Source organism: Lissotriton vulgaris, chromosome 5 (genome assembly GCF_964263255.1).
Source record: "Lissotriton vulgaris chromosome 5, aLisVul1.2, whole genome shotgun sequence".
NCBI classification, from domain to species: Eukaryota; Metazoa; Chordata; class Amphibia; order Caudata; family Salamandridae; genus Lissotriton; species Lissotriton vulgaris.
The window spans coordinates 66,719,864-67,296,579 of record NC_141693.1 but is presented as its reverse complement, the minus strand read 5'-3'; the positions used below and the strand labels follow the sequence as shown (position 1 = coordinate 67,296,579).

At 47.1% G+C, this 576,716-nt stretch overlaps 2 protein-coding genes across 3 annotated transcripts; both read right to left on the bottom strand.

Annotated features, from left to right (window-relative positions):
- Positions 1-102,782: 102,782 nt before the first annotated feature.
- LOC147710191 (E3 ubiquitin-protein ligase TRIM39-like) lies at positions 102,783-339,471 on the bottom strand. The gene is made up of 6 exons (XM_086920877.1): positions 339,018-339,471; positions 318,040-318,135; positions 274,129-274,359; positions 254,491-254,513; positions 220,017-220,069; positions 102,783-103,598 (listed from the first exon to the last, which is right to left on the bottom strand). The coding sequence occupies exons 1-6, from the start codon at positions 339,429-339,431 to the stop codon at positions 103,093-103,095; spliced, it is 1,323 nt and encodes a 440-aa protein (XP_086777003.1). The 5' UTR covers positions 339,432-339,471; the 3' UTR covers positions 102,783-103,092.
- An 82,503-nt stretch (positions 339,472-421,974) lies between these two features.
- LOC147710190 (E3 ubiquitin-protein ligase TRIM39-like) lies at positions 421,975-562,828 on the bottom strand. 2 transcript variants are annotated; one of them, XM_086920875.1, is made up of 6 exons: positions 562,328-562,828; positions 547,246-547,341; positions 518,708-518,938; positions 496,585-496,607; positions 471,397-471,446; positions 421,975-422,803 (listed from the first exon to the last, which is right to left on the bottom strand). In XM_086920875.1, exons 1-6 carry the CDS (start codon positions 562,739-562,741, stop codon positions 422,292-422,294), a joined length of 1,326 nt encoding a protein of 441 aa, XP_086777001.1. In that variant the 5' UTR covers positions 562,742-562,828; the 3' UTR covers positions 421,975-422,291. The 2 variants fall into 2 exon arrangements, with proteins under 2 accessions (XP_086777001.1, XP_086777002.1); XM_086920876.1 differs by lacking the exon at positions 518,708-518,938 and having other exon boundaries at positions 562,328-562,762.
- Between the last annotated feature and the right edge of the window lie 13,888 nt (positions 562,829-576,716).

The window sequence follows — 576,716 nt, the reverse complement described above, 5'->3', positions numbered from 1 at the left end:
CTCAGCCCCTCTCCCTATTCACTGGCCATGCTAGGGTCATTAGACGCACCACAGGAGGCGGAGCCAGCATTGTGTGGGGAAAGCCCAGCCCTATTCAGGTCCCAGGTGCACTCCCCCCTCACATCAGCATGCTAATCTCAACACTCACCACCGGGGCAGACCCATCCTGACTCCTGGAGCCAGGCTCACCAGCCAGCTCCAGCCAATCACACGCCAGGCACAAATTACACAACCATGCCAACTTCTGGAAGTGGCACTTCCACACTAGACACAATCACGCCGCATCATTGCGCAGCATTTAATCACACGAGTCCGCACATACCAAACTCGCACCTGCACTCCTCACGCCTCAGGAACTACCAGGGACACACACATTCCCCATGCATTCCTATGGGAGAGCAGGCAAATCTCACACACGCACTCAGAGTGCACGCACTTTACACTGCGCCACAGTGCTAAAGTGCGCCAAGACCAGAAATCATTATAATCATTCCAGAGTTCAAATGCAAAAAGTTCATGGGTGAACCTGCCAGAAGGGCCAAGTCCAACACACGGACTGTCCGTAACTGGAGCACAGTGTCCGTAATTACACAGACTGTCTGTAATTAGAGCACAGTGTCCGTTGTTGGTTAGTGAAGTCACAAGGGGCCGCATTTGCACGGGGAGATGTCACAGGATCACAGGATGTTGAGCATACACAGGCTCGAAGATGGTTCCCTAATTCCAAGGCCGGCAGCTCTGGCTCGTCAGAACCAGAGGCGCAACTAGAGCCACATTTTCGGGGGGATAATTCTTCTAGCGATAGTCCGAGTGGAGAGGAGGGCTCTAAGAAGCAGTGAAAACACAACACAGTCTTATTAGCAAGTAAATGGTCTTTTAAAGACCTGTGAAGTACTCGGGTGCGGCTGCGATAAGACGGTCGCCAGCCCACAGCAGCTCAAAAACTGTCTGTGTGTAGCCCAGGAAGCGCTCTCAGCCCGGGCTGACACGCACGACACAGAATGAATGAATGAATATAAGCTTTATAAAGCGCAAACTCTGCCCAGGGGTGTTAAGGCGCTGGGCTATTCCACAGACACGGAAGAACGAAAACAAAATTGTGACTGGAAATAGCCAGTTTACACGGTCTGAGACTAACTATGTCTAAATATGAGCGCATGTGTAATTATCGAGCGCTTGTCTTATTATCGACTTAAGATAGAAAGTGTTCCTACTGTCACAGAGAGTATCAGCACAATAAGACGGATACCCAACATCAGATGCGCAATATCAGAATGTAAATATCTCTCTGTGACAGTAGGAACACTTTCTATCTTAAATCGTTCTTCCGTGTCCGTGCATACTTGTGACTACGCAAGGAGCTCACTCACTTAGAGACATGCATGCTGAAAACCACAACCACGCATGACCTTTTGAACAAGATATGTGTTTATAGTATGTCTACATATGATTAATGGGATGTAAATAAACCTATAACTCCGACTCACAAAGTGCACCAGAATATTGCAGTGAGCACATCACTTGCGTAAGGAGAATGAAGCAGAACAAAGAGTTATTGCAATGTTTCTTTACATGTTGTCTTTGTCCTTTATGCTGTATGTTTTTCTCTTACAGATTTTAACTAGCAGGTGGGTCCCTAAGTACGGCTACACTAACACATACTCAGCACATCTTAGTGTGTGTGCTGAAAATTATTCACACAAACTCACAAGGCTATCTCCACTTTTGTAGCCACCTCACAACTCACGTTCTTTTGGTCCTGAAGAAAGCCTCATTACTATTGGGGAGGCTGAAACATGTCGACTAGTACTTAGGGGATATTGAAGACCCATTTTTAATCTTCATTATATCCCCGCTTTGTTTTTAGACCTATCCTAGGACCCTATGAATACATCTTTTCCCGGTTGGGCATCCTGAGACATTTTTAACCTCATCATTTTTTGAGCACACACCGCGCTGTCAAATCAAAACCCGCTCCGCTGTTACTCAGGCGTTGAAGCACAGCAGGGTTGCACTCGGCAGCCCAGCAAGGGAACCCGATGATGAAGCATGCCACCAACTAGGTTGGTGGGTGAGGGTTCTTCTTACAAATCCATTGGATTTTTGTGCTCCAGTGCTTGGCACTGAGTCTGTAAAACTAAAGGATTATTTAGTGAGTCCGTCCACGTTGTTGCATTTATTGTCAATCAGGGGAAGAGTACGTACCTGCTGTTCTTCCTCGCTCTCCCTTTGATTCCTCAATAATGAAAATAAGACACTGAGCATTACATTATGGCCAGGAAAAGGACAAGAACTAGAAGGGATATTGGGGTAAATTAAAGAGTAGGTTAGACCAGAAATAAAGGAACAATTAACAGAATGTGTTTATAGATAGTAGGTGACTGCAAGTGCCCGTTCAGCAATCTTTCTTCCAATGCACCAAGAGCATAATCTACGGAGACTCAAAAATCGAAGAGGATAAATGAGATGACGTTTACCACTCAGCAGGCAGTGTGAAAAACTGGCATCTTCTGCCACACATTCCTTCTTAAAAATCCATTTGAGCTTATACTCAGGATTTATATGAATCTAAGGGGTTGTATGAAAAATCAGCCCTTTAAATTCTGTTAGGTTTCCTCACATTTGATTTAAAACTAGTTTGAGCAGGTGGGCTTTAAGCTAACTAGCGGCCAGAGCTATAATAACAAGCATTGGCATAGACAATAGGCCTCGCCTTTGGGACCTTATAAGTGTTTAGCCATGTGCCGCACATTGCTTTATTGTCCTTTAGCTCAAGGAACAGTGCTATGCAGTTTTGGTAGCAGTCTCACAAAAGCCTATCCAAGGAAGGTGTTAGACCTGGCACCTTGGCGTGAGTTTCCCTTCCACTTTTTGCTGGTGTGCCTCCGATGTTTTGCTGGTTTTCCGATACTCAGGGCACTGCGCCACGGCCGACCCATGCCGCAGTGCAAGTGCTCCCTACTGTAAATTGTACATGTGATTGATGTCCATGATTGGTGCATTGGATTTACTGTTAGTCCCTAGTAAAGTGCACTAGGAGTGCCAGGGCTTGTGAATGCCAATACTGCTAGTGGGCCTGCAGCGCTGGTTGCGCCACCCACAGAAGCAGCCTTAAGATGTGTCTAGGCCGGGGGTCTGCCATTGCAGAACCTGCGTGCAGTCTCGTACTGTCATGCTGGCTGGGCAAGTGCACCCACTTGCCAGCCCCTGAACCTTCCCTTGACTTCATATTAGTCACCCCTATGGTAGGCCTGAGGGCAGGGTGCATTGTAAGTGTAAGGTAGGACAAGCCCTGATGTGTGTGGCATGTCCTAGTAGTGAATTACAACTAAATTCGTATTTCACTATTGTAAGGCTACCTGCTTCCGTTAGGCTAGAATGGGCTGCTGGAATTATTACACTCTATAATCCCCGCAGGCTCAGGGAGCATGGTAGAGAGTCATGTTTAGTATGCCTGAACTCAGAATAATAAAAGATCTCTTTTAGTAAAGTTTATTTTAATATCCTGTGTTTGCAAATGCTACTTTTAGAAAGTTAGCATTTGCTTGCCTAACCATTTCAGCCCGCCTCTGCTGGTATGTGTATCTGACTGTCTGGGATGTGTGAGTGACAGGGCTGGGGGATGACAGGTGGTGAATGCGAAGATTGCACCTTAGTGGGAGGTAGGAGTGGCTCTTGACTCTGAATCTTGCTGTGCTCTGCCACTACAATGCTGGCTCCACCCTCCTGGGGAGCGACTGATGACTCAGCCGACACCTGGCCCAGGAAGGGCGAAGCCCCATCAACAAGGTACTTCTGGCTGCCCCTGTCCACACAATGCTGGCTCCACCTCCTGTGGGGCGTCTGATGTGCCTGCCCCTCACACTGAAAGCAGAAGCCGGACTGCACCCAGCGAAGTACTCAAGGACTGAAAGTGGCTATGCAAAGGCCCCCCTGGCCTGCAAGAACAAAAGAAATGCAGTATAAAAGTAGGAGCCCTGCTCCTTGTAAATTAGATCCTGTTTGTGCTACAGAAAGAACTCTGCCCGACGAGAAGGACCTGGAAGGACAAGGCGGAGTGCTGTCACTGGCCTGTGTCTGGTACCTTGCTGCAGAAGGAGAGGAAAAGAAAAGACTACAAGAAGACTTTTGCTTTGTGAAACTTTGTGCCAAACTCTGCTGAAGAGATCTCCAAGGGCTTGCTGCTGAACTTGCCCCCTGACCAGCGCCCCAGGACCAGTGGGCTCTACACCCTGAAGAGAGCGACTGTGTGTGCTGCTTATCGCTGCAGTACTGACGGAGGAGTCTGGAAGCGCTGGGCAATCCTGCCACGCTCCCCGTAATCCAAGGCATCGACATCCCCCCAAGCACCGTGACCGGGGCCCAAAGCAACAGCGAGAGCAACGTGAGGTCCAGCCGCCGCTGGCCCGAACACCGTGACCGCCTCTGCACCGGGAGCCCGAGAGCAACGTGAAGGAGGACCTGTCCGGTCCAAGCTCCCGAATTGACTGCGCTTCGAGCCGTCAATCCACCTGCGAAGACGGACAGCCGCCCTGTGATAACCCCCCTCTGGTCGGTATCCTGCCCGACAGCTCAGCTGGGAGCGCACAGCTGCAACCGGCACTTGTCTGGGTACGTCCTGCACTTGAGGACCGTACTGCCACTTGCCGCCACCACACAGCCGCCGCCTCCAGGGTCGGAGCGAACGCCAAAGGAAGGACCCTGCCGCCACTGAACACTGCCGCCCCGGATGACCCGTGACCTGCCCGGCTGAGAGCCGCAGCGAACAGCGACCCCGGAAAAGCAACGCGACGTGGGACAGCTCCCCTGGAAGCCGCCCGCTCCACAAGGATTTGAAAGGTACTGTGTTGTATCCTCACGGTGCGAGCGTTCTGCAACTTGAGCTCTCACCGCGCTATCTGCTCCCAACGCGAGCCGCCTCTGAAACCGAGGCTCGCACGGCTCCTGGTCCTCGGAGCCCACGCGGGAAGCGGGAACTCTGGCCGACCGGGCCCGATCTCCTCTCTGAAGCGAGCGGAGACAGCGGAAAGCGCACTGAGGCGCTACAAGACACTGAACCTTGTTGAACCTGGGCAGAAGGCCCAAAAGATCGCTTATTGCTAAGAAAGAACTGTGGCAACCTGAACTTAAGTAACCTGGAACCGCTATTGAAAGTTTGACAACTGTATGTACAAGCCTGCTTGAAATTTATATAAAGATATATATTTTTACAAATACAGTTTGGTGTCATTGTGTGGTGGGTTGGTTGTGACGGTGTAATATTGCAAATGTTTAACCCTAAGTGCCCCCAGAGATTAGCCTAAGACTGCTTAAGCCACACTACCTAGAGGGTAAGCAGAGGTTGTCTTGAAGGTAACCCTCAGCCCTGACGAGGAAGAGAGAGTCCCTGCTTGTCGCTAGTGTTGCACTGCGCCAACTAGAGACTCCCCCTTCCTACATTGGTGGCAGCGGTGGGATTTTCGAATTTACATTTGCAGTGTTTATACCTTAACTTCTGACCATTGCACAGTGATTTCAGTCCAGTTACTTGGCCACAGGTTTTGTTGTAATTTTGCCAAGAGAGGATCCCTAGCGAAGAAACCATGCCGGGCACAAAGAGCCTGGATGGAGCGGAGTCCACGACCTCTGAGATGTTGGAGGTGGAATGGGATGCAGCAAAGCTGGATAAATACACCAGAGTTGAACTGAAGTTTTTTTGCAAGAAACTCAAGGTTCCGCACGCCGGTTGCAAGAACAAACCGGAGCTCTACAAGGCCCTGAAAGCCTGGATAGAGTCCAGAAAGTCCCCTGAGGATCAAGATGCCCTTGAGGATCAGGATGCAACTGAGGAGCAGAGTGCACCTGTGGATCTGGTGGATCTCGAAAAGCAAGACAGCGTGCACAGCTTTGGTAGAGGCCTGTCGCCAGAGGAGCTGGCGGACAGGAAAGAAACGAGGGATCATGAAAGAAAGCTGGCAGAATTAAAAATCCAACTGGAGCTTGAAACCAAAAGAATGGCGCTGGAAGAGCGAAAGCACCAAATGGATTACGAATTGAAAAAGAGGGAGATGAGTCTAAAGGAGAGAAACTTGGATCATCCTCCCTCTGGTGGCAGCACAACGCCGGTGCAGGTAGAGTCAAGAGTGCACATCCCCAAAGATGTAGTTAAAGAGTTCTTTAAGGGGGATGACATAGGACAGTGGTTTAGGGCATACGAGGTAGCCATGTCCTCCCACCGGGTCCCTGACAAGGATTGGAGAGCGGGGTTGTGGGGAAGGTTCCTGAGCAAAGGGCGGGACACCCTGCTAGATTTGCCCGTTGAAAATCAGAGATCCTATTCCCACATGAAGGAAGCTTTAATGAACAGGTATGGCTTACCCCTGAAATGTATAGACAGAAGTTTAGGGGGTGTACTAAGCGGCCTGGGAATACGTATGTGGAGTATGTGACTTATTTTTGCAGAGCGCTGGATAGTTGGGTGAAGGGTAGCAAGGTGAATGATTTTCAAGTTCTCTTTGATTTAATTGCATGGGAGCACTTGTCTGATCACTGTTTTCCTGAGTTACGCCAACACCTGATCGATAGCAAGCTGTCCAACCCGAGGAAGCTTGCTGAGGAGGCGGACCGCTGGCTCAGCACCAGGGTCCACAAGGGTCCAGTGGGAGACTCCGCCAAGGGTGGGCAGGGTCCCCAGCAGAAGAGTGGGGGGACAAGGGAAAACAGAAAGGGTTCCAAAAAGGCCCCCAAAGTAATCCCCAAGGGGACCAGCAGAAAGGTTGTCAGCCTCCCCCACCCCCAAAGCAGAATGGGGCCCGACAGGTAAACCTGTTCCAAAGGGGCCCTTCAATTGTTTCAAATGTGGTGAGCCGGGGCACATATCTAGTGACCCCAAGTGTCGCCTGTTTGGAAAACCCGCACCCACTGGTGCTCCGCCCCGTCAAGTGACTAGTGTTCACTTAGGAGAAGAAGTGATGGTCCCGGGGGGTGGAGATCCCGTTCACATGACCCTAGTCTCACTAGGAGACAGTGAGATGACCCCTACAAACTACCTGCCCTCTAACACTAAGAAACATGGGCAGGTGGTGATCATAAATGGTAAGGAAGCTGAGGCTCTTAGAGATACAGGAGCCAGTGTGACTGCAGTGAGGCAGCACCTGGTGTCTCAAGAGCAGGTTGTACCCCATGCCTACTGTAGGGTTATCAACGCTGATAATTCAGAGAGTCAGTGTCCGATGGCTCAAGTTCCCTTCGAGTGGGGGGGGGGGGTCTCTGGTACTCTGCAGGTCTGTGTGAGGAAAACCATGCCTGTTGACTGTTTGCTAGGGAATGACTTGGAGCACTCCCCTTGGGAAAAGGTGGAGAAGACGACTCACCTGAGGATGGTGGGTCTGCCTGACTGGGCGTGCGTGACCACCCGGTCGATGGCAGCCAGTAGGGGTGATCAAGAGGTCCTGGGGCCTGAAGGAGAGGCCCAGGAACCGGTCTTAGGGAGAAGGCGCAGGGGGCGGGGGAAACCGGCCCCTGACGTTCCCACGGTCCAGGAGGAAGCAGACCTCGAGGGGGATGCCCTGGAGCCTACAGGGGAACAGATTGCCGAGCTGGGGGACCTGCCTGAGCTGACCCATTGGCAGCAAGAAGGAGGACCCTCCAGGGAGGAATTCTGCAAGGAGCAGAAAGAGTGCCCTTCTCTCGTGGGTATGCGGCAGCAGGCTGCAGACCAGGCCAATGGCGTTCAGGCCAAAACACATTATGTGTACTGGGAGAACGACCTCCTGTATTCAGAGCCTAAGGCTGCTGAACCTGGGTCAGCCCGTGTGCTGGTGGTACCCCAGAAGTTCAGAGCCTTCCTACTGGGTCTGGCTCACGATGTGCCTTTAGCAGGACATTTGGGGATGGACAAGACCTATGACAGGCTTGTCACCCACTTTTACTGGCCCCAAATGCACAAGAGCTCAGATGCTCATTGTAGGACCTGTCCGACTTGCCAGGCAAGTGGGAAGAGCGGAGGGAAGAACAAGGCTCCCCTCCAACCCTTCCCTGTGGTCGGTACGCCATTCCAGCGAGTGGGTATTGACATTGTTGGGCCTCTGGACCCCAAGACAGCCATGGGCAACAGGTTCATCCTGGTCTTGGTGGATCATGCCACCCGGTACCCTGAAGCCATCCCTCTGAGGACAGTGACGGCCCCCGTGGTGGGGCGTGCACTGATGGGAATTTTCTCACGAGTAGGATTCCCTCTAGAGGTGGTGAGCGACAGGGGGACCAACTTCATATCCAAGTATATGAAGTCCCTTTGGCAAGAGTGTGGTGTAACTTACAAGTTCACCACGCCTTACCATCCCCAAGGTAACGGGTTGGTTGAGAGATTCAACCGAACCCTGAAAGGCATGATCATGGGCCTAGAAGGTCCAATGAGGCGTAAGTGGGACGTCCTTTTACCATGCCTGCTCTTTGCATATCGCGAGGTACCACAGAAGTCCCTAGGGTTCAGCCCCTTTGAACTGCTGTACGGTCACCCCGTGAGAGGACCACTGAGTTTGGTAAAGGAAGGCTGGGAGCAATCTCCCAGGAAACCTCCCCAGAATGTATATAGCTACATGCTGGCCTTCAGAAACCAGACCAGGCGCTTCAGACAACTTGCCGAGGCAAATCTGGAAGCAAGCCAGGAGGAGATGAAGCGGTGGTACGACCAGAATGCCACTCTGGTCGAGCTTCAGCCTGGACAAGAGGTGTATGTCCTGGCCCCAGTGGAACCCTGTGCCCTTCAGGATAAGTGGACAGGTCCATTTGAGGTTGTGGAGCGCAAGAGCCCAGTGACATACTTGGTGAACATGAAGACGCCCAGGAACCCTTTGAGGGTCCTACATGTCAACCGCCTCAAGCCCCACTTAAGAAGGTCCGAAGTGGGCATGTTGTTGGCAACTGATGATGGAATGGAGGAGGAGTCGGAGCCTCTTCCTGACCTCCTAGTGGCCTGTGAGAAAGATGGGTCAGTGGATGGAGTTAACCTCTCACCCACCCTGACCCCCGAACAACAGGAAGACTGCCACCAGTTGCTGGGGCAGTTTCCAGATCTGTTCTCCCTGGTTCCGAGTGTCACAGATTGGTGCGTCCATGATGTGGATACAGGAGACAGCTTACCTGTAAAGCATAAGGCTTACAGAGTGACTGACAGGGTCAGGGCCTGCATCAAGGAGGAGGTCTCCAAGATGCTTGCCCTTGGGGTGGTTGAGTCTTCCAGCAGTCCTTGGTCCAGCCCCGTGGTCTTGGTCCCAAAGGCTGCTGCGCCGGGAGCCACACCCGAACTCCGGTTCTGTGTGGACTACAGAGGACTCAATTCAGTCACGAAGACTGACGCGCACCCCATCCCCAGAGCTGATGAGCTCATTGATCGTCTAGGGGCTGCCCGGTTCCTCAGCACGTTTGATTTAACGTCTGGGTACTGGCAGATCGCCTTGACCGATGGGGCAAAGGAGAGGTCGGCATTCTCTACACCAGATGGGCATTTCCAGTTCCGGGTTATGCCATTTGGGATGAAGAATGCCCCTGCCACCTTTCAGAGATTGGTCAACCAGGTGTTGGCTTGGCTGGATGAGTTCAGTGCCGCCTACCTGGATGACATCGCGGTGTTCAGTGGCACCTGGCCAGAACACCTGCGACACCTCTGGGAAGTGTTGATGGCCCTGCGCAGAGCAGGCCTCACAATCAAGGCAAGCCAGTGCCAGATTGGGCAGGGTTCAGTGGTGTACTTGGGACACCAAGTGGGGAGTGGCAAGGTGGCACCCTTGCAACCCAAAATTGAGACCATCCTGGCTTGGGAACCCCCCAAGACCCAGACTGCCGTGAGAGCCTTCCTGGGGCTCACTGGGTATTACAGGAGGTTTGTCAAGGGCTATGGCACGATTGTGACCCCCTTGACAGAGCTGACTTCGAAGAAGCAGCTCGGGAATGTGATTTGGACTGACACCTGTCAGAAGGCTTTTGACACCCTGAAGACTGCCATGTGCACGGCGCCCGTGCTCCTGGCTCCTGATTTCTCCAAGGAATTCATAGTGCAAACAGACGCTTCAGAGCATGGTCTAGGGGCTGTTCTTTCACAGATGACTGAGGAGGGCTTTGACCAACCCATAGCCTTCATCAGTAGGAGGTTACTTCCTCGGGAAAGTAGGTGGAGTGCAATAGAGCGTGAAGCATTTGCTGTGGTCTGGGCGCTAAAGAAGCTAAGACCCTACTTGTTTGGGTCTCACTTCCGAGTTCAGACGGACCACAGGCCCCTCAGATGGTTGATGCAAATGAGGGGTGAGAACTCGAAACTGTTGAGGTGGTCCATTTCTCTACAGAGTATGGACTTTACGGTGGAACACCGCCCTGGCACAGATCACGCCAACGCTGACGGTCTGTCCAGGTTTTTCCGCCTTAGTGATGTGGAACTCCCTGGGGAAGGGTAGTTCCCCCCACATTTCAGCTGGAGGGGACACGTGTTAGACCTGGCACCTTGGCGTGAGTTTCCCTTCCACTTTTTGCTGGTGTGCCTCCGATGTTTTGCTGGTTTTCCGATACTCAGGGCACTGCGCCACGGCCGACCCGTGCCGCAGTGCAAGTGCTCCCTACTGTAAATTGTACATGTGATTGATGTCCATGATTGGTGCATTGGATTTACTGTTAGTCCCTAGTAAAGTGCACTAGGAGTGCCAGGGCTTGTGAATGCCAATACTGCTAGTGGGCCTGCAGCGCTGGTTGCGCCACCCACAGAAGCAGCCTTAAGATGTGTCTAGGGTCTGCCATTGCAGAACCTGCGTGCAGTCTCGTACTGTCATGCTGGCTGGGCAAGTGCACCCACTTGCCAGCCCCTGAACCTTCCCTTGACTTCATATTAGTCACCCCTATGGTAGGCCTGAGGGCAGGGTGCATTGTAAGTGTAAGGTAGGACAAGCCCTGATGTGTGTGGCATGTCCTAGTAGTGAATTACAACTAAATTCGTATTTCACTATTGTAAGGCTACCTGCTTCCATTAGTCTAGAATGGGCTGCTGGAATTATTACACTCTATAATCCCCGCAGGCTCAGGGAGCATGGTAGAGAGTCATGTTTAGTATGCCTGAACTCAGAATAATAAAATATCTCTTTTAGTAAAGTTTATTTTAATATCCTGTGTTTGCAAATGCTACTTTTAGAAAGTTAGCATTTGCTTGCCTAACCATTTCAGCCCGCCTCTGCTGGTATGTGTATCTGACTGTCTGGGATGTGTGAGTGACAGGGCTGGGGGATGACAGGTGGTGAATGCGAAGATTGCACCTTAGTGGGAGGTAGGAGTGGCTCTTGACTCTGAATCTTGCTGTGCTCTGCCACCACAATGCTGGCTCCACCCTCCTGGGGAGCGACTGATGACTCAGCCGACACCTGGCCCAGGAAGGGCGAAGCCCCATCAACAAGGTACTTCTGGCTGCCCCTGTCCACACAATGCTGGCTCCACCTCCTGTGGGGCGTCTGATGTGCCTGCCCCTCACACTGAAAGCAGAAGCCGGACTGCACCCAGCGAAGTACTCAAGGACTGAAAGTGGCTATGCAAAGGCCCCCCTGGCCTGCAAGAACAAAAGAAATGCAGTATAAAAGTAGGAGCCCTGCTCCTTGTAAATTAGATCCTGTTTGTGCTACAGAAAGAACTCTGCCCGACGAGAAGGACCTGGAAGGACAAGGCGGAGTGCTGTCTCTGGCCTGTGTCTGGTACCTTGCTGCAGAAGGGGAGGAAAAGAAAAGACTACAAGAAGACTTTTGCTTTGTGAAACTTTGTGCCAAACTCTGCTGAAGAGATCTCCAAGGGCTTGCTGCTGAACTTGCCCCCTGACCAGCGCCCCAGGACCAGTGGGCGCTACACCCTGAAGAGAGCGACTGTGTGTGCTGCTTATCGCTGCAGTACTGACGGAGGAGTCTGGGAGCGCTGCCACGCTCCCCGTAATCCAAGGCATCGACATCCCCCCAAGCACCGTGACCGGGGCCCAAAGCAACAGCGAGAGCAACGTGAGGTCCAGCCGCCGCTGGCCCGAACACCGTGACCGCCTCTGCACCGGGAGCCCGAGAGCAACGTGAAGGAGGACCCGTCCGGTCCAAGCTCCCGAATTGACTGCGCTTCGAGCCGTCAATCCACCTGCGAAGACGGACAGCCGCCCTGTGATAACCCCCCTCTGGTCGGTATCCTGCCCGACAGCTCAGCTGTGAGCGCACAGCTGCAACCGGCACTTGGCTGGGTACGTCCTGCACTTGAGGACCGTACTGCCACTTGCCGCCACCACACAGCCGCCGCCTCCAGGGTCGGAGCGAACGCCAAAGGAAGGACCCTGCCGCCACTGAACACCGCCGCCCCGGATGACCCGTGACCTGCCCGGCTGAGAGCCGCAGCGAACAGCGACCCCGGAAAAGCAACGCGACGTGGGACAGCTCCCCTGGAAGCCGCCCGCTCCACAAGGATTTGAAAGGTACTGTGTTGTATCCTCACGGTGCGAGCGTCCTGCAACTCGAGCTCGCACCGCGCTATCTGCTCCCAACGCGAGCCGCCTCTGAAACCGAGGCTCGCACGGCTCCTGGTCCTCGGAGCCCACGTGGGAAGCGGGAACTCTGGCCGACCGGGCCCGATCTCCTCTCTGAAGCGAGCGGAGACAGCGGAAAGCGCACTGAGGCGCTACAAGACACTGAACCTTGTTGAACCTGGGCAGAAGGCCCAAAAGATCGCTTATTGCTAAGAAAGAACTGTGGCAACCTGAACTTAAGTAACCTGGAACCGCTATTGAAAGTTTGACAACTGTATGTACAAGCCTGCTTGAAATTTATATAAAGATATATATTTTTACAAATACAGTTTGGTGTCATTGTGTGGTGGGTTGGTTGTGACGGTGTAATATTGCAAATGTTTAACCCTAAGTGCCCCCAGAGATTAGCCTAAGACTGCTTAAGCCACACTACCTAGAGGGTAAGCAGAGGTTGTCTTGAAGGTAACCCTCAGCCCTGACGAGGACGAGAGAGTCCCTGCTTGTCGCTAGTGTTGCACTGCGCCAACTAGAGACTCCCCCTTCCTACAGAAGGGAATGCAATTCCTGCTTCAAGTGGACTTTTTAAACAAGCAAGGCTTGGGTCCTCTGAATGTCTGGACTGGACCACTACAATAGTAGGAAACAAACAGAGTGCCCAGACAAACTGTTAATACAGTAATGAGTAAAGAAGACCTTCTAAAGTCTATGTGTTTATTTCACCTAACTAATAACTTTTTATAAAGACAAGATTATGCCATTTAGTCATGTCATTAAATGCTTAACACTTCCTTTAGATGCACATTGTCAAATAATGATACTTTTCACATAAAGCAAACTTGGACACATCAAACCACACCTTTGTGAGAGAGCACAGTACAAAGAAATCAAAACATGAAGTAAACATACATGAGTAATAATAACTAATACAATTGACCAGTCCTTATTTTAAAAAAAAACACTAGGCGGACACTATCATGTTCCTACAACAAGGTCTCTGCCTATTGTCCTGCCTGTGACATGAGTAATGGGGTTACACAATGTCAACAGGTGTTTTCTAGGCGGGAAACACCTATTTTGACTAATTCCCCCAAGACACGCCCTATGGTAGTGTAACGAGGTAGGGATGCGTACCCCTCGTGAATGGTGGAGTCCTTGCCCTGCTGACCATACATCGCCTTCTTATTTACAGACTGAACAGTGGAAGGACGGTCTGAACGGCCCTGACGACTAGGAAGAAAATAGCGGCTCCTTTAACTGGGCGTTCGCTTCTGAGGAGGAGGAACCGCCCCCAAAGGACGTCAGCGAGACAAGACTGGTCAAAAGTCGGGAAGCGATGTACGCAGGGTGTGTGATCACCCCGGAGGAGCGGAAGGCGGAAGCAAGCGGCACGGAGCAGAGCAGAGGAAGCGGAGGAGACGAAGATAGAGGCATCCCGAAGGAACATCGCGGAGAAGACGGAGGGACTGAGAACGGAGGAAAGCCAGGAGGCCAACGACCCAGTGAACCGCCGTGTGGCTGTCACAGGTACGGCGGCGTTGGGCAGCCTGGGTGGGGAGCCGGAGTGCTTGAGAGTAAATAGTGTAAAATTCCCAGTTCGTCCCTCCCCTCTGTAGTTACCCTTCCCTTCCATTACCCTTTTCCTCCCCGGTACCTCACCTCCACCCTCCCTTGTTCACCGAGCACTGTACAAAGATTGAGCACGTTTCACTGGGTTTGTCCTCACATTGCCCGGTCCCTCTTGGTGCACCACCCCTAGAGGACTTGATCTAACGGCCTCCCTCTTTGTTGGTCTCTTGCATGTCACGGAGCCGGCGGTATCCAGAGTGACGACCCACCAATCCCCAACAAAAGACGGGAGAAGACCACCTCCACGGACCCAAGTGCTTTTGCCAGAGAGAGATTGACCCTGCGGAACCGAAAGACGTTTATGTCCAAACCCCTGAGACCTATAAAAATAAAACCATCTTTGACCTCACTACCTGGTGTCGCGGTCATCCCTACTCCCACGCCCACAGGTAGTTAACCCATTCTCTAGAGCCAATGGGTTGAGAACCCTACAGCCAGCAAGTTGGGGTTCAAAATGTGAAAAGGATCATTATTTTACAATGTGCATCTAAATGAAGTGTTGCACATTTAATGACATGACTAGATGGCATAATCTTGTCTTTATAAACAGTTATTAGTTAAGTGAAATAAATCACATAGACTTTAGAACTCTTGGTCTAAGGTTTTATTTACGCATTAATTTGCATCAAGTGGACAGCGTAACCAAGAAGCAGTATCCAACTGTGTGCTGTAGATTTGTGTATTAACTACAAATTTTGCAGGTAGACAAATCTTTGGTGCGGTTGTGTTTTGTATGCAGTATCCTGTGCATCTCTCGAGTTTGCCACACATTTATGAATATGCACAAGAGTGCATGGTTGCAAAAAAGGTCTTGATCAGAGCGCAAATTAGCCCTGAATGAATGAAGTCTAGTGAATTAGTCCTTAAGATAGATCACTCAAATGCACACCTACAGCAGATATCTGTGAGAAAACTCCAAAGCACTTATTCTGAAGCCCAAAGGCACACCAGGTCCTCCTGGGGAGAAAACGTCACTGCCTTTAGGTTCTTTCCACGAGGTGACTTTACCATTCTGAGTTGAAATGAGAGTGTAATTTTAGTTTTACTGCATATAAAACAATGCATGTTCTCTCATATTCCAAGATCCAAACCTTATAATAGAGACGTTTCTATGGTGTTCAACCATTAATTACATGGTACGCAGTACATTGGTTGTCACTACAATGAAAGGAAATATTGCCACATTTACAGCCAATCAACACATTGGCGAGAAGAGGCCCCCAGCCCTCTCCTGCCTTCTAATTCCAGTGGCTCTGGTTATAATAATTTCACTAGAAGAGGGCAACCGAATAATCCCCATGGAACTGGGTAATATACGTTTATTAGAAAAATGCACCTTGAGGAATCATTTCATATCATTACTCATTTTATATCAAGTCATATATATGTACCATTGATTGAAAAGAACATGAGAAACGCAGTATCTCTTGTTCAGTAGTGTGGCTCACTGGTTAGAGGCGGCAGACCCGAGAGCAGAGGACGGCCCGGGACCAGGGTTCGATTCCCGGCGCGGCAGGTTTCTGGACCAGGGTCAGCGGACTCGATAATTCTCTTGCCTTGGTGCCCACTCTGATCAGCGATCACACTCGGCAACTCTGGGCATTAGCTTGCCTCATCTTCACTAACGGCCCCACCAGACCGCCGGGGATGCCTGGTCTCACCCTGGAGATACCCATTAAGGGACCATCTCTCAGGGAAGCCAGGAAGGGTTTCGCAGCGGTCGAAGCGCCTTGGGACCCTACGGGTAAGTAGTGCGCTATATAAATGCCTATACATACATATTTACATACATACATACTTTATATAACACTTTAAACAAATGTATGTCAAGAATTATTACAAAAATTAATACAAAGACTAGGCAACAGAAAACACTACCCTATTCAATACATCTTTTTGTAGTGCATTATACCGTTGGTACAATATGTATCAAACATATATATACATAAAGTGCTCCTAAAATGTCAGATAGCTGATTAATCAATTCTTTGAACAAATCCTGTTGTTGGTGATTGTAAACCAAACGGTATAAGGGCGTCGACGTTTCGGTCTTTATCGTACAATTCACACCAAGACCATCCTCAGGACTATACGTTGCACATAATATCTACAAAAATATACAATCTATACATTTAGTACATTAGATCCTACTACTTATGTCCAATATACTTGATTGTCTGCTAACATTAAACTAACCGTCACCACACCCAGTGTGACAATATAAAACACCACAAAGAACAAACCCGAATGGGGTGTCTGATACTTACTGAACGGATATAAATCAGACAAGCCTTCCAGATCAAATAAAGGCTTCTCACCGAAGACCACTAAAGTTCAAAAGTACTCCTCCGTATATTTAAAATCAAGAAATGCCCATTCAATATATCACATGACCAGCTCATTTATATCCATTGATTATCTACATATTACTTGGAGCGTAGCTTACCTCCCACACTGTTGTCACAGTAGTACAGTACAAACGGGGATAAGTCTGCTATAGAATTTATGCGCATACCATCTCACCTATAAGACAGAAACTGCAGACTCTACTGTCAGATAAATGTGGAGCCAACTACGGGTAACAAAGAAGCCTCTATTCCAAACTCTGGCCAAACACTTGTACTCACTCGTATGCTCTGCTAACGACGGGATCACTCCTTGTCTCTCTCAGTCAGCGTCACAACTCGACGACTACGAGAGTGTAATAGACATAATCACGTGGGATTCGAGCAAGCGTATAAGCTTAATGGCACGCATGAAAGAGCGGTGGCCATCTTGGAAAGGTGAAAATCATTATAATGGACCATATAATGAGGTCAGTGGGACAGAGTTGCAAATCATATAACCAAATTAAATATACGAATGTACCAACAATAACACAAAAAATGTCAAAAATAATAAAATTACCTATACGTAATACATCTGCTTAGAAACCCGGTCAGTGTCAATACACGCGTGGTAAAGAAGATGACCTCATACACGGGGCGAACCCCCCTCTAAAGAGGACCAGTCTAAGAATACCTAATTATATACAGTCAAATTTACAGAGTAATCATAGCATGGACCCATACCACACGTACTGTGGTGTAATAGTCAATGTAGCCCACATTACAGGGTCGCCAAACTATGCCATTCCACATATTGATTTAATCCTTGTTCCATCGTCCTACTGGTCCAAATCCATCTGTTTTCTTTTAATGTTAGCAGACGATCTACATTGGTCCTCCTTTTTGAACCCTTCACGACCTCCAGCACAAACCATTTCATATCTTTAGGGCCATGTGAGTTGTGAATGAAGTGTTCTACTAGTGGTGCTGTCAGTACCTTACATCTAATCCGCGATTGATGCTGAGCTATTCTTTTCTTAACTTCTTGTGTGGTCTTCCCAATGTATGTAAGATTGCAGGGACATTGTATACAATAAATGACGTTCCTCGTCAAACAATTAGAATGATGTTTAAAAACTACTTCCTTCCCATTCAGTACATAAGATTTTATCACTGTAGTGGTATCACATGCTACACACTGTCCACACGGATAATGCCCCACGACCGGTGTTAATCTCCACTGGTTGTGTATAGTGTTGACAACAGGCTCCCTATAGGTTTTTACCAGATGATCGCGCAAGTTCCTAGCTCTCTTAAATGCAAAATGAGGGAAACTTAACTGTGGTTCAACTTTTAGTATCAAATGCCAATTTCTTGATATAATCTTTTTGATCTGGTTGGACTCAGTGCCAAAAGTAGTAACACAGGCAATAGTGTTTTCAGCCTTATTCTTTCTCTTGTTCTCATCCAAAAGTGCTGTCCGATCATAGTACCACGCACGTTTAAGAGCCCGTTTGACCAGCCTATACGGGTAATGTCTGGCACCTAGTTTCATTTGGAGGATTTTTGCCTCTCTGAAATAATCCTCCCTTTTGGTACAATTGCGTTTGATTCTCAAAAATTGACCAAAAGGGAGGTTATCGCGTAAGTTCCTGGGGTGGTGGCTTGAATACTTCAACAAGGTATTACGGGATGTGGGCTTCGTGTATAAATCGACCACTAGGTTTCCATTATCATTTATGATTTTGAGGTCCAGAAAATTTATAGAATGGTGGAGGCTACATATAAAAAAAACCCTATGATTATGCAGATACCCGAGTGCTTTAGCGGAGAACCAAGATATACCGCTACCTCACGTTGAACAACTCGAGTGCATGAGGGTTCTTTTACCAAGGGACGCAACGAATACCGTATTAATCCGGGTTCAGCAGGACAAGTGATCCACCCCCCTTTGATAATTAAATGTTAACCCAAGGAAACTGGATGGATCAAGGAACTTCCTTCTCCCTATATTGATCATAAATAAAGGCTTGAATACTTCAACAAGGTATTACGGGATGTGGGCTTCGTGTATAAATCGACCACTAGGTTTCCATTATCATTTATGATTTTGAGGTCCAGAAAATTTATAGAATGGTTACTGTGCTCAATTGTAAATTGTAGATTGTTATTTTGCTCGTTTAGCCATGCATGGAATGACAATAAGTGATCTTCAGGACCCTCCCGTATTAAGCAGATGTCATCTATGTACCTAAGGTACCTTTTTATATGTGATTCAAATGGATTGTTGTTATAGATGATCTTATCCTCAAAGTCTGCCACATAAAGATTGGCTATATCTGGGGCGAAAACCACTACAGTGACAAAATCTTGTGTACTGAATGGGAAGGAAGTCGTTTTTAACCCCTTCGCTGCTGGCCCGTTTCCGCCGCTGTGCGGTAAACAAATGAACAGGGCGGGGCCGTGACGAACCCCAGCCGTCATCAGCACACGAGCACCACGGAACGTGACGGCTGGGGTTCGTCACCAGCATGCAAGGGGTTAAACACCATTCTAATTGTTTGACGACGAACGTCATTTATTGTATACAATGTCCCTCCAATCTTACATACATTGGGAAGACCACACAAGAAGTTAAGAAAAGAATAGCTCAGCATCAATCTCGGATTAGATGTAAGGTACTGACAGCACCACTAGTAGAACACTTCTTTCACAACTCACATGGCCCTAAAGATATGAAATGGTTTGTGCTGGAGGGCGTGAAGGGTTCAAAAAGAGGACCAATGTAGATCGTCTGCTAACATTAAAAGAAAACAGATGGATTTGGACCAGTAGGACGATGGAACAATGATTAAATCAATATGTGGAATGGCATAGTTTGGCGACCCTGTAATGTGGGCTACATTGACTATTACACCACAGTACGTGTGGTATGGGTCCATGCTATGATTACTCTGTAAATTTGACTGTATATAATTAGGTATTCTTAGACTGGTCCTCTTTAGAGGGGGGTTTGCCCCGTGTATGAGGTCATCTTCTTTACCACGCGTGTATTGACACTGACCGGGTTTCTAAGCAGATGTATTACGTATAGGTAATTTTATTATTTTTGTTATTTTTTGTGTTATTGTTGGTACATTCGTATATTTAATTTGGTTATATGATTTGCAACTCTGTCCCACTGACCTCATTATATGGTCCATTATAATGATTTTCACCTTTCCAAGATGGCCACCGCTCTTTCATGCGCGCCATTAAGCTTATATGCTTGCTCGAATCCCACGTGATTATGTCTATTACACTCTCGTAGTCGTCGAGTTGTGACGCTGACTGAGAGAGACGAGGAGTGATCCGGTCGTTAGCAGAGCATACAAGTGAGTACAAGTGTTTGGCCAGAGTTTGGAATAGAGGCTTCTTTGTTACCCGTAGTTGGCTCCACATTTATCTGACAGTAGAGTCTCCTGTTTCTGTCTTATAGGTGAGATGGTATGCGCATAAATTCTATAGCGGACTTATCCCCGTTTGTACTGTACTACCGTGACAACAGTGTGGGAGGTAAGCTACGCTCCAAGTAATATGTAGATAATCAATGGATATACATGAGCTGGTCATGTGATATATTGAATGGGCATTGATTGATTTTAAATATACGCAGGAGTACTTTTGAACTTTAGTGGTCTTCGGTGAGAAGCCTTAATTTGATCTGGAAGGCTTGTCTGATTTATATCCGTTCAGTGAGTAACAGACACCCCATTGGGGTTTGTTCTTTGTGGTGTTTTATATTGTCACACTGGGTGTGGCGACGGTTAGTTTATTGTTAGCAGACAATCAAGTATATTGGACATAAGTAGTAGGATCTAATGTACTAAATGTATATATTGTATATTTTTGTAGATATTATGTGCAACGTATAGTCCTGAGGATGGTCTTGGTGTGAATTGTACGATAAAGACCGAAACGTCGACGCCCTTATACCGTTTGGTTTACAATCACCAACAACAGGATTTGTACAAAGAATTGATTAATCAGCTGAATGACGTTTCAGGAGCACTTTATGTATTTATATGTTTGATACATATTGTACCAACGGTATAATGCACTACAAAAAGATGTATTGAATAGGGTAGTGTTTTCTGTTGCCTAGTCTTTGTATTAATGTTTGTAATAATTCTTGACATACATTTGTTTAAAGTGTTATATAAAGTTGAACAAGAGATACTGCGTTTCTTATGTTCTTTTCAATCAATGGTACATATATATGACTTGATATAAAATGAGTAGTGATATGAAATGATTCCTCAAGGTGCATTTTTCTAATAAACTGGTTATAATAAAGCGCCAAACGTCAGCAGACTGAACAGGCACCTGTCTCTGCACAAGATGTAAAACGTTGTTCCACAAAGCTGCTCTCATTGGCGCAAGTGCCATGGTAGAAACACACAGTCACTTCATAACTGCATAAAGAAATATACTATGATTTTAGGGGCAGGTTTTTTTCCAAGCCCTGAAAGAGATATGCATGAAGAAGGCCAGACATATCTGTCTAAATGAGTAATTACACCAATGACCATTTATGAATGTCTGACATAATATCGACAGACAGAATATCGAAATACAAAAATATCGGCACAAAAATATCGAAATCAAAAATATCGGAGTCATATCTTCATAAATGTAAGTACAAAAATATCGAAAAAATAATATCGTAGTACAAAAATATCGACATTAAAAATATCGTTTTTTTAAATGTTTTAATAATAATGTAAAAATAATTTTAAAATACATATAATTTTACAAATATTAAATAAAAACAAAATTAAAACTAATACATATACATTTAAAATAAATAAAACACTTAATAATTTAATGTAATTTTATTTTTTTTAATTTCATTTAATTGATTTAATGTAAATTTATTTTATTTTTACCCTGTACGCCTGTACCCCAAAAACCCAAAACTGACCCTGAACCCTAAAAATATCCCTATACCCCAAAAACCCAAAACTGACCCTGAACCCTAAAAATATCCCTGTACCCCAAAAACCCAAAACTGACCCTGAACCCTAAAAATACCCCTTTACCCAAGAACTGAAAACTGACCTCGAACCCAAAAAATACCCCTTTACCCAAGAACTGAAAACTGACCCTGAACCCTAAAAATACCCCTTTACCCAAAAACTGAAAACTGACCCTGAACCCTAAACATACCCCTTTACCCAAAAACTGAAAACTGACCCTGAACCCTAAAAATACCCCTTTACCCAAGAACTGAAAACTGACCCTGAACCCTAAAAATACCCCTTTACACAAAAACTGAAAACTGACCCTGAACCCTAAAAATACCCCTTTACCCAAAAACTGAAAACTGACCCTGAACCCTAAAAGTACCCCTTTACCCAAAAACTGAAAACTGACCCTGAACCCTAAAAATACTCCTTTACCCAAAATTAATTAATATTATTTAATTACCAATTAATTATTAATTAACAATAACAATAAAGTAAATATATTAGCACATTAGCTGTAATTAATTTAATTTAATAATTAATATTATTTTTTCCCAATTAATTAATTAAGAATAAAAAAAATTATATATATAAAAAATTACTCTAATTAATGTAATTAACGAATTAATATTAATTAATTACCAACTAATTAATAATTAAAAATATGTACAAAATTATATTAATTAATTAACTAATTAATATAAATTAATTACCAATTAATTAATAATTAAAATATTTACAAACATATTTTAATTAATTAATTATTATTAAATTACTTCCCACCCTATTCCCCTATAAACCCATAACCCGCTACAGAACATATTTATCAATTAATCAATTAATCAAAATTAATCAAAAATTTATTCTCAATTAATTAATTAATAATTCCTACTAATTAATAATTAATTTAACATAATTAAATTACTTCCCACCCTATTCCCTATATACCCACAACCCGCTACAGTACTAAAAGAGAATATTTAATTAAATTACATTAAAAATAAATAAGAAAACATAATAAATACAATATAATATACACTACATGTATTTAAACATTGATATTAGTAACATGGAAATTATTTATTTCGATATTATTGACATCGATATTTAAAACTTCGATATTACTGATATCATACTAATATCGATATTAAGACTGTCGATATTACTTACCTTCTATATTTTGTCCCATCGATATTTAAACTTCGATATAATTGTATATCGAAATTTAAAACTCGATATTTTGTCTGTGTACCGACCATTTATATAGGACTTAGTAACATACAGATATATTTGCAAAGGAAGAAGTAACCGTGTGCGGCATCTACATGAAATACAAATATGTCCCTCATATGCCACACGCTGTGCCATGCAGCAGGCACATTAACCCTCTGTGCTACTTTAGGACTAGTCAGACCTGTGAATCGACTGCACACAAATCTCTCGAGCAAGTGCATGGTGTGCATTGTGCCATCTTAGCGTATTATTTTCAGACAGCATGACAATATGTGGAATAACTGAACAAACAGTTTTCTTGACACTTTACCTCAGCGTGACAGGTCTGTGTGATTGGCAGCTCCAGGCGCACTGTTTCCGGGGTAAGAACCGGGCTCCACCTATGAGGAAATTCTGATTTCCGCTCCTGTGTCAACATCCCATTGGGTTAATGATCATCTCTGGCCAGCTGCTGGGCAGATGTTGGAGGGCGCTTCTGATTGGCTGGCTGGCGCCTGCCCCTAGTCAGTGGCAACTAAAGGGCAGCGGTAGACAGGCACTGCACACATACATTACAGTAAATACTTGATGTTAGCAGGAGCATCTCAACCATGACCTGTTGCGGAAAACACAATAGTTGCTGTTACACACGGTTGTGTGTATGTATGCACAGAGATTTTTTGAGGTCACATTTTCAGAAACCAGGGAGAAGATGTAGCGTAACGGCCAGAGATACCGATTTAGGAGCTGGGGAGCCAGGTTTGAGTCTAGGCGTCGGCTCAACATCCTGTGATTCTGGGGAAATCACCTAATCTCCCCGTGCCTACAGGGTATAAGTCCTAAAAAAAGAAGTGGGGGGGACTGACCTAATTAATCAGTATGCAAGTGGCATCAGGGCGTGTGAGGTGCATGATATCCTGGCACGTGAGGCGCATTACATTGCATGAGCAAGGGACTCACGTCTGAGCATACCCTGCCAACTTAGGGCGAACAAAGCGATACCAAAGGGGATGATGGACGGAGCATTTGAGCGAATCAAACACTCACCCCAGTCAACTGATCTGGGTTTAATCCATCCCCATTCTTTAGCTCACTCCACCACCTCAGTTCAGACCTGGCCATATGCAAATCAGTCTGACCCTGTGCCTCATGGGAACAGTCCAGACCGAACTGCCAAGCAATGTCTTCCCTGGACCGGAAACAAGCATCCTGGGACTGGTTTTGGGTTCATAACCCTCATCAGCCAGGCTATCTTGAATCCAGTGGCAGAGTGAGCAAGGGACTCACGTCCTGTCAACTTAGGGCGAACAAAGCGATACCATAGGGGATGATGGACGGAGCATTTGAGCGAATCAAACACTCACCCCCAGTCAACTGATCTGGGTTTAATCCATCACCATTCTTTAGTTCACTCCACCACCCCAGTTCAGACATGGCCATATGCAAATCAATCTGACCATGACTTGGCAGTTAGGGCTGGACTGTTCCCATGAGGCACAGGGCCAAGACTGATTTGCATATGGCAATGTCTGAACTGGGGTGGCTTGGTGAGCAAAATAACAATGGATTAAACCCAGATCCGTGACTGGGGGTGAATGTTTTGCCATTGTACAACATTCCGTCCATCATCTCTTGTGTTTAGCTGTTCACCCTATGTGGGAAGGGTATGCCCAGATGTGGGTCCCGTGCTCACTAAGCCACTGGAGTCAAGCTATCCTGGCTGAAGACGGCTGATAGCCAGAAATCGGTCCTAGGATGCTTGATTTCAGTCCAGGGAAGACATGACTTGGCAGTTCGGGCTGGACTGTTCCCATGAGGCACAGGGCCAAGACTGATTTGCATATGGCCATGTCGAAACTGGGGTGGCTTGGTGAGAAAAATAACGATGGATTAAACCCAGATCCGTGACTGGGGATGAATGTTTTGCCATTGTACAACATTCCGTCCATCATCTCTTGTGTTTAGCTGTTCACCCTATGTGGGAAGGGTATGCCCAGATGTGGGTCCCGTGCTCACTAAGCCACTGGAGTCAAGCTATCCTGGCTGAAGACGGCTGATAGCCAGAAACCGGTCCTAGGATGCTTGATTTCAGTCCAGGGAAGACATGACTTGGCAGTTCGGGCTGGACTGTTCCCATGAGGCACAGGGCCAAGACTGATTTGCATATGGCCATGTCGAAACTGGGGTGGCTTGGTGAGAAAAATAACGATGGATTAAACCCAGATCTGTGACTGGGGGTGAATGTTTTGCCATTGTGCAACATTCCGTCCATCATCTTGTGTGTTTTGCTGTTCACCCTATGTGGGAAGGGTATGCCCAGACGTGGGTCCCGTGCTCACTAAGCCACTGGAGTCAAGCTATCCAGGCTGAAGACGGCTGACAGCCAGAAACCGGTCCTAGTATGCTTCATTCCGGTCCAGGGAAGACATGACTTGGCAGTTCGGGCTGGACTGTTCACATGAGGCACAGGGCCAAGACTGATTTGCTTATGGCCATGTCTGAACTGGGGTGGTTTGGTGAGCAAAATAACGATCGATTAAACCCAAATCTGTGACTGGGGGTGAATGTTTTGCCATTGTGCAACCTTCCGTTCATCATCTTGTGTGTTTTTTTGTTATGGGCCCAGCAGTACTCAGAAATAAGAGAGCCCATCTCGTCCCCGCCTGCACATTGTTGCGGATCGAAAGCAGATAACAATGTGCAGGCGCTGCTGAAAGTGTCCCAGTGTTGGGAAATTACACCAGGACGAATTCAGCATCTTTTTCAGTGATGACCAACTTCTTGGCAGGGTGGACGGCGTCCACCCTGTGAAAAAAGTGGATGGATGCCATCCACCCGCATGTACCCCCGACTCGTGCCAGGCGTGCCTACCAAAAAAATGTATGTGTCCTGTCCTTGTTTAACGTAACTGGTGCCCATGTAAAGTGCCCCAATACCTTTGGGTTGAGTTTGTGCTATGTAAAATTCCAAAAACAAGAAAAATATTATAGAGCAAATTTTTCATTTCATGTACTGTTTGTATTGTTATATTACACGTTTCCAAACTCTGTTACAGGGATATGACGTAGTTGGCTCAGAATAATGCAGTTCGTTTTTAGGTCGAGCCTTGCGTTGCAGCGCATGCGCTGCTCGCTTTGCGAGGCATGCAGTAATCAGTATAGCATGGAAGCTTTGTGGAAGCTCCATCCACTCTCCGCCCATCTTTTTCTTTGGCTTAGGTCCTAAATGCTGCCTTCCAATTGGTTTTCGGCTAGGACTGTGCATTGGACCGTGCGTTTGGTTAATTTTAATAAAATAATTTTGTAATTGTGAGCACTTGGCCTTTGATGGTGGTGGTGTTTTGTTCTGGTGATATATTTGTTGGGATGAATGTCTTTGCATTCTTATACTAAGCAGCCCAAAGTGGATCCTTGTCTGACTACAAAATGATAGTTTCATCATCAGGATCGAAAGCTTTCAAAGTGACCGCACAAGCTATGCTTCTCTTTATCGCGTCAAAATCACATTGACAAATACTTGTCCACTCAAATTTGACAACTTTTTTCCTTAACTTCTTTAATTATTGCACTTTATCTGAAAAATTGTGAACAAATTTGGAGTAATAGTCTGCCAGGCCAAGGAACGACCAGAGTTGAACCTTGTCTCCTGGGGAAGGCGCATGGGTCGGGAAGACTGGAAGGAAACTTTCGAGACCTACCTTGAAGCCATAGGTGGAGATGTCTATGTAGTGAAAAGAAAGTTAGCTATTCTGAAACACTGTTTGGGGTTGGAAGGGAGAAAGTGTTAAAAACGTTACCCATGATTCAGGGCAACAATATTGAAGTAAATTTGGAAGAGAAGGGGGTGGTGACGGTGTTGAAGGTAACATTGATGTATATAAATTCGTGACAAATGCCTTAGAGGAAAATGTTGGAAAAAAAGTGAGTCCATTAAACAATACGGGGCAAATCCACGTAGGTTAGCTGTCACTTGTAAATTTAAGGACATGAGGGATGAGATTATAAGAGATCAGCTTATCAATAGATTGTATAATATTACAATTCAAAAAAAATTGTTAGGCATGAAGGATACCACGTTAGAAAGAACCATAGAAATTGCCAGAAGGATGGAAAACACCTCTAGATATGTGAAAGAATTGGGTAGCGCAAGTGTATAAAAGGACAACCAAGAAGAGGCAATCCATAACATCAAAAAGGGAGTTGAAAAAGGTGACGAGTCAAAGGAAATGGAAAAAAAACAACATGAGATTGTAAAACCCAAATTTAAATCGTGTTTCAGGTGTGGCAGTGTGAGACATACTGCTGAGGCCAGTCATTGTCCAGCAGCAAAAACTAGATGCTAAAAACTGCAGAAAACTAGAACACTTTGCAAGGGTGTATAAAGGTAACAAACTTACTACTTACAAAAAGTCTGTAAATTTAGTAAAGGCTGTCGAATCATCTGGAAGTATGATATTTCATGTGAGAGTGAGGAAGAAAATGTGGAAGTATTCATGATTGAAACTAATTCAATCATGAATTGTGATGACATCAAGAGTGAAAGTTATCGTCCTCCTAAGTGTTCTATTAAGATCAAGGGTAAAGAAGTAATTGTTTGGGTTGATTCTTGTTCTCCGTTCACTATTATTGACAAGAATACCTGGAAAAGTCTGGGGGGTGTTATGGTAGAATTACAAACCACTGATTAGAGTGCCTTGCAGTGGAGACTCGGCGCCGATGATAACGAATAGAAGACTTATCAAGGTCTTCAAGAATCTCTACCCCAGTAAGATAAGATTTACCTCCACGCAGCGAGTCGCACCACCTCACCAAGACAAACTTCCAGTAATGTCCTTATGTTCTTATAATACTCAACGAGGGGCCTAATAAAATGAAGGTACTTAGATGGAACCCACATCTGGAATAGCTCGCTGTGATCAAGACATCTAATAGGTTTCGTACATATCGACGTCATACCCTTATCCTTTCGAACTCTAGACCTCTCCGACGCCAGACCAGTATAGACTAACTAAGATAGCCTTGAAAAAGCCCTAGAGAGGGCGAAACACGTGTCGGCAGTGTAAAGCTGGGAAACTTTTAACATGTTTGACTAATAAAGAACTTGAAGCACAAGATTTGGTTTTGGATCCATACTTTGAAACTGCTATTTGACCATTGGTTGATGTTGGTGTAATAACCTTGGAAACAATACCACTATCCTACAGTAATGTTCTCTGAGAATGGACTTTGAAGAGGGTGCTTGTGCAATTTGGTTGTTCTCTTGATTCAGTGGTTAGTGGTATTACCTGGAACGGAAATGTGCTTTCATGAGAGAAAAACTGTCGCAAAACTCTATGTTGTGGACACAGGTAGGTCTCTGCTCGGTTGGAGGAAACAACGTGCATTCACAAGTTTCCCATTTCAAATAGCAGATCCTGAAGAAATCAGAAATCCCAGCTGCAGCCAAATCTGGTCAAAGTCGTGCACAATCCCGTAACCATATTGACTGTCAGTGAATATGGTTATCCTCCAATTTTTCCCAAATTTGCATGCCTTAATTAAGGCTATCAATTCGGCTACTTGTGCAGACTTTACTCCTGGTAAGTGGGATGCTTCAATAACACCGGACACCTTAAAAACTGCATAAGCTGAATTGAGTCCTCCTCCCTCGAGTCTCAAACAAGAGCCATCCACAAATAATTCATGGTCTGGATCTTTCAGGGGCTCCTCCCTAATTACAGAACGGGGCTTTGTGCAATACTCTGTCACGTCCAAACAGTTATGGTCAACGTCATCTGTCACTTCTTCACAATACGGATCTGGCAATAGTGTGGCTGGGTTCAGTACGGTACATCTAACTACTGTCACATTTTCTGCTCCCAAAATCACTTTCATACTTAGTAATCCGACTAGGAGTAAGGTGCTGAGTTTGAGTTCTTGTTAACCCCTTCCGCGCTCATGACGAGCTCAGCTCATCATGAGTTACACCGCTCGTACGCTCATGACGAGCTGAGCTCGTCATGTAACGCGGTATTTACAAAAACGCAGCGCATAGCGGGAAAACCGCTAGCGCGCATGCGGTTAAAAGAATCTCAACTGAATGCGGGACAAAATCTTTAACTGAACGTCCCATCACAATGGGTTCACTTTGTTCTATGCTCAGTGAAGTCAGACAAGTAGCAGCAACTGCTTCTAAGCAGGCAGGTAGAGCCGAAGCCACACGGTCCAAAGTAGCGTTGAAATAAGCTACTGGAAGTCGGCTCAATCTATGTCTTTGAGTCAAAACTGAAAGTGCACAACTTTCTCTCTCACAACAGAACAATGCAAATCCTTTTGTATAGTCTGGCAAGCCTAAGGCAGGGGCCTCGCACAAACAGTCTCATAGTCTCACAAATGCTTCAACACAAACAATTGGGTCTTTCTCACACCTCCGGGTCATCTGGATCAATGGTTTGGCCAGCAAGGAAAATCCCATAATCCACTCTACAGTACCCAACTACTCCTAGGAACATTCTCATTTCACTTTGCTTTATTATTTTTATTCTTTCTGGAGTTACTTTTCTGACTCCTCTTTCTAATTTGTGGGCGAAATATTTCACTCCTTGCTGACAAAACTGCAGATTTTCTGGAGATACTTTATGTCCTCCTTCTGCCAAATGGTTCAGTAATGCAATTGAATCATTAACACAATCTTCTTGAGTCTTAGATACGACCAGCAGGTCATCGATATATTGCACCAGGACTGATTTTCGGGGCATAACTAGTGTTCCTAAACACTTTTTCAGGATCTGATTAAAGATTGAGGGTTGCTCTGTATACCCTTGAGGAACTCGGCACCATGCCAAGACACGGTCATTAAACTTAAATGCAAAAAGGTACTGGCTGTCTGTATGTAAAGGAATGGAGAAAAAGGCTTGACATAAATCAACCACTGTAAACCAGCTGCATTCCAGGGTATCTGATATAAAATCACTGGGAAGATCAGATAGCTTTACGAAATATGAAACAGTGAAGCGACAGGATAAAAAATTGATTGAAGATATGTTTTTATTATTTTTTTATTGCAGAGCATGAGGGCATGGAGCTCAGTAAACCCATGGTAAGAGCACATGCTCTAGTCAAATCAGTGCAGGGTATGGAGACTTATTTTGCCATTTTAACCAGTGCCAATGATAGATTTTTAATTACTCGTTTTAGATTAAATATGTTCCATCATTTAGTGGCCTCTCCTCCAGGCTTTGTCTCATAAACCAAGGATAGAGGGCCCTGTGGCTGCGACAATAGGTCTCCACAGGATATTTAACATTTTGTCTTTTTAGGTAAATATTTTAAGCACCCTAGGCAATTGTATCTTAAACCTGTTTTTAAAAGAAATGGGATTCAGGCATGCTTGTATCACACTTTTGCATTTACAACTTTTGCAGAATGCCCGCAAACTGTTTGTTACAAATTTTTTAAAAACAATATTAAGATCAAGAAATTCTAGACACGATTGAGATAGAAAGGGACATTTGTCATTTGTACTGTGATAAAATAAGGTTTTAATGGATGTTCTGGTAATCTGACAGTACCCAGACGTTAAGTCAAACGTACTGAAGTACTGGGCAGGACCCAGCCGATCTATGAGCTCATGAGCTCTGGGGATGGGGGTGTGCATCAGTCCTGGGGACTGAATTGAGCCCTCGGTAGTCCACACAGAACTGAAGTTCTGATGTGGGACTGGGTGTGGGAGCCTTTGGGGTCAAGACCACTGGGCTAGCCAAAGGGCTGATTGGGGGCTCAATCACCCCTAGCGCTAACATCTTGGAGACCTCCTCCTTGATGCAAGCCTTGACCTTGTCAGTCACTCTGTAAATGTTGTGCTATACAGGAGGACTGTCCCCAGTGTCCACATCATGGACACACCACTGAGTGATACCAGTGGTAAGGGAGAACAGAGCAGTAAACTGTCCCAACAGGTGGCGGCAGTCATTCTGCTGTTCACGGGTCAGGGCGGGGGAGACGGTTACACCTTCTACTGACCCATCATGTTCCTTGGCAGACAGGTGGTCAGGAAGAGGCTCAGTCTCCTCCTCCTTCCAGCATATGTCACCAGGAGCATGTCCACTTCGGAACTCTCCAAGTGGGGCTTAAGGCGGTTCAAATGTAGGACCCGCAAAGGGTTCCTTGGAGACTGCAAGTCCCCCAGATAGGCAATTTTACTCTTGCGCTCCACCACCTGAAATGGCCAAGTCCACCTATCTCGAGCGCACAAGGCTTCACGGGGTCCATGACCGACACTTTCTGACCAGGCTGAAACTCTATCAGAGTGGCATTCTGATCCTACCACTGTTTCATCTCCTCCTGGCTGGCTTCCAGATTCACATGAGCGAGTTGTCTGAAGTGCTTAGAAGGCCAGCTTATAGCTATACATCCTGGGGAGGTTTACTGGGAGCTTTCTTTGACCAGAATTAGAGGTCCTCTTACAGGATGCCCATACAGGAGCTCTAAGGAACTGAGCCCTAAGGACGTCTGCGGTACCTCCCTGTAAGCACACAACAGGCATGGTAAGAGAATGTCCCACTTATGCCTCATGGGTTCACAAAGACCCATAATCATGCCCTTCAGGGCCTGGTCGAATCTCCCAATCAGCCGATTACCTTGAGGGTGGTAAGGAGTGGTGAACTTGTAAGTAACACTACACTCCTGCCACAGGGACTTCATATACTTGGATATGAAGTTGGTACCCAGGTCGGACTCCACCTCTCTGGGGAACCCCACATGGGAGAAAATCGCCATCAATGCATGACCCACTACGGGGGCCGTCACAGTTCAGAGAAGGGTGGCTTCCAGGTACCAGGTGGCATGGTCCACCAAGACCGGGATAAACATGTTGCTCATAGCTGTCTTGGGATCCAGAGGCCCCACAATGTCCATACCCACCCTCTCAAAGGGGGTGTTGAGTACACAGAAAGGTTGGAGAGGAGCCTTGCATTTCCTCCCACTCTTACCACTTGCCAGGCAAGTCTGGCAAGACCTACAATTAGTGTCAGAGTTCCTATGCATTTGGGGCCAGTAAAAGTGGGTGACAAGCCTTTCACAGGTCTGGTCTTGCCCCAAATGCCCTGCAAAAGGCACATCACAAGCCAGACCCAGAAGGAAGGCTCTGAAGCACTGGGGTACCACAAGCACAAGGGCTGACCCAGGCTCAGCAACCTTAGGCTCACTAAACAGGAGATAATTCTCCCAGTATGTCCAATGCGATCCAAACTGATCATCTGCTGCCTGGTTTGAAGCATGCTGCTTCAAACCAACAAGAGAAGGGCATTTCTGCTGCTCCTGGCAGAATTCCTCCCTGGAGGGGCCCCCTTCCTTCTGCCAATGTGTCAGCTCAGGCAGGTACCCCAGTTCGACCACTTACTTCCCTTTAGGCACCAGGGCATCCCCCTCAAGGTTTGCTTCCTCCTGGACTGTGGGAACTTCCAAGGACAGTCTCCCGTGCCCCCTGCCTCCTCTCTTTCTGGTAGGCACCTGGGCTATTCTTTTCAGCTCCAGGCGCTCTTGATAGCCCTAACCGGTTGCCATATACTGAGTGGTCACACACGCCCACTCAGGCTAACCCAACATCTCCAAATGAGATCTCCGCTCCACCTTCGCCCAAGGGGAGCTCTCTAAATCATTGCCTAGCAGACAGTCATCAGGCTCTGCTGGCCTCACATCTATTTGAAGAGTACCTGAGACCCCCCTCAAAGGGAACCTGAGCCACCTTGCAGAGGCACTCCGAGTTGTCAGCTGCAACTACCTGGCAGAATGTGTAGGGACCACCTGCTCCTCAGACACTAGCCGACAACTGACAGCTGTCACACTGGCTCCGGTGTCTCTCAGAGCTTCCACACTATAGACATTGATGGCCACCCACTGCCTGTATTTTTTAGTGTTATCAGGCAGATGAGCTATTGGGACCATCTCACGGGGACATTTCTGCAGGACCCCACCCCTCTTGGGCATCCGACTCCTCCCCCAAGGCTATATTAGCCAACTCATGGGCAGAGAACCTGTGAGTGCAGTAGTGGGTTTCTTGGGACACCTAGGATCACCTATGAAGTGGCCCACCTGACCACAAGCATAACATGCCCTGGGGTCCTTTTGGGCAGGCTTACCTCCCGGGACCCATGGCTTCTTATCACTGGGGGGCTAGGAACCCTAACCATGGTTCCCTTGGGAATTACTTCGGGCCCTTTCTAGAACTCCTTCAGTTTATCCTTGTCCCCCCCACTCTTCTGCTGGGGACCCTGCCCACCTTTGGTGGAGTCTCCCACACAACCTTTTTGGACCCTGGTACTGACCCTGGGGTCCGCCTCCAAAGCAGGCTTCCTGGGGTCCGACAGCTTAATCAAGTGCTGGCGTAGTTCTGGGAAACCATTATCTGACAAGTGCTCCCATGCAATCAAATCATAGAGCCCCCTGATAATCATTTACCTTGCTACCCTTCACCCATCAATCCAGTGCTCTGGAGAAATAGGACACACACTCCACCCAAGTGTTTGACTCCTGCTTCCTACAGACCCTGAACTTCTGACTGTACAACTTTGGGGTAATGTAAATGTAAAATGTAAATGTAAATTGATACTTGTATAGCGCACTACTCACCCGCAAGGGTATCAAGGCACTTGTACGAATACCGCTGTGGAACCCATCCTGGCTTTCCCTGTGAGGTGTCCACTCCTGGGCACCCCCAAGGTGGAGGCCAGGCATCCTTAGCGTTGTGGGGGCCGTTGTGGAGATTAAGCAAGCTATTGCCCAGAGTTGCAGAGTGGGACTCCATGATTGGAATAGGCACCGAGGCGAGAATTATCAGGTCCGTGGAATTTTGAGCCCAAGACCCGCCGAGGCGGGGAATTGAACCCTGGTTCCGGGCTAGACCTCTGCATCAGGGTCTGCCACTCTAACCATTGAGCCACACTTCTCCACCCAAACCATACCTCCTGATTAAGGCTTCCTTCATGCGAGCATTAGACATTTGGTCCACAGTGGGTAATGCTAGCAACGTGTTTCTCCCTGCAGTGACAAAGAGGCTCCACAACCCCGCTCGCCAGTCTCTCTCAGGGACTCAGTAGGATTTCATCGCTACCTCATAGGCCTTAAACCACTGACCAATGTCTTCCTGCTTCACAAGATCCTTAATGACCTCCTTGGGGATGTACACCCTACCTTCTCTGAGCACTGGCAACAAGCTGCCACAATTGGAACTGGGTACCCCACTCTTGGCCTTTATGTCCAGTTCCTTCAAACCTCTCTCATGCTCTAAAAGTATCCTCTTTTTCTCCATGGCCAGTTTCTGTTTCTCTAACTCAAATTTCTTACTCTCCATATCACACTCCTTTCCCAGCTTTTGCGAGCTCCAACTCATGCACTCTGCTTCTTTCTCTGTCCTCTAACTCCTATGGAGACCGGCCCTTTGAAGACACACTGCTGCCCCCCTGGGCAGTAACTTCCCTCCAGGCAGACCCAATAGCCCATCCTGCTGCCCATCTACATTCAGACCCTTCACCATAGGCCCCTAGGTATGCTCACTGGCATTCCTTGATTCCAGCCAGGCCCTCAGTGCCTCTTGGTATTCCTACTTTCTGGTGAGGCCTCTTACTGAGATTTTAATTTCTTTGCAGACAGATTTAAATTGTGGCACAGTGTAAGTTGTAACCCTATCCTCTTCAAATTCAGTATCCACAGATGTAAGCGATGCAGGTTTACTAATGGTGAACATTGGCAGTTCTCAAGTTGCAAAACATTCAAAGGAAAAAAAAGTTCCACTAATTGTATGTAGAGGCGTGATGGTCTTCACTATACTAGTAGTGTACACCAATCACTGTATGTAAGACACAAATTCAAGTTCAGATTTTCACCGCTGACCACCAATGTTAGAAATGGGGGTCTCTAGTTGGCAGAGGTAGGTACCTTTGTCCAAGTAGGGACCCTTCCTCCTACGCCGGGTAAGGGGGATACAGTTCTAAAATAACCCCGCTCACCGCCTTGGTAGCTTGGCATGAGCAGACAGGCTTATCTCAGAGGCAGTGTGTAGAGCAATTTTCTTGAACTTACCCATAGCCTGTCTGTGCGGGGCTTGTCCGTTTAGATCACATTATCTATTGTTTGTTTTCTTGTGCACATTTTGTTGTTCTTTCCTGGGTGTTCCTTAGCCTTTTTGTACCTGTGTCTTGACTATTTCATCTGTGTTTCTCTTGTTCATTCCTTTCATATTTTCTTTCTTTTTGGTGCACTCCCATTTAAACATTATTTTTTCAGATGGATCAACTAAAAACCTTTGGGTTTACCAATGAGGAGTTTGCTGCTCTCGTTGGCTCCAGCTCGAGTTTTAGTAGTAGCGCTGGCTCGAATATATGTGATAATGATGAGGTAAATGAACTTATCTTCCTTAAAAAGAAATTTGCTAGGATGGAGGCCCACGGAGAGTTTATGTTGGCTTATCTAAAAGCCGGAGTCATTCCACAAGGTTTACGCGTACGTAATATTCCAGGCCTTTTTGTACATGTTAAACAATTTCTAGAAAAATGGAGCCTTATCGCGAATAGATGTTCGCGTGATCTAATTATATTGATTGTGGAAACAGCAAAAAACTCATAGCAGCACTTAAGAATGAGCTCCTAGAATTAGAGGAAAACGTTAGAAAAAATAATGCCCTTGAAGAAGCGAAACAGAAAATAGAACAGGCGGATAATGAACTCTCATCCTTTAAAGACTATTGCTTAAACGTAAACTTGAGAAGCTTCAAAAGGATATTGGATATAACACAAAAGAAAAAACATATTCTTACCTGGGCGAGAATTTCTACAAGCAGAATCATTATCTGAATGAGGATAATTCAAAAAATTCCAGAAAACATACTTTTTCTGATACCTCAGATTCTGAGGGTGAGAATATAACACACCAATATGAGCAGCCAGGTTCGCATAGAACCTTTAATCTTAACTATAATGCCCCACAGCCTTTTTTAGGGCAGCCTGGTGTCCGGAGGACAAACCCAGAGTCAGATTTCAAAATCAAACTTGGGGCAATTATCAGAATGCATATCATACACAGAACAGCAACCATATGTTAGAAACTCTCAACGGCCAATATTGGAGGAGACGAACATAATTCCGATCTTCAATCTATCCTCCGACCCTTTGGATACTGCTAGCTCTAATCTGCTCTCTAAAGGGTTATCGTTCGTCCCCCATTCGACCACTAACATCTTTGAACTATAGCAGGACATTATAACCTTTTTCTGTAAGGTCAAGCTCAAAAATTTCTTTATGCTGGCTCAGGTGGTAGTTAATGGGAAAGTGTCTTGCGTTTTTACGCTTGGGCGTGGTACCCGGCAGGGCTGTCCGCTGTCTCCATTGCTTTTCGCTCTCGCTCTGGAACCTCTGGCGGAGTGGCTCCGTTGAGAGCCTTCTATGCGGGGTATCCGATGGACTCCCGACTTTGAGGATCGAGTCTCGCTATATGCGGATGACATCCTTCTCTATCTCACCTCCCCTCGGAAGTCCCTGAATTTACTTTTTGATGTTCTGACCTCCTTCGGAAAGAACTCGGGTCTCATTATTAATTGGGCTAAATCCTGCGTTTACGTTTTGGCAGGAGATCTCCCTCCACTGCCTCGTAGATTTCCGATTCAAGTAACTGAGACCGGTTTTAAGTACCTGGGGATCTACATTTCCCTGGACCCTTCTAAGCGATATGAGCATAATTTGCTGCCCCCCCCTTCAGCGGCTCAAACTGGATGTTGCGCGTTGGCGTAGGTTGCCGTTATCGCCCCTCGGTAGAGCGGCGCTTTTTAAAATGATGTCGCTGCCTCGTTTTTTATACGCACTTCAGAACTCCTTTGACCCGATCGCCTCGGGCTATTTTCGTGAAGTGGAGAGCCTGCAGAGACAACTGGTCTGGGATGGGCATGCCCGTATCGCTCTTTCTAAACTCACGCTACCGTGGTATGATGGCGGTATTGCCCTCCCGGACATCATGCGTTATTACTGGGCATCTCAGTTGAGTGTGATTAACCATGCGACCTATGCACCGGGCCCTACCCCGGCTTTTTCCATGGATAAATTTCTTTTGCCAGGGGGGACCTTTAACAGAGCGTTGTACTCCGGGGGACTCCATGGAACACTGACTGGTCCCACCAAAATTGCTGTGAGGGTGTGGCGGGATGCGAATGCGGCATTGGGTTGGTGTGGCAGATTTACTCGGGCTACCCCATTGTATGATTCTGAATGTTTGGGACATCTTTGGAGAACGAAAGGCTTCGATTAATGGGATATGATTGGTATAAGCAAGGTGGGTGATCTGTGGTCGAAAGGTACCGTCAAGTCCTTCGACGTGTTGAAAGTGGAGTACGAGCTTGGTGACACGGAATTCTTCAGGTATGCCCAGGTCCGTCACGCTCTATTATCTGTGTTTGCTGCGGGTGATGATATTCCTGAATCCTCCCCCCTGGAGGACCGTATTCTGGATGGCCATGTACCCGACAGCACGATTTCATTGATCTACAAGAAACTGATCAATAATAGAGCTGACTTGCTGGTGCGCCTTAGGGCCTGGTGGAGCGCTGACGGACTAGAACTGGATGACGAGGACTGGAAATCTGCTTTGTCCTCGCCCAGGGAAGTCGCTATTCCTGCTCGCCTGAAGTTCGTTCAGCTTAAGATACTCCATCGAGTGTATGTTACAGGGCCATGTCTGGTTCGAATGGGCTATTCCTTGGATGGGTTGTGTAAGCGTGGCTGTGGAATGTCTGGCACCTTCCTCCACATATTGTGGGAATGCCCGGAGGTGGTTGAGTTTTGGTCCCGATTACATGTTGTGATGGAGAATGTCACGGGTGTGTCGCTGCTGCCCGAGGCCAGGCGTTGTCTGTTGAATGTTTGGGAGCCCAATGACTACAGCACCGCACAGATCGCATGGGCGACCCTTGGAAATATGGTCGCAAAAAGAGACATTGCTCAGCTTTGGGGATCTCACAGACCGCCCACTATTTCCAAGTGGAAGGAGAACATGGACTGGTACATGTTCCGGGAGAAGACTGTGTACCTTTCCCGGGGCCGGCCCAGGAAATGGGGTAGGGTCTGGTCTCAATGGAACGCTTATCGAGGGAATATATGTACTCCCCCACAGGATGTAAACCCTGACGTTTCTACATCCCCCTAATTGGCATCCAGCTTTCCTTTATCATCAATATTTTTGCTTGTTTCCTTGTCCGCCCCATTTACCCCATGCTAATTGATTGCAATACATGTATCTAACTCTGGAGCTCTGCCCGCATGGACTCATGATCATGTAACACTGTACTTTTGCCTTGTGAGTTTTGGTTTTTTTCTTTTGTATGTTTGTTTGATTTAATAAAAATGTAAAAAAAAAAAAATCTTTATGGACAAAGATGAGTTGAGCAATTGCACCATCAATCTTTCAGGTATGTCTAATCCTTCTGTCTTTACGCCTACTTTAGATCAACTTGGACCAGAAGTTATGGTATTTGAGGATACTGTACTCAATTGCTTGAATAAAGCTACTAAATTTGTACTGAAATCCCTTTACAATTTGAAAAGAGATGAATTTCAATCTCATCATAAATTATATACAGATAAGGCATTGACCATTAAATGCTGTGATAAAGGGGGTGGTATAGTGGTCATAGATACTTGTACTTATGAACAGAAAATGAAATCACTCTTGAATGATACAAATTTTTACTCTTTGCTACATCGAGATCCCACACCTCTAGTGAAATCCAGAATTCAGGAATTGAGTAAACATGCACTTGATGATGGTCTCATCTGCATTAAAGAATTTGACTACCTTAATCAACCTCAACCCAAAATGCCATGCATCTATGGCATTCTTAAGATCCATAAAGACGTATTAAACCCTCCCTATCGCCCATATAGTGTACACTATCGGTTCGATCACAGAACCCCTTTCAAAATACACGGACAAACTATTAAAACCATATATATCGAAAATACCCTCATATGTTAGGGATACTACAGCCATCATTAATAAAGTTGAGCATCTCCCTTTCAATCAGGTATCCAACATCCTCGTCACGCTTGACATCGAGGCTTTATATAGTAATATCCTCCAAGATAAAGCCCTAGCAGCCACCTCATGGTTTATTGATACATATCAGGTTCCTTGCCCCAAGACCTTTCTACTTCAGTGCTTAGAAATAGTTCTGATGGAGAACACTTTTGAGTTTGGAAAAAACCTATAAACAAACGAAGGCCGTAAGTATGGGAGCCTCTGTAGCTCCATCGGTGGCCAATATCTATATGGCTTTTTTTGAGACAATACATATTTACAATGAAGTATCCCCCTTCTATGAATCAATCTCTAATTGGTCACGCTACATTGATGATATTTTATTTATTTGAACAGATAGGGAATCGAAATTGACTGAATTCCTCGAGTGGCTCAATCGGTGTGATAATAATCTTCATTTTACATCACACATCAGTAAAAACCAAGTAGAATTTTCAGATATCCTTATACGACACAAGGAAGGAGCCTTGGAGTAGACTTATTTATTAAACCTACGGCTTGTAATACTTTACTTCACTTTGACAGCTACCATCCCCGTGCCCAGAAGCAAAGTATCCCTTTCAGTCAATTTCTCCGTCTTCGACGTAATTGTTCCAATATCCAGGATTTTGACATTCAGGCAGGTTTATTGAAAACCAAGTTTCTTACTCGTGGCTATCCACATAGATTGGTCCAGGAATCTTTCAAACGAGCACGATTTTATGATCGTGATTGCCTCTTACAACCCAAATCTCTGGTTACTAAAAACCAATTGCTGTGTATCACCATACATTCTACAATGAATAACAAAGTTCGCCAGATAGTCAATTATAATTGGCATATTCTTAATAGTAACTCAGAAGAATATGAAAAGATGCCCAAACTGATGTTTGCGCAAAGAAGAAATAAGAATATAAAGGACTTTGTGACCAGGTCTAGATTCACGGAAGGAGTACCTTTCATTCAAAAGACCATTGATGGAAGCTCTCCGGTTACTGGCACATACAAATGTATGAACTGTAAAGCATGTGAAACTACCATAGTTGGTACCTGTTACACATAACAGGGTTATACTATCCACCCCGCAAGTTTTCTAACTGTAAGACCAAGAATGTAATTTATTTGTTGGTCTGCCCTTGCGGTCTTGGGTATGTAGGAAAAACTGCCAGATCCTTCTGTGTTATAAACTATATATGAATACAAATTCAAGTGTATGCACTTTAAAAGATATAGGCCTAGATGTATCAAGCCTTTTGTGATTCCTTAAGGCCGAAATTCTGCGAATTTCGGCCTTAAGGAATCGCAAACGGACATTTAGCATCTTTTGGGATGTATCACACATTAGCAAAATAAGGAGTCGCAAAAAATTGCGATTCCTTATTTTGCTTATGCATTTAAGGAATCGCAATTTTGCGATTCCTTAAATGGCATGTATGAAACTTTTTTAAATTGCAAATTCGGGTTAAGGAATCGCAAATTAACACCAATTTGAGGTTCGTGTTAATTTGTGAAATCCTTTTAAAAAACAAAATATGACTATTTTGAAGGTGGCATGTGACACACATACATGCCCATAGGGCATGTATGTGTGCCATATGCACACACATGTAAGTTTCAGGGGTGCAGCAGGGTGTCCATGAGACACCCCTGCACCCTTGAAATAATTCTCAAATTGCGATTAGCACATTGCAAATTCGCAATTTGAGAATTACTGCACAATCATTCCTATGGGCCACCTGGCCCATAGAAATGAATGGGAAAATTATTCCTTAATTGCGATTAGCAATTTGCTAATCGCAATTAAGGAATTTTAAGGAATCGCTAAAAAATAGCAAAATTCTACATACATACCATTTTGCACTTCTCAAATAGCGATTCCTTAACAATCGCTATTTGAGAAGTGCAAAATGGTTTCTTGATACATCTGCCCCTTTATGATTAGATATTTCACATTAACATGAGGCCTGGAGCTCAAAAGGGCTTCCTATCTGACCTTGACTGGACAAGCTTCAACAAGCTATTCTGTACCCCCTTACAGGTCACCTTGCTTGTCTTGACTACATGATATGAAAGTATTACACAGTGCAGAGCCTGCCTTTCTGGTCTGCCCATATCTGGCTGTTTTGCATGGTGCAGACATTGCACATCCATGTCAGCCATATTTGGGTCGGTGCCTTATTCTAGCTCCACTGACATGGCATTACTTTAGGTATATAACACCTAGAAATCTGTCACTCTGGGAAGAAGTGGTCGGAGAGCCCCTAAGGTGGCAGATCTGACTTCTTGCTTGCCAATTAGCAATGACGCATGCTTTGGGTACCATTAAATACATTTCACTCTGTTTCTGAGCAAACCTGCTATATCTGGTGAGTTTCATTCATATGCTCCTGGGAGGGTGCCATTATTTCCCCATCATTCTGTATCCGGCTTACGGAACATCGCTCAGCGATTCATACTTCCAAAATGAATGCCCCACTAGTTAAACACTATCTAGAATGTCAACATAACTCATGAATGAAATACGTTGGTTCATCGTTGAAAATCTCAATGAAATGGGCACTACCAAAACAGAGGTAGTCCATAAAAAAAGAGAGGTGTTCTGGATTATTACTTTGGCATCCACTAAAAAAGGCTTAAACAATGACATTCCGTGGGAGAACGCCATAAAATACAATAATAAATAAGCTTACTCTCCCCCGAGTTGTCACTAGAGTAATTACCTTTTAGTCTGCTGCATTCATTTTTCTTGGCAGAGCCGCAGTGGTTTACTGTTTTTTCATATTTCCTTTTAAATACATACAGAATTCCCCTTTTTTCCCCCATTGATTCTTTTGGCGCTAGTTATGCTGACTAATTTGCATACCTTGGATCGCGTTATCCTCTTTCCTCTGATTGTTTTTTTAATTGTTTGGCGTCTGTTTTATTTTTTAGGTAAGCAGTGTATAATGTTTGTGTAATCACTGACCATTGAACTTAATTTTTCATTTGTTATTCTTTCGTTACAGACTTATTGATTGACAGCCCTCCGCCTGTTTCCTGCTTGGGTTAGCGGTGTAGTAATTCTACACATTATGTGTCTTAGAGCATCGTATCTTCAGTTACAATGAAAATATTTCTAGCTAACGCGACAAAGAATTTTTAATTCTATTAAGGACAGGGAGGCAAGAATTATGCTTCTCAATCTTTACTACAGAAACAGCAGCAAAGGGATAAACTTTAAACAGCATACCCCGGAAGGACAACCCCCTCCAGGTCTGCACCAATCAGTACACAATATCACCAATAAAAGTCCACGAAGTTATCGTCACTTCCTATTTCTTTGCGAATGTTCATAAACTGTAACAGGACTGAACCCAAACTTGACGCCGAACCGCGTCAACGACCATCCTCTTCTAGGCGTAGAAGGTCGGTCCAAAGTATCAGCAGAAACAGCTAACACTTCAGAATTTGCTTTCCTTGATCGCCTGAAACAAGAAACACAGCCATAATACCAATGTCAGACTGAAAATAACAGTCACAATTTGACAAATCAGGTGGGAAAAATAAGAAGTCAAAACATGAACATTGAAATATGGAGTCAAGTATCATTATAATGATCATGAAAAAACATGTAATACATTAAGTAATCCATCCTGGGTGGGATAATTCTCGCCTCCGTGTCCTTAATAGAATTGAAAATTCTTTGTTGCGTTAGCTAGAAAACTTTTCATTCTATGGCAGTCCACAGAGGCTCAAATTATGCTAGTTTAAAGTTGCTCCACTACAACAGACCCAACATCCACAAAAGGCTTGTGGTAAAAGGTCTTAAAAGTGGATTCAGAGGACCAGTCCGCCGCAGCTATAATATCTTGTAACCTGGACCCAGTCGCTAAGGCTTTCGAGGCCATAGACCCTCTCACAGAGTGAGCACCAAATTGGGAGGAATCAATTCCCGCTTGGGTCAATAATCAGGTAATCCACCTGGCCAGAGTAGCGGAAGAGACTGGGCGGAAAGGTCTCTGAAGCGAAATCAACAGTTGACCTGCCACATCATTCCTGAACACTCTGGTACAATCCTCATAGACCTTTAAGCATTGCACAACACACAGTTTGCTATGATGAGGAAATGCAGGATAAGAAATGCATTTAGAATGAGTCTAAGTACGACGGGAAATAGTAAAAGAAACTCCAGACGGAGTAAACACTCTACCTGCTAAATCCAGAGCACGTACGTCCGACACACGTATGCATGAAATAAGGCATAATAAAAGCGTCAATTTGGCAGACAATTGTTTGCGCGACAGCCCTTCATTGGCTGGCCATGATTTCAAGTACCTCAGAACTATGGAAACATCCCATAACGTCTGATATCTAGGTTGAGGAGGATTCACCAACCTGATACCCCGAACTACCTTACAGACCAGGGGATGTTCCCCCACTGGTCTACCCTCCACGTGTGGATGTCCCACCGAAATGGCCGATCTAAAATTGTTTACCGTCCTATAGGCCATGCCTGATTTAGCCAAGTCGGATAAAAAATTCACGATCACAGAGATACCCGATCCCAAGGGATCACTCTGTTGTTCACCACACCAACGCACCCATCGTCGCCAAGCGGACTCGTATCATTTGTGCGTGGAAGGTGCCCAAGACTGGGAGAGAAAAAAGAGAGTGTCCTGTGAAACTCCCGGCACTTGCCAGCGTCGCCGGAAAGTCTCCACGACATGAGAGGCAACTGACCCTGCAGCACTAAGGGATGTAAAAGGCCCACCGGATCCGTCAACAACTCTGGGAATGACCTGATCCGAACTGGTGGTGCACCCGATAAACTCATTGCCACCGGAAACCAGGCCTGCGCCTTCCAACATGGGGATACTAAGATTATTTCCGCCCCCTGCCTGCGTGTCTGCGCTAACAACCTCGAAATCATGATGAAGGGGGAAAGGCATATAGAATGCCCGTCGTCCACAATTGAAGAAATGCGTCCAAGCTGATCGCTAACGGATCCGGACGCCAACTGTAAAACAGGGGAAGTTGTCTGTTGAGTCGGGACGCAAACAGATCCAGCACACACGGTCCCCATTTGGAATTCAATGCCTGAAACACAGTGGGATGAAGTCTCCAATCGCTGGAGTCCCTCAGAAATCTGGAATTCCAATCTGCCATCACATTCGACAAACCCAGAATGTATTCCGCCGTCACTGAAATGTGGTGAGCCAGGCAGTAGTGCCAAAAATCCTTGGCTATTTCCGCTAGAAGTCGGGATCTGATACCGCCCAGGCGGTTGATATAACGTACCGCGGACACATTGTCCAGACGCAGAAGAATACAACAACTCGGTCGCTGAGGAGACAGAGTTCGAATCGCAAATTACCCCGCCAATAGTTCTAGGCAGTTGATATGGCGTTGCAGCTCCTCTTGGGACCACCGTCCCCCGGTGTCCAATGTCCCACAACGAGCACCCCAGCCCCACCAGCTGGCATCGGACTCTATGATGGCATCCGGACTCGCCGCAAAAATGGCCCTGCCATTCCAAGCGTCCAAGTGCTCTAACCTCCAATTCATTTCCAAGCGTGCCTCCCACGAGATCGTTATCTGCTCTGCATAGTGTAAGCCTCTGCGGAGATGCAGAATCTTCAACCTCTGTAAGGCCCTGTAATGTAACGGGCCGAGAAAAATCGCCAGTATAGACGCCGCCAACAAACCCACGAGGCGGTTTAACGTCCTCAATAATATTGTCTGAGAGGCAAGCGCTCTCCTCAATTCTTTCTTGATTGCTATCCTCTTTTTGAGAGGTAAAAGCAGTTGAGAGGTCAAGGAATTTACCTGAAAACCTAAAAAATTGATTACTTGCGAAGGTATCAGAAGAGATTTTGGAACGTTGAGGAGAAATCCCAACTCCTGGAGGAGTTGGATAGTCCAAGATAGATGAAGTTGCACCACCTCGACCGACTGACCCATGATCAGAATATCGTCCAAATAGATTATGAGTCTGACTCCTCTCTCCCTTAACCACTGAACAACCGGTCTCATGAGTTTTGTGAAACACCATGGAGCAGACGAGAGACCGAAGGGCATAGCCGAAAACTCGAACCACTGACTGCGCCATTGAAATTGTAGGAAGCGCCGGTGAGGCGGGAAAATGGCGACCGCCAGATAGGCGTCTTTCAGGTCCAACCGAACCATCCAATCCTGACTTAACAACATGTCTCTCAAGAGGCGAATCCCCTCCATTTTGAAATGGCGGTATACTACTCCTACATTGAACTCTTTCAAGTTCAGAACGAAAACCTAGATCTTTCTTGGGCACCAAGAAGATCGTACTCACAAAACTGTGCGGATGAGGATCCGTCTGCACAATTGTCCCATTGGTCAATAACGACTGAACTTCATTGTCGATGAAACTCATTTCTACTGGGGAAAAATTTAGGGGTCTGGGAGTCACTGATTGCATGGGAGTCGCATAAAATCCAATGTGAAAACATCGAACTGTCTGACGTATCCATGGGTCGGGAGTCAGGGCCTCCCATCTGGGAAGGAACTGCGCAATACGACCTCCCACCATATGATCCCGCAATGCAAAATGGATACCTGCATAGGAGGAATCTCCAGACTGGAACTGTTGGCCTCTGTAACCCCCACGTTGTCCACGACCCCTGTCACCTCTGTTGCGGGTCGGGTAGAACTTTGACCTTTGGGAACCTCCTCTGCCCCGTTATTCTGCACCTCTAGAGGTCTGATTACCACCACGACCGGACCCTCGACCTCTGTAACGGCCGGCCCTATTAAAAACACCTGAATGAAAAACGAGCTTGATGTTGGCCTGTGCCTTATCCAAGGCAGAAAAAGTGGCCACATATTTGGCCATCTTTTTGACGAAGTCATTGCCAAACAACATGCCGTTTGCCATGGAACCCGGTTCCGTAGTAGCCATCACAGCCAGTTGGTGGTCGATTCGCATGAGAAAAGACCTTCTCCTCTCCGTGGATAACGCCACATTGGCATTGCCCAGAAAACACATAGCGCGTTGCGCCCATTCCATAATGTCGGAGGAATCCAGAAGAACACCCTTGTCTTTTGCTGTGACTGCGGCATCTAATATCTTAGTCAACGGACCCGAGACATCTAACATTTTGTCTTGGCACCCTTTCCAGGCCCTATCCAAACCTTTCTTGGGATCTTTGGCGAATTTTCGCATAAATGTTGCCATGTTAGGATCAAATTCCGGTGTATCCGCCTCCTTCCCCAACAACGACGGTCGGGGACATTCCGAGCGCAAGGTGGCTCTGACCTGACTCTCAAAACTCTGTCACAAATTATTTTGCACGTAGTGGACCTAGGGTGAATCAAATTCTGTGGATTAAAAAGCAGGTTCTTTGGTGTCACGTCCTCCTGTGCATCATAAAACATATGTTTGGTCTTCTTGACCTTCTTCTTGGGCTTCACTGAGTCACCAATCTGTTGTATCCAGGGTAGCCGGAGAAGACTCTCCTTGCGTATCCCTGCCTGCCAAGGAGCCATGGTCCATCAGAATATTTATCAGGACTTCAGCTGAAGCCTGTGGGGCAGAAGTGTCCTTACTAGATGACCTAGACTTTCTTTTTCCATAGGATTTAAGGGGTTTCACCAGAGGCTTCAAGGCCTTGATAGGAGCCTGGACGTGGCTATCCGGGGCTTCCACAGGGTTCTCCTCCAATTCATCCTCATAAGGCTCTTGATATTCCTAATATTCATTATATTCAACCCACTTGTCATGCTCCTCGGCGTAGTATGTCATTGTACAGTATAGGAGGTCTGAAGGAGATTCAGGGGGGGGGGAGTAACCCAAGGGCAAAGGACCCCCTCAGGTATATCTGAGTACAGAAAAAACCTGGGTCTCAGCAAGTGTCAGGACATATCTAATATATTATGATGCTAGACAAAAATGAAATGTACAGTGAAAATTATAATGGTGGCAGGAGCTTGCCCTGAAAACTCCACTAGTGCCAAGCACTGCTCCGGAAAGCGCTCCGGTAAGCGTTAATTATGAGTTTGGGATTTGACAGGCAAAATTTGCAACATGCGCGAAGAGCCGGTGACTGAAAACAAAACCGGCTCTCCGCGCATGCGCACAGTGTAGAATGCGGGGCCGAAACAACTGCCTGCTCCCCTCGTGCACCGAAGTGCGCAGTTTTGCTCCCTCGCCACCGCCCCAAAGCAAAACCACACGCCGGAGGGGCACCAAAGCCTCAAACTCCTAACGGTAGGGCGCGCATGCACTAGACAAGAAAGACAGTGCAGCGCGTTGGAAAATAGAATAAATGAAACGCGTATGTCGGAAGAAAAGGAACTCACAGAAAAACTACCGGGCGAACCAGAGCTCATCAAATATAGCGCAGCGCGCCGTTTAAAACATAAATTGCAAGCAATACAAACTAAATAACAAGGTTTAAGCAAATAGAAGAAGAAATGAAAAGTCACTTATATCGCTGCTGCAGCAGCAAAGAAAGAGGAAGGGAGAGTGGAACTCCCTCCCCATAAATATCAGAATAGCGGACTCAGAGACCTTGTTCAGAAAACTTCTGAAGACCCATCTGTTTTCCCTCTAACTCCCTCTCCTGGCCTTGACTCTCTTCTCCACAGCGCGGGGACACGCCGGGATGGCGTCACCAGGCGCTTTACAAGCCCCTTTATTATTATTATTATTATAACTTCGTGGACTTTTATTGGTGATTTTGTGTACTGATTGGTGCAGACCTGGAGGGGGTTGTCCTTCCGGGGTATGCTGTTTAAAGTTTAACCCTTTGCTGCTGTTTCTGTAGTGAAGATTGAGAAGCATAATTTGAGCCTCCGTGGACTGCCATAGAATTCCATCTCACATGTCATGAGGTCAGCGGTTCCGCACTTTGAACCTATCATAAAACAGCATTTCTGCGTTCCAGTCTACCATAGAGTTGCGCGTTACACACACAAGATTTTCGTCATGACGTGTAGCCGCACCCCCAAGCTTCCGCGGCCGGAACGTTTTAGAGCGTTTTCTCTTTCCTTTATAACCTGCGTCTTTTATAAAGGCAAATCTGGAGTAAATTTTTGGTTGGAAGAGAGGTTTTTGTGATTTGGTCTGGGCTAACACCGGACCCTCTGCTTCTGATTCCCTTTCAGTGTCCAATTTAACTAAGGTATCATCTGTTTTGCTGAGTGCTTCGGTTCTCGTTGATTTCTCCTGGCAGTCGGTGGGCACCTTGAGGATCTTATTTTTCTTTTTCCGGTTGCTAATTACTATTGAAATGCTCCGCCTTTCTTTGCCCGATCTCATGTCTGGTTCCCTGCCTAAGATATCTGTCTATCTGTGTCTCTCTACCTGTGACCAAAAACAGGCTGTTATATCTGTTATTCCTGATAGGTTTCGTAAAGCTCCTGCTTCCGCACCTCTTAATTGGTCTCCCTGTTGGCGTTTTGGACTTTGTAAACAGCCTGGTGATTTCAAGTGAATCCAGGGGAGTCCTGGTGCCAGGTGACTTTGTTCAAATTAATTGCCCACCTTCTCCTTGTTTTTTTTGTGGTTTTTTTGGGGCACTTTAGACACTTTATCTCCTTGGTTAGTTTGTGTTTCCTGATTTTCTTGATTTTATTTTATTTAATCACCTCCACTACCAGTAGCCACGTGTCTTTCCTTGTCCTGTCTGCTACAGCACACTGTGTGCGGCACTCCCTAACCACCAAAACGGCCAAAACCATGCCCAAAACCAGCCGAGGGCAGCCAGATGCAGCAGCCAATACGAGATGGAGGCGCAGGCGCAGGTAGAGCAGGTCAGTGTGGACGTGTAGATGTATGGGAGAGGCTCGAGGCTAGGGTCAGCTGGCGGCTAATGAGGCAGGCTGGAAGCGGGCAGATTTAATTAGCCTTAGTTAGACCCTCTGAGCCCCTCTGAGGCTTTACACTCGGGCAGACACAGGTGAGCACAGAGAACACTGCTACTGCTGACAATCACAGCTGTCAGTCACTGTCACAGCGTGCCCGGCTGAAGTTTGTACGGCGCCCTCCGCATTTTCGAGATTGCGGGGACCCCGGGGGGGGGGGGGGGGGGGGGTTTGGGGGGGGGGGGTACAGGACCGGTTGTGGTAAGCGCCCACAGATGCAAGCGCTGCTGCGGCTCACCTCCAACTTCGTTCACCGCTGCGTTCGCTCTCCCCTTCCGTGATTGCTCCGTGGGCACCACCGCCGGCCGCGTCCTGCTGTTTTCCCACCGAGCAAGCTCTTCCCTCAGCTGCTTGTTTGCTTGCGGCGGTGATGACGTTCGCGGTTAGGGGCTGAGGGGGTGACAGTGAGTGAGTGAGAGCAGCAGGGGATAGGGTGGTGGGGGCTCGGCTCAGCACTCGCGCCGCTCTGCAGGGCCGGCTCTAGGCATGTGCAAGCTGTGCACCTGCCAATATATATCCTTAATATATTAATCCTCTGAGGATGGATACGTATTTGCGTGGTGGCCCCTGGCAGGGATTTGGCGGCCTCCGGCTCTGTTCCAGTTCTAAACTCCCTGACTCCCTCCCCTCTTTACTGGCCTGCGCGCTCCGACCCGCCCGTAACCCCTCTTCAGGGCCCCCTACCTACGCTCCCTGCCCAGGGCCACCATGAGCCTAGAGCCGGCCCTGCGCTCTGCATCTACCGCACTGCTGCTCCTCGGCTCTCTCACGATTCCTCTGACTCACGGCTCCTCACGGCTCCTCTGTGATCGATTAGCAGCTCTGCAGTTCACAGGATACTCTCTGCACTTCGGGAGGCTCCAACGAAAAAGAAGGGAATCAACTCAGGCGGCAAAAAGAAGGCTTAGAATGCAGCAAAGAAGAAACCCAATTAAGAGCAGACGAGCATGACGAAAAAATCAAAGTGACGGGCTATAACGAGTACCCAAAGCACCCCTTAATCCAAAACCACTCAAACTACTCCATCCCATTTAAACAATCACCCCTTGGAGCCCCTGGAGTGGCTTTGGAACCAAACATCATAATACAATCCAGCCATCTTGGCTCAATTACAACTCGAGACTCAGCACCAACAGCCGCAAATGGCGCAGCTCCCCTCCCAATCCTCCATCTTCCCATAGGAATACAGGAGGGTTGCAACAATACTTATGAACCAGAAAATAAAGGAGATGGACGGTCCCAACTTTCATTTACAGATAAATTCTCAACAACTAATACAAACGGTATCAGGAATCAAACTAAAACCCCATCCCCAGAAAATAACTCCATCAACAAACCGCAGGTTTGGTCCCTGGGTACAGCTGGAATTAACTTATCCTTCCTGACAACAGAAGAGTGGGAAAAAATGGTGGATACCTATTCCCAGGGAAAGTGTGTTATGCCACCGCAAGACATAAAAAACGCAAGATATATAAATCACCAAAGGCTCTAACTGCAGAAGAGAGCGGTCTATGGGCATCCCTTCTAAATACCATGAATCTCTCGACAAAAGCCATGGAATACCATTCGGATAAGATGGATATCCAATTAACCCTTCTAACCCGCCTAACCACACATGTCATTAACATCGACAACAAGTTATTAGATCTGAACGAGTTGATTAAAAGAGCCCAATCAGAAACTACAATCAACCCTCCAAGCTGCACATGTTATTCAATTATCGACAAACTAGCCACCCTGCCGGCTGTAATGAGCGATCTCCTAACAGATATAAAGTATGCAAACAACTCCCAAAGAGAAGCAACTGTAGTTGGAAATAAAGAAAGAAAAAATGCAGACTATGCCTCAAAGCTAAAAACAGAAGCTGCGAGTTATCTCAAATCTACCACGGAATCAAACAACTTAAAAGCCCGATCTAAGGAAATGTACGAAATAAGCTTACCCCAAGAGGGTGTCCAGGACGGACAAACACCACTTCAGAACAAAAGCTTGAGATTAGAACAAGCGGGATCCTCAGAACCACTCCAACAAGAACAACAACAGCAGCATAATCCTATTGAGCCGCCAGACAACTCAGAAGCCGGAGACGAATGGCTTGGCAGAAAGCAAACAGCAAAACAAAGACGGAAAATGAAGAGAAAAGGGAGAAATAAAATATGCACCATAAAATCCTACTTCCAACAAGCTAATAAAACGGTATCAGATCCAGAGATGGAACAAGGAAATACTCACGATGAACCAAATTCACAAGTCAAGCTGACTCCCCCTAATGACCTTGCTCTAACGGGACCAGAAACATCATCTTCACAGACCAAACACTCAGAAGCCGATAAAATTAAGGCATCAGAGGCAGAAGTGACAAAGCAAGATTACCTAGGGACAAAAAAATAACAATGCAACAAATTCCTTAGGATCCCGAAAAGCGGGATCAATAACTGCTGAAAATACGGCCTCACAAAAAACAGGAGGCTCAGACTTTTGGGATTTTGCCATCACCAGGACTCCAACAACAAGGAAAAAAGAACCCGGGGTAAAGTTCGACAAGGAATCACTGAAACGGAGAGGGCGAGTCCCTCAATCCCCTGGAACACTTCAAAAAATAGAACACGAAATAAAACCTGAACAATCTCTGGTCAACATCATTTACGATACCCACAATTCGACAGTCAATATGGAACCACAGAACCGGAGAGGGCAAGCTCCCCAAGTTCCCAGAACACTGCAAAGGATAGAATTGGAAATAAAACCTGAACAATCCCTGGAGAACGCCAACCACGTTGACTACAAATCAATACTATTCATCCCAGAGTTCAGATCCAAGGGCCAAGAGGACATTCTAAACAGAAGCATAATCCTTCGAGTACTGAACTCAATTACAAACCTGGGAAGATTAAATACCCAAGACTTAGAGGCCGTAGAATTTATCACTTACAAACATCTATCTGAGCAGGAAATAACAAAAACTACCTGGATTTCCGGAGACCGGACGGGAAAAATCTTAAAAGAGGAAAGGCAACTAAAGGCATGGGGGATTCGAATAAAACTGTATCACAACCCCGGCTACCCCGAACCATTACTCCGCAATTTTCAAGAATATGTCAACTCAACCCAGAACAAAGATTGCTCTGGTGCACCCAAAAAATCCATATTAAGAGGAGCCCGTGGAAACTCAGCCGAACGAAAGGCCAGAGATCCCCCTTTGCTCAGAAACAAAGGAGACCCGGATCAAAAACAAGAATGGGATTGGGTAGCAAAAACAATCAATATCAGACAGACTGGGCCATGACAGTCCGAAGAACGAATTAGTAATGGCCTAAAAATAAAGCCGCCGCTAAAATTGTGTTCTTGGAACATAAACGGGCTAGGTCCAAAAACTACCAAGAAAGACCTATTGTTATACTTCCAACAGCACAATCTAATTCTATTACAAGAAACCTGGTTGGCAGAGCCGTTCCATCTTTAGGGCTTCAAAACATACCACCTCCCAGCCAGGAGAACCTCAAAATTCAGACACCAGAAAGGAGGCCTAACTACATACACCTCGATAAAAACAATAAATACAGCAAAACAACTGCTGAATAAAAATACATCTGGAACGGAAAATGGAATTACTGTGGTCCAGCTGGAAATATTAACCCCAGGAAAAAATAGACAAGAGTTAATCCTGGTCAATACCTATCTGCACCCACAAGGGAAAAAATAACGGTGCAAAGTCCCTGGTGTTAGAACTGACTAAATTAATAACGGAAGTCGAAACTCCGAACCTTATTGTATCGGGAGACTGCAACATGTTCCTTTCAAAGACCAAAGGAAATAATCATCCAAATGAAGATCACTTGCATGTAAGGGGGATCCCTCCATTGGAAGAGTGCCCATGGGGCAAACAAACAAATCTATTGAAAAACCTACTAGAGGACCTAACAAATCTGGGCCTGATTTCGATAAACGGATTTTCACAACTCCAACACCAGTTCAGCGATTGATTACACCTTTTTATCTTATTCACTTTTCACATTAGTGCACGATTTTAAAATCAGCACATCTGATTGCAGCGATCACCTCCCGCAAGAACTGACACTGAGGTTACATGGGACAGCACTAACATCTCCAACTAATGTGCAAAAATTAACGACCTCGTCAAAATGTACAAGAATTAAATGCAAAATTAGTGATCCTTAAAAACTTGCGAAAGATGCCAAGATGTGCTGGGAAAGTGTTACACCACTGTATGACAATAACATAATTGCCTGGGAGACCTTTCTGAAAACCTTTGCCCTAGTTAATTCCAAGAACAACCCCTCACAAGAAATCTATGCACCAACAAGCCAAAAGAAAACGACTCGCTTGGCCGATAAGTAACCCAAAAATGTATCCTTTGAAATAACAACAGCGCGAGATTCTGGAACAACGTTAACAAAATAGAGAATCCTAACGTCACCGGAGTGAACTCTAACATTACTGAGGAGATCTGGGTAAAATATCTAACCAATCATTTTAACAACGAATCCGACAAGGCTCATAGATACCTAGAGATTCGGGAGGAGAGCACGAAGGCCGTAAAGCCTCCAGTAGAGGAGTCCAACTTCCCAGGCTCTATATTACAGTTGAAGGGACGAATTGCAAAAGGCCGGAAAGAGGGAGCCTCAGGCCCAAACGGAATTCCCCCCGTTCTTTACAAACAAGAACCAAATTACTGGGCCAACCAACTGCTCCCGCTCTTTTAAGAAATCTGGACGGCAGAACAAATCCCGACCTCCTGGAAGGGTTCAATCATCGCCCCGATTTACAAAAAAAGGCAACAGGAGTGATGCCAAGAACTACAGGCTCATTGCCCTTATAGACATAGATGCCAAATACTTTTCGGGGATTCTACTAGAAGAGCTAATTGCTTGGGCGTCAAAGAAAAAATGAATCCCCATTATTCAGACTGGATTCCAAAAAAATCAAGGGACAACGACAAACATCCTAGCCCTTTCCCTGTTAATAGACGCCTCAATTAAACATAAAAAACATTAAATGTGTGCTACATTGACTCTTCAGATGAATTTGATAGCATACATAGAGGAAAACTCTGGGCTAAGCTCGCAAGTTGGGATGTTGGCCCCAAATTATTGAAACTACTGATTTTATTGCATACAGGAACCTGGATTCAAATAAAACTGGGGGCAGGCAATTGTCTATCAAGAGAAATACCGACTACAAAAGGGTTGAAGCAGGGGTGCGTTCTCGCACCGACCCTGTTCAATCTCTTTTTATCCGACCTCTCCGAAGACCTTGACAACTGCAATCATCACGCCCCAAAGCTAGGGGGCTTCACTCTGTCCAACCTACTGTCCGCGGGCAATTTAATATTAATAGTTCAAACTCCTGTAGGCCTCCAACACCTCATTAATGCAACAAGCACTTTTTCAGAAAAGAATGGGCTAAGTATAAACAGAGAAAAATCAAAGGTGATGATATTAAATAAAAAATCCAAAAAGCAACCCCCACAATGGTTTCTGCGCGACCAAAAGATGGAAACAGTCAAAGAATATAAATATTTGGGCATAATCTTCGACATGAAAGGCTCATTTAAGCAACAAAAAACGGCAATTAAGAATAGAGGGATTTCGCTGGCCATCGCGCTAAAAAGCATTAAAAATAAAATAGCGGGCCCAAATTTAATCCCCCTGCTAGACATACTACAAGCAAGACTATTGCCATCGATAACCTACGGCAGTGAATGTATGAGAGGGAGAGACGAGGCCACCTTAGACAAAGTGGTATGCAAAACCATGCGAATACTTTTTAGTCTCCCTTCGTACACCTCGCCTGCACAGTTAAGGCTTGAGTTCGGCTTACAGAAACAACAAATAGCACTCAAGGGTGCTTACGTAAAATATTGGCCCAAAGTAATGAGTGCTGAGATGGGCATTCTGAATACCTACCTTTGGAAAGAGCTGGGAAAAAACATGGACTCCCCCACAATGGTCTACCTCCAAGCAGCAATAAACACCCTTGTGCTAAAAGACCCATGGGATACGAGCTGTTCACACAAATGCTTTAAGCGCCTCGTTAACAAAACTGTGAAAACAAAATCCTTGGAAAAAGATAAAGCAGCACTAACCAGGCGGTCTCACGGGTGGTTCGTAATTCAGAGCTACACCAGGCCTCTACCACAGGTATACCTGGGCACTGGCTTCTCAAGGATGGCAAAGAAATCCTTTCTGCGGTTGAGGTTGGGGGTAATACCATCAAAAGAACACCCTCCCCCGTGGAGACGTTTGGATTCGAACACTAAGTGCAGACTCTGTGACGATCCAAAGGAGGACGTTCTGCACTTGCTATGTAGCTGCAAAGCTTTAGACAGTGAACGAAGGAGTAAATTAACACAGCTTTGGAACCAAAGACGTTTGCGAACACGCAGACAAGCTCTGTTGACCAGCTTTAAGGGGGAGACATACAATTAGCCTGTAGACTGGTTCGCTTTATGAAATTAGCAAACACAGCGCTAAATCCAGATTCTAGTGAACGAACTTGATAAACTATGAACTGCTTTTGTACATATATACATTTTTTCATATTTATTAATATTGCAAATTTTAAAACACTTTTATATTAATGTTTTTTACTGAACTAACCTGTATCCTTTTATCTTTCTATTTCTTTTATTATCTTTGCGAAAGTGCTCAATTATTTATTTTTAGATCAATTGCAAAGATTTTTATTAATCATGCAATAAAGAATTACTTCAAGTTATAACCTGTTCATATTCGGTGCTCTCGTGTCCGCATACTCTGTAGCAGAACTGAGACACAAACGTTTTTTCGGGGCTTGCCTGTAAGTATTTATCCCCTTTAAGTTCTTTGTTAGTCGGTATTTTTATACTTCTACATATTCAGTCTGTATATTTAAATATTGGTATTTTGAGAGGGTAAGGTTTTTTGGAGCTCAGGCGCAACGTAGCACACCTTTTACATTCTGTTTGCTAAAAATTAAGGTAGGCTCACTGTCTTGTGCCTTGGGAGGGTAGTAGTTGATTAAAACTATCTCATGTTCTACCTTGTTTAGCAGCTCTGTAGGTTCATGAGCTTTGTCCATTTATTAGCAAGCTACATCGTTTTATCTCTCGTCTTTTTAAAACTATAACTATTTGGTTTGTGCTGTCAGGACCATATCCATTGCTTCGATGCTTAGTAATAACTGTATGCATTGTCTTAGATTTTATCATTTCGTGGACTGTATCTGTTTTTCAGACTTGTTATGATTTCGGTGGACTTGGGATCTACATCATTGGTTTTAAGACTCAGGTACACCACAATTATAGACGTATTCTGCATATATATTGCATAGTAGGAGTTTGTAGTGTTCTTGCATACTGTTTATGCTTTGCATGTTATCTCCCTCTTTACTCCAGCTTGTAGAATGTTTGCAGCTATGATGCATTGTAGAATGTTGGGGCTCTGTGGGCTGTGGATGACAGTTGGCATTGGGCTGAGCATCATGCTGGATGTTCCTGGTGGGGTGTTATTACCATCTTAACTACTTGACTACTAATAAACATCTCTACGTCATCTTCCGTGTGGACCTGATCACTACATTATTCATGGCGACGAGTAACTACATTTCACATGGCCTCTAAACAGGGGTGAACCCTTAAACGGGGTGAGGTTACCCTTGCATGAAGGGTGGCCCTACGCTGGTTGCATGAGGGGTGGCCCTACGCAGGGTAAATGTTATTTCTAATTTTACACAATTGTTGTTCTCCTACACAAGAAGGTTATTTAAGCACTGTGTTTTTCACTTTTGCAAAAGTGTACTTTACAGTTCGGGTTATGCTTTTTATGTAACTTGCTATCTTTTGAGCTGGCACTGTGTGTTTTTTTGTAGGAGTGGGTTTGTAGTCCCATAATCCTTAGGCGTGGGTTTTAGGTCCCATATCCTATTTTTATAGTTTGTGGTTTTACTGGGTTTCTAACCTTTTTTCCTTTTATTTCATTTGTATGTTTTTAGGGGGTTTGAGTCCCACCTATGCATTAATATTGGATTAAGTCCTCTTTACTTAGTTTTTAGGGGGTGTTAGTCCCACCTGTTTAGGGGGTGTTAGTCCCACCTGTTTAGGGGGTGTTAGTCCCACCTGTTTAGGGGGTGTTAGTCCCACCTGTTTAGGGGGTGTTAGTCCCACCTAGGTTTAGGGGTGTCAGTCCCACCTGTTTAGCGGGTGTTAGTCCTGGTCTAGTCCGATTTTCTCAGTGTTAGGGGGCTTTGATGGGTTTTAGACTTATATACGCAGTTTACATGCTGTTTCTCTATGTGGGGAGCCTTTTCTGTCCCTCTGTTGGGGTTGGATTTGGGTTTTAATCCCATTATCCTTTGTCTTACATTTATTGTTCTTCTAATTGAGACGCTGGGTTTGTATTTTCTCCATTCACCTAAGTTTTCTCCGTCTCTTGCTTTAGAATCCCATATGTCCCTCTTGTGGGAGAGTTTTTCTTCATTGTAAAAGTTATTTCTACATGCTTATGTTTAACTTTCTGGTGGGAGGATGGGTAACTTTGTCTTCTTTTGATGTTGCAATTTTATCTGTTTTCTCTTGTTTTTATATTGTTCTCACTCTCGTGTTGTGGTTCTTTACCATATTTCTCTGAGGGTTGGACTTTAAACGTTATCTTGGTTCTTGTACTTTTGTCTATCCGTCTTGCATTCCTGTCTGGCCAGTAGGTATGTATGTCGGTTAGCCGTTGGTACTTTCTAGCTTGGTTTTCCTGTCTGCTGTTTTCTTATCTTTCTTCTGTTATTGAAGGGAAAGTGGATGGGTTCTTCTGATTCTTCTGAATGTTTTTCTTGTTTGCTTCTTTTTGTCTTCTTCTTTTTGTCTTCCTGACTTTTTCATGTTTCTATTCTAAAGGAGGATGGGTATGTTCTTCTGTATGTTTTACTTTTCTTTGGTTCTTTCTTACCGGGGTTCTTTCTGATCTGTGTTCTTTATCTGTTTGTTTTCATTTCGGACAAAGGGGGAAAATGTAGTGTTCTTGCATACTGTTTATGCTTTGCATGTTATCTCCCTCTTTACTCCAGCTTGTAGAATGTTTGCAGCTATGATGCATTGTAGAATGTTGGGGCTCTGTGGGCTGTGGATGACAGTTGGCATTGGGCTGAGCATCATGCTGGATGTTCCTGGTGGGGTGTTATTACCATCTTAACTACTTGACTACTAATAAACATCTCTACATCATCTTCCGTGTGGACCTGATCACTAAAGAGTTGAACTTTTTTTTCACATTCCTAATACTTTATCCCCTTTGGTGCATTTCAGTTCCACCAGCACATCTGCTGCCTGCTTTTAAGTTCGTCCACCGAAGAGAATTAGCTCCGCCTAGGAGCTTGGGAATTTATTATCATTAACGTTCTTGGGCTCACAACGTCTATTTTAGTGCCCCTTACCTGATACCGGAAGTAGTCCAGGTTCAAGGTAATCATATATATAAAATCTGGTATCTATTTATACATTAGTGACATTCATGATGGAACATAACAGGTTGTATGTTCCCTTAGATTCTTCATCACAGATGTTTAATTAACCTTTGTCCCGACCTGGTTGTACATCTTTGATTGGGAACTCCTATGTGAATTACAGGTAACCTATCATCTCTTTTAGTAGTTGCCTCCTTTACATGTCTCACCGAATATAAGCTTTAAATGTCTTCTCTTGCCTTCTGGTGTGTGTTCAGTTCTAGATACATCAAGCCTTCTAGCACCAGCTGTTCACTTCCTGGAGGCTCTTATATTTTACTTCTTTTGGTAAGCATTGTACTCATTTGAATACATAATTTCTCATCTTGGTCTGCACACATTTCCCAAAGTTTCCGCTAACGTGCTGACTCTTTTTCTGATTTATTCTCTTTTCTGTGCGCCATAGATCTATTCTTGCCACCCATTGGGTGTCTTACCTTGGTTCTTTATTCGGTTTTTCCTTGTTATCTTCAGCACTGCTTATGTGTATTTTTTATAAATTTAAAAATATGAGGCTTCATTGCTTTTTGGAACACCCTAAAATATTTTGTAATGTACACTATGTTTTATATGTGACAGACTCAGTGTACTGTGGTATATGTACAATGGCATGTTATATGTACACTTCTCTCTCCTCTTTCCCATATAGTTCTGGGAAGGGTCCTGAGGAAGGACAGCCATACGACACCTACCAGGTCGTATACTGGGCCCCCTGATCACGGGGGTGCCCATGCAAATCATATGAGCACTCCTTGGTCCTGACGAATTGCTGTAAAGCAAGAAACATGTTGACCATCCACTCACCAAGGGTCGAACGAGGCTGACTACCTTGACTGTTCCGCCTCGATACCCCTTGTATTTTTAATAGAGCAGTGTGCCATACCATTAAAACCCCAATTTTTGGACTTCACTGACTCTTTTTAATTCACCCACGCTCACTTTTGCACAACCACATATTACCTCCTTGCATGGTCCCCTGACATCCACACACCCTTTGGCGAAGGAATAGAAGATCCCCACCAAAGTGCAACATTTATTGTTGCCCGACAGGCATTGCACTGCCAGCCTGGCGCAGGGGCAGGGTACCTATGATGACGCTGGACGATCACCGGGTGGGACTACAATTGTAGTCCAACCGGCGACTTGTGTGAGGTACCCCTAAAATTCCGAGAGAGGGTTCACTACACTCACTTTTCTCTCCCCCCTCTTGTTGACCTGACAAGAAAGAGACCAATGACAGTCCTTTAGCGGACTGTGACCGGGGAACTCTGTATTCCTTTTGTTGATAGTCTTTCCAGGACACATACATTGGACCCCTTTAAATATTTGTCCTAACCCCTTGTTCCCCCTTGTTGTTACAATTCTTTGCGTGCCTTGTGCACGGGAACCCGTCTTTTATGTATAGGTTACCAACTGGCGAAGATCTCACTCGCCACGCTGGACCATTTTGAGACAACACTTTAAGTGGGAGAATCACATCAATCTTGACGATAATCTGACTCTGGCCGGCAGACATCCTCGGCACCGCATCCGGAACCTATACGATCATGGAGGACGTCCCCGGGCTCAGTTTCAATGAAGATACCATAGCTGACGCCCTGAGAACGACACCATCTCTTCTTACTAATCCCCCCACCACATCATCCGGTGCATCCTCCGATGATTGGACCACACTATCGGAAATGAAAAAGGAACTCATCAGGATCACCATTCACGGAATCATGATGACTGAATATCTAAGGAGTAATATAGCCCCACAGGGTTTGATAGTGAACATAATTCCGAGACTGTTTCTGGACGACAAAAGGTTCAAATTAGAGTGGTGTCAAGTTTCGTGGAAATGCACCAAAGACCTCCTCTTCCTCATTAGTCAAACGGCGAAGCGTCTATCGGATGCTTTACTAGAGAAGATCTCCGCTATGGAAGCCACCATGAAAACCGCCATATCCAAGAACAACAAAACAGCGTTCTCGACCAAACTCTCGGAAATAAATCAAGAAATGGCGGATCACCACGAGTTTCTACTGAAACAAAAAACAGTCAAACTCGAGAAAGACATTGCTAAATTTGTAAAAGAAAAAGTCTACCCCTACCTGAAGGATGACTTCAACGGGAAAAAGAAGACCTACTCATCTGATGACAACTCAGGGAGCGATACCAGACGTGGATCGGATAGTAGCGATTCCAGTGGGGGATTCCCATCAAGAAATCCCCGCACACCTCGGACATGGCAACAAGGCTATTATCAAGGCCCAGCCTTCCATGGACCACCACAGATGGTACCCCCCTGGCAGTACCCCTTCTACCCACAGGGCCCCCCGCAATTCTACCCCCCCAATCCGCCACCTTTTCACGGCAGAGGCTGGGGCAGAGGAAGAGGGCGAAAGCGAGGCGGGCAAAAGGGTGTACAGTGGCAGGACCAGATACCAGCACCAGCAGCAATGGAGACCAGGAGCACGTCATCCAGGGGGAGACGAGCTTAGTTGTGAATCTATCAAATAGAATCCTGACACCAACCGAGACACGAGTACTAGAGAAAGGTCTTGGTTTTGTTCCTACGCCGATCCCAGATACATTCCAAGAGATGATCGAACTGAAACAATTTTTCAGGAAAATTCGCCTCCGGGCATTCTTTGAAAATCAACCTGAGCTCCCGGATCCAGACACAGGTTTAAGAAAACCATCCACCTTCACCCCCACTGACGGTATGGTACCACCGGAAGTCCTGACCTTTGAGCGTGCGGTCTTGAGGAGCGTGCGTGAAATACCCTCAAAGAAAACCTTCCAGAATTTGACTAACGCAGAACGACTAGCAGTCAAAACACTAGGCCAAGACGAGTCGATCGTCATCAAACAAGCGGACAAGGGGGGCGCCACGGTCATCCAGAACTACGAAGACTATGATCGTGAGTGCAGAAGACAATTGGCAAATACCAACCATTACAGACCTCTCCCTGAGGACCCAACCAAAAGATTGACTACAACCATCATGGGCCTTGTGATCGAGGGGGAGACCAACGAGTGGATTAGTAGAAAGGAGGCAGAATTCTTGGTCACTCCGGATCCTGTCATCCCCTACTTCTACACTCTCCCGAAAATACACAAGGGAACGTCGCCTGTCCCTGGGAGACCCATTGTCTCTGGAATTGGATCTCTACTAGAACCACTGTCACAATTTTGTGATACGTTCTTCCAACCTTACGTCAAGCAGATACCATCCTACCTGCAAGACACAAGGGATGTACTCCGTCTAATTGCAGACATAGATGGCAGAGAGGACACTGACTTGCTTCTTACCCTCGACGTAGAGGCATTATACACTAATATCCCGCAACAAGCAACCCTGGAAGCAGTGGATTCGCTGATGCGAGAAGAGGAATGGTTTTCTCCAACACCAATAACATTCATTATGGAACTGGCTCACATCGCCCTGACTGAGAACTTCTTCAGGTACGAATCCCAGTTATACCATCAAGTACGGGGGACTTCCATGGGTTCTACCTTTGCGCCGAGCCTGGCCTGCATCTATATGGCTGCGTTCGAAAAGAGATACATCTACCCCCCGGAGCAAAACCCATACCGAGAGAATTTAACTCTCTGGCGTCGTTTTATCGACGACATCCTGATCCTTTGGAAAGGGGACCGTCCTAGCTGTGAAGCATTTTGTGATTGGATTAACCTACAAGACCCCTTCCTCAAATTTACTGGAACCATCTCGGAGACGTCCATACCATTCCTGGATCTAACCATCAATCTGGAACCTGAAGCGATAACAACCACGCTATACAAAAAGGATACGGACAGGAATAGCTTACTCCTCTACCAGAGCCACCACACTAAAGCTCTGCGAGATAATTTGCCCTTTGGGCAATTTCTTAGAATTCGGAGGAACTGTAGCTCTGTCCAAGACTTCAGACAAGAGGCCCGGACTCTACAGCACAAACTCCAGGACAGAGGTTACCCCACCCGCCTGTTGAAGAAATCATATAAACGAGCATTGAACAACAACAGAGATGCCCTCCTAGAGGTCCACCCGAAAGAACCAGATGACACTATCACCTGTGTCACCTCTTACACCGGGCATTCGTCATCTATCAAGAAAGCCGTGATGACCCATTGGGGGATCTTGAACGCCACTGGGATGGAATTGGCACGACCACGGTTTGCCTTCAAGAGAACTGCTAACCTAAAGGACGCGTTGATCCACACCCGCCCTAAGAAATCACAAACCCGACCAGCCAGGACGCTGTGGGACCTCCCCCCTGTCACTGGACACTACAAATGTGGTTCTTGTGTGGTCTGCCCACAAACCATTCAAGGCAAAACAATTGAACTCCCAGGAGACTTTACCTGGACTTTCAACAAACACACCAATTGTAACAGCTCGAAATGTATATACATCTTGGTGTGCCCCTGCAGAATGTTGTATATCGGAATGACAATGCGCCCGGTGAAACAACGCATAATGGAGCACAACAGCAATATTCGATGCTCCAAAACGCACACCGGGCTCTACGAACATTGCAAGGAACATAAACATACCACTGAGGACATACAGTGGACAGTTCTTGAGTGCCAACCCGGTATGAATCAGCAATCCCTCTTCAGGTTGGAGCAGAGATGGGTACACCGTCTACATACAGATGAAAACGGGCTCAACGATGCGGTGCCCTGGACTATGCTCACTAGATAACTGACCGACGGACTGAATTGTCCTCACTATGCCGAACACTACCCATCACTATAAACAGATTGATCGTAGTATTGAGTGACCCCCTGTATAGCTCCGCGGGGGCGCATCACCAGCTCCCCAGCATTACTAAAAACATGCTCCTGGTTTCATACCCCTCCAACAAGATGGTACTTACCATTCCCTCCCTCTTCGCTAGTACGCAAAGCCATCTTTGGTGTTTACTATCACCACCACAGTGCCATGGCAACACTCACTAGTCGACTAATTCGCCGCCTCCTTGGAACAGAGCGTAGTGCATTTTCTATGTCCATTATTTATTTCCCGTTACCTGGGAAACACGTCCGGGCTACGCCCATCGTGTCAATCATTGGTCATAAATAGTGCGCCAAGAACGCTCAGGTTATACCGGCTGACCTGCGGTACCGTCCGCAGTGGGAAGGGTAGGTGACTAGACGATCCGCGCCAGGAACTCCGAGGTAAGGCATATGCTTCATCCTGCGCCCCCGCGTGCACCTCCTCCTGAGCGCCGCGGTGGGATCGAGCTTTCAACAGATGAATGGGGACCCACGCCGACCGCCAACTGTTAACATGACGGGGGCGCTTCTCTCTCACAGGTGGTTTCCACCAAGCCCTGGCCCCACCCGGTCAGCTCGAGGAAGCCTCCCGAGTATAGCATACGGGTAAGGTTGCTCTAAATTTTCGGCAGCACGATAGCACTCTGACCTATGTTATAGTTCACGCTAGGGGCTAGTTATCCACACACTGACTCCATCTAGTGTCTTTTTCTGTAATTTCACACAGAAATGTTTCAAGACTGTTTTTCTCCCCACAAATGTTGTCTCATTTTACCACCAGTAATCGCGCATGCTTGTAGCACAACAATAGCCTTTGATATGCCTAGGTGTTTGTTACATGACAACTTTCCAGCCAACCCTGCTGGATACCACTAAGCATGCGACCTCCATAGGCAGACCACAGGCATGCCCACTTACTGTATTTTATAACAGTCACAAAACGCGAGTGTTTCCACGTTTGTACATAATGACTCTCTGGTCTCTCCTTGACAGTACACTTCTCTCTCCTCTTTCCCATATAGTTCTGGGAAGGGTCCTGAGGAAGGACAGCCATACGACACCTACCAGGTCGTATACTGGGCCCCCTGATCACGGGGGTGCCCATGCAAATCATATGAGCACTCCTTGGTCCTGACGAATTGCTGTAAAGCAAGAAACATGTTGACCATCCACTCACCAAGGGTCGAACGAGGCTGACTACCTTGACTGTTCCGCCTCGATACCCCTTGTATTTTTAATAGAGCAGTGTGCCATACCATTAAAACCCCAATTTTTGGACTTCACTGACTCTTTTTAATTCACCCACGCTCACTTTTGCACAACCACATATTACCTCCTTGCATGGTCCCCTGACATCCACACACCCTTTGGCGAAGGAATAGAAGATCCCCACCAAAGTGCAACATTTATTGTTGCCCGACAGGCATTGCACTGCCAGCCTGGCGCAGGGGCAGGGTACCTATGATGACGCTGGACGATCACCGGGGGGGACTACAATTGTAGTCCAACCGGCGACTTGTGTGAGGTACCCCTAAAATTCCGAGAGAGGGTTCACTACACTCACTTTTCTCTCCCCCCTCTTGTTGACCTGACAAGAAAGAGACCAATGACAGTCCTTTAGCGGACTGTGACCGGGGAACTCTGTATTCCTTTTGTTGATAGTCTTTCCAGGACACATACATTGGACCCCTTTAAATATTTGTCCTAACCCCTTGTTCCCCCTTGTTGTTACAAATATTTTTAAGACACACAGACATTCAAGTGGTTTCTCGTGAAGAAGGCGTGGGATACGCCGAAACGCGCATAGAGATTGTCATCTATATCTACTCAGATCTAGTGACCCTTGTACTATTTTATTATCTGTTATTCTATGTTCTCTTTGAAGATCTATGCAATAATTGATTTTTATCTAAGACTAAATTGTATTTTGTCAGGTAACTGATGTTTTATGTTTGTTTTAAAATTAAGATATACACATGTATGAATTAAATAAAATGACATTTTTAACTCTGTTTTTGTTAGTACACTGAGTATCTGTCTTTTATCTGAATGTATGAGACCTGATTTCAGACAGGTGTTAAGTTGCCTAGCAATTGTTATTATTTAAAGCAATTGTGAACACATACAGTAATACAGTGAAAACATTACAAATGGACATCACACCAGTTTAGAAAAATAAGTAATCTTATCTAAACCGAACAAGACCAAAGCGACAAAAATCCACAGTACAATAATAAAGATATAGCTTTTCAATTATAAAAATAGTTCTGTTCAAAGCAAATTGCAGATGCAACACTTTTCACACAAAGTACCTTGGATGTGTCTCGCACACAAACAAAAACGGTTGCAGGGAAGGTGATGCGTTGGTTCCTTACACCCAGGGAAGTTAATGCAACGGTTCCTTACTGTGTGGGGAGGTAATGCGTCAGCGCCTTACTGCCAAGCAGGAGCGGTGATGCATCGGTTCCTTACTGAAGGGGAGGTGATGTGTCGGTTTCTTACTGTGCAAGGCGGTGAGGCATCAATTTCTTACTGTGAAACCAGTGTTCTTGCCTGGGTGGCGCTCTGATGCCATGAGTGAGGATTGGGGATGCATCGGTTTTCAATGCAGCAGTCACGACACAGCATGGCTTTCTCCAGCCGCGGTCCCACGATGAGTTGGTTCTTGCAGCCGCACAGGGTTGGGATCTCTGCGTGCAGCAATTTCTGGAGCCGTGGCAGGCGCTGCACTGGTTTCTTTGCGATGTGTCGGAAACAGGTATGGATGCGTTGCGCTTCTCAAAGTTGCGTTACTTTTCCAGCTCACAGAGGTCCAAAACAGCAGCAGGCATCTCTTAGCAGATCAGAATTCCCAGCAATGAAGTTCATGGGAGCTGGTGGTGAAGTCTTTGTGTCCCTGGGATTTTAGAATAGGAGGCAAACTCTTCTTTCAAGCCCTTGGAGATTTCTTCAAGCAGAGGAAACAGCACACAGCAAAGTCCTTTCTCCTTTCCTTGGCAGAAACAGCCACTGCAGGCCATCCTGAGACAGCACACAGCAAAAGGGCAGTACTTTTCTTCAGTTTCTCAGCTCTTCTCCTTGGCAAAGGTTCCTCTTGATTCCCAGAATGATCTAAAAGTCTGGGTTCTGGGCCCCTCTTTATAATACAAAATCCTTTGTTCTTTGGAGGCAGAGTGTCTGTGCCCAGCCAAAAACCAGTTCTGTACTTAAAGGTACAGCTTCCTGACAGGAGGAGGAGACAGCATGGTCATTGGCAGACCAAGCCCTCAGGTGTGAAATAAATCTCCTTCCCCTACTCTGAATGCAGCCCAAGTCTATTCAGCCCAGCCCTGACTCACCCTGAAAAGGCAGGGCACACCTACCCCCCCCCTTACCCAAGTGCCTGTCTGAACAGAATGCACATCTCCAGCCCCTGCTTCTCCAAAGCCAGACATGCAATACACAAACCTAGCAGAGGCACACTGGATGGTTAGGCAAGAAAATACCCACTTTCTAAAAGTGGTATTTTCAAACACAGAATTTAAAAATCACCCCCACTAAAAGATGCAGCTTAACATTATGAGCTCAGGCATATCAAACTTTATTTTCCTATGATGTTCCCATGGGCAGCAATGCTCATAAGATGTGATAATCCAACTCCCCATTCTATCCTATGAGGACAGATAGCCTTCTAATAGTGAAAAAGAAATTGGCAGTAATTCACTATCAGGCCATGTCACACTCACCAGGGCATGTCCTACCTTTCACATACAATGCACCATGCCCACAAGGGTACCTTGGGCCTACCTTAGGGGTGGCCAACATGTAGGAAGAGGGAAGGCTAGGGCCTGGCAAGAGGATGCACTGGCCATGTCGACATGGTAGTACTAGACTGCACCCAGGCACTGCAATGGTAGGCCTGATTTATATTTACAGGCTGCTTATTCAGTGCTGCAGGCCCACTAGCAGCATTAGATTTACAGGCCCTGTGGACATACAGTGCACTGTACTAGGGACTGACTAGTAAATCAAATATGCCAATCATGGAATCACCAATCCATAACAACACTTTACAGGGAACACTTGCACTTTGGCACTGAACAGCAGTGGCAAAGTGCCCAAAGCATCTGGACCAGGGGTACTCATTGTACGGCCCGCGGGCCTCCAGCGGCCCGGCAAGCCTTTCCAGGCGGCCCGCGGACCTTGAGACATCGTACCCCTGTTTTAATTTTTTTTTAAAGAGTGTCTGCAGCAGCGTGAGAGACTGCTGCTCTGTGGGGACCTAAGAAGAGGTGAAGTACATCACAGCCTCATTAACATGCAAATGGTCTTTTAAAGACCTGTGAAGTGCTGGGGGGGGGGGGGGGGCTGTGCATGTGTGTGTGAGTGTGTGTGTGCGTGTGCCCTGGCTGACACACAGGCAGGGTGAGATGACCAAGAGTGACAGAGGGAGGGAAAGGGAGGGTGACGGAGAGGGAGAGGGAGTGAGAGGGAGGGAAAGGGCGTGAGAGGGAGGGAAAGAGAGGGAGACGGTGAGGGAGAGGGAGTAAGAGGGAGGGGAAGGGAGTGAGAGGGAGAGGGAGGGAAAGGGAGTGAGACAGTGCGGGAGTGAGAGGGAGGGAAAGAGAGGGAGAGTGAGTGAGAGGGAGGGAAAGGGAGTGAGAGGGAGAGGGAGGGAAAAGGAGTGAGAGGGAGGGAAAGGGAGTGAGACGGAGCAGGAGTGAGAGGGAGGGAAAGAGAGAGAGAGGGAGTGAGAGGGAGGGAAAGGGAGGGAGACGGAGAGTGAGAGGGAGGGAAAGGGAGTGAGAGGGAGGGAAAGGGAGTGAGAGGGAGGGAAAGGGAGGGAGAGGGAGAGGGAGTGAGAGGGAGGGAAAGGGAGTGAGAGGGAGGGTAAGAGAGGGAGACGGAGAGGGAGAGGGAGGGAGACGGAGAGGGAGTGAGAGGGAGGGAAAGGGAGTGAAAGGGAGTGAAAGGGAGGGAGACAGAGAGGGAGGGAAAGGGAGTGAGAGGGAGGGAAAGAGGGAGACGGAGAGAAAGGGAGGGAGTCGGAGATGGAGAGGAAAGGAAACGGAGTGAGAGGGAGGGAAAGAGTGGGATACGGAGAGGGAGTGAGACGGAGAGTGAGTGAGAGGGAGGGAAAGAGAGGGAGAGGGAGAGGGGGGAGAGGGAGGGAGAGGGAGTGAGCGGGAGGGAAAGGGAGGGAGAGGGAGAGGGAGTGAGAGCGAGGGAAAGGGAGTGAGAGGGAGGGAAAGAGAGGGAGACGGAGAGGGGGAGGGAGAGGGAGGGAAAGCAAGTGAAAGGGAGGGAGACAGAGAGGGAGAGGGAGGGAAAGGGAGTGAGAGGGAGGGAAAGAGAGGGAGACGGAGAGAAAGGGAGGGAGACGGAGATGGAGAGGGAGGGAAACGGAGTGAGAGGGAGGGAAAGAGTGGGATACGGAGAGGGAGTGAGACGGAGAGGGAGTGAGAGGGAGGGAAAGGGAGTGAGAGGGAGTGAGAGGGAGGGAAAGGGAGTGAGATGGAGGGGGAGTGAGAGGGAGGGAAAGAGAGGGAGATGGAGAGGTAGTGAGAGGGAGTGAGCGGGAGGGAAAGGGAGTGAGAGGGTCGGAAAGGGAGTGAGACGGAGAGGGAGTGAGTGAGAGGGAGAGAAAGAGAGGGAGACGGAGAGGGAGAGGGAGTGAGAGGGAGGGAGATGGAGAGGGAGTGAGAGGGAGGTAAAGGAAGTGAGGGAGTGAGAAGGAGGGAAACGGAGGGAAATGGAGTGAGACAGAGAGGGAGTGAGAAGGAGGGAAAGGGAGGGAGAGGGAGGGAAAGAGAGGGAGAGGGAGTGAGAGGGAGGGAGGGAGATGGAGAGGGAGTGAGAGGGAGGGAAAGGGAGTGAGAGGGAGAGAAAGGGAGTGAGACGGAGAGGTAGTGAGAGGGAGGGAAAGAGAGGGAGACGGAGAGGGAGTGAGAGGGAGTTGAAAGGGAGTGAGCGGGAGGGAAAGGGAGGGAGATGGAGGGAGATGGAGAGGGAGAGAGAGGGAGGGAAAGGGAGTGAGAGGGAGGGAAAGGGAGTGAGAGGGAGTGAGAGGGAAAGAAGGCGTGAGACAGAGAGGGAGTGAGAGGGAGGGTAAGGGAGTGAGCGGGAGGGAAAGGGAGTGAGACGGAGAGGGAGTGAGTGTGAGAGGGAGGGAAAGAGAGGGAGACGGAGAGGGAGTGAGAGGAAGGGAGACAGAGGGAGGGAAAGGAAGTGAGGGAGTGAGAGGGAGGGAAAGGGAGTGAGACAGAGAGGGAGGGAAAGGGAGGGAGACGGATAGGGAGTGAGAGGGAGGGAAAGGGACGGAGAGTGAGTGAAAGGGAAGGAGACGGAGAGGGAGTGAAAGGGAGGGAAAGGGAGGGAGAGGGTGTCATGCCGGCAGACGTGGTTGGAAGGTAGAAAATGGCGGTGGTTGGCAAAATCCCGACACTTCATGCATAGAGCATGCGCAAGAATCAGCGCATGCGTCGGGAACAGAGAGTGGGATTTAAGCCCGCCTCTCATACCCAGAAGTGCTTTGCGTTCTAGCCAGGTTCCTGTTTCCGTTCGGGTCACGGTGGTTGGCGTCCGAGGAGATTAGGCGAGTGGCGGTTTCATAAGGCCTCCAAGAATATTCTGCAAGCTGCGTTTTCGTGAGTAACGCGTCTTGGTGTGTAAAAGCAATCTCACTGTGATACTACGCTAGTGCTTAGCCGGGTATTCTATTTCCGTTTCGATATTGTTTGGGTGGTTTGTTTGAGAACCATATGTATCCACAAAGCTAGTGTGAAGGCTTTGTTAATTACAGTGATTCCTTGTATTTGGAATCAGTACGCGTTTTTTGTCGGGCGCTTAATTAAAGGTTCTGTGATATTAAACAGACCCTGAAACTACCTTACACATAGAGCGTTTTTTGAATGTTGAGGAAACGTATTCTATTCAACGCTACATTAAATTGGGATTCCTTTTTTGCTTCATTATTTTATTTTACAAGGTGAACCAGGGATGTAGACTAGATATACCCTTATTTCTGTAATTACCTATCACAACTAACACCCAATCCTCTGTTACAGAGTCACAGATTCCTCATATTCCGAACACACTTTGTATGCACGTGGTTAAGACAGAGAGACAGAAAATAAGAAACACGCAATACACTAAGGTATATCTGAATAGAGAGAAAGACCCTATAAAATAGCATAGGGAGGGACTGATATTAAACATATGTTTTTTCTTTATGCAGCATTTGTGTTTCGAAGAATTGCAAGAATCCTGACCTTAGTGAAGTCTGAAGAATACTTGTTTTTCCCTTGTACCCTTGTTTTGTTTCCCTCCTTCCCCTTGGTCACCATTAGATGCATCAGTTCTCACTCTGGCATGTGGGGGTGACAGGGTGAAGTTGGGACTTATCTTTTTGCTCCTTGACACTCCTGAGACAACAAGGTGAGAGCACGACAGAGGGGGAGGGAGAGGGAGTGAAAGGGAGGGAGTGAGAGGGAGGGGAAGAGAGGGAGACGAAGAGGGAGGGAAAGGGAGGGAGACAGAGAGGGGAGTGAGAGAGAGGGAAAGGGACAGAGAGTGAGTGAAAGGGAGGGAGATGGAGAGGGAGTGGGAGGGAGGGAGAGGGAGGGAGAGTGAGAGGGAGGGGAAGGGAGTGAGAGGGAGAGGGAGGGAAAGGGAGTGAGAGGGAGGGAAAGGGAGTGAGACAGTGCGGGAGTGAGAGGGAGGGAAAGAGAGGGAGACAAAGAGGGAGGGAAAGGGAGGGAGACGGAGAGGGAGTGAGAGGGAGGGAAAGGGAGGGAGACGGAGAGGGAGTGAGAGGGAGGGAAAGGAAGTGAGAGAGAGGGAAAAGGAGGGAAAGGGAGTGAAAGGGAGGGAAAGGGAGTGTGAGGGAGAGGAATAGCGAAGGAGGGAGAGAGAGAGAGAGAGGGAGTGAGACAGTCAGAGGGAGTGAGACAGAAGGAGAGAAGGAGTGATAAGGAGTGAGAGAGAGTGAGAGGGAGTTAGACGGTCAGAGTGGGTGAGACACACGGAGACAGGGAGAGAGGGAGGGAGAGAGAGAGAGCTAGAGAGAGAGACTGAGAGAGAGATAGAGAGAGAAAGAAAGAGAGAGAGAGAGATGTGTGTATGCCGGGTCTGGTGGCTCAGTGGACGAAGGCGTCTGCTGCAGGGACCTGTGATCAAACTCATGGTTAGTTTTTTTTGTTGCTCTAGCCCTGCCCCCTCCCCCACTGACCCCGCCCCCACCGGCGCGGACCTCGGACACAAACCAAACTGTAAATTTGGCCCCCGAGAGAAAGTTTGTGAGTACCCATGATCTAGACCAACAAAATTAACTTGACACATTTCCATAACACCACATAATTCAACAAGAAACCACATAATACAAAACAACACCATTACATAACACACCACATACATACAATTCACGCCACACAATTTCACATCACACCACATAATTCCACATCACACCACAAAATTCAACAGCACATCACAGAATTAAACTCCACTACCTAACAATCCACAGCACAAAATACAATCCGCACGACTCATCCGCGACATCCCCCGCCACGGCCACATATCAGCCCACCTGAGAGACCTGCACTGGCTTCCGTCAACAAAAGGATCACGTTTAGGCTCCTCACCCACGCACACAAAGCGCTCCACGACATAGGTCCCGAATACCTCAACAACCGCCTCACGTTCTACACGCAAACTCCGCTCCGCCAGCCTCGCCCTCGCCACCCTCCCACGGATCCGCAGAACCACTGCCGGAGGAAGATCATTCTCCTACCTGGTGGCCAAGACGTGGAACTCCCTTCCCGCCCACCTACGACTGACCCAGGACCACCTCACATTCAGGAAACACCTCAAGACCTGGCTCTTCGAGCAGTAGCGGCCCCCCCCCCACACCTCCCTCCCAGCGCCTTGTGACCCTCACGGGTGAATAGCGCGCTCTACAAATGTATTGACTGATTGAATACCGTATCATTAGTCTCAATAACACACAATCCCACTCCACTTAGTTTTTATACACTAAACAGCACGTAATTACTACCCATATAATTCCATATAATTCCAATACACACCATTCCACTGCACACTACATACACCCACTCCACTCTGAACGTAGAACTCTTCACAGGATAGGAGGCAAGATGGCGTCGGTGTGAGAGGTCGCTGAGGTGCTTGCTCCTGCCTGTCGCTCCTTGGACTTCGTCAACCTGCTCTGCTTCACTTTCTGCAATGCTGCAATGCCTCTTGTCTTTATCGTCAAAGCCATGGCAAGCATCTCAATAAGATATTGATAGCGAGCCGGCTCCAGTGAAGTGTTGTGGTGCTAAGGAACTCACAGGCGACTACAGACAATAACTTTCCCCTAAGCGCCTGGACAGCCCGAGCGCTGAGCATTGGTATGGCAGACTGATCAGCAGGGGTGCAAGTTGTATCCAGGCGCCGACTCGGATGCGTCCCATTTGCAGACACTCTCTACAGTCGTGGGGATATGGAGATATGGGTACGTGGTCCTAGTGTCTCTGAAAATCCATGCTCTGTTATAAAGAACAGAGGAGTAATGAACGAGTGAACAGAGCAACAGAGCAACAGAGCGAGTGAGTGTGGAGGGTACCTGGTTCGTGCGATACCTCCATTCCCGGGCCAGGGATTTGAGGTTTTTTTTCTTACTCGATCAGAGGAATTTGCGTGCCCGGGGGGTCGGGAGTCACAGCCTTCGTGGGAAAACCGTGGAGCTCCGAGGTTCCGAGGTTCCGAGGTTCAGAGGTGCTATCTGCTGTCTCATCGGCTGTCTCATCGGCTGAAGCTCCCAGTCACACGCCACACGTCAAATAGGCTAAGCCTGGTTTATAACCGTGAGTATAACTCTGAAACTCTGAAAAAAAAAACTCTAAAGCTATCGGTTCTCAGCAGGCTTAGCGCGGCCCGTTTGTGCTTTAAGAGCAGTGATAATGGGGAGGTCCGAGGCCCGAGGCCGGTAGCGAGAAAACAAGTGTGAAGCAGGAACGTAAAAGCTTCAAAAGTCAAAAGTCATAAGCTATATTCAATATTCAATATTCGGGACTATTTACCATTCTGAGCCGCTTTTGTCACTCTGCGTATGCACCCGTGCTTGCTCCATGATCCACGATCTACTCTTCGCTCCTCTCTCCTTCTCTCCTCTCGTCATCTGCGAACCCTGCAGGCGCACATAAAAAAAGGTATCACTAAGGGAACGCCCTGACGCCGCAGACGGCTCTGACGGCCGAGACGTGGCTGGGTAACCTAGGAGACCAGTGAATCAGTTTAGAGACTGAAATGTCTCCTGCAACAGGAAGCTAAGAAGCGAAGCGAGGAAGAAGTAGGAAATTAAATTAAAAGTTGAATACTACAAACAATACAGATATCTGAGCCAAAGAGCATTAAGAAAATTATATATGGGCTGTCTGGCAGTAACCCAAAGAAAACTTTATATGGACTTCCTTGTCACACATCCGAGAAAAAATACACGTATAAGTACCAAGATCTCTGGGAGGAAAAGAGCTGAAACTGGGACTTGGCGATCATTCATTGCTCCCAAAGGAACCAGCGGAGCCGGAGCTTGGTTCAGAGTTGAGTCCAGAGCCAACACCTTTAGCGCAGTATCGGCAGTAATACCCATACCCGTGCACATAGTGAGCAAAACTAAAATAGAGACCTGGATATTACAGAAAGTATTTGCTGCATCCACTCCATCTCATTTCCTGTCCAGCTCTCCTTCTATACGGGTCATAATCACAAGTGGAGGAAACTCAAGAGCCAAAGGCTACAAGGCTCAAACGCTTCAGCCTATACAACTTCTGCCAGCGAACCAGACTCGTCAGACCAGACTCTTAAAACCACTGCTACTCCCAGTATTAGCAGTCTCTATATCAATATCAAATATGGCTGGTATTAAACCAAAGATAGGAGTCACAAGTCGAAACGACAACGGCAACGGCCCAATAGCTGTTGAAAATGGAGCCGCTGGTGGCTCCGATGGGCCAGGCGAACTGAACACCATCTTGGGTAAAGGTATTCTGAATGCATTAGACTCCTCAGGATCACAATATATGGCACACCAAGCGCAAATTCAAACTCAGACACAGGTAAAGACTGACACTAAAGCTGAAGCCCTAGCTCAGGGAGATCAAGAGAAACTCGTAAGCCAAGAGAGGATAGTGAGCTTGAATGGCAGAGGAAATCTCAAAGATAACTCACAAGGACATCAGAAAACAAGAGAGACACAGAGACGACCCGAAACCAGGGGCTACAAGGCAATGGAAAGCTGCGATGAAAATAATGAAGGCAATACAAGAGCTAACAAACCAGATGGGAAGGACAGAGCCATCGAGAACGAACAAAAACTCCGCAAAGAAACCGATAAATCAAAAAAGAAAACAAAGGAAAAAGAGATAGTAAAAGAGGCAGAAAAAGAATCGGTAAGCAGAGAGAACCTTGATCTCCTGGAAAAAAAAGCTAAAAGATTACAAACAATAAAGAATTTAAAAGCTGCAGCTAAAAATACTGGTTACTCGATGGATTCCCAACCAAGAATCTCAAATATATTTAGTCCAGCAATTAAAGATAGATTACAGTCTTACATTCCCAATGAAACAGTACTAACCACGATGGATCAACAAGGTGTCCACAATGGCGCCTCCGCCGATGCAGCCCAAGCAACTCAAGCAGTACACCCAACGACACCTCCAAAAGTAGACCAAGAGCAGATCGATATAAGGGAAGAAAACAAGTTGGCTCCCAATACGGATTCAGTGTTCTAATATAAGCCCAGCAATGGAAGGGCAAGCTCCAGAAGAAATCTCTGATGGGTCTGAGTCCGAGATTTATGAGACTGGAGTATCAATCTCCAGCGAATCCAGCGAATCAAGCGAAGAAAGCGCTCCGTGTGAAGACCCCAGATTGGAGGAACATCCCATGAAGGCACCTTATTCGCCAGATATCGGAACTAAAAATGATCTCATACATGACAACACTCCAATAAAAAAATGGGGAAAAAAAGAAGTAGACATAGGAGACACTCCAAAATAATTAACGATGAAACTACAGATCCTGGGAGCAACCCAGAGTATATTACAGGGAGAACTAAACTCTCACGCAAAAACCCCCATCGCAAATCAGATTTGGAATCTGAGAGGAACAAGAGTATTACTGACATTCCGGATGAAGAAGAGAAGGTGAGGCACAGGGAGCCCTCACTAAGTGAAGTTCTTAATTCAATTAAAATCTTCCATCAAGATGTGAAAAAAGATAGCGAAAGGAATCATGTCGCTATTCAAAAACTCGAAGGTGCTATCAATAAAGTAGGTAGTACATGTTTGGAGATCTCTGACAGAATGTGTTCTGTAGAAGTCAGGGCGGAAAATCTGGAATTCGATGTCAGTAAGTTACAAATGCAGGCAAAAGATCAAGAAGGAATAATCAGGGACTTAATGACAAAGGTCGAAGACCAAGAGAATCGAGCAAGAAGAAATAATCTTCGTTTTCTTGGGATCCCGGAGGGCTCAGAGGGAAGCGACCCAAGAGGCTTCATGTCCAACCTCTTAAAATCATCTTTCCCGGAACTTAATTCCTGGGAAATGGACAGAGAAGTCTGTCGAGCACATCGTTTTCCTCTGTCAGTATCAAAACGCTCGGATAAATCATTACAATACCCCAGAGCATTTCTAGTTAACTTTGGAAATTATCTAGTACGTGACACTATATATGACCTGGCTAGACCCACAGCTAAAAGAGAATACAAGGGGTTCAAGTTTTTTGCAAGACCTGATTTTGCGCATGCAACTGTAGAACGACGATGGCGAATGAGACAACTGTTTGCACCCTTTGAAAAGCTGGGAGCGACGGTCTTTCTGCAAAATCCGGCACGATTAAAAGTAATCTACAAAGGCTCAACGAGGAGCTTTATAAGCGAAATCCAGGCAGAGGCTTACCTTAAGGAGGTCGCAGAGAAAGCGAAACAAAATAATGGCAAATAAACGAAAGCGGAAAACCAGGATGGACTGGATATGATACGAACACTTACAAACTACCTAATATATTGATATGAACGCTATATTGATCGAATATGATAAGAATATTTGACAAAGAATACTAAAATATAAAGAATATGATAGGGCTGTCAAAATATTGTTATTCGTTATATGGTTGACATTTTCTGGTATGTAAAAAATAACAGGCTAGGGGCAAGCTTAGGCGTACGGACCACACAGCCATCAACAACTGGGTGAGCCAAAACCCAGGTTGCCTCGAAGGGTGGAAGGGGGGTGGGGGGCTAGGGGTTGGGGTCGAGAGGGAGGGAGGGGGGAGAAAGTTCAGAAATATGGTGATTACAGTTCCAGATGCATTTTGAGAACTATAAATTGTGATACTAATGTTAATAATGTTAAGGAGTCGGTTGATTTGCTTCTGTTCTTTATTTCTTATAATAGATATGGATCAAAACTCAATAATACAATAATATGGCTACGATAAAAATGTGTTCCTGGAATGTGGCGGGGCTCAATGATAGGAGAAAAAGGGAACAAATGTGGGGGCTAATACGGACAAACTCGTTCGATATAATATGTCTCCAGAAGACCCACATCTCATGGGCAGAACGGGGAGTACTGAAGGCCCTGGGGTTTAACTTACTGGTCTGTACTAGCCAAACTACGAGGACAAGGGGGGTCGCCATACTAGCAAGATCTTTTTTGGGGAGGCTACGCGTAAACTAGCTGATCCTTTAGGCAGGTGGGTGATCGCGGAGCTTAAGAGCGGAATCACAATATGTTCCATCTACGCCCCTAATCAAGATGATCCCTCAATCTTTAATGACCTGGAGATAGAACTAGCTTCCTGGCCTCAGGTACTGATCTTTTGTGGGGACTTTAATATCTCCCTACCCAGAGCTAGTGCACTACATGAACAAGCGCGATTTAAATATGTTGGTCGCAAGCCAAAAGTTTATAGTGCTGTTTCCCTACTAAAAGAAAGTTTAGGTCTGGTCGATTTATGGGACATAAAGCAGAGTCAAGATCCAGGGTATACATATTTCTCGCACCCTCATAATAAATATGTTCGTATCGACTATATTTTAATGTCAAATAATCGGGCAAGTCCGGCACAAATCAATAAACTACCAAAAACTATCTCGGACCATAATCCCCTATCTCTTACTCTTTATTTAAGCAACATGTGTAGACCTCGTTCAAGTTGGTCCTTTGACAAAAAACTGCTTGTAAATAATGAATATGTAGAATATATGAAAAATTGGTCGAAGGAATTTTTTGACTTTAATCGATATAGCACATCTAGAAATATGGTCTGGGATTGTTTTAAGGCTGCAATTCGTGGGGAGACAATCAGCTATGTGGCCAGACAGAGGAAAGAGGTGGCAAGGCTTAATGAATTACAAATACAAAAATTAGCAGAACTGGAAGAGAAACACACTAGCTTAATAGCACAAAAAAAGGACGGTGGCTTAGTATTAAGAGATATGGCGATACTAAAAGCAGAGATAAATAGTAATCTTACCCAAAGGACGGCAGAACTATACCAATCCCATAGAAATAAGATCTATGAAATGGGAGATAGGGTGGGTAAGCAATTGGCACTCCGAACTCGCCAAAGTCAATCTCTTAATTCGATTACGCGCATCGAGTCAGAAGGCCAAGAATTTACAACACCCGAACTATCTTAAAAGTTTTTCAAAATTATTATGGGAAATTATATAAAAACGAGGATTCTTTAAATCCCGACGCAATCAAAGAAATACTATCTAAATGGTCAATCGAGCAGGAAGATGCAATAGGATTGGATAATGCTACTAGGCTTGATCTAGAAAGAGAAATAACCCAAACAGAAGTGGAAACTGCTCTGGTAGAATTAGCTTCGGGAAAAGCAGCAGGGCCCAATAAAATACCACTTGAGTTTTATAAAATTCTGGGTAATATCGTAACGCCTCTGCTTCTTGATTTATTTGTTGGGATTCAAGTAAGTGGCATCCCTCCTAGGTCTTGGCAGGAAACTAATATTGTAATCTTCCAAAAGAAAGATAAGCCCCCTCAGCTGCCCTCATCGTATCGACCTATCTCTTTAATAAATTCTGATTCAAAACTCTATTCAAAGATCTTGGCTAATCGGCTAAGGGGGATCATCGAACATCTGGTCTCCCCCTGGCAACATGGGTTCATTCCGGGCAAGGGCACTACTGATCATACCCGACGCGCTATTGCACTGTTTGATGCCGCAAATGCTACGGGTGGCCGGATGTCGATGGTCCTCCTGGATGCCGAGAAGGCCTTCGACAGGGTCTCATGGGCATTCATGTGGGCAATACTAGAACAAAATAATGTTGGACCTTGCTTAATGAAATCAATTAAGGCAATGTATCACTCACCGAAGGCCAAGGTATTAGTGATGGGCCAGGAATCCGGATTTTTTTGACATATCACAGTGGACTAGGCAGGGATGCCCTTGCTCTCCGATTCTGTTTGCCCTTTACATAAATCCTCTTATTTTAAAACTACTAAAGGCTGAGGCGATTAAACCAGTCACATCGGGCCCCTACCACACAAAAATATTAGCATACGCCGATGACGTGGCAGTAATAACACCACAGCCCACTGAGGCTATACTAGCAATAGAACAAATTACACAAGCCTTCGGCCAAATATCAGGATACTCTCTAAACAGGGACAAAACGATGGTTATCTGCACAAATAATGTATACTTTATTGATCCCAGAAGGGTAGAATCCGCTGTGTATCTGGGAGCTCGAATATCTGCCAAAATAGACGAGATTGTGAAAATTAACTATGAACCACTGCTCCAAAAAGTAAAGAAGGATCTCAAAAGGATCGATGGATTACATCTCTCAATCATCGGAAGAGGCAATTTCCTCAAAATGAATATTTTACCTCGGGTTCTATACCTGTTTCGAGCGATCCCCCTTCTAGTGGAAGATAACATTTTAAAGGGATTGGAATCCCAAATGAGTAAATTTGTGTGGGGATATGGGAAGGTAAGGAGGTCTATCCGGAAGCTTTCACTACCCACCACTAGAGGAGGATTAGCAATACCGGATCTGAGACTTTATTCATGGGCTGCTTTTCTACAACAGATGATGTTACTATTTCACGTTAAACCGCTGGAAAATGAGGTGGGGGCTAATCACATACCTTCAATCTATGAGCTGTCCATCGTTGATAGGGCTAATGGTCTTTTACTGAAACTGGTTGAACCCTCTTATTATAAGAAAGTAAAGTTCAAGGTTATATCAAACGCATGGGTAGCGTGGAGGAAAATTACGAGATATATGAAAATCCCTAAATATAATAGATATATTTCACTATGGCACGCCTTAATATTACCACCACAAATATACGACATGATTTCTAGATGCTGGGAAACGTTAGGAGTACTAACAATAGGAGATTTTCTGACTCCCACTTATGGTCAAAGATTTCAACAACTTCAATCAAAATTTGCTATTCCGAATAACAATGTATTCAAATTTATACAAATCAATACAATTTTAAATTCAAAAGCTGCTAATATTTTTCTGGATAATATCCCCTTAATTGATTGTCTGTCTAGATCCACCACTAGGATAGGTACTATCTATGACATCTTAATTGAAAATCAACTAGACGATTTAGAATCTACCGAAGTGGGTTGGTCGAGGAAACTAAATAATCCCAACGTAGATATTGACATGTCGCTGATACTATCGACACAGCTTTTTATGTCTTCTAACTTGAAAGCTCATTTATATAAAACCATTTATGATTTATATTTTACTCCCGCCAAACTCTACTCTTGGGGGATACGGCTCACTTCAGAATGTCCAAGGTGTGGTAAAGCAGCAGCAAACCTGTTACACATGCTCTATGAATGTGATAAATTACTACCACTTAGAACAATGATTGCTGGGTTCTGGCAGGAAGTGTTCGGGCATCCAGTAGCCGAATCTCCCACCCTCTATATTTTGGGCTACGACAACACTCTGAGCCATACTAAGGCGGAAGAAGTATCACTCTTCCTGGGTACGGCAATATATAGAATAACACGAACAGCCCGTTGGAAGGATGCTGATCCCCCTCACTTTCAGATTTGGCTGTCCCGGCTGTTAGGTATGTACAATCAAGAAAAGGCGATTTTTGCCTGTAAGGGGACAAAGTCTAGAGCATGTGGTATTGAGATCTGGAAACCAATTGAAAATTGGAGAAATGATAACAGAGAATGTGGATAAAAGAGTGTTATCAGGACCAAACTGTCATAGATTTTTGTCTTATTATGTTATATCCATAGTATTTCTGTTTTTTTTAAAACTGTTTTCGATAATTTCTGAATTCCTTGTTTAAACATTGTTCTCCTCAATGTCTGTATCTGCAACTGTAAATTACCAAATAAAAAAAAAATTTAAAAAAAAACATACACCCACTCCACTACAAAACACATAAGTAAAATAGATTTACATTTACAACGCCAATAGTTCTAACCGTCGCAAATGGGAGACCTATTGCATTGCAAATGCTTGTTTTAAACACTGTGTGGCTAATGGATGCTTCGCAGAGCTGGGTCAGCCCAGTGGCTGTGAGGGATTCCTGGAGAGGGGCTCTGGGGGGGCAAGCTGTTTCTATGCTGCAGCTCCTGCCATACATGACGATTTAAGGTGTTGGGGGCTTCCTTCTTGATTTTGTTTTTAAAAGATCCTTGCCTGGCCAGAGACTGCCATTGCAAGCCGAACTCCAGTCGCATCTGTGCTGATGAGTAGTTTGGGAGGTTATAGATAATTCTGTATGCTTTTATTAGAGTGTTGTCCAGTATTGTAACGCCCCTACCTCTCAGAAGTTCAGTGCCATATGTTATGGTTGGGAATAACTTGGCTTTTATTACTCAGCAGGGGGAAGAGAGGGCAGAGCAAGCCCTGCCAGTTTGGATTTAAGATTCTTTAGCATTACTGCCAGTGCCAACCCTTTCTTTTAGGTTGCCTCTTTCTAACAAGCAAATAGGGCCTCTTTGTCGACAATGACACCTATGTATTTATATTCAGCTGCAGTCTGGATTTGTGTGCTGCCCCAATACCAGACCGGTATCCTTTTTAGGTCTCGCTGAGCCAGCACATGCGCTGCAAGACATTTAGTAGTGTACTTTTAGAAGTGCAACCCCAGGCTTCTGCTGGCCTAGCCTTGCGGACACGCGGGTGGGGGAAACATCCTTTACAACGTAACTTTTACCACGCAGTACCTTTACGACGCAACTTTTACAACGCAAACCATTACAACGCATTGCACTGGGGGCGCTCTAGGATAGGGAATAAGTTTAATTTACTATCCAACACCTTCCCTAGTGTCCACGGGGACTGGAGTTGGAATAGTAAATTAAACTATTCACTATCCAGCACCCCAAAGCGCTATGCGTTGTAAAGGTTTGCGTTGTTAAAACCACGTTGCAAAGGCATGCGATGTAAAAGCATTCGTTGTAATGTCATACATCCCGCGGGCAGCCGCCAGCTGTCAGCACTTTTGCCACTGCTGCGCGCGCACCACTCGTGTGTTTGCCGTGGCGCGCGCACCCCTGCTTTCACTTTTGCCGTCTGTTTTTTTTATTTGAGAGGGTATTACTAAATGTTAAAACGACCACACGATGTTCCCTTCAAAACTCACGGCCCCATTCCACTCCCTCTAATGCCTTATCTTTCCTTCTTTCCTCTCCCATCACCTGCATGGATCTGACCTCTACACATATGGTTAATGTCCAACCGTCCAGCCATCGCGCAGTCACCACGTAAAGCCATACTCCGCCCTACACTCCCTCCCCTTGTCCCTCTAGAATGGACTACATGGCCTGAAACAGGATGTCACCAACCGGCTAGTATCTAGTTCTTTCGCACCTAAACCCTGCACAGTCGCAGCTGGACGGGATACGATACGCCTGCGGTTCAAACAGAGACACGTGTAGAATCCAAAGCCAATCAAAACCTCTGATTTCTGCCTGGCGCACCAGGATTGGCTCGGGTCCCTCCAATGCTCAAATCCTAGGACACCTTACATATTAGCAGCATTCCCTGACAATTCACTGAATATGTACAGACGTGGGATTGGTCGTTACGCTGACCAGACAAGCTAAAATTATTGCCAAATGATATGAGTTAAAAGTGTAGCAGTGGACAACAGCTATGAGGGTGAACTCACAACGGCCCCAGCAGCGCTTGGATGCCTGGCTTCACCTTGGAGGTGCCCAGGAGTGGACATTTCACATGGAAAAGCCAGGAAGGGTTCCACAGCGGTATGAGTGCAGCCCCGGGACGCCCAGTCGCGTCGGCAGCCGTGCGCTTTACAAATACAACACATTTACATTTACAGGTATTCTCTGTAATCACGGTTAGGGGGGCTATTCTAGTACAGAATTCATCTGAGTTGCCAAGCACAAAAATCCAATAGGTTTGGGTTATTTTTATTTGAAAGTACATTGTACATTACCTAATACGCACAGAACTTAGAGGCGCCTCTTGTCATGCGGTGTCACCCCATAATGAAGGAACATGGAGAGGTTACAAGTGCCCCCTTTGTCACTAAGCTTCAGCTTCACTGCGTCCCAACGAACTCAGAAGTTGCTAATGTGATGGCAGTGTCACTTTAAACTCGACTTTGCAACATACATTTCGTACCTTTATTCAACAGTGACAGGCAGTTTACACCTATTTTGGGACTTTATGTGCGATTTATTTTTATATTAGGTAGATGATATCGTGCAGATATTGCTTCAAAAAGCACCGGAGCTCTGAATGTGCAGTCCCTTTCACACGCCTGTGTATAGTCAGATCCATCTACCAGGCCCAGTCTATATTTACCCCCACAATCACCACCAGAAACAAAAAGGTTCTGGATTCACCCAAAATTCACTTTTTTCAGTAATCTACTCCTGATCTGTCTCCCAGGCGTTTGACCAGCAGCTCTGTAATTGGACAAAGGTGGTGCCAGGGGGTTCCATTTCTGCGTGTTAGTTTAAGTTCCAACTCCCCTTGGTTAGGAGTACCTTCACCAACTGACTGCCACAAAAGCCAGGTCAATTCTCCAAACGCTTGACACACCCGGCATATTACTCCGACATCATACCCAATCAGGGGCACCTAAGCAACCTTCACTGAACAGGCCTCACACGCATGAGCAAATAAGGTAACATAATGCTCCAACATAGGCACATTTGTGTACAGAGGGCACCATACGAGTTCTGTCAAGCTTGAAAATATTTTTAATACATACGAGTAGGAGGCGCTTGTGATCTGGAGAGGGGTTGGGGTTTTGAGCCCTTCCAGCAAAGGAGGTGGGGGGGCTTAGGTAAGCTGGTGGGACTTAAAGAACAAGGTGGCTCTAGCAGAGCCTTCTATCCTAGCCGAAAAGCTTCACAGGCTGCCACCGATGCTCTAGGGAGGTTGAGCAACTACTTTAAAACAGCAGCTGTGCAGTGTTAATGCACAAGCTGGAATCCCACTCCATGCAGGAGTTTCCACTCAATGCTAAATTTCATCATGTGATATCAGCTCTTCACCAGGAGACTGTTTGAGAGACCCGATATGGGGCATACAGTGGATCAGTGTCAATTGGAAGGTCAGTTCTCTTTGAAATAATCCTGTGTCACAGATACAGAAAAGACTCGTAGATCAGCCGGATTTGCAATGATTGGCTAGCAATATAAAATCTAACACTTCGCTGTCTCTTGCAGATAGGGCACAAATTGTCAATTTACTACCAACGTTGACACCAGAAAAGTAATATTCAATAAACATAGGCAATGTCACACTACATTAAAAGGATATTGTAAACCACCAGGGGGTTCTGGGGTCATATAGAGGAACAAGGTGAGTGCTTCCAAAGGTGAGGGAGCTCCAAGATTACTTGCAGTATCCCTCATAATGAGGTACTTTCTCCCATGTAATATGTGTATCTCTTGCTCTCTCCTCCTCAAAATTCATTGCATAGCAGACAAGTGGTTGTGTGTGACATCAAACAAAACGACATGTGCCATAATGCAAGCTGGCGAAAGTAAACAAGCCTTGGCATAGCCAATAGGTCTTGCCTTTGGGACCTTATAAGTATTTAGTGATGCAGCACAATATCCTTGTTGCAACAACATCAACTATTGCGTGGCTAAATACTTATAAGGTCCCAAAGCGAGACCTATTGGCTATGACAATGCTTGCTCTATTATTGTTAATCGTCATTGTTCGTGTTTTGTCAAAATTGATGTTGAGATTATTCTCGGCGGAATATTCCTCCATTGTTTTGAGGAGATGTTACAGACCTACCCGAGTGTGTGACTGACCAAGACCACATCATCAGCATACAGAAAGCTGAGCAATGCCATTTCCCCTAGCCTAGGGGCATGCGAGTTGCAGGTATAAAGTATCTGCATCAGAGATTGAATAAGGTGGGGGGCAAGAACACCCCCCCGCTTCAGCCCTTTGCTTGTTGGTATTCATCTGGAGAGGTGCTCCCACGTCCAGCTTCACCATGAACCAATGTGTACGTATGGCGCAGGATAAGAAAGTCCAGTAGAGCCTGGGGGATGTTAGAACGGGCCAGCTTGCCCTAGAGCATACCCCGTTCTACAAGGTCGAAGGCTGCTCCGAAGTCGATGAAGCAGAGATGAAGGGGCAGCTTGGAGACTTTCGCCATGCCAAAAAGCAATCACATGGCCAAGATGTCAGTTCTAGTGCCTGATGTTTTAGAGAACCCTGTCTGATGAGGGGGATTATGGCGTTCTCAGATGCACAAGACATACGCTCCTCTAGCAATGTCCCTGCAAAGTAGTTTGCCTCATTGTCGATGAGGGCAACCAAACAATAGCTTTTTTGCCAAAGACTTATCTAGACTTTTGTGAATTGGAGAAACTATCGAACCTTTCCAAGAAGCTGAGAGTATGCCCAGGAATCTAAATATGGAGAAAAGCAGATCTAAAATCCCCCCAGAATTCCGCATTTGGTTTGAAGGGTGTCATTGAGGCCCAATGCCCCTTCTCCTTTTATGTTTGTGTTTTGATGTCTGATTGAAATAATTCCGGATGACCTTGAGATATGCGGTAAACCCTCAGCTGGTTGGGGAGGGGGAGGTCTCCCTTTGATTGGATCACTATACCTCTCTGAGGCACTCTGTGGACCTCACTGTAGTTCTTGGAACCTCTCTGTACCTCGCTGTGCATGTCCGTGGGTGTTTGGAACTTTGAACCACTCTGGGCCTCTCTGTGCCTCCGAACCTCTCTGTGCTTCTCTGTAGCTCTCTGTGCCTCTGTGAGACACTTGGGGCCTCTCTGTGCAACTCACTGTAGCTCTCGGAGCTCTTGGAACCTCTCTGTGCTTCTCTGTAGCTCTCTGTGTCTATCAATACCTGTCTGTGCCTCCAAACCTATCTGTGTCTCTCAGTACCTGTCTGTGCCTCCAAACCTATCTGTGTCTCTCAGTACCCGTCTGTGCCTCCAAACCTCTCTGGGTCTCTCTATCCCTTCCTTTACCTCTATGTGCTTTTGTTGCCTCTTTGTGGTTTTCTGGGCCTCCCGTGCTTCTGTGTCTCGCTCTACCTGTCTGTGCCTCCCAGTACCTCTCTGTGGCACTCTATACCTCTGTGTGTCTCTTTGTAGATCTATGTACCTCACTCTGTGAGCATGTGCACTATTGGAGTGGTGACCCCTGACCAGTCCACTGAGAACACTCTCTAGTGATAAGAATTAAGGTACAGTGTGAACTGAGACCTTGTACGAAGGGACCACCACAGACATTGGCACCATTACTGCTCCATAACTGGCACAGCCCATTCCAGAAGGAGAAGGGGGAGGGGTTGGGGGGGGGGGGTGAGTCAACTACAGACCCCGAGAGAGCGGTGAGAGTCTGAGGACCAAGTCCTAGTCAACCTTCTGTCCTATTGTAGAACTGTCCTACTATATGACTCCTCATTCACAACTGTCCTACTGTACATTCACTGCGACAGCACAAGACCCCTGATTTAGAAAGGTCAGGGAGAGCCTCAGATCTCATTGACGATTCCCCCCAAGGATCAACACTCCCCCACCACCACCACGGAGCATAACTAGTACATCTTTGTTCCTCCTCTATTTTTTTAGTACAGTCCTGAGCTGTGTGATTAAAGTACTTTTCATTTTTCAAGTAAAAGCACTGGCTGGACAAACATTTAACTGCTTTTTGCTTTACTGAGTTCTTGGTTTCTAACCCCGCACCTTTTCCTTGAGTAAGCCTTGGACTGCTCGACTTCACTACTCTGAGAGTCAAGGGGTGAGGGGTTCACTTGGTGCTCAGTCTTGGACTCCACAGTAAGGTGAAGCCCCAGGACACCAGTGGCAACAGGTTCTCTTTGTTCTCCAGTATTAGGGGTGTCTTTCATAGATTCACATACTTGAATATTCCCCGTCGTCGAAGTGGGAGTCCCACGTTACATAAAATAGCAATAATGCTAAATATATATATGTGTGAAAACATAATACATAATAAAAGAAGAGGTAAATACAACTGAAAACCTCCAGAACAATTCCTACATAGTAATGCATGGTAAAGAGAAAAAAACACTTGTAACACATTAGTGTCATTATGTTAGTCCAAACTACAGCCAATCAGGCGCAAGCACCCTCTAGAACCTTCTCCTCAGAAGCTCCAGTCCTCAGATTTTCTACCGCACGTCGTGTGAAGGGAGTCTCCCTGAACTCTGCTCAGTTCTTTGCCTCAAATCTTCTACTTCCAGTCTTCTCAACATGTCAAGTAAGAAGTCTTTATTCAGACCTTGCTCTTCTTGTGGGAAGTTGCGTCTTTTTGATAAGGACCCCCACCAGAAGTGTATTTATTGTCTATACCCTGAGCATGAAGTTGGCAGCTGCAAGTTCTGTAGAACTTTTTCTACAAAGACTCTGAAGGACAGAGAAGGCCGACTTCTTCTTTGGCTCCAACCTCTAAAAGACTAGGATTCTGCTCTGTCAGACGCAGAGAGTTTTCAATCTGGTCCTTCTACAGCAGCCTCTAAGCGTGGTAGTGTACAGGATATTCCTTCTCCTTTCCTCAAAAGGAAGAAAATGGCCCTGCCTCTGGCCTCTGTGGTATCTCCTACCACTCCTACTACCGCTACGCCCAAGAGACCTGGCTCTCAGGCGTCTTCTGCTGCCTCTAGGAGTGTTTCCACGCCTCTAAGGGTTCCGTCGTCTACGAGCGTTCCAACTACGAGATCCGCAGTGTCTTCATCGTCGACGACGACGCTGACGACGACATCAGCTTCTGCTTCGTCGATGACGGTCTCGTCATCAGCCTTCACGTCGACGAGTTTCTTTGCCTTTCCAGCCTGTCTCGTCGACGATTCCCATCACCTCGTCAGCGAAGAAAAATTCCACGTCGACGAAAGCCACTAAGAAATCTTCATCGTCAACAAAGATTCCGTCGACCAAGGCCTCGTCTACGAAGATTCCGTCGACCAAAGCCCCGTCGACGAGGGCTCCGTCTACGGAGGTTCTGCCTACGTCAACGACTCCGTCAACGACTGCACCGTCGACGACTGTACCGTCGACGATCACGCCTACGGTGGATCAACCATCGACGGTAATTCTGACGGCGACTCGATGGATTCTTCCAAATTGTCTGTCAAATCAACACCGTTGACAATAGCGTCGACGGCACCGTCGGCGGTGGCACCGGCTTCCTTTGCCTCGTTGCCTTTAGTGCCTTTGAAGACTTCAGGATCCTCTGGCACTGCTGATCTCTCCCAACGTCGCAGTAAGGCTCCGTGCCACCAGTTATCTGCTCCAGAGCTGCAACCACCTTCTCCAATGTTTGCCTCTACCTCGGAGCATGACACCGATTCTGAGAATGAAGGTGACACGTTTGGAGCAGCCCATAGTCCCTGTGATTTGATCATCAAATGTCAGGAGTCGGATTATGACGAAGATGGCGGAGACCAAGAGTCTCAACTTGAGGAACAGTTTGTCCAAGTTCCTATGGCTACGTTACCATTGTCCTCAATCTCCAATCTTCAGCATATGCTGGACGACTACAACCGTCGTTTCCCAGAAACACCGCAAGGTACTCCTGTGCAATCTCCTGCTGCCGTTGCACTGCCTCCACCGTCTCTTCCACCGACTTTGCCGCCCACAACGTCGTCCCAGGTTCAGACGTCCATCAGAATTTAAACGACTGTGTATCCGCAGGATGCGGATGATGAGGCGGTTCCAGAATGAGAGGACGGAGAGGTCCCTGAGGATTTGGACGAGGATGCAGGCGAACCCGGTATGGCGGAGTGGGACGAATACCAAACGCAGACGCCCTCTCCTCAGCCAGGAGACTCTGGTGATTCACCTCCGGTAGATATCGCCTGTTTTCATCTACTAATGTATAAAGCGGTTCAGCGTTTCAAATTACCTAGAACGCATCGTGAGGAGGACTGTTTCCTCTACGATTTTAAAAATAAGCCTTACAAACAGGTCCACACGATTCCAATAATCGATCTTGTTTGGAAAGAAGGACTTAAACTCATGCAGGCTCCAAACACGTTACCTGCTCAAGTACCGCGCCTTGAGAAGAAATACAAGGCCCCAACCGGTTCTCCGGCATGCTTGATCTCTCACCCTAAGCTGAACTCAGTAGTAACTCAAGCTGCACAGCGTAGAGCCTGGACTCCAGCGTCTCCTATCACCTCTGGGCCAGTCACCCCACCGTGCACACTCCCCGTGAGTGAGCCCGTTCCCAAGTGCCGCCACTGCTCTCAACTGTGCCCCCGACCGCTGGAACTGCTTCTGCTCCACCTGGATTGCGGTTCTCCTGTGCCTCCTTGTTACCTGCTTGCTCCCCCCTGCCTTTCACCGCTTTTTTGCTCCTTGGAAACTGCTTTTGCCTCTTTTTTTCATTTGCCGCTTTTTGCCTCATTGTAACCTGCTTGCTCTCCCCTGTTAGTGTGCAGCGTTAACCGACGTATTTTCTCTTGCCCCCTGTGTTTTTTTCCTCAGCCGCTGGTCCCCTCATTAGGATGCCCAGCCCCTGCCGTGTTTCCCGCCACCTCCCCGCCGCTGCCCCCCTGCGGCCCCGCCCCTTCCCTCGCTCGCCCTTCACATTCGCCACCCCGCTCCCGCCTCCCAGCTGACCCTCCCTCGCTCCGCCCCCCCCCCCCCCCACTCTCCACATATGGCAGAGAGGCGTACGCGCCGATTGTGCGCCGAAGGCGCGCCAAAGGCAAGCCCGTCTGCGCCCGTCCGTGCCTGGACCGCGCCCAGCGCCAGGACCTCTGGCCCCCGCAGACCCCAGCCCGCCTGCCGGACGTACGACGCCGCCACCTTCAACGCACTCAACGCCGGCCGATTCCCGGGCTGCTACCGAGCCACACCGAGACGCACCCACGGACCCTTCTGCTGCACCTCCTGCAAGTTCTCCTGCATCCGGACCTGCACTACTCAAGCACCAACTAAGACCAAGGCGAGCAACAACAGCAGCCACCTGAAATGCATCCTGCTCAACACCCGCTCCGTCCACAGACACGCTGTCGAGCTCTGGAACCTGCTCGACACCACAGCCCCAGACGTCGCCTTCCTCACGGAAACCTGGATGAACGCCTCTTCAGCGCCCGACATCGCCATCGCCATCCCAGACGGCTACAAGATCATCCGAAGGGACCGCATCAACCACACCAGAGGAGGCATCGCCATCATCCACAGGAACACCATCCGCATCACGACCAACACCGACGACACCCTCGCACCCGCCGAGCACCTGCACTTCCAGGTCCACATCAACCCCAAGACCACCCTCAGAGGCACCCTCATCTACAGACCCCCGGGACAACGCACACAATTCAGCGAAGACATCGCCGACTTCATCAGCCCTCACGCCCTCTGCTCCGCTGACTACATCCTCCTCGGGGACCTCAACTCCCACCTGGAGAACAACAACGACCGCAACACCATCACCCTGCTGGACAACCTCGCAAACCTGGGACTCAAGCAGCAGGTCACCACCCCCACCCACTACGCCGGTCACACACTCGACCCCATCTTCTCATCCAGCAAGGACATCGCCTTCAGCCACGCCACCGGACTCCACTGGACGGACCACAGCTGCGTCCACTTCAGCTTCGGGAGGACCACGATCCACCACCACCAGCAACAGGTTGCACGCAGAAGCTGGAACAAGATCACAGCCGACCAGCTCGCGACCTCCCTGAGTATGAACCCTCCCACCAGCTCAACGAACCCAAGCCAGGCGGCCTCCAACCTCACGAAGTGGATCAGCGACTGCGCAGACGACCTCGCCCCCCTGAGGACCCCGCCTAGCAGACCCGGTAGCAAGAAAGCCCCATGGTTCACCGACGAACTCAAGAACTCCAAGAAGAACTGCCGAGCACTCGAGAGAACCTGGCGCAGAGACCCAACTCCGGACAACATGGCTGCCCTCAAGCTCGCCACCCGAAAGCACCACCAACTCATTCACGCCACCAAGAAAACCGCATTCAAGGAACGACTGGACAACAACGCACACAACAGCAAGGAACTCTTCAACATCGTCAAAGAGCTCTCCAACCCCAACGCCGGAAACAACGACATCACCTCATCACAAGACCTCTGCAACTCCCTCGCCTCCTACTTCCATAACAAGATCGCGGACATACACAAAAGCTTCAGCACTCAACCGACCCACGCCACGACCGAACCATCGCCCCCCACCACCACCCTCCGCGCCTGGACTCCCATCACCACCGAAGACACCGTCCGCACGATGAACTCCATCCACTCCGGATCTACAACTGACCCATGCCCTCACCACATCTTCAACAAGGCCGACGCTGTCATCGCACCCCACCTGCGAGACATCATCAACACCTCCTTCGACACCGCTACCTTCCCGGAGAGCTGGAAGCACGCCGAACTCAGCGCCCTACTCAAGAAGCCATCAGTCGACCCCACCGACCTCAAGAACTACCGCCCCATCTCGCTGCTCCCGTTTCCTGCAAAAGTCATCGAGAAGACCGTCAACAAGCAGCTGGCCGCCTTCCTCGAGACGAACGGATCCCTCGTCCCCTCGCAGTCTGGCTTCCGGGCTAACCACAGCACCGAGACCGCCCTGATCGCAGCCACCGATGACATCCGAACTCTGCTCGACAACGGAGAAACAGCGGCCCTCATCCTCCTAGACCTCTCCGCGGCCTTCGACACTGTCTGCCACCATACCCTAGTACAGCGCCTCAGCAACGTCGGAATCCAGGAGAAGGCACTGGAGTGGATCATCTCCTTCCTCGCCGGAAGGACACAGAGAGTCCGCCTCCCTCCGTTCAGATCTGAAGCCACAGAAGTCATCTGCGGCGTTCCTCAAGGCTCCTCGCTCAGCCCAACCCTCTTCAACATCTACATGAGCCCCCTCGCAGACATCACACGCCATCACAACCTCAACATCATCTCCTACGCCGACGACACACAGCTGATCCTCTCCCTCACCAACGACCCCGCCACCGCTAGAGCCAACCTTCACGAAGGGATGAAAGAGGTAGCCGAATGGATGAAGAACAGCTGCCTGAAACTGAACTCGGACAAGACGGAAGTCCTCATCCTGGGATCCTCACCCTCCGCCTGGGACGACTCCTGGTGGCCCCCCGCCCTAGGCAGCGCACCCAAACCAACAGACCACGCACGCAACCTGGGCTTCATCCTGGACTCCTCCCTCTCCATGACCAGACAAGTCAACGCCGTCTCCTCATCGTGCTTCAACATCCTGCGCATGCTACGTAAGATCTTCCGGTGTATCCCCACCGAGACCAGGAAGACGGTCACCCAGGCCCTCGTCACCAGCCGTCTGGACTACGGCAACTCCCTCTACGCCGGAACAACCGCCAAACTCCAGAAGAGACTCCAGCGGATCCAGAACGCCTCAGCACGACTCATCCTGGACATCTTCCGTCGCAGCCACATCTCCGGACACCTGAGAGACCTGCACTGGCTCCCGGTCAACAAGAGAATTACCTATCGACTCCTCACCCACGCACACAAAGCCCTACACAACCAAGGCCCAGGATACCTCAACAGCCGCCTCAACTTCTACGCTCCCAAACGCCAGCTCCGATCGACCAGCCATGCCCTTGCCGCCGTCCCCCACATCCAAAGAGCCACCACAGGGGGACGGTCCTTCTCCTACCTCGCCGCCAAGACATGGAACTCCCTACCGACCCACCTCCGCCTGACCCAGGACCACCTCGCCTTCAGGAAGCAACTCAAGACCTGGCTGTTCGAGCAGTAGCGGACCCCCCTCCCCTAGCGCCTTGAGACCTCTGAGTGAGTAGTGCGCTATATAAATGATATGATTGACCGCGCCTCCCGATAGAGAGGGTCGGCGCCTAGACGCTATTGGCCGCAAGTTTTCTACCATGGCTTCCACTTCTGTTCGAGCAGCCAATGCCTTAGCCATTTTGGGACGCTATGACCGGCAGATGTGGTCGGACATATCTGCATTAGTGGATCTAATACCGGAGGCCTCCAAGGCGGACGCTCAGCAGATTCTTCAGGATGGGAAGAGAGCATCGGAAGAAATGATCGACTGTGCAGTCGATATTGCTGGTACAGGTTTCCGTCTGCTTGCAAGTGCAGCTGCCCTCCGACGCCAGGGTTGGTTAAAATGCACCTCCTTGATATGCCGTATGATGGTGAGTCGCTATTCGGGTCTCACATAGATGACATTCTAGAGTCTATTAAGAAGGACACCGATACTGCTAAATCATTGGGCACGTTGCAATTCCGGAAGCAGCCCTTTCGAGGTGCGCACGGACGCGGCACTTCTTCCACTTTTCGAGGAGGACAACAGTACCGCTCCTACAATCAGGGCAACCAGCGTTACGCATCCAATCAGCAGCAGTCCAATCGTCAGCAGTCCTCCAAACCCTATAGGGGGAAGTCCTCCTATCGCGGATCCACTCCTAAGCGCCAATGACTTTTATCATCCCCAACGTGTTGGAGGTCGAATCTCTGTTTTATTCTCAGTGGTCCTCCATCACCTCGGACCGCTGGGTTTTAGACAAGGGGTCATACCTTAGAGTTAGTCAAGATTCCTCCTTGTACTCCACCATCTGGCCCGCCTCCTCCACACCTCGAGGAGGTCTTTTTGTTCAATAATATGTATAAATAACTTTCTGATTGAGGTTACATCTGGTTATTAGACTTTGGCACGTGATACCAACCAGTGTGTGACTGATTGTCCACAATGCTTTATTGAAAGTCTGATTGTGGTCCTATACAGCTTTTAATTTAAGTTTATATCTTCTTTGACTACACTTGCTTCCGATTTGGTGTCGGACTAATTGTCTACATTGCAGTAATCTCAATTTAATGGAGGTATGCACTTAATTATCTGGCTTTCGATTCAGTTGCCTGACCTTCCATGCTAAACTTATGAAGAGTCAGGCTCCATTCCTTATCCCAATATGGCCGACACCATGTAGCACCACGTAGTACGTCTGGTCACGTGACCGCAATTCAATACTTTGGATGCCGGGAAAACGGCAAAACTCGTTTGTGGTTTCCCGTAAGTAATCCGAGCAGTGATTTATTCCCCTTCAAGTAAGTTATGTTTCCGATTCCACCGCTGTAAAGTTGTAGCTTTCAGCCGTTATTCTTCATAACAGCTCCCTGATGTCCCTTTGTGGTTCTGTTTCCTTACAGTTTCAACGAAGCTGTTTTTGATTTAAGAGATGCCCCCGAATTGACTTCTGTCTATAAGAGGCTGCAGGTAAGACATTGATATTTGTGGGCACCTTCATGTGCTTCTGATAATATGACCCGGACATGTCTGAGACTTAATGATATCTCATTCTGTCCCATATAGGATTAAACTATCTCCTTTGAGTTTTGTTGTGAATATCCATTGATTTATTTATTTATTTTCTCACCTCGACACTGGAGGTGTGGGTGCCTGTCGATTTGGGACATGACCACTGTATATATAGTTGTACATTTTTTTTTAGTCTTTTGGCACAATGTGTTGGCACTTTTATTCACTAGATTTCACCACTTGGTTTGGTGTGGGCAGACGATCTAGATTATGTTATCAAGAGTGTTTATATACAGAGTTGTGACTTTATGTACATTATCTTGTGATAGGTCCATGGAGCAACACATGTCCTGATGATGGTCTCGATGAATTGTACTATAAGAGACCGAAACGTCGACAAAATGACACTTATTTGTAAATAGTATCAACAATGATTGAACTATAATTTTGTATTTATTTTTGCAAAATTATTGTATATATGGTAGATATGTTAATACTAACCATATCCTGTACAAAAGTGTCATATGGTACGGCATAAATTGAGAAACTGTGGAAGCAGTACATTGCTATTTTGCTAAAGGTGGATTGACATATGATGAATACACATATTCATACAATCTAAGATGAATATTATTCAATAAAAGAATTGATATACTGTATGTATTATTCTTGAATATTATACAATTCATGTTCACTGCTGTGACAAATTTACAATTGTAAAGCAAGTTCTGAATGATTCCTTTAGGTACATCCTACGCAAGTTGGCATCCCACACCCCGGTTCGTGCGGGAATGCCCTTTTGATCGATTGGTGCGATCTATTCGCTTACGCTTTTCCGCCGATTCCGTTAGTACCGCGGGTGCTGTGGAAGATGCGGAGGCAGCCCTGTCACATCCTATTGATCGCTCCTCGTTGGCCCAGACAGGCATGGTTTTCGGAATTGCTTCTGCTGTCCCAGTGCGAGCCCATTCCTCTGCGTCCTCGTCCAGACCTCCTAACGATGGACAGGGGCCAAGTGTGCCATCCGGATCCGTCAACGCTACAATTGTCAGCATGGAACCTGAGCACCTTGAATTTGCAGACTTAAACATATCTCAGGAATGCAGAGACATCCTCGCTCATGCTAGGGCTCCGTCTACCATCAAAACTTATAACCTCAAGTGGAAGAGATTCTGTCATTGGTGCGTGGCAGCAAATGTCCATCCAATCCATTCTACTCCGGAGCAACTTCTTCCGTTCTTCTTAAGTCTCGCTCAGTCCGGACTTTCACATGCTACCTTAAGAGTTTTCCTAGCTGCAATCTCTCGCTTCCGACACGGTGGCTCTTCCTCCCTCTGCTCATCCAGAATCATATGGCAGTTCTTCAAAGGGCTCTCCCGAAAGTTACCACCTGTTCGGCGCCCTCCTCCACCATGGCACCTCAATGTTGTACTATCTCAACTTATGAAGGCACCATTTGAACCTATCCATAGGGCTGATATCAAGTTCCTCACCTGGAAGGTTGCGCTGCTTTTGGCTTTGACTTCATCTCGTCGCGTAAGCGACCTTCACGCTTTCACTATCAAGCCACCTTATCTACAGTTCAAACCTGACGGCATGGTGCTTCGCACCAACCCCTCTTTCCTACCTAAAGTGCCTACGGATTTTCATCTGAATGAGCCTGTGCTCCTAAAAACTTTCTTTCCGGACCCAAGGTCTCCGATGGAGCAACGCTTGCATTCTTTGGACATCAAACGATGCCTTAAATTTTACATTGCCAGAACTGCCTCCTTCCGCAAGTCCGACCAACTGTTCATTGCTTATGGGCGACTGCGTAAGGGGCATCCAGTTACCAAACCAACAATTGCCCGTTGGCTTTCTTCAGCCATTACCTTCTGCCATCAACAAGCAGGCAAACCATTGCAGTCTTCAGTGAGGGCTCATTCTACGAGGGCGATGTCTTCATCCACCGCCTTGTTTGCCGGTGTGCCACTTCATCAGATTTGCCGTGCAGCGACATGGTCCAGCAGGCACACCTTCACCAAGCATTACTGCTTGGATGCCATCAATGAGGCGGATACCGCAGTGGGACAGGCAGTGCTTCGTCATCTTTTAAATAAGGTGAGCCTCTGTTCCCTCCTCCTTTGTGTTTTCCTGTGATTGCTATGAATGTTTACATGACTGTATTATTACTGTCTTTGGCTTTTTCCATATGTGCCTAGCAATCTCAGCTCTACGGAGGTTACTGCTCTCTATTCTATTCAAGTATGTGAATCTATGAAAGACACCCCTAATACTGGAGAAGAACAATTGTTACTTACCTGTAAACATGTGGTTCTCCAGTATTGGTGTCTTTCATAGATTCACATACGACCCACCCTTTCCTCCCCTCAGAGGCTCTCTTCTCCTCATGCACTCTAGGTCTTTTTGGTGCTACGAAAATCTGAGGACTGGAGCTTCTGAGGAGAAGGTTCTAGAGGGTGCTTGCGCCTGATTGGCTGTAGTTTGGACTAACATAATGACACTATGTTACAAGTGTTTTTTTCTCTTTACCATGCATTCCTATGTAGGAATTGTTCTGGAGGTTTTCAGTTGTATTTACCTCTTCTTTTATTATGTATTATGTTTTCACACATATATATATTTAGCATTATTGCTATTTTATGTACCGTGGGACTCCCACTTCGACGACGGGGAATATTCAAGTATGTGAATCTATGAAAGACACCAATACTGGAGAACCACCTGTTTACAGGTAAGTAACAATTGTTCTTATAGTTTGAGTCCAGTTACCCCAGATCCCTGCGGCACTCCTAAAAAAAAGTTCGACAATTGCAATTATCATACATTGATCTGTTTAGTATGTTTTTGCAAAATGTTTCGCTGGTAATATTAATTTATCACCAGCAAAACTCGTTTTAATCAAATATTGTAAATATTTGTACTGAAGTAAATTAAAATTACAATCCCATAATTCATAATGATCTTAAATGAATGTCTAGGGCTTGGAGGTCCATTTCTCAGTGACGTCAGCTGCAGCCATTGGTAACAGCATGAAGGTTTATATAAATGATACACTACAGGACAATAAATGGAAAGTCAGAGAAGCCCCTGCCAGGAGTCGAACCTGTGACTTCTAGATCATGGGTCTCGCAGATGTGCCTCAACCTACTAAGCTACCTTATAAATGGATGTCATGCCAGTAAAGCTGATAGAGAATATACTCAGCCCATGTCTTACTAAAGAGACAATAATTACATCCAATCTCCATGAAGCAGTGACTCAGATATTAAGAAGTAGAAACCCCTAAAGAGATGAAGAGGTGACGTGTATGACACAGTATTCCTGCCATCCTGGAAGCAGCATTTAAAACTCAGAGCAAAATCATTCTGCTTTGCTTGACCAGGTGTCAAAACCTCACGCCAAGTGACCCCTCACCCCTGACTTTTTGAATCAATATCACTTTGCATTTTGGAACATATGGTAACCCGGAAATGTTTGTGGAGTCACAAATGTACTGCAGGAGGCCGATATTGTGTTGTATTCTTATGCTCACGTTACAACAACACAGTCCACAGATAGAAGTTTTAAAACCTGACAAAGAAATATCAGCTTAACTCAGTGGTGATGGATCACAAAGCATTAACATTTTCAGTAAAAAGGAGACACATAGAAACCTATTTAGTGGCTGATTCATACAAAGAGAAACCAGAAAACTTGGATAAATCACGGCTACGCCACTTAATCGCATTTTGTGACCCTAGGCACATATTTGACTTTTTTTTTTATTTAATATACCTGGTACGTTACAATAAATACATCAATACAATAAAAAGACTTCATATAATCAATGCAATGGTACACACATACTTGAACAGTAGAGAATCGGCAGAAATACATAATACATAAATATCTGATTAATATGATAAAATAAAATCAGGGGAGCAAAGTCATATATATACACACTAGGGTACCCTAATTGGAGGTCTCTCTCCAGACAGTGAGGGGAGCCCAGATCCGGAAGCCCATCTCCCTGATCCTCCTACCTCTCCGATTATATAGAGAGGACTCAATATTATGGATACCGAAAAGCCTAGCTAACCATGAAAGTGGGTGCTGCACTCTCCTTCCATCCTGCCGCCACCATAATCCGAAGGACTGCCACACATATGAACACAAAGGCCTCCTTATCACTGTCTAGGGCTAAATTACTCTCGCAACCTGATATCATAAGGGTAGGGGATAGGATGATCTTAATACCTAGCAGCCCCTCCCAAAATTTCTCAATCTCAACGCAAATTCCATTTAATTTCTCACAGTGATAAAACATGTGGATCAGGTTAGCCGGCCCTTCCTGGCACCTTGGACATTTGCCATCCTCCCTTTTACCCCATTGGAATAACTTAGCAGGGGTAAAGTACAGATTAAAGAGAGCTTTATACTGTTGTGCTGTTAAATTCATGGAGCGAAATAATTTGCCCGCAAGTTGTAATACTTTATCTAAATCAAAATCAGGATCCCCCAGTTTCCCCATCCAAGAAGTCTCACATTTATCCATATCATCTTGTTCCTGATCGATTAAAGATTTATAAATCACTTCAATTCTAGCTCCTCCTTCTAATAAATAATCAATCACATTTATTCTGCCCCCTGGGTGAATACGAGGTCTGATGCCCAGCAGTGTTTGGTGGATCTGGAGGTATTTAAACCCATGATTGGATGGAATACCAAATTTACATTGGATTGCGGTAAAACTCATTAAGTTATCCATATTCATATCAAAAATATCACCCACTGTTTTAATTCCTTGTTGCTCCCACATATTCCCCATCCTGTCATTGCTGAACTGTGGGAAACTGCTGGAATTCCACAATGGCGTATATAAAAATTAATTTTTTTAATTTTCGGAATTCCCAATACTTTCTGGACAGCTTTCCATACTCTCGAGATTCCATCCATTACCTTATACCGAGTTTTACTGTAGTAACATCTCTCTGTTCTACACAGCAACAGACCATAGGCCTCTCTACCAACAAGCAATTCAAAAATGGATGGAGGATTACCCCTCCCAAAAGAAGAGTCAGCTGAATTTATAACAGGATCAAATAATATAGCCATCTGGCTCAGTAAACAGGCCCAATGGTAAAATCTAATGTTGGGGGCTGCTAGCCCTCCTCTTTCTTGTGGAAGCGACAGTTACCTCATAGATCTTCTAATTTTACCATAGCGCCAGATAAAATTAGCAAAAACTGACTCTATATTCCTTATCCATCCCTTTCCTACCACAAGAGGGATCGAACGAAAGAGATATAGAATTTTAGGGAGCATAGTCCTCTTCTAAACGTTGGCTCGAACTAATTATAGATAGATGGATGGTATCTATTCTCTTTAACTCCTGCACAATAGACACAACTAGTGGAGCAAAATTCTCTTCATTAATTAAATCGATTACCAGTGTTATCCTAACACCTAGATAGATTGCCGAGTCAACATAGCTCCCATCCTGTCTTTCCACATTGTCAGTGCACACTATTTGGGGTTTGTGCTCATTCAGGCGATAACCCGAATAACTACCATAATCCCTAGCCATACACGTGAGAGCCTTCATTGCCGCCGCTGGATATGTGGTGATTATAGCCAGATCGTCAGCATAGGTTAACAGTTTGGTCTCATGTCCTTTACACACTACTGGTTTGCAAAAAGAATTGAAGTGCAGGGGGAGCCCTGCCTAGTCCCACAAGAGATTAAAATTTCTTCTGAGCTGCTCCCCATCAACTTGATCCTAGCACTAGGTTCGACATACATAGCTTTGATGGCTCTCATTATCTTGGGGCCAAAGCCCCTCCGATCCAATATCCCCCATAAAAAATTCCATGTCACGCGGTCAAAGGCCTTCTCAGCATCCAAAAGGATCATTGCCATCCGTTCCCCTGCAGCAGCATGCACATCAAAAAGAGTGATAACCCGTCTGATATGGTCTGTTCCTCGACCTGGGATAAACCCATGCTGCCACAGAGAGACCAACCCGGGAATGACCCCTCCTAGCCTTTTGGCCAAGACCTTAGCATATATCTTCGTATCGGAATTTATGAGGGATATTGGCCGGTAAGCACCGGGGCCCTCCTGGGGCTTCCGCTTTTTGTGAAACACAACAATGTTTGTCTCTTTCCATGAGTGCGGGGTGTTCTTGGTATACATTATGCAGTTGAACAGGTCTACCATCATAGGTGCTATAATATCCTGTAAGCACCGATATCATTCTAGTGGTATACCATCTGGTCATACAGCTTTCCCTGACGTTGGAGCCTGTATTGCTTCAACTATTTCCTCCTCTGATAGACCTTCATCTAGCGCCAGTCTACCCTGCTCAGTCAATTTGGGGCCCAGATCGTCATACATTGAGCTAGAGAAGTCTGTCCTAGGCTCCTCTTTATATAAAGCCTGATAATTCACAAATGCTTTTAATATTCCTACTACCCTGCTGCTTGATCCTTAGAGCCAAGAGTTTTCCGGCCTACTCCCCAGTTTCATACATCATTCCCCCATGTATTTGATATTCGTCAGCTGCTTTTTGAACTATCAGTTTGTTTAACTCAGCTTTAATAACCAAGACTTTCTGCTGGCTCTCAGCGACCTCCCGCCCCCCAGCTATATCTCTAACATGTAATTCTTCTGCCTCTGCCAGTTGGGTCAGGAGGTTCTCATTCTGGGCCTTAGCTTCGCTTCGCAGCCTGGTGGAATAGCTAATTGTTCTCACCATCATTATCTCCTTGCTTTTCAGCCGGGGAACCTGCAGTCATATCTACTTGCGGCTGAGCTTGCGTAGCTGTACCGTTAATGTTGTAGTTACCAGCAGCCGAGCCATCCTGAGATCCCTCACGGACACTCTCTAGACTCACCTCATTGCCAATGCGAGTAATTCCATTGCCGGTACTTGACATCGACACCGGCACTGCCGCGCCTGCTTCAGTTTGCACGTCCTTCGCCCGACGGAGCAAATCTGCTACCGAGGGACCCGCGGGCGATTTTTGGTAGTTACTCCGCCCCTTCCTCTCCTAAGCGCTGGCGGGTCCGGGTAGTGAATCTGTGGAGGGCGGCCAGGAGAACCTAGCAATGCCGCCGCATCCGCAGCAGCCTCTAAGCGGGTCTTGCGAGACAATGCTGCCGCCGTCACCTTCGCGGAACCAGCCACCCCCTTCGGCGCCATTGACAAGCCGTCCTTCACTAGCTGCACCAGGAACTGCAGCAAGTACTCCTCAATGAGTCGAAAGCAAACCTAAGCAAAGAAGAACCTACCATCATCAAATACATGCAAAGCCTGAACACGACGGGCCACCAAACGGCAAAAATATATAAGCTCCTCAGCCCCACCACATCCGCATTGAACAAGAAAACAACGAGCACATGGGAACAACTCCTGGGCAGGCGGCTAAACGAGGACGAAAAGAGCAAACTGTGGCGTTCGTCGTCAACAAATAAGATAACCCCACAACTAGCACAGACAAAATTCTGGCTCCTCCACAGAGCATACTGGACCCCGGCAAAACTCCACAAAACTGGCATAAGAGACACTGATAGCTGCTGGAACTGCGAAAAAGAGAAAGGCACCCTAGAACACCTGATCTTCGAGTGCCCCAAAGTCAAGAAGTTTTGATCAAGGGTGAACAACTTCATCAATGACATCTTCAACAAAGACATAACGATCAGCTTTGTGAGCCTTGCCACGGAATACATGACAACAGACCTAAACAGCAAAGAGGAAAGAGACCTAATGGACATACTGCTAACAGCAGCGCTAAAAGTTATCCTGACAAACTGGAAAAACACAGCCAAAGCGAATTTTAATACTTGGATAAACTGGGTGACATTTCTCAGAGGAGCAGACAATATAACCGGCAAGTTCTCAAAGGAGCACAATGCTAAGGAGGTGATGTGGGAACGCCTCAACGCACACCTGAACACCCCAAACACTGGATAAGAAACCCAACCCCCTCTTTCTATTTCCTTTTCTCCTTTTCTCTTCTGACGACAACGGTGCCGCAGTTCTATTATGTTTACTATACTGTACTGTATATATAACCTCTGATATGCACATTTTATATTTTAATAAAAACATTTGAAATAAAAAAATACTCTGTTTTAAGCAGTTTCTGCTGCAGGGGAATTGCATCGGGCTTTGGCGGAGGGGGGAGGGGGAGATCACGGAGGGGGGAGTGGGGGGGGTATCACAGTGCTTTATTCTGCCCGGTCAGTCTCTACTTGAGCTCTGCCACAGCTAGCACCGCTACCGGCATCCTCTGCACATATTTGACTTCACTGACCCTCAATTATCTTCACTATTGCATATGAAAGCAACTTAAAATCCGTAAGTTTAGAATACCAGTGCTACAAAAACCTATTGCATTTGATTTAATAGAGTATAAAGTTTCTTAATCTATAAGAATCTGGGAGGTCCAGCTTTAGAGTGAGAGGGACCTGACTGCCTTCTCCAAAGGTTCCCTCACTCCCACCTTCCAACAGTGCCACTCATCTCTTCACAGCCCCTTTCTCACATGCATTTCTTTAGTTTTATAGCGCTACTCATGCCAACTCTAGGGTGTCAGAGCACTTTACATCAAACACACTTTAACAGAGGCAACAAATCTTATATGAGTAAATCAGTCTATAGGAAATGTTACACAAACCAATGAGGATTACCGTTCTGTGATCTGCATGTACACGTTCTTTGCAGCAGGTATATTAACCCTTTGTGCTATTTTATGATGAGTCAAAACTGGCACTAGACAAAACCTCCATCTCCCTCCAGCAGAAACATTTATGAGCAGCGTTATCTTGGCATTTTTATTGTTACCTGAAAACTGCTGACTACACAAGGAAGCAGCAGGTGCTTATAAAACCCAAAGTTATTTCTCAACACAGCGCAACTCCCAAGTCAGAGTAGGCGCTGCTGCACCCGTCGCACTGTCTGAAACCCGCCGAGAATCTAGGTTACATACAGGGCTCACGTGACAACTGTCTTGCGTCTGAGGTCACTAATATTAGCACTGTTGTCGGGCCTAGGGCAGGAATGGTATCTAAGGTCATGTTTCAAAACAATCACTTTCAATAAGTACTTCCCAGTGCAGCGCTATAATGTGATATATTAAGATCAAAGCTCTGCAAGCCAAAGAAATACACATTTTTGAATTCTACAGATACTTTATTATATCTTACATGACATTTGGTGTATGATTCAAATGGCAAACATTTTCTGGGCTTGTTATAAATTGTAGAAGGAAAAGAGATATGTAGCAGTCAGTTTCACATGAGGCTTCTGGTTTGTCATGGCAACATGTGGGAGGGTCCTTGTGAGGAAGACTATTTCGAATGTCGGTGTTAAATTGAGGATTGACAGTTGGGCCAAAGGGAGCTTTTTATTATTTAAAAGGGTCTCTGCTTGGCTCTTGGTCACACTGTTATCACTGCAGAAGGATGGTGGGGTGGGCGGGGGGGCTCACAGCAGCCTCAGCTCTGTTCCTCCATTGACATAGAAGAGCGGGAAGAGCCTCTCTGTGAAGGGGGCCTGCAGGAAGGAGTAGAGAAGCTCCATGGAGTCAGCATTGTAGAGGGACAGCCGCCCCCCCTCGTAGTCCAGATACACCCCCAGCTTCAGGGGCTTCTCAAGAGGGGTCAGATAGGTGGTGAGAACGGAGTACTGACCTTCCCACCCCCTGTGCACAGCCCAGACTCCCCCCTCAGGTGACCATGTGAAGTATTCCTTCCTGTTCACAGACTCTGCTAAGACCCCCACATCCCACCCTAACCCCACCTGCAGCAGCTGCACCTCCCAATAATGTCTTCCGGAGGTGAACCCCTCACTCCCCAGCACACATTGGAAGCAGGTGAATCTCTTGGGGGTGTCTGGCAGGGGCTGTGCTGTGTCCGTCTCTCTCACTCGTCTCCCCCCCTCAGACAGGAGGAGCTGAGGATGAGCCGTGTCAGGATCCAGAGTCACCATCACTGCAGAGAAGAGATTCAGAATGCAGAATTAGAGATTTAATGGCACAAATAAAGGCTGTAATCACTGCTTCTGTTTTACATATGATTAATGTACACCACACTTGGAAGGAGCACGCGGCGCTAGGGAGCGTGCAGCACTAGATTGCTCGCAGCACTAGACTGCTCACTACACTGAAGCGCTCATTCATCTAGAGCGCACACTACACCAAACAGCACTACATAGGACATTCTACTACACACTACACTGCACCACGCAGTATACTACACACACACAGTGCGCACACTGTACTACACAAAGCACTGCAGCAGATAGGGCACTGTACTAGTCAGTACACTGCATTATATGGTACTGTGTGGCAGAGCTTTTCCAAGGTATACAGTACTACTCAGTTATGTGCGTTGCATGGTACAGAGTAAGAGAGCTACTAGAAGGTGTACTGTACTAGTCGGTACACTGCGTTAGATATCACAGAGTGGCAGAGCTACTCCTAGGCATTCTCTACTAATCCGTAATAATCAATAGTACAGAATATGACAGCTACTAGCAGCTATACTGTACTAGTCAGTACACTAATTTGATGGCACAGAATGACAGAGCTACTCCAATGCCTACGTTACAAGTCAGTAATCTATAAGAGATAGTACAGAGTAACAGAGCTACTGGAAGGTGTACAGTACTACTCAGTACATTGCATAAGCTACTCAGTACATTGTATAAGATGGTACAAAGTGACAGAGCTACAACAAGGTAAACAGTACTAGTGAGTCCACTGTATTAGACTGCACAGAGTGGGAGAGCTTCTATAAGGTATACAGTACTAGTCAGTACACTCTGTTAGATGGCATAGAGCAACATACCTACTTCAAGGTATATTGTAGTAGACAATACATCACATTAGATGGCACAGAGTGACAGAGATACTGCAAGGTATGCAGTACTAGCCAGTAAGAGAGCTACTAGAAGATATATTGTACTAATGTGTAAATTGCATTAGATGGTACAAAGTGGAAGAGTTACCAGGGGGTGTACTCAAGTCAGTCCACTGTACTGGATGTAACAGAGTCACTTCAAGGCATACTGTACTTGTCAGTACAATGTATTAGATGGTATCGGGTAACAGAGCTACTACACGGTATACTGTACTTGTAAGTACTATATGTAAGATGGTACTGAGCCAGAGAGCTTCTCAAAATATAGAGAACAAGTCAGTACACTGCATTAGATGGCACATAGTAATAGAGTTAGTCAAAGGTATACTGTGCTAGTCAGTACACTGCATTAGATAGTACTGAGTGACAGAGCTACTAAAAGGTATGCTGTATTAGTCAGTACACTGTGCTACATGGCACAGAGTAACAGAGCTACTCCAAGGTATACAGTACTAGTCAGTACACTGTATTAGATGGGGCAAAGTGAGAGAGGTAGTAGAAGTGTAGTGTACTAGTTAGTACACTCCATTAGATGATACTGAGTGACAGAGCTACTAAAAGGTCTCCTATACAAGTCAGTACACCGCATTAGATGGTACAGAGTGACAGGGCTACTCCAAGGTATACTGTACGAATCAGTACCCTGTATTATATTGTACAGAGGGCAAGAGCTACTAGAAGGAACACAGTACTAATTAGTACACTCCATTAGATGGCACAGAGTAACATAGGTACTAGAATTGTATTGTACTAGTCAGTACACAGCATTAGATGGTACGGAGTGACAGAGCTACTAGAAGGTATACACTACTTGTCAGTATACCACAATACGTGTCACACAGTGACACTCCATTAGATGGTGTAGAGTGACAGACCTACTTCAAGGTATGTTGTACTAGACAGTACACCGCATTACATGGTACAGACTGACAGAGATACCACAAGGTAAAATGTACTAATCAGTAAACTACGTTATATGACACTGTATTAGATGACACAGAGTGACAGAGATAGTCCATGGTATACACTACTACCCAGTTCACTACATTAGATGATACAGAGAGACAAAGCCACTCCAAGGTATACAGTACTAGTCAGTACACTGCATTAGATGGTACAGAGTATCAGAGCTACTAAAGGGTAAATTGTACTAATCAGTACACTTCATTATAGGGTAAAGAGCAACAGAGCTACTCCAAGGCAGCCAGTACACTGCATTGGATGGTACAGAGTAAAAGAGCCAATAGAGGGTATACTGACCTAGTCAACATACTGCCTTAGATGGCAAAGGGTGACATACCTACATCAAGGTAAACAGAACTGTTCTTATGGGGGGTAATTCTTTGATGTCTCCTAAAATCGACTCCTCCGCTCTGGCCAAAAAACAGCTGAAACCTAGAACTCTAAGAGTTATACAAACTTACGGCTGGACTCTGGATATATTGGATCCTTGGAGGGCGGCATGCCCAACCATGATCGCCTAAACCTGTTCCAGGCAGATTTTATACCTCATCATGCATCAATTTTTTTCTTACTTCTAGGAGACTGAGTTTCAGCAAGAAGAAAATCCTTCAGAATGGATTCTCAGACTATGCAATGTTGATTCTTGAGTTACAGTTAGGGGACTATATTAGGACTCCTAAAAGATGGATGCTAAATAGGCAATATTTATCAGAAAAAAATTGGGTGCTCTTTATTGAAACCGAGATTGAAGAATTTCTCACACTTAACCATGGCTCTGCACCTTTATATGTGGTTTGGGATTCACTCAAGGCTTTCTTTCGAGGGCTAGCCATTGGGAAAGATGCTGATAATCTTAGGAAAGCTAAGGAAAAAAACAATCCTTAGAGCAGACAGTACAAAGGTCTCTCGACGCATTTCTTAGCAGCCCCACAGTTCTTAACCCGCGGCAGCTTGATCAGGCTAAACGGGATCTTAGCGAAAGATACTATCTTAAGAGTGAATACTTTTACCAGCACCATGGATAAAACATTTATGGTAGGTTCCTTGCGTGGCAGGCAAGGGAACAGGCTGTTACTAACCAGATAACTGCATTGAAATGTCCTTCAAGTGCTTCCCGTACTGACGACCCAGTAAAAATAGGTGATATGTTACAACATTATAGGTCTATATACGGCCAACAACAGATTATCGATATCACATTCCGGAGAGGGTTCCTCCAGAGAAAAGAATTGCCGGCATTCTCGGATATAGAGAAAAAAAGTATGGCAAGGCCATTTACAAATGTTGAGCTGGAAGGGATCATAAAAAATCTTCCAAGCAGCAAAGCCTGCGGCCCGGATGGCCTCCCTGCAGAATTTTTTTAAGTCTTTTGTACTGCCATTTAGGATTATTTTTCACTGTTAGCTAATTCGATTTTAGAAGGTGGGGCGATACCATTTTAATTCAGAAATGGGAATATAGTCAGCTTTTTGAAAAAGGGACAGGATAGCGAAGATCCTAATTCTTACCGCCCCAGCACGTTATTAAATTCTGACTATAAAATAATCACCAAACTTTTAGCTAATCGTTTTAATCAAAATGCCTCGCATTTGATCCACTGTGACCAAAATGGTTTTATTGCTGGCAGGCAGCTCGGCACAAATATGAACTATTAAACGGAAGCATTGGATTATTTTGAGACTAAGAGGATTTCTGCTCTAGTGCTCCTTTTAGTTGCTGAAAAGGCATTTGACCTAGTTGTCCGGGAGACCCTATTTTTTATTCTGCAAAATGTTGTCATACCTCCCAAAATTCCGGGGTTGGTTCAGAATTTATATCTAAATGCTGAAGCCAACGTAATCATTAACACCTCAGAGGCTGACCAGGTTACAGTTAAACGGGTGACTAGACAAGGGTGCCCTCTGTATCCAGTACCATTCGCCTTGTTTGTCGAGCCATTAGCGATTGCAATTAGGAATAGTATTGAAATCTGCCCTCCACTTCCAACTATGGCGAAGTTGAAACTATATGCCGATGACATCATGCTTTTTAGAAAGCCTGAGAAGGAGGCCCAAGCAAAAACTTTAGAGATCTTTGAGGAATTTGAGGCATTAGGTGGATATAAAATACATTAAAAAAAGACAGATATCATACAGTGTGGCGGAGCATGTATGGATCTACACCCCAATATTCTTTCTAGTTTAAACACAAAACCTAAGAGGTATCGGAGTGTTTATTTTTCAGCATAAATAGTTGATTTATACAATTTGAATTTCACCCCAGTTTTACGAAAAGTTCAGGACTTATTTCTTGATAGAGCTCTCCCCAATTAACCGTCTTGGGTAGGGTTGCTTTGAATAAAATGACTGTCCTTCCACTATTCAATTTCCTTTTCTCTGCGTTTCACTGTATTTTAATCAGCTCCTTTTTTTTTACCAAAATAGAGTCTATGTTTACAGCCTTCCTTTGGGCAAAGAAGGCCCCTCGAATTGCACTAAGCACTTTAAATGAGGAGCCGGAAAAAGGAAGATTAGCTCCACAGAATCTGAGGTATTATTACTTTGCATATTTTGCACAATATAGATCGAGATTTAAGCCAGAACTACAATCATATCTTTTTATTAACTATTTTATTAATTAAATTTGCAAGGAAAATCAGATCCACTGCCCATTAACAATTGTTAAATCGCATAAATTAGTACAATATCAGTGTGTACAGTGGTTTTTCCAAACACAGCAGGCTTTTTATAGAAGATACTCTATCCCCGCAACAACTCCTCTACCATGTTATCTAGCCCTATCTTATTATCTGTGATTAGAGAATCTTCAATAATAACACAAAAATGGGCCAATGCTGGATTCCGGAAAATCTCTCAATTTTTTTGATAGATGGCTGAGCATAGCTGAAATGTCTCATTTGATCGTTAATTACTTCCTTCTTCTTGGGTCGTATAATATTTTCAGTAAATTCCTGAGTAAACTTGATTTGGTCCAGATCAGAGAACGGAAACCCTTAGTATACGAATTATTAGAAGATACTGCATTTAAGAAACCTGGCGAAAGGAAAAAGCGCTTAGCTTCCATCAAGGGTATTAATTTGGAGAAGAAAGCCATTTCGAAATGGGCTAAGCATGAGGGGATGGAAATCTCAGCGAGTATGTGGTCAGCAGTCAAAATCTTACTTTCAGCATGTTAAGGGGAGTAATTGGCAGAGGATGTTATTTTTTAGTAAATGGCTACTTTATAGAACTCCACTTTTTCTGTCTAAGATGTATACCAACAAACCAGCGCAGTGCTTCCGTTGCCTTAAACATCCTTCAGCCGACTGGGTACATATTATACTACAATGCCCCTTGATCCAGAGGTTCTGGAATTATATCTTTTTTTATTTGGAACGTGAATGTGGTATTTTAATAGGATCGAGTACTTGGCTAATAATATTTGGCTTCAAACCAGACCTTCTTTTCCCAGACAAGCTTGTCAAATTATTAAAGATGAGCTTATGTGATTGAATTATGGGACGCCCATGACCCGGATCGCAGAATGCGTCCCTCGCTGGATAGCTTTACCCCTCTCCATGGCGGGCCGGGCATCCTTCATTAAAATGGTGGTGCTCCCCCAACTGCTTTACCTCTTTTAAAATATTCCGTACTACCCAGGGGCCTTTTTCTTTAAGACGCTAAAATCGGAGCTGACGTGCCTTGTATGGGGAGGCAAACAACCGAGATTGCCATGGAATGGAATGATTCGACCTTTCTCACAGGGAGGGTTTGGAATACCAGATTTTTTATTATACTATATGAGTGCACAAGCACATTATGCATGGTTTTGGGTGGAGCAGCCACGATATATGCCACAAGTTGCGGCCGAACACTGGCTTGCACACCCCATCCCAATAGATGGTGTCATATATGAACCTGTTGGAGCTAGAGACAGGGTGCCGACTGCCCTTACATGTACGTTCACAGCATGGCAATGCATAAGACACATGTTGAACGTCCCCATGTTGTATTCTCCGCTTTTGCCTCTCACTTACCACCCGACCATGCCGCTTCTCCAGGAGACCATTTTTCATAATTTCAAAAAGTGAACCCACATCCGCACCTGGGGGGACTTATAACGGCCAATTCCGCACTATTGAGCATATGTTTCAAGGCATACAGCAAACCTCACTTGATGTTTTTCTGTTCATCCGGCTTAGACCAGGGATACGATCTATTACTCCGGATTTCCCAGCTGAACCGCAGGTATTAGCACCATTGCAGCTGATGCTAAAGACTACCACGGTTAAACGCCTAGTCTCACTGATCTATAGAACGGTACACATGCAGAGGGAATTACTAGCTACAATGTCCCACACAAGGTGGGGGGAGGAGTTGGGGATTGACCTTACGGTTGGTGTGCTGACCAGATCTCGGTCCAGGCAGCACTCTTTCCCGGTAGCTCCGCCAGCTGATCCACGCCACTTCTGACCCCAGCAGCAGAGTTCGAGCCTCGCGCCCGACTCGGCCACAGGTTTCAGTGATTATTGTACTTACGCGCTTCTGGCATCAGCGCTTGTGGGATTTTGTGTTCACTGTGTGTCCTTGTGCTTTTTCCTTCCTTAAAGTTACAGGTTGTGGCCTCATTGTACGATCAGCACCGTAGCGCCTTACTGCCTCTCGCCACTTAGCCCCGCCCCCTCCAGACTCTCGCCCGCCTCCTCCTTGATCCCGTCCACCTCTCCTTGATAACGGCGACTGCTGCTGGGGAGCGCGTGTGCTGACCAGACCTAGGGCCAAGCAGCACTCTTTCCCGGTAGCTCCGCCAGCTGATCCATGCCACTTCTGACCCCAGCAGCAGAGTTGGAGCCTCGCGCCCGACTCTGCCACAGGTTTTCAGTGATTATTGTACTTACGCGCTTCTGGCATCAGCGCTTGTGGAATTTTGTGTTCACTATGTGTCCTTGTGCTTTTTCCTTCCTTAAAGTTACAGGTTGTGCCCTCATTTTTATTCATTTCAATCCCTTTTGCGTCCCCTGCCCTCTGTGCCCTCACCGCTCCCCGCATACCGCTGCGGCTCCCCTGTGGCACGCCCCTTCTTCTGTGTCCTGTCCCCATTGGCCGCCCGCTCCCGCCTCCCAGCTGCTCCTCCCTCCCACTTCGCCTCTTATGGAGGGTGCCGCGCGAAAGTGCGCAGCGGCGCGCCGCTGGCACTCCGAAGGCACGCCAAAGGCAAGCCCGTCTGCGCCAATCCGCGCCAAGCGCCAGAACCCATGGACTCCGCTCCCACCGCAACGCCAGACTGCAGTACGACTCAAGCACCCTCCACGCACTCGACACCGGACAAGACCACCCCTGCTACCAGGCCACCCCGAAGCACACCCAAGGGCCCTTCACCTGCCGGAACTGCAGCTTTACCAGCATCCAGCCCGCCAAACCACCAACCAGAGAACCCAACCACCTCAGATGCATCCTCCTCAACACCCGCTCCGCTCGCAAGCACACCATCGAACTTTGGGACCTCCTAGACTCTACCGCCCCCGACGTCGCCTTCCTGACAGAGACCTGGCTGAACGCCACCTCAGCACCAGACATCGCCATAGCCATCCCACAAGGCTACAAGATCTCCCGCAGAGACCGCACCAACGGAGTTGGAGGCGGAATCGCCATCGTCCACAAAGGCACCCTCAGAGTCTCGACCAACACCAACGACACCCTAACCACTGCCGAACACATGCACTTCCAGATCCACACCGACCCCAACACGACCCTCAGAGGAACACTCGTCTACAGACCACCCGGACCACGACCACAGTTCAACAAAACCATCGCTGACCTCATCAGCACGCACGCCCTCGCCTCCACAGACTACATCCTCCTCGGGGACCTTAACTTTCACCTCGAGAACAACAACAATGCCAACTCCTTCGCCCTGATCGACAATCTCGCCAACCTTGGACTCAAACAGCTCGTGACGACCCCCACCCACGCTGCCGGACACACGCTGGACCCCATATTCTCCGAAAGCCCCTACGTCTCCTTCAACCACACCACCGAACCCCATTGGACCGACCACAGATGCGTCCACTTCACCTTCAAGAAACCCACCTCACACCTCCGCACCCAACAGTTGCCACGCCGCTGCTGGGTCAAGATCACCAAGGACCAACTGACAACCACCCTCGCCCTGAAACCACCCACCGACCCCATCGACCCCGACACCGCTGCGACCAACCTTAAACAGTAGATGAACGACTGCGCCAACATCCACGCCCCTCTCAAGATCTCCACAACCAACCACACCAACAAGAAAGACGCCTGGTTCACCGAAGACATCCAAGCGCACCAGCCGCCGGAAGCTGGAGAAGAAATGGCTCCACAACCGAATGCCAGACAGCCACACAGCCCACAAGAACGCCACCCGCAGACACCACCAACTCATCAGGACCACCAAGAGGACCACCTTCAAGGACCGCCTAGACAACAACGCACACAAACCAAAGAGCTCTTCAGCATCGTGAAAGAACTCTCCAACCTCAGCTCCAACACCAACGACATTCCTCCATCACAGGTCCTGTGCGACTCCCTGGCCACCTTCTTTCACCTCAAGATCACCGACATCCACGACAGCTTCAACTTCGACACCCCGCACCCACCACCGAGACTATCACCCCGCGACCCCCACCCGCACCAGCCGCCTGACCGCCTGGTCCTCCGTCAGCGACGAAGACACCATCAAAACTATGAACTCCATCCACTCCGGATCCCCATCCTACCCCTGCCCTCACCACGTGTTCAACAAAGCCAGCACAAACATCGCGCCCCACCTCCGAAAAACAATCAACATTTCCTTCGAGACAGCAACCTTCGCGGAAAGCTTGAAGCACGCCGAGATCAACGCCTTACTAAAGAAACCCAAGGCGGACCCCAAGGACCTCAAGAACTTCCGGCCCATCTCCCTGCTCCCCTTCCCGGCAAAAGTGACGAGAAGATAGTCAACAAATAGCTAACCTGCTACCTCGAAGACAACAACATCCTGGACCCTTCCCAAGCCGGTTTTTACAGCAACCACAGCACCAAGACCGCCCTCATTGCCGCCACCAACGACATCAGGATCCTAATGGACAAAGGAGAAACAGCCGCCCTCATCCTCCTAGACCTATCAGCAGCCTTCGACAAGGTCTGCCAACGCACATTATCAGCACGCCTCCATGACGCCGGAATCCAAGAGAAGGCCCTGGCCTGGACCACATCCTTCCATTCCGGCAGAACCCAGAGCGTCCGCCTCCCACCCTTCCGCTGAAAAACCACCGAGATCATCTGCGGCGTCCCTCAGGGATCCTCCCTCAGCCTGACACTGTTCAATGTCTACATGGCACCACTCGCCCACGTCGCACGACAACATAGCCTCTACATCATCTCCTACACCGACGACACCCAGCTGATCATCTCCCTCACCGAAGACCCCCACACAACCAAAGCCAACCTCCACAGAGGAATGAAGGCCGTCGCCGACTGGATGAAGGACAGCAGACTGAAGCTGAATTCAGACAAGACGGAGGTCCTCATCCTAGGAGATCAGCCTGGGACGACTCCTGGTGGCCCACATCGCTATGCACTGCCCCGGAACCCACCGACCGCGCACGCAACCTGGGGGTCATCCTCGACTCCGCCCTATCCATGACCAAGCAAGTCAACACCCTCCGAATGCTCCGCAGGATCTTCAAATGGATCCCCCCCGACACGAGAAAAAACGTCACACAGGCCCTCGTCACCAGCAGACAAGACTACGGGAACGCCCTCTACTCAGGAAAAACAACCAAGCTCCTGAGACGACGACAACGAATCCAGAAACGCCTTGGCACAACGGATCCTCGACGTCCCCCGACGTCCCCCGACGCAGCCACATCACACCACACCTGAGAGGCCTACACTGGCTCCCCGTCCACAAGAGGATCACCTTCAAACTCCTCATCCACGCACACAAAGCGCTACACAACACCGGACCCACATACCTCAATGACTGACTCAGCTTCCACACCCCACCCGCAGCCTCCGCTCAGCCAGCCTCACCCTCGCCTCAGTTCCTCGTATCCGGAAGACCACCGCCGGTGGCAGATCCTTCTCCTACCTCGCCGCCAAGACCTGGAACGCACTCCCTACCAGTCTACGACAGACCCAGGACCTGCTGGCCTTCAGAAGACTTCTTAAGACCTGGCTCTCTGATCAGTAGCAGCGCCCCCCCCCACCCCCACCCCCCAGCGCCTTGAGACTCTCACGGGTATGTAGCGCGCTTTAGAAATGCAGTGATTGATTGATGATCAATAGGAGTTCTGTTGCTCGCAGACTGAACGGGTTTTGGCCAGCAGCAAGCTCCGTATAATACATTAAAAGTTCCTGCACAGATTGTACTACACCCCAACCAGGATGCACAAATATAAACTGAGAGATTCGGACAGATGTGATAGGTGTCGCGCTGAAGGAGCAGACTTTCTTCATTTGGTCTGTGAGTTCCTGGGGGTGAACGACTTCTGGGTCTGGCATTGATGATAAATACACACGTGGAGCCTACCCCACTGATGGCCCTGTTGGGCTATATCAAGCCCCTATGGGCAGAGCATCGCAAATATGTCGCCCTGGCGTTGCTCACAGCTAAGAGGAGGGTGGCGTGGTGTTGGGGTAGGGGACGGGCACCTAAATTTAAGAGTTGGATTGACGATCTGGTGTTCTGCCAAGAGCGTCTCACAACATATGCCGAACTGCTACCTATTGCCTCCAGACCCAGGGATATATGGGCCGCTTTAACGTGCCCCTTTGACGTGCTATCTGATTGCACATCCACGAGGTCCGCCATAACTCGTGGCAGACATACTTATGCGATAGAATGGCAAGAGAATGGGTCACTGGGAGATGGAGATGGCATTGTGCATAAAGGGGATGACACTGTGGACACTTGGCTTAGTTCTTTTGTATGGTTTGAGGGGGAACTGCCTTTTCATGTATATATGTGACGAATTGGAAAAGAAGTGATGGGAATGTAAAGTAATTATGTAACTGTTTAATATTATGCTGAAAAACACCCAAGTATCTTTTTTTTGCCTGATCGATTCCATGATGTGCCTTTATTGTACGTTGACCGGGAGTCTACGGTTATGAGTGCTATGAATGTAAATGAACCCAAACTGTGTTTTAAACTGCTTGTAATGTTGCTGATGTTGTTCTTTATACATATGAAAATAATAAACAGAAATAAAAAAAAAGCTTGTCAAATTATTATATATTGCAATGGTTGTAGCCAGATCACTTCTGCTTCAAAGATGGCCATCAGGTCTCATACCATGTGTCCATGAATGGGTCCCAAAAATTAAGCCAGTTAAAAAGAGTGAACAAACCTATGCATTACGAATTGGGGGACTTAAGAAATTTGAGAGGATCTGAGCAGCTGATTATGATGTTTTAGTATTTTCCACATACTCGCTGATTATTAGGTATAAGCTTGGGTACTCAAGGTTTAATTAATTGTTTAGTTTATATTTATAACCGGCAGTGGATACTGTTTTTTCTTTGCTTTTTGTATACTGGTTTAAATGTGTATACTGTTTATCCTTATGGATTTTAGTATTTACACCCTCTCAGTAAATCTGTTCTATTCAACAATTCTGTATTACTATCGTCATATTTATAGAATTTTTATGGATGTATTTTTGGGTTAAAACCTTCCGTGCTCATGACGAGCTCAGCTGGTCATGAGGCACGGTGTTGGTGTGCTCACGACGAGCTGAGCTCGTCATGACCTCAACGGCGCTCACACGCTGGGATAATTCCCCTGCTGTGCTGAGTGTTCCATGGAAACGGGCGTGGTCATGACGAGCTCAGCTCAACATGAGCACAGCACCACCATGCAGCGTGATGAGCCGAGCTCGTCACAAGCACCATGGCGCTGCGCCGCGGGGGAATTAACCCCGTGGTGAAGGGGTTAAAAAAGCTAGTTATATGGATTTCAATAAAAAAAAAAGTTATACAGTACTATTCAGTACACTACATAAGATGGTACAGAGCCAATCCAAGGTATAAAGTACTAGTCAGTATACTGGTTCAATGGTACAGAGCTACTAGAAGGAATTCTGTGCTAATCAGTATACTGCATTAGATAGTACAGAGTGATAAAGCTACTAGGAGGAGTACTGTACTAATCAGCACACTGCATTAGATGGTAGAGACAATAGAGCTACTAGAAGATGGACTGTACAAGATAGTTCACTATATTAGATCGTACAGAGTAGCAGAGCTACTTGAAGGAGCACTGCACTAGCCAGTACACTGCATTGGACAGTATAGATGAAGAGAGATACTAGAAGGTGCACTGTCCTAGTCAATTCATTGTATTAGATGGTACAGAGTAACAGAGCTACTAGAAGGTATACTGTACTAGTTAGAATACTATATTAGATGGTACAGAGTGACATACATACTCCAACTCATATAGTACTAGTCAATAAACTACATTAGAGGATACAGATCAACAGAGCTACTCCAAGATATACAGTACTAATCAGTATACTGCATTGGATTGTACCGAGTAAGCGAGCTACTAGAAGGAATACTGTACAAGTCAGTACACTGCATTGGATGGTAGAGAGTAAGAGAGCTACTAAAAGGTAGAATGTACTAGTCAGTTCGATGACACAGAGTTACTAGAAGGTAACTGTACGTTCGAGGCATGTAGGGCTGCTGAATTCATATCTGTGCATAGATCGCCACCTAGTGTTGGGTCCGGATGATTGCACATTGGTGTCCTGGAAGACTCTTCGAAGTATCACGAGATAGGTGGCTCCTCCCCTGGACTACAGTGCGCATGGGCATCAACTCCATCCTCAGATTGTTTTTTTCCGCCATTGGGCTCGGATGTCTTTAATTCCCTCTTGTCAGAATCTATAGAAAAGTTGCTTGAGACCAAAAGGTCTTTAGTCTAATACGTCGGTATTGTCTTGCGTTCGGCGTTGCTTCTTCTAGCTCGGTTCCGAGTTGGATTCTTGACTCCCGCGTGCTCTCGCCGCGGAAGGCCCAGTCGACGCTCCAGACCTATCGACCGTCCATCATGGACCGAAGTCCATTCAAGAGATGTCCGGTCTGCAACTCAAAGTATCCCCACATCGACGTCCACCCGGTGTGCAACAAGTGTCTGTCGCCGGACCACGATGAGGACAAGTGTATGGCTTGGTCACGCTTCAGGTCCAAGAAGATGCTTAAGCTTCGAAGAGCTGCGCGCCAGGAGGCCCAGCAAGCTGCACCGGTGCCTGTGGACATCTTCGATGCAGGGGAGGTCGAGGACGAATCTATCCAGGACATTTCTGAGTCAAACCCCGCGTCGGACGTCGACTATGACTACGACGAGGATGCTGAGAAGTTCGAGGGCGAAGAAGTCGTCGACGAGGTAGGGGACGACGACGGGGCCCTCGGGGCCATGGAGGATAGCTCGGATGAGGAGCTTCCTCAAACTGACTCTGGGGCCGTGCCAAACTATAAGGCCCAGGTCGAGGGATCGCCTTCGGGCCTTACCCAAGATCTCACTATGGGTTCTACGGCCCCGCCTTCGGGCTCGGCCACGGACATTGCTGCCGAGCCACTCCCTGGCAAAACGAAACCGAAAGCGAAACCTACGGTCTGGACGCCAGATACTGCGCAGGTGCCAGCCTCGAAACCGAAAGTGCGCATCGCTTTGGTCGGCTTCAAGGCCTCGGAGGCCTCGGCGCCGAAGAAGCCGAAGGTGGCTGTCGAACCGAAGGCTCAAGTCAAGGGCGTCGAGACGAAGTCTGCCGCGCCGAAGGCTAAAGTGAAGGTGGTCGAGCCGGGCGCGTCGGCGCCCAAGACGGTCGACACCGGCAAAAACCTCGGCGACCCGAAGAAGACTGTCGGCGAGCCGAAGAAAACTCTCGGTGACCTGAAGAAGCAGCTGGATGACCCGAAGGTCCTCACGACTCCGCGTCAGCAGGACAAGGCCAAGGGCACCGCGCCCCGAGAGTCGACTCCAAAAGTAGCCTCGAAGGATTCCATTGAACCGGCGCGCCCATCCGCCGCGTTCACCAAGAAGGTGACGGACTCCCTGCAACGCATCAGCGACGGCACCACGTCGGTCGGTCCGAAGGATCCTCCGCCTGCGAAACCTGTGGAGAAACCACTTAAGGCATCCACACCCATCCACTTCACGTTGCCGCCGAAGACGGCACCGAAGGCCTTCGCTCCTAAGGCATTGGCCAGCGTGCCCGAAAAGGTCTCATCGGCGCCGAAGGCGTCATCGTGGTCCCCGGGCCCGCGACCTCGACGACCTTTGGGGGACGAGTGTCAGGAACACTTCATCGACGCCGAAACGGGCAAGCTTTCCCTCAAGCTGAAAATCGCCCCAGAACGCCCACTGGAGTCTTACAAAATCCCTCTCAAGAAAAAGAAGGACTCTGCTTGCTCTCCCGTCTTGGTGGAACCACTTTCCCCACAGACTCATAATGTTTCGCCCACTTACTCAGTTGTGGACGCTGGTGAGGGGGATGATGAGAATGAATACAGTTATCCTGTCTATACAGACCTTGAGGATACCAATGAACCCTGGGGATCCTCAATCAGGACAAGACCCTCAACTCTTTTCTGCTAAAACGTCCCCTACAGAAGACTCTGCAGCTTTCAATGCCCTCATTGAGCGGGCAGCTAACAATCACAACGTCCAGCTACATACTGACCCTGTGGATGTCGATTTCCTTTTTGACACCTTTTCAGTCTCAGAAAAGACTGTTAAGACTCTGCCTATGCTGAAAGGTGTTTTAAAGCATGCTGCTGAGATCTTTAAAGAACCTACCAGGGCAAGGGTGATAAACCCTAGGATTGACAAAAAATACAAGTCGGCGCCTACTGATCCTACCTGAAGGACTGGGTTTTTCTAAGACCCAGCGGTGCCAGGGGACAACACCTGAAACCTTTGTGGGTAACCTGTTCCGGCGTACAAATGACAGAGACACGGGACACTTCCTTCGGCGTCAAAGATCTCGATCTTTATTTACTGCAGGGAACACAGAAGTCACAGGAAGTACACCACGTGTATGTTCGAGGAGACTGCTTCAAATTGCTACTGTAGGTCGCTCCTTTTATACACATTTTGCTCATAGGTTAACATGGTACACAAAGGTTTACAACTTGGTTCTCATCATTATCTCCAAGAGGGGTTGCTTTGATGCATTCAAGGCCCGTAACATAAGTACAGAAACATTCGGTGGTTCCCAACTGTAAAAACCCATCTTCCCACCATTAGTACATTCCAATCAGCAGTAAACAGATCGAAGAAGGAACAAGGACAGGTGCAGAGGAAGGCAGAAACAGTGGGGAGATCGGAAAGGGTGTAAAAGGGGTGGCATCGGGAAACACGAGCTGCAGGCATCAAAGGGACGTGCCTAATGAGATGCACGGCTAAGACAATAGACCGGCACGGCAAGATGTGCCTCGAGCGGGGCCATCTGCCTTACAGTATCATCCCCCTCATCATAAAGACACTTTCAAAGGAAACGTGTCTTCCGCAGAAGTTTTGGGAATCCCAGGGTCGCGAAGCGGACAGCGTCCGTTCGCTGGCTACTTGAGGGCAAGAAACAAAATGGATGCCATATCTAAGATGGAACCCGTGGGTACAGATAGAGAAACCCACGAAACAAGCGAACGGTTTAGGCTAGCACAGCGAAACTGCGTACACCCACTAAACTCGTCATTTACGGTTCATAGATACCAGACTCGACCATATTCGTACGAGTCAAAAACACCACTTACGATCGTCACGGAACCTCAGACGCTCCTTTTGCCCTCATGTAGGCAAGCACTAGTCAGAATCATATTCGATATTCATCAAACCATCTAGATGTTGCTGCAACATGGCTCTGTCCATCTGAGCTCCCTTGGTAACAGGTGACTGTCTCATACACGTTGTACAACAGAGGCCACATAAGGCAGAACCACACTGCACACAAAGGCAACACGAGAACAGAAATGCTGCAACAACTCCGATGATCATCAGAATTTTCCAACCCCAAGTCGACATCAGGCCCCAAAACCACCCAAGTAGCGACCAATCCTCTACGTCCACGTGTATGGACTCAGAGATCTTATGCAACTTTGAGATGGCTTGATAGACAGTCGGAGCGTTATCTGGAATGAAAATACAGCAGCTCGAATGGATCACCTTACAGACTCCACCTCGATCTGCTGAAACAACGTCTAAAACCATACGGTTTTGTAGCGTCATAAGCCTGTCCGCCTGAAGTTCTGCGGTGATATTACCAAGGGCACTGGCAGTGATATTAGCTGTCGATTCCACTACTCGAGTCAACTGTCTCAGGTTCCTACTATTGACCATAGGCCCCCAAAACGGAAAGAAACCCTTGAAAAAGTCTCCTGCCTCTTGACCGGCAGTGTCCTCTCCGCTAATCACGCCTCTCACAACTCTAGTCTTGTGGTAGTCTGCATCAACGGTGAACGTCGGAGGCAACAAATTTGCAATATAACATGAGCCCACAAAGTCAGAGGGCAACCACGTATACGCACGATCATGACAGACGAAGTATGTACCCTTGGCAGCCAGAAACACAGGGGAAGAGAGCATCGGTAGGATATAAGTCTCGGAGCAAGCGCTCTCTCCAAGACGAGCTCTCGATCTTCGGCCACGACCTAGTAGACAGAAATTACCAAGGTGGGGTACGATCCATATCGGAGGCGAGCTTCTAAGCTGTCTTTCACCCACGAGCGCACTGTACTCAATCTCACTTAGATCCCTATAGGCTCGCACCTCCTCCTCTGGGATGAGCGACGGCTCATAGATATCCCTATCTAAATCAGCGATCGCTATCGCCAAAGGCTTATGGTACGGACCAGGACCAAAGTGCGGAGGACGTGGCTCTCGATTGGGGTAGGAATCTAGTGCACTTCGAAACATTGTTTGCAATGCTCGAGCTGAACTCTGGGAACTATAAGGAAGGACCAAATATGGAATTCCCTTATCCGTGGTATGTGGCATTAACCCACACACCCAACAATTAGTAGTGTTAACCACTAACTGGTGCTGATGAAGGAGCTGAATAAAGGAATTATTTCTAAATTCCGCACGTCTAGCCTATTCGTGTTGGGGTAAGATATGGAAGGAATGCGGGGACACAGTGGAGGTAGTTTTAGGTTCAAGAGTAGGAGTAGGTATGGCAGAAGGTAGGAAGTACTGTATCACGTAATACACCCCACCCGCCAATAACGAAGAAACAATTAGAAACAGAAGGAACACTTGAATCATAAAGCATTTTGTACGAGTGATCTGTTGCAGTTTGAATCTTTGCGCCTGAGCTTTTTCCAAGTCCACCAGCTTTGAAAACGACATCCTCTAAAACCGTCCGCAACGTTTCTTGACGCACTTCGTTCTCTGTAGCAGTAGTCAATCCCCAGGAGTTCCCAGGAACCGACGGTCTTGGACCTAGTGTCTAGACCTACTAACCAGAAGGAAGTACACGCGCGGCCCTACGGTACACCTGGATGCAAGGTATCTTAATTCACAAATATGTACAAAGTCTCTCAGCTGTGGAAGCAAAAGCACAAATGTGGAAAAAAACCCTCAATATTTACAAAATCACAGTTATACGAGTGTTTAGACTGATCGTGGCAAATGGGGTAACGTAAATGTCGGGGAACAAAAGCAAATTTTATTTGTTCTTGGTATTAGATCGCAAAAAGTATCGGCTCTTTCCAGGACGTGTATGTTCGTCAAACAAGGGATTCGATGAGGGATCAGAGTTCTGTTGATCAGTCGATTGTTCAGATCTTGAGTTTTGTGGTGGCAAATGTTCAACAATGTCGTTCTGCTGCACTGAGGATTCTCCGACAGGCTGGGCGTCGCTAAAAGGTACAAAGGTCTGCAATCCTTCGGTTTCAGATGAAGCAATGCCCTTCCTCACCCACGAGTCCGCTGGTAAAGGTATAGGTACCTTCTTAGTATGGGTGGCATGCACCCAATTCTTACGGCCTTCCAAACGGACAGCAGTTCTCGTGACAAGGAGGACTTGGTAGGGTCCGGTGAAGCGGGGCTCAAGGTTCCTTTTGCGTGCGAAGTTCTGCGTTACCACCCAGTCTCCGGGCTGGAGCTGGTGGCCTGGACCCTCCGTCTGCGTCGGCAGTGCTTCATAGACCTGTTGGTGAATTAACCTCAGTTTAGCAGTCAGATCATGAAGATAATCAATCAACATTGGGTATTCAAGATCAGAAAACACACTCGGTCTAGGGACCCCCCAAACATTCGCAGGACGGCCGAACACTATTTCGTAGGGACTGAGCCCTACTCGGGAGTGTACAGTCGCCCTTGTTGACAACAGAGCTAGAGGCAAAGCATCAGGCCACGAGAGACCAGTTGTAGCCTGAATCTTCGCTAGTTTTAGTTTAAGGGTGCCATTATACCCTTCGACTAAACCTGCTGACTGGGGATGATTGGCGCTATGGAATTTCTGATTAATTCCAAGGCCCTTACACACACTCTTCATCACACTCCCCACAAACTCACTTCCGTTATCAGACCATACAATCCGTGGCATTCCGTACAGAGGAAAGTATTCCTTCAGTAGGATTTTCGCAGTGGACAGGGCAGTATTGTCTTTGAGAGGGTAGGCTTCAATCCATCGGGAGAATGCGCAAACCACAACTAAAATGTATTTCAGATTATTGCATCGCTCCATATGGATGAAGTCTAGCTGAATGACCTCAAAGGGACATGAAGGGGGAGCAAAATGGCCAGGAGGTGTGGGGGTTCCCTTTCCAGGATTATACAACATACATGTCATGCAATTCTTCACCAATCTCTCAGCACACTTAGTAATACCATCATTCTTCCACACAGGAGACAACAACTTGCAGATACCTTTCGCACTAATATGCGCTAACCCGTGTGCCATCGTCACAACAGCTAGCACATACGCATCTGGCAACATCCATCTCTTCTGTTCCGACAAATCAATCCAACAACCATTCACATCCAACTTTCTCGTACTCTCTTTCCATTTCGTCTTTTCAGTCTCGGTGGCCTCATTCTGCATCGCTTTCACACTCCCGATGGTATCCTCACACATACCAGTCTCTGTAGGCCACCTTACCGAACTCGTCACATACATTCTAGTGCTAAGGTTCCGGGCAGTCTCCTTAGCAGTCTCATCCGCAAATGCATTACCTCGACCAATATCATCCGTCACCTTACGATGCGCACTACATTTAACAATCGCTACCTGCTTAGGCAATGTAAGTGCATCCAAAAGATCATTCACAAGCTGTCCATGCTGTATCTTAGTGCCAAGCGATGTCATAAAACCTCTCTCTCTCCACAATCGTCCAAAGCTATGAGCGACGCCAAAAGCATATTGGCTGTCGGTAAACACATTCACACATTTTCCTTTCGACAACACACACGCTCTAGTCAAAGCGATCAGTTCTGCAGCTTGGGCAGAATTCTGATTCAATCTCGCGGTTTCCACAACAGTATTCAAGTTACCACAGCATATGCAGTCGTCACATCACCATTCGGCAATTTAAAACATGAACCATCCACATACAAGGTCCCATCGGGATCTTCCAAAGGAGTGTTTTTAAGGTCCACACGACCTTTTGTTTCCTCCTCAGTCCGCAAATAGCAGTCGTGAGGTGCTATTTCATCTGATTCCATACTAATTGGCAATAAAGTCGCCGGATTGAGGACATTACAACGTTTTATCTGAATATGACTTGCCAGCAGCGTCAATTCGTACCCAGACAACCTCGCACTCGTCAAGTGTTGGGTTTTAGTACGATTCAAAAGAGTGTCTACTGCGTGCGGAACCATCACCGTAAGCATATTATCCATGACCAATCCTGCAGATTGTCGGATGGACACCGCAGCTGCTGCTGTTGCTCTCAAACAACTCGGTAATGCTCTAGCTACCGGGTCCAAGGTCGAGGAAAAATATGCACATGGACGTTGCTTACCACCAAAAGGTTGCGTCAAAACACTCAACGCACAACCTTCCCTCTCGTGAACGTATAATGTAAACGGCTTGCTGTAGTCAGGGGTACCTAACACAGGAGCCGAACACAACGCGTCACGCAATTCAGAAAAACTTTTCTGACATTCTTCCGTCCATGGTAAAGGAGTTGGAACATCCTTGCACGTAAGAGCTACCAATGGTTTCGCTAGCAATGAAAAATTTGGAATCCACTGCCTGCAGTATGATGTGATACCTAAAAAGGCACGCACATCTCTCTGAGTCGTTGGCACAGTCATTCGTGCAATCGCTGCAATTCTCTCTGGGGTCAACCTTCTTCCCTCCTTTGACAATAAGTGACCTAAATAGGTTACTTCTTGACAACAATATTGAAGTTTGGAAGGTGACACCTTGTGGTGTAAGTCACAGAGATGTTGCAACAACGACACTGTAGCAATTTTGCAAATGTCCTGAGTGTCTGCGGCCACCAATAGGTCGTCGACATATTGGATCAAGGCTGCACCAGCCGGCAACACAAATGCATCGAGTTGGCCCTTCAAGGCTTGACTGTATATAGATGGACTCTCACAGTAGCCCTGAGGAGCACGTTTAAACCGGAAGCTGCGGCCTCCAAGTGAGAAACCGAAAAGGTCTCTACTCTCTTCAGCAATCGGAATGCTGAAGAACGCATTCTTCAGATCGATCACTGAAAACCAAGATGCAGAAGCTGGAATCAGAGTCAATAGAGCCGTAATGTCAGGCACCACAGGAAACTGAGGAATCACAATTTTATTTACCTCCCGTAAATCAATAACAAAACGATAAACAGGCGGTTTTGAAGGATCAGTACGTTTCAAAATAGGCAGTACAGGACTGTTACACGCGTTTCCCCGAGTCTCCTCAATGACATCTTTCTCGATCAGATCATAGATGATCGCTAACAATGCTCGTTCACCATCAAGTGAGATTCGATACTGGGGAATACGTGGCAGTCGCACATTAGATTTCAAGTGAACAACATAAGGGGAGATGTCAAGCAGGCCCACGTCATTGGGACCTGTTGCCCACAAAGATGCAGGAAGCGAGCTCAATTCCGGAGGAAGCTTATCGAGAGACAAGTACATTGGAGAGACAACTCTCTCACCCAAAGGAAGCTTTACTCCCGCAGGAGAACAATACAAAGTCGCATACAGACGTTTTAGCAAATGCAGGCCCAAAAGATTTTCACCACAACCAGTAGTCAAAATCAACGGAGCTTTCAACTCGCGAGGCCCAATGGTAAGAGGCAAAGGGCGCGAAACTGGATTGCTAACGGGGGCGCCAGAGAATCCAACGGAAACATTTGTTAAGCCAGACAAAGGTGCGCCAGGGAGTTTCGAATGCATGATAGAACTTTTCGCTGCACCAGTGTCCAACAGAAAAGGCTCAACGACGCCCGAGGTGACAACTGCGACGTAAGGCCCTCTCTGATCAACCGGAACTGATACTACTCCCTCTCCTTGTCTATGGCTGTCCTAGTAATTACCATCGTCAGTTCCCTGATCGACGTAATAATCATCTACATTATACTGCGCAGATCTTCCTTGCGGTGATCCACGTTGATCAAAACAATTGTTCGAATCTGACGAATTATCTGAACGATCATTTTGAGCACCACGACCCCTACCACGTGATGCCTGTTGCGGACCACTACGGCCTCCTCTTGATGCACCGCTACTATTTCGATCACGTAAGACTGGACAATCGAATTTCAAATGACCCTCATGTCTACAATAGGCAGACTGATTGTACCCCAACGAAGATCTCTGCGAAGAAGAGTCATTTCGAGATTGTGATCTATTAGGCTGAGACTGCGATCGATTACGTTGTTGCGAATCATTCTGATTCGAACGCGGAGGATATGCCTGCTGCAACAACACTTTAGTTTTGAGTTCTTTTGTCTTTTTATCGGCGCGATCATTTTCCTCCTTCTCCCTATTCTCATAATACTGTGCCGTAGCCAATATTTGAGCAGAAGTAGAAACAGCCCATGCACTCTCAGAATTTCTCAATTTGTTGCTCAATTCAGGCAACAAATTAGAGACAAATTTGTCCACGAACAACCTCTGACCACCCTCGGTACCCATATCCTGACCACTATGATCGATGAATGCCTCCTCAAATCTCGTAAAGAAATCGGAGACACTCTCGTCCTTCTTCTGTTTACAAGCGGACAACTTGTCCCAATTCACCTTCATAGCTGGCATAAGCGTTTTCATTAGGGTGATAATTCTCTGAGGAAGAGCTGTAATAAGCTGTTCAGGTTTAGCCCCACCAATTTGTCGTGTATCTGCCGCCGTAAGAGCAGCCCAATCACCACCTAATTCGTTTGCATGATTTTCCTGACAAATCTTTGCCCATACCGGTTGCGGTACGACATTACCAAACAGCATATCGATATCAGCAAGATTCATTATCGTAGCATCTACGAGCTGCGATAATTCTTTATAATACCCTGCAGGATTTTTGCGAGGGTCAGGCAAAGATTGCTTTACCTGTAAAACTTCTGATCGTTTCCATGGGAGGTGTATCCATACTCTCTGAAAATGCGGCAGAATCGGTGGGACTTGAGCAGCATCACCCGGCATCCACACCGGTGGTACTTCACGCATGGGGTACTGACCAGGTGCATCTAGCGGTCTCTCAATGTCTTCGACGAACAATGCTTGAGGCATCATAGAGGGACGAAGAGCTAATAATTGCTCAACAGCACGTCGAACATTAGAACCTACTATCATTCCGCTCGAAAACTGGAGCTGTAGATTAGTCAAAGCAGTTAATACATCGTCAGATGCATCAGCCGATATTTGGTCACGTAAAGTCTTGCACATTTCCTCAAAAACATATCTTTGTGTCGGTATATTGAATTGACCAAACGTATCCACTACCGAACGTGGAGGATTCCTAAAGGGGTGTAGCATCCATGCCATCGCCATATTATACAGCGCAGCACGTTCCCTATTACCGGGAAGCTGACTACATCTTTGTGGACCGTCCGAACCAGCGGACTCAGAAATAGGTCCAAGGGAATTAACAAAGTTAGCAGCAACTAAAGGGGTACGACGTCGGGTAGATGGAGAAGTATAAGATAGGGTATTAACAAGAGAAGAATCGGGAACAGAAGAAACGACAGGAGTAAGTAGAACAGGAGCAGCAGTGGGAGCAGGAGTATGAGGAAGTACAAGCGGAGGAGCAGTAGGAACAGAAGTAGGCAAGGGAGCAGGAACAGTCGGAAGAACAGGTACAGGTTGAGGAACAGGTACAGGAGCAGGTACAGGAGGAACCACAGGAGCTGCGGTACCCTGTGCGTACGGAGGTGGTGATTTCAAAAGATAGGACAGTAAAGGATCCTCAACTGACTCCTGTTTCTTATCCGACTCTGTTGGCAAAGCGGGATAACATTTATCTATAGACATGCGCTGAAGTCTATCGAAAACTTCCTTTTCCTTTTCCTCCTTATCTCGCTGAAATTGCTCCGCTTTTCTTACCATGGTAGCAACTCCATCTTTCTGATTACGTTTGAACGATCTAATTTCTTTTTGTTTAGCTTCTTTACGCCATAATCGAAAAGCATCGAACATGGCCGGCCTTGATTTTTTCTTAAACAATTTAGCCTCAAGGTTATCTAAAATCGGGGTCTCAAAACTACCATGAGGTGGCCAACTAAGGACACCGTCCTTCTTGGTATAGCGAATCCAACATTCATTAAAGGTAATCGGACCTAACCCGTGCCTGCTGTAGAGCTCATAAGTGGGAGTTCCAACCGGAGGTATCGGACACGAGTCCTCCAGTCGGGAATCCGTACCACAACGTTTAAAACAACTGAACAAAGTACTGCGACCAGGCATCTTGCACGCTAGCCGAGTTTCACAAACTTCAAGGGTTACGGGATTTACCAAGTCCCTGCAAAGAACAAATACCCTCGGTTTTTGGCGGCTGCAGTCGTCAAATATTACAACAAAAAACCAAGTACTAAGAACCACAAATGCAATGAAACCATGCAACAACTAAGCAACCACAACTAAGGACTCTGGGAGCGACCCACAAATACTTAACTCAAAGATCGATGGCGTCACCAGGAAGGCCCGTCAATCGTCTCGCTGTACCGAGGTCTACGCCAGGCGCCAAAACAGGTCTACAGTCAGGGCAGCAGTCCGTCGCAGCCGTCAGGAGGCGGGAATCTTCATGGGAAAAGTCGTCGGGCCACTTGTTTCGACAACAGGATCGATGAAGCGGGGTGCACCTTCCCTCGGAGATTTCACACGAAGTTCCTCACGATCGTCGGGCTTGGACCGGTACCACTGATGCAGCCCGACGTTGGGCGCCAACTGAAGGACTGGGTTTTTCTAAGACCCAGCGGTGCCAGGGGACAACACCTGAAACCTTCGTGGGTAACCTGTTCCGGCGTACAAATGACAGAGACACGGGACACTTCCTTCGGCGTCAAAGATCTCGATCTTTATTTACTGCAGGGAACACAGAAGTCACAGGAAGTACACCACGTGTATGTTCGAGGAGACTGCTTCAAATTGCTACTGTAGGTCGCTCCTTTTATACACATTTTGCTCATAGGTTAACATGGTACACAAAGGTTTACAACTTGGTTCTCATCATTATCTCCAAGAGGGGTTGCTTTGATGCATTCAAGGCCCGGAACATAAGTACAGAAACATTCGGTGGTTCCCAACTGTAAAAACCCATCTTCCCACCATTAGTACATTCCAATCAGCAGTAAACAGATCGAAGAAGGAACAAGGACAGGTGCAGAGGAAGGCAGAAACAGTGGGGAGATCGGAAAGGGTGTAAAAGGGGTGGCATCGGGAAACACGAGCTGCAGGCATCAAAGGGACGTGCCTAATGAGATGCACGGCTAAGACAATAGACCGGCACGGCAAGATGTGCCTCGAGCGGGGCCATCTGCCTTACAGTATCATCCCCCTCATCATAAAGACACTTTCAAAGGAAACGTGTCTTCCGCAGAAGTTTTGGGAATCCCAGGGTCGCGAATCGGACAGCGTCCGTTCGCTGGCTACTTGAGGGCAAGAAACAAAATGGATGCCATATCTAAGATGGAACCCGTGGGTACAGATAGAGAAACCCACGAAACAAGCGAACGGTTTAGGCTAGCACAGCGAAACTGCGTACACCCACTAAACTCGTCATTTACGGTTCATAGATACCAGACTCGACCATATTCGTACGAGTCAAAAACACCACTTACGATCGTCACGGAACCTCATACCTACATCAAAGGACAGTTGCCTCTGGACTCCCTTGTCGTCTCGAATGCCCGGAAGAGGGCTAATTCTCAAACTACGGGTGATGCTCCTCCAGCAGACAAAAAATCCAAGGTCTTTGAGGCTTCGGGGAAGAGGGTGGCAGCACAGGCAGCCAACATCTGGCGCATTTCTAACACACAAGCGCTTCTGGCGCGCTATGACAGGGCACACTACGACACACTGGAGACCCTGTTGCAGCACCTGCCTGATGAATACAAGGAGGCGGCTGAGATGCTGATTCAGGAAGGGAAGCTAATCTCTAACGCTTCAATTAAGTGCGCTCTGGACGCAGCTGATACCGCTGCCAGAGCTATAAACACTAGTGTTATGCTACGGCGACATGCCTGGCTGAGAATTTCTAGATTTAAGCCAGAAATCCAAACCACCATCCTTAACCAAACAGTCAACCCAGATCACCTGTTTGGCCCAGAGGTGGACACCACCCTAGAAAAGATAAAAAAGGACACTGAGACTGCAAAATCCATGGGTGCCTTACAGTCCCAGCAGTTTCGGGGTGGGTCTTTTCGTCGCTCCAGTACTAGAGGCGTTTCCAGGGGCCAGCTCTCTTGGTCCACGCAGTACTATAAGGGCAACACTCAGACCACTTACACCAACAAGAGTCGAGGTGGATATCGTGGCAACAGCGCCAAAGGCAGAGGACGTGGAAACAACAGCTCCAGATCCTCTGCCACCAGCAAACAGTGACGCCTTGTCACTGCCCCCCGACCACACAACACCGGTGGGGGGGAGACTCCAGCAGTTCCTGCCCGTCTGGAAGTCCATCACCACGGACAGGTGGGTCAGAAAACGTATCCAATACGGTTATTGTCTGGAGTTAACATCCACTCCACCCAACATGCCCCCAAGACACCGTCCTATGTCGGACGAGCACTTGCACTTATTGCAGCAGGAGGTCACCGTCATGCTGCCAAAAGGAGCAATAGAGCTCGTGCCAGTGCAAGAAAGAGGCACAGGGGTCTACTCCCTGTACTTCTTAATACCAAAAAAGGACGGGTCCCTCAGGCCCATCCTTTACCTCAGGTCACTCAACTTCTACATCCTGTCGGAGCACTTTCATATGCTGACCCTGCAGCAAGTGCTCCCGTTGCTCAGTCAGGGGGATTTTCTCGCAACTTTAGACTTAAAGGATGCGTACTTTCACATTCCACTGCATCCTTCACACAGGAAATACCTCTGGTTCACCATACAAAACCAGCACTACCAGTTCAAGGTTTTGCCTTTCGGTGTCACCACGGCACCCAGGGTGTTCACAAAGTGCCTGGCGACAGTGGCGGCGCATCTCAGGAGACGGAACATCCACGTCTACCCTTATCTGGACGACTGGCTCCTCCAAGCAAAGTCAGCCCAGTGGTGTGCCGCCCACATGTCCCACACCATTCACCTCCTGCACGATCTGGGATTCTCACTGAATTACCCAAAATCCCACCTCCAGCCCGCCCACATACGGCAGTATCTGGGTGCGACCATAAACACTCTGGCGGCCACAGCACAGCCGAATTCAGTGAGAGTCAGCAGCATTCAATCGCTGATCCAAAAATTCGGACCTCAACACTCGCTTCCAGCAAGAGAGTTCATGCAGTTGATAGGCATGATGGCCTCCTGCATTTCCATAGTCCCGCACGCGAGACTACATATGCGCCCGCTTCAGGAGTGCTTAGCACGTCAGTGGACTCAGGCTCACGGGCAGTTGACAGACCTAGTGTTGGTGAGCGGTCGGGCATACAACTCTCTGCATTGGTGGAATCCACAAAACCTTTGCAAGGGCCGACCGTTCCAAGAGCCTGTGCCACAGATCATCCTGACAACGGACGCCTCTCTCCAGGGATGGGGAGCTCATGTACTCCATTACACTGTGCAGGGACTATGGACGCAACAGCAACGGAAGATGCACATCAATGTTCTCGAACTGATGGCGATCTTCATGGAACTCAAAGTCTTCAAAGTACATCTGTGCAACAAGGTTGTGTTGATCCGGACGGACAACATGGCAGCCATGTACTACATTCAAAAGCAGGGAGGAACACACTCTCCGCAGCTGTCTCATCTGGCTCAGAGCATGTGGAAGTGGGCCATTCAGAGGAACATCTTCCTCATGGCAGAACACCTCCCGGGCAAAGAAAATCAGATGGCGGACCTGCTCAGCAGGCACAGCCACCAAATGCACGAGTGGGAGATACATCCATCAGTACTCCAACCGTACTTTCAAAGGTGGGGTCATCCAGAGATAGACCTGTTCGCCACAAGGGAGAACACAAAATGCCAAAGCTTCGCCGCCAGGTTTCCACACCCACAATCGCAGGGCAATGCGATATGGATGAACTGGTCAGGCAAATTTGCGTACGCTTTTCCCCCAGCACCTCTGATACCGCTGGTGGCACGCAAGCTCAGGCAGCACTCGATGACTCTCATCCTGGTTGCTCCGACGTGGGCTCGCCAACCATGGTACACCACATTTCTAGAACTGTCCGTGGTACCGCATCAGAGGCTACGTCTGGACTCCACCAGCTCCGGAGTGGAACCTCAATGTGGTCCTCACCCGGCTGATGGGTCCCCCCTTTGAACCACTGCATTCCTGCGAGATTCAATTCTTGACGTGGAAAGTGACTTTCCTCATAGCGATTACATCGCTACGGCGAGTTAGTGAACTGCAAGCCCTCACTATCCAAGAGCCATTTATTCAAATTCATTCTAACAGGGTAGTGCTTCGCACTATCCCTAAATTCCTTCCTAAGGTCGTGTCTCAGTTCCATATCAACCAGACTATTGAATTGCCTGTTTTCTTCCAAAATCCTGAGTCATTGGCGGAGAGAATGCTCCACACCCTTGACGTCAAAAGGGCCCTGATGTATTACATCGATAGGACCAAAGATTTTAGGAAGACTAAGCAACTCTTTGTTGCCTTTGCCCCACACCACAAAGGTAACCCTATTTCCAAGGCTGGTATTGCTAGGTGGATCGTTAAATGTATCCAGATCTGCTATCTGAAAGCCAAACGTACTCTCAACATTCCACCAAGGGCCCACTCCACCAGAAAGTTGGGGGCCTCTATGGCATTCCTTGGAAACATTCCTTTGGAAGACATATGTAGAGCAGCCACATGGTCTACCACACACACATTTACAAAGCATTATTGTGTTGATGTGCACTCCGAACAGCAGGCAGCTGTAGGGCAGGCTGTTCTCAAAACACTTTCCAAACTGCTGCAGCTGGCACGGGCGGCCGCCGTTAATGGAGGGACTGCTATGTATTCTATGCACAGATATGAATTCAGCAGCCCACATGCCTCGAACCGAATATGCTACTTACCAGTATGCATCTGTTCTTGGCATGTAGGGCTGCTGACATTCATATCGCCCCCGCCCTCCTTCCCGGCGCCTGTAGCAGCTGCAGAATTCGCACATACTTCTAGCATGGTCATCATTCACTTAGTTTCACTCCATCTTGGCCACAATGGCTAAAAACAATCTGAGGATGGATTCGATGCCCATGCGCACTGTAGTCCAGGGGAGGAGCCACCTGTCTAGTGATACTTCGAAGACTCTTCCAGGACAACAATGTGCAATCATCTGGACCCAACACTAGGCGGCGATCTATGCACAGATATGAATGTCAGCAGCCCTACATGCCAAGAACAGATGCATACTGGTAAGTAGCATATTCATTGTCAGTACACTGCATTAGATGGTAATGAGTGACAGAGGTACTAGAAGGTGCACTGTACAAGTCAGTTCACTGTATTAGATGGTACAGAGTAGCAAAGAAGGTGTACTGTACTCATCAGTGTAGCGCAGCAGATGGTACAGAGTCACAGAGCTACTTCAAAGTATACTGTACTAGTCAATACACTGCATTAGATGGTACAGGGTGACAGATACTCCAAGGTATACAGTACTACCAAGTACACTGAATTGAATGGTACAGAGTAAGAGAGCTACTAGAAGGTATACTGAACTAGTCAGCACAACGCATTAGATGTCAAAGAGTGACAGAGCTGCTCCATAATATACAGTCCTCGTCAGTACACTGCATTGGATAGTACAGAGTGACAAAGCTACTGCAAGGTATACGGTACTAGTCAGTACACTGCCTTAGATGGCACAGAGTGACAGAGCTACTCCAAAATATATAGTACTGTTGAAGTCCATAAAAGAAAGGCAGACTCCAGAGTAGGTAAGATACAAGACTCTTTATTCTGATCATCCACTCTCCTCACTCAAGGTTCTCAACATTCTAGCTTGAACTCTAAAGGAATGGTCTAAGGGAGCAGGAGATGGGAGGGGGAGGCGGAATGTACCAAGAGGAAAATATACTAAACTACTCTGAGATTACAACACATCTCCTTATATAGGGGAAACACAAAGTTAGAGTGAAGCAACATTCTAGGAAATGTCCACAAGTTGATCTTTACTCCATGTCCGACCATTTTCCAGGAGAACAACGTTCTTGCCGGCCTTTTCCACTCATACGGGAGCATGGTACTTGCTCGACCCAGGTTCAGGGCCAGACTGGGAACCAAAACCGGCCCCGGCAAAGTGCTCGGCCGGCCCCCAGGGAGGTCTGAGCTCTTTGGCGGGCCGGTATTCGGCTGATTTTGTTATAGGGCCGATTTAGCAGCTATGCTGCATAAACGGCCCTGTAACAAAAACGGCTCCCAGGGGCCCAAAACCGTCCCCCCACTATTGCGGCGCACCGGAGGATTGCCCGGTGCCCGCAACGGCCAGTCCGGGCCTGCCCAGGTTGCACATGAGTGGGTTTCTTGACAACCACTGGGGTATCCGCCTTGTACTTGTAGTCCTTGACTCCCTGTTTTTCATCATACCATCTCTTATATTTTTGTTGGTGAGGATACATTTTCTCCTACCTCTGGTCTAGATCAGGCATGACTCTTTTTCCGCCCTCCAACCACCTGGGGATCATTTTGTTGCTGGGTTCCCTCCCTCTCAGGGACACAAAAGGTGACACTCCAGTGATAAGGTTGGGTGTGGTGTGGTATGCCCAAAGGCACTCTTGAAGCTTGAAGAACTCTGGCCCCACGCATATTGCTGGTCACTTATTAGACCCAATTTTTTCCAACATTGATAATTTGGACACCTTCCCTGCCTTGCCGATTCCCTGGTCAGATCATTTTCCTATTAAATTCTCATTTCGAGCACAATTATTAAATAAAGACACATCGTTGGTCTCAACCTCTACTGTTAGGAAATGGAAAAGACTAGATATTAACACTCTGAATACCTTTCTAGAAGACACGACACCTTGCACTAAATCAAGAGTGCAAAATCTTTCGGCATCTGTTCAGACATGGCTTTTGACAGCCATCGACTCGTGTCTGCCCAAAACAAAGTTAAAGGGTAAAAATCAGCGTCTACCTGCCCCCTGGTTCAATGACTCTTTAAAGCTAGAAAAGACTAAATGTAAAAATGCTGAGCGTCAGTGGAGAAAGTCTTACTCCATAGAGGCTAAGAAGGAATATAAAATACAATTAACACACTACCAAAAGATGTGTAGTAAAGCTAAAGTCGAATTTGTCTGCATTAAAATCACTGCAGCCTTAATTCAATCTAAGACTCTCTTTAAAATAGTTAAAGAGCTGGCTGGCTCTAATACCTCACAAACTCCACCTGACCTTAATAAAATACAATGTGACCAACTAGCTACCTTTTTTGTAAATAAAGTAGATAAAATATACCAGAGCATTGAACAAGGACAGAATGAACAAAACGAAGCTCTCATAGATACTCGAAATTCCTTTCTTAATAGACCAAGTAATCAAGATGACATTCTAGATGCCAATGTTTGTGATACTCATACCTTCTTATTAGACAATTGGCCTATGCTTAATGTTGACACTGTCATCGACCTAATAAACACAATTAAATCAGGTTCACCAAGAGACCCTCTACCATGCTCTATTTTAAAATTACTTAGTAGGAAAGCCATGTCCATTATCACTGATCTCTTAAACATATCCTTTCAGGAAGAACATGTGCCAGATGACTGGAAACATGCAATGATCCACCCATTGCTAAAAAAAGCTGATGCGGATCCAAATGTGCCTTCTAACTTCCGGCCAATTTCCCTTCTCCCTATTTTTGCGAAAATTCTGGAGAAACATGTCCATCGTTGTCTCACAGATTTTATAATCACACATGACCTGCTGCCTTCCCATCAGTCAGGCTTTTGGGCCGGTTTCTCAACTGAGACCACCCTGTTAGGTGTGACAGAGAATATCTGTGCTATGATAGATAGAGGAGAAACGGTGGCACTAGTGCTTCTTGACCTCAGTGCCGCATTTGACACTGTGTCACATGCGGTACTAATACGGACTCTCCACTCATAAGGCATCTGTGGCGCTGCCTTAAACTGGATTAAATCTCTACTTGAGAATAGAACGTTCCAAGTTTTTTCCCAATCTGCTTGCTCCGAAACCCTTACTTTCAAACATGGAGTTCCACAGGGCTCGATTTTAAGTCCGTTACTTTTTAATTTGTATATGAGTCCGCTTACAAAAATAGTTGAAGAGACCGGTTTGATGATGTTCTCCTACGCTGATGATTCTCAGCTTCTTTTTTCCCTTTCATCATCAGGAAGTAATAACCCCTCCACATTAAATCTAGGACTGGTAAAAATTGCAGGGTGGATGCAAATTTCCTAAAATTGAACGGTGAAAAAACCGAGTTAATTGTCTTGGGGAAAAATAAAGAACTCTGGGGACCCCAACATTGGCCATCTGTAATGGGTACTCCCCCAACTCCAACTACACAGACCCGTAATCTAGGCTTTATTGTCGATGACTCATTGAGTATGCACCAGCAAGCAGTTAAAACATCGGCCACTTGCTTTGCTATCCTAAAGTGGCTAAAGAAAATTTGCTGGATGCTACCAGAACACACAAAAAAACGGTCAACAATGCCTTAATAACATCAAGGTTAGATTACGCAAATGTGTTATATATGGGGGCAAATAAAGCTACAGTCCGCAGATTGCAAACTGTGCAGAACGCAGCTGCGAGACTGTTAGGAAAAATTCCTATTTTTTCATCTAACACCAAATTTATACGTGAGCTGCACTGGCTAAAAATAGAGAACAGGATTAAATTTAAGTCTCTATGCTTCATGCACAAGATCTTTACAAAAAAAGCCCCCAAGTATTTACAAAATCTGGTACACTGTTACCATCCATCTAGGACTCTAAGATCTGCAACAGCCAACAAGTTTGTTGTCCCTAAAATAAAACTTTCACACATTGGCGGCAAATCTTTCGCCTCCCTTGGACCCTCACTGTGGAATGCCATACCACAAGCTTTGCGCTCTGAGGTGAACTACATGAAATTCAGAAAGGCCTTGAAAACCTGGCTATTCAACATCTAAGTCAGTTGTCCTGTCAGCTATTACTGAATCACAGCGCCGGGAAACCCTTTGTTGGGTAGCTTTTTGCGCTATACAAACTAAAAATAATAATAATAACTCTCCTAGAGAATCTTCGACATTGAATCCATTGGTGATGGCCAATTGAATGTGTTCTTTCACCATACGATTCGCCCTCTCTACCAGACCATTCGCTTTCAAACAATAGAGTGCAGTTTTTGCGTGTCTTATGTTTAAATCTTTCAAGAATTCCCTCATCGTCTCCGAAGTGAATTGCACCCCATTGTCTGTTACGAGGGTGGCTGGTATGCCTTCATAGACAAAAATATTTTTCAAGAAAGAGATGAGATTGTTAATCGTGGTGGATGGTGGAAACTTGAAATTGATCCAATGGGAGGTGTAATCGAAGAGAACAAACATGAACTTTTTCTGGGGACCCAGGGCATCCATTGGACCAATTATGTCCATGGCCAGCTTGGTCCATGGCACTTCCAGAACATCGACGGGAGATAGAGGAGCTTTATGAAGGACTTTGTTTTTGTAGCTTTTAGCAAAGACGATGCATTCCTTGACCTTGAGTTCGACCACTGAATCCATTCTTGGAAACCAAAAGCAACTTCTGACTATGTTTTTTGTGAGGTTCCTGCCTAAGTGTCCTTCATGGGCTAGGTCGATTATTTTGTTCCTCAAATCCATGGGTGGAATTACTTTTCCACCTCAATGTATCCTACCGGACATGAGATAGTTCATACCTCACCTCCCAATAGTCTTTGACAGCATCTGGAACTTCAGAAAGACTTTTGTGCCATCCCTTGATGATGAGATCTCGGAGAACCTCCATATCTTTGTCTTTTTTCATACTTTCATCCATTCATCTTTTGTTAGTGAGGGGAGATGCATGGAAAAAACAGGAACGTCTAACGGTTCCTCGCTATGATTGACCGCGAGGGGAGACCTGGATCAAATTCTCAGGTCCTGGTAGGTATTCTACCTTAAAGCAGTAATTTTCTAGGCCCAGCACCCATTTGTTTATCCGTGGAGAGATGTTTTAGCCATGTTTGGATGAGAACATGAAAGTTAACAGCTTGTGGTCAGTGCATATAACAATCTTTATGCCCCACAAGAAAAATAATTTAAAACGGTGGACTGCCCAGAAGAATGCCAACGCTTCCCTCTCGATGACCGAGTAGTTCCGTTCTGAGGAGCGGAGGGACCGGGATGATGAGGGAGCATAGCTCCCAACCCTTTACCAGATGCATCAGTAGTTAGAACAGTTTTTCTCATAGGGTCAAACGTTCCTAAGGCAGGCGAATCAACAATCCATTGATTTATTGTCTCAACTATTTCATAGAGTTTCTCTTCCCATACAAACTCTGTGTTTTTTCTCGAGGAGGTCACATAATCCATCACATAAATTAGCAACATTTCTTACGAACTCGGACATATATTCCACCAGTCCGAGAAATGATTTGAGTTCATCTTTGTTCGATGGGTACGGAGCATCCTTGACTGCTTGGATTAAGCTGTACTTGGGACTAAAACCATCTTTGGAAATAGTGTGCCCCAAATAGTCAACTGAAGTGACTTTGATCTTGCATTTGTCTAGTTTCACTGTTAACCCTGCATCAGAGAGTCTTTGGCACACTTTATTGAGGGCGACGTCGTGCTCTTCCTCCGTCGACACGTACATCAGTATATCATCTTGGAAACAAAGGGTATAATTAACGCCCTCAAGAATGTGTTGCATTACTTTTTGGAAAATGGATGCCGCTGAGGCAAGGCCGAACGGCATTCTAACAAACATGTAGGCCCCAAAAGGCGAGGAGAATGCGGTCAACGTTATTGACTCTGGGTGTAGTTCTACTTGATGATATGCCATTGACAGATCAATGACTGGAAAAAAAGCATGCCTTCCCAATGGTGCTTAACATCTCATTTATGTTGGGAGAGGAAAACCCTCCACCCAGATATTGTCATTGAGACAGCGGAGGTCCACACAAAGGCGGATACCTTGTCCATTGGCCTTAGGAGCCAGAACTAATGGCGCTAGCCATTCTGAAGCTTCTATGGGTTGGATGACACCCATCTCACATAATTTATCTAATTCGGCCTTGAGAGTTTCTCTAAGGGGAAGAGGTACTGGTCGTGTTCTGTGCACTACGGGTTTAGCGCCTCGCCTAACCTTGATTTTATGTTGCAAGTCTCACAATTTATCTAGTTTATCAGTGAGCAGGTTAGGAAACGCATCTGCAGGAGCCTGTTGCTGTTGGGAATGTCAAGTAAACTGACTTGGTTTTTGTTGTTGGGGTCCAAAATGATTCCCAACTCTTTCTGATGTTGCCATCCCAGAAGATTCGCTCCACTCTCAACCACATACACCTTGCCCACCGTGGTTCTTCCTTTAAAGTCTACGAGGCTATTTATCATGCCAACAAGGGGAATAGGGTCTCTGGTGTATCCTTCAGGAGAGATATAGAGATATCAGGAGGATTTAACATTGCTTTGCTATGACCCAGAGACTTCTCTAAGTCCTTAAGGTTTACTAATGTGAACGGGGAACAAGATTCAGCATACATCTCTAAGGGTTTGTTGTCTAAGAGTACTACACACTTCGGGTAGTTGGGTTTGGAGCATCCATCACTGTCTTTTAATTGGAATATAAATTTAGCCCGTGGTTTCTCGTGTACACTGACCACATTGACTGTACTACTTACTCCATCTCTCCACACTCTAGCTAAGTGCCCTCTTCTATTGCATTTTTTACACAAGACACCTTGAGCTGTGCAAAAGGGGCTGTTGGCCAAATGGTTGCTGCTGCCACATCTAAAACATTTTAAACCATGGCCCTCCTTGGTAGACTTAGTGGTCGGTACTTCTGTAGTGCCCTCTTTGTTGGATACTTTAAATACTTCGCGGTTAGCGGCCTCAACTAGTACAGAAGCCACTATTTCTTCTTTAACTTTCATTTATTTTACACACTTAGCTATATGTTCAATCGACTGTGCTATAGAAATAGCGTCTCTGAGTGTGGGGTTTTTAGAGAGTAGCTTTTCTTGAACTCTGCTGCTGTTCGTGCACCTGATGAGTTGGTCTCTTATAAGAGAGTCATTGAGATCCCCAAACTCGCATAACTGTGTGAGTCTTCTTAAAGCTGCAATATAATTATTAATGGATTTGTTCTTCCCTTGTACTCTGTCGAAGAATTTGTGGCGTTCAAGCACCACATTGACCTTGTCCCCAAAGTGTGTTTCTAACTTTATAAGTGTGATATCGTAAGCATCAAAATCGTCATTATCATCCAAATCTGGTTCCGGTAGAGTTTCGTAAACTTTGTGTCCGTGAACGCCTAAGTTATGCAGCAGTAAATGTTGTTTGTGCAACGCTGAGAATTTCTCCCCCCCCATTGCAATTAGGTAAGATTCAAACAATTTAGTCCAATCCTTCCAGTGAATTTTGGGGTCTCCACATTCATTTAAGAAAGACGGTGGTGGGCTAATACCTGGAGTGCCCATGGTGGAGAGTGAAGTAGGGCACGCAAGGAGGGTGGGGAGAGTGTCTCAGAGGGATAGAATGCGCATATGATACACGTCTAATTATACCGTAAGTGAAGGACGAGAGAGAATGCAGCAAAATGCCCTGGTAGGAGACTCGCACTCCAGGTATACAAAATGAGAGGTCTCTGTCACTGACACTAGGAGGTGTAACACACAATGAGGAGAAAATGTCACTCAAGGAGCTCAAAAACGTAGAGGGGCCTTGAATATGGAAATCTCACAAATGACACGCAGAATGTGATCGTGTCACGGTGTTAAACTGAAGCAGGAAAGATACTCATGCAAGAGTGTATCAGGGGCCCTTGAGGATACAGTACAGATAAATCTTACTTGAAATGAGGAAAACAGTAATCGCCAGGCAAAGTCCTCTTGCAGTGTTGAATGAACCAGCAGATAATTGGAGAGAACAAAGAACCGCCCCCCCGGCGGTTGGTGCGCCGGAGACGCTCAGGAAGAAGCCGGCAATACAGACCGGCCCCCTGCAGGTTGGTACACCGGAGACACTCGGGGACACCGGCAGGAAATTCGCAGGCAGAGCAAAGGTACCCCACTGACAGGAAGACACCAGAGATCAAGACCGCTGAAGGAAGTTCACTCAGGGACTAGTGAAGTAGCCAACGCTTTGTCTTGCGCATGACGGTGTGCCGGAGACGCTCTGGAAGGCAGGAAGAACGTATTAAGAGTGGAGCAGTTCTGGGACGCGAGGAGTCTGCAGAATGTCACCACAAGGTGATCTTCTGAGGTAATTATGAGGCAGTGGACATGACGACCCTGCAGCGCGGCCCCAGCAACGATGAGGAAATCAGCGTCCCGCTCGAGCAGTTGACAGAAGGAATCCTGAACGTTTTCGTCAGTGAGATTACCACACAGGCCAGAGATGTAGAGGCATAAGGCAAAAGTCCAAAGGTAACACCAGGATATATTTTTCTGACTTCTCGGAACACAAGACAGGGAAGCTGGTACGGAGTAGGACGCAGGTGGCACCTTCACTGGAAAGAACTGTCGACAGGAATCCAGAGAACACTTGAGGAGGCAGTAAGAAGAAGAGTATCCTCCACCAGAGAATGGCAGGAACTAGGAGAGAGTTCCCAAAGGGGAGATGATCAGCTGCCCCCTTCGCAGGTCGTCACCAGTGTTCACAGAAATGTCCCCCGTAGGTACGTATCCCATCCTCGTCGCCAGTGTTGAAGTCCATAAAAGAAAGACAGACTTCAGAGCAGGTAAGATACAAGACTCTATTCTGATCATCCACTATCCTCATTCAAGGTTCTCAACATTCCATCTTGAACTCTAAAGGAATGTTCTAAGGGAGCAGGAGAGGGGAGGGGGAGGCAGAATGTACCAAGAGGACAATATACTAAACTACTCTGAGATTACAACAAGTACTACTCAGTAAACTGCATTGGATAGTACAGAGTGACAAAGCTACTGCAAGGTATACAGTACTAGACAGTGCACTGCATTAGATATAACAGAGTAGCAGAGCCACTAGAAGGTGGACTGTACTAGTCAGTACACTGCACTATATGTCACAGAGTAAGAGAGCTACTAGAATGTGTACTGTGCTAGTAAGTTCACTGTATTAGATGGTACAAAGTAAGAGAGCTACTAGAAGGTGTACTGTACTAGTCAGTACACTGTATTAGATGGTATAGAGTGGCAGACCTACTCCTAGGCCCCCAAGCGCCTTGAGGCCCTCTGGGTGAGTAGTGCGCTATACAAATTCTTGACTTGACTTGACATTAGATTGTACAGAGTTACAATGCTACTCCAAGGTTTACAGTACTAGTCAGTACATTGCATTCAATGGTACAGAGTGACAGGGCTACTAGGTGTAATGTACTAGTCAGTACACTGCATTAGATGGTACAGATGAAGAGAGTTACTAGGTGTACTGTACTAGTCAGTTCACTGTATTAGATGGTACAGATTTACAGACTTACTCCAAGGTATACATGTTGTAACTTAGTGGTGGTTTCTCCCTCCTGGTCGTTCCCCCCTCCCCTCTTCCCCATGATGGTTCTGCCCGAGCTGTCAGCCTGGAGGCAGCTTTGGAATGTTGAGAAAAACAATACGCCGCCCAGCTGGGAGCACCTGAAGATAATCACTCATTAAACCACTTAACCCCATTATTGTGTAGTGTGTTTTTACTACACTTTTTGGCGACGAGGGTCAAGGAGCTGAGCCAGGGTCAGAGTGGTGCACCCCCCTGGAGAGATTTATACTGGGACGGCAGAGCTTAAAACGAAGATCAACTTACCCCATTTGAGAAACTTTGCCCGGCATCACAGCAGTGTCTACACGCAGCACCGTGACACGACACCACCGTCTGGAACTTACAGCAAAACAGAGATTTGAAGAAGTAGAGGACACCCAGGCATGACCATAGCGTGGACCGCTAGCTGAGCGGAGAGCCGATTGGGGCAGCGTGGGGTGCCGTGAGTGATTCTGGTTCCCCAGTTGAAAGGTCCGACCATCATTCCTCAAAGGACTTGAATAAGGTGAGCTGCGGAGTGCTGTGAGGCGTTCAGGCCGGCTAAGGCGGGGATCCGTTACCGCTATTGTGAGGGGAAGCTGGCGGTGAGCTTGTGAGGAGAAACAGCAGCAGCCAGCGCCAGCGAGGTGGAGCACAGCGGGGCCGTGTGTGAGCAGTGCAACTTTCAGTGGCGGTGGATCCGTTACCACAGAGTGAGGAGAGGCCGGGGGTGAGCTTGAGAGGAGAAACGGCAGCAGCCTGCGCTAGTGAGGCGGAGTTGAGCGTAGCCGTCGGAGCAGTGCCAGAAGGGCGCTTATTCACCTCAGTATCCGTGTAGTTGAAGCCAGGTTTGGTCAGAAGCAGTGTACCCCCATCGCTGCATCCTCACGGTGGTTCGGCGTGGGGGCACAGCGCGAGGAGCACCTAAGCGCAGTTGATCGGGGTTCTTCACGGCGAGGCTCTGGGAGGCGACGACGTTCTCCACAGGATATTCCCGCCCAGAACGAAGAACAGTGGCAAACGAAGAGACTGAAAGAGGACTAGTGTTGTTTCCTCAGCAAAGTGATAGGAAAGCCAGTACGAAGTTCTTAATTAGGTATTCTAGTTTGTCGGGGAGGTGGTTACACACATTCATTTATATTGATGTGTAGTGCACATATAAAATTTTACAAATTGATCTAAAGCATTGTAACTAATTTCCCTCCCTCCTCCAGCCTCAGGTTTAGTTTATTTATTCTTCAGTACAGTGTCTGAGGTTTATCTAGTGGATGGCCATGGCAGGTGCAGGAATGAGCCAGCCCCCACCGTTCCTGAATGAGCTGGGGGAGCCGGAGATACCGTGGAAAAGATGGGACGGGATTTTCACGTCCTATCTCATAGCGATAGGAGGCGTGAATTATAACAATGTAAGGAAACAACATATTTTGTTACACAATTTGGGCATACATGGGAGAAAGGTGTTCGAGGACATAACGGGTAGGCAAGTAGATGACGAACAAGAGGAGGTTGAAGGGGTAAATGTCTATGAGTATACCTTAATGAAACTGGAGGAACATTTTAAAATTAAACTAAATGTTGTGTTGGAGAGAATTGATTCCAGTGCTGGTTTTTGCGGTTGCCGACTGCCGAAGCAGAGAGTGAGACTGAGAGGAGGGCGAGGTGCACGGAGGTGCTCTGTGCTCGGAGCGAGGACGCCTCCTACCGCCCGTTCTATCCTTCGGCCCCAGGGCGCCCCAGACATCAGAGGAGCCCCGGATTGTACGCACTGGCAAAACAGCAGGGGATCTGTCAGCCATACTCTGTGGACATCCCTGAGATGCGAGCAATGAGGCGGCAGCAGTAAAGAGTGAACGAGAGAGCGAGCAGCTGACAGGCTGCGGGTAGGCAGACAGAGACTGCGGTGTTACCGGAGCTGCCGGTTTGTGGAGTTGGCAGACTAGTCCTGGTGTCGGGTACCGGTGCTTGGCCGTAAAACCGCCGTAACTTCAGGCGGAGATTTACCGGGCACCCGCCCTGCTACTTTTCCACATTTTTCGCGAATACCTCCACTACCCCAGCAGGTGGCGCTGCTGAGCTGTCCCTGACTGCTGCTCGAGGAATAGCCGAGCCGTCGTGTGGTGGTCACTGCCTGGAGCAAAAACCGGCAGAGGTATCGGAGCTGTGACCCGAGGCTTCAAGAGCAGCAACCCTCCGCCTGGATCTGGCCAGGCGAGGCAACAGCCTGAAAGGTAACCCAGGACGCGGCAGGCTAACTATCTGTGCCAGGTACGTGGCTGATTCGGCAAGGAGTAACCTCGCTGAGTTACAACTTTATTCTTTTACTACAGCTGCCAAAGGACTCCGTTAACTAACTGCAAGGGGTCAAAATTATTAATTGACTACTTTTCTCTCTGTACAACCACTCTAAACGGCCCACAGTATCTACAAAACACTCCTCTCGGCTGGGCAACTTAATATAATATAACTGGATCAACAAGCAGAGGAAATAACGAACAGAATCACAACAACCTTGACCCAGCAAAGCCTAACTAGCAACCAAATTTTACGTGACTTGAAAATTTACAGTCACGTGAGAAACGGAGACAGGGATCGGGAAATGGGTGCTAGTCCCGGTGTTGCATGAGCGGCGCACCGGTTTACTGGCACTTTTGAGCCCTACCCCTCCGGTTGGGCTACCTGGAATCAGGCAAAGATATCTTTCTTTAACTCCGGACCAATAGAAGGGGATAGCAGGAGATAACATCTTGAGCCTACTCCGGATCAATACCCCGAGGGAACAACTCTCTGCAATAGCTCGCACGAATAAAATTATAACAAAAACAACATTAAGCGACTTCCTATACAGTTATGGCTTACAAAAAACTAAGGTCAAGAACCATCTTTATGAAAAGGATGGGAACGGAAGAGGCAATTAGAAGGAGTACAAGCAAGACGGTAAGAGCAGGAAAGACCGTAGTAGCTCCTGGGATTAAAAAGTACTTTGTAAATTTAAAGTTAGATGAACAAGAGCAACTAACAAAAGACCAGATAACCAAGGAAAAAAGAAGGTGTAAAGAGGATGCAAAGGACGGACCATACCAAACTAATACTCAAAGCCAAAGAACCCCTGAGGCGCCTCAAAAAAGCACTCAAATAACCCTGGAGGACTCAATCTCCAACCTTAACGTCTCAGGTTCAATTATACCAGAATCACCTAAAACACAACAATCCCAAGAATATAATATCACCTGCCCAGACATAAATATTAAGGATCTAACATTTCATAAGGGATCCCAAAAGGAGACACAAAATATACAGAATAGCACTCCGCAAAACCCTTCTGACTTAGAGGGCTATCTAGAAAAATCGCCACACCTGTCTCTCTTCAAAAACACAGGATTTTCTAACAACTACACCCCAGTCTCCAAATCATTGTTTACTCTGCAAAATATTCTGGAATCGGTTCTCATTTATCTAGGGAATGTTCTGGAAAATTCTGATCAAACCCTTGATACTCAACTAGGAATATTAAAATTTCTTGTGAATGGAAAAAAGAAGAAAGAGCAAACTAAATCAACTACAATAACAGGAGTCTGCGGTAAATGCAAAGAAGAAAACTCTCACAATCCAAAAACAGACCCAATAGAAACGGCCCCCCCTTTAAAAAAAGATATTGCAACTCAAACTGGAAGGAGATCTAGTATGAAACTTCAGGCTGATCAGGATAATAACCAGATTTATTCTCTCAGAAACCTCTTTAAGGAGGAAACCATATCAATGCCACTTAATCAGTCTAAAGCATACTACCCAATTTTCACAAAAAGCAAACGTAAACCCACTGTGAATACCCCTGAAATACCCCACCGCAAAATAACTGCTGAGATTGAGCTGCCCGCGATGATACACAGGGTACAGAAAGTAATAAAGGCAAAAGAAAACAAAAGAGGTCCAAGCTGAAAGGGAGAAAAGTGCAAAGAAGAATAGCGAAAAAGAAAGCCCGAAAAATAAGATATCAGAATGATCCCCTTTCATCAATAGGATTACCAACAGGACTATTAGATCAAGAGGAAAAAGCAGATCCCTCTCTGATCTCGAAAATAAAGGAGCATAAATCACTAGTGTCTACCCAAACTGTAACCACCAATCAACTGAGCAATCTAAATCCAAAGGCAAAAAACTTCTCTCCAGGAGAGCACGGTCTGTTAAGCCCGGCATTAAGAGACATCCCAAAAAGAACTGACCCTACCCAAAGAAAGCCTTTACAAGCAGAGTTAATAAGGCCCAAATTTCTGGAAATCACAGAATTATTTCCGGTAGACGAAGCCCCACTCAAACGCGGTAGAATCATTAGTCTGCTTCAAAAGATCCAACCATTATAACCGCTAGCGCGAAATGAAATAAAATTAGTTACGTTCCCGGACAAATCAAAAACAACGACAGCAATTGTAGAATTCTGGTCTCCAGTAATTCCAGGAATTATATTGAAGGAGAGCGAGACCCTTCATAAATATGGTTACGATCGGACCCCAGCTTTACAGCATGAAGTTCACAAAAAACCCATAACAGAAGAACCACTTAAAGTGCAGCGACCAACGCAAATTTCTAACATTATGACCAAATCCCCAGACCACACTGCAGAAAACGTATATGTCTCCATAAAGAATGGCAAAAGAGAAGTCTGGAGTGAAGACACCCGCAGCGAGGAAACAATAAAGGAGGAATACTCATGGACCTGGATCTCGGAGAATCTGAACTCTAATAAACAATCCAAGGCCAATAAACTTCCCGTTTAACATAGGCTTGATGATTACCTCTTGGAATATAGCGGGAAAAACGAAAGAAAAAATGACTGAAATAACAGAAAACTGCCCTGCTATAGTGGCCCTCCAAGAAACGTGGTCCACACAAAACTTCAATCAAGAGAAATATTTTGTATATGACACCAATGCAGAGCAGGTTGAACGGGGACATGCGAAAGGAGGGATTGCGATCTTATTAAATGAAGACTATAAATGGGCCCAAGAAATAATACCAACTAATTCAAATAACCACCAATGTATTAAAATCAAGTACGGGACAAATCTCCTAGAAACTTTAAAAGATGTACTAATCTTTTAACATCTATATCCCTCCTGGAGCAAAAATGGACACACTTGCTTTAGAAATCTTAAAAGACATTGAACAAACCTTAGAGAACCAAGGTTATCCAGCGTTCTTTATAATGGGGGACTTAAATGGGAAAATATCTAACGACTCATTACAAAAATGGACAGACTGGCACAAAGAAGAGGCCTTGGGTATCTCCACTCCACTACTGCCTAAAGAAATCAAGACGGATAAAAGAGGGAAAATCCTAATAGCATCACTCCCAATCCTAAATGGAGTAATACTCAATGGCAACGTAGAAGGCGACATTCCCACCTCATATACAAGACAGGGTAATAGTAGCCCCTCACTTCTGGACCATATGATCTGTAGCTATGACCTACATGGATCAGTTCTACAACCCAAAATTAATTTTGTCCAAGGTAGCGATCACGCCATCCTACAAGCAAAAACAGAGTGGAGAACACAATCTTCCTTGACAAATCAAATTATGTACAACCATAGCACAGTTCTGGCAAACCCAAGCCAAAGACGAATACACTGGAATCCGGCTACATTTAACAAGATAAACAACATAATCGACTCAACGCAACTTTTGCAAGTAACCTTCTCTGCTAATCCGATAACAAACTTTGAAATGGTCATCAAAAAGCTAACACAAAAATTGCAGGAAAAATCGATGCAATCAAAAACAATAAAGAATCAAAATAAAAGACCAAAGTTTTTTTGTTTTTTTTTTGGTGCAAGACTTTTATTTCACATTGTCACAGATTTAAAATACACTCTCTTCGCCTACAACCTGACGAGGCCGGCACTACTTTTGTCGGTGTCAACAAACATAGCTCTTCACATACACAGCCCATCAGCCGACAACCGAAGGTCCGGCGGCGTGTCGATGTTCTTTACTTTCAAGTGTGCAAGTAGACAATGTGTGACGCTGGTACTGTGGCGCTTATGGTCTTACATTTTGTTCAGTTTTTTCCCGTAAAGTTGCAACCCCCGTAACCTGGAGGAACACTTCAACCCAACCCCCAAAAAAAGGAAAAAACAAAACAAAAGGAAACACATATAGCACTGCATCACAGCATTCTTCCCCCTCCATCACTTCGAGTAAGTTCCCTTACTAACATTTGGTCAGTGTCAATTCAGCTCTGCCTGCAGTTCCCGGTCTGCCTCGGTCGTCGCCAGGTATTGTCTAAAGGGTTCCCAATAGTCTCTAGGGCGCGAGCCCGCTGGCAACTCCTCTTCGTATGTGGCTAGTGTGTCACAGCAATACGCCAAGTCCTCCAACCAGTTTTTAACTCTAGGTTTTAGTTTACTGCTCCAGTGTAATGATACTCTCCTTTTTGCCATGAGCAAGGCGATCACGCACAGTCTCCGCCTCTGCGCTTTCAGCTGCGGCACCAACCCCAGCAGACATACCTTGGCTGTGCATGGCAGCGCCGCACTCAGCATAACATTAATGGCTTGGATCACCTGCACCCAATATTGCGCAACCAAATTACAGTGCCATGCTAAGTGCATAAAATCAGCATTGTCCTGCCCACACCTCACGCAGTTGGAGTCATCCCTTAAGCCATACCGGTGCAGCCTGTGAGGTGTGTGATACACTTGTTGCAAGTATTTATAGTGTATGAGTCTCAGATTGCCATTTGGTGTCAGCATTCCCGTCATTACACAGGACGTCTCCCACTCCACATCCGTGAGCGTGTCCTCTAGTGCAATGCACCACTTCTCCCGGGCCCGTGCAGTGGTACTCCCAATGTGTGCCTGCGCGCTGCTGTAGAGTTTAGAGACCAAGTGTGAGGCGGAGGGAGAGGTAAGAACCATTTGCAGAGGGGCCAGTGTCTGTGGCTCAGCTGGGAACGTCGGGTAATACTCCTTCACCGCTCGTTGTAGTCTATAGTAGTTGAAGCTAAAGAGCAGTGTCGGGTTTTTAATGTAGGTCAGCTCGTGTAGCGTCACGAACTTCCCGTCCTTGTACAGATCGCCCCACCTATCTATGCCAGCTTGCATTAGCAGGTCCATACCAACTTGCTCTTGTGTTACAGAAATGGCTGGATGGTGAGCTAGTTCCGGGTGCGTAAAGCGGCGTGTTGTGCGCTGTCTTGCCTAGCAATTTCCACGCTTCAATTGTGGCATTCACCGGATTGATATCATGTGCATGTAATCTTGGTCTGCTGTGGGGCAGAATGCTTGTCAGCGGGATCGGGTCTGCATCACCCTTTTCCACCGCTACGTGTGTTAAGAAGGGTATCTCATGGAACCAGTAGTGCGCGAATTGCGCCGGTGCGCAGAGATAATAGAGGTAAATATCTGGGACCTTAAATCCACCCTGAGCATATGGCCGTGTCATTGTTTGTAGATCTATCCTGGCCTGTTTTCCCGCCCATATTAAAGATAGCATTAGCGATTTTATATTACGGAACACCTCTGCAGGGGGTTTAATTGGTATGTTGTTGAACAGGTACAAGAATTTAGGTAGCAGTACCATTTTTACTATAGCTAGTCTGTCAGCCAAGGACAGTGGCAGTCCAACCCATCTTTTAATTTTATCTTCCAGCGAGGATATGGCTCTCCCGTAATTAGTGCGGATAACCAATTCCGGGTCCCTGTGGAACCACACTCCTAGATATCTAGTCGGCTCATCTTGCCACTCCAGGGGATAGTCCAGTGCGGTAGGCTTGGTGCCGTCAGTTAGTGCCAGCACCAGGGATTTAGACCAATTAATTTGCAGTCCTGAATATTGACCATATTTAATATATTCCCGCAGTAGCGGGTTGAGATGCTGGTCAGGGTTCTTGACATATAGGACCATGTCATCAGCGTATAAAGATATGTGTATGGGTCGCGTTGGAAGTTGAATGGCCGAATGATGGTAATGCTGTCTGATCTTACACGCCAATGGCTCGAGCACAAGGGCAAATAACATTGGCGAGAGCGGACACCTCTGTCTGGTGCCGCGTTCAATGGTAATTGGGCCAGAGAGGTGCTTATTAACCCTAATTTGCGCAGTGAGATTTGTATATAACATGGTAATCCAGCCTGTAAATAGTGGCGGGAATCCCATTCGAATCAGTACCGCGTGGAGGAAGGGCCAGTCAATGGTGTCAAAAGCTTTGGCCGCGTCCAGTAGGACCGCCACCGCCTTTATGTCCGGGGCCAGGTAGTGCGCCAGTGCAAATAGGGTACGGGTATTATGCGTGGTTGATCTGTCCGGGATGAACCCAGACTGGTCAGGCCTAATCAGTAGCGGCATGAGTGGTTTAAGTCTATCTGCCAGTAGGCTCACCAGTATTTTAGTGTCCACATTGATGAGCGAGAGAGGGCAATAGGAGTCGCATTGCTCTTTGTCCTTTCCGGGCTTCAACACGGCAATTAGGAGCGCCTCTCTCATTGAAGCCGGTAGCGTCTGCGCTTCATGTAAGGCTTCATAGAGTCACACTAGGTGGGGCGCAAGGATGTCTGCGTACGCTTTGTAGAATTCGATCACAAAGCCGTCCGGCCCCGGGGCTTTGCCATTAGGGAGACGTCGAATGGTGTCTATAACCTCCTGTGTTGTGATAGGGCGCACTAGGTATTCCCTGTGCCCGTCCGCCAACCATGCTATTTCTACGTCCGCCATATAAGTCAGCAGGTCCTCTTGCGGTATGATTGGTCGTGCCCTATATAGTGCCCCGTATGTGCCCATGAACTCCCCCATGATAGTCTGTATGTTGTGCGTGCGTTCGCCAGTCGTGGTTTGTATAACCTCAACGTGTTGTGGTGCCCTGCCCTTACAGATTTTCTCAGCCAGTGCCCTGCCAGGCCTACCCCCCTCACCGTATCTCCTGGCTGTCGTCCGTTTGAAGATGTATTTCAGTTCATCTGCCGCAAATTTATGGTGTTCTGATAATAGGGCCCTGATGTTCCCCAGCAGTGCAGCATCCCCAGTGTGTGTGTACCGCTGTTCCAGCTCTTGTATTTCCTCCTCCCGCCTCTGCAGTTGGTGTCTTATGTCCCTCAGTATGCCAGAAGTTGTGCTTATGCACACACCCCGGATGGTTGCTTTGAATGCTTCCCACAGGAGGCAAGGGTCCTCCGTTGTAGGTGAGTTTAGCTCAAAGTAGTCTGTGATCGCCTTCAGGACAGTGTCTGCATATAAAGGATCTCTCAGTGCTTGTGCGTTAAATCTCCATACATACGGCGGCGGAACATAGTGAGGGATATGTAGCTTTATCAGCACAGGGCTATGGTCTGATAGTGTTCTGGGGAGGTGCTTGACGTCTTTCACCCATGTCAATGTGTCCTGAGTGCCTAGCCAGAAGTCTATCCTGGACCAGCTGTTATTAGCCGCGTTTATGTGTGTCGCCTTATAGTCCCCAGGGTGCGCTATCCTCCACACGTCAACCAGGTGTAAGTCGGTCATCGCTTCTAGCAGCATCGCCCTCGCCTTTACATGTGGTTCCAGAGTATGTAGTGTTCGGTCAAGCCCATCTCCAAGCGTGACATTGAAATCCCCCCCCCCATAGTATGTTGTCCGCCCCAACATCTGCCAGCGTGTGCCACAAGTTTTTGTAGAAGTTAGAGTCATCTATATTCGGGCCATACACATTTACTAGTGCAATCTGCTGTTGTCTCACCTTGCCCACCACAACCACGTACCTGCCCTCCGTGTCTTTGCGTGTGTCCGTGATCTGAAAGTGGGTTCCTTTCTTTATCAGAATACTAACGCCCCTTGAGAAGGTTGAATAGTTGGAGCTAGTGATCGACTCCGCCCACCTACTCCCCAGCTTCGATGTGTTAGTGGGCGCCATGTGTGTTTCTTGTATGAAGGCCACATCTACATTATGTCTATCTAAGTAAGCAAACATGTGTCGTATCTTTTTCGGATTCCCCAGGCCTCGTATGTTCCACGTGATAAAGTTCAGCGTACTAGGGTGTGTCATCGCTGAGTGTCTGGCTGCCGAGTCTGTGCGTTAGTGTTAGGTACAATGACCGGCATGCAGTTTTGTAGCTCTGAGCCGTGTGTGTACTGTAGACCATCTACTGGGAGCATAGTAATAACCACATCAATACAAGCAACGGACGAAGTCGCAATGCCTCTCAGACACAGTGCATATATTCGAACATTCCCCAACTCCCCACTCCTCCCCCCTCCCACTTCAGCACCCAAACTTTGCCAAAGTCATCCCCCTAGGAACTTCAAAACAATTTCGAACCTTGAGTTGGGGTACACCCGCGTGGGGGTGTCACCAAGAGCACACGTCTCCATCCACATAGTGGACGTGGACGGGTGCGGAGTTCAGTCGCATATATAACAGAGTTTGTCCCTCATCATCCCCCTGTGTGACACTGTAGGGTGAGGTAGCAACTATCTCCATAAACAGTCTAACTACGCCCTGTAGAGCGTGAGGCAGTGCGCTCCAGTGCACCTTCGGTGTCCCACCAGTGGAGGGTTCCACTCAGTACAGGAGTGCCGTTCCGTCAGTTCAAAGGCTATGCATCCCTAGCATTGCTAGTCTCCGATTGCAGACAGTTACCTTGCATCTTGTGGTGGAATATCTATTCACTGTTCAAACAGTCCTGCTGGTGCTCGTCGCAGCCAAAGGAGATCGTCTTACTCTCATAGCAGCCCACCAGCGCGGCCATCAATCGTTGTCGCTTAGTCTGTCTCCCCCTTCCCGCTCTTTACGGCGTTTGCCGAGTTTCTTGACATACTCTTGTGCGGCTTGCACCGTCGGGAGTATTACTGGTTTGCCATCAGTAAGAATTCTGAGTTTCGCATGGTAAAGCATTGCATACCCGACTCCCATGTCTCGGAGTTTCTGTTTGACAGAGGCAAATTCCTTCCGCGCCATTTGCACTGCCATGATATGGTCGGGATAGAACTCCAGGGTATTGCCCTGATACGTGACTGTGCCTTTTTCTCGTGCGAGCCGTAGTATGGTGTCCCACTCCCTGTCCCGGTAGTTGAGGATGCGGGCGATGATCATCCTGGGAGTGGCCCCCGGCTTTGGGGTGGGCGCCAGGGAGCGATGTGCGCGCTCAATCAGGAAGACCTCTGAGAAGCTCTCCGCGCCAAATATGTCTTTCAACATTGCCTCCACGTATGATTCCATCTTGCCGGTGTTGGTCGTCTCCGGCAGGCCCGAAATGCGCACATTATTGCGGCGTGACCTGGCTTCTTGATCCTCCACCTTCGCTTTTAGGGTTTCCAGCGTCTTTGCCATGGTGCTACATGTCTTCGACGTGTCCCTGGAGAGATCCTCGACCGTCGATATCCGTTGTTCTGCCTCCACCAGTCGTTCCTCGTGGTTCTCCATTTTCACCGTCATGGCGTCCACCCTCAGGACGACTGCGTCCATCTTGTTGTTCATCTCCTGCAGGCTCTGTTGGATGGCACATAGTACCGATTCCATGTTAGCACCGTCTCCCGGGTCTTGATCCCCTTCAGCATCTGTGGCAGGCGCGGTTTTCAGCGTTTGTTTCCTGGATTCGAAGGGTAGTTTTGATTGATTTTCATCCGGTTTCCCCATGCCGCTGGAGGACACAGTCGGACTGCTGGTGCGCTGCGCTGGACTGGTTGCAGCCGGGGACACTATCGCTGTTCGTTTTCGCCTCGGTGGATTGCCCTGTGCTTCTGTCGCCGCTGATTTATTCATTTGGCCCCTCTCTATTCATTCTGCCATCAGGGGTCGTGCAGCATACGCCGCGGCGGTCTGGCAAGGACACCCTGTCGTGCTGCAGGGGCTGTAGCGCCGTTACCGTGCCGTCTTTGTCGCCCTTACTGAAGAGGGAGGCGCCGGGCAGCCCCGCAAGGTGTAGTTCCGTGTGGAGCTTTGCGTGCACCTAGGGGCGACGGGGCCGCGTTTCTGCGCTGTCAGCTCGCTGGCCGCCCGGCAGTGAGTGTCAGTAGGAGGTATCCGCCGCGCTGTGCGTGTACTGCAGCGCCTGTCCCACAATGGCGTATATTGTTGAAGTGTCCCTTCCGTCGTTACCCCTCCAGCCGACCGCTGCACACCGGAGCCGCCGCCCGCCACTCGAGTACTCACTCAGGGTCACTGCAGGCTCTCAGCACCGTTAGCGGTCCCTCCGGCTGTGCGTTTCACCGCGGCCGCCATTTTGTGGGTCGTGGAACGCATCGCCGTCGCCGAGCCGGCACCGCCTGCAGGGGCTTCCAGGGCTTTGTCCCGGGCAGCGTTGCGTCCCCGCTGAAGCAGTGTGTGGTTGTGGCTGCTTACAGGTCGTTTTTAGGGGCTGCTAGCTCTTGTTCGCCTCGGTGCTCCGAGTCGCGGTCGCCGCAATCTTGTAACGCCGGTTCTCCTCACTTCAGTGATTGCCGTTTTCTCCCTTTGGGTCCTCGTCACAGCGCTGCAAGGTCAGCTTCTCGTCACTCCCACCTTCCGATTGCCATATCTCTGTCCGTGGCGGGCAAAGGAGCAGTTTTGGGGGTTATGGGACCGCTTTTCTCGCACCCGTCCGGCGGAGCTGACTTACATGCCAGCCATTCCGCAGTGCGCCCTCTAGCGCCCCATAAAAGACCAAAGTTAGCGACCAATACAATTCTTCTGAATAAACTGATAAGAGAACAGTTCTTAGAATACTCTCCAACTAAACAGCAAGAAATTAACAAAATAAAAAATCAACGCAGGCGAGAAAAGAAAAAAAAACAAGAGAAAAAAAACAAGACCAAAATTGGGTAGACCTGCAGATAGCAGCAAAACAAAATAACCAACAAGCCTACTGGAACATCATCGCCAAAGAAACAGGCACGAAAAAAACTCTACAAGCTATCCCGGTCCCCCCAAAGGAATGGGATCTTTACCTTGCTAACTTATACAAGCTAAATGCCAACTCAGAAACGATCCATAATCTCACTATGAATGCAGAAACAAAACTACTAAGCAGGGGAGTATCTAGCCCTTTCTCAATCGAGCTACACATAAGAAAAGCAAGAACAACAGGAGCCTCAGGACCAGACCAAATACCGATCAAAGTCCTCCAGTGCAATCCTAAAGAATGGAGCAAGATGTTATCTCCCCTTTTTAACTATATCTTTACTACTGGAGAAATCCCTAAATCATGGAAGGGAAGTATAGTAATACCCATCCATAAAAAGGGTACAAGGCTACACCCTGGTAACTATAGGCAAATAGCCCTCTTGGACGCAACAGGAAAAATCTTCACTGCAACAGTTTTAGATCACCTTAAAGATTGAGCCTTTTCTTCTGGACAAATTTCACTATACCAGGCTGGATTTAGACCAAAGCATTCTGTCACGGATAACATTGCGGTGCTACAAACCATCTTAGATAAATACGTGACAGTTAAATCCCAGGTCGTATATGCTGCTTTTATTGACTTTTCCACCGCATTTGAGTAGATAGAGGAACACTCTGGAGAGAACTTGCCAAAATGGGCATCCCGGACAAACTTTTACACATACTTATATCATTTCATACAAACACTTGGTGCCAGGTTCAAATGGGAAGGGAAAAGGGTCTTACTAGTTCTATCCCGACTCCAAATGGCCTAAGACAAGGATGCCTTCTCGCTCCCTTATTGTTCTCTCTCTACCTTAGTGATTTGCCTCAACGCTTTCAGCAGATATGTAATTTTCCTCCAAAAATTGCCTTCCACAAAATACATACGATGTTATATGCAGATTATATAATTATACTAGATCTAACTCCATTTGGACTGCAAAGGAGCCTCCAGGCACTGTACAAATACTCGGAGGAAAACTATCTTATCCCGAACATCGCGAAAACAAAAACAGTTCCGTTTTCAGGAAGGAAAAAGAGCACCAAATTCCATTGGTCCCTAGGAGAAAAAAGGGTGGAAGTCGTAAATGATTACACTTACTTAGGTTGAATCTTTACTAAGACTTTACAGAATAGGCCCCATACTTTGAATTTGACCCAGAAATCGGACATGCATGTGGGAGCACTTTTAAAACTGTACGGTGCTTCTGGACAAAGACACTTTTTTTCCATGCTTAAGGTATATAGTGTAAAGATTCCACCAGTACTATCATACGCTCTGGAATATATACCAATAAGCCAATGGAGCTTTTTAGATCTAAAAGAAGGTAAGATCCTACGGAAACTCACAAAGCTGTCCCAGTCGGTACCAGTACAAGCCCTCCGCCTAGAGTTTGCATTAACTAGTGCCTATGCCAGAGGAATTGCTAATATCATCAGGTGGGCATACAACCTCCTACATGCAGATGAAAGAACGCTTCGATCCTTGCTCAAAATAGAAACATTTGAACGCGATTCATCGAAGCATATATTTACAAGAAACGTCTTAACTGCTTTCAAACTTTCAGAGACTAATACTAACTTGCTACTATCCTGGACACCAGCCCATCTGAAACTCTTCCTAAAACATTTTACCCCAAGACTCAGCTTTGGGAGGGGCGTGGCTTGAGCGCCGAGGGAATGGCGGCGTGAGCCCGGAGCTCCGCGCCTCTTCCCCCGCAGGAATCCTGTTACAGGGGCCGTAGAGCCCGTGTGTGCCCCGGCGCCGGATGATAGCCCGGCGGTGACCGCCTGGGCGAGATTTGGGCAGCCGGCGACTCCGCGGACCTGGGAACGGCCGCCGATCGCGGCGGCCTCTGGAGCGGCTGAGGGACTGGCGCCGAGCAAGATGGCGGCCGCAGCGAAGCCCTAGAAAGCGGCGGATCGCCGAGAGACGCACTGCCGGCGTGCAGGGTGAGGGCGCGATCGCTGGCAGTATCGGACCCCACACGACGAGGATTGCTCCTCGGCGACCGGCCGCGGTGAGCGGCGCCATCGGTGGAGGACGGAGTGGGCGTGGCCTCCTGGTGGCCCCGTACAGCAGTGAACCGGCGGACCGACCCGGATTCAGGCATCGGCCGGCCCAGTAAGTGAGCGAGGACCGCCTGGGGAGAGGGGAACAGAGGGAGACGGCGAGCGCGGCAGCGCATCCTGGGCCCCCCCCTCCCCCGTGGCAGTGACACACACGTCTTGTGGGGACGTTGGGAGATCCCACGGAGGCAGAAACGGGCGGAAAAGGGCCGTTGACATCCGGCCCGCCACACCGCCTCGGTGAAGAAGTGAACGTTACCCCTCAGCACCCGGGGGCTGGACACAGCGACAAACGCTCACACTGGGACGCCCATCCCAGGGCGCAGTAGCCGTCCAACGAAGCCCCGAAGAGCACAGGGGTGGTCCACGAAGCCGGGGCCAGTGGGCAGTCGGGGTGAACGAGAGCGGCGGGCCGGCCACGATGGGAAAGCCGAAGACCAAGGCGGAGGAGGCGGCAGCATCAAACGCAGGGGAAGGGGGCCCTGCGGAACAGACAGACCTGCAGTGGCTGCAGGACCGAATACTGGACGCCATAACGGCCACCAGAGATGCGCTCCACAACGACATAGCGCAGGTGGCGTCGGGGCTGGGCCTACTCCGGGCAGACCACGATAAACTGAAAGACAGGGTTAAGGAGGCTGAGGTGGTGATCGGGGACATGGCGCCGGCTCACAAGGCGATGGAGAGTAAGCTGACGGAGGCCTTGGACCGCATAAGCACCCTAGAGAGACGGGCGGAGGACGCCGAAAATAGAAACCGACGCAGCAACATACGGATCGTAGGTGTGCCGGAGACGGAGGGGACGGGAGACATGATTGCCTACATGGAGGAATGGCTGAAGACGGTGGTGGCGCCAGAAGGACTTTCGCCATTCTTCACTCTGGAGCGGGCCCACAGAGTCCCCTCAGGACCACCCAAACCCGGACTCCCACCCAGACCGATCATAGCCAAGTTGCTACACCACAAGGACAGAGATCTGCTCCTGCGGAGGGCCCGTGAGGATGGCCCCTTCCAGATTGCAAACAGTAGAGTCACGCTCTTTCCGGATTTCACCTTTGAAACGCAGAAACAACGTGCCTCCTTCCTCACGATCAAGAGGGAATTGCGGACTGAGGGCATCCCCTACTCCTTGCTTTTCCCAACCAGACTACGAGTGGTAGTGGACGACAAGGCGATCTTCTTCACGACATCGGCGGACGCTTGGGACTGGTGGGAGACGTACAAGGCCGGGACTGACGGAGCCAGAGTGAGAGAGGAGCGGGAGAAGGAGCGGGAGCGCTCGCCCAGGCGGCTGCGGAAATCGAAAAGACTCTGGAAAAGGGGACAGGGGCAGCTGGGCCCATCGGCCTCACAAACGGAGGCAGAAAGGAAGGCGGCGCTGTTGGAGGTGGGGAAGCTCGGTCGAGCGGAAGGTTCCGGGTCCAGAGGGGCCTCAGACTCGGACACTCATGTTTCGGCCTCTGGATCGGAATCGGACTTGTCGGGACTACATCGCATGGAGGGGCCGCCGGTGACACCGCAGACGGCGGATGAGGTCCTCAACATATGAACTACTGTCGATGCTGAACGGGTAATGCTTGGGGTGTACGGGAGGGGGGGTTGCTGCCCTCGCACACAATGGGGGCCGGGGCACACGGCGGGACTCAGGGCAGAAGATCCATGAGGAACTGGGGAGGGAGGGCGGAGATGGGCGGCGCGGCCTCCCTTTGGACAAGGCCACACTCCGTAGGCCCTTAAGGCACCCACAGCTGCGGCTGTGTAGTTGAGACCTGGGTCATCAGGTACGGGAGTTTGGATGGGGACTGGTATTTCGATATTGGGGCCTGTTCTGGGGGAGGGTGGGGGCTCCACAGTTGGGGATTGTTTTTTTTTTTCTTTGATGCTGTTGACCCTGGGTACGCCATGGGCAGGGCTGTTGGGGAGTTTTGTTTTTTACAGGGGGGGCACCATCACCGCCAACGGGCTGGACCTGGGAGGAGGGTTTCGACCAGATCACTGGGATAATGGCTAATGCAAATGTTTTGACTTGTATGACCTGGAATGTCCGGGGCCTACACACTATGCAACGCAGACACAAAGTGCATGCCTACTTAGTACGGAGGGGAGTACACATCGCGCTGCTGCAGGAGACGCACCTCACAAAACGGGAGGGGGAGGCCCTACAAAGGAGATGGCGGGGCCAGGTTTATCACACCAACTATTCGGCTTATGCGCGAGGGGTGCTCATATGGATTAGGGCAGACACGCCTTTCCAACTCTCACGTCACTGGATTGACCAGGAAGGGAGATATGTGGTGGTTGAGGGGAAGCTCGAAGGAAGAGATATAGTATTAGCTAGCATCTATGCCCCAAACACGGACCAATTAGCTTTCCTAGCTGCACTGTCGGGGACGCTGGCCCACCCCCTTGCGGGCCCGGTCCTGCTGGGGGGTGACTTTAACTCCATTGCCGACCCCCTGCTGGACAGATCTCACCCCCCCCTTCGTGACTCCCCGGTACACAGACTCTCTAGGGGAAGGAGGGATTGGCAGGAGAACTGGGGACTCGTAGACGTCTGGAGAGGGCAACACCCGACTGATCGGGATTACTCGTTTTTCTCAGGGCTCCATGACCTGCACGTCCGATTGGACGCCATACTTTGCTCCCGGGAGGTGCTACCGTGCGTCACCAGCTCAGAATACCTAACGAGGACAATCTCAGACCATAACCCGCTCTTGATCCGGCTGGCGTGGGTTACGGGGAAGCCCAGGGTTCCGCTCTGGAAACTGAGGCCTGAGAAACTGGAGGACCCCCTCTTCGGGGAGGCCCTTGCGGAAGGCGTGACCTCGTATTTCGCTGAGAACGCAGGGACAGCAACTTCAAGGGCGATGGAGTGGGATGCCTTTAAAGTAGTGGTAAGGGGCATCTGCATTCGAGACTATGTGGGCGTACGGAAGGTACTGCTGGGCGATTTGGCGAAGGCGGACGCGGACCTGAGAGAGGCGGAGAGGAAGCGGCCTGGACGGCCGGAACTCCAGGACTCTCTGTGCTCGGCCAAAGAGGCGGTAGCCGTTGAGGTGGAAAGGCTTCGAGCTTTTGACTACAAGCGGTACGTGCTACGCTCCCATGTAGAAGGCGATAAGGTGGGCACCCTCCTGGCGTGGCTATCGAACCCCTCCAGGAGATGCGCTCCCATACTCCAGCTGCGGGATGCGACGGGAGTGGTACAACAGACTCAACTAGGCATAGTCAACGTGTTCCAGCAATATTATGAGGGCCTGTACAAGAGTGACCCGGGCGGCAGGGCAGGACTGGTGGGTCCCTTCCTGGCTGACCTGCCCCTAGGTCAGATAGAGGCGGAGCAGGCGAAGGACTTGGGGACGGACATTGATGTGGGCGAGATACGACTAGCGGTGAGGCGTATGGCGAGGAACAAATCGCCGGGGTTAGACGGACTCCCCATAGAGTTTTACGACAAATACCTGGATATACTGGCCCCCCGTCTCCAGACTGTTTACAAGGAGGCCAAGGCGACGGGTCGACTACCGCAATCGATGAGGGAGGCGTTAGTGGTCCCACTGCTGAAGCCCGGCAGGGAGAGTGCTGACCCCACGTCGTATAGGCCGCTATCTATGCTCACCGCAGATTATAAAATCCTGAGCTCCATTTTAGCGGCGAGACTCCTGCCACACATGGCGGGGCTGGTGCATGACGACCAAAACGGTTTTATACCGAACCGCAACACCACGGCTAATATCAGACGGCTCATCCGCATCATGGACGGGCTCACCGAGAAGACAGGGACGGAGCTGGTCCTGTCGGTTGATATTGAAAAGGCCTTTGACAGCCTCGAGTGGGACTACCTCTACGCTGTCATGGAGCGCTTCGGCCTGGGAGCTGGCTATATCCACTGGACTAAGGTCCTTTACGCGGAAGCGATTGCGAGAGTGAGGGTAGGTCCGGCGGTGTCCCTCCGATACCCGGTGGAGCGGGGCACTCGACAGGGCTGCTCCCTATCACCGCTCCTTTTTGCACTGGCCATTGAGCCGCTGGCGGCCGCGGCCCGAACGGGGCGGCACACCCACGGAGTGCGGACCAGTGACGGGCATCATTTCATTTCACTGTATGCTGACGACTTATTACTATTCCTCCGCGACGGGGTGAGGACCTGAGGAGGGCGGAAGCCCTGCTTGAGAGCTTCGGAGAGGTGTCGGGCCTACGAGTCAATTGGCCCAAGACGGGCTTGTACCCGCTACTGGAGGGCACTGCCCAACCGCAACATCGGTCTGAGGCGACCTGGAACCCTACCTGCATGAAATACCTGGGGGTTCACATCTACCATAAGCCGGAAGACTTACTCGAGGGCAACTTGGGACGATGCGTGCGCGGACTGAAGGGCTGTATGTCCTTCTGGTCCACATTACCGCTATCAGTGGCGGGCCGGATTTCCCTACTAAAGATGGTAGCCCTGCCGAGATTACTGTACTATTTCCGGACGCTCCCAATCTGGATACCTGGCTCCTTTTTTAGGCTCCTCAAATCTCAGATCACATCGTTCATTTGGGGAGCGGGACGGTGCAGAGTAGAGTAGCGCTAGCCACGCTCTCTCGCCCGAAGGATGAGGGGGGGCTGGCGGTGCCGGACTTCGAGCTCTATTACCTAGCGGCCCAATTACAGATCTTCACGCAGGAGGTAGCGAGGGTATTCCGGGGCCCGGAGGATGAAAATTTGCGGGGAACGCCCAGGCACGTCCTGGCGTACATAACCCTCCAGCAGCGGTTGGACAGTCGGGACTTATCGCTGGAACAGCGCACGTACCGACAATGCTGGAATCGGACCCAGAAGAGAGCGGGTACCCAACGCCCTTACGCGCCTGAGATACCACTGGCCATGCTGACGGCACTACCACATGGCGGCGATTGGTCGAGCCTGCAGGAGTGGGAGGAAGCGGGAATTCAGGTGGTTGGGGACCTCTTTGAGAGTGGAACACTGCTCCCGTTCGGGGAGTTAACAGACCGCTTCGGTATCCCGAGAGGGGGATTCCTGCTGCACGCAGCGGTGACCAGGGCGATGCATGCCCACTGGGGCACGGGGCTTGGGGAGCCCGAGACGGCAGCGGCGTGCCAATACACCATGATGGCGGCGGGCACGGTTAAGGCAGTTACATGCCTGTATAACCGAATGGTTAGGGAGAATATCCCTCCTCTCACATCCCTGAAAGCCAAATGGGAGGCGGATCTGCACAGGGACATTCCGGACACGACCTGGGCACAACTTGTCCGCAGAGCTCGTAACAGCACGAGGAACGCCAGGTTCCAGCTGATACACTACTATGTGTTGCATAGGGCGTATATGACACCAGGTAGAATACGGCGGTATTTTGGCGATGACACAGCAGCCTGCCCCCGGTGCCCGGAAGAGGGAGCTGAGTTAGTACACATGCTATGGGCGTGCCCGATCCTGCAGGACTTTTGGCAAGAAGTAGGGGAGGTACTGAATGAGGTGACTGAACGATCGTTAGAGTATGGACCTGAGGAAAATTAAATTTTGGCCATGTTGTGTTCCCTAGCGCGTACCCCACCGACTCCATGTACCAGCTTAAAGTGCATGTAACTTCCCTCCTGTGCCAGCTATGAAGACGCAAATACATTTGCGTCCACCGTCAACTTGTCCTCTTTCAGATGCACCATGAATGGATTATGTAGTCCGTTCCTAAGTATGCTATGCCACCGTCTTTTTGTAGTACGCTTTTCATGTATTCCTGCTCTAGCCAGAGTAGGCCCTGAATTCCTGCCATCTGAACCTCTTTTGTGGCTCCTGACTCTGCCCAGGCTACCTCTGTACTCGTGAACTCTGTCCTACTTTCAGCGCGGCCCCTCGCGCTCAGCTCAAGCCTGCTTTCTGCCAAGACTGACTATAACCTTCGAGTTATCTGTTCCGCTCCCCGAGAATACATTCCTGCCTACTAGATCCTGTAAACATCCTCTCCAGCTGCAGAGCCAAAAGGGCCGACCTGTCTCAATGCAAGTAATTCATAGCCTCCGTTGCCATGATTCCATGGAAGGCCCCGTGCCCCACGCTTCACATGTAGACACTCAGGCGCTCATACACGCATCCACAGTTAGCATAGAATAGCCTCTACCCTAGAGACCTTTCCGCCCAGATAGTATAGTTCCTAAACATCAGATATCAGATATGATAGAAGTACAAGTTGATCTGACATGCCAGACTTCTGTCTCTTTCCGTCAGTGTAAATGTCAAGTCCCCTGCACCCCGTCAATCACACGTCATGCAGCTGCGCGCGCATCCAAGCTTCCGATTTCTGCTGACATTGCAATATTCTGTTAGCACCACCCCTTGGTGCCACCCACTTGCGTCACCTATCAGTGACGTTTCTAGCACACACCTCTAGTTCACGCCTAGTTTACGCCTCTTGATGATGTATTGGTACCACGTGTATACTGTTATCTTGTCTTCTCTCAGCTGTTACGCCTCTTACATTGAACTTTATGATGTAAATCAAGTATATAAGCTATGTATTGTCAATAAACGAGAGCGCGCTCATCTATCCCTTCTGACACCCCTGTGGTGGTCAGAACATGATATCCTGATTCCTTTATGAGGAATAAAACCCTTAGAAACTCTAACACCACGGACTCTGTTTTCTTTCCTTCTGATTGAGTTATTATTGATTAAGTACTTACCTGCATAGAAATTAAGAGAGTAAATTAATTATTTACGTCATTTTGGCGCCCGAACAGGGACCCCTCCCCCACCTCACGCGCCGGAAGGTGCGTTGCAATCCGTGTCCCCTGCCATCAGTTAGACGGACTACACGTGTACTGGCAGGATTTCCTGCATCCCCCTCTGACCCACGGAGGTGACGAAGACTGCGATCAGTGCCCAGACGAGGCGGTGAGGAGTGCGGAGGATCCCGACCAGAGCCCAGCCGAAAGAAGCAAGGTCCGAGGTGTGAAGAGGCCCACCAGTTTTCCGAAGTTTTCCGAAGTTTTCCGAAGTTTTCCGAAGTTTCCGAGTCGAGTCCAGTCGAGTTTTCCGAGGCCTTCTGTTTCCGTGCTTCCCGGTGAGTACCATTGCTGGGTCGTATCTAGACGGGTTTGGGTACGCAAGTCCGGTCTGCACTGTTTTTAGGCAGTGTATCTGTACTGTTGAGTAGGCATGGGCGGAAAATCCGTTCCGCTCGCGGATTTTGCGGATTTTCGGGAAATCCGCAATCCGCGAGATTTGCGAATTTCCTGAAAAATCCGCAAATCCGCGAGCAGCGGATTTTGCTCGCACTGCTCGCACTGTTCGCGTGAGTTCGCGCCCCGCGAATAAGTGCGAAATTGCAGAAATACGATTTTAGCAAAACTGAAAGTAACTACTTACCAGGTTCAAAAGTTCAGGCTCATCATTAGTAGCCATTTCCTGTAGTGCTTCCTGAGGGGCCCCTCCAGAGTTCAGTTGCCAGTTGCAACTATTATGTGACCCTGCTCTGAACCTCAGAATAGTTACACATATGCCACAAAGGTCCTGAATTACAGCTAAGGGAGACAAGCAGGAGCCAGGCTGGAAGTTAAAATCCATTAATCAGCCCCTAATTCATTATTGTCAGTTGGGGCAGGGCAGGTGTTGTAACTAATTTTGCAACAATGAAAGCACTTAGCAAGTGCAAAAGATCACTAATCAGGGCGCACTAAGGAAGCAGGTGCCAGCTAAAAAAATATTCTGTGACACATTAATCAGCCCCAAATTAATTCAGGTCACTTGAGGCAGGGAAGGTGTGCTTTGCTTTGCCAAAAATAATGTACACTGGACAACCAGAGGGTGTGGTGATGAAACAGAGGGTGGCATGGGTGGGCCAGAGGGTGGCATGAGTAGTCAGAGAGTGGCAGTGGTGACAGAGAGTGGCAGTGATGAAGAAGAGTGTCCCAAACAGGTTGGACACGTAGAAACAACAAGTTCGCAAAACTTGCGACCCGACAGGTAAGTTCGCAAATTGCGAAATTGTAAAAACCCTCGCGAACTGGCAGAAACACGGGCGAACACAAAAAAAAAAAAAAATCCGCAAATTCGCGGGAATTCGCGGATTTTGCGGATTGCGAGTTTGCAAATCCGCAAATTCGCGGATTGCCAATCCGCAAAATCCGCTCATGCTTACTGTTGAGCAGTACATCTAGTATTCCGAATTTCTGCACTGTTACACCAGTGTATCCGTACTGTTGAGCAGTACATCTAGTATAGGGGGTTAGTCATCTATGTTCTCAATGTTTTTATGTGATTAATGTTGTGGTATGAATGTGACTGTTCAAACGTGTATTATTGTGTTTCTCGTATAATCTAGCTGTCAAGAGTATTACGGAATAAAGACCTAGCGTTCAGTAATAAGTAAGCAAGATGCCGTTCTTTAACAAGTTAAAACAGATAGGAACTAGGAAAGGGTTACTGGAGGAAGAAATTCCTATCCCCCCTAGGGACACTCCAGGCAATTTTATGTATCAAAAACACGGCATAGATGCCATATTATATCTAGATTTATGGGCCGATTACACCAAGCACCTAGACGAAAGACACAGATGGCCTGTTACCGGAACGTGGGATGCCGAGTGCATCATGAGGGTAGAAGAAGCATTATGGAAAAAGAAAGCTAGACAATCTCAGAAGGACGCCATAGAATTTTGGCGTAAGGAATCACGTAAGCGTGCTGACAAAGCACTCCGTAGAGAAGACAGACTTAAAGAATCAGATAAAGAGCAAGAAAACGAATTAGTTACTGAAGGGATCCGAGTAAAAACAGAACAAATAGACCGTGCCCGAAATAATCTTGTAAACGGTATGTATCTTGCAGCAGATGGCACATCTGAAACTGAATCAGAAATACCGAAGAACTTACCGACACCATTAGTTCCAACTAAAGTAATGCATAAAACTACTAAAGACATATTCTTGAATTCATATCTAGAGGATGTAGCACCAGCTTACACCAATCTGCCTGTTCGTGCCCTGCCTACTGACAGGGATGGGGGTGGCGCTACGCCCCCAGATCCGGTTCCGCCGGTACCGCGACAGACCTCCCCTGTTCCGATACCTCCGCCACTTCCCCCACTGAAGACGGATCTACCGAAACCAGTACTACCTGATCTTACTAAAAGACAGATTCAAGTCCAAATCCAGACTCCACGGAGAGATAATGCCCAAGCATCCGCCTCAGGAGGTGCGACAGCGGGTCTACAGACCCCTCCACCGACACACAGATTGCATTTAAAGGACACACAGAATCCTTTCCAGTCTCCCTATTCATCGCGGCTTGAGGCATTCAAAGATAGGATGTCATTTTGCAGATATGATCCAGTACCCGGACAAGACGATCTAATGGTATTAGCATCACTGCGCTTAAGATCTGCCACCGATAACTTGCTATGCTGTGTAGGAATGCAGGAAGCTCTCGACAGACTATACAAATTCATACAGACAGGGAAAGACCCCGACAGTGTCAAAGCTGCCATGTATAAACAGAAAGTTGACATTCAAAAACAGATTTTACGATTCTTCATTAATTGTGTGATAAGAGAACGAGACAGGCCCGGGACAGATCAAAGTGAGTTAGACGCATTAAACAAGTGGGGTCAAAATATAGCAGACGGAAGACATGACAAGGGGACTTGCATAGCCACTATGTCCCAGAAAATTAGAAAGGCAGTATTAACTGCACATCAGGAAGAAACTGATAAAACTTCCTCCGAGGAGGAAGATGAAGATGAAACATCAGGAAAGTCTACAGATATAATAGCATATGTAGGTAGGGGAAACTACCTTAGGAAAGGTGTCCGTCCGGAGAGCAAGAGAGTTCTTTTCTCTGCTTTAACAAATCCGAATTCTTCTGAGCATCAGTTCCAGGAAACTGATAAAAGGCTTCGAGATCGAGTAGGGTACCATATACTCAATTCTATGGACGAACAGGAACTAGCCCGGTCAGCCGTATTGTGGGCTGAAAACGCAGACATATATAATGATGACACGTTAGTGCAGACATTCTTGAACCTTTCCCCGGAAGAGCAGAAAATAGCAGGTGTATACATGATTCAGCACCTCCTCATCAAGTTCAGAAACCATCATTCTGATCCAGGTCCCTTACACGAAACATTAGAAGCACTACTCATGGATAGATGGAGAGGTTTCAGTACCAAATTAATACAAATAATTCTAGAACAACGACGTAAGTATAACACCTTCCTAAGCTCCGAATATGTTCCCGCCCCGCCTCCAGAAAGAAAAACGTACCACATGCAATGCGGTGGTGGTATTGAAAGCCAGAATCCCTTACGAGAAGTACATCCAGTTATGGGTGAGGATCGTATCCTGAAACGTGTGTATGTTCACACACCACTGACTAAGTTAGAACTATTAGAAATGAAGAAATTAGTTCCGTGCCATGATAAAGACCCTGCAGGTTTTCACAGAGAGCTTAAAGACATGTTACTGATGGGAGATTACACGTATGATGATATTATGAAAATGTTAAAAGTACTGTTGCCCACGGGCATTTACGAGAAATTAAAGGAGAAGGATTGGGAAGTGGGAGAGTCAAAGATAGCATGGGCAGAAATAGAAGACGAAGAAAAGAAACGAGTCCCAGGGGTAGGCCTTGGGGATCTGACTAAAGCATTACCAGGTTTAATAGTACAGGTTCTGCCAAGATTATTGACAACTAGAAAGGAAGATTGGGACGCAATCTCGTCCTGCAAACAGAAACAAGATGAAGATACTAGTGACTTTTATTCAAGATTCGAGAAATGTTTCATCATAAATAGTGGCCTAAAAGTTAGTAGCGAGTCATATCCACACCTTTTTGTAACAAAATTAGTAGAGAACGCCCTACCATTAGTTAAAAATAGAGTGTACAAAGTTGAAAGTACTTGGCAGGCAAATACGCCATCACAGATGTTACAAATGTTACAATATCACCAGAACAGAATAAGGGAAGAACAAGATCAGGAACAGAAACGTATGAAAGACACGAAAATGAAAATGTTAGTAGCTCAGACAATTCCAGCCGAGGGTCATAGAAAAGGTGGGGCCCAGACCAATCATTCGGCCGCTCCCGTTAAAGGGACATGTAATTATTGCAAACAGCCAGGTCACTACGTACATGAATGTCCAGTCCTGAAACATAACATCGAGACAGGTAAAACTAAAGAAAGACCGCGTCCGCCAAGACATGAACAGGGTCATCAACAGACCTCACAGAACGAACAGCCAACGCAGAATACACAGCCTATGCATGATCAGTCCCATACAGTACAGACAGTAGCAGTACCACAGCCACAGCATGCTCAGACACAGCCCGCTGCCGCAACCCGGCAAGTCTCACAGCAGATGTACCAGTATGCCCAATCGGCATATCCAGATTATCAGCGATTTACATGAAACAGCCTAGGGAGGGAAGGTGATTTGCCTCTTATTGAAATTCCTGTAGATCAAGAAGGTCCTTATGTACATAGTCACGTATTAGGAAAAGACAGAAAGTTTTTAATTGACACAGGGGCAAGTCGCACTACTATAAGTCATAATGAAGTTCCAGGGGCACCCCTCTCAGGCTCACAGAATGTTTCCCTTGGTTTTTCAGGACAGCCTATTGTAAATGAAGTGTCAGAACCAGTACCACTAGCTGTGGGTCCATTATCTCGAGTTACAGATTTGTTACTTACGAAATCATGTCCAGAAAATCTGTTAGGAATTAAAACACTGAAAGCTCTAGGAGCTATCATATGTTGTTCCCCGGAGGGAGTCAGACTCTTTCTACGGGATTTCAAGGGTCATTACGTTCTACGTGACTTTGATGTAAGATTGAAAAATGTACCAGATCACTTATGGGCAAAAGGCCCAGCAGATGTAGGTTGTATGCATATCACTCCATACCGTGTAACACTCAAGACAGGAGTTGTTTTACCCAGAATCAGACAATACAAGTTACCACCCGATGCTGTAGTGGCTTTACTGAAAATCATTGAAGAGCTTATTGCCCAAGGAGTGGTCGTAGAGACCGACTCCAATATCTGTAATTCACCCATCATTCCAATTCTTAAACGTACAGACCGCAATGCACCGCCAGTATATCGGCTGGTGATTGATCTTCGAGAACTGAACAAATGTATTGTACCACAGTATCCTGTGGTCCCCGATATCTCTTCCCTATTAACTGCTATTGACTCAGAAGCAACGTTCTTTACTGTAATAGATCTCAAGAAAGCTTTCTTCAGTGTACCTATTGACCCGGAGAGCCAATATCTCTTCGGATTCAGTTTAAATGGACGAAGTTTCAAATTTTCCCGCGCACCTCAAGGATTTACAGAAAGCCCCAGCATCTATAGTCAAGCACTGAAAAGACAACTAGATTGTATCCAAATGCCAGTTAATACCGCTTTACTGCAATACGTCGATGATCTACTGATCACCGCACGAAGTGAACCCGAATGTGAACAAGCATCTCTGATAGTTTTGCATTTCCTGGCCGACAAGGGACACAAGGTGTCCCCTTCAAAGCTACAATTCTGTGTTCAGCAAGTTGTGTACTTGGGTCACTTGCTGTCCAAAGTGGGGAGACAGCTCACTCCCGATCGCATTCAGTTAATTGTAAACATGCCACGACCCCAGACACAAAAGGAAGTGCGGGCCTTCATAGGCCTCACCTCGTACTGCAGACAATGGATTCCTCAATATGCATTTCTAGCCAAACCACTCATTCAATTAACGACACAGGAGGCAGCGACTTCGACTGTCCTCCCTTGGACTCAGGAACACACACAAGCCTTTGAGGAATTAAAGAAAGCTTTATGCCAAGCACCAGTTTTAGCGACACCATGTTACAGCAAACCGTTTACACTTTTTGTTACAGAACGTGACGGTACAGCATTGTCTGTCCTCACTCAAGATCAAGCAGGTTCACATAAGCCTTGCGCTTATTTTTCAAGTACTTTGGATTCAGTAGCACAGGCACTCCCTGCGTGTTTAAAGTCAGTAGCAGCAACAGCGTTAGCAATCAGACAAAGCGATTCAATTGTTTTAGGTCATCAGTTAACAGTACAAGTTCCACATTCTGTAGAGGTTTTGTTAAACAGAACCCAGACTCAACACTTGACTATAGCACGACTGACAGGTTACGAATTTACACTATTCCAGCCACACATAGAAATCAGACGCTGCAGTATCTTGAACCCAGCGACATTGTTACCTACAGTTATGACAGATCCAGCTCCACATGATTGTATAGAGATTATTAATGCAGTAACAAAACCCAGACGAGATTTAACAGATGTTCCATTGACAAATCCAGACCTGACACTTTATGTGGATGGTTCATGCATGAGAACAAGTACAGGAGAGTTAGTGGCCGCGTATGCCGTGACCACTGAAACTGAAGTTAAAGAAACACATCGTATTGACACACTGTCTGCTCAAGCGGCAGAGCTCATCGCTCTGACCCAAGCCTGTATTATAGCCAAGAACAGAAATGTTAACATATACACAGATTCCCGTTATGCGTTCGGAGTCGTACACGACTTCGGCATGCTCTGGCAAGAACGAGGTTTTCTGACCTCTCATGGTACGAAGATACAGCATGGTCCTCTCATTCAAGCACTGCTAGAAGCAATACATCTGCCTTCAGCCATATCAGTTATGAAGTGTAAAGCACATACTAAAGCCACAGATTCTGTTTCCCAGGGTAATGACCTGGCAGATCAGACAGCAAAACATACAGCACTGACTCACACTCAGACAACTGATACGACAAAGACAACAGATCCGACAAACTGCATGACAGTCAGGGATCCCACACTAGATGTTATTGACATTCAGACACATGCTACTCCAGAAGAAATAAAGAAATGGATCGAACTAGGAGGGATCCAGACAGATCAAGGTTGGATGACGAAGGGAAAATCTACATGGTTTCTCCCTGACTCTATGGTTCAAGTCATGATAAATACAGCACATAGTCCTGCCCACCTAGGAGAGAAAGCAATGCTAGACAGTTTGCAAAATCTCTGGAACAATAAACACTTACGAGCAGCCGCAAAACAGAAAGTGCGTACTTGCATGATCTGTTGTCAGTTCAATCCAGGTAAAAGCGTCCCTGTAGAGCAAGGTGGATTCCATCCTCCCGATCACCCTTTTGAAGTCCTCCAGATGGATTATATCCAGATGGACCGTTGTCGAGGATTCAAATATGTTCTCGTAGTTGTCTGTGCTCTGTCCCGCTGGACCGAAGCATACCCAGTCCCAGATTACACTGCTCCGACCACTGCCAAACAGTTGGTTCGTGAATTTTTCCCACGGTACGGCTTGCCTCGTGTCGTGTACTCAGATAACGGTCAGCCATTCTCGTCTGCCCTAATGAAAGAAGTTTCCTTGTTATTAGGATACCAGTGGAAGTTCCATTGTGTCCGACATCCAGAAGCCGCAGGCCTTGTTGAGAGGCATAATCAGACATTAAAAATCCGCCTTGCAAAAATATGTCAGGACAAAGGGGTCGACTGGATAGTCGCCCTGCCAGTGGCACTATTCTATATGAGAATGGTCGCCCATTCGAGATCAGGGCTATCTCCGTACGAAGTGGTCTTTGGCAGACCACCGAATATGTGGGGGACGCCCATCCCTAAAAAGATAACCGATGTTGATTCTAATATGTTGACAGATTACCTTGCCTCCTTGATGTCTGCACTCCAATCATGTCGTTCACAGGTTGCCGCAGCCTTCCCTGACAACACCGATGTGAAGGAGCATGACGTCCGCCCCGGAGATGTTGTTTTAGTCCGAAACTTCGACAGGAAAAGTCCGTTGGAGCCCCGCTGGAAATCTCCAAAGACCGTCCTTCTTACAACAAAGACCGCAGTCAAATTGGAAGGCAGAAAGGGGTGGGTCCACCTAAGCCATATCAAAACATTCCCAGGACTGAAACCGGAACAAGACACACCCACCCCCACCAGAGACTGTGATCCCAAAGACTTTACCGAAGTTAAAAGAGAAAAGACTCCTCAAGAACAATACCGTATGAAATTACGATCTAGCAAGTCAGACAGTTTAATTGTTTAAGTCCTCCCCTAGGTGAATCGGTTAAATAGTTTCTGACATGTATCCCCTAGATCGAGTTAGAGAGAGAGAAGAAAAGAAAAGAACATATTGCAAATCACTTCGTAGTCACTGCATAGTGACACTAATAATAATGTTTATTCTCAGTATTTTAATCATTGTTGCTAGCATCTTGTTACCCATATATTATCCTATTTTCAAGCGTGAACAATCTGCTTACAATGTCTCTGCTGAACACACGTTTAGTGAGTTACCTCCTCATGAGCTTTCTTACAGACTTGCGCTGCGCAACAATACATTCATTAGTATGTTACATCATTCTCATCAAACTAACAATGCTACAAATTGCTGGATATGTGGCCGACTCCCTCCCTACCAGAATTACAAGGGAGCTCTGCCTCTCTTTCCGTATCCGTTCACTCACAATGGCTCCTGTGGAGCATGGTTTAAGATAATTAATTCTCTAGATCCCGACATTGCTGTTTTCGATGGGGGTTGGGTTTGGGGAAACCTGAACTTGGTCCTACTAGACGTCTGTTACCCGAATAAGGAGGGACTCCCCATTAGAATAGGAACTGATCTAGAAAATGAAGTATATGGATTAGGTAATTACACAATTAGCCTTATGATTCTTACTGTCGAATCCGAAGCCACACCAGTTCTACCTATTATGTCAGTACTGCCAGTCACTGGTGAATTATGTATCAAGAAGAAAGGTTCAGTACACTTAGGTCATAGTAAATGCACTACTGTGGTCGAATTCAGTGATGATGGAAAATCATCTTTCAAAGCTACCAGTCATTCTTATTTTGTTTGTGGTCATACCGCATACATTCGTCTACCTCCAGATTGGGATGGTACCTGTTACATTGCATTCCTTCTGCCACCTGTTTTTCTAGCTCCTTCGGATTACCATAGAAATAGCAATCTAGTAAAGAATAGACCCAGAAGAGATGCCCCCCTTGTCGACTACACAGAAACGGCATGGGAACAGTACACTGACTTTAATAAAGGATTCTTTTTCTTTTTAGGCCCTGTCCAGAATAGTAAATTAATACGCAGATTAACTAGAACACTTGAAGCCGTAGTAAATGAAACTACCTCCGCCTTAGGTAACTTAACAGAAGAGCAGTCCGCTATGCGGGTTGTTGTCCTTCAGAATCGTCTTGTAATTGACGTCATCTTGGCAGATAGAGGTGGAGCCTGTAAGGTCATCGGGTCAAGCTGCTGTGTTTTCATTCCACAAAATGCACCATCTGTATATCAAGCTATCACCCGTCTTCATAAAATTGCAAATCAGATACATCAGACTCCAGGCACCTGGACTTGGTCCGGTTGGTTCTGGACAACGTTAACAGCTTGGGGATGGAAGATCCTATCCTTCCTAGGCATTGGCCTAGTCCTAGTATTCAGTTGCTGCCTGTGCCTGCAGTGTGGGCCAGCGATTTGTGGACTGTGTGCCACCTCTTGTATTGAGCATTCCAGTTTTCATTCAAAACGTAACCGAAAGAAAGAAGAACAAATGATGTTACAAGAACAGACTGATCGATTCATGAGGATCGATATTTCATGAAGGGTCCGTAGGGAACAAGGAGGGAATGAGGAAAATTAAATTTTGGCCATGTTGTGTTCCCTAGCGCGTACCCCACCGACTCCATGTACCAGCTTAAAGTGCATGTAACTTCCCTCCTGTGCCAGCTATGAAGACGCAAATACATTTGCGTCCACCGTCAACTTGTCCTCTTTCAGATGCACCATGAATGGATTATGTAGTCCGTTCCTAAGTATGCTATGCCACCGTCTTTTTGTAGTACGCTTTTCATGTATTCCTGCTCTAGCCAGAGTAGGCCCTGAATTCCTGCCATCTGAACCTCTTTTGTGGCTCCTGACTCTGCCCAGGCTACCTCTGTACTCGTGAACTCTGTCCTACTTTCAGCGCGGCCCCTCGCGCTCAGCTCAAGCCTGCTTTCTGCCAAGACTGACTATAACCTTCGAGTTATCTGTTCCGCTCCCCGAGAATACATTCCTGCCTACTAGATCCTGTAAACATCCTCTCCAGCTGCAGAGCCAAAAGGGCCGACCTGTCTCAATGCAAGTAATTCATAGCCTCCGTTGCCATGATTCCATGGAAGGCCCCGTGCCCCACGCTTCACATGTAGACACTCAGGCGCTCATACACGCATCCACAGTTAGCATAGAATAGCCTCTACCCTAGAGACCTTTCCGCCCAGATAGTATAGTTCCTAAACATCAGATATCAGATATGATAGAAGTACAAGTTGATCTGACATGCCAGACTTCTGTCTCTTTCCGTCAGTGTAAATGTCAAGTCCCCTGCACCCCGTCAATCACACGTCATGCAGCTGCGCGCGCATCCAAGCTTCCGATTTCTGCTGACATTGCAATATTCTGTTAGCACCACCCCTTGGTGCCACCCACTTGCGTCACCTATCAGTGACGTTTCTAGCACACACCTCTAGTTCACGCCTAGTTTACGCCTCTTGATGATGTATTGGTACCACGTGTATACTGTTATCTTGTCTTCTCTCAGCTGTTACGCCTCTTACATTGAACTTTATGATGTAAATCAAGTATATAAGCTATGTATTGTCAATAAACGAGAGCGCGCTCATCTATCCCTTCTGACACCCCTGTGGTGGTCAGAACATGATATCCTGATTCCTTTATGAGGAATAAAACCCTTAGAAACTCTAACACCACGGACTCTGTTTTCTTTCCTTCTGATTGAGTTATTATTGATTAAGTACTTACCTGCATAGAAATTAAGAGAGTAAATTAATTATTTACGTCAGACCGGCCGAATGCCTTTTGCACTGGTTTCCCCACACCCCCAAAAATAAGCTCACGAGTAAGTTTATCGACATGGGGCTGATGATAGCTAAGAGAGAGATTACCAGGAATTGGAAAGCGAGGCTAGGGCCTACTCCACGGAGGTGGCGGCAGGAGTTTCTGAAATGGGCCTCGGCTGACAGCACACATAGATACCAAATAGCGCGCAGGACCCCTAACCAGACAGCGGCTGACACCGCGACCGCATGGGAAGTAATGGTGCAGGCGCTCAGGGATAGCGAGGCTGACGCACAGGAGGAGACTCCCGGAGGGGAGGGCACAGAGGAAGCGAGTTGAGGCCCCAGGAACAGCAGGAATACGGGGAGCATGAGGCTAGCATCCCAGGGTTAGTACTAACGTAGCCTTAGGCGGGTGATGGTGTGCGGGTTGGGGTGGGATGGGGGGGGGGTGTTTAGGGGCTAGCGCGGGGAAGGGGAGTTGGGGTTCAGCGCGTAGTTTGGTTGGACAATAAAAGTAGACATACACTTAATCCGGACAATAACCACTCCTCTCTACGGAACGTCAGGCATGGAAGTGCAGAGACTCCAACGCCGCCCAACCCCCGGGTTGTGGGCCGGAAGGCTGTGTAATGATTGAAGAAATGTAATGTATATCTGCTGACACTTATGTTGCTACTGCTATCCGTATATTGGCCTGTACAGGTATGTCTACAATAAAAATTATTTAAAAAAAAAAAGACTCAGCTTTGACCTTGACGTTCAACATTGTTTTAAATTGTCTCTTTATAAAAATTTCGCTGAATCCATTGCTTTTAAGTACCCTCAACAGTATATAAAATTTAACCTTAATCACGGGGCTAGGAGATTGATTGTGCTGCTTAGATTAGGAATACTTCCTGTAAAAACACTAACGCATAGGTGGCACTTAAAAGAAAGCACTAATTGTAATCTGCGTAACGGTGGAGACCAGGACTTAGAGCATCTATTGGTCACCTGCCCAAATGCAACAGTTGCTATGGCAAGAAAAAGGTTTTTACAACCAATCTACGTCAAATGTAGAATCAGCAAAGCACACAAATTGATTATCTTATGTAAAGCTCCGCCAAATGAATTTGTATGTTATAACCTTTTTACATTTTTTAATTATTTTTACCTTTGTATTAGAATGAAAACTTTTTAACAAAGTGGTTTATAATTGAATATGGTGTATTAAATATTTGTGGTTCTCAGTGGAGAGCCAAATCAAATAAAATAAATAAACTTGAAACTTGTGTTGGAGAGGCACAAATTCTACAAAAGGGCCCAAAAGAGAGATGAAAAAGTCACAAATTATGTAGCAGTTCTGAAGGGATTATCTGCTACGTGTGAATTTGAGGCGTTGACTGACTCAATGATAAGGGACCAGATTGTGAGGTGCACAAATGATTCAAGGATACAAGAGGAACTCCTTACTAGGAATCCTGACCTGGAAGAAGCACTGAGTATAGCTAAAGGGTTAGAGCACACTGCCATGTGTATGAAAGAGATGAAAATACATGAGGGAGCCATAAGGGAAAAAGTTGAGAGCAAAGGGGCACACGATGGGGAGACTATTTGGAAAGTAGGAGAGAAGGCTAAGGTTAGTCAGCGCAACAACCCTCAGGGATTATTTTGTTACAAATGTGGTAGCCCAAGTCACCTAGCAAACAACTGGAAGTGTCCTGCCAGGGATACTCTGTGTAGGAAGTGCAACAAAAGGGGGCATTTTTCTAAAGTGTATAAGAATTTCAACACAAAAGTACATATGGTGGAAAATGTAGAAATTGAGGACGGGAGAGAGAAAATTTATATATTCCAGGTGGGGGATGATGAGGAAAATGAATATAATGATTATCCAAAATGTGAAATTACTTTGGATGGGGAAAAAATTGTTGTTTTTGCTGATTCATGCTCTCCATACACACTTATAGACAAGAGGGAGTTTGATGAGAAGTTTGCAGGACGAGGAGTAGTGCTAGAGGAAGCCGACATAAATCCAGTAGGATACTTCAAGGAGCGTATACCGCTAGAGGGTATGACAAAGATGAGAATAACAATTAAGGATAGGGACACGGTAGGAAAAGTGTATGTCTCCATGAGAGGTTCTAATCTTTTGGGTTGGAAACATCAGAAGGAACTAGGCATCAAGCTAGACCCTAACAACAAGGAACAAGTGCTTTTAGTAGAACCCCCTAGTGTAGCAGAAGACCTCACCCAGGAGTTCAAGGAGGTGTTTAGTGAAAAGCTGGGGGTGCTAAAGAACTATATGCACAGAATAACACTCAAGGAGGGGGCAGTGCCAGCTATACACAAAACAAGTTCCATTCCCTTACGAATGAAAGAGCCTTTGAAAATAGAGTTGGACAATTTGGTCAGCCAAGGGGTGATCAAGGAAATAGAGACCTCTTCATGGTTGGCTCCGGTCGTTCTCACGACCAAGGATGGAGGAAAGAACATAAAGTTGTGTGTAGACCTGAGAGACTTGAATGCAAACATCCTGATAGACCGGTACCCCCTCCCGAGAATTGGAGAGATGTTGAGCACTATACAGGGGGCCAGGTTCTTTAGTGTGCTGGATTTGTCCTCTGCCTACTACCAGATAGAGCTGCACCCCGAGTCACAGTCGCTGACAGCCTTCACTACACCGTTTGGCAATTTCAAATTTTTACGGATGCCTTTTGGCTTGGCGTCGGCGGCAGCGGCCTTCCAGCGTGTGATGCAGCACATCCTACGGGAATGCAGAAAAACAATGTGCTTCCAGGATGACATACTAATCTATGGTTCAAATGAGGAGGAACATCGCAAGAACTTAAAAGGAGTGTTAAGGAGGCTGAAGGAAGTAGGATTCACCACTAGGTTGAGCAAATGTAAATTGGGTGTGAGCTCAGTGGATTACTTGGGCCATACCATATCCGAAGATGGGATCAGGCCAAAATGTGATTTGGTCAATGCCGTCAGAGATGCACCCACGCCTACTAACAAAGAGGAATTGTTGTCATTTCTGGGTCTGGCAGAATACATGGCGAAGTTCATTAAAGACTTTGCTATCAGAACTCATGCCATGAGAGAATTGGTGAAGAAAGACAGCATTTTCGAATGGGGTGAGAAGCAAGAAATGGCATTCAGAGACATAAAAAATGCCATTATTCAGGCACCCTTCATTGGCAAATTTGATCAGGAAAAAGAAATAATAATAACCACCGATGCCAGCAACAGGGGAATAGGAGCAACCCTATTGCAGAGAGAAGAGAAGCAAGTAAAAGTAATTGCTTTCGCATCAAGAACTCTTACTTCCCCGGAAGCAAACTATTCCACAGTGGAAAAGGAGGCACTTGCTGTATACTGGGCCATCAAACACTTCAAATTCTATGTGTGGGGAGTGCCATTCGAGGTGCACACGGACCACAAGCCGTTGGTTCCTCTGTTCACCAAGAAGAATATGGAGGAAATGACCCCGCGCATTGCTAAATGGGTCTTGGGCCTACAGGGATATAATTTTCGAGCAGTATACATACCAGGACAACAGAGCAGAGTAGCAGACTTCCTCTCAAGAGCTCCAGTCCACAGCGAAACAGATAAGGAAAAGGTGGAGGACACCATCTTGGAGATAAGTGTAGCAGCTGTGATGAAGGAAGATTGGGAGAATCATATGGAAAAAGATGAGACATTGAAGAAGGTGAAGAAGTACATTGTCACGGGGTGGCCACAGAGGTGCAAAGAGCTGGAAAGGGAAATCCAACCGTATTGGAATGTAAAAGATGATCTCTCAGTAGAAGCGAACCTTGTCATGAAGTCGGGAAAACTGGTTCCGCCTCAAGGAGTGAGGCAGCAAGTCATCACCTTAGCTCATGAAGGTCATCTTGGCAGAAGCTTGTGCAAATCTAGACTAAGAGCAGACTATTGGTTCCCGGAGATGGACCGAGAAATGGAGGAGAAGGTGCGAGATTGTTACGCATGCAGCATCAGTGACAAGTCCAAAGTAACCAAACATTCACCTTTGATTCCAGTGGAAGTACCTTTGGCTCCGTGGAAAAAACTGGGATTTGATATCACGGGTCCCATTCATGGTAGAGGCTCACAAGATTTGTATCTATTGGTTCTGATAGACTACTATTCCAACTGGATAACTCACAAAATTGTAGTGAACATCAACACAAAGTCCTTGATAAGTTTCTTGAAAGAAGTGTTCTCGAGAGAGAGGGGATCCCCGCAACGTTAATCACGGACAATGGGGTCCAGCTGATCTCGGAGGAAATGAAGGAATTCTTAAAAGACTGTTCTATTTCTCACATCCGCACGCCGTTGTACTGTCCCAAGGCTAACGGAAAAGTGGAAAGGGCGAACCGCTTGATGAAGGAGAGCATCAAGCTGGCCGGGAAGTCGGGAAAAAATATGGAAGATGCCGTAATGGAAACTTTATGGGCCTACCATACCACCCCCAACTCCACCACAGGACACACCCTTTTCGAGCTTATGAGAGGAAGAAAGGCGGGATCAAAGCTGTCCCTACAGTGGATGGGGAGTGAAAGTCATCTAGAAGTAGATCTGGAGGACATGAAGAGGAGAATTGAAGACAAGCAAGACAAGTACAAAGAGTGGTACGACAGGAAGTGGGGTGCAAGAGAAAAGAACCTCAGTAGAGGACAGCTGGTGTACATCAGGAGGCCAGACAGAGTGGGGAGAAGTGAGGACAGGTTCTACGCCCCAGAGAGGATAAGGGAGGTCAAGAGCAATGTTGTAGTGATGCAGGATGGAAGAGTGTGGAGTCAAGATAGGGTGGTCCCTTTTCACTACCAAGAGAGATGTGCTAGGGGAGGATATAGCAGAGTCTGGCGAAAGAAGGGTAGAACTGGGGCAGCGAAGGGAAAGTCACAGGAAAAGGACCACCCCGTCCTGGCACAGGCAGTATAGCATGAGGTGAGCCCCCATGTTAGAGTTAGTTAGCCTTGCAACAGTTACCTAGGCCTTGACCTAGGGACAAGTCCGCTCCGTGGACCTAAGGTTACTGTATTTCACTGTTTCCCCCAGTCCGTCTCTTTCCCTTCCTCTCATGTTCCCTTAGGGAGGAAGATGTGCTGTAACTTAGTAGTGGTTTCTCCCTCCTGGTCGTTCCCCCTCCCCTCTTCCCCATGATGGTTCTGCCCGAGCTGTCAGCCTGGAGGCAGCTTTGGAATGTTGAGAAAAACGATACGCCGCCCAGCTGGGAGCACCTGAAGATAATCACTCATTAAACCACTTAACCCCATTATTGTGTAGTGTGTTTTTACTACAATACAGTTCTAGTTAGTACACTGCATAAGATGGTACAGAGTGACAGCTAGTAGAAGATACACAGTACTATATGGTGGAACCAAAAGAAACAATAAACTCATCAAGAATCAAAGTGAGGTTGAAGGATACAAAAGTTATATCATGTATGCAAATTCCCATCATACACCAGGAACGGTGATCAGCTTCATCATTTGGGTATCCTTTGTCTATGGAAGTGACAATAATGCTCTATGGAAATCAGAGCTTGCAAGTGTCACAAAGGTATAGAAACCAAGATGAGCAAAGTGAAATGTATGGGAACAGATATATGTGCAGTGCAAATGGTGAAGTGCAAAGGCTAAAATTGGTGAGTGAACAGACTATGAATTTTTATTGGTGTCTGTCACGATCAAAAGTTAAAAACCTTGAATTGTAGGAACAGTTTTAACTAATAGCTGTCCTAAATATTAGTGGTCAACATGTTTCAGCACATCCAGCCAGAAATTAGACCAAGTGCTTTCATCAGGACCGCTACAGAAAAAACAAACATACTATTATAACTATCAAATAGTCATAAAGGATATAGTGTGAGATAGAGCTCTCACAAACCAATCTTCCTCCTTGTCTCAGCAGATTTCTAAAATAGACAAGAAGAAAAACACACAACACATATGATTCTTGGAAGGAAAAATGAATCAATGGTACCATCAACACATGTGGGCTAACTCTTTTATGCCATCATGTAAGCCCATTGATTAGGGCAAGGCTCCATCTTACCTCCAGAGTATGGAGGATCAAGCCTCACCCCACCTGGCAACAGCTCAGGATAAAGGCGGCACCGCTCTAGAAAAAAATAAATAGTACACCAACCTAAAATTCTTGTAGTGTATCACATTTGAACATTTTTAAAAACAGAACAAAGTGTCAACAGCAAACGGTACAACTCGACCCATCGCGGCGCAAAATACATATACATCATTATCATGACACTCCTGGATATTGTATAGTGTCTCCACAAGATGTAGACTATAAATACATCATCATTGTATGGTTAAGTCACATCAGGAACAAACATAGTGATATGCTACTTATATCATTACTGTAACGGTGGAGAAAGTACGAAATACGCTTCTTGCCACTGTGTGGACAATGATACTTGTGCCATCATGAGCGATCTTCATTGTTAAAATAAATCGAACTGCCCTTTTTTTCCTCATTTTTTACACCAAGTCAGTATCCGCTACATGAGGATGAAGACAACCCCCAGGCCATAGACTCAGACGCCGCCAAAGTTCAACCAGTGAGTGTCCATGAATTTTGGGGCACAGAGTTAGTGGTAAGCATGGGCGGAAAATCCGTTTCGCTCGCGGATTTTGCGGATTTTTGGGAAATTCGCAATCCGCGAGATTTGCGAATTTCCCGCAAAATCCGCAAATTCGCACGCAGCGGATTTTTTTTGCGGCGATTTTTTTTGGTGATACAATTTTTGCGGCGCGCGGCGTTTATCATCGTTTGCCGGGTTGTTTTTCTCGATAGTTTGCGAGTGCTGCGCCATTTTGGATCTTGCTGTGTGATCCCGCGGGAATTGGCGAGCGCGATTACGTCATCGCGGCTTGCCAGCGAGAGTTTGTCAACGCGAGTACGGCGAGATCACGTCTCGCGGTACTTCGCAATTGCGAGATTTGAGATGCGGCGAGCGAAAATATTAAATTTGCAATTCTGCACAAGAAATCCACCAGCAAGCAGCATAAACCTTCTTGAAATGATGATTTTTATCTGAATAACTCCTTAGGTTGACATTTGCCTGCACTTTTTTAGCGAGGAGTCCATTTTGGGGAGGGGTGGAGGGGGTGGGAGGAAGGAAGTGCCCCACAGTCTTCAACTTCCTGTTCCTGTTCAGCAGGCTCCTCCCAGTGCTTTGTCCATCTCCTGGTCACTTTTCATTTGGATCTGGAGCTGGAAGGATTACTTTTTGTGGATGCTGCTGGATATTTGGATTTGAGGCCTTTTTGACTTTCTTTGGATCACTGTTGGATTAGAAATTTTACAAGTAAGTTTGTTTGGGGCATTACAGTTGCTGCAACTAAAATTTTGGAATGTTCGATTTTTGGGCTGTTTTGGGGCCTTTTGCCCAGGGGTACTCAGTGGTGGGTGGACTGAGTCTTTCTGTGGGTTGTCTTGAACTTAAACATCATGGAGGCCATGGATGGATTGGGATTGTGCTGATTTTTCAGTGATTTTCGTTTTTTGGGGCTGTACTTGTGGCCTTTTCACCAGGGGTATTTGAGTCTAGCATGGGCCTAGTCTTTCTGTAGGTTGTCTTGAATTTAAACATCATGGAGGGCATGGATGGATTGGGATTGTGCTGATTTTTCAGTCATTTTCGTTTTTTGGGGCTGTACTTGTGGCCTTTTCACCAGGGGTATTTGAGTCTAGCATGGGCCTAGTCTTTCTGTGGGCTGTCTTGAACTTAAACATCATGGAGGGCATGGATGGAATGGGATTGTGCTGATTTTGCAGTGTTTTTCGATTTTTGGGGGTGTTCATGGGGAGGGACAGGCCATGTGGCTTGTGGCCATTTGGAGTGCAGCTACAGGCACTGGCCATGTGCTGGCAGGCAAGTGGCCATTTTGAATGCAGGCTTTGTTGTTAGGCCTGCAACCATTTTGCCTACTTTTCAACCTTTATTTATGCCCAGGGGTAGTGAGTCTTGCATGGGCCTAGTCTTTCTGTGGGTTGTCTTGAATTTAAACATCATGGAGGGCATGGATGGATTGGGATTGTGCTGATTTTGCAGTGTTTTTCGATTTTTGGGGGTGTTCATGGGGAGGTACAGGCCATGTGGCTGGTGGCCATTTTGAGTGCAGCTACAGGCACTGGCCATGTGCTGGCAGGCAAGTGCCCATTTTGAATGCAGGCTTTGTTGTTAGGCCTGCAAGGCTGCAACCATTTTGCCTACTTTTCAACCTTTATTTATGCCCCAGGGGTAGTGAGTCTTGCATGGGCCTAGTCTTTCTGTGGGTTGTCTTGAATTTAAACATCATGGAGGGCATGGATGGATTGGGATTGTGCTGATTTTGCAGTGTTTTTCGATTTTTTTTTGTGGTGTATAACTGAACTGATGTTCCTCTGTCTTCCATTGTTTTTAGGTGCACAAGACTCAAGAGAACCACCAGTGCCAGGAAGAAGTCCTGCAGCGGTGTGTGTGTGCAGCATAACGTCACGCGACGTCACGTCTGGCCTCAGACAACTTTACAATTCGTGCAACTGCGGCCTGCTGTCTGACCTGCTCTGAAGAAGATGGCCCCAAAAAAATTTCTCCGTAGCTCCTCTAGCAAGAAAGTTGCTAGTAAGGAGCAGAAGAAGTAAGTTACCAAGGAGGCTGGTGTGCCACCCGCCACGTTTTTTGGGAGCAAAAAAAAAAAGTACGCCTGCAGCAGCAGGATCTGCTGGGGACCAAGCTGGGAGCAGCACCCCTGCTCCATTGGGTTCAGTGCCTCCACCACCACGCCAACTTAAGTCAAAGCCCTTGAGTGCTTCAGAGGCAGTCAGTGTACTTCTCCAATCACCATCGACCAGTGATGTTGGCTCATCGCAAGAAAGTAGCAGCAATGTCCCTGAATCAACACAGGTTGTTGTAACTCATCTGACAAGTGTTGAACAACCACAGCCGCAACAACAACACCATGTGCAAGTACACGCCCAAGTACATGTGGAAGGAGAGGCAGCAAAAGGAGATGCGCAAGCAAAGGTGCATGGAGGTTCACAAGTGCCCACAATAGTTGTTCCTCCCGAAGTAGGGGCACATCAGGAAATCGACAATGAAGCCGAGGTATCATTGGAAGCCACTCCTCCTGATGATCATTCATTGTCTTCCACATCCCTAGCAAGGAAAAGATCAAGGGGGGTGTCTACATCTTCTTCAAGCCCACCTCCTTCTGATGATACGGATCCAGCTTGGGAACCACCACTGCGGTCTGAGGATGAGGCACACCATGATCTGACAAAGGTACCTAAGCGTAAAAGGAAGGTCGTCGAAAAACTCATACCTATGGAGTGTGATGAGGCTCAACAAGAAGTGACAGATACTGCTGGTGATGAAGCCTCTCACGATGACGACAAGCCAGTCATCACAAAGGTCACTGCAGCCCCACCGGGCATGCAGCAAAGAGACATTTTGACCCTATCCCGAGAAGCTGCTGAGCGTGATGATGATGTCGACGAGGAGGCAATGGAAATGGAATCATTAGATTTGGAGTTAAGTAGTAGACCAAAACCTACCGCTTCCATATTTCTTCCTCGCAAGAAGGTACCCACCTCGACCTCAATTTGTGGTGGTGAAAGTGCAAAACGTACTGAAGTTCGGCAATCCACATCCTCCACTTCATCTGGCATTAGCAGCAGGACCACCACCACCAGTATCGCCGCCTCCTCCGGCCCCCAAAGACATTTCAAGTCTCCAGTTTGGTACTTCTTTAGTGTTTGCCCAAAAATGGAAAACGTAGCCATTTGTAGCCTTTGTAAGGTTCGAGTTGGTCGTGGTAAGCTTGGTTCTAACTAAGGTACCGGAGGCCAGAGAGGTCATCTTAAGAGAGCGCACCCTGTCCAATGGCTTCCGCACCTAGAGGCGTTTATGCAAGCCAGAATTGCACGTAATGAAAACGTTGATTTTTCATCTGATGATGACGAGGAGGAAGAAGACGATTCAAACACTTCACTTACACCCAGTACCCCTGTCAGCAGCACACCCCATGTGAGCCACACTAAGAGTGTGGGAGAGAGTGAGACATCAATGCGGAAAAGTTCATCAGCAAGCATAACTGGGTCGAAGATATCATCATCATCCCGTAAATCCTTGGTCCAGGGCAACATTAAAAAGATGTTGTTTACAGAAGCGCAATATGAACGCAACCACCCAATGACGCGTCTGTATAACACTAAGCTGGCTAAAATGCTAGCTCTGGACCTTCTCCCTTTTTCTTTTGTAGAAGGGGTTGGTTTTCTAGAATTAGTGGCAGCGCTCTGCCCTAAATGGAAGGTTCCTAGCCGGTTCTATTTTGCCCGAGTTGCGGTTCCAGCACTACATGAAGATGTTCTGAAGGTGATTGGGGCAGCTTTGCAGAAGAGTGCTGTTCACACTATACATCTGACAACAGACATGTGGACCAGTGGCGCAGGCGCTGATTACATGTGCATCACTGCACACTGGGTCTCTTTTTCAGGGGCTAAAGCAAAGCTAAACACAGGTGTTGACACGGACATTGTTTTTAAAGCTGCTCGGAAACATGCAACACTAGCCATGTTTGGTTTGGAGAAACGTCACACAGCAGAAAACATTTTGGATGTCTTTAACACAAAGGTCCTTAACTGGCTGTCCCCACTAAAACGCCGGGTTGGTTATGTTTCCACGGACAATGGCGCCAATATAGTTAAGGCCATGAGGGACGGTTACTATTTCAGAGTGCCGTGTTTGGCGCACTGTATTTTGGTTGTCCAAAAATTCTTGGCTAATAATGCCAGTGCAGCGTACAGTGTATTGGACACCTGCCGAAAAATGTGCAAGCATTTCAGCCATTCTTTTAAGGCCCGGAAGCAGCTGAGGAGCCTGCTATATCAACGTAAAATGCCAGTGAAAGCACTCATCCAGGAGGTGGTAACATGTTGGAACTCAACCTTCTACATGCTTGAGCGTCTGTATGAGCAGTATACGGAACTCAATCAATATTTCCTTACAGAGGGTACAGAGGAGCTGAGGATGGGTGGGCCGCAATGGAACATAGTTCAAAGCCTGACACGCATGCTTCGTCCTTTTGAGTTCTTCACGCGTGCAGTCAGCAAGGAGGACTCTAATTTGGGAAAAGCTATCCCATTGTTGTACATGCTGGAGGACCAACTGAAGGAGGTGTGTTCTGTGTTTGAAAAAGATGACAAAAACCAAGACTCTTTGCTTCTGGCTGAGCAATTATTAGAGCTCCTACAAGGTGATGAACGTCTTAAAAAGATCCACTCAGAAGAGCATTACATTTGTGCTACTATTCTGGATCCACGCTACAAAAAGGCGCTGGCAGGCCAAGCATTCTTTCCTTTTGATGATGAACATGTTCCAAAGTACAAACGTTGGCTAGCCTTGTCAGCCAAGAGGTTTGAAAGAGAACGGCTGGAAATTGAAGGAAATGGCAGTACATCAGCAGGCCATTCCCAGTCAAAACAATCCACTTCTGCACCTGTGGCTGTGGCACAAGTGACCTCTCAGCCGTTAAAGACACCGGCAACCGGATCATCTGCACGAAACACAACAGAAACATTGGAGGCTGAAGAGGATTGGCTAGCTCTGCGTGGGTTTGGTTCTCAAAAGGTCAGAGGCACAGCAAGAGCTAAGCAAAGTGGAGGAACCTTGGATGAGGACCTTGAGTCGATGGTGAAGGACTATCTGAATGACTCAACAGAGGTCTATGTTAATTCTGACCCATTGGCGTATTGGCATGGGAAAAAAGAATTGTGGCCACAGCTCACCAACCTGGCTTTAAACTACTTGTCTTGCCCACTCGCAAGCGTGTCTTCTGAACGGGTTTTCAGTGCGGCTGGTGGCATTGTAACTCCCAAACGGAGCCGCCTCTCGCCCAAAAATGTGGAGAGGTTAACAATGATCAAGATGAATCAGCACCTCATACCACCAGATTTCAGAGTACGAGAGAGCGTGCCGGATGAAGAGGTGGTGGCCAGCAACATAGATGAGGGAATTTCTACTCTGTCAGGTGACACTGAGCTCACCCTGCCTGAATTCGCAGAGTATGATGACGAAGCCTTATTCTTATTCCTGGACCGTGATACCGAGCCCTGAAAATGAGACAACGAATCAATAACTTTCTTTTTCGTCCCTATTCACTTTTATTCCTGTGTGTCTGTCTTTCTTTGTTGTGCACAGTTAATATATTTCAAACTTTAATCAGATAATCACAAAATCAAGCCCATCAGCAGAACTGTCTTCACTGGTTTGCTAATTGATTTGAAGTTGCCGCAGTCTGCATTCCTCAGGTTCACAAGTTCAGAAGAACATGCTCCTCTATCCTCCTCCTCCAGACTCCTATTTCCATCAAACCAGAGGGCTGGTTTACGCCCAATGAAGAAAGACTCAGCACTTGTGGGGGTGTTGTTGTACCTCTTTGCAGGTGAGTTGATGGCTCTGGGACCATTGTTGGGAAGCTCTAATACCGGATAAAAGTGGTTTGGACCAAATCCCAGGAAGAAATTTTTTTGTGTTTTTGATGACTTGCTTGCTTTTTAGGTGCTCTTAGGGAAGGTTCCGTCTGTTTGTGGGTGAGTTTCGTGGTCTGGGAGCATTGCTGGGACACTCTAATCTTGATTGCATTTGCTTTTCAGGAAATCCGTCGTGGCAACCCCGACTTATGGCCTAGCTACGCAGCGCGTTTGGACCGAAGGCCGAGAAATATTGCAAGTATGAGATTTTGCTTTTGGCCTGTTTGGGGGTGTTATGCTTCTTGGCGGGTGGGTTGGCGTGTCTTGGGGCATTCCTGGGAAGGTCTAATACCGGGTAGAAGTGGTTGGGACAAAATCCAGGCCGATTTTTTTTTGGCTATTTCTGACATTTTGCTCAATGTAGCGTTTTCGGGGGCCTGTTTGGGGGGCTTCCTGGTGTTTGTGGGTGAGTTTCGTGGTCTGGGAGCACTGCTGGGACACTCTAATCTTGATTGCATTTGCTTTTCAGGAAATCCGTCGTGGCAACCCCGACTTATGGCCTAGCTACGCAGAGCGTTTGGACCGAAGGCCGAGAAATATTGCAAGTATGAGATTTTGCATTTGGCCTGTTTGAGGGTGTTATGCTTCTTGGCGGGTGGGTTGGCGGGTCTTGGGGCATTCCTGGGAAGGTCTAATACCGGGTAGAAGTGGTTGGGACAAAATCCAGGCCGATTTTTTTTTGGCTATTTCTGACATTTTGCTCAATGTAGCGTTTTCGGGGGCCTGTTTGGGGGGCTTCCTGGTGTTTGTGGGTGGGTTTCGGGGTCTGGGCGCACTGCTGGCTATATATACTTTACTTTGCAAGAGGTTTGAAGCAAATCCATGGTGGCAGAGGGGAGTTAGGGCCTAGCTGCAGAGCGCGCGCGGAGTGATTTGGGAAATTTGTGAAAAATTGACTAAGTCCCCATTTTTGTACTTTTGCTCTTTGGCTGTTTGGGGGTCTTCTACTCGTTTTCTCCTGGGTTGACGGCTCTGGGGCCATTGCTGGGAAGCTCTAATACCGGATAAAAGTGTTTTGGACCAAATCCCAGGCGGAAATTTGTTTGTGTTTTTGATGACTTGCTTGCCTTTGAGGTGCTCTTAGGGGGGGTTCCGTCTGATTGTGGGTGAGTTTCGTGGTCTGGGAGCACTGCTGGGACACTCTAATCTTGATTGCATTTGCTTTCCAGGAAATCCGTCGTGGCAACCCCGACTTACGGCCTAGCTACGCAGCGCGTTTGGACCGAAGGCCGAGAAATATTGCAAGTATGAGATTTTGCTTTTGGCCTGTTTGGGGGTGTTATGCTTCTTGGCGGGTGGGTTGGGTTGGCGGGTCTTTGCCTTAGGGCATTCCTGGGAAGGTCTAATACCGGGTAGAAGTGGTTGGGACAAAATCCTCGCGGAAAAGCCTTTTGGCACTTTTTTATAACTTAGGGTTCGTTAGGGTTAGCCCTAGCAGCAGGATTGCATGTGTTTCGGGGTGTTCTCTCTTAGAGCACTCGTGAGAATGTGTAATTTTGGTTGCAAGTCATTTGAAGAAAATCCATGGTGGGAAAGGGGGGATTTGGCATAGTTAAAGAAAGCCTTTGCCACTATTCTTAACTTAGGGTTCGTTAGGGTTAGCAGTATTTCTATTGCATGTGTTTGAGTGGGGGGGATTTCGAGTCTTGGAGCGATGCTGGCTATGGCTAATTTTGCTTGGTTGCTTGCAAGTGGTTTGAATGCAATCCACTGTGGGTAAGGGGTAATTAGGAAGGGGGTACTTCGGCCTACTTTTACTTTCAAAGTAAGTTTTGTCACCAGTTTTCTGCTAGGCCTCGTTTTTTGAGATTTGATTGGGGGTCTTCTACATTTTTGCGACTGGCTTTAGTAAGGGTCTGGGTGGGAGCACTGCTAGGAAGATCTAATTTTGTTCTAAAACACAGTTTACAGTACACCTAGCTTGAGGGGAAAGATCCGCTACATTAATTTGCCCATACTTATTTATCCTTCAAAAGGTGACTCAGACAGAGTACGCACTTTCAAAAATATTGTACTGTCTACTAGGAAAATCAAATTGTGACTTTTTGCACTCCACAGCCTACATACCTTATATTTATTTATCAGTGGTGTTGTAATATTATATCACTTCCTGTTTTTCGTTGAATAATTACAGGCCGGGTTTCAGTCTCTGCAATGGGGAAAAAAGGATGGAGTCAGGCTTCACAGTAGCGAGCCACAATTCAGCATCAGGCAGGCAGTGGACAGGGTGTCTTCTGGTGACCAACATCGATGGACGAAGCGTCGGCTGCAATGGAGGAGTGCCGCTAATAAGAGGATTTTTTTCTGCAGGCAACTTACTTACCACTTCCAACAGGACAACTACAACCACATAGATACAGTATCCCTTGCCTTTTTCTCTGACTGTGACTGCATTTCTTGGATCTCTCTCTGCTTCTAAATTGATCCCTTAACACATCACTTAGTCCACTCCACTATCACATCTGCACCACACATAGTCATTTGTAAGTGCTCCTACGTAATTCGCAAGTCGCAGCACGCCCCAGGCCGTAGAGGACTGGGATGGCCCCAATGATGAAGCATGTCACCAAGGGGCAACCCTGGTGAGTGAGGGGACACCTAGAAAAAAAGCAATTTCTCCTTTTCTATCTACTATACCTTCCAGACCAACCCCATTGAGTGTTGTTGTGAATGGATTTATAGTGACCAGCAAGGCTCTCGGGTAGCTGGCTACAGAGACCTTATGTTGAATATCGTTATCAATAATTCCACACAGGCCCTGTACTGTCGCATTCTTTCTTCCACAGTTGTCGAAAGTACTACTTACTTTTCACTGACATGCATGCAGTAGTGCATGCACTTTCAAAGATTGATGGATAGGTTTGTACCCAAAGAATTGTTTATGTTCAATTGTTTGTCTATGCTGTGCTTTTTTTTACAGGGTGTCTTCTGGTGACCAACATCGATGGACGAAGCGTCGGCTGCAATGGAGGAGTGGCGCTAATAGGAGGATTTTTTTTCTGCAGGCAACTTACTTACCACTTCCAACAGGACCACTACAACCACATAGATACAGTATCCCTTGCCTTTTTCTCTGACTGTGACTGCATTTCTTGGATCTCTCTCTGCTTCTAAATTGATCCCTTAACACATCACTTAGTCCACTCCACTATCACATCTGCACCACACATAGTCATTTGTAAGTGCTCCTACGTAATTCGCAAGTCGCAGCACGCCCCAGGCCGTAGAGGACTGGGATGGCCCCAATGATGAAGCATGTCACCAAGGGGCAACCCTGGTGAGTGAGGGGACACCTAGAAAAAAAGCAATTTCTCCTTTTCTATCTACTATACCTTCCAGACCAACCCCACTGAGTGTTGTTGTGAATGGATTTATAGTGACCAGCAAGGCTCTCGGGTATCTGGCTACAGAGACCTTATGTTGAATATCGTTATCAATAATTCCACACAGGCCCTGTACTGTCGCATTCTTTCTTCCACAGTTGTCGAAAGTACTACTTACTTTTCACTGACATGCATGCAGTAGTGCATGCACTTTCAAAGATTGATGGATAGGTTTGTACCCAAAGATTTGTTTATGTTCACAATTGTTTGTCTATGCTGTGCTATTTTTTCTTGTCTCCCAAAACCTTTCCCAAAAACCCCCGTACCCATCCATTTTTCAAACCCCTAACCCTCTTCCCCCGGGCTGTGTGGTTTTGATTGATGTGTGACTAAATTACAGCAATAAATCCACACACTTGCTGGGGAGGATAAGGTGATAGCAACAGGCTGGTGAAGAAATCCGAGGATATATTCTTACTCTGCTTGACAAAGAACCATTGCTAATGTGAAAGAACTTCAACCGAATTAGTAGTTATACTTTACCATTTGTTAGGCTACAATGTGGCACTGTTCTACTGTACTTCTGTCACCTGCTATATTCTCAGTTGTACCGTTGAATTGCTCAGGAGGACAAACCAGATTTCATTTTCTTTTTTTTCATAGGCATGCAACTGCCACTGTGTCACACCACTAGTACCACCGCTATGAGGAAATTTTATCGGACCAAGATTGCCAACCTTATTCGCTTTTTCCCGTGGAGCCAGCCCTGGGTCTAGCCCTACTTTCAAACACAAATTACAGGTAAGATAAGCGTTTGGTGGTTTGGGGGTATAATGGAGTATTAGTAGGAGAGACGAGAGACTGAAGGTAGTACTACTAAAGTCCTAGGACTCTTGGATTCACTTCACTTAGTCTGTGAGAGGCACTTAGTGTTGAAAACGTTTGGGCATTTACACTTAAAGGAAGAAAATGGAACTAAACTTTCAGGAAAACAAAGTCACTGTTAAACCCCCACCCACCAGGCAAGCAGTAAGAAACGGGTATGCTCAGATAAAGTTTGAAAAAGTATATTTATATCCCTAACAAAATAATCTCCCGCAAGACCCTCCCTAACCCCAACGATTGTCCTTCAAAAGTCCCCAAAAACCCAACTCCCAATTCCCACCCCCCAAAAGTCTCTAAAAAAGGGGCAAGGGACACTATGGGTGGATGCTGTCAACTTTTTGGGCCAGGGCATCATGCTCCTGGCGGAGCAAGGCGTGCTCTACGCGGAGCCCCTCCAACTCCTTTGAAAAGTGGTGGAGCTCCTGCTGGAGGCGGGACACCATCAGGGTACTGCGGCGCAGGCGTGCCTTCAATGCCTTGTAGGTGCAACGGCTGTGAGAGGAAGCTGTTGTCCTTGCTACTCGGCGGTGGCGTTTGGCTTTGGCAGCCCGGCTCAGTCTGGGTGGACCACTGTGCTGGGTGGCACTGGCAGGCCGTGGGGGAACGGAGGCCGATGCAGACGACGTAGTTGTTGTGGTCGACTGCACACTTTCTTCGTCCTCCAGGGCCACCAGCCGCCGATATTCGGCCACAGTGGCATCGATCCTCCGTTGCCGGGCCGCTCTAGCCAGCTCCTTCCTCCTTGTTCGTTTGGAAGGAGAACCTATATGAAGAAAGAAAGACATAGTCTGTAACCAATGCTCTTTAAGATTAACTCAATCATTCAGCAAAAATTTGTGTTGCACTACAACTAGCAACTTGCAAACGCATTACATAACTATTGAGGCCAGTATCTATCTAACCTCACACTTCTTCATCCTTGCTCTAACATTAGTGGGAGTTTAAGGAACAAATTCTACGAGCACTATGGACTTCCATTGGAGTCGACTATGAAAGTACACCAGTCTTATTCTTCTTCTTGTCTCTTGTTTAGGAAAATTGGTACGTTATCTTCTGCAAGCCGGCATAATGCCAGCGCAGTAAACTTGCACCCGAGAAAAAGAGACGCACGCCATGAGGAGTGACCTAGACTTGCGTTGCGTTACTGTACCCGTCCAGTACATGCAGGTGGTGAAGCTCTTACTTTTCTATTACGGGTGGCACTGAGAATACTCTGTTACAACTCAAGGGCTACTGCTTAATTAATTTAACTTTCACCCTACAGTGGAAATGAGTACTAGAAATGGAAAATTGAAGAAGATAAATAATCTGATTATCTATCACTTCACATGGGATGTTTTTGCTTATATATGGGATGACTTTAGGTGCTTTGCTTTTTATTGAGTGACCAGTGATACATCCACACATGAATGACTGAGTACTACTAAACTTATTAAGAGAGGTAGGGAGTGGCCACCGTAATAACCGGATCTATGCAGTGCTTGCAATACAAACTACTGCTACTATTGATGGTAGTATTTGGACAAAATTAAAACTTCTTTTCCTTGCCTTTCCTACACTGGAACGGACGTGCGGGTGCAGTGTTACATGCTCTTCAAAGTTACACTTAGTTCATCCACTGACCGTCTACTCTCTTTAGATCATGGGTACTCACAAACTTTCTCTCAGGGGCTACATTTACAGTGTAGTTTGTGGCCGAGGGCCGCACTGGTGGGGGCGGAGTCAGAGGGGGCGGGGCTAAAGCAAAACGATAACTTGTGACCATGAGGTTGCACACAGGTCCCTGCAGCAGATGCCCTCATCCACTGAGCCACCAGACCCAGCATTTACATACATCTCTCTCCCTCCTGCTCTCCCTCCTGCCCTCCCTCTCCATCTCTCTCTCCCTCCTGCCCTCCCTCTCCCTCCCCCTCTGTCATCTCACTGTGTGTGTGTCTATCTGTGTCAGCCTTCAGCCTGGGTTGAGACCGCTTCCTCAATGCGCACACACAGACAACAACACCAAAGTACTTAACAGGTCTTTAAAAGACCATTAACATATTATTGAGGCTTTGTTTGTTGTAGCGCCCCTGCTTCTCCACCCTGACAATGACTGCTTGCCCGGCCCCACAGAGCAGAGGCTTTGTTCTATTTCACCTCTTTGTGGCCTTGCATCTCCACTCTGCTCTGTGGGGGCCGGGGGAGCAGTGATTGTCAGAGTGGAGATGCAGGGGCGCTAACAGGTGAAATACAAAAAAGCCTCTGCTCTGTGGGGGCCGGGGGAGCAGTGATTGTCTGCAAGGTCTGCGCACCGCCAAGGAAGGCTTGCCGGGCCACCACCGGCCCGCGGGCCGTACTATGAGTACCCCTGCTCTAGATACACATATGCTATCTAAGAGTCAGATAGTAGCATGATCCAGGTATATGGACACATAAAGTTTCTGTGTCACCCACCCAGGCTGTTGTCCTTCCACCCATCATTGCTTCATCATTCACCCAGCCATGCATCTCATATTCTTGCCTTCCCAGCTAGTCTTCAATCTCAATAAGTAAGGAATATATAAGAGCTTACCTCTGGCCGCCACCACCACCGTCTCAACTCTCACAGCCGCCGCCTCCTCCCCTGAAGAATCGCCCTCCGCCTCCGTGTCGAGCACCACCACCTCCACACTGGCCCCGCCACCAGATGTTCCACCTACAAAGTACATTTAAGAATGTTAGAATAAAGCACTCACTAGTCTTTGGTCTAGGAATGAAGACATGTGAAAACAATGTAATTTGTGACTGTCTACGTTAAAGTTAAAAAAAATGTCCCTTTTTCCAGGGAAGGGTGTTGTCTTGCTGCACTTTTTGGCACAACTGATGAAGGCTGTTTTTTTAACACGCACCATTTTTCTCCACACAGACAGAAGATGGACTTCTAACAACAAGATCAAGTTGAAACCAGGTGAGAGCTCGGCTCGACCACAAGAAATGTCTTCAATTAATCGTCAGCACTAACCACTTTTCCATTATCAGTTAAACGTTTAGTTTTATTATGACTTCATTTTAATAAATGTGTTTACTTTTAATAAAGCTTTTAAACTTAAATACAATCTGTGTTTTTTGGTCCAGACTAGAGTGACTGAGCGAAAGGTTTTGCAATTTTTGCAAGCATGAGTCCAGATAGAACACTTAAAAAGACATTATGGACAATCCCAGAGGACTGCACTAAGTTGATAGAGCTATTGCTGACTAGAATCATGGGAGTTTCGCCAACCGTGCAATCTTAGTTAGCTACACAGACAGACTAATAAGAATAATCTAGTAATACCACAGGGAGTCATAGTAGAGGCAGGATAAGAATTTAGATACAGTCTTCAAGAAGATCAAAGACAATTTTGAAAAAAGTCAAATGAGGAACGCTAGGAAAAATAGGTACTAGTCTAAAATGAAAACTTACTGGGGCCAGCAGAGGAGCCCTCGCCTGCCCGATCCTGGCCCTGTTGAACAGCATCCGCCGCCTGCTGCTCCTGTGTCCTCCTCTCGCCCCTGGGGGGAGCTGACGTACAACATGAAAGAAAGAACAGAAAACATGGATGATTGTTGCTTGTCAATGTCAACCAAATCAAACATTTCAAAAGAACAATAACAAAATATTTCCGCGAAATTATATTGATTAGGGTTAGTTTTCATTTATTTGCGGACCTGTGACTTCGAAAGTCACGTAACTCACTAAACAAAGTACTGAAACGTTCACCTAGGACTGGCAGGCAGCAGTCCGCAGTCAAGACGCAAAGTGACAGACAAACTCCATTGTGATTTCAGTCAGATCAGTGACAACACTAACAGTTGCCTGCCACATTACCAGTCATTTAAATAGTCAAACTATCAATCCACCGCCACTATTTTTCTTATTGTCAGGGGTACAAAGGAAGGGGCAGATTTAAGCCCCTTGCGGCTCTTTTGCGCCGTTCTTGCGTGACTTTTGTGACGCAGCAGCTAAACAAAAAAGGGCGCCATGGTGCGGCGTATAATATTATAACAATGTGACGCATTTGGGAGATGCATCCCGTTATAAAGCCCTGCGCGATCAGGGGGCGTTCCGGCGCAAGGGAGGGCATTCCTGCGCTGGAACACATCCTAAAAGTGGCTGAGGGAAATCTACAAAATTTCAATCAGTCACCTTTAGGACAATGATGCGTCACACAAACCCTGCACCTGCTTGAAGCAGACGTACGGCTTGACCCAGCATTGGGGAGTTAGGGTACCCCAGAGCATTGCTGGAGCTGCGCCATCGTTGCGACGCAACTCCAGCAGTAAAGCTTCGGTGACGTTTTGGGCCCATGGTGCACCGCATTGCAAATACGGCGCACCATGTTTGGTGGTGGTAGCGGGCCGCACAATTAATGGCGCATCCCTGCTAGTTTGCAGGGATGCGACGGTAATTGCAATTCTGCCCCTTAGGGGCATACTTACTTACGCGTTCTGGCGCATCTCCAGAGATGCGCCAGATCAAATGCGTCACGCAAAACTACCCTTGCGACACGGCAGATGCGCCTCATTTACAATGCGGCGCGCCTTGGCGCAAGGGTAGGCACTTGCGTGACGCATCTCGTCACGTAAGAGCGGCGCATCGCTGGAGTCACGTCGCCAACGCAATGCAACTCCAGTAATGCTCAGGGCCACCCAATACTTAACATGCTGTGTCAGTCCTTTCGCCTGCTTCGAGCAGACATAAGGAATTGAATTGACGTAGCAGCGTCGCAGAAGTGCCTGCGTTAAATCTTGTAGATTTCACGCAGGCAATTTTGCGAGGCGCACAGCCGCCGGACCGCCCACCCTGCATACTAGGAACGCACCCATTGTGGTGCAGGCCCATGGCTTTATAACGTGACGCATCTCCCTAGATGCGTCATGCTGTAAATGACTCGCAGGGATGCGGCACGTTTACGCCGCTGTTGCGTCACGCAAGGCAACGTAAACGTGGCGCAAGGGGCTTGTAAATGTAATCTGCCCCCTAGTGTCTAGCATTACGCAGTTCTGTAAAGTACACTCATACATAATAGTTACTCAGGCCAATGAGACCACGAAATAGAAAACAAATAAGCATAGTAGCAACGCCACTGAGAAGGAGAGCAGTGCACCTGAAATGCACAGAAGATTTTGAAATATAATTTAACTACAATGTAATCGTCATCAGCGGCATTATTGGCTTGCTCCATGTAAAAAACAAATATTTGCAATACAACAACACAGAGCAGGAGAAAACATCATAGTAGTGAGTGATTAAATGGCTACTACTACTCACCAAGCCCGGGGATCTCCAAGCCGAGCTGGTCCAGCAGGTCGCGCTCGCGGTCCAGGAGGTCCGTCCAGCGATGGGTGACCTGGCTGTAGGTGCGCTGGACCCCGTAGAGGTGGGATATGGCCCAGCACACCTTCTCCCACCGCTTCCGGCGCTCCCGCATGTTGTAGCCGCCGGCCGCGATCCTGCCGCCTCCCGCGATGGTCCTGGGCAGGCGGCGCTGGACGAAGTAGACCAGCGCGCCCACTTCCTCCGGGCTGAATATCTCCCGTCGCGTCACCTGCTCCCCCCTCAATCTCCCGCATGCTGTCCTGGCACTGGGTCCAGCACTACTCCCCGCCGCCGCTGCGGCCCTCAAGTGCCTGGGCAGCTTCACGGCGCCTGGCTTGACCATGGTCTGGGCAGGTAAGGTAGGAAGAAGTAGAAAATTAAGAAAGAATAGGATAGGGAAGAAGAAAAGAAAAGAGTTTAAAAAAGTAGTTTAAAAGTAAAGAAAAATAGCAGAAAAGACAAAAATATACAGCTAGGAAAAGAGAGGGATAGATAAGAAGCAAAATCGTAAAAAAAAACCTCTAGATTTCCCGCGCGATCTCGTGCGAACCTCTACTCGCAATGCGCTTACTGCGCGAGATTATACATAGCGGGCGGAAACGGAAATACGTCACGCAAACAAAATGGCCGCGCCCGTACTCGACCTTGGGGTAAATTCGCGTGTTGCGCTGCAAGCGGCTCGCGAATACTGCAAAAAAACTCGCAAAACAACAAGCCGCAAAAAAATAAAATGCTCATTCGCACGAATTGGCGGCTTCCGCGGTCGGTTTCGCACGACGCCGCGCCCCGCGAATAGCGCGAAAAAACCGAAAAACGATTTTAGCAAAAGCAAAAGCAATGAGCAGGTGCAAAAGGTCAACCTCATGATTTGTAACGATTCTCTGTAGTGCTTCCTGAGGGGGCCCTCCAGAATTCGGTTGCCTGCTTGCAACTATTGTGTGACCCTGCTCTGACCTTAACTGTATGCCACAAAGGTCCTGATTTACAGCTAAAGGAGCAGACAAGCAGGTGCCAGGCTGGAACTTGAAATTCTTTCAGTGACACATTAATTAGCCCCTAATTCATTATTGTCAGTTGGGGCAGGGCAGGTGTTGTTAATAAACTAACCCCAAATTAATTCATGTCAGTTCAAGCAGGGCAGGTGGGCTTGCTTTTCCCCCCCATCTTCTACAGTGATGATGAACCAGAGGGTGGCATTGATGTAACAGAGGGTGGCATGGGTCAAAGAGAGGGTGCCGGTGGTGAAACAGAGGGTGCTGGGAGGCTGTGATGATGAACCAGACAGAGAAACAACATAGTCGCGACCGTTGCGAGCCGACAAGTAAGTTCGCAATTGCGAACTAGTACCAAATCCTCGCGAACTGGCAGAAACACTTGCGAACACAAAAAAAAATCCGCAAATTCGCGAGAATTCGCGGATTTTGCGGATTGCGAATTCGCAAATCCGCAAAATTCGCGAACGCGAGATTCGCAAAATTCGCCCATGCTTAGTTAGTGGCACCAGAGCTGAAAGGGGATGCAGTCTGCGATGATGCCTGTTCAATGGTATAAACTCTGCCATAAAGAAATCAAGACTCCATTCCAAATGTGTGACCTACTTGACCGCAGTGTAGGCCGGAGGCAGAAGTCAGCAGGGGTCCACAACCACGTGTCGTTGGCTGGCAATGCACAGAGTTAACTCAGACAAAACGGAAGTCCTCATCCCAGGATCATCCCCCTCTGCCTTGAACGACTCATGGTGGCCATCGGCTCTGGGCACGGCACCCATACCCAAAGACCACGCACGTAACCTAGGCTTCATCCTAGACTCCTCCCTCTCGATGACCAGACAAGTCAACGCAGTCTCATCCTCTTGCTTCAACGTACTTCGTATGCTCAAGAAAATCTTTCGTTGGATCACCACCGAAACAAGAAAGACTGTCACTCACGCACTGGTCACTAGCCGACTGGACTATTGAAACACCCTCTATGCCGGAACCACAGCCAAATTACAGAAAAAACTCCAACGCATCCAAAGCGCATCAGCCAGACTCATATTGGACATCCCTCGCCAAGCTCACATTACCGGTCACCTGAAAGACCTCCAGTGGCTTCCCGTCAACAAGAGAATAACGTTCCGTCTCCTCACCCACGCACACAAGGCCCTTTACAAACTAGGACCCGAATGCCTCAACACACGACTGTCCTTCTACACACCCACCCGCCAACTAAGATCCTCCAATCAAGCCCTCGCCGCAGTTCCGCGCATCCACAGATCCACCATGGGAGGAAGATCCTTCTCCTACTTGGCGGCCAAGACCTGGAATTCTCTCCCCACTCACCTCCGCCTTACGCAGAACCACATTTCCTTCTGAAAGGAACTTAAAACCTGGCTGTTCGATAAATAATGCACCCCCCCTCGCCCCCCCCCCCCCAAGCGCCTTGAGACCCTCTGGGCGAGTAGTGCGCTATACAAATACTTGAACTAGAACTAGAACCAGTTAGTGGCACCAGAGCAGTTGTTGGTAGTGTTCAGTCACCTCAATCACGATGATCCTTTTTTCCTCTGGACTGAACCGTGACTTCCTCTTACTCCTCTCCTTGCATACAATTATATGAACTCAGCCATTAAAAAATCAGGACTCAGTTCCAAATGTGTGACCTACTTGACAGCAGTGTAGGCCGAAGGAAGTAGTCAGCAAGGGACCACAGACGTGTTGTTAGAATGCTATGCACAGAGTTGGTCACAACACATTGAGGGAGTACAGTGATATTAAACGTCCCATTAGCATATGAACTCAGCCATTATGAGATCAAGACTCAGTTCCAGATGGGGGACCTACTAGACCGCAGTGTAGGCCGGAGGCAGTGGTAGAGTACATCAATGAGAAAGGAGTGCTGGGGGCCTGTGTCGCGGAGGCCAGCGATGGTCTGAGGAGGCTGCCATGGTCGCGGGCCTCAGGCTTGAAGCTTGCACCGGCACGTGGTGGGCCCTCTTTGACACACGCTGGTGTTGACAGGTGAACAGTGAGGCCTGGGTGCGCAGGAGTGGCTAAGACGGGTCTGGGGGTGCAGCAGGCGCATAGGTTCGCGGGCACCACCGCTCACTGCGTCGGCCTCGAGGCGGGGTGAGAGGCGCCGCCCTGGCAGACACGTTGGCCATTACGGAAGAGAACCACGCCCAGCAAAACAGACTTTTTATTCACACCCCTACGCTGGCCTGGCATACGCCGGGCCAGCCCACTGAGCTCACACTTACAAGGGGGGACGTAACAAGCTACATTTCTGCGATCTTCCCTACTGCCTGGGGTTACATGGCTGCGTCCACTGTCCACTGTACTCCAAACACCAGCAGTATATGTCGACATGGTCATGCCTGTGGTCTGCATACTGCAGCCTGGCCAGCTCATCCACGCCACACTTGCCATTGTATACATTCTTAATCATGGGTCACTTGCTTCCGCCGCACATGCCTGGTTCCCACCACCTCTCCCTACATTCTGCTATTTTGTGGCTGAGGTGCCATGCCGGTGATGGCTTGTGTACATGGCTAGCCCAGGTTACCACAGTAAGTTGTGCAGTAGTGTCTGGTAGGTGGGCATGTTGTATGTGAGTTTGTAACATGTGCATTCCCAGAGTTGTGAGTCGCAGGATTGTAGAGCTGAGGTGTGTGGTGTGTTCATTTGGTACTTACCAACGAGCAGTGCATTTCCATAAGTGCCAGCCTCAAAGCGCTGGTTGATGATGGACTGTTGGAAGATGAAGGAATCATGCACACTGCCCGGGCGATGACATTGGTGAAGAGTCCCCAGTGGTCCACTATTGCCTGAACGTTGATGGAATGCGTGTGCTTTCTGTTACGGTAATTGTGTGCAGTGTCGACAGGGGGTAGTCAATTGCCCCCAACACGTGCGGGAAGCCAGCTATGGCGTAGAGGGTGTAGAGTACCAGCCATCTAGAAGCCTTGCTTGGTCTCCAGCTGTTCCTGCGCAGTGTGGGGGAAGTGAAGGTGCTGGGTACCAAGCTGATGATGGCATCCAAGGCTGGCTGTGAAACTGCTCCGACTCTGGCGGTTGGAAGGTACCAGAGGCCAACAGGTGCAGCACAGCCAGCAGCTTTGTCTGCGGAGGGATTCTGGTTGTCCGCTGAGTTGGTACAGTCAGCCTGTGGGCAAGGATGGTTAGGATGCGGAGGATGATTGTCCTTTTGAGCCTGTGGTGGGCAATGACATCCTCTGGTGTTAAGTCTGTGAGGCTGGTGCGTTTTCTGAAGGTCTGCTGTCTTTGTCTGCGCTGCCTCTGTGGTAGTCCGGGGACGGGCGGTGGCAGTGGGTGTTGTGGCCCTCTTGGGGCTCCGAGCTGCATGGAGCTGCTACTGCTCCATGGCATCTGTTGTTCTTCAGGTGTGGCTCTGGGATGGGCTCCCTTTTATAGTGCAGGTAGTCGTCTGACTAAACACCAGGTAAGAGCAGGTGTTAAATCCCTGCTGCTAACGCGCCTTATCGCCTGTTTCGGGATCTTATCGCCGATCTGGCTGGTCGTTGAGAATGTTGCGAAGTGGTGTAATCGTGGCTTTTTGCACGGAAACGCCACCTCTGCATATCATTAGCGTTAGTTGTCGGTGTCATCTGTGGCAATGTTTTTTGCGGCTGCTATTGCAGGAAAACTGGTGATATCGGCTGTTAGCACCAGCTTCTGAATAGGGCGATAACTTTATCGCCACTTTGGCTGAGATAAAGTGCAGCTAACTCGGCGATAAGTCCTTGAGCATATGCCCCTACATTTCATGGTGCAGACTGACCGAGCTACTTCACAGTATACTGTACTATTCAGTACACATAATTAGATGGTACAGAGTAACAGAGCTACTAGAAGGCATACAGTACTAGTCAGTACACTGCATAAGATGGTACAGTGACAAAGCTACTCCAAGGTATAAAGTACTACTCAGTAAACTGTACTAGATGGTACAGAGTGACAAAGCTACTCCTAGTTCTACAGTACTAGTGAGTAACCTGCAGTAGATGCTACAGAGTGACAGAGCTACTCCAAGGTATACAGTGCTACACAGTTTTAGATGGTACAGAGTTACTCAGCTACTCAAAGGTATTCTGTACTGATCAGTTCACTGCATTAGTTGGCGCAGAGTGACAGAGACACTCCAAGGTATCCAGCAATAGTCACTGTACTGCATTAGATGGTACAAAGTAACATACCTACTCCAAAGCGTACAATACTACTCAGTACACTGCATTAGATGGTACAGAGTGACAGAGCTACTTCAAAGTACACTGTATTGCATGGTACAGAGTAAGATAGCTAGTAGAAGGTATCCTGCACTAGTCAGTACACTGTATTAGATGGTGCAGACTGACAGGGCTACTAGAAGGCACATAGTATTAGTCAGTACACTACATTCAATGGTACAGACAGAGTAAGCAAGCTTCTAGAAGGTGTGCTGTACTAGTCAGTACACTGCATCAGATGGTACAAAGTGGCAGAGATACTAGAAGGTATAACTTGACTCGCAGGAAGCGGCTCAGGATTTCCAGTCCACCCTTTGCCATATCAGCGACTGGATGGGCGCTCACCACCTTAAGCTTAACCCCGACAAGACGGAGCTCGTTCTTGTTGGAGGCCCAGCCAATCCATGGAACTCCACCTTCTGGCCCCTCTCCCTTGGCCCCCCTCCTAGTCCCGCTGAAAAAATAAAAAGCCTAGGGGTCTACATCTCACAAGATCTTTCCATGAATCATCAGAACAGCGCTACAGTATCCTCCTGCTTCCACCAGCTCAGAAAAATCCAGAAAATAGCTCACTTCCTGACCACTGAAGCTCTCACCCTGGCGCTGTTGGCGCTAGTCATCTCTCGGATCGACTACGCCAACGCCCTATACGCAGGCATTCCACAATATCAAATAAAGAGACTTCAGTTAATCCAGAATCAGGCCGCCCGTCTTATCCATGGTCAGCCAAAACATCACCACGTTCGTCCCCTCCTCAAAGCCCTTCATTGGCTTCCTGTGTCGGAGCGCTGCAAGTTCAAACTTGGCTGCCTAACCCATAAATCCCTGGCCGGTATCGGCCCCTCTTTCATCTCCTCTCTTCTTCATCCGTACACCCCCCCCAGACACCTCCGTTCCTCCCATCACGCCCTCCTCCAGACACCTAGGTACAGGCGTAAAAAGCACGGAGGTCTTAGATTCTCCTTCTTGGCCCCCTCACTCTGGAACTCCCTACCTTTAGACCTCAGACTCTCCTCTTCCTATCCTCACTTTCGCTCTCTCCTAAAAACTCACCTTTTCCGCGGTGTCTATACATAAAGTTCTTCTCTCTCCCCTCTTTGCCTCCTCCTGGGTTGGTGATCAGCGCCAAGAAACCGTCCGGTGAACGCAGCGCTATACAAATCCTTTTTACATTACATTACACTGTGTGTAATAATGTGTAGAATATTTTGTAAGTCATATTCAGTACTTTGCTGTTGCTTAGTACAGCACAATGTTTATATTGTCTGTTGTTTTTGGGCTGCTGAGCCTGGTGGAGTCTCTGTCTACTGGCTCCGTGACCATGTTACAAATAAACTAAGATAAACTTGTTCCAGTTTCCGGCTCAATTACTATAGAAATTTTGGCGAGGAGCTTGTGAACTACATGGTCACACACCGTGCGTGCAGCAACTTCAACACAGCATCAACTATCAAGCTACAACTCCATAAGAAGAAAGTATTTTCTACTCTCCAAGGAAGGAAGATTTCTACTCTCTACTTGGAGCGGTGTTGTTTCCACGAGCTGTTTTCCTGAAGTGGAGCTGATTTGGCAACCTAAGCACATCCCTACGCCATGACTTTAATCATCTATTTCTGCGGTGGGGCGTTTACGATTTGCTCTTGTTTGACTTTGCCAGTGCCTGTGCCAGCGTGCGAACTGTACTTTTCCACGCATTGTTTGTGATCTTCAACCTATGCGGTAAAGAGGGCTACGTTTACTTTGAGTCTTTTCCTGTGCTCAGTGCCAAATTGTGTGCTGTTTTTTATCGTGGATCAGTTGCCCGTCCCAGCTTCTGGTTCTTTACCCTTCTGCACGGGTGCATGCAATTGTTGGGACACTCATGCTGTTTTTTCCCTCACAGCATTTTTCAAATTCTCCCTTCAATTCAGAACCGGATTCATTACGCCTTACCTGGCAACAGGGGGATTTTCAGTCAAGAGCATTCCGCTCCTCGATCTTCTGCCTCATCTCTCGGACTCGGCTACGTTACGCTGCGTTCCAGGAACGTCATCACGTCACGCAACGGCGGACATCTTTATGTTGTTCATTACCATGGAAACGAAGTGCTGTCTTCGTAATTGACCTTTTCTTCATTTTCATCTGGCTTCATAATTTTTGGAAACGCAGTGGCACACACCCACAATTCTATCTTTGAAACTTATGAAACCTTTGCTTTTGTGTTTCAGCCGGTGATACACACACCTACTTTTTTTTAAGGACCTCTTTTTGTGTTTCTACAATAATGTAGAGTCTCACACGGTGATACAAACACCATTTATTTATTTCATGTTTATTAGCTTTACAATAATATTGTGTGTCACACAGTGATACACACATCATTTTTTAATTTCAGGTTTATTATTGCCACACAGTGATTCCACTATTATAGAGTTTTTTCCTGCCACTTATAGTTTTCAAATATTTATTTCTGTTTTTTCTGTGTCAGACAGTGGTACACACACTACTTTTACTGTTACTATAGCAATATGTGCACCGTGCAAGCAGTCAACCCACCTCCTGCATTTTTAGACACCCCAGGAGAACCTCCCGTCCATTTGGAAACCTGGTATGATGTTTTCTAAACTTACCTAGGAGCCAAGTGGGCAACCAGATTTTGTCCTGACAGGGTTTGAAAGAAGATCTAACTACAAACACTTACCAAATTTGTCTCTGGAAGAAAGTGACGGCATAGACGAATATTGCAAGAATAGATTCGACATACAGCCAAGTCTTATGGTTCTAAGACATACATTTTTCAAGAGAAAACCCACAGATGATAAAGTCGTGGATTCTTACATTTCTGTTTTGAGAAGATTGGCAGCAGTCTGTAAATTTGAAAATTTCACAGATCAGTTCATATGAGATCAATGTGTCTGTCAATTCAAAGACAAATTTTTTTAGGTTTAGGTGATCCTACTTTAGATGAGACCATCAAAATTGCTAAGAGCATTGAAAAATCTATGGTATCCTTGAAAGAGCTTGGTGAAAAAAACAACAAAGTTAATGAAAGTGTTAATGTGGTCAGTACTAGTAAATCACATACTAAAGCTAAGAATTTTTATACAAAAGGTTCTCTCAAACCGGTAAAACTTGATGGTATTAATCCTAATATCTGTTTGAGGTGTGGTAACCCTCCACATGCTAAAAATGGAAGATGTCCGGCAATTACAGTCACATGCAATTAGTGCAAGAAGGTAGGACATTTTGCCAATTGTTGTATGGCGTTTTAGGATCCGAGCGTAATTTTCCCGATTCATGCCCTTCTATAGGTTAAATTTACATTGCCCTAATATAGGCATAGAAATCATACCCATATTGAGACATAGCCCATGCAGTCCAAATACAGGCATGACTACTTCCACCAGTTCCAAAAAGCCACAACGATTTCTTGGAAAACCGGCTTAAGCAGTCAGGGACATCCCTTGCTTGAAAATTGATTTGTCCAAGAACTCATGGAGTTTTCAAAGAACTGCCATTCCCTTGGGGTTCTTTGATGACGTTATTATGCCAGACTTTATGTCAAACTGGGCAGCTTCAAGGTATAAATATGCCTTCACTTGCGCTAGCAAACACGCAGTGGTTTGGAGCAGTTCGACTATCTACTTGCTGACGCAGCTCGCTACAGCAAGTGCCGAAGGAAGCCGACCCTCCAGCTGACGCACTGATTGAGAAGCTGTCCTTTCTCTTGCTGAGAATCCAGCTCCTGTGTTTCCAAGCTCCCCTTGCGGGGTGTTGGGAAATCGAGTCCCGTGACAGAGATACCAGACCTGCTTCATTCTAAAACCAAGGTACAGAGCTGATTAGACCCTAAGAGAAATCTTGAATAGATTCTTGGCAAAGAATACTAAACTTGTACTACACCACATTTACTTCTTCCCTAGTACAAGACTTAGGTTAGGTACATTGGGGTAGGCGTATTTTAGAAGCATCATTTGAGTACTTTTAGCCATTGTGATTTATATATATGTATTTATCTATCATTTAGAAACCGTATGCATTATACTTTGCAACCTGCTTTACGATTGTATCAGTTAATTTCTTCTGTGTGAGAAAGTAGACTGTTCAATAAATCCTTTTATTGAAAACGCCCGTCTTTCTATTTCTCCGTACCTCTGGTGAAACAAAGCATGCACGATTGACTGAGTGAAATACTTATCTATTGTTTCCGCGACTCTAGGGATACATATCTTATTCTTGGGAAACAAAGTTCTTATGTTTATGCGGTTGTCAGAAACTAATCCCTTCTTGTGAATTCGAGAAAGTTTCTAGTGACCTCCGAGCTAGCTGGCACTCACTGTTAAGTTTAATATATTCGATAGAGAACTAGTCGACCTCAGTCCTACGTCTAATCTATAGGATATATATTCCAATGCGCAGAGCCTATTGGGAATATAGGAACTACAGTACATGGCGCCCAACATTTGGTAAGGCATTAATTTAATGCTAGATACTAGAGTAACTCAGTCGTGCTTTTCACCGAGACCCCCTTTTCCCGTAAAATACTCCAATAGACGTCTGGAGTGGGTTGAAGGATAAAATATCCACTATAACTGAGTAGGATAAAAATCCTATGTATTCGTTTTTGGTTTGTTCAATGTTGAAGGATACAGTGTTGCAAAATATTGTGCACCTTATCTTTGTTTCCTTGAAACTTGCTCTGCAAACTTTTAGTCAACAAAATGACTGAAAACGAGGCCAGTGGAGCTGCAGCGACTGCAACTCAACCAGGCTTAGGTTACAGGTTTCCAAGAAAACGATGCGGATGCTATAATCATCCCGGAAAACTTAAGTAAAGCCATCATTATAAAGCTTATAACAAATGGCTCATCATCGAGAGGTGGTAGGGTAATTTTTCTCATAGAGGCACATGAATATCGGCAGACAAAGGTATTCTATTCATGGATTATCTTCCCTGAAGCAAATGCAGAATCACATCAATCAATCAATCAAGGCAATTTATATAGCGCACTACTCACCCAGAGGGTCTCAAGGTGCTGGGGGAGGGGGGGTCCACTACTGCTCGAACAGCCAGGTCTTGAGCTGCTTCCTGAATGCGAGGTGGTCCTGGGTCAGGCGGAAGTGGGTCGGGAGGGAGTTCCAAGTCTTGGCGGCCAGGTAAGAGAAGGACCTTCCCCGTGTGGTGGCTCTCCGGATGCGGGGGACGGCGGCGAGGGCGTGGCCGGTTGAGCGTAGAAGTTGAGGCGGCTGTTGAGGTATCCTGGGCCTTGGTTGTGTAGGGTTTTGTGTGCGTGGGTGAGGAGACGGAAGGTGATTCTCTTGTTGACCGGGAGCCAGTGCAGGTCTCTCAGGTGTCCGGAGATGTGGCTGCGACGGGGGATGTCCAGGATGAGTCGTGCTGAGGCGTTCTGGATCCGCTGGAGTCTCTTCTGGAGTTTGGCGGTGGTTCCGGCGTAGAGGGAGTTGCCTTAGTCCAGACGGCTGGTGACGAGGGCCTGGGTGACAGTCTTCCTGGTCTCGGTAGGGATCCACCGGAAGATCTTACGTAGCATGCGCAGGGTGTTGAAGCACGACGAGGAGACGGCGTTGACTTGTCTGGTCATGGAGAGGGAGGAGTACAGGATGAAGCCCAGGTTGCGTGCGTGGTCTGTTGGTTTGGGTGCGCTGCCCAGGGCGGGGGGCCACCAGGAGTCGTCCCAGGCGGAGGGTGAAGATCCCAGGATGAGGACTTCCGTCTTGTCCGAGTTCAGTTTCAGGCGGCTGTCCATCATCCACTTGGCTACGTCTATCATCCCTTCGTGTAGGTTGGCTCTGGCGGTGGCGGGGTCGTTGGTGAGGGAGAGGATCAGCTGGGTGTCGTCAGCGTAGGAGATGATGTTGAGGTCGTGTTGGCGTGCGATGGCTGCGAGGGGGCTCATGTAGACGTTGAAGAGGGTTGGGCTGAGCGAGGAGCCTTGAGGAACGCCGCAGATGACTTCGGTGGCTTCTGATCTGAACGGGGGGAGGCGGACTCTCTGTGTCCTTCCGGCGAGGAAGGAGATGATCCACTCCAGTGCCTTCTCCTGGATTCCGACGTTGCTGAGGCGCTGCACTAGGGTACGGTGGCAGACAGTGTCGAAAGCCGCGGAGAGGTCTAGGAGGATGAGGGACGCTGGTTCTCCGTTGTCGAGCAGGGCTTGATGTCATCGGTGGCTGCGATCAGGGCGGTCTCGGTGCTGTGGTTGGCCTGGAAGCCAGACTGCGAGAGGTCGAGGGATCCGTTTGTCTCGAGGAAGGCGGCCAGCTGCTTGTTGACTGTCTTCTCGATTACTTTTGCGGGAAACGGGAGCAGCGAGATGGGGCGGTAGTTCTTTAGGTCGGTGGTGTCGGCTGATGGCTTCTTTAGTAGAGCGTTGAGTTCGGCGTGCTTCCAGCTCTCCGGGAAGGTAGCGGTGTCGAAGGAGGTGTTGATGATGTCCCGCAGGTAGGGTGCGATGACAGCGTCGGCCTTGTTGAAGACGTGGTGAGGGCAGGGGTTGGTCAGAGATTCGGAGTGGATGGAGTTCATCGTGCGGGCGGTGTCTTCGGTGCTGGTCGGGTTCCAGGCGTGGAGGGTGGTGTTGGGGGGTGGTGGTTCGGTTGTGGCGTGCGTCGGTTGCGTGCTGAAGCTGTTGTGTATGTCCGCGATCTTGTTGTGGAAGTAGGAGGCGAGGGAGTTGCAGAGGTCTTGTGAAGGGGTGATGTCGTTGTTTCCGGCGTTGGGGTTGGAGAGCTCTTTAACGATGTTGAAGAGTTCCTTGCTGTTGTGTGCGTTGTTGTCCAGTCGTTCCTTGAATGCAGTTTTCTTGGTGGCGCGGATCAGTTGGTGGTGTTTTCGGGTGGCGAGATTGAGGGCAGTCATGTTGTCCGGTGTTGGGTCTCTGCTCCAGGCTTTCTCGAGGGCTCGGCAGTTCTTCTTGGAGCTCTTGAGTTCGTCGGTGAACCAAGGGGCTTTCTTGCTGCCGGGTCTGCTAGTCGGGGTCCTCAGAGGGGCGAGGTCGTCTGCGCAGTTGCTGATCCACTTCGTGAGGTTGGTGGCCGCCTGGCTGGGGTTTGTTGCGCTGGTGGGAGGGTTCTTGCTCAGGTAAGTCGCGAGCTGGTCGGCTGTGATCTTGTTCCAGCTTCTGCGTGCAACCTGTTGCTGGTGGTGGTGGATCGTGTTCTTTTTGAAGCTGAAGTGGACGCAGCTGTGGTCCGTCCAGTGGAGTCCAGTGGCGTGGCTGAAGGCGATGTCCTTGCTGGATGAGAAGACGGGGTCGAGTGTGTGTCCAGCGTAGTGGGTGGGGGTGGTCACCAGTTGCTTGAGACCGAGGTTTGCGAGGTTGTCTAGCAGGGTGGCGGTGTTGCGGTCGTTGGTGTTCTCCAGGTGGAAGTTGAGGTCCCCGAGGAGGATGTAGTCAGCGGAGAGGAGGGCGTGCGGGCTGATGAAGTCGGCGATGTCTTCGCTGAATTGTGTGCGTGGTCCCGGGGGTCTGTAGATGAGGGTGCCTCTGAGGGTGGTCTTTGGGTTGATGTGGATCTGGAAGTGCAGGTGTTCGGCGGGTGCGAGGGTGTCGTCGGTGTTGGTCGTGATGCGGATCGTGTTCCTGTGGATGATGGCGATGCCTCCTCCTGTCTGGTTGACGCGGTCCCTCCGGATGATCTTGTAGCCGTCCGGGAGGGCGATGGCGATGTCGGACGCTGAGGAGGCGTTCATCCAGGTTTCTGTGAGGAAGGCTACGTCTGGGGCTGTGGTATCGAGCAGGTTCCAGAGCTCGACGGCGTGTCTGTGGACGGAGCGGGTGTTGGGCAGGATGCACTTCAGGTGGCTGCTGCTGGTGCTCGTCTTGGTGGGTGCTGGAGCAGTGCAGGTCCGGATGCAGGTGAACTTGCAGGAGTGACAGCAGAAGGGTCCGTGGGTGCGTCTCGGGGTGGCGCGGTAGCATCCAGGGATCCGGCCGGCGTTGAGTGCGTTGAGTTCGGTGGCGTCGTAGGTCCGGCGGGTGGGCTGGTGTCTGCGGGGGCCAGGGGACCTGGCACTGGGCGTGGTCCAGGCGCGGACGGGCGCAGACGGGCTTGCCTTTGGCGCGCCCGCTGCGCGTCAACGCTGCGCGTTTGCCACTCTGCCATATGAGGAGAGTGGGGGGCGGAGCGAGGGAGGAGCAGCTGGGAGGCGGGAGCGGGGGGCGAATGGGAAGGGAGAGAGAGGGAAGGGGGCGGGGCCGCAGGGGGGCAGCGGCGGGGAGCGGGCGGGAAACGCGACTGGGCTGGGCACACCAGAGGGGGAACAGGAACAATAACAACAAAACCAGCACAGAAAAGTACGATACAATTTAGCTTAGAATGCAGTCACAGAACGAAACAAATTACAGCACAGAAAGTACAATCCAGTCAAAGTTAAAATGCAGTCACAAAAACGAGACAAATTACAGCGGGGAAAAGCGCAGAGGCAGATCGATATAAACACTACAGGGAACAGCACTGAGACAGAGCGGTGAAAATTACGACAGGAGCACAGCTGCGGGCAGCGGCGGCACTTGGTGGGAACGGGGGCAGCCTGGGCTCACTCGCAGAGAGTGTGCGCGGTGCGTGAGGTGACCGGCCCAGAGGGTCAGAGGTCACTGCCCACCACCGCGAGCAATCAGCAATATATCGCCCAGTGGGAGGGAGGAGCAGCTGGGAGGCGGGAGCGGGGCGGAGAATGGGAAGGGAGAGAGTGGGAAGGGGGCGGGGCCGCAGGGGTTCAGCGGCGGGGAGCGGGCGGGAAACGCGACTGTGTTTCACTTCTACAAAGAAGAGGAACCTCCAACGGAATACAGTCCTTTCGAGGATATTGAAATTCCACTAACTTACCAAGAGCATGCGCTCTGGTTTAAAGGCGCCCTACAACATCAAAATCACATTACCAGGCTCGGTCCACTAGTTAGACCAGGAGCAACATGGCCGGTACCAGCCAGCTATACACCACATCCTGCCATTGAGGAAATGTCAGATGCGGAACTATTAGTTCAACTAAAACAACTAATTAAAATACATAGACAATTGGTTCAATATGTCATGCCGTCTCTAGCGGTCCAACCTCCTATAAGGATTCCACAACACACCCCTCACCAGGGGAACACAAATAAAATTACACCACAGACTATACAATCAGTCATTGGTAAATTGCCCGCAAAAAGGGAACAAATTCCGTTCTGGATAGCTAAAAAAATTACTCAAATCGAGGCAGTATTTCCTGATATAACACCTCATGAGAAACACAGGATTCTAACAATCTGTTTACCAATAAATCACACCACACCTGGAGGAGTGCGACACTTGGCGTACAGTCTTTGCTGCAATCTACACAAAAACTCATGGTGTTCCGTCTACGGCAGTAATACCAGACGTCCTGAAACAGATTCAAAATTAATACGGGGCAGAGCCTGCTTTAAATCTAGGTATGAAATTACTGAAGGATTTCAAACAGGTCTCAGCTATATTATTAGCTAATATTAAAGGTGAGGCAGCATCCATGGCGATCCGGCAAAAATTAAGAGAATTTGATGCTACTGAGCAACCATATGAACTGGCCAGAATAATTGAAAAATCCTACGAAGAACTAGGTAGAGATAGTTTGGGTGGTAAACCAGTTAAGCCCCAACTAACAGAAACTCCTGAAAAGGTCTTTATTAAAAACACTCTCACTACTCCTAAAAAGAAGTGGGAAACACTAAACAGACCCTTCCTAAAGAGAAGCGTTCTCAATCCAGAGGTATGTCTCCTCAAAAGGAGCCCTCTGAAAAGAGGTATTACCTCAGGAATAGGGATAATTTGAGAAAACCTGATAGATATCAAGATACTGATGCAATTTCCTCTCGTACCTTTCAGACTTCATCACAGAAATCGGAAAAAAAGAGGACGGTCAGAACAAAATGAAGAATACGTGAAGTCCAAAGAGGACCAACACGCTCCAAAAAATAAGAAAACTCAATTCACCAAGAAGAAGGTAGCAGGTCTAAAAATCAGACATGCCGAGGATCTTGAGGACACAACTCAAGAACGGGGAGTGGGCCCAGACAATGCTAGACAGCGCAGCAGAAGTCACCATAGCTCACAAGATCTTGAAGGATTAACTGGAGACCATGGACTTGAATGAATACATCACAGTTGAAACTGCCGATACCAGGGTTAGTGTACCCCATAAGTTATATGAAGTAACACTCCGGATGGAGGGGGAAATAACTAGGAAAATAAGAGCATTCTTTTGGGAGAAGCTCTCTCAGGGTTATGACATTCTTCTAACTGAACAAGACTGGCCACCTGAATTTGTCAGGGAGTGCCCACATGGCGAAGAAATCATTATGCCAGCCTTCTCCAATCATGTTCCAATTCATAAAAGATATACTTATGCCAGAAAATGGGCAGCAGCCCAGGCTCCAGCATTATATAAAGGATGGGATGAGGAGTCACCTCACCATAAAATCCAGTTAAAAACGCAACCAACTGCTCAAAGGCAGTATCCTGTTAAACAGGAAGCTAAAAAACAAGTCAAGGAGATATTAGATCAACTTGAATACCAAGGGGTGATTGATAGATGCACTTCGTCCATGAACAATCCTTTGTTTCCGGTCTCCAAACCAGACAATACATATCATCTAGTATTGGACTACAGATATTTAAACTCTTGTTGCAAAACCTTTGCAGTACAAAATGCACACAGTGCAGCACTGGTGAATAACATTGTGCGCAAAAAATATAAGACCACATTAGATATTTCCAACGGTTTCTTCTGTCAAAATATCGCACCTGAAAGCAGGTACTTCACCGCTTTCTTAATTATGGGGACACAACATCACTTCTGTCGTCTCCCCCAGGGATTCAAGAATAGTCCAGGGTTATTTTCAGCTAGAATAACAGAGTTACTACAAACGTATGATGATGAGACATTATCTTATGTCGATGACATCTATCTAACGGATGATGACTTGGACAGGCACTTGAACAGAGTGAATACCATTATACTTGGATTCGCCTCTGAAGGGTACAAATTCAACTTTAAAAAAATCAAGAATTGCCCACCTCAACGTCCTTTTCTACAATACGAACAAGAATGTCCTCTGCCCACTGAGATTCTGCCTCTATAACAGTACGAATGTATAATTTATACAGACTGATCAGCACAGCCCGCAATTGGGGGTAAACAAGCTTATAGTGCTGCGACCGCGATTGTTAAAGGTCGCTGGCGCGATGGTAAATTCCGACCTATGGTCACAAAAACTCAATCTCTGGGGAGATTGTACAGCTCAGCGAGCTGAACTACAAGCATTCAAGATGGCGCTTGAAAATACCGATCGCAAATTCCCCACACGCATAGTGTGCAATTCGTATTATTGTGTTCAATCTTACAATGAAAACTTGCAGAATTGGATTCAAAACAGTTTCAAAGATGCAAAAGGTGGCACAATCAAGCATAAGTTGCTTTGGGAACAAGTAGTTCAATTACAGAAAGAACTACAAAAGACTCATGTGATCCATACATCCATACATCAGCGTGATGGCGTTCATGTTGCAGGGAATACATTGGCTGATGAAGCCGCGAAGGAAGCTGTGCAAACAGCTTCTGTAGCTGCAATCACTAGTTCGAAAACGAAGATAGATGGTGAAATAATGCTAGCTGTCAATGCGACCAGCAAAGACAGCCGTGCAGCATTACCTCTAAACTATCCACTCAAATATTCATACATAATTGATGCAAACTCAGTTCCTTTTGCTCGAATCCCTGGAGTGGGGGGATAGGGTAATTCCAAACAGGAGGCGGAGAGGAGCTTTGATACAAGAAGCACATATGGGTGAGGGTCTGATACACCAGGGGATCTCTAAATCCATACAAGAAGTAAAAGCGGCGTACTGGTGGCCTGGGATGAATAGTCACATTCATACATTTGCAATTAATTGCCCCGACTGCAACAGAGATCGCAGCAGAGAAAGCTGCCAGATACCTGACTACAGTGTATCCAGCCCAGTACAGACACCATTGTTAGACAGCATTAGACTATCTACCGGCAAACGTCCCAATGGACGAATGCGGTCCCACAACTATTAGGACAGATTCCTTTGGATGTGGCCTCAGCGCTCGGCTGACGCCCGATCTCTTATAAAAGATTTGCGAGTCTTTATCAGCACATACGTAGTCTGCACGCTACATTCTGACCAGGGTCCTGCGTTTAGCTCCAAAGCTTACAAAAAGGCTATGGCCAGCATGGGTGCTGCATTGCGGTATTCTAGTCCATTCCATCCTGAGGGAAATTCTGTAGTGGAGAGAGAAAAAAAGGGACATAAAGCAATCTATAACAGCTAGGGCAGTGGTTCCCAAACTTTTGACTCCTGAGGACCCCCAATAATCACCACTGGAAGCCGGGGACCCCCAAGCAATTTGTAGTAGTTAAATTTTAAATATTAAAACAGTAATTCGAAAAGAAACTCACATGTGCACACAAAACAAATACTCAAAGTACTAAGGATTTTGGGGCCAAATGTACAACCATTTCACTTAGCGCCTCTCAATTGGCAACCCATTGTGAGTGGCAAATTGCGAGTCTCTAAATGAAATGTACAACAGTGTGTTTAACACTGTTTGGGATTCCCAAAGGAGTTGCAAATTGCGAGGCTCATTAATATTAATGAGCCTCTCGCAATTTGCGATCCCATTGGGAATGCCAGCCCTCCCAGGGATGGTGGCCTGCTGGACTCAGCAGACCACCATGTCTGGGACTGCTTTTTAATAAAGCAGTTTAAAAAAAAAAATAATACAGCCCATTTTCCATGCATTTAAAAAAAAAAGAAAATGAAACGTTTTCGTTTTATTTTTTAAGGGCAGGCAGTCCCCTGGGGACCCCTTGCCCCTTTGTGAATGCATTACTATCTACTTGAAGTAGGTGGCAATTGCGAGTGTTTGCGACCGCAATTGCAGTCGCAAAATATTTGTACATGGTTTTGAGACTCGCTATTTGAAAGGGAATGCCCCTTCCGAAAAGCAAGTTGCAAATCAAGGAGGTTAGTATTATCCAAGTGCTGAGTTAATTGTTGGAGTACACATCTTTCTAGGATTTTGGAAAGAAGAGGAAGGTGGAGACGGGTCTGAAGTTGTTGAAGTCATTTATGTCCAGGCCTAATCTTTTCAGCAGTGTGGTGACTTGTTCCACTTTCAGACAGTCTGGGACGATTCCGGTTTGTGTCTGGATCACAACATCTTTACTAGGCGGACTCTGAGCCCCAGACACGGGGCTTTGATTCTTGTGAGAGTCTGTAATGGGATCTCAGCGTCGATTTTAGAGGGCCAGTTCTCGAGGGCGGTTGAGGGTTTTAGAGGGTTAGAGTCAGTTGGTGAAGAGGCTCTGGATTGGGATGAATGGGGCTTTCGAGCCTTGTCTAGGTTGGTTAGGATTTTATCAAGGCCCCTGAAAATTATTTCTAACTGACTTTCTAATAGGGCCAGCCAGTGCGCAATATTTTCTGGAGCCGGGGGCATGCAGTTTTGGGTAGGGACTTGTCCTGGGGTGGGGCGCAGGGTCGAATTGTGAGGTCTAATGCTAAGTAAGTCTGCCCTACAAGTGTGGTGTTAAATCTTTATGAGGACTTTGTGAATATTATTCTAGGTTTTTCCCTGATTTTGCAACCACTATTCTCCCTATAAGTTCTCTCCTTAAAAACTGTGTGCCGTGTGTATGGGGTAATGAATGTGTGTGTGCTTTGGAACATGTGAAGTCTTTGTGGAGTGATTGAAAAGCACTCAAGCCTTTTGATCTGGTTCATAGATCGTGTATTACTGTTGATACTAGCCAGGTCAGTTTGGGGGCAAAACCCCAAGAGAAGCAAAAGAGACTGTTGCCCGAGCTCTCATCTTAGCGAGACTGGACTATGCGAACGCTCTGTTTAGTGGTATCCCTGCCTATTTGGTCAAACGCTTGCAGGTTATCCAGAACACCGCTGTCCGCCTCTTGTTCAATGTTCCAAGATGGAAGAGCGTTCGCTCTCACATGCGCAGCCTTCATTGGCTGCCAGTGTCTCAGCGCATCTTGTTTAAATCCCTAGTGCTCTCATTTAGAGCAATTCACGATCAAGGGCCTGCCTATTTGAAGAAACGGTTTACCTTCTATGCCCCTCCACGAGCTCTCAGATCGTCCTCCCTGTTCAAGATGACTCTTCCTCGCTTTAAGCAAACCAGACTAGGGGGTCAATCTATAGCCGTGGTTGCTGCCCGGGCCTGGAATGCCCTTCCCCTCCACCTGCGCTCCATTCAGTGCGTAGGCCAGTTTAAGAAATGTCTGAAAACCCATTTATTTGCAAGTGTGGCATAAGCTGGTCTCTGCTCTGTCTTCTCTGCCTTTCTCCATCGCGCCAGGATACTCCCAAGTAATAGAGCGCGCTATAAAATGGTTTATACATATACATATATACATACAATGTTGATTCAAACTGTTGATGGTGTTGAGCAAACCATTGGTTTGCCTCTAGAGTCTTGAGAGCAGCTGAACATCAATATTTAGTTATTGAAAAGGGGCTCTTGGCTTGTTGTTGGGCCACAGAGAAGTTCTGAACCTATTTTTGGGGCGGACGTTTTTTGCTCCTCACTGACCACAAACCTCTTGTGAACATTCTAGGTGACAACATGAGTAAGTGCTGTACACCCAGAATTCTAAGAATGATTACTAGACTGTTACAAAACAGTTTGATATCAAGCACATTTCTGGGGGTAAGAATTTCAGGGCAGATTTTCTGTCTTGTTTTCCCAGTTGGTAGCAATGAACGATAGGAAATTAAACTTAAGGATGTTGTTGATGAAGACTGTGAAGATAGCTTTGTCGCCACTATGGATATTCCTGAACTCAGAGTTGGTTCTGAAGAAGAATGGAGGTCTTCTTTTCTTGCCGATTCTGTTCTCCAAGATGTTCGTGAATTGGTAATGAAAGGTTGGCCACGTGAAAAAGATCTCACTCCTTTGTTGCAACCGTTTTGCAAAATTGAAAGTGAATTATCCTTAGAGGATGGTTTATTGTTGAGCGAGGAGAAGCTCATCCCTCCGTCTTCTCTCAGATTGAACATCATGAGAAATGCTCATGAAGGACATCTAGGCGCCACACTCACAAAACATCGCATTCGTGACGCATTTTGGTGGCCTCGTATGGACGCTGATGTAGAGAACATGGTCCGTGAGTGTTGCGTTTGAAGTTCCTCTGACAAGCCTATGAAAGTGTTTACACCTCCGTTACTCCCTATTGATTGTCCTGATGGTCCATGGGTTAAGGTGGGTATCAGTGGCGTAACAAAGACCCACACAGCCCCCGCAGTGCAGGGGGCCTGCTCTAGAGGGCCCCCTCAGCACACTCTCCAGGCCTGGGAGACCCTGGGTGAATCCAGAGGGGGGTGGCCCCACTCAATGTACTTTGCAGCGGGCCCCCCTCAGCCTTCGTTATTCCATTGGTGGGTATTGACGTCCAGGGACCATATGATGTTTTATGTGGACAGAATAAGCACATCCTTATTCTTATGGATGGAGGCCAATACTACAGTCATAATTGATTTTCTCACTGAACTTTTTTGAGGGAAGGGTTTCCAGAAGTAATTGTTTCTATAACGACAAGCAACTCGTGAGCAGTGAATTTCAGCTTTTTCTGCAGTCTTATTTTATCAAACATGTAAGGAGTTCTATCTATCATTCCCAATCAAATGGCCTTGTAGAGAGAATGAATCAGGTTGTTGGGGAGTGTGTCAAATGGGCTAGAGCTGGCAATCACGATGTTGTGCATGCCCTCAACGACATGATTTGGTCGATAGGAACACTTTTCACTCCTCCACTAAGGTTGCACCATTTGTGCTCATGAGGGGAAGGAAGGAAGGCAAACACCACTTTTAGACCTAGGTGTATGACCAAAGGGTTGAGATCTGTTTCCAGTGTTGATAGTCTATAATAATAGCCTCTATTTAAAGAAAATGTTTTTGAGACCCAGTCCAAACAAAAGGAATGGTTTGACGCTAAGAAAGGTGTTAAGTTGTCTTTTCTTAATGTTGGTGATTTTGTCAGAATTAAGTCTCCAGTATATGCTAAGAAAGGGGAAAGAAAATTTTACAAGCCTCTTTGTGTCATTAAAATCTATGAAAATGCTGTTCAAGTTGAAGGCGGGCATTGGTGGAATTTGTCCAAAGTGTCCAAAGTGGTCCATGGTTTTAGTTCAAATTCTTCGTGATGTTGATGATTTGTCAAATGTTATTCCTAATTCTAATGTTTCAGGTTCATGTGTTCAACAACATTTGTTGACTCCTGTCTCTATTAGAAGGATTGCCAGATCTTGTACAAAACATGCTCAATTTAGATGAATGTTTATTTTATTATTGCGATTTTTAAAAAAAATTTTTGTTTTGTTTTTACAGTTGGGAAGAAGGGAAGGTGTATAGTAACGTAGTTATGTGTAGAATGTTTTGCATGTCATATTCAGAACTCTGTTGTTGCTTACTACATCAGAATGTTTATATTAGCTGTTGGTCTTGGGCTGCTGAGTCTAGTGGAGACTCTGGTTAGTGGCTTCACGACCATGTTGTTACAAATAAACAAAGATAAACGTGTTCCAGTTTCCGGCTCAATCACTACACTGTGCTAATTAGTGCACTGCATTATATATCGTAGAGAGTGACAGAGCTACTAAAATATGTACTGTAATGATACGTACACTGCATTGGATGGTGCAGTGTAACAGAGCTACTACAAGGTTTACTGTACTAGTGAGTTACTGCAGTAGATGGTACAAAGCGAAAAAGATATAAATGAATTCCAAAATCCAAAAAGTCCGATAAGGAAAATAGTCACAAACTGGGAGCATGTGATAGCAAGATTGTGTCACTAGTAATAGGGGCGCAAATCTGGAAGGATCATGTTAAACTCGAAATGGATTGTGATATATCTTGTAAATTACAGCACCTCATAATTATTCTGTGTCAGTGTAGGTGCTGTGCTAGGTCAGTGTAGATGCTAGAACTCTAGAACATAGAAAGTGTTATGCTGAAAATATCAAACTCTGAGGTAATTTCTCATTCAATAGTGAAAATCTCATAATACTGCAATAACGGAGTTGCCCGCAGATGTCCATTTAGCAGTATCATTAATGTGAGGTGTGAAATTACCGCATCTGAATTTCTGATAAACTGATCATGAATGTCCAAGTGGGAAGAATGATTTAAACCCGGGAAATGCAGCAGCACATATACAGAATGGAGAGATGTAAAGTTCTAGAAAAATCTGGAAAAGACAAAGGGCCCGATTCACAGAATGAATTTAAGACTCAATCCTAAACCTACTACTGTTTTGGTATTCACAGATTGCACTTACTACTTTTGGTATTCACAGAATGAACTTACTACTTTTGGTATTCACAGAATGAACTTACTCATTTCGGTATTCACAGAAGTTAGGACTCCTAACTTTAGGACTCCTAAATGCCTTCTGTGAATACCGAAAGTCCTAAAATGACGATGTTTCTCAATTTAGTAGTAGTAAAGTTAGGAGTCCTAACTTTACTACTACTAAATTGAGAAAAATCGTAATTTTAGGACTTTTGGTATTCACAGAAGGCATTTAGGAGTCCTAAAGTTAGTAGTCCTAACTTTACTACTACTAAATTGAGAAAAATCGTAATTTTAGGACTTTTGGTATTCACAGAAGGCATGTAGGGGTCCTAAAGTTAGGAGTCCTAACTTTACTACTACTAAATTGAGAAAAATCCTAATTTTAAGACTTTTGGTATTCACAGAAGGCATTTAGGAGTCCTAAAGTTAGTAGTCCTAACTTCTGTGAATACCGAAATGAGTAAGTTCATTCTGTGAATACCAAAAGTAGTAAGTGCAATCTGTGAATACCAAAACAGTAGTAAGTTTAGGATTGAGTCTTAAGTTCATTCTGTGAATCGGGCCCAAAGTTTACAGACACAAATCAAGTAACTGTACCCTGACTCGAGTGCACATTACCATTAAATACCAGACCATTCTATTCCATATTATACCATGATCACACCTCATAGCACACCACACCATCCCATTATAACGTTCCATACCACCATAACATCCCATAACATAGAATCCCATACCACACCATGCAATCGCATCCCTTCCCTTCCTTTCCTATCCTATACCATACCACCATAACATTCCATACCATACCATACATACCACACCATACCATAGCACACCACAGTATCCCATACCACACCTCACCATATTCATGAACAGTAGCATACAGAGCTAATCATCACAATTATATTTACCTTTACAACTCTTCACCACCACCTCTGGGCTCTGAATCTTCACATTATCACACCTGTAATAACACACACATCATCTTTGTATTAAAGAGCAATGACAGCTACAGGAACAAAGGATGAACATCACATAAGATCTGTATTTGAAATGAGATTCAGTATTAAGAGCAGCGCCTGCGGACTAGAGCTCAGTGTGAGTTACTGTTTATACACAACAGTCAAAGCTTTAATGATATCCAAAAGTACATTCAATATCTTATGACAGGATGTGGGTGTTCTTAGGCAGATAGCTCAGTGAGACAAGTGTGCTTCATATGATGCAATGGAGTGCCTTGACGTGGGTCTTCTAGGAGCGGCGGTAAGCTCAGTGAGAGGGGCTGACTAACAGGTTCCTTCTGCTCCTGGTGGAGTCTCGAGTATATACTTAATAAATACCATCTTAAGTGGGGTCAATGTGAATTCCTGCCAGCGCCCACAACACTGCTGCACCCAATCCCTGCCAGTGTAAACCGTGTCGCCATTCCTCTACAACCAAGATGTTAGGTAGCCTCAGTGAGATATATAAGGAAGATTTGAACCAAGACCCCCGAGTAATGAAAAACTGGTTGCAAAACAAATATTCCAATGTTTTACAGAACAGCATAAATTAGGCCTTAGGGGAAGGATCACATAGGGAGAGATAAGGGAACAGGTTCGGAGGCCCAATAATGGGAAAGCAGCAGCTCAGATGGGATCACATCTGAATTCTATAATAAATTGATAAACTCTTTTGTCCATTTCTGGGTATCTTATTTTAATGAGATCTATCTGGAGGACTGTTAAATTCCCCCTTCTCTAATATCAGGCAACTGTGGTTATGATCTTTAAGCCAGGTAAAGATGCTAGGTTAGCAGATTCCTACATTGTGATTGAACTAGGATTACAAAATGATCACAGGAATCTTGGCTAAGAGTTTGGCAGATGTCTCGCCATGTTTGATCCATTTTGATCACAGGGGTTTGTGCAGACAGCTGTATGAATTAACCCATTGACTTATCTGTGCGAATGATACAGCTGAGACATTTAATCTCCTGTTGACAATCACAAGAATTGATGATGCTAAAGCTTTTGATAGCTGTATTCGAGTCTGTCTTTGGGAGGTATTGCAGAATTATGATTTCAGCAAGAATGTTATCGGAGTTGTACAAATGTAATGTAAGGTGCTGGCAGCCAAGATTTTGGTTAATAGCAAACTTACAGCTTCGTTTCAGAAATCCCGAAGAACTAGACACGGGTGTCCTTTATCATCAATTCTGTTTCGTCTACATATTGAGCTCTTTTCCCAGATGATACGGCAGGATAAGACCATTCTTCCATTCGAAGCTGCAGGGTTACCAACCGACAGAGCACTGTATGCTGAGGACATAGTTCTGTATACATGAAAACAAGAGCTCTCTGTTCCTAAGCTTGAGATGCATGCCAGAGATTTTGGGGGTCTTTCAGGGTATCTAATCTATAAGGGAAAGACTGAGATTAGGAAATGAGCTAAAGAAAAGGTAGGGCTTCAAACCAGATAACAGATGAGATATCTGAGGATCATGGTAACTCAGAGTTTGGCGGAAATATCAGTTGTAAACCTAACTAAGGTTCTTATTAACAAATTCACCCGTTGGGAACTCCACATCAATCTCGATTCTCAAATACATAGTCAGGCAAGCACTGGGACCTAGGTCTGAGGTTATTGATTGTCAGGTCACAAGTGGGGTGGCACTTAGCAGGTAGACAAGTGCATTGTAGGGAAACCTCAGATCAATCCCACAGATAGGCGCAGAAACACTACAAGGGTCAAGGGAGATTGGCCCCAATAAAGCACGAATGGCTGGAGAGGGTGCACGCGCTCCCAAAGCACCATAAAGGCTGATGCCACATGAGTTAGGAACACAGGGTAATCAGAATACAGCACACACAGTGATCACACGCTTCCCATGCCAGACATCTTGATACGTTAACCTCTGGCCACATTGTGTCCATGCAAGGTCGAGGCCCATCTGGATTATCCATTTAAATTAATTTAGGACTCTAGAGGCCGCAATTTACATTCCTCACCATATAAGGATCAGAAGAAACATATTATTGCCTATAATAAACTGTATACAGGAACTCTACAGATCGATTGTAATTTGAGACAGTCCTCGACCCTATGGCTGTGACTGTTCTCCCGGCTGCTATATTGTATTAAACAAACTGTCCCTGTTTTGTCAAATGCCTCTTGTCTCTTGTTTTTCAAAGATATTTCATTTTCAAGTAACACCATGATATAGATGCTCTCCTTACAAGATGGTGGGAAAATCTGCCCCTCAGTATCTGTGGAAGGGTGAACATCATTAAGATGCTGGCTTCTTCCTAAGGTGACCTTCTTGTTTAACACTAAACCACTTCCTTTACCCAAAAAGCTTTTGCAAAAGTTGCAAGGGAGGGTCAGTAGCTTTATTTGGGCATCCAGGGGAGCCGGGATCTCATGAAAGAACCTCCAGAGGAGACTGAAGCAAGGGAGGGTTGGAAGCTTTATATGGGCATCCAGAGGAGCCAGGATCTCATGTAAGAAGGAGGAGACTGAAGCAAGAGGGGCTGGCTCTTCCGGTTTTCATGCCCATTGTTATGCCTTCCAGTTCAAGAATTCCCGGCTCTGGCTGGAGAACTAGACAATTCTTAAATGGGTCAATTGTATAAAGCTATGTTGGAGCATTTAGGTCTGAATACGTTTTTCCTTTAAGTTTGGGTACCCGAAGTTTTTAAACAAGGAAAGTTGAAGATGCTCTTAACGGCCCTGAGGGTGTGGGTATTCTTTAGGATAATGCTCGGGATAGATTACTATCCGGACCGGACATCAATTTGGGGCTCTCCTGGAACCCTCGTGAGTCTTAAAAATAAACGCAGTTATCCTCTCCAGCATGGCAAATTTCAACCTGGAGAGACTTCAGGAAGGGTGATCCCCTTGTCACATGATAAGATCGCTCTAACCTTTTGAAGGGGGACTTTCGAAATTGAAATACATGCAGCTATGTTCTTGGTGGTCATTCCTAAAGTTGTCACAGGTGAGCTTTTCGGTGCAGGAGGACTTCCTCAATCAGGTGAGAGCTAAGCAACAACCTAAAAGAGAGGTTTTTATTTCTGCAGCAGATGAGAAATTGGGAGTTCAATACCTGCACTGGGAAAAGGATCTTCCGGAGCTGGTTAAACAGAAATTATGATGAGTATCTTGAAATCTGTCACACACTCTGGTCAAACCAACACCACTTAAAATAATTATTTGTTTACTTGCCATAAACCTTATTGGTCACCAGTGAGGTTGGCTAAGATCACGTTGAAACCATCAAAATATAAGAAGTGCAGTGACACAGAGGCGGTCAATATGCACATGTTTGTGGACTGTCCGTTATTGGGTTTCTTCTGGAGGTATGTAAGTCCGATGTTTTGAAAAATTATTGGAAGCGAAGACCCTGCCTGATCCTATTTGAGATGGACTTGTGCCCTTACTGGGACAAATTAAACTCAGATCAGGCCTCGCTGATATTTTTTCTGATATTTCTGGCAAGAAAGAAAATCTGTAAGAAATTGGTTACTCCCAACCCGCCAAAAGTATCAGAAAGGCTCAGATCTGTAAGAGAAGTCAGGAGACTGGACTTGGACCACAAGTCAGCCGTAGAAGAGAAAATATGGCACCCATGTGTAATATGGCAATGTAAATCATAACGTCCTGTGATTACACCTCTATCTTGCAGAGTAATGGACGATTCTCCTTCCTACGAAAGGGCAAAACTATAGGAAATATTCAGCAAACATAGACGCTGGGTACTCCAGGTGAAGGCGCCTTGGCTTACAGCTTACTTAGCTGGATGGTAACATGAGGCCAAAAAAATGAAAAACAATTCCTCTACATCTCTGGAAGGATTAGCACACACCCTTTGTTATTGCAAAGTCCACCATCGCTGCTCTAGAACTTTAGAACACAAACCCCTCTTAAAATATATCCTCAAGTTTACAAGATGGCTCAGTGAGGGAAGTGTTCACTGCTAGAATCTGTCAGACCTGTAAAACACAACTGTGAATTCCAGCAAGGCAAACTCATCCTTTCATACTCCTTGGGTTGTTACACTGCTCACCATCACAGAAAATATCTATTTTATTAACAGCAATGATGAATGCTCAAAAGCTGCAGCACTTTGGGAGATCTCTGCTCACATACCCTCACTACAGAGGGAGGCAGGCACACACTCCCTGGCACTGTAATCACGGTCATCACTGCTCTAGAACCTTGAAGGGATTAGCACATAACCACAAACTCTGTAATCACCATAATCACTGCTCTGGAATCTTGGTGGGATTAGCACACAACCGCTAACACTGTAATCACCATCATCACTGCTTAAGAACCCTAGTGGGATTAGCACACAATACCTACATCTTCAAACCTCTTCATCGTTGCTGTAGAACCTTGGATCAATAAACACACAATCCCTGCCACTGTAAACACAGTCTCTCCCGATCTAGAACTTTTAATGACATTAGCAAACCATACTACCACTGCAGAAAAGAGAATTCATGTCACTATAAAATGTAACCTAGAGGCACTGCCACTTCTTAGGATTCTTCCTTCTTCTTTCACTGAACTTGTCTGTGGCATCCATAGGAACTATCTATGCATTTAGTCTTTGGGGATCCATAGGATCAGCAGGGGCATTCATTCTATTAATGACAGATAACATTACTGCCTGGACTCCTTTGTGTATATAGTTGTGTGGAAAGAGATGCTTTAAATAAGACCCACCACTGTGCACTGGAAGTCCCCGGGTGAGGAGGATGTGCATCCAAAGCCCTTTATTCAATCCTAGGCTGGGGTTATGCTACACCTAAAATGCATCCATCGGATTAACTTTAATGGGTACAAAATTAGATGCAATTCATTGGGCTTTTATCTGCATGGATTGTGCAGTCAGAGCCCCCAGCTCCCAATGATTCTCCTTCGAAAAGACGGTACAGTGGGTTTACACCCGATTGGTACATTTAATGTACTTGTAAGTCCTTAGTAAATGGTTCCACCTCTACCCAGGGCCTGTAAATTAAATGCTACAAGTGGGCAGTAGCACTCATTATGCCACTCACTAAAGTAGCCATTTACAACATGTCTCAGGCTTGCCACTGTGTTTTAAACTGACATTTTGCCCTGGAAAAATAAACCTTGTGCCAGGCCTAAACCTTCCTTTTTAGGTCGAGCGTAAGCATACGACCTCTTGTATAATTTAGAATAATCCTCTTGTGGGCTTCAAGCCATCCTCCTGCGTTTGATTTGTTTGTTGCGTCCTTTAAAAAACTTTGCTTGCTAGAGAGCAGTCCTGCCTCTTTGTCCCTACTTTTCTCTTCCGTTCCTCCCATTGAGCAGGACTTAGTACAGTCTCATTCCGCTTTGGTTCTTTATCTGTTCTTTGGGGGACAATGTTTTTCTTGGTTTCCTACTGTGTTACTGTTTGCCTGTGTTCAGCTCCGTCGCCATAGCTGCTTACATTTAAATATAGCATTCCTCCTTCCCATCTCCTCTTAATGCCAAAGTTGTGTTAGTGCTGCCTCCCGCACCGTACCTCCCGCTCCGTTGCTTGTATTTTTTTGCCTTTGTGCACTTTTTGATGTCCACTGTCAGTTGTGCTTTTTTGATAGGATATTCGTTTGGTTTGGGCTTCCTTTTAAAGAGGAATTGGGCTTGCTGAAGTCTTGTTTGTAAGAAGGCATGAGGCACCGCAGCACCTCCCACTCCTCCTTGTGCCTGGTGTTCCTATCCCATCTCTCTCCCCTCCTGCCATGTTACAAGAGCTGCAGCATTGTGGGACCCACCTGCATCCACAGATTGTACCTAGAAAGGGTTCATTGTGTGCAGGCGGTTTGGCTGTATCGTACTTTGAGGTACACGTGAAACCACTCCTAGTAACTAAATGAAACTTTTCTCGCTTCAGTGATTGGCTGTAGTCTGCAAGAGGTGAATGAGGAAATGTCTCACTCAACCCATGCACGAAGAATGTTTTGTTGCGTTTCTGCTCGGCCCTCTTTCCTAAAGTAACAGTTCTGGTAATTTTTTAGTAAAATAATGTTTATGGAACAAGAACTTGGTTACAGTCAAAATGCTTTGTACTGCTGCTGTAAGCAACATACAAACTGATGCAAGAATATATCAAATTATTTCTGCAAGCAAACAGCACGCCGTGCGATAACATACTGGAGAGGTATGTTAACAATCAGGGGTGTAGCTGTCTAGGTGCAGCGGGAGCAGTGGCACCACGCCCAGGGGCACAAGGAGCCCATTGTATCCATATCAGTTGTGTTTTATATTTTCCTATTGAAAGCTGGGGGAAAGGGCTACAATTCGATTGCTTGCATTAGGACCCAAAGCACCTTTGCAACACCACTGTAAATACCCACAAAACAAAATAAACAAAACAAATAAATTATCACTTTTAATTAGTTTTCGCTTTTGTGATCAGAGAACCTGTAAATGTATGATGAGACCAGGAAGCAAGAATATATGTACGGTATTTAAGTAACTGAAAATATACAAAGTGAGTTGTATAGTGACAGCCAACAAGTAGCCTAGCATGAGTGATACACCTTAAGTCACGCATTGAATGATATTAACCAACATAATTTTACATGGCGACTATTTCACAGTACGTGCCTAAACTTACTACTTAAACATTACAGGAACAAATAAATTAAAAGTGGACGAATACAAAGTGCTGCTTGATAAAAATCATAACTGGGTGATGTTGCACTTGCCTTGAACAAGTAAGTGTAGGTGGTGTGGCACTCTGTTTTTTAATTCGGGTTCAATTCAATCTTAGAGTGACTTAGGTACTGATTGGTTTGCTCCCTCTGACCAGTGGGGAGTTGTCATATGTATCAATTTATGTACTGTGAAGCTTGACAGGGTGACCAATCGCACTCCTTAGGGAGATTCAATCCCTCCAATGTTTCAACTTGAGTTCAAAAAAACAGTACTCTTGAAGTATACCAAAGAAAACGACTTGTTATTCAAATTTATTCATCTGTTCAATGATGTTGTCAAAGTGTGCTGTTACTTCACAGCCATATGAGAGTTCCACAAAATTCCAATAAGTTTATGCAATCCATTTGGTCATCCAAATACCCAATGCATTTCGTGCTGTCCGCACTTCATCAGGGAAAATACATATCTATAGGGTAAAGTCAAATAAGGTATAATCAAAGATATGGAAGCAGGCCACAGTCTGTATAAATAAAGAGCATTGTGCATGTTGTTTGTTGTCTGCCAGTCTATTAGCATGCAAGTTAATGAAAAAATGAGGGAATGCTTAAAGGAAATTGTAATGTGCAACCAAAGTGAAGCTGAAAATGGCAAGCTTGCCTGTGACTAAGACAAAGGTACGTATACGGTAAATGATCTCAACTGGTATTGTGGATAAGGGCACCCAGTGAATCAAATTAAAAACGTGCGGTGAAACGATACCGTGCTATTCATTCACTGATTCCGTGAGTGTGGTCACCGTGGTGGTAATAATATATCACTCGTAACAGATATTAAAGGTGAATCCACTACGCCTGGGACGTTTACTGGGGTATACACTGTATTTCACTCACCGAGTGGGTAGTTTGGAAGAAAACGTATCTTGTCCTCACATTCCGTTCGAAATCGGGTTGGTGTGTAAGTGCGCATGCGCTTCAACATAGTCTAAGTAGTTCCCTCGTGACCCGGAAGTGTGCGGCGAATCCTTACTACCGTAAAAATGTAATTAAATTGTCACTGGTAACGATGGGGGACCTGACAGTGTCTGATGTATTAAACTAAAATTTAATATAATAAAGTGAACTACATTAGTTTCGCTATTGTTATTAATTCCGAAATGTGTGTATAGAATGGCGGCCATGTTGGTGCAGTATACATCAGATAAAGTGTAGTGAACTGAAAAGAACACAGTATACATCAAATGAAGCATTGTAAACTGAAAAGAAAAAGGACCAATAGAAGGAGGTTCAACTGATATTACGATGTTCTAAGTGAAAGATAAATTAACTAAATCTGGTTCACTGGCAGGGTGATGATCGGTACATAACAAAGAATTTACATTACTGTCTGAAATGATTCGATTAGTTAAATAGCATGTTGCAGAAAAATGTTGTGATGTTATAAAAAGCAACTGTATTCGAGCCGTTCATTTAACCCCATAGGGTTGCAGGAATTTAATTTTTTGATCCAAAATATCTCACGTTGGAGCAGTCTTTTTTTATTGTCACAGCCTTGCTTCACAGGAACACACTCCAAAACCATGAAACGGATCTGGCTGATGTTGTGGCTGTTGGAGATGTAGTGTGCGGCTACAGGGGCCTTGGTGGATCTGTTTCTTATAGTACTCTTAAGTTCAGTCATTCGAATTTTTACTTTCCTCTCTGTCTTACCCACATAGGGGAGTCCACATGGACATTTTAGTAAGTAAACCACATTTTTGGAGTCGCATGTGGCATTGGTGAAAAGTTTAATGAGTTTTCCTGTGGTGGGATGGTTGATACTGTTACCACGAATTATATTATTGCAGTGTCCACAGTTCGCACATGGGATTGTTCCTGTATATTTTTTCATTTTTGTTGCGTACTTCCTTTTCAATCATGTCCTTGAGATTCTTTGATCTTTGATAGGCGAACAACGGTTTACTGAAGAGTCCTTTAAAATCTTGTTCTTTTTCAACCATTTCCCAATTTCTTAGGACGATTCTCTTTATTTGTTGACTTAAATTTGAAAATTTAGATACAAACACTGGTCTGTCCTGATTCGTATCCTTTAGGTGTGTTTTGAGTAACTCTTCCCTGGGAATAACTTGTGTTCTCGCTTTGGCTTCTTCCAAAATATTATCTGGATATTTCCGTTCACGAAATTTCATGATCATTTGATTTACATTTCTTTCGTAAGTTTGATCATTTGATGATATTCTTTTCATTCTTAGTAGCTGGGAATAGGGTAAATGCTGTTTCAATGACATGGGATGACAGCTGTCAAAGATCAACATATTGTTTCTATCTGTGTTTTTGGTGTACACATCTGTCTGAAAACAGTTGTTCTGCAAGGACACTAGCACATCCAAATATGGGATTGATCCAGTGTTGATAGAATGTGTAAACTGTATGTGATTGTCAACGTTATTGATGTATTTGATGAATTCTTCAATTTCAATCGATGGCCCTTTCCATATGAGAAAGATATCATCTATGTATCTCCAAAATTTATGAATTTTGTTCCTCCATCTAGGATTTTCAAGGATGTTCTCAAGTTCCAACCGGTGCATGAAGAGATTTGCGTAGCTCGGGGCTGCACAATTCCCCATGGAAGTTCCGGCTAACTGTTGAAAGTGTTGTTCGTTCCAGGAAAAATAACTGTGGTACAGCGTGAAATGTAATAATTCCAACAGGAACACTTTTAGATCTTGCTTGATATCATGGCTGATTAAGAAAGACTCTATGGCTTCAATGCCTCTGTTGTGTGGGATAGACGTGTAGAGTGAACACACGTCAATGGTACATAGTGTCACTTCCATGGTCTCGTCTAGTTCTGTTTCATTGAGTTTGGTGAGGAAATCTGTTGTGTCACGAAGGTACGTGGACATTTTCTGTACTAGTGGTTGTAGGTGTCGGTCTAAATATTTTCCTTTGGGTTCATGGATTGAACCCCTTGTCGACACAATCGGTCTAAAGGGTGGTTTCATTTGGTCCTTGTGTATCTTCGGTAGCATATGAATGCTTGGACATTTTGGATGATCTTGTATTAAAAATCTTTTATCTTTTTCAGTAATGGTTCCCATCTCTACCGCTTGGTTGACGATGACATTCAAGGTGTCTTTGAATACATTGGTAGGGTCGTTAGGTAATACCATGTACAACTTTTCATCAAATACATGGTTGTTCACACTCTCAAGGTAAAACTCTGTGTCCATTATGACGAGGGAACCTCCTTTGTCTGCTTTACAGCATTTGATTTTCCGGTTCTCAATGATTTGGTTAATGGCTCGTAATTCATAGGTAGAAAAGTTGGAGCGCTTAGTGGATGGTTTCCTGAATAACTCCTTTATTTCATTAGTTGTGATTGTTTCATATGAGTCAAGAATTTTGTGGCTTACCAGAGCTAGAAATGTACTTTTGCTTTTTAATCCTAGCAATGTATCTTCAGTTTGTGTTGGTGTCGTTGGTTCAATCACAATGTTTGTAAAGAAATGCCTTAAGCGAAGGGTTCTCGTGAACTTAAAAAAGCTCACTTCCGTTTCCAATTCGTTGGGTCTGTAAGTGGGTACAAATGATAAACCACGTTGTAAGGCGGAAAGCTGGTTCTTGGATAATTTTTCTTTCGAGATATTGATAACTAAGTTGTTTTGCTGCGTGTTGATTGGGCTATTGAAGAGCTTGGCTCTCTTTGTGTTCTTGCTCCTCCTGGTTCGACGTGGTGGCTTTGGCCTCTCCCTAAAAAAGGCCTCTCTGATGTTGTAGGGGCGGAGTTATTGGTGATGTTTTCCCTGTTATCAGTTTGTCTTCCTCGTTTATCTGTTCTTTGTGCATCTTTTTGGGTAGAATCAAAAGATGATGAACTTTCTTCATCCGAAGATGGATTTTGAAATGGTCTTTGTTGCCTTCGTTGGGCATAAACCTCAGCCCAATTATACACCTCCCCAAGCTTGTAGTCAATAGTGTCGCGTTTATATTTGCGAATTTTTCTGTCATTTATCTCTCTTGTATATTTGTCAAGCTGTATGTTGATGTCTGTTAAAGCTCGGTCAAGATCATCTTTTGAAAGATTGCTTTCCAAATTCGTTTGAATTCTTTTAATGTCTTTATCAAGGTCTTCAATAACTTTAGATAGTTCATCCACGATAAGTAAGATAAGGTCTAATGAACATTTATTCAATATTTCATACCACCGTTCTGTGAATTTTGGATTATTCCTGCAAAGTGTTGGCTTAAGGGCTATTCGTAGCCCTCTCGGTATTCTTTGATCTTTATGATACCTTATTAATGTTCCTGCATGAAGTTTCTGGTTTATAATCCTTTTAGAAGTGTATAGTAATTGTTTCAACAGGCTCTGTGATGAGAAAGTACCTGCAGCTGCGGGATCTGCTTCCTGTATCAATGCATAGATTCTATTGGTTTCCTCAGTGGAAAAAGCGAATGTATTGGCTCAGTTTTTAGTCAAATTGGAAATATCTTCGTACTCCATAATTATTGCTTGATATTCGGTAGGTGCCCACACGAGTTAGGTCAGAGTACATAGACAAGTAAGTGTAGGTGGTGTGTGTGAGAAGTTGGCCTGGTATATAATGTTCACTAATTCTAGTGATCACTCTGTACCATGCCAAGCAACCCTTATGATGATTGGTTGTAATTCAACCTTGTAGACCAGTTATCCTAGTGGTAACGTGGACAAAGCAGTCTTAGGCTAAACTCTGAAAGGCATGTGAAGCCAGCTGTAATACCATACACAACCCCCTTGAATACCAAATGAAAGGGACACCACACAGATATATATTGAAAATATATATTGATTTATTAACTATAAAATCCCCTGGACTCTTTATGAGCACAGAAGCACAAGCGTTAAATCACAAGACAGTTTAAAATACACAAAAGTTGCACAATATGGATGAGCCCTAGGGGCCACCTAAACCATCTACTAAGAAAGTGGTATAAGAGATACCAATCAGAACGGAAACAGGCCTAGGGCCTTGGGAATCGCTGGAGCTATTCGAGACTAGCAATGATTAAGTCGGGAAAGGCCCGCGGGACTCGGGTGCAGTGTCTAAAGTGCACGCACTTCTCAATGTAAAGTCTATGGTGCGTAAAAAGTACAAAGTTAGTTAGTTCGGAACCTTCCGAGTGACCTAGAACGCTGAAACTTAAGACACAGGCCCTTGAGATGTGTACCAGTGTAGGAACACCGGCGGAGCCGAGTTACCTCACCCACAGGAAGCGGATGCACAGGGTCGAAGTAGTGTCGGGTTTCGTCACGCTGGTCGATGGTGCTTGGAGCTGAAGATGCTGCAGGCGGCTCGATGTGAAGAGTTCCGGTGGATCCAAGGGTGGATCTGAGATTGTGAAGACCTGAAAGCAGAGGGGACAATGTTCAAAGTCACTAGCCAGCGACTACCGTGGAACCAGATTGGAACCAGGCGATGTCGGGTGCAAACAGGCGTCGAGGTGTAGCTTCTCTCTGCAGCCACTTGGACACCGGGGGTCGAGGACGTCCAGGAGTCGGTCACGAGCTGTCCCACGCAGGCTTCTCGCTGTTGGCAGTGTCGGCAACTTGATCGGAGCAAACAGGCCTTGGCTAATGCAAGCCATGCAGGAATCGAAAAAGGCTTAACACTCGGACCAGCAAGGTCTGAGCGAGTGCTCCTTTTCACAGGAGCTTGGGCAAGTCTGGAGCAACCAGTCCCGCAGTGTAGTTCGTCGGTTTCGTCGCCAAGATGGCCGCTGACCACGTGGCTAGTGGCCGGGATGGCGCGTCGAGTGGCACAATGCAAAAGGGCCCCACGCAGATCGTGGAGATGCTGGAGGGCTCTTCTTCGGTGCAAGGGCTGCTCGGTGGTGGGAGTTCTCAGTCCCCAAAGCACAACGTCGAGGATGCCTCGGTTGCTGCGCAGTCAGCTTTTTGAGTGTCTTCCAAGAGGTCCGGTCCCACGTCACTCGGTGCCTCCACGGGTCCCTTCTTTGCAGGGACTGTGGATCGGGCTGTGAGAGGTCTGGGAGTCTGGGTCTTGTCAGGCTCTGGGCTCGGCTCCGGCGGGAGGCGGCGGCAAAGCAGACGTCGAGTTGCTGGTTGGTGCCTGTGTTCACAGGGTGGCCACTCCTAGGCCACACGGGAGATTCTCTTCAGTCTTCTGTGCAGCAGAATGTCGAAGTCCAGTCTTCTTCTTGTTTAAAGTTGATTTCAGGATGATCTGCTGTGCAATGGCACTGCTCCCACTCTTATTCCCAATCTGAGGGGTGGATCACCTACTAGGTCCCTCCTCTGGGAGGAACCAGGAAGGAGGGCGGTTACACCCCCTTTCCTTTGTCCAGCTCCTCGCCAGGCCTGGGTCTGGAAAGTCCCAGGACCGGTTTGGACTGGCTTATGCACGGGGACACCTTGTGTGCCCCGGGCATGTCTGATTCTATTCAGCCCTGTCTTACCCAATACACAAAACCCTGTCTGGGGTGGTGCTCGCACCTCCCAAGGCAGGAAACCCGTTTGTCCAAGCCTCCCTCGCTGGAAGGACTCCCAACAGCAGGAGGTCAGACTCGTGTCTGTGGTGGCAGCATCCATTTTGTGATGCTGAGGCTCTGGTTAACTTTAACTGGGGTTAAGGCTACACACATGTCGTGTCCCTCTAGAAGGGTGGAATGCTATCCCCGTCAACAGAACTGTCGAGGGGATAGTATTCCAATTCGTATGACGCCTTACTCGACATGTTTTGATAAAGCCAAACCAAAGATAGCATTTAACCGTGAGGATTATAATGCACTTAAGAGTATATGGTATGGCAATATCCCGGAACAGCTTAGGGAGTGGTTCCCGACAGCTGCAGACGGGCTCAGCTCATGCTAGAGCACCATCTCACATATTTCCAAGCACTCTGCCTCCAGGATTGATGAGGCCTTCCATAGGAGTGGCTCATAGGAACATATGTGTCCAGTTTAGGGTTAGATACAGGGATACTATATCTAAGTAAGAGGTGATTACACCAACTTACCCCAGCTGAGTGATCAGCCAGTTGTGTCAAATATGGAGGCCAGGCCAGGGGTGGCACAATACATGCTGCAGCCCCTGGTAGGCCTTGGAAACACCTATGCCCTGGGTACCTATGGTACACTGTTACAGGGGCCTATAAGGTGAACCAGTTCCAATTGTGTATGCACCTAAGGTACATGGAGTCCATTTTAAGGAGAGAGCAATCAGCCTGGGGCCCTGAATAGCAGGATCCCAGGCCAACTATGTCAAAAACCAGCTAAACACCAGGCAAAAAGTTTGGGGGTAACCATAGTCAGATATCCACCTTCCTACAGTGTGGCACTCTGTTTTTTAATTCTGGTTCAATTCAATCTTAGAGTGACTTAGGGAGCAAACCAATCAGCACCTAAGTCACTCTGGAGCTCGCTAACTCTTCGAAGCGAAGTAATGGCAATAAGGAAAGCCACCTTCCAAGTAAGAAATTGTATTTCGCATGAGTGTAGTGGTTCAAAAGGTGGGCCCATAAGTCTGGTTAAAACAATGTTTAGATTCCAGACCGGTGAAGGTGGGTGTCTTGGAGGAATTATGCGTTTGAGTACTTCCATAAACGCTTTAATTGCTGGCACCCTAAATAGTGAAAGGTGTTGCCTGTTTTGAAGATATGCTGCTAACGCAGCTAAATGTATCCTGATGGATGAATAGGCTAAATTGCAGCATTGTAGGTGCAAGAGATAGCAAATGATGTTTTGAGTAGAAGCATCAAGTGGGTTTATATTATTGTTTCTGCAGTAAATGACAAAACGTTTACACTTAGCTGCATAACATGCCCTGGTAGTGGGTTTTCTTGCCTCCTTGATAATGTTCATACAGTCTGGAGGCAAGTTTAGGTATCCAAACTCTAGAATTTCAGGAGCCACATCGCCAGGTTCAGCTGTTGTGGATCTGGATGTTGGATTTCTCCATGGCTCTGAGTTAGAAGATTGGGTGTGAGTCTCAGTCTTTGATGAGGCACCACTGACAGTTCTAGGAACATTGTGTACCATGGTTGCCGTGCCCATGTGGGAGCAACTAGGATTAGCGTCAGTAAATGTTGGCGTAGTTTGTGTGCCACTAGCGGTATTAATGGAGCTGGGGGAAAAGCGTACGCAAATTTGCCTGACCAGTTCATCCATATCGCATTGTCTTGCGACTGTGGATGTGGGAAGCTGGCGGCAAAGTACTGGCATTTTGTGTTTTTGCTTGTGGCAAACAGATCTATCTCCGGGTGTACCCACTTCCGGAAGAATTTATTTATTTATGGGCTTGTTACGCGCCGGCATCACACCCGAAGGTGTATCTCCGCGCGGTGCTGTGAGGTGGACAGGTCGAAAACTCCTCCTAGAATAGTACAGTCTTTAGACGTTTCCTGAAAACTGAGTGACTCTGGCAATCTCTGAGAGAGAGGGGGAGGCTGTTCCATAGACGAGGACCCATGATGGATAGGGCTCGGCCTCCCTGTCTGGTCTTATAATGTCTAGGGACTTGGAGCAGCTGTTGGTTGGAGGACCTAAGGATGCGGGATGGACGGTGGTAGACAAATTTGTCTGTGAAGTAATGTGGTCCCAGATTGTGTAAGCTTTTATGTATTAAACAGCTGATCTTGAATTCTATCCGTTTCCGGATAGGAAGCCAATGAAGGGCTTTAAGGAGGGGGAGGGACGGTGTTCTGGGGGGGGTATTGGTCACCAGCCGTGCTGCGGTATTCTGCACCACCTGTAGTCTATTGAGCACTCCCTCATTGGCTGCTAGGAGTAAGCCATTACAATAGTCCAGGCGGCTCAAAACGAGGGCCTGGACCAGGGTCTTCCGGGTATCGTCAGGTAGAAGGGGGAACACCTTCCGAAGGAGACCGATAATGTGGAAGCAGGACCCTGCAGTGGTGTTGGCGTGATGAAAAAGGGTGAGGTCCTGGTCTAGACGCACCCCCAGGTTCTTTACTACTTGTTTGGGGGGCGGGGCCTGTCCCAAGCTAGGAGGCCACCAGTCTGGGGTCCACAGGATTCTCGCCTCTCCGAATAACATGACCTCAGACTTTCCCACATTGCACTGTAGAAAGTTTTTGGCCATCCAGCTGGCGATTGCAGTCATGCCGTTAGAGAAAGTTTGTCTAATCTCAGGCGTAAAGGTCTTAAAAGTAAACAGCAGCTGCGTGTCGTCAGCGTAGGAGATAGGCATGAACCCAAAGGACCTTATCATGTCGGCCAGAGAGGAGACATATACGTTGAACAACGTAGGGCTAAGACATGAGCCCTGTGGGACTCCTCTAATGATGTTAGCCGAGGTGGAACTGAAGGAGCCCATGTTCACTGTCTGAGTCCGCTCTGAAAGAAAGCTGGTAAACCATGCCAGGGCAGATTTGTCGATGCCTATCTCCTTTAATCTGGCAAGGAGAATGGCATGGGATATGGTGTCGAATGCTGCAGACAAGTCCAGCAGCACCAACACCACAGACAACCCTCTATCAAGGGACATGCGTATGGCATCCGTAACGGAGAGGAGGGCGGTCTCAGTACCATGCCTGGGCCTGAACCCGGACTGAGAATGGTCTAAGCTGCCAGTCTGCTCAATAAAGGTGGAGAGATGGTGATTGACATGCTTCTCAGTCAATTTGCCGATGAATGGCAAGAGGGAGATAGGCCTCAGGTTGGTCATGTCTGACCAAGGGATGGCGGTGTTCTTTCTGATAGGTTTGACTATGGCCTCCTTCCACCTCCGAGGGACCAGTCCCTCAGATAGGGAACGGTTAATCACCGTCCGAATGCAGGGGCTGAGGACACTCCCAATGAGGTGCATGACCCGGGCAGGTACAAGGTCTACTGGGCTGCCTGATTTAATGGTCCCAATCAGAGAGTTGACCTGGTCTAAAGAGATCTCAGGTATGAATGATAGTGAGGCTGGGGCAGCACAGGCTGTTCCAGGCTGGGAACTGGAAGAAGGGGCATTCTCATCCACGGATGTGTTAGATTGGGAGATTTTTTGGTAAATGGCATCTATTTTATCACAGAAAAAACCGGCCGTGTCATCGCACAGTTTTTGGGTTAGTACTTCTGCACTGTCGCAAGCGACCGGCTTGGTAAATGTGCAGAGCACCTGGTACAACATTTTGGGGTCGTTCCCGGCCCCAGAGAGTTGGGAGATAATATGGGACTTACGGGCAGCTCTGATGTTTTTATGATAGAGTCTCATTGCTGAGCTATACCGGTCTCTATCGACAGTGCTGCGCGAGAGTCTCCAGGCTTTCTCCAGCTTTCTGCAAGCTCTTTTCTCTGTGCGTAGTAGGTCTGAGTACCACAGTTCTTGTTTACGGTCCGACCGCTGGTTACAGCGTCTTAGGGGGGCGATCATATTGACCGCTGTGCTTAAAGCATTGTTGAATTTGGACAAGGCCAGGTTGGGGGAGTCTGAGGGAAGGAAATCAGGAGGAATATAGGCAGTTCTAAAAGAGTCAACGGACACCTTGTGCCACTGTCTGCGCCAAAGCGGCAGAGGGACAGGGTTGGGGCGTTCCTCCGAGAGCGTGGGGAGGAGGAAATGGATTATAAAATGATCAGTCCATTCCACCTGTAAAGGGGGGTGACAGGTCAAGGAATGGGAGTTAGATAGGATTAAGTCGAGGGTGTGCCCGGCCTGATGAGTCGGACCCTGGTTATACTGTTTGAAGCCTAGGGCAGATAGGTCAGTCAGCAAATTGCGAGTATCAGCGTTATCCGATAGTTCGCTGTGAACATTGAAGTCACCTAGGAGGACAAAATTAGTTCCAGCTCTAATATGGGGGGCTAGAGTCTCCAGGAGGATAGACGAAGCCTCAGTGTAGGGGCCCGGAGGACGGTACACTAATGCTCCCTTCCAATGAGATAGGGGTGAGCAACCAATTTTAAAAACCAGTATCTCAATGTCGTCAGTGCAGCATTGATCGAGAAGAGTGACAGTGAGAGTATCCTTGTAGATTACCGCAACCCCGCCGCCAGTTTTAACAGGGCGGTCAAGTCTAAGAATCTTATACCCTGAAGGGACCCCCAAGGTGATAGCAGGGACTGAATGGGGTTTAAGCCAGGTCTCGGTACAGAAACAGTAGTCGGGGCGGTTAGAGTGTATTAGGTCCCAAACTTCTGAGTGGTGCTTAGGGAGAGATCTGACATTACATAGTATGCTATTACCCCCGGGGGGCAGAGGGTTAAGGTCCACAGGGGTTGGAATGTCAACAATGGGAGGACCAAACAGTGACTGGAAATGGCAATGTTTGCAGGAAAAAGGGCCCCCGGGACATGGCCCAGAGTCCTGTGCGCAGCCTTTCGGTGGCGGATGCCACAGATTACGTAGGTCTTTAGAGGAGTAACTTAGTCTATCCGCTACTCTACAGGTGGACGCAACAGATGTAGGGGTCATGGCCCCTGGCCCCGTTCGGTCACGGACGGGCACAGACGGGCTCCTCTCTGGCTCGTCTCAGGCGCGACTAAGGCGCCCCCTGCGCGCAACCGCTGCGCGCTTGGGCGACGAGAAGGCTTAAATGCCCTGCCTGAAGTGATAGCTAGAGCGCTAACAGCGCGAGAGTGTGGGTGGGGTCACTGGCTCTTCCTGTCCCGCCCTCCGCTCAAGCGGCACTGGCTGCCGTGTCGGACCGGGGCGGGGCAGGGGAAGAAATGAGCACAGGCCCGGAATCAGCGCGGTGATAGAAGTGAGTGTGCAAAAGGTATTTAAAAAGGATTATTACAATTAAAAGCACAAATTAAAATATTACTGAGCGCAAGAGCGCAAGCACAGCAAACAGGTACCGGCTAGCAGGGAGCGCCGGAGCGCTGACACAATCACAGCTGATAGTAAAGCGGAGCGGGGAGACACTGCCACCGTCCCTCCTTCCGCAAGCTGCCGCTGCTCCTCGCCGCCTTAAATGCCCTGCCTGAAGTGATAGCTAGAGCGCTAACAGCGCGAGAGTGTGGGTGGGGTCACTGGCTCTTCCTGTCCCGCCCTCCGCTCAAGCGGCACTGGCTGCCGTGTCGGACCGGGGCGGGGCAGGGGAAGAAATGAGCACAGGCCCGGAATCAGCGCGGTGATAGAAGTGAGTGTGCAAAAGGTATTTAAAAAGGATTATTACAATTAAAAGCACAAATTAAAATATTACTGAGCGCAAGAGCGCAAGCACAGCAAACAGGTACCGGCTAGCAGGGAGCGCCGGAGCGCTGACACAATCACAGCTGATAGTAAATAGAATGGTTGGAGCACTGTGGGGTGAATCTCCCATTCGTGCATTTGCTGACTGTGCCTGCTGAGCAGGTCGGCTACTTGATTGTCCTTGCCTGGGAGGTGCTCTGCCATAAGAAATATGTTCCTTTGAATGGCCCAGTTCCACATTGCTTGAGCTAGGTGCGACAGCTGTGGCGAGTGTGTTCCTCCCAGTTTTTGAATGTAATACATAGCTGTCATGTTGTCCGTCCGGATCAACACGGTTTTGTTGCATAAGTGTGTCTTGAATGCTTTTAGGGCTAGAAAGATAGCCATTAGCTCTAGAAGGTTGATGTGCATCTTCTTCTGTTGTACAGTCCAGAGTCCCTGTACTGTGTAGTGTAGGAAATGGGCTCCCCATCCTAGTAGGGATGCGTCCGCGATTAACACTATTTGTGGGACAGGCTCTTGGAACAGTCGTCCCTTGCAAAGGTTTTGTGGATTCCACCAATGCAGAGAGTTGTATACCCGACTGGTCACCAACACTAGGTCCTGTAATTGCCCTTGAGCCTGGTTCCACTGCCTTGCTAGGCACTCTTGGAGAGGACGCATGTGTAGTCTGTCTGGCATGAGGTACTACGAATATGCATGAGGCCATCATGCCGATTAGTTGCATAAACAGTGGAGCTGGTACTGAGTGTTGGGGCCTGAACTTTTGGATCAATGATAGCATGCCGTTGATCCGTGCTGTGTTGGGATATGCTTTTGCTGCCAGTGTATCTATAGTTGCTACAAAAAACACTACGGTGGGGGAGGACCTCGGGGGAATTTATAGACCTGGCTCTGGATACAATCCCCAAAGAACCTACAAACAACAAAAGGTACCAGAGGGTCTCAGAACAAGCGCCGCCCAGAGGTGTATATAGGTTGCCCAATCACCCACAGCTCAGAATTGATTCGGCACAGAAGGCTCTCAAAGGATGAGGAAAATACCCATCAGTCACCATTCGGATCCGCCCTTCATCATTTGGGATTTTATCCGAACCACCCGTCTGAGAAAATCAGTGCCACAAATAAAGGTTGACCCGGTGGTAATGAGGTCCCTTTGGTGGTGTTATCAGTTACAGTGTGGTCTACCACTCGATGTTAATGAGTGGAAAAAGACAGGGGACTGGGGTGTGCAGTGCAGGAAAAGTGAGTGAAAAAAGAAGAAACCAAGACAAAAGAGTGTGTTAAAATTGGTTTAGAAAAGCACAGAATGTTATTTATTCTATGTGTGCTTTAAATACCAAGGTTAAAAATATGTGGCCTTAAGCAGTCTGGTTATGTAGACTGCCTGAGGTGAGATTGGTCGACATGTTTCTGCAATACATGGACTATTGCGTCCTTGCTTTCATCAGGACCAGAACTATAAAGTTAGGGCTACTGCACAACGTGAGAAAATAATAATAAAGTGAAAAGGTGACAAAAGGGAATATAAAACAAGTGCACACGGTCACCTGAATAATCCAAATGCCCTTACAGTCTGTGTCGATCACTAGGACGCCGGCCTTGGAGTACCGACGGAAAGAGCGGTGCTTCATCTTCCCCTGAGCCGCTGCCAGGTGGGGTGAGGCCAGTCTACCTTACAGATCAAGTGATCGACACAGACTGTAAGGGCATTTGGATTATTCAGGTGACCGTGTGCACTTGTTTTATATTCCCTTTTATCACCTTTTCACTTTATTATTATTTTCTCACGTTGTGCAGTAGCCCTAACTTTATAGTTCTGGTCCTGATGAAAGCAAGGACGCAATAGTCCATGTATTGCAGAAACATGTCGACCAATCTCACCTCAGGCAGTCTACATAACCAGACTGCTTAAGGCCACATATTTTTAACCTTGGTATTTAAAGCACACATAGAATAAATAACATTCTCTGCTTTTCTAAACCAATTTTAACACACTCTTTTGTCTTGGTTTCTTCTTTTTTCACTCACTTTTCCTGCACTGCACACCCCAGTCCCATGTCTTTTTCCACTCATTAACATCGAGTGGTAGACCACACTGTAACTGATAACACCACCAAAGGGACCTCATTACCACCGGGTCAACCTTTGTTTGTGGCACTGATTTTCTCAGACGGGTGGTTCGGATAAAATCCCAAATGATGAAGGGCGGATCCGAATGGTGACTGATGGGTATTTTCCTCATCCTTTGAGAGCCTTCTGTGCCGGATCAATTCTGAGCTGTGAGTGATTGGGCAACCTATGTACACCTCTGGGCGGCGCTTGTTCTGAGACCTCTGGTACCTTTTGTTATCTATAGTTGCTCCCAGGTATTGTTGTACATGGAAGGGTTGCAGATGTGATTTTGGGTAGTTTAGTGAGAAGCCTAAACTGTGCAGGAGATGGATGGTTTTTGACATGTTTTTGGCGCACTGCTGGGCCGATGGCGCGTGTATTAGCCAATCGTCCAAATATGGGTACACATGGATGTGTTGCCTCCTGAGATGTGCCGCCACTGTAGCTAGACATTTGGTGAAGACGCATGGAGCTGTTGTGACACCAAATGGTAGTACTTTGAACTGGTAGTGCTGTCCTTGTATGGTGAACCTGAGATACTTTCTGTGAGCAGGGTGTATCGGTATATGAAAGTATGCGTCTTTGAGGTCCAGAGTTGCTAGGAAGTCTCCCTTGCGAAGCAATGGTAAGACTTGCTGGAGAGTGAGCATATGAAAATGCTCCGACAAAATGTACAAGTTGAGGGGCCTGAGGTCCAATATTGGTCTGAGAGACCCGTCCTTCTTTGGAATCAGGAAGTATAGGGAGTATACTCCTGTTCCTTGATGTTGTAGAGGGACTGGTTCTATGGCCCCTTTTGCAGCATAAGGATGACCTCTTGCTGCGGTAGTGTTAAATGTTCCTGTGACATTGGACGGTGCACGGGTGGTATGTTGGGTGGGGTTGAGGTGAGTTCTAGGCAATAGCCATGTTGGATAATTTGCCTGACCCACTTGTCTGTTGTGATATTTAACCAGACTGGCAGAAATTGTTGTAGTCTTCCCCCAACCGGTGTTATATGGTCTGGGGGTAGTGCCAAAAAGTCACTGTTTGGTGTTAGTGGAGGATCTATTTGCATTTCCTCCACGACCCCTTCCTTTGGTGTTATTACCTCTGTATCCACCCCTGTTAGTGTTTTTGCTGTAAGTGGATTGCGTGTTACTTTTGTAGCTGGAGGATTGCTGTGATGTATTACTTCGCGCTCCTCTATAATTGGAGCTACGAAAGGAGCCTCTGTGTTGCTGTGACTGAAGGGATCCCATGGACTTTGCTGTTTCCACATCCTTTTTCATTTTGTCCAGAATTGAGTCAACTGCTAAAAAGTCTGGGTTGATGGGCTGATTAAGAATTGTGGATTGAACTTCAATCTTAAAGCCAGATATGCGGAGCCATGCCTGTCGCCTCAGCAGCACGCTTGTATTGATGGATCTGGCCGCTGTATCTGCCACATCTAGGGCACATTTATTTGAGGCATTTGTGATGAGCTTTCCCTCCTGTATAAGTTCATCTGCCTGCTGTTTGTAGGGATCAGGTAAATGTTGGAGAATGTCTTCTAAGCTGTCGTAGTGCGCCCTGTCATATCTGGCCAGCAAGGCCTGTGTATTGGCTATTCTCCATGAGTTTGCTGCTTGAGCAGCTACTCTTTTGCCTGATGCCTCAAAGATCTTTGACTCTTTGTCCGGAGGAGCAGCCTCTCCGGTAGTTTGGGAATTAGTCTGTTTACGTGCATTGGGTACCACTAGGGAGTCTAGGGGTAGCTGACCCTTGATGTATGTTGGATCTATAGGTGCAGCCCTATATTTCTTTTCAATTCTAGGGTTAATGACCCGTGCCCTAGCAGTGTCTTTAAAAATGTCATGTGCGTGTTTTAAGACGCCCTTCAACATGGGGAGTGTCTTGACATGTCTCTCAGATGTTGTAAGTGTATCAAAGAGAAAGTCTTCTTCAATAGCATCAGAGTGCATATCTACATTATGGTAGGTAGCTGCTCGATCAAGTAAAGAATTAAAGGCCACAGTATCTTCTGTGGGTGGTGGCTTAGTTGGGTAAAGTGCAGGTTCTGTAATGGGCAGAGCCCCTTCATTGTCTGGTTCTCCTCCTGCACCCCAAGGCTGTTGGTTGGGGTCTCCAGTTGTGTTATGCGGATAACCAAAGCCCACATCTGCATCCTGATCTTCATCTGGGTTGTAGTCAGGTGATGTTGGAGCATATGGGTTTGTAGGCATTGCTGGATTGATAGGTTCAAAAAGAATTGGAGAGGTAGCAAAGTCTCTTTTCTTTTTGAGTGGAATTCGAGGAAAGTCCTCTATTGGCAAAGGTCTTTTCTTTTTTGTATAAACAGTCACTTTACCAGTTACTGGGTTAATGTACAGTTTTGACTGGTCTTCTGTGGCGGGGTCTGGGTGAATAAGCTCGTCCTCCAAAGTTTTTGGCCTTGTTGCAGCAGCCTTTGGTTTGCTTGTCTTTGGGTCGATATGCTTAGGGGTTTCGACCGTTTTTTGTGGTTGGATTGGTTTTGGATGTTTCTCGACAGATTTTGTCGGTTGAACGTCTTTGGCTGGCTTCACCACCTTTTTCGGTCCGAGCGGGTTGGTCGGTTCGACAGTGTCTTTAGGTGTTTTAGGTGTTTGAGGCTCTGGCTCAGTGCCCTTTTTCGGTTCGAGGCGCTTCGACTCGACCGCTTTATTGTGTTCCACCCTAGGTTTAACTTTTGGTTCAATGTTAATTTTGGGCGTAGGCCTTTTACTTTCGTCGACTGCTTTTGACCCTTTGTCGATGCTCGATGCTACCTTGCTCGATTCGACGTGCTTTGGTTTTGTGTTCGATTCGATGTGCTTTTGCTTTGGCGTCGAATTGACGGTTTTTGGCCGCGATGTTGACTCAACGGCTTTAGGTTTCGAAGTCGACTCGACGGTCTTTGGCTTTGAAGGCTGTGTTGGAGCTACGGCCTTCGGCTCGATGACCTTTGGATTAATTACTTTTGTTTCGACGACTTTGGGTCCGAAGACGGTGTTGTCGACGAGTTTCGGTTTCAATGGAACCAGTGCCGTATGACGTGTCTCAGAGAGCTCTTTGAATATATTCTTAGCCGGGCAGTATGGCGGGGCTGTAGAAGTAGAATGGTGATCTTGGCTAAGGCCTGCTGGCGATGCCTCGACCTGAGTCTCTGATAATGTTATAGTGTCTATATGGGGCGGTGTACTCACGGTTCGCCCCTCTTCGTCATCGGAGTCATCTTCAACAGCTACGATGTCTTGATCGTATTCCTCGAGATCGACGATTTGGTCCTCCTCCTCGAGGTAATCATCGGAGTCGTGCTCCGAGTACTGGTCTTCGTCTTGATCCGATTCTTCGGCGCTCGCTAGTTCTCCCTCATCGTTGAAGATATTACCGGGCTCTGGTGCCGACTGCTGCATTTCTTGCCTCGCTGCCCGTCGGTTCCGGATAGTCTTTTTCGACCGGAACTGGGCACAGGCCAGGCAACTATCTTCTTTGTGATCTGGAGATAGGCATTTGTTGCACATGGGATGCTTATCTGTATGCGGGAACTTCGAGTTGCACTGCGGGCAGTATTTGAATGGACTTCGTTCCATCGACGGCTGGTCCACGTAGTGTCGAGAAGGCCTCACAGCCCGATTTGACAACCGAAGTGCAATAGATGTTTAGAAAGTGTATCGGTACCAAGCACTGAACAATACCGACGGATCCGAAGGCCTTTTGGCCTTTAGAGAAAAGTTAGTTAATTCCGAACTTGGAGTGTTGGAAAGTACATCCGAACCCAATGGCGGAAAAAAACAATCTGAGGATGGAGAGGATGCCCATGCGCACTGTAGTCCGAAGGAGGAGCCACCTATCTCGTGAAACTTCGAAGACTCTTCCAGGACAACAATGTGCAATTATCCGGACCCAACACTAGGTGGCGATCTATGCACAGATATGAATTCAGCAGCCCACATGCCTCGAACCTATCCATGTATGTATATTTGAGACTGGTAATTTCCCTTTTATTTGTCTCTAACAAATGTTGACTCTCTACTGTTTAATAAAAAGAATTTCTAAAAAATAAAAAAAATAAACAGTGCAAAGACTAGTGAGACCACAGCACAAGTACAACAGTTAGAGAACTGGAGAGACCACAAGAAGCATAACTGAGCCAGACCCATTAAGACCACAGTAGGAGGTATACCTGAGCAAGACCCATTGAGACTACAAGAGGAGGTACAACAGAGCCAGGCCTTGTGAGGCCATAAGAGGGGGTCAGCAGAGCCAGGTCTGATGACAGCACTGGAGGGTACAACAGAGTCAGGGCTCATAAGAATTTTAGGAGCCATACAACAGAGCAAGTCCTTGTGAGAGGACATGAAAGGAAAATAGAGCCAGGCCTCGTGAGACTATAGGAAGGAACAACAGAGCAGGGCCTCGTGAGACCACAAGAGGGTAGGACAGGGAAATGCCTTGTAAGACCAGAGAAGGGGCACCTGAGACAAGCCTGGTCAGACTACAGGAGAGTATAACCAAGACAGGACTTGAGATCACAGGAAAGGAGAGCAGAGCCAGGTCTCAAGAGACACCAGGAGGAATATGATGGAGCGAGACCAGTGAGACCACAGCCAGGCCTTACAACACCACAGGAGGGGAGAGAAAAGCCAGGCCTCAAGGCTGGAGGAGGGTACAACAGAGACAAGGCCGTGAGACTTCACGAGGGGTAACAACAGAGACAGGACTCATGAGATCACAGGATGTCTACAAACATCAAGGAGATTTTACAGGAATCTATACTTTTTTATTTTAGGAGTTTTATATAGCGCAAACTAGATCCGGGAAATTTGGTATCCGAGCGCTTTACAGGAGCACCGGCTTCATTACAGAAGGACACATTAATTTTTGTTAGGTACAGGAAGATTACGTGATTTTCCTAGAATCAGAATCACAGGATGTTGAGCGTCGTCGCCAAGACTTGAACAGGGTTCCTCAGGTGCGAGGTCGACCGCTCTAGCCGTAAGGTTACATCCTCTTCCCAGAAGGCTCAGTCCTTCTCTGGACTGGCCCTTACCCCCAAGTCTCTTTCCATGTAAAACCTCAATTAAATGATCCAGAGACATCTTCTACTGCCTACTGCTCTCAGATCACATCACTCCTCAGTTGATGAATCCCTGTTTCTAATAAATAACCAAGCTCCAAATCTGAACCCTCTCCCTAGAACAATCCCACCCTCTCCTTCGTTCACTGACGAGTCAAACAATCTTAAGCGCAGCAGCAGAGTCTGTGGTGCTTATGGAAGAGCAACTTTGAGTCGAAAGCAAAGCTGGAATAAACAAAATAGAAACCTGCCTCTCTCTTTTTTTCAAAAACCTGGGCTAATTCTTCTCAATACTTTCTGCGTCTCATTTACTGGCAGCTGCCAATATTAGTGAGTCCTGTGAGGCATAGAAATTCTGCACTTTTCTAGAATCTAACACCGCCATAGTTGACACATTCCGCCCAAAAAGAAACAATGTTTTCCTTGCGATGCTCGATGAACTTAGAATGGCTGTGGATATCAACAACACAAGACATGAAGAACTTGTTTGTTGACATGTTTTTTCACTAATAAATTTGACACTAGTGATGCATGCATATATGCACAGGGTCGGACATAACACACTCACTGATTGATGTCTGCCATGCAAAGGATACATTAAAGGCCCAAAAGTATATAAGTGACAATCAAAGATGAGGTAACGGTAAGCCATTTTGGCAAAGTGCCATATTGTGGAAAATGATTATTTTATTAGAATAATAACGCTTAATATAGGTTGGAGTCAGGCATACGTAGACTGCACCTGGCTGCAAAACATAAAGTGCGTCTTTAAATGTTGTCTCCTGTTAAAACGATTTCTAAAGCTGGTCACCGGTAAGACGACAGAAGAAGAGGAAGGCAGGCTAGGATAAGGAGGAGAACATACAGGTCTTGAGTTGCTTCCAAAAACTTAAGTGGTTTTGAGTCGTTCTTGGCGAAGACAGCAAAGAGTTCCATAGGGCTGGGGCAAAGACATGGAAAGAACTTCCGCCCAGTCTGCTGGACACAAGGCTCTCAGGGGAATAAAACTGCATCAGAGCAGCAAGACTTGGACTCTCGCTTCACTATTAAAATCTCAAGGAGACAAACGCGTTATATATTTTAAATCTTGTTCATACCTTGCACCTTTCTGGGCCACAACAGCCAAACAGCCAGGCCGCACATTCCTTGTGAAACTGACTGGAACATCACTTCTTGGATCAGTGTTGAAAGCATGTGCAATTAATAAAATAACACTTTAGATCCAGACCTAGGAAATCAAATCGCAGATCCTAGTGTGGACATGGAAGGAACTAGTGCTCCCATAGGGGTAAAACCGGTGAAAACTAAGCAAGGGGAGCAATCAGACCAAAGCAAGAAGTACCCTATGGGCGTTCTAAATATCGAACATCCCTCTTCTTCTCTGAGTTCCCAAATGCTTCCACGAGGGAGAGATCTACATTTAGGAAATAAATCATTCTCCGAGGAAGATTCTGATTCGGACATCTACGAAACAGGGATGTCCATTTCAAGTGAATCAAGCGAATTAAGTGACACAAGTAAAGCAAGTCCAGGCCTACAAATCGGGACCTTATCCTCGGAGGTCTCCGGCTCTCATGAATCGAGAAAACCCAGCGAAACAAACTCCAGGAAAAAACGGGGAAAAAAGAGGACGAGACGCAAAAGAGAATGTAATCCTCCTAATGAAGAGACAACAGATCCAGGCACTAATACGGATCACACCAAAGCCAGAACGAATTCCGCACGAAGAAGCCCGATTTCAAAATCATTGGGAGAAACACCACGTCAAAACCACAGCTTGGATGAGATAGAAGTGGGAAGCCAAAAAACAATGGGAAACAGAGGCAGCCTTGGAAAAACAGCAGAGCCCTCATTGAGTGAAGTGTTGAGCTCAATAAAGAATTTTCATATGGATGTCAAAAAAGATAGCCAAAGGAACCGGGCTGCCATTGAAAAATTGCAAGGCGCGGTTAAAAAAGTCGGCAACATATGTACTGAGATCTCAGAAAGAATGGCCGCAGTAGAAACTCGCACGGAAAATTTGGAAACTGACGTTGCCAAACTGCAAAAAACAGAAAAGGAGCAGGATGGAATAATAAAAGATCTCATGGCAAAAGTCGAAGATCACGAGAACAGATCCAGACGGAATAATCTAGGTTTCTTGGTATCCCAGAAAATTTGGAAGGAAATGACGCTAGAGGGACAATGATCAATATACTCAAAACAGCGTTTCCGGAATTGGAGGCCTGGGATATGGACAGAGAGACACAGCGTGCCCATCGCTTTCCTCTGATGCTACCAAAACACGCCCATAAGCAACGCCAATATCCCAGGGCCATGCTGGTCCATTTTGGAAACTTCCTTCTTCGTGAAGCAATCTATAATCTTGCCATACCTACAAGCCAAAGGGAATACAAAGGGTTTAAGTTTTTTGTAAGACCAGATTTCGCCCACACCACCGTTAAGCGAAGATGGAAAATGCGCCAACTTTTCGCGCCTTTTGAAAAAATTGGAGCGACAGTTTTTTTTACAAAACCCGGCACGGCTGAAAATCATATTCAAGGGCTCAACAAGAAGCTTTACTAGCGAAGTACAGGCCGAGGACTACTTAAGAGAAATTTCAGAAACTGGGACACGAAATTCAGGAAAATAATTAAAAAAAAAAAAAAAACACACTTAAGGAACTGTGGAAAGAGATGGTCATTGAACTTAGCTGTCCTAAACAGCCTTAGAAAGAGTTAAGGTTTGGAAGTATGGGGAATGACTAGAAGGGTAAAATGGGGTGGAGAAGAATACAAGCTTATAAAGCAAAATTTTGTGAGGTTATCTGAACAAGTATAAAGACTCTGGGAAACACTATATTCCATCAACCTGCTCAGGCCACGGGGTCCTCTGTGGCGATCTGATCATACGGACGCCCACAACTAGGACCCGGGACCTAGGATGCCTCATAGGATGGTAAGGGGGTGGGATAAGGGAGTAGTGGGGGGAAGTATAGGACCAAGAAATTCCAAGCGTATGAAGGATAGAAAAGACTTTGTCACAATGGTGCCAGATAATTCTGTAATGGCCAAGAAAATAGGACATGGATATGATACAAGGCAAATGATAATAATATTCATGATATTATGGCTAAGTTGAAAATTGCTTCACTAAATATATGTGGCCTCAATGATATTAAAAAAAGGCAGAAGGTAGCCGCAGGGCTGCAATTAATGGAAGCTAATATTGTTTGCTTACAAGAGACTCATATTGAAGGTTCTCAGCATTTCTTATTGAAATCATTGGGGTATAACCTTATCACCGCCTCGACACAGGGAGTCCGAACTAAGGGGGTGGCAATTTTAGCAAAAGGTGTGGGGCTCCAATTTGACCAAGTACTTTCTGATAAATTTGGTAGATGGGGAATCGCCGAATGCAAGTATAATAATGGACTGAATAAAATGACAATATGTACCATTTATGGGAGTGTTTGTGATGAACCCGAGACGCTTACATATGTTTCTAATGAGTTAACTCACTGGCCCCTACCTCTCATAGTGTACGGGGATCTTAACTTGCATCTCCCCGGTGACTGGACAATGGGGCTGGAATTTAAATACCACGGTAGGAAACCTAGAGTTTTTCGGGCACTTAAAGATCTGTGTATGGTACATGGCCTAATAGATGGGTGGCAACATAATCACTGTGGAGATCCTGGCTTTACGTTCTATTCATATCCACATTCGCGACATGCTAGATTAGATTATATGTTTATGTCAAATTCATTGAAAGCTGCATGTACGGTAGATAAACTTCCGCGTTTATTATCGGACCATAACCCTCTAATTCCGAACTTATCTTATACTTTGAATAAACGTCCAATTACTACCTGGACGTTTGAACGGGCTCTGCTAAAGAATGCATATTATTGTCAACACATGAGGGGGTGGATCCCGGGTTTTATAGCAGATAATTTTGGAAGTGCTCCCGTAGCTATAGTTTGGGATGCTCTAAAAGCGGGCATAAGAGGCGAGACACTGCAATTCTCGCTTAGGTCTAATAAGGAAGGGAAACTCCGCTTAGCTGTACTACAACATAACCTGGGTAAAGCCGAGGAGGATCTGATCGCTGCAGCCCAACAGGGCCAAGTGCTGGACAATGCATTGGCTCAGGTAGCCATCGCAAGAAATTTTATCACAGAAATAATAGTAGAAAAGGCCATCATTAAAGCATCAGTTAATAAGGAGAAACTGTACGAGCTGAGCGAACTGGTTGGGCATCAGCTGGCGGTGCGCACTAGAGAAGTGGCATCAGCAAGCACTATCAAAGAAATTCAGGACCCCAGATTAGGCTTAAAGACTGAACCAAACGAAGTAAGGGCCGCATTTCAGAGATTCTATCAAGAACTCTATACAGAACCCATTGTGGGGCTTGGGGACCCAGATTTATATTTGGATGTAAATCCGGGGCCCATGCTCAAGAAGGAAGATCAGGAAATGCTGGATGAGTTACCTAATTGGGATGAGATCCTGCTCTCTTTAAATGCGCTAAATAGTGGGAAAGCGGCAGGACTGGACGGGATTCCATCAGAGTTCTATCTGAAATTTGCCGATCAATTAAAAACAGTAATGATGGCCTTATTTGCTCATATATTTCAGGGAGGGACCCCTCCCTCCTCATGGTCTGAAGCTAAGATTGTGGTCTTCCTGAAAAAAAACAAAAATCCACTTGATTTAGGTTCATATCGTCCAATTACCCTGATTAAAGGAGATTCAAAAATGTATTCGAAACTTCTAGCAGCTAGACTGGCCCCAATAATTAATAAAATAGTCTTCAAATATCAACATGGGTTTATACCAGGATGGTCAACAACTGACCACGTTCAACGGGTGATCTCGCTATTTGATTATACAGAGTCAACAGGAGACCCTATGGCGCTTATCCTCCTTGACGCGGAGAAAGCGTTTGATAGGGTCTCCTGGAGATTTTTATGGGCGGCAATGTCTCATTGTGGAATCAATAACAGATTCATCATGACTACCCAAGGGCTATATAATAAGCCAAGTGCTAAAGTATTGGTTAATGGGCTCCTGTCAGAGAATTTTGCGATCACAAGAGGAACCAGACAGGGTTGCCCATGCTCACCTCTGTTGTTCGCGATCTATATTGATCCTTTTATTCGGTGGTTAGACAATTGTGTATCTATACCACCGATTCAAATACGTAATTATAACACAAAAATGTTGGCATACGCCGATGATATTGCTCTTGTCACTAGAGATCCTAATTTAGCCATGCCAGTGATTGAAGAAGAGGCACACCCATACGGATTAGTATCTGGATATAAATTGAACTCCAACAAAACCCAGATTGTACTCAATAATAAGATTGTGATGGTAGATGCAAGAGTGACGGAGGAGGCCGTTTACCTAGGTGTTACAATAAGTGCAAAAATTCAAAATATTGTGGATATCAACCTAAACCCGTTGATCTCTCGTACTAAGAAAGAGTTGGCCCGACTGGATAACCTACATTTGACCATAGGGGGCCGCTGTAATCTGATTAAGATGCTTTTTTTGCCCCATTTTTTATACTTCTTCAGGACCATTTACCTTGAGTTCTCCCCCAAAATCTTTAGGATTATTGAATCTATGCTTTCAAGCTTTATTTGGGGATATAAGAAACCCCGAAGGGCCCTTAAACGGCTGGTATTACCAAAGGAAAGAGGAGGGTTATAAAGCATGTGCAATTATTTTATGTTGTCCACCGCCATCTTGGATTATTCATTAAGTGCTCCAGATGGCGTGCATCCGTACAGGCTTTGAGGCGATTGAATTGTTAGCTACACAACAGAACACATCATTGAGAAGTTTGATGTCTCATTAAGCTCTGTTAATAATGAGTTAGCAAGACGAGGCAGTACACAAGCAGCACATATGTGTGTGTCACCTCATGGTGAAGGTTTGGAAAATTATTTACAGGTTTAAGGATTGAAATGAGGCCTGCGGAAGGAACCCTCAGGAATGGAGACACTCCACAGGAAATTAAGATGTGGGGGGCAGTCTCTGCAGGTGAGGGAAGGTGGCTGAGAGGGCTGGAGTCAGCCTCTCCCCCCTAGGAACGGAGATGTGTGGAGACAGACACCCCGGCCAACGGTGTGACCATGAGGCAATAGTTGTAAAGAAATGTCTCTTTATCTGATTTCCGAATTGAAAAATGACAATGAACCGATCCCCCTGAACCATATCCTATGTTTTCAGTGATGTATGCGAAACAGCCTTAACGTGGCCTTAATCATGTGTGCTGTTTCCGCCAAACTAAGGCGGTCGTCGTGGCTGTGCGAGCGGATTGGAGTGGAACCGGAAGGCGTGCAGCAGGAAGGAAGGACGGACCGGGACGTGGCTTGGTAAGTTGGGCTGGGGCTTGGGGAGGTGGGGTAGGTTTTAGGGGTGGGGGCTGGTTTTAGGGATCAGAGAGGGGGACTGGGGTTGGAGTCGTTTTTAGGGGGCTGAGTTTTAGGGCTCAGAGCAGGGGGCAGGGAAGGGGCTGTTTTCAGGCCTAGGGGTAGTTGGGCTGGGGGGGAGGGAGGGGGAGGTGTTAGGGGGTCGGAGCTGGGTTTAGGGCTCAGGGTGGGGATGCTGGGGTCACAGAAGTTTTTTGGGGCAAGGGGACGGGTTTCAAGGCTCAGGATTGGCGGTCGGGGTAGTTTACAGGGCTGAGGCGGGTAGAATACACTGCAGGAGGGACACATTTTAGCGGTTTAGGCAGGGGCGTGTTCTTTACCACAGATGTCCCTTTACCAATCATGTCTTTGCCACAAAATGGTGTGTTAAACCCATGCGGTGTAGAGGCGTGCATGGTAAAGACGAGGTTGTGGTTTAACCTGCGTGGTTCCGGCATGCGTTGTTAAGAGAAGCATTGTTCCATCACACAACATATGACTGATGACGATGATCCAGTGATGTTTATGGTTTGAATCTGTGTTGTTAACAAAAAATGATAAAGACTTTGAAAATATGTATTGAAGTAAGGCTTCAGAAGTCTCTGAGACTTGAAGAAGGGTTTGGTGCCTGGAATGAGTGGTCAGTGACCTGGGCAGAGGTTTGAGGGTTGAAATGAGGCTTCTGAAGACTCAAGAGGGTGCTTCAGACTGGAGGGAGGTCACTGCAGACCGGAGAGAGATTCCATAGGACTAGGAGCAAATCTGAGGATTACAATGAGGTTTATGATAACTGGACGAGACCTCTTCTGATTGGAGGGAGTTTACTAATGAATGAGGGCTGAATATGGCCTTAATGACATTTCAATGATGTCTGGAGTAACTGAAGGGATGCTTTGAAGACTGGCATCCTAGTTAGGAAATCTTGAATAAGTTTTTGCACAATTCCTAATTGAGGAAAATCTGAGCGGAAGTTTCCAGAATGTGCATTAGTTTTCTGTGTGTTCAGGGTACCCTTTAGGGGACTTCAGTCACGTTTTAGAGATATAAATATGTTTGTGAGGACAGCAGCTCATTTCTGTGGCAATTATTTCAGGACTCAAAGGAGTTTTCCGACGACTTGAAGGGATTTATGAAAATGTAAGAGAGTTTCCTGATGACACAAGGGAGTTTTCCGTGGACTTACACTTTCAGGGGTATCAAAGGAATTTTCTAAGGACTTAGGGCCATATGTATCATCATCACCATTTGCGATTTCTTAATAGCGATTTTTAAGGAATCGCTATTTCGAAATCGCAAAATGGTATGTATGTAGAAAATCGTTATTTTTTAGCGATTTCCAATTATTCCTTATTTGCGAATTCGCAATTTGCGATTTCGCAAATAAGGAATAATTTCCCATTCATTTCTATGGGCCAGGAGGCCCATAGATATGACTGTGAAATAATTCTCAATTTGCTAATCGCAATTTGAGAATTATTTCAATGGTGCAGGGGTGTCTCAAGGACACCCTGCTGCACCCCTGAAAATTACATGTGTGTGTATATGGCGCACATACATGCCCAATGGGCATGTATGTGCGCCATATGCCACCCTCACAAATGCACAATTGTGCATATTTACAAGAAATCGCAAATTACCACCAAATACAAGTTGGTGGTAATTTGCGATTTCTAAACCTGAATTCGCAATTTTGAAAAGCTTCATACATAGCATTTAAGGAATCGCAATTTTTTGCGATTCCTTATTTTGCTAATTTTTCATACATTTCAAAATCGGAAAAAAGGCCGTTTGCGATTCGCTAAGACCGAAAGTCTGCGAATTTCGGCCTTACCGAATCGTAAAAGGCTTGATACATATGGCCCATTAGGTGATTTTTGGAGGATGCAACGTGATTTTATGAGAATCTGAAAGTTTTGTAGCACTTTGTGTTAGCGCAGTAGAGGCATTTACACACTGCAGCAGTGAGACCTGCTCCTTACACACTAGGAGGTGGATAATAAACCAGCCTTACCTGCTCAGGGTGCTTCTGACATCCTGCAAAACAGAGAAACAAACACAGAGAAATCAGTTTTCACAGGAGATGTTAAAGTTATGGCAGTATTTTTTGTAGTGAAACACTTAACTGTCTATGGTTAGAAAGCAGTGACAGGGGTTACATGACACAGCCCATTTTGTGGTTTCGCATGACTAAGCACAGAATGTGATATTCTGAATGAGGTCACATGACATAGCAGAAGCTGATATTCTGAATGGTAATGACACAGCACGGTGTCATTCTGAATGGAGTCACAAAAACACAGCACATTCTGATATTCTGAACGGGGTCACTTGAGACGTTGTATGATGTTCTCTACAGGGTCACATGCATGGATATAATTTAGGCAAGGCCGGGGGTTGGAGCTGCGACTCATGGATTGCCCCTTCAGACCTCTGGCACTGCTTGTGTAACCCCTGCCACTGCTTGTGCGACCCCTAGCTTCAGAGATAGCAAAATCAGTGCCAAGAAGATCGAGACAGCTTCTCCTTAGGGGAGTCATGCACCACCTACATTTTCTTCCAATTCTTTTATAACACTAATAGTGAATAACAAGTTTATTATTCATTATAAGTGTAATAACAAAATACTGCACTAGGATCTAGAACGAGAACTTCAGTGGCAGATGTCTTAAGTAAAACATGTTTTTCAATGTATGTAGTGTGCATGGGAAACATCCTTTACAACGCAACTTTTACAACACAGTGCTATTACAATGCAGCTTTTACAACAAAAACCATTACAACGCATTGCGCTGGGGGGCGCTCTAGGATAGGGAATAGATTTAATTTACTATCCAACACCTTCCCTAGTGTCCACGGGGACTGGAGTTGGAAGAGTAAATTAAACTATTCACTATCCAGCACCCCAAAGCGCTATGCGTTGTAATGGTATGCGTAGTAAAACCTGCGTTGTAACAGCATGCGTGGTAAAAGCATGCGTTGTAACGTCATACATCCAGTGTGCATGCTTGTGGGTTAGAGTGTGTTTGTGTTTGCGAGTGTGTATGTATTTGTGAGTGTGAGTGTGTGGGAGTAAAAGTGAGTGAGAGTCAGTGACTGGTAATGAGTGAGAGCAACTAAATGGTAGTGGGTGAAAATAAGTGAGATTGAGTGTCAATGAGTGTGAGTGAGCCAGAATGAGTCACAATAAAACGGAACCCACAAGTGAGAAAGTATGAGTGTGTAAGAGCTAGAATGTGAGTGAGTTTGAATGAATGAGAGGGGATGAGTAAGTGAAAGTGTGAGAGAAGGACAGAGTTAGTGCAAGTATGAGTGAGCCTGTTGGTGTCAGTAAGAATGAGTTAGAGTGACAGACTGAGTGAGAATAAATAAGGGCTTGTGAGAATGAATAATTGAGTGTGGTTGAGTTAATGTAAGTAAATGTGAGTAAACATTTGATGTTATGCTTGCTAGTCTGCCATTTGCCCTTACACACTGAAGGTAATTTGTGGCTTATAGAGGGACCCTGGAAAAATTCTATCGCTGGCATTTGGGAGACGATTGTTAGAATGACAGTCACCTGTGAAAGATATTGGTACTGGCATGCTGGAGGTAAATCTTGGCATGATAGGAACCCATTGAGGTAATTTGTGGCATTAAGGGGCATGCATTGCATATGAGGGGCACCCCTGATAAAATGCTGGCCCTGGCACAATGGAGGTGTCTTTTGACCTAAGGGGGCATCCATAGCACATTCTGTAAACAATGGGTGAACTCCTTAAGAGGGTCAGGTTGCATTGGCTTGACACATCTTGAATATAAAGGAGTGCTCTTTCAGAACTGATGTTTTTTTAACAAACTTGTGTGAAAATTGTGCTTTTTAGTACATTATTAGTTCCATTTTTTAAATAAAAAAACATTTGTCGGAGGGAGAACGCTCCCCAGTCCCTCCTCCTCCCCTCAAGCATATGAGAAGAAATCTGGTTCAGGGTAAGTATTACATCCTACCACTTTCAAATATCAGGTCTCCACCATAATATAGATGGTTTCTAAAATGGCCATTGGTCAATGAGTGTGTGATGTCACTTCCACTATCACTGGCATTTTGGTGAATCAATGTCCTTGGTGACATGACACAGCAGTGAGTGATATGAAGGAGTGAAGTCTACAATTTTCTGAATGAGGCCACATGACACAGTCTGTGATATTCTGAATGGGGTCACATGACACCGCATTGTCTGTTATATTCTAATCAGTGTCACATGACAAAGCACTTGGCGAACTTCACATAATATTACAAGTCATGAATGATTTCCACCCATAGAGGAGACATTTTACAAGACCTACATGTGATATCTCCCACACTGAGAGCACAGCTGGAGCCGCAAATGGACACTGGTTTCTACCCATGAACACTCTGTATGTCGCGGTTTGAATACAGGTATTTGGACCTCTGCAGAGATCTGAGCCTTCCTATTGGAGTCTAATCCACCATAATCTTTCTTATAATTGAGCTACTAGCTGTAATCTATAGCGCCTAGACACCTGAGGAGAGAGTGCATGTTGCTTACCTGCTACATGTGGGGGTTAAGTTGAGCCTGGAGTGTGTCTATTGTGATTTAATGTATGGGGACATGACTCCATTTTGGATCCTGTGTATGAATAGTACATATGATGGAAGATGGAGGGAGCCTGCCAGATAGGGAGGTAGATTGTGGACACCTTCCAGAGGTCTTTGAAGAGGACCAGACGTCTGTGAAAGGAAAGGGATGAGGGAGACAAATGATGCTCTGAAGGACATTCGCAGCCCACTTCCTGCATCCTTCATCCCCAGAAGAGTTAATGCAGTTCTCTGTAGCAGTTCAGTGTGAAGGCCTCTCTTCTGAGCCTTCGTCTCAGATTCCTCTGTCATGGCACACACAGATCCACTCTCTCTTCCTGCAGAGACTGAGTATTAACCAGCCCAGTCTGTGCTAATAAATAAAATGTTAGAACTGCCTGAAACCAGCTCCGAGAAGAATTTCGTCTACATCTAAAAAACTAGAACAAATACTTGTGAGAAACCCAGGTCACTGTGCCAGGAGTCTCTCTGACCAGTGTCAAGACCCACAAAGCACTGAGGGAGACAAATATATCAGTTCCAAAGCCAGGATCCCCGATTGCTGGTTTACTTACCAGTGAGGGCAACCTAGAAAGGACCCCTGCAAGGAGAGCTGTGGCTGCCTATAGAATAGAGAAGCTGTCTGCTGCAGAGAGGCGGTTGGTGAATTACAACCCCCAAGTGAGAAGCCGGCCTTGTGACGTCATCACCCCTTGTGACTGGGGAGTAAGGAGCGGTGCAAGAGACTTGGTCCTAACCCTGCTAAAGGAACTGGATCTACCTTGGTGGAAGAGGCCAACTCACTGAGAAGAAGAGATACTGGAAGTGTGCCAGGAGGAGGAGGTGTAAGCAGAAGAGGTACTGGAAGAGTGCCTGCAGGAGGAGGTACGCTCAGAAGTGGGATAAGAAGAGTGCCCTGCAGGGGGAGAAAGTACGGGCAGAAGGTGCATTAGAGGAGTGCGTGTAAGTGGAAGCCATCTAAGAAATGAGATCACAGCTGCCCAGGAAGAGCAAAGAACTGTGACCCCCTCTTGTGCAGTTATGGACTTTTGAAGGATCTGCTTGTGTGAAGCTCCCACCAGTTACTGGATTAATTTATCCCAGAAAGGTGTGAGCTGTTGGAGTGAAGAGGCTGAGATGGGAGACCCTCTATAAAATGTAGGAGAAGAACCAGGTATGAGCAAAGGATTTGGAATGTTGGACTCTTTATGATAAGTTGTCTATGACCTGCATGCGGCGTGGCTAAATTAATCAATCAATCAATCACATCATTTGTAAAGCGCACTACTTACCCGTGAGGGTCTCAAGACACTGGGCGGAGGGAATGGGGAATGCTGCTACTGCTCGAACAGCCAGGTCTTGAGGAGTCTTCTGAAGGTCAGCAGGTCTTGGGTCTGCCGTAGGTGGATGGGGAGGGTGTTCCAGGTCTTGGCGGCGAGGTGAGAGAACTATCTGCCGCCAGAGGTTGCTCTTTGGATGCGGGGGACTGTGGCGAGGTCGGTGGAGCAGAGCTGGCGGGTGGGGGTGTAGAAGCTGAGTCGTCTGTTGAGGTACGCTGGTCCAGTGTTGTGGAGTGCCTTGTCAGCGTGGGTGAGGAGCTTGAAGGTTATCCTCTTGTTGAAGGGGAGTCAGTGCAGGTGGCTCCGGCGAGGGATGTTGAGGATCAGGCGTGCAGAGGCATTCTGGATGCGTTGAGCCGACTCAGCAGTTTGGCCGAGGCTCCTCCGTAGAGGGTGTTTCCGTAGTCCAACCTGCTGCTGACGAGGGACTGGGTGACCGTTCTCCTCGTTTCGGTGGGGATCCACTTGTAGATCCTGCGGAGCATTAGGAGGGGGTTGAAGCAGGAGGAAGAGATGGCGTTGACCTGTTGGTAATGGAGAGGGTGGAGTCGAAGATGACCCCTAGGTTGCGTGTGTGGTCGGTGGGTGTTGGAGCTGCTCCCAGTGCGGTCGGCCACCAGGAGTCATCCCAGGCCGAAGGGGTGGATCCAAGGTTGAGGACCTCCGTCTTGTCCGAGTTCAGCTTCAGTCGGCTGTTCCAGCTTCAGTCGGCTGTTCCTCATCCACTCGGCGACAGCCTTCATTCCTTCGTGGAGGTTGGTTTTGGCGGAGTAGGGGTCCTTGCAAGGGAGAGGATCAACTGGGTGTCGTCGGCACAGGAGATGATGCTGAGGTCGTGCAGTCGGGCGACGTGGGCGAGCGGTGCCATGTAGATGTTGAACAGCGTTGGGCTGAGGGATGAGCCCTGGTGTACGCCGCAGATGATCTCGGTGGCTTTGGAGCGGAAGGGGGGGAAGGCGGACGCTCTGTGTTCTGCCGGAGAGGAAGGAGGTGGTCCAGTCCAGGGCCTTCTCTTAGATCCCGGCATCGTGTTCGTAGTGTGCGGTGGCAGACCGTGTCGAAGGCGGCTGACAGGTCCAGGAGGATGAGGGCTGCTGTTTCTCTGTTGTCTAGCAGGGTCCTGATGTCATCGTTGCAGGCGATGAGGGCAGTTTTGGTGCTGTGGTTGCTGCGGAACCCTGACTGGGAGGGGTTCAGGATGCTGTTCTCCTCAAGGTAGCGGGTCAGTTGTTTGTTGATGGTCTTCTCGATGACCTTCGCCGGGAACAGGAGCAGGGAGATAGGCCGGAAGTTCTTGAGGTCCGTGGGGTCTGCCTTGGGTTTCTTGGGTAGGGTGTTGATCTCGGCATGCTTCCAGCTCTCCGAGAAGTTTGCTTTCTCGAAGGAGATGTTGGTGACTTTCCGGATATGGGATGCGATGGCTGTGCTGGCCTTGGTGAAGATGTGGTGTGGGCATGGGTCTGACGGAGATCCGGAGTGGATGGTGTTCATGATCCTGATGGTGTCATCGTTGTTGGCGTTGGTCCAGGAGAGCAGGGGGTTGGTGCAGATGGTGGTCATGGGGGCAGAGGTCTCAGTGGTAGTCGGGGAGGTCGGGTTGGAGAGTTCCTTCATGATGTGGAAGAGCTCTTTGCTGTTGTATGCGTTGTTGCCTAGGCGGTCTTTGAAGGAGGCCCTTTTGGCGGATCTGATGAGGTGATGGTGTCTGCGGGTGGCGTTCTTGTGGGCTGCGTAGCTGTCTGGTGTTCGTTCACAGAGCCCGTTCTTCTCCATTGCATACATCAGTGTATGGACTCAAACATACTGTTTAGAGGGTGACCCCAGTTAGACAGCTGCCGAATCGACAGTGCCTTCTTTAAAAATGGAGTATAACTCTAGACTGTAAACTGTTAAAGAAATAATTGGGAGGTCCTTTCGGTTCAATGTTTACAACCGTGGGATATGTGTTGGTCGTATTGATTCACAGTAAATGTCTAAACAGTGATGATCAACAACCGAGGACCAACATTTGTGATATAATACTCTGACATCAGAGCTTTTAGGAGGAGCTGAACATAGGGCTACTACAGTAAATAATGACCATCAATGACTTATATGGCGTTTTGCGTTTGATATGATTCAGAATGTGTCCGAGATAAATATCTTTCTAATAAACAATGTTTTTTTAGTTTATGAAAAAAACGAATTGTGTTTTATTCACGTTTCTCTAAAATTCTACGATCTTTGAGAGTACTTCTACCCACAACTGTGTATTGTCTATTAAAATTATTAGTCAGTAGGGCTATTGACTTACTGGGTAGTAGCAAGCACAGGTCTACTATTTACGGATAAACTAAATTAATAGGATTGCTTGAGGGTCATTAACAGGTTATGGGCCATCATCATAGACAGACAAAATAAGTTAATCCACAGGTTCAGAGTCATCTTCCTGTAATTACAAGAGAAGTTACATCAAAAGGTCACAAGAGATCATCCTAGACTGAATTATGAGGTCATTTCAACTGGTCAGGGTCCATCGTTCTAGCAGGAGGTAAGAGTGGTCCTCTCTCGTAAGCAGGATGAGCCTCCTTTGGACTGTGGGTCTTACTGGTCCCATTTCATTTCTCAACACTGACGCAAAACTATACGCCAACCTTTTAGCTTCATTGGTGATGGTGGGCTTGATTCCCAAATTGGTCACATGTGGTCTTCAAATGTTTTAATGCTGCGCCCTCCCAATTAGAAAAATTAAAATCACCGGACCCCCTCAAAATTGTCAACAATTAGTCTATTAAATTCCCAATGTTTAAATATGTCTAGACTTATTTAAACATTGCAGTTAAGCTATGTATAAATTTGAAAAATGCAATCAAATACATGGTTGCCAAACATAGTATTCTGGTCAGACAGCCCTTACTTACGTGTAAACGTATCCACAGTGTGATTATTAGAAATGGGAGCGGGGGTTCTGGAGAATATTTGGAGTCCCTTCTCTTTTGAAACCTTCTACCAGACAGGATGTAAATGACAAAAGATGCTAGTGATGGCCCATGACAGCGGGGCTTACTGACACTCATTTGTTTCCACTTAAAGCAAAAGTACTGCTATCAGCATAATGCGTCTTTCTGCTAGAGCCTGGCGCCCCCCGGATCACTTGAAGCCCCCCTAAGGGGGGCTGCCCCCCAGGATCACCCCCAGTTTGAAGACCCCTGGTTTAGACTAACTGGTGAATTACATGTTTGTACCAAAATTGACAGGTCATGGTCAGTATAAACAACTTCAATTTAGACAGTTTCAGAACAGACTCTTGAACAAGGCAGGGATATTCCTTGTCGAACCTTTGAGTGAGATATTAGTAAAGCTTCATTGTACTACTCTAAGGGACTCATAAATCAGCATTACATAAAAAGAAAACTGGTAAAAAAAAAAATAGCCGACAGCATATGACCACAATAAGGTGGTTTATACCTCTAATCCCAACCTAAGTCCGATCCGTGAGGAATTTGGGTGCTGTTTAGGGTGTCAAAATAATACAGTTATAAATCAAAGTTCTTTTGCTGCCTGGCAGCTATTTGTAGACATTCATGTCACACACTCCGTAATATAACAAGGGTTACCCATGATACAAAATTGTCACTATTCATCAAATTAAAGAGCTTTCTGTGGCAATCTCTATCTTTATCTGGGGTGACAAGAAAATCCAGGGAGCTGCCATTACCTATTCTAAATGCCTAATTTGATGGTAATGCACAGAGGCCAATATGATGCATAATCTCTTTAATTGCCAACTCACAGCAGCAACTACAAAATAATGAAAAGAACTTAGAATAGTAAACTTTAACATTCTAATGTCTTTTTAATGCTGTTGAGGCAGCCATCTTCCTTCTTTGCTGCTGCTCACAACGGATATAAGTTAACAATTTATTTCTGCTTACTTGGTGTGCCTGACACCGTTTTTTAACTGTGTGCAAGCGAGTTGTTGAAGAGCAGTTATGTTGGTTTGTAAAGGATAACTTTCATAGAGCCTTCTATGCATTATAGATATATTTTATGAGATATTTGTTGTTTATGTGAGTTTTAGAGTTTGTACCCATAAAAACTATGTAATTTCAAACGTTTTCGCTTGTTTGTGCCTTTTCACGTTGGCAATATTTGTTTTGTGGAGTTTTTTTTTGCCCAGTATTGTTTAGCCCTCGGATAGTTGTACCATAGAAGCGTTGACAAGCGCGAGCGCGACCGTTACTTAACGCGCTCACGCTCACTTTTCCGAGGCAACCCCATAACGTTTATCATCCGCTTTCTCTCTCTGATTGACAGGTTAAGCCTCAGGCTCTCTGCCCGCATCGGAGAGAGAGGCATTTTTTTCATCTATATACAGCGCGGGAGAGGGACAGTTTCGGCGCCTCTCCCGCTGCGTTTTATCTACTCTGGTGCGTGCGAGCCGGAAGGGCTTTTTCCCCTCATGTGCCGTTCAATTTTAAAGATTGTGTACGCAAGGCGTAATACATATATTTAATATTGGAGTAATAAAAAGGGGAAATATTATTATATTTATAACAAGTTGAAGAGTATTTTTCTTACCAGTTAGTAGAAGAGACACAAAAGTATTTTTATGCTTTTGGACCACCGTAGGAACGTCACATGCCGCCGCGGACATTTTAGGTTTGTTTAGACTAGGTTAGTTCCATGCAGTTTTGACAGCCATCTTTTGGTCAAGCTAAATAGACTGAAAGATCATTTTTTCTGTCAGACTGTGGAGGACCGGAGTGCAACAGCTGATTTGTAATGTTCTGGAGTTAAGTTAGAGGAAGGTGGTTTTTAGGTTTCGCTGGGGGGCGGAGCCGTTAGGCTCCTCCTCCAGAGAAATCTGTAGTTTCTAGTATGGGTGACTTGAACACGCCCCTCTGCTTCATTGGCTAGCTCCATAAATGGAGGATAGCCATTGGAACAGAGAGGCGTCCGTCAATGCCGGACCAGACATGGGGGCGTTCCCGAGATTCTTTGGCTTTTGCCGACGTCACGCGACGCGGGAACGCCCCCGAGTCTGTTCCGGCATTGCCGGCACCCACCTTCCTGCTCCGGCCGTCTTCTGCGTCTCTCCTCTCCCTTTCCCGCCCCCTCCCGCAGTCAGTCCGAAGCGCTGTGCTTCCCCCTGAGCGCTTTTTGTGCACAGCCGTTTTGCCAGTGAAAATCACCGCCGCAGCCCCGGGGCCGCGGAGAAGCCGAGGGAACCACCGCTGACGTCACCCGGGAGCCGCACTGCCATTGGTTCAGGCTGCGGGAGGCTCGCCGGGTGACCTGCGCGGTGATTGGCTGCTTGAGTGAGGAGAAACCAGGAAGCGGACGGGAGGCCACCCCGCGCTCCTGCCGGGAAGAAGAAGGAACCGTCCTCCGGCGAGGCTCTCCCGAGGAGAGAGCCCTGCCACCGTCACCCAGAAGAGCCCAGCGGAGAGGAGCCGCCGCCGCCTCAGACAACCGGTGAGTGCGGGCGGGCTCCTGGTCGACGGCTCTATCTGTCTTATGCTTGCTCCGATTCAAGGGCGTTTTTGCGTTTTCTTCTCCTTCTGACGTAATTTCTTCGTGGGGTGTGAACAAATGTTCTGTCTCCACCTGATTCGGGGTGCGTTTTCGCGTTTTCTTCCGTGGGCGTTTTTTTGCTTTCTGTTTCTTTCGGCCGGCCAATCCCTGCGCGGCCGGAAGTCCCGTGGGCGTGGCTTATTGTTTGTCGTCCTGTTTTGGCTCCACGAAGCTGGCCCCAGGTGAGGAGGAACTGTTGGCCGCAGGCGCCAGGCCCAACTGGCCCCTCGGACCCACGCCCAGTCAGAGCCGCTTCCAGGTGGATCCGGTGACGGAGGGGGAAGCCCAAGACGACGAGGACAGCGGCGCTGACTCTCCTGAGCCCTCGGCGCACGGCGGGGTGAGCTTCCAGAACGGGGACACGGCGCTCGCAGTTTGTGCAATGGGCAGGAGCTACCGACCTGAATTTGGAAAGAATCTACAAGGGTGAGTGATCTAAGCTATGGAAGTGTAAGATATTGGACGAGAGAGGCACAAGTTAGAAACAGAATTAATTAAACAATGTATTTGGGAAATGGAGCACAGCTTTATTAAAGTCGCTGGGTTGGGGAACCGGGTCTTTTATAGATCTTAGATGCTTCTCTACAGCTTTTAAATCCCCTTTTTCGAATAACTAGCTAAATCCCTCCCAAATCTCTTGGGATCGTCCCATTACACCCCGTTCCCGCCCACCTACCGCTGCCTCGCTCTCCGTGTCTCCCCGGCCCCGTTCCCGCCCCCCTACCTGCACAACCAGTCCTTGGCCTCTCTGCTGCGTGCACAGAACCGGGAGCCGAACTGTACGACCAGAACACATCACTAATGAGGCAGAATCACATCCTAAAAGCCACTCTGGATGCACAATGACAACCGAGCAAAAGTCGCCAGAAGGCTCGTATGAGGCAGTTCGAATAGATGCAGAATCCGAGCGGGATAAGTCAGCAGAGCACCAGCGCAGTGTGTTTGCAGTGCGTGCTTTTACAGGGAACTCATTCTAACAAGGACATTTTAATAAGGTAATGGGAGTTTTATTGCAGCGTGGTTTTTCTTGGGCTTCTTTGAAATGATCCAGCCTGCGCGAGATTCCCCTCCCATTTCCTTTTCCCCTGCCGTGTGGGCTTCACGAGGCTTCCCATATATCTGCGTATATATCAGTTTGTCTCTTTAAGGGACTTCAGAGCCGGATGCGTTTGGTTGTCTTTGTACTCTGTAGCCCTGCCTACATGTGCGTTACGTTGTATTATGCTGTATGGCACTAGATATATGCGGTACATTAAACTTTACTACAGGAAGTGTGCAATTCTAGTTTGAACCTGCATTTGCTACTCTGCAATACGTTGTGCTCTGCATTACTCCATTCGACGCTGAATAGATTGCTTGTAAACTGAATAGTGCTGAATATGTAATTCTCTCGGCGAAGAGTATAATGTTGGGTACATGGGGTTCCTGAGATTCTTACTACACAGTGCAGTGCTACCAGTAGTATCTTGAACATGATGAATTATATAAAGTTTAATCTAAAATTAACTTTACTGCGCTGAATAAACGGCTCCCTTTGCAGTGCGCAGTACAGCCCCGTGTACCTGTGTGTTGCAAACACTAAGGAACTAGAGGTGGTTTATATTCTGGGTGTCAGACCTCATACTTGAGCTACTACAGCGTGTTCGAATCCAACTTTCACGAGATAGGCACATGTGAGTCGTAACATTTCAAGATCGGCACGTGCTGTCACACAACTTATGATACATTGTGTTTTTAATATCTTCTTTATGACTCTCAGTGCGTCGTGTATCCAGGAATGCCTTAAGCCGTGGCTGTCCATAATTATATGTGGTAGTATCTTGGTTCTAGGGTGACAGACTGTTTTGTCATCATCTCCAAGTTGCCGTGACTCTATTGAAATGTGTGTGTTCTCTTTTTTTTTTCTTGTGTTTTTTTCTTGTTTCTTTCTCTGGTATTGAATGTCGAAACCATGGAAGTTGTAAATACGGTTGAGATTAACCTTCAGGGGAATTCCATACAGCCATTAGAGGGGTAATTAAAGTAGTTGGAGTGTGAATATAATTTTATGGCAACCGTTGCTTCGGAAATACGAAGGGAGTTCTTGGTAGCAGCTTTTAATAACCAGACTTTTTCATGCTGTAAGCAGGAGCTAACAAGTATTTACAATGCAATAGGTCTCCGTTCCGCCCCCCTCCCCGTGTGCCCGTTCCCGCCCCCCCCTCCTCCCTCCCCTTTCACTCTCTGTTGCTTGTTGGTTTATCCAGGGAAGAGCCCCACAGGACTGCCCACCATCCAAAATCTATTCTTGACGCCACTTTGTTGAAACCTTTAACGCTCACATTTATCAAGTGGGTTTATTTTCCATAGACAGAAAACGGGAAACAGCCCTGGACGAAAGCTATTCATTCTCATCATCTCACACCACACACGTTATCCTGATTTGAAACCTTTGTACATTTTTAGATTTGTTAATGTTGTAAATGTGGCTCTGTAGTTTCTGAATCTTATTCACAGCGGGACGATAGTGCCAAGTGATTCCAGTAATAACAGTTTGGCATGACACCAGAATGCAACACATTTTGTTTTACAGTTTTTGTACTTTTTATAAACTCTGTAGAGTCGGATAGTGAAGACGGCTATCTATTAAACAGCCCTCAGCTTCATTATGCACTTTTCTCTTACTTTCTTTTTTCTCATTCTCAAGTTGTGGGTATCCATCATCCATGAAGTAATACATCATACGATACGCTGTCAAATGGTGTTGATTGATACCTTATTCTGTCGTCCTCTTCTTATGTGGGTGGGGCAGAGGCCATCCGTACAATTTTCAATATTGGATTTGTTTTTCGTTTTTCCTCCGTCCATAGTCTTCCTTCAGCTCGAGTAGCTTATGTGACACCAGTCTGTTTTTTCACCCTTGCATATTGTGCCTTCAACCATTTGCAGTAGATGACCAACATAAGTGAAGGCTTGCCCGGGGTGACCATTCACACGAGAAGTAGATTCTCATGTGAATGGTCACCCCGGGCAAGCCTTCACTTCAAGTGAAACTTTTAATACCAGGTTCCTCCAGGACGATCTGGTTTGCGTGAAGGATAATGGTGCCCGAATCACCAGGAGACATTGTTTTTCAGCATTAAGAATAATAGGAGATGTTTAGAGGGTCTCGGTCTGTCTGTGGCTCCCGGGATGCTTCTTTGTGGAGGCAACCGTCACCCACCCAATCCAAGCAGGTCAAGTAACCATGGCAAAATGGAAGGGTCACGCAACCCCCTTTCCTCGATGACCTGACACCGAGTTTGAGTCACTCCAGTTAAGGTCAAGAAATTCGAGGTGTGCATCCAGGAAATGAGAGCCTTTTAAGGGCAAAAACGATTTGGCTCTTTAAACTACATGGCACAGTCAGGTTAAGCATTGATGCCCCTCTGGAGTTAAAGTTCCAAGTTGCTCATACAGGCTCTCCTTCTGGCAGTCATGCTGCAGGCCTTTTGCGCCAAGAGGTTGAGAACGTCTGCCTCATTGGACGTGGGCCTGGGGAAGAAGCCTCAGTTTGCTGCAGTGACTCTGGATGCTGGACTTGCACCAAGAGTAAACTTAGTAAGGTCTAACTCCTAACCAATCCCCATCCATGTATTTGAGTGCAGCTCTAGCACTGTGCAGGTGACAGTTGAGACGGAGGTGATGACCCGGTCAGTCAATGCAGACCTTCACCACAAGTAGTAGTGCAGGAAAACAGAGACTTCCAGTGTTTGACCTAATCACTTGTTTTTCCCAGTGGCCCTGTGTATCAGCCATTGCTACACTTTGCATGGGACTGAATATCCATCCATTATCTAAGCACACTCAAACAGGGCCAAGGAGGCGTTGATTACATTTCCCGGGCGTGTACCTGTAAGAGATGCATGCTGGGTGGCTTTGCAGGTTTTCCTATGTGCATTCTTTTGATACTTGGCTCTGTCCTACTTTCGTTCTTCTGATACTTGGCTCTTAAGACTTGCTCACTGCGTCATTCTAAGCTTGGCCCAATTTCGCTAAGTCGTGTACTACCAAATAATTCTAGCTCCTCCTCCCTTTTTCATTCATTCTCAGTTGCTGTGAACTCTACAAATAAAGTCATCAGTTGGAAAGATCCCAGATGTAAGAAGAGTATAAAGTTTTCTTTGGAATAACATCATTACTTTTTGTTCATAAGTTTCTTGTCATAATGAATATTGTCCTGCTGTCACTGAGCCTTCAGCTAAAACTCATGCAAGCTTGCTCCTTCAAGAAGGAAGTTGGCAAAGGCATTCATATGAGCAGGTATGGGGACAGGGTGTGTATGATGCATGTTTGCCATTTTGATACTAGTTGCTAAGTTCTCATGATTTTAAAACTTTTGTAGCTGTTTACAGTCTTGTCCACTGTATAGCACATAGCGGATGATGGGAAAGAGCTTACAGAAAATTGCTGGGAGTTTCCATAAAGTAAACTTTATCTTTTTCAATATTACCACCCCACTCAAATGTGTGGTCAAAGACCTCTTCATATATTAATTACAGATGACTACACACATTGTCAGGGGTGGCTGGTTAATTGTGGCATAAACGCTGTATGAAAATTAAAGTTGTGCTGTTCCTGAATGATCTAGAATTTAGCAATATACAAAGGACAGTAGGCTATAGAGTCAAAGAGATGGGAATCCATTTCTTTGGAATGTAATGCCCTCACACACCCAGTTGGGTGTCATGCTTCATCATCGAGCTGCTCGTCATCTGGCTGGCGCTGCAATGCCTGACGGCTCCCGATGAGGTGCACTTTGGCGGAGATCTTTTTCCAAATAGCTGTTTGGTGCAGTGGGGGTGAGAGATTTAGTGAGTGTAGATGAATAAGTGGTGTGTGATGTTTATGTGAGTTAAAACAGGGTTGGGAGTACCAGCAAAAATAACTTTAATTGTGGGGTCTCCTACCCTGATTAAAATAAAGAGGAAAGGCGCAATGGTAAGTTAATGCCTTAGGTGTGACCCTCCTCCTTGTGGTTGGTCAACATGTTTCTTTTCAATTTTACAAGTCTAGAGGCCATTCGTCAGGAGCTAAAGTTAAAAAACTATCTACACTAAGGTGGACTAGAGAACTATAATGAATTAATTTTGGGGATTTAAGCCACCATGACTTACTCTATCTGATGGCTGATAGTACTGGTTCTACCCTAATTGGAATATACTACTGCTTCATCAATCCCCGGCCTTGCCACACCATTGTGATCCACCACTCACTTGGGAGGGCTAGGGAGTGCAGAGTGACTAGGGAGTGCTATGGAGTGCTAGTGACTGCAGAGATTAAGCTAATGGCAATGTAAATGACAATGCCATTTATTTATCTGTTTTCAAAACCAACACATTAATACAAATGTTGTCATTTACAATGCCAATAGCTCTAACTTTTCCAAAGGCGAAACCATTGCATTGTAAATGCTTGTTTTAAGTAGAATTTTGACCATCTGAGTAGAAATTGGGTATTTATTTAATTATTTGGAGACTTTTACCAGTCATTAGGTAAAATGGAGCACAATAATGAAAATGGAGATACTCTTGAAGTGAGAGTTAAGGAATGTGTTGACAAGGCTGTCTCTGCGCTGGCGTCACTATTAGGTAAGAAGTTGGATGATTGTATTGATAAGTTAGAGGCCAGTGTGGTGTTGTGGCCGGGCCTACAGGCGGACAAAATGGAGACCACACGTTTGTACCTTAGTGGTCAGTACACTGCCTGCCAGGGCTCTGGGCTCTTTATTAGCTTTCGAATGTGCCCTCCGTAACTACGTCGGGCTAAACCATTGAACCTGCGCCTGAGGGTAATAAATAACATCGCGGCCATACTAAGTGTGGGCCACAGTGGTGGCGCCCACCTAGTGCGACACTACAGCCAGATTTTTTAACAGAAATTAAGATGAGCAATTATGGTCAGTTGAAGAATTATTGGATGGCACCAAGGCAAGTGGAAGTGGAAAGAAGGATACCCAGAAGAGAAAACTGGGGAAAGACAAGGAGAGAAAAGCTAAAAGGGCCATTATTCAGAAAGTCATTGGGAAGACAACTCGTATGGAGTTCAATGATCAGTCTATAAAGGCCGCTCAAGGGAATCCCAGAGCTATCGTCTGCGATGATTCCTCAAGTAGTGGGGACATCATTATCACATGCTCATCAGATTTTGATTCCTCGGATGAGGAGAATGATAAGAGGAAGCGAGTCAAAAAAGAGAGACAAAATTATTTTGGATCAGGTCATGGATCCATTAAGGGAGCTTAAGTTTGACCCTAACACTATTCAGCATCCACTCTCTCCTCAATGGGTCCCAGCCAAACATTTTGCACACTATGTTGAATACTGGATTAGAAAGGAAATGCCTAAGGAAGTTAGACTAAGGTCAGAGTGTCCGAGACCCTCCTTAGCAAAGAAGGTGGCTTACACACCGGCATTCGATGCCAAGATGTTGACCTTTTAATGAAATTGGGTAGAGACCCGAGAAGGGGCCTCGATAAATGATTAAAGGGGTGCTAGGACCACCTTCTGGGTGCGTTTGGTCCGCTGGCTAAAATATTTGATTTATGTGAGGAGAAGTATCTGCACGAAGGTGCAGTTAATACTGAGGAGCTAGGGCAGTGGGTACAAAGAGCTGTATGTTTTGTTGGGGAATGCCATTGCCTCCCTATGTATTGAGCGTAGGAAGAGCTTACTCATGAAAATTGACCCTAAGCTAGCAGAACTAGCATGTAATTTGGGTCAGGAGGCTAATGGTTTGCTCTTTGGAGAGGAGTTCGTAAAGGAGATGGCTCGGTATGCAGGAGCCTTTAACTCAATCCAAAAGGTCCAAAAAGACATAAGGAAAGTTTTTGGGATGGCCGGGAGAATGCGGGGTCGATTCCCCGGCCGAGGTGTTGGATTCTCACGGAGCTCCTTCTTCCATGGGTTCAGAGAATAAAGAGCCTCCATTTCAGTATAACATCTGCCCCTTGGTGTTTTACAAAGGTGATGAGACTGATAGCGGCATGGTTATGCTCGAGGGTAGTAAGGTTGATCATATATTAGACGATATCCTAATTATGTCATAGAGCAGTGAAATGGCTCTGGAGTACACAACTTTGGCAGTTTATTTATTTATAAAGCGCCTCAATTGACCACCGAAGGGGTATCTCTGCGCTTCGGATGGGCAACAGGAAAGCTTACTCCGCTCGATAGAGGATTTGGGATTTGTTGTAAACAGAAAGAAATCAATGTTTGGTTCTCAGCCAGGAGACTTTTTTCCTGGGCTTTCAGATTTGGACATTGGACTATGTGTTGAGAGTACAGATGGAGAAGGTGCGGAAAATTGACAGAGAAGTGCAGAGAATGTTAGTAAGCAAATGGGTGACCTTGAGAGAGGTAGCAGGGGTCTTGGACTTCTTTCTGCCTCAATTCAAGTGGTATTTCCAGCTCCCTTACATTATCGAGCACTCCGGAGGCTAAATACCTTGTATTTATACAAAGGGGTGAGTTCCTCTCAAAGAGTTCAGATAGATTCTGAGGCGCCAGAGAAATAACGTGGTGGTCGGGGAATCTGGAGGCGTGGAATGGAAGGACTATCTTCGGTCCAACCCCAGACATTGTAGCAGAATCGGATGCCAGCCTTCAAGCTGGGGAGCCAGATGTTTCTCACTGAGAACAGGACGAAAGTGAACAGGTCAGGAGAGAAAGATGCAAATCAACTACCTAGAGTTGTTGGCAGGTTCATTTGCAGTAAAGAGCTTTGTCAAGGATCAAGCAAATGTTGTGTTCTCTTAAGGATGGACAACATTTCAGCAGTGAGATATGTAGACAAATTGGAGGGTCCGCGTTCAAAAGCTTCAGCGGATTTGGTAAAGGAGTTTTGGCATTTTTGCCTGAACAGAAACATTATGATTCAAGCACAATACTTACTGGGGTAAGTAATACCACAGCAGATTGGAACTCAATGCAGCTGAAGGATTTCAGCGATTGGAGAATGAACTGGGAAGTGTTCTTGTTGTTAGAAGTGGGGCCAACTGGTAGTGGACCTTTTTGCGAACAGGGTGAATGCTCAGATTCCCAGATTTTACAGTTACAAGCCGGACCCAACTGCGGAAGCGATGGACGCTTTTCTGCAAGTTTGGGGCGGGTCTCAGTGTTACACATTCCCTCCTTTTTGCTCTTATCCAAAGAGTTTTATTGAAAGTAAAAAAGGAGAGGGCAGAGAGACTGTTAATAGCCCCATTTTTGATTTCCCAAGTTTGGTATTCGGATGTTATGGAAATGTTGATTGCCGACCACGTACTTCTTCCAAATATCCAAGAGCTGTTAACAAATGCAAGATTTTCATGATTTGGTCCTTCAGGGATGTTTAAGGTTGATGGCTTGGTTGCTTTCAGGAGAGCCTGGCAAATGTCAGGCTTATCATCGAAGCTTCAAAGCTCATTAAGGAGTCATGGGCTCCAGGGACATCGAAGGCCTACAGGTTGGCCTGGAGAAGATCGGTTTGTTGGTGGACTACGAGGAGTCTGGATCTGGTATCAGCACCTCTAGTGGAAGTAGTTAATTACTTGACTGAGGTTTTTCTCGGCAGGTCATGACTTGGTAGATAGTTTACCAATTGGAAAACTTGATGTAATTAGGAGGCTCTTGCGGATTGTAAGAATTAAAGCACCTTTGGGAGCAAAGTATTCCTTCCTTTGGGATGTGGACATTGTTTTGAAGGAATTAATGAGTCGGAATAAGAACAAGTTTTTGGATCTAAGGGTGCTTTCTTTGAAGCTGGTTATGTTGTTATGTCTGACTTCTTTCAGAAGGGTTTCAGATGTAAAGCCTTAGAGATTACAGGGTGCATTTTTGTTCCGGAAGTTGTTTGTTTCTATGTTTCTAAGACAACTATAACAATGTCCTAGACCATATTTTATCCTAGCTTGGACGAATGTAGGAAGCTGTGTGTGGTGAGATGTCTACATGACTATGAGAGAAGGACAGAATGTCTGAGATGCAATGAAGAAACAGTTGATAATTTCTTTCAGATCCCCACACAAGGCGGCTCCGCACTAACCTTAGCCTGCTGGGTGAAAGAGGTCATGAGAAAAGCGGGGATGGATCTGTCTAAATGTGGGGCCCAGTCTGCTAGGGGGGCTATGGCTTCTAAAGCACGACTTTTGGGTGGAGGTTTGGCAGGAATTTTAGCTGTGGCAGATTGGTCATCTGACTCTGTGTTCAATTTTGTTTACTTTAAGCCTGTGGATTGTCAAGTAGGGAATATTATGGCAAGCCTTTGAACATACATAATATTGACCTCAGTGCCTTGCCATAAAATTCAGATTTTCCACAGGTAGGATGGGTAGAAAATCATGATTTTATTAAAGACAAGGAGGCGGATATTATCCCTCCCTTTTGGATTCACACCCATTAATATGTTGTTTATTGTTTTGTTTTAGGAGGAGAGTACAAGAAGCAATTTGAAGAAAAAAAAGTATCTTTGGAACTCTAAGTTCTACCTTTTAGTAACGGTTTTATTTTTGGTTCAAACTTTAAAGCATGTTTGCAGCAAAAAGAAGGAAGATGGCGGCCTCACACAGGATTAAAAAGACATCAGAATGTTAAAGTTTACCATTCTAAGTTCTTTTCATGGTTTTGTAGTTGCTGCTGTGAGTTGGCAATTGAAGAGATATGCATAATATTAGCCTCCGTGTCTTTAATAAAATCATGATTTTCTACCCATCCTGATTGTGGAAAATCGAATTATATAGCTGCTCACCCTACCAAGTGATAGATGCATGTGAAAGTAAGTGGGCACTTGTATCAGGAGAAAAGTAACGGCTTTAGAACAGAAATGTTTCAAACTTCATAGAAAAGGAGGATGTTGGCTCTGCTTTTTTCACATTTTGCTCCCTGGATATGTTAATTATTGTCGCTGGAATTGCTTGGTGTGTTGCATTAACTTGTATATAACACTGTAAAGGTCACTGTGCATCCCAATGTTGGTATATTGCATTGGGCTTTCAGCATCAAGTAGGACGATGTAAATTATCCATGTCTGTAGATTATGTGCGGCTCTCAGAGTGCGTGGGGTCATTGTGCATTGACCCCGCCAAGAGATCATGTGTGTTCCACTCATACATTTATTAAGGCACACAAGACATGAATATTTCACTTCCATCTTTTGTTTTATTTACCAAACAGTATCTCACCTTCAGGAGTTCCCACGCCGGTGCCTCACACTTCTTTTCTACCTCTCTTATCAGGGCATTGAGAGAGGTGATTTGATTGGACAGTTTGGTGATATTTGCATTTTCCACCATGGTGATTTTCTTCTCCATCTCCTCTAGTCTTCTGTGAAGGGCTTGCTCGTTTTCTTTCAGGAGCTGCTGCAGTTTTTCAAACTCAGATTCAATTTTCTTCTTCTCAGTTTTTAACTTGTCCTGTCAGAAGCAAAGAAAAGCTGGTTAGATTTTAAAAAGCTTCCTATGAGCCGTCCTTAGAGTCAGAGTTCCAGAAAGAGATGGAGGGTGGAGGGGTTGATAGTTTCTTTCTTAAATAAGACCACTAGTGTGCTTTTCCTCATTTCTAAACTGCAGCCTCTTACTAGCTTCCCTTCTACCGTCATCCGTCCTTCTCAAACTCCTGCCCTCCCCCTTTCCTCAGAAATCTTTTGAACTGTAGAGAGACCAGAGTTTGTGAAGCTGCAGAGAAGATCGATCCATGGAGAGAGTGCAAGGAAGAGAACACACCGTTGAGAGAGACAGTCAAAGACAGCCTGAGTGGAGAGACTGGATGAAGTCAAGTGTGAGTGGATATGACTGACACAAGTGAATGTAAAAGAAGTGGGGCCAGGGAGATTCAGCACTTGGGATAAAAGACAAGATTTGGGGGGTGCAGGCTGCCCCTGTCCTGCCAGGACACTGGCTGTATTTGCCCTGAAGGAGATGCTGAGGGCGTATCCTACTATGGCTCTCATTCAGAGTGAGGGGGAATCACTGATGTGATAATTTTACGTTCAAAATTATAATTAAATTATGTTTCTTCTGTTACAAAATGAAGAATTTTCAGAAAAATAAATGTTACTGCATTGGCTTCTGCTGGTACGTCCACTGTGCCTATAGTGGATGAGTGAGGAGGTTGGTTAGATATCTTGTCCTCGCCTAAGTAAGACGGCTGTGTGTTATCAGGTGAGGTATGTAACACTGTGGCTTAGAGCAGGAGCCTGTGTGAAGCCAGTTAGAACACACGGGCTCCTGCTCTAAGTCACAGTGTGACACACCTCACCTGTAATCACACAGGCTCCTGATCTAAGCTACAGTGTTACGTATCTCACCTGATCACACATAGGTTTTTGCTCCAAGCTACAGTGTGTTATGGGAACAGTCCAGCCCGAATTGCCAAGCCAGGTCCTCCCTGGACCGGAAACAAGCATCCTGGGAACGGTTTCGGGGCATTAACTGCCGAGGTTCCACTTGTTTCTACATAGGAATCTAAATTCCTGGTAACCAGGTCTAGAGCAGGCGCTCAACCTTTGGTAAGGGTGAAATCTTAATAAGCACACGTATCAATCAGTGGTGCATTCAAAAGGGTAGAAAAGGGGGTAGCTTACCAGACAACCCCAAATGTACTCACGACGTGAGCACTTAAACAATAATAATATATTCTTCCCTGAGCACTCAAATAATAAGTTTCACTGTGAACTCCAACGGTCTCAACTGAATAAAATATCCACATAGATACAGCAAAAGTCCATAATATGATGATCCACTGTAATTCTTCGGTTAATAATCCAACTCCAGAGTCTTGAAGTCTGTAGTAATTTTATTCCATTTCACAAAATCTCCAAAAAGCAGACAACACGTGTTTCGTCATGCACTAATCCGTGCCATATGACTTCCTCAGGGCTAATCGCTTCAGTCTCCAGATAGGTCTGTATTTCAGTTTGCTCAGAATCAAGGTACTAATAGCGATGATTACTTTCTCTCCATTGTGCAGCAGGGTCTCCCTGCTCCTTACAGGCGTCCCCCGGTCCCCGCTTCTATTGGTTCTTCCTCAACCAGAACTCAGTTCTGATCGAGGAAGAATGGATAGAAGCGGGGATCAGAACTAGGTTCTGATCGAGGAAGAACGGAAGAAAGGGAAGAATATATTATTATTGTTTCTACATAGGGACCTACTAGCTCTGCGAATAACTTATAAATATTAGTCATTGTCTCTATGTTATCTGTAATACGATGCCATTGGACAACTCTGCAATTGTTCCCTATTAGCGGCTGGACTTTTGGTGAACTTATTTTAGGTGACTGGTCCCTTGCTTTATAGTCTGTTACTTCTAGGCAAAGAGGGCGATGGTTACTATCCTCTCTTGCGTCTATCCTAAAACTCAAGATCCGTCTCCAGCTGTGCACGCTATGCATAATATAATCTATTCTAGACTCTGCGCTACTCCCTTTAAATGTGTATAAGGAGCAATGATCGCTCCCGTTGTTAGTTACCCTTCCATTGAATGCCCTTAGTTGATGTTCTTTAGTGAGATGCAGCGTTGGTACATAATTTTGACCCCTTGGCCATATCCTCTTCCTCAGTTAATCTTTCAATGCCATTTCGCGGTTCATATGTGCAGTTGAAATCGCTGCATACAAATACTGTGTCATGCATATTTACACAGTCCAGGGCATTGCCTAATAGATCAGTAATCTGGGAATGTTTGTTTTTCCTAGCTGGTCTGTTATAGACATTGAGTAGGCACCAATTTGCTTTGTTACTCGTGTTCGTGTCTAGATATACAGCCAATAGATCAGGTAAATCTATAGTACAGATACTAGTTTGCATTCCCAGAGGTATTTTGGCCCATACTGCTAGTCCTCCTGAGGGTCTTCCTCTCTGCGATGGGGTAGCATTCTTATAATATGTTTTATATTCTACCTTGTATGGGGGGTTAATAGCCATGTCTCCTGGAAGAGGCAGATATCAAATCTCACTATTTACTTATGCTAGTCTGGATCCTCGAGTTTCAGTTTTAGCCCTGCAGTATTCCATGAGACTATGGCTATAGAAGTAGTTCCTTTTATCAGTATTTTGTGAGTTTTAACTGGTCCTTCTGGGTTTAATTCAGTTTCTTTAAATCCAGTTATTTCATCATTTGCTATGTTCTGTATTGAATGTCCCCGTGCATCAGCCTCATTTGGGATTTTGCTGTCCGTGGAGTTCCCTTCCTGCTCTGGTTGCTTGTCTATCCTCAGATCTGTCTGTTCTCCCATGCTCAGTCAGTCTATTAATTCAAGGTCTGACGTTAACTGGCCGTGCGGCTCTTCGCTATTAGAGGAGAGTCTACGCCCGGTTCGTGATGATAGGGTATCTATGGGGCTGTGTAGTTTAAAGCGCAGGGTTACACCACTTATCATGCTCATTCTCAGTTCCATCGCAATTAATCCCTGCACTATTTCTCAACTGTCAACAATCAACTTGATTGTATCCTAGCTATCGTTTCCCCCTTCCAGTCGCTTGGCCCTTTCTATATCTGAATGCACAACCGACAGACATTGCCGCTTGTGCCTAATCCAATAGTTGATCTTATTTTTGAGCGAGACTTCGTCCTCCTTCGCTTCTCCTGCAATCTTGGGTACATTAGTTAGGTATATTCTCCAACCTAATTCCCTCTTTTGTAGCGCTGTTTTGGGTATATGTTCGACCTCTCGTTGTTTTCGCAGTATAGGCCAGCGTAACTGGTGATCATATGGCTTCCTCGGGGCACCTCGCGGCGTTCTATGTGTTCATTCTTCAGGCTGTGTTGACAAAGCATGTGCTCTATCTGGGTACCTTGTCTGGTTTATGTTGCTACCTATGTTGCTTGACCTAGTCTCCCTCTCCCCATACCAGTGGGACCATTGCTCCACTGTGAAACCCTCAAGAGTCTTGTTATATAGAGGATTATATTGCACTTGATTAAATGTTGGATTAACTACTACTTTATGTACAGTTAATGATTTGTCCATTCGTATTGGTGGACCTAGATCTCCTGCGTGTGAGTCAGTGGGTTGTGCTACAGCAGTGTCATCCGATTGCGTCTTCAGTGATTTTACTATTATTTTTTTATTTTCCACATCTATTGTTAAGGCATTGGCTTTCGCAGCAAATGTCTGTATATCCCCTGTTTTATCCATGTACTTGCACTCACTTATGGACTGCATAGACTATTTGGGCACTGCGGACTCTTTGTATGTGCAGCTGGGTGCCAAGCTATACCTTCTGGGGGTACCATGTCAAGATTTTCCTCAGCTAGAGGAGCAAATCCATCTGTAAGCGATATAGCTGCATGTTCTTTTTTCCAGGGTCTGTTAATTCCCCGTCCATGCTCTTCCCTGGTTCTAATTCCTGTGTGGATTCATTGGGTGTATTTTATGGTTTGGACATTGTTGGTAGTTGCGTTGGGAGACTTTGCTGGTTTGTTATCTGCGCTGTGTGCACTAGAACATCTCTGGCATCAATGGCTGGTCTACTGCCTCCTTCGTGTAAAAGGAAGTAATCTTTCTTTTTGGAGGTACCTTGTGTTTTCTTACTGCACATTCTAGCATTGTCCCAACCTCTTCTATAAAATTGTCTATTTCAGATATTGTGCAATTCCCACCCGCATTTTTCTTTGATTTTGGCATTTTACCCTTTCTCGTGGGCACTTCAGTTGCCTTTCGTTTTCTCATACTTTAAAGATGCTACCTATGTATAAAGGTATGTTTACACAGTATATAACCAGGCTAGACGTACTGGCTACAGTATATTAAATGGGGGAGAGGAAAGGGAAAGGAGACATAGGGGTGTATAAAATATCCAGCAGCTCTTTATGCTCGACCTTTTGTAATTGCCCTGGCACTTGGCTATTTCACATGCAACATCGTACCTTCTTGCAGTTCTTTTTGCAGTTTCTTTTCCGTTATACTGCTTGGTCAGTGCTGGCACTGTGAAGAACATGTATAAGGGAAAGTTTCTATTAGGTGTTTCAGGGCCAAGGTCCAAGTTTTCTTCAAAATCTGAAGAGTTAAAAGTCAGGAAGGGGGGGGGGGGGGCAGCCCCGCCTCCTCCAGGCTCTGACCTGCGCGGACAGGCCCACCCTTGGCCAGGTCTTTGCCCAGGCACATTCCGCGCGCGTCTCACGCCAAGGGGGTCCTGGCTGCGCTTTAAAGTTCATTGGACAAACCTCCCCCTAGGAAACTGTGGGCTGGAAGAAGTGTTGCACCCTGGAACTCAGAGTCCCACCAGGGTATGTCGAAAATCAAAAGCATGTCCCGCTCCGCCAGGGTCGAGGCTGCCCTTTAACCGCTTCCCTGTGGCGCGAATTCTGCCTTGGTAAGGGTATTTAATTAGTCCATCCTACATCACGTCACGGTGGGCGCGTGCGTGTGCGGAGTACGGCCAGGGACCGTCCGAACTCCGCCCACTAATGAATTCTTCCGCACAGGTGAGGCATTTGCGCCGCGCTGGGCAATCGGCTGCATTCGGACGGCCCCCGGCCGTCCTGAGCACACGCCCACTGTTACGTTGGACGGCCGGGGGCCATCCTGAGCACACAAGGGGTTAAAGCTCGTTGGCCATGCCTCCCCCCTCGGCAGCTGTGGGATGGAAGAAGTGTTGCACCCTGGGACTCAGAGTCCCACCAGAGTATATTGGCAAGCAAAAACAAGAATATGTTATTAAATTGAGAACAAATACCTCATCAGCAATAGGATTAACATTTTATGTTTTTTTATAGACTACTGGGACCTGTAGAATGCCCAAGATAAAGGTAAGGCCTCTAGTGACAGCAGGGGTTTTCAAAGATATGCTTCACTATTTGGAATGTTTTAAAAAAAAATCCCTTTCAAAGTGAAATTTTAATTCATATTCCTCCTCCATATTGTCAATACAGTAGGATTCCACCCTTTGTGGATACATAGAGGTCTTTGTCAAGATAGGGGTCCTAGTTTTGGGAACCTGCTCACAATCTGCATCCCAGAGGGTGATTGGGTAACTGGTGTCCTGCAAAAGGGTAAGTGTACAGAAGGAGGCCAGTAAACTATACAGTAGGGTATTTTGGGTTGGGAATATCTTCAGAATGGTACGCCTGCACTGAGCACCTGACTGCATGTGAAACTGGTCTTCTGACCTCTTGTGTGGCCTTGTAATCATGGTAATAGAACGTGTGCACAGAGGACTAGGCGTATCCTTGGTAATGTGACTTTGACCGGTTCGGTGACCTGGAGAGGCGCGCCAAACCGAGACGACACTACTTCCTGTGTCCTGAGTTTGCCCCCTAAAGTGGTGGCGGCGGCGTACCAAGGCCCTCATTTACAAGAGCCTGCACCGCCGGAGCATCACTTTTAATGATGATCTCGTGATGCAGGCCTCTCGATCATATCTATGAGGCAACGCAAAGCCACCCTGCATGGCTCTGCAGGCCTCATAGATATGCCTGGACTTACTCTGCGTCAAGGTGGCGTTCCATGGGTGTTGCTCTGGGTGATCCCACTCAATACCCGAGGAATGTTACACACCCCAGATTTACAACCTCATGTAGACCAGGGGCAGCGCCAAAAACATACGTCTCCCCATAGAGGGTATAACAAGAAGAATTGTTTACATTTATCTTCATTTTCTCCTCTTTCAACGTGTGCCGCATTCCGCAGCACACATAGAATGAGGACAGTGCCTCCTGTGATTGTTTTTGTGCAGGAAGGGGCCCCTTCCTGCACAAAAACTATCATTCCAACAACACAGACACCCTTGCGCCAAGGTGCCAGGGTGTGTTGGCGCTCGGCTGTAAATTGTGCACCGGCGCTTGCTGAAAGGTCAGGCAGTATCTTGTATATAGGGTGCGTTCCTGCCCTTTCAAATTGGTGAAGGACAGCGCCATAAAAAATAACTTGTGGCGCTGCCCTACGCCAATTCTTTGCAAATGAAGCCCAAGTTTTGTGCATCATCAGTTATGGCCAGACCTTTTTCCTGGTCCGATGAGAGTGCAGTCTACACTACTGCTTTTACGTGAGCCCCAGTACTAACCTGCTGTGTGCATGCCCAGTGCATGTAGGTATGGTGGATGTGTACCCCATGTGTGGTACAAGGAATATGTGTATGGTGAGAGTCAGAGTATTGAGGCAAGTGGCATCCATTTTGTATCCCTCTGATACAAGATGGCGGGTGGACACATCTTCCCAAGACAATGGAAGAGTATTAGCTGCATTCCTGTGGCTTGAGGGTGGAGACCCAGACACTAAAGTGAGTGAGGAGGGAGACAGGGCTACCCTTGGGATTGAAGTTAAAGTCTCTGTTTGAAAAGCGCTGCGGATTAGTTTTTCCTGCTCACTGCCATTTAGTAGATGGTAACGGTGATGGGTGGATAAGCAGTTTCTGTTGTTAGGACAGGAATTTTCTAGGCAAAACCTGTCCTTGCATCTGTCCCTTATTACAGCTTCAGGAAGGCTGGTGACAGCCAGATGGAGAGATCTCACCCTTCATTGAACCCTGTTTTGGACACTGAAGCCAACATCATTGCTGCTTCCTGAGAGGGTCATCACCTTGCACAAAGGCTGGGTCTGAGAGACATCCAAAAAACAAGCATTGGCATAGCCAATAGGTCTCGCCTTTGGGACCTTATGTGTTTAGCCAGAGCTTTTGCTATGTTGTAGAGCATTGTGGCTGCCGTTCACTATGTTGAAAAATTATACTAAAAAGTGTTAAGCATTTTTGTTACCTCCTACAAACGAAGACGACATTATATACAACTGAAAAACCTGATTAAAAAAAGATTTTAACATAAATGTCTTCTACTTTTTTGTACTTGCACTGCTGGCAACTTCTTCCTGTTCTCATGCTGGTTTGTTATAAAAAAAAATTATTATGGGGGAGTGGGACATAAATAACGGAGGAAAGGAGGTTGGAAAACAGTAATTTAATTAGAACACGAGCGGACGGACACTAGGGGAGAATCAACAGATACCAGATTCCAAGGGCAGTCTGATGTGATGCTTAGGTAGTGCGCTGATGCCAAATGGTGGTGGTGAATGATGTTTGGTGCTCAGGTGGGTAAACTATATGGTGTGGATTGGTGGTACTTTGTGGATTGTGGAGTTAAAATATGTTGTTTGGTGTGTAATTATGTGGTGTGTATTGGAAGTGTGTGGAGTTGAATTGTGTGGCCTGGAACTGTGGTGGTGAGTGAAATAACGCACAGTGAAATTGTGTCATGGTGTGGAGTGAATTTATGTTGATTGGTGGTATGTGGTATAGCGTGCATTTATGTGGAGTGTATTTATGTTGCATTGAGTACAGTGCAATTATGTGGCGTGTAATTATGTGGCACTGAGTGGTATTATGTGGAGTGTATTTATGTTGCATTGAGTAGAGTGGCCATATGCAAATCAGTCTGACCCCGAGCATCATGGGAACAGTTCAAGGTTTTGCAGGAGCCTGGATTTTGGGAGGGTGACGCATGGAGATATTAGTTTTGACATGGTTGAATTTTTCAGGAGTGATGGTGTACACTTGTCTAGGTTAGGGATGGATCTGTATCTTTTGGAGCTGAGAGAAGTGCAGGAGTATGCCAGTTTGGCCATACAGTTTATTGGTCTAAAAAGTGTTGTCTGAAAGGGGTGTGGGTTGTTGTTCCCCCCCGCCTTTCTGGGTGACAGGGGTTAGTGGTGTTTTGACAGGATTTGCAGAATTGTGGTTGTTCAGTTGAATAGTTGAGTCATGGATAGGATAATTTGGCCAGGCTACAGTTGCTGGGGGGGTTTCCACAGGTTGGGGGATTAAAAGTTGTTTGGGGCACGCAGGGGAGTTGGTATAGCGGATTGTTGGAACTGTTGGGTTTTAGTCAGGTAGGCAGGAATTTGCATTGTTTGTATTTTGTAATTGTAATGTATGGGTGGCGGGGGTCAAGGAAATGTTAGGGGCGGGGCGGTCATATGGGGTTAAGGAAGTTCAATATTTAGTGGAGGTTTAGTTTTGTAAGGCGTTGGCCGAGGTTTTATAATTGTTAATGTGCACCTGTTTCAATAAAGCAGCCTTTTTCACACAAGAAAACTGGTTTGTGGTCTGCTTCCCCCCCACCCCTCCTTCCCACATGAGGTTTGCCAGCCAGAGTTTACCTCAGCCTGCAGCTTGTGTGTGCCTGTGCGGGTGGTGGGGGCTATCTGTACATGCCTGGCCAGCACGCCCCAGAGGCGACCACTTTCTGTCGTGTCTGCAGGAGGCTCCGTGTGCTTCATGGCAGTGCCTTGTCCCTAACTGGGTTCTTATCTTTTGATTCACAAGTGACGGACTTGGTGCATTCCTTCAGTGGTGTCTGGGGTCAAGGGGAAGGGAAGGCGGTGAGAGATGGCTTCCCAAGGGTGGGGAGGGGTCCGAGGGAGGCTGAGTTACAAACTGAAATAAACCAGAGAGGGTATCAAGGGCTGTTCGCCGGGCCCCGCCAATGGGAGAGCTGGCGCAGATATATAAATGAACAAGCATGATTAGGCATAGCCATACCCGATTCAATTACATCATCTTACACGCTCTCTGGTCACGAGGCGGTGAGCCGCAGCATGGCTGCTTTGCTCACAAACAGGCCAAGCTTTTGCCTGCAAAAAAAACAAAAGGATGCAAACTTTCACTAAAGTGAATGCTAATAAGACAATTGGCGGCAAAAGTGAAAGCAGCTGCAGCGGGATGGTGTGCGCGCACTCAGCTCAACCTAAAAAACGCAAGCACCATCTGTTTTCAATTGCCACCAACGCGATAATTGGAAACAGATGGGATTAAAGCTCGCTTTCGCAGACCCTAGGCCATAGAATAGACAAGGCGAGACTATCACCCTCCTTGCACCAATTGCATGCTGTTCTAAAAATAAATTCAATGGGGGTGAGGGATGCAAACCATCTCTTTATTACTACTCAAATCTTGTCCTGTATATTGACAAAGTGAGTGCAGCTTGGTTGGTGCCCTGCCCAAATGGCACCTGGGTAAGAACTTGATTTGAACTGGTACTATGTGAGATGGGTTTTATGTGAGGATGATAGGAAGAAGATGCAAGGGTGATAGAAAGAGTAAGCCGGTGGGTGAGAGCAAGTCAAAGGGAGAAAGCAATTTTAGTAAATAGGGAAAAGGAGCACGCGGACATTGAGGAATGATCTGTATAATCACTGCTCAAAAACTAGATGGAGTATAGTCCTGTGGGTATAAATGGGTGCCAAACATTACACAATGGGGCAACAGCTCCCGTTGAATGCAGGGGTGTTGGTTCAGAGTTGTAGATCACTGCTGGAGGGATTTCATATGGGAGTAGACACGCATAGCACTTCGCAACAAATATTGTCGCTTGATCAGGGATGTTATTTTATATATTTCGCTTAATCATGGCTTAAAGGAATAATGGTTATTGTTTTGCTTGTTATTACAGTGACTGCTGATGAAGGGCAACTTCGGCCCAAAATGCATTGGGTTTTTATATAAAAAAATACAGTCTTGGATGAATTTGCGTCATTCGTGTTTTTGGAAGAGGTTCGGATGGCCCACCTAGAACATAAGAAAGCAGAAAATTGGCAATCCATTCCACTTGTGGATGTATTTACCATTGAAAAAAGTTGAAATAAGTAAATGAAAAGCTTGAATTAACAGGATTACTTGGTTAAAGAAGGAATAATGACATGACCGCCACAAAGGCGCAATTTAGCTGTGCGCTTGGTTGGGGCGAGATGTCGCCCCAGTTCAAATCGTGTTTTTAAAAAAGACACAAGCACAGGCCAAGTGGGGCTATTAAAAGAAAAGCACACGCACAAGCGTGTGTTCGGTGCTCAAAAACTTTACTTAATGCCTCGCAGAGCAGCGAATGCACGCGGGCTCAGGCGAGACCTAATGACATTTGAAAGAGTCAAACCAAACCGATTTCAAAACCTTAGAGAGTGGATATGCATCCCCGTCTGCAAAATTAGTACTGTAATGTAGGACCCAAATCACCTCACTTTGTTCTAATTCCATGTTCTTCTTGACCCAGGGCTGGAGTGCTTTGCATGGCACTCGGATTGCTGTGTGGCCAGGGCTGGTGTCTGCATAACAGACAGTTTCCCAGAGGTGAGGGAAAATCACCTAAAGTCTGCACTGCTTGCTGGAAGAGTTGAGGGTCTGCCTAGCACCTAGAAACCTGCCAGGTGAGAGAAGGAAGGGGAGTTTGACATGATGAAAGAGTACAGTTTATCCCAGGGAGCAGATTCTCAACATGAGAAACACGCAAAGAAAGCTGACTGCCAGTCGGAGAGAGGACAGGAGCGATCTGTGTGGTGTGGGGTCTCCCAGTCTCCTTGAGCAGTTCCCATAGTGAGCTGTGCCAAAACCTTCAAGGAAGAATCAACATGGTGTCGTCGGTGCCTGACTTCAGAACTAGCCTTTGAAGACCCACCATCAACGATCACTGATCAGGACTGGAAAGTCACAACTGCCAATTACACCATTCACTGAAGACCCGACTTTGCAGTTGCAACTTCTATCACCGAGCATCTGTGTGCAACTGGCCTGGAAGGCCACAATATCAAAGACAATTGGTGCCGTTGAGGCCTGGTAATCTGATTATCGCTAGCAGTCCTGGACTTGAATGAGACTTCACTGGAGCTCCTGCACAACTGAAACCGCTGCTGCAGGAACATATCCTCCGAGCAGGCCACCACCCAGTAGGTATAGCACGGCAACAAAATCTGCAGTCTGAGCAATATCGTTTTTGCCAGTGTGAACTCTTTGAGGAAAAGGTTATTGAACTGATCTACCTCTACCTACATCAGAACCCTTTGACTGCTCAACCTCGCTAACCTGGGAGTCAAGTGCAGAAAGGGATGCCCTTGGCCCGAGCTAAAGTAGTACAGACCTCAGTGCACTAGAGGCAAACAACCTTAACCAACATATTCATTAGCACCTCTGTGTCCCTCGTCCCCTGATAGTGGGACGACAGTCCTGAAACTCAGAGCCTGGTGCACAGAGCTGTGATCTGGTACACAGTGTTTTATAGCATTGAAAAGGCACCCAGCTGTCAGTACTATCAGGGGTTATAGCGACAAGTGAGGTAACAACCACTAAAGAATGAAGGGTGTACATTAGGAAAAATACTTCACTAAAAGTGTGAGAGAGTTTATCAGATACCATGAATTTCTTACGGTAATGACACCTTTATTACCTTTATTAGGTCTCAGCTAGCGTAGGCTGCGCACATGAGCAGTCTCGCTGGCGAGATTATATGTTTTCAGAATACGTTTTACTAGCGAGGGTAAGCCCGCCCCTCTTTTCCTTTAGCTGGCGTCACCGTTCATGCTAAAAGGTGGCCAACGGGGGCGTGGCCAAGATGGCGGGGTGAGCGGACGCTTCCTCCCGTAGCTCCTCCGGCCCGGCTCAGCTCGAGCCCCTTTCTTGCGCTTCTCTCCCCCCGCTGATGCTCAGCGAGTGAGAGGAGTGTGGCGAAGTACTTGGCGCGCACATTGATGTCACTTTGGCCCTTATCGCCTCGGAGGAAGCACTTCAAAAGTTTGGTCAAAGATCGAGGAACGGACGAGAGCCTGGGAGGCGGAGCGAACTGCAGTGCTGTCCAGACGCCTCGGCTGGGCCTGGTGCTGAAAGCGGACGATCCGGAGGGGATCGGACCCGCCGCATGCCGGAGGATAGCGGAGCCCTGCGGGCGGGGTCTTGGCGGCACGGAAGACTTTGGATTTGAGATTTGCGCTTTGGCCCCCGACTAGCGACGGCGACACACTGCGCTGTGCAGGCCCTGGCCCCGTGAACGACAACCGGGGGCCTCAACGCTGGGATCGGCCCACTCGGGCCCTTCACTGAAACTGTGTGACATTGGCTGTGGAACTTCTCTGATTGCTGTGTTCCGGGGGGGCACCAGCGGTGTCGCCAGCCTGGGTCGCTCTACCCGGCCCCGCCCTGCCGCCATCTTGTCCCCGACGGACTGGTGTTGGTAGCCTCCATTTGTGCCCTTGGCTGGCGGCTGCTTGCAGTCACCTCCGCTACTATACTAACTTCCTGTGGGACGTGCTGAAGGGGGACCCTTGCTTTGGCTCCCGATCGCCGCCCTGGCCGGGCGCCGCGACTGACAGTGCCCGGACTGGTCCGCCATTTTGTCGCTTGTGACGCAGCACCCCTGCTTGCAGAGCGGTCCCCACGTCTGGCACTCGCCGGCGACTGGGCAAACCTGAGGCGGCCGGACCTGAGCCTGCTCGTCCACTGCAGCAACTACGATGACTGGGAGGGGCGGCTCGAGGAAGGGGGACCGTACCCTGCCGGATATGCTTGGCAGGGCCCAGCAGCTGCGGGACAGAACACAGCCGTCGCCGGGGTCCTCCCGGGCCTCGACGGATGCGACTGGGGGCGAGCCGCCGGTCACGAGGTCCTTTATGGAGGAACTGTTTAGCTCCCTCAAGGAAGACTTTCAAACGCTGAAGAGGGAAGTGGCCAGTGAGGTCCGTGAAGTACGCAGGGAGGTGGAGGGCCTCGGCGAGCGAGTTGAAACAGTAGAGACGGCGGGCCACGCCGGGATGAAGAGATAGTCCATCTTCAACAAGACGTTCTCTGCCTCCGGGAGCAATGTGTGGAGCTCCAGGCCCACTCTGAAGACCTCGAGAACAGGTCCCGGCGGAACAACATCCGGGTGCGTGGTGTCCCATCCGCGGACGAGGGGGCCGACTTGGTGGCCTATCTGCAGGACCTGTTCCGAGAGATCCTGGGGGAAGATCCAGATTTCCCTGTCCGCATTGACAGAGCGCATAGGGTTGGTCGACAGCGCCAGTCATCGGCGCCCCCACCGGACATTTTGGCATTCTTGCCCGACTTCCCGCTGAAAGAACGCATCATGGCGGAGGCCCGAAAGAAGCAGCCTCTAACTTTCAGGGAGCGGCCTGTATCGCTCTACCAGGACCTGTCCGCCATCACGCTGCAGAAGCGCAGGTCCTTCAGGATTGCCACTGACTTTCTGCGCGAACACGAGACGCCTTACTCCTGGGGACACCCTTTCCGTCTGATCTTTAGGTGGAACGGGGTGCTGCACCAGCTGCGCTCCCTACAAGACATCTGTGGGGTCCTGGGGCTCACGGCTACAGAGGAGGACGGAGCTACACCGTCGTGGAGGCGCCCAGAGAGACGGAGCCGACGGAGGTCAACGAGGAGACAGTCGCCAGCGAGTGCAGGGCGCCCTGATTCCCCTACTATCAGGGCAGACATGGCTGATGCTTTGAGGGCGGCGGCCAGGGACTTGGCCGACTCCAACGGCGTGGCATTGACGGCCTAAATTCACTCCGGGGGAGATGTTCTTAGCTTTCACGATGCTGGGTTTGGGGCCGGGGGTCGGGGGGAGCGGATGGAGGTGAGTGGCTGAACGTCAACTTTGCTGTTTTCTACGGACTTGCCCGTTTTGGGGCTTGACTGAGACAATGGGGTGTTTAAGTTTGTATTTGGCTAGTTGCCATGGGTGTGTTTTGGGAGGGTGTAAGGGTTGTTTTGTTGTTGGGGAGGTCCCGTCCGATGTTGTCCATGCCCACGCTTGGCCTGTCCTGGCCTATCCCGCGCGCCTGCCCCATGCGCCCCGCCCGCTGATCCCTTGCTTGCTACATAGCGTTTCTGATCCCCAGGTGGAATGCCGTCCTTAAAGGTAGTGACCCTTAATGTTAAGGGTCTGAATAACCCCGTGAAGCGAAGGGCGATCCTATCATTGCTGGAGGGGACACAGGCGGATATATGCCTCCTGCAGGAGACTCATTTGCTGTCCCGGGACTGCCATAGGCTGCGCTCTGCCAAGTTCCCCACTCAGTTCTTCTCCTCGGCGGCGAACAAGACTGCAGGAGTAGCCATTCTTTTAGCGAGCTCCTTTAGAGGAGAGGTTCTGTACAAGTATGCTGAACAGAAGGGGAGGCTCCTTGCATATCGCATGCGCCTAGGGGGAATAGCTTTTACGGTTGGCTCAGTTTATAGCCCGAATGATCACCAGGATCGTTTCTTGGACTCAGTGTTGGTAGACGTCACTGCCTCTCCCGACCGCCATGTTATCCTGGGGGGAGACCTTAACATTGTTTTCGACTCTGCTATGGACAGGTCGGCGCAACGCTCAACGCAGACGGGGGAACTTTCCCGCGCGGTGAAGGATCGGATTGTGGAGATGGATTTGCACGACCTCTGGCGCTCGATGCACCCCACTGATAGGGACTACTCCTACTTTTCCCATGCGCACCGCACCTACTCGCGCCTGGATTACCTCCTGGTGAGTGGGCCAATGTGCACTGCCGCCACAGCGGCGGACATTGGGGTCCTGTCTCTGTCCGACCATGCGCCAGTTTCCGGCGTTTTCAAGTGGCCGGTGGCCTCTCCCTCTCGGGGGACATGGAGTCTTCGCGATACCCTTTTACATAAAAAGTCTGTTGTGAAGCACATAGGAGAAGTCATACAGGATTATCTGATTCATAATGGCAACTCCGACACGTCCCAAGCAACGCAGTGGGCGGCTTTGAAGGCAGTCCTCCGGGGGAATTTATTTCCATCTCCTCAGCCGAAAATAAGGAACGGCAACGTAAGAGGGACGAACTGACCACGCAGGTCCGGGAGCTTGAGCAGGTCCATCGCCGCACAGGGGCTCCGAGAGTTTGGAAGCAATTGAAAGCGGCGCGGAAGCTCCTGTCGGCACTGGATCTTGATAGGGCGGAGTATGCCGCTTTACGCCTGAAGCATGCCTTCTACTCAGGGGGGGGGACAGGTGTGGTAAGCTCCTAGCCCACCGGCTCCGGGTCGCACAGCAGCGTAGTGTCGTGAAGGAACTGGTAGGCACGGACGGGGTTGTTGTTTCTGGTGACGCAGGAGTGGCGGAATCTTTTCGCAGCTTCTACGAAACGCTGTATGCTGGGGAGCCCTCCTCGCCGCGAGACGCCGAGGACTATTTGGAGTCAGTGGCCCTCCCGGTGCTGGACCCCGCCCAGGCGGACCATCTGGAGAGGGACATCCATGTTGAGGAAGTCATCTCTCCTATAGCGCGACTGAAGCATGGTAAGGCCCCGGGCCCGGATGGCTACACATCCTTGTTTTATAAGACCTTTTGCACCGCTGTGGCCCCAATCCTGGCTCGACTGTTTAATTCATTCTCCGAGCCTGGCGCCATCCCACCGGACCTCCTGAACACAACGGTATCGGTCATCCCGAAACCCGGGAAAGACCGGGCCTTGTGTGGTTCGTACAGGCCCATCTCGCTCTTAAATGTCGACCTCAAGTTATATACGGGGATTCTAGCGTCCAGGCTTGGTCTACACCTACCAGGACTGGTGGAGGCGGACCAGGCGGGCTTCGTACCCGGTAGACAGACGGTTGACAACACCAAGAGGGCGACGCATGTACTAGAGAAGGCCTCGCGGATCCCGGGCGAGCGGATGCTGCTATCAGTTGATGCGGAGAAGGCCTTCGACAGAGTTCATTGGCCGTACCTCGAGCTGGTTCTCAGGAAACTGGGTATCGGTGAGAAGTTCCGCACCATGGTCTTCAACTGTTACAAACGTCCTTCGGCGTCGGTGCGGGTCAATGGGTGTAGCTCCGGTAGTTTTGCCATCGAACGCGGGACGAGACAGGGTTGCCCCCTCTCTCCGCTTCTGTTTGCCCTCTACATGGAGCCGTTTGCTCAGAGGATTCGCAATAACCCGGACGCTATTGGGGTCAAGATGGGCCAATATGTCCACACGGTCAGCCTCTACGCGGACGATGTCTTGCTGACCCTAGACGAACCCAGGAGGTCGCTCCCTGCTTGCGTCCAGGAGCTGGACACCTTTGCGCGTGTGGCCGGCTTCAAAATGAATATGAGCAAGTCGATGGCATTGGATGTGTCCCTGGCGGCGGATACAAGGAGGGACCTTCAGCGCCTTTTCCCCATGCAGTGGTCCTCGTCTACGGTGCCATACCTGGGGATCCTGCTGGCGCCCACACTGCCTGAGATGGTGACAGCCAATTACACTTCCCTCGGCAGGAAGATCAAGGAGGAACTTGGCCGCTTGAGCAAGGGCCTTCTGTCTTGGCTGGGCCGCATAGCGGCGGTCAAGATGACGGTGCTGCCCCAGATTCTGTACCTCTTTCGCGCTCTGCCTCTCCAACCCCCTGTGGGTTGGATAAGACAAACGCAGGCTGACATCTCCCGCTTTGTTTGGCAAGGCCGCAAGCCGCGGATGAAGAGGGTCCTCTCCACGCTTGCTCCGGAGGCGGGGGGTCTTGGTATCCCGGACCTCCGTAAATATTTTCAGGCGGCGCAACTGCGATACTTGGTGGAGTGGAGCAGGTGGGAGTCCGACAAACACTGGCTTTTTCAAGACCAGGCGGTGGCGGGCCGCACCCTCCAAGAGGTTCCGTTCTTACGCCGCGCGCATCGCCCTGCTAATCTCTACGCCTCTTATGTTACGCGGGTCCCCCTGAGGGTGTGGGATGCAGTTTGCGAGGCTCATGACCTGACCACCTTCCCCTCGCCGTTCACACCCATAGTGGGTAACCCGGACTTCTCCCCAGGGATGGAGCCGGGAGCCTTCTCCCATTGGGTGAACGCGGGCTGTAGGGCGCTCTTCCAGATCTATGGGCCGGAAGGCGTGATTCCTTTTCAACAACTTCGGCAGGAATTCGGCCTGACGGAGATGGACAGACTGCGCTATATGCAGGTCCGACACTGGGCTCTCCAACCCCAGGTGCGCGACACCGCTGCTCGCCAAATCACACCGTATGAGCGGTGGTTGGTGACTCGGACCTCGGATGCCAAGCTTATTACCGATTTGTATAAATTCCTTCAGCCCCCCACGTTCCACTATTATAACCCGGGGAGGGAGCGCTGGCACAGAGAATTGGGTAGGACACTCAGCCATAAGGAGTGGGACAAAATTGCATATCGGGCGCGGCACTCTGCATATCACACGGGACTTACGGAGACCTTTACTAAGGTGTCTACCTATTGGTACTACACCCCGGAGAGGCTGTATGAAATGCATAGACACACTGACAAGGGGTGCTGGCGGGGATGCGGACAGGAGGGTACCCTCTCACACATTCTTTGGGCTTGCCCGGTGCGGACCGCTTATTGGAAGGAGGTTTTGGATGAGGTGGATAAGCACTTTGAGATTGAGCTGCCGCGCTTCCCAGCGTATGTTTTGTTAGGCCTTCCCGATGATCTAATGTATCCGTTGAAGTCCCGCAGGGGTAGACAGATTGCAATTGCGCTGGGCTCAGCAGTCCAGAACATTCTTGTCCACTGGCGCACCACCACTGTCCCCTCCATTACGGGTTGGTTGCATAGGCTCTGGCAGGTGTTGGGAATGGAGAAGATGTTGCTTACAGTGGCTGGGGATGTGGATCAATTTGAAGAGCTATGGCAACCCTTCCTAGCACTACTGTCCATGGAATTCCGGGAGCTCACCTGCCCGAGGTACCTTCGAATTCTTAGGCTGACGCCACCGACGACCCCGGTGGATTAGACTGCACGGGGGACAGGATCTTAGGGGATGGGGTGTGGGCTGATTGGGGCGGGTTATCCTAGTACAGGCCCATTGGACGGGGGAGTTGGGGTGTTATTTTCTTTCTCTTTCTCTTATTGGGGATGGGGGATCGGAGGGACTGGGTTGTGCTTTGATGAGTCGCTGATGGCTATCCGCGCTCGGCTTTAGATGGGGTGTTGAGGTGCACGCGAGGGTCACACAGATTGCTTATTTGCCTTACATTTGCTGTATTTTTCTTCTGGACCACCGGACTACTTTTCGCCAACGCTCCTGAGATGCACTTCTTCCTTTATTGTACTGTATGTAACCTTAACCTCCTATTCCCCCCCCCCATGTTTTTTTTTTGTCTTAATAAAAATGCTTTAAACCTAAAAGGTGGCCAACCATTGGGTAAAAATGTATCCTTCTGCCCGAAATATTGGTGGCCCAAAGACTCAGAGGCCCCGCCGAGTGCGGTGTCTTCTGCGCGCAACCTGGGCGTGCAATTTGATGCATCCCTTTCCTTTGACGATCACGTCAGGATCACGGCTGGTTGCTGCTTTGGACTAATTAAATCTTTAAAGAAATTCTTTGACTTTCTCCCCATCACTGCTAGGAAATCGGTCGTGGTAGCACTAATACTTTCCCGACTCGATTACTGCAATGGATTAATGGCAGGAGTGAAAAAGTCCACCCTTAAGGAGTTGCAAAGTATACAGCACGCTGCTGCAAGATTAGTGTTGAAACTCCCCAGAAAATCTTCGGCCTCAGCAGCATTGAACTTCCTCCACTGGTTGCCACTACACAAGAGAATTCTTTTTAAACTTTTACTTACAGTGTTCCAATCCCTGAAAAATACAGGTCCTCACTACCTTGCCAATCGCTTCACTCATTACAACCCCATACGATGTGTGAGATCCTCAGGGGCCAACCTTACGAAGATCCAGAGGTTCAAATACAAAACCAGGGGTGGAAAAACCTTCACAGTCCTGGCAGCAAGGGCTTGGAACAACTTGCCCGTAAATCTCAGATTGATCGAGACTGAGAGTCTCTTCAGGAAACAACTGAAGACATGGGTATATCAGCAATCAGATACCTATGTATTGGCAGCTATTTAAATCTTTCACCACCTATCTCCCACACGCATGCTCAGCGCCAAGATGCTCCTTCCGGAGCGAAAGTTTGCGCTTTACAAATACCCACAAATATCAAATATCAAAATATCAAGACCACACGTGACATATCCAATGGCTTTTTCGCCTACAACCTGTCCAGTATTTGTAGTCAATGGACAGCTTTTACCAGTGGTGGCAAACAACGCCAATTCAGAAGATTGGCTATGGGCTATAAGAACAGTCCAGGTGTCTTTGCCGCCCATATTGTCTCTCGTTTGAAGGGACTCGACTCAGATGCATGTTCGTATGTGGATGACATTTATCTCACAGACAACAAATTAGGGCCGAATCTGTGTCGTGTTGACCGCATAATTTGCCGTTTTGCGGACTTTGGCTATAAATTCAACTTTGCAAAATCACACATTGCAGAGTACACATTGTTGTTCCTGGGCTATGAGCTCAACATTGAAGGTCGAGGTTAAGCACCTTACTTCTTGGAGAAATGCGCACAGCTGCGCGCTCCTACAACGCTGAAGAAACTACAGTTCTGGGCTTTTTGAATTTCGGGCATACATACATTCCAGAATATGCCCAGCGTATCAAGCCTCTCTAAGCTTTGGTACAACCTACTTTTTCCGAATCATGCTGGCTGCCTGCTCATTCAGCCATCTTGCACTCTTTGCAGGCTGATCTTCTTGAATCGAAATTCCTATTGACTTGTGATAACCACACCAACCTGGTGATAAGAATCGTACCTGGGCCGGTGGGTTTCACTTACCTGACTTTTTATTTTTTTAAAACATTTTATTTGTTGATTCGCATAGGTCATGCAGGGCTCTGCACACCAGAGTCATCTGCCAAAGCATACTCAACACATTCATTACAGCAAACGACTTTAGTTTCTCTCCTCCCTGTACTCCCCCCCCCCCCCATGATCAACAATACAAAACATTGGGGCATTAAACGATGACACACCACACCCTCAACTCCCCCCCCCCCCCTCCCACTCCCACCCAAAGATCGCACAGGTTCATACTGCCACTTCTACAGTATTAAAAGAAGAATGTTCAGAAGGTCCCAATCCAGGCCCGCTACCCCCATTGCTCCTCCCCCTATACAGGATCCTCGGCACAAACCGGCTGCATAGGCTCCTATCGCCGGAGGTTCCAGCCAGAGACTCCGATACTACGCCCATCATTTCCATATTTTTATAACGTTTACGCGAACACCCCCTGGCCACAAATATAGGTTGCTCCAGACCCATGCAGAAGTCCAGGCCATTTTTCCAAGCCGCCACCAAGGGGGCACTCGTCGCCTTCCAAGCTTTGGCAATGTCTCGTTTTGCCAGGGTAAGGCGGAACAGCAGAAGGTGTCGTTTATAGATATTGCCCCCCCCCAGCCCCTCCATTACATGCAGCAGTTCCAGATGTGGTGTACGGGTTAGCTCCCAGCCCAAAACTTCGGAAATGCAGGCAAATACCCCCCTCCAGAAGCGATTCAGTGATGTGCACTGCCAAACTGTGTGGATAAACGTGCCCTCCGTCCGGCCACAGCGAAGACATTCCAGGGAGGCAATCATCCCTGCCCGCCACAATCGCGTCCTAGTGAAGTAGACCCTGTAGAGGTACTTGAATTTGACTAGGCAAAGCCGCATCGCTATGGGCACCCACCGCAGGGCTGCCAGGGCCTCCGTCCAGTCCTCCTCCTCCAGCCCGCCTACATCTCCCTCCCAGTCCCCTCAGAGTTTCTGAAGTGTAGGGGAGCAATGTCTGACCAGGGACTGATAAATACGCAAAATCTTTTTTTCCTTTAGATCCCCCATGAAGATTTTAGCTTCAATGGGACTAAACTCAGGAATGGACTCCAGACCCTGTAGGTTAGGGGATAACGCATGCCGCAACTGTTGGTATCGATAGAATTGTGTCCGGGGCATATGAAACTCCTCTTTCAGATCCTGAAAGGACTTAAGTGTCGTGTCCCTCAGCACATCACCCACGGTGGAGATACCAATGGCGTCCCATCCCCAAAACCCCGAAAGGGCAGCCAAGTGGGGCAGGTACCCATTATTCCACATAGGAGTCTCCCAGGTCAGGACACCCCCCCGCCCCATGCGCCGCAGTGCCTGCCTCCAAACCATGAATACCACCCGTGTAACCGATGGCAGCGCGCTCCGCGGAGTACAAAAGTGTGTGCAGTGTGTGGTGACCCATGAGGCAGCGTTCCAGCGCGTACGCCGACTCCTCCCTTTCCCCATACCACCACTCACTGAGGACCAGTAGATACGAGACCTGATAGTACGAGAGGAGGTCCGGGGATGCCAGCCCCCCGGAGTATGTGGATAAGAAGCATGTGCGTATGGCAATTCACACCCTCCCTCCCTTCCACAGACACTGCCCAGCACAGAATTCACCAGTCGGAACCATCTGGGCGAGATCGGATACGGGTGATTCTGCAGCTGGTAGAGAAGTCGGGGGAGCGCTACTATTTTAAAAATCAACGATCTACCAAACAGTGTCAGGAGCTTACGGGACCAGGACTTGATGTCTGCCCGCACCCGTTCCCACACAGGTGTCACATAACGTTCCCAGGCAACTGCCAGTACGTCCGAAAGGACCACCCCCAGATATTTCAACCCCCCTGCAGCCGACTGAACTGCATTCGCCCATGAACCCACCCTCGTCTGCCCACTCGGCGCCCACAGAGTGGATTTGCGGGGATTCATGTAGAGACGAGGCGTTTCCCCAAAAATCTGCATTAAACGCAGAAGCCGGGGCCCTGTTCTGTCCATTGCCGCCAGGAAGAAAAGAACGTCATCTGCATACAACGCTATTCTATTGGAGAGGCCCGTGGCCCACTCACAACCCCGTACCTGTGCGTCCATGCGCACCCAGGCCGCTAAGGGCTCCATGGCCAAGGTGAACAGATACGGCGATAGGGGGCATCCCTTCCGCGTGCCCCGATGGATAATATAGGTGGAGGAGGCGCGCCTGCTATTCGCACTGACGCTGGCAGGCCCGTGTATAGGAGCTTCATATAGGAAAGAAACTGTGGGCCCAGGTTGAGTCTAGGGAGCAGAGCAAACAGGTAGACCCAGCTCATTGAATCAAACACCCTGTCCATGTCTGCCAACAATAATGCCGCTGGTTCCCCCAGTCGGAGAATCTCCGCCACTGCCACTTGCGCCCTTCTGATATTGTGCCAGGTAGCCCGCTAGGGCATAAACCCCGCCTGATCGGGGTGCACAAGCGACGTAATGTGGGGTAACAGTTGATTAGCTAGTACCTTTGGCAGAATTTTGGCCTCCACGTTTGAAAGGGAGATGGGGAGATACGAGGCGTGGTGCTTCGGGGGACGCCACCACCCCGCATGTCTCCAGTCCAGGGGAAGCATACCCTTGTCCTGGGCCTCTCCACCACTGCCGGATAATGTTGGGCCAATTGCACGTTGTACCGACGAAAGAACTCGCTCGGAAACCCATTGGGTCCGGGTGCCTTTCCAGGATTTAGTTCTCCCAGGGCCACTCCCAGCTACTCGTTCAACAGGGGGGCCTCCACCTGGTCCCGCTCCCCATCCGATAATGCCTTGGGTGGTAGATAAGTAATACATTTCTTGACTGTACCAGCCGACAGACATACACGGGGGGCATAGAGGTTTGCGAAATAGGCAGCGAAGCTCTCCGCAATAGTAGAAGGATCTGTAACTGGGGTCTCCTCCGAGTCCAGGATTCCTGGTAAGGCCCGAGAGTGAAAAGTGCCCGGACAGAGGCAATGCAGCATCTTACTCAACTTGTCCTCCCATTGGTACACCCTGCTACGCGTTGCCAGCCAGACCTAGCGTGCCTCATCCATCAGCAGGGCTGCACACTCCTGTTAGGCCAAAAGCAATTGCCTCACTCCCAAGGCATTCCCCGCCTCACGGTTCTGTTGCTCCAGCATCTCTATGTTCGCCTCAGCATGAATCAGTTCCTCCCTATGCTGTCTACGAGCTGCTGCGCACCAAGAAATGTCCACCCCTCGCAGGGTGGGCTTCAACGCCTCGCACAATGTGGCAGCACTGGACACAGTTCCCACATTCCCAGTCAGATACTGAGCTATGGATTCTCCCATATGGGCGGTATATTCCGCAATCTGAAGAATCCACACCGCCAGACGCCCCTGAAATGGATGCCTTCCCCTGCCGGTATCCAATTCTATGAGTACGTGGGAATGGTCCAATAGACCCAGAGGCAGGATCTCCGCCGCCACAACCCTACCAGTCATTGTCCGGGGAACAAATATATAATCCAGCCTCAAGAAGGATTTGTGGACTGCTGAGAGGTATGTGTAGCTCGAGCCGCCCCATGCGCCCGCCGCCATGTGTGAACCCAATCCATTCCTACCACCAGAGCTTGCAGTTTAGTCTGTATATCGCTCCTATGACCATCCCCCAACCCCTGTCCTGTCCTGAGCCATATTCATAACGTCGTTCTGGTCCCCGCCGACCACCAACATTATATCAGGCATATCTGCCAAAGGGTTTGCAACCGCTCGGTTAGATTCCACTGCAAAGGAGGAGGGGCGTATACACTACCCAGAATCAGGGGGTTCTCCCCGACCCTACCCCGGAGAAACACGTAGCGCCCCTGCGTGTCGATTCATTGCTGCTCATGCGTGTATGGGACCATGCGGTGTATCAGTATGGCCACGCCTCGGGACCCCCTCATAAAGCCAGCATGAAAAACCTGTAGGAACCCATACTGCTGCAGGCAAAGGGCCTTTGTGCCCATAAGATGCGTCTCTTGTAACATAAGAATATCCACCTTCGCCCGCTTCGCGTGTTACTTAGCAATTCATTATTGCCTGATTAATAAAAATCCTTGCAACTATTCATAAAAAGTACTTGGTTGCACGCCATTTAGAGTACATAAAACTAGATAAAAATTTTTGACATTTCATACAATCACATTAGTATAAAAACATTTCTTAATTTGCAATATTAATAAATATGAAGAGGAATCAGTGTGTGCAAAAGTGCATCTTGTGCTGTCCTTAAGTAAGGAAAAGTTAAAGACCCAATAAAACCTGTGAGGCACTGTCCTTGAATAGCTTTGTGATTGCAGAAGCAGGAAAGTCAAAAACTCAGACAAGCAATCGCAGGTGAAAGGTTCTTTACTTGTCGGAGTTTTCCGCTGGTCATGGTTTTCCCAGTTCATGGAGTAACGGCTGAGTTTAGTGCGACGTTTACTGACTTCATGAAGTGAACCAGTCAGCAGGCTAGTTGAATGTCCTCCCCGTTAAAGCAGGCCAGCAATGCCTGTCGGCGAGATCGCAGGCGTTTTTGGTTCCACAGCTGTGTTAGATATCTCCTTCTTTCAGTATCTAGGGCTTTACAGCTGCATAAAAAATGCAGTACGTCCTCCTTAGTATCCTTGCAGAGTCTGCACTTTATGTTTGAATCCGAGCGTTTCCATGGGGGCCGGTATTACCCCCATCCTCAACTGCAAGAAGATTTCCTTTGCCGCCCTTGAGAAGCCAGTGCCTAGGTAGGCCTGTGGTTGCAGCCTGGTGTAACTCTGGATCACAAACCATCCATGCGTCCTCCTGGTTAGAGCTGCTTTGTCTTCTTCTAGGGATGGGATCTTAACAGTTTTATAGACGAGCCGATTGAAACATTTTTGCGTGCAGCTTGCTTGCCAAAGGTCTTTTAGCGCAAGGGTGTTTATTGCTGCCTGGAGATAGGCCATTGCAGGGCTGTCCTTATCTCTTTCCAGCTCCTTCCATAGATAAGTATTCAGGGTGCCCAGCTCAGCACTCTTTACTTTGTGCCAGCACTTTGCATAAGCACCTTTGCGTGCTAATTGTTGTTGCTGTAGGCCGAACTCAAGCCTTAATTGAGTTGGGGAGGTGTACGATGGTAGACTGAATAGTATTCACATCGATTTTGCTACTACTTTGTCTAAGGTGGACTCATCTCGCCCTCTCATACATTCGCTGCCGTAGGTTATCGATGGCAGTAATCTTGCTTGTAGAACATCTAGCAGGGGGATTAAGTTTGGACCAGCTATTTTGCTCTTAATGCTCTTTAGTGCAATAGCCAGTGATACCCCTCTGTCCTTAATTGCCTTTTTTTGTTGTTTGAAAGAGCCTTTTGAGTCGAAAATTACGCCCAGATATTTATATTCTTTAACAGTTTCCATCTTCTGATCTCGCAGAAACCACTGTGGGTGTCGCTTTTTGATTTTTTGGTTTAATATCACCTTTGATTTCCCTTGGTTTATGCTTAATCCGTTCTTGTCTGAGAAATTGATTGTTGTATAGAGGAGGTGTTGAAGGCCAACAGGAGTTTGGCTTATTAGTATCAAATCGACTGCGAACAATAGGTTCGATAAAGTCCGGCCCCCTAATTTTGGAGAGTGATGGTTGCATTTGTCAAGGTCTTCGGAAAGGTCGGACATGAAGAGGTTGAACAGGGTCGGTGCAAAAAACGCACCCCTGTTTCAGACCTTTTGTTGTTTTTATTTTCCTTGATAGACAATTGCCTGCCCCCAGTTTTATTTGGATCCAGGTTTCTGTGTGCAATAAGATTAATAGGTTCAGGAGTTTGGGATCTGCGTCCCAACTTGAGAGCTTGGCCCAGAGTTTACCTCTATCTATACTGTCAAATGCAGCGGAGTAGTCGATGAAGCACACATATAGCATTTTTTTGTATTTGATTATAGAGTCTATTAGCAGGGAGAGGGCCAGAATGTTTGTTGTAGTCCCTATGTTTTTTTGGAAACCGGTCTGATTAATGGGGATTAGATTTTTCTTTGATGCTCAGGCTGTTAGCTCTTCTAGTAGGAGCCCCGAAAAGTATTTAGCATCTAGATCACTAAGAGTAATCAGTCTATAATTCTTGGCTTCGTTCCTGGAGCCTTTTTTATATATCGGGCCGATAATTTAACCCATCCAGGAGCTCAGGATTTGCTCCGCCACCCAAATTTTCTCAAAGAGTGGGAGCAATTGCTCAGCCCAGGATTTTGGATCTTGCTTGTAGAGGGCAGGTGGGGTTCCGTTTGGCCCAGGGGCTCTCTCTTTCTGGCCTTTCGCTATTCTTCCCTTGATCTGTGTTGTTGAGCCTGGGAAGTTGGTCTCCTCGGATGGTAACTTCTCGTTTTCCTCCGCAACTTCTAGGTCTTGTGTTACTTTGTCGGTTGCCTTGTTGAAGTGGTTGGTTAGATGTTCTACCCAGCTCTCCTCCGTTATATGCAAATTTATTCCGGGAGCTTTAGGATTTTCAATTTCATTGACAGTGTTACAGAATCTCGCGCTGTTTTTACTCCTTGTGTCATAAAGCAATTTTGCCCATGTTTTTTCTGTGGAGTCCTGCTTTATTTGCCACAAGAGCCTATTCTTGTTGATCTTTAATAACCTCAGATCGATCAATAGGTGTTTGTCACTCACGTTTTTCCTTAGTCCGCGGAGTGTTCTATTGATTGCAGATTTTATTTGCGTTAGTTTCAGAGATATGGATGTCTGAGGGTGAGTATTTGAATTACATGTCCGCCAGGCTTGTGGTTCATATTTTTGCCTCGTTGGTGCATATGTTTTTTGTAAGGATTTGCTCTTTGAGTTAGCTAAGCCAAAAGTTTTTAAAAAGATTTCCCAGGCGGTAATGTTATTGTCATGTGATGGCTTGACACTTTCCCAGCAAGTCTTGGCTTCTCTAGAGAGTTTTTCTGGATCACTTATTTTGTATTTGATTCTTTTGCATTTTGACGTAGTCGCTAAATTTTGCATGCCGGTTGGAGTTGTTAATGCTATCCCCTGTGCCATCAGTGTCAATTCTTGCGGTAGATGATCACTACAATCTGATGTACCAATTTTGAAATCATATACTAGTGGAAAAAGTGAAAGAGATAGAAAGGTATAATCTATCGCAGTACTAGAATTAAAGTTGTGAAAGGTGGCAGCTTGGGGTCGATCCCCCAGAGATCGGCCGTTTATCGAAATGAGGCCCAAATTTGTTAAGTCGATTAATAGATTTTTGGATAAAGTTGTTTGTTCACCCCATGAGCATTCTCCCAGTATAGGGATCCCCCTTTCATGTAATTTGTCTTCTATTGGGTGGTTGTATCCTTTGCTCTTTGAGAGAAACATGTTAAAATCACCTGTTAGAATAAGGTTCGGGGTTTCACCTTCTGTTATAAGATTCATCAATTCTGACACCAAGGACTTGGCGCCGTTTTTTTTTTGCCTTTCGGGTGCAGGTAAGTATTGACCAGGATCAGCTGTTGTTTATTTTTTCCCGCCATTGAGAATTCCAACTGTTCTGCATTTATTCCGTTGTCTATTCCCGATGTGATCTTGCTCAGCAGTTCTTTTGCAGTATTTATTGTTTTTATCGAGATGTATGTAGTTCATCCTCCTTTCTGGCGACCGAACTTTGAGGTTCTATTGGCTGGAAGATGGTATGATTTAAAGCTGTGAAGGTGAAAAGGCTCTACCAGCCATGTTTCCTGTAATAATATTAGGTCAAACTGCTGGAGGTATAACAATAGGTCTTTATTTGTGGTTTTTGGACCTAGTCCATTTATATTCTAAGAAGACAGTTTTAGAGATGACTTTATTTTTGGTGCTTTAGTAAGTTGATCTTCGGACTGTCATGGGCCAATATGTCTTGAATTTATGGTTTTTGCTACCCAATCCCAGTCTTGGATTTTGGCCAATTCGCCTACATTTCTGTGCCATGGAAAATCTCAGGTTTTACAGTCAGCTGAGCTTCCTCGAGCTCCTCTTAATATTGATTTTTTGGGTACACCAGAATAAATATTTTCTTTTGATGGGTTGTTATAATCCTGAAAGTAACAGAGTAGAGGTTCGGGATATCCAGGATTATGATATGGTTTTATTCGTATGCCGCATGCCTCGAGTTGCCTTTCCTCTTTTAGGATTTTTTCCGCCAAATCTCTTGTAGTCCAGGTGGTTTTAGTAATTTCCTGTTCCGACAAATGCTTGTAACTGACAAATTCTACTGCCTCCAAATCTTGGGTATTTACTCTCCCTAAGTTTGTAATTGAATTTAGTAGTCGAAGAATGTTGCTTCTATTTAGGATGTCCTCTCGGCCCTTTGACTTGTACTCTGGGATAAATAGTATAGAATTGTGGTTGTCAAAATTGGTGTTGCCCAGAGATTGTTCTGGTCTTGTTTCAAATTCTATTCTATGGGGCATCTTGGGAACTTGAGGGACTTGCCCAATCTCTATTAAGGATTCCTTATTAAGAATTGAGATGTGGTTATCATATTTACTGTTGTCCAGTGATTGTGCTGATTTTGTTTCCTGTTCTGTTTTTTGAGGTATTCCGATGGTTTGTGGGTCTTGCCCTCTCCGGTTCAGTGATCCAATGTCGAACTTTACCTTGGGATCTATTGTACTTGTTGTGGGGGCCATATTGGTAACCAGTTCCTGGATATCTGAGCCTCCTTTATTTTGTGTGGCCGATTTTCTAGCTATTTCTGTTTCCTCTTTTTGGACTTCTAGGGAGTTTCTTGCACTCTTGTTGGTAGGCTCTGGACATTCTTGCTTATCATCTTTCACCTCTGATCTTTTAGTCTTGTTGTCTTGCATAGTTTGTACTGTGGGGGCGTTGTTTCTTGGCCCCTTAGACTTTGGTCCAAAGTGGGGCTCGGATAGAGAATTAAGCTAGATTCGTCAATAGTACTTCCTTGGACCGTCTCAGATTCCGCCGCCACCTTGTTCTCTTGTTGGAAGAAGGATTTTATGGTAGAGGTTTTATTTTCCCTTTTCTCTTCAATTTCTGTCGTTGTTTTGAAGTTTGCTTCCTGCCTAACCATTGATCTCCTTCTTCTGGAATAATTGGGAGTTCTGTGGAGGTAATCATTTGCTGTTGTTCTTGTCGGGGCAAGTGTATGGAACCCCCTTGCTCTGATCTCGGACTTTTGATCATTGGTTGTATTTGTCCGTCCTGAACGACCTCTTGGACTGTACTTAATTTGTGGCAATCCTTAGAGTGGATTTTTATGCTGTTAGGTTCCTTGATGTTTCACTGTGGGTCAATTCCTCTGTTTTTTGCTTTGAGGGGTATTCCACGTTTTTTCTTTGTTCATTTCTATTTCCCTTTGCTACTCCGTCCCTTTGAGGGTTGTGGTTAACATTCTTCATATCTGTTAAAAGATCACTCATTACGGCCGGGAGGGTAGCTAATTTATCGATGATAGCATAGCAAGTACAGCTTGGAGGGTTAATCCTAGTTTCTGATTGTGCTTTTTTAATCAGCTCGTTCAGGTCTAGCAGCTTTTTGTCGATGTTGCTGACATGCGTGGTTAGGCGAGTCAGAAGGGTTATTGGATATCCATCTTGTCTGAATGGTATTCCATTGCTTTTGTGGAAAGATTCATGGTGTTTAGAAGGGATGCCCATAGTCCACTCTCCTCTACTGTAAGATCCTTTGAAGTTTTATGTATCTTATTATCTAAGTCCTCCTGCGGTGATATGTCACACTTTCCCTGGGAGTAGGTATCAACCATTTTCTCCCATTCTTCTGTTGTCAGGAAGGACAAATTAATCCCTGCTATACCTGGTGGCAGATCCTGCGGGAAGGACGAATTAAATCCTGCTGTACCCGGTGGCTGATCTTGTGGGATGTTGGTGTTCTTATTTTCCGGGGATAATGTGTTCGCTTGGACCCAAAGTGGAGAAGTTTGGCTCAATGGTTAGAGCAGGCAGACCTCGATGCAGAGCTCTGGCCAGGGACCAGGGTTTGATTCCTGCCCCGGCGGGTCTCGGGCTCATTAATTCCCCTGACCGGATATTCTCGCCTCAGTGCCTATTCTGATCATGGGTCCCACGCTGCAACTCTGGGCAATAGCTTGCTTAGTCTCCACAACGGCCCCCACAATGCGAGGGATGCCTGGTCTGCACCATGGGGGTGCCCAGGAGTGGACACTTCACAGGGAAAGCCGGGAAGGGTTCCCTTGCGGTATTCGTACAAGCGCCGGGAAACCCACTGCGGGTAGCTGTGCGCTATACAAGTACAAAAACATTTACAAAAACATTTGGAGTTTATTGTGTTTGTTAAGGATTTGTCTGTTAGTTTTTGGTCTGGTAAATTTTGAAATATTCAGTCTCCTTCTCTTTCCAGTTCGACAATATTTTTGCATCCCTCCTATGCTCCTTTGGTACAATGAGTAGAGGAAAAGACAACAAGGCCATTTGCGGCTGCTGTTACTGGGTTCCTTGTTAAGTTTGTTTTTAACCCAAGATTGCTTGGTTGAATTATGATGGTTGGCTCCAGTGCCACTCTTGGGATATCGGCGACTCCTAAGTTGTATTTATTTGTGAAAGTTTGCATGATCTGATAATAGCCCATCTCTTTGGCTTCTTCATTTTTTGCGTCATCCCCAATTTGGGTCTCCTCTTTGCTGCATTCAATGTTTTCCTTATGCAGCCTGGCTTGGCTCCTTTCTTTTTTGTTAACTTTATCTCTGTTTCCTTCTGTATTGGGGTCAGGCGTTGATCTTGGTGAGTATTTTTTGGCTGTATCATTTAAAGTGCTCCCTATCCCCAAGTCAAGTGTTCCTTGATCTTTTGTGAAAGAAATTTCCGGGCACAGGGGAGAGGGAAGGCCCTTCTGTGTGGAGCTGGTGTGATTCAGTAATACCCCCGCGTCTTTTATGAAGGAGAATCTTGTGTAAATTTTTGGTTAAATAAGAGGTTTTTTTAGTTTCGTCTGGGTTAACGCCGATTCCTCTGCTTCTATTTCCCTTTCTAAATCCAGGTTCACTAAGATGTCATCCTCCGTGTTGCTCACTGCATCTGTTCTTATTGATTTCTCCTGGGTGTTTAAAGGCACCTTGAGGATTTTATTTTTCTTTTTTCGATTTTTAATTACCGTTGTGACTGACTGCCTTTCTTTACCAGATCTCATGTCTAGACCGTTGCCTGCGGCATATGTGGTGTCTGTCAATCTGTCTTTCTGTCTGTCTCCGTCTGTCTACGGAGCACGTGGTTATTCCCGAACCTGTTATTAGTATTGTTCCTAAGGAATGTCCTAAGTGATGTCGGGAGACTGCTTTCTATGCTGTTTCTTGTCTCTTGGCTGGGCAGGGTGCGGTTCGCTAATTTTTGCTAGTGGCTAGTAGCTTACTTGAGTGGGGGTTATGCTCCTCAACCCACTTGGCCGAGCGCCTGGCGCCTGTGGGTAGGCACCCCCCTACTTGCAGCCCCTTTAGAGGATCATTTAGAGGATCATTTACAAGTCATTTATTGTCTTTTATTTATGTTTTGTGGTGTGTTTTTTTTAACGTTTTTTACGGAGCTTTATGGGGTCTTCTATGAGTCTTTTGAGTCACCCCCAAGCTCCAGTCTCCCTGAGGGCAAAAGCAGGAGGGATTAGTCTTGCCGGCGCCTCTCACCTTGTGCCTTCCGCCGTCATACCGCTGTGTCCTCTTCTGCCTTTCTTTGACTTTCTTTGCTGTCCTTTGCTTTTTCTTCGTTTTGCCCAATTCTCTTCTTTCCCCATTTGTGTGGAGTTGATGGGGTTAGTGAGGTTATTGAGGATAATTAACCCGATTAGCTGCAATATCGGCTGGTTTGGATGCAGAAGGGGCAGAGGTGCAGAGGAGCGGAAGAGCGGAGGAGCAGCTCTCCCCTGTCTTCGCCTTCGCCGCTCAACAGCACGCACAGCTCTGCATGGCCACGCCCTCCGCCTACTATTGAGCCGAGGACACCGCAGTCCGTGCTCGACCCTGCCGCTCAACCCCGCTGGCTGGGCACAAAGCGGGTGAGCAGAGCAGATCAGCAGGGGAACGACGGAACGTGACGGGGGCCACAGATAACAAATGTTTGTGGCTGCCGCTGACGACTCTTCTCCGCTCCGCTCCTTCTCCGCTTCCACACTGGCTCTGGACTGCTCCTCCTCCTCCGACTGCTCAACACAAACCACGGACTGGACTCCTGTAGGCTTCGCGTGTTGGAGTATAGCCCCTCGCTTGACCTTGTCTAGAGCCCCTCCCACATTCCAGCTTAGGATCCGGAGACCTCCCTGCGTCCCTGGCCCACACCCGGGCGTTCTAACCATAAGGGTTTGCAACGTTGTTCAATCCGAATATGGAGCCTCGTGTCATGTATGTAGCCTAATGCGGACCTGTGATAGATGTGTGACCTGTAAACAAAAACAACCCCTTCCCAACAAACCCCCCACCCCATACCTCAACCCAAACACTGAAGTATCTGTTGCGGCAGGACTGATCCCCAATCCCCTACAAGGGGATGGGCATCGCCCCAACCAATGGATCCCCAACTCACAGCTCATAACCATCTGGCAGGGTTCCCGCCAGCACACGCCTGACGGTAATATAAGCCCAGTTCAGGACATCCCGGTAATCTACAGAGAAAGTTTAGCAGCACTACCCCGGCACCCTTCGCTAAGGCACCACTGTCTGATCCCCCAGGGCTGGCCCCCCTCGGGAGGCAGTGTTGCAGGCCAGCAAACGCCGCCTGGACCTTGATCATCTGTTAGCCCTCTGCCGCTGGCCGCGGGGGCCCAACCGAGCCACGTCGCTCAAGGATGAGTCCGACTCCCTTCCTGGTGGGGTATGAGGCCTCACCCGTACCGTTTCGACCGTCCACTTGAAGACCTCTTCTGGACTATCGAAGAAATTAGTTCAAGAACTAAATACCACCCGAAGGCGGGCCGGAAAGAGTAGGGCATATGGAAGTTTGAGCTCTCTCAGCCGTGCCTTGGCGGCCATGAACGACTGGCGTTGCTGCTGGACTTGCCGCGTTTAATCAGGGAATATCAGGATATGAGCATTGTTGAAGAGCAAGGATTCTTTGGCCCAGGCCAGCTTCAATATAGTGTCCCTGTCCAAATAATTCAGTAGTTTGGCGATGACTGGCCGTGGGCGGGCCCCCACCGGAGGCTTCTGCATTAGTGCCGGATGGGCTCGCTCGATTACAAAACACTTGGACAAAGACTCGGGAGGAAGCCAGCCCTCCAGCCAGGTCATAAGGAATCGTTCCAAATTCCCCTCTTCGCAGCCCTCCGGAAACCCAGCAAATCGGAGATTATTGCGCCAGGCTCGTCCTTCTGCATCTTCCACTCTGAGCATGAGGCCCTTTGGGCCGGTCTCCATTGCAGCCACCTTCAGTTTCAGTTCAGTGACATCGTCCTCCACATCAGAAATGCGGGTCTCGGCCTCAGAGATACGGGACACTGCGTTGCATAGATCCTGCTGCAGCAGCATAACTTCCGCTCCAACCGCCCCTATTTTTGCATCCAACATGTCCCAGGCTTGGGTGATGGCAGCCATAAGGGCCGCGTTGTCCCTGGATTGGGTGATGGCAGCCATAAGGGCCGCGTTATCCGGTACAGTTCCCGGCTGGCCTCCAGAGGCTCCGGTCACCGCCCGCGGGCTTGTAAACTTGTCGATCGGCCCCTGCTTGGTCAAGCCACCGCCTCCCTTTTTCATGGTCATGGTCATGCCTTGAGCGGCCTAGACTGGCACCAACCCTGACAGAGTGAAGCACCTACACAGGTGAGAGCGGCTCCCATGGCCCGATCCGACCGCCGTATGTACACACGCCCGTACCAGGCACCCCGACTCTGCACACCCCAGGGATACGTGGACCCGCGTGTACTGGTCAGGTAGCCCACACAATGATGACTCTGCTGACAAGCCGGCTAAGCCCACAATCCTGTGCTCCTCTCACAGTCCACGGTGGGCACCCCAAGTGGCCCAGTCCTCTCTCCTGAGGCCTTGTCTATGAAACACCAAGAACTGCAGCCGGCCAGAGCAGCCCTGGAAGCAGGCTGTGAGATGCAGGCAGCTGGCCCGTCCCCTCGGCCCGATAATGCCGCCGATCCCGCGTTCTGCATCGCTCTACGGCGTGGCCTCGCTGGGCGCCGGGCCCTCCCCCAACCTCCATGCCTAACAGGCCAAGGATAATGCTACTAGGGTGCTACTAGGGTGGGGGCAGCCAAACAGAGCCTCCAGGCCGCCACCACGTATCCCACCGCCCCGTCACTCTCCCTCGATGACCAACACTGCTGATGGGGGGGGGGGGGGGGGGGGAGTGAGCACACACGGGACTCCACACGTGGAGGCCCCAGAGAGTCTGATGTGCTTCAACCAGTGGGGGAGGGCCGCCAATCACCGCTATGGTAGCCCCCCGTGGCTTGGCTAGGTCACCGATCCTCGTGCCACTGAACGAGGGGGGAGCCCTCTCCAGCCACTGCTGTAACACAGGAGCCCCCAGGCAACTGCCTAACATGATTGAGGGGGAGGGGGAGGCAGCCTACCAAACTCCGGTGGCTCGCCGTGTGGCCCGATAGTGCCGCGGGTCTTCTCCCCCTTCCCCCACCCCCAGTGCCAATGCAGGAGAGCGCACTTCACGGAGAAGGCCTGCTACCCCTGTCGCAGGACGCCCTCGCTCCCGCACACCTCAGCCCCCGGCGGGTCCCTGGATCAACAGCCCCCTTCACCGCAGGCACTTCTCCTTAACGCCGAGCCCGGGCCAACCGCCGAATCACTCTGGGTCACCGCTGCAGGCCCGTCTTCCAAGTCTCCCGGCCCCCACACAGCCCCTCACTGCCCACTCGGTCAGCGGATCGTCCTCCGCAGCTCCAGGCCGAACTCTGCCTCCAGGCGTGCCCTCCAGCCAGGCCAGGCCACACACATGGCCCAAGATCTTCTTCAGCGGCGCCACTCACAGCTCACGGGGCCCACTGCACTCGACCAGGCCTCTCCACCGCAGCAACAAATCGCGGCACCACAATGGTTCCCAGGTCCGTAATTTCACCAGTCAGCAGGGTAGCCGGTGCTGCGCGCCAGACACGCAGATTACTGCCTCAAACTAACCGGGATTACAGGATCAATGTCGGATATGTGGCTGGCTGTACGGAGCCGGGTTAGAACACGTCCGCCATGCTGGCTCTCCAAGCCACGCCCCCCCCACTTACCTGACTTTTAATGAGGGTGACACAGTACCTATCGCTTACAAGTCACACTTGTACACTTCGGCTGAGCTGCGGTTTTCCACTGTGGAAAAAGTTGACGGCAGTGCAAATGGCGATTCTGAAAGTACGTGCATTGTCGCAGGGAAAACGCATTTTGGTTGTTACTCCGTATACTGCCTTGGAGGCAGTGATGAAAGCCAGTGTACCAAATTCAAAGGCTTTGCAGCCACAGTGGATACAATGGGCCACGTCCTTGACATCTCCAGATGTCACGTTCATTTTTGATTCCTCTTTGCACACTCAGGAGTATTTGCAGTATGAATTCGTTCATCCGGCTCCTCTGACCATGCGCCCACTGGAGAATTTCGATTGTATCATTTACACTGACGGTTCGGCGCAACCGGCTTGAAGATTCAAAGCTCGCATATTCTTCGGCCTGCGCTACAGTGGCTGATACTATGGTGAATGGAAAGTTACTCTTATCGTAAGTGACTCTTACTACTGTGTACAGTCTTACAATGACAATTTGTTCTTTTGGACTCAAAATGACTATTGTGATTCCAAGGGTATTACAATAAAACACAAGATGATCTGAGTTTGAGTGGCTGAGCTTAAAGAACGGTTCCCACTCGTGTTTGTGATTCATACTCTTGGTCGCCAGCGTGTTGGAGTACACGCTGTGAGCAATAGTCTTGCATATGAAGCGGCGAAGGCAGCAGTAGGGACATACTTAGTAGCAGCAGTTACACGTTCCAAAAGTAAGATTGATGATGACATCTTGGCAGCTATTGCCACAACAGGGAAGGGAGGTAATTACCCTAAGGGTTTCCCTTCCATATACTCTTATCATTTAAGTCCTGATAAAGTTCCTTATGTAAGAATTAACGACAATGGTGACAGATTGATTCCCAACGCGGACCGCAGGTCCACACTGATTACAGCCGCTCATGAGGGTATAGCATCCGCCCATGCCAGCGTCTTTGTGACTGTGTCACTTTTACAACAGCGTTATTGGTGGTGCGGATTGTACAAACAAATGCGTGATTATGTCCTTTATTGTGACATTTGCTAGCAGATTAAACCTTCTACTGCTGCACGCCCGCCTCAGACACAGTTGTATATGTCTAATAAACCACTTGGCTGTGTTTATTTAGTTCACTGTGGTCCTTTCTCCTCTGATACCGCGTATAAGTAGATCTTAGTTGCAGTTGATTTTTGCACGCGCTTTGTGTGGGTGTGGCCCCAAAGGAGTGCTGATTCTCAAACTTTCATAAGGGATTTGCGTGTCTTTGTGGGAATTTTTGCATATGGTACCTTTCACTCGGACCAGGGTCGAGCGTTCGCCTCTAAGGCTTACAAGGATGCCGTGCGTTCATTGGGGGGTCCAAGTCAAATTTTCGTCTCCATATCGGCCTGAGGGCAATAGTGTTGTGGAGAGGAAGAACCATGACCTAAAGCGAACCTTGACAGCTAGGGTTTTGGGTACAGGCCGGAACTGGCTAGCCCACCTCAATAGCATTCAGCGTGCACTTAATAATCTCCCTAGCAGGTCTCTGGGTGGGCGGACCCCATACAAGATGCTCTTTGGTATCAAAATGTTTGTTCCGGACCTTGAGGGGCTAGACCAGGCGGCGTCTGCCGTTCCCTTTGATGTAGATGAACATTGTGCTGCTTTCCAGAATCTACAAAAGACCCGTGACAGTCTTGCAAAGACTTGCCCTCCACATCTGATGCTGCGTTGTAGATTCCGGTAGTTGGCTGGCTACCCCGAGTTGGAGAACTGGTCCGAGAGAAGGTCGAGAACAAGAAGGAATTTGGCCCCTCATATCGTGCTCCAGTTCCTGTGCTTGGCGTGCAGGGTACAAGAACAGTCATTTTACCTCCATTTCCTGGTCGAAAGGAAAACAGGTACATCTCCATTGACAATGCCAAACTACACAGAGTGGCCAATTCTTCTTAGAATGACACCTGCAGTCTCTTGTCCGGCGATGCTGCAAAACTCTGTTTTGGCTCCGGCCCCTACCACCAGGCCTGATGTTGCCATAGAGATGAATATAGTTACGAATCCTTTATTGAATCCACCGGCTTGTGATCCTCTCGATGATTTATTTATTTATTTCTAGTATTTGTAAAGCGCAACACTCATCCCATGGGATATCAAGGCGCTATAAAACGAGGGCGACTACTGAGGGCTATGCTAGGGGATTAATTTTTGGGGAAGAGGTGAGTTTTTAATTTTTGGCGAAACTGAAGGTAGTTTTTGGTGTGTCTGAGATCTACAGGTAGCTCATTCCACCTTTTGGCTGCCAGATATGAGAAGGCGCGTCCGCCTGTTCTTACTCTGTGGATGCGCTTGGGTTTGGCCAGAGCTGAGTGACTCGATCTTAGGTTCCTGTTGGGAACGTAGAAGTCAATTTTCCCTTGGAGAATTGTGGGGCCAGTTTTACGAAGAGCTCTGTGCGCATGGCAGAGTATTTTGAAAGTAGCCCTTTGGCGCATCGGTAGCCAGTGAAGTTTCCTGAGGCATGCAGATGCTGAGTCTCGCTTGCCTTTATTGCAGACTAGTTTGGCTGCCTGATTTTGCAGGACCTGTAGGCGGGAGAAGAGTTGTTTGTTCATCCCTTCGAATAATGCGTTGTCATAGTCTAGGCGGCTAACCAGTAGGGCTTGAGTGACTGTGTGTCGACAGTCCAGGGGTATCCACGGAAAAATCTTTGCAAGAAGTTTGAGTATTGCAAAGCCCTTGCCCCAGAGTGATCGTATGTGGTCCTTCATGGACAGGGCGTCGTCCATGATGATGCTTAGATTTCTGGCGTGTTGTTTTGGGGTGGGGGCTGATCCCAATGAGGGGGGCCACCATGTGGCGTTCCATGTAAGTTTTGCTCCTCCGAACAGGAGTATCTCCGATTTGCCGGCGTTTAGTTTTAAGCAGTGGTTGTGCATCCATTGGGCCATTTCGGAGAGACAGCCGTGTAGCTTTTTCTTTGTTGTCTCCGGCCCTTCGTCCATTGTCACCATCAGCTGTGTGTCATCGGGATAGGAGCATATGCCGATGCCCCACTTCCTTCCGATGTCAGCCAGAGATGAAATATAGACATTGAAGAGAGTGGGGCTCAGCGAGGCCCCCTGTGGGACCCCACAGCCGATGGGATAGGGTTTTGAGTAGAACTGACCCATGTGCACTGCCTGGGTACGATTGCTGAGGAAAGATCTAATCCAATTTAATGCTGTAGATTGCACTCCTTTACTCAGGAGTGTGTTTAGTAGGCAATCATGTGATACCGTGTCAAACGCCGCTGACAGGTCAAGCAGTATCAGAGCCACCGATCCACCTTGATCTGTGGTGCATCTGATACTGTCCGACACTGCCAGCAACGTTGCCTCGGTGCTATTATTGCCTCTAAAGCCGGTCTGGGAGGGATCCAGGAGTGAGGTATTTTCCAGATACCGGGACAGTTGTGTGTTGACCAGTTTCTCCAAGGCTTTGGAGAGATAAGGGAGCTGGGAAATTGGTCTGTAGTTCTCCGGATTGGAGATGTCGGATCCTGCTTTCTTCAGAAGGGGGGTCACGGATGCGTGTTTCCAGGCTTCCGGAAAAGACGCAGTGGTGAGCGATTTATTGAAGAGTTTGGTGACAAGAGGGCAGAGCGTTGGTTCAATTTTGGAGAACACGAAGTGGGGACAGGGGTCCGTGGGAGAGCCGGATTTAACTGTGTTCAGTACCGCTAATACCTCTTCTTCAGAGAATAGTTGAAAACTAGTTAGACGCGGTGTGTTGCCTGAGTCTGATTGGTCATTGCATCTGTCTGATGATGAGGTATGCTTGTCAGAATTGTCAGGCAGGATATGAGTATTTAGGGGAGTGAAGGTGGAGTATATTTTATTGATTTTATCAGAAAAGAAGGTGCTGATGCAATCACAGGCAGATGATACTGAGTACACTTATCCCACAGACTTATCTATGCCCGATTTAGAGTCCTGTGTGGCTAATCAATCACGTTTTTCATTTGACACTGACTCTACCACATCGAAATCCCCCTCAAAAGTTTAAATTTTTGCTGTTTGGTTTAAAAAACATGTTTTAATTCCCCCTTGGACTTACATTTGGCTGGTGCTTTTTTCACTTTTTTTATTCATGTCCATTGGATTTGTGGTGTATTTTTTCCGTCTTGTGAAAGGACACTATGTTAAAGAAAGAACTACAATTAGACAAATTGATGGAACCCCATTCCTCATCACACAGAGTGAAGATGGACCAGAGTTTTGTGAATATCACTGCTTGGCCTGTCTTAGATGGGATTGTATGGGATGCTGCCAAATTTCAAATACATGGTCCCACAGAGGTTATAAACGTCCCTAATGTACTTCGTATTTCAATGGGGGATGTGGTTAAACAAAATATATACGCTCTGATGATTGGGACGTCCAAGCCGTAGAGGCTCTAGTTTCTGATTTGAAATAATATGCTGCTTTTGATGCTGAAGATGTGTACTTAGATTCTGCAAATTATGTAGACTTGTTTTGTTACCAACACTATGGCAATCATTTTCTGCACAAAGCAGACACATTTAGGAATGGGGTTAATTACACGCAATGGGAACATTGATCCGCTCCTGTTGAAGGCAGCTCCAAAACTCTTTTGAAAAAGTTTTCTTATTTCACTGATATTAATCAATCAAATTCTGATGCATTTCATTTTAAGATGACTGAGAAGTCCTCTTCCAAGGTTAGACTCACCCACACGAAGTTATTGTATTTGCAGACCTTTATCGAACAATTGGCAGTAGGGGTCTATGAGCTGCGGAAAGATACTATTGATCTTAAATCTGTTTGGGGTTCTAAAGATTGGCAAGTGCAAGGCACTGAGGCTTTCCATCGTGCATGTCTCATCCCGAACCATATGTTGTTTCTGAATTCGTCTACTTCACAAACCACCTGCTTTGGATTGGCTACATCTAAAAAAATAAATGCTCCTTCTATTCCTAATTTAGGTGGATACTCCCAGTTGGAATAATCACACCAGTAGGTCCCTTAGTGATTTACAGACTCTGCTGCAAACTTCGTCCTTTAACATTTCCAGTTTGGATCCCCAAGGCTGGTTATTATGGCAAAAGAGTGCGGATTCATGCCAACATTGTTTTCTGGGTTTGGTCCCTGGCTATGCAAAGGTTTGGGGGGATCCCCGTTTCAATTCTGTCACTACCTATTCTGTGGGCAAGCTATGTCAGAACTGGCTCACACACTCCACTTTAGCGCCAGTTAAGTTTCATTTGTCTAAATTGACTGACCATGTTAATTTGCATGACTTTGTGAAAGGTCCTACCACAGGCAGATCGAAGAGATGGGTTTACGCTGTTTACAACGAAGTTGGGAACTGTCCCAAATACAAGCTGCTTCTACGTTGAGGGCTATTGATCAAGATAATTTAGAAAAGGTGCTTGCAGTTGTAGATAATAGCATTAACACATTTTCTTCCCGAATTTACACATTAGATAACATTGTTTCTTCTGTCGTTGATATTGTACAAGATGATGTCTCAGTTTTGTACCATGGTCAAAATCAATTGCGTTCTATAATGCAGTTTGCATGGACTTTGCAAACGTTGCAGGCTGGGAAAGTGCCTTGGGACTATATGAACACTTCTTCACTGTTTTTACCATTTAATCCGACTGTTAAAAAATAGTTCATGTCAATGAAAGATGCTACATTTTCACTATTGCATATTGAAATGTTAGAACCTTTACCGTTTTCTGTTGCTGAAACAAATTCTGCAGTTTGGATTATTCATGGTTTAATAACGTTACCTTTTCCACTATTTAAATCTGAAGCATGCATGAAGCAATATGCCATAGGCAGATATGAATCATTAGGTAGCACTTACCTCCATGAAGTTTGATCTCTTCCGTTCACCTATAGGTGCCTGAGGGAGGGTAAATAAGTTTATTTGAAAGGTGAAGATTTCACTTCCACACCGACCACTCATTGGTCTGTAAGAATATACAATTGCACGGCTTATGTAATTCTGAAGCCCAGAATTTGGCCTGTATTTTAAAAGGTACACCCACCCCGGGTATTACTCCTACTTTCACAAATGGTAGTTATTTATTATTAAATCATGAAGATTGCAGTGGCATGCTGGCAGGGATACCGTACATAGTGACTGTCTCCCAACGTGTACTCTGTTGTAGGAATGTGCTGTTTCTTTCTCCGCATGGGAAGCTTGATGTATCCATCTTTCCTTCCATTCTGACCTTGAAAGCAGAGTTCAACAAGATGAGCCGAATAAGGGCTCTTTTGTCTCAAAAAGAAGTCTCCTTCACATCCGCACATGAAACATTCATCCTACACGTGGCTAATACTCGTACCGAGGTACATGCTTTACTAAATACAGACATCCCCTTGCATTTTGGTGCGTTGATTCACACTATATTCAATGCCTCGTCGACCTCGGGCTTGGGCACTTTTTTAAAGGGTGAGTTTCGGCCTTGTGACTTCATTCCAAACTATATTTGGTGTGATACCGGCATTTTTTTATTCTATTTCTTCCAGCCTCTTTAGGGGTTTACCATTTATTCTCGTCTTGAATGCCGGTGTACTGCTGTTAATTTGCTTACTCCAGAATGGTTGCCCGTCCTGTGCCCCACGACGACCTACCCCGGCTGCTCCAACTTCGTGACCGGATGCTTGAATACTATGGTTCGCTGCGTCTGGCTACTTTGAGTGTGGCGTATGGTTTATCTTTCCGGTTTTCGTACTTTACATGCGTGCAGCCAGTTTTCCACTGCCTGGATTGCAATTTTGAATGGGCTCTGGATTTTTATCTCTTCAATACGGTGTCTCTTAACCCGGATTATGATCTACTAATGAATCCCTTAGTTGCTCATGAACTAGACTGTTCTGGTGTCGGGATTATGGCCTGCGCAGCAGCGCATGGGGTCCTAGGCATTTGGAATATATGGACGGCAGCCCATGATTTTCTGGCACGCAGTTATCTTGAGGAACATCAGAGTTGTCCTCTGATGGTGCTAGAGGCTCAGGCTGTTGAAGAACATGTGTGTTCTTTTCCACTACTGAATTGGATGGCTGAAATGTTCACTGACTGTTCACAGTTGCAACATACTGTACCTATACGCTGTTGGATTGAAGTGCCGATTTTTCTCTTGCTTCATAGACACCTACTGGACTCATACATTTTTTTCTTCATTTTTTTTTCTCTACACATTACATGTGTTTTAACACTATGCCCCCCTGTTGGGTTTCATAGGTTTTATGGTTACTTATTCAGAATTTACTCCCAATTATCCAGTTTGGCAACATTTAAAACTTGGTTCTGTCTCATTCGAACTTGAACTCTGCCTTTAAAAATTGCACCCCCCCCCCCCCCCCCCCCCCACTTATTGTGCGTTCACCGATCAAGGGAGGGTGTAGTGAGGGCTGAGCCTCGTTTGCGCACATTGTTATGTTAGCATAGGCTTATTAGAAGTTTAAACGCCATTTTACCTTTTGCTGCTTTTGCGCTCGACATTTCATAAAGTTGTTGTTGTTGAAATTATTTCACATGAGAAAGGCTTGTTTTCAGCATCCCTACACTTACATCGCGACCCTAGTCTGCACAGTGAGTGCTAAAGCCTCCGAGGTTATCATAACAAGGCAGCTGTTTTTCAGGCTGATCAGCTCACATTTTAGACATAACATACATGCAGCTGCAGTCCAACGGAGATTCTGGCGCCTTTAATATTGCACTATAAGCATGATTTCAGCACTTGGAAGATTTTCCATTTCCAGAGAGACAGAGAGCTTTTGCAGATCCTGATGCGATTCACTCTTGCTGATCTTGGAGTTATGGGTCCCCCACACAAGCCTAAGAGACCTTCTATATTTTATAAAACATAGTTCCTAGCTATGGAGGGTGATATACTAGGCGCTATAAGACCTTTTTTCACTATCATTGTAATATGATTTCTCCTTTTGTGTTTTATGGAATTGTAACAATGCTGATACTATTATTTCTAATCATATGTCTGCTTATGTTAGCAAAGATACTGCATCTTAGTGCACGTCGTTAAAATAAATATTTTAACCTTTCCTGTGTCTCTTTTTTTACTCCTTTTGTGGACTGGTAGGAGAGTATAACGAAAGAGTGTTCTTGCTTCCCACCATTGCGGAGTATAACCTAAGTCGCATGTTTTGGGTTGTCTAATCAATGGTTCCTTTGCTATAGGACGAAGAGCTAATGAGACACTGATGCTAGTCGGTTAGGGGTTCTAGGTACTGAGGTGAGTGTTTGGGTCCACCACAATTCACCGAGGTCCTGGGTCTCTGTGCACAGTTCTGTGTAGGAGCAGAATCCCTGCAACAATGTAAGTACAACCTTAAGGTCAGAAGAGTAATTCTTGCTTTTATTTATTTTTAGGACAAGCCTTTGGCCAAGAGTAGCCCCAACAACCAAGTGAAATGACTCCAGCCCGTATATTTGTCTGGTGGGGACCATGACCTAGTCTGTAGGGAGACTCATCAGGCTCGGTGTGTCTTGAACTTTAAGAGGCCACACAAAGGACTGGGCACAAACATATACAGACACAGAACTCACAGCAGCCACTCACCCTCATGGTTTTATATTGTTCCTCTTCCTTGACTTTAGACTCCAGAAAATATTTCTCCACTTTCTTCAGAAAACGCAGCTCCTCTTGAAGTTTTACCTGCAGAGATGAGAGTGCAAGAATCAAAAGTGTAGACTGATAGAGTGCGGACTTACTTACAAAAAAAAGAGTCCCTACAGTACCTGCCACATGTGCCCAGACTGCAGGCACCAGTATCCATATTGTAAGCCCCACATATTCAGATAGTAAGTACCAGTCCCAAGTATCACAGAGAACGACACAGAGAGTGATGTCACCTTGTTCGCCCTGTTCTTGCCTAGAAGGACCTAACACCAGAATCCTTGCTCCAAGGAAACTAGCTTCATCACTGGCACTTACTGCTACTGGACTTGTGTCCACTTCATGCCTAAACACATGGAAACATTTAGACTAGGCACCACGTAAAAGAAGAAACTTTGTCCTAGAGACTTTATGAAATTTTCTAGAACCAAACTAAAATATCTAAGCTAACAAGTTTTGTAAGTGCAATAACCGTGTATGCTGCCCATATACCAATAATATCACAGACACATTTTGGGACTGAAAGCATGAAAAAGGTAAATTATCTGTGAATATCTTAATTAATGCTAATGAATGCATACTGTGCAGCGATGTAACCTAGTTCCCGCCTTTGACCTGGTTCACACCCTTCTTTACGCACATCCTGGAAGTCCTCATCCCTAAATTAAACGTTTCCACACATAGATCATGTACTCAAAAGAGGAGGGGGGCTTGCAGTCATACACAGGCTATTCTGATCTTTACTCTTAGTAACTTTACCATACCCAACTCCTTCAAACTCCTCTCCTTACCACTTCCCTCTACCATGCTCCAAATTAGCATCCTTTTAATGGATCTACAGATGACCTGGACCAAACAAGCACTTCATAAAAGAAATCTCAGACATCATCAGCTCTGCCTCCATCCAACACAGCCATCGCTCATTCCTCTGACACAGCCACTTCCACCTCCCTGCAACTCCAACACAAAATCATGAAGGAAGCCTTGTACATATTTCTCAACACACTGGAAATAAAACAACTCCTCAGCATCCCAACACAAAGACAACACGCCAGACCACACTCGATCGATGTCTCCAATTTAAAGAAGTTGTTTCTCCTGGAAGATAACCTCAAAACAAACGCACAAGTTCTTTCCCATGGGGGCAGAGGCAAGGCACTGTGCATTGGTCTCCTCAACACCACCCTAGCACCCCTGGAAGGCAGCATACATGAAGCGGCGCAGCTCAGCAAGGGCTTCAAGAAATCAAATCAACTCTGCAGTAAAAGTCCTGCACTGGCTCCCCTTCCAGCCCAGATCATCTTCATGGCCGCTGCTCACATAAGGAGCTCAACAATCCCTTGCATGCGCTGGTGCTACACTGCGGGCACCTTTCACGCAGCAAGCGAGTACCAGTACCTGACAAGGCACCTAGATATAGAGGCCAAGCCGCAATCACATGACACCTCAACAACAGCTGTTGGGTTAGGCACAGACCTCGCATTCCTTAAAGATAATACGTAGTCGTAGCTATTGCCACGCGATACCCAGGTGTCCATGCGGCCGCGTGCAAAGCAGAAACAGCAGCCCACACTCGCTACTTATACACAAGCCCAGTCATGAGTGAACTCTTATGGCACTCCAGATACTGGTTATATCATTCTTTAAACTTACATATTTATTTTTCTTTGATTAATTTTTTTTGTCTCCATTAGATGTGGTTAAAATGTTATAAAAGAAGATATCTAGTGTGCAAATACGACATTTAAATATATAGATCTGATTCTATTTGCCCATGTAGAAATATATGTTGTAATTTCCAAATTGAATTGACTATTAACAACTTGCTTCTACATACATTGACGACCTTTCGCATTGTTAAATACCGTTGTACAGAGGCGTAAATAGTAGACACACTCCGCCTCTCAATCGGAGATGACAGCATGTGCTGGCCATTGGTGCCCATGATACTTTATAAATGCACGAGTAATATTGCGCTATAAATGCAAGCCATACAACGATTGTGTGAAGGAAATACTTGGATTTATATTCACGGTGGCACGAAACGGATAATTTTCTTATGACTGCAATGTATATTGACACTTAGAACTCATGTTACAGAAAACAATCAAATGCAATAAAGATATAAAAAAAAAATCGAAGGAGCTCAACAACAAGACCCCAGCTGACCTGGCAGACAAACTAACCACGTCCAGGGGACAACATCAGACGAGGAGCGTGGATATCACCAGACTGGAGACAAAACGACATAAGAAGAAGCCTTCTCATTCCATGTTTCTGTGACCTGGCACAGCTTCCCTATCGAGATGGCATCAGCGCCAACTCTCCCACAATTCAGAATCATTCGGAAGACACACTTCTTAAAGGAGCACAACCCCTGACTTTGACCTCCCCAAACAACGGTTTCTTCTCAGGTGCCAGGCCCCTGGTTTAGTGATCTGGATACAGACTGTAAGTACTGTCCGTATATAGTAAGACTGTAAGTACCAGTTACAGATATTCAAATTGTAAATTCTGGCCACACATATCCATATTGTTCTCGAATATGTTTCATCTCCATCCTGCTGACTGAAAACCCAGAACAGGACCTTTCCCTGTACAAGTGGCAGCCAAATGCAGGGTCAGTGACAGAGAACAGACACCTAAAGAAATGATCACAGCCTGTGATAGAAATCTGACACAGGAAGAGTGCAGACCCCACCCCAGGCAGGGTCTGCAACAGAGAAGAGACAACCGAAATGAGAGAGTGGGCACTAAATATTTACACGGTCTGTGACTGAGAACAGTCAGAGAAAGAGAACAGGCATCAGCCTCTTACAGGGTTAGTGACCGAGAATAGACATATTGAGATAGAGGTTTCCAGACACCTGCAGGATCTCGGACAGAGAACAGACAGGAACAGCAGGAGAGCAACCAACCTCATAAAGGGTCTGTGACAGAGAAAACAGACAGGAAAAGGGAGAGAGCGAAAGCTGGAGGAACAGGAACAAGGAATAAGGAAAAGGGACAAACGCAGCAAGGAGCTGCAAAGGTAGAAGGCCGGAGTAGGAAGAGCAAAGCCTACTGTCTGTCAATGACCCGGAGAGCCCCACTCAGCTGGCACAGCAGGAGGGAGGGCTGGAGGGAAGGTGGACTGAGTCCCTCCTCCCCCAAGTACCACGAGGATCCCACGAGGGTCCCGTGCTCCGGCCAAAGGTAAAGGCACGAGTCAACCATGAGGAAGGAAGGTACGAACCAGGACTTTCCAGACGACGGCGCACAAACATGACGCTTAAAAAGAAGCAGCGAAACAGCAAAGATCAAGACCCGGTGGAGGATGAACCCGTAGGATCTGCACAAAAAGGATAACAAGAAGCGCAGGCCTTTTACAATCCCAGGAGCACACCGAAGTCAACGCTCCCCATCAAGGGCTTATTCTGCACATCTTTCAAGCTGCAGGCAGCTCAACAAACATACCGGACAATTCTCTGGAAGGAGAGAAAGAGGAGGCAGAGACCACAACCAAACCAATAGGATCTCTAGGGGACAACAAGGGTCGGCATGGACACCACTCCAGTGTGGGTGCCCGAAAGACCGCCCCCACACAAAAAACAGGGAGCCCGAGAACACTTTTTAAAACTTTTTTTGCACAGTTTTATATAGCGCGAACTTGACCCGGTATCGGGTATCAGAGCACTTAACATAGCATCAATTGAGTTACATGAGGACACATTCTTTTTTGTTAGGCACAGGGAGATTAAGTGATTTGCCCGGAATCACAGGATGTTCAGCGTCATTGCCGAGACTCGAACCCGGTTCCCCAGATTCAAGATCAACCGCCCTAGCTGTTAGGCCAACTCCTCTCCCTCTCCTCTCTAAAGTCTGCAGCTAAGGCCAAAAGCCCCACATTTGATTACAGTATAAATCCACCAGTGGCCCAAAGAGGACAAGGCGGTGCTTGTGGCCAACCCTTGTATGACAGTTTTTACAAGACCAGTCTTAAGAGCGACATCCGGAAAAGACCCCAGGAATAGAAGATGCAACTACTTCTTTCCTACAAAAATTTTAGCTGACTATTGAAAGAACCTTGGATTCAACCCCCAAAAAATTAGGATAGAATTCAGACGAGTGCAGTGAAGCCCCACACAGAGGTTTGGAGCCTGATGGGCCAAGAAGTCATGCAAGATGAGACACAAGCACCCCAAGAGGCTCTAAACCTGTTAGTTCAACTTGATCTATTACAATCAATTGCACAGCACCTGACATACCAAGATGATGAATTGGAAAACTAGAGCCCACCCTCGAAATTCATAAACCTGTCTCAGATCACACGAGCTCTTGTGCAGACATCATAGAAAAATGGTCAAACTACCAGAAGTATCAAAGGACATTGTGGCATTAGCCAAGGGACAGGGGGAGATGATCCCTCCAAAGCAAACAACCCCTAAGAGATTAGCTGGGACGAAGGTGAACCAGACAATACTGGAAACTACCTTCTTGCAAATAGCCGAATAATCAAAGCACCTCAGGTAGGACCCAGCGACATGAACATCGCGGATGCCCAAGGGAAGAGGGACTTAAGGGTATCATCAATCAGTACAATAATCAACGTCGCACATGAAGAAGCAGCTCCCGCTGAGAAAGCAGAAGGAGTACTATTTGGGGTGGAAGTCCCTCTGTCAAGGAGGGTTAAGAAAAAGCTGAAAAAAACAACTACAGAAATAGAAAATTGAAAGAAGATCAATACCACCAGCAATGTTGAACCCCCGGCAGCAATATAAACAATTAAAAAACATTTTTTCGTATTTTCAATTTTATACAGCCAAATAAGGCTGAGGTGACAAGGGAAGAAAATGCCATTGTAAAAGAGGATCGAAGCCGACATTCACACATTGGGAGGCTCCACAAATAGCAAGGCAAATTACAGATAAGACTCAGGAAGAGGCAGTCTGGCAACCTACATTACAGGAGGCTGATAGCACACAAGTCAGGGCTGCCGCCTCCCCGGGATCAGAGCCTTTACACAGTGCGGTGAAGCACATTCAATTCAATCAGGGCGAGCGGTATGAAGATGAAAGAAGGGCTGGACTGCAAAGGGGGTAACAGGCAGACACCAGGTAAGAGCCTCTTTTAATAACCAACTAAATAAGAACTACCAGCGGCTCTCCATGGGAGAGGATAGATCAACACTGCTTACGGTCAAGCATAAAAACCATCCAGTAATCCATGAGGTGTTGCTTACCCCCAGGTACACAACCAAAGGCTCCTACAATATTCTAAATAGGTCCAACATATTAAGTCTATTCGGACATATCGATAGCTTGGCACAGATAACCTCTGAAAACATTGAGTGGGTAAAGTTCAGAAGGCTAGACAGTGACACCCTCGGTGACTCCACCTTAGTTGGCTTCACCCAACAGCACGTACAACAGGCGGTCCTAGGCGAAGCACCACATCTCGCAAACTGGGGCATAGAAATCACGGCACTCAGCTTGCCAAAATACCCACATGTTCCTATTCCTAAAAACCGATAGGCGGGAGCCTACATCCATTCTTAAAGGCACAATGAACAAAAGCTCTGAACGGAGAGGTAAATCTGAACACCCAAGAACTCCAATAAAAATTAGCATCTCATACAGTGTCACTCAGCACAGAGTGCAGACCCACCAGCAAGAGCAGGCCTATATGAAGGATCCATGGCAACAGCGTCCCTAACCAAAGTTTTTTTTATTTTTATATTTCTTTATTAGGGTTATATCTCCAGATCATTAAAACAAGCAGGGTACAAACATACAGCTTAACCGCCTCTGCTGAGGTGTTTCGTAAATCAGCAACAATGCAAGACAAGTCTTATAGAGATGGTTATGACTGTGGAGATTCATTTGTCGACCATATTCGCAGCTTCATTTTCGCTTGAACATAACACAACTGTAAGAAAACTCAACCCCCCTCATCCCCCGCCCCGCCACCCCCTCCCCTGCTGCCAGGTCCATAGACTTGAGGTCCAAGTCACCTAGTCCCTATGTTGGGTCACCGTGTGTCTCTCCTTCGTGCTCTGGAGCCTCCCCCTGCCCAGAGGGAGTTGACCTGGAACTGTCCTGTGTCGACTGGGAGTCCTGACCCGCCATCTCCTGAAGCACTACCCCCCAAGCCAGTAGGACCTCAGGTAGTTTGCCATCCCTCCTGGTGTTCCACATGTGCCCCTACTCTGCTAGTGCCCACTCCCGCATATCCGCCCTCCATTTCATTAGTGACTCGCCCTGTTGGGACAACCAGTGGATCACAATACGCCGCCAGGCTACAACTAGGCCCAACATCAGAAATCACCTGCTTACTTTCCACGTGGGATCCCGAGGGATCAAGCCCAGGAGACAAGCATGTGGGTCCAGGTCTACTATCCACCCAGTCACCTTTGTCAGATCCTCCAGCACAGACACCTAGTACGACTGGATTGCAGGGTACACCCACACCATATGTATAAAATCCGCCTGTGCACTACGACATCTCGGGCAGTGTGAGTCTCTGTTGTTATCAATGGCTTGGAGTCTCTTGGGTGAGAGATTAGTCATGTGTATAGTATTATATTGAATTTGCTTGAAGCGGTTACTCACCGACACCTTCCGCACTCTCGTGTATTTTTTCCCCACTCTCGTGGGGTAATCTCCTGCGGACACACCTGCTGCCATTTGTGTTCTATGGTCAGGGGACCCAACTTTTTATCCTCCCGCAATGCCCTGTAGAGGTGAGTCACAAACTTACGTCCCCCTGCCATCACTATCATGGTATCCAGGGTACGGGTGTGCACCGGAGCCTCCGGAAACGAGGGTCATAGTCTCCGCGCTGTCGCCGCTATTTTGGCGTATTGCAGAATTTGCCCCGGTCCCAGTTTGAAGGAGGTCACCGCCTCCTGTTAAGTGATGAATTTATCGTCCAGGTTAAGGTCGGACATCATGAGGCAGCACCCCTCCTTCCACTTGTCTGTTGACATGACCTGATCTCTCCGGGCAAGTCCCTAACCAAAGTTATAGCAACGACAGTAGAGGAAGTTTACCTTCAATTTGTGTTCAACAACGCAAACTAACCCTCATTTCATGGAACATCGCTGGGTTAAGTAGCATCTTTAGGGACAAGGCCATGCAGGATTACCTCGCAAAGGGGGGTTTATTGTGTTTTCACGAGACCTGGGCCAAGTCAACAACCCCATTTGGTGACTGTTATGAACATCATATACCTGCGACGAAAAAGTCCATCTTTGGACGCTCGTCAGGAGGTTTATCCATCTTTCTAAGCCATGCCTGCAAACTTAAAACCACAGCCATTAAAGTGGAAACTCCCGACCTCCAAGTCATTACAATAGTAGTGCTGGGCAAGGGGCAACAGCCCCATCACCAGTTGCCAATAAAAGCTTATATCAATCCAACAAAGTGTCAAACGCTACTCGCTACGGAAACCTTTATCAGGATTCTGGAAGGTGTCCTCATAAAATTAGAACATCATAAAGTGATTTGTGCTGGAGACTTCAACACGAGAGGTCTGGACCACGTACCAGCTATACCCAGTACCGGGAAAAGGTTGGACTGCTGATCGCCCTTCTTAAAAATTTTAAGTTATTATCCACCCATGGAATTAAAAAAAATCAGCTGCCCCTCATGGACTCCCAAGCCAACTTTTAGGAACATATCCACCATAGACTACATTTTAATCTATGAAATGCAGGCATACAAGCTGAGTGATTTTTTTTTTTTTAATTTTTTTTTTGGTGCAAAACAAAGATAGTAAGTACAGTGTCATCCATCGCATTCTCATACATAAGTTACTAGGTGGATGAATTGATACAGTATTCACAATGGCAAAACTTATAACATCCACAGTAGTATAGAGCATTGCAGGTCTCATCGACGATGTGATGAACAGGAATATACTTGTGTCGTAAAAAATACAGTTTGCGATTTTGTGTTTTGTTGGCTACTATTCGTCTGAGTCTTGCCTTTCTCACCTTGCAATAAACATAAAACAGTAAAAATAGCACACTTAGTCCGGCACGTACTTGAAGTAGTAGCTTTCGGCACTCGTAGCACAGTCCAACTGTAAAGAGAGCAGTGTATTGTTGCATAGCCCACTAATTCCCACTCCCTCCCATGCCACCTCCCGCGGCTGTACCCCTCCACTTCTGTTGCGCCCGCCCTATTTACCTAATTACATCCCAATCAACGCTCCTCGTCACTCTCTGACCCTTCGTCGTCACCTTCCTCCAGTGGTTCGCAGATATCCCCTCTGTATGTGTTCCAGGGTTGCCACACCCCGTTCCATTTACGTGGGTTACCCCTCAATTTGTACACCGCCCTTTCTGTCAACATGAGCATGTCCATGTTGCGGAGCCATTGGGGCAGCGTGGGGAGGTCAGCCGACCCCCACTTCTGTGCTATGTCCCGTTTCGCTGTTACCATCCCTACTGTGACCCAGGTTCTTGCGTAAAAGGTGAGGTCAGTCGGCTCCCAGATGTTTAGCAGACAGAGCCGTGAGTCTAGGGCGAGGGTGGTGTGAAGTGCTTGGGCCATCGTGCGTACTACCCGTTGCCAGTAGCCGACTAACAATGGACATTCCCACACCGTGTGTATGAAGGTCCCTTCTGCCCCGCAGCCCCTAAGGCAATATGGATGATCCGCCCTGTGCAGTTTGTGAAGTAATGTACGGGTGTAATAGATTCTGTGAAGAAATTTTAGCTGCACTAGGCGAAATTTAGACGATATGCCTGCTTCACGAGGGGATGCCATGGCTGCGTTCCAGTCATGTTCATCCAGGTCACCCACTTCCGCCATCCATTTGTCCTTCAGTTTCCCCAGTGGATCAGGCATATTGTTAATCAGCTTGCGGTATGTCAGCGATGTCTCCCCTTCTTGCATGAAGACGGTAAGTAGGCGATCCTCCAAGGGGGAGGATTCGGGCAGGGGCGTGTCTGGTGAGATCGCTGCTTGTAGTGCGTGTCGGACCTGGATGTATCTGTAGAGCTCTGTGTTCCCCAACTCGTATAGGTCCTGCAAAGTGGCAAAGGAGATCACTCCTTCCCTCGTCCACATGTCCCCCACCGTGGAGATGCCGATACTGTCCCATTGTGTGAAGCCCTTAGAGCGCCGCAAATGGCCCAACGCCTTTGTGTCCCAAAGGGGCGTAAGTTTCGTAATGACGCCATCCCACTTCAATTTTGCCTGTGCCTTGTACCATATGCGGACCGTGTGTTTCGTAGGCCCAGTGAGTTTTGCCGCCACTCCACGGTGGTACAGTGGGGCCAGTAAGGTGTTCGCACCCAGTTGCGCCCTGTCGGCCTTGTACGCTGGGTCTTCCTGCGGGGCATGTATCCATTGGTTAAGGATTTTGAGTTGGGCCGCCCAGTAGTACAACTGTACATTCGGGAGGGCGATGCCCCCGTCGTACCACCCCCTGTTCAGTTTAGTGTGAGAAATGCGGGCTGGCTGGTTGCCCCATAACAGGCCCGAGATCTGCGCCGTTATTTTCTGGAGGTAGCCATCCGGCACCAAATATGGGGAGTTCTCCAGCACATATAGGAAGCGTGGCAGAGCCATCATTTTAAATAGTGCTGCACGGCCAAGGAGCGTTAGGGGGAGATCCTTCCAATGGCGCACGTCCCCTCGGAGACGGGCCAAGGGGGGTTGTAGGTTGAGGCGTGTGAAGTCTGCCTCGTTCCGGGTGATATGAATCCCCAAATATTTAAATGACGTGTGTGCCAGTTCCAGTGGGCAGGAGTCCGGGAGAGGCGGGAGTGGCCCCCGCAGTTCAAAAATGATGGACTTGGCCCAGTTAATGGTGTAACCCGAGATTCGCTCATGAGCCGAACAGAGAGCCAGGAGGTTAGGGAGACTCTCTTCCAGATCCGTGAGATAGATCAGCATGTCGTCTGCGTAGAGGGACACTCTGTCCTCCCATAACGGGGTCCATTGTATCCCTTTCAGGAGTTGGGTGGTACGTATCGTAACCGCCAGCGGTTCTAAAACTAAGGCGAAGAGCAGGGGTGAAAGCGGGCAGCCCTGTCGTGTGCCTCTGCCTAGGGAGAAGGTGCTTGAAATGTGGCCGTTGGCCGTCACCTGCGCCACCGGGTCCCTGTACAACATTCGTATCCAGGAAAGGAACACCGGGCCAAAACCCATACGTGTGAGCACTGCAAAGAGGTAGCTCCATTCCACCATGTCAAACGCCATCTTGGCGTCTAAGGAGAGGATGGCAGCCGGTTCTTGCAGAAGTGGAACTCGCGCCAACACACCATGCACCCTGCGGAGATTTAAAGCAGTGCTGCGGTGTGGCATGAATCCGGACTGGTCCGGGTGGATCAGGTGTGACAGAGTCGGCAAGATCCTGTTCGCCAACACTTTGGCAATAATTTTGGCCTCCGGGTTCAAAAGGGAGATCGGTCTATATGAGGAGCACTCGTTGGGGGGCTTACCTGGCTTCGGTATCGCCACAATAGTAGCCATCCGCTGATCTAGTGGCAGCGTACCCTGTGTTCTAGATTCCTCATACATATTGAGTAGGGGTGTGCTTAAGGATTCAGCCATGACTTTCAACCATTCAATGGGAATCCCACTGGGGCCCATCGCTTTGCCTGGATGAAGGGCGCCTATAGCCAGCTGGATCTCCTCCACCGTGAAAGGCGCGTCAATGTCCTCGGACATCTCTGGTGTTAGCTCTGGCAAGGGAACATGTTCAAGGGCAGTCTGCACCTCCCCCTCCTCTACTACTATCTCTGGGGTGTAGACTGAGGTGAAATAATCGGCGAGGACGTTTACTATCTCGTCGGGGCGGGTGTGGTTGTTGCCCTGTGGGTCCGTAAGTTGCAAGATATTCTTCCCCCCCCCCTGTCGCTTGTCCAACCATGCCAGCAATTTACTGGCCTTGTCTCCAATATCATATACCCTGTGCTGTGTAGCCGCAATGTCCGACATCGTGACCCTGCGCATGTGATCTGTAAGGCGGTGCTGGTGGATCTGGAGTTCGTGAAGCGTGTCGTCTGAGGGGTTCGCCATATGGGCCGTGTTGGCCCGCTCTAGGCCTAGCTCTATCTCGAGGGCCTCCCGCCTGTGCGTCTTTTTGTGATTCGCGATCACTGCTATGGCTTGACCCCTGAACACTGTCTTATACGCCTCCCACAGTATGGAGGGGGAGGCCACCGAGGATTGGTTTTCTTCGAAGTACTGTCGGGTTGCCCTCTTCAAATCCTTGTTAATCCGGGGCACTTTGAGGTAGCCTGGGAAAATCGGGAATAATCTGCGCCGTGCCATGGTTGAAGTGGTGAGTGTCAATGTGAGTGGCGAGTGATCGGAGACCCCCCGTGGTAGTATCTCGGCTTCGGCTATCGTAAGGTGACCATTAATCAAAGTAAAGAGGTAGTCTATCCTGGACAGGCTATTGTGTGTGGCCGAGTAGTATGTGTATTGTTGCTGAGTAGGGTGCAGGGCGCGCCAAACATCCACCAACCCCTGTGCAGTCAGGAATGTATGGAGCCTGTTGGGCCCACCTGCGTGTGTACGCGGGGGAAAGCGGTCCTCTGAGTTTGTGAGTGTCATGTTGAAGTCCCCACCTATGAGTAGTTCCCCATCAGGAAGTGTTAGCAGGAATTTGCCCAGATCCGGCAAGGCCTCAGAGTGCAGTGCTGGTGGTATGTAGACAGAGACTACATTAAAGAGCTTCCCCTCCCACTGGCCATGAACTGCCGCGAATCTGCCATGGTCGTCCGTTGCAGTAGACTTGACAATGAATTTGGAAGATTTTTTCTGCAGGATGCCGGTGCCACGGGACCCCGAAGTGAACTCCGCGTGCACTATCATGTGATAGCCTCTCCTATCTAGGGCCTTCGTGGCCGCTCCCGACAAGTGCGTCTCCTGCAGGAGAATGAGAGCCGGGCCCCGTCTCCTTATCCCCTGTAACACTAGCCCTCGCTTAATCTTATCCCCCAGGCCCCTCACATTCCAGGACATGACAATCAGTGAGTTCTTCGTGGTTGGGCTATCCGTTGCAGCCATTGCTAGACTCCCAATCAGACCTCCCTGCGCCCCGAGTGTGCCAGAAGTTCTTGGTTACATAGGACATGCCTAGATACTTAAGTGTGCATAGAACGTAAACTCGTAGGACCAAGAAGTCCCATAGAAAAAACTTATTCAACTTTTCCCCCCTCCCTGCCCCCCTGCTATACGGACTCAAAACTGCCCGCCCCCCCAACTTAGCAGAGTGCATACCCCATCCCCAAACCAGTGTACTTGCGCGTTGGGGTGAGGGACTCTCCGCAGCCGGCAGTCTCTCATTCACACCCCCGGAGGCCCTTCACCCAGTGTCCAATGGCGGGAAGCGCTTCACAGCTTAACAGTCTCAATACTTTAGTGAGAATGAATTGTCCCCAAGCGTTCATTGTTCCTCAGTCTCGTCCCCGCCGCCTTCAGCTCCCAAAGAGTCACTGTTGTCCGGTCTCCCGCCGGAGGCCTGCGAGTCTCTGCGACGGCTGTCAGCCCGATCTTTTCTGGAGCGATTCGTCCGTCTGTGGTTCTGACCCGGTCTCCATCCCCCGAGCCATTCTTGCACGTTTTCCGGGCTGTCGAAGAACCAGGTTTTGTTCTCCGCCACCACCCGTAGTCTTGCGGGGAATAACATGGAGTACGGCAGTTCCCTGGACCTCAGTTCCTTTTTCACGTCGAAAAATGTGCGTCGCCGACGGGCGACTTCCGCGGTGTAGTCGGGGAAGATGGCTACGGTGGCGTTCTGGATCTTGAGGGGAGGGGAGGACCTGGCTGCCTGTAGGATTGTGTCCCGGTCACGGAAGTTAAACAGACGTGCCACTATGGGTCGCGGGTTAGCCCCTGGCTTCGGTTGGCCACCCGGGACTCGATGGGCCCTCTCCACCGAAAAGAAGTTGGACAGTCCCTTTGGCTTTAGTTCGTTAGTGATCAGGTTCTCTACGAAGAGATCCATCGCCTTCACGCCCTCCGATTCCGGCACCCCTATAATGCGGATATTGTTGCGCCTGGAACGCCCTTCCTGCTCATCCAGCTTTTCCCGAAGCATTCTATTGTCCTGCGCCATTTTCCCCATTTCACGCTGGAGTTCCGCGACGTCTTCCACCAGCGATTTCGTGATCACCTCCATACTCTTGACCTTTTCCGACATTTTGTGGAGGTCTGCTCGAAGTAGGGTGACGTCCGTGGAGATTCCGCCGACAGTTGTTTGCAGTTGTGCCAATGCAACCATGACGTCGTCCAGCGTGGCCTTTTTACCCCCAGGGGAGTCGGCTGTCTTACCGGTCTGTTCCTTCCCTGCCGGGGATCCGGCGGGCTTATCGGAGGTAAAGCGATCTATACGAGTCTGTGTGACGCCGCCCTTAGGGCCTTTCCCCGCCATGCCGCCGAGTGTTGTGCTCCTCGTGCCCCTACACGCCAGGATGTAAGGATCGGTGCAGGCCCCCAGACCAGTCTGATTCAGCAATGAACAGGTCGGGCGTGCTTCTTCGGGGCGCGAGGTGCTCAGTTAGTCGCCAAGTGTGTGGCGACTGCCAGGTCACAAGATGGCGGGTACTCACTCCGTTGTCGATGCCCAGGCTCTCGGCACGTTAGGTGATGACCTTCGAGGCTGTCAGGATTCCAGCGGTCCCTCCCATGGGTACTGCTTCCTTGATTCGCCTGAGCCGCCGTCTCCGACCTCCCGAGGTGCAGTCGAGTTGTTGAGGCCACCGCCGCACGGGCACTTCCGGTCCAAGTTCTCCGGTCAGGATGCACTTCCGGCGGGGTGAAAAGCCAGGGAAGGTCCCGGCTCTGGAGGTGTTGGCAGGCCGGTCAGAGGCTTTGACGTATCTTTGGCTACGGACGTCGGATTTTCTCGCTGCTTGTCGCTGCTCACTCCGCCCGGTCCTGGGATCCGGTGCCTGCCTTTGGGGCTTGAAGTTGTAACGGATTTTGTGTCGGATCGACGAAGAGGCCGCTTCAGCCGCGGAGCTCGTCCCTTATGCTGCCGCCATGATCGGCTGCTAGCCACGCCCCCCAAGCTGAGTGATTTTGAAGTGGATGACAGAGAGCAAAGCGATCATACGCCACTCTGTGCCACTTTGTTTTGGCCTAGCAGAATCCCAGAAAACAACTGGCACAATCTCGGGCGACGAATGATACATAGCCCTTAAAAGACTAAAAAGGACTGCCAAGCTTAGTAACAGACTGCTGGGGTATGTAGCTGCAAAGGAAGAGGATCCTCAGACACAGCAGACAATGAACATCACAAGACACTGGGAAATGCTGATTGCAGACTTACAGAAGAACCTGGGAAATGCCTACCAAACAAGAGGGAACCTCAATGTACAACAACCCTCTCAGGAGCAAAAGAGCCTGAAAAAACTGTAAATATGCTCTCGAGAAGGTTAATCAAGGCAAAAAAACAAAGGTGCACAGCCGCCACAGGGGACCTCCGTCTCGGCCCTGCGGAGCTTAAACAGGAAGAAAGTATAGGAGTTGAAAAGACAGTGCACGGACAAGAACTGGCTTAAGGTGTTCTCCTTAAAGAAAAGGACAACTGTAAGTTATGGAGATATATTAAAAGCCTGAGCTACAGCTGCCCATCTAAAGAGAACAGTGTAGCTGGCAACGTGTGGGAGGCGTACGTGAAGGGCCTCTACACAAGCGAATCACACAAGGTGGGCCATTCCACCAATGACTGATCTCGGGCTGCAGCCAAAGTCACCAAACCTCGATTCAAGAGCTTGCAGGAAGAAACCACAGTGTCTGGTCAATCTGATCGCTACATAGAGGAGGAGATCGAAAGGTAGATCAGGTCAATAAGAACCGATGGGGCCCCTGGGCCTAACGGCAATCCTGACCAAGTATTTAAGTCTGCCCTGACATTTTTCGTACCTATTTTCACTCCACTATACAATCACTGATATCCCACAGCAACACTACCGCAATCCTGGAAAGGTTCAATCTGTTTCTCAATACACTAGAAAGGAGGCCACTCAAACCCTGCCAACTATAGGCTAAAAGCTCGACATCGAAGCAAAGGTCTACGCCTGTCAACTACTAAGGGACCTAGAGTACTAGGTGGACAGCAATGGTATCCTTCCGCCATATCAGACAATCTTCAGGGCAAATATCTCTACAACGGATAACATCCTGGCATTGTCCTATCTCTCTAAGCAAGCGGTAAAGAGAAACAATCTGCCCCTGTTTTGAGTCAATCGAGGAAGACTATGGGCAAAACTCGAATCCTGGGGGATCCCAGCGACATTTTTAAAAGCGATAAAAGCCCTCTATGAGGGGACATGGGTCTAGGTCAAACTAAGCTCCACAACCGAAACCTCGAGAGTTGAAACAAACACCGAACTAAAGCAGGCCTGTATTCTGGCTCCACTATTTAACTTGTATACAGCAGACCTGGCACAAACTCTGAAAGACGCCAGCCTAATACCTCGGAGATTGGGCAAGATGACCCTCGCTACCCTCCAGTATGCGGACGACACAATGGTCATGGACCACACCAGGGTGGGGCTCCAAAGAGCTCTAAAGAGTCTAGTAAAGTCTAACAAGGAAAACAGCCTGCAAGTAAATGAGAACAAGACAAAGATAATAATCTTTGGCAAATACCCTCAAAAAAAGCAAGCGTTCTGGTCTTTGGGCGACCACCAAATTAGGACAGCTACAGCCTATAATTATTTGGGGGCATGGCTAACAGAGAGGGCTACAGCAGGCAAACAGATAAAGGAGTTAATCCCAAAAATCAACAGAATAATTCTCTCACTTAGACACTTAAGCCATCGCCTAGCTAGCTCAACCGTAGAGCCCATGTTGACAGTACTCAGGGCAAAACTAATCCCAGCAATCAATTATGGCCACGAGCCTTCCCAGGAGCATTTGACAAATCCATCACTGCAGCCCAGACAAAAGCTTCAGGCGCTTTGACATGCAAGGATTACCAGGCTAAAACTGAAATTAGGGCTAAATCGAACGGATCTGGCATTGCAGGGGGGCCTAATAAAATATCAGAGTGCCTAAAGCCCCTGATACCACCCTCAAACATTTCCTGAAAACGATTTTCAGGGCAGCGGGATCTCCATGGTACTTTAAGCTGGAACACGCTGTAGGATCATTGAAAATAGAGGCAGAAAGCGGGCCCGACATGAAATCTCACACACCGCTTGGGCTAATGTAGTGAAGCGCCAGGTCCAGTCCATCTCGTTTGAACTGGATCAGGCTTCACTCCAGTACAACTTCCACACACGGGCACTTGACAGTTCATACATCTCTGGGAAAGCTCAACCTTCCCTGCAAGACCCACTCTCAGCCCAAGCCAGAAGGAAAATCCTGTTTCTACGCCTCATTGCCCTTAAGATCCTGGACTTCAACCCAACATGGGCTCCAAAAGACAACACTGTCTCTAGCCGGCTATGCAACTACCGTAGAGAATCCTGGCTACATCTTTTATGCTGCTGCCCCACTCTGGCCAGAGATCATCATCGCTTGCTACACCCCATCCTAAGGGATAAGGGGCCATATGTACGAACCCATTTTCCCATAGACACAGAATGGGTAAAACCCTTTAATACATCTGGACCAAGGGCTTTAGAACCTGCAGGGACGCTTCGGATTGGTGCTTTTCAGAAACTACTACCTGGTTACTTGCCAGAGCAGGCAAGTTTATCCATCATATTAAAAATCACACAACATCCAGCAACAGGTAGCAGAAACTAGGGTCGACATCATTCATCAACTGATTCACCAAGGCCCCTAGGTCCGACGGATGTCACTCAATCCAGGGGTTTTCTCACATACACAATCGGAGCAGAAAGGCAGTTGTGGGGCCCAGTAAGAAGCACACCAAGAACTTCCATCAAAGTTAAGCAACTCAATTCAGGCAACAACCCACAAGGATCCCATAAAACTACTGAACTTTTAATAGGACTATGCAAAATTGGAGCGAACTATTATTATAATAAAGGAGCTGATCGATTATTTTTAAATCAGTTTGTAGTCTTAAAAGGACACAAAGTAGTACTTAGGGCACAGCGCATGTTTACCTTGAGCGCTAAGAAGCTTCATGGGGAGGGCGGATGGGTGTTGTCCAAGTGTTTTATACTGCAAAGATCTTAAGTAATGGTACGGCTAATACATTTTTACCATAAAACAGGCCCCCACATTTTTGTTGCAGCGCCTCTCAAAAGCCACCGCTGCGTAAGTCTCGAGCAAAGCATCATTGAAATCCATGACGCACCGCGCCAACTTAGACAGAGCACCTGCTTCGACACTGTAGAATCGACGCAGCACAATTTGACTTTTGACGCATCACTGATACATCGTTCCTGAGCGCCGATTTCTTCATCGACCCAGCACCGCAGGAAGGAACCATGGTATCAAGCTCAGAAATGACACAGCACCTCCCCTGCACCATGCATCGTCTCCGGACGTGGACGGCTCAATGAGTTTGCACCGCCTTAAGGAACCAACGCATCCCTATCTACAGTGACGCGTCACCTCCGCTGTGCAACTCATTGTCCCAGAGCGTCACAGTGCCAACGACCTGAATAGCAGTAAGGAACCGACGCATCACCTGCCTCTTCAACGCCTCACCTCCCCTGTACCACGCATCATCTTTGATTTTCAACGCATATAAGGTACTTTGAGCTCGTCAAGCGCAACCTTTGATTTTTTTAAGTAATACAACTTGATTTAATCTTTGAAAACGCATATCTTGACTTGTGTATGTGGGATTTTTGTTGTTTTGGTCTTGTTTTAATCAGATAAATATTGGCTATTTTTCTAAAGTGGTGTGGGTCCTTTTATGGTGTTTGTTACTGTGTTACTATGTGTGCGTACAAATACTTTACACATTTCCTCATAGGATAAGCCTGACTGCTTGGTACCCAGCTGCCAGGGGGTGAACAGAGGTTATTCCTAGTGTGGAACTTATTTACCCTGAACAGGAGTGAGGGTTCCGACTTGGACTGGGTGCATACCACTGCCAACTAGAGACCACATTTCGAAGCGGCAGGATGGCAGCAGTCAGAGAGAGACTGTGAACAGTAGGGTCAAAGGTTTTGGCACCTCGTCCATGTGACAAGCTGCTTCTGTTTTACTATCCTGGCCAGGGATATCTTCTTGTGCAGGAGACTCGTACCACGAGCCCCCGACAAGTGTTTTACATCTGGTGTGTTGCTCTCCCGTAAAGTACGAGATTGAAGTCCACCTACAGAGGTCTTGCTTTTAACCCGAGTGAAACCCCCTCTCCCATGACCAGCCCATGACACTACTAATGGTGGCCGCTGCATATGTCAAAGTGGGTAGATGTTTCCTCAAACTCAGAGTGGAGAGCGCCTACTGACACTACCTTCTGAATCTGTGAAGTTTGTCATATACGGGCTCCATCTCACTGTATGTGCAGGAAACATGTTGGGACACAGATTTGTATAGCGCTGTTTTACCAATAGTATGGGCTCACAGTGCTGTGTGGCTTAGGTATCTTCAGGCCCAGGTATAAAGGATGCACTGCTAGTGGACATGTGAGGTGAGGCTCACGTGTGCGGTAATGTGAGTGAAACGCTTTCTGTTGTAGAGTGAATCAGATTCTTAGTTATAGTCAGTGCCTAAAGTCCCCCTTCTCTTTGTAGCCTCCCCACCATTCCTTGCTCCTCACAACAACCCCTACCACCAACCTCAATTATAATTCTTTTAGGGACACGTACAACCACCTGGGTTGAATATCTATACTGATGGAAGAAGAGATTGTGTGTGGTTCACTCTCAAGTTCACTGGTTCCCTCCAAAGGTCTCGGGTTAACTATGAATCTTATTGGACAGTTAGACTGGAGCGAACTATCCTAGGACAGGATATAAACTGTCCCCTTTTAATTCTCAGGAGCTCTTCTGCAAAAGGCTCATGAGAACAAAGAAGACCAGAGAGGGGAATGATGGCCGTCTCCCTTCTACAGGAGGCGCGAGACCCCAGGACCGAGGAAGGACCTCTACTGAAGAGAACGCTGAAGACCAGAGATGGGAATGATGGCCGTCTCCCTTCTACAGGAGGCGCTAGACCCTAGGGCCGAGGAACGACCTCTACGGAAGAGAACGCTGAAGACCAGAGGCGGGAATAATGGCAGTCTCCCTTCTACAGGAGGCGCTAGACCCCCAGGACCGAGGAAGGACCTCTACTGAGGAGAACGCTGAAGACCAGAGGCGGGAATGATGGCTGTCTCCCTTCTACAGGAGGCGCTAGACCCTAGGGCCAAGGAACGACTTCTACTGAAGAGAACGCTGAAGACCAGAGGCGGGAATGATGGCCGTCTCCCTTCTACAGGAGGCGCCAGACCCCAGGACAGAGGAAGGACCTCTACTGAAGAGATCGCTGAAGACCAGAGCCGGGAATGATGGCTGTCTCCCTTCTACAGGAGGCGCTGGACCCCCAGGACCGAGGAAGGACCTCTACTGAAGAGAACGCTGAAGACCAGAGACGGGAATGATGGCCGTCTCCCTTCTACAGGAGGTGCTGGACCCCCAGGACCAAAGAAGGACCTCTACTGAAGAGAACGCTAAAGATGGGAATGATGGCCGCCTCCCTTCTACAGGAGGCGCTAGACCTTCAGGACCAAAGGAGGACCTCTACTGAAGAGAACGCTGAAGACCAGAGTCGGAAATGATGGCCGTCACCCTTCTACAGGAGGCGCTAGACCCCAGGACCGAGGAAGGACCCTCTTTGAAGAACAGAGACGGGAATGATGGCCGCCTCCCTTCTACAGGAGGCGCTCGACCCCAGGACCAAGGAAGAAACTCTACTGAAGAGAACACTGAAGACCAGATAAGGGAATGATGCCCGTCACCCTTCTACAGGAGACGCTAGACCCCAGGACCGAGGAAGGACCTCCACCTAGGAGAACGATGAAGACCAGAGATGGGAATGATGGCCGCCTCCCTTCTACAGGAGGCGCTAGGCCCCAGGATTGAGGAAGGACCTCTGTTGCTGCTGAGGCAGGACCCAGGAGGTGGACTGCCTGCCGGGGGGGGGGGGGGGTGTTGTGATTTCCCAGAGCCCAGTTCAGTGCTCAGCACCTTGAGGTGAGGAGGTCGGAGGCACTGAGATTCCCAGCACAAGGAGCCTGTAATCGCAGCCCGGCCCAACGGGCATTCATCCTGTGAGGGGTCCCCAAAGACAGCGAGCTTCATGCAGCCCAAACTACAGGAGATCTTAACTCTGTGCCCAGTGACGTTGTAAGTCTAGCACCCGGACCCTGAGTGTCTGTACTTGTGACTCCTCACTACCTACACACATACTGTGTGATGTTGGCCATCACCGCCTATGGTACCCACAGGGTGAATTTTGATCCCTTAACACTGCAAAACATACTTTGTATCTTCCTAAAAACTTAACGAGTGAATTAAATTGTGATCCCCAAACAACCACACACATACCTTGTGCTCCTCTGCAGCTTCTTCCTCTGTGGAACTTACACTGTCGCCACTTGTGAATCGTGAACACCCACATACACTCCTTGCAGACTTCTCTTTGGGGGTACGGGTGCATTACGATCCATAAACACCCACAGATACACCCTTTTCTCTTCTGCAGCCTCCTCAATGACATACACAGTGAGGGTGACCAGATGACTTTATGCCATCGGTACACATCTTATTCCATTTCAGGGCTTTTGATTTAACATAACAGTGCATTCTGGGAGTTGTAGTCTTGGTTAATTTTGTTTGACGACATTGCTTCAACACACCAGATGAAAATGATATGTAAAAAGCAAAATCTAGGAATGCAAAAGTAGTGTCCCGGTAACACCGAGCTGTCTGGCGACCCTATACTAAGGATGACTTGTGATCTCTGCACACTCCCACACACAGCATTTGCTCTCCGGCTGCCCCTTGGTGTGGCTCACCAAACGACTTTGTGATCCCCGAATGCTCACAGACGTACCTTGTGCTCCTCTGCAGCCTCCTCTACAGGACTTGCTGAGTGAGTTTTATGCTCCTTGGACTCCCGGCAGACCCAGCACATCATCCTCTGATCCTCTGCGCAAAACAGCCTCAGTTTCTCATCATGTTTCTCACACAGATTCTCCTCCGGGGGCTTCACGGGGGGCAGGTGAAGCTGTTTTAACATTTCCACCATGTTCCCAAGTTGCCTGTTGGGTCGGAGGTTTTTCTCAGAAGATGTTTCCCTGCACTCTGGACAGGGGAAGTTTCCATCTCTTCCCTCCCAGCTCTGGGTGATGCAGGAGCGGCAGAAGTTGTGTCCACACTCTATGGACACCGGATCAGTAAAATATTCTAAACAGATGGAACAAGTGGCCTCTTCCTTGAGGCTCCCGAGCTGAGCTGCTGCCGCCATGATGCAGGAAGTGAAGGTAAGTTTCAGTTTCTCTCTTTTTGAAGTGGGTGTGTCTGTGCGTCTGTCCCTCTCTGCGTGCAGTGGGTGTGTCTGTGCGTCTGCCCCTCTCTGTGTGCAGTGGGTGTGTCTGTGCGTCTGTCCCTCTCTGTGTGCAGTGGGTGTGTCTGTCCGTCTGCCCCTCTCTGTGTGCAGTGGGTGTGTCTGTGCGTCTGCCCCTCTCTGTGTGCAGTGGGTGTGTCTGTGCGTCTGTCCCTCCCTGTGTGCAGTGGGTGTGTCTGTGCGTCTGTCCCTCTCTGTGTGCAGTGGGTGTGTCTGTGCGTCTGCCCCTCTCTCTGTGTGCAGTGGGTGTGTCTGTGCGTATGTCCCTCTCTGTGTGCAGTGGGTGTGTCTGTGCGTCTGCCCCTCTCTGTGTGCAGTGGGTGTGTCTGTGCGTATGTCCCTCCCTGTGTGCAGTGGGTGTGACTGTGCGTCTGTCCCTCTCTGTGTGCAGTGGGTGTGTCTGTGCGTCTGCCCCTCTCTCTGTGTGCAGTGGGTGTTTCTGTGCGTCTGTCCCTCTCTGTGTGCAGTGGGTGTGTCTGTGCGTCTGCCCCTCTCTGTGTGCAGTGGGTGTGTCTGTGCGTCTGTCCCTCCCTGTGTGCAGTGGGTGTGTCTGTGCGTCTGTCCCTCTCTGTGTGCAGTGGGTGTGTCTGTGCATTCTGTCCCTCTCTGTGTGCAGTGGTGGGTGTGTCTGTGCGTCTGTCCCTGTGCGTCTGTCCCTCTCTGTGTGCAGTGGGTGTGTCTGTCCCTCTCTGTGTGCAGTGGGTGTGTCTGTGCGTCTGTCCCTCTCTGTGTGCAGTGGGTGTGTCTGTGTGTCTGTCCCTCTCTGTGTGCAGTGGGTGCGTCTGTGCACCTGCCCGTCTCTGGCTGCGCTGGGACTTCCGGGATCGAGTTACACTCAGAATATTGAGACAGCCCCGCCTTCACAAACATTGGAAGCCCCGCATATGACGGGGGACAGTAAATGTGCAGCAGCTGAATGTATGACCTGCACGTGACATCTGTGGGATGTAAACATTCTGCTCTTTCCAATCAGGGTTGACGTTTTCTGTGTTCATTGTCCAGTTTCTCTGCACATAAATCACACGTGTGAAAAGAAAGGGTTTGAAACTGCCATCCTTTCTGTCCTCCAGAGATGCCTGTGAGTAGCTACCCCTTAAGTAGCAGAGCTACCAGCAGACATGAAATGCTGAAGTCAACGAGGGGAGGCCGAGGTTTGTTGATGGTGATTCACTTTCAGCCAAAGACCCTTCGAAGCAAGCTTCCTGATCAAAGATGGCGATCAGTGGGGATTTCCCCAACAGTTACATTTGATTTTCCTCCAAGTATTAGAAGAGATAACAAGCATTTACAATGCCTCGGTCTCGCCTTTGCAAAAGTTAGAGCTATTGGCATTGTAAATGATGAAATGTGTATTTATGTGTTGGTTTTGAAAACAGATAAATAAATGGCATTGTCATTTACAATGCCAATAGCTTAATCTCTCGCAAATGCGTGACCTATTGCATTTGCACCCGCGTGCACACACACACACACACACAGTAATGTCCTGGAGGGAGATGGTCGCCTTACAGATGTATTTCGAGGCTGGGAACAGTGTCTGTAATGACCTGGAGGGGGGTGGTCCCATTACAAGGTAAATATATTTAAAGTTTAGGAGAGGGCCCTGCTGTCCGCTTGCTGAGCTAATTGTAGCAGTGTCATTTGTAGTAACAGCAGTTTGATACCACAGTACTTATTGATGGTAGGGTACCAGACATCACCATACAGTTGTATTAGACCCAGCAGGCTCTAACTTGTGTGTGATGCTTTACACTTTCCAAATAACCGGTGGAAAACCGTGCAAAGATACTACTTGGGCAGAGTGCGAAGGCAGTGGTAAGGAGATAACAGTAAAGGAAGGAATTATGTGCACACTTGCACAGAAATATTGAACACCTGTAAACACAAGCTACCGCTTGCAAACACATGACCACTTGATTTTCCTGCATGCTTGTGACAGGCTGCAAGAGCTTCATCCTGGTGAACTTGACAGAGCTGTCAAGTGCTTCGATGTCATATGCGCTACCTTTAGCAGGTCTCAACTTTTCAGCCGAAACCGTCCCCAAAACTAAGCTGAGATGGTGGCTCGTGGGTAGGCACGTTGGCGGCCCAGGTCAGAGGACACCCAGCCCGCCTGTCCCCGGTTTGCTGGCTCGTTGTGTTTGTGAGGTTCACTGTGCGGAACCAGAGCAGCGGTTTACCTCGGACTCCGTCCAAGCCCAGTGAAATGTGCAGCTTTTATCAAGATAGCCTGGCTGATGAGGATTATGAATCCGAAACCGGTCCCAGGATGCTTGTTTCCGGTCCAGGGAAGACATGGCTTGGCAGTTCGGGCTGGACTGTTCCCATGAGGCACAGGGTCAGACTGATTTGCATATGGCCATGTCTGAACTGGGGTGGCTGAGTGAGCTAAAGAATGGTGATGGATTAAACCCAGATCAGTTGACTGGGGGTGAGTGTTTGATTTGCTCAAACGCTCCGTCCATCACCCCCTTTGTCTCGCTGTGATTTATGACAGCATTTAGCTACTTTACAAGGTCTTCCGAACAAAGCATTTAAGCCTGGAGACGGGGCCATTTGTATGTGTTAGGGCTCGGCGAAACCGCACTTGAAATCCCTGCGTCGCGGTCTCTCAGCAGTCAACAACGCGACCTCTAAACCATGCAAAACAAGCGACTTTAAAAATAATAGGAAAGCTGGAATCTGTCTCAATAAATAACTGTTTTCAAAATTTCATTTAAAATTCGTGCTAAGTGGAATTGAGTAGGAAGAGGGTGGGGAATCAAACCCGTCCTTTGTGGTGAGAGCCCCCCATGTCCTGCCTCCTAGGAGTGTTACAGTACTGGCACCTGGTGCGCTTGTTGACGTGTTTGCGCCACGTCTAACCAACGTGTTTATTTTTAGTTTTATAGACCAGTGGGGCCTGCTTTTTTATTTAATGTTGCTTCCAATTGTTGTGGTGAACACGTTGTTTCACCACCACCCAGAGATTTGCCCCATTCAGAAGCGCCTCAGTTCAACGTTAATGCCAATACAAGCGCTTGCCATTTGTCTCAAAGCCCCGTCCTTTTAAGACTGGGGGTGTGTGTTTTTGACATTCGAGCCAATGGAGAAGAGGGGAGAAAAAAAGTAAAAAAACACGCCCCCAATCCGAAAAGGACAGGGCTTAGATCGAAAGAAGAACGTCACTGGTACCTCTTCTCCAATGGCTGGCTGCCGTTTAGGAGGCCTGCCAATGGAGAAAAGGGGAGGGGCTTAACCTCGCTACTCCAAGTCATTAAATCCCGCCAGCGAAACTGCGCATGTGCGCAGCCTACGCTAGCCGAGACCTAAAAAGAAGTGAGTATCCGGGCTCTCCCATTTGCTGCTGTGGCTAATATTAAAGATGTCATGAGAGCAGGGAGGAGTCTGCCTCCACTTCTCGCAGCAGTTCCAGGACCGGAATTAAAAGTTTACAGAAATTGAGAGTACAACTTAAACCTACCTTCATCATTTGAAAAATAGACAAACAGACTGAACTATATACTTTGAAAATAAATAACAGTTCCACAGTTTGCATTCATTTTCAGTAAAATCCTCTCACTTTTAGTTTCATGACATAAAACTTTTCAAACTTTCAGTTTTGATTTGGCCTTGGGACATTCGGAAGGATATGCCTGAAACAAGTGGTCATGGGCTGAATTTATCTGACACTCTTCCGCAACCAGAAGAAACAAGTATTTGCATAGCCAATAGGTGTCGCCTTTGGGACCTTATAAGTATTTCGCCTTGCAGCACATTATACTGGGTGCTACAGTATCTCCTGCAGCAGTCAGGTGGCAACTCCAAACACTGTTTTCAGTAGTGCAGTAAGCGTGCCCAACAATAGAATAACTTTCACCTGATGTCTGTCGTGTTCTCTGCTCAGGTAATCACAGGACACAGGTAAGGGTCACAGTTGTTTATTCTATTACACAGGTCTTGCCCTCATGCTTCTGCACATCTTCCCACTGCGATGTCCCTCTCGTGAATGCTCCCTCCCACACCCTTGCCCAGATGTGGTGTCTGGTTCCCCAGTGTCCACTTCAGGTCCTGCAGGGTCCTAATGCCCTGCCCTCAGGTCACAACATCTCCCCCTTTGTCACAAAGATGTGACAAGAAAATGAAACATAGAGATGTTTAGATAGAGCTAGAGATGCATGCAAAGTCTGCCTTGGCACCGGTCAGTGTGCCGCTCATCATCACATTTCTTATATTAGTCTCTTTGGACTTTTGGACTCTCTTCTCGGGCATGCTTCCATCTGTTGTTCTTCTGCTGACCATTGCTCTTCTTGTTCTGCTGTTTCTTCGTCCTGGTCCTCCCCTTTTTCTTATTTTAGTTCTTTGAAGTGTGAACTGTTTTGTGTTACCCGCTGATGTTCCGACTTAGCTGTGATCATGGGTCCCTTTATTTTTGTCACTAGCAGCGGGTCTTTTGAGAATAAACTGTCAGATTTCCTTTGTTTCCTCTTCCACACTATCACAGTATCTCCTTCTTTTAGGTCTGGCATGCTGGTGGGTCTGCATTTCTTTTCATTTTTTATTTTGCCTCCTTGTCATTTTCTGCAATATCGCTGCAATCCGGTGCCATGCTTGCCTCTATTTGTGGTAGCCTCGTTCTGCCTGTTCTTCCTAGTACTAGCTTTGCTGGGTATCTTCCTGTGGCATTATGAGGTGTGTTTCTGTAATCCCGTAGAACTTGGCACAGAGCTTGACCAAGTGATATCTGCGCCAACCTTGCCCTCTGAACGGCCTTTGTGATATTTCCCATGAATCTCTCTACCATTCCATTTGCTTGAGGCCACAGCGGAGTTATCTTCCGGTGGTTTATCCCTAGGTAGGTCATGAACCTGCAGAAATCTTCCCCTGAGAATGGAGGACCATTGTCCATTTTTAGTGTTTCTGGTGAACCCCATGCTGCAAATATCTCATCCAATATCAGTAGTGTCGCTGTTGCTGATGTCGATGTGACGTGGTGTACTATTGGAAACCGTGAGTATTCGTCGATGACCACAAGCAGGTAGTTGCCTGTGTCTAGGGGCCCAAATAAATCAGCTGCTAGTGTTGTCCACACCGCTCTTGGAAGTTCCGACATTTGTAAAGGTTCACTTCTGGCCGGCGATCCTGTTAATTAACAGAGGTGACATGTCGTTATGGTGTCTACTACCATGCGATCTAGGCCAGGGAATCACGCTTTTTCCCTGATCAGTTTTTTCATTGCCACTATGCCTCGGTGAGACTCATGAGCCAGGTTTACCAGTTGCTTCCGGAGTGAGCTGGGTATCACTATTCTTGTGCCTCTCCTCATGACCCCGGTTTCGGTTTCCGACAGTTCCTGATGGATCTTCTTGAGAGCTAGCATCTCTTCTTTGCATCTTCTTGTTTCCCAGGTGCAGTTATTGTTGATGTGCCTCCATCTTTGCCTTTGCGTTATCTCCATGGCCGTTTGCATCGTGGCATCTTTCTTGGTCTCGCTTGCTAGCTCTGTTAGCGTTATTGGCACCAGGGTGTTTTGTTTCAGTACGAAATTGAGGTACACTTCTGCCATTGATGTCGTCATCTGTGTCAGCGGTAGTGGGTGTCTCAACATGTAGTCAGTCGGGTTGTGTTCTTTTCCTGGTTTGTGCACAATCGTGAAGTCATAATCCATCAGTCTTATGCCCCAGCGTGCAATCCTGGGTGGCATTTTGGCTGACGAGCTGCCATAGATTGTTATGAGTGCCTGGTGGTCAGTTATGATGGTGAATGGCTTCCCGTATATGGACATGTGGTAGTGTTCACATGCCCATACCACTGCTAGGCTCTCTTTTTCTGGTTGCGAGTATGCCCTTTCAATGTCTGTTAAACTTTTGCTCACATATGCAACCATCTTTCTTTGTGAGTCTCTTCCTGGCAGGTGCTGCGCTAGTATGGCTCCAAGCCCTACCGGGCTAGCGTCAACAATTAGTTCAGTGCACAGTAGTGGGTCAAAGTAAGCTAGATGCTCCACAGTCACCACAGCTCTTCTTATTTCTTCAAATGCCTTGTTGCATTTTAGAGACCAGATACACTTTTGTCCTTGTTTTGTTAGTTCTCTTAGTGGTGTGCTCACTGTGGCGAAGTCCTGTATGTAGCGCGCACAATAGCTGGCGAGCCCTAGAAAGGATCGTACTTCTGCAACGTCCGTCGGCGCCTTTGCGTTTTTCAATGTAAACTTCAACAAAAATGGTTCAGCACACCATACAATATATAATAACGGTATTAATGAGGTTAATAATATCAATAAGCCATGGTGTTTTCTTTTCTTGTTTTATTCCAAATCTTCACGTACAAGTAGCCAACGCGTTTCGTCCGAAGGACTTCTTCAGGGCGAATAGAAATCAAAATACTGTTTGGTGTTCTGTACTTTAACAGTGAGAACCAGTCTCCAGCTACTTTGGTGGAACCAGTCTCCAGGAACTTGGATGGCAAATATCCTTTATTCTGTGATGGACTGGTCAAATCTCTGTGATAGATATATTCCAGCAAAAAGAAAGGATGTCACAATACACATCCGTGGGAGGTGATATCAATATTCACCTTCGGTAACATGTCTCCGTTCTCCTCAGTCTCCTCGGTCGTCGTCTCGGAAAAGTAGTTTTTCAATGTTTAAACTTTGCTGGGGTCTGGCCTCATCCCTTGCCTGAAGAAGATGTGACCGAACAACACTAGTTCCCCTCTTTCCAGCTCACATTTCTCTTTATTTAGTGTTAGCCTGCTCGCTCCAGTTGTGTGCACACTTGATGTAGAGCTGCATCATGTTCTTTGTCTGTTTTTCCAAATACCAGAATATCATCACTGTAGTTCAGGCTGTTCCATACTGGTCTTACCACTTGTCTTATTGTCTCTGGAATATCTCCGCTGCCGAAGATATTCCAAAACTCAACCGCTTGTATCTGAACAGGCCCAGATGTGTGGAAAACGTTGGGATGCATCTCGATTGGTGGTCCAGTTCTAGTTGATGATACCCTTTGCACAGGTCTAGCTTCGAGAACTGGCATGCCCCAGTGAGGCAGCTGATCATGTCATTTAAATGGGGCCCCGGGTGTCGTTCCCTTGAGATTGCAGTGTTTGGAATCCTCATGTCCACACAAATGCAGATCTTTGAGGTGTTCTTCTTAGGGACGGCCACATCGGAGACACCCAAGGCGTTTGTCCTTCAGCAGGTTCAATTATATCCTGTGCTAGCAAATTTGTTATTTCTTCCTCAACTTGTGACTGTAGGTGAATTGGTACTCTTCTGTGATGCTGGGCCACCGGCTTGACCGCTTCATTTATGTGTAAAGTTATCTGTTTTCCTTTCAGCTTCCCACGACCCTTCAGTATTGCTGGGTACTCTTGTAGGATGCTTCCAGTTTCCGACATGTGATATGTCATGGCCAGTAGTCCCATTACCTGGGCTGTCACGTTGCTGAGCAGGCATGTTGCTGGTATGTCACCTTTGAGCACATGTATTTCTTCTTGGTATGCTTTGCCTTTGTACGTTAAAGTTTCCTTGAACTTCCCCATGTTTTCTACCGGTCATCGGGACCCCCACGTGAACACATCTACTGTTGACGGTGAAAGCGGTGGTTTCACTCCCATCTTTTGGTATTATGATATGCACATAATGTTGCAAGTTGCTCCACTGTCGAGCACGAACTGTGCTTGGTGGTTTCCTGCCCCAATGTCTACAGTGGCTGTTTTTTTAATTTGTCTCTTTTCCACGAGGTGAACGTGCTCTGTGTCATGGTCCTCTCTTGGTGTGTCTGACATCAGTTACAGCCTCTCCTCCCTCACAGGTGCTGATGTCTCTTCTGACTCATCTGAGGAACTGTGATTGGCAGTTTCCATGTGTCGTGCGTATCTGTTACTTGTCATCCGTGGTCTCATCGTTCTGCCTCTTTCGTTTCTGAATCATCTGGTCATGCACGTGCTCGAGAAATGATTGTCTCTGTTACACTTCCTGCACTTTTGACCCTTTGCGGGGCAAACACCGACGTGCGGAAATTCGCTGCAAATATCCCATCCTCATCGCCAGTTGTCGTGTTCTCTGCTCAGGTAATCAGAGGACACAGGTAAGGGTTGCAGTTGTTTATTCTATTGTACAGGTCTTGCCCTCATGCTTCTGCACGTCTGCCCACTGCGATGTCCCTCTCGTGAATGCCCCCTCCCAAACCCTTTACCGGATGCGGTGTCCGGTTCCCCAGTGTCCACTTCAGGTCCTGCAGGGTCCTAGTGCCCTGCCCTCAGGTCACTACAATGTCGTATCGTAAGGGTGAACATTGCACAGCTCTGGTTCTACAGCCAAAAGTACAATCAATTCAAGAACTCGTATGCCCCAGAGGCCACCTACGGAACAGCCCATAGACTATCTGTAACCAGTTGTTCATGGTACCTGCCTAGGGTCAACCTAAAAACATACTGCAGTATATAGGAAAGGATCCACTCACCATAATGTAGACGAGAGATGGGCATGCCTCCTCTTAGCCTCCCTTATTCAGCTGAACACTGCAACTTTAAAGTGCATCTCTCCTTGAACCACCTAAAATGCACAAGCCAAAGACTTGCCATTTTTGGATGCGCAACCTTTATTAGTCCTCACAGTCTGTGAACACAATTGATACAGTGAGTGCCCTCACTCTGGACTTTCCCAACCTGCGCACACTCACAGGACAACAGGGTACAGCAAGCAACCTGTACATGCTTGTACTGTGCAAGCCAGCTGAGCACACAGGGCACAGGAAATGGCAGGCAACATTCACCGAAGTCATCTGTGGCAAAGGAGGACACCACGTGATGTCCAGCCTTCTGCGCCTCCATTCATGTTAACATATCAGAGCCATTGACATATGGTCCTCCATCTTCACCCTACCCATAATTAGCAGCAAAGCATCACAAGCTTCACATTACCCTGGTCACCGCTGGCAGCAAGGCACTGCCCGTGACGTACAACTCTTGCATTTTAGGTAGGAGGGCCCAGCTGGCTACAATACAACAATCACCCTGGCCACCGCGTGTAATTAGAGTGCAAGTGAAATGTACCTCTCACCCAGGCCCTTCCCAGAGCACAAAACACAGAAAAATACTTTTAAAGTACCCACCACATCTGCAGCAGAGCTTCCTCCAAATAGGCGTGTGACAGGGGGAGCTGGAGTGCACAGAGCCTGCCCCCTCTCTGAGGGCTCTTCCCTGGGGACATTCTGCTTGTGCAAAGAGGGGCAGCAGGGGTATTGCTGTACACCAAACACTATTTTGAAGAGCGTGGGGCCTTGGCCTATGATCACCGGAAATCAATGGATCACAAGAAGCCGCACATACACAAAGAGGTGTTGTGGTGAATAATACCAGAAAGTCTTGATGGGTGGAAGAGGGGGAGGTGAAGCTCACTTTGTGTGAACGGGTTGGGGAATCGAAGGCCGTCAGCTGAGATGATTGTGTTTAGATGTAAATGCATACCATCCAGAGCTGGACTGTTCCCATGAGGCACAGGGTCAGACTGATTTGCATATGGCCATGTCTGAACTGGGGAGGTGGAGTGAGCTAAAGAATGATGATGGATTAAACCCATATCAGTTGACTGGGGGTGAGTGCTTGATTTGCTCAAACGCTCCATCCATCATCCCCTTTGGTATCGCTTTGTTCGTCCTAAGTTGGCAGGGTATGCCCAGACGTGGGTCCCTTGCTCACTTTACCACTGGATTCAAGCTAGCCTGGCTGATGACGGCTGATTAGCCAGAAACCGGTCCTAGGATGCTTGATTCCGGTCCAGGGAAGACATGGCTTGGCAGTTCGGGCTGGACTGTTCCCATGAGGCACAGGGTCAGACTGATTTGCATATGGGCATGTCTGATCTGGGGCGGTGGAATGAGCTTAAGAATGATGATGGATTAAACCTATATCAGTTGACTGGGGGTGAGTGTTTGATTTGGTCAAACGCGCCGGCCAATAAAAAAAAAACATAGATTCTAGAAAACCGGAGACACAGGAAAAGAAAAGTCATATTTGAGTCTGACAAAAAGAACCTACCACGCCTGAAGTGGAGACTCCTCCAAATAGGCCTGTGACAGGGGGAGCTTAGAGTGCAGGGAGCCCACCCCATCACTGATCGTTGTTCCCCGGGAATATCCTGTCTGTGCGACGAGGGGCGGCAGTACCAACACTATTTTGAAGAGGTTGGGGCATTTGCTTACACTCAATGCAAGCCCCGCGCACACAAAGAGGTGTTGTGGTGAATAAATAAACCAGCCACGGAAAAAAGCCTTGCTTATACTGACTCAATAATGCAACTCCACTCCACCACTTACAAAATCGGCTGACAACGTGCTTGGCTGAATTGTAGGTCCACTTCTTCCCCTCCAACACAAATCATCATGTGTAAAGCCCTCGCACCACTCTTTCAAACCCAGATTACCACTGTATACCAGACGCCATCGGTAAGTTTATCTGACCTCTACGCCACTCTGCTACACCACTTCATTCAAGGTGAAGAGATTCTTGGAAGTTGAGGAAGGTTTGGGGCGGGTGACCCCATCACGTCTGTTAATAATTTAAAGTTAGATGTCAATGAGAGATTTCGAAAGGGCGACTGAATTGTAAGATTCTATGGCTGTGGTGTTTCTTACATAATTATAGATTTGCGCACTTATTGCGTTGCATATTCTTTCATCTACATAAATTCCAGATTTTAACAAACAAAATTTTTTCCAGCTAGAACAGATCAAACGTTACTAAAAACACTGCCACTCGTGTTGGTGCAGTGGTAGGTCATCTTTCAGTTGTATTTGGGTGTTAAACTGATACTAATAAGGTGAAGACTCTGCCCAGACATTGTTCTTCTGGGTAAAAATTACAAGATAAATATACTGCTAAGTGTCGTGCACAATGCCAGATAATTTGCAATTTCTTGCCGCATAATTTAGTTGCTACATAATTTGCTCCACCCTATTACATAAATCCAACCAGTTATCGGGTTTGAACTGCCTACCAGCATAAAGTATAGGTCTTGCACGGACCTCTTCGTTTCTCCCTCTCGTTTGTCCCTTTTGCATAGGTCACTTTAAAGCCACTGCTAGATGATGATCATAAAATATATTGTAATTCGTAATAAAGAACTAAGGGCCCGATGTAGGACACCAAATACCGGTCGGTAACGGCCGATTTCGGCCGTTACCGACCGGTATTTGGTTTTTGATATGTAGGGGCCTTAAATTTTACAGAATCGGTAAATTTACAGACTCGGTATATTTACCGATTCGGTAAAATACCGAATCGATAAATTTACCGAATCGGTAAAATACCGAATCGATACATTTACCGAATTGGTAAATCTAGATGTAGGTGGCACTGAAAACAGTGTGTGTACAAAAACTTCCTAGGCAGTCTAGGTGGCAGACTACAGATAATGGGACCAATTAGAACTAGGAGTAGGCAAACAATACAAGAAAAAACATTAATAAAAATAAATCATGATTTTAATCGACATGTTAAAAATCATATAAAGAACAATGAGTTCAAGTTATATGACACACAATTACATAAAAAGACACAATATGCACTCTTTATAAATAAAAAGACACCAACAGAAACCTAATAGTGTCTACAATATAAAATGTAGTGACAAAATTGAGTAATTTTGTCATTACATTTTATATTGTAGACACTATTAGGTTTCTGTGCATATTGTGTCTTTTTATGTAATTGTGTGTCATATAACTTGAACTCATTGTTCTTTATATGATTTTTAACATGTCGATTAAAATCATGATTTATTTTTATTAATGTTTTTTCTTGTATTGTTTGCCTACTCCTAGTTCTAATTGGTCCCATTATCTGTAGTCTGCCACCTAGACTGCCTAGGAAGTTTTTGTACACACACTTTGCTTACCCTGCCCTAGGAGTCTTTAGCTATCACTACCCAGGGGGTCCTTGTTTTCTCACACACTGAAAACAGTGCCACAGGCCCTTAAGAATTCGTTATTTACCACGAAATAATATTTTGTGGTAAATAACAAATTCCAGTGTACATGCACATCTGTGCATGTACACCTGCACCTAAGGGCATGTATGTGTGTCACATGGCACACAAACCAGAATCAGGGGTGCAACAGGGTGTCAAAGTGACACCCTGTCCCCCTTGAAAATGCAGTAATTTTACCGAATCGGTATTTACCGATTCAGTAATTGACATTGATTCATATGGGCCTCAAGGCCCATAGGAATCAATGGCAATTACCGAATTGGTAAATACCGATTTGGTAATTACCGAATCATACCGATTCGGTAATGTTAGACCTGTCAGCCCTAGGGTGGTCTTTCCCTATTTTTTTTCACCCTTGCCTCATTTTTCCCACCTTCTTTTTGTTGGCCCTTAGGTCTTCGGGCACCTTTTTATGGCTAATCCATGTTAGGGTGCAGGTGCTCTCTACTTCAAACGTGGCTGCCACTGGCCCCTGCTACTGCAGCGTGGTCTTTTAGTGTAGCACCCTAGTTGCCAGGAGCTGGCTGCGACCCCATACATTATTGCAATACCAGCCTGCCATTCCCTGTCCCTAGGTAGAGTGGGGAAGCTCCTGGAACCTTCCAGAAGAAAGGCGGAACCTATTTTTGCCGCCTTAGAGAGTGGTCACCTGACCTGGGCATATATAAGTAAGGGAGGGAACCTTTTCTAGTCAGTTGGGGCATCACTGACCTGGGGAACCCACGCAGGAGTTTTAGGCGGGAGGGCCTAGTTAGGAACTTATGCCACTGGGAGTGACAGGATTTAGGTGCTGCCTCTTAAGCTGAGTGAGGTGTCCTAGACTAGCCCCCTGATCTGGCCCAGCGGTAGGGAACCCCAGGGTCCATCTGCAGTGGCTGAGGAAAACTCATCCAGCCTCCAACTCAACCTCCCCCTCTTCAAGAAACCATCACCTAAGAGAGCAGAACCATCCAAGCGCCAAGAAGACTACTTTCCTTTAAGCAGAGACAGCTTGGGGATCGATCAGGTACTGGACTGTGCTGCCCTGCGCACCCCTGCCTTCAACTGGGCCCAACTTGCCCTACCTGTCTCCCCCTGACTGAACTGCTCTGCTGTCCATTCTGCCTGCAGTCCCTGCTAAACTGTGTGGGAAGCGCTATATCTTGCTCCGCCTGGCCAGCGCTGTATTCCAGACTGCCTGTCCTGTCAGGATTATTGAAAGGGCCTTCCCTCCTGCCGGCATTTATTGCTGACTGACTTTCCCGGTGCTGTACACGGTTCCTCTGCCCAGTGCTCTGTCCGAAAACACTGGAATTGCCTCCCTGGCCCCCGCGGCGACCAGCGCTGTGAAGCCCCTCCAAGGGCTCCCCTGCCTTGGCGCCAAGCGCTGTACCTTGCCGCCTGAGGAGGCCCCCTTGTCATCGCGGCATCGGCGCCGCCCACGCGAAGCCTCTGAGGCGCTCCCGGTCTGTCCCGTGGCCGCCTGCCTTCGCGCTGTGTTTAGCGCCATCATTGACCCCCCATGGCGGCCCCCGGTGCCAGGAGAGGGCTGCCGCATCAAGTTCGTCAGGCCGCACTAGGCCCGAAGCCTGCCTGGGCCCCTGTCACGTGAGCGGGAGCGCCGCCGCATCATCGGCCGCGCCCCCGCCCAAGCCGCGCAACCATTGGCTGCCCAGAACCAGCCCCTGCTCCCAAGGCCCGGCACCCGGGGAAGCACCGTCTCACCGCAGAGGGGGCGGAGGACCTGAGGAGCCCCCTCCGATTTGCCCCGTCAGCCGCGCCTAACCATCTGCGGGCACCAGACCCCCGCAACTGCTCCTGTTACCGGCGCTGGCCGAGTGAGGCCCACGGAAGGGTCGGGTCCCTCCCCTCAGCTCCCCGACTCACGCAAGGGCCCCGGAGGGCCAAAGACAAGAGGTAACCCCCGGGGAGGAGGGCGGAAGGCCGGTTTGGGCCCTGAATTCGCCCCTCCCCAGGGAACACTGTGACTGGGCCCTGTTGGCCCCATGAGCTGCGAGTGACTGAGAGGCCTGGTTTAGGCCTCGAGAATAGACGGGCCTCTACCCTGTGCCTACGTAGGGACCGACTCCTTCCAGGTCCCATGGCTAGACCTAAATGCAGGTTTATACTGAGTTAAATGTTCAGGCCAAATTGGTAACAAGGTCGTTCACCTCATTGACTGTTGGTTCCTGGTGACAGTCTTAGGCTGCATTTACTGCTCATGCCTGCTTACATATTTGCAAGCCTGCTGATGAAGTGGTGATATTTCCCTGTACTGAATTTCTTGCAGGGGCGGGCTTCTACGAATCTTGATGGGGGCGTGTTATGATACTGATTGATTTACTACAGTACTGTTTTGATAACCTGCTGCCTGGTGTTGAACTGTTGATATTTACAAGGGGAAATGTTTACAACTGCTTCTTGAAATGTTAGGCCATGAGTTATAACAGTACCCCCTTAGCCTGCTGAGAGTGTAATGCGACAGGCTGTGTTAATTGATGTTTTACTGCTTTAATGAAATGCTTTACCACTTTAAAGGAAATGCATAGTGAAAGGCTCCATGAAACGTTTTAATGAAATACTTATGAGATGCTAAGGAAATAGTAATGCCTGAACCACTTTGATCTAAAACCTTTATAACAGATGTTGATTTTCAATCACAAATATTGGTGTGTTCTCAATTATTGCGCCCACTTCGTGTCTCAGTGGATGAGTGTGTTGAGTGGCTACTTTACACGTAAGCCCCTGGCTGTCTCCTGCTCGAGCCAAGCTACCCCCCGGAGAACTGGCGGTCCCAGTTCTTACATTGTTGGCGAGCGGTGGGATGCAGGACCTGTAGCTACCTAACACCCTCCAGTGGGACAGAGTGCGCTGCAATTAATTGGATACCTGTGGTGCCTATAAGCTAACTCAAATTGCCCACCACTGTCTAGTCTGCAAAGTGTGTAGGAACCTGTGTTGACCCAGAATTGTGCCTATGTCCTAGAATCTTTCTTTCAGGATTATCTGGGTCCCCACCTGGCAAAATGGAGTTCCAGCTGGCTGACCTGGATAAGTACATGGTAGTGCAGTTAAAGGAGTTTTGTCAGGGGATGGGGTGGCGGTGGGAGCGAGAGCTGTAAAAGAAGAGCTCCGCACTGCCTTGAGGGCATGGGTGAGGGCCCACCCAGGGGAGAGAGAGAATGAGGAACAGGGAGAACAGGTCACACCAAGGGAGGCGGACACTCAAGAAGACCCAGGCCTACTCAACATTGACATGTCCGACAATGTGTTGCCAGGAAGACGTTCCGGGGCGGGCGTAGTGTATCTAGGGGGAGTGCATCGTCACAGGAGTATGAGGACAGGAGGGAGGAGAGGCGATTAAAGTGGGAGCTTGCCAAGTTAGAGCATCAGAGGAGAGAGAAAGGGAGGATAATCAGTTTGCTATGGAAGAAAGGAAGCTGGCGCATGAGCTTCAGCTCAACGAAATGGATCTGAGAGCATTACAGTTGGGTGCGCCAGGGAGTCCTAATGGTGGCAGCGTACCAGAGGCTCAGCAGGAGCCCAGATTCTGGTTACCTAAGGAGGTGATAGCGAGCTACACCAAGGGGGATGACATTGCCAGGTGGTTGAAGGCGTATGAAGTGGCCTTGACTGCCCATGGGTTGCCCGAGAAACATTGGGGAGGTGGTTTGTACCGGTATATACCCCTCGACGTCAGGGACACCCTCCTGTATTTGGAAAAGGCAGACCAGTTTAGGTATTTCCCCATGAAGGAGGCGCTCATTAAACATTTTGGCTTCAACCCTGAAAGGTATCGCCAGAGATTCCGTGGCAGCCATAAGCTGTCCACGCAGAATTGGGTGGATTTTTTGAGTATGCCCGTAAGGCTCTGGATGGTTGGGTGCGTGGCAGCGAGGTGCGTGATTATGAGGGCTTGTACAATCTGTTTTTGAGAGAGCACCTCTTGGATAAGTGTTTTCCGGAGCTGCGCCAACATCTGGTGGACCGTAAGCGTACTGATCCCCGTGAGCTTGCGGAGGAGGCGGATACTTGGGTTAGCACCCGGGAGTCACACAAGGGCCCCGGGGGAGTAGGCCCGAAAGGCGGACAGGGTGCCCCCAGAAGAAAGAGGGTGGAGATAAAAGACCGGAGTTCTCACGAGGCCCACAAACTAGACAGTTTGGGAGAGGTGTAGGTACCCCACCTCAGAACCGTTCCCCAAAACCCACTTACCCTGACAAGAGTCAGCAGCCAAAAGTTGTCCGGTGCTATGAATGCGGAGAGGTCGGACACTACAAGGGAGATGCCCAGTGTCGCAAATGACCCCCAGCCCCCACTGGTGGCAAGAGTCCCGGGGTGGCTAGTGTAGCGCTTAGGTTGGAGCTGCCCCTAGATAGGGAAGGGGAGTGGACAGGCCTGACCCTGGTTTCATTCGGGGATAGAGAGATGGTCCCAGGGACACCCTTACCATTGAATACTGCTAAGTACCAGCAGAGGGTGAAGGTCAAATGGGAGGAGGTGGACGCTCTGAGGGACACAGGAGCCAGCATGACCACCGTAGTGAGTCGGCTGGAAACCAAGAGTCCTATTTCCCTGTTTTGCTGCAGTACACCTTCCGTGGGTCCGCTCGGAGATACCACAAACTGCATTGGTCATGCAAATTTTACATACCCAATTTTCACCTGGGCGTACCTCGAAATGAGCCAGGCTTCACACAGCTGTAAGGCCAGAGACACACATATGTATTGGGCCCACTATTGGAGACCACTCACCCCTTAGTGGAGTGACAACTACACAGTGCCTACACAAGTCACCCAACAGCCAAGTTGACCCTGACTACCTTGTGTTCTGGTGCCAGATTAGGAAAGAAACCTTGCCTCCACCTGCTGTCCACTGGGAAACACCCAAAGCCTGTGCTCTGGCCGTAACGTGGCGATGCCCTCGTGTAGCATGGACGGAGTGTCTGGCGCAAAGAGGTCGCCAGAGAGGTGGGGGAAGGTATAAGTACCCTCCCCCGACCTCTGTTCGCCGGAAGTGACGCGCCTGGTGCGCCAAGGCGAAGGACTCCTTCCAGAGTCCAACCCTTAGCCAGTGGGTGGCGTTTGTGCCCAAATTACACTAGAGTACTGCCTGTTGGAATGGCACCCTGTGGGGGCCACGGACAGCTGCATTCCTTACATACAATTCAATTTAATTCAAAAATCTTTATTCGGATACAAATATATCCATAAAAGCACAGGTCAAATAGCACTATTATAATATATTAATCAATTTAAAAGCACAGTCGATTAAAAAGAGATGCAACCTCATTAAAAACATTTTCTGAATAGAGACTTGTAGAATGTATGTGGTTTCTGTCATAAAAAGTAAAATAGATTACGTCAATAAACAGGGTTCATAATATTTTAACAGTAATCAAAAATACAATATTAAAATAAAATCATTAAAAGCAGCCTTCAGGAGGAGCTACGCCAGCAAACAAGATGGCCGCGTAAGCTCCCGGCTCCGCCGACCTCCGACTCCTGCCAGAAGATCCTGTTATTTATCCTGTTTTTGCGCCCTGCCTCCGTGCGTATGAACCGGACTGGAGCTTAACGGTGCAATCCCGAGATTTTTACCAGTTTGGTAGACAAAGATACGTCATGTGGCAGTTTGCAGCCTAGACCAGCCTGGAAGCCGGGGTCTTGAGTACTGGCCCAGCCGGGTTTCAGTTGAACAACATCGGTTGTAGTTGTGTAACAGGGTCCGGTCTACCGAGGTGGAAAAATGTTCTTGGACCGAAGTTGACGATGGTTGACTGAATTGGTGAATATCGAAGGAGGGGTGACGACGCACAATTGGAGCGGTGGATGGGGGTCCCTGGCCCGGTGGCCCGGTTAGGGCCCCGCCGGTGTTTGCTGGGTTGGGATCTCCGCCTTCGGTGGCTGAGTTCGAATTGTTATTGTCCCCAACGATAAGTCCCCCTCTGAAGTCGTCCGTTCCGCACCCACCTGTTCCCCCAGGGAGACCGGACTTTCTGGGGACACGAATATGACCAAAACCGAGCGAGATGTTGTGGAGCGGACCGAGAGTGACCCGTCACTACGAACTGTGTTGGCAGCCATATGGTCACTTCATGTTTGCGTTGAAGCCCACATCCATAAGATGACAGCATTTTTGTCTGGAACTGGGCGGATGGGACCGGACCCTGGTCCACTACAAGAAACGAAACTACTTGAGATACCCAAGATGGCCACTTCGATGGAGGAAGCAGACCCCGTAGTATGGGAGATGTTGGAGCCTCTGACCAGCGTTTTGGGTGCTGAGAGCAAGCTTGACGCCGCAATTGGATTGTCAGGCCTACGATCGTTGCCGACTATGGAAGGACTACTTGATGCTCCCTTTCCGGAGACTTTTGATGGGAACTGTTGTTGGTTTTAAACTGCGTCACTCCCCTATACATCGTCACCGCTAAGATGGCGGATGAAACAACCTTGGGAATCCATGACGGTGCGGGGAGTCTTTGGACTTAGCGGAGTTCTCAACACTTTCATCTCTCTGCTACGTCTCGGTTTGCACTTTGCTACAGCTTTTTTGTGCATTGACTATCCTGCGGAAGCGACAGTTTGTCCGGAAGGGGCTCACATGTTTGATCAGAAGGGTCAAGGATGAGACTGTGTGATTGAGTTTGCCATCGGGTATTACTGGACACGGGGTTTGCAACCATGATGCGTTCGGGAGGTTGGGCGGTGTTTGGAGTTTCCCCTGTTGCGCTACGTATTTGCAACTTAATAGATTTCGAGACCTTAGTCTGGGGATTCTTGGCTTTGGCGGGGGGAGTGGAGACCGGGGGCATGTATGAAGATGCCCTCCTCCATTTTCTACTTTTAGCATTTCGTTAGTTGGGGCGACAGGCACACTGCTAGTTGGGGTTAGGCCATAGCCATATGCAGGGGTGCAGGGTGGGGGGATGGGTTATTTTGTTTTATCTTCATTTTTGTTTTTATGGTTTCTTTTTCTTCACACACTCTTTCACTTTCCTTTTATAAGTATAGTTGGTGGAACATTCTGACTTTGTTGGTATTCCATTATCTGGTGCTCATGCTTCTTCTATTATCCTGATTTTATGGGTGGGCAGACTCTGAGAGCTTTCGCTTAATGTGAATCGTATATTATACTGTGGCACATCCTGTTTCTCATACATTGGCATAGGCGTCTCAGCCATTTCTTCACTGCTGAGTATCTTTCCTGTATCTTCATCTGTTCGCCTTATTAATATGTCTGAATGTATGGCACCTGATATGTCTATTACTTTTTTGTTTGGAAACTAATAAAAAGATTTTTTTTAAAACAAAAAAATACAGCCTTCAGGAGGTACACATTGTATCACGTGCACGTACTGCTCCTTAAAAAAAGAGCCTACACGAAAAATGAATTCATCCTCGTCCAGTTCATGAGTTTTCGTGTAAGCAGCTTTATAGTGAATGGCGGCGCGTTTTTTTTGAAGAATGGCATCAAAATCTATTTGGTGTATTTTAGATGAAAGTTACAAAAGAATAAAATATGTAACATTGTTTGGTTGCCTCGCTCATCACAGGGGCATGGCAATTGATCAAGGTTAACATTATACCGTAGGGGAAAACAAAGTAAGAATTTTAATGTACCAGCCCTTTGGCGGAAAACCAATCCTCTCTCCCATCGGACTAAGGGTTTTAAGAGATAGCCAGATGGCAGATGAGAGGTATCCTCTAAGGACATATACCTGGCAACGGAGGATTTCTGTACCTCCTTTCCGGATCTTGCTTTACTATACTGTGCATACAGAGCCTCCTTTAAGGATTTTTTGTTTACACCCTCCGAATCGGTGGGGTTAGGAAGATATGCACAAAATTCACGCTATTTAAGCTCTCTCTTACAGCAGCAAGCCAAGGTCTATCCCTGCCCTTCTTGCACTTAAGGCAATCTGTTATACTATCTCTAGTGAGGGTCGCTGCCAGGTTTTTCCAGATTGCAAGCCAGAATATAGCTGGGCGAGCCCTTATATAAATCGTCGATATATAGCAGTTTCAGTTCTTTATGACAAACATACTGTGATGAGGAAATCAGAACTCCCAGGAGTCTCAGTCAGAATCTATTTTCTTCACCCTGAATACTATTGCACTTTGTAAAACCCCAAACTTCTGCACCATATGTTGCAGTCGGGATACACTGTGATTTAAAAATGTTGTTAATGGCTAAAACCACCTCTGTCTTTTTGGGTTGCGGAAGGCCGAGGATTGAGTTGATAGCATTTGAAAACTTTCTCCTGCTATGTGCCACATGGTCAACCCAAGAACCGTTTGCTGCAAATACCAGCCCCAGAGAAGAAAAGTGAAAGTGCAATGTAAACTTTCGGAGTCTATGGTGATTGTATTGATGGAGTACTTTTTCGGTCCACAAGCCATTAATGTTTTTTTTTTTTTAATTAGTGAGTAAATCTAAAGCAGCCATACAATCTACAAAGCCACGTACTAAAATACGTAGGGTGTTAGGTGTGCGGCCCATTAAGACCACATCATCCACGTAAACTAGGACGGGGAGTATATTGCCATTAATTCTAGGAACATCGTTAGTAAGTGTTGCCAGTGATTTATGTAAGTCAATAATGTATAAAATAAAAAGGAGGGGGGCCAGTACACACCCCTGCCTGACCCCTCTGCCGATTTTAATGTCTTTTGATACCTCCCCAGCAGTACTGATCATCACCCGGGCATTCAGGTCCCTATGCAAATAAGCTGAAAAATTGACTAAAGCCTCGTCCAAGCCATATTTATAAAGGATAGACCATAATCGTGACCTGTTAACGTAGTCAAAGGCTGAGGTAAGATTCATACAAGCCAGATAGACAGGAGATTTTTGGGCTGTAGTATATTTGCCAATAATCAAGTTAAGGTTTAGACACTGTTCAACTGTACCTATTTTACTTCTGAACCCTAGCTGCCAAGGTTGCAAGATATGGTCTTCCTCAGCCCATGTCTTTATCTTATTATACAGGATCCTCCCTAAAAGTTTCAGTGTATTATCGATCAGGGAGATTGGTCTATAGCAGCTTGGATTGGATCGATCACCCTTTTTAAAAATAGGTACAATAATACTGGTAGACCATGTGCTTGTAATCATAGAATTAGTTAAGTTATTAAAAATGTTAATAAAAGGGGCCCCCAGAACTCGGGTTTGTTTTGAGATCAATGGGCCCGGAGCTTTGTTCCCAACTCTGTTGAATGGCGTCCTCCACTTCTGACAGGGATATCTGAATCCTAGTAGCAGCTTAGTATTCATAAGGATCCTCATTTTGAGTTGTGGCTAAGTACTTTTTAGAAAAATGGGCTTCCCATGCCTCGCTGGTTATGTTACAACTAACAGGAGTCAGTGAGTGTCCCATAGACCTCATATCTTTATCTGTGGCTCAAAAGACATTCCCATTCTTTAATGTGGCGGCACATGCGAGGTTATCCCAGCGCTCTTTTATAATTTCATCCTTCCGTAGCCTAGTAACTACCTTATATTGTTGCCTCAGAGATTTAATGAGAACCCGGTCTCTGGGGTTCTTTAGGAGAGCCTTCCGAAGCTCTCTATTTGCTGCAGAGCAATCTCTATTAAACCATCTTGGGCCAGAGTGCGTATTTACTATGGGTCTCGATAGAATGAGTTTAATACCCTCACAAAGTTGAACAAAGGCACCAATTGCCTCAGGATTATGATCTTTTAGTGACAGTCAGGTGTCAATAAGTGGCAAGTGTTCTCTTACCATATTGAGGAACAAATCATTATTATCTATACCTCGCCAAACTAATCTTAAGTTATCAGTGGAGGGTGATAAGTTCCTTGCACCCCACTCTTTGGCATAAGTTGGCTTAGGCGCAACTCTCAGTATTTTTTTTATGGGACTATGGTCACCGTGAGCAGTTGCTATAACCTCAGCTTTTAGCAAGGAGTCTTCTAAGGTAGCGGAAATAAAGATATAATCGATGGTAGAAGCACAGCCCCTGCCTCTATATGTTGGCTCAACGTGCTTGTCCTTATAGGGCACTGCAGCAATTTCCATAACATTAAGTAAATTGTGATTACATAAGTCATCCAATGATTCTATCCCCCTATTACATGGAGGCACGTTAGTGAAAGAATCCATCGCTAATTTATTTTCCCTGGAAACCCTAACGTTGAAGTCACCCCCTAGACAAATACCAGCTAGATTGTTGAAGCCCTTGTGATTTTGTAGGGTTAGAATAAATTTGAACAAATTAATGAAATTCATATTAGGTATGGTGTGGAAGTCATTGTTATAAAAATTAATTAGGCAAATAGAGAGCCCCCTTGTGTAAATCAAAGCCTGAACTTATCATCTATAGTATCAAGAGCCTTTGTTTTGCCTCCTGTGGAGATGTTGACCCAGATAGAAAGTCCGCCAGACGGGCGCCCTGCCATAGGAGTAGGGACATCAGTATTGAAACATTCAAACCCTTCTAAGTGTAAATCTCGTGTAGCCCAGGCTTTCCTGTAGCATTATGGATATCCTGGTTTTGGACTATTTCTACCCAGTCTGGCAACTTTATTTTAGATGCCAGACCAGCGACATTCCAACGTAATATATTTAGGTTTGAGTCAGTAGCAGACAAAGTTGGAGTACAATGCCCACAGGGCGGGTGCTCATTTAATACGGGCGTGATCTCATTTGCTACCAGAGGGGATAACAGTCAGTCCTGGTTATCCAAGCCAGACAATGGTAAAAACCTATTCTGCATGGTTACAGAGAAAACATTGTTGGTTATTAACCCCAGGGTTGGTTTATAGAAGTAACCCAGTGGAAATTAACAAATGTGGGATAAGTTGATGGTGTTTACCTCCTGCACCATCACAAATGATCTTACCATTGATGGGTTTCGAAAGTTTATAACTATACGGTCCCCCTTGATGTTCTTCAAAGACGGCCCTACCGAGCCTACTCTACGCACCATGATAATGTTGTTTAAGTTTGACACACTAAACCCTGTCTGTTTTGACAGCCAATCAGAGCTTTAGTAATGCAGTTGGTCCCATGACTCTACTTGCTTTTTCCTGAGGGGGGTACCCCTGCCAGGACAGAACAAAAGGGCAAGATGCTGGTGGTAAGCTCAATACCTCCCTGCTAACCTGCGTGGTTTCTGTTCTCTTGGGGTCTAAAACACCTGCTCGTGGCTTAGCACCCCCTGGGTTTGCCCTATCTAGGGTACCCCTAGGTGCGCTACAAGGGTCTGTGGGCATGTGTGGGCTGTAACGGGCAGACTACTGACACCTCCAGTATTGGAGGAGTTTTCCTGCATAGTGATGGGCTCTGGTGAAAAACATTCTTTAACTTTTCTACAAGTGCCACAGGGCCCGATGGATGGGATGGGTGGTGTGGGGAACTGTGGATTACAATTAGATACACAATTAATTGGCAAATTAAAATCCAGACCCTCTGAAGTATCAAGCTTGATGATTTTAAGTCGTGAACTTAGCCTGTTTAACAAAGTATCCAAATGATCTACGCGCTTCCACAGGGTGGTAAAGGTCTTATCAATTAAGTCATTAATACGTCCAAAATAGTGTCCACGATAATGTCAATAAAGGGGTCTCCGTGGCTGCTGCAGGTAGAAGAGGGGAGTACAACGACAGTTTGGGTACAGATGGTTCGGTTCAATTCTTTAATTGGCGTAGTTTCTATGGTCTCCACATCCTGAGTGGTTGGTGGGGCCTGTATTCTTGAACTCATGATGGTGCGAGATGAACTTGCACGAGGCGGTTGTTTCCTCTTTGAGCAAATGAGTTTAGTCAACTTCCTTTTACGTTTGGCCCCCAAGGCTGCAGGAGTTGTAGACGGATCCACATTTAATAAAGGTACAACAGTACTTTCGCCAGTACAAGTGTCATTGTGGAGGTCCTCATTGTTATAACCAGATGCGAAGCACGATAGAGTACTCAGGGCGGTCGCCTTCGTATTGCAGAGCGAGAGGAGGGCAACTAAATTAGTTGAAGTCACCCCTATCGCAGGACCAGCCTGGGGTGCCTCAACTCCAAGGGACAGGCGCCTCTCAGTTATTTCAATCTCATTGTCAACTATCTTAGCTGCCCGCTCCAGCCTACTATCAATGCTTGTGGTGACAGGCCGGAGGGGTAATGTCCCTATGCGTTTCCCTATTGTTAAAAATTGAGGCCGATTTTATCCTTTTCAAATATGGTGGTACTCCCCTTAGCAAATGTTAAAGGGGTGGCCCAGCCCTGCCTCTTCCTGGCGCGTTCCGCACTGCGGGAGCCACGAGTATGTTTTAAAGGTGCTTCCTGGCGCTGTACGCAGTGCTGGCATGGACGGCTTCACTCTGTGTCTCCCGGAGGTGCCGCAAGGGATGCTGGGGGATGTAGGCTACTCCCAGCTTCCTGGTTCCCCGTGCCGATCTTCCCTCCTCTCACACCCAAACAGAGGGCAGAGGACAGTTGGTCCCCCTAGAGTTGTGTGCAGTACTCTACGTCAGACGTCTGGACAGTGTTGCCAGATTGGGCTAGATCACGCACAATTGGGCTATATTTTTTCCGGTTGTGCTGTAACATTTTGGTTTGTGCTAGTTGCCAGATTATAAATATATTTACAGCGCTCCAGCAAAGTAGTATGTTAAAGAGCTTTACTAGACAAAGATTTACTTGGCAGCCTGCTGCAACATCAATTCCAATGCATTCACCGCCTGCGTGACGCTGTCCCTGCTGCTTCTTCCTTAAAGTAGCAATTTTGGGTTACTTTGGGCTACTTTTTGGTTGGCTTTTGGTTAGAGAATGCTTAAAAATCTGGCAACACTGTGTGGTATACTAACAACTAGACCTGTGACCAGCAGACCACTACAATGAAAATCTGGGCCATGTAGCTTTGTTGTCCTTCTCTGTAAGCGCAAGCGAAGTGGGCTGGCCTGGAGTATGCCAAACCAGCGTGAGGCTGTGGAGAATGACTGCTGTGCTATGGGCATGGATCCGTCGTGAGCTCTATGAGGAATCAAGTGATGCGGGCAGTGTTGCCAGATTGGCCTAGATCATGCACAATTGGGCTATATTTTTCCCGGTTGTGCAGTAAAATTTTAGTTTGTGCTAGTTGCCAGATTATAAATATATATGCAGCGCTCCAGCAAAGTAGTATGTTAAAGCGATTTATTAGACAAATATTTACTTGGCATCCTGCTGCAACATTAATTCCAATGCATTCACCGCCTGCTTGACGCTGTCTCTGACCTTCCTTCCTTAAAGTAGCAATATTGGGCTACTTTGGGCTACTTTTTGGTTGGCTTTGGGCTATAGGAAGCTTAAAAAATACAACAACACTGCGTCTGGAACTCACACGGTGCCTGTGATCTTATAAAAAGGCAACTTCTCTTGTTGTTAGTGCTGCACAATAAATACGCAAACAGCGCTTCTCTCGAGAAGGACTCAGTGCTCAAACCGTGGCTTGCAGCACAGGACACCACATCCGAGATGGGACCTCCAGGGCTGGGCACCACACTCCAGGCAGGCTTGGCACAACTGTACACAATAATAATCCAGGGATGGCCCACACAACACAACTGCAGGTGGCATCTACTGGGTGGGTACAGTGAAGCTAACAGGCTCCCAGAGCGGGGCACATTACACCAGATGTGGTTTTCACACGTGAACACATTACTCCAGATGTGGTTTTCACAAGTGAACACCGTACTCTAGATGGTAGGGTAGTTCAGAGGAAACTGCACCCTCTACTCAGTTATGGCTGTAACCTCAGGATCAACTCTGGCAGGATCAGATCTACCTTTCATCCTCACGAGGTGGATTACACGTCTGCCATCTGCCACTTCAGAAATCTATGGCCACAGGTTTGAATCTCGGCAGGTTCACTCAGCCTTTTATCCTTCCGAGGGCGATTAAAGGAATACCATTGAGTTGGGTAACTATCTGTTATTCAGCGCTAAAATTCTCGTGTTATGTATTACCTTAGGAACCGGCACGAAAGCGCTTAGAAGCAGATACAACCTGTGGAAAGTGCTACGTTAATACACGTTGCTGTGAATTTCTGAAAGTACTTTCTTCCTTAGAGCAGGTCCTATAAAAGCGCTCGGGGCCTCGACGGAGGGAAGTAAAGTGCTAAATTGTAACAAACAGTACAACAAAGTACACATAGGAGCCCTTGGCTGTGAAAACACATCACACACAGCCAAGAAGTTTCACAGCCAGAAGAGGCCCTCCCTTTCACTGAAGGCGTCTTTCCAACGTGGCGCGTTTTCACTGCCACAGACGAGGGTATCTGTCGTGTTCCCCGACCCCAGGAACACACAGGAGACGGTATGGTCCTTCAATGGCTTCTTTTATTAGTTGCTCTGTTACATTCCTGCATCGCGCTGTGTCCCTGACCTCTCACCCCGAGGTCCTGCTCCTTACTGTCCCTGGTCCCCTCCCCTGACCGGATGTGGGGTCCGGTGTCCCCTGTCCCCACCCTGTGCCCCAGGGTCCTAGTGGCATTCCCACTGCACAACATCTCCCCCTTTGTTGTGAACAAAACAGAGAGCTAGAGAGAGAGAGAGAGAGAGAGAGAGAGAGAGAGAGAGATAGAGAGAGAGAGAGAGAGAGAGAGAGAGAGAGAGAGAGAGAGAGAGAGAGAGATGTGAAAAGATCTCTATCCCTCGGACATGTACGTGTCCACCTCTTGTGTCCCTTTACATCTCCTCAATCAGTCTTTTTGTCTTCTTGGTCGTTGTTCTCTGACGTCAGTTGGTGATTCTGTTTGTGCTGGGTCTTCATTCTGTTCTTGCTTTGGTGTCTCTTCTTCCTTTGTTTTCAGTTCTCTGAAGTGGGAGCTGTTCCGCGTGATGTGATATCTGCCGGCAAATGCCGTGATCATAGGCCCCTTGACTTCAGTCACCTTCAAAGGTTCCTTCAAAGGTTCCCTTGCGAAGGCGCTGTCTGACTTTTTTACTCGTCTCTGTTTCACTAGCACGGTGTCTCCTTCTTTAATTGTTTTGCTTGTCGCGTGTCTTCTCTGGTCAGCATACGCCTTCATTTTCTCTTTCTGTTCCTTGTCTCTTGTCGCGATGTCCTTTTGTTCTGTTTGCTCCACCTCTTTTATTTGTGGCAGTCTTGTTCTGCTTGAGCGCCCTAGTACCAGTTCTGCAGGGCATTTCCCCATGGAGCTGTGGGGGGTGTTGCTATAGTCTCTTAGCACCTGACATAGGGCCTGCCCAGTTGATATTTGTGTCAGTTTTGCCCTCTGTATCGCCTTCTTGATGGTTCCCATGAACCGTTCTGCCATGCCGTTTGCCTGTGGCCACAGCGGCGTTATTCTTCTGTGGTTTACTCCCAGGTATGCCATGAACCTCTTGAATTCCTCGCCGGAGAATGGCGGGCCATTGTCTGTTTTTAGTGACTGGGGTGAGCCCCACGCTGCGAATACATTATCTAGCACAGGCAGTGTCGCATTTACTGACGTTGATGCTACTGGTCTCACTATTGGGAACCTTGAGTATTCATCTATGATCACCAGCAGGTAACTTCCTGTTTCCAGGGGTCCATAGAAGTCTGCTGCCAGCTCTGTCCACACCGCCTTCGGTAGTGGGGACATTTGCAGTGGTTCTGGTTTTGATGACGGTCCTGTTATTTGACACATGTAGCAGCGCATCACCATTTCTTCCACCATATTGTCTAGTCCCGGAAACCACACTTTTTCCCGCAACATTTTTTGTTGTTGCTACAATTCCTCTGTGTGACTCGTGTGCCCGCCCCACGGTCCTTTTTCTCTGTGTCTTGGGCATCACTATCCGTGTGCCTCTCATTATGATTCCATTCCCGCACTCCGATAGTTCTTCACTTATCCTTTTGAAAGCTAACAGTTCTTCTTTTTCTACCCCTTTTTCCACATAACTGTTCACGTGTCTCCATCTTTGCTGTTTGGTGATCATCATTGATTCCTGCATGGTGCGATCTCGTTTTGTCTCGTACTCCAGTTCTTCCAATGTAATTGTTGTTGGTGTACTGAGTTTCAGTGCAAAGTTGAGGTATTCTTTTGCCATCGTTGTTGCTTGTGATGCTTGTGGCAGAGGGTGCCGTGACACATAGTCAGCCGGGTTGTGCTCTTTTCCTGGCTTGTGAATAATCTTGAAGTTGTAGTCCATGAGCCTGATCCCCCATCTCTCTATCCTGGGCGGTATTTTTGCGTTCGGGTTTCCATAAATTGTTGTTAGTGCCTGGTGGTCTGTTATGATTGTAAATGGTTTCCCGTAGATGAACATATGGTAGTGTTCGCAGGCCCACACCACTGCCAAGCTCTCTTTTTCTGGTTGCGAGTATCCTTTTTCAACTTCCGACAAGCTCTTGCTTCCGTATGCCACTATTTGTCTTGGGGAGTCCCTCCCTTGTTGATGCTGCGCCAGTATTGCTCCTAGTCCCACTGGGCTGGCGTCTACTGTTAACTCAGTGCATAGTCTTGGGTCAAAATAGGCCAGATGATCCACTGCTGTTACGGCCTGTCTTATTTCTTCAAATGCTTTGCTGCATTCGTCGGTCCACAAGAAACCTTGTCCTTGTTTTGTCAGTTCTCTTAGTGGTGCGCTTACAGTGGCAAAGTCTTTGATATACCTTGCGCAGTAGCTTGCAAGACCAAGAAATGACCTTACTTCCGCTACATCTGTTGGTTTTTTTGCTTTTTCCAATGTTTCCACCTTGCTATGATACGGCCGCATTCCTTTCCTGGAGAAGATGTGGCCGAAGAAAACCAGTTCATTTCGCCCTAGCTCGCATTTATCTTCATTCAGTGTCAAACCAGACTGCTCCAGGTGTGAGCACACTTCTCTTAGAGCTTTGTCATGCTCTTCGTCTGACTTGCCAAACACTAGAATATCATCGCTATAATTTAAGCTGTTCTTTATTGGCCTTATTATCTGTCTTATCGTTTCTTGAAATATCTCCGCCGCCGATGAAATTTCAAAGCTCAGACGCTTGTATCTAAACAGACTTAGGTGGGTGGAGAATGTTGTGATATATCGACAGCTGATCATGTCATCCAAGTGTGGTCCAGGATGTCGTTCACGTTCAATGGCCTTGTTCGGTATCCTCATGTCTACACATATTCTTATCTTGGATGTGTCTTTCGTTGGGACAGCCACAATGGGCGACACCCAGGGCGTCGGTCCTTCCGCTGGTTCTATTATGTCTTCTTTTAGTAGTGCTTCCAGCTCTTCTTCTACCTGTGGCTGCAGATGTATTGGCACTCTACTGTGGTGCTGTGCGACTGGCCTTACTGTCTCATCAATGTGCAGCGTAATTTGTTGGTCTTACAGCTTTCCTAGTCCTCGTAGTAACTTGGGGTATTCTGTATTTTTCTTTTCTGACATGTTGTATGTCATTTCCATGAGACCCATTACTTGAGCCGTGACGTTGCTCAGCAGGCATGGTGCCGGGATGTCTCCTTTCAGTACATGTATCTCTTCAGTTGTCCTTTGATCTTTGTATGTCAGTTCTTCTTTGAATTTTCCCATGTTTGTCACTGGTCTTTTGGCCCCCCACGTGAATACTCTGACCTGAGATGGTCTTAGAATCGGCTTTATTTCCATCTTGTCATATTCAGAGACGCACATAATGTTGCATGTTGCACCGCTGTCCAGGACAAATTCTGCTTCATGTGGCCCCACCTTTATGTTCACCGACTCTATTTTCTTTATTTTCTTTTTGTCTATCAGGCATATTCTTTCTTCGTCTTCCTCTTCTGTTTCTGACTCTGCGGTCATGAGATATAATCGTTCAGTTTTTTCTTCTACTTCCTCTTCTTCCGACTCTACTGATGAGCTTCTTGCCCCTGTCTCGACATGTCTGATGTGTCTGTTTGTTGGCATTCATGCTCTTCCTGGCCTTCCTCGGTCGTTTCTGAATTGCCTCCCTTGTCACACACTGGCATAGTGATCTCTTCCATTACACTTTCTGCAGGTCTGGCCAAAAGCCGGGCATGGGCCTCTGTGTGGGAACTCGAGTCCGCACCTGTAACAAGTTCCTTCCGGCTGTTTTTTCGCCGTCTGTTCACTCTTTTCTTTTCTCCAGCCTCCTGAGCGGTTGTTGTTTGTCATTCGCTGAATCTGTTCTGTGCCTCTTCCTTTGCCTCGTTCCATTTCCTTTGCGTGTGCTGTCCCTCTGGCTTCAGCCCCTCCCAGCGCCAGAATGTTTTCCAATGAGATCGGTTCTTTTAGGATCCTTGTGCGGAATTCGATGTCACGACAACCTTCGATGATGCGCAATCTTATTGCCTGTTCGTTGTCGAAATTGTCAAATTCGCAATGAGTTACAAGTTTCCGCAACCTTGTTGTGAAGTCATCCAGAGACTCTTCTGCTTGTTGGAATGCGATCATGAAGCTGTATCGTTCCAAATCGACATTTCTCTGGGGATCAAATTTACCTGTTAGGCATTTCTTTAGTTGGTCATAGGTGGCAATCTCTTCTTTCGGCAGAGTCACCAGTAGGTCCTCCACTTCATCCCCTACTAGGTTCACAAATAGACCTCTCATCTTTGCTGCTGCTACATCAGTAGCTTCCACATAGTTTTCAAATCGTCTGACCCACTTTTCCCATCTGATTCCTGTTTGTGGTTCAGAGAGGCTGAATGGTAGTGGCCTTCTGTATTGCGCACTCGGTTTCGGGTCTGCCATTTCCTCATTCCTCCTTCTTTTATGTCTTTTTGTTCCTTCTTTCTTCTCTTTCCTTTGTTTGCCCAGTAATGTCTTTTGTTTTCCTTTTTATTCCTTTGTTTCCACTTTGTTTCCTTTTCTTTTCTTCCCCTTGTCTTTGCCTGTGCTTTGTTCTTTTTTTTCTTTATAAATCGGCGCTTTTTCGATCTTTTCCTGACCTTAAAATGGCCGCCCGGGCTTTCCTGCTCGCTGATTGGCCCTCGGGCCTGACTCCAAGATGGCCGCCGAGAGTCTCGCGAGACTTCGCAGCCAATTGTGGTGTTGCCTGACTTTAAAATGTCCGCCCGCAATTTGCTGCTCCCTGATTGGCCCTCGCGCCTGACTCCAAGATGGCCACCGAGACTCTCGCGAGAGCTCGTGCCAATTCTTTAAACTTCGCGCTTTGTTACACGGCGCTTACCGGCACAATCAGTCTTCTCTTCTGGGCACGATGCGATCCAGGGTGGGCTCCTGGTATAAAATTGCTCTTTTCGTCGATGGGCACGCAGATGGATACCGTCGCCTTCGTCGCCAGATGTCGTGTTCCCCGACCCCTGGAACACACAGGAGACGGTATGGTCCTTCAATGGCTTCTTTTATTAGTTGCTCTGTTACATTCCTGCAGCGCGCTGTGTCCCCGACCTCTCACCCCGAGGTCCTGCTCCTTACTGTCCCTGGTCCCCTCCCCTGACCGGATGTGGTGTCCGGTGTCCCCTGTCCCCACCCTGTGCCCCAGGGTCCTAGTGCCATTCCCACGGCACGACAGTATCGTTTCACTCTTTCATTTGCAGGCGGGAGGCAGCTGGTTTGTCAGAACACCTCAGAGCTGGGGCAGAGTCAGTCACAGGCGCGCCTACAGTCTGACTTCTGCACAGAGGTCCAGATGTGTGAAAAAATGAAAACATCCAGAGGTGTCGAATATAGATCAGGCTTGGGGGGTGGGGGTGATTGCCTTTCATTTTTCCTGGTTATCCACAGAATTTTTTTTTACATACAAAGGAAAATAATTTACATTAGCCTACATAACTGACACATAGCCTGTCCCGTGGGCCTTAAGATAACTTCAGTTTTTCTAATGACAGACCGCAGGCAATGGAAGGTGGAACCGTGTGCCCACTATCACACGGTGTGTGTACGCGTGGCGCCAGGGTTGGAGTTCAGAACACCTGATGCTGACTTCCCAGGTGACGGTGTAATCAGTCGGTCTCAGCTCCACAGCCTGTCTGAGAGTGGGGGCTCCTGGGGGTGTCACTCGCAGAGTGTACACCCCCATTAGTATGGCCCTGGGGACAGGTAGGCGTTCGTGATTGGCTGGAGCTCATCAGCGCAAGCTTGAATCTCCGAACGTTCTACATTGCGCACTTTTTGCTGTCCTGGGTGAGGTAGGATGCGAATTTTGGCGGGCTGTATATTGTTTATTTAAAAAGCTGTTTTAGCTGCATTTAATATGGAATCCGCCCCTTCAGTTAGAGAAGCGTTACGGATGTTATGCAAGGCCGAGTTTCAAAGCACAACATGACAGGCACCGCACGGTGCCATCCATGTTGTATTTTAAAACGCCATGTGCACCTCATACCCTCCCCCACCCCTCCTTCACCCTGGGGGCCCACAACGGGCCCCCAAAGCAAGGACCGTATGGCATTCCCCTCAGCCCATCCTAATATGGCTGGTGGTGTCTGATAGACACCGCCACCATATTAGACCTTTTCCGCCGAAAAGCGGTGGACGGTCTTCCTGTCCGCCACGGTCCCCCCGCCATTATAATATGGCGGGGGGAAATAGGTGGCGGACGGGCAAGGATGGCGGACGGATCGCCACCGCCTGCATGGCGGTGGCGATCCGCCCGCCATCATAATTGACCCCTCTGTTAGGCAGCCCTCTCTTTATCTGTCTGCTCGTGGCTCCTTCAGCAGTTACAAGAATGGGAGGGGCAGGACGCACACACGTGCAGTGCCTTCCTCCCTTCAAATTAAGAGAAAATGCAAGAAAAGAGTCGTCACGAAGGAAAATAAGCCTGTGACGGTCTCAAATAGAGAAATGGCACCACCCTGTGGCCAAATTGGAAAAGGGCCTGGCTTTTCCTCACAGTTAAAGAAAGGAAATAAAGACATTTATTTTCAAAATTAGTTTGTTTAAAAATATTGAAGCATCAAAGGAATGTGTAAATGATAGAGGTTTGTCCCCTATTGTGGCCAGTTAAAAAGGTGATACCATACTGGTAACAGACATTTCTTCACAAAAATCACATTCTTTACCTCATGACAATGGGGTTGAATTACATAATGTAAAAATAAATGCAGTTTTTTTAAAAGCTTGAACCCCCTTCCTCAGATATTATTAAAACAATGACATCAGTCATTTTGTTAGTTCAATGGGAGATGACCAGAGTGGACAAGGGGTGTAGATACCGAAGGAAATAAATGATGGAAGCAGATTAATAAAGTTACAAGAGAGGAGGTCTCACACAGTTGCAAGTTCAAGCGTCTTGCAGCACAACGTGGGCGAGATACTGCCAAGCACAAAAAGGGGCAGTACAGATATTCCAGTCAGGCTTCTAGCGTCCTGCAACGTCTGAAGTGGCGAAGAAGGAGATTTTTCAGCGAAATTTCCCACACCGTTGGACGAAAGAAGAGCTTCATATTTCAAAAAAGACATTAATTGGAAGGAATATGATGGGGGTATAGGCGATGGGGAACAGCCTATCAGTAGCGGTAGGGGTGGTAGCGTAGGTGTTAAGGGGGTGGTCGGTGATCGGCAGACAATTGATGGGAATGAGTCATTGGAAGATGGTGAAATACTGGCTTATGAAAATATATCAAAGGGCTGTCAAAATCTTACCAGGAAAGGGGGGGGGGGTTGTACGAAAGACATTTCCAGTTTTTATTTATCACAGAACAAAGTAGGCGAGGATATTCAATACGGAGTGCATTCAAGGCATCAGAGCAAAGGGAAGAAGAACAGGCAAAAGAGGATTCTATGGTTCAAGTTGCATCAATGGATTCTGCTTTAGCAATGATTAGGAACACCGGGGAGAATTCGGAGTTGGCAACATGCAATGTTAAGTCAGCTTTCAGGTTATTGCCATTTCATCCCTCTGATTTTTCATTGCTAGGGATCTTTTTTGAAGGAAGATTCTTGTTGACACAACACTTCCCTGGGGCTGTGCCATATCATGCAAATTGTTTGAATCTTTTAGCTCTTCTTCAGGGTGTTTTTCTTTTCGTACCGGGCACACTGGAGTCGCACACTATCTTGATGATCTTTTGTTTATGGGTAAAGCGAGTTCTCAACAATGTGAAGAGGCGCTACAAGATTTCAAAATATTTGCACAGGTCATTGGTGTGCCTTTAGCAGAGGACAAAACAGAGGGCTCCATTTGTTGCCTCACATATCTTGGCATTGCAATAGATACCAATAAGATGCAGGCCAAGTTCCCTCAGAAGAAAATAGGAGAAATATCTAGGTTACTGGAACATGCATGTACGGTTGAGAAATTAACATTATTGGATCGCTCAATGCCTGCTAGGTCATTTTAACTTTGCCTGTAAAGTCATACGAGCAGGCAGGTCTTTTTGCAGGCGCCTGGGTTTTTCTATGTCAGGTATGAAGTTTCCACACCATAGAATCAGGGTTACCGCGCAAATGCGAGCAGATATTGAGGTTTGGTCCACATTTTTGTCAGATTTCAATGGTGTGACACTCTGGTCACTGGTTGAAGATTTCATTTGGCAGATGCAGCTTTTTTCAGACGCTTTCGGTGCCAATGGTTTCGGCCTTTTTTGGGAAGGGAAGTGGTGCGCAGAAAGATGGCCAGCCAGTTGGGTTCTTGAGAAGAACTGTATAGCTTTTCCATTGATAGTAGCTATAGCAGTGTGGGGAGCTAAATTGGGTAACAGAACTGCGCTATTCAATGTAGACTATAAGACAGTAGTTGACTTAGTCAACGGTCAGAAAGCTAAAGACAAACAGATGTTGAAGTTACTGCAAACTTTTATGCTAGGCTTTTTAAAGTTTAACGTTATATTCAAATTTAAACATATTGCAGGACTAGAGAATAATATCTCAAATGCCCTATCTCGTTTTCACTGGGAGAGTTTCCGTGGTTTGGCGCCCGGAGCAGAGATAAGGAAGACTCAAATACCCAGCGAGATATGGAATTTGGCGATATGAATGCTCATCAACTCATTGAGAATTCTTTAGCAAAAAGTACCAAACTGGCTTATAGAAGAGATTGGCTAGAGTTTTTAAACTCAGGTGCAATGTATAGAATTTACAATAGAGTGGGTGCAACAGCGCAGAAAGGATGTAATTAAGTTCATTATGCTTCACATCAACAAGAACTTTACTCCACTACAATAGCTGGTAAATTAGCTGGTATAGCCTTTTTTACAGGACGTTCTCTTGGGGTTATGAACCATCGGCAGGCGTAATGGGCAGAAGAATATTGCAAGGATGGGCACAGATTAAAAAAGAGAGGGCTATACAAATGAGAGCCAAAATCTCTAAAGCGATTATATAATTTCATAATCAAACTTCAAGAGATTTGTTTTTTCCAAATTTGAATTTCAATAGTTCAAATGGTGCCTGATTTGGCTCTTTTTCAGTGCCTTCAGGGTATCTGAATTGTTAGGATCCACCATTAATGATGACATGAAAACACACAATGTATCCTTGTTGCATGGAAATATAGAATTTTTCTGCAACACTCAAAACCTGACCAGACAGGCAAAGGTTCAAAAGGGATTCTGCAGGCTAAAAGTGGTATTTTATGCCCCATACAAGCATGTTTTGAATTTCAACAGTCGGAGGTGCAACTTCAATCTTTATTTTTCGAAATCAGAAGGATCTGCTAAAAGCATCACACTTGTTATCAGTATTGCGAAAGTCATTAACAAAATTGGGAAGGACCCAGCCAATTTTGGTACACACTAATTCCGCATTGGGGCAGCATCAGAAGCACCAAGGTGGGGGTTTTCTGTTAGTGATGTCAAAAATTGGGGCGTTGGTACTCAGATTGTTGTTTACGTTATATCAGAAAGTAGGAGCATGACAGTTAATTAGTGAGGATATTATTTGTTTTTTCTTTTTAGGTTTGATGGCAGGTTTAGCAATGCTACAGCATCAACTTTGGATTATTGGTCACATGGCCCAATACAAAACTCATCTTGACCGCTCTGATGCCTCGCTGAATCTGGAGAAGGGAGGACAGATACACTGCGGTTGAACGAGCAAGACGGAATGTTAACCAAGAGTTGCAGCGTTTTTTGTTATGTTCATGGCATACATTGGTTAATTCATGATGAGATTACCAAAGAAGATTATCAGTTTTTAATTTTAGGGACAATGGCGTTCACTTGTCTTTTATCAAAAACTACATTTATATTTTAAATATAAAAGAAATGATTTCTAAGATTTTGGATTTACACACATGGTGTTGAATTTAGGCTGTTGAAGTGACAGCACTAATGTGGACGTTTTTTCAAGAACATAACTGTTTTTTTCAAATAATTTTCTTAAATAGCAAAGTATTTCCCTTACGTCCTGCCTCCCCCCTCCCTCCACCCTCCCCACAACCCTCCCACTTCTCTCACCCCAATCGCAATTTAGTAGTCTAGTTTATGGTGGTAGTTTGGTAGAAATACATTTATTACTGATAATTATTCACTGTTTGGCGAAAGTTTTTGTTGTTTGGGGATTAAGGGCCATATGTATCAAGATACCAATTAGCGATTCTGTAATAGCGATTTTTAAGAAATCGCTATTTCAGAATCGCTAATTGGTATGTATCAAGAAAATCGCAATTTTTTAGCGATTTCTTGATATTCCTTAATTGCGAATTCGCAAATTGCGAATTCGCAATTAAGGAATACTTTCCCATTAATTTCTATGGGCCTCCTGGGCCATAGGACGGAATGAGAATTCATTCTCAATTTGCGATTCGCAATTTGCTAATCGCAAATTGAGAATAATTTTAAGGGTGCAGGGGTGTCCAAAGGACACCCGGTTGCACCCCTGAAATAAGTATGGGTGCACACGTGGTGCACATACATGCCCTAAGGTCATGTATGTGCGTCACATGGCACTTTGAAAAATGCTGAAATGTGCATTTTTCAAGGAAATCGCAACTTACCACCAACTAGAAGTTGGTGGTAATTTGCGATTCCTTAAGGGCATTTTGGATTTTTTTTTGCTTAATACATATTGCATTTAAGGAATCGCAATCGCAAAATAAGGAATTGCAAATTTTGCGATTCCTTATTTTGCACCCAAATTCTTTCATACATACCATTTTGCGAAAATGAGTTCACAAACGTTTGCGAACCCATTCGGCCTTGATACATATGGCCCTAACTAAAATCGTTTGATGTGAATATGTTTCTTCACCTGTTTGGTGACAGTGGTGCTTGAAAATGTATTATAACTGATGACAAACGTCCAGTTCTTTTCAATTTACGGAATACGTGGGGGGGGGGGGGACAGGAAAAATGCCTGAGTTAGGGTTTTTCGTTGTGGCAGAGTTGGAGGAGATCAAGACAGGCAGGAAGGGTTGAGGGCATTAGGAATAGCTTCGGACAGAGGGAAGCAAGGGAGAGAAGTTGGAGGCAAGAGGTAGGCAGGAGATGGAGATAGGGGTTTGGGGAGGAGGATTAGGCCAAACAAGGTTGGGTAATAGTTGCTACGGGGATACTGCTTAGGGGTGGGGGTGTTAGTTTGGAACATGTTTGTATTATGATCTGTATGCAAATATATATTGTATTGCCTACCTGTCCAATAAAGCGGCCTTTTACCCCAGATTTGGGACTTGGACGTGCTTATTGCCCGATTGGTCTGCTGTGCACTCCTTCAGTGCTGCAGTTCCCTCAGGTGATTCCTTTCTCACCAGGAGCTGCGGATTCCACAACTAGTCCCTTCGGTGGCCCCTCGCCTCCCCCCGTCCAGTTGTGTGTGTGGTGCTGGCTGTGCTGCAGCTCTGTCTGCTCTTGAGAGTGCAGCAGACTTCCAAAGTCTGGGTCTAACGAGAGCCAGGGCTGGGCTTCCCCCTGTCCAACCCAGAACTCCCAAAAGGTTATTCCGAGAGGGAGGAGGAAGGCAGAACGGGCCGATGGCGTATCATCACGCAGGACTGGGAACAGGCGAGGGAGCTCTGCGAAACACACACACCGGGCCCGGCTGGAGAGAACACAGCCGCTGCAGAACCGTTTAGGAGTGAAAATGTGAAACAGCATGCAGCCCTTAACTCGCTTCTGCCCAGAGACAAACATTTGCAATGCAATAGGACTCACATTTTCGCAAGACCTATTGCAGAAAATAGTATTCGGAGTAAAGGGGACCAGTAGCCATGGAAGGATTCAAATGACGACATGGCTGTCATGAGGAGGGACTAACAAGCCTAAAATCAATCGGAAGGCAGCATTTAGCACCTAAGCCAATCAAACAGATGGGCGGAGAGTGGGCGGAGCTTCCACGCCATACTGAATTCTGCATGCCTCGCAAAGCGAGCAGCGCATGCGTGCTGCCGCTATAGGCTCGACCTAAAAATGGGAGAACCGATCTGCAAAGTCGCTTATCTGTAAATGGAAATCACAGCAGTGTCAGGTGCTAGGCAATCGAATAGTAAGTCCGTGTATAAAGTGCATAGGTTTAAAAAGTGTTAAAGTGCCATAATTCAACCGCCCAGCACAATACGTTTGGTTTAGAAGCTGCACCTCTTGGCTGCTCAGATGCTCTCTTGCGACCTTGCACAGTAATTTACATTTTTTAAAAACCTTTATCCTGAATACGTGTATACTTTACTTTGTTTAGACCGCTGCTCATCTTCACAGCTCTGCTCAAAACCAATTCTCCCTGGTCCACCGCAAGACTAGCTCGTTTGTTGTGGAGGGAGTTTTGACTCACTTCTGGTTTGTGAGGGAGGTTGGTGTTCCAGCAGCCCAACCCCCTCTACTTAACCGGATGCTCCAGACGACGTGCAGCGGGCACACCGGTGTCCGCCAAAGGCAAGCCCGTCTGCACCCGTCCGCGCCTGGACGTTTCCAGGAACCCTGGTCAGTTTATCTTTAAACAGGGTCCTACACCCCTTTGGTCTTATTCTAGACAGGAGCGACTGGATTTAAGGACTGACTCCACGCCCTCATGCCGGACTGCGACCTTGCCAATCCCAGAAGGCCCCTTCTCTTGCTGAGCTTGATGGTATCAGGGTAATTCTGCTGAGACGACACCTATTCACAAGGTACCTTATTGTCTTCCCCCCAGTGTTGGTCCTCCTATCCCTGAACCCGCCACCTTTCCTGGCCATGCTGTAGGCATACCCCCAGATAAGCCACAGAAGGGATGGAAAAGTCTGCTATGTAATATACAATCCCTGCCCAATCATTCCATTGAGGTTTGGGATCTACTGTCTGCAGCGCAGCCTGAGCTGGGGTTCCTGACCAAAGGGATCTAATCCTTTTACATTCCACACTTGCAGACAATGGCAGAAAGTCACCCCGGAGAGCTTTCAAGCCTCTTTCTCAATGCCTCGGAATATTGCATTTGACAATATAGAGGAAGCCTTGGCCAAATACAGTTCTGCTGTTTCCATGGCCATTGACCATTGAAATCACTCCCATGTCACTCTGAACGCCCTCAGACTGCCTGGTTAGCTCCTCAGCTGCGAGTACAGAAACAACTCTGTAGGAAATATGAGAGATGTTGGCGCACTACCCACGACGAGAAGGATAAAGATCGGTTTCTCGCCACCCTGTCCAGCTACCATAAAAATATAAAAACTTTGTTGGTAGCGCTCCTAAAATCCTACATCACATCCTCCAGTCTTTTATCAATCCCAAGGCCTGTGAGTAGAACCCCGAAGCACCTACTCAAACACTATGCAATTATATTGCACTATATTCTTCACAGAAAATAGAGCTCTTCTATCAAAAAATTGTCCCGTCAGGAAGCCTCTGGCCCCAATGGCATTAGATCAACCAGAACAGGCAATCTCTCAGTTGCTAGAGTGCTTCCCATTGACATCGGCAGATGTAGAATCATTGATATATTAGGTAAAATCAGGGTCCCCCCTCGACCTAATCCCGGCCAAGGATGTCAACTCTCTGGCCTTTCAAGTGTCTCCTTCAATTGAATCTCTCAATCTCTCTCTGAGAGAGGGCCATGTTCCGTCAGAATGGAAAGCAGCACAGGTCAGGCCTATTTGTAAGAACACCAAGGTCCCTTTGACGGATCTTTCCAATCTCCGCCCCATCTCGCTTCTTCCCTTCCTGCGCAAACTATTGGAAAAACATATGAACAAACATCTCTCCAACCATGTCGAACTCGCTGGCTGTTTAGACCCCTCCCAGTCAAGCTTTAGGCCCAAATACAGCACCCTATCAGCTCTGCTAGTGGTCACGGATAACATCTGAATGACCCTAGACAAGGGCCATTCTACGATATTGGTGCTGTTGGACATATCTGCCGCGTTCAACACAGTTTTACATCAGATTTTGCTCAGAAGATTAAAGGAGATTGGACTAAGAAACTCTGCCTTTCAGTGGATGACTAGCTTTCTATCTGCTCGCTCCCAGACCGTCAACCTAGGCCCGTATCGTTCGGCACCTATGGAATTGTCCAAGGGAGTGCCTCAGGGCTCATGTTTGAGCCCTACACTGTTTAACATCTATGTTGCACCCTTCGCCAATCTCCTGAGGACATATGGGTTCACCCCCATATCCTACGCCGCCAACTGCTTTTTCAATTCGACAAACTTACTCCATCTGCACAGTCGGCCTTCTCTTCTGGCATGAGAGCCATCTCGCACTGGATGAAGAGTAATTTCCTCCAGTGTAATGTTAGGAAAACAGAGATTCTGCTTTTCGGAGAGGTCCCCTTACTATGGACGCCTGAATGGTGGCCGGCCGATTTGGGTGCCACTCCTGACCCCAAATCTACTGTTAAGAACTTGGGAATCCATCTGGATCAAGCCCTTACTCTGAAGGAGCATGCTGCCCAGACAGCTGGCTACTGCTTCCATACACTGGGCCTACTCCGCTGAGTCTTTCCTTTGCTTCCCGACTCAACTTGGAGGTTTCTGACTCAGGCACTTGTATTAAGTCCTCTGGACTACTGCCAATGAGTCCTCGCTCAGAAGACTGCAGGTAGTGCAGAACAAGGCGGTGCGATTGGTACTCAATGCCCCCCCCTAGGACTGGTCTAGGTCAAATAACTTTATTCGGTTATTTGTATTAATAACCATAAAAGTGCATATCAGTAAACATACATTTGTACATAAAATCCAAACATTGTTAAAAGCAGCATCTGGTACAAAATCACAAGCAGAACATACATTAAAAAGATATATGAGTTATATTAGTTAAAAATGTATCTATCAACAGCACAATTATCCCTCCATACCTTTCCTGAATTTAAGTGCTAATTTTAAAAAGCCGCATACAAATAAAGTGCAATCATAGCTTAAAAGTTGAAGGTAATAAAGTGCTGGTTTGATTTGTGCAAAATGCAGCTGTTTGAGACATGGTTTTAGGTATAGCCTCCGTGGTACATTATAAAAGGGGCAGGTAAAAAGAAAGTGTGCCAGATCTTGCGGAGACTTTTCGTCGCAGCCGCAAGCTGGCAACACTTGGCCGCGATGGGCTCCCCTAGGTACGGCTAGTAGAAGATGGAATATATCTAGGCGAAACCTCGTCAGCAAAAAACGATCATACCCTGACAAGGGCCATGACAGGTACGGTTCCATGCACAAAGATGTTTTTAATAGCACATGTTTCCGAACACTGACTTTCATCAATTCGCCCTCCTCACGAGCTAAATACCTTGATGTAATGAAGGTCTTCTTTACAAAGATAACATCAGATTTAGTAATAGACGTTGGGGTTACAAAAAGGTCGGGCGCCCTAATTCAGAGAAGCAGTTACTAATATATTTAATCCAATGGACTTTAAACCTATTATCCCATGTTAGAGCTTCTTGCAGAATTAGTTGTTTAAGAGGTATATCAGTATTTAACCAACAGTTTAGCCAGCAAAGTAGAGGATTTACAGCTATCCTGTCGCACAAATATGGCATTCCCAGCTCTTCATGCACTGAAAAGTTTGCTGTTCCCCTTGGGACCCTCAAAATACATTTAAAGAAAATATTTTCTGCGACCTCCAGGCCTCCAGGGGAAGCATATCCCCATAGCTCACTTCCATTACATGCAATAGCAGTGCTCTTGGCTTGATAGAGTTGAAGCAATGCGGCCACTGGACTATTGCCCATTTTACTAGCAAAATCAAGTACTGCTGCATTTGATCTTGTTACCTCGCCCGTTTTCCTCTCTACTGCGGGCCCCCAATTTAATTGATAGTCAAAGAGGACGCCAAGGTATGAAAATGTTTTAGCTACAGGTATTTTTTCGCCATTAACGTTAAAGGAATTTTGCTTTTTTTTCCCTTGGCCTACCTTCATAACATATGATTTTGAGTTATTAATACTCAGGTCCCGGGACTTCATAAAGGCGTGGAAAGAGTTTAACAGGGTTTGCAGGCCGATTGCAGTCCTGGATATCAGGACTGCGTCGTCCGCATAAAGCAGGACCGGTAGGCCTTTCCGTCCGACATAGGGGTAATCTGCTCCTGTACTTAAAAGATACTCTTCCAGTTCGTTGATATATAAGTTGAAGGGAAACAGTGCTAAAATACACCCTTGTCGGATGCCCCGATGAATTCCGAAGTCCCTCGTTACTTTTAGATCTTGTGCGTAACGGACATTTGCTCTTGTGTCAGAATGCATATCGGCCAGCAAATTAATCAAACCCTGCTCCACTCCCATTTTTGCCATGGCATCCCATAGCCTACCGCGGTCTACACAATCAAAGGCAGACGATAGGTCCATGAATGCCATGTGGATTGTACCCTGCCTGGCCATAGTGTATTTTCCCATAATCATGTACAGGTTCAGACACTGGGTGACCGTTGAGTGACCAGGCCTGAATCCGTATTGAATCGGGGAAATTATATTATTTTCCTCTGCCCATGCAGTTAACCTATTTAGAATTACGCCCCCCACTACTTTCACTACAGAGTTAATTAAAGATATTGGTCTGTAGCAGTGAGGGCTATTACGGTCACCTTTTTTAAACACGGGTACTATGGTGGAAATCCCCCACGACTTTGGGCAACCAGAGACCGCTGCTGCGTTAACTACAGCGGTAAGGACAGGAGCCCATAGTGACGGACAAGATTTAAAAAGGTCTGGGGGAAGGCCATCGGGCCCTGGGGCCTTGTTACAGGTTAGGCCTTGAATTCCTTCTTCAACCTCATTAATTGAAAAGTGCAAAAAATTCTCCTTGGGAGTGACAAAACAATATTCAGCTTGTGGCTCATTACTTTTAAAAATAGTACTAAAATGGGTAACCCAATCCTCCTCTGGGATATTAGTGCCAAGCACGGTGTTACTTGGATGATCAAACAAAGGTTTGAAGGTTGTTGCTCTAAAGAGGAAAGGACCTGAATTGTTTTCTGTGCTACTAATAAGCAAAGGGCTGCTTTCCCCACTGTTACGAGTTATTTGTATGCTTGTATCTGATAATGTGTTTTCTCTGACTTGAATAATGGGTAACCCTGTAAAGGATTGCATTAAAAGAGATTCCTCAGAATTTATGGTAGTATCTGAGGTATTAATGGTAGTGGTATTATGTAATGAGAGATTGGGAAAACACAGGTTTGGCGTTAGCGAAATACGCCTCTCAGTGTTTTGTATTGCGTCAGCCACGACGCCTATTGTTTTCTGTAGCATTATGTCGATAGCCGTAAGGCTAGGAAGAGGTGTGGTAGGGACCACTTTATTCCTGGAGGAGGCTCTTGTAGCAATAGGAGTTTTTTTGACTTTCGTCATGATAATTATTGGTGGGGTGGCTTTCTATATCCTTTAAAGCGATAGCCTCTACTTATGTCCGTATCTATTGGATACAAATATAGTACTATACATACGGCCAGGAAAAGGAAAGTTTAAAAAACAGTCACCTTATGCCGTCTTCCACCTGGCTAGTTGAAAGGGAGATGGCCCATCCCATCCTCCTTGGTCCTCTGAGGGCTACAGAGGGCCCGCCCTTTGCCCGGGCTTAGCCCCGGGCGCTCCCGCGCGCTCCCGCGACGCGGGGGTGAGGCGTCCTTTTATGCCCCGCCTGGCGCGCTCTTCCTAGCGTCTCTACCGCCGCTGTGCGAGGCGGGAAACGTGGTCCTGAGCCCCCCTCCGGTCTGCGGCCGCTATCGGTGTTGGTTGCGGCGGTGGGAGGGGGTCAGAGACAGGCACCAGGCTCCAGGGGCGAGGGATGTCGAGTTGGCCAAATGTTGCTTACTGCTACTCCAAGATTCAGGTATGCGGCGTCACCCGCTCTGCCAGGGTGAGGCGTCCTTTATGCGCCGCCTGGTGCGCTCTTCGTAGCATCTCTACCGCCGCTGTGCGAGGCGGGAAACGTAGTGCTGAGCCCCCCTCCGTTCTGCGGCCGCTATCGGTGTTGGTTGCGGCGGCGGGAGGGGGCCAGATACAGGCACCAGGCTCCAGGGGCGAGGGATGTCGAGTTGGCCAAATGTTGCTTACTGCTACTCCAAGATTCAGGTATGCGGCGTCACCCGCTCTGCCGGGGTGAGGCGTCCTTTATGCGCCACCTGGTGCGCTCTTCGTAGCGTCTCTACCGCCGCTGTGCGAGGCGGGAAACGTAGTCCTGAGCCCCCCTCCGCTCTGCGGCCGCTATCGGTGTTGGTTGCGGCGGCGGGAGGGGGTCAGAGACAGGCACCAGGCTCCAGGGGCGAGGGATGTCGAGTTGGCCAAATGTTGCCTACTGCTACTCCTAGATTCAGGTATGCGGCGTCCCTAGGACTGCTTCCTGCCCTCTTCTCTTGCAACTTCATTGGCTTCCTATACGCCAATAGGTAAGATTCAAAGTTTGCTGCACCATCCATAAGGCGTTGTTTAATCTTGGTCCCACCTATCTCTCGGAGATATTTACACCTTACCAGGTCTCTTTGCTCGGGCTCCAAACATCTTCTTGTGGTTTCCCGAGTCAGGAAGGCTAGATTAGGGGGAAGGGCCCTTTCTTATCTGGGTCCCTGCTATTGGAACAAGCTCCCCCTACACTTGAGACAATGCAATGATCATCTGCAATTTAGGAAGTTGCTCAAGACAACTCTTTTCTGTCTCTGATTCAGCTGTAGTTGCACTACATCCATGCAGCCCATCCGAAGTGCAGAGATACCCCTCCGGGGATCGATTCAGGCGCTATATAAATAAATAAATCAAGGATAAATGTGATTGCTGGCCTGCCCCTGTTAGGTGGTGATCTGTGGCCGCAATGGGTTAGAGAAAAATAAGGGTCAAAGTGCCCAGATTAGGAGGTCTCTTGGACCAATAAGCCCTACTCGCAGGTTCAGTGTTCAATGTTTTGGGATCATATTCAGCGCACCATGCTAACTTGTTTTGCCATTTTCTCCACCACCAGTGCAAGGTACTTTACCAGCCGACAGTTCAGATGCAGATCCCCAGACGCGAAGCGGGGCAGCACAGCTTGCCTCCGTTTACGGATCCCTCTTTGATTAAACTGGGCTTTGAGCAGCTGACACCTTACCCCAGCAGCTCTTTACAAGTACATAATAAGTGTGGCGGGTCTTCTGTTCCTTTACCGAATATGCGGCATGCAGTGGATGCCATCTCTCCCTGCCAAGGGGGAGATGCAGAATAGATGGGAGTAGCCCCATGCAATATTTCAAGAATTGCTCTTAGATGGTTCTGGAATCGCCCAGATTAAAAAAATTTCAGAGAGCAAATGCACTGCAGCTGTTTAGGGTCATCCAGGCAGGAGTTCTGCTTGAAAAGTCAGCCGTATTTTCCACTAGCGAAAGAATCTTTATTGATTTCCATCCCATTTTTAGGTCGACCATAGACAGCGCTGTAATCAACAAAATTACTTAATTCCTGGCTCCTAATTAGTTTGTGCAGCCAATACCTCACTTCTATTTAAGGCTGAGGAGCACCAGCCAAGTACAGTTTCCTTACGCTTTCCTTCGTTATCTGTTTTGTGGGAGAACTCTTTTGTTTTAATTGTTGCTTTCCGCCTGTCTGGCTTACATTAGCCACCCCGCTTTTCATTTGCTTTCCCTGCTTATTTTTTTAGCCCACCTTGCTTTTCATTTGCTTTCCCTGCTTGCTTTTTTAGCCCGCCCGCTTTTTATTTGCTTTATGTTTTATTAGCTGCCCATGGAGAAGAGCGGGGGCAATGGGTCATGGCAGGGGGTGGTTTCCCCGTGTGAGAGTGAATTTTTCTTATACAGTCTTAACTTTTCTTATACAGTCTTAACTTCAGGGCTCGAGTCGGGGGTCCACGCGGGTGGACGGCATACCCCCACTTCTTTCACAGGGTGGATGCCGTCCACCCTGCCAAGAAGTTGGGCCCCACTAAAAAAGATGCTGAATTCGGCCCAGTAGAATTTCCAAACACCGGGACACATTCAGCAGTGCCTGCACGTTGTTGTCTGCTTTCGATCACAACAACATGGGGCTTTCTTATTTGTGACTCCTGCTGGATACTCAGCCATAAGAAAGTTTGAGTCTCAGGGGTCATCAAGCCTCCTTTTTTTGGAGTTTCCTGGCTGGCAGCAGTCAGGAGCCTCACACCTGATGCAATTACAGCAGAGAGGAAACAAAGGCGCGCACCTTGTTAACACTTCACACATACTTAGGAGAGGCAGCTTTTCATTTTGTTCAGGCTCTGTTTAGGAGATTTGCATGCACTGTTAGAACGTCAGATGTGTTGATCTTTCCCAGTATTTGCACACAATAAATTGCATTTATATAGGCTTATTACCCTTGAGGTGGCATTGTAATAATTTAAATATCACTATTTCTTTTAAAGCACTATGGCTATAGAAAGCTTAACGCTGACAAAAGGTAACATTGTTTTATATGTAGCGTACAAAAGTGTGAAACTTTTGCCTAAATCAGGAAGGTTTGCAAGTATACTCGAAATGTGCTCAAATGTACTCATGATAGACCTGCTAAACATATATGTGAGGGCTTAAGATCTGATATCACTTCTTGTGATGCCAGTTCCTGTGATGTCGCAAGCAAGCAAAGTCCTGCGCACTACTCCGTATGCACTACAGGGTGAGTGGGATTCTTATACCTAACATTGCCCTGGTGTTGGTAGGCATAGGTTCTAGCGAGAGAATATATTTTGTGAAGGGCGCACGTGCAGTCCCTTTTAGCAGCTGGAAGGGCAGGAGCACAGGCGGTGTTGAGCTGATTGCTAAGGGGCTTTGGGTTTTCTGTTTCAAAGGGAGAAACACAACGCATGTGCAGCAAGACTTTGAGCAAATAGGATTCACAGCGCACACACTCTCCGTTACCAATATAAAACTCTACAGATGTCAGCTTTGCCAATATGTAGTTGTCAGAATCTGCTAGCAATCTGTTTTTTTACTACGCGTCTTCTGAATCGTTTTTATAAATTCTTCGTTAAGAATATGGATAATCTCCACATACTGTTTGTGTTAAACATACGTGGTCAGGCGGCAGCTCTAAAGACTCATTTCAATTCTATCAACAATGTCTTAGCGCGGAAGCACATTTAGCCGCATTCATCGGCATACCAAACACACAATGTTTACTTTTTATTGTGTATGCTAAATTGGGTTTTCCCCAAAATTTTATTTCATGCCTGGAAGCGCAGTGGGGGCCAAGACACTTTAGTTTCAATCGTCGTAAGTGCGTGTGTAAGCTTTGGAAAGCGCTTTGGGTTTCTGTATCAAAGGGAGAAACACAAAGCATTTGCAGCAAGCCTGGGAACAAATTGGACTTCAAAAGCGCACACACGCTCCGTTACGAATATAAAACACCACATATCTGCTGCTTTATTGTGTTGCGTTTAGTTGCAGTAGGGGTTGTGCCACAACCATTGATTTTTATTTTTGTCTCATCATCTCTGGGGTGCATTCTATCTTTTTAAAATGTTTTACATAGTCCCTACAGTGATTATAACCCTCTGCCTCTGGGGCATGTGGCACAGGGCTCCCAGTTAGTACAAGGTAACAAGAATGTGGGGACAATACTGCCAACTGATCAGGGGAGGCGCTGGCAGTGGTCGCAGATGTATACCAATGCTCTCAACCATTCCCTTTTTAGGTCTCGGCTGGCGTGGCTGCGCACATGCGCAGCTCGCTCAGCGAGATTTAGTGTTTTGGAGGAGCTTCAGTAAAGGGCTTTAAGCCCTGCCCCTCTTTTCCATTGGTTGGCGTCACCGTTTATGCTAAACAGTGGCCAGCCATTGGAAAAGAGCAGTGGAGGTTGCCTCCCTTTGGCTTTTTCAGACGGCCCACTTGAACAGGCTCACCTGCTTTCCTCCCGTCGCAAAAGGTTTCTTATCTTTATGGGTCCAAGTATTTCAAACACATGGCCCCATAAAGACACTTATTAGATGTTTGACCCACCCATCACCCGAACCTAATACCCTCGCTGTTATAGATTGCTTTATGTCACAGTTTTTTCTCTCCACTACCGCATTTCCCTCAGGATGGAATGGACTAAAGTACCGCAATGCAATGCCCATGCTGGCCATGGCCTCCTTGTAAGCTCGAGAGCTAAACGCAGGACCCTGGTCAGAATGTAGCATGCCAATTGCGTATGTGCCGATAAAGACTCACAAATCTTTTATAACAGTTCTTGCGTCAGCCGAGCACTGGGGCCACATCCAAATGAATCTCGTCTTAATATTCATGGGATCGCATTTTTCTGTGTGGACGTCTGCGTGTAGATAGCCTAATGCTGTCTAACAGAGGTGTCTGGGCTGGTATCTGGTCCGGTTCACAACTGCGATCTCTGTTGCAGTCCTGACAGTTCATTGCAAAGTTATACATTTGCACGCTCATCCCTGGCCCCCAGTATTGTGATTGCAATTCTATTAGAGATTTCAAGATCTCTTGGTGCCTCAGACCCATTCCCATGTGTGCTTCTTGAATCAAGTAAGCCCTCCGGTTCATGTTTGGACTTACTCTGTCCCCCACTCCAGGGATTCGAGCAAAAGGAACGGAGTTCGCATCAATTATGTATGCATTATTGAGTGGATAATGTAGAGATGATGCCGCATGGTCGCCTTTTAATAAGGCTTTTACTGCCAGCATGGTTTCTACATCTATTTGTTTTTTAGAACGCTTTTTTGTAGCTACGGAAGCCGGTTGAACAGCTGCCACTGTGGCTCTGTTAGCCAATGAATTCCCTGCAACCTGAACACCATCACGTTGAAGACTCTGCGTAAGTATCACGTGAGTCTTTTGTAGTTCTTTCTGTAAAATAACTACTTGTTCCCATAGTTTTGTATACTTTATTGTGACAACTGTCTCATCTTTGTAACCGTTTTTAATCCAGGTCTGCATGGAGTTATTGTAAGACTGGACGCAGTAATGCGAATCGCACACTATTAGTGTGGGGAATTCGCGATCGCATCTTCAAGCACCATCTTCAAAGCTCGTAGTTCAACTCGCTGAGCTGTACAGTTTCTGAGTGATTCAGTTTTAGTGACCATTGGTCTGAATTTACCTATGCGCCAGCGACCTTTAACAATCGCGCATGCTGGATTGTAAGCTTTTTTTATCCACAACGTAGTGTTGTGCAAATCTGTCTGTGTAGATTACACAGGCATATTGTTCTAGAGGCAGAATTTCGATCGGCAGAGGATATTCATTTTCGTATTCTAGATCTTCTAGCTTTTTCATTTTCGGATCAAATGCGTGTATCACGTCTGTTGCAGCAAGAGAATTAACCCATTGTATCCAATCTGGATCTAATGCCACAGCATTTGGAATGCTCGGTCTTGTTACCGCCTCAAGGGCTGATACTGCTGTTAAAACAGATATGCTCTTCCCTTGAGCTAGGGCTTTTTCTTTTGCTACAGCAGTTTGAACCGCAGTCAGAATTTTTTCAGTAGAACTGAATTTCATTTCAGCTTGTGTGTACAAGTGTGATTTATAAGCTATTGGTACCGTTTCTCCCTCATTAGAGGTCAGGTATGTGAATCCGCATCTTCCTGGGATGACTCGGATTACAAGGTTGCGTTTGTTTGCGGGTGTTTGCAGTTTTGTTTTAGTTAACATGTCTGTTTGTAATGATCGTAACATTTTTGTGTGTGTCTGAGTCCAATTAATTGGTTTGAAATCAGGTTTTATTAATTCGTAGAGGGGTTTAACCCTCTCTGCATAGTTTAGAATGTAAGTTCTTACGAAATTCAGGAAACCTAGAATTGATGGTAAGTTTTTCAGTGTTTTTGGAGCTTGGAGTACTGCACACTTCTCTAAGAAGTTGTCTGCTAGGCTTTTGCCTTCCCTTGTTCACTCATATCATAAAAATAGGACAGTTAGGTGGGCAATTCGTGACTTTTTAAAGTTGAATTTGTACCCTTCGGATGCAAATCCAAGTATGATGGTGTTCACTCTTTTCAAGTTTGTCTCCAGGTCATCGTCTGTAAGATAGATGTCATTGACATAAAATAATGCCTCATCATCATACATTTGTAGTAACTCTGTTACCCTGGCTGAAAATAATCCTGGGCTATTCTTGAATCCCTGTGGGAGACGACAAAATTGCTTTTAGGCCCCCATACTGGAGAAAGCGGTCAAATAACTGCTTTCTGGTGCAATGTTTTGACAGAAGAAACCATTGGAAATATCTAATGTCGTTTTATATTTTTGGCGCACGATGTTATTCATTAGTGCTGCACTGTGTGAGTTTTGTACTGCAAATGTTTTGCAACAAGAATTTAGTTGTCTGTAGTCCAAAACTAGACGATATGAATCGTCTGGTTTGGAGACAGGAAACAAAGGATTGTTCATTTGTGAGGTGCATGTTTCAATCACCACTGATATTCAAGTTGATCTAAGATCTCCCTGACTTGTTTTTTAGCTTCTTGCTTAACAGGACACTGCCTTTGTGCAGTAGGTTGATTTTTAACTGAATTTTATGATGAGAAGAATCCTCATCCCATCCTACATGATTTTTATATAATGCAGGGGATTGGGCCACTGCCCATTTTCTAGCATATGTGTATTTTTTATGAATTGGAATGTCGTTTGAGAAGGCAGGCATAATCATTTCTTCACAAAGATTGAAAGGAGGTATTTGCACAGCTGAAGGTGATCAAAGGTACACCAGGTAACGATGTATGGCGTGCTGCCAGGGATGACGCTGTCTGTGCCGGTCAGCGTGAACACTCAAAGACTAATACAAGGCTCCCCCCGTTAAGAGGAAGACTCCCCAGTGCACTGCGCAATGTTGACGCAAAGGTCTAAAGTTTTATAACACAGTTCATTCAAAAGTTCAATCCACGAGATTCAGAAGTTTTTCATCTTTAATCCATATACATTGTGCTTCATGTATAGGTCATCACTTTCAAGATGTTGGTAATATATATCATCCACAAAATTATAATCTGATATTCAATAATCCCAATGCATTTCGGGCTGATACGTAGCCCTTCCTCAGGGGATAGCTTAAGAACGCTGTCAGCGCGATCACATATCCGGCATTGGGTGACAAATATCTTACATGAAGCACAATGTATATGGATTAAAGATGAAATTGTAATAATCATTTCTTCACCATTTGGGCACTCCCTGACAAACTCTGGTGGCCAGTCTTTTTCTGCTAGAAGGATATCATAGCCTTTAGATAGGTTCTGCCAAAAGAGACCTCTTATTTTCCTAGTTTTGTCCCCCTCTATACGTAATGTTATTTCATATAATTTATGGGGCACACTAACTCTGGTGTCTGCAGTTTTCACCTGAATGTATTCATTCGTGTCCACTGTCTCCCGAAGATTCATCAGGATCTTGCGAGCTATGGTCACTTCTGCTGCGCTGTCTAGCCATTGTCCGGGCCCATTCTCCATTCTTGAGTTGTGTTCTCAGAATCCTTGGCATGTTTTATTTTAATACTTGCTACATTCATTTTGGGAAATTGTAATTTTTTACTTTGATGAGCAGGTTCCTTGTCTTTGGACTTGACGCGTTCTTCTTTATGTTCTGACCGTCTTCTTTCCGATTTCTGTGAAGAATTCTGAAAAGATCGAGAGGGACGTGTATCAATATCTTGATATCTGTCAGGTTTTCTCAAACTGTCCCTATTTCTAAGGTTGTATCTTTTTTCAGAGGGCTCCCTTTGTAGAGACTTGCCCCCTCGTTCTGGAGATCTATCTCTCCGTTGAGGAGACCTTCCTCTGGACTGAAACTGTTTTTCTCTGGGAGTGGTTTGTTTATTACCCTCCCACCTCTTTTTTGGAGTATTGAGAGTATTCTTAATAAAGGTTTTTTTCAGGATTTTCAGTTAGTTGTGGTTTTAGTGGTTTCCCACCCAAACTATCTCTACCTAGTTCTTCATAGGATTTTTCAATTATTCTGGCAAGTTCAAAAGGTTGTTCTGCTATATCTGTTTCTTTCAATTTTTGGCGGATCGCCACAGATGCTGCTTCTTCTTTTATGTTGGCTAGTAGTATAGCCAAGACTTTCTTAAAGTCTTTCGGTAATTTCATACCTAGATTTAAAGCAGGCTCCGGACCGTATTCATTTTGAATCTGTCTTAGTACGTCTGGAATAACCGCCATAGACGGAACACCATGTGTTTTTGTGTATATTGAAGCAAAGACTGTTCCCCAAGTGTCACAGTCCTCCACATGTGGTGTGATCCCCATTGGTAGGCAGATTGTCAGACTTCTGTGTTTTTCATGAGGTGTAGTATCAGGAAATACTGCCTCTATCTGAGTAATTTTTTGAGCTAACCAGAACAGAATTTGTTCCCGTTTTGCGGGTAATTTGCCAATGACTGATTGTATAGTCTGTGGTGTAATCTTATTTGTGTTCCCCTGGTGAGGGGTGTGCTGTGGAATTTGTATTGCTGGTTGGACTGTTAAAGTCCGCATGACATATTGGACCAATTGTCTATGTATTTTAATTAGTTGTTTTAGTTGAACTAAAAGTTCTCCGCTTGACATTTTTTCAATGTCTGGATGTGGTGTATAGCCGGCTAGAACTGGCCATGTGGCTCCTGGTCTACCTAGTGGACAGAGCCTGGTGAAGTGATTTTGATGTTTTAGGGCGCCATTAAACCAGAGCTGATGCTCTTGGTATGTTAGTGGAATTTCAATGTCCTCAAAAGGAACGTATTCCTCTGGAGATTCATCTATTTTGTAGTAGTGGAACTCGTGTGTCACAGCATGTGCTGCCGGAAAATGTATCCAGGAATAGAATACCGCTGTCTGCCGATATTCATGGACCTATTAGCTACCTTTCTTTTTCTGCTTTGTTAGTTATGTTACCTTTCAGATATAGCGCCAGGACGCCCCTTCGCTGGGGCAGCTGTGCACTCAAAAATTCAATTAACATAACATAACATAATCTCTACCACAAATATGACTGTACTACCTCTTGGTGATACTCCATTATTTATAAGTTTTTAAGTTACACTCTTCCTTACATTGACTGGGATGATTATAGCATCCAGGTCATCTTGCCGGAGACTAGTGTCCTCAGCTAAAAGTTGAGCTGCCAAAGCATCTCTTTTGTCGTCACTTCCCGTCATTTTTGCTGACAGAAAGTTTGCAGAGCAAGTTTCAAGTAAACAAAGATTAGGTGCACAATATTTTGGAAGACTGTAACATTCAACATTGACTAAACCAAAAACTAATATATAGGAATCTCTTCCTACTAAGTTCTGGCGGAAATTAATCTTTTACCCACTCCAGACAACTATTGGAGTTTTTACGGGAAAAATGGGGTCTATGTGAAAAGCACGACTGAGTTACTCTAGTATCTAGCGTTAAATTATCGCCTTACCAAACTTTGGGCGCCATGTAGTGTAGTTCCTATATTCCCAATAGGCTTTGCGCATTGGAATAACAAACGATAGTTTAGACGTAGGTCTAAGGTCGACTAGGTCTCTATTGAATATGTTAGACTTAATCATGAATGCCAGCTAGCTCAGAGGTCACTAGAAACTTTCTCGAGTGAACAGGAAGGTGTTAACTTTCCTGAATAGACAAGAAGGGATTAGTTTCTGACAACCCCATAAACATGACAACTTTGCTCCCTCCAGAACGAGTCACGGACACAATAGATGGCTATTTCACTCAGTCAATCGGGCATGCTTAGTTTCACCAGGAGTGCAGAGAAATAGAGAGACGGGCGTTTTCAATAAAAGTGGTTATTTATTGAGTAGTCTTCTTTCTCATGCAAGAGAAGTGAATTGCCACAATTGCAATACTTGTCGTAAAGTAAAGTGCGTACAGTAAAAGGAGTATTATGAAATAATACTTTAAAAGCATTTATATGGTTTCTAAGCCATAAGATACTTAAAACGGATAAAATACATACAATGATAAAAGTTGACTAAACGTACTCAACTGGTGTTTCTAAAATACGCCTACCCCGGTGTACCTAACCTAAGCCTAGTATTTGGGAAGGAGTAAGTGAGATGTAGTTTGAGTTAAGATAGTTTTTGCCAAGAATCTGAATCAAGAATTCTCTAAGGGTCTAATCAGCTCCGTACCTTGGTTATAGAATGAAGGAGGTCTTGTATCTATCTCTCAGGACTCGATCTCCCGGCAACCCGCAAGGGTGACCGGAAAACACTGGAGCTGGATTTCTCGACAGGAGAAAAGACAGCGTCTCTCTCAGTGCGTCAATGGGAGGGTCGGCTTCCTTTGGCACTCGTTTCAGCAGGGCGTCGGGTAAGTAGATAGCCGATCTGCTCCAAACCACCGTGTGTTTTACTAGGGCAGATGCTGGTATATTTATACCTGGAAGGTGCAGAGTTTGACGTAAGGTTGGACATAAGACGTCACTAAGAACTCGCAGTTCTTTCAGGACTCCAGGAGTTCTAGGACAAATCAATACAGAAGCAGGGGGATTTGCCGGGCTGCTGGAGGCTTGGTTTGTTTAAGAACGCGTTGTACTTTCTAGGAGTCAATGGGAGTAGCCTTGCCGTATTTGGAATGCATTGGCTATGACTAAATATGGATATGATTCCTATGCCTTTATAAGGATATGATTTGTTATAACCACATAAGGGCATAAATCGGGAATATTTTAAATAGGGTCCTAGATATGTTTACAACATGTCAAGGGTGTATTCTTGCCCCTTTTTTATACATTAATGGATTAGAATCTGCCCTGCTATCCCTGCAGGCTGATACCCCCAGAATAGGCAGTATTTTCTGACTGTATTTTATTATTAACTGTACAATTAATTATCATGAAAGAAACGGATAGTGTGGCAGACCAAGGTTAAGCACATCAATTTCAAAATATGTACATAGGTATTGGTTTTGTGCACAGCACATCCACACAAACGCTCCACTGTAAAGACAGATCTCAACTTATGAGAAAAAGGATGGTGCACAAAAGATAAAGAGTCCCAAGCGTCTTGAAATTGTAGAAAGTCAATCCTTTATTAATTCTAGCTTTTAATAGGCCTCAGCCTCATAAATTAATTATTATTACAGTAAAAGCAATCAACATATTACTACTAAAACAATGATAAAACTTCAGTTTGTGAGTAAAATGTAAATGTTTTTGATCAGGGGATTTGCCGCCCCTTCCCAGTTCTGCCATGATCAACCTTCCCCAAAGAATCATAACATTGGAGTTGCAATCAGGAATCCTACGATGTTCTGTGAAGATGGGTAGCATTATAAAGCTGTAACTCATTCCCCTTGACCTCTGGTCAGTTGTCCTGTGAGGCACTATCCTTGGGGGGGTGCTATGAGTGCAAGAAGGCGTCCACACACAATCGAGACCGCCTCAGCTGTCTTCCGCTGGATTTAATAGGCTCTTCTGCACATTATTATTTTGTTTGTTTGCCATTATTAGGATAGGTCCTGATGTGATGAATACATTTCCCCAGTCTAGGTAAGGTTGTTGTGCTAGAATTTGAAAAGCACATGGCTGACACTTCACTGCAAGATTTTATTCCATTGATGGTGCAAATCGGGCGCAGTGGTCGCCGATATTCATCGAGGAGATTGGGGCAACAGCATAGGAGGTGCTGCCACGATTCCCTCATATAGGGGCAGAGTCTACAGTTTGTGGCATCCCCCTTCGGGCCCATGCAGGGTTGAAGTCCGTGATACCTAAAGTGATTAACCTCGTGGAAAGGATTTTCCATCGGGTCAATAGAGTGAAAGCGTAGCTTAGGTACGCCTGGGCTTTGCCTGCCGTATATGAGCTGTTCAGCGGGTCTAAGTGTGAACTTGAACAAAGAGAGTTGCAATCAAGGTCAAATGAGATGTCACGCACTTGTTTATTTATGGCTCTTTTCCAGGCGTTCATCGGAATTTCTGGCCGCGATAAGCTCTCTTCGAGTTTAGTCAATGTTTTGATCGCTTTATGAAGGGTGGTGTACCAGGTCGTGCATGGCTCTTCAAAAATAGATCTCAGTGGGTGTTTTAGTGTGTTGGCTGGGGCCCTTAAAATCCTGAGATAGATTTCTATCAATTCCCCCTAGCACGTCAAATCTGGCCTACCCACGCCCAGTTCCAGCCATAGCCCTGCTTTCCTTGCTGTCCTTGGAATTTGAAGCACTAATTTGTAAGCTTTGGATTGTGCCGAATTTAGGATGGCGTGCTGTAACCCGGGGGAAGAAAATTACAAAAAACACAGTTGATGGACAGAATGTATAACCATGTCATACATTCACCCCAGTACAAGGATCTGGGCCTACATCCATCGTTTTTTTGCACTCCACACCACCCTGGGTTAGACACTGGCTATATGCAAATCAGCTCTGACCCTGTACATCATGGGAACAGTCCAGTCCGAACTACCAAACCATGTCTTTCCCAGACCAGAATCAAGCATCCAAGGACCGGTTTCTGGCTATCAGCCTTCACCAGCCTGGATAGCTTGACTCCAGTGGTGTGGAGAGCCTGGGACTCACGTCTGAGTATACCCAGCACACTCGGGGTGAAAATTGCAAAAAACACAGTTGATGGACAGAATGTAGAACAATGTCATACATTCACCCCAGTACAAGGATCTGGGCCTAAATCCATCGTTTTTTTGCACTCCACACCACCCTGGGTTAGACACTGGCTATATGCAAATCAGCTCTGACCCTGTGCCTCATGGGAACAGTCCAGTCCGAACTACCAAGCCATGTCTTTCCCAGACCGGAATCAAGCATCCAAGGACCGGTTTCTGGCTATCAGCCTTCATCAGCCTGGATAGCTTGACTCCAGTAGTGTGGAGAGCCTGGGACTCACGTCTGAGTATACCCAGCACACTCGGGGTGAAAATTGCAAAAAACACAGTTGATGGACAGAATGTAGAACAATGTCCCGGGGAAGGCCAGGTGGCCATAGCTAATTGCTGGTAACATTGTGCTTTTTAAAACTTTCAGTATTGGACCGGCAGTCGGACTAATCAGGTGGAGGCTTAGTTGCTTAAGTAAATGTGTGACCTTGTTGGCCTTGATGCTCTGGTGTTTCAAATGGGTGTTCGCCTTAGCCCGTCCATCAGCCACACCCCCAGATAATTATATGACTCCGCCGTCTTGATATGCAAGTTGCCCATTTGCCATTGTGCTTTCTGTTTCTGGTAGCAAGTCCCCAAAATGACGACCCTGGTCTTTCCTTGGTTTACTGTCAGATTATTGATGTTGAAGCGATTTAGTGCAATTAGGGCTCTTTGTAGTCCCACCCTGTGTGGTCCATTATGGCTGTGTAGTCGGCGTATTGGAGCACCAGCAGCCTCATGTTTCCCAGTTTTGGTGCTACTATGCAAGCTCCTTTTAGGGCATACCTCAAATCCGCCGTGTATAGATTAAAAAGTATGGGTGCCAGCACGCAGCCTTGCTTCAGCCCGCTCTCTGTGTTTATTTTCGAGGACACTGTGCTAGTGCTGGTTTTGACCCGTACCCAGGTGACTTCATACAGCGATCCTATTGTCGCCAGTAGGTTTGGGGGAATGCCCCAGTTTTCAAGCTTTCACCATAATCTTCTGTGGACAACCTTATCAAAGGCGGTGCTATAATCCACGAAGCAGCAAAAAAGTGAAGGGTGGTTCTTCCGGGTTGCCTGGGCTGAGAAGTATGCCAGTGACAATACGTTGTCCATGGTCGATGCCTGTGACCTGAAGCCAGTCTGGTAAACAGGTATAATTCTATTCTCTTCCAACCACTTCTCCACGTCCTTTAATAGTAGGTGGGCATAGGCCTTGGCTTCGAGGTCAAGTAGGGCATTAAGCTTATAATTTGATGGCTTTGACCGGTGACCTTTTTCGAAATTGGGGACCAGGATGGAGCCCCTCCAAGATTCGGGAATTATAGCTGTCTGGAGAGTGTGATTGTATAAAGGAGTTCGCATTGCTGCCCAGAAATCAGGAGCCTTTTTAAAAACTGGCGCTGGAATCCCATTAGGCCCGGGGGCCCCATCATTCTTCATATTCTTGATGGTCTTGATGACCATTTGGGGATTTAACTGGGCGGGTGATGTACCGCATGTTTCCACCAGCGTTCTATTTCCCACTGACCAGTTGCATTGGCTGGCGATCGTATCTCGTGGCTTGATGTTTTATTGCCAGTCTCGGCCAACCCAACGGCAGTAGATCAGTGCCAGTTCTGTTGTATGTGGATGACGCTGTGCTTATAGCACGAACTCCCAGAGCGGTGCAAGTCCAAATTGATGGGTTTGTTTCCTTCATGAATGGGCAGGATTTGTCTCCTAATTTCACCAAGTCATTTGTGATGGAACTAGGTTGCTGAGGGACTAGTTTGATAACTTGCAAGGCAGGCACTTTTAGTTTAGCCAAAGTTCCGGCTTTCACATATCTTGGTGTTTTATTTGACGCCAAACTAAACTGGAATAACCTGAAGTCAGAGAAGCTAAGGGACATGAAAAAATCCCTGGGAGATATTGCAAATTATGCACACAGATTAGGCACATGGTCCCCAGGGATGATGTTAAAATTATATCAGTCCTTTTGTATCTCCAAGGTCCTGTACGGGAGTGTGATTTGGGGGTACACGGCAGTTGATAAATAACAGACATGGCAAAATACATTTTTAAGGCAGAATTCAAAAGTCCTACAGGGAACCCCTGCTTACTCTGTACCTGAGGAACTTGGAACTAAGTATATTACTGATTTAGCCACAGTTAAGCCTCTGCTGAGTTGGGTGAATTTTTGATTAAATGATGAGGCATCTTTTAATCGTGCAATAATCTTGGACTGCCTTTCACCGGACCAGGTTTTTAAAATCTCTTCCTTAAAATATATTAAGGAAACATTCTGTGACCTGGGAAGATCAATAAACACAAGAAGGGGTGCTACTGGTCAGAATGGGCTAGAAAGTGTCTGCTTTCTCATGTAGAGAGTGTGAGTATAAGCTGCAAAGTGTGAAGGGTGAAGAAAAGAAAACCCATCAGCCCACCCATTGGCGGAACTTCATCATCTGGGATTTTTTTTAATGCAAACTGATATCCACTAGGTTGCTCACTGTTGTTATTGTGAGTGAACTCTAGTAACGGATCCGCCAGTGATGAGAAGCCACAGAGTGGTAGTGTATAAGGCTGTGGGAAGATCAGACATCTTTTCGAAATATGAAACAGTAAAGCGACAGGATAAAAAATTGATTAAAGATCTGTTTTAAAAAAATCTATTGCAGAGCGGGAGGGCATGGAGCTCAGTAAACCCCTGGTAAGAGCACATGCTCTAGACAAATCAGTGCAGGGTATGGAGACTTATCTCGCCATTTTAACCAGTGCCCATGTTGGATTTTTAATTACTGGTTTTAGATTAAATATGTTCCATCATTTAGTGGCCTCGCTTCCTGGCTTTGTGTAACAAACCAAGGATAGCGGGCACTGTGGCTGCGACAATAGGTCTCCACAGGATATTTTACATTTTGTCTTTTTATGCAAATATTTGAAGCACCCTAGGGAACTGTATCTTAAACCTTTTTTAAAAGAAATGGGATTTAGGCATTCTCGTATCGCACTTTTGCATTTAAAACTTTTGCAGATGCCCTCACACTGTTTGTTGTTACTAATTCTTTGAGAGCAATATTAAGATCAAGAAACTCTAGACACGATTGAGATAGAAAGGGACATTTGTGATTTGTACTGTGATGAAATAAGGTTTTAATGGTTTTTTCATTGTGGTTTTTTTTAATCTGTTTTATCTTCCATTGCTGTGTTTATTCCAAAGTATATTTTAAATTTTGTCTCCCTATTTAAATATTTTATGCACCCTAGGCGATTGTATCTCAAACCTTATGTAAAAGGCAAGGGATTTAGGTATGCTCGTATGCTGGGGTTGAAAATGCAGACCTCTCCTTGGCCCCATCGGTTAAGGCAATCTGACAGTGCCAAAACATTAAGTCAAACGTACTGAGGTACTGGTTAGCACTCAACCGATCTATGAGCTCATCATCTCTGGGGATGGGATGTGCATCAGTCCTCGGGACAGAATTGAGCCCTCAGTAGTCCACACAGAACTGGAGTTCTGGCGTTGCACCTGGTGCGGCAGCCTTTGGGACCGAGATCACTGGGCTGGACAAAGGGCTGTTTGAGGGTTCAATCATGTCTAGCGCTAACACCTTGGAGACCTCCTCCTTCATGCAAGCCATGACCCTGTCAGTCACTCTGTCAATTTTGTGCTATACCGGAGGACTGTCGCCAACGTCTACATCATGGACACACCACTGGGTGACACCAAGGGTAAGGGAGAACAGAGCAGCAAACTGTCCCAACAGGTGGCGGCAGTCATTCTGCTGTTCAGGGGTCAGGGCGGGGGACAGGGTTACACCTATCACTGACCCATCAAGTTCCTTGGCAGACAGTAGGTCAGGAAGAGGCTCAGTCTCCTCCTCCCTTCCAGCATCTGTCGCCAGGAGCATGCCCATTTCAGACCTTTCCAAGTGGGGCTTAAGGCGGTTCACATGTAGGACCAGCAAAGGGTTCCTTGGAGACTGTAAATCCACCAGATAGGCGACTTTACTCTTGTGCTCCACCACCTCAAATGGCCAAGTCCACCTATCTTGGAGCGCACAAGGCTCCACTGGGTCCATGACCCACACTTTCTGACCAGCTGAAACTCAATCAGAGTGGCATTCTGATCATACCACTGTTTCATCTCCTCCTTGCTGGCTTCCGGATTCACCTGAGCGCGTTGTCTGGAGTGCTTAGCCTGGTTCCTGAAGGCCAGCATGTAGCTATATACATCCTGGGAGGTTTACTGGGAGCTTTCTCACAGCCTTCTTTGACCAGACTTAGAGGTCCTCTTACAGGATGCCCATACAGGAGCTCTAAGGGACTGAACCCTAAGGACTTCTGCTGTACCTCCCTATAAGCAAACAACAGGCATGGTAAGAGAACGTCCCACTTACATCTCATGAGTTCACCAAGACCCATAATCATACCCTTCAGGGTCCGGTTGAATCTTTCAATCAGCCGATTACCTTGAGGGTGGTAAGGAGTGGTGAACTTGTAAGTAACACCGCACTCCTACCACAGGGACTTCATATACTTGGACATGAAGATGGTACCCAGGTCGGACACCACCTCTCTGGGGAACCCCACATGAGAGAAAATCACCATCAACGCACAACCTACCACGGGGGCCGCCACAGTCGAGAGAGGGATGGCTTCTGGGTACCAGGTGGTATGGTCCTCCAAGACCAGGATAAGCATGTTGCTTATGGCTGTCTTGGGATCCAGAGGCCCCACGATGTCAATACCCACCCTCTCAAAGGGGGTGTTTTGTACAGGGAAAGGTTGGAGAGGAGCCTTGCACTTCCTCCCACTCTTACCACGTGCCTGGCAAGACCTACAATGAGCATCAGAGTTCTTACACATTTGGGGCCAGTAAATTGGGGTGACTAGCCTTTCACAGGTCTGGTCTTGACCCAAATTCTCTGCAAAAGGCACATCAGGAGCCAGACCCAGTAGGAAGGCTCTGAAGTGCTGGGGTACCACCAGCACACAGGCTGTCCCAGGCTCAGCAACATTAGGCTCACTATACAGGAGATCATTCTCCCAGTATATCCAATGTGATCCAGACTGATCACCTGCTGCCTGGTTTACAGCCTGCTGCTGCAAACTAACCATAGAAGGGCATTTCTGCTGCTCCTGGCAGAATTCCTCCCTGGAGGGGCCTCCTTCCTTGTGCCATTGGGTCAGCTCAGGCAGGTCCCCCAGTATGGACACTTGCTCCCATGTAGGCTCCAGGCATCCCCCTCAAGGTTTGCTTCCTCCTGGACTGTGGGAACTTCCGGGGACAGTCTCCCGTGCGCCCTGCCTTCTCTCTTTCTGATAGGAACCTGGGCTATTCTTTTCAGCTGCAGGCGCTCTTGATTGCTCTAACCGGCTACCATAGACTGAGTGGTCACAATTGCCCAACCAGGCAAACCCAACATCTCCAAATGAGATCTCCGCTCCACCTTCACCCAAGGGGAGCGCTTAAAATCATTGCCTAGCAGACTTTCATCAGGCATGGCAGGCCTTTCAGCTACTTTCAAGGTACGCGAGACCCCCCAACTCAAAGGGAACCTGTTCCACTTTGCAGAGGCACTCCAAGTTGTCAGCTGCAACTATTTGGCAGAATGTGTAGGGGGCCACCTGCTCCTCAGACACTAGCAGACAACTGGCAGCTGTCACACTGGCTCCGGTATCTCTCAGAGCTTCCACACTATGGCCCTTGATGGTCACCCACTGCCTGTATTTTTTTGTGTTATCAGTCAGATGAGCTCCAGAGACTATCTCACTGTCTCCTAAAGAGACCAGGGTAGTTTCTGTGGGACCCCACCCCTCTTGGTCACCCGACTCCTCCCCCAAGACTACACTAGCCAACTCACAGGGCAGAGCACCTGTGAGTGCAGTAGAGGCTTTTCTCTGACACCTATGAAGTGGCCCACCTGACCACAAACACAACATGCTATGGGGCCCTTCTGGGTAGGCATACCTCCCAGGACCCATGGCTTCTTGTCACTGGGGGCTGGGAACCCTTACCACTGTTCCCTTGGGAATTACTTTGGGGCCCTTTCTGGAACCCCTTCAGTTTACCCATGTCCACACCACTCTTCTGCTGGGGACCCTGCCCACCGTTGATGAAGTCTCCCACACAACCTTTTTGGACCCTGGTACTGACCCAGCGGTCCGCCTCCACAGCATGCTTCCTGGGGTCAGTCAGCCTACTGTCAATCAAGTGCTGGCATAGCTCTGGAAAACAACTATCTGACAAGTGCTCCGATGCCTCCATATCATAGAGCCCCCTGAAAATCATTTACCTTGCTACCTTTCACCCAACCATCCAGTGCTCTGCAGAAATAGGACACATACTCCACCCAAGTACTTGACTCCAGCTTCATACAGGCCCTGAACGTCAGACTGTACAACTTTGGGATCAAACCATACCTCCTAATTAAGGCTTCCTTCATGGGAGCATAAGATATCTGGTCCTCAGTGGGTAATACTAGCAACATGTTCCTCCCTGCAGTGACAAAGAGGCTCCACAACCGCGCTCCCTGGTCTCTGTCAGGGATTCTGTGGGACCTCATCGCTACCTCATAGGCCTTAAACCACTGATCAATGTCTTCCTGCTTTACAAAATCCTTAATGACTTCCTTGGGGATGTACACCCTACCTTCTCCAGGCATTGGCAACAAGCTGCCACCATTGGAACTGGGTGCCACACTCTTGGTCTTTATGTTCAGTTCCTTCAAACCTCGCTCATGCTCAAAGTATCCTCTTTTTCTCCATGGACAGTTTCTGCTTCTCTAACTCCAATTTCTTACTCTCCATGTCACACTCTTTTCCCAGCTTGAGCTGTGCGAGCTCCAACTCATGCACTCAGCTTCTCTCTCTGCCCTCCAACTTCTCTCGAGACCGACCCTTTGAAGATACACTGCTGCCCAAACGGGGCAGTAACTTCCCTCCAGGCAGACCCAATAGTCCATCTTGCTCCCCTTCTAAATTCTGACCCTCCATCATAGGCCCCTCGGTATGCTTGATTCCAGCCAGGCCCTCAGCGCCTCTTGGTATTCCTCCTTTTTGATGAGGCCTCTTACTGAGGTTTCAATTTCTTTGCAGACAGCTTTCAATTGTGGCACAGTGTAGGTTTTAACCTTATCCTCTTCAACTTCAATATCCACAGATGCAAGCGATGCTGGTTTACTTATGGTGAAAATTGGCAGTTCTCAAGTTGCAAAAAATTCCAAGGAAAAAACAGTTCCACTAATTGTACGTAGTTGCATGATGGTCAGCACTATACTAGTAGTGTACACCAATCACTCTATGTCAGATACAAATTCAAGTCCAGATCCTCACTGCTGACCACCAATGTTAGAAACGGGGGTCTATAGTTGGCAGAGGTAGGTACTTTTGTACAAGTAGGGACCCTTCCTATTAGTCAGGGTAAGGGGGAAACACTTCTAAAATAATCCCTGCTCACCCCTTGGTAGCTTGGCTGGGGCAGACAGGCTTTTCTCAAAGGCAGCTTGTAAAGCATTTGTGAACACAGTGAAAACACTACAAATGGACATCACACCAGTTTAGAAAAATAAGTCATATTTATCTAAACCGAGCAAGACTAAAACGACAAAAATACACAGTACAGTAATAAAGATATAGCTTTTGAATGATAAAAATAGTTCTGTTCAAAGCAAATTGCAGATGCAACACTTATCTCACAAAGTACCTTGGATGTGTAGCGCAGACAAACAAAAACTGTTGCAGGGAAGGTGATACGTTGGTTTCTTACACCCAGGGAAGTTGATGCCTCGGTTCCTTACTGTCTGGGGAGGTGATGCATCAGCACCTTACTTCCACGCAGGGGCGGTGATGCATCGGTTCCTTACTGAAGGGGAGGCGTTTCTTACTGTGACCCTAGTGTTCTTGCCGGCTTGGCGCTCTGGTGCGTGAGGATCGGGGATGCGTTGGTTTTCGATGCAACAGTCACGATAATGCATGGCTCTCTCCAGCTGCGGTCCCACAATGCCTTTATTCTTGCAGCCGCACAGCAGGACCTGCGTTGGGATCTCGGCGTGCAGCAATTTCTCGAGCCGCGGCAGGCGTTGAGCTTGTTTCTTCTGCAATGTGTCGGAAACAGGTGCGGATGTGTTGCGCTTCTCTAAGTGGGAGCTGGTGGTGAATTCTTTGTGTCCCTGAGACTTCAGAATAGGAGGCAAGCTCTTCTTTCAAGCCCTTGGAGATCTCTTCAAGCAGGGAAACCAGCACACAGCAAAAGTCCTTTCTCCTTTCCTTGGCATAAATAGCCACTACAGGTCAACCCCAGACAGCATACAGCAAAAGGTCAGTACATCTCCTCAGTTTCTCCAGCTCTTCTTCTTGGCAAAGGTTCCTCTCGATTCCCAGAATGATCTAAAAGTCTGGGTTCTGGGCCTCTCTTTTTATAATACAAAATCCTTTGTTCTCTGGAGGCAGAGTGTCGGTGCCCAGCCAAAACCAGTTATGTACTCAATGGTGCAGCTTCCTGGCAGGAGGTGGAGACAGCATTGCCTTTGGCAGACCAAGCCCTCAGGTGTGAATGAAACCCCTTCCCCCTACTCTGAATGCAGCCCAGGTCTATTCAGCCCAGCCCTGACTCACCCTGGAAAGGCAGGACACACCTACCCCCCTCCCCCCAAGTGGCTGTCTGAACAGAATGCCTATCTCCAGTCCGTGCTTCTCCAAAGCAAGACATGCAATGCACAAACCTAGTAGAGGCACACTGGATGGTTAGGCAAGAAAATACCTACTTTCTAAAAGTGGTATTTTCAAACCTAGAATGTAAAAACCACCCTCACTAAAAGATGCATCTTAACATTATGAGTTCAGGCAGACAAACCTTATTTTCCTATAATGTTCCCATGGGCAGCAATGCTCATAAGAGGTTATGATCAAACTCCCCATTCTATCCTATGGGGACAGATAGCCTTACAATAGTGAAACATGAAATTGGAAGTAATTCACTAACAGGACATGCCACACACAACACGGCATGTCCTACCTTCACATATACTGCACCCTGCTCACAGGGGTACCTTGGCCTACCTTAGGGGTGACTAACATGTAGGAAGAGGGAAGGTTAGGGTCCGGCAAGTGGGTTCACTGGCCAGGTCAACATGGCATTACTAGACTGCACACAGGCACTGCAATGGCAGGCCTGATTTACATTTACAGGCTGCTTATGTGGGTGTCACAATCAGTACTGCAGGCCCACTAGCAGCATTTGATTTACAGGCCCTGGGGAGACAGAGCGCATTGTACTAGGGACAGACTAGTAAATCAAATATGCCAATCATGGAATCACCAATCCATAACAACACTTTTCAGGGAGCACTTGCACTTTGGCACTGAACAGCAGTGGCAAACTGCCCAAAGCATCTAGACCAACAAAAAACAAAAAGACCAACACACAGCAACATGACGTGAAGGCAAAAATACAAGGGAAACCCACGCCAATGAGGCCAGGTCTAACACGTACTATTTCATCTCGCTTTAGAACGTTCTATATTATTTAAAGCTACTTTATTAAATATGATTAAATGTATAACACCCTGGCATACATTTTTAACAAGTGTAAAGTCATTTAATTAATATGTTTGCACTTTTAAAAATATTTACTCATACATACATACTCGTTCAGCTGTCTGATTGTGGTTTTACAAAGAGCATAAAGGGGCTTTCAGCCAGCCCAATGTTAACCATTAGTTGGCCTTACAGTCACTCTAATTGTCATGCTTTTTATTTGATGGTGTGCCTAGTCCGTTTTGTGTCTGTTCCTCCCCTGGAGCATTCCCAATTTACTTGTCATTCCATTTCTTACTTGTAGAGAACTGCTTTTTTCTTATCTTACGCACTCATTGAGAGTGCATATATTTTATCACTACTACATCAATACACCCAACATAAAACCAATCTATATCACATAGCAACAATCCACATAAATACACTCCACACCATGCCACATAATTACAATCAACATAATTTCACTCAACGCCACATAATTCCATGCCTCACAAATTAACTTGACACATTTCCATTACACACCACATAATTCAACAAGAAACCACATAATACAAAACAACACCATTACATAACACACTACATACATACAATTCACACCACACAATTTCACATCGCACCACAAAATTCAACAGCACACCACACAATTAAACTCTACTACATAACAATCCACAGCACAAAATACAATACCATATAATTAGTCTCCATAACACACAATCCCACTTCACGTAGTTCCTATACACTAAACACCACATCATTACTACCCATATAATTCCATTGCACACCATTCCACTGCATACTCCATACATCCACTCCACTCCTAACACATAAGCCAATAGCTCTAACTCTTGCAAATGGGAGACCTATTGCATTGCAAATGCTTGTTTTAAAACCTGTGTGGCTAATGGATGCTTCCCAGAACTGGGTCAGCCCAGTGGCTGTGAGGGATTCCTGGAGATGGGCTCTGGGGGGCGAGTTATCTCTACGCTGCAGCTCCTGCCATGGATGATGATTTAAGGAGTTGGGAGCTTCCTTATTGAGTTTGTTCCAGCAGACTATAAAAGATCCTTGCCTGGCCAGAGACTGCCATTTTAAGCCGAACTCCAGTCGGATCTGTGTTATGTTATTTTATGTTATTTTAATTTGTATCGCGCACAAATACTCGTAAGTGTCCCGGCGCGGAGTGGAGAGAGGTAACCATCAGAAAGTTAGGCAAAGAGATAAGTTTTCAGGTTCTTCTTGAAGATCCGCGGGTCTTGGATATTCTGAAGTGTGAGAGGGAGAGCGTTCCAGGCAACAGCAGTTTTCCGCAACAAAGGAGCTGCCTCCAAGAAGAAGAGCACGATGGGCCATGATCAAGGATTTGAATTTAACCCGTTCAACCACCGGGAGCTAGTGCAGAGAGCGCAGGTAAGGTCTCATGCTAGTCCTGGCTGGAATTTCCAGGAGGAGTCTGGCTGCCGCATTCTGGACCACCTGGAGTTTTTAGCAGTTAGTCCAGAATACCCACATATAGGGCATTAGTGTAGTCCAAATCGAGACAAAATAAGTGTGCAAATGACGGACTCCTTGGCCTTCCTAGGCAGGAGAAATTTTCTCGAAGATTTCAAAAGACCAAAGCAGGTTCCCACAAGTTTCTTGATCTGTGTGGCGAAGGAAAGATTTTCCTTTAACCACACCCTTAGGTTCTTGGCCGGCTTCCCTGTAGAGGTCGGGCTGGGGAACTCGGGGGGCCAGAAAGTGTCTCTAAAGTTCGGAGGGAACTTTCCGTAGAGAATCTCTGATTTTTCTTTGTTGCACTTGAGTTGTGCTGCGGCTACCAATGAAAAATAGAGGACAGGCAGTGTTGGGCAGAGGAGACTAAGTCCACATTCTTATTCCAAGTGAAAAGGAGCTGGGTGTCATCAGCATAGGCCATGACATTAGCACCAAGTTCCTCTGCTAGGTACAGCAGAGGTGTGACATAGATATTAAAAAGAAGCGGGCTGAGGGAGAACCCATGTGGAACCCCTGTGGTCACTTCCTGAGCAGAAGAAGAGGACAGTGGGAGCCATATCTGTTGAACCCGTCCCTCCAGGAAGGATCTGAGCCATCCCCACACCGCACTCGACACCCTAATCTCTTTTAGCAGCGAAAGGAGGACCTAGTGGGGGACAGTGTCGAACGCCGCCAACAGGTCAAGCAAAACCAACGCTGCTTTCCCGCCAACGTCCAAACACTCCCTGATTTGATTCCACAACCTCCACCAGGGCAGACTCTGTGCTGTGGGAGGTTCTGAACCCTGACTGAGCTGTGCTGACGAGGAGTCATTTGGGAGGTTATCGATGATTCTGTATGGTTTGACTAGAGTGCTGTCCAGTACTGTAACGTCCCTACCTCTCAGAAGTTCAGTGCCATATGTTATGGTTGGTAATAACTTGGCTTGTATTACCCAGCGGGAGATGAGGGGGCAACGTGGGCCCTGCCAGTTTGGAGTTAATATTCTTTAGCGTTACTGCCAGTGCCAACCCTTTGATTTAGGTTGCCTCTTTCTAACAAGCAAATTGGCCCCCTTTGACGACAATTACACCTATGTATTTATATTCAGCTGCAATCTGGATTCGTGTGCTGCACCAATACCCGACCGGTATCCTTTTTCTAATATTGTTGATCGTCATTGTTCGTGTTTTGTCAAAGATGATGTTGAGATTATTCTTGGCTGAATATTCCTCCATTGTGTTGAGGAGATGTTACCGACCCACCTGAGTGTGTGACTGACCATGACCACATCGTCGGCGTACAGAAAGCTGGGTAATGCCATTCCCCCTACCCTAGGGGCATGCAAGTTGCAGGTATTAAGTACCTGAATTAGAGATTGAATAAAGTGGGGGGCAAGAACACACCCCTTTGCTTGTTGGTATTCAAGTCAAGTCAAGTCAAAAAGGCTTTATTTCGATAAAAACATATCATAAAAGCTTCACATTAAAACCACAATTTAAGGATAAAAACATGAGATAATCTATGTACACCAATGTTTAAATTCATTATTTACAGAAAGACATTTCAGACGATTAATTAAAATCTAATTAAACATTTGATTTAAGCCTTTTGCTTCTAATTTGCCATGCCCATGCTAAAAATGTGGCCAGGCCACAAGCATACAGTGGCTGTGGGTCTGATATTAAGATGCGCAACGCCTCTTTATGGGACCTTGTGCCTAACAGCCGGCACAGTGGCTTAAGCCATCTATCTCTTGGGTGCGCATACTCCGGACACTCAAACATGAAATGCGCTATAGTTTCTGGCCAGGTTAGGCAGATGGGGCAAAATACTACTGTCTGGGCCGGGGGGTTCCAGCGAGCTGTGAAGGCTCGCACAGGGAGGGCCCCTGCCCTGAATCTAAAATAAAGGGCCCTGTCGAATGGTTTGGAGATGATATCCAAATAAAGTTCGCGGATCGGTAGATCCTTAAATTTCAGAAAATCATCTGCAAATCTGCCCAGATCGTGGTTATTGCTAGTTCGAAACGCAACCCAATTCCAGTACAGAGTCTTTAGAGTTGCTTTCGGGGGAGAAGACCTACCATCCCAAGCCTCTCCTAAACACAGATTAACCAAGCAGGGCTTTAAGGTCTTTTAGCCACTTTATTTTGTACCATCCGGGTAATGACATAACTTCTGATAGACCTTTAGCATACTTAGCCAATTCCGGTACTCGCCACAGTCGAGCCCATAAGAGCAACGGCCGCAGTTTTGCCAGATCGCTAATAGGGCGAAAGCCTAGATCAAGGATAAGTGGTGTCATGGGAGTGCTCTGGGGAAGTGACATGAGGGCCCTATAAAATGTATTTTCGGACCTCGTTAATTCATTTACACTATTTATACCCCATAACTCTGGCCCATAGAGTGCAGCACTAACAGCCTTAGCTTTGTAGATATCAATTGCTGGGGCTATTGGTCTTATTGTGCAGGAACGCTGCTCCTTGAGCAAAGCTCCAGTTACCCTCTTGTGGGTTAGCAACATTTTGCTACGGTGTGGGGTCCACTGCATGGTATATGATATTCGTATACCCAGGTAGTCAAACACAGTGACCCTTTCCAAGGGGACAAGATTCAAAGTCGGGACTCGGACAAGATTTTTAGGGGGATTCATCACTAGATATTTTGTTTTGTTGGTGTTAATTACTAAGCCCCTCTCCGAGCAAAAAGTCTTCAAGTTGTTGAGGAGTTTTTGCAAGCCCATGGGGGATTTGGACAAGAGGAGCGTGTCGTCGGCAAACAGGAGGGTAGGTATTCGGTCGCCCGCCAGGGATGGTTCATCTGAAGGATCTTTTTTGTTAAAGTTATTTTTATTGAGAACACAGAAAGGAAGAAATAATAGAAGAGAGAAGGGATAGAAACATACGAAATGCAATAAGAGCCCTCGCAGGAGCTGACTCCACATGGCCAAGAAGCAATATCAGTGTCGAAGATTTGTACAACGCGGCAACCCTAGTCCGGATAAGTCACAAAGTCCGCCAGCCAACAGCGCTGTGCCCAACGAGGAAACCTTGGAAGGGCGTCAATCCACATCGGCTCCAGGCAAAAGCAGTCCGAGTCAGAGGCTTGTTCTACCAGTTCAAGTTGCACCTCCATGTGCCTTGGCCACGAGAAAGACGTGGCAGCGAGGTAGAACGGAAAAACCCACCCCTCCTTGAAACAAACCAACCAAATCCCCCCCCAAAGACTCCAGCCACCCACCAACCCCCCTCCCCCGAGTGGTGGCAGACCAGCAGCAGGCATTCACTCAAACATTCTTCACACCTGAAACAAATGTAGTGCACGTAAGGTAGGTGGACATACCGCCGAAGGCAAGCCCCGAGAAAGAAAGCAGACTAGCGGGCCCCACCGGAAGATGAAGTTCTTAAAGTCACCTCTTAAAACATCAGCCATACGTTCCACACTCAACAGCTTCCCCAACTTAGCAAACCAGAGGGAAAGTGCAGGGGCCTCCTTCTTCCAAGCCGCAGCCAAGGTCAGCTTGGCCGCGCCTATGCAGAGCCAAAGGATTTGTTTATCTGCCTTGGTCTGATGCTCCAGAAGCGGGTCGCGAAGACCCAGGAGCACGAAGCATATGGAGCCCGGAATCGGGTAACCCAGCATGTCCTTGATATAAGACAATATCTCCTCCCAGTAGGGGCGTATGATAGGGCAGTCCCACCAAATATGGCGAAAATCCCCAAGGAAACCACAGCCTCGCCAACACCTATCCGACGCAGTGGGAAAAATCTTTTTCAATCGGGTCGGGTAAAGATACCAATCCAGCATTGTTTTCATATGGGCCTCCCTGAGATCAATAGAATGATTGAATTTGTGTAAATCGCGCCAGAGGTGAGCCCATTCCTCATCGGAGATGTCTCGCCCTAAGTGCTCTTCCCACAGATCCATGTATCGAGGGCGAGGCGAGATAGCAGTAGTCAATAGAAGATCATAGAGGAATGAGATCACCCTCTTCATAGACGTTGCGCGGGTGATATATGATTCAAAATCTGTGGGAGGCCTTGTCGCTGCATCTCGCACCTCCGGTGACAACGCCCAGTGAAGCAGTTGAGCATGTCGGTAACGCTCGGAAGGTAGCACCGCGTAGTCCCGCATGCAATTATGGAAGGTGAGCGGTTCATACCCGTGGAACAAGTGTGTGAGTGCGTGGCAACCCCCCGCCCTCCACCCATCAAAGGGGCCCTCAACGAGAGCCGGCGGAAAGGCCGGGTTAAAGTGGATAGGTGTGAAGGGGGACAGGAAGGAGGTCCACCGCTCATCGCCGGAGACCGAGTCCCAGACCTTCAGAGTGGTACTCGTAGGAGTGCTAATGTAGGCGTTACGAGGCCGATCCCCCTTTGCCTTCCAAACCAGGTCCCATATCGATCTTCCTGCCACACTCCTGTCCATATGTAACCAGTGCTTCTCCGACTCAATTTGGGTCCACTCGGCCAGCACTCGGAGTTGCGCCGCCTTATAATAGAGGTGCATGTCCGGGAGGCCGACCCCATCCCCCCCCAGGGGCCGACGCAGCGTAAGAAAGGAAAGTCTAGCGCGGCCTCCCTGCCAGATATAGCGCAGAATCATGGATTTAATGCGCCTAAAAAAAAACCCTCCAAGGTGATAGGGAGTGCATGGAACAGGTACAAGAGCTTGGGGAGCAGCGTCATTTTAATGGCATGAACGCAACCCATCCAAGAAATGAACATGGGCTTCCATCGATTAAGCTCGGTCTGTATCTGGGTCAGCAGGGGGGGGGGGAAGTTGGCCGCATACAAGGTGGCCACGGATGAGGTCAGCCTGACCCCAAGATACTGTATGGAGGAGCTGGACCATGACAGGGGCTTGAGGGGTCGGATGCGTTCCACCTCAGCGGGCGGCAGCGTGAGATTGAGGATGTATGACTTGCCGGGATTGACCCGAAAGCCCGCCACCGCTTCGAACTGAGAGAGCAATTCTTGCATCCGTGGAAGGGAGTTCCCCGGATCCGCTAGGGACAATAGGACGTCATCAGCAAAGAGGGATATTTTATGCTGCTCCCCCGAGAAGGGGAGACCAACAATATCCGGGTCCTCCCGTACCCTAAGGGCCAGAGGCTCGATGCTGAGCGCAAAGAGTAGGGGAGATAGGGGGCAGCCCTGCCTTGTACCCTGGGAATGTGCAAAGAAGGGTGAAACATGGCCATTCACCATAACCCTCGAGTGAGGACCATGGTAGTTGGCCCGAAGCATATCGATGAATTTGGGTGAAAAACCAAAGGCCTTCAAGGTACTAAAGAGGAAATTCCAATCCACCCGGTCGAACGCCTTTTCAGCGTCAAGGCCCACCAAGACCGCCGGGATCTTAAAGCGATTGGCCTTCTCGATCAGATGAATCAGCCTTCTGGTGTTGTCGTGGGTCTGGTGATCTTTTATGAACCCCGATTGATCGGGGTGAATAAGAGCAGGCATGAGGTCCTGGAGTCGGGCAGCCAGGATAGAGGAGTACAATTTAGCATCCACGTTTAACAGGGCTATGGGCCGGTATGACTCACATTTAGAGGGGTCCTTCCCGGCTTTGGGGATGATCGAAATCATTGCTTCCGCCATGGTTCCCGTAGTTTGGCCCGCCTCCCTCATATCATTGAAAAGCGTCAACAAAAAATCCCCCAGGTCAGAAGCAAATGTTTGATAGAAGGGAGCGGTAAAGGCGTCTGGGCCAGGCGCCGTGAGCGGTTTAAGGGACTTAATGGTGGACAACACCTCCTCTCTAGTGAAGGGGGCCTCCAGAAGATCCGCTTTGGCCGCGTCCCTATGCTCCATGGCGCCGGAGGGCGCCTGGATGCCACCCACATATTCCCTCTCACGCTTATCACGGAGCTGCCGAGCCAGATGTTTCCCCACTTTGTTGCCCTGAGCATAAGAAAGGCGCCGTAAGCGCAAGAGGGTATACTCCGCCCGATTATTATAGTGGGCCCTGAGTTTACCCCGCACCGCAGCAACAGGGCGAAGGGTCTTTCGAGAAGGATTCTGTTTATGCGCAGTTTCGAGTGTCGCCAGCTCCGCCTCCAGCGCCTCCCTTTCCTCGCGCCTAAACATGTTCAGGGCGGAGTTCAACGCAATGCACGTGCCCCCTGTCGTCGCCTTGAAGGCGTCCCATTGGGTGAAAACCGAGGTGTCCCCAGCTTTGTTGAGCTCAAAAAATTCGCCAATGGCTGCCCTAAGTTTTTTGCAAGATTCCTCATCACGTGTAAGGGAGATAGGGAAGTACCATTTGCGGTGTGGGGACGTCTCCGGGGCCCAAGTCAAGCATGCTGCCAAAAGACTGTGATCTGATACAGAGAGCGGAAATATTCTACTGTCCCACAAGTCCCCCTGCAGTGACTGGTTTAGAAAAATGTGATCGAGACGTGAATACGTATGGTGAACATGGGAATAGAACGTGTAATCCCTAGTGTGGGGGTGGAGGGCGCGCCAGCCATCAATAAAACCCAGACTGTCCATGGCGTCGCGCAACTCAGGGGAGAAGAGGACCGCCTCCGTCCTTTGCTGGTGCGAGCAATCAAGACCTTTGTCCCAAACCAAATTGAAATCTCCCATTACTATCAATGCTCCCTTCCCAAAATCCCCCACCTCCCTCATGAAGGCCTCAAGGAACCGATTCTGGCTCGTGTTCGGTGCGTAGAGAACCACCCATGTGCAAAGCTTACCAAGGAGCATCCCCTTCACCATCAGCCATCTTCCCTCCTTATCACCTCGCACCCCCATGGGTTGAAACTGAAGTGTGGAGCGGAACAAGAGTGCCACCCCCCGGTGCTTAGTGGGGGCAGAGGATTTGTAAATCAGTGGGTATTGCCTATGCTTGAGCCTGGATTCGTCTTTACGGGCCAAATGAGTTTCCTGGAGTCCCACCACATCCAAATGATGATCAAGAATGTATTTCCACACTTTCTGACGCTTTTGAGGAGAATTAAGGCCTTTAACATTCCATGAGCCTATCGTAACTGGCATCATTTAGTCAGTACCCCCCCCGCTCCACATAGTGCCCCCCGTAGTGCTAGAAGCAAACCAAACACACTCGCATTCATACCAAATCCCCAGCCGCCGCCACTGAGCCCACTCCAAAACAACCCTTCCCCAATCCAAAGGAGCCTCAAAACAATATACAAAAAAGAAAGATTCAGAGTTAGAAAGAGAACAAAGAAAGTCGGACATGACCATAAGGGTCGGGGGTAGAAAACCCGGGTAATGCCCCCCTCGAGTTCAGGGTCGGGGTAACCCTCCAATGGAGCACGGCCCTTCAATATACCTGAGATGGTAGAGCCCCCCGGCCCCACGGGCCGCTGTTGGGGGAGCCTAGGCTGCTGAAGAGCTGTCCACCCGGCTCGACTCAGTCACCAGGGCCACCGAAGCCAAAACCTCTCCCCTCTCACTTTGGCTCGCTGATGGAGTCGGACCCTCCGCCACACCATGTCGGCCCACTCTCTGCCACGCCGGGGAGCGGGAACGGCGACGTCTTCTCGGAGAGGCGCTGGCGCCCGCCGACGCGGCTGCTTCCTCCATGCTTAGAAGTTCCTTGGCGGCTGCCAGTGATCTCACTTGCATTAGTCTGTTCTGTCATCTGAAGATGAGCCGAAAGGGGTGACCCCAGGAGTAGGACACCCCGTGCTCCCGCAGGAAAGCCGTGATCGGGCGGAAGTCCCGTCGCTTTTGCAGTGTGGAAGCCGCCAGGTCCTGAAAAAGCTGAGGGTTGTGCCCTCGAAATTGCAAGCTGTTGGTGTCCCTTGCTTTCCGTAGGATTTTCTCTTTCAATTGGAAATCATGGACACAAACCAGAATGTCCGGCGGCGGCGAGCGCCTGCCGGTCGGCAGCCCAACCCGATGTACTCTGTCCATGCGAACCTCCGAAAGGTCGTCCTCCGCCAGAATTAGCAGAAACAGGGCCTCCACATACTCCCGCAAGTCCTCACCTTCTCCTTCCCAGGGTACCGCTCGGATCCGAATGTTATTACGGCGGGACCTATTTTCCAAATCCTCGCAGTGGGCCTGAAGATCTAAGTTCTGCTCACGTAGTCGGAGCATGTCCTGCTGTAGTTGATGGACGTCACCAGTGAGGCCCAGATCATGGTCCTCCAGGGTCGCCACCCGCTCTCAGATGCCGTCCACATCTCGACGGACCTCACGCAGATCGGAGGCCAGCTGCGACTTCAGTTCTGTGATGTCGTCCTTGATAGACGCAAAAAGTTGAATCAAAAAGGCCTTCGTGACTGGGCCCTCTCCGTCGTCCTTGGCCGGGGACTTGCTAGAGCCGGGGGGCGATCTGGATGGACCTTTCCCAGGACCGTCCTTCCCAGGTCTATTCATGCGATTCCTCGTCGCCATGATGAGGCGCCTCAGCCAGCCTCTGGGCTCTTCGCGACCTCCCGGAGCGTCCCGAGATAACAGGCCGCGCTTCCTCACACCTTCCGCGGTCTCCGCGTCGTCGGCACCGGGAGGCCGGGACAATCAGAAGGCAGCACCTCGGCTAAGTCCGCCTTTCTAGGTCGTAGCTCGACGGGAGAAGGCTCAAACGCAGTCAGGGCACCTCAGTGACCCCAGGAAAGTCAATTCCAGAGCTGAAATCGCCCCAATTCAGCTACACAAGGCTATGAATGGCTCGGGGTGCCGGAGGAGCTCGCAGGCACGTCTTACTCCGTCGCCATCTTGGCCACGCCCCTCCTGAAGGATCTTTTAAGAGGTGCTCAACCACACCATTAACATACAAAGAAAAAAGTGTGGGAGCAAGGACACATCCCTGGCGCACCCCTCTCTCTACCGGGATTCTGTTGGTTTTTTCGCCCTCTGTACCCCATCTTATCTTGGCGAAATTGCCTTCGTGGAGCCTGACCAGCATGGAGAGAATGTAGGAAGGTAGTCCCATGTCGGCAAGTACTCCCCAAAGGGTCTCCCTCGGCACAAGGTCAAAGGCAGTCTTTAGGTCGATAAAAGTGAGATAAAGACTGCCCTTGCCTATAACCAACACCTTCCAATAGATTAGAATTAGCCTGAATGCTTGTTCTATTGTGCCTGTTCCTGTCCTGAACCCCGCTTGCAAGTCGGATAGAATTTCATTTTCTTCCATCCATTGTATTATTCTCTCCAACAACACCTTGCCAATAACCTTCTGGGTTGTATCTAACAAGCTTATTGGCCGATAATTAGAGGAGTCATCCCTCATCCCCTTTTTAAAAATCGGAACTACCTCGGCCCCTTTCCAGAACTGGGGAATAGCAGCACCTTGATCAATTGCAGTAAGCAAAGAGTGTACGAACTCCTCCCATTTCAACTTATCCGAACGGAGCAGATCCCCTGGGATGCCATCTAAGCCAGGTGCCTTTTGGGGCACAATAGTACTAATTGCATGTTCCACCTTCTTAAGTGTAAAGGGAAACTCATTTTGATCACCTATCGTGGGATAAGAGTTGGATATAGTTAAAAGATTAGCCTGGCGCTGACCGGAATACAATTTTGAAAAGTGGTCGAACTAAGCTTGGTAGTGATACTACATGTAATAAGGTCACTATCTGGTCTATTTCTAGCTCTTATGGTATCCCAGAAGCGCCTGGTATCCTTACCAGAGCTAGCCTCTTTTAGTGTTTGCCAATACTCATGTTCCCACTCCTTCTTGGCAGTAGCTAATGCCTGCTTATATTCTTTCCTGGCGTATTGTATCAGGGATTGTGACTTGTCTTTAACAGCCTTGATATGGGCAGATTTCTTATGACTGCAAGTAGGGGTGAACCAATCATGCTGGCCCTTGGGTTTCTGAGTCCTAATGGGCTTACCCCCAGACACTTGCTTCAGGAATAATTTCCCTACTGTTTTAATAGTTTCCTCGAACACAAGTGTTGCCCTAGCCGGGACTTGGGGGGCTTGGAGGATAGTATCCATCTCCCTCTGTGAGTTTATCATTGCTATATCAATAGCTTTTAGTTGAGATTCATCCAAAGCTACTTTACACCATTTGAGGCGTCTCCCACAATTGGATGGAAAATCTTTAGGGACAAGCTCCAACTTATTAGATGATTTTCCATTAGTTTTACTTGGCCACACATTTTTTAGAGTTAATGAAAGGAGATTGTGGTCGCTATCTATAGTAGGTAAGACAACCATATCCTTAACGAACTGCCATAGTATAAAGTCGAGGAGGATATAATCGATCCTTGACGTACAGTTCGGTCTATTGAAAGTGTCGGCGCCCAAAGGGTCCGAAATAGTTCGGCCATTTACAGCTCTTAATCCGTACTCCATAGTCAATGCGTTTAGTTGAATCACCCTTTCAGACCATCTTTTGATTGGTATTCATCTGGAGAGGTGCTCCCACACCCAGCTTCACCATGAACGTATGGAGCAGGATAAGAAAGTCCAGTAGAGCCTGGGGGATGTTCCAACGGGCCAGCTTGCCCTAGAGCATACCCCGCTCTACAAGGTTGAAGGCTGCTCTGAAGTCAATGAAGCAGAGATGAAGGGGCAGCTTGGCAGTCCATGCACCAGCCTCTGCTCTGGTGCAGTTTAACGGGGCTGCCGCGATCCTCAGGCCGGGGCACCAAGGCGCTAGATTGCACACCTGTTCATCTATAGGGTCCAGCTGGGCGGGTCAGAAGCATGGTGTCCTCTTAATGCAGATCCCAAGGGCCTGGGACCCCTCAATCCATCACAGGCGCTGGGAGTCGGACAACCCCTCACAACTTTCACCTGAGCAGACATTCGTCCTGCAGACTGACTGCTGGCAGTCTCTCTCTCCCTCCACCCACCCTCTATCTCTCTCACACTCACTCTCCCACCACTTCCCCCACACTCCATCTCTCTCTTTCTTTCTACGCTCCACCGCCTTCCTCTCTCCCACACATTCTTTCTCTTCCTCACAGTATAGCTCTCTCTCTCTCTCTCTCTCCCCCTCACCTGGGCTGGAGACATGCGTCTGGACACCCACGGAGGTAAGTGCTCACCATAGGGCCGAGGCAGAGTCAGCCCGGCTGCCCCAGGAGCTGTGTGTGAGCACGTGCACTATTAGAGAGACGACCCCGAACGAGTCCAGTGAGAACTCCTTCTAGTGAACTAGAATTAAGGTTAGTGTGAACTGAGACCTTGTACGAAGGGACCACCACAGACACTGGCACCATTACAGCTCCATAACTGGCACAGCCCATTCCAGAAGGAAAGGGGGGTTAACTACAGACCCCGAGAGAGCGGTGCGAGCCTGAGGACCACGTCCCATTCAGCCTCCTGTCCTATTGTAGAACAGTCCTCATTCACAGCTGCCCTACTTCACATTCACTGCGACAGCACAAGACCCCTGATTTAGAAAGGTCAGGGAGAGCCTCAGTCCTCATTGATTATTCCCCCCAAGGACCACCAACCCCTCCCGGAGTATAATGGTGCATCTTTGTTCCCCCTCTATTTTTTTTAGTACAGTCCTGATCTGTGTGATTAAAGTACTTTTCATTTTTCGAGTAAAAGCACTGGCTGGACAAACATTCAACAGTTTTATGCTTGACTGAGTTCTTGGTTTCCAACCCCGCACCTTCTCCTTGAGTGAGCCTTGGACAGCTCGACTTCACTACTCTGAGAGTCAAGGGGCGCGGGGTTCACTTGGTGCTCAGTCTTGGACCCCACAGTAAGGTGAAGCCCCAATACACCAGTGGTAACAGGTTCTCTTTGTTATAGTTTGAGTCCAGTTACCCCAGATTCCCCCGGCACTGCTGAAAAAAGTTTTGACAATTGCAAGTATCATACATTGATCTGTTTAGTATGTTTTTGTAAAATGTTTCGCTGGTAATATTAATTTATCACCAGCGAAACGCTTTTTAATCTGATAATGTTAATATTCGTTCTGAAGTAAACCAAAACTACAACCCCAGAATTCATAAGGATCTTAAATGAATGTCTAGGGCTTGGAGGTCCATTTCTCAGTGACGTCAGCTGCAGCCATTGTAACAGCATGAAGGTTTATATAAAATGATGCAATACAGGACAATCATTGGAAAGTCAGAGAAGCCCCTGCCAGGAGTCTAACCTGTGACTTTTAGATCATGGGTCTGCAGATGTGCCTCAACCTACTGAGCTACCTCATAAAAAGACGTCATGACACTAACGCTGAAAGAGAACATACTCAGCCCACGTCTTACTCAAGAGACAAGAAATACATCCAATCTCCATGAAGCAGAGACTCGAATATTAAGAAGTAGAAACCCCTAAAGGGATGAAAAGGTGACGTATGTTACACGTCATTCCCGCTCTCTCAGGAGCAGCATTTAAAACTCATAGCAAAATCATTCCGGTTTGTTTGACCCGGTATCAAAACCTCACTCCAAGGGACCACCCCCTCTTCCTCCCCCTAACCCCTAACTTTTTGTATCAATATCACTTTGCATTTTGGGACATATGGTTTGTTGCTTCCTATTAAGTACCTTCTCATCTCAGTCCCAGCATGCACTGGGGTTAGCTAGAAAGGCAGATTGACTTCCGAGGATCACACATGTAGCTGCTCTTCTTAAAGTTTCATGACAAAAATAGATTCTGCTTTTAATACAGGACGGTCTGTATATACACAATAACATCTGGAAAAAATGTGTAGACACAAGATAATTCTTATTAATATGTCTGTGCAACCTGGAAATGTTTGTGGAGTCACAAATGCACTGCAGGAGGCTGATATTGTGTTGTATTCTTATGCTCACGTTACAACAACACTGTCCACAGAGAGAAGTTTTAAAGCCTGACAAAGAAATATCAGCTTAGTTCACAGGTGATGGAACACAAAAGCATTAACATTTTCAGTAGAAAGGAGAGACACATAGAAACCTATATAGTGGCTGATTTATACAAAGAGAAACCAGAAACCTGGAGAAATCACGGCTACGCCACTTAACCGCATTTTGTGACCCTAGGCACATATTTGACTTCACTGATCCTCAATTATCTTCACCATTGCATATATATATACCCCAAAACTCAAACCTAGCCTTGAACCCTAAAAATACCCCTGAACCCCAAAACCCAAACCTACCCCTGAACCCTGAAAATACCCCTGTACCCCAAAACTCAAACCTAGCCTTGAACCCTAAAAATACCCCTGAACCCCAAAACCCAAACCTACCCCTGAACCCTGAAAATACCCCTGTACTCCAAAACCCAAACCTAGCCCTGAACCCTAAATATACCCCTGTACGCCAAAACCCATACCCATCCTTAAACCTTAAAACTACCCCTGTACCCCATAACCCAAAACTCTATCTGAACCCTTAAAATACCTAAACACCCCAAAACATATACCTCAGTACCCCAAAACATATACCCCTATACCCATACTTACCTTATCCAAGCATTAAAAAAAACATGCTTTTACCATTCATGCATTTACAACGAATTTCGTTGTAAATGTATGCGTGGTAAAAGCATATAAAATGTAATGCCATGCGTTATAATGGCATTGCGGAGTCATGGTACCTTCGTAATGAAAGTATGCGGAGTGATGGTATGCGGAAAGAAAGTTGCGGAATAATGGGTGTTTACCCTCCCCGGTAAGTACATTGGTGGCACGGCGGCCCACATCTCCAGCAACATACTCATATTTTTTCACCACCGATTTGAAAAATGCACAGATCTCTCTCATTGATGGCCAGCACCGACATAAACTTCTAGACACACCTCCCGCCACAAGTTCTAGAATTGCGAACTTTAGAGCTGGTGAGCTACGTTCGAATCTCGGCATCAGCTCAACATCCTGTGATTCCAGGCAAATCGCTTTGTCTCCCCGTGCCTACCACAAATGAATGTGTTCTTCTGTAATGTAAATTGTGCTCATGCCATGTTGTCGAGTCACGCTATATAATATTGCAAGGAAAAATAAAGTAGGGAAACTCGAGTTCACACACTACTGAACGCACACTCTTAAGTGCATCAGCAGTGCACTGTGAATCGGAGCGTTTCACAGGCCTGTCACAGATAAGAAATGCTATCAAAACGAAAACCTACTAAACAATATACTACTGGCCGGCAGCAATTCATACCCGGACAACGTCGGGATGGGCTGCTAGTAGAGTATAAAGTTTCCTAATCTATAAGAATCTGGGAGGTCCAGCTTTAGCGTGAGAGAGCCCTGACTGCCTTCTCTAAAGGTTCCCTCACTCCAACCTTCCAACAGTGCCACTCATATTTACACAGCTCCTCTCTCACATGAATTTCTTTAGTTTTATAGCGCTACTCATGCCAACTCTAGGGTGTCAGAGCACTTTACACCAAGCACACATTATCAGAGTCAATGAGTGTGTAAATCAGTCTACAGGAAATGTTACACAAACCAATGAGGATTTCCTTTCTGTGATCTGCATGAACACGTTCTTTGCAGCAGGTATATTAACCCTCTGTGCTACTTTATGATGAGTCAAAACTGGCACTAGAAAAAACCTCCATCTCCCTAGCGGAAACATTTATGAGCAGCGTTATCTTGGCATTTTTATTGTTACCTGAAAACTGCTGACTACACAATGAAGCAGCAGGTGCTTTTAAAACCCAAAGTTATTTCTGCACACAGCGCCTCTCCCAGGTCAGAGTAGGCGCAGCTGCACGGGTCGCACTGTCCGAAAGCCGCCCTGAATCTGGGTTACACACAGGGTTCACGTGACAACTGTCTTGCGTCTGAGGTCACTAATATTAGCACTGTTGTTGGGCGGGGCAGGAATGGTTTCTAAGGTCATCACTTTCAATAAGTACTTCCCAGTGCAGCTCTATAATGTGATATATTAATATCAAAGCTCTGCAAGCCAAAGAAATACACATTTTTGAATTCTACAGATACTTTATTACATCTCACATGACATTTGGTGTATGATTCACACGGCAAACTTTCTGGGCTTGTTATAAATTGTATAAAGAAAAGAGATATGTAGCAGTCAGTTTCACATAAGGCTTCTGGTTGTCATGGCAACATGTGGGAGGGTCATTGGGAGCAAGACTATTTCGAATGTCGGTGTTTAAACTGAGGATTGACAGTTGAGCGAATGGGAGCGTTTTATTATTTAAAAGGGTCTCTGCTTGTGCTCCTGGTCACACTGTTATCACTGCAGAAGGAGTGTGGGGTGGGGGCAGGGGGGGCTCACACCAGCCTCAGCTCCGCTCCTCCATTGAGATAGAAGAACGGGAAGAGCCTCTGTGTGAAGCGGGCCTGCGGGAAGGAGTAGAGAAGCTCCATGGAGTCAGCATTGTACAGGGACAGCCACCCCCCCTCGTAGTCCAGATACACCCCCAGCTTCTGGGGCTCCTCACGAGGGGACAGAGGGGTCGCAGGGGAGGTGAGAGCCGTGTACCGACGCCCCCACCTCTGCACAACCCATACTCCCCCCTTGGGTGACAATGTGATGTCTTCCTTCCTGTTCACAGACTCTGCTGCAACCCCCATATACCACTCTCCCCTCTCCTGCAGCAGCTGCACCTCCCAGTAATGTCTGCCGGAGGTGAACCCCTCGCTCCCCAACACACAGGGCCAGTAGGTGAATCTCTTGGGGGTGTCCGGCAGGGGCTGTGCTGTGTATGTCAATCTCACTCGTCTCCCCCCCTCAGACAGGTGGAGCCAAGGATGAGCCGTGTCAGGATCCAGAGTCACCATCACTGCAGAGAAGAGATTCACAATTAGAGATTTAATGACGCAAATAAAGGCTATAATTACTGCTTCTGTTTTACATAAGATTAATTTACACCACATCTGGAAGGAGCACGCGGTGCTACAGAGCGCGGCACTGGACTGCTCACTGCACTAAAGTGCGCATTCATCTAGAGCTCACACTACACCAAACAGCACACTGCACTACAGAGGACAGGACATTCTACTACACACTACACTGCACCACGCAGTATACTACACACACACACTGTGCACACTGTTACTACACAAAGCACTGCAGCAGATAGAGCACTGTACTAGTCAGTACACTGCATTAGAAAGTCAGGAGCGACAGAACTATTTGAAGGCATACAGTACTAATCAGTACACTTCATTAGATGGTACAGAGTGACAGAGCTACTCCAAGGCATACAGTACTACTCAGTACCGTGCATTGCATGGTACAGAGTAAGAGAGAGACTAGAAGGGATACTGTACTAGTCCGTACACTGATTTAGATGGCACTGAGCACAGAGCTACCTGAAGGTGTACTGTACTAGTCAGTACACTGCGTTAGATATCACAGAGTGGCAGAGCTACTCCTAGGCATTCTCTACTAATCCGTAATAATAGATAGTACAGAATATGACAGCTACTAGCAGCTATTCTGTACAAGTCAGTACACTCATTTGATGGCACAGAATGACAGAGCTACTCCAAGGCATACTGTACAAGTCGTTCATCTATAAGAGATAGTACAGAGTAACAGAGCTACTAGAATGTATACAGTACTACTCAGTACATTGCATTAGATGGTACAAAGTGACAGAGCTACAACAAGGTAAACAGTACTAGTGAGTACACTGTATTAAATTGTACAGAGTGGGAGAGCTTCTATAAGGTATACAGTACTAGTCAGTACACTCCATTAGATGGAGCAGAGTGACAGAGGTGAAAGGAGTGTACTGTACTAGTCAGTACACTCCGTTAGATGGTGTAGAGTGACAGACCTCTTCAAGGTATATTGTACTAGACAGTACACTGCATTACATGGTACAGACTGACAGAGATACTGCAAGGTAAAATGTACTAATCAGTTAAACTACGTTATATGGCACAGAGTAACAGAGCTACCCTTAAGAATACAGTACCAGGCAGTACACCGCATTGGATGGTGCTGAGTAGGAGAGCTACTAGAAGGTATACAGTACAAGTCAATACACTGCATTAGATGCTACTGAGTGACAAAGCTACTGGAAGGTATACCGTACTAGTTGGTATACTGTATTAGATGGCACAGAGATACTCCAAGGTATTCAGTACTAGTCAGTACAAAGCATTGGATGGTACAGAGTAAGAGAAAGCTACTAGAAGCTACTAGAAGGTGTACTGTACTAGTCAATTCACTGCATTAGATGGTACAAAGTGGCAGAGCTGCCAGTAGGTGTAATATCCAGTACACTGTATTGAATATTACAGAGTAACAGATCCACTCGAAGGCATACTGTACTAGTCAGTACAATGGGTCAGATGGTACCAGGTAACAGTACTACTCCAAGGCATACAGAACTACTCAGTAAATTGCATTAGATGATACAGAGTGAGAGAGCAACTCCAAGGGATACAGTGCTAGTCAGTACACTGCATTAGATGGCACAGACTAATAGAGTTAGTCAAGATGGTATAAAGCCGCAGAGCTACTAGAAGGTGTACTTTACTAGTCAATTCACTGCATTAGATGGTACAAAGTGGCCGAGCTACCAGTAGGTGTAATATCCAGTACACTGTATTGAATATTACAGAGTAACAGATCCACTCAAAGGCATACTGTACTAGTCAGTACAATGGGTCAGATGGTACCAGGTAACAGTACTACTCCAAGGCATACAGAACTACTCAGTAAATTGCATTAGATACAGAGTGACAGAGCAACGCCAAGGGATACTGTACTAGTCAGTACACTGCATTAGATGGCACAGACTAATAGAGTTAGTCAAGATGGTATAAAGCCGCAGAGCTACTAGAAGGTGTACTTTACTAGTCAGTACACTGCATTAGATGCAACAGAGTCATAGAGTTACTAGAAGGCGTACTGTAGTAGTTAGTGCACTGTATTAGATGTTACAAATTAACAGAGACCCTGAAAGCCACACTATACTAGTCAGTACACTCCATTAGAAGGTACACAGTGAGAGAGCTACCCCAAGGTATACAGTACTAGCCAGTACACTGCATTAGATGGTACAGAGTATCAGAGCTACTAAAGGGTAAATTGTACTAGTCAGTACACTACATTATAGGATAAAGAGCAGCAGAGATACTCCAAGGCAGCCAGTACACTGCATTGGATGGTACAGAGTGAAAGAGCCAATAGACTGTATACTGACCTAGTCATCATACTGCCTTAGATGGCAAAGGGTCACATACCTACATCAAGGTCTACAGAACTGATCATAGGGGGGGATTTTAATTTTTTGATGACTCCTAAAATCAACTCCTCTGCTCTGTCCAAAAAACAGCTGAAACCTAGAACTCTAAGAGTTATACAAACTTACGGCTGGACTCTGCACATATTGGATCCAAGATCGCCTAAACCTGTTCGTCAGGCAGATTTCATAACTCATCACGCATCGATTTTTTTCTTACTTCTAGGAGACTGAGTTTCAGCCAGCAGAGAATCCTTCAGAATGGATTCTCAGACCATGCAATGTTGATTCTTGAGTTACAGTTAGGGGACTATATCAGGACTCCTAAAAAATGGATGCTAAATAGGCAATATTTATCAGAAGAAAATTGGGTGCTCTTTATTGAAACCGAGATTGAAGAATTTCTCATGCGTAACCATGGCTCTGCACCTTTGTATGTGGTTTGGGATTCACTCAAGGCTTTCATTCGAGGTCGAGCCATTGGGAAAGAAGCTGATAATCTTAGGAAAGCTAAGGAAGGAAAACGATCCTTAGAGCAGACAGTACTAAGGTCTCTCGACGCATTTCTTAGCAGCCCCACAGTTCTTAACCAGCGGCAGCTTGATCAGGCTAAACGGGATCTTAGCGAAAGATACTATCTTAAGAGTGAATCCTTTTACCAGCACCATAGACAAAAAATGTATGAAGAAAGTAATTATACTGGTAGGTTCCTTGCGTGGCAGGCAAGGGAACAGGCTGTCACTAACCAGATAACTGCATCAAAATATCCTTCAAATGCTTCCCGTACTGACGACCCGGTTAAAATAGGTGATATAATGTTATAACATTATAGGTCTATATACGGCCAACAGATTATTGATATCACATCCCTGAGAGGGTTCCTCCAGAGAAATTAATTGCTGGTACTCTCAGATATGGAGAAAATGAGTATGGCAAGGTCGTTTACAAAAGTTGAGCTGGAGAGGGTCATAAAAAATCTTCCAAGCGGCAAAGCCTGCAGCCCGGGTGGCCTCCCTGCATAATTTTTAAAGTCTTTCGTACTGCCATTTTGGATTATTTTTCACTGTTAGCTAATTCGATTTTGGAAGGTGGGGCGATAATATTTTCATTCAGAAATGGGAATATAGTCAGCTTTTTGAAAAAGGGAAAGGATAGCGACGGTCCTAATTCTTGCCGCCCCATCACGTTATTAAATTCTGACTATAAAATAATCACCAAACTTTTAGCTTATCGTTTTAATCAAAATACCTCGCATTTGATTCACCCTGACCAAAATGGTTTTATTGCTGGCAGGCAGTTCGGAACAAATACGCACTATTTAACGGAAGCATTGGATTATTTTGAGACTAAGAGGATACCTGCTCTAGTCTTCTTTTTAGATGCCGAAAAGGCATTTGACATAGTTGTTTGAGAGACCCTATTTTTTATTCTGAAAATGTTGGCATACCTCCCAAAATTACGAGGTTGGTTCAGAATGCATATCTAAATACTGAAGCCAACGTAATCATTAACACCTCAGAGGCTGGCCAGGTTAAAGTTAAACGGGGGACTAGACAAGGGTGCCCTCTGTCTCCAGTACTATTCGCCTTGTTTTTCGAGCCACTAGCGATTGCAATTAGGAATAGTATTGATATCTGCCCTCCACTTCCAACTATGGCGAAATTTAAACTATATGCCGATGACATCATGCTTATTATAAAGCCTGAGAAGGAGGCCCAAGCAAAAACTTTTGAGATCTTTGAGGAATTTGAGGCATTAGGTGGATATAAAATAAATTTTAAAAAAAGACAGAAATCACTGTGGCATAGCATGTATGGATCTACACCCTAATATTCTTTCTAGTTTAAACACAAAACCTAAGAGGTATCTGAGTGTTTATTTTTCAGCACAAATAGTTGATTTATACAATTTGAAATTCGCCCCAGTTTTACGAAAAGTTCAGGACTTACTCCTTGATAGAGCTCTCTCCCATTAACCATCGTGGGTAGGGTTGCTTTGATTAAAATGACTGTCCTTCCACTATTCAATTTCCTTTTCTCTGTGATTCACTGTATTCTAGCTCCTTTTGTCCCAAAATAGAGTCTATGTTTACGGCCTTCTTTTGGGCAAAGAAGGCCCCTCGAATTGCTGTAAGCACTTTATACGAAGAGCTGGAAAATGGAGGATTAGCTCTCCTGAATCTGAGGGATTATTACTTTGCATATTTTGCACAATATATATCAAGATTTAAGCCGGAACTACATCAAATCTTTTTATTAGCTATTTTATGAATTAAATTTGCAAGGAAAATCAGATCCACTGCCCATTAACAATTGTTAAATCACTTAAATGAGTACGATATAAGTGTGTACAGTGGTTTTTCCAAAAACGGCAGACTTTTTATAGAAGATACTTTATCCCCGCAATCAACTCCTCAACCCCATTATCTGGCCCTATTTTATTATCTGGGATTAGAGAATCCTCAGTAATAACACAAAAATGGGCCAATGCTGGATTCCAGAAAATCTCACAATTTTTTTTGAGGAATGATAGATGGCTGAGCATAGCTGAAATGTCTCGTTTGATCGTTAATGACTTCCTTCTTCTTGGGTCGTATAATAATTTTAGTAAATTCCTGAGTTAACTTGATTTGGTCCAGATCAGTGAACAGAAACCCTTAGTATACAAATTATTAGAAGATACAGCATTTAAGAAACCTGGGGAAGGAAAAGCTTAGCTTCCAACAAGGGTATTGATTTGGAGAAGAAAGCCATTTCGAAATGGGCTAAGTATGAGGGGATGGAAATCTCAGCGAGTATGCGGTTAGCAGTCAACAATCTTACTTTCAGCACGTTAAGGGGAGCTAATTGGCAAAGGATGTTATTTATTAGTAAATGGCTACTTCATAGAACTCCACTTTTTCGGTCTAAGATGTATACCAACCAACCAGTGCTTCTGTTGCCTTAAACATCCTTCATCCAACTGGGTACATATTATACTACAATGCCCCTTGATCCAGAGGTTCTGGAATGATATATTCTTTTATCTGGAACGTGAATGTGGTATTTTAATAGGATCGAGTACTTGGCTAATATTATTTGGCTTCGACCCAGACCTTCTTTTCCCAGACAAGCTTGTCAAATTATTATATACTAGCATCCCGTCTCGACATTGTCCGGGTATGAATTGCTGCCGGCCAGTAGTATATTGTTTTGTAGGATTTCGTTTTGATAGCATTTCTTATCTGTGACAGGCCTGTTAAACGCTCCGATTCACAGTGCACGGCTGATGCACTTAAGAGTGCGCGTTCAGTAGTGGGTGAACTCGAGTTTCCCTACTTTATTTTTCCTTGCAATATTATATAGCGCGAACTCGACAACATGGCTTGAGCACAATTTACAGAAGAACACATTCATTTGTGGTAGGGACGGGGAGACAAAGCGATTTGCCTGGAATCACAGGATGTTGAGCTGATGCCGAGATTCAAACGTAGCTCCCCAGCTCTAAAGTTTGCAATTCTAGCACTTGTGGCGAGAGGTGTCTAAAAGTGTATGTCGGTGCTGGCCATCAATGAGAGAGAAATGTGCATTTTTCAAATCGGTGGTGAAAAAATATGAGTATGTTGCTGGAGATGTGGGCCGCCGTGCCACCAATGTACTTACCGGGGAGGGTAAACACCCATTATTTCGCAACTTTCTTTCCGCATACCACCACTCCGCATACTTTCATTACGAAAGTACCATGACACAGCAATGCCATTATAAAACATGGCATTACATTTTATATCCTTTTACCACGCATACATTTACAACGAAATTCGTTGTAAATGCATGAATGGTAAAAGCATGTTTTTTTAAAATGTTTGGATGAGGTAAGTATGGGTATTGGGGTATATATTTTGGGGTACTGAGGTATATGTTTTGGGGTGTTTGGGTATTTTAAGGGTTCAGATATAGTTTTGGTTTATGGGGTACAGGGGTAGTTTTAGGGTTCAGGGCTAGGTTTGGGTTTTGGGGTATAGGGGTATTTTTAGGGTTCAGGGGTAGATTTGGGTTTTGGGGTACAGGGCTATTTTAAGGGTTCAGGGCTCGGTTTGGGTTTTGGGGTACAGGGGTTTTTTAGGGTTCAGGGCCAGGTTTGGGTTTTGGGGTACATGGGTATTTTTATGGTTCAGGGCTAGGTTTGGGTTTTGGGGTACAGGGGTATTTTTAGGGTTCAGGGGTAGGTTTGGGTTTTGGGGTACAGGGGTATTTTAAGGGTTCAGGGCTAGGTTTGGGTTTTGGGTACAGGGGTATTTTAGGGTTCAGGGGTAGGTATGGGTTTTGGGGTACAGGGGTATTTTTAGGGTTCAGGGTTCAGGGGTAGGTTTGGGTTTTGGGGTACAGGGGTATTTTTAGGGTTAGGGATAGGTTTGGGTTTTGGGGTACAGGGTATATTTACAGGGTTAAGATTGGTTAGTGTTTGAGGGTGTTGGGGTATTTTAAGGAGTAAGAGTGGGTTATGATTATGGGGTGCAGGGGTATTTTAAGAGAGGCGGGTGGACACCCGGAGCTGGAATGTACAGAACCTGGGGAAAAAAACAATGAAATATTGGGCACACCGCTCGTTTTTTTTGTTTTTTTCATAATCCCACGCCCCGCACACGCTCATGCCCCAAGCACACTCCCACAGCACACGACATGAGACATGGAATGAAGGGCGGAATGTACCACATGCCCCCAGCGTTTGTCATGCCCCAAGCACACGCCCACAGCACAACGCAGACACGCCCACAAGGGACTACTTTGCTGACACGGTCTTTTACCTTTTAAATGTATATGGTGGTCGTCTGCATAGCCTATGCCGTTCCGCTGCAACTTCCCTTTCCATCGCTGTATTGGGTGTTGTGATTGGTGCTGTGGTTCCTGAGATTACCCGCCTCAAAGATTTGGGCTCTCTTTATTATATCAGTATGGATTGCAATGGCTGTAGCCAGATCACTTCTGCTTCAAAGATGGCCATCAGGTCTCATACCATCCGTCTATGAATTGGTTCGTAAAATGAAGCTAGTTAAAAAGAGTGAATGAACCTATGCATTACGAATTGGGGGACTTAAGAAATTTGAGAGGATCTGAGCAGCTTATTTTGATTAAGATCTCAAAATTCAGCGTATTTTTAGGAGCTAGTGCCGCTATGTTTAATATCTATATCCGGCAATACCAGGATCTTAATTTATTATGCACCATTTGATATTCTCTTGCAATTCAGTTACATCATTGAATTTAGGATGGTTTAGTATTTTCCACATACAAGCTGATTTTTAGGTATAAGCTTAGGTACTCAAGGTTGAATCAATTGTTTAGTTTATATTTATAACCGGCAGTGGATACTGTTTTTTCTTTGTTTTTTGTACACTGGCTTAAATGTTTATACTGTTTATCCTTATGGATTTTAGGATTTACTCCCTCTCAGTCAATCTGTGCCATTCAACAACTCTGTATTACTATCGTCATATTTAAAGAATTTTTATGGATGTATTTATGGGTTAAAAAAGCTTGTTATATGGATTTCAATTAAAACAAGCATTTGCAATGCAATAGGGCTCGCATTAGTAAAGTTAGAGGTATTAGTATTGTAAATGACAAATTTTGTATTTATGTTTTTGTTATGAAAATAGCGAAATTAATAACTTTTCCATTTACAATGCCAATAGTGTTAACTTTTGCAAACGTGACACCCATAGCATTTGTAATGCAATATGTGTTGTATTTACATGACTTAGATGTATTAATATTAAAAATAACAATGGGTTGTATTTTTTTCAATATTTAATACTTAACCCCTTCCATGCTGATGACGAACCCCAGCCGTCATGCACTACGGTGCTCGTGTGCTGATGGCAGCTGGGGTTCGTCACGGCCCGCCCCTGTTCGTGTTGTTTACAGCACACCAGGGGAATCGCGGCCGCATGGAAGGGGTTAAATAAAAGTTATTGTAATTTATAATGGCAATAGCTTAAACTTTTGCAAATAACGTTTTGGAAGATTGTGTTTAGTGTATTTTATTGTGATGAAAATACAAGAACAGAAGTGAAATATTAAAAAAAAATTGTGAAATTTGTAATAAAGTTTGAAACATTGAGAGAACATATTTGAATCAGTTGTTGTTGAATGGTTGCACAGATTGATGCTGTGGTGGCTCTGAATGATGTTGTGGCGGCGACGAGTGATGATGTGGCGTTCAGTTATGCTCTGGTAGCGCATAGTGATGTTGTGATGCCCCTGAGTGATGCTGTGGTGATGCGATGGATAGTGAGGGCGATAGATAGAGGGAGGGCGAAAGATAGATAGAGGGAGGGCGAGAGATAGAGGGAGGGCGAGAGATAGAGGCAGGGTGAGAGATAGAGGCAGGGCAAGAGGGCGAGGGATGGAGTGTGGGCGAGGGATGGAGTGTGGGCGAGGGATGGAGTGTGGGCGAGGGATAGAGTGTGGGCGAGGGATAGAGTGTGGGCGAGGGATAGAGTGTGGGCGAGGGATAGAGTGTGGGCGAGGGATAGAGTGTGGGCGAGGGATAGAGTGTGGGCGAGGGATAGAGTGTGGGCGAGGGATAGAGTGTGGGCGAGGGATAGAGTGTGGGCGAGGGATAGAGTGTGGGCGAGGGATAGAGTGTGGGCGAGGGATGGAGTGTGGGCCGGGGGAGGGATGGAGTGGGGGATGGATGGAGTGGGGGATGGATGGATGGAGTGGGGGGATGGATGGAGTGGGGGATGGATGGATGGATGGAGTGGGGGGATGGATGGATGGAGTGGGGGGATGGATGGATGGAGTGGGGGATGGATGGAGTGGGGGGATGGATGGATAGAGTGGGGGGATGGATGGATGGATAAATGGAGTGGATGGATGATTGGAGTGGGATGGATGGATGGAATGGGATGGATGGATGGAGTGGGGGGATGGATGGATGGATAAATGGAGTGGATGGATGATTGGAGTGGGATGGATGGATGGAATGGGATGGATGGATGGATGGATGGAGTGGGGGGATGGATGGCGTGGGGGGATGGATGGAGTGGGGGGATGGATGGAGTCGGGGGATGGATGGATGGAGTGGGATGGATGGAGTGGGGGGATGGATGGATGGGAATTTACGAGAGAAGCGAGAGGACAGCGCATAACAATTTAGACTAACAGATCTGAGACATACTCATGTGTTTTTGCGGTATGATTAAGCATCAAATGAAAAGAGCCTATGGAGCGCTACAGTAGACTTCACATTAGTTCGAGATAGAGACTGGGATCTCTGTGAGAAAGCTAGGCAGCGTAGAGTAAAGGGGCACTTACTGGGAAGGCTGAATTAAAATGCCAGTATCTTGAAAAACAGCTATATTGTTCGGGTTCGAAACTCAGAGCCGATTAATCTATTAAAGGCAAGTGAAAAAGGATCAGGTGGGCTCAAGTGTTCAGAGCCACACTTTTAGCACAGGCGGCAGATTTACTTAATATTTTAGGATGAACCCAGGTCACTGAATGAAGGCCCAGGAACGGAGAGTGGAGAGTTTCCTGCTGCTACGGCTCCCTGCGCTGAGTGCGAGGAGGAGCCAGTGTGGGGAAAGTTAATGAAGGCAATTACAGCTGGAGGGGCAATCAGAATCTCAAGGGCCGTGACATATCATAGCACTGCTCTGCCCACACTGACGAGGGAGGGATCTAGGGCAGAGGTAGCAGCACCATCACAATGGCAAGAGAGTGACCCTCATGGGTATACCCCCAACAGACAGGAATGCCCCAGCAGTTCGCAGAAGGTGAGGAAATGTCCAGAAAGATGGACACTGATGGCCAAGAGTGGAGTGGAGTGGAGCATGAACACAAATTGCGTGTGGGTTCACCAAGAAAATCCACACAGATCCTGCGCCAGGTACACTCACATGGATGGTACGTCCCAGCCATCTGACTGCAGTGCAGAGCCGAACTACCTGTCATGAGCAGTGAGTAGCTGCGAGCAGTCAGAAAATAGGATGAGGATCGCTGCTGAAGATTGCCAGCCAGCCAGATGTTTATTATTTCTTCTATTATTTCTTCAATTGTATTTGACGCCGTCTTATATGAAGTTGAGTTAAAGCCAGTAGATGGCGCTGTTGCTACACAGTCGACAAGGTTACAGTTGAACAATGGAAGTGTGAAACAGCAGGGGTTAAGTAAATGTAATTAGCTCGCGCTGGGGTGAATGGCTGAGGCCCAGCTGCCTGATGCAAGGAGGCTGGGAAGCAAATGGCAAGCTCGTGCATGAGCACATGCACTCTTGAAAATCCGGCCGATGGTTTGACGGCTATACTCTCGTCCTATTATCCCTTGCGGGATTAATAGGACGAGCCCTAAAAAGGTATACAGTACTACTCAGTACACTACATAAGATGGTACAGAGTGACAGAGCCAATCCAAGGTGTAAAGTACTAGTCAGTATACTGTATTCAACGGTACAGAGCTACTAGAAGGTATTCTGTACTAAGCAGTATACTGCATTAGATAGTACAGAGTGATAACGCTACTAGGAGGTGTACTGTACTAATCAGTATACTGCATTAGATAGTAGAGACAATAGAGATACTAGAAGGTGAACTGTACTAGATAGTTCAGTATATTAGATTGTACAGAGTTACAGAGCTACTTGAAGGAGTACTGCACTAGCCAGTACACTGCATTGAACGGTATAGAGTAAGAGAGATACTAGAAGGTGCACTGTACTAGTTAGTATACTATTTTAGATGGTACAGAGGTACAGAGTGACATACATACTCCAACACATATAGTACTAGTCAGTAAACTATATTAGAGGATACTGATCAACACTACTCCAAGGTATCCAGTACTAATCAGTATACTGCATTGGATTGTACCGAGTAAGAGAGCTACTAGACGGAATACTGTACTAGTCAGTACACTGCATTAGATGGTACAGAAGATAAAGCTACTAGGAGGTGTACTGTACTAATCAGTATACTGCATTAGATAGTAGAGACAATAGAGATACTAGAAGGTGAACTGTACTAGATAGTTCAGTATATTAGATCGTACAGAGTTACAGAGCTACTTGAAGGAGTACTGCACTAGCCAGTACACTGCATTGAACGGTATAGAGTAAGAGAGATACTAGAAGGTGCACTGTACTAGTTGGTATACTATTTTAGATGGTACAGAGGTACAGAGTGACATACATACTCCAACACATATTGTACTAGTCAGTAAACTATATTAGAGGATACTGATCAACACTACTCCAAGGTATCCAGTACTAATCAGTATACTGCATTGGATTGTACCGAGTAAGAGAGCTACTAGACGGAATACTGTACTAGTCAGTACACTGCATTAGATGACAAAGCGGGATATACCTACTCCAAGGTTTACAGTACTACTGAGTACGCTGCTTAAATGGTACAGCGTGATAGAGCCACACCAAGGTATGGTCAGTACACACACCACAAAACACCTTGGGTCTGTATACAGGGGTGAAAAAATGGACGTGAAGCGACCAAGAATAAAGAATGTATGTCACAGGGTTAAGATATCAACCACCTCATTAGGAGAGGAGAGAACTGAGTCGCCAAAAACCCATCATTCACAGATTGTGAGTTATCATCATTTAGGTCTGGCCTACTCTTGCGGGATACTCAGTCTAGGAATATGACTGAGATACCCTCAGCTGTTTTCAATCAGAGGATGGCTGATGACTCCGCAGAGCACACCATGAAACCCATAGGCATAAATTCCCGCTAAGTGAAGAGGGTAGTGCAAAGGAAGAATAAGTGCAGCGCTAAATAATAATAAAAAAGTGTGTTTGAAAATTACTAAGGGAGCTCCATACCAATTTTTATGAATCGCTTCACGTCCATTTTTTCACCCCTGTATACAGACCCAAGGTGTATTGTGGTGTAGGTTTAGCAATTTGGGGTAACACACCTTGCAGGTCTTTAAACTGAACCCTGAGACCCTCCTTATTGTTTTATGGTCAATACACTGCATTCCATGGTACACTGTATTCGATGACACAGAGCGACAGAGTTACTAGAAGGTAACTGTACTTGTCAGTACACTGCATTAGATGGTATTGAGTGACAGAGGTACTAGAAGGTGCACTGCACAAGTCAGTTCATTGTATTACATGGTACAGAGTGGCAAAGAAGGTGTACTGTACTCGTCAGTATACCGCAGCAGATAGTAGAGTCACAGAGCTACTTCAAAGTATACTGTACTAGTCACTACACTGCATTAGATGGTACAGAGTGACAGATACTCCAAAATATACAGTACACTGCATTCAATGGTACAGAATGGCAAGGTTACTAAAAGGTATATATTACTAGCCAGTACACTGCATTAGATGGTACAGAGTGACACAGCTACTCCAAGGTATACAATACTACTCAGTAAACTGCATTGGATAGTACAGAGTGACAGAGCTACTGCAAGGTATACAGTACTAGACAGTGCACTGCATTAGATCTAACAGATTAGCAGAACCACTAGAAGGTAGACTACTAATCAGTACACTGCACTATATGTCACATAGTAAGAGAGCTACTAGAAGGTATACTGTACTAGTCAGTTCATTGCATATGATGGTACAGATTCACAGCCGTACTCCAAGGTATACAGTACTAGTTAGTACACTGCATTAGATGGTACAGAGTGACAGAGCAACTAGAAGATAAACTGTACTAGTCAGTACACTGCACTGGATGGTACAGAGTAAGATAGCTACTAGAAAGTATACTGTACTAGTCAGAACACTGGATTATATGACAAATAATGACATACCTATTCCAAGGTATACTGTACTAATCAGAATACTGCTTTAGATGGTACAGAGTGGGAGCTACTAGAAGGTAACTGTACTAGTCAGTTCACTGTATAAGATGGTACAGAGTGAGAAAGCCACTCCAAGGTATACAGTACTAGTCAGTACACAGAAATTGGATGGTACAGAGGAAGAGAGCTACTAGAAGGTATACTGTAGAAGGTGGCAAAGAGAGACAGAGCTAGTCTAAGGCATACAGTACATGTAAGTAGAGGACCAGTCATTTCTCTGAATCAGATGGTACAGAGTAAGAGAGCCACTAGAAGGTATACTTTATTAATCACATTCCACAAAGAGAGCAATTGGTGCACCAACACATCAATTCTACAATCTTTATTTCCAATTTGTTCCTCAAGTCGTGAAACAAAAGGTGGGGTGGTTTGCGTTAAGTGTGGAATTGGCGCCTCCTAAGTGTGTGTAATTTGGTGTTCAATATCTATGCGGTGCAAAAGGCGAGGGAAATACACACCCTGAACCCTGCCCCTGAACCGTCTGCACGGTCCACTATTGAACTGTAACACTTGTCCTATGCACTCGCTGGTATTGCCAACATTAGTGTCTAAATCTACATCCCATGACATAATCGCATATATGTAGTATGTACAACACAGTAAGAGCAATTATTGTTTTAGCTTTTTCAATAATTAGTTGTTAGGTGCTCTTCTGTTCCTTTATTTCAAAAGAAATTGCCCAGCCAACATGTGTTTCATCGTGGGAAATATCCCAATTGACTTCTTCAGGGCTACAAGAAAGAAAAATGTGTATAAGATCAGCCGATCCAATACAACCTTCTAAAAGACTTTACCACGACATAGTGAACACCCAGTGACTGTTTAGGTGAAACATGTCACATAACAATGTGACCTTTTCGTACAAAAAGTTGTAGTGAGCATAAGTGTCACCCTATATTTACAGCTGCTAACGGAGGGAAAATCCTGACATCTCCAGAATGTGCTCAGTATTACAACGAATGAAACTGTCCGTGACTATCGACGTGCACAGATTCTACATGGGCGCATCTTTGTCCCAAAGACCTCATAGTGAACGGGAAAGCCGAAAATATGGCAATAATTGGGGTGAAAGAGAGAAAGACAGGACCAACGTCCCCATCTTCAATTTACTGTGATCATGGTATGACATTCATGTTTATAATGGTGTAAGTCAGCTCAAGCAGAGTATGATACTCATTTCTGGCTACTGTCCTACCTGACAAGCAAGTGGACGATATCAGTCCCGTTCTAAAAGACAAAATGTATTTTTTTTTCTAATATTAGTATGTGTTTCTATCGTGTCCAAAGAGATGGACTTCATCAGGGTAAAAGCGATAAAGTTCAACGCGATGGGCCAATATATCTGTGACCAGAATGGATAACTGGAACTCGGTCAACTCAATCACTTCAATAACAATTTAAATAGTTGTAACGGCTATATCCAAAGACCAGTTGCTGGGTGGATATAATGCATCCTAAAGAGATACTTCATCCTTAATCCAGGTAGAGACAACACAATTCAAAAAGGTCGATAAATCACCATGATCCTATGATAAACACTGCTCAGCACCATATGAGACGCCAATGCTGAGTATAGGGTATGGTCTATAGTCTTCCGGAATATAAAAGCCCAAAATTGTGGGTAAACCAGCAACAAGTAGAACACCACATGGGAAATCAGCAAGAAGTATCCATATCAGATATGTCTTTGCATATAGCCGTTACAACTATTTAAATTATTATTGAAGTGCTTGAGTTGACCGAGTTCCAGAAGAAGTCCATCTCTTTGGACAAAACGCGTTGGCTGGTCTACTTTATATGTTGTTTGATACTCCTGATCAATAAAAGACAACTTGAAGAACAATTTGGGGATACAGATTGTATAATTGTTAATGTATTAATGTGTTGGTGCACCAATTGTTCTATATGTGGAATATGTTGGGTCTAGTAGGACCGCACCTGGACAGTGGGTGCTTGGTTTGAGTGCACACATGTTGGGGTACATTCCCCCGTGTTCTAATAGTGATATATTGGGGATATTACGCTAGGTGCAAGCCAGCATAGGGCTTCACTGTCAACATTTGTATATACTTTACTAATCAGTTCACTGTATTAGATGGTAAAGAGTGACCGAGCTACTAGAAGGTGTAGTGTACTACTCAGTACACAGCATCAGATGGTAGAGGGTGACAATGCCACTCCAAGGTATAGAGTACTAATCAGTACACTGCATTAGATGGTGCAGAGTGACTGACCTACTAGAAGGTTAACTGTACTACCCAGTACACTACTTTACATGTTACAGAGCAACATAGCTACTCCAAGACATACAGTACTAGTCAGTACCCTTCATTAGATGACGAGTGACCTATCTACTCCAAGCTATGCAGTACTGCTCAGTACACTACATCAGATGGTACAGAGTGACAGAGCCCCTCCAAGCATACAATACTAGTCAGTACACTGCATTAGATTGTACAGTGTGACAGAGCTACTAGAAGATAATCTGTAATAGTCAGTTCACTACATTAGAGGGTGTAGGCCAACAGAGCTACTCGAAAATTATACAGTACTAGTCAGTACACTGCACTGGATGGTAGAGAGTAAGAGAGCTACTAGATGGGATACTGAAATAGTCAGTACACTGAATTCGATGATACAGAGTGGCAGGGCTGCTTCAAATTATACTGTACTAGTCGTTACACTGCATTTAATGGTTTAGAGTAAAAAAGCTACTAGAAGGTGTACTGTACTTGTCAGTTCACTGTATTTGATGCTACAGAGTGACAGATCTACTAGAAGGTGTACTGAACTAGTTAGTAAACTGCATTAGATGCCACAATGTAACAAAGTCACTCCAAGGTATACAGTACTAATTAGTACACTGGATTAGATGGTGCAGAGTGACAGACCTACTAGAAGGTAAACTATACTACTCAGTACAGTACTTTAGATGGTACTGAGCAACATAGCTACTCCACGGTATATAGTACTAATCAATACACTGCATTGGCTGGTACAGAGTACGAGACCTACTATAATGTAAGTTGTACTAGTCAGTACACTGCATTGGATGGTAAAGAGTAAGAGAGCACTAGACGGTATATTGTACTAGCCAGTACACTGCATTAGATGGCAGAGCTACTCCAAGGTACACATTACAAGTCAGTACACAGTATTATATGGTACAGAGTGACAGGACTACTGGGAGGCATAAAGCACTAGTCATTACAGTGCATTAGATGGTACAGAGTGACAAAGCTACTCCAAGGTATACAGTACTAGTTAGAACACTGTATTGCATGGTACAGAGTAAGAGAGCTAATAGAAGGTATATTGTACTGGTCAGTACATTGCATTAGATAGCAAAGAGTGACAGACCTACTCCTAGGTATACAGTGCTACTCAGTACACAGTATTAGATGGTACAGAGTGACAGGGCTACTAGGAGGTACACAGCACTAGTTATTAGAGTGCATTAGATGTCACAGAGTGACAATGCTACTCCAAGGTATACAGTACTATTCAGTACACTGCATTAGATAGTACAGAGTGACAAAGTCACGCCAAGATATGCAGTTATAATTATCCCAATATTAGCTTAACGCAATTTTTCACATCGCAGTCTTTCGCGGGAAAATAACGCTGTGTTAACGTTGTATTCTCAACACGGCGGTACCATGCGATAATCTCACAATAACGCGTCAAATGACTGCCTTAAAAAATGCAAAGCACGAAAAAAGCGGCGATGTCCCAAACCGCAATACAAAAATCGGCGATAACCAGCGACAGGCCGGCAATTCCCACGCGTCATGCAGTAAAATGCACCATACAAGCAGAGAAGAAAACTGTGAGATGACAATGTATAAGTACAACCTCACATCCGTGATGTAGTACAAATGTCCATTGTCCCGCATCAAATAGGCATCTCCTCACAAACAGTCACAATGTACATTGTCATGCAGTCTGTATGTAAACTTCATCAATGCTTAAACCAGGGTTCGTAAAATTCACTTGACCGCTCGCAGCTATTTGTAGGTCCTACTCGCCCTTTCTGGCGAGTAGGAATACAAACTGACACTTGACCTCTGCAAGCAGAAATGTGACAAGATAGCAAGATTTAAAGGCATCTTTATTGCTCACTAAGTAAATGAGCAATAAAAATGCTTTTAAATCTTGTTAATTTGTCACATTTGCTCAGCTTTCAGAGATAGAGGTCAAGTGCATTTCAGTTAAATTGAGGAGATTTTGTAGGTTACTAGACCTGCAGGTCTAGTGCAGTTTTTAAGATTTTTCGAGTCCTGCGTAAACATACACAGAGCACACTGTGAAACTGCATCTCTCCTTTACATTGCAGAGAAACAATCAACACCTCCTAGTGATGGTGGAGACGACCCCCGGGACGTCGACGAACTCATTATGGTGCGGTGCATCTGGCACTCGTAGCAATGGGGCATTAGTGCGTACACATATGTTGTACAACACACAACGATCATCTTCACACGATGTCTGGGCTGTCCAGGAGCCTTCCATCTGTGATGTCCAGGAACCTGAAACGTGACTTCAACACGCCACATGTGTGTTCCACGATGCTGCTGGTGCGTTTGTGTTTTTCAAAATACAAGGGGACCCAACGGATAGCTAAGTACCATGGGTATAACTACGTTATAAGGAAACAAGGGTTACTTAGCGTATTTGAGATACAAACTGATGTAGTATAGGCACACAATGGAAGCTATACGAAAAACAAATTTCCAAACCCAGCCGGGAAAGGAGTTTATTTTCTGGAGGCAATATCCAATCTTACAATATAAACAGTATAACTTGACACAAGCCTGTGCCGTACAAACCAGAAGGAAAGAAACAAGGATAGCGTAAAAGTGAAAGGGGTGTTTATCAGGCAAAGGAAAAGGAGCAAGGACAGGGTACTGTAAAGAGTTAACAATTAATCACAGTATCGCCTGGGAGTTGGGTGTACACAATCACAATTGAAAATAATCTAGGTGTGACCCCACTCAAAGCTGGTGCGTTTGTGGGCCAAATTGTACTGCCTCTGGGCCTGTGTGCTCGTGGCTCGGAGGGGTGTCATCATTCAAGGGCAGAGTGCATATCCTTGATCCCCTGTGACAGTGCAGAGAGACATGAGTCAATAGTTGGTTATGCATGATGTGTTGGCATGGCTCACTAGTTCAGTGGTGTGTGATTTGTGTAACTTAGTGAGTCCTGTTTGACATGTACTGCTTGTAGCAAATGAGCGGCATCAATGTGTACCACGTAGCGTCACTGCTGCTCCTCCCTCCCTCCAAGCCTATTTACTAGTGTGTGCAGTGCGGTTGATTCACTTGCACTCCTATGGCACACAATTGTCATGCCTGTCTGCGCACCTCCATAAGCCTGACAACGACACTGTGATGTTGCGCGATGAAGGTGTGCGGCCACGTGTGTGTAGGCCTATGGTAAGGATAGGGCGGACACAGATGTACAGTTCATGGCTGGCTGAACTCGCAATGCGTTTGAGGGTAGACCTTTGGCTTATGCTACAGTAATAGCGGCACACACAACAGTTGGCATGTATGATCCTGGTACCCGAGCGGGCTTGTGCTCCTTCATTTATCCCTTCGGCCGAGCCCGCAATCCGGGGGCATGCTACATTTCAACATTGTTCATTGAGGGATGGGTGGCGCCGACACAACAACAGAGACACAGGCATTAGTTACTTCCTTGGCAAGGCCCAAACGTAACCACGCCCAGTGCCCCGGGGTGATCATCCACACCCCTACGCTGGACTGTTGTACGCCAGCCCACTCCGCTTACGCTTACAGGGGGGGTATGACACAGCTACATGTCCCAGGTCTTCCCCACTGCCTGACCACACAGACACACTTAGATAGTTTGTGGAACTAGCTATGGGCACGTGCACCCGGCCCCTTTTATTTCCAAGGTCACATGACTAGTGACATCTGTGTTGGATGGGTGTGGGGTGAGTGTAAGCCAACCCTCAGAGAGTGGTTGGTGCTGGCAACAACTACAACAGTGAACAGACAATCAGAAGTTCAAAGTTCAAACACTAAGGGTCCATGACTTGAGCAGCACAGAGTTAGTGGCCCCGGATGCACTGCGGCTGGCATAGGCACACTGCCACAGGACGGTGACTTGTGGTGCACTGAGGTAGGGCCACGAGAGCTGAGCGGGTCCTCGTTGATGTTGAAGCTGAATGTCACAGAGTGTTTCGAGGGACAGTGGAAGGTGTTCTTCCAGGGCATGATGCAGAGGGCAGAACCAAAAAGAAACAGGCAAAATGGAGGAGATGAATACTACAGACTGATTTTTTACCCCAAGTCAGTATCAGCTACATGATGATGAAGACTTCCCCAGGCCATAGACTCAGACGCGACCAAAGTTCAACCAGAGAGTGTCCATGAGTTTCGGGGCACAGAGTTAGTGGCACCAGAGGTGAAAGGGGATGCAGTCTGTGATGAGGCCTGTTCAATGGTATGAACTCTGCCAAAAAGAAATCAAGACTCAGTTCCAAATGTGGGACCTACTAGACCGCAGTGTAGGCCGGAGGCAGCGGTGGAGTACGTCAATGAGAAAGGAGTGCAGGTGGCCTGTGTCGCGGAGGCCAGCGATGGTCTGAGGAGGCTGCCAAGGTCGCGGGCCTCAGGCTTGGAGCTTGCACCGGCACGTGGTGGGCCCTCTGACACACGCCAGTGTCGGCAGGTGATCAGTGAGGCCTGGGTGCGAAGGGGCGGCTAAGACGGGTCTGGGGGTGCAGCAGGCGCACAGGTTCGCAGGCACCACCAGTCACGGCGTCGGCCTTGTGGCAGGGTGAGAGGCGCCGCCCTGGCAGACACGTTGGCCATTATGGAAGAGAACCACACCCAGCGCCACATTCTTTATATTCACACCCCTACGCTGGCTTGGCGTACGCCGGGCCAGTCCACTCCGCTCACGCTTACAGGGGGGGACATAACAAGCTACATTTCCGTGATCTTCCCCACTGCCTGGGGTAACATGGTTGCGTCCACTGTACTCCAAACACCAGCAGTATATGTTGACATGCACATGTCTGTGGTCTGTATACCGCAGTCTGGCCAGCACATCCACGCCACACTTGGCATTGTGTACTTTCTTATTTATGGGTCACTTGCTTCCTTCGCACATGCCTGATTCCCCCCTCTCCCCACATTCTGCTATTGTGTGGCTGAGGTGCCATGCCGTTGATGGCTTGTGTACATGGCTAGCCCAGGTTACCATAGTAAGTTGTGCTGTCGTGTCTGGTAGGTGGGCATGTTATTTGGCATGTTGTATGTGACTTTGTAATGTGTGCATTCCCAGAGTTGTGAGTTGCAGGATTGTGGAGTTGGTGTGTGGTGTGTTCATTTGGTACTTACCAACGAGCAGTCCTTATCCGTAGGTGCCAGCCTCAAAGCGCTGGTTGATGATGGACTGTCGGAAGATGAAGGAATCATGCTCACTGCCTGGGTAGTTCTCGATGACATTGGTGAAGAGTCCCGGGTGGTCCACTATTGTCTGCATATTGATGGAATGCGTGTGCTTTCTGTTGCGGTAATTGTGTGCAGTGTCGGCAGGGGGCACAAGTAGGACATGTGTGCAGTCAATTGCCCCCAACACAGGCGGGAAGCCAGCTATGGTGTAGAAGCCTTCCTTGGTCTCCAGCTATTCCTGCGTTGTGTGGGGGAAGTGAAGGTGCTGGGGTACCAAGCTGATGATGGCATCCAAGACAGTTGTGATGAACTTTGATAGGGCTGGTTGTGAAACTCCTCAGACTCTGGCGGTTGTTGGTTGGAAGGTACCAGAGGACAACAGGTGCAGTACAGCCAGCAGCTTTGTCTGCGGAGGGATGCTGGTTGTCCGCTGTGTTGGTACCTGCAGCCTGTGGGCAATGATGGTCAGGATGCGGAGGATGATTGTCCTTTTGAGCCTGTGGTGGGCAATGACATCCTCTGATGTTAAGTCTGTGAGGCTGGTGCGTTTTCTGAAGGTCTTTGTCTGCCCTGCCTCTGTGGTAGTCCGGGGCAGGAAGGGCAGTGGCAGTGGGTGTTGTTGCCCTCTTGGGGCTCCGAGCTGCATGATCAGTAGCTCCATGGCATCTGTTGTTCTTCAGGTGTGGCTCTGGGCTGGGCTGCCTATTATGGTGCAGGTTGTCATCCGACTAAACACCAGGTAAGAACAGGTGTTAACGGGGGCGTGGCTAAGCAGCATGGCCGACAGGACATGAGCTCTACCAGCTCCGTCCCGAAGACCAGCAAAATCCTTCAAATTCTCCTGCCCGGGCTCTCCCGATAGCTGGAAAGCGTGTCGGAAGTAGCGGTGACCCCGCCGAGACTCCTGAGCCCGAAAGAACGGACCCGCAACCTGCAATCGTCCGTGGGCGCTGAAACGAAAGCTGCTGGAGGCGGCGCCGGCGCGTTGAATCACGCGACGCCGCGGACTGGGCCTATACGGTGGGGCCGGACTGCGGGCGTACCACCCGGGGCTACCCGACCTGAGCGAGCCCCCTGATGAGCGCAAGTGACCTGGCCGGGGCTCTCGGACCGTAGGTGGAGGGTCGAGCGACGGCGGCTCAGAGACCTTCCTGCTGCGAGACGAGGACGGAGACGGGATGGAGGCGCCGTCCATTTTGTGCAGCGTTCCTGGTCCGGAGTTCTGGGCCCCCCCTTGCTGCTGCTGGGGACTGCGTGCCCGGTCTTCGGAGCGACTACACCCGGCGGAGGGGGACGTGAGTACCGCTTACCCTGGCTCCCGGTTAAGGCGTGGGGTGAATGCGGGGGTCCCGGACTGCTGCGTGTCTGACTGGACACGGCCCCTTCATTGATACCTGCGGAGCCTTACCACTGGTTTCCCTCCTCCCACCGAACTCTGTTCTGTACCCTGGTTTTGACCTTCGCTATCTTCCTGCATCGGGGGTGATTGAGGAGCAGAGTTGCTGGGGCCGAGGACGAATCGCGCCCCTCCCCCACGCACCCGGCATTTTGAGCACTGTACCGGGCGGCCTCTAGGGAGTCCGAGGCCACTGGTAACAGGGTCCATCAGTGTCCCTCCCTGCCTGGCGCTGTGGGACATGGGAGATCCTCTGCTGCTGACCTGAAAGAAGCTAGGAGCGCGACGAGAGAAGGTGGTGGTGCCCGCGTTCCTGCTTGTGCTGCCCATTATTGTATCGCCGGGGCCCGAATCCTAGTCCCCCACTGGAGGAAGGCGGACGCGGACTGCTCCTGCGCTGCCCTACTTCTTGGCCTGATTGGACTGCCTGGGCGCTACTTGCGCTACATCATTTGTGCGCTGCAGTGTGCGCCTACTATATTTTTAATTGGATTGGTTTCGGGGGGCCCTTCCTGGCCGGCCGGGCTTGAGGTGCGCACCTTGCGACATACGGACTTGCGCCAATCGCTATGGCGGCCCGTACGGGTCGTGGCACAAAGGCCTCCCAGCCTAACACGATCGTGCAGTACACTACCCCTCGCCTGCAGCCACAAAGAATCACGCGGCAGACAGGCCCTGAAGACAGAGGTGAGGACCCATCGGAACCGTCCAGAGCGGAACTTCTCAAGGCTATTCAGGGTTCACACACTGCCCTGGAACGCCAGATAGAGACGGTCTCCATAGATGTAAACCTTTTGCGGACAGACCTTCGCAAAGTAGCGGACAAGGTTTCAGATGGGGAGGGCAATATCACTCAACTACAGGGGGAGGTCGCTTCCCTGCAAAAGTCGCTTGCCCAACTTACCTCTACTACCCGTGCATTGGAGAGGCGCGCCGAGGACGTGGAAGGGAGGGCGCGTCGGAGCAACATAAGGGTGCTGGGAGTGCCGGAACGGCTGGAGGCGGGGAACCCTGATCGCTTCCTAGAGACTTGGATCCATGAGCACCTATGTCCGAATGGATTGTCCAGCGTCTTCATAGTGGAACGGGCACACAGAGCCCTGGTGCCCCCTCCGCGGCCGGGGGAGGCTCCTAGAGCCCTCATCGCAAAAATCCTGAACTACAAGGACCGAGACTGTATTCTCAGGGCGGCGAGGGAGTCGGGGCCCCACACGATTGAGAACAGTTGCATATCAATCTACCCTGACTATACCCAGGGGTGCAGGAACAAAGGAAATCCTACTTGGGAGTTAAGCAAAAACTCCGTGACATGCAGCTTCAGTACACGTTTCTATATCCCGCCAAGCTCAAGGTGCTCTCCCAGGGCAGGGCACATTTCTTTGAGACACCAGCGGAGGTATGGGAGTGGCTTGAGATCAGAGGGGACGATTTGCCCCCGGGTGAGAGAGGGGGCTCGCGCGACACTTGGGGGACCAGGCCAGAGAGGAGGCGTCGTGGCAGGAGAAATCGCCGTTCTGGGTCCCGTGGTTCTCCTGAGGCTCGCCCCACGGTGGGACCGGATGGGGCCATCCTTATGGACGACTTGCCGACGAGAACTGGCTCGAGTTCAACTGGGGCGGCTGCCCCTAATGATATCTTGGTGCCGGACACTTTGCAGGAAACGCCGCTAAACACTGACTCTACAGCTCCGGTGGTCCCGGAGACTGCCCTACCGGCACCGGAGTTGGAATGATCTTTGCTTTGACTTCAATGACTCCACTGTAAACCCGCCTTTGGTTGTGCAGTTCTCCATGGCCCTGCAACTCTCTGATATATCGCATTTCATCATTGTCGCTGGGGCCTTTTCGAACACTGGTTGGTACCTTGTGATTGGCATTTGGGTCATGTGAGCAACGGGGGGAAGGAGGTGAGGGTGGCGGATGTCATTCCCACATTGCTGACTCAGCGGGGGAGACGTGCCCGGGTTCTTATCTCAGAATCGTTGGGTCTTTCGGGGAGCTGGGAGGGTGGGTGGGTGGGGTTGTTTTGCTGTGTGTGAGGGTGTGTAGAGTGTGTTGTATGGGGTGGCTGTGCACGTCCTGGCACTGGCGGGGGAAGGGCGGGATGGCGGTTTTGGTTGTTGCTATCCTATTGCTCGTGGGTGGTGGGGATGAGGGTGTTCTTGCAAAAGTTTTGTGTGTTGGGGTTGTTGGGGGGTGGGATTAGGTTTGTGACAAAGAGGACACTGGCATTATGTGCATATTGGTTCCGATTTGTGGGGAGCTTGTCCTAAGTGCTGCATCCCTAGATTTCTATGTGGCAGGGGCCAAATGGAGGCGGTCCAGGTTGCGTGAGAGAACAACATGAAAGGGGTGTTTCCCAAATAGAACAAATCAAAGTTTAATAAAAATTAACAGAATACCCACCAATTCACAAAGAGGGTAAATATATTCAAAAAAAGTTTTTAATTTTCATTTTGACAATCAACACGATTTTTTTTGGATAATAAATAAAGTGATTCCATTTGTACAATACATAACATTTGGAAAAAATATACATAATCAGAAGCATACAAAATTAGTCTAAAAACTAGGACACGCAAAAACACTTCAAACCAGACAATAAATTAGATCCACTCATACATCCAAACATACCTTTTATACAATCAAATTCATACTCAGACATTCACATCCATATCACTACACACAAGGACAAGAAAAGCACCGACGCGCGTTTCGGACAAGTGCCAATAAAGGCTTCCTTCATCAGGGCGCACTTCAAATATTGTACAGACAAGCAGAATAGATAATGTCTGTGACATGGTCCTGGCAAGCGGTCCTAGTAGCAGCAAAGCTGTGGGTGGGTATTCTAAATACCCAACAATAACGAAGCCCCTTTAAATATGTGGTTCACAATCCCAGGGTTTCATCGGTCATGAATAGCGCATATTAGAATAGGTCCACAAGGGATCCAAGTGTACGAGGGAACCAGGAATAAAAGCAATACCATGAAATAAATTCCAAGTATCTCAAAACGAATAGCAAGCACTGATGCAGAGCAGTAAGTAACTCCGGGGCCGACAGTGAAAGATGACCTCAAGACAGCAAAATTGAGCCATCATTTGGATGAGGTGAGACGAACACCGGAAATGTCGTGATGAGGCCCAGCTTCAGTCCCGGGGAATAGGGGACCTGAAAAACGGCCCGGCAGTGCACGTAAAGTGGTGTCCTGGGTCGACGGAATCGGGTGACTCCTTCACCTGCCTGTGATACGGTAGGTCGAAAGGGCACCTACACTGTAGCCCGTTTGGGCGTAATCATTGGCCATGGGATTTAAGTTTTTAACGTGGAATGTGCATGGCTTGGGCACGTGCACCAAGAGACACAGGGTCCTCACCTTCCTTAAACGCCATGGGGTTTCAATTGCTTGTTTACAGGAGACCCACTTAGACGAGGACGGCGTACAACGGCTGGCCAAGAAGTGGAGAGGCCAGATTTTCCATTCCTCCTATTCTACATATGCTAGGGGAGTTCTCATTTGGGTGTGCTGTTCAATATATAGATGCAGACGTGGAAGGCAGGTACATATTAGCGAGACTCAGATTGGATGACATAGAACACCTATGCCCCGAACATTGATGACCCGGCCTTCTTCTCCCAGATACCGGATCTTGTGGCTCCGAGCCTGGACGCACCCCTCCTCTGGTTCGGGGATTTCAACTGCATGCTGCATCATGAGCTGGACCGTCACCCACCCAGAGCAGGCACTAAGCCCCGTATGACGGCGCGCTTACAAGAAGTAATGCATAATCTCGGGGCAGTGGATGTGTGGCGTACCTGCCACCCCGCACAGAAGCTTTACACATGTTACATCCCGACGCATGGTACACATAGTAGGCTAGATCGGGTTCTCGCAGTCAACCTTCCCTCCTCTCTTACATTGACGGTTACACACCAGGCCCGATACCTGTCGGACCATACTCCAGTCACGTGCATGGCGCAGTGGCCTGATCGCACGGAGCGTCCGCGCACGTGGAGACTGCCAATTGACCTGCTTCAGGATCAGGTGGCCCGGGACCATGTGGCGTCGCCGCTTTCCGACTACCTGGAACTCAACTGGGCGGGGAATGACCTGTCCTACTCCACCAAGTGGGAGGCACTGAAGGCAGTCGTGCGTGGAGCGTGTATGGGCCTGTCGGACGGGGTCAGGAAACAATTGCTCTCTGACTTGCACACTGCGGAGGCTGCGCTCCTACGCGCTCAATCTCAGTCCGATCCGGACGCATCGGATCAACAGGCGGAGGGCCTTGCCCTGGTATCAATCCACGACATACTCGCGCGGCTTGATAAATTTACACTGGGCCAATACAGGCAGCGTCTACATCGTGAGGGAGATGAGTCTGGACGCTTGTTGTCTGGATACTTCGTTGTGAGTTCACGCCCGAACGAATAGTAGCCCTACGGAACCCCAGCGGCGATATGGTCCACTCGGAGGCTGATGTCCTCGCAGTCCTGCGGGGCCATCTACGAATCGTATATGAGGCTGACCCGTCCATATCGGAGGATGTCTATCGCTTGTATCTTGAAGACCTCTGCCTACAGACCCTGCCGGAAGCGGCGGCGAAGGATGTCAATCTGACGTTGGGTGAGATTACCGCGGCGCTCCCCCCTCTTATTTGCTCTCGCAATTGAGCCCCTGGCCGTTTCTGCCCGCAAGGAGTTGCACGACTGGGGCATAGTAGTGGGGGACACTACCAATGTCATCTCCCTCTACGCTGATGATGCGCTCTTCTATCCGACTTCCCCGGTGGAGGCTCTCCCCGCTTTGTTGCGGCTCTTGGACTGCTTTGGCGCAGCCTCTGGACTGCGTATGAATGTCAACAAATCTCTGGTGTTCCCACTGACTGATGCTGTCCCTGACCTGGATGCGGATTCCCACTATTTGGGCCTCCGATGTGAACGGCTGGCATTCCGGTACTTGGGTATTCAGGTGGCCGCCTCTGCGAGACCCTCCTGGCTAACAATATCGACAAAATTCTCGCAGCCCTCAGTAAATCTATTGCCTTTTGGAACACACTCCCTCTCTCTCTCATGGGGCGACTGGCAGTTGCCAAAATGGTAATGCCCCCTAGAGTCCTCTATGTGCTGCAAAATACTCTATGCCCATTGCCACCCCGGGTGTTCCGCAAGCTGAACTCACTCCTCACCTCCCTACTTTGGGCGGGTGGGCGCAGTAGGGTCGCGTTGCATACGGTAACAAGGTGCTGGGATGAAGGCTGCCTCGAGGCCCCGAGGTTTGATCTGTATTACTATGCGGCACAGCTTCTCCCGGCAGCCAGGTGATTTGCTGAAGACGAGAACTGGGAGCTGGCATTATTGGCTGGCGCGGCTACGGATAAGGGCCTGCAGGAGGCCTTAATGCAAGGTCGGGGCACTGATGACACTCTGCCCTATGTGGTAAGGCATACGGATAACATTTGGCAGCGGTTCGTCGAGAAGGTTCTGCGACGCACGCCGTTCCACAGGGAGCTTCCAATTTGGATATTGGCCCCGATACTCAAACTGGAGACAGATATGTCCTTTCGAGAGTGGTGCTTGGGCGGTTGCGAGACCCTCGCGGATCTCTACCCGGACGACTCTTTTGTGTCCTTTGAGAGAGCCGTGGACTCTTGACCTCGGTGAGGGCCAATACCTACACTACGGAAGTCTTAGGGATGTGGCCAGGACAACATGGCCCCAATTCCCAGAGGCACCCCAGCTCACTAATACCCTGGACATCATTTTATCCTGTGGGAGGGGTAGGCGCCTGATCTCCCTCCTTTACTCTGCCATGCGCAGAGACTCGATTCCCCCATTGGCGCCGGCCTGGGTGGCTTGGGAGGCAGACCTGGGGATAGAATTAGATCCTGCCCAGAGAAAGCGGATTGGACTGTTGACTCGCAAGGTATCCTGCAATGCGCGTTTCAAACTTATACACTTTAATTTTGTCCACCGCACTTACATGACACCCGTCTCCCTCCATCGTATATCGCCAGACAGACGTCATAATTGCCCTAGATATGGGATGGAGAGGGCGAGGTTCCTACACCTAGCTTGGGAATGTCCCTTGGTCCACGATTTTTGGTGCAGGGTGGTGGTATACATTGCCCGGGCCACGCATCTTAGGTTGCAGCTGGACTCACTTCACTGCCTGCTAGCGTTAGTGCCTAAGCCAAAAAAGAAAGGTCTGTCTTATAAATTGTTGCAACTTCTATTGGTTCTGGCGAGGAGACGGGTGGCCATTACCTGGATGGGCCAGAGGGCGCCTGAAATTTCTCATTGGTTACGAGACGCCAAGGAATGGGCCTTAGCAGAGGAGACACACATGCAGCGCACTTGCAGGGACGGGAAGCTCCAGGATGACTTACTCGCCTGGAGAACTATGTGTATGGATGGGATGGAGGAGGATGATTCGGACGCCACCAGCGCTGAGTTGTTTTCCTCCGCGTCCTCGGAGTCTGGCGATGGGAGGGGGGAGTCTGAGGCGGGATGTCGGGAGGCAGTGTAGAGGTCCCCTGTGCCTCGCCGATATTCCTTGATAGATATGTCTGTATTTAGCTGTGATTCCCATTAGGCCACCCTACATTGTGATGACCGCGACCTAGCTGGCCCTTGCATTCATCTCCTCCTGTATTCGGATCAGCACTGGAAATGCCATTCATGGGGTACTTCGTTACTGTTATACCGTTATATAGTGTAGTAATGCAACAAAAGAAAACTGGCGTAGACATTGATACTGTTTTATTGATATTTGGAGCACAAATGCAATTTTTCCCTACTCGTATATATGTTCACTCCTACGCCGCCCTGCCTCCGTGATGTGGGCCGTATTTGGCTGTGTATTTACTTTGGGACTATCTGTTCCTGCTCTTTACATATCAACTGGGTTGATGACTGTATACTTTGTGCCTTTTTACTATCTTCGCCGGAATAAAAATATAAAAAAAAAAAAAAAAAAGAACAGGTGTTAACCGCTTCACTGCTATGGAACGTCCAGCTCCAGTGCTGGACGTTCCATTGCGCAGGTGCAGTTCGAACGTTCAACGGCCGACGGCCGTGAGCAGCACTTAAGGGGCTGTTAACGCGCCTTATCGCCAGTTTTGGGATCTTATCGCCGATCGGGCTGGTCGTTGAGAATGTTACAAAGTGTGTTTGTTGTGGCTTTTTGCACGGGAACGCCTACTCTGCATATCATTAGCGTTAGTTGCCGGTGTCATCTGTGGCGATGTTTTTTGCGCCTGCTATCGCAAGAAAACTGGTGATATCGGCTGTTAGCACCAGCTTGTGAATTGGGCGATAACTTTATCGCCACTTTGGCAGAGATAAAGTGCCGCTAACTCGGCGATAAGTCCTTAAGAATATGCCCCTGCATTTCATGGCGCAAACTGACAGTGCTACTTCAAAGTATACTGTACTAGTCATTACAAGTACAGAGTGACAGAGCTACTAGAAGGCATACAGTACTAGTCAGTACACTGCATTAGATTGTACAGTGACAAAGCTACTCCAAGTTATAAAGTACTACTCAGTAAACTGTACTAGGTGGTACAGAGTGACAAAGCTACTCCAAGTTATACAGTGCTACACAGTTTTAGATGGTACAGAGTTACTCAGCTTCTCGAAGGTATTCTGTACTAATCAGTTTACTGCATTAGTTGGCGCAGAGGGACAGAGACACTCCAAGGTATCCAGTACTAGTCACTACACTGCATTAGATGGTACAAAGTAACATACCTACTCCAAAGCATACAGTACTACTCAGTACACTGCATTAGATGGTACAAAGAGACAGAGCTACTTCGAAGTACACAGTACTAGTCAGTATATTGTATTGCATGGTACAGAGTAAGATAACTAGTAGAAGGTATCCTGCACTAGTCAGTACACTGTATTAGATGGTGCAGACTGACAGGGCTACTAGAAGGCATATAGTATTAGTCAGTACACTACACTCAATGGTACAGAGTAAGAGAGCTTCTAGAAAGTGTGCTGTGCTTGCAGGATCAGCATCAGATGGTACAGAGTGGCAGAGATACTAGAAGGTATAATTGTGTGAAGTAATGTAGTTGCGTAGAATGTTTTGTAAGTCATAATCAGAACTCTGCTGTTGCTTAGTACAGCGGAATGTTTATATTGACTGTTGTTCTTGGGCTGCTGAGCCTGGTGGAGTCTCTGTTTACAAATAAACCAAGATAAACTTGTTCCAGTTTCCAGCTCAATTACTATTGAAATTTTGGCGACGAGCTTGAGAACTGCATGGTCACACACCGTAAGGGCAGCAACTTTTATTGTGGCTCAGCTGCCGTCCCAGCTTCTGGTTCTTTACCCTTCTACAAGGGTAAATGCAATTGTTGGGACACTCATGCTCTTTTTTCCTCACAGCATTTTTCAAATTCTCCCTTCAATTCAGAACCGCATTCATTACGCCTTACCTGGCAACCAGGGAATTTTCAGTGAAGAGCATTCCGCTCCTCGATCTTCTGCCTCATCTCTCCGACTCTGTTACTTTACGCTACATTCCAGGAACGTCATCACGTCACGCAACGGCGGACATCTTTATCTTGTTCATTACCATGGAAACGAAGTGCTGTCTTCGTAATTGACGTTTTCTTCATTTTTGTCTGGCTTAATCATTTTTGGAAACGCAGTGACACACGCACCCACAATTTTATCTTCAAAACTTATGAAACCTTTGCTTTTGTGTGTCCGGCGGTTATACACACACCTACATTTTTTTTAAGGACCTCTTTTTGTGTTTCCACAATAATGTTGAGTGTCGCACGATGATACACACACCATTTATTTATTTCATGTTCATTATCTTTACAATAATATTGTGTGTCACACAGTGATACACACACCATTTTTTATTTCAGGTTTATTATTGCCACACAGTGGTTCCACTATCATAGAGTTTTTTCCTGCCACTTCTAGTTTTCAAATATTTATTTCTAGTTTTTGTGTATCACACAATGACACACACACTACTTTTACTGTTACTATAACAATATGTGCACCACGCAAGCAGTCAACCCACCTCCTTTGTAGACACCCCAGAAGAACCTCCCGTCTGTTGGGAAATCTGGTATGATGCTTCGAAACTTACCTAGGAGCCAAGTGGGCAACCATATTTTGTTCTGACAGGAAAATAATGTCTCCTTCTTCATTCTTTAGGGTTTGAAGGAAGATTTATTTACAAACACTTACCCAATTTGTCTCTGGAAGAAAGTGACGGCGTAGACGAACATCGCAAGACTGTCAAATCTAATTTTCAATTTCAAAACAAACAGGCAAGTCTTATGGTTCTAAGAAATACATTTTTCAAGAGAAAACAAACAGATGATAAAGTCGTGGTGTAACGAGGTGGGGAGGGAGCCGACCCTTGAGGACTGGTGGATCGCTGACATTGAATCCCCTCCTTCCCTCCAGAGAGACTGGGAGCCCTGGCAGAGAATCACCGACACCGAAAAGGAGGAAGGAGCCTTTAATTGGGCGTTCACCGACGACGACGAGAACACGCCCACTGATGACGACCTTGAGTCGTTAGTGGACAAGAGCAAGGAAGTCCTCTACGCAGTGTGCAACGTCACCCAGGAGGAAGAAGTCGATCGGAACGGGGAGAGAGGAGATCGGCATCCGGAAATCGTGTGGAGAGACGAGGAGACCCGCGAGCAGAGGAGGGAAGGCAAAGACGGCGAGAGACAGCCAGGAGGCCAACGTCCCCACGATTCGCCGTGCCACACTCCCGAGGGAGGAGTGTGGCTCCAGCAGGTACGGAGGCGTGTGTCAGCCTGGGTGGGGAAGAGAGGCGGCCCTCCCGTGTAAATACTGTAGTTATTCTTCCCACATTCCTTTCCTGTGTTCCCTCCTTCCCGCGTTCCTTCCCTACCCTACATACCATCCTCCCCTTGACTTTACCTTCACTCCTCCTTCACGCTGCCCCGTCACTATAGATAGTTTTGAAGCACGTATCAGCGGTGTCCCTGTCTCTCCGGTAACCCCCTGGGCATTCAGTATTAAACCACTAAACTAACGGCGGTCCCTCTTGTTGGTTCTCTTTTGGCTGGCTGACGAGGGGAGGTGAAAAGAAGACTCCCGAAGACCACCTACAGCCAACAAAGGTTTTCCCCAAGCCGGAACAGGCTTCTTCCACCGCGACCACGGACCGATCCGAATTCGCCCGGGAAAGACTGACCTCACGCAGCAGAATAGCATTACTAAAAATAAAACCCAGTTTACCAAAAAAAAGGTCTCCGGTCTGTTCCTGACCCACAACCCACGCTACACGTGGACTCTTACATTTCTGTTTTGAGAAAATTGGCAACAGATCAGCTCATAAGAGATCAATTTGTCTGTCAATGCAAAGATAAAAACATTAGACAAAAACTTTTAGGTTTAGGTGATCCTACTTTAGATGAGACCATCAAAATAGCTAAGAGCATTGTAATATCTATTGTATCCTTGAAAGAGCTTGAGGACGAAAGCAACGACAAGGTTAATGAAAGTGTTAATGTGGTCAGTACTAGTAAATCACATACTAAAGCCAAGAATTTTTATACAAAAGGTTCTCTCAAACCGGTAAAACTTGATGGTATTAATCCTAATATCTGTTTGTGGTGTGGTAACCCTCACATGCTAAAATTGGAAGATGTCCAGCAATTACTGTCATGCAATTATTGCAAGAGGGTAGGACATTTTGCCAAGGTCTGTATCAAAAGAAAGAACTCCAAGAAACCGGTTGTGTGCGTTGTTGATTCGGACTGTGAGCGTGACTCCGGGGTCATATCAGTTATTCGGGAAGAGCATGATTTTACCCAGAATGATCATGTAAATACTCTTTCTAATGCCATTGAGGGCGATTCTTCCACATGTGTCGATCCCATAGTCGACATTACTGTTGAGAAAAAGGTTCTTACTTTGCTTGTTGATTCAGGTGCTCGCATCACCATGATAAGTAAGAAGTTATTTGAAGAAACTTGGGGTGATTCCATAGTCTTGTCTCCTCCTGATCGATCTCCTGAGTCCAATGAAGAGCGCAAGATTGGTCTACTTAGATTTTTCGAGGAAGACATGTTTTTCAAAGGAAGAATTATTAGGGGAAAGATATATGTTGCAGTCAAGGGTTTAAACATCCTTGGCTGGTTTCACCAAGGCTTATTTGGTATGATTTTACGACCTGGCACACTTGAACAAGTGTTGGTGGTGGAATGCAATGACAATACCAAACAAACTTGGAAAGCCACATTTCTTTGTTTGTTTGGGGAACAGCTAGGATAAATCAAGGGTTTCAAATACAAAATAGTTGTCAAGGATGGTGCCACACTGGTCAAGCATAAGCCCAGAGGGCTACCTTAATAGTGTTAGATCTGACCTAGAGAAAGAACTTAAGGATCTGTGTGCCAAGGGGGTCATGGATCCTTCTGAATCTTCTTTGTGGCTGTCTCCCCTGGTCGTGGCCTGTAAGAAAAATGGCCAACTTAGGGTCTGTGTCGATTTGAGATCCCTTAACAAGGAGATATGGGTTGATTCACACCCCCTACCCAACATTTGTGATCTATTTGCTGCCACCAAGGGTGCTAAGTGCTTTTCCAATCTTGACCTTGCTAGTGCATACCATCAGGTTGAGTTCCATCCTGAATCTAAGCATCTCACTGCTTTCATATTCCCCTTGGGCACCTTTCAGTACCGCTGCATGCCTTTTTGGTCAGCGTCCGCGCCCTCTGTCTTCCAAAGGGTCATGAACAATATTCTGAAAGACTTGAATTCTGTCTTGGTACTTCAAGATGATGTTTTGGTCTTTGAGGAAGACACTAAATCTCATGATGCTATGCTTCACAAAGTTTTGTATTTATTTAGGGAGCATGGCGTTGTCCTCAAATCTGACATTTTTTAGTTTGCTTGTGATAAGGTTGAATACCTGGAACATGTTGTGTCTCGGGAAGGGGTGAGCTCCAAACCAGGCTTACTGGAAGCCATAATCAAGGCACCTCCTCCGTCTGACAAGTGTGGTGTTAAATCTCTATGAGGACTTTGTGAATATTATTCCAGGTTTAGCTCTGATTTCGCAACTATTGTACTCTCCTAAAAAAGGGTGTCCCGTTTGTATGGGGTAATGAATGTGTGTGTGCGTTGGAACGTGCGAAGTCTTTGTTGAGTGATTGTAAAGCACTCAAGCCTTTTGATCCGACTCATAGATGGTGTATTATTGTTGATGCCAGCCAGGTCGGTTTAGGGGCAATGTTGACTCAAACTGTTGATGGTTTTGAGCAAACCATTGGTTTGCCTTTAGAGTCTTGAGAGCAGCCGAACATCAATATTCAGTTATTGAAAAGGAGCTCTTGGCTTGTTGTTGGGCCATAGAGAAGTTCCGCCCCTATTTGTGGGACAGACGTTTTTTGCTCCTCACTGACCACTAACCTCTTGAGAACATTCTCGGTGACAACATGAGTAAGTGCTGTACACCAAGAATTCTAAGAAAGGTTACTAGACTGTTACGAAAACAGTTTGATGTCAAGCACATTTCTGGGGGTAAGAATTTCAGGGCAGATTTTCTGTCTCGTTTTCCAGTTGGTAGCAATGAACGAGAGGAAATTAAACATAAGGATCTTGTTGATGAGGACTGTGAAGATTGCTTTGTCGCCACTATGGATATTCATGAACTCAGAGTTGGTTCTGAAGAAGAATGGAGGACTTCTTTTCTTGCCAACTCTGTTCTCCAAGATGTTCGTTAATTGTTAATGAAAGGTTGGCCACGTGAAAAAGTTCTCTCTCTTTTTTGCAACCGTTTTGCAAGATTGAAAGTGAAAGTTTATTGTTGAGAGAGGAGAAGCTCATCCCTCCGTCTTCTCTCAGATTGAACATCATGAGAAATGCTCATGAAGGACATCTAGGCGCCACACTCACGAAACGTCGCATTTGTGACGCATTTTGGTGGCCTCGTATGGACGCTGGCCCGTGAGTGTTGCGTTTGTATTTCCTCTGACAAGTCTATAAAAGTGTTTACACCTCCTTTACTCCCTATTGATTGTCCTGATGGTCCGTGGGTTAAGGTGGGTGGCGTAACAAAGACCCACACAGCCCCTGCAGTGCGTGGGGCCTGCTCCAGAGGGCCCCCTCAGCACAGTCCCCAATCCTGGGAGCCCCTGGGTGAGTCCAGAGGGGGGCCCTCAATGTACTTTGCAGGGGGACCCCCTCAACGTTCGTTATGCCATTGGTGGGCATTGATGTCCAGGGACCATATGTTCTTATGGAGGGAGGCCAATACTAAAGTCATCATTGATTTTCTCACTGATTTCTTTTGAGGGAAGGGCTTCCAGAAGTCATTGTTTCTTATAACGACAAGCAATGCGTGAGCAAAGAATTTCAGCTTTTTCTGCAGTCTTAAGTTATCAAACATGTAAGGAGTTCTCTCTATCATTCCCAATCAAATGGCCTTGTAGAGAGAATGAATCAGGTAGTTGGGAAGTGTGTCAAATGGGCTAGAGCTGGCAATCATAATGTTGTGCATGCCCTCAACGACATGGTTTGGTCGATAGGACCACTCTTCACTCCTCCTCTAAGGTTGCACCGTTTGTGCTCATGAGGGGAAGGAAGGCAAACACCACTTTTACACCTGGGTGGATGACAAAAGTGTTGAGATCTGTTTCCAGTGTTGATAGTCTCATGCCTCTATTTAAAGAAAATGTTTTTGAGACCCAGTCCAAACAAAAGGAATGGTTTGACGCCAAGAAAGGTGTTAAGTTGTTGTGACGCGGGGGACCCCGACGAGGGCCCCCCTGGTCTGCCTAGTAATGTGTCTACTTTCTCTTCACAGAACACCGAGGCCTGGAATACACCTGACATCGTCCGGAGACACCCTGCAGCCGTGAGCCTACAGGACTACACCTTTAAGGGGGCGGAGACGGATTGGCGCCACGCCCGTCCCGACGACGTAAAACCCATTCCGGAGTCCAGCCAGGTGTGCGAGACACCCGGAGGCGGAGTTGGAGGTTGGTGGAGCGAGTGGAGAGAGAGCGGAGTCGAGTGGACGGAGGAGGAGGAAGATCGAGAGCGGAGGTCGGAGGAAGATCAAGAGCGGAGGTCGGAGGAAGATCAAGATCAGAGGTCGGAGGACAAGGAGAGCGGAGAGAAAGCAGGAAGGTGGAGCCGGACGGAGTCGGAGACGAGTCTGAGTTACGGGACGATTCCAAGGAGGAAGCCGGCGGCGGGACCAGTCTACAGACCTGAGGTGGAGTACCGCGAGAAGCCAGGGGGCTCTGCGGGACGCGCATCGCCCAGCCACACTAACACGGAAGTGTGGCTCACCCAGGTACGGTCCGACACCAGAGCGTGGGAAACGGGTAGCCGAGGGAAACCCGCATAAAGTAAAACCCCCCCTACACACCCTTGGGGTTTTCTCAAGGGTTCACGTCCCACAGTCAGATTTGGGTCTTGCACGTGTGATTCCCCTCACTCCCTTACCCGTGGAACGTTTGGCTCAGCACTAGTACTGAAGCGTACTTTGTTTTCTTTCTTTCCTTTCTGGGATACCGGAGCCCAAAGGCCAGCAGGACGGCAGGGAAAAGGCCTACAACGCCCAGAAGACCTTGGGACTGGCGAGGAATAGGAGGTCGGGCCAGAACGGAGGAGGCGGACTCACCCCTACCCTTTTACAGAGTGCCTATTCGTAAACGACGCCTGTATAAAGCAATAAAACCTGCACTACCCAGTACCCCAGTGTGTGCGAATCTTTTTGAGAACCCCGCAATACTGTCGCAACCCCGGTCCGAAGTCCCACAAGTGGTGGAGAATGCGGGCACTGTAACCGGGAGCAGCATCGAGGACACAACGATGGATGCGATCCTGCAAGCCCTCGTGAAGGGCCAAGAACAGCTGGCATGGGCAGTGGAGCAACAGCTAGCGGCAGCCCAATTAGACCGGGATACGTTCCGGAGTTCAGTAGTACAACAATTGGAAGGAATGAGAGTAACGGGAGACCCGGCCACGGTCACCGTACGTGAGACCAGGGCTAACCCCACGCCCGCAGGCATATCCCTGCAAAAATATGTCCCGGGGGAGGACCCAGACGCATTTCTGACTAATTTTGAAAGGGTGGCCCTTGCTTGTGGATGGACTGTGGACAAGTGGCCGTTTTTCCTGGCCCCGTTGTTGAGTGGAGAGGCCCAAGCAGCCTATCAGGTCGCGAACAACAACGGTACTACCCCGTATGCCCAAATCAAAACTGTGATTTTGGATCACCTAGGCTTAGATGCCGAAGCCTATAGGGTCAGGTTCCGTAAGGAGAGGGGACAAGCTGGTGACAACCCCAAGACCTTGTTCTTTCGTTTAAAAACCGCGGCCGACAAGTGGCTCACCCCATCCACAAGCACCAAGGAGCAAATCATGGACAGAATCTACCTTGAACAGTATTTAGAAGCCCTTCCATATGGGACACAGCGGTGGCTACGCCAGCACTCTAATTTGAACACGGCTCAAGCCATGGAGATGGCCACCACCTACGCCCGGGCCCAACCCCGTCTACATAATGCGGAACCAGAGAAGCCAAGCAAAGGACCGACAAGACCCGAGCGAAGACCAAGGGCATCGTCGGGACCCCTCCCTCCTCCACCCCGACCCCCGGCTGGCGATCATCCCCCTTTCCGGGGCCCACAGTGTTTCGATTGTGGCCAGTGGGGCCACATAGCCCGTCTGTGCCCCCTGAAAAGAGCGCATGAAGAACCAATGGACGTTAACTATCTGCCAAAGTCAGTGTTGTACTCAGCTGAGCTAGGAGGATCCTTTCATGTGAGTGTTTCTGTTAATGGGGTGATGGTTAGGGCCCTTCTTGATTCTGGCTGCAAGCAATCCGTCATACAAGGGATATATGTGACTCCAGAACAGTTAGTACCAGAGAACAGTGTGTACATCAAATGCGTACATGGGGACGTAAAGGAGTATCCAGTGGCTAACATTCCGCTAGGTCTAGAGGGGATGGAACAGATGGTAGTGAAAGTGGGGGTCATGGATGCCCTACCCGAACCGTTGATCTTGGGCACCGATAACCCGAACTTCCTGAACCTCTTCAAACGCCGGCTGGGCCGAGACAAGGAACAGGGAGAGTCTCTACCCAACTTGCTGTCCACGGGTCCCTGGGAAGGAGATAGATCTTTCCGGTTTGCCCAGGCCAATGACGAGACCCTCATCAATGCTTGGGAACAGGCCCATGCTAGCTTAACTAATCCTAGTCTCTCCTACCCCCACTTTCTGATAAAAGATGAACTTTTGTATAGAGTACCCTCTAAGGATGACCCGATGCAACTGCTGGTACCGGTCTGTTTCCGCGACCAAATAATGTACTATGCCCATACCCACCTACTGGCGGGACACATCGGGAGTGAAAAAACGACCCAGAATGTCCTCCGGAACTTCTACTGGCCGGGTATCTACAGCGACATAAAAAAACATTGTCAAACCTGTGACCTATGTCAACGGAAGAATGCCCAACGTCCGGTGGCGGTGCCCTTACAACCTCTGCCAGTCATTGGGACCCCATTCGAGAGAGTGGGGATGGATCTAATAGGCCCTTTGACAACCACAAAAAAAGGGTTTAGATATGCACTCGTTATCGTGGACTACGCCACTAGATTTCCTGAGGCATTTCCTCTAAAGTCCCCCACCTCCAGGAACATTGCCGACAAATTCCTCGAGTTGTTTTCTCGAGTTGGGTTCCCTAAAGAAATCCTCACGGACCAGGGGACCCCATTCATGTCCAAGGTTATGCAGGAGGTTTGCCAATTGTTGGGCTTACACCAGATCAAGACGTCCGTGTACCACCCACAAACGGATGGGCTGGTTGAACGTTACAACAGGACCTTGAAAACGGTCCTGAAGAAAATGGTCGAGGTAAACCACTCCGACTGGGACTCCCTGTTGCCCTTAGCCCTATATGTGATCAGGGGCCAGCGACAAAGCAGCTTGGGGTGTTCCTCTTTCGAGATGCTGTATGGGAGACAGCCGCGGAGCCTGCTGGATATGACAAAGGATATGTGGGAAAAGGAACAAGGCGGTGAAATAAGAAGTCTTCTCGAATACAGCTCGAATCTGAGGAACAAATTAGGAAAGATCAGGGAACTCGCGTTTACACACTTGGAGGACAGTCAGAAGCACCAACAGACCCATTATAACAAGGGGAAAAAGTGGAGGTCGCTAAAAGTAGGTGACTGGGCCCTGGTGTTGCTGCCATCAATGTCCAAAAAGTTTAGTAACGAGTGGCAGGGCCCCTATGAGGTCATTGAGACGATCGGTAAAACGACATATCGTCTCCGTCTCACCAGCAGAAAGACTCAGATTTTTCACATAAATCTCCTAAAAAAATGGCTGGGAACCCCACCCAGGGCGGCCCATCTGGTCCTGAATCCCGCCAAGCCCCTCAGCTCCACGATGGAGGACTTGGTTGTCAGCGAGGAATTGTTTGAGGCTGAGCAGAAGGGCCTCCGTCCGGTACTGAGGAAACACGCATCCATCTTCTCGGACCTTCCGGGAAAAACCTCTTTGGCTGAGCACCGAATTGAGACGCCGCCTGGTACCGTGGTCAAGCAACGACCGTATAGAATCCCTGAGGCTAAGCGGGAGGCCATAGCAAAAGAGGTGGCAGAAATGCTCAGGTTAGGGGTGATACGGCCTTCCCGGAGTGAGTGGTCGTCGCCCATAGTCATGGTGCCCAAACCAGACGGCAGCAGCCGTTTTTGCATGGACTTCCGGGCATTAAACGAAGTGTCGGCTTGTGATTCCTACCCCATACCCCGGATCGATGAGCTCATCGAGAAACTCGGGGAGGCAAAATATATCAGTACTCTGGACCTGACGAAGGGGTACTGGCAGGTGCCCCTGCGCGAAGAGGACAGGAAAAAGACGGCCTTTTCCACCTCGGAGGGGCTGTTCGAGTTTACGGTTTTGCCCTTCGGTCTACATGGGGCGCCCGCCACGTTCCAGAGACTCATGAACACGGTTCTAAGGGGGCATCATCAATATTGCTCCGCTTATCTTGATGACATCATCATCTTCAGTCCCTCTTGGGAGACACACTTGCAACATCTGGATACCGTGTTCAGTTTGCTCGAATCGGCAGGTCTACATGTCAATTCCAGGAAGTCCAGGATCGGGTACCATAAAGTGAAATATTTGGGGTACCTTCTAGGTCACGGACTCATTGAACCTCAGGTAGAAAAGGTTCGGGCTATCGCGGAAACCCCGTTTCCGAAGTCTCTTAAGGACATGCGTGCCTTTTTGGGTTTGGTTGGGTATTACCGGCGTTTTATTCCCTCCTTTTCTGAGGTCGCGGCGCCCCTGACCAATACCCTCAGGAAAACCAAGGCCCGCCTGGACTTCCACAACCCGTCGCCGGCCATGTGGACTGCCTTCCAGACCCTAAAAAAAGCCATCACCACCAGGCCGGTTCTTACTTCGCCCAACTTTAACAAGCCTTTTGTATTGCATACGGATGCCTCTGACTTTGGTATCGGGGCGGTGTTGTCCCAGGACTCTGGGGAGGGCGGTCTCCGCCCCATTCTCTACATCAGTCGGAAGCTGTTTCCGAGGGAGGTTAGGTACCCGACTATTGAAAAGGAGTGCCTGGCCATCAGGTGGGCGGTGGACAAGCTACGCTACTACCTTGAAGGGCGCTCTTTCCTGTTGTACACGGACCATGCCCCTCTCATATGGATGGCTCGGAACATTTCGAACAACCCTCGCGTCATGCGCTGGTTCCTGGCCTTGCAGCCCTTTCGGTTTCAGGTCCGGCACCAGAAGGGGGCCGAGAACGTCCATGCGGACTTCCTGTCTCGTTACCCTCTCCCCGATCGGGAGAATCCTAGGGGGGGGATGTGTGACGCGGGGGACCCCGACGAGGGCCCCCCTGGTCTGCCTAGTAATGTGTCTACTTTCTCTTCACAGAACACCGAGGCCTGGAATACACCTGACATCGTCCGGAGACACCCTGCAGCCGTGAGCCTACAGGACTACACCTTTAAGGGGGCGGAGACGGATTGGCGCCACGCCCGTCCCGACGACGTAAAACCCATTCCGGAGTCCAGCCAGGTGTGCGAGACACCCGGAGGCGGAGTTGGAGGTTGGTGGAGCGAGTGGAGAGAGAGCGGAGTCGAGTGGACGGAGGAGGAGGAAGATCGAGAGCGGAGGTCGGAGGAAGATCAAGAGCGGAGGTCGGAGGAAGATCAAGATCAGAGGTCGGAGGACAAGGAGAGCGGAGAGAAAGCAGGAAGGTGGAGCCGGACGGAGTCGGAGACGAGTCTGAGTTACGGGACGATTCCAAGGAGGAAGCCGGCGGCGGGACCAGTCTACAGACCTGAGGTGGAGTACCGCGAGAAGCCAGGGGGCTCTGCGGGACGCGCATCGCCCAGCCACACTAACACGGAAGTGTGGCTCACCCAGGTACGGTCCGACACCAGAGCGTGGGAAACGGGTAGCCGAGGGAAACCCGCATAAAGTAAAACCCCCCCTACACACCCTTGGGGTTTTCTCAAGGGTTCACGTCCCACAGTCAGATTTGGGTCTTGCACGTGTGATTCCCCTCACTCCCTTACCCGTGGAACGTTTGGCTCAGCACTAGTACTGAAGCGTACTTTGTTTTCTTTCTTTCCTTTCTGGGATACCGGAGCCCAAAGGCCAGCAGGACGGCAGGGAAAAGGCCTACAACGCCCAGAAGACCTTGGGACTGGCGAGGAATAGGAGGTCGGGCCAGAACGGAGGAGGCGGACTCACCCCTACCCTTTTACAGAGTGCCTATTCGTAAACGACGCCTGTATAAAGCAATAAAACCTGCACTACCCAGTACCCCAGTGTGTGCGAATCTTTTTGAGAACCCCGCAATACTGTCGCAACCCCGGTCCGAAGTCCCACAGTTGTCTTTTCTTAATGTTGTTGATTTTGTAAGAATTAAGTCTCCCTTATATGCTAAGAAAAGGGAAAGCAAATTTTACAAACCTCTTTGTGTCATTAAAATCTATGAAAATGCTGTTCAAGTTGAAGGCGGGCATTGGTGGAATTTGTCCAAAGTGTGCAAAGTGGTGCATGGTTTCAGTTCGAATTCTTCTCGTGATTTTGATGATTTGTCAATCGTTATTCCTAATTCTAATGTTTCAGGTTCATGTGACAACATTTGTTCACTCCTGTCTCTATTAGAAGGACTGCCATATCTTGTACAAAACCTGCTCAATTTAGGTAAATGTTTATTTTATTATTGTGGTTTTTTAATTTGTTGTTGTTGTTTTTTTTCTTTTGGGAAGAAGGGAAGGTGCGTAGCAATGTAGTTATGTGTAGAATATTTTGTATGTCATATTCAGAACTCTGTTGTTGCTTACTTCAGCAGAATGTTTATATTAGCTGTTGGTCTTGGGCTGCTGAGCCTGGTGGAGTCTCTGGTTACTGGCTCCACGACCATGTTGTTACAAATAAACCAAGGTAAACTTGTTCCAGTTTAGGGCTCAATTACTAGACTGTGCTAATCATTACACTGCATTATATGGTAGAGAGTGATAGAGCTACTAAAAGATATACAGTAATGATAAGTACACTCCATTGGATGGTACAGTGTAACAGAGCTACTACAAGGTTTACTGTACTAGTGAGTAACTGCAGTAGATGGTACTAACCTATAAAGATATAAATAAATTTCAATATCCAAAAAGTCTGATAAGCAAAATAGTTACAAACTGGGAGCATGTGATAGCAAGATTGTGTCACTAGTAATAGGGGCGCAAATCTGGAAGGATTATGTTAAAGTCGAAATGGATTGCGATATATCTTGTAAATTACAGCACCTCATCATTATTCTGACTTTCTCCCAATATACTTTTTCCCACTTTAATTTCTCTTTCTTTCTGATGTGGTGCGATAATCTGTAACCAATACTACCCATTTGCTTTATTGTTACTGTACTAGTTAGTACACTGTATTAGTTGTAAATGAGTGACATAACTACTAAAAGCTATAATGTACTAGTCGGTACACTGCAATGGATGGTACAGAGTAAGATAGCTAGTAGAAGATATACATAACTAGTGAGTACACTGCATTAAACTGTACAGAGTGACAGAGCATCTAGAAGGAACACTGTACTAGTTTGTACACTGTATTAGATGGAACCGAGCAACAGAGCTACTAGAACATATACTGTACTAGTCAGAACACTGTAGGAGATAGTACCGAGTAAATGAGAGCTACTCTAAGGTGTACACTGTTTTAAAGGGTACAAAATGACAAAGCTTTTAGAAGGTACACTGTACTAGTAAGTACACTGCATTAGATGTTATGGCGTGAGAGAACTACTAGACGGTATACTGTACTAGTCAGTACATTATATTATATGTAACCGAGTAACAGAGCTACTAGAACACATACTGCACTAGTCAGTGCACTATATGAGATCGTACAGAGTGACAAGCGCTACTCCAAGTTATACTGTACTAGTCAGTACACTATATTAGATGTAACAGAGCTACTAGAACATATACTGCACTAGTCAGTGCACTCTATGAGATCGTACAGAGTGACAGAGCTACTCCAAGGAATACTGTACCTGTCAGTGCACTGCCTTAGATGGTACAGAGTGACAGAGATACTGAAAGTCATACTGTAGGAGTCAGTAGACTGAATTAGATGTACAGTATTACAGAGTTACTAGAAAGTATACAGTAATAGTCAGCACACTATATTAGATGGCGCATTGTAACAGAGAGACATGAAGGCTCTCACCTGAAAACCCTCTTCATTTGGCACTCTCCTGGAAGCTCCTGAGATCTTCCTTGCAGATAAAACGTGTGACTCCTGGATTCCGCGAGACTAGATGGGCTGGCCGCTCTTTCTCAGTAGCAGCAGCCAAGCACTGGAACTCCCTGCCATCCTTCATTTCAAACATTGGACTCTTACCTGGTTTTCAAAAAACATCTGAAAACCTGGCTCTTTGGGTCCTGTTTGTCTGTTTAGCATCTTGACACCTTAGGGTATAAGTGCGCTTAATAAATTGCATCCTATCCTATTGTACTAGTCGTTTCAGCGTATTAGATGGTACGGAGTGACAGAGGTAGTTTAAGGTATATTGTACTAGTCAGTACACTATATTAGATGGAACCGAGTGACAGAGCTACTCGAAGTTATACTGTACCCGTTAGTACACTATATTAGATTGTACAGAGTGGTAGAGCTACCCTAAGGTATACTGTACTAGTCAGAACACTACATTAGATGGTACATAGTAAATTAACTACTACAATGTATACTGTACTAGTGAGAACAGAGTATCAGATGGTACAGGATGACAGAGCTACTAGAAGGTAAACTGTACCAGTTCAGTGACCGAGGTAGATACCATCCTTTAGGAATGCTTTAATTTGTTGGCATTAGTAGAATTAGTGAGTGTCGATACAGCTGTTAATACAGGCGTAAGACCGCAGCAGGTAAACTCATGCAGACACCACTCTGCAGATCTTGCTGTTGGACCCCATGTGTTTTAAATTCCCACAGACTCTGCAGACACTGCCTTCAGCTTTAGCTGTCTACAGACAACGCTCCCCGATTCCTACTAGACCTAATCCAGGATGTGGGGGTCGCAGTCAAGGTTCTGATTAGGAGTGGTGTGGAAGAAAGACATTTGGTTGTAACATGAAGGCCAGAAAGCCGAGGTCCATCTCTTTGGAGGTCCAATCTCAGGGACATGTTTGCAGGGCCCCTGTCTAGTCTTAGGAATGTCTGATCATTTTAATCTGATTACCTTCAAACAGGGGCCGGTCCCAGGCCTGAGCTCAGCTCTAGTGAAGTCAAAACTACAATGTTGTGTGGGAGGGTTTTCACTTTTCGCAATGAATGTATTCTAAAATCCCAGTATTTAGGGATATGAAGCACAGAACATCATTTGTGGGTTAGAAAGTTACAGTGGGAACAAACACGATTAAAATGAGGGTGTCTGATTATTTACAGACTTATTTGAGACCCAGGTATCCTGTAGAAACACAACAGGGGCTGAGCCAGAACATCTTACTGAACTCCACCACCCTGTCAGAAGCCACAGCCAAAGATTCCTATTTACAGTTTTGTGTCATCATCAATTTGACAAAAAATTGGAGTTTCTGCCCAACTGGTATTTCAAGTGACACAGTATTACCACATGCAGTATAGCCACATGCAGTATAGCCACATGCAGTATAGCCACATGCAGTATAGCCACATGCAGTATAGCCACATGCAGTATAGCCACATGCAGTATAGCCACGTGAAGTATAGCCACGTGAAGTATAGCCACGTGAAGTATAGCCACGTGAAGTATAGCCACGTGAAGTATAGCCACGTGAAGTATAGCCACGTGAAGTATAGCCACATGCAGTATAGCCACATGCAGTATAGCCACATGCAGTATAGCCACATGCAGTATAGCCACATGCAGTATAGCCACATGCAGTATAGCCACATGCAGTATAGCCACTTGCAGTATAGCCACGTGCAGTATAGCCACGTGCAGTATAGCCACGTGCAGTATAGCCACATGCAGTATGGCCACATGCAGTATGGCCACATGCAGTATGGCCACATGCAGTATGGCCACATGCAGTATGGCCACATGCAGTATAGCCACATGCAGTATAGCCACGTGAAGTATAGCCACATGCAGCATTACCACATACAGTATTACCTAATGCAGTATTAACACATTCAGTATTACTGTTATATTCCATATAGGTACCATAATATAGGTCTCGGTAACTTCATTACACTTCACCTATATTTTTCCCTACATTACACTTGTCACGGTTTACAGGGATGGACCTTTTACCTAGATACGACACTGCGTTCAGAACACACGTTTTCCCTTGTCCAAGATCTCATTCATTATGAATGAGGATTCTTGGAAGCACAGCAGGACGACCATCTCCTGTAAAATATCTATGTATAAAGTTCATGCCGGACGTCATCCTTAGGCTGATACAGTAATACAGCGAGGTAGGACCTGTGGGGAGACCTATGGGTATATATACTGCTAAGATAGATCAGAGGAGACCTAGACTTCCCGGCCGACACACTGACCAGAGACGCTGAGGTTCCTGCATGCAGACACTCCAGCTCGCAGTGGTCTAACATCCCCTGCGGGGTGGCCAGCTCGGGGTTCCATAGTCTCCAACTTCAGGTAATGGGGTTGACTAAATCCTAGAAGGATTCTTGGCTTAACACCTATACACATGCTAGGTACATTGAGGTACAGCTAGTTAGGGAAGCATCGTAGGAGTACGCATCTTTTTATCATGTGTTTTATATACTCTTATGTATTCATGATCATTGTAAAATGGTAGAGCTATACCATCCCTTTACCTTTTTAGCACTGCTAATCATTTATATCTTAGACTGTCTAACGGTTGTTGCAGTTCATCTATTTTACACCAGAATAACAACTGTTCAATAAAAAATAATTGAAAATGTACAGCCTGTTTATTCTGTGTATATCTCTGAGACAGACTAAATAAGCACGAGTGACTGAGCGAAAAGTAGTATATTGTTTCCACGGTCCTAAGGGATCAGGGTTGTCCTGTTCGATGGTTGCCAAGAACTATTCTCTCCTTGGTAAGAGGAGATTCTAGTGGCACTGAGAGCTAGTTGGTACAAAAAGCCAACATACCCGGTGGGGGTGTTCAGAATCAGTCTGGCACCAATCCGACAGTTTATGTTGTCTAAAAGCGCAGATCCTGTATAATTATTATAGGAACTACACATTACCCAATGCAGTATTACCACGTGCAGTATAACCATGCGCAGTATAACCACGTGCAGTACAACCACGTGCAGTACAACCACGTGCAGTACAACCACGTGCAGTACAACCACGTGCAGTACAACCACGTGCAGTACAACCACGTGCAGTACAACCACGTGCAGTACAACCACGTGCAGTACAACGTGCAGTACAACCACGTGCAGTACAACCACGTGCAGTACAACCACGTGCAGTACAACCACGTGCAGTCCAACCACGTGCAGTCCAACCATGTGCAGTCCAACCATGTGCAGCATAACCACATGCAGCATAACCTAATGCAGCATCACCACATACAGTATTACCACATGCAGCATAACCATGTGCAGTATTACCACATACAGTATTACCACATGCAATATTACCTAATTCAGTATAGCCACATGGAGCATAACTACGTGCAGCATTACCACATGCATCATTACCACATGCAGCATAGCCACATGCAGTATTACTACATGCTGTTCCACTGCACCAGCTATTAACAGGGATACATTTTGCTTTGGCAGAAATTACAGAAATTGTAGCAAGAAAATGACAAATGGAATTTAAGCATTATCTGCAGACATCAGTGCAGTAGTACTCTACTGTTGTCTGGTGTGGCGTGTGTGTCTGCATGGCATGAGCGCAGACGTGTGTGATGCGACGGGCCTAGCTGTGGGTGTAAGGTACGAGTGTAGACTGTGAGGGAAGATCTTATAAACTATGTGCGACAATAGGTCAGTGTAGGTGCAACCACTAGGCCAATGTGGATGCATGCGCTAGGTCACTGTAATGCATGCAATAGGTCAGTGTAGATATATGCGATAGATCAGTGTAGGTACATGCGACAGAGCAGTGCAGGTACATGAGAAAGATCAGTGTAGGTACATGCAATAGGTGTGAGTAAGTGCATGTGCTAGGCCAGTGTAGGTGCATGCGCTAGGCCAATGTAGGTGCATGTGCTAGGTCAGTGTAGGTGCATGCGCTGGGTCAGTGTAGATGCTAGAACTCTGGAACGTAGAATGTGTTATGCGGTAAATATTGAATTCTTAGGTAATTTTCCATCCAATAGTGAAAATCACACAATACTGCAGTAACTGAGTTGCTCACAGTTGTCAATCCTAGCAGTATCATTAATGCGAGGTGTGAAATTACTGCATCTGAATTTCTGATAAACTGAGCATGAATGTCCAAGTGGGAAGAATGATTTAAACCCAGGAAATGCAGCAGCGCATATACAGAATGGAGAGATGTAAACTTCTAGAAAAATTTGGAAAAGACAAAGTTTACGGAAACAAATCAAGTAACTGTACTCTGACTCGAGTGCCCATTTCCATTTAATACCATACCATACCATTCTATCCCATATTATACCATGATCCCACCCGATAGCACACCACACCATCCCATCATAACGTTCCATACCATACCCCCATAACATAGAATTCCATACCACACCATGCAATCGCATCCCATCCCTTCCCTTTCTATCCCATACCATACCACCATAACATTCCATACCATACGTTCCATACCATACCCCCATAACATAGAATTCCATACCACACCATGCAATCGCATCCCATCCCTTCCCTTTCTATCCCATACCATACCACCATAACATTCCATACCATACGTACCATACCATACCATACCACAGCACACCACACTATCCCATACCACACCTCATCATATTCATGAACAGTAATATACAAAGCTCCTCATCACAAGGATATTTACCTTTATATCTCTTCGCCACCTCTAGGCACTGAATCTTCACATTATCACACCTGTAATAACACACACATAATCTTTGTATTAAGGAGAAATGACAGCTACAGGAACAAAGGATGAACATCACATAAGACCTGTATTTGAAATAAGATTTAGTATTAAGAGCAGCACCTGCGGACTAGTGCTCAGTGTGAGTTACTGTTCATACACAACAGTCACAGCTCTAACGATATCCAAAAGTACCTTCAATATCTCATGACAGAATGGGGGTGTTCTAAGGCAGATAGCTCAGTGAGACAAGTGTGCTTCATATGATGCAATGGAGTGCCACAAGTGGGTCTTCTAGGAGCGGCGATTAGCTCAGTGAGAGGGGGGCAGAGACAGGTTACATCTGCTCCTGGTGGAGTCTCGAGTACATGCTAATAAATACCTTCTTAAGTGGGGTCCATGTGAATGCCTGCCAGCGCCCACAACACAACACTGTCACACCCAATCCCTGCCAGTGTAAACCGTGTCACCATTCCTCTACAACCAAGATGTTAGGTAGCCTCGGTGAGATATATAAGGAAGATTTGAACCCAGACCCCTGAGTAATGAAAACTGGTTGCAAAACAAAAATTCCAATGTTTTACAGAACAGCATATTTTAGGCCTAGGGGAAGGGTCACAGAGGGAGAGATAAGGGAACAGGTTAGGAGGGATCCCATCTGAATTCTATAATACATTGTTCAACTTTTTGGTCCCTTTTTGGGTATCTTATTTTAATGAGATCTATCTGTAGGGTTGTTCAATTCTCCCTTCCCTAATATCAGGCAACTGAGGTTATGATCTTTAAGCAGGGTAATGATGCTAGGTTAGGGGATTCCTACAGACCTATATTGAGATTGAACTATGATTACAAAATGATCACAGGAATATTGGCTAAGAGTTTGGCAGATGTCTCGCAAACGTTTATCCATTTTGATCACAGGGGTTTGTACAGACAGACAGCTGTATGAAATAACCCATTGATTTATCTGTGCGAATGATACAGCTGAGGCATTTAATCTCCTGTTGACAATGACAAGAATTGATGCTGCTAAAGCTTTTGATAGCTGTATTTGGGTCTATTTTTGGGAGGTATTGCAGAATTATGGTTTCAGCAGGAGTGTTATTGGAGTTGTACAAATGTTATGTAAGGTGCCGGCAGCCAAGATTTTGGTTAATGGCAAATTTACAGCTTTGTTTCAGAAATCCGGGAGAACTAGACATCGGTGTCCTTTATCATCAATTCTGTTTTGTCAACATATTGAGCTCTTTTCCCAGATGATTCAGCAGGATAAGACCATTCTTCCCTTTGAAGCTGCAGGGTTACCAACCAAAATAGCACTGTATGCTGAGGACATAGTCCTGTATACATCATACCGAGAGCTCTCTGTTCCTAAGCTTGAGATGCATGCCAGAGATTTTGGGGGTCTTTCAGGGTATCTAATCTGTAAGGGGAAGACAGAGATTAGGAAATGACCTAAATAAAAGGTAAGGCTTCAAACTAGAAAACAGATGAGATATCAGAGGATCATGGTAACTCAGAGTTTGTAGGAAATATCAGTTGTAAACGTAACTAAGATTCTTATTAACAAATTCACCCGTTGGGAACTCCACATCAATCTCGATTCGCAAATACATAGTCAGGCAAGCACTGGGACCTAGGTCTGAGGTTATTGATTGGCAGGTCACAAGTAGGGTGGCACGTAGCCGGCAGACAAGTGCATGTCCAGGAAACCTTAGATCAATCCCACAGGTAGGTGCAGAAACACTACAAGGGTCAAGGGAGATTGGCCCCAATAAAGTAAGAATGGCTGGAGAGGGTGCGCGCGCTCCCAAAGCACCATAAAAGCGGATGCCACGTGAGTTAGAATTACAGAGCCAATCAGAATACAGCACACGCAGTGATCACGCGCTCCCCATGCCAGACATCTGGATACGTTAACCTCTGGCCGCATTGTGTCCATGCAAGGTCGAGGCCCACCTGGATTATGCATTTAAATTAATTTAGGACTCTAGAGGCCGCAACTTACAGTCCTCACCATACAAGTATCACAAGAAACATAGTTTTGCCTATAATAAACTGTATACAGGAATGCTACAGATCGATGTAATTTGAGACAGTCCTCGACCCTGTGGCTGTGACTGTTCTCCTGGCCGCTATGTTTTATTAAACAAACTGTCCCCGTTTTGTCAAAAGCCTCTTGTCTCTTGTTTTTCAAAGATATTTCATTTTCAAGTAACACCATGATATAGATGCTCTCCTTACAAGATGATGGGAAAATCTGCCCCTCATTATCTGTGGGAGGGTGAACATCATTAAGCTGCTGGTTCTTCCTAAGGTGACCTTCTTCTTTAACACTAAACCACTTCCCTTCCCCAAAAAGCTTTTGCAAAAGTTGCAAAGGAGGGTAAGCAGCTTTATTTGAGCATCCAGGGGAACCGGCATCTCATGAATGAAGCCCCGGAGGAGACTGAAGCCAGGGAGGGTCGGCAGCTCTATATGGGCATCCAGGGGAGCCAGGATCTCATGAAAGAGGCTCCAGAGGAGACTGAAGCAAGAGGGGCTGGCTTTTCCGGGTTTTCAAGCCCGTTTACTCACTGCTCATTTGCACAATTGCACCCGCTCCTTGGTGGAAGCTCTGCCCCAGGCACCCTGGTCCGTCACGGCAAGTGCCGGGCTGGTGGCATTTCCGGCGCTCAGCGCTCTAGTCGCTCGCCGCCCCTTACTGCGAGTCAGATGAAAGAGACTATGCGGCTCGGCCAGGTCTAAGCTGATCCTAACTACGGTGATCATTTTAACCAATTTTAATTAAGGAAGTATTGTTTTACTCACTGCTCATTTGCACAGTTGCACCCGCTCCTTGGTGGAAGCTCTGCCCCGTCACGGCAAGTGCCGGTTGAACGGAGGATGCCGAGGGGGCTAGAGCAGAACACACTTCCAGGCTGGTCGCATTTTCGGCGCTCAGCACTCTAGTCGCTCGCCGCCCCATACTTACTTAAACCCAATGCCAGGGCGGACGCGTGGTGCCGGCGCACCGAAGGCGTGCCAAAGGCAAGCCCGTCTGCGCCGGTCAGCGCCTGGACTGGGCCTAGGGCCACGACCCTTACACAAATGGAGACAGGCCTAGAGAGGATAAGCTACTCTAGCCACGAGCTGCTTACACTCAGGCCTAGGCCCTGTTGTCCTACAATGGCGATGCTGATGGAAGCTAAACAATGTCCGATCTGCAAGCGTTCTTTTGAATTTTCACCTATTGGAAGGCTGAATACACCTCAGACACACCTTACCAGGCAAAATAACAATATCACTAAGTCTGGGCTAATCAACTCTTGGTCATTAATCAAGCACAATACGGAAATGGCTGAAATAAAAGAAACCGAAAACCTTGACCTCATCTTTATTACCGAGACCTGGGCTGATGACGCCTCAGATGTAAATGTAGCATTAGCTATTCCAGAGGGTTTCTCTATCATCAGGGCGGACAGAAAAAGGAAACAGGGGGAGGCCTGGCCATTATATCCATGAACGAACTGAGGGCTAAGGGCTCAGACTAGGGCAGTACCCAGATTGCGAGACCTTATCCTTTCAGATTAACATCACGAGCAATTATACGTTTAAAGGCCTTTTGATATATAGACCACCTAGGGCCGAAACACCTCTCATACAACTGTTTAGCCCATTTCTAGAATCCAGTGTGAAGTGCTCAGACTTTACCATTCTGGGTGACTTCAACTTGCATCTAGAGAAAAGTTCAGACATAGGCGCGACTACATTGAAGGATGCACTGGCCAACTTAGCCTTGGAACAGAATTTCAAGCAGGATACCCACAAAGCAGGGCACACTCTCAACGGGATTTTACCCTCCAATAGTGACATTGAGATATTAGAAAACCGGCCGGTTCCCTGGTCAGACCATAAGGTAATAACGTTCTCCATAATTGTGAAAAAGGAGCTGATTGCACCCACCCCGCAGCCCAGACGCGCCACTTACCTTGATTGGTCTATGATAGACTCCCCGAAACTAAAGGAGCAACTGTCACTATCAATTCCTGAGTTGGAATCAGACAGTAACATTGCCTCAAATTAAATTTCAAAATGGATAAATTCAGTGGTTAAAGTTGTAGTCCCTCTAAAAAAAGTTACCTTTAGGAGGAAAACCCCCTCTCAACCGTGGTTCACTGACTTATTAAAGTCGCAAAAGCAAAACTGTAGAAAAGCTAAGAAGAGATGGAGGACCAACTATGACTAAGGGCTGAAAGACGAATATAAAGCCTCCCTGGCCATTTACAAAAAAATGATATTAGTAGAAAAAAGTAAATATTTTACGTGAAAAATTGACGAAGCAAAGAATTCTAGTAAAGAACTTTTCACCACCGTCAAAAAAATTGATAGCAATAATCTTAGTAATTAGCTCCGAATTTTGCAATAATCTGGGCCAATTCTTCGTCAATAAAGTGACCTCAGTCTAAGAGTCATTTAAAAGAACTGACAAGCATCTTCCCGCACTGCCAAACATAGAACTTAAAGAGGTACCAGTCCCGCTAAAGTAGAATCCCTGGTTTCACTTTTCTCCACCTTCAGTGGAACAGATTCTGCAGGTGGATAGGACCACCAAGTCCGGTGGTCTAATGGACCCTTGTCCACCGAAGGTGATGCATTTATTTCCTGAACTGCTGAGCGAGCAACTAGAAAAACTATTTTTACAAATAGTGAAATCAGGACATTTCCCAGATGCATGGAAAACTACCTCAGTGCTGCCACTATTAAAAAAACAAATCTAGACCCACAAGATCCCGGAAATTATAGACCTATTGCGAGAATTCCTTTTGCCGCAAAAGTTGTTGAGAAACTATTGAATAAACAGCTGGCCCAATTCCTCTCGGATGGAAATGCCTTAGACCACTCGCAATTTGGCTTCCGAGAGAGACATGGAACAGAAACAACTCTGCTCATGGCAGTAGAGGAACTCAGGAGTGTACTGGATGCCGGAGGAAAGCCAGCCTTGATCCTTTTGGACCTTTTGGCAGCCTTTGATGCGGTAAACCATGATACACTCCTGATCCGACTGTCCGAAGCCGGAGTTCATACATCGGCACGAATGCTGATAGCATCCTATCTGTCTAACAGAACGTTCACAGTTGAGCTGGGGGAGGCAAAATCTAAACCATTCAACTCCCCGTGTGGTGTACCCCAGGGGTCCTCTTTAAGTCCCACCCTTTTTAACTTGTATGTAGCACCTTTAGTAGCAATTATAAGGAACTGTGGATTTCTACCGGTTTCTTATGGCGACAACACCCAAATAGTGGTATCTATCGCAAAGAATGCTAAGGAGACGGCAGAGAACTTTTAAAACTGCATGACGCAAGTCAATCAATGGATGAAGAGTAACGGCTTAAAGTTAAACTGAGACAAAAGCGAAGTCATGTTGCTAGGGACGGATCCGGAAACCTGGTCCCCGGAGTGGTGGCCAGATAGTTTAGGCGACTGCCCATCCCCAGTCAACAAAGTGAAAAATCTGGGTATGATACTGGACAACAAACTATCATTTGACGCCCAGTCAAACAAAATAGCGTCCACAGTTTGGTACATCCTGAAAGTGATAAGGAAGCTCCTGCCATTTATCCCCCATGATTCCTGTAAAACGGTGGTAACAGCTCTGGCCTTATCAAGACTAGATTATGGGAAAGCTCTGTATGCTGGAGTACAGGTCCAGCACCTAGCAAAACTGCAGCGCCTGCAAGACGCAGCAGCGAGACCGGTGCTAGACATTCCCAAGTCTGAGCCGATTGCACACAGACTAAGATCCCTCCATTGGCTTCCAATGGAGAAAATAATAAAATGGAGAAAATAATTAAATTTAAGTCTGTGTGTCTGGCCTATAAAGCCCTTCATAGGTCTGGTTTCTAAAAACTAATCTAAAACTTTATGAGCCTTTCAGGAATCTACGATCTAGCCACGCTAAACTGATTCAGGCCCCAAAACACAAAAAGGTGAGGTGGGGGGGGAGAAGCTTTCTGCTGCATGCAGCTAAGGCCTGGAACCTCCTCCCAATCTCTATCAAAAATAGCCAATCGCTGCTTTCCTTCAGGAAAGAAGTAAAAACTTGGTTATTTACTTCCAGTTAGATCTTAGTCTTGACAGATCCCGGGTCTCTCTGAATCTACCCAGCGCCAAGACGCTCATGGGCAATCGCGCACTCTATAAATTCATAAATTCATAAATCAAATCATCATTATGCCTTCCAGTTCAAGACTTCCCGGCTCTTGGCTAGACAGCTAGATCATTCTTACATGGGTCAATTGTATTGGGCTATGTTGGAGCATTTAGGTCTGAATAAGTTTTTCCTTTAAGTTTGGGTACCCGAAGTTTTTAAACAAGGAAATTTGAAGATGCTCAGAACCTCAGGGCTCTTATCAGCCCTGAAGTTGTGGGTAATCTTTAGGATAATTCTCGGGATAGATTACTGTGCGGACCTGACATCAATTTGGGACTCTCGGGGGGAGGAGCTACGCCGCGAACCAAGATGGCCGCATAAGCTCCTGGCTCCGCCGACCTCCGCCGGCGGCCCATCTATCCTGTTGTCTATCCTCTTCCCACGCCCTGTGCCTGGATGTATGAAGGTTGCCTGATACCAACGGTGCTTTCCCGGATTTCCTACCTTATTCAGCGACGAAGTTATGTTGTGTCCCATTTTTGGCCTACTCCCGGGCTGCCGCCGGGACCTCGATTTTTGAAACACCCGAGAGGGACCTGATCAACATCGGCTGTGGGACCGCGATTGTGGCCGGTCTTCCGGGTTTGAATAATTCTTTCTGCTTTTGAGTCTCTTGTCCTCGTTGATGGATGGTGCTGGAGTAGAGACACTGTGACGTGCTGCGATCCTCCTGCACCGTGGCTGTGGGTTGTGTGCCTGACCCTCGTTTCCCGGTCCGGGGGCTGACGGGCTGCACCCACGGTCGGTGTCTGTGCTGAGTGTGCCTGTTCGGGGCGCCCTTGTTGTTGCGATCGCCAAATGTGTGCCTGGAGCCCGGCGATGTGGGCTGGAGATTGTGTCCCCCTCCGTCCTCTGGACCCCGGGATGGAGGAGATGGATAGCGCACATTCATTGAGATCCGTAATGGCGGCGATTGGGGCGCTCCGCTCGCAATTCACCGGTGCATGTGTCTCCCTGGCGGCGAAACTGGATGATGTCTGCTCGCGACCGGCGACGGACGCTGCAGCGCCTGCACAGAAGTCTGCGGTCCAGTCGAGCGATTTGACCCGCCATCTTAAGGGGCCCGAGCGGCAGCCCGACTTTGCTCCTCTGAGAGTCGGCCTCACTTTTCCTTCATCTGCTACAGTACATGGTCTTCCCTCTACGTCTCCTATCCGATGGTGTATCGTCGCTGGATGTCCTGTTCTTCATTGCCGAGTCTCAGGGTCCCGTCGAAGGGGATCGCCATTTTCTTTTGTTCCGGCCCGTCTGCATAACGGATGCCGCCATTTTGTGACCGGACTTTGCTCCACCTTCAATGCCTTGGTCTGCCATGGACGCTTTGACTGCCTCTGGTCGGATGTGGCTTGGTCGGGATGTGCTCCGGAACGGATTCGCACTGGTCAGGGCTGACTTTGACTTTGAGGTTTTCTCGCTCCTCGCCACTGCTTTGGACCATCTGAGACGCTCCCTTTGTTTGAAACTGATATGACTTTGGCGATAGATCTCCTCGTGAGGCCTGCAGGGTTGACTTCTATTTCCCTGGGGTTGCTCCGTTTACTTTTGCCGGGACTGCACCGAATACCTCACCGGGCCGGGGGTAGGATGGGGGGGCGGGGGGGTTTCCTGGTGACTGTCCTCCCCGTGATAATGCTGACCATTTTGATTTGCTTGATGATGATTGTGCTATGGGGGGGTCACCGCCGGCAGGGGGTACCAGGTGTCCGGGGGCTTGTTTGTTTTTCTCTTCCTCCACTTCTTATATTTTCCCTTCTGTGGGGCAGTTCCGGGGCGACAGGCACGCTGTTAATGGGTTAGGCCGTAGCTATTACAGGGGTGCAGGGTGGCGGGTGCGGGGGGGGGTTTATTTTAGTTTGTTTTGTTCTATGGTCCCTATCGCTCTTTTCCGGCTTTGGGAGGGTTCTTTCCTCTTTAGTAGGGTTGGCTGTCTCTTGATCTTGCACCTTTCTTTCTTTTTCCGGCTTTTCGACAAGCCTCTGTTTTTCTGTTCTTGGGGGGGTAGGCTCTCTGGGGTGATTTTTAGAAATGTGGATTATTGTAATGTGGTTTATTGTCGCTGTGGCTGCCCAGATTGCATAGTTGCTTTAGTCATAGCCTATCTCCGACTGTAATTGGGGTAAGTCCCAATCGTCTCCTTTGTGCTTCTATCCTGTAAGGTGTGATGTCCTTGTTGTTGCAGCCCCTACTCTTTTTCTAAAATTTAAAAATGAAAACCTCATATCCTGTTTGCGAGCCCCACAACCACATCTGGTGTACTTTGATATATCCTGTTTACTGATTGGCTCCAGTTTCTCCTGTATTCATTGACTGTCTTTGCGGCCGGCCATGATGGTTGTGGGCCTGCGCATGTATCTCCTTTTTTGAATAAAGGTTTTTGAAAAAAAAAAAAAAAGAATTTGGGACTCTCCTGGAACACTCGAGGGTCTTAAAGATAAACGTGGTTATCCTCTCCAGCATGGCAAATTTTCAACCTGCAGCGACTTCAGGAAGGGCCCTTGTGACATGCTAAAATCTCTCTAACCTTTTGAAGGGGGGCTTTCAAAATTGAAATACATGCAACTATGTTTTGGAAATTGGTGTTCATCCCAAATGTTGTCAGAGCTGAGCAGTTAGGGGCACGAGGACTTCCTCAAGCGGGTGAGAGCTAAGCAACAACCTAAGAAAGAGGTTTCCCAGTGGTATCAGATATTTATTCCTGCAGCACATGAGAAAATGGGAGTTCCATCCCTGCACTGGGAAAAGGATCTTCCAGAGCTGGCTACAGAGTAATTATGATGAGTATCTTTAAATCTGTTATACACTCTGGTCAAACCAGCACCACTTAAAAAGAATCAGTTGTTTACTCTCCATAGAGCTTACTGGTCACCAGCAAAGTTGGCTAAGATCACGTTGAAGCCATCAAAATATAAGAAGTGCAGTGACACAGAGGCGGATGATATACGCGTGTCTGTGGACTGCCTGTTATTGGATTTTTTCTGGGGCTATGTAAGTGAGATGTTTAGGGAAATTATTGGCTGTGAAGCACCTGCCTGATCCTATTTGAGATGGACTTGTGCCCTTACTGGGACAAATTAAACTCAGATCAGGCCTTGCTGATATTTTTTCTGATATTTCTGGGAAGAAAGAAAATCTGTAAGAATTTGGTTACTCCCAACCCGCCAAAGGAGTCAGAAAGGCTCAGATCTGTAAGAGATGTCAGTAGACAGAACTTGGACCACAGGTCAGCCTCAGAAGAGTAAAGACGGTGCCCCTTTGTAATATGGCAATGTAAATCGTAACATTCAATGATTATACCTCCATGTTGCTGAGATAAGGGCAGTTCTCCTTCCTACAAAAGGGCAAAACCATAGGAAATATTCAGCGCGCATATACGCTGGACACTCCGGGTGAAGGTGTCTTGGCTTACAGCTTACTTAGCTGGATGTTAATATGAGGCCAAAAAAATGAAAAAACATTCCTCTACAACTTTGGAAGGATTAGCACACGCCTTCTGTTGTTGCAAAGTCCACCATCGCTGCTCTAGAACTTTAGAACACAAACCCCTCTAAAAATATATCCTCAAGTTTACAAGAGGGCTCAGTGAGGGAAGTGTTCACTGCTAGAATCTGTGTGACCTGTACAACACAACTGTGAATTCAAGCAAGATAAACTCACACTTTAATCCTTCTCGGGTTGTTACACTGCTCACCATAAAAGTGGAAAATATCTATTTTATTAACAGCAGCGATGAATGCTCAAAAGCTGCAGCACTTTGGGAGATCTATGGCCACACACCCTCACTACAGAGGGAGGCAGGCACACAATCCCTGGCACTGTAATCACAGTCATCACTGCTTAGAACCTTTGTGGGATTAGCACACAACCGCTAACACTCCAATCACAGTCATCACTGCTCTAGAACCTTGGTGGGATAAGCACACAACCGCTAACACTGTAATGACCGTCATCACTGCTCTAGAACCTTGGTGGGATTAGCACACAACCGCTAACACTGTAATGACCGTCATCACTGCTCTAGAACCTTTGTGGGATTAGCACACAACCGCTAACACTGTAATCATCATCACTGCTCTAGAACCTTGAAGGTATTAGCACACAATACCTACATCTTTAAACCTCTTCATCATTGCTATAGAACCTTGGATCAATAAACACACAATCCCTGCCACAGTAAACCCAGTCTTTTCCGATCTAGAACTTTTAATGACATTAGCGCACCATACTACCACTGCAGAGAGGAGAAGTCATGTCACTATAAGATGTAACCTCGAGGTACTGTGGCTTCTTAGGATTCTTCCATCTTCTTTCACTGAACTTATCTGTTGCATCCATAGGATCTATCAAATTATTTATTCTTTGGGGATCCATAGGATCAGCAGGGGCATTCATTCTATTAATGACAGATAAGATTACGGTTTGGAATCCTTTGTGTATATAGTTGTGTGGAAAGAGATATGTTAAATAAGACCCACCACTATGCACTGGAAGTCCCCACGTGCACAAGGATGTGCATGCAAAGCCCTTTATCCAATCCCAGGCTGGGGTTATGCTACACCTAAAATGTATCCATCGGATTAACTTTAATGGGTAAAAAATTAGATGCAATTCATTGGGCTTTATCTCCATGCATTGAGCAGTCAGAGCCCCCCAGCTTCAAAAACACGGTACCGTGGGTTTACACCCGATTGGTACATTTACTGTACTTGTAAGTCCTTAGGAAATGGTTCCACCTCTACCCAGGGCCTGTAAATTAAATGCTACAAGTGGGCAGTAGCACTCCTTATGCCACTTACTAAAGTAGCCATTTAAAACATGTCTCAGGCTTGCCACTGTGTTTTAAACTGGCATTTTGCCCTGGAAAAATAAACCTTGTGCCCTGGAAAAATAAACCTTGTGCCCTGGAAAAATAAACCTTGTGCCAGGCCTAAACCTTATTTTTTAGGTCGAGCGTAAGCATAGGACCTCCTGTATACTTTAGAATAATTCTCTTGTGGGCTTAAAGCCATCCTCCTGCGTTTGATTTGTTTGTTTGTCTCCTTTAAAAAACATTGCTTGCTAGGGATCAGTCCTGCCTCTTTGTCTTCCCTTTTCTCCTCCGTTCCTCCCATTGAGCAGGACTTAGTACTGTCTCTTTCCGCTTTGGTTTTTTATCTGTTCTTTGGGGGACAATGTTTTTCTTGGTTTCCTACTGTGTTACTGTTTGCCTGTGTTCAGCTTTGGCGCCATAGCTGCTTACATTTAAATATAGCATTTCTCCTTCCCAGCTCCTTTAATGCCAAAGTTGTGTTAGTGCTGCCTCCTGCGCCGTACCTCCCGCTCCGCTGCTTGTATTTTTTTAGTCTTTGTGCACTTTTCGATGTCCACTGTCAGTTGTGCTTTTTTCGTAGGATATTCGTTTGTTTTGGGCTTCCTTTTAAAGAGGAATTGGGCTTGTTGAAGTCTTGTTTGTAGGAAGGCATGAGGCACCGCAGCCCCTCAAACCCCTCCTTGTGCCTGGGGCTCCAATCCCACCTCTCTCCCCTCCTGCCATGTTACAAGAGCTACAGCCTTGTAGGAGCCACCTGCATCCACAGATTGTGCCTAAAAAGGGTTCATTGCTGTGCAGGCAGTTTGGTTGTATCGTACTTTGAGGTACACGTGAAACCACTCCTAGTAACTAAATTAAACTTTTCTCGCTTCAGTGATTGGCTGTAGTCTGCGAGAGGTGAATGAGGAAATGTCTCACCCAACCCACACACGAAGAATGTTTTGTTGCGTTACTGCTCGGCCCTCTTTCCTAAAGTAACCGTTCTGGTAACTTTTTTGTAATATAATGCTTATGCAACAAGAACTTTGTTACAGTCGAAAGGCTTTGTACTGCTGCTGTAAGCAACATACATACTGATGCAAGAATATATCAAATTAGTTCTGCAAGCAAACAGCACGCTGTGCGTTAACATACTGGAGAGGTATGTAAACAACCAGGGGTGTAGCTGTCATAGGTGCAGCAGGAGCAGTGGCACCAAGCCTAGGGGCACAAGGAGCCCATTGTATCCATATCAGTTGTGTTTTATATTTTCCTATTGAAAGCTGGGGGAAAGGGCCCCAATGTGATTGCTTGCATTAGGACCCAAAGCACATTTGCAACACCACTGTAAATACCCACAAAGACAAATAAACAAAACAAAGAAATTCACTTTTAATCAGTTTTCGCTTTTGTGATCAGAGAACCTGTAAATTTATGATGAGAGCAGGAAGCAAGAATATATATACGGTATTTAAGTAACTGAAAATATACAAAGTGCGTTGTATAGTGACAGCTAACAAGTAGCCAGGCTTGAGTGATAGACCTTAAGTCACGCATTGAATAATATTAACCAACATAATTTTACAGGGCGACTTTATTCCACAGTATGTGGTATAAATTAAAAGTGGACAAATGCAAAGTGCAGCTTGATAAAAATCATAACGGGGGATGTTGCTCTTGCCTTGAAGACATTTAGAATTTAAGCAGGAAGAGAAAGGCAACACAATATAGAAGTCTTCAAGATTGACATGTTATGTTATCTGCCATTAAGTGTGGCACTTTTTACTCAAATTCAAAAAGAACTTTATTCGGTTTTCGTGGTGAAAGCCATAAAAGTACAAATATACACAATAAAAAAATAAGGAAAGTTGTTAATAACATTAGGTTCAAAAAATATAAAAGATTAATCTCTCACAGAGAGCACTATACTGTCTCTAAAGTCCGTATTTAATGCAGCTATATGGTTTTCATAAGTTCGTGCGATGCCTGAGGCACAGTTTTAAATAGTGTACGACTGATTTCGTTGCTAAGATGTTTTCCAGAAACTGCAGCGCCAAGTACGCTGGGCGGCATCTGCGGATCTTCATGACTTTTAAAATTGGTATAATCCACCTTTTGCGAAGTGGCGTGTAAAATCTGCAAAAGAAGAGAACATGTATCGTGGACTGAGATGAAATAGAGTCACAGGGGCATGGTGTCGTATTGGGTGTCCATATGTTCTGTGACGGAAAAGAAACCATAATGTGAAAGAGATTAAACCTGAAGCGGGTGAGAAGAAACTTTTCAAATTGCGTCAGGTCATACTGCAGATACGGTTGAATAGATGGAATCAGTTGTATCATAAGGCAGTGTTGGACTGAAGGCTTTCCTATTTCGGACATCAGTCGCAGTTGAGTTAGATGGGACAGGCATAACTTTTTTAAGTCTTTCTTTGATATGTCTGTTACTGACTGAGGTTCTTCGAAGAACCTCGAGAGACCGATATCCGCAAGGAAGGATTTTACGTACCTTAGCCACTTAATCTTGTTCATACAGTCTAGTTACATACAGTCCTCGATGATTGCTCTTGTCAGGTGGCATTCATCTGTTGCCCATATTCTGCGCCACAGCATAATGGGTTGAATCTTAATGAGGTCTGAAATATGTTCCAATCCAAGTTCCAAGTGGCAACCGAAAGTAGTTGTGGATTTGGGGACTGCTAGTAAGAATTTTAAAAAGAGGTTTTCAATTTTCTGTATTTGTTCAGCGTTAGCTGTTCCCCAGACTCCTGCACCAAAAATGGCAGTACTAATGCATTTTGCGTTATAAATTTTTAACATCTCTGTTATAGGTCTTTTTCCTAGACGGAGGGAGAACGCTTTTAAAGCTCCAATTGTTCTTAAGAGAGACAGCTTACGTGAAGTGATTGCTTGTTTCCAGTTAAACTCTTCGTCAATAGTGATGCCGAGGTATGAGTAAGTTTTAGTTCTTTCAAGAGGGATTTTATCCACAAGTATTGACTTTACTTTTTTCCTTTTGGTACCAGCGTGCATCACAAAGGTTTTTTTTATATTGACTTTTAGGTTGAGACTTGCCATGAATGTGCAGTAGTGGGTTAGTGCTTTTTGTAACTGGATCGGGGTTCGTGCCAAGATCACCGCATCGTCAGCGTATAACAATGCTGGGATCGGTCGCCGACCCACTTCTGGCAGATCTTTTACGCCCTGTAGCATGGCAGCTTCTAATCCGTTTGTGTAGAGCGTAAATAGGAAGGGGGCCAATACGCACCCTTGCCTGACCCCCTTCTGTACTGGAAAGCTGTACAGAAGGTGGTCAGGCAAGGGTGCGTATTGGCCCTTTTTACACTCCGGATGGATTACAGAAGGACCTATATTATGGTTTGGAGAGGAGTGCTATTGTTTCTATGCCTTATAAGGGAAGAGTTGGACGTGGTACTGACTTAAGGTATAGTCACATCACAGCAAATCTGACACTGCTAGTCTGCATGCTCATGTTTAAAGGTTATGTGAGAAACATGATAGGTCACACTTCAGGCCGCTTTTATGTACTTGAAACTGTTCAGTTGTCGCTTAGGAGAAGCATTACCCAGTTGGTGGTATTTTCAGTTTAAATAATAGTTGCTTTGTAAAATACACATTTTGCAATTGAAATGACAATGCTGTGAAGTACAGAACTGTGTTTTCTTGACATGTGCGAATAAGGCCTCAATTAGTCTCTGACTCCATCTTGGATTGGGAAAATATACCCTGATGATACGCTGCTCTTTAGTTGAATTGTTGCTTTCCTCTGCCTCTTCCTGCTCACTCGCTGTAGTCCTATCCATTCCTAAGGCTGATATTGTTTACGTAAAACGTCCGATGACTTCAGATCAAAGGAGAGCATTATTATCAACTTAGAGAAATAGGGCTAGGATGGTGGCATTATAAAATTTCTATTCTGATTGGACAATGTGCCGTATATTTGCATACCCTATGCTAACTGTGCGATTTAAGTTGTGGTTATGGTTCATTTTGCTATAAAAGGATGCGTGTTTGCGGTGGAGCCAGATAGATATTTTAGACTCTTTCTCGAGCCGCGTGGGATGCTGCCTGATATTCTATTGATTTGCCGCATAGTCTGGACTTAGACCATTGTTTCTCATTTTGCTCATGCGGTCTATCCCCAGTGACTCAAATATTATGTAATTGAGACTATCTATTTATTTACCTTCTGTATTGCACTTTAATATTTTATTATCTTATATGGTTTCTAAATGACTGATCTCGAACCTTTTTGAATAAGGGTTGACTCAAACAAATCAGCATTGACTTATACATTTATTGGTTTTTGCTGGACATTTTATTTGTACCTCATCACATCACCTGCGGTAGAGATAACACCCTGCATTACACCTTTAGGGCCACTAGGTTTGCGGTTGTCAGGTGTATTCTCCAAAAAAGGCAAAGAGACAGATGTTTACAGCTACCAGAGAGCAGGAGATAGCCTCCTTTTATGGTGTTTGCCATACAGGACCGGAAAAGGCAAATGTATATTTTACTGTTTTATGGCCTCTATGCTGGGGAGGAAGCCATAGGAGTCACATTTCAGTTACCCATCACAGGTCCTCAAGCTTTGGGATTTGTCCATAAATGTTTCCAGGGGCAAGCGTATATTCCTGAATCAAACTGCATGACCCACTTATAAGGTCCCAAAGGCCACTGCACTGCAGACTAAACCACATAGGTAAAAGGCATTGTCATTTGCACTGCCAATAGCTCTAACTCTTGCAAATGTGATCCCTATTGTATTGCAAATGCTTGTTGATACTTACAAGGGCAGGGTGCATTGTATTGAAAAAGTAGGACAAAGGTGTTTACGTTTTACATGTCCTAGCAGTGAAAAACTCCTAAAGTCATTTTTCACAGAGTAGGCCTATCATTCCCATAGGCAAACACTGGGTTACCTTATTAAAGTTAAAGTGATAACTTCAGTTTGAGTACAGATAGGGAAATAGTGTTTACACTCAAATCAATTTGAATATAAAATCATCTGTAATGATGAAGTTGAATTTAAAGTTACAATTTTGAAAACACCACTTTTAGAAAGTTATTTTTGCACTTTTAAAGAAATTTGGCATTTTTCTGCACAAACCATTTGTGCCTTAATAGTAGTGTCCTGAGTCACATGACTGTGATTGGCTCACCTATTGTGGGTTGTGTATTCTTTCCAGACACTGAGCAAAGGATGTGAGGGGAAAGGGCCTGCCTGAAAGAATGGCTGGGGAGAAGCTGGACCCTTCCCAAATTACATTTCTAAAGATTCCCACAAAGGAACCTGACATCAGGCCTGGTCTTGATCAAAACCAGTTTTAGGGTTGGGTGGGGAATTTCCCCAGCCAAAGCTGACACTAGTATGAAAATGGGACCTTCAAAACATCATTAGAACACTCCTGGTCGTGTGAAAGATTCATAAGGGCTGTCCTGCTGCTGGAAGGACTGCATTGCTGTCTGAAAACAGAGGACTGGACCTGCTTGCCTTGATCACAAGGGTTAGTCAGCTGATGCCCTGTGTGAGCTACAGTGACACCACAAGCGTCTAGAGACCTCCCTACAACTGCCCTGCTGACCAGTACCAACTTGACCTGCCTGGACCTGCTGTTGGCCACTACCTGAAGCGATTCCTGATCCACAACAGGTGACCTCTGGTCCTGGACTGTTAGCTGGCATCAGTGGAAGAGCCTCCTGCAGAAAACGTGAGGAACAGATGTTTTGGGTTCCTCTTGGCAGTGAAGTCATTTCTTTGCACCAAGAATGGACCGCCAGCGCAAAGCTCCAGTGGGACTTGATCTTCTCTACGACAACAACCGTTCACAACGACTTCAAGGGAGAGGCCCCTGCCAACATGAAAGTGCTTGTTGCGCGGACTTGAGAAAGTAACTTTCTAGCGGGACTAATCTGGTCCCTGGGTCCAATCCTCACTCCATTGCTATCGTCCTGAACTTGTAACTTTATCCCAGTTCCTCGTTACCAGATAACTGAAATTTGTGCTATGTGTTTCTCTGGTTATTTCTACTAGCAACTTTAAAAATTCAAAACTTCAGTTCGGTTTATTAGATTTATGTTGTTTAGGTATCATTTTATTAATTAAAATGTACTCTATGTTTCTAAATTGTTTTGGGATTTTATTAGTTTTGTGTTCTTGCTTTATTACTGTTTCTGTGCTGCATAAATACTTTACACATCGCCTCTAAGTTAAGCCTGGATGCTTTTGTGTCAAGATACCAGAGGTTTAAGCACTGATTTAGTGATTTTTATGGCTCACCCTATCAAGGATTGTGGTTGTTGCTTGAGTGGGGCTCTCACACCTCAACTAATAACCCAATTTCTTAGAGGTGCAATAGAGTGAGACCAAGTGAGACCACAGGAGGAGGTACTAGTGAGTCCACAGGATGTACAACAGAGCGAAAACTAGTGAGACCATAGGAGGAGGTATAACAGCACAGACCTTGTAAAACTCCAGGAGGAGGTACAACACTGCAAAAGCTGGTGAGACTACAGGAGGAGACATAACAGTGCAAGACTGGGGCGTGGCTTTGCCGCGAAGCATAATGGAGGCTAGATTGCTTAGCTCCATGAACACCCGATCACTTCCCTAAGATCCGCCACACTAATCCTGCATTCCTAAGGCTGGGGGGCCATCAGAACACCCGTGGACACTGCGGAGACCAAAACTGAAGCTGAGAACCCCGAAACAAGAGAGAAATCGGCATTGACCAAGGCGGTCCTCTGAATACTGAGGCTGGGAACTGCCTCACGGCGTAACTGGGCGTGGTGCCGCGGCTGCTCAGTCTCCTCCATTGCGCGATACAGTGGTCGTGCCTCAAATCAGAGCCCGAAGCAATGAAAAGAAATCAGAACCACCGGGGGACGAAGGAAACACTGTGACGCTGTCGTGACCAGAGTGGCGAGTGACACTATTGTGGCAGAGCTGATGCAACTGCGCATTTCCCCAAACTGGGGTGCATGGATTCCGAAAACTGGTGGTCTGCCCTGGTCCCGTGCCTTGACCCTCCCTAAAGGTCTGCTTATGGTGACGTGCCAGAATCAAGGTGCTGGGACAGTGGTGAATACGGAGCGGAAGGGAAGCTCCTAGCACCTCGACAATCTGTACGGCCTGGCGCACTTAAGACAGTCTATCAACTAAATAAAAACAGCCAGTATCTGCCTGGAGCCCAAGACTATCCGAGGCTGTGGGGGCCACAAGAGGTGCCCCTGAACACCAGCAAAAAAAGAGGCGAATAACTCACCTAACCTGGACATATGAAGTGCTGACTGCATAGCAGTGGATGAAACTCGAGCCAATTCCGGCAGTCTCCAACTGCGCTGTAACATCCTTGCTCAAACCTGTGGATTGCTCTCCACTTTACCCACACTGAGGAATAGAAGGCAGGCACCTGCAGCCATCAAGTCATATCTAGGACATCCGCCAAGACCTGTGATGCCCACCTGCGGGTGGCGTGTATCGACCTCAACAGTACGAGCAGACCCTGCACAACCGTAACAAATATGTCGGGTGCAAAGGCTCCTGAAAGGGTCACAACAGACAAAATTGGACAAATAGACCCTGCCAAAACCTGTTGAGTCCGAACACCACAACAAAGGGGTAATGGCGGCCAGCCCGGAGGTAGAGCTCCCTGAACTCACACTAAAGGACGTAATGGAGGCCATCTTGCGGGTCTGCTCATCTCTAGAACAGAGAATGGATGCAATACCTTGAGAAGTGACACTCATCAGAGCAGACCTGACGAAAATTGGGGAGAAGGTGAAGCAAATGGAGATTGTCACCACCAGTCTCATAGGAGACACCTCGCAAATACAGCAAGATATCAAGGATCTGAAGGCCTTTCGTAAATTCACAGAGGACAAGCTAGATGACTACAAATGCCGCACAAGACAGAATAATGGACGGATCATTTGGGTACCTGAAAAAGCGGAGGGTCCTGCTGCGGACCGGTTTGTGGAGGACCTCATACTCAATTACCTTCAACCAAAGGGGTTGTCAAACAAATTTGTGGTGGAGAGAGCGAAAGGGTCCCCGGAGGATGACCGAAACCTGGGGCACCTCCACTACTGATGTTGGCATAGATTTAGATCTTCAGAGACCGAGATGCCATATTGCAAAATGCCAGAGTGGCCCCTCCACTCAGATTTGAGAACTCAGAAATCTCCTTCTTTCCGGACTTCACCTTAAATGTACAGAAACAGCATCAGTAATTCCTAGAGGTAAAGAAAAAACACAGACACAAAGGGGTCAAGTATGCTATGCTGCTCCCGGGACAGCTCTGTGTATAGGCGGAGGGCAAAGCTTGGATTTTTGACCACCCAGAGGCGGATGCGGACTGCCTGGAGGGTTGGAGAGGAGCAAGAAAACACAAAGCCCGCTGAGAGGTGGTATCGAACCCATCAACAGACAGAACCAAACTTGAGATGTAAGGTATCAAGGACTTCATCCGCACATTTAACAGGATAGTCTAGAAGAACTTGAAGAGGTCTACTGAACCTATAAGGGCAAAAAAGGAATTGACAACAAGTGGTAATTATTATATGACGCATGATGGTTATTTTTTGGCCCCCCTAGGGAATACAAAAAGAAACATTGAATGGGTGAAGATTGGGGCAGCGGAGCTTTTCACAGTTAGGGCGACAGGCACTCTGCATAGTTGAGTGATGGGCAGTTTGAGGCCCGGAGTGCAGGGGAGCAGGGAGGGGGGTAGTAGGGTTGAGATAGGGTTAGTACAGTTCTTTTTAGAGAGGACAACATCGACCACCCGCAGAAAAGAGAGGGGGAAATTGTTATAGCCACACTAATGATCACTCATTGGGAACAACGTTTTAGGCTCAAGTCTCAGAAATTTCCCCTAACGGGACCCACCAATCACTCGGTACAGATATGGCATGCTGCCACTTGTAGTAGGCGGTGGGACAGGAAACTCACTCTCGCTACTCCTCTGTGGGACTCGGAACAGCTGGGTGCCCTGAGGACCACGAACGGGTTAGACAAGTGGGATCTGATCGGAATCACAAAGATTGTAGACCTGTGGAAAAAGGGTGAGGTGGTCACGTTTGCATATTTAAAACAGGAACACGATCTGGCCGCTACAGAATACTTTTAGTACTTGCAGGTGAGACATGCGCTACCGTCATGTCTGCCAAAGGGCGACTCTCCCACGGAATCCTCGCCATTGGAGGACATATTGCTCGATGGCTATCTGCCGACGAAAGCAATATCCTTGACTTATAGAAAATTGATTAATAACACCCTGGACCCCCTTGAATTGGTCCAAGAACACTGGGAGAGGGATGGGCTGGAGCTAGATGATGAGGAATTGCAGGAAGCGGTGACCTCTCCCAACGAGGTTGCAATCTCTTCTAGATTGCAGCTGGTCCAACTTAAGATTCCCCACAGAATATATATCACAGGGCCTCAGCTTGTCAGAATGGGCAAAACAGACGAGGGATTGTGCAGAAGACACTGCGGCCTAATAGGTACATTCATGCATACTGTGTGGGAATGTGTCCATATCCAGTCTTACTCGAAGCCAAAAGATGCTTGCTGCATGTATGGGAACCTACTGACTTAAATAGTAAGGACATAATATGGGTCACTCTGGAGTTGATGGGGGCCAAACGAAATATAGCCCGGTTGTGGGGTTCCGGGTTATTGCCTGGAGCTGTGACCTGGAAAGAAAACATGGACTGGTGTATGCTCAGAGAAAAAACTGTATACGTTGTACATGGCTGTCCCCAAAAGTGGTCTTCTATATTGTGTCCCACCCTGTACCCACTCTCTTGAAGATCCGGCGACTCCATAAAGGTTATAATTGAGTGATTCAAAGAATAAGTGCATGATGTAACTATCCATGCATGTATATTTGAGACTGGTAGTTTCCCTTTTATTTGTCCCTAACAAATGTTGACTCTCTACTGTTTAATAAAAAGAATTTCTACAAAAATAAAAAAATAAAACAGTGCAAAGACTAGTGAGAACACAGGAAGCATACCTGAGCGAGAAGCATTAAGGCCACAGCAGGAGGTATAACTGAGCGAGACCTATTGAGACTACAAGAGGGGGTACAACAGAGCCAGGCCTTGTGAGGCCATAACAGGGGGTCAGCAGAGCCAGGCCTTGTGAGGCCATAAGAGGGGGTCAGCAGAGCCAGGCCTGGTGACAGCACTGGAGGGTACAACAGAGTCAGGGCTTAGGTGGCGTACAACAGAGCAAGTGCTTCTGAGAGGACATGAAAGGAAAATAGAGCCAGGCCTCATGATACTATAGGAAGGAACAACAGAGCAAGGCCTTATGAGACCACAGGAGGGTGAGACAGGGAAATACCTTGTAAGACCAGAGAAGGGTGCACCGGAGGCAAGCCTGGTCAGACTACAGGGGAGTATACCCAAGACAGGACTTGAGATCACAGGAAAGGACGGCAGAGACAGGTCTCAAGAGACAACAGGAGGAATATGATGGAGCGAGACCAGTGAGACCACAGCCAGGCCTTACAACACCACAGGAGTGGAGAGCATAGCCACGCCTCAAGGCTGGAGGAGGGTACAACAGAGACAAGGCTGTGAGACTACATGAGGGGTAACAACAGAGACAGGACTCATAAGAACACAGGATGTCTACAAACATCAAGCAGATTTTACCGGAATCTGTACTTTTTAAATTTATTTTAGGAGTTTTATATAGCGCGAACTAGATCTGAGAAATCAGGTATCCAAGCGCTTTACATGAGCACCAGTTTTGTTACAAAAGGACACATTAATTTTTGTTAGGCACAGGAAGATTAAGTGATTTTCCCAGAATCAGAACCACAGGATATTGAGCGTCGTTGCCGAGACTCGAAATCGGGTTCCTCAGGTACAAGGTCGACCGCTCTAGCCGTAAGGTTACATCCTCTCCCCAGAAGGCTCAGTCCTTCTCTGGACTGGCCCTTACCACCAAGTCTCTTACAATGATCCTGAAACATGTTCTATGTCCTACTACCCTCAGATCACATAATTTCTCAATTGATGAATCCCTGTTTCTAATAAATAACCAAGCTCCAAATCTGTACCCTCTCCCTAGTTCAACCCACCATCTCCTTCATTCTTTGACAAGTCAAACAATCTTAAGCGCAGCAGCAGATGTCTGTAGTGCTTATGGAAGTGCAACTGTGAGTCTAAAGCGAAGCTGGAATAAACAAAATAAAAACCTGCCTCCCTCTTTTTTCAAAAACCTGGGCTAATTCTTCTTAATACTTTCTGCGTCTCATTTACTGGCAGCTGCCAATATTCGTGAGTCTTATGAGGCATAGAAATTTTGCACTTTTCTAGAATCTAACACCATCTTATTTGACACATTCTGCCCAAACAGATAACAACAACACAAGACATGAAGAACGTATGCTTCTTGATATGTTTTTTTACTAATAAATTTGAGACACTAGTGGTGAATATATATACACAGGGTTGGACCACACACACTCACTGATGTCTGCTATGCAAAGGATATTATAGGCCCAGAATTATGTAAGAGGCAATCATAGATGAGGCAAAGAGTAAGCCATTTTGGCAAAGTGCCATTTTGGGGAAAATTATTATTTGATTAGAATAATAATGCTTAATATAGGTTGGAGTCAGGCATAACTAGACTGCACCTGGCTGCATTACATGAAGTGCTTCTTTAAATGTTGTCTCCTGTTAAATCGATTTCTAAAGGTGGTCACAGGTAAGACGACAGAAGAAGAGGAAGGCTGGCTAGGATAAGGAGGAGAACACACAGGTCTTGAGTTGCTTCTGAAAACTTAAGTGGCTTTGAGTCGTTCTTAGCGAAGACAGCAAAGAGTTCCATAGGGTTGGGGCAAGGACATGGAAAGAACTTCCGCCCAGTCTGCTGGACGCAAGGCTCTCAAGGGAATAACACTGCATCAGAGCAGCAAGACTTGGACTCTCGCTTCACTACTAAACTCTCAGGGAGACAAACGCGTTCTATATTTTAAATCTTGTTCATACCTTGCACCTTTCTGGGCCACAACAGAGAAACAGCCAGGACACGCATTCCTTGTGAAACTGACTGGAACATCACTTCTTGGATTAGTGTTGAAACCATGTGCAATCATTTTGTGGTGTCCACCGCCATCATGGATTATTCATTAAGTGATCCAGAGGGCGTGTATCCGTACAGGCTTTGAGGAGACTGCATTGTTAGCTACACAACAGAATACATCATTGAGAAGTATGATGTCTCATTAAGCTCTGTTAATAATGAGTTACAAGCCCAGCCAGTAAACAAGCAGCACATATGTGTGTGTCACCTCATGGTGAAGGTTTGGAAACTTATTTACAGGTTCAAGGATTGACATGAGGCTCGTGGAAGGATCCCTCAGGAATGGAGACACTCCACAGTAAATCGAGATGTCGGATGTGGTCTCTGCAGGCAAGGGAAGGGACGGCTGGAGTCAGTCCCTCCCCATAGGAACGGAGATGTGTAGGATCAGACACCCTCGCCAAAGGTGTGACCACGACTCAATAACTGTATAGAAATGTCTCTTTATCTTATTTCAGAATTGAAAAATGACAATAAACTGATGCCCCTGAACCATACCCTATGTTTTCAATGATGTATGTGAAACAGCCTTAACGTGGCCTTAATTATGGTGCTGTTTCCGCCAAGCTAAGGGGGTCGGCGTGGCTGTGCGAGCGGATGGGAGAGGAACTGGAGTGCAGCAGGAAGGACGGATAGGGGCGTGGCTTGGTAAGTTGGGCTGGGGTCTGGGGAGGTGGGGTAGGTTTTAGGAATCAGAGAGGGGGCTGGGGTTGGAGTCGTTTTTAGGGGGCTGAGTTTTAGGGCCTAGAGCAGGGGCAGGAAAGGGGCAGCTTCAGGCCTAGGGGTAGTTGGGCTGGGGCTTGGGGGTGGTGGGGGTAGGTGTTGGGGGGTGGGGGCTGGGTTTACGGCTCAGGGTGGGGATGCTGGGGTCGCAGTAGTTTCTTGGGGCAAGGGACGGGTTTCAAGGCTCGGGATTGGCGGTCGGGGTAGTTTACAGGGCTGAGGCGGGTAGAATACACTGCAGGTGGGACACATTTTAGGGGTTTAGGTAGGGGTGTGTTCTTTACCACAGATGTCCCTTTACCAATCAAGTCTGCCACAAAATTGTGTGTTAAACCCATGCGTTGTAGAGGCGTGCAAGGTAAAGACGAGGTTGTGGTTAAACCTGCGTGGTTCAGGCATGCGTTGTTAAGAGAAGCATTGTTCCATCACACAACATGTGACTGATGACGATGATCCATTGATGTTTATTGTTTGAATCTGTATTTTTACCAAAAATTGATAAAGACTGAAAAAATTGATTGAAATGAGGCTTCAGAAGACACACAAGGAAGTCTCGGAGGACTTGAAGAAGGATTTGGTGCCCGGAATGAGTGGTCAGTGACCGGGGAAGAGGTTTGAGGATTGAAATGAGACTTCTGAAGACTCAAGAGGATGCTAAAGACTGGAGGGAGGTCACTTCAGACCGGAGAGAGATTTCTTATGATTAGGAGCAGATCTGAGGATTACAATGAGGTTAATGAGAACTGGACGAGACCTCTTCTCATTGGAGGGAATTTACTAATGAATGAGGGCTGAATATGGCCTTAATGACATTTCAATGATGTCTGGAGTCACAGAAGGGATGTTTTGAAGACCGACATCCTAGTTAGGAAATCTTGAATGAGTTTTTGCACAATTCCTAATTGAGGAAAATCTGAGCGAAAGTTTCCAGAATGTGCATTAGTTTTCTGTGTGTTCAGGGTACCCTTTAGGGGACTTCAGTCAAGTTTTAGAGATATAAATATGTTTGTGAGGACAGCAGCTCATTTCTGTGGCAATTATTTCAGGACTCCAAGGAGTTTTCCGACGACTTGAAGGAATTATGAAAATGTAAGAGAGTTTCCGGATGACACAGGGAAGTTTTACACGGACTTACACTTTCAGGGGTATCAAAGGAATTTTCTGAGGACTTAAGGTTATTTTTGGAGGATGCAAAGAGATTTTATGAGAATCTGAAAGTTTTGTAGCACTTTGTGTGAACTGAGTAGTGGCATTTACACACTGCAGCAGTGAGACCTGCTCCTTACACACCGAGAAGAGGATAATAAACCAGTCTTACCTGCTCAGGGTGCTTCTGACATCCTGCAAAACAGAGAAACAAACACAGTAAAATCAGTTTCCACTGGAGATGTTAAAGTTATGGCAGTATTTTTAGGAGTGAAACACTTAACTATCTATGGTTAGAAAACAGTGGCTGGGGTCACATGACAGCACATTGTGGGGTATCGCATGACTAAGCACAAAATCCGATATTCTGAATGAGGTCACATGACATAGCAGAAACTGATATTCTGAATGATACTGACACAGCACAGTGTCTTTCTGCATGGAGTCACAAAAACACAGCGCATTCTGATATTCTGAAAGGAGTCACTTGAAACATTGTGTGATGTTCTCTACAGGGTCACATGCATGGGCATTATTTAGGGATTGCCAGGGGTCACAGCTGTGACTCCTGGATTGCCCCTTGTGACCACTGCCACTGCTTGTGCGACCCCTGGATTCAGAGGTAGCAAAATCAGTGCCAAGAAGATCGATACAAAAGGGGGTGGTGATGGACGGAGCATCTGAACCAATCAAACACTCACACCCAGTCAACAGATCTGGGTTTAATCCATCACCGTTCTTTAGCCCACTCTGCTACCCCAGTTCAGACATGGCCATATGCAAATCAGTCTGACCCTGTGCCTCATAGGAACAGTCCAGCCCGAACTGCTAAGCCATGCCTTCCCTGGACCGGAAATAAGCTTCCTAGGACCGGTTTCTGGCATTCCAGCCGTCTTCAGCCCGGTTTGCTTGAATCCAGTGGCAAAGTGACAAGGGACTCACGTCTGAGCATACCCTGCCACAATTATGGCGAACAAAGCGGTACAAAAGGGGGTGGTGATGGACGAAGCATCTGAACCAATCGAGACAGCTTCTCCTTAAGGGAGTCATGCACCACCTACATTTCCTGCCAATTTTTTATAACACTGACAGTGAATAACAAGTTTATTATTCACTATGAGTGTAATAACAAAATGCTGCACTAGTATCTAGAATGAGAACTTCAGTGACAAATGTCTTAAACATGTTTTTTAATGTATGTAGTGTGCATGCTTGTGGGTTAGAGTGTGTATGTATTTGTGAGTAAAAGTGAGTGAGAGTCAGTGACAGGTAATGAGTTAGAGCAACTAAAAGGTAGTGGGGGGAAAAGAAGTGAGATTGAGTGTCAATGAGTGTGAGTGAGCCAGAATGAGTGACAATAAAACGGAACCCACAAGTGAGAAAGTATGAGTGTGTAAGAGCTAGAATGTGAGTGAGTGCGAATGAATGAGAGGGAATGAGTAAGTGAAAGTGTGAGAGAATGACAGTTAGTGCAAGTATGAGGGAGCATGTTGGTGTCAGTGAGAATGAGTGAGAGTGACTTAGACTGAGTGAGAATACATGAGGGGTTGTGAGAATGAATGATTGAGTGTGGTTGAGTTAATGTAAGTAAATGTGAGTGAAAATGTGATGTTATGCTTGCTAGTCTGCCATTTGCCCTTATTTATTTATTTATTTATTTGCAAGCTTGTACCGCGCTGGGAATCGACTCCCTGGGGAGTATCTCCGCGCCTTTGGCGTCATCAGAAAGCAAATAGCCGGTCATGTGATAATTTAAAGTTCTACCAGATCAATAGTTAAACAGGAATGTTTTTAGTTTTTTCCTGAAGGGAAAATGTTCCCTGCACGCTCTGATTTCGAATGGGAGTTCATTCCAAAGTTTCGGGCCAGCCACTGACAAAGCTCTTCCCCCTTGGCGTGTCTTCCAGAACCTGGGAACGCATAACAGTTCACGGTCACCAGATCTCAGGGATCTTGCCGGAATGTATGGGATGAATTGCTTAGTTTGTGAATGATGCAACAAATCTTGAACATCACTCTTTGCTTTACCGTAAGCCAGTGGAGTTTTTTCAAAATGGGCTTTGAAGGAGTTCGGGCCGGGGCATTGAGAACAAGGCGCGCAGCCGTGTTCTGCACAACTTGAAGTCTGGCGATGACCCCCTCATTGGCGGCTAGCAGCAAACCATTACAGTAGTCCAGTCTACTCAACACGAGCGACTGAACTAAGGTTTTCCTGGTGGTATCAGGTAGAAGTGGGAACACCCTTCGGAGAAGCCCAATCACATGAAAACAGGAGCTCACTACTTGCGTAGCATGATGTTTTAAGGTGAGCTCCTGATCCAGCTTGACTCCTAGATCTTTTACTACCATTTTTGGTTCCGGGACTGGGCCAAGATCAGACGTTTGGCTTCCCCAAAGAGCATCACCTCCGTCTTGGAGACGTTACACTGAAGGAGGTTTGCTGCCATCCAATGTGCCACTTCTTTCATCCCTTGGGCAAAGGAGTGACGCACTTCAGGAGTCATGATTTTAAACGGAAAGAGGAGTTGAGTATCGTCTGCATACGATACGGGGATAAACCCGTGAGATCTCATGATGTTAGCTAGGGGTGCCACATAGATGTTGAATAATGTAGGGCTCAAGCAGGAGCCCTGTGGCACCCCTTTGAGATCTCCACCTCCTCTGACTGGTAAGAACCAAGTATGACTCTCTGAGTGCGTTTGGTAAAAAAGCTCCTTAACCAAGCCAGCGCATTGCCTTCCAGACCGATGTCAACTAGTCTGGTGGTCATGATATCATGCGACACAGTGTCAAACGCCGCTGACAAATCTAATAACACCAGGATAACGGAGTACCCCCTATCCTGAAGCATATGAAGATTGTAAGCGACGGACAGCAAGGTGGTCTCGGTGCTGTGCCTGGGCCTAAAACCCGATTGAGAGGGGTCTAGCCCCCCTGCACTCTCGATGTAAGTAGATAAGTGCCGGTTAACAAACTTCTCGGCAAGCTTCCCTAAAAAAGGGAGGAGAGAGATAGGTCTCAGATTAGTGAGGTCAATCCATGGAATGGAGTTGTTCTTCCGTAGAGGCCTCACCAAAGCACGCTTCCAATCAGGGGGGACTTCCCCTGATCTTAGGGATAGATTACCTACCCACTGAATACCCTCTCCTAGATCATCCCTCAAAAGTGACATGATCCGAGCTGGAATGATGTCCGAAGGGCATCCACTCTTAGTTTGATTAATTAGCGAGTCAATGTCCTCCCTTGATATAGGAGGGAATTCAACAAGCTTGCTAGCGTTTTTTACTGCTGTGCTAAGATGAGGCGGAGCCATAATGTCCTCAGTCCTCAAGGTGTTAGAGGTAGTTTTTGAAGCTAAGATCTTAGCATAAATGCCTTCTATTTTCCTCACAAAAAACTGTGAGATATTATCACAGAGTTCCTGAGACTCAATCCCCTCCGTTTCACAAGCTGCAGGCTTGACAAAGGTCTGTAAGATTTGGTAAAGGACTTTTGCATTTTTACCAGCTGCTGATATTTGGGCTGCTATGTGGTGTTTCCTAGCCGATCTAATAGCTTTGTGATAATATTTTTGGGAAGTCCTATAAGTTTCTTTATCCTCTGCCTTGCGTGTAGCTCTCCATTGTTTCTCAGATTTCCGTGTAATGATTTTTAGTTGTCTGAGATCCTCTGTGTACCAGACTTCTTGTTTTGGGGCGGGTCGTGATTTATATGTTCTGAGAGGAACAACGTGATTGATGGAAGTGGTTATAGCTTCATTAAAAGTAGCTAATACAGTGGTGACATAGTCGCCACATTCAGCCCAGTTGGGTTCGGTAAATTTCTCCCTAAAGTTTTCAGGCATTAATTTATTCCAGGGCCGTCTGACATCAGCCATGGTTCTCTGAACCTCCTTAGCCTCATGGTTGGAGCGAGTATAAAATTCAATAATGAAGTGGTCAGTCCAGTCCACTTGGCAGGGAGTGAGGCATTTTATAGAGGTAGAGTTATATAGTACAAGGTCCAAGGTGTGACCGGCTAGGTGTGTGGGTCCCTGATTAATTTGATGCAGTTAGTCAGAAAGAAATTCCCTTTGGGTAAAGTGACAATAGTACATAAATACTTACAAGCAAACAACCATTTAAGCCACCCACATACCACACGGAAGCAATGTAGACAGATGAAACTGACAATATATGTGAAAACACTCTAAAAATATTTTAAATTATAAAAACAATTTATTAAGGATACATACAAATTAGTAGTATGAGGCGTAAATACGTCTTTCAGACTCATGGAGATCTCCAGCTAACTGGCTGGTAGAAATAGTTAAAAAGCTAGTACGTAAGCACGCAGTAGTGATGTATTCATTTCCAACTTTGGTCTTTTAATCAGGCTTTTACACGATTTGTTACAGCATGGGTTCAGGGAGTTGTAATCCAAAGATACCCGCTGTACGAGGGAGATCCTCTCTGTGAGCCCTTGGGCGCTTAGATCGCGGACGTCCTGCGTGCTTCTGTTCGTCTTCCCGGCTACTACTAATTTTTGACTAGTGTCTATACATATAGAAAAAAGAATCGCTGGACGAATATCTTGAGTTGACGATAAGGAGGCTGAATACCCCTTACAATATCTGTCAGACTTATCTTGTGTCTGAGAATTTATTTGGGAAACGTTATTACTGTCCTGATGAAGGCGGATTAAAATGAATACACCGCCGAAACGCGTCGACGCCTAAGGAGCGAATCTGGGAATACAAACTAAGGAGGAATTCAAAATTGTTGTCTTTTGATTGAGTTCTATCCTTTTTCCCTGTATACTCCTTTTTTACTTGAATGTGGTTTTTATTGATTATTGCACCGTCTATGTGTGTTTCCCAATTTCTGTTTCTGTTTTTATTTAATGTAATGTATCCGTAATAAATTGTTTTATAATTTAAAATATTTTTAGAGTGTTTTCACATATATTGTCAGTTTCATCTGTCTACATTGCTTCCGTGTGGTATGTGGGTGGCTTAAATGGTTGTTTGCTTGTAAGTATTTATGTACTATTGTCACTTTACCCAAAGGGAATTTCTTTCTGACTAACGTCAACTGTGGAACCCTATCCCTTTGGTTTTGGGGTCCCTCTCTCTTTTATTAGAGATTAATTTGATGCAGACCAAGGGTGGTTAAATCCTCCAGGAGTGTTTGTGCCTCCACACAAGAGGTAAGTTCACTATGAACATTAAAATCCCCTTCTAGGATGAAGTCAGAATTCACCTGTATGTGGGGGGCCAGAGTTTCAGCAAGTAGAAGAGAGAAATTACCCAGTGGTCCTGGGGGACGGTAGACTAAGGCTCCCTTCCTGGTTTCCCTAGAGTTAGGGTTGATAGTGAAAATGAGGAGCTCCATTTGCGGATTACATACGGTCTCAGTAACTATTACCTCCATTTCTTGTTTGAAAACGATGGCTAATCCCCCACCGGTTTTAATAGGCCTGTCCATCCTTACTAATTTGTATCCTTGTGGTACCCCCATAGTAATGGCCGGAACAGCGTGGGGTTTTAGCCAAGTCTCTGTTAAAAAACAAAGATGTGGCTTTTCTGAAGTTATAAGATCCCAGACCTGAGTGGAATGGGTAACTAAGGAGCGGACATTACACAGGAGGTTTTTACAATTCAAAAATGAATCATTGGGAGGGCCGTCAGAAAGAGTTTGCTGACAGTTGGAAGGGACAGAGGAGGTAGCCGTTAGCTGACAAGGCGTGATTACAGCACTGCTTGTAAATTGTGTAGAGCAAGCCCTGCAGGAAAACGGTCCCTCCAGGCTCCCCTGTACTCTATGGGAGCATAATGTAGTGGCATACCTGCTTAAAGCCAATAGGGTCTGGCTGGTATACGTAAGGCCAGGGCGAGGGAAAGGTTCATGGCAAGTAACAATGTCCGCCATAGCCCCCTGCCCCTGGTCCCGTCCTGTCGCGGACGGGCGCAGACGGGCTAGTCTTCGGCTCGTCTTAGGCGCAGGAGTAGGCGCCACACTGCGCGTCAACACTGCGCGTTGGGCCGACGAGTTGCTTTATACCCTCGAGTATGGGAGAGCTAGAGCGCTAACCGCTCGCCTGCCTGGTTGTTCCTGGCTCTGCCCCGCCTTCCGCGCCCGTGATTGGCTGGAGGGTCGGACTGGGCGTGCAGGCACAGGTCTAGCTACAGCGGATCAGATCCCTCAGTGCGTGTAGGTAAGCGGAATTTTTCAATGTGCAACTAGTAGTCAGTGTGAACACAAAACAATTATTCCCCTTTTAAAACAGCACTAAATCAAATTGCAGTCTAAAATCTTTCACGAGCTCGTAGAGCATCAATTAAAACACAGGAAGAGCTGAGTGCTCGAAAATGTCGCCAAGCGGGGTCGGGGAGAAGCTGCCACCGTCCCCCTTACCGCAAAGTTGACCGCCTCCTCGCTGTCTTTATACCCTCGAGTAGGGGAGAGCTAGAGCGCTAACCGCTCGCCTCCCTGGTTGTTCCTGGCTCTGCCCCGCCTTCCGCGCCCGTGATTGGCTGGAGGGTCGGACTGGGCGTGCAGGCACAGGTCTAGCTACAGCGGATCAGATCCCTCAGTGCGTGTAGGTAAGCGGAATTTTTCAATGTGCAACTAGTAGTCAGTGTGAACACAAAACAATTATTCCCCTTTTAAAACAGCGCTAAATCAAATTGCAGTCTAAAATCTTTCACAAGCTCGTAGAGCATCAATTAAAACACAGGAAGAGCGGAGTGCTCGAAAATGTCGCCAAGCGGGGTCGGGGAGAAGCTGCCACCGTCCCCCTTACCGCAAAGTTGACCGCCTCCTCGCTGTCTTTATACCCTCGAGTAGGGGAGAGCTAGAGCGCTAACCGCTCGCCTCCCTGGTTGTTCCTGGCTCTGCCCCGCCTTCCGCGCCCGTGATTGGCTGGAGGGTCGGACTGGGCGTGCAGGCACAGGTCTAGCTACAGCGGATCAGATCCCTCAGTGCGTGTAGGTAAGCGGAATTTTTCAATGTGCAACTAGTAGTCAGTGTGAACACAAAACAATTATTCCCCTTTTAAAACAGCGCTAAATCAAATTGCAGTCTAAAATCTTTCACGAGCTCGTAGAGCATCAATTAAAACACAGGAAGAGCTGAGTGCTCGAAAATGTCGCCAAGCGGGGTCGGGGAGAAGCTGCCACCGTCCCCCATACCGCAAAGTTGACCGCCTCCTCGTTGTCTTTATACCCTCGAGTAGGGGAGAGCTAGAGCGCTAACCGCTCGCCTCCCTGGTTGTTCCTGGCTCTGCCCCGCCTTCCGCGCCCGTGATTGGCTGGAGGGTCGGACTGGGCGTGCAGGCACAGGTCTAGCTACAGCGGATCAGATCCCTCAGTGCGTGTAGGTAAGCGGAATTTTTCAATGTGCAACTAGTAGTCAGTGTGAACACAAAACAATTATTCCCCTTTTAAAACAGCGCTAAATCAAATTGCAGTCTAAAATCTTTCACGAGCTCGTAGAGCATCAATTAAAACACAGGAAGAGCTGAGTGCTCGAAAATGTCGCCAAGCGGGGTCGGGGAGAAGCTGCCACCGTCCCCCACTGTACCCCTTACACACTGAAGGTAATTTGTGGCTTATAGAGGGACCCATGGAAAAATTCTATCACTTGCATTTGGGAGACGATTGTTAGAATGACAGTCACCTGTGAAAGATATTGTTACTGGCATGATGAAGGTAAATCTTGGCATAATGGGAACCCATTGAGAAATACTGGCCCACTGGAGGCAATTGTTGGCATGGGGCACCCATGGTAAAATGCTGGCACTAGCTCATCATTGGAGATGCTTCTAGCCATAAGGGAGGAAAACCATGGCATATTGGGGGGGGAGCCGCAACCATTAAAACATTCTAGCCCCAAGTACTATATCTAATTTGACCTAAGGGTAACCTAAGGTATGTGATGGCATTAATTGCAAAATGCTGATACTGGGATATTGTAGGTAATTTGTGGCATTAAGGGGCATATGAGGGGCACCCCTGATAAAACGCTGGCCCTGGCACAATGGAGGTGTTTTTTGACCTAAGGGGGCATCCCTAGCACATTCTTTAAACAATGGGGTGAACTCCTTAAGAGGGTCATGTTGCATTGGCTTGACACATCTTGAATATAAATGAGTGCTCTTTCAGAACTGATGTTTTTTTAACACATTTCTGTGAAAATTGTGCTTTTTAGTACACTATTAGTTCCATTGTTTTTAAAGCATTTGTCGGAGGGAGAATGCTCCCCAGTCCCTCCTCCTCCCCTGAACCATATGAGAAGGGATGTGGTTCAGGGTAAGTATTACATCCTACCACTTTCAAAAATCAGGTCTCCACCATAATATAGATGGTTTCTAAAATGGCCATTGGTCTGCGAGTGTGTGATGTCACTTCCACTATCGCTGGCATTTTGGGGAATCAATGTCCTTGGTGACATTACACAGCAGTGGGTGATATGAATGAGTTCACATGACACAATCTGTGATATTCTGAATGGGGTCAGATGACACCGCATTGTCTGTTATATTGTAATCAGTGTCACAAGACCAAGCACTCGGCGAACTTCCCATAATATTACAAGTCATGAATGATTTCCACTCGTAGAGGAGACATTTTACAAGACCTGCAGGTGATATCACACACTGAGAGCACAGCTGGAGCGGCAAATGGACACTGGTTTCTACCCATGAACCCTCTGTATGTCACGCTTTGAATACAGGTATCTGGACCTCTGCAGTGACATGAGCCTTCCTAATGGAGTCTCATCCACTATAATCTTGGTTATAATTAGGCTACTAGCTGTAATCTATAGCACCTGGACACCTCCGGAGAGAGTGCATGTTGCCTACGTGCTACATGTGGGGGTTAAGGTGAGCCTGGAGTGTGTGTCTATTGTGATTTAATGTATGGGGACAGGACTCCATTCTGGATCCTGTGTGTGAATAGTACATATGATGGAGGATGGAGGGAGCCTGCCAGGTAGGGAGGTAGATTGTGGAAACCTGCCAGAGGTCTACGAAGTGGACCAGACGTCTGTGAAAGGAAAGTGATGAGGGAGAGAAATGATGCTCTGAAGGACATTCACATCCCACTTCCTGCATCCTTCATCCCCAGAAGAGTTAATATAGTTCTTTGTAGCAGCTGAGTGTGAAGGCCTCTCTTCTGAGCCTTTGCCTCAGTTTTCTCTGTCATGGCACCCAGAGTCACTCTCAATTCCTGCCAAGATTGAGTGACAAAGACTTTACCTGACCAGTCTGTGCTAATGAATAACATGTTAGAATTGCCTGAAACCAGCTCCAGAAAAGGAGCTCTTGAATTTTCATCAACATCTAAAAAAATTAGAACAAATACTTGTGAGAAACCCAGGTCACTGTGCCAGGAGTCTCTGACCAGTGTCAAGACCCTCAAAGCACTGATGGAGAATAAATCCGGAGAATAGATCCGTTCCAGAGCCAGGATCCCTGATTGCCGGCTTACTTACCGGTGAGGGCAACCTTTAAAATACCCCTGTATGGAGAGCTGTGGCTGCCTATGGAATAGAGGGATGTCTGCTGCAGAGAGGCAGTTGGTGAATTACAAACTGTTAAAAAGGGTTTCAAAGACAACCAGTAACCAAAGACCCTTTTATGTTGCCCGGCGGTATCGCCTCTATGACCCACCAATGTTAATCAATGAAGAAGCAGGCGCTGGAGACTGGAAGGCAGGAAACGAGGATTTTATTCTCTCCAGAGGAGAACACATCAATTCAGACAGCAAGTATCGTCACGAGGTGCTCTAACCACATCTCTGAGGCCTGGCCTCTTATACTAGGGTTTATGACCTTTATTGCATATAACACATTCTCGCAACACCTTGATATTTGAAAGAACATCCTCGGAATCTCCCCTTCAGGCCCGTTCCCACATACATTTACAGTTGGATTCCCCACCCCGGTCACAACAGGTGGTGGTTGTCGCACAGCAGGGCATTCCGTCGATTCACGGAATGCATGGGGTTGATCGGATCTCATAGGGTGGGGGCTTTGATCGGCTCGAGGGTCTTTTGATGGGGAGGGGAAGCTTCCTACTGTACGGGGTAATAAACAGTATCCGCAGGGCCAGGTGGCGGCCTGGGAACAAGGAAGACAAACGGGGACACAGGGAAAGGGGGTTTGCATCAAAAGGATCTGAGGCTATGAAGGGAATGAGGGGAGGTGTCGCGCTGGGAACAGGATGGGATTCTGTGGTGAAGCTGCGCTGAAGAGGGGTTTATGACCCAAGGCATGAGAGAGCGGGGGTTGTCAGCGTGCGGGGGATGCTTGCGAGGTTTAAGAGAGAGAGAGAGACGCGCTGGCTATCAGCGAGGGGCAGGGAGGCCATGGTGCTCAAAATGGCTGCCGCTTACGCGCACGAATGGGCTCGAAAAGGGGCAAGATGGCGCCGATAATGTTCACCAAGCTTGTATTTATTTTCCACAGTCCTCCCTTTAACATTTCCAAGACATCTTGCTGGCCTATTTCCTATCTATACCTATTGCAGCGGTCATAAGTAAGGGAGAGGGGACTTAGGCAAAGGAACTGTACATAAACATTAGATTATAAACATCACATTGAAAAATCTCATCATCTAGTAAGCGGGTTCATTGTTAAGTTTGGTTGCAGAAAAAGTCATCGTAATGTAATATCAGACTAGAATTACGTAGCGAGGGCGTTGGGTACAGATCATAGATACTTATAGTCATTCGAAATAGGAGCTGGTAAGTTATCATTTAAGTAAGTCCTTTTTGTATTCGGCGGGAGCACAGTTAGTCCAATGGTGATTGGGAGAGAAAGGAGATATAGTAAAAAATATCAGAGTTCTCGGTGTCTTTGTCGTCTTCTGTTGGCACTGTTGAGCTCCTGGGTCACAATTTGTTCTGTCAACAGAAATGTTCATGTGGATTGAGCCGTTGGGGGTCTGCGGGTAGGGGTACATTTTGTCTGGTTTCGTCAGACCTCATAGGAGAAATGCGTTACGGTTTTGGAGCAGGTGCATTTTCTTCCGTAACGCAGAGCATAGGATTGTGATGAAAAGTGCAATTGTCTTTGAGTTGTGGGGTCTGTTTGTTTCTTGAGTCTCTGTGGTGGGTTTTTCCTGTTGTTTCCATCATCATCGAGGCGTTCAGCAGCGGGTAGAACCACATACTTCGTCATTTTCTCTTTTAGAGGCGACCCTTGGTGGAGTTCTTGGTCACCGTTCTGGGATTAACATAGTTCGTGGTCTACTTAGTCGGAGCTCCCTCCCTTTTGACGCAGGGAATACCCTTCTCTGGGTAGCTCAGTAGGATTTTGGAGGAACTTGGAAGTTCAGGTGGAAAGGTGTGGGTGTGAACAGTCCTTATGGTAGGTCGGAGGAGGAGGGGATGGAGCAGGGCCAAGTCGGGAACAGATCAGGGGGACGGAGAATTTGAGACAGGCGGGTCCATAACCAAGTTCAGAGAGCGGGGACCTTTTGGCACACATCGATCATAGAGCAGGGGCTTCAGGTCAGCCCTTTCTTTAGTTTTGTCTGAAACAGTGCCTCATCCTGCGACTCCTTACTGCTGTGGTCTCGCCTCGGCCTCCGTCGCTGGTGTTCCACGATCCGCAGTCAGGCCGCGTGCTCCCACATCCGGTCTCTTTCTCCTCCGACAGTGATACCCTTGAATGAGTTTTGAAAAGACAGTCTTTAGAGATATTGCAGAAGAAGGTAATTACATAAATCTATTTCTCTCCCAACACCAAGCAACTGGGGTAAACACTCGCCACATTTGAGATTTTGCAGCCAACGTATAAACAATTGATGATGGGTTTGCTGGATTCCTTACAACTTTTCCTTTGTGGCTAATTCTTTGGCGTTTTATTGGTTATTACATTCATTCGTAATAGGTACGAGGTCTGGCACCCATTCATTGCATTCGTCTATTACAGTAGATGTCAGTTCTTCTGGTAGAGACCCATTTCCCTGGTACGAGTCTTGCAAGGCTAGGCTGGTCTTCAGGGCTTTGTATTTTACGAAAAAGTGCAACGTGCTATTCACCATAGTCTGATAGGCATCCTTCTGAGGGATGAACATAGGCTAAACGACTCTTCATTACATCAAAACATCCTATTTTCAACAAGGTTTACTGCAACAGTTCTTTCGATTTTCGATCTAATTTTAACTTGGCACACATCTTCCTAACTTTCTATATAAATTCTCGCAACCTGGTTACTACAAAAACTCGGGGGGGGGGGGGGCTTGTGATAATTATTAAACTTATCCTTGGGGTGGGTGGGATCTTATGGAAAGCAATTAGGAACACAGCGAATTGGAGCAAGGGGCGTTTTTCAGGTTCTCGTTCAGGGCAGCTGATACCAAACTGGGGGCATTTTGGGAAGACGGGGGTGTCTCGATCATTTCTTACTGCTTGGGGTATGGAGACAATTTGGAATGGGGATGGTCGCATTACCACAGACATATTTTATCATAGAAGCCACTGACAAATAGTTCCCTGACTGGGGGTCAAATTTAGGGAACCTTAGTCGTCTTACCTGTCCCTTTCCTTTTGGCCAATTTAAATGTCATCCATATTTAGCAGAAAAGGAGAGGTAGTAACGTGGTACCGATACAATTTTATTTGGGACGAATTTGTGCAAATACTTGTGGTATTTGGGGCCAATCAGGAGGTGCACCAGGTTCGCCAATTAGGTGCCAGTCGCTAGGAAGAGGGAAAGTGTGGAGGGGTGAAAGAGAGAGTGAGAGAGTGAGAGAGTGAGAGAGTGAGAGAGTGAGAGAGTGAGAGAGTGAGAGAGTGAGAGAGTGAGAGAGTGAGAGAGTGAGAGAGTGAGAGAGTGAGAGAGTGAGAGAGTGAGAGAGTGAGAGAGTGAGAGAGTGAGAGAGTGAGAGAGTGAGAGAGTGAGAGAGTGAGAGAGTGAGAGAGTGTGAGAGAGTGTGAGAGTGAGAGAGTGAGAGTGTGAGAGTGTGAGAGTGTGAGAGTGTGAGAGAGTGAGAGAGTGAGAGAGTGAGAGAGTGAGAGAGTGAGTGTGAGAGAGTGTGAGAGTGAGTGAGAGAGTGAGAGAGTGAGAGAGTGAGAGAGTGAGAGAGTGAGAGAGTGAGAGAGTGTGAGAGTGAGAGAGTGAGAGAGTGAGAGAGTGAGAGAGTGAGAGAGTGAGAGAGTGAGAGAGTGAGAGAGTGAGAGAGTGAGAGAGTGAGAGAGTGAGAGAGTGAGAGAGTGAGAGAGTGAGAGAGTGAGAGTGAGAGAGTGAGAGAGTGAGAGTGAGAGAGAGTGAGAGAGTGAGAGAGTGAGAGAGTGAGAGAGTGAGAGAGTGAGAGAGTGAGAGAGTGAGAGAGTGAGAGAGTGAGAGAGTGAGAGAGTGAGAGAGTGAGAGAGTGAGAGAGTGAGAGAGTGAGAGAGTGAGAGAGTGAGAGAGTGAGAGAGTGAGAGAGTGAGAGAGTGAGAGAGTGAGAGAGTGAGAGAGTGAGAGAGTGAGAGAGTGAGAGAGTGAGAGAGTGAGAGAGTGAGAGAGAGAGAGAGAGAGAGAGAGAGAGAGAGTGAGAGAGTGAGAGAGTGAGTGAGTGAGTGAGTGAGAGAGTGAGTGAGTGAGTGAGTGAGTGAGTGAGTGAGTGAGTGAGAGAGAGAGAGAGAGAGTGAGAGAGAGAGAGAGAGAGAGAGAGAGAGAGAGAGAGAGAGAGAGAGAGAGAGAGAGAGAGAGAGAGAGAGAGAGAGAGAGAGAGAGAGAGAGAGAGAGAGAGAGAGAGAGAGAGAGAGACAGACAGACAGACAGACAGACAGACAGACAATAGGCCAAACAGTACACGTGTGACATGGAGAATGACCGTGTATTGTTTGGGCTATTCAGTGCGTTACCCAACGTTAGACGTTTAGGGTCTAGGTTAGAATGTAGAAAGCATGCAGTTTTGGGACGGAAGAGCATTAGGTCAGGTACAGAAAGATCGTGCATTGGGTAGGGCGTCTTTTTGTGTAGTCTTGCAGCGTTAGTCCGTTTTCATGCATCGGGCGTGACGTGGCTCCAGATCCTTTACGGTACCCTAATCAGGACCCCAATGTAATCTGTAGAGGGAAAAAAGGAGGAAAAAGGGGGAGGGGGGGACAACATTCGAACACATCAAATGTACGGGCACGAAAGTCCTTTACTTACCGCATACTCGTACTTATCTCTTCGGGATATAATCCCTAGGGTCTTGGTTTCTGAAGTCAAGGGGGCGGGCAATGTGATAGGTGGTTCATGGGGGGGGGGGGTTCGAGGATGGCATTAAGGAGTGTGTGTAGGGAAACGCTAAAAAGAGGAATCAGAGGTGCCTAGCGTGAGGTACCCGGTTTTGTAGATGTATCCGGCCATCGGGATCCTTAAATCATTCCCAATGCTGTGATGTTCTAAGGCATATCAGTTCTTCGTTCAATCCTGTACCTTAGTACCTTCGATCACCATATCTTTATAACATTTTATCAATCACACCGCTTTACTTTACCCATTCTCAGAAGTCGAGGTCCTTCTTCATACGTTAGTTCCTGAGCTTAGTCGCATATTTTGGAGGCAACGTATCATACCTTTGATTCGATCATCAATCCAGGGCCGAACAACCATTTCTCAGATAACCTTAAAAAAAGGAGCAGAACGGTTGCGCACAGAAAAACCCTCCCACTGATTCCCACATTTACAAAAGTATGTGATGCTTATTCATAGTTTTGAAGACCTTTATTTGCATAATCATTCAGTACGTAAAATGTGAAGAGTGCAATCATATTTTGGCCGGACATGTCGACGATGGAAGCACATACAGTAGGGGGTTATTTTGTGGCACAAGAACATGTTAAAAGGCCTAATTAATTATTTGCAAGTAACTAAAAACATTTCATGGCGTGATGAGGGATCAGGGGCATTTCAGTTCATCAATGGAAACACAGTCAAGCTCATTGTAATCACATTTCCTAGATGTATACCGTGGGTGTGCATCATAAGCGACGTTATGTACCAGTTACAACAAATATCAAAATAAATCGTTCATCAACATCTTTACGGAACCCCTTTCAAATGTTCGCCAAGTGAACCCTCCTCCCTTTTTCATTGAGTGCGCAATGGTTCGTATATATATCTTAGTACATCAAGTTTCATTTAGCTAAGGAACACCACGAGGCATCCGTTAGTTCCTATTGATACCGGCGCCATTTTGGGCGAGGCCGGTTTAGTCCGGAAGTAGCATCAGGGGCAAAAAATGTCCCCGACGATTGGCGGTTGGACCAGGGTCCCTTTCGGCAGTTCAAAAAAACTGTGCTAACAGAGGGGCTGGTGGTGTGGACCGTCAATCAAGAGAGGGAGGGGGTAGAGTCTTTCTTACCGGGTCATGTTGATGTTCAGCCGGAACTTACTCGAGTTCGTTAGCCCATAATGTTCCTGGGTGGTTCAGACGGAAGCTGATGCAGACACGAGAGCACCGCCATCTTGTTGCTGTGCCGTGGTTATTTCATTTGTGATCAATGCAGCTGTTCCCCACCGGAAGTCTGAAGGGGCTGAGGGCTCTTGAGACTTTGGTAGAATCTTCAAAGTCGAGGGGATGTTTATCGATGGTGGGGGCTTGCGCCCAGGTGGGCAAGCGCCCGAGTTGTAATTTCGGACAAAGTCTCTCCAGCGGCCTAGACCCGCCTTCCGAGGGCCCAGACGCCATTTTGAGACCCTGCAGCAGCCGCCCTTCGTCGTATCTATCAGGAGTGGAAGAAAAACTTCTTGTGGTGATGAAAGACAGAACATCATGCTGTTGGAGCAGGACATTTTGGTTCGGGGCGCCAGGGTGCAGCAGTGGAGCCTTCATCTGGGGAGGTGAGGGAGGCTCGTCTGTGCCGTCTCCTTCTCCCGGCGCATCCCACGCCGTCCCTTTGAATCAGGGGTGCACATGATGACCACCCTACACCCCTGATTCCGACTCTTGGGGGACCATTGTACGTCCAGTGCTCCGCAAGTATGCCCGTCGGACATTGTATGTCCTGTGCTGCGTAAATATACCAGTCGGGCGTTGTATGTCTTGGGCTGCGCAGGTATATGGCCGTCGCCCGGCTGGAGGACATCGGCGCCGGACCAGGGCAGGGAAGCCTCCTACCTGTGGAGGCGGGAGAGGCTCGTCCGCGTCGCCTCTCCCTCCCTGCCCACCCTGCATCCGCTCGATGGAGGAATTCGTGATGGCCGGACCAGGAGATACGAGGGAGGGGGTCATTTGCATCCGCCCCCTCCCTACCCGTGGCCCGGGGGACGCCATCCCTGGAAGGGTAGTATGGGAAGACCATTTCATTGCCTGCTTTGTGGAGCCTCCAGTACCTTCTCGCCGGCGATCTCTTTTGGTCCATGGCTGCTGGCAGGCCCCGCCCCACACGTGCTATGTGTTTCGGGTGGGCGGGACCATCGAACTGTTACATTTCGAGGACTTCCGGAGTGAGCATAATACGTTTTATATTTCTCCTATTAGTACAGTTTGTTTTAGAGAGTGTTCTACTAGTTATTCTATTTACCGTTGGTTGTGTGTTTTCTTTACCGTAATTAAATCCTAAGTTATATAATAGACGCTTGGCTTCCTTGAGTCCTTTCTCTAACGGGGGTTGTTTACACTGGCTTGTAATTGTGTTTGTTTTTCAGAGTGGGGGAGCAACAGAGAGCAATCAGTCCCAGAACTCTAACATGTCGTTAAAATTGGTCTGACGAAATCTGTGCCATCGAGCATAATCAAACGGGGTGGTTCTGTCTGTCCTGTCTGCACTAGTCTGATTGGTTTTTATCTCGCGCCTTTTCCCTTTCTGTCGGCCTCTTCTTTCTGTCGGCCCTCCGTTCTTACCTATGCTCTGCAGAGTCGGGCATTGGGCTTTCCAGTGCCCGAGACATTTACAGAAAGCACATTGGTTTTGTTTTAAATCTGTTCGTCCTGTGCGTAGTGTCGGAGGATTACCTTCAGGTCGTTGTGTCCCGGGGTTGACTTGTCGGCACATCCCTTTACACCGTTCTCTTTTCATGTCTACTCCTCGGAACTGTGCCATCGCTGGCCCTTCCCTTTGCCTACTAGACGTTTGGAGGGTTGTCCGTCGTGTCCCTTCACCTTTTCTGAATTCGTCGCCTTCCCTTCGTCGTGTGGCTTCTTTGCGCCACATACCGAGACTATCGAGCATAATAGGTGTTGTTTCATTCCTACGAAGGGCTATTTCTACCGTTTCTATTTTGTCAAGATCGAAGGATCCTCTCAGTGGCCACTGACTTTCTCGATTCTTTTTCGTATATTTATGCCACAGCTCACTATAGGCTATAGCGATCAATCCATGCTTCATGAACATGTCCTTATTAGGGGTGCCTTCCAGTGGAGCCGGATGGTTCATCTCTAATAAGCGGTCCGGGCTAAACAGGCTACTAACCAGTGGGGAGAAGACAGGCATGACGGATCACAATGGGATAATAGTCAGCACTACCTATCTTATCGCTGCGTGCAAAGACTAGACAGAATATTTCTATTCTACGTTGTTTGCACGTAGTGAATACCTCATGAACCAATCTTGAGCAATCAATGTTAGGTCAAAAATAAAAAATCAATATGGTCAATGGGGAGAATAAGTAGGCTCGCAAAGGTTCGCGTCACCTACCCTTTCACTATCTGCAAAGAGGGGACCTATTCTTCCCTGTTTGCAGACAGAGAATCTCCAGAAAACAATCTATAACAGTTAATCAATGGGGGGGGGGGGGCAATTGTTCAATGGGGGAGAAAGATAGGTCCGACGGGTGCGTACCTATCCTTCGCTGTTTATAAAGGGAGAGCCTGTTGTTTCTCCGTTTGCAGACAGCGAATCTCCAAATAAATTAACAAAAAGTAATACTAGTATTTTCTCATCAATTATCAATCTCTTTCAATTATCAATCACTTTCGCAATTCGTCGTGTTTACACGACCTTACCCGGACCGCATGGACAGTTTCTTGTCTTCCGAATCCAGCGCCCGATCGTCCTCTTCTCTTCGTACTTCTCGTGGCACTCCTGATGGTTCCCAGTCAGGACCGCAGATCACTCGAGAGAGGTCTGTTCGGAACCAGTGAAGTTCGGATGATCGGCTGTCAGACGAGGGTCTATCGGACAGGGTACCTTCCGATCGTTGCAGTCGTTCACTCTGTCGTCAGGACCTCTCCCACTGGATCCACGAGTCGCTGATGGGCCCCACGTTTGGGACGCCAATTGTTAAAAAGGGTTTCAAAGACAACCAGTAACCAAAGACCCTTTTATGTTGCCCGGCGGTATCGCCTCTATGACCCACCAATGTTAATCAATGAAGAAGCAGGCGCTGGAGACTGGAAGGCAGGAAACGAGGATTTTATTCTCTCCGGAGGAGAACACATCAATTCAGACAGCAAGTATCGTCACGAGGTGCTCTAACCACATCTCTGAGGCCTGGCCTCTTATACTAGGGTTTATGACCTTTATTGCATATAACACATTCTCGCAACACCTTGATATTTGAAAGAACATCCTCGGAATCTCCCCTTCAGGCCCGTTCCCACATACATTTACAGTTGGATTCCCCACCCCGGTCACAACAGGTGGTGGTTGTCGCACAGCAGGGCATTCCGCCGATTCACGGAATGCATGGGGTTGATCGGATCTCATAGGGTGGGGGCTTTGATCGGCTCGAGGGTCTTTTGATGGGGAGGGGAAGCTTCCTACTGTACGGGGTAATAAACAGTATCCGCAGGGCCAGGTGGCGGCCTGGGAACAAGGAAGACAAACGGGGACACAGGGAAAGGGGGTTTGCATCAAAAGGATCTGAGGCTATGAAGGGAATGAGGGGAGGTGTCGCGCTGGGAACAGGATGGGATTCTGTGGTGAAGCTGCGCTGAAGAGGGGTTTATGACCCAAGGCATGAGAGAGCGGGGGTTGTCAGCGTGCGGGGGATGCTTGCGAGGTTTAAGAGAGAGAGAGAGGCGCGCTGGCTATCAGCGAGGGGCAGGGAGGCCATGGTGCTCAAAATGGCTGCCGCTTACGCGCACGAATGGGCTCGAAAAGGGGCAAGATGGCGCCGATAATGTTCACCAAGCTTGTATTTATTTTCCACAAAACTCCAAGTGAGAAGTCTGCCTTGTGATGTCATCAGCCCTTCTGACTGGTGAGTAAGGAGCGCTGCAAGGGGCTTGGGTCCTAACCCTGCTGAAGTAGCTGGATCTACCATGTTGGAAGAGGCAAACTCACTGGGAAGAAGAGGCACTGGAAGTGTCCCCAGGAGGAGGAGGTACGAGCAGAAGAGATACTGGAAGAGTGCCAGGAGGAGGAGGTACGAGCAGAAGAGATACTGGAAGAGTGCCAGGAGGAGGAGGTACGAGCAGAAGAGATACTGGAAGAGTGCCAGGAGGAGGAGGTACGAGCAGAAGAGATACTGGAAGAGTGCCCTATAGGAGGAAGAATAAACTGTAGGGATAATAGAAGAGTGTTCTTCAGAAGGAATGGGTGCAAAGAGAAGGATTAGCAGAGGAGTGCCCTGAAGAAGTAGTTAAGAGCTGAAGGGGGGGCTATAAGTGTGCCCTGCAGTAGGAGATATGAGCAGGAGTACTAGAAGAGTGCCCTGCAGGAGAAGGAGGTATGGGCAGAAGGGGTACTAAAGGAGTGAGTGTAAGTGGAAGCCATGTAGGAAACAAGACCGCAGCTGCCCAGGAAGGACAAAGACCTGTGACCGCCTCTTGTGCACTTATGACATTTTAAAGGATCTGCTTGTGTGAAGCTCCCGCCAATTACAGGATTAATTCATCCCAGAATGGCATGAGCTGTTGGAGGGACGAGGCTGAGATGGGAGACATATAAAAAATTGGAGAAGGACTAGACTCTTTATGATAAGTCGTCTATGACCCGCATGTGGCGTGGCTAAATTACAAGTTCATGACAGTATAAGGACTCAAATGTACTGTTTAGAGGGGTACAGCAGGTTCACAGCTGGAGAATGGAAAGTGTCCTAATTAGAACTATAGAATGATTTGAAGAGAGTATGGAAACTGTTAAAGAAATAATTGGGAAGGCCTTTGGTTTCAATGTTTACAACCGTGGGATGTGTGTTGGCTGTATTGATTCACAGCAAATGTCTAAACAGTGAGGATCACCCTCCAAGGACCAGCATTTGTGATATAATACCCTGTGACATCAGGGCTTTTAGGAAGAGCTGAACATGGGACTACTACAGCAATTCATGACCATCAATGACATAAATGGCATTTTACGTTTGATATGATTCAGAATGTGTCAAAGATAAATATCTTTCTAATAAACATTGATTTGTTTTTAATTTCATGAAGAAAATTGTGTGTTATTCATATTTCTCTAAAATTCTATGATCTTTGAGAGTACTGCTCTCCACATCTGAGTATTGTCTATTGAAATTATAAGTCAGTAGGGCTACTGCCTTAGTGAGTAGTACCAAGCAAAGGACCACTATTATCAGACAAACTAAATCAATAGGATTATTTGAGGGTCATTAACAGGTTATGGGCCATCATCATAGGCAGACAAAATAAGTTCATCCACAGGTTAAGATTTATCTTCCTGTATTAACAAGAGACGTTACAGCAAAAGGTCACAAGAGATCATCCTAGACTGAATTGCGAGGTCATACCAACGGGTCGGGGTCCACCTTTCTAGCAGGAGATAAGAGTGGTCCTCTTGTAAGAGGGATGAGCCTCCCTTGGACTGTGGGTCTTACGGGTCCCATTTCATTTCTCAACACTTACGCAAAACTATACGCCAAACTTTTAGCTACGTTGCTGATGGGCTTGATTCCCAAATTGGTCACCCGGGGAGACATAGATTTGTTATCTATAACTTTCCTCGAAGCTGAAATGGCATTTGAATATGTGTTTAGACCCGTGGTCTTCAAACCTTTTAATGCAGCACCGTCCCCAGTGGGAAAAAAAAACCATCACCGGAGCCCCCCTCCAAATTGTTAACAATTAATTAGTCTATTAAACTGCCAATGTTTAAATGTGTCTAGACTTATTTCCACACTGCAGTTAAGTTATGCTACAATTTTAAAAATGCAATCAAATACATGGTTGACAAACATAGTATTCTGGTCAGACAGGCCTAACTTACGTGTAAACGTATCCACAGTGTGATTATTAGAAATGGGGGTGGGGGTTCTGGAGAATATTTGGAGTCCCTTCTCTTTTGAAACCTTTTACCAGACAGGATGTAAATGACAAACGATGCTAGTGATGGCCCATGACAGAAGGGCTTACTGACACTCATTTCTTTCCACTTAAAACAAAAGTGCTGCTATCAGCATAATGCTTCTTTTTGACTAGAGACTGGCACCCTCCTGGGATCACTTGTGGCCCCCTTAGGGGTGGCCGCCTCCCAGTTTTAAGACCCCTGGTTTAGGCTAACTGGTGAATTACTTGAACAAGGCAGGGATGTTCCTTGACGTACCTTTGAGTGAGATATTAGTAAAGCTTCATTGTACTACTCTGAGGGACTCATAAATCAGCATTACATAAAAATAAAACTGGTAAATAATTAAAAGATATTCGACAGCATATGACCCCAATAAGGTGGTTTATACCTCTAATCCCACCCTAAGCCATATTGGTGAGGAATTTGGTTGCCGTGTAGGGTGTCAAGATAATCCAGCTATAAATCAAGTTCTTTTGACACCGGGCAGCTATTTGTGGAAATTCATTCCACACACTCCGTAATATAACCAAGGGTTACTCAGGATACAAAATTGTCAGTATTCTTCAAAATATGGAGTTTTCTGTGGCAATCTCTATCTTTATCTGAAGTGACAAGAAAACCCAGGGAGCTGCCATTACCTATTCCAAATGCCTAATTATATTTGCTGTTCACTTTACCAAGAGATCAGTGCATGTGAAAGTAAGTGGACACTTGTACCAGGAGAAAAATAACTGCTTTAGAATGGAAATGTTTTCAAACTTCATAGGAAATGAGAAATGTGGTTTCTTTCCAATTCTCTAAGATCTTGGTTCAGCTTTTTCACATTTTGCTCCTTGGTCTCCATATGTTCATTGAGGTCACTGGAATTGCTTGGTGTGTTGCATTAACTTGAACATAACACTGTGAGACATCACTGTACATTCCACTGTTTGTATATTGAGTTGAACTTTCAGCATCAAGTAGGACAATGTAAATTATCCATGTCTGTATATTGTGTGCAGCTGTCAGAGTGCACAAGGTCATTGTGCATTGACTCTGCTAGATCATGTGTGCTCCACTCATACATTTAATAATGCACACAAAATATGAATATTTCACTTCCTTCTTTTGTTGTATTTATCAAACAGTATCTCACCTTCAGGAGTTCCCACGACGGCACCTCAAACTTCTTTTCTATCTCTGTTATTAGGGCCTTGAGAGAGGGGATTTGAATGGACAGTTTGGTGATATATGCATTTTCTATCATGGTCATTTTCGTCTCCATCTCCTCCAGTCTTCTGTGCAGTGTTTGCTCATTTTCTTTCAGGAGCTGCCGTAGTTTTTCAAACTCAGATTCAATTTTATTCTTCTCAGTTCTTAGCTTGTTCTGTCAGAAGCAAAGAAAAGCTGTTTGCATATTAAAAAGCTTCCTACAAGCTGTCACTAGAGTGGGAGGGTGGAGGGGTCGATACTTTCTTTCTTAAATCAGAACACTAACAGGCGTTTTCATAATTTCTGAACTGCAGCCTTTTACTACCTTCCCTTCTACCATCTTCCATCCTTCTCACACTCCTGCCCTCCCTCTTCCCTCAGACACCTCACGAACTGTAGAGAGGTCAGAATAAGAGAAGCTCAACCCATGGAGCGAGTGCAAGGAAGAGAACCCACCGCAGGCAGAGACAGTCAAAGACCGAGAGACAGGCTGAGTGGAGACACTGGCTGAAGTCAAGTGTGGGTTCATGTGAAAGACAGGAGAGAATGCAAAAGAAGGGGGGGAGGTAGATTCAGTCCTTGTGATTAAAGAAACAAGATTTGGACAGTGCTGTAGAAAATAAAACTACAAATATGAACATTGCCGGCGCCATCTTGCTTAGCGAAGGCCTCTGCGAGCGCATAAACGGCAACCATTTCAGGCATCGCGGCCATTTCATGCTCTGCTGGTCACCTGCGAGTCACCCCGACCTCGCTATCATCCCCCACGCTCTGACTAAGCCTGAACACTTGTACCAGGGTCGTAAAACCTTGTCAACATGACAATGCCCCGCAGTCACTTCCCACACCCAACCTGCTCATCCTTTCATCCTCCACGCACAGGAAAGCCCCCTTTGATAACCTCCTTCCCTGCACCTGGCCACTTAATGTGGTCCCAGGCACTAACCGACCCCTGTGGACATAGTTTATTACCCATATATGACAGAACAAAGGGGCCGAAATTTAATCAATGACACAACCCCTTAGATCTGTCCGATCCCACATGTTTTAGAGCCTGTCGGAATGACCAGCAGCGAGATAGCGATCATCTGTTAGATCTAGGTGGAGGGAAGATTGCTGCTTGGTTTGTGTGGGAACTAGCTTGAGGCGGGGATTCCAAGGATGTTTGACTATGCAATAAAGTGATGCCAGGAATGTTTGACCATGTAATAAACTGACGAAAAAGCATATAAAAGGCCATGCCACAGAGATGCAGTTAGAGCACCTCCTGACGATAGCCCCGGTGTCTGATGTGATTTGTTCTCCTCTGGAGAAATAAACCTGTTCTTCGCCATCCAGTTTCCAGCCCCTGCCTCGTTATTTTGATCGCTAATCTTAGGGTGAATTAGAGGTGGTTTGCACCAAGCGGCATCGAAAGTCTTGGGAGTCTCGCTGCTTTTCATCAATTGGCGCACCAACGTCGGGCCCATCAGCGACACGTGGGTCCGGTGAGAGAGGTCCTAATGACGGAGTGAACATCTAAACGATTGGAGTGCACCTGCCTGAAAGAGACCCTCGTCTGGCTGCCGATCAACTGAACTTCACCGGTTCCGAACGGACCTCTCTCGAGTGACCTACGGTCCTGACAGGGACCTTACAGGAACGCCGCATTTTTTTGGAGTGAGTGGACAAACGGGCGCTGGAAGGGGACAACGAAGAAACTGTCCATAACGGTCCGGGTAAGGTCGTGATATACGACAAAAACTGATTGTCTTATTGTATTGAAATTGTTTGCTCGAATACTAGTATTCCGCTCTTTGAAGTTATTGGTAGTAATTGAGACATTCCCTGCTTGCAAACAACGTAGAATAGGAATATTCCCTCTTTGCAGGCAGCGAAGGGCAGGTAGCGCAGACCTTTGTCCCCGACCTATTGAGATATTTATATTGACCGCTTGTACGTCATGCCTGTCTTCTCAAAATTGTTTGATTGTTTTGGACCGGACCGTTTGTTAGAGGTCAGTCATCCAGCACCGCCGGAAGGCACCCCTAACAAGGATATGTATGTTAAATATGGAGTAGCCATCGTTGCTTGTAGCAAACTATGGCACAAATACACTAGAAAGGACCAGGTAAATCAGTGGCCACTGACGGGATCTTTTGATCTCGCTAAAGTAGAAATCTTAGAAATAGCGCTCCACAAAAAGAAAGCTACACCAGCCATGCTTGACAACTTTGGTCTGTGGCAGAAAGAAGCAACCCAACGAAAGAGAAGAAACGAAGCTAGACTAGATAAAGAGATGCGAAAAGCAGCTCACCAAGCTTCTAAAAAGTTAGAGGAAGATATAAAAGAAAGAGAGACTGATAGAGCGACCGAAACTTTACGGGCAGGAGCTGACGAGGGTCATACCATGGCACTTATTATGCTGGACCTCAGTGCCGCGTTTGACACTGTAGCACATTCCATCCTGCTACAGTGTCTAAACAAAGCCAGGGTCACCAAGGCGGCACTGGGTTGGTTGAAAGCGTTCCTCACCGATCAGTGCTTTCAGTTTCTGAGAGGCACTCACCTCTCAGACAGCATAGCCTTAGAACAGGGGGTACCTCAGGGCTCTGCCCTGAGTCCCACCCTGTTCAACCTTTATATGGCCCCGCTGGCAGAGGTGGTTCAATCGTACGGCATAGAATTAGTCTCCTACGCCGACGATACCCAACTGCTTATCTCCCTGTCCCAAGCTCCCAGCACAGCTGCTGACAACTTTAAAACCTGTATGCAGGATCTTGCAGGTTGGATGACCCAACACTGCCTGAAGTTAAATGGCTCTAAAACTGAGGTTTTAGTAATAGGAGGTAAGGATGCCAGCTGGACCAAAGAATGGTGGCCATCCTGTCTTGGGCCGTTACCCACTCCTTGTAAGGAAGCAAAGAACCTGGGTATCTGGGTTGATCCCAGACTTTCTTTCGATAGCCATGTCCATAAAGTTGTAGGGAAATGCTTCGGGGTTATGAAGACCCTCAACCGCACTCTGGACCTCCTTCCTCTTGAGGCCAGACGAACCATGACTCAAGCCCTAGTGACCTCACGAATAGACTACTGCAATGTGCTACTCCTAGGAACTACGGAAAAGAACATCAGGAGACTGCAGGTGCTCCAGAACACAGCAGCACGTCTAGTCCTCAGACTACCTAAAAGAGCAGCCTCCAAACCTACCCTGGCCACTCTCCATTGGCTGCCTATAAAAAAGAGAATACTATTTAAAGCGCTTCTCATGTGTTATAGGATCACCTCGCATAAAGCCCCCCCTACCTGACAGATCTGGCCATCCCCTATGAGCCAAATAGAACCCTTCGCTCTAGGGGAACAGGCTTGCTCAAAATTCCCCGCATAAAAAAAGCCAGAATGGGAGGCCACTCCTTTCGTGTGTTGGCAGCCAACAAATGGAACTCTCTCCCTACGAGCCTTAGGCTAGCGGACACTGAAACTAAATTCAGAAAACTCTTGAAAACCTACCTATTTTCCCTCTAGTTTCTACTTTCTCTTTTCTCTGACTCTCTCTCCACAGCGCGGGGACACGCCGGGAGGGCGTCACCAGGCGCTTTATAAACCCCTTTATTATTAAATGAACAAGAATCGAAAATATCAGGCCAGTGCCCTGTTAGAACGCCTTCAACTTACCCCGAGTTACCGGCTAAACAGAGAATAAATGATGACCTCTTGTTGGGTCCCCCAATCATCTACATGCCACCTCCTTATGCCCCTACTCATCCCGTAGTATAGCACCAAGAACAGCAAGGTACCAACAAAGACGCCACAACCGTTTCCGCTCCAGTCGAGCCACTTGCACCAAGTGCCTCATCAACGAACGCATTAGTAGAAATAAGATCAGTAGAAAAAGGGTTGCCCAGGGTTCCACGATTAAGTACGCACGAGCGGGCAAACATTGACAAGATAGTCAAAACCCTCGTGAAGAGAAGAGAAACGGAAGAGTATGTGACTGACATATGCAATTCTTATGTCGAGAGCCACAAACGATTCTGCATTGTGTGCTTCTGCTACTACACACTTACTGCCTATAAAGAGAAATATCAGGATGTAGGACCCGGGAGGCTAATGGCTCTTTATAGAAAAGTCGACATAGGAGATGAAAACAACAACGAAGTAGCAGATCTCTTTTTGTCCACGTTAGAAGTATTCCGCCACCTTGTAGAACAAGGGCGGATAGATACAGACAGAGCATCGAAGCCAGTAACACCCCCAATAGAGAAGCTAGATAACATGATGTCGATAAAGGAAGCTGCTCCGTATTGGGTCCCCCCTAGGGGACAAGGGACTAATGACGACATAAACCATCGGGACGCTAAAGGGAGGTTGGTCTACAAGTGGGTGTATCAGCCATGGGACAGACAGGACATCCTGACGTCCGTAAATCTCTTCCAGATTTGCGAAAGAATCCCACCGCCTTTTACACAGAACTAGGTACTGCTCTGGGGTCCACAATAATGACACTTGCTGACATGGACTTGTTCTTCGGGTTATGTTTGCCAGCCGATGTGTGGAAGCAGATTAGGAGGATAGACCACACAGAATTGCTTGGTCATACCTGGGAACAACTCAGCACATTATATAAACAGCGGAATCCTGGCCAAAAACCAGTTAAAGCTATATCGGACCTCCCTAATAAAATAGTGCAGAAGGTAAAAACACTGATACCGGAGAAAAAGATAGACTGGTCCATAGTAACAGCGTGCCGCCAGAAACCACAAGAGGATGTCTCCAAGTATTTCTCGGGATTCGAAACAGTGTTCTCCGATTACAGTGGACAGGACATGTCCACCGCGACCGGACACCCTTTATTCGTGCAAAATTACGTCAAAGGACTGCTGCCGGAGGTATCACAGAAATTACAAACTAGCGAAAGTAGTTGGGCAGCCTCTAAGCCAGCGGCTATTCTCCAAATGGCCCTGTATTATGAACATCAGAAAAACGAGAATGACAGAGCCACAGAAAAGAAAAAGAAGGACTTGAAGGAAAGAGTAATGATAGCCCAACTCCAAGGGGTGAATACAGGACGGGAACAATATAAAGGAGAATACCAACAGAATGTCCCTAGAGTACAGCCTCCTAGAAATGACTCATTGACACCATATGTACGACGCCAGGACTTAGGACAGGATCAATGCGCATTTTGCAAAGAATACGGACACTGGAAATCCCAATGCCCAGCCTTATCAGGAGCTAGTAGGGGCAGAGGGATAAGGGACATATCAAATGAACAGAGAGGAAGAGGACGTGGGAGAGGGTACGCAAGTGAAGATAGCGAAGGAAGGCCAGGAAGAGTGAACGCATTTGACCGCTCTAGACCGAACCAGTGTCAAAAGACAGATTACGACAACATGTATGACTTTGCATAGGAGAGCCAGGGGCAAGGGAGGGATCCAGTCAAGCTCTATGTTGATCAGCAAGGCCCTTATGTTACCGCAAAGGTCCTGGGCACAGAGTTGCCATTTTTGGTAGACACAGGAGCAACACGTAGTGCGCTATCCAAACGACTGATTCCAAGGGCACCCTTGTCTGGCTCACATATAACCTCAATAGGATTTGACGGTATGCCCTCCACCAACCCTTTGTCCAGACCGATCCCCTTTAAACTTGAAAACAATGTTATGGACACGATGTTCCTTCTCTCCTCCAACCTTCCAGACGCCATTATGGGTCTCGATCTACTGAAGCATTTCCAAGCAACTATCAGATGTTCACCAGACGGAGTACGAGTCATCTTATATGACAATCACCAACACCCGAGAGATAATCCATCCCAACACATGTATCCCATTTCTGAGACAGACACATCCCTACTAGACACTTTACCCTCGCATCTGTGGGCTAGGGCTGATTCAGACGTAGGACGAATGATGATTGACCCAGTACACGTGACAATACGACAAGACGCAACCTTACCGAAAATACCCCAGTATAAGATATCGCCAGAGGGCGAGAAAGCCTTGACCGAAATCATACAGTCACAAGTAGAGGCAGGAGTGGTAGAAGAGGTAGTGAGTAATGTTTGTAATAGTCCTATTTTACCGATCATAAAGAGACAGGGAGAGGGAGATGGAAAAGCCTACTGCTTCATCATCGACCTGCGGGAGATAAACAAAACAGTAGTACCACAGTACCCAGTAGTTTCTGACATCACTACCATCCTGACCCTAATTCCGTCAACTGCTACCACTTTCACTGTTATCGATCTCAAGAATGCCTTCTTCTCCATACCCATTCACCAAGACAGTCGCTATCTTTTCGGATTCACTCTAAGATCCCGCTCATATAGATTTTGTCGAGCACCCCAGGGGTACACCGAGAGCCTGAGCATCTACAGCCAGGCGCTCAAAAGACAGTTAGATGCCATTCATTTACCAGACGGGTGGTGTTCATACAGTATGTAGACGATATCCTTCTAGCAGCAGACACCACTCCACTAGCCATCACAGCCACCATCCAACTCCTACACTTCCTTGCAGAAAATGGCCACAAAGTTTCTCGAAAGAAATTGCAGTTCAGCAAACCACAGGTAACATTTAGGTCACCTCTTATCGAAAGAAGGGAGGAAACTCACACCCGACAGGATCCAGGCAATTCTAGACACTCCCGTTCCCAAGAATCAGAAGCAAGTCCGCTCTCTGATAGGCCTCACCTCCTTCTGCCGACAGTGGTTACCGAACGTTAGCCTCATTGTCAAACCCCTTCTCTCCCTCCTAGCCAAAGACACCCCCTCACTTTTCCCCTGGACACCCGAATGCCAGTCAGCATTCAAAGAATTGCGAGATGCCCTTTGTTCAGCACCTGTTCTAGGAACCCCGGACTACTCCAAACCATTCTTCCTCTGCACACATGAAAGGGAGGGATGTGCATTGCCCGTCTTAGCGCAATCAATTGGTCACAAACATCGCCCTTGTGCATATTTCTCTGTCACTCTCGACCCAGTAGCTAGAGCGTTGCCAGTGCACTTGCGCGCTGTGGCAGCTGCAGCAGTATCCATACGCCAGAGCGAAGGAATAGTGCTCTCCAATTCAATCACTGTGTTAGTACCCCATGCAGTCGACAAGCTACTGAACCAGACCAAAACCCAACACTTAACTAGCGCATGACTGACAGGATATGAGTTGACCATGCTAGCACCACACATCACTCTTAAGCGATGCGCCATTCTCAATCCAGCCATATTGTTACCCCTACCCGAAAATGACCCTGGTGTGACTCCCCTGCACGACTGTGTAACTCTCACTGATGAACAGACAAAGAGTGGAGTAGATCTCTGAGACACTGCCTTTCCAGAGCCAGATGGGAAACTATGGGTAGACGGCTCGTGCATCAAACTTCCCGATGGCACCACCTCAGCTGCATATGCCGTCACCACAGCCTGAACCATCCTAGAGACAGCCCGCATTGCCCAAAGATCCTCCCAAGCAGCAGAGCTCATTGTCCTCACACAAGCATGTATTTTAGCAGCTGGTACTACAGTAAACATATACACCGACAGCCAGTACGCCTTCGGGGAGGTTCCCCATTTTGGGCTCCTGTGGAGAGAAAGAGTTCCTGACTTCACACGGCACGCCCATCCTATATGGAGATCTGGTCTTCGCATTGACAGAAGCAGTCCTCCTTCCCAAGCAGCTAGCAGTGATTAAATGCCAGGCACATAAGAAAGTGACCGACCTCATTGGACAGGGAAACGCATTAGCCGACATTACCGCCCGAACCTCAGCCCAAGACAGAACCAAGACACGAATGTACGTGACCAGGTCACAAGCAGAACAATGGACTGACGCTAGAACGACTGTAAGGGACATACAAACGACAGGCACACAGGACAAACTGACTGGCCTCGGGTGGGACTGAAAGATGAGGAAGGCTGCTGGAGGACAAAAGACGGAAACAAATGGCTGCTACCTAATGCCTATCTGATCTCCATATTGACCATGGCACATTTACCTGCACACATAGGATCTGCCCCCATGACCGAACTGATCACCAGAGTATGGCATAACAGCAAGATAGCAGAATCAGCAAAACGCCTAGTACAGCAATGCATAGTATGCCTGCAACACAACCCAGGGAAAGGGACTGTAGTACCACGGGGAGGGTTTGGAGTCCCTGATCACCCCTTCGAAGTCCTCCAGATGGATTACATCCAGCTAGAGAGGTGCCATGGTCTAAAATACGTGGTACAAAAGGGGGTGGTGATGGACGGAGCATCTGAATCAATCAAACACTCACACCCAGTCAAAAGATCTGGGTTTAATCCATCACCGTTCTTTAGCCCACTCTGCCACCCCAGTTCAGACATGGCTATATGCAAATCAGTCTGACCCTGTGCCTCATGGGAACAGTCCAGCCCGAACTGCCAAGCCATGTCTTCCCTGGACCGGAAACAAGCTTCCAAGGACCGGTTTCTGGCATTCCAGCCGTCTTCAGCCCGGCTTGCTTGAATCCAGTGGCAAAGTGAGCAAGGGACTCACGTCTGAGCAAACCCTGCCACACTTATGGCGGCCAAAAGCGGTACAAAAGGGGGTGGTGATGGACGGAGCATCTGAATCAATCAAACACTCACACCCAGTCAAAAGATCTGGGTCTAAAATACGTACTAGTGATCATGTGCGCCTTTAGCAAATGGGTGGAGGCCTACCCCACCCGTGACAACACCGCCTTAGCTACTGTGAAGGTATTACTGAAAGAGTTCTTCCCCCGATATGGCCTTTGTAGAATTTTATGGAGCGACAATGGCCCCCACTTCGTAGCAGAAGTTATACAGAACATACTGAAACGGTTGGGGGTAAAGCAAAGGTTCCATGCCGTTTTCCACCCCCAATTAGCGGGCCTGGAAGAGAGACACAACGCCACACTAAAACTGAAGCTTTCAAAAATAGTCGCCACGACTGGGTTGAAATGGCCCGACGTCCTCCCACTGGCATTGCTGTCAATGCGCTCCACCCCAACCAAACTCCGACTGACCCCTTACGAAGTAGTCTTCGGCAGGCCTATGAACATTTGAGCGGCACCAAAGCCAACCTCCATTAATGATGTCCCGGACATACTAATGTCCGACTATTTGTACAAATTAACGAACAAACTAAACACTTATCCACCAACAGATGCAGCAAGCCATACCAGACGTGTCCAGGGGCCCAGGACACGAAATCAAGCCTGGGGACTTCGTGCTGACGCGAAATTTTCAGAGGTCGAAGAGTCTGGAACCCAGGTGGACGGGCCCCTGGCAAGTCTTGATCACCACCCGAACTGCCCTGCGAGTGGAAGGAAAAAGAAACTGGCTTCATGCGCACCACTGAGAAGATATCTCCGACACGGACGGCCCCCGAAGAAGTGAACAGCCAAGAAGAGCTCCTGACAAAAGATCGACCAGCCCTGAGTTGCTACCCACAGACAGAGACACTTGAACTGGCAGAGTTTCCCGACCCCACAGTACCATCCAAGAAAGGGTACAATTTGAGATCGAAGAAAAGAGAGTGCTCTGACAAGCAGGCCACTAACTGAGTCAAAATTCTCAGAACAGTAGCTAACACTACAAATGCTACCAGGAGAAACGCTAGACGAAAGTATGTGGTCCTGCCAGTCGTCGAGCCTCTTGAAGGTGATGGAGGAACCCGGACGACCGAAGAACCACTGCAACGACTCCAAACTTGCCAAACTGCACAGTACAAAGACAATAACCCGTGTGGCAGCATCTCTCACCTGCCTCTTGCTGATGGTCACAGTCTGGATCGTTGAAGAGTGTGCTACCGCTTACAGAACAATGTCACCCACCATGCAACCCACCACCAAGAAAGAACACTATCTGGTGTCACTGTCACCACGCCTCCGAGAACGACGCAAAGAATTCTGGAATAATTATTTCGTACAATTATTGCACCAACACAATCTTGCCGCAAATGCCACGAACTGTTGGATCTGTGGGTTGCTACCTCATGCCACTGAACATTCCATTCCTTACATCCCTTCACTCTTTTCTGTTCATGGATCTTGCCTCGCCTGGTTAATGCTCCTGCAAGAGAGCTACAAAGACAAAGCCACATCCGATGGGACAATCAAACAATTTTACAATGAGTTCTGGCTGAACAAAACAGGAAGAACATCCGCTCCCTTCTGCCCTCTGACTTCAAAGGCAACCTTTCCAATGAACATTCCCGCCAAAGAACGATTTGAAATGCAAGTGTACAACAACCCCGCCAGACCTACCTTTTCCTATCTAAAGAAATGAACTGCTGCAACTCTGACAGTGGCCCTATCTGTGGTGAACGTCTCAGGCCTTGTCTGGGACTAAGATCGTGGGTCACAGCTCTTGCCAAATAACGAAGACTCTGAACAATGCCGACCCCCCTTCATTTGTTGCATCACCCAACATGTACTTCATCTGTGGTACCAAAGCCTACACTTAGCTCCTAAAAGGCTGGGGGGGCACGTGCTACACCGCTTTGTTCTCCCTCCAACCTACACAGCACCTGCAGATCACCACAGAGAAAGGCGTTCCAAAGACACAGAACAAGCAGACTCTGCCACATCACAGTTCCTCGATGAGGCAAAAGGACTCGTCCCGCTATGGAGTCCGATGGCAAACAGTCGAGCCATCCGGCACCTAACTCAAGCAGTTGAAACAGCCTTGAACGTCACTGCTGGCATCCTCACCAACAACACAGCTGAGCTTCAGGCGGTCCGCCTGGTGGCTTTAAAGAACCGCATTGTTCTAGATGTGGTACTAGCGGATCGTGGAGGAGCATGCCGCATGATCGGAGCCAGTTGCTGTACTTACGTCCCTGACAACTCACCCTCTGTTTTCAAGGCAATTGAACACCTCCACGGGCTGGCGTCAGAAATTCATCAGGAGTCAGAAACTTGGACACTTGGAAGCTGGTTTTGGGGGATTTTGAAAGAATGGGGCTGGAAAATAATGATGATCCTCTTGGTTCCAATATTAATATGTGGTTGTTGTTTGGGGATACATTGTATACCACTTTTGTGTTCTATTTGCCTGAACTACTTGCACCCTAAGACTATGGACACTGAGCTCACGAAGATGAGAGTAATAAACGATAGAGAGATACAGGACATTATGGGCATTAAAATAGACTAGAAGCTGGTGGGACTATGTTCAAAGGGTGGACTGTAGAAAATAAAACGACAAATATGAACATTGCCAGCGCCATCTTGCTTAGCGAAGGTCTCTGCGAGCTTGCAAGCGGCAACCATTTTAGGCATCGCGGGCATTTCATGCTCTGCTGGTCACCTGCGAGTCACCCCGACCTCGCTATCATCCCCCGTGCTCTGACTAAGCCTGAACACATGTACCAGGGTCGTAAAACCTTGTCAACATGACAATGCCCCGGAGTCACTTCCCACACCCAACCCGCTCATCCTTTCATCCTCCACGCACAGGCAAGCCCTCTTTGATAACCTCCTTCCCTGCACCTGGCCACTCAATCTGGTCCCAGGCACTATCCGACCCCTGTGGACATAGTTTATTACCAACATTCGACAGAACTTGCTTCACCAACAAAGGGGCCGGAATTTAATCAATGACACGACCCCTTAGATCTGACCGATCCCACATGTTTTAGAGCCTGTCGGAATGTCCAGCTGTGAGATAGCGATCATCTGTTAGATCTAGGTGGAGGGAAGATTGCTGCTTGGTTTGTGTGGGAACTAGCTTGAGGCGGGGATTCCAAGGATGTTTGACTATGCAATAAAGTGATGCCAGGAATGTTTGACCATGTAATAAACTCACGAAAAAGCATATAAAAGGCCATGCCAAAGAGATGCAGTTAGAGCACCTCCTGACGATAGCCCCGGTGTCTGATGTGATGTGTTCTCCTCTGGAGAAATAAACCTGTTCTTCGCCATCCAGTTCCCAGCGCCTGCCTCGTTATTTTGATCGCTAATCTTAGGGTGAATTAGAGGTGGTTTGCACATAGCGGCATCGAAAGTCTTGGGAGTCTCGTTGCTTTTCATCAGTGCGGGCTGCCCCTGTCCTCCCAGGACACTGGCTGTGTTCACCCAGAAGGAGATGCTGAGGGCGTATCCTACCATGATCCACATTCCGAGTGATGGGGAATCACTGATGTGGTAATTTCACATTCAAAATTATAATTAAATTATGTTTCTTCTGTTACAAAATGGAGAGTTATCAGATACATCAATGTTACTGCACTGGCTACTGCAGGTACGGCCGCTGTGTCTATAGAGGTTGAGTGAGGAAGTTGGTTAGATATCTGGTCCTATCCTAAGATAGAAGGCTGTGTGTTATCAGGTGGGGTAAGTCATACTGTAGCTTAGAGCAGGAGCCTGTGTGTTGTGCACCGGCGCTTGCTTAAAGGACAGGAATTAACAGTATCTTTTATATAGGGTGCATTCCTGCCCTTTCGAATTGGTATAGGACAGCGCTGCAAAATAACTTATGGCGCCAACCTATGCCAATTCTTTGCAAATGAAGGCCAAGTTTTGTGGATCATTAGTTATGGCCAGACCTTTTTCCTGGTCCAATGAGAGTGCAGTCTACTGTCCTGCTTTGACGTGAGCCCCAGGCCCTTACACTAACCTTCTGTGTACATGTCCTGTGCATGTAGTTATGGTGGATGTGTACCACATATGTGGTTCAAGGAATATGTGCATGCTGAGATTCAGAGTATTGGGGCCAGTGGCATCCATTTTGTATCACTTTGGTAGAAGATGGAGGGTGGATACAGCTTCCAAGGCAATGGAATTATATTGACTGCATTCCTGTGGTTTGAGGGTGGAGATCCCAATACTAAAGTGAGTGAGGATGAGACAGCACTTATTACAGGAAATTAAGTTTAAGTCCCTGTTAGCAAAAGGTGCGGATTCGTTTTTTCCTGTGCACTGCCATTTAGTAGATGGTAATGATGAAGGGTGGGAGAGCAGTTTCTGTAGTTAGGACTGGAATTTTCTAGGCAAAACCTGTCCTTTCTTCTGTCCCTCATTATAGCTTCAGGAAGGCTGGTGACAGTCACGTGGAGAGATCTCACACTTCATTGAACCCCTGTCGTGGGTACTCCTGCTGAAGCGAGCAACACTGCTGACTCCTGTGAGTGTCATCACCTTGCACAAAGGCTGCATCTTAGAGACTCCAGAAAATGACATTTGAAAGAGAGTCAAACCAAACCAGTTTCAAAGCCTTAGAGAGCGGGTCTGCCTCTCCCGTTAGTACAGTAAAGTAGGACCCAAATCACCTCACTTTGTTCCAATTCCATGTTCTTCTTGACCCAGGGCAGGAGTGCTTTGCATGGCACTGGGATTGCTGTGTGACCAGGGCTGGTATCTGCATAACAGACAGTTTCCCCAGAGGTGAGGGAAAATCACCTAAAGTCTGCACTGCTTGCTGGAAGAGTGGAGGGTCTGCCTAGCACCTAGAAACCTGCCTGGTTAATTGAAAGAAGGAGACTTCTATGTGATGAAAGAGTACAGTCTGTCCAAGAGAGCATATTCTCAACAAGAGGAACACGCAAAGAAAGCTGACGGCCAGTCGGAGAGAGGACAGGAGCAACCTGTGTTGTGAGGGGTTTCGCAGTTTCCCTGAGCAGTTACCATAGTGAGCTGTGCCAAACCATTCAAGAAGAATCAACATTGTGTTGTTGGTGCCTGACGTCAGAACTGGCCTTTGAAGACCCACCATCAATGATCATTGATCCGGCCTGGAAAGCCGTAACTGCCAATTACAACCATTCACTGAAGACCCGACTTTGCAGTTGCAACTTCTATCACCGAGCATCTGTGTGCAACTGGCCTGGAAGGCCCCAACTATCAAGGACAATTGGCGCCATTGAGGCCTGATAAACTGATTATCGTTGGCGGTCCTTGACTTGAATGAGACTTTCCTGGAGTTCCTGCACGACTGAAGCTTCTTCAACAGGAAAGGATACACCGAGCACCGAGTAGGTTTAGCACGGCAACAAAATCTGCAGTCTGAGCAATATAGTTTTTGCTTGTGTGGTCATTGAACTGATCTACACACACACACACACAGTGGGGTAACCCAGAGTCGGTGATCGATTAAAGCCTTTCCCCTTATAACATACACTACACTGGGGGATCGTACAGTGCAACCCTCTAATAGTACCTTTATTGAACTGGGTAGTATTTCTTTTGTTGTGAGATTAATAGATCTTCTTTCTTACTAAAAATAGGTACTGAGCTAGACATAACAATATTGTGTCTGTTGGTTGATTGTTGAGTTCTGAGTGCTTGCCCCGCCCTCTACCTCTGTCATAAAGCCTTTGACTGCTCGATCTCGCTATCCTGGGAGTCAAGTGCAGAAAGGGAAACGGCCACTACAACGCAGCCGTTTCCACAAAAACCTTTACCACGCATGCATTACAACGCATACGTGGTAACAACGAGAAGCTTTACCACGCATACCTTTACTAGGAAATACGTAGGAAATGTATGTGTGGTAAATGAAAAATAAGAAAAGGGGGTGTTGGGGGTCTCCCCCCAAAAACTAAAAAAGTGTGGGATTAAAAAGGGGGGTTAGGGGGTCTCACCCCTCCCCAAAAAAAAAAACGAACCTGAAGTGCCGAAGGTGAAGCAATCAGCATCGTTAGAGAGGAAACAGAATTAAACTTCTGCTTCCTCTTTACGACGTGCGACCGACGTAACCAGCAAAGATGGAAAGGAGGCAAGTTAAAAAGGTAAGGGGAATTGTAGTTTTAAAAAAATTATTACGGGTTAAGGGCAGGGGTATTTATAAGGAGTGAAGGCTAGGGGCATGTAAGGGGAGAGGTATAACCTTTAGCAACAGTATGCCCTCACCATGCATAAATTTACAACGAAAAACGTAAATCTATGCATGGTAAAGAAATATTCGTGGTAAAGGTTATGCGTGGAAAACGAATTCCGTTGTAACGCATGAGTGGTAAAGGCATGCGTTGCAACGGAGTTCGTTGTAACGACATACAACTGTGCAGAAAGGGATGACCTTAGCCCGTTTCGGAGCTATAGTAGTACATACCTCAGGGCACTAGAGGCAAACAACCTTAATAAACATGATTATTAGCTCCTCTGTGTCCCTCATCCCCTGTTCGTGGTCCGACAGTGCTCAAACTTAGAGCCTGGTGAACAGAGCTGTGATCTGGTGCACAGTGTTTTACAGCATCGAAAAGGCCCCCAGCTGTCAGTACAGGGTGAATAGCGACAAGTGAGGTAACAACCACTAAAGAATGAAGAGAGCACATTAGGAAAAAACACCACTAAAAGTGTGAGAGAGTTTATCAGATACCATGATTTGTTTATGGTAATGACACCCTTGTTAACTTTATCACTATGGACACCATTGTTGAACTCTTAAATATCACAACCAATAGGTGTGATAGAGTAGTGAGAAATGTGCACCACTGCTGAAGGGGTCTCCCCATTACAGGCCTGGCCTGTCTTCCATCCTGAGGAAGGTTACGGGCGTTAGATATACTGGGGCATTCCAGTCACCTGTGGCCTATCCCTATCAGAGAGGTCTAATGAAGCCATACATTGTGACCTGTCAAACTATGTCTGATTAATGAGATTGTTGCAGGAAAACCTTACAATGAGGATTGAGCAGAACAGAGAATGGCCAAGGTCAGTGACTGAAGCTGAGCTGGGCCCATGTAATTTCTAGAATTCTGAAGAAGGGAATGTACGTGTCCCGAAAGATGCTAAGATTAGAGGGCATTTGGCTTAATGAACTATGTGTGGGTTAAAACTCATCTACACAATGTTGGAGCTTCCATGCCTGCTTTATCACTTAGATGAACTCTGTTGGATGATCTGTGGTTCGAGGATGTATATACAATACCGTAGCAGGATTACATCGCTAAAACCTTGGTTTAGGTAGGGTCTTACACCAGGCTTGCTCAGTCAGGTAGATGGATAAATAACTCCAGGTCCATGCATACACACACCCACAGAGGTACACACTTATGCAGATGCACACATTAATTTGCACACACACACACAAATCTTGTACAAACTCACAGATGGATAGCTTTAATCTATGCATATACACACTCGCAGAGGCACACATCCATACAATATTTTATATATATATATATATATATATATATATATATATATATATACACACACACACACACACACACACACACACACACATACAGATGCAAATAAAATCTTATGGATGTGAACTCTAGACATGTATACACAAACTCACAGATGCACATGTATTTGCACACTCACAAATGCCACCAGACCTTGTGATATGCAAACCCATAGATAGGCATTCACATATACAGGTACAAACGCACAGCCAATAAATCCAGACTGAAGCATACACAATGGTAAACATCGTTTACAACGCGGTGTTTATAGCGCACGACCTTTACCATGCTGCCATTACAACGCAAGTAGTTACTACAACTTCCGCTGGATGGCGCTGTTGGTTAAGGAATATTGTAATTTTATATTCCAACACCTTCCCTACTGTTACGTGGGCTGGTGTTGGAATAGAAAATTATAATAATCCTCAATCCGCGCCCTCCAACGCAAGTCGTTGTAACGACTTGCGTTGTAAAATTTGCGATGTGAAGTACAGTGGGGGGCGTGGCTTGACTGCCGACGGGAATGGTGGCGTGAGCTCGGAGCTCCGCGCCTGATCCCTCTATTATCCTGTCAGCAGAGCGGCACACCGACCGAAAACAGGGTCGCACAGCGGAGATAGGGACCAGGACTGTAGCTACTTGATCGGGCACCAGTGAAACCACACAATACCCCGCCTGGGCGACGGAGAGAAAACAGAGTGACCTCCGGCCGACGGAGCCCAAGATGGCGCCTTCGAGCTGATCGGACCTCGGCAGTGGTGAGTTAAGGGAGCGAGTGGAGCTCCGCCGCGGCTCGGGTGCAGGAAATATAAGCACCGCAAGCCGGGTGCGTTCACAAGGAGCAGCGGAGCGGGCGAGTGAAGCGACCCGCCAGGTGCCGAGCCGGAGGATGTGGATCCGGAGTGGCATCTGGCGGCAGACGGAGAGACGGAGCAAGAGGGACTGAGTCCTGTGGTGGGCTGAGGAGCGGAACCCAGAGACGGCTGGCGAAGACGGAGCAGCGACCTAGCAGGACGAGCGGAGCCGGGAAATCAGGTACCGGTCGGCCGAAAGTGAGCGCACTACTGCAGGACTGGACGGCGGAGAAGGGGGCGTCGGCACAACACAGAGACCGCCGGCGCTGGGCGGAGAGGAGCGCCGACTGCGGGATTGCGGGGGCAGTACGGTGACGGCCTGGAGTGCGCTTGGTCTGGGCCAAGATCAGACTGGGATCGTTTGATGCTCGGCAGGTCGGGGGTCGAGAGCGAGGCCAGCTGAGGCTCCCCTAGCACCTGGAAAACACCCGAGTGGAGCCCGTGTTTCCTAAGACACTCCTAGGCTCCTAGTGGGCGCTTGAAATACGGAGCAGGGGCACAAGCACACCGGGAAGATCATATTGGGGGACCCGGGCAGCCGGAAGGCAGTTCGGAAAAGTTGGGTGCACTCTCATAACGCCGCCCTTATGTGATCTGGTCTCCTGGAGGACGCCCCTGCATAGCGCCAGGTCCTGCCATCGGGTACACAGAGGGACATAGCCTGATGCCCGACCCATATAAACGTTGCTAAGGCATATTCGGACGTGAAGCAAGAGGGTTAAAATCTCTGACCTACCACCGAAAATCCCAGAGCGGAGTGTAAGAATTAAGACTGAGAGGCTTACGGAGACCGCCGTTTCGGGGGTTACCGAACCATTGGGCCGGTACAGTCGACGGACCCCTGGGAAAACCGGAGAAGGCGTGACACTGGCACACGGACCACCCCCTCCCCTCCGACGCGGTCGAATTTGGGCCACTACGTGCTACATAAGGGGTCCACAAGAATCGCGAGGAGATCCGAAGCATGGGGAAGCCCAAGGGGAAGGCGGATGGCACCTCGACAGCAGACATGCAGGACCCTGTGGCGTCGGGGCCCGCGGACCTCCAGCAGCTACAGGACTGCATATTAGATGCCATAACAGCCACAAAAGACGCCTTGCAAAGAGACATCGCGCAGGTGGCATCCGGGCTCGGACTACTCCGAGCAGACCATGCCAAGTTAGCGGACAGAGTCAAACAGAATGAAGTGAAGCTGCAGGAGCTGACCCCAATCAGATCTGAAGGGGAAGATGGAGGATGCCATTGCCCGAATACAAACGCTAGAGAAGAGAGCAGAGGATGCTGAAAATAGGAGCAGACGTAATAACATCCGACTGGTCGGCCTTCCAGAAAAAATTGAAGGGAGTGATATGATAGGCTACCTGGACTCCTGGCTCAAGGCGACAGTGGCCCCGGAGGGCCTGACCCCTTTCTTCACGCTTGAGCGCGCACATCGAGTTCCGGCCAGGCCTCCTAAACCGGGCCAACCACCTAGGCCGGTGATAGCAAGGCTACTCCACTACAAAGACAGGGACTTGCTGCTGCAAAAAGCGCGAGTGGATGGCCCATACCAAGTAGACAATAGTAAGGTCACCATGTTCCCGGACTACACCTACGAAACACAGCGGTCGAGGGCCTCTTTCCTATCGGTGAAACGCGCGCTCAGAGATGAGGGAATACGGTATTCTCTGCTCTTCCCGGCCAGATTGCGAGTCGAACTAGATGGCACGACCCGACTCTTCCACACACCGGATTGAGCCTGGACGTGGTTTGAATCTTATAAAGCGGGAACCGACGGCACCCATCAGCAGGAAAAAGAGTTGCTGAGAGCGACGCAGATACGGAAATCGCAAAGACTCCGCAAGAAGAGGCGGGACACAAAAGCGCCATCGGCTTCACAAACAGCGGGGGAACGGAAGGCGGCACTGCAAGCAGTGGTAGAACTATCGGGTGCTAGTCCGTTATTATCGAAACGAGGAACAGACTCAGAGGGGAATAACACGGGGTCAGAAACGGATGTTTCGGAGACACAAGGCGCCAAGGGCCCGAAGGTGACACCGAACTCAGCAGACGAAGTACTGGATGCCTGACACGTGAGACTTCGGACCTTTCTCTTGTCATTGATTGTCCAGCATTGTTGGGGATATAATAAGTTGGCCAGTGGTTGAGAATTCGATAGCCGCACACCTTTTATCAGGGATCCTAAGGGCGCGGGTTACAGTTGGCGCAGCCGCCCGTTGGTCGGGAGCCTACCCCTAACAGCCCTTAAGGCTACTGCAGTGACGACTGCAGGATAGATTGGTGCTAAGTTGAATGAGGGTGGTTTGGACGGGGGCTGATGGGTTGCTATTGGGTCCTGTTCTGGGGAGTGGAGGGAGGGTCAATGTTGGGAAGGTTCTTTTGAAGCGAATGCTTAAAATTTACTGTTGGGAGGGAGGGAGGGATAAGTGGGGGGGTGCCACCACTCAGGCTGAAACGGAAGCTGATGTACTGCTACAACGTGAACTATGGGACAATGGCTAGTGCAAATGCATTGCGATGGATAACCTAGAATGTGCGGGGCTGCATACGATGACGAGAAGACACAAAGTGCACGCCTATCTGGTCCGCAGGGGGGTGCACATAGCGCTACTGCAAGAGACGCATCTCACAAAATCGGAGGGGGTTGCACTACAGAGAAGATGGAGGGGTCAGATATTCAACACCACTTACTCGGCATTCGCCAGAGGGGCTCTGATATGGGTAAAGAGGGCAGACTGTGGGGCAGGGACATAGTGTTGTGTAGCATATACGCACCGAACACTGACCAGCTGACCTTCTTAACGAGATTGTCAGGGACACTGGCACACTTTTTAGCGGGCCCTAACCTGATAGGGGGAGACTTCAATTCAGTAGCGGATACAACACTAGACCGATCCCACCCACCACTGAGGGACTCCCCCGTACACCGCCTCACGAAGGGTAGACTAGATTGGCAAGAGAGGTGGGGTCTGACGGATGCTTGGCGGGCACATCACCCGACTGAGCACGACTACTCGTACTTCTCAAGCCTGCATGACCTCCATGTTCGGATTGATTCAATTCTGAGCTCTCAAGCAGTAATGCAGACTGTGACAAGGTCCGAGTACCTAACCAGGACAATTTCGGACCATAACCCCATGCTGATTAATTTAGACTGGGTAACTGAGATACCGCGCGTCCCGACTTGGAAGCTGCGGCCTGAGACATTGGAAAACCCATTGTTTCATGCGGAACTAGAGGAGGGAATAACCCAATACTTCGCTGAAAATGAGGGGTCCACGGCCACCAGAGCGACGGAATGGAACGCCTTTAAGGTGGTGGTTAGGGGTCAGTGCATAGGGAAACACGTGGGCATGAGGAAGGTGTTATTGGAGGACCTGCAGAAGGCAGATTTCAAGCTGCGAGAAGCAGAGAAGGCGCGACCGGGCCACCCTGAGCTCCAGGAAGGGGTCAGCTTGGCTAGAGAGGCGGTAGCAGTGGAAGTGGAGCGCCTCCGCAGCTTTGACCACAGAGCATATACGCTCCGGGCCCATGTCGAAGGTGACAAAGCCGGGACGCTGCTGGCGTGGCTAGCTAACCCCACTAAACGATGTTCCCCGATACTGGCCGTCGAGGGAGAAGGGGGCCATATAAAGTACTCCCTAACGGAGATACTCCACAGCTTTCAGAGATACTATGAGGGCCGTTACAGGAGTGCATTGGTGGGGCAGTAGGACGACATCGGTGCCTTCCTTGGGGTCCTCCAGTTACCGCACCTAGACCAAGAACAGGCGGACGACCTGGGCAGAGACATAGAATTGGGAGAGATTAGAGGGGCGGTTGAACGGATGGCCCGCAACAAAACGCCGGGTTTAGATGGGTTGCCCATTGAATTCTACAGCAAATACCTGGACTTGTTAGCGCCGCGACTCCAAACGGTATATAATGAAGCCAGGACGGCTGGCTGCCTGCCCCAGTCTATGCGCGAAGCGCTGGTGATACCACTACTGAAGCCCGGGAGGGAGAGCAGCAGTCCGGCGCCCTATAGGCCGCTATCCATGCTAACTACAGACTACAAAATTTTGAGTGCTATACTAGCGGCGAGGCTCCTAGAGCACATGCCGACTTGGTCCAACCAGACCAATCGGCCTTTATCCCGGCGCGGAACACGACTATAAATATTAGGAGACTTGCGCGCCTGATGGATAGTCCATACACTGAAGCCCAGATGCCCCAGGTCCTTTCAATAGACATTGAGAAGGCATTTCATAGTCTGGAATGGGAATACCTATACAGAGTCATGGAACGCTTTGGCTTAGGTGATGGATATATCAGATGGATGCGAGTCCTATATACAGCGGCAGTGGCAAGAGTGCGCATAGGACCCCTCGTTTCGCACCAATATCCGGTGGAGCGGGGTACTAGGCAGGGCTGCTCTCTATCCCCCCCATTATTCGCTTTGGCAATTGAGCCCCTCGCAGCCGAGGCCCGGACGGGTAAACATTTTCGGGGCATAGATAGTAGAGGGGGACAACATTTCATCTCCCTGTATGCTGATGACCTCCTGCTATTTCTAGAAGACGGATCGAAGGCGCTGGAGGGGGCGGAGAGGCTACTAGAGCGCTTTGGAGAACTCTCAGGGCTAAAGGTCAACTGGACTAAGACTTGCTTGTTTCCTTTGCGACGGGATATAGCACGGCCCGACCACCGACCCAAGCTCAATTGGGAGCCCACCTGTCTGAAATACCTAGGGGTATATATATACCACACGGCTGCAGACATGATGGAAGGTAACGTGGGCAGATGCATGCGGGCATTGAAGGGCAGCATGGCCTTTTGGGCCACGCTCCCGCTCTCCGTCACTGGGCGCATCTCTTTGTTGAAAATGATCATCCTGCCGCGGCTTCTATATTACTTCCGCACCCCCCCCCCCCCCCCCCCCCCCATCTGGATTCCTAGATCCTTCTTTTGCCAACTGAAGTCTCGGCTGACCACCTTTCTATGGGGCTCGGGCAGATGCAGAGTAGAGCTGGCGACGCTCACCCACCCGAAAGACGAGGGCGGGCTGGCGGTCCCTGATTTTGAGCTTTACTATCTTGCTGCTCAACTTCATATTTTTACGCAGGAGGTGGCGAGGGTGTACCGAGGCCCGGAGGAGGAGAGGGATGGGGGTACGCCAAGGCACGTTCTAGCCTATATCTCATTGCAGCAGAGGATCGCCCTTAGGGATCTATCACCTGAGGAACGGATGTTCAGGCTCTGCTGTAATCGGTCCCAGAGACGTGCAGGGGTGCAACACCCATATGCCCCAGAGATACCCCCGGGTATGGTGACAGCACTCCCCCATGGAGAAGATTGGTCGCAGTTGCAGAGCTGGGAAGACGCGGGTATACAAGTTATTGGAGACCTCTACGAGGACGGGGTGCTCCTCCAGTATCAGGAGCTGCAGGAGAGGTTCGGACTGCCAAGAGGGGGGTACCTTTTGCATGTTGCGGGTACTCGAGCCATACAGGCGCACTGGAAGGGGGGACTCGAGGAACCAAAGGCGACCATGGCCTGTCAGTACACCATGATGGCAGCCGGAACTTTTAAGGCTGTAAAGTGCCTGTACTCTAGAATGCTCCGGGAGACTCTGCAGCCACTGACGGCATTAAAGGCCAAATGGGAAACGGATCTTAACAGAGAGATTCCCAAGACGACTTGGACCAGGCTAGTGAGGTGAGCCAGGAATAGTACGAGAAATGCGCGCTTTCAACAGATCCACTTTTACATGCTACATAGGGCTTATATGACCCCGGGCAAAATCAGGAAGTATTTTGGGGCAAACGAGGCGGCATGCCCACGATGCGCTTTAGGGGGCATGGAGCATATGTTGTGGTCCTGCCCTGCCCTCCGGGAATACTGGCGAGCGATAGGCGAATCCTTAAACGAAGCGACGGACAGGACACTGCAATACGATGCAGCGGTATGCTTATTCCACTGGTTCCCGCACACACCCAAAAACAAAACCTCAAGCAAATTTATAGATATGGGTCTGGTTATAGCTAAAAGAGAAATCACACGACACTGGAAGGCGAGAGTGGGACCCACACACAGGAGATGGCTTAATGAGTTCTTGAGGTGGGCCGCATGCGACAGTACATACCGATACCAGACAGCTCGTCGTAAACCGGACGTTAGAGCATTGGAGACGGCAGCGGCTTGGGAGGCATTGGTTCAGGCCCTAAGAGATAGTACACTACAGGAGGATGAGGAAGCCCCTGCTCTGACCGGAGGTGGCTCCCAGAACACACCAGATACATCACACAGCTAAACAGACACTGACTCCTGATTGTACCCATAGATTATTACACAGCGGCGAGTCCTTCTGAGTGGGTGGTGGACACTGGGGAGCGGGGGGGGGGGGGGGAGTTGGGGTGTTAGGAACAGTTAATCAATGTTGGGGAACCTCATGCGGGGGAATACGAGAAAAGCAGACAAGCGCATTTCCAAGAGAGGGGATTACACCTGCTAAACCTTGCCAGTCCTCTAGTTATCAACTAATTGTCGCCGCCCGACCCCCGGGTTGTGGGCCTACAGGCTGTGTACAGGGAGGACTGCAGAATGGAGATTGGAAGAACTGAGATGTAATGTGTAAGTGGCAATAATATTGTACTATAAGTCTGCAATAAAAATGATATTTAAAAAAAAATAATAAAGTACCGCGAAAAAAATTATCGCGTTGTACTATCTTACATCCTACACAACCCTCAAACACACATCCACATAGATAAGCACATGTGAGGAGTTCCTGTATTTGTCAATCCTGTGATCAAGACTAACTGTCGAAACGCATTGGGAGGATGAAGGGAGTGCTGCTGCAATGATTAAAGGACACAGTTTCAGCTTCGGTGTGCCACTTACTGCTTTCCAGGGTCTTCGTGGGAGCAAACGTAAAGACACATATATATATATATATATATATATATATATATATATATATATATATATATACTAGCAGCCCGTCCCGACGTTGTCCGGGGATGAAAAAAGTACCCGAAGGAATTGTGTCCTCCCTTCTGTGTTTGCTGAAATGTGTGTTTGTGTTGTAATGTGTTGTTTGCTGCAGCGTTTGAAAGTGTGTCCTTCTGAAGTACCATGGAGTAAATGTTAATCGTGTTTCCTCGTTTGGAGTTGTTCACCCTGTGAGCACGTTGTTGTTTTAAAAATTGTGAAAGGTTATTTTTATGTTTGTGCAGCAAGTCTTGCGAATGTTAGAGTGTTAAATCTGATGTTGTGGAGTGTAATCCTTGCTTGGTAAAGGGCATTGCCTTGTGTCCAGTGCAGATCCCTCTGATTGTTTTTTTTTTTGTATGAAAATAAAACTTTTATACATTTCAAGCAGGCTTATAAATACTGTCTTTGCACAGTTCAAAATGGTTCCAGTTACCTTTTTCAGGTTTAAAAATAGTTCTTATACTTCAAAAGGGGTGCCACAGTTCTTGTTAGCGATACTTGGGGCCTTCTGCCCACTTCCTTGAAGGTTTGGTGCTCCTTAGTCCTTCTAAGCGCTTCGTAGCGCTCTAGTTCGCTTTGTGCTGCTTCGCGGTAGGTGCCCTGCTAAACCTCACGCATCTCGCGTGAGACGGCGTTCGACGCGAACCCTGAGCTCAGCAGTACGAGGCGTACCAGCCTCGGGAGAGCCTCGGTATGGCGAGCAGTCTCAGGATGAAAGGCGAGGCATACCACCAAGCGTACAGTTGTCCTCAATACACGGGGATAGCCCCACTACGCCTCACGCTTCGGGCGGTGCGGGACGTTCACTGCAAGGGAATAGTTCGCTTTAGCAGCCGGGTACGCCGCGAACAGGGACGGGCCCTCTGATACCGTAGTGATGAACGCTGTAATGAAACGTTATTGAAATGTGAAACGCGTTGTTTTCGTTCGGTGCCAAAGCCTTGCCTCTTTTCATTGTGGTCATCCCCCTGTGAGAACGTGCGAGCTTGACAAATGGTTACTGATTCCTTTAAAGTTTGACCGCAAGTACTGTAACTGTTAAGAGTTTTGTGGCGTGATTGGGCGGCAGTGAAAGGCGCGCCCCTTAGTGTAAGCGGGCCCCGTATACGAATGAAGGAGTTTGTGAAAATCGCGCGTAATGATGCTTACAAGGCGCGCACCTTCCATGATGTCAGCGTCGTCCCCTCTCTGGCAACGGTTAAACCTCAGCTGAATGATGAGTCGCTTGATAGGCGGCCCTTTGTTTAATCCAGAAAACCGCGCCCCTTTTTCGATGTGAGCCTCGGAGGCAGTGTGAACGCCCCCTGACAACGGTAACGCCCAGGTGAATTTCGCGACGCACACAAGGGACTACTTTTCCACTGAGGTCGTTTCCCCTTTTTTAATCTATATGGTGTCCATATATATAGCCTATGTCCATCTGCTGCATGTCCCCTTTAGAATGGTGTATTGGGGGTAGTGATTGGTGCAGTACTTTTTGAGTTTACCTGGCTCAAAGGTTTGTGTTCTCTCTTTATAATAGTAGTATAGAATATATATATATATATATATATATATATATATATATATATATATATATATATATATATATATATATATATATATATATATATATATATATGTTACCAAGCCGCGTTCCTTAACATCAAGGATGGCACTGACACCGTGAGTTCGACTCATGTTACATTTATTTTCCAAAAGCTGCTTACAGACGCGTTTCGGCGGAAGCCTCCGCCTTGATCACTTCATCTACAACAAAAGAAAATGCTGATATATATAAACACACCCACGTACTCCAGAATAGGTGAAAACAGTTAACTCACTGTGATAGGTTACTGGTTGGTATGGTTACCCTCGTGTACTCATGTTAGAACTACCAGTGACATAGAAGAGTTCCTCTGTGATTAACCCTTGAAAATCGACACATTAACATAATCAAAGTCACTGAACCGAAAATCACATAAGATATAATACATATTACTAAACGTAATATAAGATAAAAATAAAAATCTAACATGAGCAATTCAGACCCTTACTGTATTACGTGGTCAGCAATGATTTATGTAACCTTCGGGTAAAAGGTGTGGCAGACAGGTTTGTAAAAGCGGCATGACTGGATTTACGCAACGCAAAATCACATTTAAACATGAGCAGGGTGCGCTTGCTAGCTAAGGTGTGCATAGCGTGGCGAGGACATAGATACAATGTTACAATGTTGCATCTGACGGTAAAGTACCGTATATACATAATGTATTGAATCTTGCATATATACATGTAAAATATATGTGAAAATCAAAAGGTGTCAAATCATTGCACCACAGAAAACCAACACAACTCGGACATGCGAGCCTCTTCTCCAAGTGGAGTAATAACCGTATAATACAATGAAATGGCAATGTCAATGGCTGAAAGTTATACAATTCGAGCTATACAACATACTACATGAAAATATTAAATGAAAATATCCTCTCCAATGCTTATAAAGTTACATGTCTTAAATTTCACCTGTATTTGCCAATACCCGAGGTTGGATACCTAGGGACCATGTGTGTATAAGAGACAGTGAATTGCGGGGGTACCAAACAACCAGACCTTAAAATGAAATACACACGTGGTGATGTAGATGATAAAAGAGTGGGGAAAACAGGAGTACTACTCTGCTGGTTATAAATGAACGGCCAATGCTTCATCGGCATTGAGCCCATTCGGGATCTTGGAATCTAGTAAGATGATGTATCTAGATTCCAAGCGCCTTAAGGCAAGTCTGCGATCCCCTCCTCTGATGCTTTTGGCAATGCTGTCAATGACAAAATATTTAATGTCATTGCTATTGCCAGTGTGCGCTTTGTTAATGTGCCTAGCCACTATATATATATATATATATATATATACACACACACACACACACACACACACACACACACACACAGACGCAAATAAAATCTTATGGATGTGAACTCTAGACATGTATACACAAACTCACAGATGCACGTGTATTTGCACACTCACAAATGCCACCAGACCTTGTGATATGCAAACCCATAGATAGGCATTCACATATACAGGTACAAACGCACAGCCAATAAATCCAGACTGAAGCATACACAACAGTAAACGTCGTTTACAACGCGGTGTTTACAGCGCACAACCTTTACCATGCTGCCATTACAACGCAAGTAGTTACTACGAATTGCGCTGGATGGCGCTGTTGGTTAAGGAATATTGTAATTTTATATTCCAACACCTTCTTTACTGTTACGTGGGCTGGTGTTGGAATAGAAAATTATAATAATCCTCAATCCGCGCCCTCCAACGCAAGTTGTTGTAACGACTTGCGTTGTAAAATCTGTGATGTAAAGTACCGCGATCAAAATTATCGCGTTGTACTATCTTACATCCTACACAACCCTCGAACACACATCCACATAGATAAGCACATGTATTTGCATACTCTGTGACTCAAAATCCATACATCAGGGCTCGACAAATTCACTCGACCGCTCGCATTTGCGAGTGAGATTGATTAAGGACGAGTTATTTTTAGGTCCTACTCGCCCTTTCTGGCAAGTATGAATACAAACTTGACACTTGACCTCTGCCTCTGAAAGCAGAGGAAATGTGACAAGATAGCAAGATTTAAAGGCATCTTTATTGCTCACAACGCAAATGAGCAATAAAAATGCTTTTAAATCTTGTTAACTTGTCACATTTGCTCAGTTTTCAGAGTTTGAGGTCAAGTTCATTTAAGTTAGGTCGAGGAGATTTTGTAGTTTACTAGACCTGCAGGTCTAGAGCATTTTATATGATTTGTCGAGCCCTGTACATGCATATGCAGACACAAACAAGCACTTTTTTTGTGTGTAGTTTTATAGAGCGCAAACTAAACTCGAAGGTATCAAAGCGCTTTACATGAGCACTAGTTACATTACAGCCAGACACATTCATGTTTGGAAGGCACGGGGAGATTAAGTGATTTGCCCAGAATCACAGAATGTTGAGCGTCCCTGCTGAGACTCGAACCCGGTTCCCCAGCTCTGAGGTTGACCGTCCTAGCTGTTAGGCCACAGGAGAGAATGTGTCCTAACAGCACAAATCAAAGTCCAAAAAATAGACAGATATAGAGATGTGCAGACATGTGTACACTCCACAAATAACTCCAGGACCAGCCATACACAAGCAAATACTTGGAAACGTACATCTAAGCTTGAACATGCACACACATACAAAATGCACACACACACACATTGGTAAATACACACAGACAGATAATGCCACACATGTGTACACATACTCTAACTCACAACATTTAAGTATGTAAGTACTACCTTAAGGTCAGAAGAGTAATCCTTGCTTTTATTTATTTTAAGACGAGCCTTTGGCCAAGTTTAGCCACAACAAACAAGTGAAGTGACTCCGGTCCGTATATTTATCTGGTGGGGACCATGACCTAGTCTGTAGGGTGGCTCATCCGGCTCGGTGTGTCTTGAACTTTAATAGGCCACACAAAGGACTGGGCACAGACATATATGGACACAGCACTCACTGCAGCCACTCACCCTCATGGTTTTATATTGTTCCTCTTCCTTGAGTTTAGATTCCAGAATATATTCCTCCTCTTTCTTCAGGACAAGCCGCCACTCTTGAAGTTTTACCTGCAGAGATGAAAGTGCAAGAAATAAGTGTAGATCTGTAGAGTGCGGACTTACCTACAAAGAAGAGGCCCTACAGAACCTGCCACATGTGCCCAGACTGCAGGCACCAGTATCCAGATTGTAAGTACCAGTCCCAAGTATCACAGAGAACTACTCAGACAGTGATATCACCTTGTTCGCCCCGTTCTTGCCTAGAAGGACCTAACACCAGAATCCTTGCTCCAAGGAAACTAGCTTCATCACTGGCACTTACTGCTACTGGACTTGTGCCCACTTCATGCCTAAACTCATGGAAACATTTGGAATAGGCACTACGTAAAAGAAGAAACTTTGTCCTAGAGACTTTATGAAATATTCCAGAGCCAAACTAAAATATCTACGCTAACAAGTTTCGTAAGTGCAATAACCGTGTATGCTGCCCATATAATTAATAATATCACAGAAACATTTTGGACTCAAAGCTTGAAAAAGGTACATGATCGGTGAAGATCTTAATTAATGCTAATGAATGCAGATTGTGCAGCGATCTAACCTAGTTCCCGCCTTTGACCTGGTTCACACCCTTCTTCAAGCACATCCTGGAAGTCCTCATCCCTAAAGTGGACGTTTCCACACATAGATCACGTACTCAGTTTCAGTTTCAAAATGCTTTATTCGGTTTGTACAAGTACAACTATGTAGCAACATACATAAATACAGTTTCAAATTCATATTTATGTGAGTTAGATAATGAAACAGTTAAAATTACATCAATATCCATACCAGTCTTGTTTTAGTTCAATTGTAATACAAGGTGTGTCTCATTTGAGTACAAAGTTAAATTTGGTCACTATATACGTTTTAGCAGCAGTTATTATAGAAAGAGTTAGTGCAAAAGACGCAAATGTAAAGTGCAAAATCAAAAGACCTATTATATGCATAAAGTGCTATTGACATGTGCAAATATGCAGAATTAAGAATAAAGTGCAAAGTCTGTTTGATCACTTTAAACATTTTAGCAGCAATTTGTTTACGGTAAAGGTTTGTGCAAAACGCCAGTGCAAAATGCAAAAATCGGGAGACAATCATTACCATAAGGTACTTTCGGCAGGTGCAAATATGCAATATAAAGTATAAAGTGCATTGCAAATAGATACACATGCAAACAATGTAACTCGAACAATAAATCATAGACAGGATAGGACACATTAGTGACATAAAATGTAACAGCCAGGGGGGTGTTCGGGGGGGGAAAGAAGTCATATTATAATTGATTTCCTTTGCCACATACATTTTAGGATATAAGTGGCCACACGATAACACACATCCGGGGAAGCCAAGTCAAACATCAATTGCATTGCGGCTCTTGTATTGCACATGTTATGATCTAAAAATAATTGCTTCAGATAAAACTTTCTAAAACCAGTATAAAAATTACAAAAAAGTAAAAAGTGGCAGATGCTCTGTTTAGATTTCCCATCGCATGGACACAGACATATCCCAGGTTTTTTTACTGTAGGGAAAGCCACTAAATGGTGAATTATTCCCAGCCTCAGGCGAGCTAGAACAAAGCGATGGGAATTAGTACTGACAAATGTGAGATAGGAGGAGAGACCTGTGCTAAGGTTGTATTCCATGTATAATTTGAACGTACTTTGCATTGCATACTCCTTCATTCTGGTCCCTTTTACATGGTCCAGGTAAGTGGATTTGAGGTCACGCTTTGTTAAAACTGATTCTGTTAATATATCTTTAAAAATGTCCTGACCAAAAAGGGTCTTATACCAAAATTGAATGTGTTTTAGCCAGGGGATTTTCGAGTGATGGTCAAGTTTAATACAATCCATAATTACTTCCTGGGTAAACCTGGTTTCTTCTTTAGCCCATATGGACCGCCATAGGGACAGGGGACGCAATGCAATCAAATCTGTAACATAATTTATGCCTAACTCTCTGTGAGTAATCTCGTTTGAAGCAGAAACAGGGAGGCATAATAGTCGTTTTAGGTACTTGTTTTCCTCCTGCTGGATGGACAGGGCAATCTGAGGATTATATCCCCATATCCCTGCTCCATACAGGGCAGAGGACATACACCTTGAATTATAGATGGAGATCATCTCTCGGATTCTACGGCCCCCCAGTTTTGAGGCAAATCTGAAGATGCAATTTACATTTCTGGTCATTTTCAGGTCAACACAGGATTGTTCGTTTACCCATCTCCCATCTCCTGAAAAGGTAATACCTAGGTAACAGAAATATTGGACAGCCTCGAGTTTATCCCCATCTAAAAAGAATGTCTTGTTTTTCTTCATTTTCTTTCCACAGGTCATAGTCATTGTCTTGCCCTTGTTGATTTTGAGCTTTCTGCCCTGAATAAAAATATGGAACTTCTCGATTAACTTTTGCAGCCCGTTCGCGGTCCTGGAAATCAGGACCGCGTCGTCCGCGTATAAAAGGACGGGTATTTGCTTTCCATTAATGATAGGGGCATCAGCATAAGATTCTTGTAAAAATTGGTCAACCTGATTGATAAAAAGGGAGAATAAAAGAGGGGCTAGCACGCACCCTTGTCGGATCCCTCTGCCAATTTTAAAAAAAGGGGGTACATTCACCGTCTGTTCCGAATCTAACCTTGCTTGAGAGACTACTGTACATTCTAGCCAGGAGGTGGATAATTTCGGGCGGTGCGCCCATGGCAAGTAGTGTTGGCCAGAGCAGTGCGTGTTCCACCAAGTCAAATGCGGAACTTAGATCGGCAAAGCACATAAACAAATTCCCTTCCTTGGCTTTCGTGTACTTGCCGATAATAAGTTCCAGGTTCACGCACTGCTCCATAGTTCCTAGACCCCTTCGGAACCCGTACTGGATAGGTGAAAGAATGTTATTGTCTTCTACCCAGGACTCTAGTCTCACCAAGAGTACACGACTCAGAATCTTTAACGACGAGTCCAAAAGTGAAATTGGGCGGTAATTTCGTGCTTCTGCCCTAGAGCCCTTTTTAAAAAGTGGCACTATAATTGATTGTCCCCATGAAGTTGGTAACTTATCTTCAATTGCAGCATTAACGTAACGGGTCAAAATGGGGGCCCATAGGGTAATCTCAAATTTGTAAAAGTCCACAGGGACCCCATCCGGTCCCGGGGCTTTCCCCCCTTACTCTTCTCGATTGCCTCAATCACCTCGCTTAATGTCACGGAAAACAATATTTTCTCCCATTTAAAACAGGTTGATGTGTCAGTTAAAACATTGGAATTAGAATCAGAAGTAAAACCAGAGGTAAAATCAGAGTTAAAAATCCCTGTGAAGTGTGCTATCCAAGCCCGGCAACTGACATGCGAAGTTAGTTCAGGAATGTCGTCGTTCTTCAGGAACGGACTATTTACAGTGTCCCAAAAAAGTTTATGATCTTTGGTATCTGCGGCCAAATCTAATTTCGCCCATGCCTCGTCCTGCAATTCCTTCTTCCTGGTGGAGAGTGCAGTTTTGTAGTTATGACGCTCTTCCCTAATCTTGCTAGCGTCTCTTGGTGTGGCATCAAGTGAAGTTTTCAGCCTTTTTAGTGACTGAGCACAATGGTCATCAAACCACACCGCCTTGACCTTCCTTAATTTCCGGGCTTTGTGTGTCAAGGATTTCTCAATCGTTTTTGTTATGGTTAGGAAGTTGGATAACAAGGTTCGTGGGCATGGATTAGAGGACAAGCAGTACTCAACCTCTCTGCAACAATTTGTGATCACGTTGGCTACAAATTGAGTGGGGTCAACTTTTATCCATTTCACCCTCATCCCATATGTCTTTCTGCCGCAATGTCCTGGATTGGTTGACCATAGGTGTTCCTTTTGGTTCCCCAGCCCAATAGTTCAACGGTTACACTATTATGGTCACTGACAGTTTGTTCAATCACCCAGACATTGATGTAAACTACGGAGCAAGATATCATAATGTGATCAATGAATGATTGGCTGTTTCTCCCATGAAATGTCGGACACCTGACGTTGTTTATGTTCTTGTTACATTCTAGGAGGTCCAGGTCATATTTGGCAAGTAGGTTATTTAAAGCACCGCCATAATTATTGTGCGGGAAACGATTATATACACTTGTTTCCCTTCCAGAGTACTCCTCCCTGTGGCCACATGCCCCCTTGAGTGCGTAGTTACATGTTTTGATGTTGAAGTCTCCTGCCCATAGGATTGCAGCTGGCTTGGATGTACTTGATAAGGTCGCATCAATGGCCCGCTCTATGTCAGAAATGATCGTTCCCCGTTTGTGCCCCGCAATATTATTGTAGAAATTCACTACTATTAGATCTCTACATCTGCTATGGACCATACGCAGAACGGAAGCGTGCTCTCCTAGTACAACATGATCGCTAACACTAAACTCAGTCAGTGCGGTGGATATCAGGGTCACTAGTCCACCCTTGGCTCTACCAGCCTGGGATGCCACAGCCTGCACACTAAAGGAAGTATATCCCTCGACGTGTACATCTTCCCTGTCCCAGGTTTCTTGCAGGCAGATTATGTCGTAACCCTGTTTAATGAAGTCAGCCCAAATGGGGGTGTTTACCTTAGAGGCTATCCCAGCTATATTCCACGTAATGGCCCTCAGGTTCTCTTCTAAAGCTACATGTGGTGGGTCGGTAACTGTTATGACTGAAGGTGTTATCGGGTTCTCCAGTTGATTTTCACCGGTACGTATGATTGCGTCTATCAAGGTTGGATCATTAGAGTTTGCTACAGTGGTGTCTGTTGGAGATTCCTCAACTGTATTAACGGCCATCAACCTAGGTTCCTCAGTTACAGATGACTCAGCAACGAGAGTATCCCCTAGTCAGTCATTTTCATCTAGGGAGTTGAATATCTGAAATCTGTTGGATGTTGGGACTGCATATTGGCCATAAACGCTAGTTCCTAACCCGGGGACATTGAGGTTATTGAAATAATTGGGGTTTGGTGTTCTGAATAAATTCAGTGGTTGCTGTGGTACATATTGGTTGTTTGGGTCATAAGGAATCATAGGGTGCCCGACTGGTTGCACTGGTGCCTGCTGTACAGGTGGATGAGGCATGTTTATTGCTCTGGGGTGTTTGAAATTCTGCACAGGAATTTTGAATCCCACCTGATTCCTGTAAAAGTAGTCCAGTGGGAACAGGGTAGTGTTGTAATCATTATCTGATGGGATCGGCGCATTCAAGGTGGAATCCCTTGCCCATTCGGTGGTCTTATAATTTATGATTACGCAGTCCCCACTTATTTCCTTTTTACTAGGGCCCACCCACCCTACCCTTTGGGTTGAAAGGATCTGACTTGCCCCTCTTAGGGGGAATCCACAATTGTGGACAAGCCAGTGCAAAATTTTGTTTTTGAGTGTTTCGTTATTTTCGAATTGAGAGGGTTTAAGTTTCGGGACATTAGCGAGAATTGCCACATATGGTCTACTTTCTGGCGGGAGATTAATCACTGCAGGAATGATGTTATTATAGTAGCTGCGGGCTGGTGGATTTCCGTTTACTGAGGTATGACCCGTTGCCTCTCTACCTCTACCTCTAACCCCAGAGGGCCCACTTGTGGTGTTACCTGGGGTATAGGTGTGTAGGTTACTGGACTTGCCGGTAGCTGCCGTGGGGGCCACATTTCTGGCGGGAGGAACCTGTGTGTTAGTTGTATTAGTAGCAATCATATTGTCCTTATTCATAGGAGATGCGTGCAAGGGAGTTGGAGTGACTTGTGGACCCAGATGTTCAAGGATGTCTAACTTAGCTAGACCTAATTTCTCCAAATTTTCCACCTTTTTACAGATCTGCTCAAGTTTGTCAGTTAGCGGGGCAATAAGGAGCTTCATAGCATCCACAATGTGACACATTAGAGACTCCCAATTGAGTATGGTAGGGTTAGTATTGCCTCTTGGTCCCAGGTTTGAGCTTGACTGTGGTGGGGTGGCTCTCCTCCGTTAGCCTGCTCTGATAATGACGAAGTTGCCTTCTTTCTCCTACCCCTTTGTTTCACACACACCCTACTTGGGGCCAATAATTTTCTATTGCGTGTGCGTCTGGATCTGCGGTGGGCAGAGCCATGATCAGTCGTACATATCTACACAGCTATTATTGGGTGAGTCAATTGTGGGGATGGGATCTTCATTGTCACAGGAAATCAGAATTGCGCTGGTCTCAGGCGCGTTACTGAGCCCCGGTGCCTCAGGTGGTGTAACATTGATCTGTAAATTGGGAGTTAGGGACAACCGACTTTCCCTATCTTGAAACACTGCAGGAACTATGGGATGATCTTCCACATGGGTTGGCTCGGCCCCGGGGAGACCCGTGTAAGATTGCATTAGTATAGAGTCGTTTGATAATGATGTCACATTTATATTATTTACATTGCAATCATCGGGTTGTGATATCTGCTGGATGAAACAGGCACTAGGTGGTAAGGACAATCGTCTTCTCAGTATTTTCAATGGCGTTCGCTACCACCACAATTGTCTGTTGTAGCATGCGGTCAATAGCAGTTAACGTTGGTAGCGGTGTTTTTACTGGGGCAGTATTCCTTGTGACAGAGCGTGTATGGATAGGCGTTTTTTTGACCATGATCTTAGCGTTTGACTTGGGCTCCATAGGTGCCATTTACAGTATGCTTATTGGTCAAGTGTGTAAATACCTTTTGAATGGGCGGGGGATCGGCCAGGGGGTAATGCCCAGCCCAGACTTAGCCCCGGGCACGGCCCCGCGCGCGGTCCCGCGACACGGGAAGGCCAGCCCCTTTAACGGCGCCTCCGGGCGCTAAGCCTCAACGCGACTTCCGGGCCAGTCGCGGAGGCTTCTGGGGCTGTAGTCTCTACTCCCCCGCTCTGCGGCAGTCCTGGTGTTAGAGGGCTGCGGCGGGGGGAGGAGACAGCAGGTGCGGTGGAGTGGCAGCAGCTTTCACTCAGCAGGTCGCTCGAGTCCCCAGGCAGACGAGGCTGAAGGCAGGTCGGATCCCCAGACAGCGCACAGCGTGCAGGTAGGCACACGCACGAAACGCCACAGGCTTAGGCGCAATGACACCCGCTCCGCCGCTAGGCCAGCCCATTTAACGGCGCCTCCGGGCGCTAAGCCTCAACGCGACTTCCGGGCCAGTCGCGGAGGCTTCTGGGGGCTGTAGTCTCTACTCCCCCGCTCTGCGGCAGTCCCGGTGTTAGAGGGCTGCGGCGGGGGGAGGAGACAGCAGGTGCGGTGGAGTGGCAGCAGCTTTCACTCAGCAGGTCGCTCGAGTCCCCAGGCAGACGAGGCTGAAGGCAGGTCGGGATCCCCAGACAGCGCACAGCGTGCAGGTAGGCACACGCACGAAATGCCACAGGCTTAGGCGCAATGACACCCGCTCCGCCGCTAGGCCAGCCCCTTTAACGGCGCCTCCGGGCGCTAAGCCTCAACACGACTTCCGGGCCAGTCGCGGAGGCTTCTGGGGGCTGTAGTCTCTACTCCCCCGCTCTGCGGCAGTCCCGGTGTTAGAGGGCTGCGGCGGGGGGAGGAGACAGCAGGTGCGGTGGAGTGGCAGCAGCTTTCACTCAGCAGGTCGCTCGAGTCCCCAGGCAGACTAGGCTGAAGGCAGGTCGGGATCCCCAGACAGCGCACAGCGTGCAGGTAGGCACACGCACGAAACGCCACAGGCTTAGGCGCTATGACCACGTACTCAAAAGAGGAGGTGGGGCTTGCAGTCATACACAGGATATTCTGATCTTTACTCTTAGTAAGTCTACCATACCCAACTCCTTCAATCTCCTCTCCTTACAGCTTCCCTCTATCAATCTCCAAAACAGCATCCTTTTAATGGATCTACAGATGACCCGGACCAAACAAGCACTTCTCAGACATCATCACCTCTGCCTCCATCCAACGCAGCCATCTCTCATTCCTCTGACACATCCACTTCCACTTCCCTGCAACTCCAACACAAAATCATGATGGAAGCCTTGTACATATTTCTCAACACACTGGAAATAAAACAACTCATCAGCATCCCAACACAAAGACAACACGCCAGACCACACTCTATCGGTGTCTCCAATTTTCACTCTGGAAAAAGTTGTTTCTCCTGGAAGATCACCTCAAAACAAACACACAAGTCCTTTCCCATGGGGGCAGAGGCAAGGCCCTGTCCAATGGAATCCCTACCACCACCCTAGCACCCCTGGAAGGCAGCATCATGAAGCGGTGCAGCTCATCAAGGGCTTGAAGAAATCAAATCAACTCCGCAGTAAAAGTCCTGCACTGGCTCCCCTTCCAGCCCAGATCATCTTCATGACCAGCTGCATCACATAAGGAGCTCAACAACAAGACCCCAACTGACCTGCCAGACAAACTAACCACGTCCAGGGGACAACATCAGACCAGGAGCGTGGATATCACCAGACAGGAGACAAAAAAGCATCAGAAGAAGCCTTCTCAGTTCATGCTCCCAGGACCTGGCACAGCTTCCCCATCGAGATGGCATCAGCGCCCAACCCTCCCACAATTCAGAATAATTCTGAAGACACACTTCTTAAAGGAGCACCAGCCCTGACATTGACCGCCCCAAACAACGGTTTCTTCTCAGGGGCCAGGCCCCCGGTTTAGTGATGTGGAAAAAGACAGTAAGTACTGTCCGTCTTTAGTAAGACTGTAAGTACCAATTACAGACATTCAAATTGTATATTCTGGCCACACATATCCATATTGTTCTCGAATATGTTTCATCTACATCCTACTGACTGAAAACCCAGAACAGGACCTTTCCCTGTACAAGTGGCAGCCAAATGCAGGGTCAGTGACAGAGAACAGACACCTAAAGAAATGATCACAGCCTGTGATAGAAATCTGACACAGGAAGAGTGCAGACCCCACCCCAGGCAGGGTCTGCAACAGAGAAGAGACAACCGAAATGAGAGAGTGGGCACTAAATATTTACACAGTCTGTGACTGAGAATAGTCAGAGAAAGAGAACATATATCAGCCTCTTACAAGGTTGGTGACCGAGAATAGACATATTGAGATACAGGTTACCAGACACCTGCAGGATCTCCGACAGAGAACAGACAGAACAGCAGGAGAGCAACCAACCTCAACAGACAGCTAAAGGGAAACGAGCAGCCACAACCCCATACCGGATTTGCCACAGCGAACACACAGTCACAAGAGAGCAGGTGCCAGCCTCATAGAGGGTCTGTCAGAGAAAACACACAGCAGACACCATACAGAGTAGAAGAATGAAAACAGGCAGCCAGAAAGAGAGAGCAGACATCAAGCCCTTTAAGGGTCTATGACTAGAGTCAGGCATCTGCCCTCAGACAGAAAACAAGCAACATACTCAAAATGGGTCTGTGACAAGCAACCTGCCCAAATGAGAGAGCAGACACCAGCCCTTTACAGAGTCTGCAACAGGGAACAGGCACCAACCTCATACAGGGCTGCAGCTGGGACCAGGCAGGATTAGGGAGAGCAGGCAACACGCTGATGCAGAGTCTGCAACAAGGAACAGGCAGCCAGGAGAGCAGTCACCGACCCCAAGCAGGGTGTATGGCAGTGGTGGACCTGGCCCTTTTTGCAGGGTTATCCCCAACTTTTTGCCTTCCTCCTGTGTTTTTCCGACCTTCTTTTTACTGGTTTTAGGTCTCTGGGCACTTTACCACTGCTGACCAGTGCTAAAGTGCAAGTGTTCTATGTCTAAAGTATGATGGTAATTCGTCTTTCCATGATTGGCATATTTGATTTACTATTCAGTCCCTAGTACAGTGCACTGTATGTGACCAGGGCCTGTAATTCAAATGCTACTAGTGGGCCTGCAGCACTGATTGTGCACCCACATGAGTAGCCTAGCAAAACATGTCTTAGACCTGCCACTGCACTGTCTGTGCACAGTTTTAAACTGCCACTTAGACAATGTCAAGTGCACTCACTTGCCAGGCCCAAACCTTCCCTTTTGTTACAAATAAGTCATACCTAAGGTACGCAGAAAGCTGCCCCATGGGCAGGGTACAGTGTTTTTTAAAAGGTAAGACATGTACTGTTGTGTTTTAACTGTACTATTAGTGAAATACTGCTAATTTCGTTTTTCACTAAAACAAGACCTATCTCTCCCGTAGTTTAACATGGGGATTGCCTTGAAACATCTTTCAAGTTTAATGTCCCATTGGGAGCAGACAGAAAATTAGAGTTCGGTAACTGATCCGCCCGAGGATGACAGCAATTGAGGTTGGGGAATAGAGACCATTTGATGATGTTTATTGATCTTGCAGTGCACCACCTGGCTGCTGTATATGGTATGATGTGTTTGCTGATTCCACCACCCCCCCCCCCCCCCCCCCCCCCGAGATTGATGACACTTGAAGTTGGGAAGTTGAAATCCTGAGATGATAATTTGTTGGACTTACACTACGGTTCCTGGACTAATGTGTATGACATGTTGTGTCTGCTGCTTCCTCCTCTCCTCCCCCCCCCCTTTCCCCCCCCCCTCTCTACCCCCCTCCCGCCCCCCCCCCCCCCCAATAAGGACCCTCTGTGAGGAACCCCATCTTACGCGGCATCGTCCAAGTGCCTGGCAGCCCGCTACTTACAGTACTGTGACTCACCCTTCCCCCTTTTATGGTCTCATGACTCTGCCGCTCTACCGGTCATGTGCCTCCCGAGAATAGATATGCCCGCCTGGATGCCCATGTACCCCCCCCCCCCCCCCACCTAGTATTTCTGAGTTGTATAGGCACTGCACATGTTAATGGTTATATAAAAACTTAAAAATTCGGGACTCATTTATTTAGCTGTGAAGACGCTGCATTTGTCAAATGGATGGTACTGTTGGCGGAACTGTTTTAGCGCACATACTTGTCTGCATTGTTGTGTATTTATATATGCACTGATAGCGGCCGGCCTCCGGGTTGTTGGCGAGATGCTGTGTATTCCTGGCAATGCTCAATAAATGTCTTGAGCCAAAAAAAAAAAAAAAAGAAAATTAGAGTTCGGTGTGTCTGGATTCACAATTTAAAATACATCTTTTAGTAAAGTTGGGTTTTAAAGAGAAGATCTGAAAAAGGCACTTTAAGAACGTTGCCATTTTCTTAAGTAAACCATTCTGTGACTCGGACTGTCTCTGAATACACGTCTGGGTCAGGAAGACAGTTGGGCTGTTTGTGCATTCACTCTAGACAGTCACACAAAGGGAGCGGAGGTGTGCTCCGCATATCCTGATGGCCCATCACCAGGTTGATGAGTCTTCCAGAGTAGTGGAAGGAGTGAACACCGACAACTGAATAGGGCTCTGCCTGTACACACAAAGACGTTTCGGCCCCTGTAGTGTGTCTGGAGCCAGGGCAGGGAAGGACAGGGTCTTGTGCACTACAAAGACTTTTCATTGAAGTTTGCCTACTTCAAAGGCTTTGATTTTTTAAGTACTACAACTTGATTTAACACCTTGGCTGCTATGGGTTTTCCCCTCCTGTGCTTCTTTGTGAGCTTTCCCATTATACATGACGAGCTCAGCTCGTCATATGCACAGCTCAACCGTGCCTCATGACGAGCTGAGCTCGTCATGAGCATCGAAGGGGTTAATCTTTGAAAACTCATATCTTGACTTATGTTTGTGGGATTTTTGTTGTTTTCTGGTGGGATTTTTGTTGTCTGGTTTTAATCAGATAAATATTGGCTATTTTTGTGAACTGGTGTGGGTCCTTTTATGTTGTTTTTTTACTGTGTTACTGTGTGTGCGTACAAATTCTTTACACATTTCCTCATAGGATAAGCCTGACTGCTTGGTACCCAGCTGCCAGGGGGTGAACAGAGGTTATTCCTAGTGTATAACTTATTTACCCTGACTAGAGTGAGGGTTCCTACTTGGACAGGGTGCATACCACTGCCAACTAGAGACCCCATTTCGATGAGGCAGGATGGCAGCAGTCAGATAGAGACTGTGAACAGTAGGGTCAAAGGTCTTGGAACCGCGTCCATGTGACAAGCTGCTTCTGTTTTACTATCCTGGCCAGGGATATCTTCTTGTGCAGGAGACTCGTACCACGAGCCCCCTGACAAGTGTTTTACATCTGGCGTGTTGCTCTCCAGCAAAGTACAACATTGAAGTCCACCCACAGAGGTCCTGCTTTTAACCAGAGTGAAACCCCCTCCCATGACCAGCCAGGACACTACTAATGGTGGCCGCTGCATATATCAAAGTGGGGAGATGTTTACTCAAACGCAGAGTGGAGAGCGCCTACTGACACTACCTTCTAAATCTGTGTAGTTTGTCATATACGAGCTCCATCTCACTGTATATGCAGGAAGCATGTTGGGACACAGATCTGTGTAGCGCTGTTTTACCAATAATATGGGCTCACAGTGCTGTCAGGCTCAGGTGCCTTCAGGTCGAGGTCTAAAGGATGCAGTGCTAGTGAACATGTGAGGTGAGGCTCACGTGTGCGATAATGGGGGGGCCAAAGTGTGAGGGAAATGCTTTCTGTTGTAGAGTGAATCGGATTCTTAGTTATAGTCAGTGCCTAAAGTCCCCCTTCTCTTTGTAGCCGCCCCACCATTCCCTGCTCCTCACAACAACCCCTACCCCCTACCCCCACCCTCAATTATAATTCTTTTAGGGCCACGTACAACCATCTGGGTAGAATATCTGTCCTGATGGAAGAAAAGACTGTGTGTGGTTCACTCTCAAGTTAACTGGTTCCCTCCAAAGGTCTGGGGCTAATTATGAATCTGACTGGACAGCTGGATTGGATTGAACTATCCTAGGACAGGATATAAACGTCCCCTTTTAAGTTTATGGAGCTCTGCACAGCACTGACGAGAACGCTGAAGATCAGAGATGGGAATGATGGCCGTCTCCCTTCTACAGGAGGCCAGAACCGAGAAGGACCGCTACTGAAGAGAACGCTGAAGACCAGAGGTGGGAATGAAAGTCGTCTCCCTTCTACAGGAGGCGCTGGAGCCCAGGTCCGAGGAAGGACCTCTACTGAAGAGAACGCTGCAGACCAGAGACGGGAATGATGGCCGTCTCCCTTCTACAGGAGGCGTTGGACCCCCAGGACCGAGGAAGGACCTCTACTGAAGAGAACGCTGAAGACCAGAGGTGGGAATGAAAGCCGTCTCCCTTCTACAGGAGGCGCTGGAGCCCAGGTCCGAGGAAGGACCTCTACTGAAGAGAACGCTGAAGACCAGAGGTGGGAATGAAAGCCGTCTCCCTTCTACAGGAGGCGCTGGAGCCCAGGTCCGAGGAAGGACCTCTACTGAAGAGAACGCTGAAGACCAGAGGTGGGAATGATGGCCGTCTCCCTTCTACAGGAGGCGCTGGACCCCAGGACCGAGGAAGGACCTCTACTGAAGAGAACGCTGAAGACCAGAGATGGGAATGATGGCTGCCTCCCTTCTACAGGAGGCGTTGGACCCCCAGGACCGAGGAAGGACCTCTACTGAAGAGAACGCTGAAGACCAGAGATGGGAATGATGGCTGCCTCCCTTCTACAGGAGGCGCTGGACCCCAGGACCGAGGAAGGACCTCTACTGAAGAGAACGCTGAAGACCAGAGATGGGAATGATGGCCGTCTCCCTTCTACAGGAGCCGCTGGACCCCCAGGACCCAGGAAGGACCTCTTAAGAGAACGCTGAAGACCTGTGAGGGGTCCCCAACTCCAGTGAACTTCTTTCAGCCAAAGCTACAGGAGATCTTCGCTCTGTGCCCAATGATGATGTGAGTCTAGCGCCTGGACCCTGCACCTCTTTGTGTCTGATGAACCCTGCACTGCTGGGGAGTCAACTGCCCCGAAGCCCTGGTGAGCCAGTGCGCTTCACAATGCCTTGCTGCAGCTCTTCTTCTGCACCTCTTCTGCTGCGTCTGATGACCTTGTGTGCCCATGTGTTACACCCTGCATTGCGTCTTCTGACACCGATCACTGTGTGAGACAATGCACGACACACAGAATCCTTTCATTACAGCTTGAGATCCCATAACACACACACGCCTCTGATCTTCTGCAGCCGCCTCTGTAGCTCAAAGTGTGAACGGCCTGGGATCTCAGCGCTCTGACACACTCTTCTGCTGCTTCCTATATAGGTCTCTCCTCCCACAATCATTCCTTGTGCTTTAGGGCAGCCTTCTGTGGGGGATCCAGAGGGTTCATTGTGATCCCTGAATACCCATAGACATATCTTGTGCTCCTCTGCAGCCTCTTCTGTGGAGGCTCATAGTGCACAACCTCTGATCCCTGAAGCCGAGAAATATATTTTGCAATCCTCAGGGAGACTCATATAGTGTCTGTACGTGTGACTCCTCACTACATACACACATACTGTGTGATCTTGGCCATCACCGTCTATGGTAGCCACGGGGTGAACTTTGATTCCTTAACACTGTAAAACATACTTTGTATCTTCCTAAAAACATAACGAGTGAATTCAATTGTGATCTCCGAACACCCTCACACATACCTTGTGCTCCTCTGCAGCTTCTTCCTCTGTGGAACTTACACTGTCTTCACTTGTGAATCGAGAACACCCACATACACTCCTTGCACAGGCTCCTTTAGTGCCCACGGGTGCATTATGATCCATAAACATCCACACACATACCTTGTGCTCTTCAGCAGCCTCCTCTATGTACTCTCGGGTGCCCTTTGATTCCCTGAACACCCACAGACACACCCTGTTCTCTCCAGCAGCCTCCACAATGGCATACACAGGGAGGGTGACCAGATGACTCTATGCAACCGGGACTCAACTTTTTCCATTTCAGGGCTTTTGATTTAACATGTCAGTGCATTCTGGGAGTCGTAGTCTTGGTTCATTTTACTTGACGACATTGCTTCAAAACACCAGATAAAAATTATATGTAAAAAGCAAAATCCAGGAATGCAAAAGTAGTGTCGGTAACACGGAGCCGTCTGGTCTGCCTTATACTAAGGATGACTTGTGATCTCTGGACACTCTCACACACAGCGTGTGCTCTCCGGCTGCCCCTTGGAGGCTCAACAAACGACTTTGTGATCCCTGAACATCCACAGACGTACCTTGTGCTCCTCTGCAGCCTCCTCAATAGGACTTGCTGAGTGAGTTTTATGCTCCTTGGACTCCCAGCAGCCCAAGCATATCATCCTTTGATCCTCGGCACAGAACAGCCCCAGCTTCTCTTCATGTTTCTCACACAGATTCAGCTCCGGGGGCCTCACGGGGGGCAGATGAAGCTGTTTTGCAATTTCCACCATGTTCCCCAGTTGTCTGTTGGGTCGGAGTTTTTTCCGAGGAGATATTTCGCTGCACTGTGGACAGAGGACGTTTTTATCTCTCCCCTCCCAGCTCTGAGTGATGCAGGAGCGGCAGAAGTTGTGTCCACACTCTATGGACACCGGATCCTTAAAATATTCCAAACAGATGGAACACGTGGCCTCTTCCTTGAGGCTCCCGAGCTGAGCTGCTGCCGCCATGATTCAGAAATGCAGGAAGTGAAGGTAAGTTTCAGTTTCTTTCTCTGTGTGCAGTGGGTGTGTCTGCGCTTCTGCGCGTCTCTGGCTGCGCTGGGACTTCCGTGATCGAGTTACACTCAGAGCAGGAGGGGGCGGGGCTGGTCTTCTGATCCTGGGCTTTACCTCCAGGGTTGGCACCTTCCTCGGCTAGGATACCGGACATAGCTGCCAAGTTTTCAGATTGTTTATTCGTTTAATATTTTCTGGTTTTCAGTGAACTTGTGAGAGGCATTCTACTTCCAAATGTGTTACCTTTTGAATGACACTTTCTCAAGAGTAAAATCTAGGAATCATGGGGCATATGTAGGTCATTTTCATTTTGCGATTCTCAAATTTCGATTTTTAGGGAATCGCAATTAGAGAATCGCAAAACGAAATGTAGGTAGGATTAGCACATTTTATTGCGAATCCTACTTATTCCTTATTTGCGAATCGCAAATTGGGATTCGCAAATAAGGAATACCTTCTCATTCATTCCTATGGGCTAGAAGGCCCATAGGGATGAGTGGGAAGACATTCTAGATTTGCGATTCTCAATTAGAGAATCGCAAATTGAGAATGCAATTTCAGGGTTGTAAGGGTGTCAATAGGACACCCTTTTGCACCCCCTGAAATTGACATGTGTGCAAATGTGGCCCACATACATTCCCTAAGGGCATGTATGTGACCCACATGGCACTTTGAAAAATGCCAAAAAGCAAATTTTTCAAAGAAATCGCAAAATACCACCAACCTGAAGTTGGTGGTATTTTGCGATTCCTTAAGACAAAGGTCGCACAATTTGCGATTCCTTAAATGCAATAGCAAAATAAGGAATCACAAATTTTGCGATTCCATATTTTGCATGTGAGTTTTTGTGTGCTACATAGCACACTGCCCTAATTGCGATCGCACATGCTGAAATTCTACAAATTTCAGCATTTGCGAGCGCAATTAGGCTTCCTACATATGGCCCTAGGGGCCCGATGTAGGTAATTCCGATTTACCTACTCTTAAATACCGAATCATACCGATTCGGTATTTAAGAGTAGGTAAATTGGAAGTAGGCAGATGTAGGTAATTTTTCTTTTACAATTACCGATTCTGTAAGATTCGGTATTTACCGATTCGGTAAATAGCGAATCGGTATTTCCCATTGATTCCTATGGGCCTTGAAGCCCATAGGAATCTATGGTAAATACCGAATCGGTATTTACCGAATCGGTAAATACCGAATCCTGGCAGGGGGAACGGGTTGTCACTTTGACACCCTGTAGCACCCCAATTGCAGGCTTGTGTGCCATGTGGCACACAGACATGCCCTAAGGGCATGTCTGTGTGCCACATGGCATAGGTGTACATGCACAGATGTGCATGTACACTGGAATTCGGTATTTTACCACCCAATAGGATTTGGTGGTAAATACCGACTCCTAAAGGGCCTGTGGCACTGTTTTCAGTGCCACCTACATCACAAATTTGAGATTCGGTAAATTTACCAATTCGGTAATTTACAGAATCAGTAAATTTACCGATTCTGCAAATATACCGAATCGGTAAATTTAAGGCCCCCTACATCTCAATCACCAAATACCGGTCGGTAACGGCCGAAATCGGCCGTTACCGACTGGTATTTGGTGACCTACATTTGGCCCTAGATCCTAGATTCAGTCCTGGGGTCTAATCTGAAACCAATTTAGTAAAACCGTTTTAGTTACTGTAGTGAATTTGCATGAATATAAAGCTGTTTTAAAAGTTCACACTTAGAAACTTTTTCAAGGTAAATCTGACAATGTTATCCAATAGGAGAAAATTCAGGTTACAGGTAAAGTACGATCGCGCTACTTTTGTAATCCAGGACTGGGTTCCTGGGGCCAGCAATGGAGTTTTAACTTAAAACAGGTAGGTAATGGCGTTTCAGTATTTCGTATGATTTTTGAAGGATATTTCAAGTTTTCAAAAGTAGACACTTAGAAGAAATTTCAGAGAAAAGCAGATAATGGGTTCCTATGGAGAAAATACAGATTACTATTAAACCCGGTAAGGATTACTTACCGGGTTGAAGCACTGGGCTACAAGGTACAGTACTGGCTTCTCCCCTGCTTACAGGTGAGTACTTCGGAATTCGGAACTCAGCTGATTTTATATGAATATTTACAGTTTCCAAAACTTCACACTTAGAATATTTTCGAGTCAAAGTTAGTCAATGTTATCCAATAGCAGGTAAGTGAGTTACCGGTTTCCAGGTGAGTACTTGGCTGGTGAAGTTAAGGTTCTGGGCATAGACTCAGGAGTCCCCCAGGGTCAGGTAAGTACAGTTGGTTCAGCCCCAGCAGCACAGGGACGGCCAGGTGCAGAGGTAGTTAGGCCCAATGATATCCAATGAGGGAAAGGGGGCCTTCGGGTGGTGGTTGCTGGTTAGCAGGCCACGCGGCTGTGGGAGCTGGGATCCTGGTCACTTGCTCAGGGCAAAGGGGGAAGTAGGATAGGACAAAGGTGGCACAGCCAGCGGCACTCGGGCGGCTGGGTGCAGGGTGCTTCTGAGCCGTCGGGCACTCAATGTTATCCAATGGGAAAGATAAAAAAGGAACAAAGGCTGTAGGCTCAGGGATGGACACTCTCCAGGGGCGACCAGCACTTCGAGAGGTAAGTTGGGATGTTGGAGCACAGGTAGGTACCCCAAAGGGAGGCACAGGGGGTTGTAGGGCGCCGGGTGCAGGGGTGTTTTTGGGTGTCGGAAAAGCTTACCCTCGGCTGGTCACGGTTGGGGTGTCCCCTGGTTCTGAGTCTGCAGGCGTCGTCTGGTTCACCGAGGAGGGTCTTTGGGCACTGGACTTCAGGTCCCAATCGCCGGGGGGACATCCTCGTGGTCTGGGTCTGGTTGGGCACGGCTCGGGCTCGGCGGGTGCAGAGTGGGCTGGTCCGGAGCTTCCTGGCTGACACCAGGGTTTTTTTGCAGCAGAGCCTCTTCTGATGGGAGTCCCAGTCGTTAGGAGGGTCAAGGCAGGCAGGTCCTCTGGGTGTCCCAAGGTTGCTGTCCGCAGGAGTCGCTGGGAATTAGGCAAGAGCAGGTTCCAGGATCTACAGGCCGGTAGGGCTGGGGCCAAGTCAGTTGTTGTCGTCCTGTTGTTAGCAGCTGCACGGCGGGTCTTCTTCTTCTTGAACTTCTTTCTTCTTTTCGTATCGGGATCTAAGGAAGGAAGGTTCAGGGAGCCCCTAAATACTGAATTCAGGGGAATTACAGGTAGGGCAAGGACAGGGACCAATGGGTCACTGTCCTGGGGTGAGAACACCCCTAGCCTGCTCCTCTCCTGTGGGAGGGGGGCAGGAGCCAAGCTGTGATTGGGCAGAGCTCCCCATCTTCAAGATGGCCGGAGCCCGGGGTCGTGCTTCACCTCTCCTCCCCCACCTGAGGGGTGGGGTTGGCAAAGGCTGACACCCCCCCCCTTCCTGACGTAGGTTTTCCCGCCAGTCTTCCCGCCAGAGTGGGGGTTAGAACTGGTGGGGGCCAGTTGCTGGGTACAGCAAATGGTCTGGAGAAGCTCACAGAGGCGGCATGCCTTTGAAGCTTCCCCCTGCCCATCCTGGGGGAGGAGACCTAGCACCTCACCCAGGATGTGCATTGTTGCAGGCCAGGAGAGAGGGGGCTCTCCCCCCAGGGGTCTAGCAACATGTCTGCTGTGTGGCAGCCACTGCAGCCACTCAGCCCAGACGTGGATTGTAGGTTAGGTTTTCAGGGGGCATCTCTAAGATGCCCTCTGGTGCATTTTACATTAAATCTCACACTTGCATCAGTGCGGGTTTAATGTGCTGAGAAGTTTGGTACCAAACTTGTCAGTCTTCAGTGTAGCCATTATGGTGCTGTGGAGTTCGTAATGCCAACCTCCCAGCACCATATACTCTTAATGGCATCACTGCACTTACAGTGCCCAGGAATGGCCCTGGGTACTGTAGGGGCACAGGGCACCTGTACCTGTGCCCACACCACTGGCATAGGGCGCCCCGCTAGAGGGGTGACTGATGTATGCCAGGGCAGTGGGTTTGTGGTCATGGCACACAGGGATGTGTGCCATATCGACTCCTTGTTTAGTTCTGTACTTAGGCACTCAGCCTGCAAAGGCAGTGTGTGGGTACCAAGGTACAGGGCCCCTAAGGGTGGCACAATAAGTGCTGCAGCCCTTAGGGGTCTTTTCTGGTCACCATGCCCTGGGTAACTAGGGTACCATTTACTAGGGGCTGACATGTGGCCAGAGAGGCCAATTGGGTTTTAGTTTCAACACAGTTTTAGGGAAGGAACACAGGCCCTGGGTACCTGGCTGGCAGGAACCCAGGGCACACTCAGTCAAAGCACATCAGCAGTTCAGAATAAAGTGGGGGCATACCAAGGCAAAAAAGATGGCCCTTTCTCACACAACCCCCCCCCCCCAAACGAAAGGCAATGAGACTAACCTTGCCCTAGGGAGTCTTCATTGTCTAAGTGGAAGACCCTGGAAAGTCCATCTGCATTGGCATGGGCAGTCCCTGGTCGGTGTTCCACTTCAAAGTCCATACCCTGTAGGGAGATGGACCATCTCAGTAGTTTTGGATTTTCCCCTTTCATCTGAATTAGCCATCTGAGAGGTCTGTGGTCAGTTTGAACCAGGAAGTGAGTCCCAAACAAGTAGAGCCTCAACTTCTTCAGGGACCAAACCACAGCAAAGGCCTCCCTCTCAATGGCACTCCAACGTTGCTCTCTGGGGAGTATCCTCCTGCTGATAAAAGCAACAGGTTGGTCTTGGCCTTCCTCGTTGATTTGGGAGAGGACCGCTCCTATCCCCAGCTCTGAGGCATCAGTCTGCACTATGAACTGCTTGGAGTAGTCTGGTGCTTTTAGAATGGGTGCTGAGCACATTGCTTCTTTCAGGGTGTCAAAAGCCGTTTGACAGCTAACACTCCAGTTCACTTTCTTAGGCATTTTATTGGATTTGAGTTCAGTGAAGGGAGTCACAATGGACCCATACCCCTTCACAAACTTTCTGTAGTACCCAGTCAAGCCAAGGAATGCCCTGACTTGGGTCTGGGTGGTTGGAGCTGCCCAGTCCAGGATGCTCTGGATCTTGGGCTGTAAGGGTTGGACCTGGCCTCCACCAACAAGATCGCCCAAGTACACCACAGTGCACTGCCCTATCTGGCATTTTGATGCCTTGATAGTCAGTCCTGCAGATTGCAAGGCTTGTAGAACCTTCCCAAGGTGGATCAGGTGATCCTGCCAGGTGGAGCTAAAGACAGCAATATCATCAAGATAGGCTGCACTAAAGGATTCCAACCCAGTCAGGACTTGGTTCACCAACCTCTGGAAGGTGTTAGGGGCATTCTTTAACCTAAAAGGCATTACAGTAAACGGATAGTGCCGGGGGGCGTGGCTTGGAAGCTGATGCGGTCAGCAGCGTGAGCGCCGAGCTCCGCTAGGGACACCCCACAAACATCCTGTATTAATAATCCCTTGACCCCCCTGGCACCACCCGGGGGTTGGCTGACGGTGAGGAGCTGTACCGTAGCATTTTCGCTCCAAAACACGACATAACCCAGGACTTAGGAGCGGTTTTTCTGGGCTGGACTGGCCGCTGGCGGCACCCTCAAAATGGCGGCGCTGTGTTAACAAAAGGCTCTTGAGCTGCGTCGCTGGAGCTGCGGACTGCCGCCTAGGTCTGCGTTGCAGAACGGATTGCCTCTGGGCATAGAGCGGCACTGGTGACAGGACGAAATAAGCGCCTGCAGCGCGGAGAGTGATCCGCAATGACTGACGCTCCGGGAGCCTGCCGCGGCTTTGCTTGGCGCCGCAGAGGACACAAGAGTTGGAACCGGAGGTGTGGAAGGCCTTACCTTCCCTGGAGGCTGCACGGTACACCGGAGGGCGCTATGACGGCTGCTGATGCCCGAGGACTGCCGGGAGGACGAGAGTCGACTGGCCCTTTGCTGGTGAGTGGGGCGCGGTGGGAGCTAGGGCTGCAGGTCCCGGAGGCGGACGTGTTGCCCTGGGACACCGCTGACTGCGAACCGGGGCAGGAGCATAGGCAGGCGACCTGGGACTAATGCCGACGCCCGGAGGATGGCGGGCGAGGCTGCAACTGGTGGGGCCTATCCTGGAAGTGTTTGGAAGTAAGCCCTGAAGGTGTGGCGACAAACTGGGAGGCCTGGAGTAGTGACAGAGGGGGGACCCGCTTCCCGTGCTGGACCAAGGGTAACTCCGATGGGACTCCCTGCGCTTGGAGCGCTTCTGATGAACAGGGAAAACCACTGGGTGCTGGAGCAGCACACCTAGATGAGACTGTGGAGTTTGGGACTGGGGCCACCGCGATAGCGGGGAGTAGATGAAGAGCCACGAGTCTATGCATTTGGAGATGGGCAAGGCGCGGGACCTATGGCCAAGTACACACTGGAATGAGCACTACTGCTGCTCTCGCCCTGAACCGGACCGTGCAGATGGCGCAATTGGCAAGAGGTACTCATTAGCAGCACTGGTGGGGGTAACGGCAGCGGCAGAGAACAGAACCAGCTGATAGATCGAATATTTGAAGCCTCTTTCCTGGGGCTTAGCCCTCACAGCCGCCTACTAAATAACGGGTGGTCTAGCACTGCAAATCCCTCAGGTGTGATCTGGCAAACATTACCATGGGCTTGCCTGATAAGGCGGAGGGGCCGGACATGGTGCGCTATTTAGAGGACTGGCTGAGAATGGTGGTGGCCCCTGAAGGCTTGTCTAACTTCTACACCCTAGAACGTGCGCACCGAGTCCCCGTAAAAAACCGCCACAGCAAGGACGCCCTCCCCGACCGGTGGTGGCACGCCTGTTGCACTTCAGAGATAGAGACTTGCTTCTTCAGAAGGCCCGTACTGATGGCCCATTCCAGGTCGGAAATAGTAAGGTTACTCTGTTTACAGACTATACTTTCGAAACTCAGCGGCGCCGCGCATCCTTGCAATCAGTCAAAAAGGAACCGCGAGCAGAGGGGATCCAGTACTCCCTGTTATTTCCGGCCAAACCGCGCATAATTCTGGATGGGAAGACTTGCTTCCAGGACACACCGCTGGTAAAGATGGGCTAGAACGAGAAGCACGGGAACTCGCTGAAAACCCTCAGCTCCGTAAGTCACAACGGATAAGGCGCTGACGGCGAGGACTGCGGAAACCGTCAACTTCGCAGACAGAGTTGGAGCGCAGAGGAGCACTGGGGGCTGTGTCGACGATCTCTGGTGATTTGTCGGTGACCTCGCCGAGAGACTCAGATCTGGAGGAGGACAGGGGGCAATCGGATGCGGACTCTTCGGCATCGGATGGTGTGCATTTGCCACTGGTCACACCGGGAACAGCGGATGGACTACTGGATGAGTAGACTCTGTATTATATGGGGGTGTGATGGGTTTGTTGAAACTGGGTAAGGAAAGGTGGATATTACTGTTGACTCAATAAGCTGCTACCTAGAAATACAGAAATATTTACAACAAGGGGTGGTGAGGGACAGAGTCTCTGAATTAAGCAGAAAGCTCTCACCCAGTCAAGAGATCAGGGCTAGATCCAACACCGTTTTTTAGCTCACTGCACCATCCCAGTTTCAGAACCTGGCTGTATGCAAATTAGTCTGTTCCTGTCCCAGTGCATGATGGGAACAGGGCAAACCAAACTACAAAAGCCAATTCTTACACTGGGAAGGAAACAAGCTCCCGGGGACCGGTTTCTGGCATTACAGCCGTCTTCGGCCCGGTTTGCTTGAATCCTGATGGTGCAATGAGCAAGGGTCTCACATCTGAGAATACCCTTCCACGCTGATCTTTGGACTGGGTAAGAGTGGTCTGCTTAATTCAGACACTCTGTTCATCACCACCCCCTTTTCTGAATCGTTTTTGGCCACTATAAGTGTGGCAGGGTATACTCAGACATGAGTCCCTTTCTCACTGCTCCATCAGGATTCAAGCAAGCCGGGCCAAAGAGGCTGAAATGCCAGAAACCGGTCCCCGGTAGCTTGTCTCCTTTCTGGTGAAGAATTGGCTTGGTAGTTTGGTCTGCCCTGTTCCCATGATGCACTGGGCCAGGGACAGACTAATTTGCATATAGCCAGGTTCTGAGCTGGGATGGGGCAGTGAGATAAATAACGGTGATGGATCAAGCCCTGATCTTTGGACTGGGTAAGAGTGGTCTGCTTAATTCAGACACTCTGTTCATCACCACCCCCTTTTCTGAATCGTTTTTGGCCACTATAAGTGTGGCAGGGTATACTCAGACATGAGTCCCTTTCTCACTGCTCCATCAGGATTCAAGCAAGCCGGGCAGAAGAGGCTGAAATGCCAGAAACCGGTCCCCGGTAGCTTGTCTCCTTTCTGGTGAAGAATTGGCTTGGTAGTTTGGTCTGCCCTGTTCCCATGATGCACTGGGCCAGGGACAGACTAATTTGCATATAGCCAGGTTCTGAGCTGGGATGGGGCAGTGAGATAAATAACGGTGATGGATCAAGCCCTGATCTTTGGACTGGGTAAGAGTGGTCTGCTTAATTCAGACACTCTGTTCATCACCACCCCCTTTTCTGAATCGTTTTTGGCCACTATAAGTGTGGCAGGGTATACTCAGACATGAGTCCCTTTCTCACTGCTCCATCAGGATTCAAGCAAGCCGGGCCGAAGAGGCTGAAATGCCAGAAACCGGTCCCCGGTAGCTTGTCTCCTTTCTGGTGAAGAATTGGCTTGGTAGTTTGGTCTGCCCTGTTCCCATGATGCACTGGGCCAGGGACAGACTAATTTGCATATAGCCAGGTTCTGAGCTGGGATGGGGCAGTGAGATAAATAACGGTGATGGATCAAGCCCTGATCTTTGGACTGGGTAAGAGTGGTCTGCTTAATTCAGACACTCTGTTCATCACCACCCCCTTTTCTGAATCGTTTTTGGCCACTATAAGTGTGGCAGGGTATACTCAGACATGAGTCCCTTTCTCACTGCTCCATCAGGATTCAAGCAAGCCGGGCCGAAGAGGCTGAAATGCCAGAAACCGGTCCCCGGTAGCTTGTCTCCTTTCTGGTGAAGAATTGGCTTGGTAGTTTGGTCTGCCCTGTTCCCATGATGCACTGGGCCAGGGACAGACTAATTTGCATATAGCCAGGTTCTGAGCTGGGATGGGGCAGTGAGATAAATAACGGTGATGGATCAAGCCCTGATCTTTGGACTGGGTAAGAGTGGTCTGCTTAATTCAGACACTCTGTTCATCACCACCCCCTTTTCTGAATCGTTTTTGGCCACTATAAGTGTGGCAGGGTATACTCAGACATGAGTCCCTTTCTCACTGCTCCATCAGGATTCAAGCAAGCCGGGCCGAAGAGGCTGAAATGCCAGAAACAGGTCCCCGGTAGCTTGTCTCCTTTCTGGTGAAGAATTGGCTTGGTAGTTTGGTCTGCCCTGTTCCCATGATGCACTGGGCCAGGGACAGACTAATTTGCATATAGCCAGGTTCTGAGCTGGGATGGGGCAGTGAGATAAATAACGGTGATGGATCAAGCCCTGATCTTTGGACTGGGTAAGAGTGGTCTGCTTAATTCAGACACTCTGTTCATCACCACCCCCTTTTCTGAATCGTTTTTGGCCACTATAAGTGTGGCAGGGTATACTCAGACATGAGTCCCTTTCTCACTGCTCCATCAGGATTCAAGCAAGCCGGGCCGAAGAGGCTGAAATGCCAGAAACCGGTCCCCGGTAGCTTGTCTCCTTTCTGGTGAAGAATTGGCTTGGTAGTTTGGTCTGCCCTGTTCCCATGATGCACTGGGCCAGGGACAGACTAATTTGCATATAGCCAGGTTCTGAGCTGGGATGGGGCAGTGAGATAAATAACGGTGATGGATCAAGCCCTGATCTTTGGACTGGGTAAGAGTGGTCTGCTTAATTCAGACACTCTGTTCATCACCACCCCCTTTTCTGAATCGTTTTTGGCCACTATAAGTGTGGCAGGGTATACTCAGACATGAGTCCCTTTCTCACTGCTCCATCAGGATTCAAGCAAGCCGGGCCGAAGAGGCTGAAATGCCAGAAACCGGTCCCCAGTAGCTTGTCTCCTTTCTGGTGAAGAATTGGCTTGGTAGTTTGGTCTGCCCTGTTCCCATGATGCACTGGGCCAGGGACAGACTAATTTGCATATAGCCAGGTTCTGAGCTGGGATGGGGCAGTGAGATAAATAACGGTGATAGATCAAGCCCTGATCTTTGGACTGGGTAAGAGTGGTCTGCTTAATTCAGACACTCTGTTCATCACCACCCCCTTTTCTGAATAGAAATACAGAAAGGCGGGCCCCAGGACTGGCTCTCTAATGGCACAATTGAACGTTGGCCGGGTGTTTAAAGACTATGGAATTAAGTATGGGGCGACTGGGAATGCTATGTTTCTGTGGCGTTCCCGGGGCGGTAACTGGGTGCTGTTTTGACTGATTGTAGATTAATCGCTAGGCTCTATCCAGCCCCCACCGGATGGTTCCCAATTAGTAAGCCTTAGCACTTTTTGAGGCGATTCATGGGTTGGTTTGGATGGGATTCACTATGTTAGTGCCTGTTCTAGGGGTGGAGGGCAGTGTTTTGGGCGGGATGGGATTGTTGGGGAAGGGGGACATCTTGAACGGGGATGGTACTCGCCGGCATGTCTAATGAGGAACAGAGAACTCCTGTGTTTTTTGCAATTGTACCATGGGTCCATTACCTGATGTAAAATGTATGACTTGGAATGTGCGGGGATTACACTCTATGCAGCGCAGATATAAAGTCCATTCCTATTTAGTACGCAGGGGCGTGCAGATAGCATTTCTGCAGGAGACACACTTGACTAGGGCGGAAGGATTAGCACTGCAGCGCAGATGGCGAGGGCAACTCTACTACACCACTTATTCGGCTTTCGTGCGAGGAGTGTTGATTTGGATTAAAGCCGGGGTCCCCTTCCAGACGACTGACAACTGATAGACCCGGAGGGCCGCTATGTAGCTGTTAGGGGACGCCTTCTTGGGCGAGAGGTAACCCTCTGCAGTTTATGCTCCAAATGTTGAACAGAAGACTTTCTTTGCGCACTTATCAAACACCTTAGCAGTTTATTTCACGAACCCAGTGCTATTAGGAGGGGACTTCAACTCCATTACAGATGTGACCATAGATAGATCCCACCCTCCGTTACCTACTGCCCCAATTCATAAACTATCAAAGATTAGAACCTAATGGCAGGAAAACTGGGCATTTGTAGATGTCTGGCGAGCGCAACACCCCGTTGAACGAGATTACTCTTACTTTTCAGCTTTGCATGATTTACATGTGCGGCTCGATGCGGTTTTGTGTAGCACTAGTCTAGCCACTATGGTAGCTGGTAGTGAATACCTATCCGGCACCATCTCGGATCATAAACCACTGCTGGTGAGTTTCTGCTGGGCCCTGGAGCGCCCTACTGTCCCGACCTGGAGGCTGCATCTGGGGTTGCTGGAGGACCCGGTCTTCCGCGGCGAGTTGGGAACAGGGATAGAGCAGTATTTTGGTGAGAACGAAGGCACGGCTGCGACGTCCGCCTTGGAGTGGGACGCCTTCAAGGTGGTGATCCGTGGGTTTTGTATAACTAAATGAGTGGGAGTGCGAAAGCTGCTATTGCAAGAAATAGACGCTGCAGAGAGGGCCCTTAGGGAGGCCGAGCGGGCCCACTCCACTAACTCTGAGGCGCGGGAAATGGTCCTGAACTTGAAAGAAGCGGTGGCAGAGTTTGTGGAGTGCTTGAGGTGCTTTGACCACAGGACCTATATGGCCCGTGCACATGCTGAGAGGGATAAGGTGGGTACTTTACTAGCATGGTTGGCCAACCCCCTCCCTAAATGTGTTCCTATTTTGGTGCTGACCTCCTCGTCGGGACATCAAATAAATACCCGATTTCGTAACTATTACGCTGACTTAAATGATTGCCATTTGCAAGCCGGAGAGGTGGAGATGCATGCATTCTTAGAGGATTTCGAGCTGCCTACAGTAGATGCGGAGCAGGCAGATTCCCTCGGCCAAGATATCAAGCTTGCTGAAATTCGATGCGCTATTAAACAGCTGGCGCGCAACAAAACTCCAGGAATTGATGGGCTACCCATCGAGTTCTATTCAGCTTATGTGGATATCCTAGCCCCCAGGCTGCTGTCGGTTTACAAAGAAGCCAGACAACTGGGGGTACTGCGGACCTCGACTAGGGAAGCCGTCATCATCCCCCTACTTAAACCGGGGGAAACCCCTACGGACCCATCTGCGTATCGGCCATTATCTATTGCCACCACTGACTATAAAATTCTGAGTCGTATTTTGGCTTCTCGGCTCCTTCCCCATATGATACATCTGGTTCATCCTGATCAGGCCGGCTTCATTCCTACTCGCAACACCGCCGGTAGTATACGCAGGCTGATACGCATATTGGGTGGGGACCACGGCGAGGACTGTCAGGCGATGGTCCTCTCGGTGGATATCGCAAAAGCATTTGATAGTTTGGAGTGGCCTTATTTATTTTTTGTTATGAGAGCCTTTGGGTTTGGAGAGGGGTATGTCCGCTGGACTGAAATATTATATTCGTCGGCAGGCGCCAGGGTGGGGGTTGGTAAGGTCATCTCCTCCTTATACCCGGTGGGGCGCGGTACTAGGCAGGGTTGCCCGCTTTCCCCGTTGTTATTCAACCTCACCATAGAACCACTAGCGATACATGCCAGGCTGGGTAGGGCATTTCAAGGCCTGCGACTGTGCGACCGGATACATTATATCCATACTAATAATATAAAGAGAGAGCCCAAACCTTTGAGGCGGGTAATCTTAGTAACCACAGCACCAATCACAACACCCAATACAGCGTTGGAAAGGGCAGTTGCAGCAGAAGGACATAGGCTATGCAGATGGCCACCATATACATTTAAAAGGTAAAAGAACCGTGCCAGCAAAGTAGTCCCTTGTGGGCGTGTCTGCGTTCGCTGTGGGCGTGTGTGTTCCTGACCCGATCGGATCCTCAGGATTGGTTCGATGCTCTATGGGGTCCACCTCTCAACCGCCCCAAGTCTGGCTTTGAACAATACCCAGACTAAAAGATGGTTAAGCGAGGGAAGTATGGAAAGGTAGGGAAGGAAAGGATGGGAACAGCGGGGAGGGAGATCTGTGAGAAGACACAAGAAAAGAGAGGAAACTGATTACTAACAAGATCTATATCTCTCTCTGTAAATTGTATCACACCACCCCTTACTTTACTAACCTGTAAAGGAAAATAAAGAAGCCTGGTTTTCAAGAGTAGTGTGTATGGAACCTCTATACCTTCAAGGAGCTGTAAAACAACAAGGATATTTATATCGGTCCTCTCTACCTGCAACAACAATATTATCTTTCTAGATATCTGAATATACCTGCTAAAAGACGAGGAACCTCTTCTGCTCATACACACTCCCTGTAATAAGAAATGTACAGCGTGCACTGAATGAATCAAGGTCTTAAGCTTTATACTTTTCCTTTAGGGAAGCATATCGCAACATCAGACATCAGGCAATAGTATATATCCACAAATGAGTAAATAGTAATCAAGAGTTACGTCACTCCCAATAATTACTACTTGAACTAGAACCACAAGTTTTACTCTCTTTCCACGATGATCAAAAATGGTCTAATGATTCTTTCCCTCGCATGAACTCCCGAACAGCTAATGAAGGATGGAGTTCGCCAACAAAGGGAAATGTAGACCCCAAGGTTCCAAAAGTACTGAATTAGACAGCCCTCGAATAAATCAATAAATGTACTCCCCCGTGACCGAGTTGGGAGAAACAATACCCAGGGCAGGTATCCAATGTAGCAAACAATAACGAATTAGGAGGGGCGTAGATCCAAGAAGACTGGTAGAACGGATGAGCGGTGCCAACGGCACCCTTACCCTACGAATGTCTTCTCTGCAAAGCCCCTGCAACGTGGAACTCCTTCGG

Coding starts and splice junctions, on each gene's coding strand:
- LOC147710191 (XM_086920877.1), bottom strand. CDS start 339,431: ATGGCGGCAGCAGCTCAGCTCGGGAGCCTCAAGGAAGAGGCCACTTGT. Junction 318,136..339,017: donor AGGCTGCAGAGGAGCACAAG/GTACGTCTGTGA, acceptor TCATCTCTGCAG/GTAAAACTTCAAGAGGAGCT. Junction 220,070..254,490: donor GTCAGAAGCACCCTGAGCAG/GTAAGGCTGGTT, acceptor GTGTTATTACAG/GTGTGATAATGTGAAGATTC.
- LOC147710190 (XM_086920875.1), bottom strand. CDS start 562,741: ATGGCGGCAGCAGCTCAGCTCGGGAGCCTCAAGGAAGAGGCCACGTGT. Junction 496,608..518,707: donor CGTCGTGGGAACTCCTGAAG/GTGAGATACTGT, acceptor TCTGTTTTGCAG/GATGTCAGAAGCACCCTGAG. Junction 422,804..471,396: donor GGTGGCGAAGAGATATAAAG/GTAAATATCCTT, acceptor TCTTCTCTGCAG/TGATGGTGACTCTGGATCCT.